Source organism: Pipistrellus hanaki (assembly GCF_964339955.1).
Source record: "Pipistrellus hanaki genome assembly, chromosome: 7".
Taxonomy (NCBI): domain Eukaryota; kingdom Metazoa; phylum Chordata; class Mammalia; order Chiroptera; family Vespertilionidae; genus Pipistrellus; species Pipistrellus hanaki.
In genome coordinates this window covers 77,988,538-78,530,192 of record NC_140509.1, presented here as the reverse complement: position 1 = coordinate 78,530,192, position 541,655 = coordinate 77,988,538, and the positions used below count along the sequence as shown (strand labels likewise).

Below are 541,655 nucleotides of genomic sequence, written 5' to 3'. Positions count from 1 at the left end.
TCATTGAAAGTGGCCTATTAAAGTAGAATCAAGCCCAGCTGGCATGGCTCAGTGGTTGAATGTCTACCTATGAACTAGGAGGTCATGGTTTGATTCTCGGTGAGGGCACACGTCCCGTTGTGCGGTCGATCCCCAGTATGGAGTATTTGGGAGGCAGCTGGTCAATGCTTCTCTCTCATCATTGGTGTTTCTATCTTTCTCCCTCTCCCTTCCTCTCTGAAATCAATAAAAATGTATTAAAAAAAAAAAAAAGTAGAATCAAGAGTGGAATTTGAGTCCTGGCTCTGACACAACCTGTGTGACTCTCCACAGGTAATATAAATTTTCTACTCCTCAGTTTACTCATCCTCATAATGGAGTACTTTTTTTTTTTTTGCTACTGAACATGCGTGTTACACGTGAGGCCACACAATAAACATTTGAATACATGCATTGCATACGATGATAGAGTATTGTATTTGATAATTTTCATAAAGCCTTTCAGCTCTAATAGAAATATCACATTTGGAATCTGCTGCCCCCTGCTGTCACTTTACCAAATTGCAAGTTTTACCTTTCCAAAGCCATAGAATCCAAGTTTTTGTCTGTTTTACATTTTGTATATCTAATTTTCCTTCTTATAGTTCATTAATCTATCTTTCTATTTACAAGCCAGATTTTTTTTATCCTCACCTGAGGGTATGTTTTATTGGTTTTAAAGAAAGGTGAAGGGAGAGAGAGAAACATTGATGTGAAAGAGAAACATCAATGTGAAAGAGAAATATTGATGTTGTTCCCTGTATGCTCCCCGACCAAATCTGCAATCTACGTATGTGCCTTGACTGGGAATTGAACCCAGAGCTGGGCACTCTAGGTGCATCCCTGTGTGCACAGTCTTGTAGTTGAACCTTGATTGCTGTTGGCATCACTGGGAGGAGTTGACCTCCAGGCCAATTGGCTGTGAGGAACAGCTGTGACTACAGCGGCAGAGCTGCTGTGCAGGAAACGCTCCTATGGAGCACGGCTTGCTTTAGTGGAGCTTTGGTGCTCACTGAGTCTGCCTCTTGAGTTTGCCACTTAGGGGTGTATAGAATTGTAATCTGGCATGCCCTGAGCCTGTTCACCGAGTACTCTGGCTATAGGGCCTCCAGGATGGTACAAAATTAGCCACTGGCCAGGGCAACCTTGCAGCTGCTATAGGGGGATCTGCAGAGGGCTGCTATTTGCTATTTGTATTGGGCTTGGAGGTACCCAGGCGAGGCCCAGCTGTGAAGCAGGGCAGGCTGATGCCAATACCGGGTTTTGGGCCTTTTATTGATAGGTTTGGGGCACACTGTCGCCAGTTGCAGCTTGTTTAAGAAATTTTAGCTCTAAAGCCTGAGCCAGGATAGGCCATTCATATGGAAAAGCTGCTGCAAACAGCGTGGATGGGGCTGCAAATTGGATGGGGCAGGTCTCAAGGAATCCCCAAGGCAGAGCAAACAGTGTGGGCCGTGCTGATATGGCTGCCAGTCAGCCCTGAGAAATGGAAGGTCCCAGCACAGGAACAATGACCCCTGTCAGCACCCCTGTCTCGGAGAAAGCTGCCCCAAGTTCCTGCCCCGATGCTGTATGTCTGGGTCCCTCGTGGAGCTCAGAGGAAGCCAGACCATGTAAGTTTGTGTGTGGGCCCTTGAAGAGGAATACCTGGGATCCTACCTACCTCCTAGTCACTCAGCCACAATCCTCGCTGGCTTTCACAGCCTGTAGTTGTGGGACTTCTCTTCCCAGCTCTGAGACCCTGGGCTATGGGGCTGGGACCCTTTGCTCCTCTCTGGCGGCCTCCACAGAGGTACTCTCCCTCCTGATTTAAAAACAGCCCATGGGGATGCCCGGCCAGTCCGTTCTGCGCCTTCACACCTCCTGCCAGTCTCAATGTGCTTTCTTCTTTACTTCTCTAGTTGTGGGACTTCCGTTCAGCCAGTTTTCAGGCGGTTCTGAATGATGGTTGTTCTGTATTTGGGTTGTAATTTGGATGTGGTTGTGGGAGGCCACAAGTAAAGGTGTTTACGTACGCCTCCATCTTGGTTCTTTACTCTCAAACTGTCTTTGTTTTAGGTGTGCTCCTTATAAATAACTTGTTGCTGGATTATTTTTTTCCAATTTGATTTTTTCTTTTAATTGGAGAATTTATACCTGGATCAAGCACTCTCAAAATCCTATCCCAGTAATGCTTGCTCAACCCCTGCCAGAATGAATATACTAATGCTTGCATTTTGGGTGTCTAGTCTTCTCCCTTACACATCCACAGCCAGGTTTTGCTAGAATTTAGTCCTGGCTATAAGCCTTGCAGCCAAGAGTAGTAGGGGCAGGTATTGTCTGTGGGTTAGTGGGGTTGGGTAGCAGTGTCTCTAGCACTTTCTAGCCTACCAGAGGGAAGAGGTGGGTTATTTCTTTAAGACCAACGGTATAGGCACTGCAGAGTCAACGTCGTCAGGGGTGTCCATCCAGATGTCCCCAAGGTTTCCTGTACCGGGGCTAGAACGATGAGATGGCCAGCCTGAAGCTCAGCTGTTTCAACCCAGGCCTCCTTGTAAGCTTCCTGGAGGTCTGCTGGCTCTCCTATCTCAACACTAACCGCTTGTTAACAGCCCTCAGTCTCATTATCCTCCTGCAGGTCATCAACCAGCAGTAACCAAACAACATTGCTATTCTTGTAGGCATTGTTCTCCCCATACTTAGCAAATGCATGTGTCATTGAACTTCTACAGAATTCCTCTCCATGAGGACATTTGCCCAAGTTATCTGGAGTGCCCAAGACCATCCTCAGATTGAGTCATTTGCTAGAAAAAGCCATAGGACTAAGCATAGAAGGGTCCTCACAAGTATGATTTATTAGAGAAAGAACACCAAACAGAATCAGCCCAGGGAAAAGGCACATGAACAAACCAGAGGAAACCAGGCGCAAGCGCCGAGTCTTGTCCCCGTAGTCGCACAGGACAAGCCCACATGGATCTGGGACAGGTACGAAGTCCGTCTGTCAGTCAGGGAGGCTGGCCCGAGCCTGGGCGTGGGCGGCAGGGTTTTTACCGGGCTCAGTCACATAGGTGCACTCTGCTGGCACATCACCAAAACCCGATTCCCAGAAAGAAAACAAGTGTGCAACATAAACCCTATAACTTGTATAAACATCTCAGACACAGTAAATAACTCTTGTCAGTTAAGAAATGGGGGAAATACTCATAAATCCTCATTGCTGGACATTGGCTGAAGGCGACCTTGCACACAGGCCTTCATAAGGATAGCAGGCTCAGGCCTATTATGTTCACCCTTTTCTGCACACCATCTGTGAAATATTCGGCAGCTGGTGGCCTGTGCCAAGCAATGCATGGGTCCTAGACACAGACCAGGATGTCAGCCTCTTTCCCCTCCAGGTGGGAGACAGCCAGTTCCTAATCTATGAGCCCGTTTCCTCAGCTCTCACTCCTGGTCCACTGCGTTAGTCTGGGTCCTTTAAAAAGCAGACTCCAAGACCAAGAAGGGCTCAGCCGTGTCAAGGGTTAAAAAAGGACAACGCGGATGAGGAAAAATCAGGAGGGAGCTGGGGTTGGTCGGGGCTGGGAGGCAACCAGATCTCACGCAGGCCTGACCCCAGGTGAATGAAAGGAGGCAGGAAGCCTGGGGGGGAAGCAACTTAAAAGTCAGGGAGTCTGGCAAGGTGGTCAGGGAATCAATCCAACGTCAAGAAGTCATAGGCTCCCTCTCAAGATCAGTGGTTGGCAGGCAGCAGCTTGGAGAAGCAGCAATAGCTTGCAGAGTGCAGCAGGGGGCACCCTCCTGGGGATGACAGATGCTTCCTCATGGCTGCCACAGCAGTGACCACAGCTCTCACAATACACCTGGGAAAGATTTATTCTCCAACCAACCCTTAGCACCAACACAGTCATTGGTAATACCTTTTGTTAAAAAAAAATTGTAATTCTACATAACATAGAATGTTAATTAACAATGAGAATACAAATAATCTTTTACATTTCATAAACTCAACAATCTAACATGGTATTGTTCTGGAAAAAGACTTTTCCAAATTACTTGTTTAATTAGGAGCTTAAACGGATACATAGTTACCATTATTTCATTAGGACTAAATCAAGGTTAGTCCATGACAAAAAATAATTACTTTTAAATGTTCGTAACAAGTGATACTCCTGAAAAAAGGGAAAAACCAAACAAAACTGAGCCATGTTTACAGAAGTTTCTAAATTTACAAATAATTTGGGAACTTCTAAATTATATCTGCTTAGATGATAAAATAGAATACCCTCTTACTATCTAGTAGGGTTATTTTCTAATTATCAGTGTCGTCCTCACAGATAACAATGGCTATCAATTTTTTAATACAAAGTCAACCCAAGGAGACTAGTTTTTGCCATCTGCTAAGTTCCAACAGAAGCCGGTCCTACAGTTGCACCAGCAGTTCCTTCCAACCAAACTTGTTTTTTGTTTTGTTTTAAAATATACTTTTATTGCTGGAACCTGTTTGGCTCAGTGGATAGAGTGTTGGTCTACGGACTGAAGGGTCCAAGGTTCGATTCCAGTCAAGGGCATGTACCTGGGTTGTGGGCACATCCCCAGTGGGGGGTGTGCAGAAGGCAGCTGATGGATGTTTCTCTCTCATCAATGTTTCTAACTCTCTATCCCTCTCCCTTCCTATCTGTAAAAAATCAATAAAATATATATTTTTTAAATAAAATATACTTTTATTGATTTCAGAGAGGAAGAGAGGATAGAAACATCCATGATGAGAGAGAATCATTGATCGGCTGCCTCCTGCATGCCTCCAGAGGGGATCAAGCATGCAACCCAAGCATGTGCCTTGACCAGGAATCAAACTGTGCACTCCTGTTTCATAGGTCAATCTCAACCTGTGAGCCACACCAATATGCTTATAACTAGCTCAGATTAAACAGTTCCTAAGATGAGTTAATTCCTACCCCAAAAAATTGTTCTACCACAGTAACTAGGTTCAGGCCTTGTATGAACTTTATGACTTGTTGGTACAAATAATAGAAGCTACTAGAAATAAATAGCAAACCAAAGTATTTAATGTGAAACAAAATTCATTAAAAAATTGAGATTGATACCATTTTTAATGTAGAAGATGCCATCTTTATTTACAGGCCAATAAAAAAATAATGAACTCAACTTAACTAGATATAATACATTTGTCATAAATCCTATAGATCGGAGGCTGAGCCTAAGTGGAAGACCGGATAGGCGGAATAGGATATCAACTATAGGAAGGATGTCAAATAATGTGCAACTTAGGCATGAATTAATACATTTTGTTTCCAAACAGAAAAACAAAATAAGTTCACTGTGGGGGGAGTAAAACTAGCACCAAGACAAACTGTGCTACCTTTTGACAACTGTTCAGTATAATCACCAAGACTCACAAATCTTCAGCTCTAAATCTCTTAAATGAGTAAGTCCAATGACCTAACCGTTGTTTTTCTGACATATTCACAACAGATACTGTAGAGGAGGATTTAGAGGTCGAACTGTAACAGCCGTCACACTGTATTGGACATTTTCCTCAGCTACTCTGAGTGTGCAGTGGTTCCGTTCCTGTCCACTGACTGTGCCACAGCTCTCTCCTGACGTTTGGGTTTGCCCCAGAAACTTCGGTTTTGTGAGAATAAAAAATTGCTTCTCATTCAGTCCTTCGGAAAAAGTCTGTAATTCTTAAAAGACCTTATATCCAAAATGAACTTTTAACCAGGTGGTTTCTGAACATGTCAGGAAGCTCACCGTAGCATCTGAGCGACAGTGCTCTCACGTAGGCGTGCAAACCAAGGCGCAGCAGGAATGAAAAGGGGACTGAGCCGTGCTAGTTTAATTTTAAACTACCTGGACATTTTTTCATTCTGTTCATCCGCCCTTGAAAGGAGTTATATCATAACCATCTCTCACAATCCTTTTACTACAAAGCATCTTTATAGATATGCCAACTGAAGGCCCTAAAAAAAAAAATTCTTCATAAAATCAGTAGATAGTGTTTGAAAATCACAAAGTTCTAGCTAATAGTTCCTAAGAATTCAGTTGTAGATATTCTCTGAGGGGAAAAAAATGCCATAGTCATCCCATTCTAGACTGTCTTTTTTTTTTTTTAAATAAAAATAACATGGTTTTGAGTCATACACAAAACATTTTCAGACTTGCTACAATGTACATTTTCTTGGCTACGTGAGTACACTGGCTAAATGCCAGCGTGCAGATCTCAAGTCATGCATGGGGGTACGGGTCTGCAGCTGGGGGGATGCATAAGAAAAAGGCATTTGTTTTCTTTATGGAGGCCTAGCCTAGCGTGTCAGAAGCAAACAATAACAGGTAGCTTGCTTATTCAGCTGTGCAATTAAATACTAGCTCGTACTTAGAGGCATCTTTATCCTACAAGGTATTATAGTATCAGTAACAATATATACCATGAAGTGCATTTCTATTACAAATTAACATGGAGATATACAGATGAATAAAACCACCAAAACAAATCATAATTGAACAATAGTTAAAACGTAAAATTTATAAATAGCAAAACCACCAAATAAAGTATATACATTGTATAGATTTACTTATGAACAAATATATATAGTGCATCTAGGAAAGACAAGAAAATGTGTGTGTTATAACACATGGCATCTGGATATTAGAAATTAAGAACTGATAATACTCTAAGGGCCTGGCAGGCTCCCCTTTCCCCCCCCCACTTAATAGTCCCTTAAATGTATATCCTTTAAACAGTGATACTATCAAAACTATCACCTCTTTAAAAGTAATATTTTCACTTTCCCCACCAAGGTACAGTGGCTGCAAGAACAGTAAATGAGAGAGCACTACTCCATGCTTAATCCTGGGATAAGAAAACTTGCACATCAGGAGTTTGCATTTGAAAAGCCCTTTAGTCAAACATACACTGATGTGGAAAGCCAACCAGAACAATTACTGCATGAAAACATCTTTACCTTATCTTTCCTACCAGTGCCTCCGCTTTTTAGGTGACTTGGCAAACGAGTCACTCTGAGGGGAAAATGCTGTTAGAATGCAATAGATTTTGTTGAAATAATAAATTTGAGCTTTGACTGCCAGAACAATGTATTTGTAAGTGCCAGGACTATCACAGCAAGACACATTTTATAAACTCAAAATGTACAAAACTGTCTTTTGTAGATCCCAGAAAAAAAAGCACTTTAGACTACACAGTAATAATGTAATGCTCCAATACCATGCACAGAGATCAACATAATTGGGAACAAAGAATTTACACTCATCTGCATCTTTTGAAAGATCAGAAAAGTACAATATACAGTAACTACAGAAACGATTTCAGTGCAGCACTGATTGATAAGGATTGCTTAAAGAAAAACTATTTTGTACTGCATTGCATAGAGCTGAATGGCAAACTCGTCATAATAAATGATCAAGAACTGATTTATATATCAGGATGCAAAATAAAATTTTAAAAAAACCAAAGCCATTCTTTCAGTTAAAAAAACAATTAAGTCCAGCCTACATTTCTGCAATTCATTGAGTCAAGCTTTGTCTTTTGAAACACCACACTTGACATTCTGGAAAATATAACAAGAATCCATTTATTCTCTTGGATTTAAAGGCTATTTCTTAATAAAATACTGGTTAGCACTATCTCCTCTACTAAGTGAGAGGAACCAAATAAAACAGTAGTGCTTCATTTGGTACTTAAGAGCCTAGTAATATCCCTTTGGGAAATACATGCTTTGGTGCTTTACAATTTTTTAAGAAAACCGAAATTGCTTTACATGCAATAGCCAATTAAGATATACCACAGAATCAGGGATCCAGGCGTTTAGAATTGTTCACATGAAGCCCCGAAGTACCCGCCTTTCATTGGCCAACAAACAGCCTCCCTTGAGCTTGTAGTCTTTGTCGCCATCTTCCCTAGTGCCCCAAGTTCAGAATAGTCTGATTTACAATCTTGACTGGGGATAGTCAGTTTAACAAGACTTTCTCTGATACAGACTGTGCAGATCATCTAACTTAGAAGCACTGTCTTCTATTGGAGTTTCCCTCGAAGGTCCCAGGTCTCCATTTTCATGCCCATCAGTTACTGCCTTCTTATTAAATCCTAAAAAAAAAAAAAAAAGGAAAAAATGCTGTTACTTTCTAGTCTAAAAAAAAGGGGGGGTCTTGTGATTCTATTGAGCCAAAACAAAGAAATGAATGTCCACTGTAATTAAAAGTATTATTGGCCCAGCTGGGTGGCTCAGTGGATTGAGTGTCGTCCCACGCACCAAGAGATTGCTGGTTCGATTCCCAGTCAGAGCACATGCCTGAACTGTGGACTCGATCCCTAGTAGGGGTCTTGCAGGAGGCAGCTGATGGATGTTTCTCTTTCTCTCTAAAACCAATAAAAACATTTTTTTTAAAAGTGTAACTGGAGAACATCTGAGGCTTTTATATTTTTAATTTTTATTAATAACTTTTAGAGATTTTTACCTTGTAACACTTTGACTTCCCCGCCTGTGTCTTTGCAAGTGGCACCAGGATTACTACCTCCTTCTAACTCATCTAGGTATAAACGGTAACGATGTCCACTCTCATCTTCATACTCTACGTTTTCATCATCAGAATCCACTTCAGGAGCTACATAAACTACTTCAAATTCAATCTCTCCTCTCTAAAATGGAGAAAGAAAATAAGGAAGTCAAGTCATTGTAATTGTAATTAAAAAAGGATTTCTAAATTATTTGGGGTGGTGGATAGAGATGAGGAACAGTAGTCAGACCTCAGATGTAGCTTCTTTTCAAGGCAACAAATGACAGTCTAAAATCTCAAGAAGTAAAAGAGAGCTTAGCCCTAACCGGTTTGGCTCAGTGGATAGTGTGTTAGCCTGCGGAATCAAGGGTCCCAGGTTCAAATCCTGTAAAGGGCATGTACCTTGGTTGCGAGCACATCCCCAGTAGGGAGTGTGCAGGAAGCAGCTGATTAATGTTCCTCTCTAATCAATGTTTCTCTCTCTCCCTCTCCCTTTCTTTCTGTAAAAAAATTAATAAAATCTATTAAAAAAAAAAAAGAGGGAGAGAGCTTAGAGGCCATTCCAAACCAACTTCACGAATCTTCTCTAAATTTTTTTTTAATATTACAGTAGTTCTTTCTACTGATCACAATATTTTTGCTTATATATTTATAAAAAAAAAAAAAAAAAAAAAAAAAAAAAGGATGCTCAAATACTCAATTTATAGAATTCTGGAACAAATGTTCAGTTTAAGTCATTTTGCCACTTTGTACTTTACACAGCAATTCAGCAAATCCATCTAAATAGATATTAAATAAAGGTGCACCTAAAGGCACCACACAAACTTTTCCTTATCTAATTTAGCAAACCTCTACATAATGATTATGTTTCTTACTGACTAGGACTGAATCTTAACTTTCACTGAGTACCAGACACAGTGTTATTCAAGGTATTCTGTCAGAAATAATAGTAATGACCATATTTATTATGCAAAATTATATCCTTAAGTTCTCAGAAAATCACTATTGTAGCCTCTTTTCCATGAATGAAAAACCTGAAAGTCCTGGAGAAAGCAGATAGCTTCTAATATAATAAACAAGTAAAATATAAAAATAGAAATTTGACTCCAAAGTCCTGCTCTTTTTATCATACTCCACTAAATGTGTAACAACTATACAATTATTCTTTAGTAACAACTTTAGGTGCAAGTAAAAAATTACAGATTATACATTATGTTAGAATATTCCAAGTTATAATCATCCTATATAATAAAAGGGTAACATGCAAATTGAACTGCAGAACGACTGGTCACTATGATGCACACTGACTACCAGGGGGCAGGCGCTGAACACAGGAGCTGCCCCCTGGTGGTCAGTGCACTCCCACCAAGGGCTCCCCCGAGGGCTCCCAGACTGCAAGAGAGTACAGGCTGGGCTGAGGAACCCCTCCCACTCCCAAGTACACGAATCTCATGCACTGAGCCTCTAGTCATTTAATAAGAGACTACGATCATTACACACAAGTCTGGTATTTGCAACTGTCTGAAAATTATGGCCTGCCTTTGCTCAAAAGGAAACATGCCATTTTTTACTGCTACTCACTAAGTCAGTCTCTTTGGTTCTCCTGTTCCCAGCAGTTTAAGGCTATGCCTCAGAATTATAATATGTGCTTAGTGTTTCCTTCAAGCTTTATGACTGTCTATTTGTGTCTCCTTTACCACAGCTGCCATTCACCCCACTGCCATGCTACTGGAGGACAGCCAAGCTGGGTTGGGAAAATACCAACTTAAAGAGGCTAGGGTTGCATTCTTAGATCTCCATTATGGGAACATGCTTTAAAAATATTTTGGGGAGGCAGACAAATAATACAGTGGTCTTCAGTACAGTTCCAGTTGACAGAATTAGGTCTGTGGATAGCTGTCACAGACACACAGAGGCTTAATATGAAAAAGTTTTCTAAAAATCATCAACATACCTCAAAAGAACAAACTGCTTTATCAACAAATCCTTCAATGTAATTATTTAATTAATAACATTGTAGAGATTTATGCATCATGTGAAGTTGAATCAAATGAGCTATAAATTCACTTTCAACTCTAAGATTCAATTCTACACCTGCATACCACACTTACAATCCAACCTATCAATGCCTCACTTTAGATATATAATACCTGGATATGAATACCAACTCTGTCATTTATTTGCCTGCAACTTTGAACAAACCATTATTTCTCTAAGAACCTTAGTTTACTCGTTTTAAATAAGAAGGTTGAACTAAAGTTCTAAGGATCCTTTTAGTTCTTTTATGACTATAAACCCACTTCTAACCTAATTTTTTTCTATCATACCTTATATTTATATAATATTTTAGTCATTGATGATGTTTTGCTCTCTAATGTCAGATCCTGTCCTAACATTTTATACTGTACTAGAGGCCCGATGCACAAAGATTCCTGCAAGAATGAGCCTCCCTTCCCCTAGCTGTTGGCAGCACCTTTACTCTGGCTGGAGCTGCCTTTTCACTCTGGCCCAGAGCCACTTTCCGGCCTTCCCACACTGCCTAGAGGCCCGGAGTGGCAAGGGTAGCGTGGAACCTGTGTACGCAAATTAACCCGCGTCACTGTTGGGCTAATTTGCATACTAACTCCTGACTGGTTGGTGGGTGTCACAAAGGAACTATCAATTAGCATGTTACTCTTTTATTAGGTAGATTAATATATTGAATCCTTACAGTTCTCATAGGAGGGCACTGCAGCACAGAAGATTTAACTTGCTCAGAGTTATACAATTGTGGAAAGAACAAATAAAATCTCCTTTTTCAGAAAATCTGGCTGAATGTTTTCTATAAAAGCCCCTATCCCCCCCAAAAAACCTGCTATCTATACAGAGGCACTTTACTACTTGAGTAACCTCCTAGGGAAGTAGAAAATACTCAATAGATTTAAAAAGAACTAACTGATAGATTCTATTTTAATTTCATAAAGGAAACTTACTTGCTGGGAAAGAATAGTTACAGCTTCTTTATGCTTTGTATCCCTTAAGTTAACTCCATTAACAGCCAAAATAGCATCTCCAACGTGTAGTCCTCCACATCTATCAGCAGGTTGCCCTGGCTGGATCTCAGAAATGAGAATTGGAACACCATGTTCTTTCCCACCCTAACAAAAAAGCAAAATAAAGGCAATAAATTAGTTTACTCTTCGTATAAGCACAGACTATTCTAAAAATATTTTCTTACAATATATTCATAAGCACTTATACTGATTCTATAAATGCTGAGTAAAATCTTGTTTGCTGCTTAATGATAAATCATATGAGTTTCAAAGGGTTACCTCTCAGTAAAACAATAACACACATGTGCTTTCCTAAAAAGCGTCTTACAGAGCCCCCTCCCCTGCAACAACAATAAACTAAACTACTTTAAACACAAATAGGAATATCTTATGTCTTAGTAGTCTATAGCACTATTCAATTTTATCAGATCTAAATCACTATGGTAACATAAACCATTCTTTTATGTACCATAAGAACAATTGTAAGCTCATAAGATGGATCTCAATTTTAGAGATGTTAAATGTGAAAAAATATGCAACACAGAATTAATGGAATGCAGTGTTTGGTACATATTACTTTCCAGCTTGTATAATAAAATTTTTATAATTTTCCATTATAAAAAAACATTCCTACATTAAGCAATACCAGAACTAAAATGAACTTATGCAGTACCTAAGTGTTGCCAAGTGAAAATTTGGGTAGAACCACCTTATTAATTCACATGGAACAAAGTACTAAGCAATAGCAAAATGACTCCAAATATATGTATTTGATAATAGATTGCTCTCAGGAATGTTTCCCAAGACAACTCTTTATAAAGGCATCAAATTTAAAAAGGAAGACTAGATCCAAGAGCCAGTCAAATCTGACAACAAAGAAATTAAGCAAAAGGAAGGTAACATATACTCCAGAGAAAAAAATACAATCTGGAGCCTTTTAACACCGAATAGTCACATCCATTTCCAAAGGCATCACAGAATAAGATCAGAACTATGACGAGTCATAATAAAAATGTTTAACTTTATTAAAGTTATACGTAACAGTTACTAGCAAGATTTACATAGATACAAAAAAAAAGTTCACACAAAAAGAGTGCCCATGGAATAAATCCAATTACTTAGAAAATATATCCAGAATACTTTGTTTCAGTGATTTCCAATGTCCTAAGGAGCATGATTACACTAGATAACTGTAGAAAAGAAGACTGGAAGCACTACTTCTTACTGTAATTGAAATGCCAAGGCCTTCATAATCTTCCTTAAGGAGGAGAACTTTTCTAATGGGACCAACACCTTGGCTCTTCTTTAAAGAGTCTTGATCCTTATTGGGGGGGGAGGAGGAAGAAGAAAAATTCGTATTAATTAAATAATATACCAAATAGAGTAAATCCATGCCATATTACTTGCTTTTATTAAATAAAGAAATCTTTGTGAATTTCCTGAAATGGATACATAGTATGTGTTAAGAAAGTAATTATAGATAAAATGGAAAAGTGAAAATAGTTTTCCTGTTAATATAATAGAATGTATAGATAACTTTCTCATCCTTTGGTCAAATTCTTTAAAATACTGATAAATCTCTTTTTAAACTGAAAGACATTATTAAAAAAATTAATGTCAGGAATTAATTGATGAACAAATATCTTCAAGAAATAAAAATGGGTAACAGTTTATCTTCACTGGAAAATATGGTAAAAATCTATATCTATTTTATCTGATTGTAGAAATGAAAAACAAATTACCAACTGGATCATTCATTATTTTCTCATTCCTTTGAGTTCTGGAGTCTACCTTTTAAATAAAGGACCTTGCTCCATGAATAATTTCTTCTCTGATACCTTTTCTCTTTCCATCTCTACTAAGCTACTTCCCTATTCAGCCTAAATGTCAAGCCTAAAATGTCAAGCCTCTTCCAGCTTTAAAATACTGACCATGTACAAACACAAAACAAAATAAAACCATTCAATCACTTACTATGGCCTTTAGTTATTATCCTTCTCCTCCTCCTCCATCTTTCCTTGACTTTCAAAGAGTTAATCCTCACCATTATCTACTTGCTTGCCTCCCATATTCATTCTCCAACCTCTGCAATTAGGATTTTGCCCCCACCTACTCCACTAAATTGTCTTCTCTACAGTACTTCATTACCAATATGGCTATATCCAACAAACACTTTTTAGTCACCACTCAATTTGAACCTTCAGAAAGTTGATACTGTTCGCTACAACCTCCCTGAAACCCTCTCTTTCCCTTGGTTTCTATTGCACCACTTTCCTAGATGGCCTGAATCTGACAAACTCCACCTCAGACTCCTTCCTTTGGGGATCAATTCCCTTGCCTCCCTCCATAAAAGATTCTTTTTCCTTAAATATACTTTCCCTGGGTGACTTAATCAATTTCATAGTTTCAAATAAATAGATCATTTGTCTAATATTTTTCAACTCAAGACCTCTCTCCGAAATTCCAATAATACATCCAATGGGTCATAACTGGGCTGTCCACTGGCATTTCCTGTACTACATGTCTAAAATTGATCTCGTTTCTCCCAAACCGTCCTTTTCCTCTATTTGGTTTATAAATCAATGGCATCAAATCACTCAGTTGCCCAAATTAAAAACATAGTGTCTTCCTTCTTACTCACCTACTTAACCAAAACCAAGTCCCCTTGGTTCTGTCAAACCTGTCCTTCCTCCCAAATGCACTTGCCCTGCTCTCATCACTGTCTCCTCAGATTAGCATAGTATCTTTCTAATGTATCTCCTCACCTCCAAATTAGACCCTCTTCTAATACATCTTCTTCACTATACCAAAGTAACTGTCAAAAAAATGCCAAATCTTCTTAAACCCACTATTTTATTTAAAAATCCCATGATTATCAGGTTCAAATTCCAACTCCTTTATTTAGCATAAAATCATTTGTCATCTGGCAGCTGCTTGGAAGTTAATGGGGAACAACTATGTCCCAGAGAAGACAATGGTATAAGTGTTTATTGCTATCTCCACTCCAATTCCAGGTACATATCAATTCTTCTTATAATACTCTTTGCATTATGGAAGCCATGCTTTATCTGATGCTAAGATATGTGGGTCACTGAGTAGAAATTTGATATGCTCTTATTAAGGTTTGTATTATTAGACAGTTGTAATGAAATTTGATAAAGATTTATCCAGATAAAAAGAAATACTCCCATATATGATGACCAAGAAAGCAGACAATTCAACACAGATGTCAAATTCCATCTTAATTCAAGAACAGGTGTAAACATTAGTTCAGAGCCTACATTTGAATCAAGTTACCAAAAATTCTCTTAAAAAACTACCCCAAAATATTTATCAATATGACTACAGACACTCTGCTATGCTTAAAATGAATTTAAAACAAATTCATGCTAATCATGATCCAGGAAAATTGGAGAATATGAGCCGAAGTACTATAGCAATAGTTCACTATCTTCAGATCTATCAAGAGCTATGGGTTATTAAAACTTTAAATACGTATCTCTTTTAAATAAGGTTAATCCCACTTTCACTTTTTAAAGTTTTAAATACTAATAGAATACAAAAATGAAAAGGGCTTCTGATTGAATAAAGAAGGAAGAGGCTGAGAGGGAAACAGTAGCAAAGCAAACCTACGTGGCCCGGTGGTGCCTGCATTGGTCGTTTTAGATCATTGCGTCCTCTACAGGCTCTGATGACAGTTTTGTGACGATGCAAATGTATTTCAGCTTCCAGTTGGTTCCAAAGCTTATCATGAGCAGGTCCCTTCATATCCCGTCCTAATAACTGTATTTGTTGGACCCTTCATATTGCAAAAAGAGTTAATTCAGTTAGTTTTTCATTGTGCATACTATAGAGAGAATTCAGAAGAATTACTGAACGTAAGAAGCTTTTGCAAAGATCTAAGTAATAAAGATAATACTCAGAAACCTCCCAATGTCTCTGATTTATAAGGATATGAAAACTCTGAAAAAAGAACTGTGTCTTTAAGGGAAAACCAGTTAAAAAAAATAAAAGACATTCGTTAGTCATATGTTTAATTCAAATACATTTAAGAAACAATTTATGATACTAATGTCAATTAACATGTATTTTATGTCTTGCATACTATCAAGATAGGTCATCAAACTCAGATACTATTGAATACTAGTCTTCAGATGAGGCTAACTATACTGAAACATTTCTTGTAACAATTTCCTTTTAAACAAAATGACTATTTTAAATATGCTAAGTTATTAGAAAATGTGCACTTCAATACTGTTATTTTTATTTGCTCCACATCAGTTCTAATGTGACATTAAGACAATGAGTGGAAAATTATTTAGTACTAATAATAAATTAATCACCAAAGTTTGTCAATAATTCATTGTGATAATATCACTGTTATTTCATCAGTAGAGGCCCGATGCACAAAATTCATGCTAGGATAGACCTTCCTTCCCCCTTGCTGCCAGCACTAGCTTCCCTCTGCCACCCGGGACCCAGGCTTCCCTCGCAGCCCTGGCTTTGTCTGGAAGGAAGTGTGGTCTAATTAGCATATCACACTTTTATTATCATAGATATTTTTGAGGAGTAAGAAAGATCAGGCTTCAATGATCACAGAAATAATTCCTTATGGAAGGTGTGCTACACATGTGAACATTATCTGTCTGTGTCAAGGCAAATAAGGGCTGAAAAGTGCAGCTGTAAAATTGTTCACATTTAACTCACATTTAACAGTAAATTACTATCTTGTGTGTGTGTGTGTGTGTGTGTGTGTGTGTGTGTAAAACAAAAATACTGAATAAATCTGCAATATATAAGGCTAACAATATTAAGTTAACAATAGTAAGCTATAACCAACTATAAAATCACTCTATAAAACAACTCTTAGGGTAAAGACTAATGTTTCATTTACCACAGAGGTAAAAGTCAACCTCATTAAACATCCATTTGTCACCTCAGGATAAGGGTACCCATCTTTTTACACACCTTCCTGCCAGTTCCTTGTCCAAGTACTTGGCAGCCAGTCTGGCGCCGTAAACTTCCGCCTGGAGAACAGCTATATGTCTGCGAAGGGCTTCATTCTCTTTTCTCAGCAGCTTTACTTCAGCTTCAAGTTGAGCTTCTTTCATTTTTTCTTTTTTGTTTGCTTCAAGCTCTCTCTCCTATTGTAATTAAAAAACAAACATAATGTAATGATAATACTTTGAAGATCTACAGTAGAGCATATTCCTTAACATACACAAAAGCACACAGTCTAAATGACAATGAAAGCATGTAATAAAAATTACTACTTTATTTCTATAAAATAAGAACACAGAGATTTGGATCCAGTTCTCAATCACTTCTAATGAGAGTACTAAGAGACACAGTATTCTTTTTTCTTTTTTGTTTTATTTTTTTAGAGAGAGAGGAAAGGAGAGGGAGGAAGGGAGGAGGGAAAGAGGGGGAAGAGGGAAGAGAGAGAGAGAGAAATTGATTTGATGTTCTATTTCTGTATGCATTCACTGGTTGCTTCTTGTATGTGCCATGGCCAGGAGTATTGGGAGAACACTCTAACCAACTGAGCTACCCAGGCAGGGCTGAGTAATATTTTTTATGCTCATGAAATCACATAGTAATAGAAGTGACTTCAATGAATAACTGAAACTGCTATTTTCAAAAAACTACTCAAGAAACTAGGGTAAAATAAAATAGTCATTCTGGTGGTTGTGCCCAAAATTCAATTAACTTTAATGCAGTAATTTTATAAAGCTAGTCAAAATCATCCAGTTACATAGAGATATGCTCTATAGTTATCTATCTTAGAAGACTACAAAAAACTTACAATGCTAAAATTAAAACAGATATTCTAAATAAAAGGAGACATTTTATGGCCATGGAGAAATGTTGGTAACAACTGAATGAAGATCTTTACACATTAAAAATAAAGCATATCTTTTAATAATAAATTTTGGGGCCCTAGCTCATTCATTTGTCCATATGTTGAAGTGAATGAAGAACTGTTTTCTGTTTTCTGAGGAAAACACTGGCTTCACTTCCACATCCCAATGGAAGGATGCATATCCATTTTTAGCTCCCATAAAAAGATGTCATCCTATGCTCCACGAGTAGATAGTCCATATGTGTGAATTTATAGGTGTTAGCCAGAGGATAAAACCTCAAGATCTTCACCACCGAATTTTTATCATAAGCTTACATGTGAGAAATAATGTTCAATTTGCCTTAAAAGTAGGAAGTACAGTATGTACAAATGTAAATACCATCAGGATCCAAGCATAGAGCACAGGCAGGTACAAGATAACTTAGGAGAATAGAAAACTGAAGGTACAAAATCCTGCCTGAAGGCAGTCAAATTCAAATTCACACACAAACAAAAACAACCCTGATAGATATTTTAAGTGTTATTTTTAAAACCCTAAACACTGCAACCTTCCATCTATCCTGAGTAGAACTGAAAACTTTTACTGATTTACAAAACTGCTTTTTCTGCCTCACTAATTTATGGAACTTAAAAAGCCTGTGAAAATATAGTTATATCTGCTAATAAGATGTGGAAGGCACATCACTATACTGCCAGGTCCCCTTTGTGAGCCATAAAAGATTTACTATAGCACCAGGAAAAGTTGTTTATCTTGAGCAAAGGCAAATGATAGTTTCTACTGTTTGGGTATTGATTATTATAATTATTACTTTTTATTCTGGATATTAAGCTGAAATATTTAAACAATTTTTAGCAATTCATGGAATATATTAAAGGTACTAATTTGGTCTACTGTTTTGACTACAGTAGATCAGCATTTGCTATAGTTAATATCAATAGATAATATATTCAAATATAAGGCAGTGAGTACCACAATCTTAACAAAAAAATTATACAAAGCTAAAATAAATGACAACTTCTGTGATTAAAAATATTTGTTATGTATGTGGATAAGCAGAAAGAAATTAATCTGCAGGCTTTTACAACTTGTTTAAAAAATAATGAGTAGAATATAATTTTTAGATATTGTTTTAAAAAATTTGCACAAATAATAATCCTCCTTTTCAAACAACTTTCGAATTATTAATATGTCTATTTATTTCAGAATCTATTCCTCAAAAAAGGAGGTATCAGTTCTAAACGAAACCATGGTTTAGTTTACATTAACAAGACTTTTTAATGACATTTATTGAGGTTAATGCCATTTGTTTCAGAAAAAGAGTTCCTAAAGACCAAGAATTCTTTGGTTTACTGGCCAAATAAACTTTACATTGAGAATTATCTACTTACAATTACTTTAATGAGCTATTTACACAAAATTTATGAAATCTAAGTAACATAATAAGCCACTGCTATGCTTTAATGATTCAAACCCCTAATGAATCTGACAAACTCTCAGGCCTGAAATTAAAAGATAAAAGGAAAAAAAGAACTGAGAAAACTAAACTTGATCACTTCTAGATTTAAAACAAAACAAAAAAAGCACAAGTTTGTTATTATGCGAGGGCTGAGGGCAGCCGCTACAGGTATGAGGGCTGAGCTCCTTGCACAACTAGTGTGCATCAAGCCTCTAGTTAGATAATAATCAAGAAGTTCATTTTGTATTTAGATAGCCAAACAGTATTTTTCAAAAAAAAAAAAAAAAAAGGGAAGCCATACAACAAACTGGAACTTGATTAGGTTGGGGTAGTGTGAAAAATATTAAGAATGTATATACTGTTATTTTCTAAAATGATTTCTGGTAAAGGGTTTTAAAATTCAGTAAAGCCACACAATTATTCCGAAGACTGCTACAACACATGCAGTGGATGAATAAGAAACCAACATGCACATTCTTTCTCTGGGAATAAATTCAAATAGCAAAGAGGGAAGCTGGGCCTGTTTAATATTTTCAAAATACTCAAGTGGGAAAACCAATTGCTCTTTTGGAGTAAAGGTGTGAGCAAGTTACCAGGCTGAGAAGCTGTTAAAAACTGATGAGCTCTGCAAATAATGGCTACAAATTACAAACACAAGAAAAATCTTTAACAACATTAGTGAGAAAAGAGCAATGGGCCATCCACTGAACTTTTCAGGTACTAGCGCATTTAAAAATTACCATCAACATCATTTTCAAATACAGTGTGCAAAGAAAACACTAGGAACACTTAAGCGTGACATTTTAAAGCAAAACAGAAACAACATACTTACCAGCTCCTCCACAGAGGGGACAGACTTAAGATATAAGAAAAAAGTTTTATAATTAGAAAAACATCAATCAAATAAATTTATCTAGTGGTATTATCACTACAAGGAAAACTTCCATATGTTGAATAATATTTGGGTAAAATTCGTTAGAATATATGTGCAAATTCACAAGCAATCAAATAGTGACTGTACAGTATTAGATTAAAATTTTTTGTTTTATCAACATTAGTCACACCTGGTTCAGTGTCGTTCCACTATAGCAGCCTATATTCAATCTAATGTTAAAACTTTATGTAAATTCCTTCCTAGTGAAAATGCACATTGTTTTCTCAATGTTAATATTATCTATTCCAAAGAAGTTGTTATCTGAATTGTGTCAGTTAAATAAAACACTACTAACTTACATTCATAAAATTTCAGAATTTAAAATTACTTTGGAAGAATATAAATACTCATTAAATTAAATTCTAATACTAACTAATACTAATACTAATATGTTAGTATTAAAATGTAATACTAGTATTAAATAGTAAAATACTAGTATTAACATATTAGTATTAAAAACTAATTAACCAACTGAATAGAATTAACTAAAAACAAGTAAAACTTAAAAATGTATTTTACTGTCATCATTAACTATGTGGCCTGCAGTTAACAAAGTGTCTGGCACATAATATATACTCAAGACACGAATTAAACTGAAATTAGACTTAAGAAATATTTACCTAAACAGCCTATACTGATTAAGAGGGCAATAACTAATGATGGAAAATTCATACAATGAAACATTATGCAAAATAAAAAATTTTCAAGCGGCAGGGAAAATGTCTACAATATATTTGAGCAAAACAAAACATGTACCGTTGGTTGGCACCCAATCCATTTTCCCCCTTGTCATTATTAACAGAACTCTAATTTAAATGGGGATGGCCATGTGACCCATTAAGAGACTGAAAAGCAGCTGAGGATAGCCAATGAGATGGCCAAATTGACTGGCAAAAACTGTTGAGGAGTTCATGAGAAATTCTTGAAAGAAGGTTAATGCATCTGGGAATCATCCTTTTGCCCTTCCCTAGACTCTGGAATGCAGACCTAAACAAATCCTGAGGGTAGAAACATGAGCTTAAAATGACAGAGCATAGTAACAAAAGGAAGCCAGATCCCTAATATCTGTGGAGCTGCCATATCAGGTCTACACTGTCTGTCTCAGAGCTTCTTTAATTGAGAGAAAATAATATGTAGTATTCAAGAATAAATAATTTATACTATTCAAGAATAATCCCAATGTTACTTGGGATTTCTGAACTTTATGCTGACACAGTAGAGCAAAAAAACTGTTTATATGCTATAATCCCAAATATCTTTTAAATATATTTATAGATATTTTTAGATAGGAAAAATCCTATTCTAAGTACCCAATGGTTGATATTATCACTGGTCTTTTCTGGGGATGAGATTTTTGAATGGTTGCACTGATCTTTACATTTCCTGTATTTTCTAAAATTCCCACAATGCACACATATTACCTTTTATAATTAACAAGCCTCACTAAAAATTATTCCCTTCATCCTCTAAAATGCATCTAAGTATAAGTTACCGTATAAACTACTTACCAGTTTTGCTTTAATGGTACCAGAGTCCACACTTTGACCAGTTTTAGCATGAAGCTGGAGCTGAACAGAGTGCAATTGTAAAAGCTGATCATGTACTTCTTTCTCCAGTACGACTTTCTCTGCTTGGGTCTCTGTCAGTTCAGATTTCAGATCCACCAACTGTGCCTTATAAAACAATAACAACAAACATTAAGTATGCTTCATTTTCTTTACTTTTGACTCTAATTATTATTTAAAAATGAAATAGAAAGACTGTCTTTGAAATGAATAGATGAAGACTAGAAGACCAGTATCTGATTGAGCTACATAGAACACCCAGGTTCACTGACATAAAGTCAATAGTGCAAGATATTTGAGTGACAAGAGAACTGTATCACAAATATTAGCCTATCTAATAAAAGGGCAATATGCAAAATAACCATCACTCTGTCACAAAGATGGCGGTGCCCAGTCCTGGCAAGGGGAGGTAAGGTGGCGGGTGAGTGGCCTGGCGGAATGCTTGTTTCTTCGCCATGGTGACGAGGCAAGCGTTCTGCGCCCAGCTGTAGATGGGACTCTGGCCAGGCCGGGGCGTGGATGGGCCTCTGGGCTGCAGGCATGGAGCGGCCAGGCCCCGCAGAGAGCTACTGGTGCACGGATTTGTGTGCAGGGCCACTAGTCTTCTAATAACACAGAATGCTACTTCATTTTACTTTGTTTACTTTAAGGCTTTCACTGTTTCCCCTTTATCTACAAGGTTTATGAAAATATAGGGTATGGGATGGTTCACCATCCTGCAGAGCCAATATGTGCTTTAGTGATGAATACTAAAGGTGTCTTAGAGGAGAGTCCAGTAAGTGGTGCTTTGTCCTCACCCTAAAGAACACTAGCCCAAATCAGCCCAACCACTATCTAATACTTTAGATGCTGAAGTGTGAGTTACTGAGGCTACAGTGGGTCTTAAGATCAGAATTAACTGTAAGCTATAGTCAACTATTACAACACAGAACACCTCATCAGAATCATTTATCAATTTAATCTGAAGTTTTTCATTTTTCACAACATATTGCTTTGCAATAGTGCATAGAATATGTTCTTTATGTGTGTTTGGTCTTCCCTACTAATCAATCGATTAAAATCAAGGCAAGGCCTTAGTTTTCTATTCAACATGATTTTACAAAGCATCTAGGGGCCCAGATTATGTCAGCACAATGAGAAAAAAATTTGTGAACATACTTTAAAAATTATAATTATTTATGCCCTTGAGAACCTTTCTTATCAATGGAGGTGATAAATATGCATGCACACCAAATAAGAAAAATGTGGCAAGCTACAGATATATTTAGAATTCGTCTGGTCCCAAGGCATTCAAAGTAAAGGAAGGCTTTAAGAAGGTTAGTAAGGACAGAGTTTAGAAGGACTTTGAAAGAAAAAGACAACAAGGGCAAAATAGAAGCAATTAATCTAAAAATGGGAAGACTAGCAAAGTCAGAGAGAGACTAGAAGCAATTCAGATAAATTCTGAGTACAGAGACAAGAGGAATATATCTCTACTAGAGCCCCGGTGCACGAAATTCGTGCCCTCGAAGGTCCCTCAGCCTGTGCCCTCTCACAGTCCAGGAGCCCTCAAGGGATGCCCGACTGACGGCTGAGGGACACCCCTCAGTGCATAAATGTCGTGTACTGGGCCTCTTGTCTATAATATAAGCACCGTAGCTGCTAAGAAAAGTTAGTCATTGGTAAGTATGTCAAGATTTAAAAGTTCCATATTTTTATTTAATGGTTACCCTCCGTATGTCACAGAATTTTAGAATTCAAAGAAATCTTAGAGAATATAAAGGCTATAATTATGACAATTAATATTGAGATAATAAAGCCAAAGCCCATAAAGGCTGTTTTTATTTCTAGGACTACTCAATTTGTCAGTGGCAAAACAGCACTTTGAATCCAATTCTTACTCTCAGGGCAAGGTAGCAGAAGTGTTAAGCAATTAACCATAAGAAAAAAAATGTTTCAATAGCTACAATACATATGTATTACTAACAATATTCAAAGCTACCACAAAACAAGTACCTACTTACCATATGATAGGTATATGCATCATACATTATCTGTCATTCTTATCTGTCAAAACATCCAACTTTTCCAAGATAATTCCTTTCTAATACACTGTTGAACCACTGATTCCACTCTGTGGCACCAAAAAAATAATTTTTTATCCAGTTTTCTGTTATTTCACTTTGTTAGACCTTAATCTTCTGTCTATATGATCTTTGAAAAATATATAAGAACTGTACAATTTTCATTCTGATCTAAACATAAACTTAAAACAAAATTCTTTAGCACTCTTACGGATAACACTGCAACTCCACCTATTTGCTTCCATTTCTCTATCCAAGCATAATGATCACTATTTCCATCTGTCATTATTTCTCCCCAAACTGTTCTGCAGTTCAAGACAAGCAAACATATTTTTACTTTCAGTCTCCCACACCATCCCACACTCACTCAACAAGAATTTATTAAGCATCCAATACTACAATAGTAAATGCCAAGCACTGGGCCGGTTCTAGGGATACGCTGGTAGACAAAACAAATGTGGATCCTGCCCTGCAAAGTGTAGAGGAGCCTGGTACAGGAGGCAGCTCCTGCGGTAATAACAGCATAATGTGTGCCAGGCACTGTTTTGAACATATTCAGATTTTAATTCCCTTAGTCCTCACAATAATCCTCTGAGAGACATCATTTTTGTACAGAGAAGGAAACGGAAGCACAGAGAGGTTAGGTAACCTGTCCAAAGACATTACGGAGTCAGGAATAAATGCAATTACAAACTGTAATAAACTGTATGACAGAAAGTAAACGGAGAGAATTAGTGGGGTGGGAGTGTATGGCTAGCCATCTGGGAAGTGTTTTGGTTATTATCACGGCAGCAGTTCTCATAGGTCTGTGGGATCTTTCCAGAAGAACCACAGGTCAAACTGTTCTCCGAATAATAAAATATATTGCCCCTTCCACTGTGTTGACATTTGTACAAACCAAATGCTGCCACTTTACTACACGTCCATGCAGTGCCCCAGACTGTACCAATAGTTACTGAACTCTGCACTGTGAAGCTGCAGTTTAAAAAGCCCACTTAAGAATATCTTTGATGAAGCAGTAAAAATTGATTTTTTAAAATCTTGACTCTTGAGTACAAATCTTTTTAATATTCAGAGTGATGAAATGGGAAGTATGCACTAAGTTTATCTGCTAAATATCAAACTACATTATCTCAAGGAAGTTATACAATTGCCTGAATTGCAAAGCTGAACTTTCTTTTTGTGGGACACTATTTTTATCTGAAAGAAGAACAAATTATGGTTCTTAACACATTGTAGTTTTATTGCTAGCTTTACCTAGTGGCCAGATAAGTTTCTATTGAACGAGTATAAAAATGTTTTACATAAATGGTAAAGGCACGCTTTAAAATTAAATACCCATTGTATTTTGAAGTTATTTATTACATGTTTTTACAATCTAACAGCTTTTTAAAAGTATGATACTTTGTAAACACCATGTAATATGAAGCGAGAATTCTTGTGATCTGTCTGCAATGTGTTAGGATTAAAATACTTAACAGACACATTCTTGAGAATAAATTTGTTATTTCAAGAAAAACAACTGACAGCATTTATTGCCAATGAAAAGAATTTATGCTTTTAAGTAAAAAATAGAATTGTGAAAAGTGAAAACCTGAATCCATTATGAACATTTAAAGATTTTTCTGATGAGAAAAATATTAACAAATGTGATTTTTTTAATATTGCATAATGAGATATGCCAACATTTGGAAGATCTGCATAACTCAGTGAACCAATATTTTCAAAATGACCAATGCAGGATGCTAAAATAATGCCTTAGTGAAATATACGTTCAAAGATTACATAAACCAATGTCATAGTATTTTACTGCAACAGTCTATGGAAAGTTCATGGATAGAGTTTCAGACTCTACACTGTAACTAACCTTAAGAAACTACCTTTTACTATCAAAGAAGAAAATCCACAATTATCCGAAAAGGCTATGAAAATATTCCTTTCCTATCCAACTATTGATACATACTTCTAAACTTGAGGTCAGGTTTTCTTCCTATACTATACTGAAAGTTGCATACCACAACTGTTTGAATATAGAAGCAGATGTGAGAATCTAGCTGTGTTCTATTAAGCCAGATATCTTTTAAAAATTTAAAAAATTTAAAACAACACTGCTCTAATTTTTTTGCTATATACTTATTTTTTTCATTAAAAAATGATATTTATATTAACATTTAATGGCTTATTGTTGCTGTTTTACTGATATAGTAAATATTTAATGTTTTCTCAGTTTTAATTTCTAATATAATAAATACCTATAGCTATACCCTACATTAGTAGGTAAAGGGGTTCTGAGACCAAAAAGTTTGAGAACTTTGCCTAAGAGCTTCTGAAACAAGGCCCATGTCACCAGACCATCCTATATAATAAAAGGCTAATATGCAAATAGACCAAATGACCAGCGCTCCTACAGAGGGAATGCTACTCAGCCAGAAGCCGGGCTCATGGCTGGCGAGCGCAGCGCAGTGGAGGGAGCCTCTCCCTCCTCCACAGAAGCTCTAAGGACGTCTGGCTGCCCTCGGGACGTGGGAAGTGGGCCTAAGCTGTCAGGCGGACTTCCCCTGAGAGGGCACAGGCTGGGCTGAGGGCCCCACCACCCCACTGAGTGCATGAATTTCATGCACCAGGCCTCTAGTATAGAATAAGAGGGATGAATAGTAAGATGTGTCATTGGATATTTATCCAAATCAGATCATACAGAGTATCAGCCATAATAAGGAGTTTGAATTTTATTCAAAGTACAATTAAAAAAATGTTATGTTTTTTAAAATGCAGCTGTGTGTAATGAGTGACAACATGAATGAACTGAGATTGGGGATCTGAGATGGACACATAGATAAATCTGTGATGTATTTTTTAAAGTACTTTGATATTAACCTCAAAATGAAGTTCCAAACAAGATGTTTCCAGTTTCCATTTTGATGTTAAATAACTCAGTTGCTCTCTGATCAATCAAACTGAAGGTGGGGTGAGAAGAATCTACCTACCCAACATTTTAGAAATGTCACATGTACAATAAATCTATACTCAATATTCTTACATGATGTTTAAATTTATTTTTGGTCAGTTTCAAATTTTTGTGAAAATGGAATACAATGAAATATTAAGTTACAAGGCATATCCTTTTAAGTTACATTCCAAGGGAATAAATGAACCTGCAGATTCAATAATGTAGTAGGCACTGTTAACAGAATCATATAGATAACAGAATCAACAAGACAGACATTATCCCAGCTCTTACCAAAGATTATTGGTAATCTTTGAGGACTCATGGCAGAACACTAGAAGTGTTTCAAATAATTCATTCAAATAAATACTTATTGAGTATACATAGTGTGCCAGGATCTAGAGACAAAAAGATCTAAGACAGGGATTCTACCCTAAGACTTTCACTGTCTAGTAGAAAGAATTAAAAATATATCTCCAATTATGATGTAGCATGTCATAAGCACGATTACAGAGGCATGTGTGGTGTGCCAATTAAAAAATAAGTGAAGGGGGTCAGCCACAAAGGAGAAAAAATTTACCTGTGTTGAATGGGAATCAGCTAATACATGGAGTGGGAAGAGGAAAGGTCTGAGATATGAAAACCCCTAGCAGGTGAGACAGGGATATAGATAGGTCAGAAAGGGGGGTGTCTAATGTGCGTTTCAATTTTTTAATTTTAAAGGGGGCAAAACATCAATTCTGTAATCTATATGTAAGTTAACCTAATAACCATATTCAAAGGAATTACTCACTACTCAATATGGTCTGGGAGCACTATAGAGAAAAACACAAACAGCTCTCAGAAACCAGATATGTTACCCTCTTAAAGCCATCTTCACAAAGAGTTCACCTTCTCTAGAACTAGAGAGATGTGGTAACCACTATTCCAGTGTGCATAAGGTAACAAATCTAACAGTCAAAGTGAGTTCAAGGGGTTAGGACAGCCTCTTCCTATAGGCAGAGAGATGGGTGAGAAAAGCCTTCAGAGATGGTGATGTAAGTGGTATCTTGAAAGATGAGTGGGTGTTTGACACTGTGGACAAAGGGGACAGAGAAAGCATTATACACAAGAGCCTGTGCCAAAGAAGAAATGCCACAGAAGAGCAAGGCCTATTTACAGAACTGCCAATAGACCAGTTTGAGGCAAAAGAAGCTAAGAAGTGACAAAAAATAAGGGCAGACAGACTGAGCATTGATCACCATGCTACAGAGTTGAGTTTTAGCCAAGAAGGAATAGGGAGGTAAAAAAGAAGAGTGACAGAATCAGAGTTGTCTTTTTTAACATGAAACATTTTAGAATGATTTTGATAACAGATGGTTTGAAGGGAGTAAGGAGCAATTAGGAGACTGTAACAAATATACAAGAAAAGATAGGGACTGTTAGGAATATACAAGAAAGGATAGGGAATGTTAGGAAAGATAGGGACCTGCACAATCTCCTAAATTCACTCCTCTTTTCTGCCAGACCTGCTCCTGGTAAATGGTATTACATACCACTGCTTCAGTGAATTGCGTAAGTCTCCTAGAGCTGTCGTAACAAATCACCACCAACTTGGTGGCTTAAATGAACAAAAACTTATTCTGTCACAGCTCAGGTTGCCAGAAGCCCAAAATCAAGGTGCTGGCAGAGTTGGTCTCTTCTGGAGACCCTGAAGGAGAAACTGTCGCGGGCCTGTCTCCTAGCTTCTGGTGGTTGCCAGCAAACACTGGCATTTCTTGGCTGGTAGACCGATCACTCCAAGCTCTGATTCCATCTTCACAAAGCCTTTTCCCTGTGCCTGTCTCTTACCAGGACACTTGCTTTGAATTCAGGGCCCAGGCTAATCTGCTATGATCTTATCTTCACATTTATAATATATTAATGACACCTGCAAAGACCCTATTTCCAAATGAGGACACATTCTGAGGTTCTAGGTGGACATAAATTTGGGGAGACAATACTGAACCCACTACAGGCATCAACCAATACGTTTCCCAAACGGAAGTGTGGTGTCATCCCTAACCTTCCTCTTCCTCATCCTGTGCATCTACATTAGTTATCAAGCCCTGCTCCTAATTCTTTAATGGAAGATTATCTCCCTTTCTTCACCCCCATTGCATTTTCATTTCAATAGCAACCTTGCCCATGTAGCAAACTGGATGAACTCTATTGCTACAGCCCTGGATGAACTCCATTATTCCTCCCATTACTGTGCCTGTTACTAAACAAGCGAAGTATTGCTGGGGATAGTCACACAACAAGGCAGACTGGTTGTACAATGAGATGCCAAAGCCAAATGGTCCTCAACATCGCCTGGCAGTCCTGCCATTTCTCTGACCAACTGCCCCTCCCGCTCTGTGAAATCTTAACCATTTCCAATCTTTTCCCTCTCAAGCTCTCGCTTTCACCCACTTTTAGGAGTTGTCCTGGGCTCCTATTTTACAGAGACTAAAAAGAATCTCCCCTCCTCAACCTCCCACCTTCTGCTTTTATCATCTCTACTTTCTCTCTACTTGTAACAGCTGACCTTACAAGACAAGACCATTCAATCTACATGTATTTAGGATCTCATCTTCATTCAGGGACCTTATTAATACCAATATACCTCTTTTTCTGAGTCTAGACTATCCACCTTTCCTCTGAACTATATGGCTCTCATTGGCTTATAAATATGTTCACGTTTGTTTTTGTTTTTTTTTCATTTCAAAGCAAAATGAAAACAACCCTCCCTTGAATGTCACACTCTCCCTCCCAGCTATCCACCCAGCCACTCACTTAATCCCTGTAAAATGGGAATAACATACTAAACCTGTCCCACAGGGCTGTTGTGAGAACTGGGTGAATCAATATGCCTGAGAGACTTAGGACTGTAAACAGAGAAGGACATTGATACTATCGTGCTTATCCCACTAAATTTTCCTAAGAGCTTTGCTCAAATTCCCCTAAATAGTTCATGCATGCAGGAGATAGTATGTCTGTTGTGTGCAAAAACAGACAAGGGACCTGAAATTGTTAAAAAATAATAACAACAACAACCAGGGCTGTGTGTGTCTGGTGGTATACACACAGAGTTTATCCATATGAAGGTGGGTGTAAACACTCAAACGTTAAAGGGTGGGCGGGGGTGTTCTAAATGACAGACCATCCTTAGGCTTCAGTCTTCCGGTGAATTGCAGTGTGAACAGCAGACAGGTGGAATGAGACCCTCCTCACTGAGTAGGGAAGGGGATGATGGCACCCCGGAGACCCACATGTGGGTCTACACCCCTCTTTCTAGTCCAACCTCACCTCGCTCCTTTCCTTCTTGCACACGCACACGCACACGCACACTCACACACTCTCACACACTCTCACACACACACACGCACACACACACGCACACACACACGCACACACACACACACACTCACACACTCACACACTCACACTCTCGCACACACATACACACACACGCGCACACGCGCACACACACACTCACATACACTCACACTCACACACACTCACTCACACACACACACACACACACACACACACTCACACTCTCGCACACACATACACACACACACGCCCCCTGGCCCTGGAGGCCCGGCACCCAGCGGGCAGGCTTCCGGTCGCTTCCCGGAGGCCTCCCACGGGACCCGGGGCCCGGGGGGGATGCCGGCCCCTCCGGCGCCCAGGCTCACCTCCAGCTTGTGGTTGATCTGGGACACGGTCTGCACTTTGTGGCAGAGCTGCGCGAAGCAGGAGCTCAGGCTGGTCATCTTCTGCCGCCCCTCGTACGTGATGTCCGCCTGGTCCGGGTCGATCTCGCCCAGGAGCAGGTCCACGTCCACGAACGCCTTGTCGAACTCCTTCTCCAGCACCTCCAACCACCGGAACATGGACACCCCGCCGGGGGAGACGCCCGCGGCGCAGGAGGCGCCCCCGGGCCCCCCGCCGGCTCCGGCCGGGCACTGTCCGCCCGCCGACATGGCGCCGCCGAGGGCCTCCCGGGCTGCCGCGGACCCGGCCGCCCCCCGCGCGCGGGAGGAACTACGGGGCTGCGGGGACCCCGCGCGCGCGCTCCGCGCCCGTCGCCTCGCGGGGCTAACGCCGGCCACGCAGCCCCGAGCGGCGGACGCGGGTGGCTGGGGCAGCGGCGGCGGCGGCGGCACACGGAAGCACCCGCCGTCCCACGTCCCCGCCAGCCCAGGCTGCGCATGCGTAGGCGGAGACGCCGCCGGCGCAGCGACGTGGGCGGGACTAGGATTTGGCCTGGGCCAATGAAAAGTCTCCGCCGGTGGGCCGGCCGTCGGCGGCCATTTTGACTACTGGCAAGCTCCTGCCTGAATGCCGCGGGAAACGGGAGCATGATGCTGGCTTCCAAGTTGGAAGACCCAAGGAAGGGCAGGGCGTCCACGTCTCAGAGAGGACCGGCTTCGGCTCGGCTGACTTCACGGTGGGCGGGCCGACCTGAACTGGCCCAGGAAAGAGGCAGCGGTGACGTCTCGGGGCCAGGAGGTCAGCGGGAAGGAGGGCGCTGTGAGCATGCGCAGTGGCCACGTTTTACCTGGAACACCCAGTTCCTGCTTGGGGTGCGGCGGCCGGATGCACCGGCTCTTCTGGGGAAACCAAGTCCCAGCTTCCGGGGTGCAAACTGGAACTGCACGTGGAAGGGCCGCGGCTGAGCAGGATTGGCTGAATTAATAAGAGACTGGCCTTGCGAGAAAGAGGCGGACTTGGGTTCAAGTCTTAAATCTTGCAAATTATGAGCTGTGCCATCTTAGCTGTCTTCTCTAACCTGGAAGCCTCAGTTTTCAAAATTCACTTCTCTCAGGAATAAGGTAAAAGGCTGAGCTTCAGTGCTTGGCCCTTGGTATTCCTTATGACTCCATCGTTTCCAAAGCATCTACTTTAAAAAGTGCATTTATTTCAGCCAAAGCCGGTTTGGCTCAGTGGATAGAGCGTCGGCCTGCGGACTCAAGGGTCCCCGGTTCGATTCCGGGCAAGGGCATGGGCCTTGGTAGCGGGCACATCCCCAATAGGGGGTGTGCAGGAGGCAGCTGATCGATGTTACTCTTCATCGATGTTTCTAACTTTCTATCCCTCTCCCTTCCTCTGTAAAAAAAATCAATAAAAAATATATATTTTTTTTAAAGTACATTTATTTCAGAAATGGTGCCAGTGTTTCCACCCATGACATTTCAGAAAAACAAAGTTATAACGAGCCATGCATCCATAAATATATTAAGTGCAGAACCATGGTGAGGCATTGGGGACACAAAGATAAATGAGACACGATCCTCTCTCAAGCAGAACCCACCGGCTGGTGAGTCTAACCCTCAGAGCTACAGCTTTAATTTGAAATTTGCAGTCAGTGCCTTGGGGAGCGTTTATCAACTGGTCTTGACCGCCCCTCCTACGCACGTTCAGCCCCCTTCCAACCTCAAGAGGAGCCCAGCCTTGGAAACCAAAGGAATCGCCGTCGGAACAGAGTGGGCTGGTAGGAACTGTCTCTAATAAATTGCCCACGGGGAACATTTTCCCGGCTGACTGCAGACCCTTCTGTGATCCCTTCATGGTCCACTCTCCCAGCTAATCACCATTGAAGGCCGCACTGTGTTCCCCTTGTCAACGCAATGCCAACGGAGAACGAAAGATCAAAAGATGGCAGCTTTAGTCTGCTCTCAGTACTGCATGGCAGGCTGGTCGGCATTGGTCAAGGAAGTCCTTTGGCTTCAGCAGATTTTAAACTAAGCAACACTAGCCATGAGATCTTTGCCTTGAGCCTTCATACCGTTTAATACACAGAGATAATATAAAACTAAAATTTGTATCTTCATCACCCTCCAAATTTAGTATCTGTAAGAACATCATTACTACAGCTACTTTCTCTATACATAATATGACTTAGCAGTGCATTTTCAGGAATTGGAGGCAAATAATTCAAAATTGGGGCGACACTCCTAACCGGTTTAGCCCAGCAGATAGAGCGTCGGCCTATGAACTGAAGGGTCCCAGGTTCGATTCTGGTCAAGGGTATGTACCTTGGTTTCCAGCACATCCCAGTAGGGAGTGTGCAGGAGGAACTGAATCAATGTTTCTCTCTCGTTGATGTTTCTAACACTCTATTCCTCTTCCTCTATATAAAAAAATCAATAAAAATAATATTTAAAAAATAATAAAATAAAATTGGGGGGTCAGATACCTAGAATCACAGTAATAATAGCTTTCAATTATGGAGTGCATACTATGTGTTAGGCATGTGCTGTTTGCTTTACTTCTTTGATCCTCACAGAGCCTATGAGGTAGCTATTACCACTTTTTTGTAGATGAGTTACAAAGAGTTGAAGTATCTTGGTAAGGTCATACACCTAAAGATGGACCGAGATGAGATTTAAATCTAGGTTTCTTTTTCTCCAGTCTTAGTGATTAGACACCTCTTCAGGAGGCACGAGGAAAATTTCTTCTTATGTAAGTTAACAATATAATAAATTGGTAACCAGTCAAAAGCTTTTTCAAAAACATAATGTTTCCCATTATGCCATATGCAAATCTATTAATAAACAAAAAATACTACCAAAAAGTAATTGTAGCGCTCATTTCTATTATTTATCGCTCTCTTTAGTTATATGGACTACACTTAAAAACACATTTCATTTCTTTAAAAAAAATATTCAACTTCCTGCTATATTGTGGGTATGCCTGAAATATATTTTTAGTGTTTATGCGTTTCCATTGCTCTGACTTTTGGGGAGTGCTCCCATTTTCAGGATCATGGAACCCAGCCCTATTTCTGTTTACAGTCTTTAACAAGTCACACCCTCTGTGTCTCAGAATACTCTCATCTCATATCGTCCCTTCTCGTTACGGTGTAATGTAGCAGCTACCACATCTATATGTCCTTGCTACCTCGGTGTTGTGTGGCTATTTCAAATACTCCTAGTGCCCTCTATGTAGACATTATCTTTGCCCACCTTGATTGGGGTTTTGCATTTCTGCGAGTCACAATCTAACATCTAAGTGAAAAGCAGGGTTTTATGTTCCAGTGCTGCCATCTGTTGGCAGTGTGCTCTATCTACACTTATTGCTCTATCTTGACCTACTCTGGAATTTGGAATGGTGTGTAATCTTAATACTTATGGGATTTATATTCCAAGAGATATTAAAATCTTGATATTTTTACTCAAAATTGCCTTGGAGAAACTTCCAATAACTGTTTCATGAATCATGCATATGTGATTAAACATTTCTAATATAACTTATATGTGACAGTCTTTTCTTAGGAACGTATATTTATCAGAATTTTACCAGAAGAATAAATAGGGTGGGGACTGAGGAAAATGGGCAAGAGGAAAGATGGCAAAGATTTCTTTGGTAGGTACTGGTAATTATCTGTAAAGTTAGAGCTCAAATATTTATTACAGTAACATTAATTGCAAAGGCACTGTAGTAAAGGGACATACACCATCTGCCTTGAACTGGCGAGGGAGACTAGCTTTAATTGAACTCTGCTCAGTGCCAGCCCTATACTAACTTCACATGTATCATTTACTCTCCAATATCCCTACCAGGAAAAGGAAAGATACTAAGTACTTTTGTTCGCAGTAAGCAATTCTATGATGAATAGAGAAAACCGAGAAACACTCACTACCATTTTATTTGAGCTATGTGGGAAAAGTTCTGGAATATATCATATTCGTATATCTTATTTATGTTATATTTATTCACTTATTAGCAATTTGAAATTTTGTGACAGACATGCTAACAAAGTAAATTTAGGCATTCCAAAGTGATTTATTAGCCTTATTCCCCTGATCATTTTCTTTAAATATATTTTTATTGATTTCAGAGAGAAGTGGAGAGGGAGAAAGAGATAGAAACATCAATGATGAAAGAAGCTCATTGATAGGCTGCCTCCTGCACACCCCACCCTGGGGATGGAGCCAGCAATCCAGGCATGTACTCTTGACCAGAATCGAACCTTTCAAGTCCACAGGCCAATCCTCTATCCACTGAGCCGAACCAGGGAAGGCCTGATCATCTCTTTCATGTACATTTACAAAACAACTGTTTGCTCTCTTGTTCCTAAAACTTTAGAATTTTGATGCAGTGGTTTGGGATTAGCTCAGACACCTTTTCCAGGAAGCAATCCTTTTTTTCTCCTCACACAAAGCTATGGACTCCATCCCCATTCAGTTTCCGGCAAACACCTGCTGTAGCATTTATCGTATGTTTCCTTGGAGTCCCTTAGACTGTGAGATCCTTAGCAGCAATAACTGTGTCTCATTGATCTTTGAGTCCCAGGTCCTAACACAGGACCTAGAATATCGTAGGAATGCTAGAAATATTTGTCTGGTCAGTTGAATAATTAGGATCGTACAACATTCTACCAAGGAACTTCTAAAGGCAGTCCCTTTTCAAGACATACTTTGATACCAGCTGGAGAGCACAGTTAAACATATATTTATATTGGTTCTGGGTTTAGGAATATCTATAAAATACATGTTAAATATCCAAAATATACATATTTCTTTAAAAGCCAAGAAATATTTTTTCCCAACCTCAAGAGAAAAGTTTAACAACTGTCTGGTTGACTTGACTAATAAATCCATTATAATTTAGGATTTAAGAATTATTTTACCTATTTTATAGTTAAAATGTATGAGGTACTACATTTTACAGGGTGTACCAAAACCCAAAAACATAACAAAAAAATTGAATCTCTGTTACTATATTTTTATTCCCTTATATACCCTCAAAGACTGACCGTAACCTCTTTCCATTGTTACCAGATCTACATTCTTCATATACCCTTTCCCACAGTTCCAGGCTGGTTCAACATTAGCTAAAGCCCCCCTTTATCACCAACGGTATCAGAGTTTACTAATATTGATTCTTCCTCTTTTAGCCACTGTCAAGTCACTGCTTGTTTCTCAGATTGTCAGACTTGATAGATCACACATAGATTTCCCCCTCGGCCTCCGTCATTTATATTTCTTCTAAATTAGTTCTAGAAGGGACACAAAACAATTGCATTCTGACCATGTCTAACATTTATCTTTGCATTTATATTAAAAAGTAAAGAATACTTAAATTATCTCATTAGAAATATCATAGTCTTCTAAATGAACAAGTCAGAAGTATAATGAACAATTACACAAAAAGCCATGTCACCACAGTGGCATGGAACTAGAATTTGTTTGGTCCCCAGTTGATTGTAACTAATAACCCAAGCTGTCATTTATTGAGACCCTTTTTTTTTTTTTTTTTTTTTGCCCGTAGATTTGACATGCCTTAGTGCATTTCATCTCTTCCTTTCTGTAAAATGGGAAGTATTTTCCCCATTTTTAAACTGCATTGTATAGAATAAAAAATTTAGGTATAAAGAGGGTAAGTAGTAGAAAATTTTATTTTTTGTTTTATTTTCAACTTATGCTCTTTTGCAACATTCTCTAGGAGCAAACAAATTAAAAAAAGAATCATATTCCCAATTATTTTATTCTTTAACATTTATCTCAGAAAGAAGTTTTCATAACTTACAGTCTTCTGTTTATCTCTTGATTGATCAGTTTTATAATAAGGATCACAAGTCAATGCTTCTATACACAAGAGAGGGAGAATGCAAGTTAGTTTCTTCTCTGGAATTCATTTTCTTCCCTGTAGTGGAAACTTGCCCTTTGCTTTTAATAACACAGAATAGAGGTACACATTTATGTTTTTTTGCAGGGTTTCTTAACAACTGTGCTATTGACATTGGACTTCATAATTCTTTGTTGTGGGGGCTGTCTTGTGCATTGTAGGGTGTTGAGTAGCATCCCTAGCTATTACCCCCTACATGCCAGTAGCACTGTCTACCCAACCACCCCCAACCATTTGTTGTCGTTATTGCCTCTGGTTGAGAACCACTGGGTTATAGGAATAAAGAGAAGAAAGCAAATCAGGAAGAATCCTGGTTTGAGAATATGAACAAAGACATACGTCTAATTCAATCCAAATTCAAATGTAGGGCCTATTTTTTGAGATTGCAATTTCTCTTGTGCTGAAAGACTAAACCTAGATTCTGGCCTGTATTTTGAGCAGAGTTTCTGGGTGAGTCGCTAATTTTCCCTATGTGAGAAAGACACCCATGGTCCTTTACTCAGTTTCTCCTGACCCAGAGAAGCCATGTGAGGGGTCCTCAAACTTTTTAAAGTGGGGGCCAGATCACGGTCCCTCAGAGAGCTGGAGGGCCGGACTATATGAACTACTAATTCCTACTGTAACACCTCGGCTGCGCTCACTGCCCAAAAAACCTGGCGGGCAGGATCAGACTCCCCTGGGGGCTGCATGTGGCCGCGGGCCGTAGTTTGAAGACCCCTGTAAGGTCTTGTTAGGTCTTCTTTAGAGAAAAGATCAGTATGCCTCACACTCAGCCTAGGGACCCATAAGTTCAAGAGCTAAAAACCCAACCCAAAGGTAAGGAACTTTATACTCATGACCCTTTAGTAAATATGTGAAAACTCCAAAAGTCAGCAGGAAGTAAACCAGAAGCTGAGCCATGGTGGCAGCTTTTGTGGCTGCTTCCTAGCACAACACACTCCAGAGCAGGTACAACAAAGCATGCATGTCCTTTAAACATTCAGGTTCTATTTTTGTACCATACTTTCCCTGCAGTTTACAGTATCAACAAGACTTTGCCTGCTACCTGATGAGAAGAAGTTGACTTCTCAGCTTGATCCTAAATAAACAAGTGCAGCCTGGGGAGCAGACGGATCTTTTCTTTTTCAAGACATTCTCAAACTTTTTATGATCAAAGTTACTTATACTTATAATGGTAAAATCAGGAGATAACCTAGAAATCCCACACTCAGAAAGCAGTTAATCAAGTTAAGACAATACTCTTAATGGAAGGTTAAACATTTTTTAAGTTATATTTATGGAGGTTATGAAATAATATGGAAAAAATATTATGATAGTCAAAATTGCATAATATAAAGTCGCATCTGTTTACAACCCGATAAAACTATTCACAGCTTAAAATAGTGGTGTGTTACAGATAATGCCAAAATTACAGGAAAGCTATATAAATACCATGAAAAAGAAGGAAAAATATATGTTGTATACAGTGTAATTTCAGGGCTTAATTAAAGAAGAGAGAATCCTGTGGCCACCATCAGAAGATTGAAAATGGAAGTCATTGCTATGCTGCAGAACAAAATAATTAGCTGTTGTTGATGGCAGCTGAGAAGTTAGGATTTTGCAGGCATTTTGTTTCAAATAACTAAATATGAATTACGTTTTTAGCAACACAGGAATCAAAGTGTTCAATTAGTATTTATCTTTGCTGTTTCAAAATCCGAGCAGAGAAAAGAGACTGGAAAAAAGTTTGATTTGGATTTTTCCCCTTCCTTGTCTTTTTCCCCCAAATTTCTTTTAATTGCACATCATTTTGCTCTTTGAAAAATCTAAAAATTAAAAAGATAATTCTATTATTAGGCAAGAGAAATAAGTCATAAAGTTTGTTGAAAAGCAGAATATTGACAGATAAGAAAAGAAATCTTATCACTCCTTATCTCTGAGAGTGAAAGAAAAGAAAACAGAGGAAAACCAATATGGGGGGTGGGTGGGTAGAAAAGCCTGTTGGGAAAAGCACACAGAAATCCTTCCTCTGGAAACAGAATAAACTGATTATTAGATCAAAGTAACGTTTAGCTTCAAAATGAAACTGTGACAAAGAGAGGAAGGGTTGAAGAGGAGGTCAGAGAAGCTTTTCATTTAGAAAGAATTTCTTGAGAGCACGCTGCTGTGGTCCACCAGCATGGGACATTTTAGGTCTTCCACTTTGGGGGACAGGGCTTTTTGATATTACTTTTTGCTTAAAGTGCTTTTATTTTTAAAATTTTAGTTTTATTGTTGACATTATTACAGATGATCCCCCTTTCACTCCCCCTCTTTGCTCACCTCCACTCAGACCCTGACTCCCACCTTTGGATGTCCATGGGTTATGAATATATATTTTTTAATATTGTTTTTGATTTTTGAATATTTTTTTATTGTTGATAGTATGACAGATGCTTTTGAATGCCATAGCAGGGATGAGCATGGCAAGACAAAAGCCACAACCAAGGAGTGCCCAGGACCAGGGATGTTTTCCCTCTCCAGTCAGGTCTCACAACCAAGTTCCTCTGAAGAAGTGAGAGGCATATTCTTCCATTATTAAAATTAGATGAAGATAAGAGACCCAGGTTGATGTTTTATTTTCATTTGCGTCAACAATATTTTTTATTAACAAAGGTGTTTTCCAAGTGGGTCAAGTGATGGATGAATTGAACACGCTATCTGCAGCTCTAAACATCTCTCCGTGGTACCTAGCAATAAAATGTTACCGAAACAACCATATTAAATTGAAAACCTGCCTATTTTCCCATACTAGTTAATGTGAGAAGCAAACACTTGTCCTTCGCAGTCCTGCAAAAATGGTTTTAATATAGGGTCACAGAAAACTCAAAGGTTTTATAGCCCCTATAAAACAGCTCTTTGTCTTTTCCCACTAATTCCCTTGTGTCACGTTTAACAAAACAAGGAAACTACAGATAAAAGAGGTGTTTGCAGATTAGCTTTCCAAGCCATAAATAACATCGGGTTTTGCTCACCTACAAATATTAAGGCAGCTTATCAATTGTGTAAGCCCTTCCTCTTTGTGATGGTTGCTAACATTTTAACCCAGGCAAAATGAGAATTTTTCTTTCCTGTCTTCTTACATTGACAGAGTACACATTCATAAGATTCTATTATCAGATTTCATGGTATAAAGAGTGAGACATCACCTAAACGCCTGCTTGCTACCCGAGAGGTCCAGTTTTGGAAGATGCATCTGCTTTATGTGTTCCTCGTTCTGCTCTCTCTTAGTGACGGTTTCGATGCTCACTGTCCTAGAAGATGCAGCTGTGACTCAGTGCAGTCGGTGCAATGCTACAGGCTGACCGAGGTGCCCACAGGCATTCCTTCCACCACCAAGAAGCTCTACATCAGCCACAGCAAAATCCAACACCTCCAGGTAACGACTCACTCCACACTCCGGTGGCTGCACTTTTATTTTGCATGGCAAAGTGAGGGGTGAGTGTGGGATTGTTCACTTAATTGAAGTAATCAGAACTTAACAGTTAAAACTTGAGACTCAAAAAAATAATCAGAACATAGCAGGTTTGGGTAGTTGCACTAGTTACCAGCTTGCTCTGTACTACTGAGATGGGACTATGCCTCCAGATATTACTTTTTAAGGAAGCAGGAAAACCACCACAACAAGAAACAAACAAAACAGGAACACAGAATCTATAATTAATCATGTTTTTATTTGTTTTTATTCAAAACAATTTTCTGATGTTGTTGCAAAGTAAAAGTAAAGAAATGGCTCTTTCTTAACAAAAAGTTTGAGAGCCTACGGCCACTTTATGTTCCCTGGAGTAAGAATAAATGCTTTTTTGGGGGGGAGAGAGAGGCACAGTTTTGTTTATGCCATAGAAGGCAGATAATACTAAGATCATTATAAGACTATGAAGATGAACCCAGCATATGAGAATTATTCATACAGACCTCTCTTCCAACTAAGCATAAGCATCTTTGTGAAAACCTCTACGGAAGAAATTAAAATTGCTTTTAATTATGACTGTTACTTCCATGCTTACTTATTCAGAAGGCACTGAAAAGAGTGCTATAGATTTGTCTGACTTTTACAACATAAAGGAACTTTTAATGTTTGAAAGAAATCAAGAGACTAGGGTTCTCTCCCTGTTTGGCTCACCACCAAGAGAGACAAGCATCTTAGGCAAGCAGTTGAGAAACGTCTGGACCTCACCTTTTTGCCTTTATGAAGTGAGCACGCTAGATTAGATAGGTGACCCGAGACCTCTTTTAGAAGGAAAACGCTGTGGCTCTCCTATGAGCCTTCACTGCTTCTCCCACATCCATCCGAATCCCAAGATGAGGAGATGCCTCTGTGTGATTCAGGTGCAGTCAGCAGATGAACATACTTTGTCTTTAAACAGACGCCCCCTTCCTTCCATTTGGGTAAGAACTTTTAATGCAGGTGCACATAAACACAGAGGGATTATAATATGTTGCTTGGTATTTATTCTGAGCCTTAATCGCCATCTGTTTACTTTTAGTGCCTGATGCCCGAGAGCAAGACTGACCTGGTTAGGTCTAAGCATTTAAGCAAGACACCTAGTTAAAGGGCAGGTTGCTTAAATATTTGTTCTGAGTACCTGAGATGTTGAGAGTTAGAGGGTCAACTAAGCCTGCATTGCTCCTTTGCAGGCAATAAGATTAAATTACACCTCTCATTAAATTAAATTATTGAGTCAGTCCGTTTGTCATTGGTTTAGGCTCATTGAACAGCAATATTGCCACTTCCTTGTCTGAAGCCCACTTAACTGTCTCTTGGAAGGACAGTTCCCAGCAGAAAGGTTGATGAGACACAGAAATGTTTTGTGAAGGATATAAAAAGCTCTGAGCAATAATACTTCTCTTTGTTCTTGTAAAAACGGTTAGGTTTTAAGTAACCATATTTCAGCTGTATTTGGTGAATACAATGTCTATTCAATTTATTTGATTTGAATCATAGAACAGGATGCCTACATCCATAGAAAAAAATACCTTGAAATGGACCTTCAGATTAATTACAATAGAAATTATATATATATGTACATATATAAATATAAGCATATATATCACACATTTATAAGCATGTACATAAATATATACATATATGTATATATATCACTATTTAAAATATTTCTATTATTAGTTTATATAATTCAGTTGTGTTTGAGATTGGGGATAGATAAAAAATGAAAATATCACAGTTTGTGCCTTCAAGAAAAGAGGGATTTTATTTATTTATCTGTAAAAATTCCTATTTCTCTGAAGCTGCCTGCCATCAGGCTATAAAACTCTTTATTCTTCTGTCTGTCTTACACTGTGCCCCTGGTCCTTTCCCTCCTGGCTCTTGTCTTCCTCTCCACCCTAAACTCTGAATTTCTCGGGTGCCTTCAGTGTCCAATAGCCTACTATCATACTTCCTTGAACTCATAAAAAAGTATCTATCTACATTTCCACTTGACCATAACACTCTACTGTCTTAGTTATATCATAATCTTCTTTGCCCATGTAATTTCTCCACTCAATAAATTCCCATACCTACTGTCTCTCTGCTCCTTATCTCCTTTCCTTTCAGTCACACTTTGCACTTATCTTTTCACTTCATGGAGACTTCTAGCCCTAAATCTACCCAGGTTCTCCTAGATTAATTCGTTATTTTCTTTTTCTACCCCTTTCCCTTTTGCATCCCACAATGACTTGTCCAGCAAAACCTCAGTTTTAAATTAAGGTGATAATTTTCCTTTGATTCTCCTGTACCTGAGCATCTGGGTGCTGCTGGAGAGGCTCACACAACCTGTTTACACACACACACACACACACACACACACACACACACACACACACACGTAGTTAGAAACACAACTCATTTATAGAACCACTACAAATTTAAGGTCTCCAACTTCATCTGGTTCTTCAATGTCACGCATATAATTTCAATTCTTTGTCAGGTTCTACCTATATCTCCTTAACATCTTCCAGAACTACAGTTTTGGATTTCCTTCTCAAGCTCTGCCCTCCTTATTCTCACTAAACGACTGGCTTCCCATTTTATTGACAAATCATGACAAAACGAAGGCCATTTGTCTTGATGTCCCTCAATTCTTACTGTGTACTAACTTGTCTCCATCCAATTCTGCACGTTCTTTCTGCAGAGAGATGTCCTCCTTTTCTGCAAAGCAATCTCCCTCTCATGCCCTTGATTCCATCTTTCCCACCTCTCCCCAAAGCTTGCTCCATCATTCTCCCCACTCCCATATTCTCCATTGCTCTTTCTTTACTAGCTCCCTGGCCCCGCCTATAAATATGCTCCTTTCATTACAGTAAAAATAAGAATATTTTAACTCTATGTCTCCTCTGTGACTACCTGTATTTGCAAAACTCTATGAAAGGGTAGTCTGTACTTACTGGTTCCACTTCGTCATCTTCTGTTTATTTTTAATACACCACTGTCTGGTTTCCACCTATTCTCCCACAGCCAAAACTGTTCTCTCTCATTCTTTTTTCCTGAAATTCTCACATTCTTGTCTACCATGACTCCACACTTTTAAGTCCCCATTATTCTTCCCTGATATTTCTTTTCTGCCATTTTTATAGGTTTTGTTGCCTCTACTGCCTTTCAGTTTTTGGCTTTTCCAGGGAGTTTCAATCATCAGCCATCCCTTTCCTTACTATGCACAATATCCTTAGGTGACTTCACTTTATGTGATCATGGCTCCCCACATTGAGTTCCTATCATAACTTTTCTCCAATGTTCAAACTTAGGCAGCTGCCTACTATACCTCTACTTAATGTCCTCAAGGTTTATCCATGTTGTACTACATGTCAGAATTTCCTTCCTTTTAAAGGCTGAATAATATTTCATTTTATATACCACATTTTGTTTATCCACTCATTGTTTCCTCTTTTTGGCTATTATATATGATGCTGCTTTGAACATTCATGTACATGTTTTTGTGTGGACATATGTTTTCATTTCTTCTGTGTGTATATCTAGGAATGGAATTTCTGGGTCATACGGTAACTGTGTTTAACATTTTGAAGAACAGCATCATTTTACATCTCCACAGCAAGGCAAAACAGTTCCAATTTCTCTTGTTAACATTTCTTACCTTTTGTTTTGTTTTTTAAATCATAGCCATCCTGGTGAGTGTCAGGTGGTATCTCTTTATGGTTTGACCTTCATATGACTGGGGATGTTGAGCATCTTTTCATGTGCTTATTGGCCATTGTAAATCTTCTTTTGAGAAGTACCTATATGAATCCCTTGCTCATTTTTTTAAACATTTCCTGTTCATATTTCCTTGGTTTTATTTTTTTTCTTCATTCATTAAGGAATTACACAAGCGTTCTTATCCTCCAATTCCTCCCCACCCCACTTTGCTCATTTTTAATTGGATTATTTGTCTTTTTATTATTTAGTTGTAAGAGTTCTTTATATATGGTAAATACAAACCTTCCATCAATATATTATTTGTGAAAATTTTATCAGATTCTTTGGGTTGTCTTTTCATTTTCTTGATGGGTGTCCTTTGAAGCACAGTTTCCAATTTTTATTAAGACCCATTTATCAATTTTTTCTTGTTCACGTTTGCTTTTGGTATTATATCTAGAATAGCTTTTACCAAACCCAAGGTCATGAAAATGTATTTTCTTCTAAGAATTTTATATGTCTAGCTTTTACATTTGGAGGACAAATAGGGTTGTCTTTATGATGATAGTCAATTAAAATGATTGACTTTACATCTTTTGTGGGAAAAGTTACTTAAAATTTCTCCTGGGTAAGAAATATATAAACAGGATTTATCACTGAATGAAGGAATTATGGAAAAAAATTATAACCTCACTAGATTTTCCAGAATTTTAAAATTGTTTACAGAGAACAAGTGTAGCTTTGATGATCAGATAAACATTCCACATCGTTTTAAGAATTTCTTGCTGGCTTGGTTCACACATGCCTGAGGTGGTCCCTGGGAGGGTATGTCAGTTTTGTGTGTACATTAGACCTAGAAAAAACCAAGAAAGTTGTGAGCCCTCTAATGCATGGACAGGGCCAGGCCCAAATTGAAACCAGAAGTAAAGTCTCTCAGGGGGAAGCCAGCAGAAGGTACCCTTCTCCTCACTTCATTTTACTTGCCTTGCTTATTTTTAAAAACTTTTTATATTTTATTGGAAGTTTTATTTATTTATGTATTGGGCTCACTAAACTGTAAACCTACAATGGCAGGTATTATACTTAGGTAAGAATCCTGTACCTAATGGTTAACACCAACCCATACTTGCCTTGTTTTCTAAACAACATTGAAAAAACTACCAGTGACCCAGGTCAGCTCTAGAGCAAAAGTACCTCTTCCCACATCTCTTGAGCACACAGCCCTGTTTAGGCCGGGGGATGGAAACACAGGTATGGCCTAGTTATTTTTTTCCCTTTTGCCAACTCAGCTGAAAAGTTGAAAGCCAGTGGGTGTCTTCCTCACTGCTTCTGCCACCAGAACTCTCTGTTCTTGAGCTAAGTGCCGGCTAAAGGGCTAAGGGTAAAAATGCATTTGTTGTAATTAGATAAACCTGGTTTGAAAGCCCAACTTCCACTTGTTAGTGAGACATACTTGGGCAGGTTATTTCACCTTCTTGAGTTTAGTTTCCGTCTGTGAAAAGGGAATAATCATGCTTACAACAATGGGCTTTTAAAAGATAAGCAAACTTAAATAATGGCAGGTATTTAATTAATAATAAACAGTAATCTGCATTGATTCTGACAAAAAGAAAAAGAAAAGGTTCTCTATGCTTAAAAGAAAACATCTATCCATTGGATTCAGTTCAAAATACTACATTTACTAGCTAGACCAGTGCACATATGTACAAAGAAAAATCAAGACAATTGACAAATTGAAGCTCTGACACCACACTTTGTCTCCTCCCCAAATATATTCCCCATTCAGATCCATGTCAGCACTGACGCTGCCTCGTCAGCAATCTTTTAGGGCTGGTGGCCACTGAAATAGAAACGGAATGTATGAGTAACACCAAGTTCTTTGGGGAGCTCAACAGTCCAAGAAGTAAAGACCTGTGTCTAGAGTCATTTCTGACTCTTAATGAAAGAAAAGCCTGGAAAAGGACACTTCAGAATGGAGAACAGATTTAAAAACACCGAGTTTTTGGCAGTCATTTAATTTTTTATTTATTTTTGGCCTTTCAAATGAGACGTTTGGATTACCTAATCTCAAAGATCTCTGCTTCTCTAAAACTCTATGGTTTGTGTCCAGATCTTGAGTATTTTTTCTAAAAACATTAGTTGTAGACCAAATGCAATAGAAAAACGTATTAGAAAATGGTGAGCTGAGGAAAAAAGATCTTTGCAGTCCAATAGAGCTTGATGAAATTCTCAACTCTTTCACTTATTAACTTTCTTTTTTGTTGTGTTTTGTTTTGTTTTCACTTAATAACTTCTTCATTTTCTCATCTAAAAGCCAGTAAGCTTGCAGGGTTATTAAGAGACTTAATAATAACATTAAAAAAGCACTTCATACTTGTAGATATTCTACAAATATAAGAAAAATTTGTGCCCTAGCTGGTTTAGCTCAGTGGATAGACTGTCGGCCTGCAGACTGAAGGGTCCGGTTCCATTCTGGTCAGTTGCAGGCTCCTCCCCGGCTTGGGCCCTGGTTGGGGCTCGTGCAGAAGGCAACCAATTGTTGTGTTTCTCTCACATTCATATTTCTCTCTGTCTTTCCCTCTCTCTTCCACTCTTTGTAAAACCAATGGAAAAATATCCTTGGGTGAGGATTAGAAAAAAAATCGCTATTACTATTGGGATTAGGACTAATCAATGCAATTGATTAATCAGTAGGAAAATATCAAATATTAGCAGCAATATGTAACTAAAGGCAGCTGCCAAAACTGTTAAGATTAAAAACATCTGTTTATGGAAATTATGACATGAGATTCTTCTAATAGAGTATCATATTAAAATATTTTTCAATATATACTTTACCATAATTCACATCACATGTCTTCCCAGAATTTAGGTGCTTATAATAAACACTAGAGGTCTGGTGCATGAAATTAATGCATGGGGAGGTTGAGGGGTGAGGGGATCCTTCAGCCAGGCCTGTACCCTCTCCAATCTGGGACCCCTCTTGAAACCCAGGACCACTGACTCCTAACTGCTCCCCTGCCTGCCTGATTTCCCCTAACTGCCTCTGCTTGCCTGATCCCCCTAAGTGCTCTCTCCTACCGGCCTGATCATCCTAACTACTCTCTCCTGTCGACCTGAACCCCCTAACTGCTCTCTCCTGCCAGCCTGATCATCCTTAACTGCCTCTACCTTGGCCCCTCCACTGTGGCTTTGTCCAGAAGGACGTCTGATCTAATTAGCACGTTACCCTTTTATTAGTATAGAGGGGATGCAAAATTAACCCAATTTAAAGACGTTAATTGTGCATTGGTATTATAAAAGGACTCAACTGCATAATGAAATCAAACATTTAGAAACTGTGGGTAGTAAGACATAAAATTTGCATTGAAAGTTCCACTTTAATTGAATTCTTAAGCAGATTGAACATGCTGCAAAATTTATCAAGCTGAAGAAAACCTAAAACGATTTCTCTTTCTACCTAAACATGATCTTACTCAGAGAACCAAATACCAAGGAACCCATCATCCCACAAAAAAAGGTGGATGTCAAACTAGGAAGTTTATGGAACATGTAGAAAGATAGAAGTATTTGAATTTGCAAATCATGGACCAAGTATATCAGATTTTGGTACTTTCTCAAATCTAGGAGAGGTTGACGATATATGCATGAATGTACTTTTGCTCTATAAAGATGAAGACACATGTATCCTGTTTGTTTCTTCATTGATCTTATTTATCAGTGAAGTGAACTTGGGAGATATAGAGCAGGAAGCTAGTTTCCAAAATCTCTCTATGTACAAGCCAAAACAACTGTTCAACCATTTGGCCAGTAGCTATAATGCACACTGACCACCAGGGGCAGATGCTCCGACCAATAGGTTAGCTTGCTGCTGGGGTCTGGCCCATTGGGATTGGTTGAGATGGGCCAGACACGCCCTGGAGCCCCTCCACAGATCCTCCCCGGCTCTGATTGTGCACCAGTGAGTTCCCTAGGCTGATCTGTGCCCTCTTGCAATCTAAGACCCCTTGAGGTATATCTGCAGGCCAGGCCAAGGACCCCACCAGTGCACGAATCCATGCACTGGGCTTCTAATATAATATAGTTGAAAATATTTCTATGATTGGTCCATCCTGGGGATAGCAGTATTTGGGACTTTTAAATTTTTACTTTTAATGCTTCAAAGGTAATTTATAATTTAAAAAATTCAAACAATACAAAATGTAGATAGTGAAAATCCCTAGCAATCTTAATCCCTAGAGTTAGCAGCTATTTGGTGAAGAATTATTTTTAGTTATTATAAGATGATGCAACAAAGAACATTTTATCCCATAAATCATTGTGCAATTGATAAATTTTTCCTGCCTAGAAGTAAACTTGCTGGGTCAGAGAACATACAGCAAAAATTGGCTAATATTTTATATCTAACTACAGTGTGTGAAAGTGCATAAAATATTTTTGCTATCTTCAGTGTTAGGAATCATAAATAGTCAGGATTGTAGTTTTTGACTATCATTAGTATTGAGTGATAGTACAAATGGTGTGTTTTTCCCCCACATTAATCTTAGTTTACTGTTTGTGTCCCCCCTCCCTGCTTCTGCCTTTTTTTTTTTTTTTTTTTTTTTTTTTTTTTTTTTTTTTAGCTATCTAACTTCACCCGAATGTTGGCTCTGGAAGATTTTATTCTTCTGGCCAGTGGAACAGAATCAGTAGAAAACGATACTTTCAAAACTCTGAGCACCTTGAAGACCTTGGAACTCTGGAAAAATAAGCTCAGACGAGTCCCCCGTGCTCTTCCAGGCAATCTTGAAGTGTTAAAACTAAACGATAATTCCATATATGTCCTACACGGATCTGATTTTGAAGGACTGAAGAAGTTAAAAACCCTTGAACTTAAAAACAACCTGATCTCTGCCGTCTCTCCCAGCATGCTCTCCTCCCTTGCCAGTTTGCAAAGTTTGATGTTGGATGGCAATACCATCGAGTCTATAACTGGACCCCTGGCACTTCCCCTTCTGAAACACATGAGTCTGGAGAATAATAAACTGCATATTATACCAGCTAACTTCTTCACTTCTCTTCAGTCTTTGCAGTTCCTCAGTTTCAGTGGTAACTTCCTGACTAAAATCCCTAGCACTTTGCCCAAATCCTTGCTCTCTTTAAAGATAGAGAGAAACCAGCTCAAAGTGGTGAGGTTTCGAGATATGAAACACTTGGAAAACCTGTCCCATCTTTACCTGTCAGAAAACTCACTCTCTTCCATTGAAGGGGCGCAGCTCCTTGCCAATTTAACCACTCTGGAGTTGTCCCAAAACCAGCTCCAAACGTTGCCCCTCAGACTGCCAGCCAGGCTACAGAAGCTCGATATTAGCAATAACCTGATTCAGAGAGTTACGGTGCAAGACTTCCAGGACCTCCGGGACCTGAAACATTTGTTTCTGGACAACAACATCGTCAGCTTGTTTGAAGCTGGTGCCCTGCAGAGGTGTTCCCAGCTCTCCAACCTGGCCCTGGAGCAGAACCTGCTGTTGTCTATACCTCTCAGGTGAGTGACTTTACCATCCGTGGTTACCACTATAAACGTTCTCCGACGATGTAGAAGCAAGAACACCAATTAGAGCAAACATAAATTATTAGATCAAGCCTATCCAAGCCTTTAGGGGTGGAGATTTCAACAAGGGTGTGGAATCTCCAGCCCGCAAACTGAATTCTCTCTCTCTCTCTCTCTCTCTCTCTCTCTCTCTCCCTCTCTCTCTCTCTCTCTCTCTCTCTTTCTCTCTCTCTCTCTCTCTCTCTCGTTCTCTCTCACCCTCATACTTTGACACTTAATTTTTCTTTCCAAATATTCCTCCCACTATACCCAACCACTGTACCTGTTCCCCCAAACCAGTCATAATCTATAACTAATGTACATATTCACATGATTGGTCCTATTTATTTAAGCTTTATCCTATGTTCTGCATTTGAAGTAGATTTAAAAAAAAAAGCAGTAGAAGAATAAAGCACTATTATTTTTTTATAAAAAGATATCATAATGTTTTTTATATGTGCCTACCAGTGGGTTCTTTTTCCTTTTAGCACATTATTGAAAAACAAAACAAAAGACTTTCTTGCCCTACTTAATATCATTATTAAATTTCTACTAATATACTAGCTCTGGCCTCTATAGAATCCTATGACATTCCATTTACTTATTTTCATTGTTAGTTATAATATTTTTTCTTACTAATGGCAAAAGGAAAACTTATCTTTGATATGTACAAATGTTAACTTTTTTTTATTTAAAAAAAGAGATTTTTAAATTATATAGTATGCTATTTGTACCCAAAACAATGCATCAAAAAGTGACTTTTCTAATTGAAATCTATTCATATATAAAAATATATATTGATATCCCGACCTGACTTCAAACCAATTCAATCAGACACCCAGTGTTAGGGCCCAGATGTCAGCATTTTTAAACAGTTCCCAAATGAATTTAATGTGTAGCCAGGGTTAAGAATGAACGGACAGTGGAGCAAGTAACATGAGATGGGAATGGGCTTTTCCTATGGGGTTTAGATTAAGCAACATAACTGTCTTCTTGATCAAAGAATGTAGCCAGCAATTCGGGCAAAGTTCTTGTAGTTTTTAAATTCCTCATCACCACCCCACCCACACTCCCTGCCTTTTCTTTGAATTAAAAAGTGGAAATGACTCAGAAATTTTCTCTGTAGTATTCCTCCTCCCATAGGAATTAGAAACACAATAATATCTATTTCTTATACTTAAATTAAAAAAAAACTTTTATTTATGAACTTTAAGCAAGACACCTTTCTTTTTTATTTGCTCCTTATTCATATACAAAGTAACATTTTAAAGTTTAGATTTCTCTAAATAAACTGTAAACACATGCAACCTACTTACATCACAAACTATTTTCACACATCCCTTCTTTTGTCTGCCATCTTCCATTCTACATTTCATCAAGTGTAATGGTACATGGTTTTAGGTATTCATATATTAAAATATCTACCACATTTGCCTCAATATAATAATTGAGGCAGAAATGATACCTAAAATTAATAATTGCTGACTAAGATTACCCATGAATTCATATACTAGTATGTCTGGTGTTTCTTACAGCAAACTTGTAAAGGGAGGAATATTGTTTTACTTATATAAATTATTTTTTAATATATGTTTATTGATTTCAGAGAGGCAGGGAGAGAGAAATAGAAACATCAATGATGAGAGAGAATCATTAATCGGCTGCCTCCTGCATGCCCTACACTAGGGATAGAGCCCACAGCCTGGGCATGTGCCTTGACCAGAATCGAACCATGACCTCCTGGTTCATAGGTCAATACTCAACCACTGAGTCATGCTGGTGGGACTATTTCTATAAATGATTGATTCATGGCCCCTTTCAACTAAAATATTGGGAACTTAGTATTTTTCTTACCAATTTATTTATTTTCTTACCATAGCCTTGGAGGGTTGTGAGCCCATTTCATAAGAAAAAAAAAATATTAAAGAACTTTATGACTGTGAACCAGAAAAAACTAGAGGTTTAGAAAACAAGACTTATGAGGAAGGCTTAAAGACCTATAGATAACACTGCAGTTTACACTTAAAATCACTTTTTTAAAATAAAGTTTGTCTTCTAGCTTCAGAAGGGACAGAACTACAGACAAGGCAGGGGTTGCTCAATCTGAATTTCTTTGCAGTTGGGGAATAATGGCTGTGACCTTCCCTCCCATCCTATTTCCATGCTCTCGCAGGCTCCCTGGGACCTTGGCTAGACTGGACCTGAAAGGCAATGCCATCCAGGATATCGCTGAGAGGGAGCTCAAGGACCTAAAGCAGCTTCAGGTTCTAAACCTCAGGAACAACAAGATCTCAGCCCTGGACCTCAAAGCCCTGGAGGGGCTGCCTCGCCTCAGGCACCTGTATCTGGACGGAAACCCGTGGAACTGCACCTGCAGTCTCCTGAGAGCCAGGGAGGTCCTGAAGGCCAAGGGAACCGACGTGAGGGGCGGACAGTGTGCAGCGCCAGCCGAGAGGCAAGGGGAGAGCTGGATGTCTTCCAAGAAGATCATGAGGCAGTGCGAGCCGCACCTACGTCTGGCCGAGAAGAGCAAGGAGACCAAAAAGAAGTCAAAACCGGAAGAGCACCCCAGCGTCAGAATCAACGTGGATGATGATTATTATGATTATGAAATCGATTAAGTGTGAACTTAGTTTACAGTTTAGAAAAAGGTTTTGTTCCTTTTTTTTTTTTTTAATAGACTTTGTTTTTAGAGCAGTTTTAGGTTCGCAGTGAAATTGAGAAGAAGGCAGAGAGATCTCCCATACATGACCTGCCTCCCCCACCAGAGGGACACATGTATTAGTCGATGAACCTGCACGGACACACTGCACAGTGGGGTTCACGCATGGTGTTGTACACTCTGTGGGTTCTCACACGTGCATATATGACATGTGTCCTGCATTCTTGGATCATTTAGAGTAGTTTCCCTGCCCTAAGCATTCTCTGTGTTCCAGAAACAGCTTTTAATGTTCAATCTTGTAAGGAGAAATATACTATGCATTTAGCTATACCAGGCTCTTTTTGTTAGTTTTTCTTTTTTGAAGAATGAAAGGAGGGTTAAGATAAAGATGAGGTGGGAGAGGAACGTAGAAAGGAGCAAACAGTGAGAAGTTGTAAGGTTCCTTCTGTGTGAAAAGTAATTTCTTTGTGTTTTATACTAAAACCTAGGCAAATAACAATGCCAAATAAAATGGCCATCTGGCTAACTTCCTGCAAGTAGTCTATTTTATCAAATTAAAAATGGTGGTTTTGTACATGAAGCTGGTACAGGCAAATAGGCATATAGACCTACACAACAGAATGTTGGTTGTAAGCAGTAAAAACTGACTGTGAGCCCGGCCGGTGTAGCTCAGTGGTTGAGCATCAACCCATAAACAAGGAGGTCACTGTTTGATTCCTGGTCAGGGCACCTGCCCAGGTTGCAGACTCAGTCCCCAGTTGAGGGCATGTGGGTGGTGGCCAATCAATGATTCTCTCTCATCATTGATGTTTCTATCCCTCTCATCTTCCTCTCTCTGAAATAATAATACTGTAATAATAATAATATATATATATATATATATATATATATATATATATATATATATAAAACCAACAAAACAAAACAAAAAACTGACTTGGCCAGGTGGCTCAGTTGCTTGAAGCATCATCCCATATACCAAAAGGTTGTGGGTTCCATTCCTGGACAGGATACATACCTAGGTTGTGGGTTAAATCCCCGGTTGAGGTGCATATGGGAGGCAACTGATCTCTCTCTCTTTTTCTTCTCCTTCCTCACTCTAAAAAACACACACAAACATGTCCTAGTGTGAGGATTAAAAAAATCTGACTTGACTGATTTAAGGAAGAAAGAATTGCTTAGAAAGCTTAGAAAGCTAGGGAATAGGTCAGAGACCATGGGAAACCTGAAGAACAGGGGATAGGGATCAGAACTGCTCCAGGCCCCAGGCATAGGGCCACTGAAGAGGCTGGCCCCAGCTTCCTCAGGGCGTGCTCCTGCTACTGTGTTAGCTTCCCTCTTCTCAGCATTCACATCCTCAGAGGAAGAAGCTAACATATGGGCCTGGCCAGTGGCCATGGACAACGGCGGCGGAGGGCAGGGGGCGAAGGGGGAGGGGGGGTGAGGGCATATGTAGGGAGGGGTTTGGGATGGGATGAGGACAATTATGTGATACCATAATCAATTAAAAAAATTTTAAAAAGAAGCTAAATGGTCTCTCTTGACTTACATGTTTGCCCTTTGCTAAAGAGCAGAAGGTCTTGACAGTCTAACCAAGACGGAAGGAAGGCCAGAAAGGAAAAATGTAAATTGGCACCTTAATTACCCTAGATGTTATGGGCGACTGGCGAATGACGACCACCAGTCAGCCAAATTGGAATTTAGGAAGCCTTTATTACGAATTCAAGTCCGGGCTCCCGTCTCAACTGACACAGCAGCAAGCAACGAGAGCCCCGACCCACTCTAAGCACGCTACTTTTATCCCCGCCTTAGGGACGCCTGGCAGATGATGATTGGCTAAAAGTTTTAACAAAGAAACGTCAGTTATAAGTTATAGAAAAATTCCACTAGTACAGTAACATTTAAAGTTTATACAACACCTGGGGTGGGGGTTTATTTTCAGCTTAAGCAGTCTCTGTTTCACCTGGTTGGGTCTGTTTGTCCTGCCTTGTGGCTACTGGTAACAGGACGTGCCTGCCTGGGGGTTGAGCCTTGCAAAAGAACTATTTTATGACTAAGTTATGCTACATTCTTTGCTGTGGGTCTGGTTGCTCGTTCCTTCCCTGGCCTGGAGTCCTGCCTGGACAGGGTGTTGCTAGCCATCTGGAGCTCTGCCTCCACCGGGTCTTGCCAGCCACAACACTAGATGTCCTTACGAAGGCCTTCCTGAAAAGAACTGTACTTTGAGATATCCTAGGTTTTGTCTAAGTTGACCACAGTCCCCACATTGCCTATCCTTTTTCTTTCTTTCTTTCTTTCATTCTTTCTTTCTTTCTTTCTTTCTTTCTTTCTTTCTTTCTTTCTTTCCTTCTTTCTTTCTTTCTTTTTTAATTAAATGCATGCTTTTGAGAGTTTCTTGTCTGGGGACAGAGGTGTGACTGTAGAATTTTTATTTTCTTTCTATCAGCCTATTCGCAAATAAATCTGAAATCCCATACAAATTAGTTTCTGTTTAAGTTGGTAAGATTTATCTGTTACATTAGTTTATAGTTTTCCATCGAGATACCCCCAGTGACAGAGAAAGTAAGCAGTAGAGGTTGAGTGAATGAGCAAAGAAGCCCACCAGACTTTTTCTAGAGCGTCATGTTTTACTTAAACTCCTGTGCAAGTTTGCACTACTTGCTTTATGTCCCTATTTTCTTCTCCCCAAGTCATTATAAACTTGATGCTCCGTGGAGAAGAGCCCTATGTATATTGTGGTTTCTGGTGCTCCCTGGCACATGGACAGGTATCCCAAATCCAGAAAGCACAGGAGTATGGGAGGAAGGGAACTCATGCTTTTTCTTGTGATTGTGTGAGGCTTCAACTTTTTTAATGTGTTAGACCTACCGTTTTCTCTAAGAAAGATTAATGATACTTGATGTGTAATAATTTATACTCACGGACATTACCTGGATATTAATCATCTGAATCCCAAAGCTATAAGGATTTTTTAAAAATATATATTTTATTGATGTTTTACAGAGAGGAAGGGAGAGGGATAGAGAGTTGGAAACATTGATCAGCTGCCTCCTGCACACCCCCCATTGGGGATATGCCCACAATCAAGGAACATGTCCTTGACTGGAATTGAACCTGGGACCCTTCAGTCTGCAGGCCGATACTCTAACCAATGAGCCAAACCAGACAGGACAAGATTTTTTGGGGAAAAAAATCTAGTCTTTGACAGTTGAGGGAGCTCAGGCTCACGGGAGTGAAGTGACTATAGATTAACACACCCAGAAAGTGGCAGAACTAGAATTTGCAAATCTGCGCCTCTCCAAAGGAGACATTGCTCAGTGCCAATGACAATGGTGGCATGTGTAAGCACTGCCCCCTGGGGTATTGCAATAGACAGTGTGTGGGATACTGTAGGGCCTATCTTCTCTCACTGCCCCCTCCCCAGCAACAATTCAAATGCCGAGTGCCAGAACTGAGCATTTCCTGCTTGGTCATACCCTGCTGTTGGCTGTTCCGTGGGTCACACGCATCTGGTTTGAAGCCTTTAAGTTGCACCCTGTAAGGGCCTGGTTGTTCTCAGATGAAAGACTCATCACCCACTCAGCCTTGAGAAAGCAGGGAGAATCTTATCTCAGTTTGGAAGCCCAAAGGAATAACTGCAGTCAATGACCTGAAAGAAGGCATTGGTATTCCTTTCTGGTACACACACACACACACACACACACACACACACACACACACGGTCGGACGCACTTTTATCAGTGCTGATGTTTTCATTCAGGGCATTCTTAGTTAGTTTATACTCAGAATCGCTCAGAATTTATAGACTTCAAAGGGTTTTCCCTCACAGACTTTTTGAATTTCTGTTAATCAGTATATGTTCTAGCAGGAAGCTGTAGACTCGTCTTTTTTATTTTATTTTTTTATTTTTATGTGCAGGCGTTCTGCTAAGACTTTGCAAAGGAGCTCCCAAGTCTTCCCAAACCTCTGCTTGGCTGCATGTGTGGGTCTCCTCCCCTGCTCCAGCAGGAGGAGGTTCACAGATGCCCTGGTTTTAGTTGGGAAAGATGTTTTCAACCAATGCTGATGCTCAGAAGACTCTTCTTCCTCTGCAGGAGTCCTTTTCTCTATAGTTGTTTATTATGTCCCTTCATCAAATAAGATTCTGGTGTTGAGGCTGTAGCCAAAAATTCTAGTCTCATTAAACAACAGCAGTAGTGGAGGGTAAGGGAGTGTGTTGATGTTAAACTCTCCTGTCTTTTGTATATAGGTTTCATAGATTCCACTAGTCTTGATAAACTGAACAATACCTTTTTAAAGCTCTATTTTACTAGGGGTCATGGCTCACCATGTCACTCACCATTTAGTTAAGCAGATTTTGCGCTTAGGTAATTTTGCTTAAATAAATATGGCCACACATTAGCTTAACAATAACCCACAACCTTCGGACCAACTGAATATGGCCACACATTAAATAACTACCATTACAAGTCAACCAGAAACTCAATGTTTCTCCATCATCTAACTGTGTAGTGAAAATTAAAAATTGGATTTTTACCAGCTTATCAGTCTGAAACCTTGAGGGGTAGTAAAAGTGCCCCAAAACACAGTTTTATGACAAGCCTTGTAGGACTGGTGCCATACTAGTAATAACAGTGGATTATCTTAACATTCTGATTCAGGAACATGACTAGTGCCATCTCTGAGCCCTAGGCTTGCCATTATTCTAAATGGTATCTGTTTCTGACAAGGAAGATCTGGTATAATGGATTTCCCTATATTTTTCTCTCTAAGGCAAGGTATTATTCTAATATTCTCTATAGGTTTCACAAAACACTATTTCTTAGAATCCAATATAAAGGATTTGATTTAATTGTCATTATTCAACTTTCAAAATAGTCACTTACAACTGCCTCTAGAGTATTCTTATCTCAATCTATCTTGGTTCCAGAAAATACTTAGTATGTAGTCCTTCTTTTTTTTTCCTTCCCCCCCCCCCCCCCCCGGCAACTATTCTCTCCCCCAACACACACCCCTACAACTCCCCTGCCCAGTGTTGGGTCATTATCATTCAGGCTCAGTAGTACTCTCTGATGATTTAGGATTCATCATCTACCTTTTAAAAAATATATGTTTTTACTCATTTTAGAGAGGAAGAGAGAGGGAGAGAGAGATAGATAGAAATATCAGTGATGAAAGAGAATCATTGATCAGCTGCCTCCTGCATGCCCCCTACTGGGGATCAAGCCCACAACTCAAGCATGTGCCCTGACCGGGAGTTGAACCCCTGACCAGGAACTGAACTGTGACTTCCTGGTTCATGGGTCAATGCTCAACCACTGAGCCAGCTCAGCTGGGCCATCATCTACTTTTTTAAAAGAATCACAAATGCACTGAAAATAATACTGTCTGAATAGACAAAAAAAAAATGTCTATGCATTAAGTGAAAAGTAACTCATGATAATTATTCACTTGGAAATGTAATGAAATTTCAAAATGTAATTAAAATTCACGTGTTAAAGGCTACGAATATTTTTTAAATTTAGAGGATCCCAGCAGATTACTTTCCCTAAATGTTGTATAAACTCATTAGAAATGTTTGTAGATACCTGTTTCAAATAATCACCAGTGTGCTCAGCCTTTACAATTTTGCCAGTCTGATGGGTGAAAAAACAGTATCTCATGGTTTTGCTTTTTCACTTTCCTGACTACTAGGTAGGCTGAGCATTTTTTTTTTTTTAAATGTTTGTAAGCCTTTAAATTTCCTCTTCTGTTTTTGATCTGCTCATATAATTTGTTCATTTAAAAAATTCAGTTCTTAATCTTTTCTAAAAATCAGTTAATAGGATTTCTTTGTATAACAGGTATTAACTCTATTTTGTCAATGATATCATTGATATTTTCTCCCAGACCATCCTTTTCCGTTAGGCTTGGTTTATGATGTTTTTGCCTCACAGAACATTTTAACCTTTAAATAGTCGAATCAATCTTTTACTTATAAAGTATACATTATGCACATATATGTGTGTATATATACATAAGATATATTTTAGTGTATCTGTGTGTGTATTTATAAAATATATATGCCATATGTAGTATGTACATCTATACAATATATCTCTATGAATATGCAGATATATATATTTTAGTAGCCTATGTTTCAGTATTCTGTATTACTTAGAAGTTATCTATATAAATCATACCAATTAATTAACTTGATTTAATATTATTTCCAACTATTAAAATTAACTAAGAACCTTGGAAATTCTATTTAAAATGACACTACAGATTATAATGTTCATCAGAATTTATATAGTTCTAAACTGTTGAACATATAATTTTACTTTTTCCTAATTTTAAACATTATGTAAGAGTAAGCTAAATCTGACCAATAACCCAGTACAAAAAGTTCAGGAAATTCAGATTAATTAGTCTCTATATGAGAAGACAAAAACAGGGAATGGACATATAGATTTATTGAAAACCCAAACTGTCCAGGTATGATTTACCCAAGGATTTTAAGTTCTTGTATAAAAATGCTTATGACCTTGCAGTTTCTGTAAGAAAGCGGTTTGTTTTTCCTTAAACTATCACATGGTTCAGTTTCTTTACTTTCTGGGAACTCTAGAAATATTATACTTCTCTAAGTCTACATAAGTACTTTTTATCCTTTATAAATCTATCTGAATAAAGCTCCTTTTACTTAAGATAGTTTTCAAAGTCAGGTGATGGCTTACTTCTTATGTGGTAAATAACCAGATGGTGTACACTTTGAGGGCCTTGTGGTCTCTGTTGCAACTACTCAACTCTCCCAACAGCCAATTCATAATGAACGAACGTAACTATACTCAAATAAAACCTAAAAAAAAAATCGGTGGTAGACTTCTGGGTTATGATTCAGCACATAAGGAGCTTGGACGTTGTCAATCCATCATAACAACAAGTAAAACGCTGGACAAACTGAAGAAAACCAATAACTCTTTTTAGATCCATTAGAGAAGTGAGGCCACAAGGTAAACTTCTGGCCCCAAATTGGAGAGACGGACAGAATACAGAAGACAGAGAATTAGAACTCACAGGAGCAGCAACCTCCACGGGAGCCCGTGCTGTGGGAGGCAAGCCTGAGCTCGAATGCAGTTCACGAATTGCTGGAGGCTCAGAGTGGACAAGTCTGAGGACTAAAAAATCCGGGGGCCCAGACACCGGAGGGTAAAACCCACTTTTGTGAGTTCTACTCCCAGAAACTGAATGAACCAGGTTCAGAAGTGAATATATTGGAGAAAAATCCCCTCCTGCTTCTGGCAACAGGAGGAGGAAAGGAATCGTTCTGAAATATGCCGGAGCATTCTGTTCTTCACAGGGCCTGCCATCAAAAGAAACTATTTTTGCTGGAGCCTAAACTATTGGGATTTTATCAACGCTCAACTGACCTGCGGGGAGGAAAATAGCCCACTCTGCAGTCCTGTCCTACAGAAGAGGGGGTGAGTTAAGTAAATGAAAAGCACTAGTTCAGAGGCAAGGCTTGCTGAAAAACAGAGTCTTAATCATAAGACTGAAGGGCACATCCCAGCAACGAACAAGTGGAATTGGAAATTAAAAATACAACAACACCATTACGCTGCATTCTGTGGTCTCTCAGGCCTGCAGGGAGTGACATGTGACATGGTCATAACAAGATATGTTGGGAGCAAGGAACTACTGCGAGAAGGGGGAGAGACATTCTGAATTAGGGAGAGGTGGGATTTAAGCAGCAGGTGGGAGAATGAGGAGGAAATAAAAGATGAGGAATGCTCTAACTGTCAGGTTTGGGCATCAATCAAATCCTGAAAACAATGGACTTTCCTGAAAGATAAAGATTTGAGGAAATGAGTGATTTAGGAGTATTGGTCTGAAGGACAGAAACTCATGTTTTATTCTTTATACAATAACTCAAATTGCCCATATGCTTCACAGACGCTACAATTCGATTTTTAATTTTTTAATCTTCATCAAATAGGTATTCATAAGTGTGGGGTTTTGTCAGGAAGGGTGGGTTGAGATCTGACTAACTCATACATGGTATTAGAAAAATCTTTAATTGACCTATAACAATCAGCCAACCTGTTATAACCAGATGACGATTTGCCCTTTAGGGTAAAGTTGAATATACCTTAGGCTGATATTTCATAGAACTTGAGCAATAGAAATCATGATACTGTTATGAAGACAAACAATATTTACTTAAAGCAATGCAACAGATAGATGCATTGCCTGGGGAACAAAAGAAGTGAAACAACGTGGTGAATGCTTATAAAGTAAATCATTTACACAGGGAGGTGAATCCTTAAAGGAAGGTCTTTTATATTCCAGTAGAAAGGAAGAAAAAAGTATAGCTAAATAGTTCAACTTCGCCAACTGTTCTTTTCTGACAATTCCTATATACAATATGCACATATGTGTGTATGTATATATACATATACATATATATGATATATTTTTAATTGAATTTCTGTGATTCAGAAATATCCTTTCTTAGATTCTGTAAAAAAAAAAATTGATTTGTCTACAAAATATTATTGAATGTAAAATATAATTGAAAAATTAAATTAAAAAAAAATACAAAACCAGTCAGCCCTGGCTGGTGTGGCTCAGTTGGCTGAGTGTTGTCTCAGAGATCTTATACTCCAGTGAGAGAAAATTAATCAAGCAGGTTTTGTTTGATTTATTTTTTATTTTATTTTATTTTATTTTATTTTATTTTATTTTATTTTATTTTATTTTATTTTATTTTATTTTATTTTATTTTATTTTTTCCATCGGGCCAAGGTCTCCCAGAGCACAGCAGAGAGCAGAGGAGATCGACTCACTTTAAAACTTGCTTTCGGACTGAGCAAACAAGCAAGCAAGTTTTAAAATCAGTCTGTCTCCTTTCCCTCCTATTATGCTCCGGAGACCTGGGTCCAGGGCTCCGAGTTCCCTGGGACACAGGGAAGAAGCATACATGATGGCAAGAATGTGGCCTCTGAACTCATGGGTTTTAAATAATACAGACTTGATTTAAAATAAAAATAACAATAATAAAAAAGGACTGGTAATGAAAACAAAGAAGTCAAGCTGACCAAGTATTGGCTGACAACCAAAGGATTTTTACAGAGCACTTCGGTGAATGGACTTAGAGTACTTTATGTCCTACTATAAAAGCAAGTTTAACTATTTTTCAGAGATAATTGATAATTTAATTATTTTAAGTAAGAGACTTTTGGTTTTAGTTTGGATTGGTTGATTGATTGATTGATTCATTCATTCATTTATCACATAAACCCTATGTATGATCCATAGCTAGTGAAAGAATACTTTTCAGTATCTATATAAAGCATTGTTTCTTTTGCTATATAAGTGATATGCAACTAAATATGGTAACATTAAAGTTTTCTTGTGAAGAACTGAGAAATTGTTCCCATTGATGTATCTTTTCCTTTTATTTTAAGAAGCTTAGTGACAAATTCAGCATGCAGCTTTATCCATTTTTTAAAAAAAATTCTCACCCTAGGCTATGTATTCATTGATTTTTAGAGGAAGCAAGAGAAAGAGAGATAAACGTTGACATGAGAGAAAAAACATTGAGTGGTTACCTTCTGCAACCGAGGATTGAACCTTTTGTTGTCAAGGATAATGCTCCTACCAACTGACTCATCCAGCCAAGGCAGTTTTAACAATTTTTTTTTTTAAAGGAATAAGGGACTAAGGGACTTTTTCATTGTTTAAAATAAGAGAACTTCAGTTTACATATTCTAGGGTGGTTTTTTGTTTCTTTGTTTTGTTTTTAGTATATTTTATTGATTTTTTACAGAGAGGAAGGGAGAGGGATAGAGAGTTAGAAACATCGATGAGAGAGAAACATTGACCAGCGGCCTCCTGCACACCTCCTACTGGGATGTGCCTGCAACCAAGGCACATGCCCTTGACTGGAATCGAACCTGGGACCCTTGAGTCCACAGGCTGACTGACGCTCTATCCACTGAGCCAAACCGGTGAGGGCTATTCTTGGTTTTGATTGATCAATTCATGCATTCACTCATTCATTCATTTGTTCAACAGGTGACAGACAATTGTGTCACTATTAAGGGCCAGAATCTGTTCCAGCATGAGGCTACAGCAGGGAATTAAACAGACAAAAATCACTACACCCATAGAACTTACATTCTAGAGGAAGTCTCACAAATATTACAAATGACTGAAATGTGTGGTATATTAAATCATAAGGGCAATGAGGACAAATAAAGCCGGGAAGGTAATAAGAATGTTGAAAGTCAATGGTGGAGGAGGAGGTACAATTTATTTTCCCCCTCACCCCTTTCTCATCTCTCCTCCCAGGCCCTACCCACCCCAATCCTCAGTGCAGTTTAAAATAGGGTGGCTGCCGAAACCGGTTTGGCTCAATGGATAGAGCGTCGGCTTGGGGACTGAAAGGTCCTGGGTTCGATTCCGGTCAAGGGCATGTACCTTGGTTGCGGGCATATCCCCAGTAGGGGGTGTGCAAGATGCAGCTGATCGATGACTCTCTCATTGATGTTTCTAACTCTCTATCTCTCTCCCTTCCTTGCTGTACAAAAATCAATAAAATATATTTTAAAAAATAATAATAATAAAATAAGGTGGCTAAGGACAACCTTGGCGATTTAGTGCAGTCCTGAAAGAGATGAGGGAGCAAGCCATGCGGCTATGTGAGAAAAGTTGTCCTTTTCAGGGACATACTGTCCTGATCCTTAGGCTTTACTCATTTTCCTCAAACAGACTTTTATTTAAGCTGTTTCTATATAGACCAGAGGCCTGATGCATGAAGATTTGTGCAAGAATGGGCCTTCCTTCCCCTGGCTGCCAGCATTGCCTCTGCTCCAGCTGGAGCCACCTTTTTGCTCTGGCCTGGAGCTGCTTTTCCACCTTCCCATGCTGCCCAGAGGACCGGAGTGGCTGAGGGCAAGAGGGGAAGCTTGCATCCCTAGCTGCCTGTGTATGCAAATTAACCTGCCATCTTTGTTGGGTTAATTTGCATACTCACTCCTGGTTGGCTGGTGGGTGTCGTGAAGGTATGGTCAATTAGAATGTTATTCTTTTATTAGTGTAGATATTTGGCATTAAAACAAATCCTATTGACATATTCATAAATGCTGATTTATGAAGTATCTTCTGTGATATAAAGTGCTGGGACACAAAACAAGAAATGGCATCTCTTGAGTTTACACTCAAGTTAGAGATATCTACTAAAAATTAATATAAACTAATATCTAAATGCTAGTGAAGGTTGGAGTCTTTATTTAAGAAGAGAAAAAAGAAAAACCCTGAGGAGCCAGGTTATCTTATATAATCACGGTAAGAAGGAGGTGAAGCTTGAGCTGGGCCTTGCAAAAATAAGTAGAATTTATATTAACACAAACAGTGCTGTGTTCTCTGCCTCTTTTAGTCTGTATGTATTTGTGTGTTTGTGCATATTTCCCCATGGCTGTGGTCAACAAACTGCAGCTAGAGAGCCATATGCAGCTCTTTGGCCCCTTGAGTGTGGCTCTTCCACAAAATACCATGTGCAGGTGCGCATGTACAGTACAGTGCGATTGAAATTTTGAGACCCATGTGCAGAAGTCCCATGCGCAGAAGTCGGCTTTCGGCTCTCAAAAGAAATTTTATTCGTTGTACTGTTGATATTTGGTTTTGTTGACTAATGAGTTTGCCGACCACTGCACAAGTGGTATGGGATGAGGTGGCCTGATGTCCTCGATCTTGGTGATGAGCTACTGTACTACCTTACATTTTCCAAGCCCTGAACCCTGCTACCCCAACATTTCAGATAAAATAAGTGTGCATTCTAATTATAGTTGAATCTAGATTTTATTTGGTTCTTAGACTAAAATAAATCTATTGCTATTTACCTTGGTTGGACACTGCCTTTTACTTTCATTTAACTGTAGTATTTCTTGTTGATGATAATTTCTGACACTATTTTTTTTTTCACATATCAGAAATTAGTATTGTTTTCTTGGGAATTTCCCCCCGCTCAGAATTCTAGTAGGGAGATTTGGCTCTTTTGTCTTTATTTTGGCCTGATTTGTGAGGACAGGTTGGTTATGATTATACCTTAAGAAATGGCCACAACCGGGATGGCATAAAAACTGGCTTTTGGTCCTATAAACATTAGGTATGCTATAAATAGCACCGTTCTCAGGCTGTGGAACTCTTCCTGTATTTTTGTATCCTGGTAGAACTTGGGGTAATGGAGGTGGAAGTTTAGATATATCTAAGTAATCCAACGTTTTTATCCTGAACTCCTAAGTTTTTAAAAGTGCCACCCTCACTTCCTTTTTTGAAAATGACAAAATAAGTAATTATTTAGAAAAGGGAGAATTTCATAAACTTTGGATTGAATGAATATGCACAATAGGCAGTGTCGTTTTCTTGTCTCGGAATTGTGGCTGAAAACAAGATGTTGAATGACCTCCTTCTAACTGCAGAGAAGCTGCCAGTAATAGAGGCAACAACCAGGTACCTCCATCCCTCCCCTACTGAAGGGTGTCAAAGTTCTCTCCTTAACTTCTTTTGGGAGAACAACATCCTTAATATGAATACCTGTCAACTTACCACTGGCTAGCCTAACAGAAACAAAACAAGCAATTGCAGAGAGATGCCAGAATAAGCATGTTGGAGGTGGTGAGGGTGTATTTATTGTTGTACTACATATGTCCTCCCATCAATCTCTTCCAACCCTATCCCATACCCTGCCCAGGAAATAAGACTAGTTGAAACAGAGTCAGTGCCTGGAACATTAAGGCACAAAGCCAAGATGGTGACAAATATTTCCCAATAGGAAAAGGAGGTGTGAGAGAACAAAGATTAGGTAGGTATTGCTAAAATAGCATTGATTTATTTCACTTATATGAACCTACCTAGGTATAGAGAAAACATATAATCCCACATATAGTATATAAAATACAATACATAATAGGTATTGTATTTTATATACATATTATGTATTGTATTTTCGTGCTATAAGTAGAGCATGAAACTTAGGAGTAGCCATGAGATTCACAAGAAGGAAGAGAGGGGATCAAGGGAAGTTCCACTGAAGAATGAGCCTTGAGCAATGGGTTGGGATTTGGGCAAGACCTAGTTGGGATTCAGGGACTCGGGTGAAAGGAAGGGTTTGCACAAAGAGGGCAAAGATGGCACAGAATTGTTGCAGGGAAGGACCCAACTGGTCTGGAGGGCCACTTTGTAGCCCAGATGACTGGACATTAGGCTCTGTGAGGGGATGACAAGACTGAATGGACAGTTTACATCAAACAGTAGTGGTGACTGAAGTCAGTGGTGCTGGTGGCCAGTAATGGCTTGCTGAATGAATGATAAAAGAATGAAGTGATTGGACTGGAACCTCTCTCTTATGCACTAGGCAAATTACTCCCTTCAGAGGGGAATGATATGGGCTGAATTATGTTCCAGGACCATTACTGAGGGTTCTCATTCTCACTCTTGGCAGAATCAGACTAGCTAGAAGGTCTGACCAATGAACTGTGGCAGGGGACCTCTCTAAGGGGCACACTCCCTCCTCTACAGACACTTCCTTTAGGAGACCCTGGTTGATTCCAGCATCAACATGTACTGAGGGATGCTTTCTCCCCCTAGTTTCCTTCTGGCTACTGTGATTGCCAATCCACTTAGACTGCTTGGAAACAGTTTCTGGCGGGCCCCCGGGGGCCCTGCGTCTCTGCCATCACTCATTCCTACCACGACCACAAGACATCTTTCTGGCTCCGGCGGCGCCCAAGCACTAGAGGCGGCCGCTCCTACACCCTCCGACCGCCAGGGGGCGCGCTCGGAAGCCGGGCCACCTGGTTCCCGGGCGCGCGCTCCGCCTCGCCCAGCGGGGCCGGGCCACATCCTCTACACCAAGACGCCACGTCAGAGTTCCACGCCGGCCAATCAGCGCCGAGCGAGTGCCAGCGGGGGCGGGGCTGCCGGGGCCGGGGCAAGATGGCGGCGGGGGCGAGGTGAGGTCCTGGCCGGAGAAAGGGGTTCTGCGGGCGCGTGGGACCGGGGCGCCGCGGGGCGATGGCCCGCGCCGCCCGCCGGGGTAGATAAGGCGCCGTGGCACCGCGGCGGCGGGAGGGCGGGAGGGCGGGCCGGCCGGACGGGCGCCCGGAGAGTATGACGGGGCTGTACGAGCTGGTGTGGCGGGTGCTGCACGCTCTGCTCTGCCTGCACCGCACGCTCACCTACTGGCTCCGCGTGCGGTTCGGCACCTGGACCTGGATCTGGCGGCGCTGCTGCCGCGCCGCCTCCGCCGCGGTCCTAGCGCCGCTTGGGTTCACGCTCCGCAAGCCCCCGGCCGCGGCGGGCAGGCACCGGCGGCCGCCGCCCCGGCACCCCCCGCGCGGGGGGCCCGGCCCGGGCGCCCCCCACCCGCGGCTGCGCTGGCGCGCGGACGGCCGGTCGCTGGAGAAGCTGCCGGTGCACATGGGCCTGGTGGTCACCGAGGAGGAGCCCGAGACCAGCTTCTCGGACATCGCGAGCCTCGTGGTGTGGTGCATGGCGGTGGGCATCTCCTACATCAGCGTCTACGACCACCAAGGTGAGGCCCGGCCCGGGGGAGGGGGCGGCGGGGACCCCAGCACCCGGCAGGTGGACGCTGGCACCCGGCTCAGCGCACCGCGGCCCCATAAATGCCGATTTCATTGTTAAATGCTTTCGAGGAAGGGAGGTCAGCTTAAGTGAACACCTACTAAGCCCCTGGATCCGATTCCATGGTGTGATGTGTGTGCATCTTAAGAAACATTCCTTATTCTTCATACTGCAAGGGAAGCGGGATGTGTGTGTCTGTGCCCGCTTCTCACAAGTGCGGGAGCTGAGGACCCAGACCAGGCACTGATTTGTCTAAAGTTACCGAGGGAGTGATGGAGAGAGAGAGGGGAGGCTCAGCCGGCCGGCTTTCTTGCACATTTTTGCCCTCTGATGACAGTGCGGTGCTTGTAAAGAGGGGTTCGAGGCGCTGGTCCGAGGGCGCTGCCCGGCTGTGGGGGGTTCACGCTTCACCTGACTGGTTGGGGCCCGTTGGCGTTGGAGCTGAGCTTGTGGAAGGCTGGATGGGGAGGAGAGAAAACGGGCACCCGTCCTGGGCGGCCCGGGATGGATCTTTGGGCCTCAGTGGCCGGCACTGGACTTGACACAGTGATTGCCCTCCCGTGGCTTTGGTTGAGGGACTTTTCTCAATGGGGAATTTTTGTAGACACTTTCTCACGTGGCTGCAAACCTAAAGCATTGCGCTAGGCCTTCTCCTTGGAATCTTACATTTCATTCCAGGGACTCTCAGAAGGAGACGCATGATCCCGTAAGTAGCATGGTCCCCGACAAGAGATGTTGGGAGTGAGGAACTTAAGGGGACTTAAGTGAGAACTTAAGGGGACTTAAGTTCTTGTGGAGAGATGAGGTTTACGCAGCACGTGGAAGTCGGGAGATAAGTGGAGGAATGCTCTAATTGTCAGGTTTGGGTGTCAATCAAATCCCGAGAACAACGGAATTTCCTTAGAGAGAAAGGTTTGGTGAAGAGAATGATCTAGGAGGGACTGTTGATATGAAGGACACACGAATGCTTTGTTCTTTGTTTAGTGACTCGAACTACCAATTTCATTCTCTGTTCAATAAATTTCACAGAAGCTACAACTTGGTGTTAATCTTTAAAATCCAGATTTTAAAGCTAGATAGGTTTAAGTATGGGTGTGTGTGTGTGTGTGTGTGTGTGTGTGTGTTGTTTTGTTTTGTTTTTCCCAGAAAGGGTGGGTTGAGTCTGACTAACTTTGCAGGGTATTTGAGTAATCTTTGACCTATCACTTTTCTTGCAGCCAGAAAGTAATATGGTGACCAGATAGTCTGTCATCAACTGATGATTTGCCCTGTGGGGTAAAGTTGAATATACTCAGGGGCTGACATTTCATGGCACTTGCCAAAGAACTCTGCAGAAGAATAGAAATCCTGAGCCTGTTAGGAGGCTGTACAATCTTTCCTTGAAGCAATACAACAGATAGATACATTGCCAGGGGGACAAAATAAGTGAAACAGAAGCAGAAATTAGTTAAAGCAGTGTGGTGAATTTGACTTAAAAGGGAATCACTATGTCCAGGTGATTCTTTTAAAGCAAGGGCCCTTTGCCTTTTAGTAGGAAAGGAAAATGTACAGCTACTAGTTTCACTTGGTGACTGCCTGCTAATGCGAATCACAATGTTCCCACACTTCCTGGTTCCTGCAGTTCCTGTTGCTGGAAGTCAGAAGTATTCTGTGTCATTTCGCTAAAAGAAAACAATTGATAAGGAAAAGGAAGAAGTCAATCTGACCAAGCCTTGCCTGACAGACGGAATTGTACAGAGCATTTTCAGTGAATGAACTGAGAGCACTGTGTGTCCTACCGTAAAAGCTGTTTTGTTTCCTAAGGGATAAGGAATAATTTCATTGTTTAAAATGAGAGACTTTCCAGTTACCCATTCTTGGTTTTTATTGGTTGATTGGGTCTTTCATCCATTCATTTACCAGCTGACAATTGGGCTTCTATTAAGCACCAGATACTGCTCCAGACAAGAAAGTGCAACAGTGAACAAAATAAGAATTTTTATGTTTGTGGAACTTAAATGTTAGTGGAAGTCTGATAAATAGTATAAACTAGAGGCTCAGTGCACAGAATTCATGCACGAGTAGGGTCCCTAGGCCTGGCTGGCAATCAGGGCCAATCAGTGGGTCGCCCCTTCTCACTGGCCCCACCCCTGGCCAATGCCTGTCAGCTCCCTCTGCAAGGCAATTGGTGGGGCGATCAGGGGGACCCCCGCTGGCACCCACCTTGGCTGGCCTGTGGCCTGTGGCCTGGGGGCAGCTCCTGCATTGAACGTCTGCCCCCTGGTGGTCAATGTGCATAGCGACTGGTTGTTCCACTGGTTCCACTGTTTGGTTGATTTGCATATTAGGCTTTTATTATATAGGACTAGAGGCCCTGTGCATGAAATTCGTGCACAGGGGGAAGGGGGTTCCCTCAGCCCAGCCTGTACCCCTCTCTAATCCAGGACATCCCTGTCACAATCTGGGACTGCTGGCTCCTAACTGCTCACCTGCCTGCCCGCCTGATTGCCCCTAACTGCCCCCTCTGCCAGCCTGATCACCCCTAACCACCTCTGCCTGCCAGCCTGATTGCCCCTAACTGCCCCCACTCCCCTCTACCCAATCTCCACCAGCCTGGTCACTCCACACAGCTTGCTGCTTGGTCGTTTGGTGGCCCCTCACTAACACCCTACTGGCCTGGTCGCCCCATGCAGCCTGCTGCTCCCCCTGTGGGCCTGGTTACCCCCAACTGCTCCCCCTGTGGGCCTGGTTGCCCCACACAGCCTGCTGGTCAGTTGTTTGGTTGCCCCTCGCTAACCCCCCTGCTGGCCTGGTCACCACTTGCAGCCTGCTGCTCAGTTGTTTGGTTGCCCCTCACTGCTCCCCCTGTGGGCCTGGTTACCCCACGCAGCCTACTATTCAGTGGTTACTGTGAGGGTGTCATGACCAATTTGCAAATTACCCTTTTATTAGTATAGATGAGTAAAATTGCAGTACATTAGATCATAAGTGTAAGGAGGAGAATGCAGGGAAGGGAAATAAAATGTTGAAAATCAGTGATGGAGACGGGGTGATAAAGTGGCTTGGGAAAGCCTCAATGACTTTCCCCCTTATAATCCTTTATTGAAATGCTTTTAAATGTGGTATATGACAACAGAGTAAAGGCAGTCAGTATGACAGATTAGTTTTATTTTGGATTACAATGTTGGAAAACTGCCTCTTACTCCACCACTTTGCAAAATTCAGAGCTAAATATTAGTAAAATGTGCTGCAAAGCCTGCTCTGATATAAAAATACTATATATATGTTCCTGGAGTTCTCTCACCAACAGTTCTTCACTCACAATGAGTTTGGTCATGAAAGGTATGGACATGTGAGGAAAGTACTTTTCAAGGGCAGTACAGATTCTTAAGCTTTACTCAGTTTTCCCGAACAAACTTTTATTTTCTCTATTTCTATAGAGATATTTAACTTAGATAAATATTCTCATGCCAGTTTTATTGAGTGCCTTCTGTGATATAAAGCACTGGAATACAAAGAAGTAGAAGAAATGGTGTCAAGGAGTGTACACTAAAATAGGGATATCTGTTAAAAATTATTATAAGCAAATACATAAATGCCAGTGAGTGGCATTTTTAAAATGAATATTCATTTTGATTATAATTGCTGTAAATTATATTTAATCCTTAGACTAAAAAAAAAAAAAAAAAAAAAAATCCATTAATATTTCTCATGGTTTGACTCCTGCCAGCAAACTGATCTTTTTCTTTTCACCTGCCTGCAATATTACTGGGGTATAATGATTTCTCATAGTAATTCTTTTATCCTTCAGAAATTTGGGTCATTTTTCTCGAGCTCAGAGTTCTAGTATGGAGAGAGACTTGGCTGTTTTCTCTATGGAATTATAATTCAAGAAATGGCTAACGGAATGGTATAAAAATTGGAGTTTGGGGACTTTTGATGTGATAGCCATAGAGTTGCTATGGTTGCTAGGTCTCACCTCAGGAATCCCTGGATCCAAGGTATCTGGAAATGCATTATTGTGTTCTGTGATGGAACTGTTCATATTGCCCAGCATGCCAGACTGGGGACCTCACTGTAGGGCAGTATTTTCAAAACATGGACCATCTGTGAGTGAGTCATTGGGGGTGCTTAAAAGAAATAGATTCAACATAGTTATTAATCAGACTGATTTAGGGAATGGGACTTGAGCATCTCTATTTTATCGAATGAACCTTAGGATGCATTTGTATGTCCCTAACACAAATCTCCCTGGCCTGCCGGCAATCCACTAACATTACCTTAAATCAAATTATTCATCCTAATACAAGTCTCCTTGCTAATTGCCTTACATCAAATTATTCATCCTTCATGATTTTTTTTCATGAGTGAGGATAACCTGGGGTGGGTCTTAATATTAAGATAAGTTTGAGTGATCTAGAACAGCGGTCGCCAACCTTTTATACCTCATGGACCTCAGTTGGCAACCGCTGACCTAGAATGTGGCGTAGACTTTTTGAGAATTCAGTAAAAGACAAATCTATTGTAGCTCTTTTTAGTGTTACTGTGTCTTATGAAATGGTTTGGGGCACAGAATTCTCACACAGAAGATCTGCCCAGTGTACTGCCAACCTTCCCAACCTGGTTTTCACTCTTTCATACGCCTTTTGCTGCATCCAGAACTGGATTACTTGATGTTCCTTCCTCATGAGCTTCCTCTTCTCCTTTCCCAGGAAATGTCTGTCTCCCTGCCAGAGGCTATTATTGCTCATTGTAAGTCCATTCTAACACCTCATAGGTAGTCTGTCACTGCTGTGTTTTTCTCAGTCTTGCTGTGTCCTTGAATCTCCTTAGAGCTTTGTACATCTCTAAGGCACTTCTGTTCTCTGTTCTGTAAAGCGTTAGTGTATGGATATGTGCCTGAATTTTCTACCTAGAGTCTAAGCTCCTAAGATGCTAATAATCTTCATTTTTCTTTCTTCTACAGAGTGTAGCTGGTGTGATGTGTGTAGTCAGTATGCATTTCTTGAGTTGAAAGGAAGACTGAATTTTCTGTAATAAGAATAATGAGCTGAGTTATAAGTTGTTTGTCAACACAAATACTACCCAGAAGCCTTAAAATAATGGAGGAAAATTAACATAGTTTCCCCCCCCCCCCTTATTTACTTATTTGGCATACTGAAGCATGCTATTAGCAAATATGATTTTATTAAGTATTATTTTTCTTATTTTTGAAATATAGAGTTGCCAGAAGTGTTAAAAGAAGAATTATAAGTGTGATTGCAACTTAATATACTGAACAGTGCAAACTAGTGTACCTGGCTTCCCTTATTTGGTAACTCACGTAAAGGAGCATTCTCTTCCTATTCTTGACTTTTGTATGATTCACCCCCGGCACAGCATTTCACATTTACTTTAGCGTTCTGGAATGTCCTCTTCCCCTTTTTTTTGCCAAAGGGCTAGTTCCTTGTCAGGAGGCTATGAGAGGTCCTTGTGTGTCCATTCTGACTGTCACCTCCTGGAAAGCCTTTTTCGACTGCTCCATCCCCAGTTTTGCTGTCTTTGTTAATTTTTGAATGGTCACATTCTCTGAGTACACGCCTGTTTTATCATACTACTCAATCAATGTATGAGATAATCCTTTACTTAACAGCAACAATAACTCTGTTAAACACTGTGTACCAGATACTATGCAAAGAAGTATATTAAGTTCTTAGCAGTTTTACACATCAAGAAACTGAAACTTAGAGAGCAAGAACCCCTACCTAGCAAGAAACAGATCTAGAATTTGAACCAGATTTTATTCCAAAGCTTTTGTACTTAACTATTATATTGGTAAGACTTCTACTGGTACGAGAATGTGACCACAATACAATCACTGTTAGTACTATTCCTGATTACGTAAGGTCGTCTTAAAGCCTTAGTGAAGTGGCACTTACCCACAGGTGATAGAATGATTGGTAAAATGTATTTAAAGGCAGATAGAATTTTCTTCATACCACTATTGTAAATGTTCATCCTGTGAGTCAGGAATCACTTTCCTTTTTTAATCCAATGAATTTAACTTTATGGGGCCCCTGCCTCTATTGAATTATTTGTCAGGTGATCAGAGTCTTTGAAGATAGTTGCGTTTTTTACATGTGCAGCCAGAGACTGAGAAAGCCCACGACGCTTGTTCATCTGACCATTCCTTCCACTGAAGCACTGGGACTGAAAACCCAGCACGCATTCCGCTATACAATGCCAGCATTACACGCATCTGTTCCCTTGCTACATGCTAATTCCAGCATAATTACTTTCCACGAGGTATCCTGTGGCTGCTTCATTTATCTAAAATTTTAATTGCAGTTTTTTATTTTATTTTAAATAATTGCTTTATAAGTATATGTATTCCTTGCTGGTGTTTGCCTCCAGTAGTGTTATAATTTGTTTGTTAGAGAATTAAAGGAGGGCGACCACTAGGCAACTTACATAGATGTCTGGTTTAAAAAGAAGAAAGGTAGGCTCCTTTAGTGAGTCCACCTGTTTACAAAGAGGTATTACTTTGATTCCAGGACTGGAGAGATGCTTCATAACTAAGAGATATTTCAGTGTTTATCTCACTTTTCTCCCCTTGGATGTTAGATGCATTTAAGGAATATGGTAAGATTTGTGAATTGAACACTTGCCTAACTAAACTCCTTGTTACTTGGTATTAAGTTGAAAAAAGTATTATGCCATGGCTTTGTGACCCAGTTCATGTGTAGGTGTTTGAGTATAGTATAGGCCAGGGGTCTGCAACCTTTAAGACATAAAGAGCCACTTGGACCCGTTTCCGAAGGAAAAAAAAAACCTGGGAGCCGCAAAACCATTGCGACATTTAAAACAAATATAACACTGCATATATTGTTTCTTACCTTAATGCTATATACCGGATCGTGCAGTTAGCTGTCAATCTGAAGAAAAAAAGGACTTTTTCACTTAACAATGTAAAATATATTTGTGCAAATTAATAGCTAATTAAAATATTTAATTTACCTGGTTAATGGGATTTTTGCTCCTGAACCTCAGTGCACAGTGTCAGCACATCAGGGCTGTAAGATGTTACCTTCATTTTCACTCAGGCTTGCAAGTTGTCGGAGCCGCGGTAAAGCTTCAAAAGAGCCGCATGCGGCTCTGGAGCCATAGGTTGCCGACACCTGGTATAGGCAGTCTAGATATTGAAACCTATAAGCAATTCTATTATGTAATTTTAACTAATATACTAGAGATTTTTTAGACTCCAGTAAGGTTCCTGAGTACAGTATGAATCAAATAGGTGGATAGGACATACTTAATTCCCTCTCTCTGTTTTCTCTTCCGGCTTCCATGACATCACATGACAGGTTGGATTTCTTCATATTTCACTGTCTGTTTCTTCTCAGCCTTAGGCCTGGATTCTCCTTTGCTCCACTTCTAAGTGTTGGAGCAAAAGAAGCAGGATACAGAACTGCATGATCACATATGCCAGGATTACACATGCATGTAGACAAAGACTAGAAAATATTAAAAATTAGGAATAATTGTGTTATAATGGTAAGGTGGGTAGTTAGGGGACATTCCTTTATTTTCTAAACTTTGAACATCTCATATAGTTTTTAATATTAGAATTTAAAACAGGTATTTCTTCAAATATAAAAAGAAGTACATTTGGCCCTCAAAGTACATAGTGTTTATTAAAAAATACCAAAAACAGGAAAATTAACTCTAGAGAGAAAACAAGGTGGCGGCATAGGTAAACACTTAAACTGCTGCCTCACACAACAATTTCAAAACTACAAGTAAAAGACAAAATGGACATCATCCAGAACCACAGGAAGGCTGACTGAGTGGAGATTCTACAACTAGAAGGAAAGAGAAAAGCACATTGAGTCTCAGAGGATCTGCAGAAGGCAGAGGTATGGAGGCACACGTGTTGGAGAGGGCTGGCAACTGAGTATGCTGCTGGCTTTTTCAATCCGGAGGAAGACAAAAGCTCCTGACAGCTCTGAACTCCAGTTCCAGGTGAGACTCTGAGTACCCAGACTCATTCGGGGAGAAACTGGACTGTGTGGCAGTGGACAAAACTGAAGACAGCTTTCTCTCAGAGGTGCTTGCAGCGATTACCACGGGACACTGAGACACAGGGGCCTTTTAGAGCAGGGCTGACCGAAAGCCTTTGCTGTCTGCTCCTCACTGAGACTCTGCCCCATATAAGCTGAGCACTGAGGCTTTTGTAAGTCTTGTCTCATAAGGGTGTCTTCAGCACAGAAGTTCTCCCAGTGTAGACAGCTGATTCTCACAACCACTTGGCCTGGAGGTCAGTTCCTCCCAGTGATACCAACGATAGTCAAGGCTTAACTACAACAAGACTGTGCACACAACCCACAAAGGGGTGCACCAGGAGTGTCCACCTCAGGTAACTGGGGAGGCTGAGCCACTGGGCCCTATAGGACACCTAGCACACAAAGCCACTCTGTCAAGTCAGGGAAGCAGCCAAAATGCGAAGACAAGGAAACAGGTCACAAATGAAAGAAATGGAGGAAAGCAAACAACTAGATATAGAGTTCAAAACCATGGTTATAAGATTTTTCAATAATTTTCTAGAAAGGGCCGATAAATTTAGTGAGACCCTTGAAGATATGAAAAAGGACTAATTAGAAATTAAGCATACACTAACTGAAATAAAAAATAATATCCAGAGATCCAACAGCAGACTATAGGATCTCAAGAATCAAGTCAAAGATTTGAAATACAAAGAAGCAAAAAACACCCAACCAAAACAAAAAGAAAAAAGAATCCAAAAAGATAAAGATTGTTTAAGGAGCCTCTGGGACAACTTCAAGCGTTATGGGGGTGCCAGAAGAAGAGAGAGAGCAAGATACTGAAAACCTATTTGAAGAAATAATGACCAAAAAGTTCCCCCACTTGATGAAAGAAATAGAATTACAAGTCCAGGAAGCCCACAGAACCCCATACAAAAATCTGAAGCGGACCACATCAAGACACATCATAATTAAAATGCCAAGAGCAAAAGACAGAGAATATGAAAAGCAGCAAGAGAAAAACAGTTACCTGCAAGGTAGCACCCATACGATTGTCAGTTGATTTCTCAACAGGAACTATGCAGGCCAGACGGGAGTGGCAAGAAATATTCAAAGTGATGAATAAAAAGAATCTACAACCAAGATTACCCAGCAAAGTTATTCAAAATTGAAGGTTAGATAAAGAGCACAGGTAAGAAAATGCTAAAGGAGTTCATTATTGCCAAACCAGTATTATATGAAATGCGGAAAGGTATTCTTTAAGAAGAGGAAGAAGAAAAAGGTAAAGATAAAAATTATGAACAACAAATACGTATTTCTATCAACAAGTGAATCTAAAAATCAAGTGAATAAAAAATCTAATGAACAGAATCTGGTGACTAGAATAGAATCAGGGGCATAGAAAGGGACTAGACTGACAATTCTCAGGGGGAAAGGGATGAGAGGGGTGCAGGAAGAGACTGGACTAAAATCGTACCCCTATGGATGAGGACAGTGGGGGATAGTAAAGGCAGAGGGAGGGGTGGGAACTGGGTGGAGGAGAGCTATTGGGGGGAAAAGGAGGTCCTAGGTTTGATTCCGGTCAAAGTCATATACCTTGGTTGCGGGCACATCCCCAGTAGGGGGTGTGCAGGAGGCAGCTAATCGATGCTTCTCTCATCAGTGTTTCTAACTCTCTATCCCTCTCCCTTCCTCTCTGTAAAAAATCAATAAAATGTATTTTTAAAAAAGAATTTAATTATTTGTTAGTCCTGGGAAACCTTCAAAAGCCTTTTAACACAAAGTAATAGTCCTAGTTTTTTCCCCCCAAAAGATGCTATTCATTTGTAAAAGGCCAGTTTTATTTTATGGAGTTTAATTTTCTTTGAGGGGAGACTTCAAAATTTAATAATAAATTTGGTTCATCATTCTTTATCAGTGTTAGAAATAGTTACTGAACTGAATAATTAGAAACCAGGAGACCTGGAATTCATTCCAAACTCTTATATCATTTTGGCATTAGTTTAGATTCTGTGAAAGCAAACAAGATGAATAATGATATGAGAAAAAGAATCTCCGCATCAACTTGGTATTGCTAGAGGAATTGCCTATCTCAGTCCAAGGCGCACTTACATGTTGTTGCATTTCTTTTGTATCATGTGACGTGTGTGTGGACTTTGAATCCTGAAGAAAATGGTAAGCTTATAATCTTGCTTATGTATAAGTGAGATAAGTACCATAGAATATAATCAGCTTTCTGAATTGGGTTCAAGTTACGAGGTATCAGGAGTCATCTTGCTGATAATCTGTCTTGCCTGTGCATTTGGCATTTCTCAGATACTATACTATTTTTATTTCATCTTTTTATCCAAACCAGCTAACATACATGTTCTGTTTAAAATAACTTTATGAAAGTCTTTATAAAAGGCGCTTTGTAACTATGCCTCTGTACAATATTCTTCCTTTTTAACATAATTTCTTCTTATGTGCAATAAGGAAGTATCTGCTTTTATTGTGGGAGGTTCCTGGAACATTAAAAAAAATTCCATTCAGGTTTTGTTGTTGTTGGGTCACATTTTGTGCACTGATAATTCAGTTTATTAAATAAGCATTGTGGAAGGTCCCCTAGGGTAAAGAGATAAGTAAGACAACTAGTTCACAACTAAGCACAGTTTCGTTGGAGAGGAGTTAAGCTATAACTGTAATAAAATGAAGAATATTAGTCTATCAAGTAGTTTGAACAAATGGTGTATTTGGAGGGGTGAGAGGAGGAAGGGGCACATCTGTGTGGTGTGTCAGTGACATGGTAGCTGGCCTGTGGAGAATTAGTAGGATTTTACAGGTGTGGGGCTGTATAGGTAACATAATAAAGGTTGGAGGTTGGCATCACTTTCAGTGTTTTTAGAGGATTCGAAGCAATCTAATTTGCTGGCAGTATGGTACTATAGAGAAATAGAAAGATTAATTTATTTAATAAATATAAAGTATTTGTAGCCACCAAGTGTGGAAGCATAGGCTGGAATATTAATGATCTGAGCAGCTTGTTCTTAATATATTCAATATTTGGGGAGCCATAGACAATATTAAAGTTGGAATGTGCCAGGATTGAAGATGTACCCAGAGAAGATTAGTCTTTATAATATTACAGCCACCTTCTAATGCGTCTGGCAGTACATGAGAAGGGACAGGAAAGATGCATTAGAAGGTGGTTGTAATACTATTGTAAAGAAGACTATTGCTTGAAACAGTGGGGACAAAGTGTTACTGGAGAATTACAAGGATTGCTCTTCTCCATTGCTAGTGAGAGTGGAGTTTTGGGGGTGCCATTGGAAAAAGAATTTCTGGAGGTCGCCAGGGGAGAATAAGATGAGGTACAAAGCTTTATTTGTGTGGAATTATATCCCTCCAGTTGCAAAGTCTCATTTCCCTTAAAGGAGTCCTGGAAAAGGTGCAGCTGGGGATCCAGCAGAGCTAAAAGCAAAGCCATGTCCAGAGTTTGTGTTCCATGGTGGAGCTGGTCCCATGTAGCATCAGACTCGTTAGAGTTCATTAGTCCATCGTGTGTGGGGTCCACATGGCCGTGAGCCAGGTAGGCAGGAGGGATAGGTAAACAGATTCACTAACATTTTATGTTTAATAAACATGTTCTGGCAATACTGTTATAGAAGTTTGATGTTTTCAAATTAAGAAAATTTTGAAATATGTATGCCTTCTACTATTTATAACTAAAATATAAACCAAAGAGTGATCTAAATTATTATTTCTTCTCTACTTATGTAGGTAATTAGAAAATCGTGTAATGACAGTTATAAACCTGTATCAAAAATTTATATGCTATTTTTGTATCGGACATGTGACTTTTATTTTGGACTTGAGGATAATAATTATATCCAAATACTATACAAGTATTACTGTCCTTAACACTTATTCAAATAACTCCTGATATTAATCACCTTCTTTAAGAATTTTCTTTGTGTTGGGAATATATTTGTGGTGTTTAATCTTGCTGAGAACATGGGTGTTACAAAATGCTCTCCTTTATCTTTCTAAGCTTAAAATCTTAATGATTGTGGACTTTTTTTTTTTTTTTAATCTTCACCTTAAGACATTGTTAGACAGTCAGACATCAATGGGAGAGAGAAACAACAATCAATTTATTGCCTTCCGTATGTGCCCCAACTGGGGATCGAACCTGCAACCCCGGCATGTGCTCTGACTGAGAACCCAACTGGCAACCCTTCCATGTGCACAGGACAAGGCTCATCCAACTGAGCCACTCTGGCCAGACGATTGTGGACCTTTTTATGTAGCTACATTCTTAGCTCTTTGCTCTTTTCCATGTATATATACTTCTTTACCTTTGGGAATTGTATTTATTACTTCTTGAGTGTATGGTTCTCACCTTAAGGAGGATGACTGCCAAATGTATATCTACATCTTCATCTTCTATTTTTTGTTATGTTACCTTCCCAGCCCACATCTAAAAAATTCTCCTAATTCTTCAGAGACCAGCTGAGAGTCACTTAACCCTAAGAGGCCTTTCCCAGTCCCCTAGCCCAGTGGTCAGCAAACTGCAGCTCACGAGCCAAATGCAGCTCATTGGCCCCTAGAGTGTGGCTCTTCCACAAAATACCACGGCCTGGGCGAGTCTACTTTGAAGAAGTGGCGTTAAAAGAATTTAAGTTTAAAAAAATTGGCTCTCAAAAGAAATTTCAATCGTTGTACTGTTGATATTTGGCTCTGTTGACTAATGAGTTTGCCGACCACTGACCTAGCCTGTAACCAGGCTCTTTATATTAACAAAGTTCTGTTGTTATAACTTCCTTTCATATTCTAGGTATAATTAGTCATGACTACTTCATTTGGCATTTGTTCAGTTCTGGGTCTAGCATTGTTTTCATAGCAAACACACTATTAAAGAGGATAAATTACCCTCATTTGGATTTACTTGTGTGTTTTGTGTTTTTTTTAAAAGGTATTTTCAAAAGAAATAATTCCAGATTGATGGATGAAATTTTAAAACAACAGCAGGAACTTCTGGGCTTAGATTGTTCCAAATACTCAACAGAGTTTGCAAATAGTAATGACAAAGATGATCAAGGTAAGCCTGAATATAAAACTGAATATCTAACAAAGGCCAATGTGTTTTGTGATTGAAGGCAAATTCTGTCACTCACTCATTCATTCATTTCACTCTGCTGGTCTTTATTGTCACCATCTTTACTCATCAGATTTAGACTTTTCTTCATTTTGTTAATTTTTTTAAAAGATATTTTTATTGATTTCAGAGAGAAAAAGAGAGAGGGAGAGAGGGATAGAAACATCTATGATGAGAGAATCATATTTCGCTAACTATTGCATGCCCTCCACAGGGGATCAGGCCTGCAACCAGGGCATGTGCCTCTACCGGAATTGAACCCTGACCTTCTGGTTCATGAGTAGATGCTCAAACACTGAGCCATAAATGGCTGGGCCATTTGTTAATAATTTTCAGAAAAGATAAAATTATGAATTTCATAGATATTTTTAAAAAAATAACATTTTATTTCACTCGTAAGCTACCAGGAACCAGGCTGATTTTATACTAGTTCAAGAAAACCCAAAGAACAGACACATTTCTAGATCAGGAATATTGAAATGGTTTTTAGTGGGGTTGGTGGGAACCTCTGTAGAGAAGAATTTGGCGTTGCTATTACTTACCTAGAGTCCTACCAATTGTAAAATAGCTTGGATAGAATAATAAATTTGATTATGTGGGTATGTATTGTAAACAATGCAGATTCCATTAAAACACTTTTTTTTGTCTTCAGTTCCAATCTGCTATGATTGTAGATGCCACTTTATACTTACAGAAATTGAAATTTACTCTATAATTAAAATTCCTATTTGCTATAGAGTCTATTCACAGAGACAAGGTCATTCTGTATACTTTAAAGAGGGGGCAGTATTTAAATACATACACAAATGTGACGTGTGGGTTCTTTCCGAGGAAAGTAGTTTAAGCATATTTTGATATGGAAATTGAAGAGCTTAAAAGATTCTTGTTTACTGTAAGAACTGTACCTTTATTTAGGTCTGAATTTAACATATCTTGAAACTGACTTTGAAATATATCTGGGAGAGTGTGTGTGTTTTTTAATGTCTTGTTTGTGTTTTCCTTCAGTTTTAAATTGCCAAGTGGCGGTGAAGGTTCTGTCCCCGGAAGATGGAAAAGCAGATATCGTACGAGCTGCTCAGGAATTTTGCCAGTTAGTAGCCCAGCAGCAAAGTAAATCCACAGATTTGGATGTGCAAATGTTAGACAGTTTACTTAGTAAGTCATAGTATTTATTTTTAGCTTTGTCCCACAAATATACAGTATGAAGAAGAGTATCTAGGTTCCTTTCACATTTTAAAGGCTGACTTTGTTGTTATACATGTTGTGTTTCTGAAGTTTAAGATCCTATGTGAATTTTTAAAAAATATATTTTATTGATTTTTTACGGAGAGGAAGAGAGAGGGATAGAGAGAAACATCGATGATAGAGAAACATCGATCAGCTGCCTCTTGCACACCCCCTACTGGGGATGTGCCCGCAACTAAGGTACATGCCCTTGACCGGAATCGAACCTGGGACCTTTGAGTCCGCAGGCTGACGCTCTATCCACTGAGCCTAACCAGTTTTGGCTGAAATTGGTTTTGAGATAATAACATTTGTGGTCAACTCACTTGCATGAGGACTTACTGGTAAAGGAGAGGACCTAAGAGGATTTGTAGGGGGAGTGATGAATATTCTTAAAAAGGACTTCTGCTTGTTAGCCTTCTTCCCTCTGGGATGTCTTTCTATACCAACATAAATCTGCAAGTTTATTTCTGGGCTTTTTATTCTGTCCTCTGGGTCTGTATTCAAGACATTATAATGCTAGAGTGTGTTCAAAGCATAAGAAGCCAATTTGATGAACGGGTTTTGCCCTGGTCATTTTACCTGTAAGCAGTGCATGTTAAGTTTGCATGTATTTCTTTCTTTTCAAGGTTCAAATGGTTTTCCTGAACCTGATGTAGTACTGAAGTTTGGGCCTGTGGAGAGCACGTTAGGCTACCTTCCGTGGCACATCCGATTGACTGAGATTATGTGAGTAATTAAAAGTGCACTGACTTTGGTTCAATTCAGCTGGAGTTTCTGGAGCCTAGTACTGAATTAGCTTTCATGGGAATTCCCCCAAAATTGCAATTCTGGATTCTTTCCCTCAGGTATTTCGCAGTATCATTGGTAAAAGAAAGACATAAATGCTCAGACACAAGAGAGTTTGGTTGTGCAGATGTGTGTTATTGACACCCAATATCATAGGAGATCAGGAGTGAGGTATCTGTGGGCCAGAGTTGTTGACCATGTAGAAAGGATGGGACTTGATCTGAAGATGTAAATGGGGTGGAATTTTATAACTGGAGAAACAGAAGTGTAGGGGATGATGGGCAGGGTTGGGGAAAGCTGGGGTGCAGGGGAATGCTCATTACCTGTTGGAGACAGAATAGAGAACTGGCCACACCAGAGCGGGAGTTGGTGATAGGCAGTAGTGTGAGATAAGACCAAACAGTTTGGGAGTGAAGACAGTGGGAACACTTCCAGGAACAGCAGAAGGAATGCATGTGATTGTTTGGACAGGCAGACGGAAACCGCTGAGCCTGGGATGACGCGGGAACAGTGACCTTGGGAGATGGAACAGCAGAGTGCATTTGGGAAAGGATGAGGAAAACACACCAGCGAAGAGGCCATAGCTTAATTTAGGGGAGAGTACAGCGAAGAGAATGAAATTGCTTATGTTGAACAGTTAGCAAGCTTTCTGTATAAAGGGCCCAATAGTAAATATGTTAGGCCTTGCGGCGTCCTACGTCTCTTGCAAGGTCTCCTCTGTTGCAACTACTTAACATTGGCTGGTCTACCTACACAAACACAGGCAACATGTGAACAAATGTGCATGACCACATTCCAATACCCCTTTATTTACAGACACAGGTAGCTTGGCTCTTGGGCTGTATTTGTCGATTTAAAATAAAGGAGAGACTTAGGAGCGTGAAAATTTATTTAAATTCCGGGCTTTAGGAGAAAAAATACTACAAATTCTATCTCATGAGAAGTATAATTGCAGGCCTAGCACTCCACTAATTATGATGAGAGAAATGAAATGACTCCATAGGCTTTAAGCCTAAGTGACTGGGTGGATTGTAGAGCTATGGAGAAAAACGGGAAAGTGAAGGGAGCATTGGCTTCTGAAGGGAAGATGTTGAATTCAAGAATAAGATGATTTTGAGGCCAAAGTCTGTTTAGATGGAAACATGTATAAGGGCAGAAGAAGATGTAGAATTGGTGCTTGGATGAGAAGTCAAGGCTCAGGAAGACTCTGGGGTGTGTCATTGTCTTGAAGTAGAAGTAGGGACCTGTGAGAGTTGAGGACCTCTCTAACGGGCACCTAGAGGAGCACAGAACCAAGGGGTCAGATGCTTCTCGCCCAGGGGCTGGCGGGGAAAGGGTGTCAAAGAGACTGAAGGGCGCGCAGTCTGTTCGAGTCAGAAAGGGCTGGAGATCACCTGACGCAGCTTCCGCATTTTGTCGGCGAGTAAAGTGGAAGGGACACTGCTCAGGCTTGTAACAAAGTGGAGTTAGAACTCAAGTGTGCAGGCTCTGGGTTTCCCTAGGGTGGCGCTTATTTCTTTTCTCTAGATTTTGGGTGCTTTTCAGGTGGTAGTAGTTTGGAGGGAAAAGTGTTTTAAAACAATCTTGGTTTTATTGTAGCTATCTGTGCAGCTCATTGTCATGGTTTTGGAAAGCTATTTAAACCTCTCTATTTGTAAAATGGGCAGTTAAGCACAGAGGTCAGGACTTAAATTTGATAATGGACACCGGATACCTCGCACATATGGCTTTCCTCGTAGATCTTTGTGCTGTGTCTGTCACAGCTCTACGTCTGTCACAGCTCTCCATCATAGTGAGTTTGCTCTGTATTTGTCTCCTGACCACCAGACTGCAAGCACCCAGATGCAGGGAAGCTGTCCTCATTTGGAAAAGAAGGGTGAGCCCTGACGAAGCCGACCTCGAAATAGGACCACTTCAGAGGCACAGAGGGTGCTTCTTGAGGAGTGACGGGAGATGAGACTGTGGGGAAAGGGGGTAAATTGAGGAGGGCTTAGGGAAATGGGTAGTGTGAGGAGGACATTTGAAGCAGGCTTTGGCAAGAAGAATGTCATTCAATTTGTCCTTTGAGGATGTCTTTTCAGTAGAGTGAATAAGAAAGGGTTATGGTAGTCAAAGGAAGGATAAAGATTATATGTCAGTTCTATCTCAATGAAGCTGGGGTTTGCGGGAGAAAGGCTAAAGTGTAGCAAAGAACCACAGGGGCAGACAGTTCATTCACGGCAGGTTTGCTGAATCCTTTTCTCTGGTGCGTGGATGTGGTTCCTGTACAATAGCCAAGTGTTTGGCTCTCATACTGTTTGGAATTTCCAGAATTCACAGTAAAGCTGTATAAAGTAGAGATTTTTAAAAAATGTTAATTTTTGAAAATTACTTAAGTGATTAAAATACTTAAAGGGGAACCTTGACTTGGTGGCTCAGTTGGTTGGAGCGTTGTCCTGTACACCAAAGGGTTGTGTGTTCGATTCTGGATCAGGGCACTTGCCTAGGTTGTGGTTTCAATCCCTGGTCTGGTGAATACTGGAAGCGGCCGATTGATGTTTCTCTCCCTCTCGTCCTCCCTTTTCCCTCCTCCCTCTTCCCTCTCCCTCTTCCCTTTCCTCTCTGAAAATCCTTAGGTGAAGATTAAGCATAAATAATAATAAAATACTAAAAGGGAAGTATTTTCACTGTATCTTTCACTCCAGCTGTATGTTCACTCACCTGTATGTTCACTCACCTGTATGTTCACTCACCTGTAAAGTCCTTGTCTTCACACTGCCATTGTCCCCTCGAGCAGCTGGAAATGGTGGAGGTAGATGGTGTTTGTTTATGGTTACTCACCACTGTGCTGTGCTGCTCTGCCCATGCCAAGCCTGGCTTTACTAACCCACTAAAGCAGCACTGGCTTTTCTCAGGCAGAGAGGAGCTCCAGAAGTCAATTTGGATGAAATCCTATATAAATAGACCTCCAGCTTTGCATTAATCCAGCTTGGAGGTTCTGAATCTCTATCTCACTACAAGTTACTTTTCTCTTACTGTGGAAGGAGAGATTGTTTTCCCTTGAACTGTTTCACGGTTAACCATCATTTAGTAGAAATGGTTTGTATTCTCTATGTTTACAGCTTACTTCTGTCCTTCACCTCTTTTTGGCCACCACCCTTCTGGTCCTCCTCCAGACCGCAGTATGTCATCTAACGGCTCTTTCCCCTGTGCTTCCCTTTCAGCTCCCTGCCTTCCCACCTGAACATCAGCTATGAGGACTTTTTCTCCGCCCTGCGCCAGTATGCAGCGTGCGAACAGCGTCTGGGAAAGTAGTGATCCCTGGCTGCGCCAATTGACTTCGGGCTTTTGGAGAAAAGGACCTAAGTGATTCTGATGTTTACAAAGCAACTATGAAACCCTGTACACACCTAGTTCATAACCCTCATAATTTATCAACAAACACAAAAAAGTGTCTTACTTGAGAGTAAGTGTGAGTGAGTGTGTGTGCGTGAGTGTGTGTGTGAGTGTGTGCGCGTGCGTGTATGTATGGAAATAAACTATCAATGGGAAGTGTTAGAGAAGGAAATACATGGACTTGCACCTCTGAGCAAGCAGCAGTAATGTTATTGGAGCTGAAGTTTCAGTTTTAAAGCCTTCAGCCAGAACTACTTCCCTGTTTTTGTAGGGACACAAATGGATGTGTAGAGCTGTTAGATGATTATTTTGTGGTGGGGGGAGGGAGGAAGGGATTTTTTTTTCCCAGTCTTTCCTGGTGACCAAACCTTAATTTTTAAGAATAATATATTGACTTATTAAACAGAAGCATTGTGAGTTTGAGGGATTTCCAGAGGAATGGAGATCTTTACTGCTCGCTTGTTAAAAACTTGCTCACCATTGAAGCCCAAGGAATACCTCTCATCGTTATTGTCAAACAACGTGACTGGAGAGTGTTGATCCGGCGTCTTTGTTCTGGGATGTGAAGTTCACTGGAAAAGAATCTTTACAACATTGCAATGAAGAATTTAAAGAATTTTAAAAATTGAAGCATTGGGCAGTCCAGAAAAGGGGAAGAAGTTGTAATCTGAAAAACAAGGTGGAAAGTTTCCTAAAAAAAGAAAAGTTTGGATTTTTGTTGTTTGATGGATAGTGTGCTACAGAGCATCCAAAGTTATGTTAAAAAAGTATTTCCACTGTTAGTTTAAATTAGCACTTGAGGGAAATTACATGGCAGCTCATTTCCTCAAAAGTAACCTGTTCCTCTTTGGAATCACACACTTAGGACCATGTTAGTACCCAGCGTTTTTGCTCAGTAAATCCTGATGGTAAAAACCTTTAAGTGATATTGAGGGCTGCGTAGGTAATAAAACATTACCAAAGGCTACAAAACAAATTAATTCTACATGTTCTCTTTCATGACAGAGAACAGCACTGGTTCTGTTATCTTTTTAAATAAATAAATGATTTTGATAGGTATTTAATATTTTTTTCCTCACTGCTGATCCTTGGACAGAAACCATTCTTTATATTTGATGGGCCGTTTTCAGAAAAATCTTAACGGTGTAATAATTATCTAAAATTGTACATTTAGAATGGAGAAATTTAAATAACTGTGTCTCAGATGTCTGAAAAATAGCAGAGAAGACTGGCTTTGGAAAGTATGATCTGGAATTGCTTGTTAAATTCTGAAGGTATGAAGAATAAATGTTTCAACTTTGGATTACAAAACCCCATTTATGATTTAAAAAATGCACTTGAAATAAAATTATTAAATGAAATTTTGGTTTAGTGATACTGCTTTGCATTTTACTGTTCTTTGAACATTGTAAGCCTTTTTTTTTTTTTTTAAAGTTTATTGCTGAAAGTTTTATGTGAAGCTATAGCATATTTCTAAACTTGACCAGAAAATTTGTTATTTCTGTTCCCCTGTACAGTGATTCGTGTTTTAGTGAGAATTTTTTTTGCCTTGGTTTAGGACTGAATGTATGGCTTTTATAAACATGTGTCTGGAATATGTGTAGCTTTAATGAATTAAATGTAATGGGCCCAGTCGAAGTGAAAAGATACATTTGTTAAAATGACGTTAGTCAAATAAATTACCCACTGGTATTTAGCCAAAGTCTCTAAAGGTTTAATAGTTGTCTTTTACTTTATTTTCTTCCATTTTGTAGCAGTATAGTGTTACCCACCAGAGTGAATCTATAACCTGTGACGAGTTTATTATAGTCCCAGAAAGAGACCCTGAAAACAAATTGCTAAGGATTCTGAATTCAGATATAGGCATTCCATATCTTTCTCCTCCTGGGTTCAACTACTAGTACAATCTCCACAACTTGAATGGCATTGGCCATTCTGTAATTCATGCCAAAATTATCACTAGTTAACGCATTAGCAGGGCTTCCTTGCTCTCCCAAGAAGAACTGGTAATTTTAAGGTGTTCTTTGTCTTTATGTCTACTGAAGGATATTGTTTAAATATCCTTTAAATGCTTTTTTTTACACTCCCCATTATGGAAAAATTTATCAAATTAAACCTATATTCTAGATGGCAGCTCAGAGCATAGCAAGAAGTCAGAGGTTGAATTCCAGTCCCAATCTGGTTTGATTTTGTTCCTTAAAAATGATTACTGTTACAAAGTTTGAAAGCTGGTTTTGATGCGAATAGCGAATTGTGTATATTGTGACTAAGGCATAATAGCCTGTCTTATGAGAGGGACGTATTGTTAATAAACAGTGCCAAATACACTGTGCTTATCTACAAATTAATCTGAATGTACGTTACTTGATAGCTCCCTCCTCCTGTGTGGTGGTTCCATGCCCAGTAAGATCCTTGTAACGTTTTGTATGGCTGTAGACTTTGGTGACATGTAAATAATGTGCAAAGCAAGTTTTTATGATTAAGGAATCAAATTTATTGAATTTTATGATTGAAAGTAGAAACTTAACATGTATGAACAAAACAATAAAAATATACTCTTTTCATGGACTATATTGTTATGTGAATGCTACATTTATTCTAAACATGTAGGACTTGCAGAAATGGGATGAGAAACTCCTATGACTAGATAGCAATACTATTTTTTTTTTTTAGATAATATGTTCTTGATTGAAACATATTCTCATTTTTACCAGGTTAAATATTGGGAATCTTATAAAGTTACTTGCTTTTTGCTATATAACAGTGATATAAAATTCATCTTCCCCATTGCTAAAATTGTCAAAATTCTACAATTAAATTATGAATTGATTTTTACTGAGTATGGAATACCGAATTTAAAATGTATATGTGTACTCTTTTTTAAAAATTGACAGTTTTTGTCAAACCAGGAAATTAAAGGGTAAGAGCTATCTATCATCTGTTGTATGTTGCATAGAGTATTCACTTTCTAACTTGAGGATCTAATTATAAGATATTTTGTTTTTAATGCATAATATTCACCTGAAATAAAATTTTTCAGAGGTCACATTTTAACTTTGGTTAATAGGAAATGCCTTTAACAAAAATTAGTGTAAGAAAAAGTTCAGGAGGATGGTTTGAAATAATCCCAGGGAACAAATTAATGCCAGCAATTGTCCAGGAATCCTAGATAGGCCATAACCTGTGATAAAATGGGGGGAAAGGGAGAGTGCAACAAGAATCTGCTTAAGGTTTAAAAACAAATACACATTCATTGTAAAAAAAATTAATTTGGAGACATAAAGGAAAATAACTTTAATACCATTGCTCACCGTTACCTTTTTGGTGACAATCCTATAATTTTTTTGTACTTATATTTAAAAAAATGGATCCTGCTGTACTGGGTTTAATAAAGAGATTCTTTTTAAACTACAAACTATAAAAAGAGTCTTTTATTCTGTTTTGTATTTTGTCATTGTGTTTGGATTCAAACAAATTACATTAGCACGTGATAAAATGTTTGGAAAAATTAGTTCACATTCGGTTATCAATGAATTTTTAACCTTAGTTTATATTTTAAAGGTAATTTTGTACTTATCTCTTTTCTCTATCTTCTAGAGATTCAAGAACTATAAATTAATTTTGGCATCTGGATTCATATCCAGAGGATGGCAAAATAAAAATTAGACGTACCTCAGATCAAGCTATCTGCTGTTGATCATATTTATACTCCTCTTCATTAGAACTAGCAATTTAAGTTGCTTTTATGCGGATGAGAAAAGATCCGTTTGTCTTGGAGAGGGAAAGCTTCAGCAAAATGAAAAATATCAGAATGTAGGCAAGTTACACTTGTATGTACTGTATCTAATGTTTCCATTCTGATGAAGATTGATTGCAACTGTGAAATCTTTTATGGGTTTGGTTCTATGAACCTTTTATTTTGATAAATATATATTTTACAAGGTTATTCCTCAGCTTGTGCATGACAACTTGTACATGACAGCTTGTACATGACAACTGCCTAGAATTTCTTATTTTTATGAACTTTAATAGGAAAGGAGATGGGTAACGGCAACAGTAACTGACTCTCTTCTCCAGAGAGGAACCTGTATTTTAACTAGATTTTAGGTAATTAGAAAGAAAATGGGACTTAAAAATGTGCAAGTTACTTAACTGGAGATGTTTGACAAAGCATTTGTTTGGTGCAGGGTTTCTCAGCTGGAGTGATGGTGCCCCTCAGTGGACAATGGACAATGGAGACATTTATGTTTCACCTCTGGGTTGAGTTGGGGAGTAGAGACATGACTGCTACTGGGATTTAGTGAGAAAGACCAGGACAATCTTCCAAGGATTACCAGGCCTCAAATGTCAGTAGTGCTGAGGCTGACAACCCTTGATTTCTTTATTTTGGGGAGGAGTGGTGATAGATGTTGCCTGAAATATGGTATAAAGCTGTGGTCGGCAAACGGTGGCTCGCGAGCACGTGCGGCTCTTTGGCCCCTTGAGTGTGGCTTTTCCACAAAATACCAAGGCCTGGCCGGGACCGGTTTGGCTCAATGGATAGAGCGTCGGCTTGGGGACTGAAGGGTCCCAGGTTCGATTCCAGTCGAGGGCATGTACCTTGGTTGCGGGCATAACCCCAGTAGGGGGTGTGCAAGAGGCAGCTGATTGATGACTCTCATCGATGTTTCTAACTGTATCTCTCTCCCTTCCTCTCTGTACAAAATCAATAAAATATGTTAAAAAAAAAAAAATACCAAGGCCCGGGCGAGTCTATTTTGAAGGAGTAGCATCAGAAGAACTTTAAATTAAAAAAATTTGGTTCTCAAAAGAAATCTTTTTTTTTTAATATTTATTTATTTATTTTTAATATATTTTATTGATTTTTTTTTTGCCCCCCTCCCTCCCTCCCACACATCCCCTCCCTCCCCAGAGTTTTGTGTCCATTGGTTGTACTTATATGCATGTATAAAAGACCTTTGGTTGATCTATTATCTCCCCCAGATCTTCCTCCCCTCCCCACTGTAATTTGACAGTCTACTTGTTGATATACTGTCTCTATATCTATCTTTTGGTTCATCAGTTTATAATGCTCTTTATTATCCACAAATGAGTGAGGTCATGTGGTGTTTCTCTTTCATTGATTGGCTTATTTCACTCAGCATGATGATCTCCAATTCCATCCAGGTTGCTGCAAATGATGAGAATTCCTTCTTTTTTATGGCAGCATAGTATTCCATTGTGTAGATGTACCAAAGTTTTTGGATCCAATCATCTGCTGACGGACACTTAGGCTGTTTCCAAATTCTGGCTATTTTAGATTGTGCTGCTATAAACATAGGGGTGCATATATCCTTTCTGATTGGTGTTTCTAGTTTCTTGGGATATATTCCTAGAAGTGGGATTACTGGGTCAAATGGGAGTTCCATTTTCAGTTTTTTGAAGAAACTCCACACTGTTCTCCACAGTGGTTGCACCAGTCTGCATTCCCACCAGCAGTGCACGAGGGTTCCTTTTTCTCCCCAACCTTGACAACACTTGTTTGTTGATTTGTTGATGTTGGCCATTCTGACAGGGGTGAGATGGTACCGCATTGTTGTTTTGATTTGCATCTCTCGGACAGGTAGTGACTTTGAGCATGTTTTCATATGCCTTTTGGCCTTCCTTCTGTCTTCTTCAAAAGAAATCTTAATCGTTGTACTGTTGATATTTGGCTCCGTTGACTAATGAGTTTGCCAACCACTGGTACAGGGGAATTGTGAAATACAGGTTTGTTTAGATTTTAAGCTATAGATCATAGTTTAGGGATGAAATAAACATGCATATTTTAATTATTTGGAATAATATATTAACTTTTTTCTACTCATGAGTTCGTCATTTTCACATTTATCTTTGACATGTTTTAAAAATATGTTTTTATTTAAGAACAATATAAAATCAATTACCTGCCAGATGAAAGAAATTACTAACTTGATGTCTATAGATTGGATAATTTGAAGCATGTGATTTCTTACAACATACATGTGTAAAACATTGCTGTCTCAAAAAACTTGACTTTGTTTCAAATAAGCAATAAGCTGGCAAGCTTTGAAAAACTGATAGGCATCAAAATGTCAAAGATAGCTTGGCTGGGTTGCTCAATGGTTGAGCATCGACTCATGCACCAAGAGGTCACAGGTTCAATTTCAGATCAAAGCGAATGCCCAGGTTGCAGGATCAATTTCCATTAGGGAGCGTGCAGGAAGCAGCTGGTTGATGTTTCTCTTATCAATGTTTCTCTTTCCCTTCCTCTTTTTATAAATCAACTAGAGGCTGGTGCACAGATTCATGCACTTGGGAGGGGGGGGGGCGGTGTTCCTCAGCCTAGCCTGTGCCCTCCACAACCTAGGATCCCTCAGGGGATGTAGCAGTGCGCCAAGTGGCAGGCAGCCAGGGAAAGCCTGAGACGCTTGAACTCATCCTGGCCCACTACGCCTGCTTCTGGCTGAGCAGCACTTCCACTGTGGGAGTGCACTGACCACCAGGGGTCAGCTCCTGCATTGAGTGTCTGCCCCCTGGTGGTCAGTGCACATCATAGCGACTGGTTTTCCAGTTGTTCCTGTTGTTCAGTTTTAAAGGTCACTTAGGCTTTTATACACACACACACACACACACACACACACCCCGTATCCGTATTTTCCGGCGTATAAGACGACTTTTGAAACGAAAAAAAGTCAACCAAAAATCGGGGGCAAAAGACCAAAATTGCACAAAAATTACCTGCAGATCTTGACGGCAAAGTAAGTCTTTTCTTTGAAGTGGGGGGTAGTCTTATCCAGCGAATATAGGCCTAAACCTATGTTTTAACTGTAAAATTAGGGGGTCGTCTTATACGCCGGAAAATATGATAGATATAAGTAAAAATATGTCCCATGCTTGATTTTGAGGTCATATCTCCAAGAATAAAGACTATCATTGATAAATATCTTTGCCTCTTGTTTTTAAATCATTCATTCAATGACATTTTTTGTTCTCTGAAACTAACATTGAGGTCTAATGTGATTTTCCCAAATATTACCTTTTCTTGGCCTACAGAAAGATGATGTATGAGGGAAAATTATAGAGAAATAAACCTGCTTACGGTGTGCATGGGATATGTATATGGATGTAAAAATAACTCTGATAAGTCTGTAATTGATTTTGGAGTGAGGGGTGCAACACCAAATATAAACTATTCAGGAGATTAACAGTTAGGCACAAGAAATATCAAGGCAAATTATTTCATTAAATATTAATTTGAGTTACTTGGAAGCTGAAGCTCATCTATACATAAGTATGCAGAATATCAAGTTGCTTGCAAAACCAGACTATATCAGATACACTCTGAGATCCTCAGCTTATCAGATGGAATATACCCCGTATTTTCTGGCGTATAAGACAACTTTTTTTTTTAATTTTTTTATTTTATTGATATTTTACAGAGAGGAGGAAGGGAGAGAGATAGAGAGCTAGAAATGTCGATGAGAGAGAAACATCGACCAGCTGCCTCCTGCACACTCCCCACCGGGGATGTGCCCGCAACCAATGTACATGCCCCTGACCGGAATCGAACCTGGGACCTTTCAGTCCGCAGACCGATGCTCTACCACTGAGCCAAACTGGCCTCAGCAAGACAACTTTTGAAACGAAAAAAAGTCAACCAAAAATCGGGGGCAAAAGACCAAAACTGCACAAAAATTACCTGCAGATCTTGATGGCAAAGTAAGTCTTTTCTTTGAAGTGGGGGGTAGTCTTATACAGCGAATATAGGCCTAAACCTATGTTTTAACTGTAAAATTAGGAGGTCATCTTATACGCAGGAAAATACGGTAAGACAAGCCACGATGCTCATAGCATACCAATTTCTTTCTTTTATTTAAAAGAAAGAAAATCATAGCATTCACACTGCCTTCACTTGTCCTCAAAAAAAATAATAATAATAATAATAATATGAGCATCTGTATATATTCTATTTGGGGAGGTAGAAGTAGAAATTATAATTGCTGTGTCAAACAGTAATATTGGCAAATTTTTCTCCATCGGACCTGTGCCATATTCCCACTTGCAATAAACCAGAGTACTTATCTCCTTTGGATCTGTTGTTGACTTTCAGATGTTTGCCAATTTGATGGATGAGAAATACTTCTGTTGTTTTAATTTGCATTTTATAGTAGGTAGATTGGCTGTAACAATAGTTCCCAACCCACATGCTTTGTTTTGCAATGTCACCTGGCCAGTTTTCCATAACACTTCCCTTGAATCTGGACTGGCCCTTTGACCGATTAGTATTATGTGTCAAGGTGACAGCGTGCAGCTTGCAAGGCTGTTGTCTGAAAAGATATGTCTTCCTTTTTCTTGTTCTTGGAGTCCTGAGCCATCACGTAAAGAGACCACAATTAGCAGGTGTGCACACATGTGAGAGAGAGAGAAAAGAGAGAGAGGGAGGAAGGGAGGAAAGGAGGGAGGGAGGGAGGGAGGGAGGGAGAGAGAGAGAGAGAGAGAGAGAGAGAGAGAGAGAGAGAGAGAGAGAGAGAGAGAGCTGTTACAAGTAAGGTTGAAGGTCTTTCCAATAGTTCTAAACCATTTCCTTTTTTTCTTGTGAATGTACATGTCTGCCCTTTTTGCTTCTGTTTTCTGGTATCTGTTCTTTTTTCAGAGCTCTTTATAAATTAGTGTTATTTGTCCTTTGTGATATAAGTTGCAAACATTTTCATCTCAGTTTGTCATTACCTTTGATCTTGTTTTTAGTTTTATTTTTTACATACTGTTTCAATTTTGTGGCTAAATTTATTAATATTTATTGGTTCTAGATTCATAGAAAATCTTTACCCACTTACAGATTATAGAGGAAGTTATTCATGTTATCTTTCATTGTATCTAGTTTCTCACTCTTCCCTCCCTTCTGCCTCTCCTCCCTTCCTCTTTTCCCAACCCTCTCCTCCCCTCCCCTTATTAGATATGGATCTAATTTTGTCTTTTTCTAAATGGCTAACCAATTGTTCCATTTTTTAAAGGCCCATCTTTTGCCCAGTGATTTGAGATTGCCACCTTTATTATGTACTGCATTTTGATTTGTAACTTGGAAAAACTGATGTTTCTGTGAGGGGACAAATCCTGGAAACACCTATCTCATCACTGTTAAGTCCCATTTCTCAACTCTGCAGCATTAGCAGATTTCAACGAAGTGGTTAATAAGCATACTTGCCTAGGATGTAGGCATATTCACTTCCTAATGATCTTTATTACATTGAAGATAGCAAATGTTGAATATGCTAGTGTTTGTGCAGTGAATATTAATGTTTTATTTTCCCCAGTGATATTGTATCAAAATGGCATTTGCCAAATCAAACTGAAACTGAATTCTGAGGTCACCTTAATGTCTATTCATTTCACCAGTGGTAGAGTCATATGCATTATGTTAATTTTTCTTATTTTCTTTGCTGGACACATGATTTAAGGGCAATTTATTTGAATAAATCACTTTTCTATTACATATGCTACTGAATTCTTCCGTCAGGTGTAGCCATTGATTAGACATATATGCCCCTGTCTCATAGGAGAAAAACAACTTTATTAGTGTCTTTTGACAATATTCAGGTATAGGGCTCCTGAAATAAAGAATTCATCATACTTCTGAGTTACTAGCTGATGTTTCTACTGTTGACACAGTACATAATCATGCAACAGATTGTGTTTCTCCCTTTGCTTTGACTAGTAGGATGCTCAGAACCAAAGGGTTGTTCTAATTCTATTGGGTATTGTAAATCTACCTTCATATAACTTTTTTGCCTTGTGTTTCATGAACCCCAATTTCCTCACTCACTTATTTTAGTTTTTGTAAAGCTTAAAGGCCATATTGGGTTATCCAAAAAAATGGATCTCACATTAAGTCAAAAATTACTGGAGATGGGGTTTGAATTGTTACCCAGGCTCCAGCAGCTTGAATAGTCCTTATTCCCATCAGCAAGAATAGCCCTTCTTGCTGGCTCTTAGCTGCACTTCTCTCCACAGGGCTCTGACGTCTGTGCTGTGCTCCCTCACTCTCTCCTTCCTCAAGCACCTGACTATAAGCTTCTACAGGCAACTGTTCTCCTATCCCTCTCTCATTCAAGTCAACTCATGCAAACAGATACCACAAGCTTGCCAAATGTACTACTTCTTTAACCTTCCCGAAATCCCTGTAGCTCAACCCAGATCCACACTAAAGGTTGATCCAACCTGGGAAGTCAGAAAAGGTACCACAGAGCACAGGGGAGTGAGCGGACTTGCTCCATTTTCTCCACCCCTGGCTCATTTCTCTGGAGCCCTAGGGCTATGTTTTCATTCCAGGTACCCCAAATACTGCTCTCTTCTACCATTTCTCAGGGCACAGCATATCTACCAAGGTGCACCAGGCTGGCCATGCCTTCTCACATAGTCTTCCCATCCGTGGTGTTCTTGCCACCGATGAACATGTGGGATGTGGATGGAAATAGCTCAGTTAATTTTCTGACACTTGGATGAATATGTGCTTCTTGAGAAACACTGTGCCAATAATTTGTTGGAAAAAGAACAAGGTTCCTATGCTCTTTCTAGATTGAAAGAAAAGTGCATTAATTAAAGAAATTATTCTCTTTTCATTTGAATCATTCCAAGTTATGTAATCAAAATATGGTTTTATAACATTTCCTATTCATGAATTAACTCTTTTTGCTATTTGACTCAAGTTAGTTCAACTAAATATCAAATTATATCTAAGGTGGGCTTGTGCCCTGATGGGGAATCAAACTATGACCTGTTTCATGGGCTGACACTCAACCACCTTGCCACACCAGCCAGGCCATTCACAAATATTTTTTAATTCATATAATTAATAGGACATTTGATAGATACAGTGTGCCAACAGTATGAGATTCTTTCACTGGCTTTCTGAACTTCATACATTGGACAAGGCACAACAAAGGCTTGATAATGTGTATTATCTATTCATATATAATAAGTTAACCTAACTCTTAATGGCTTGAGACAATAGCCTTGATATCTCATGGTTTCTGAAGTTGAGATCCAGGTGCAGCTTATCTGGGTCCTTCTATCTATAGTTTCTCACCAGCTGTCCAGTGTTGACCAGGGCTGCAGTCTCACCTGCAAGCTCAAGTGGGGCAGACACTGCTCAAAGCTCACCCATGGGGCAGTTGGTCAGATTCAGTTCCTAGAGGGTTGTTGGACTGAAGGCCTTAGTTCCTCCCTGGCTGTTGGCTGGAGGCTGCTCTCAGTTTCTTTCCATAAAGGCCTCTCTAAATAGGAGCTCAGAACATGGCAGCCAGTTTCTACCAGAGCAAAACACCCAAGAGAGCCAGAGAGTGCCAGCAAGATGGAGGTCACATCTTCTGTAAGTTAATCATGAAAATAACATCCTAATACATTTGATATACTCAATTGGTTAAAAAAAAGAGGTCTCTAAGTCCAGCCCTTAGGAGAAATGAATGTTAGGAGCAAAAACCAGATTTACCTTTAATATACTCTGATTTCTGGCTTGTGCTTTTCAAAGAGTCTGACCTCATTGAACTGCTTACCTTGAGGGACAGAGGAGAATAGAGGGGAATGTTATTTAAATTAAGGAGAGGAAGCCAAGGAGATTTCCTCAGGAGTAAATAAGTTAGAAGTCAGGGAGCCTGTTGAGAGCTACTACACTAGAGTTGAGTGGGTTGAGGGATCAGAGTTGATATTAAATAGACTTAAAGAAAATAAATGGATATTTCTTACACACCTGTGTAATTTTGTGGATTGAGAATCATAGCACTTATGATATATATTACAGTTTATTCACTTTAAGAGCAGATATGTGATTGAGAGGAGACTAACACCAATATTTTATACTAACTGTATAGTTATTTTTACGGATTTAAGTCTTAGTGTGCCTAATTTAAATTGGTTGTTTTTAGAACTCTATAAAACCTATTAAATCATGTTAGGTAGAATTAGTTCCAGAACAATTATTGATGCTTCCACTAGACTTAATGTTCCTTTTATAATTATTTTCCAATACATGAAATGTTGTAAAAATATAAGAACAAATACGTTTTTGCTCATTTAACTTGCTGTTTCTAATTATCAGAATTTGGCATTTATTGGACCTGGGAGATAAAAATATTACTAACATTTTCAAGTTTGAGATTAAAAATTTTAGTTAAATAAACAAAAATAATGATACATCCTAAGCCTCATCCTTAATTCTATTGCTTTTTCCATTTGAAAGCATTTGAACATTTGATGCCTCTTATTCTTCCATTCCCACTGCTGCCATGTTAGTGGGAGCCCATGGTCTCTCTCTGTTGGACTTCCACCAGAGCTTCCCAGTGGCTCCCCCCACTGCCACTTCTGTCCCTCAAGCCCCTATACACAGCAGTGGAGAGATCTTAAACAAAAAAGTTAGATCACAGCACTTCCTTCTCCAGACCCACCCATCCCTTCTCATTCAACTTCGAATACAGTACAAACCCCTCAGAGCTTCCCAGCCAGCCTCCAGTGTCAACTCTGCTTTCCTCTCACTCTGTTCTCTACCTGTTGATCTGGTCCTCATACTTACTAAACTCTGGAGCCTAATTTAGGTGAGTCAAGCACTAAAAAAAAACACACACAAAAAAAACAAAAAACAGCAAATGAATAAATGCAAAGCAGATATGCCTGAGGTGGTCAATATGTGCATACTGATTATTTTCAATGATAAATTTCCCATTAGCTTTTGCCTGGATCCATTCGGATTCTGTCTTCTGTCGTGTATTAGCATCTAGTTCATTCTGTCAAACGACAATATAATTGAGGACTTTGGGTCAGAAGCAGATTAACACAGCTTCTCTGCCATTACTTTCCAAGGTGAATGAAGGTGACCTGTGTGTCTGTTCAGTTAATCTTTTGCTGAGAGTTAAAAGATTCAGAATGTATCAGTTGGATGAAGTGTAGCAGTAATATCTGTGGACCGGGTATTTTGTGGTATTTAAAGACTGGGCAGTGGATTGTGAGTCTGAGGCAAATTTATTTGTTAATACATTTTCTTTCCTTTAGCTCCCAGTCCTCAGGAGTAGACATCCAGTTTTCAAAAATAACCTGTTAACGTTGGCCATAAAAAGGAGGTGCATTTTCTTGATTAAACAATACACCATCACACTGGACAGTCTTGAATGGGTTGGAGAAAATGGAAATTTTAATTAGTTTCAATGCTCTTTAGAAAGTGCAGCATCTATTTCAGCAAAAACAAATCATTTCTCTTTGGTTAAAAGGCAAACGTGGAGTCTAAACTCTCCTCACCGATTGCATAGGGCCAGTTCCTTCTCTATGGTATTCTTTCTCCCAGTTGTCTCTGCACAGTGGACACAGTTGAGGCCAAGCTTAGGTCACCTTTCTTGAGATGTTATGATTCTTTTAGATCTCCCAGGCCACATCCTGCATAAAAGGCTGCAACTTCTCAGAAGAAAAATAAATGTATGTGTAAGACATAAAAATATGTACTAAAAGATGATGAAAACAAACAAAATGACACATGAAAAGCTTTCAGCACTGCCTTCAAAGAAATGTCCATTAGGCACCTACAGGGTGCTTAGTACTTAGCTGGGATGAACAAACCATTTATTTGGGCAGTCAGTAATGGCCTATATACAACAATAAATAATATGAGTAATATTTAGCATGATGAAGACACAATCAGACCCTAGGAACCAACAGGATGGAGATCAAGAAGACTGAGATAGGTCATCAGCAAAACTTTCAGGAGTCTTCAGTGATGAGAATAATTGGGCTAGGAGCCAGAACCTTAGTTATTTTCTCTGTGAAGCTTATATGATGGCTTCCTTGTTTTTCCAGCTGACATTCCAGTTTCTCATCCTTCTAAAGAAGCATAAGTCCTTCTGCATTCTGTGTACCTATCTCCCGATATTTGCATTGTATAGTTGGGCTTATGGAACTGTTCAATCTCATTTCTGCCCTCAAATTTGGACTCAGGTTTCTTTGAAGGCACCATAATAACTTCTTACCAAAACTGTTTAGTACCTCCAAAGGGCTGACCACCACAGGACTCACCAGCGTCCTCTGTCCAACAGCCTCTGGATGGGGCTGAAGGGCTTTCTCCTAGTCCCCAACACCAATAGTAAACCATTACTCTGGAACGCCCATGCAAAAGCCCTCTCCAAAGGCTCTTTCATCTTTCTCCTCTTCCTAGTTGTCATAGCTGCTCACTCTTCCCACTCAGTGATGACCACAGACTCAGGCTCACTGTCTTCCTCCTCATCTCAGACGCCACCATCATTCCTGAAAGGAGCACAGGCTTTGGAACAAGAGAGGTGGGTTTAAAACACAGCTCTACCCTCTACTAAGAGTCTGACCAAAGGCAAGTTGTGCAGCCTCTAGGACCCTTACTTTCTCACATGTAAAACAACAACGGTTCTTCAAAAAGGCTAGAGACTTTTCATGTAAGTTTCTCACCACAATCCCAACTCACAGAAAGTGAGGCATCACTGTTGCTTAGGCAGGTTGCTCTGATGTGGAAAGCACACCCCATGCCTGGTCTTTGTTCAGTGCTTGGAGAAGCCACCAAGGCACACAACGTGTCCCTCAGGAGTTCCCGAGACTAAAACGATTAGCCGGCTCTGAGCACCTGCTGTCTTTCCCTGGGTATCCTGGGTGCTTAATGGTACTTCGCGGACTGATTCTACCTTTCTCTGTTGCTGTGCCAAAACGAGCCCATATGCTTTAAGTTAGTGTGATTTGCCACTGTCTTTTTATCTAGATTTTTCCTCTCGCAGGGCAGCAATAGCGGCAAGATGCACTATTTCCTCAGATCGTCTTGTTTGATTTTTGGATGCTCTCTCAAATATTACTTCTACTTTAATCATTTCCGTAAGACTAAATAATGTACCTCTTTATGTTTCTCTGTTGCCCTGTCATTTTGTAACATCAAAAATGTGTTCTAACCCTGGCTGGTTTGGCTCAGTGGTTAGAGCATCGGCCTGCGGACTGAAGGGTCCCAGGTTTGATCCCGGTCAAGGGCATGCACCTTGGTTGTGGGCACATCCCCAGGAGGAGGTGTGCATGAGGCAGCTGATGGATGTTTCTCTCTCATCGATGTTTCTAACTCTCTGTTCTTCTCCCTTCCTCTCTGTAAAAAATTAATAAATATATATATAGAGATATATTTTTTAAAAGTGTGTTCTAGACAGAATTGTGATTTAGCTGTTGCTCTGGATCCTGGATTGCCTGCAGCCATTTAATTGACATTTCTAGAGAGAATTTAAAGCACCGTGTCTTTGGTGACTTGGGGGTAGTGGCAAATCTCTGGGAATATAAAAATCTGTGAACCATGAACAAAGAGGTCACCTTTCGTCATCAGAGGGGCAAAGTAATTTGGAGCAGATTAACCGCACTGTGATAAAGGAATCTTTCTTAGAATGATGTTTGAATTATTGCCCATATTGTGCTTAAAACTCTCTCACTTGCCCCTTCCATTCTCATCTATTCCTCTTCCCCAAGGTAGATTAACAAAAATCTACCTTGAAAAATTAATAGAAAAATTAATTTCTCAAATTCTTAAGAAGATAGAAGTTTAAGCCTATTAGAGCGTTTTATCTTTCTTGTGCAAATACTGTTGATGGCAATTTGAATTTTGCTTATGCACAGTATCTCTTCTTTCATCATGTGATCTTTGCTGAAGTATTCTAATTTTATTACCTTTCCCAGACAATTCTCATTTTATCTCTTTAAAATTAAAAAAATATATATTGTTGAGATTATTACAGATGTTCCTCCCCCACTACACCTCCATTGCCTCCCTCCACCTGGTTCCTACCCTGCCCCAGGTCTTTAACACCCTATTGTCTGTGTCCACAGATAATGCATATATTATAAAATCGTTGTTTAGCCGAAACCGGTTTGGTTCAGTGGATAGAGTGTTGGCCTGTGAGCTGGCCTTTTAAGAGGAAGAGCTGGGTCTGTGTCTTTGAGCCCCAATCTGCACTGGTTTTTACAGCCCGTAGTTCTTACTGCCCACAAGGACTTACTTTCCCAGATATGGCATTCTGGGTTGGGGTTCTGGTGTGGGGCCGGATCCTCCAGGTGGTCCCCACAGAGAGTATCTCCTTCCCTATTAAAAAAGCAGCACAGGTGGGAGCTGGGCCAGCTCGTTCTGGGCCTTTGCACCTTCTACCAGTCTCAGTGTGCTTTGTTCTTTATTTCTTTAGTTGTAGGACTTCCATTCAGACAGTTTTCCAGTGGTGCTGAATGATGGTTCTGTATTTTAGTTGTAATTTTGATGTGGTTTTGGGAAGTGGTGAGGGCCAGCATTTACCTATACTGCTATCATCTGTGAATCTCATTTTCTTCCTTTCCCAGGCTAACCCTCAATAGGCTTTGTGCTATGTTGTAAATGTCCAACCACAAGGCTGGTGTTTATTAATTCCATGTTAGCATTAAGGAATATAAAAGGATTAACATGTACTGATCACACATGATGTGCTAGAACAGTGCAAGGGGCTTACATATGCTATTTTATTTCATTCCCACCTTATTTAGTGATAAAAAAGATTGTTTTCATCCTGTTAGATAAGAATACATTTTATTGGCCCCACCCATCTGCAGAAGAACTGGGAGGGGCATTCTTCTGGTGAACATTGGTTATAATCCCCGTACTTGGCTTGTGTACTAAATGTAAGCACAGCACACTTAGCTCCAGAATACATAACTTCACATTGTCTTTTTGTTGTTTTTAATCTGAAACTGCCCAATAATCCAGACTCCCTGGGTCCCTCCATCATTGGATCTCCAGGGATTGAATCTGTCATCAACTGCCTTGAATGCCTTCAAAGAGACCAGCTGTTTATTTCACAGAATTACCATAAGGGAGCAGAGGTTACCGGAGTATTTTCTCCAATAGTGACTCAGAGAGAGGAAGTCTGGAGTGGTTTCACATCTTTTGAAGGTGCTATGAAAGTGTTCTAGAATATTTTGAGGTTTAAAAAGTAAATGTTAAATAGTAGTCATTTGTCATTCTTTTAAAACGCTGTAGGACTTACCCCCTCAGTGGCTTAATAAAGCTTTTTGATTAGAGAGCACTTGAGTGAGGCACAAGCTGACTGGTAGATCGTCCACAAGCTAGGGAGACTTTGAAAGGCTCATTCATCAAAGCCAGCAGTTTTGGCAAACTCTGAGGTACAGCTCTAATTAGCATTATGTTGCTTTCTTCAGTCTGGGTTTTGCATAAGTTAAAGCAGCCAGGGAAATATTTTGCTAAAATCCACCTGCTCACTCAGCATCATCTACCTCTTTGGTTTTCCATAAATAGCTCAGAATGAAGCGTTGGCTGTTTATTTGTTTCTGTACTCACAGCTTGGGTGCCTCAGCGGAACATATGGAGAGATAGAGTTTGGGGGCTTTGTGACTCTTCTTGAGCCAGGGAAGTGAGTTCCTGAGTCTGTGCTCTTGGTACCCTCCTTAATCCCCATCTGGCTCTCAGGTTTAGAGATGGCCTTGTAACTAAGTTAGGGCTCTAGCTAGCTTTGAGGTTGCCCTGGAATGGCTTTTTACTATTTTCTGAAATCCTTAGAAACCAGCATGCTCACATGTCACTCTCAGAACTGCCTCGACCCTTTATTTAGGCACCTGTGTCAATCTTCTTCTAAAATTAAGTAAAGGTGATAAATAATTTGGGTCTATCGTTAAGCCAATTTCTATAAACAGTGAATTGAAAATAGAACAAACTGTTCTGCAAGCACAGGCTATACTGTATTTCTCCTATTCTTGGTATGTTCTTCACTCACTTCCATTCAAATAGTGATTGATATTTAAGAGTTTCTCTAGTCCTGGAGCGGAGAGGAAGAAGAAGGAACATGGATGGAGGTAGCCATTCATCACAATAGGAAATAGCTGAATGCTAGTAAGCATTAAGAAGTTTGTGTAGGTTTGCTTGGTCCTCCACTGTTTCTGGAAATGGATACCTGACTATAAAGAGACCCCATATCTCACCAAGCTTATTGATCCTCTTTGAACCAGTTGAGCACTTTCAATGCCTCCCAGGATAAAAAGGGAAGTGGAGCCCTAACCGGTTTGGCTCAATGAATAGAGCATCCGCCTGCAAACTCAAGGGTCCCAGGTTCGATTCCGAACATCCCCAGTAGGGGGTGTGCAGGAGGCAGCTGATGGATGTTTTTCTCTCATTGATGTTTCTAACTTTTTTTCCCTCTCCTCCTGTCCTCTCTGTAAAAAATCAATTCCATTCAAAAAGGGGATGGGCACAAGCTATGCATAGAAGGGAGCTGACAGCAGGTGTGCAGAGGCAGTACTGAGAAGGAAAATGTTGCTGTGAGAATCCACGAGTGTAAGTGGTTCAGAGTAGGGACTGTAGAGCCAGATGATCTGAGTTAACACCCTACACTCTGCTGTTTCGCTGTGGGCAAACTACTTACATGCTCTGTGCCTCTTATTTCCTTACCTGTAAATTTGAAGTAATAATAGAATCTACCTCATAAAGTTATTTTGAGAATTAAATGGATTAGCACATAACACACATAGGACAGTGCCAGACATCATCATAAGTACTTTATAAGTATCGGCTATTATGGGTCTAGCATGTTCTTTAGGTAAGCATGTATGAAGACCCCAAGGATGACTGGTTCCAGAATTGATGGAAAGCCCAAAAGCAAGTTAGTAAGTGAATTTTCTCCCTGTTGATCTAGGGAAGATTGGTCTGTGCCCTGGAGTCTGAAGAGGCAAGCTCAGCATTCTGTTGGTAGCTTCACAGATTTCCTTTCTCTCTAGGAAAGGTATGATGTACTCCCAGCCAGCTGTGCACAGACTGGCATAATTCCCTAGTAGGCACTGGAAAATGTCTACTGTTTTTAAAAATTTGTTAAATCTTTATTCAGATTATTACAATAGTTTCTCCTTTTCACCCAGAGCTCCTCTCCACCTGGTTCCCACCCCATCCTCTGCCCTTACCCGCCCCCCTTCCCCCCACACACACTGACCTCATCCATACATGTACAGTTTTTGTCCAGTCTCTTCCTGCATCCCCCATACCCTTTTCCCCCTGAGAATTATCAGTCCAATCCTTTCTATGCCCCTGATTCTATTATATTCACTAGGTTATTCTGTTCCTCAGATTTTTAATTCACTTGATTTTTGGGTTCACTTGTTGATAGATATGTATTTGTTGTTCATAATTTTTATCTTTACTTTTTTCTTTTTCTTCTTCTTAAAGAATACATTTCAGCATTTCATATAATTTGAAATGATTTGGTGGTGATGAACTCTTTTAGCTTTTTCTTATCTGTGTAGCTCTTTATCTGACCTTCCATTTTTTTTTTTTAATGGAGAAAACTTCCAGTCTTTCCCAAAACCCCTCCACCAGAGCTTAATGTTGAAAGCAGGTTTCATCTTTGAGCCAGCAGGAGGCGCTGTCCCTGTGCAAATCTAGTAGAACTGGCACATTTCTTTCAGCTTTCAGGAGATTGTGCTCCAAAGTGAATGTTTAGCATCATTTGAAAAAGATTTCTAGTCTATTTTGTTGATTCATATAGTCTGTGCATTCCAGTGTCAGATAATAGAAAATCTATTTGGTTCCTTGTCTGTGACTTCACTGTATGTTTGCAAAGGAGGAAGAAGTGGAAAGTCAGATCCCTCCCCCCCCCCCCCCCCAATCCCTTAGAAAATGAGATGTCTGAGGTTTGGAATATGTTCAGTGGTTTCCAAGTATTAAAAGTAGAATTTAAAATAGGGAATCTAAGGAGAATTTGACATTCAATGTCTATATCATTGAGTCATGTCACTTGTTCTTCACTATGATCTATACATTTAGCATTTAAAATCAATGGTCCATTATGCAACATATGCAGCTGAGTTAAATAGTAGTCACATATGAACAAGAAGGTCCAGGATGTATTTTTTTTTTAGTTTTGTGTTCCCTGTTTGCTCATCTCTGTTTTGTATTTATTTCATCTCTTATCACATAAACAATTTGAAACATCATTTTTCAGTACCAGGAAAATGACTGAGACTATATCAATATGATAACTATACATATGAATACACCTAAGTTATTATGAATACAGAATAGATATCACCTTGCTAACATGGAACACACAGACACACACATAAATTAAATGAAGATGCATTGTTTGGGTTTCTTATGCATCTTTATCTGTGTGACAAATTTTTTGAGTTTTAAAAAAATATAACTGAGATTAATGACTTGTTCATTTTGTCCCCTGTATTAGCTTTTGAAATGCATATGCAGATGGAGTGATTTCAGCTGGTTCTGTTGTCCCCAGGTTGCTGTTACTTTACTGGAAACATCTGCAGGAGGTTTGCCTGGATAGATTTATGTCTGAAACAGTGCTTCAGCCAACTTTAGATTGCAAAGACTAGGCCATCTCACAAGGTTAATTTTCTGGAAGTTTCTTTAACATTTTGCCGTGTACTCACTGGAGGGAGCAATTTGTCCAAGTTCCATTTGTGGCAGGAGAGAGTTTGCAATATAGACCGAGCATTTAATGCCTCTATATGTTAGTTTTATAAGATGCAAGTGACTCCTACACATAAATGGAAAACATGAAAATATGCTTCCTTTCATGTGAATTCAAGAATATGTGTTTTCTAAACTTCCAGATCTCTTATACACATGAATATTACAATCCATAAGCAGAGCTCTTACCATCATACATCTTCTATTTAGTAGAGAGACTCTAAGCAATCTACTGGTTCCAAAAGGAAGCACCATTGATCTTATGAAATTTAACATAGCATAATTGTACCTGAACCAAGCAGGAGACCTACCCTGGCATAAAATATAATACATTTAACCTCTTTCGGGTAATCATTTCTATAAACTCTCCGGATACATCTCAACCAGAAATGGAGCAAATTAGCGAGTCAATTGCTGAGGATTCTAATGCACCTCTTAAGTGAGAATCGAGTCATACAGGAATGTTACTAGCCCAACAGTTGAACCCTCAATCATTAGAGGACTGGAGGAAATTTGCTCTGTAGGAAGAGTTAGGATTTACGTCAGTGCAGGAGACATCTGAATTAGATTATACATTTACAAGAGGCAGGAGATAACAGGAGAAACCTGAAGCCCTGGGGAGAAGGAATATGGTGTTTTCTGGTAAACTCTTCACAAAGGCCAGAGAGACCCAACCCACGAGCTTCATAGTAACCATTACTGGTGACAGGGTAGAAGGAGATTTAAAGAATAATGAGGATTCTCTTTATGTTGGAGGATGCCTGAAAACTCAACTTGTGTCATCTTTCTTTCATCTTTTCTTTCCTCCATTCTCCTCTTGAGCATTCCCTGGCCCCTGTGGATAGATCCAGTGCAACAAACACTTGAGGTAATAGACTTAATGTAAATGCTGCGGTCTCCATACTAGTTGATGGAAGGTATTGTTTTAAATAGAATCCCAGATTGTGGCTGAGGATTTAGTTAGCACTTTTAAAGGATTTTTAGCACTTTGGTTTAATTGCTAACAGATGACAAAATAGCAGAAGTTCTTAATGATGGATATATGTGAAGAGGTAATTATAAAAGTGAGAAGGCTTTGTTCCTTAACACTTCAATATAGTTTACTTTGATCTCAGGTATAGCAACTTCTAAAGACTCTTCTTCACTTGGAATTAGTTACTGGCAACTTGTTAATAACCCACTAAAGACATTAAAAAGTGTCCATGATCATATATGCCTACCTCATTCCACTTGTGAATTGAGTGAAAAATACTCATCCAGTTTTGGTGAATTTTCCTTCATTAGCTGATATCTTCAGATTGTCCCTCAATGCAGCCAAGGTAACATTTATCCAATTAATAAGAGGCAGAAAGACGTGTATAAATGGTAAAAAGAAGGCTAGGTTCTTCCATGTCAGAAGTGACATCCTGAGTCAGACTGCGCATGTGGCCAGATCCTGATAGTTGAGCCTAGAGCTTTGCTGTGACTGGTCTCACCTGGGAGATAGCACCATAGTTGAAAGCACAGTGACCTTGATTTAGGCCGACCCTTTGGGGAAAATATCAGTCACTAGGATTTTATGAATCAGCGCGTGAGTTAGGTTTGGAGAGATGATACAGGTTATGCTAATTGGCTCAAACCTAACTTTATTCATAAGAAGGGCCCCTATTTCAGATTTTGATGTCATTTCCAAACCAGGCTGTCCAACTGTCACAGAAATACAGTCGCAGCAATGAAAGGAAAAGCCATTTATCAACAAATTCGGCTTGTGTCCCATCCCAGACCACGTGGACTAGGAATGAATGTTCTATTGCATATATTTTATATCAAAGGACTTCTTTATTAAATGTAAGCATTCAAAATACACAGAAAATGTATAACTTCATATTTTTTAACATAATGGTATTCTTGAAAAACAATGAAGTAGCTTTGCCTCTGTTATATTGTATGTGAGTTGCAGTCTACTTAAACATGGTTAGTTAACATTTGAAAAGTTCTAATTAGGAGTTCATAATCCCGAGGTGCCTAGTTATTGTTATCTAAATTTTCCCTGGTGGGCTTTGCTATTTAGCCAAAGGGATGTTACAACTAATTCTTCACTGAAGAAATGAGTAGCATTCAAGGCACATACGTGTACAAGCACCTTCACCCTTTTATTCAAAAAGAAAAGTAAGTGCTACAGTGTAAAATGTTTGTGTGATGGCTTCATCTAGAACTCCTTTTAGTCGTTTGTGACTCCTGTGATGGAGGACTAAAAGGCCTTTTGATCCTGCCTTCAAAGTATTGTTAGATCTGCTTTGTAGTTTCCTATGGGATGCTTTTTAGAGTCAAGAGTTGTCTTAGCTTAGGCTGTGATAACAAAATACCACAGACTGGGCGGCTTACACAACAGGCATTTATGGCTCACAATTCCGGAGGCTGGGAAGTCTGAGATCAGGGTGCCAGCAGCGTCAGGGTCCAGTGCAAACTCTCTTCTTGGCTGGCAGATGGCTGCCTTGATGCTGTATCATCACATGATGGGAAGAGAAAGAGAGCTCTGATGTCCTTCCTCTTATTATAAGGTCACTACCCCTTCATGGGGAATCCACTCTCATGACTTCATTTATTTTTATTTTTAAATATATATATTTTATTGACTTTTTATAGAGAGGAAGGGAGAAGGATAGTTAGAAACATTGATGAGAGAGAAACACCAATCAGCTGCTTCCTGCACACTCCCTATTGGGGATGTGCCCACAACCAAGGTACATGCCCTTGACGGGAATCAAACCTGGGACCCTTGAGTCCACAGGCTGATGCTCTATCCAGATCCAAACCAGTTAGGGCTCTCATGACTTCATTAAAAGCTCATTTCTTCCTAAAAGCACCACCTCCAAATACATTGCATTGAAGCATAGGGCTTCCACTATGAATTTGGGGTGGTGGTGGCGGGGAGACACAAACATACAGTCCATAGTGGGGCACTTTGAGGAAAGACTCTGTAAAGCTTGGAAGAACAGGCTGTGTGACTGTTTCTGTACCCACATGTAAATAAATGTTTGTGTATGTGGTGTAATTCAGTCTGACTTGTTTTCATTTAACATGCAGCCTTGCAGCCAGGTGGTGGGGAGGAGACGGATAGTTCTCTAAATATTGCTGTCAACCTTGGGAGGCTCTGCTCTGAATATAATAATCTCATCTGTTACATTCATTAACCTTTCAAGCCGGAGGAGCAGCCCTCAACCGGATTATATTTTCCATCAACAAACTCAAACCATGTAAACAATGGGAAATCATATTGACGAGCTATGTATGAAAAGAACTTCAAATGTGATCTTGAGCTGAAACAAGATTGGCTCATGGATAGAGCGTCGGCTTGAGGACTGAAAGGTCCTAGGTTTGATTCCAGTCAAGGGCACGTACCTTGGTTGCGGGCACATCCCCAGTGGAGGGTGTGCAGGAGGCAGCTAATTGATATTTCTCTCTCATTGATGTTTCTAACTCTCTGTCCCTCTTCCTTCCTCTCTGTAAAACATTAATAAAAATATATTTTAAAAAATGTGATCTTGACATATTTCTCCATGCAAAGCAGTGATTCTTTATAACTCTGTGTGCTGAACCACAGGGATGGTTAGAAATGGTCATTTTAGAGAGTGTAAGGCATCGAGAACTGCCCTTAGTAATATGTAGAAGGAATGGGGGCAATTAATTGATGATTTAATTCTTTGTGACTCAGATCCTTCCCAGAATGAACTGTCAAAGTCTCTTCAATGTTCATGTTCCTAGTCTACAACTCAGAAAGGCAATTTCTAGTGTAAGCATTGCATTGTCCATGGAAAACAAATTATTATTTTTTTATTAAGCCACTCATAAGTGTTGACAGGTTTATGAGTTTACAAGGATAGACATTTTGGATATGTTTGCATGAATGAAAGTGTGTTGTTGTTTTTAGAACTATTAGAGATACTGTGTTGGCACTATTGACTCAGGAGACTCTGGTATGTGGAGTTTGAAGTAGAAATTCAAAAAGTAAAGGAACAAATGGATAAATGATTCAAGGCATAGATTGATGACCAATTAGTATAATATGCCTTAGGGGTTTGCTTATGCTAGATTAAGAACCTTGTCCATTAAAATCACTGTATAAATGAAGTTGAGTAGAGTAACAAGTGCAATTAGGAACATAGTAAATTCTCATTTGATCAGCATTTGAAAAGAATACCCTAAAGTGCTCTGAGGCATTAGGTCAACCAGGCCGGACTTTGCTTAACAAAAAATAGGTCCTCTCTTTCCCGTGTTGGATGTTTGCTCTTATGTCCAGAGACCCTACTTGCTAGTTAAGAAATGAGATCCACTGACCTTAGAAGCCAAAGTCTCCTCTGGAATTTTTCATGGGATGGATTTCAAAGACAATCCATCATACCCTAGCCATGAGGTCTTCTGGAATATGTTTCAATTTTTGTCAATGATTCTATGATTAAACTTGTGAGTTTCTTTAAAAATCCAGCAGATTATTTTTATCTATTTCACTTCCTAATATCTTTTGATTAGGTGTAGAATATTTGTATGTAACAATATCTAGTCTCTTTGCTTCAAAAGGCAATTTGAAGTAAGAAATCATTCTTTTACTAAAGTAAAGACTGCTTCTCCCTACCCCCACTCCCTGCCAGCCTGGCATGGCTTAGTGTTTGAGCATCGACCTATGAACCAGAAAGACACACTATGAACCAGAGGGTCACATTTTGACTTTTGGTCAGGGCACATGTGTGGGTTGCAGGCTGGATCTTCAGTGGGGGGCATGCAGGAGGCAGCCAATCAATGATTTCCTCTCATCACTGATGCTTCCATCTCTCTCCTCTCCCTTCCTCTCTGAAATCAATAAAAAAATATTTTTTTAAAAAGTAAAAATAAAAGTAAAGAGCACCCTCCCCAAATAAAATGGACACATTTTTAAAAAATTGAGTGCTCCTTATGCCCAAGCACTGTACTAAATGCTCCAAACAGCAATCAAAGCCACAATGCCTTCTGCTTCTAAATCCACTGATGGCACCCTTTGCTCTCTGATTATGAAAGAGGCCCTTCGAATTTAACCTGGTTATCTCTTTGAAATTTTAAAAATGCATTTTCACTTCTTTGTAAGGCTCTCCTTGTTTGTGGGATACATTTCTAAGATTAAAAAAATTGTTTACCCTCCAACTCCATGATTAGTCCACTGTTAAGTGTGGAAGATCGGAAAGCAGGACTGGAGGTGGGTATTAGGGCAACACATTGAAAAGTTGCAGTTATCATGTACTTCTTGCAAATAGAAGCATTTCCATGCTCGGAACTGCTTGGTAAACTCTATAGAAGAGAATGACGTCATGCACATTGCTTTCTAGGGAGAGAGACAGCTGACATCTGCACTAGACTTGGCTGGGAAGAAGCAGCCATGCTGTTGAGACCAGAAGGAATGCACACCACTTTCTGTGGGGAATAAGAAAAATGTCTTGCCACGAGACTCCTGTCTTGTTTGACTGTGAATGTAATTGTCAGCTTTCTAAGAAGCTATAGACAGAGGGCAGCCATCTCTTCTTTTCAGCAACATTCACCTTGTTTGCTGAGGGACCTTCTGTGGTTTCATACCAGGCCCACCTGGATCTGTGCAGTCAGCGGGGCCCTGCAGGTCTATTCTATGTCACCAGGCAGGGTGGGAGCGGTCAGCACCACGCTGAGTCCTCAGTGGGAGCTCTGCCACCTCGAATAGCAGGGTGATACCTCACCTTTGTGCTTACAAATGAAGTGTCCATGGCTTCAGTTTTTCATAAAGACATTGCACTCACTGTCTTTATGAAAGCGCGTTTCAAACAGGGACTCCCTAGAATATCCATTAGGGAAATCAACTTGGATCCGTTGTCACAGCGTGGATGCTCACTCTTCTTTTTTCTTTTTTTTTCTTTTTTTTTTTTATCTCTTTACTTCAATTCTCTGCACATAATAGGCAGATACACATCCTTTTTCTTGTTTCTTATTGCAACAAAGAGACAGCAGAGTTAAGAATAAATCATGTGACCCTCTGTAGCACAAATTTTATTGAAAAATGGACTAGAATTATGCAGATCTCCCTAGCTGCCAGAGTCTTGACATTTCCTCCTTCACAGAATTAATTTGATTCAAGACTCTGGGAAGCAAGAAGATGAATAAGATATTAATAAGATTGATTTATGCAAAGGAAGCCACAACAGTGAATATATTGTGCATTATGCAAACCAGAGGCAATGCACTTCCGAACCAGAGTCACTTGAAATCTTAATTACAATGGCTATATAGTGAAGTGCACAGCAATGACCATGTCCTGTCATTCAGCACTTAACCTCAGAGCTATCCAATAAACAATGTAGTGTTAAAAGAAAATTTGCATAAGAAATTTTAAAAAATCATAACATCTAAATTGTTTTGAATGTATATATATTTCTTGACCTAATCAGTGTGACAAAGTGACAAGTGACAGAAGATAGCTGAGCACTTTGGACATGCGCCTTTCTGCTCCACAGCGTACCTTCTATGCCCAATGAGGGTACCATGACCTTCTCTGCTCACATCCCACTGGAGAAGCAGGCAGCCATTCATGCACAGCTGTTAGCTTCTGTGTAATCAATAGGTAGGGAACAAAGCATCCTTTGTTTAGCTGTTGTTGTTGTTTTTTGTGAAACAGCAGTGAAATGCCCTGCAATAATAGCAATGATAATAATCCCTTACATTTACTTGGTGATTTCCAGTTTACACAACTTTTGAAGATTCAGAATAACAATGGCTATTCACTGTGGCATGTTTGTTTCAGGCACTTTGTTAAAAGCACTGTCTGTACTTTGTTGGTTTCACTCTTACAACAGCTCTGTGAGGTAGTCAGCGGTCTTCACATTTTCCAAATGAGAGACTGAGCCTCGTGAGATGAAGCAATCTAACTGAAATCATGTCACTAGGAAGAAGTCAGAGCTGAGACCTATGTGACCACAAAGTCGATGGCCAGAACCTCTGCTGTACTGCCTCTTTTGATGTCACAACAAATGCATTCTTACTTTTACTCATAATGATCACTGCTCCCTACTATGATCTAAAGTAGTGCATACTGTTATAATTTGAAAAATAATATATTTACATAAAAGGAAAGTAATGGAAAAAGCTGTTGCCTGGCCAAAGTCTTTTTTTGTTTTGTTTTGTTATTTGCTTAATTATTCTCCATGTCTTCTATTCACTAAATAGTATCACCTTAGCCTGTTCCCTAGCATAGAAATCCTCCTGAAATAGGGGACTCTTTTAAAAAAATATGTTTTTATTGATTTAAAGAAGGGAGGGAGAGAGGGAGGAAGGGAGGGAGGGAGAGAGAGAGAGAGAAAGAGAGAGAGAGAAACATCAGTGATGAGAGAGAATCAGAGATCTGCTGCTTCCTGGATGGCCCATACTGGGGATTCAGTTTGCAACCCGGCATGTGCCCTGACCCGAAATTGAACTGTGACCTTCTGATTTATAGAGCTCAACCACTCAGCCACTCCAGCCAGGTGGGGACTCTGTTTTTTTGTTTGTTTTTTTTTTAATAAAAAATGGTTCTGCTATGTGTGTGTGTGTGTGTGTGTGTGTGTGTGTGTGTGTGTGAGAGAGAGAGAGAGAGAGAGGGAGAGAGAGAGAGAGAGGAGAAGATGAAGATGAAGAGGAGAAGGAGGAGGAGGAGGACAAGAGGGAGGAAGAGAGAAGAAAGAGATCAATTAAATCCAAGCAGAGCCTAGTCTAAGAATCACATATAAAAGGAACAATTGGTTTTTCTGTGATAATAGTGGTAGCTCCCTTGTACTACATTTGAGATTTTTCTGAGTCATCTGGAAAGTATTCATGTTCACGCACTCACTCACTCACTCACTAAAGACGTGAGCATCTACTCCAAGCATGTCAAACTCAAAAGCTAACATGGGCCAAATGAGGCGTGCAGCCCGCGGACCTCGAGTTTTACATGGTTGATCTACTCGGCACCAGGGTTTGTTCTCGATGCTGAGAATACAGTTAAACATACAGATACATTCTCCTTTGTGGAGCTTACAGTTCAGAAAAGTAGGTATTTCCCATTACAGTATAGTGTGAAGGGGGAGTTTTAAAAATGGTGACAAAACATAAGTCAGATACCAGGGGGACTCCCAACTCCTGATGTTTCCATCCTTGTTGGGGACATAAATTAGTGTAACATTCAACATATTTCAGTTTATATTTCACACTGGTTGTCACTCTTGTCTTTACTCTTGCCCTCCACCCTTCCCCATTCGAATTTCCCTGGTTGGTGAGATTGGGAGGAGGAACCAGATGTGTATAATCCCACCCCCTCCACTCCCTCTCACTTTGAGAGCTGCCTACCGGAGACACTTACTTTCCTCTGGGAAGGCCTGTGGATTTCAGCCCTGCCTGACCCTGGGTGGGTGAGTCTGTCCAGTCAGGTGGTGCATTATTAGAAGCATATTGTTAACAACAAACACGTAATTATCAACAAGTGAATCTAAAAACCAAGGAAATTAAAAAAATCTGATGAACAATATTAACTGTTGAATATAATAGAATCAGAGGTATGGAAGGGGAGTGAATTGACGATTCTTGGGGAAAAGGGGAGAGGGGGGCGTGGGAAGAGACTGAACATAAACGGTGCAACTATGGATGAGGACAATGGGGAGAGGGGAAAGGGCAGAGGGTGGGGTGGGAACCTGGTGGAGGAGAGCAATGGTGGGGGAGAAAAAAGGAACATTTGTAATAATATGAAAAATAAAAACTTATTTAAAAAAATAAAAAAATTAATAATAATAATAATAAAAAAAAGAAGCATATTGTTACTGCACATTAAAGCCACTTTCTTTCATATCAGCTTAAGAAATAGCAAAGGTGATATTTTAATCCAAATGTATCTTACTCTTGTATTATTTTTCAAATGGCCCTGAGACTGGTATAAATTATTATTATTTTTTTTAAATATATATTTTATTGATTTTTTACAGAGAGGAAGGGAGAGGGATAGAGAGTTAGAAACATCGATGAGAGAGAAACATTGATCAGCTGCCTCCTGCACACCCCCTACTGGGGATGTGCCCGCAACCAAGGTACATGCCCTTGACCGGAATCAAACCTAGGACCTTTCGGTCCTCAAGCTGACGCTCTATCCATTGAGCCAAACCAGTCAGAGCTGGTGTAAATTATTGAGTTCTAATCATAGCAAATATCTTTAAAAACATTTCTTCTTTAGAGTAGGACTAGAATTATTCTCATAACCCAATTTTCAACATTACTGTCTGTTATTTAATTTCTAACAGCAATATCATTTGAATAAAAGTAGTGCTGGAATGAATAATAAAGACATTTTTCTGTATTAAATTATTGATACCTAATTTCTCTTTGACCTTTACTATATCTATAACTATTAAAGATAAATTTAACTGTGACTTTTTATGAATGAGTTTTCCTTGTTCCATAATTTTAAGCCTTATAGATTTATTTTATTTTTTAAAAATCATTATATAAAATTTATACAGAAAAGTTTACAAAATATAACTGTCCACTAGCATGAACTGAAGTACTGAAATTTTTGAGTTATCATTGGATATCCACTGTTTAGAGTGTAAATTCTGACAAGGAAAAGAATATGATGGGCTTGCTTTTTTTTTTTTTTTTTTTTAAATATATATATTTTATTGATTTTTCACAGATAGGAAGAGAGAGGGATAGAGAGTTAGAAACATCAATCAGCTGCCTCCTGAACACCCCCCCACCAGAGATGTGCCTGCAATCAAGGTACATGCTCTTCACCGGAATCGAACACAGGACCCTTCAGTCTGCAGGCCGACTCTCTATCCACTGAGCCAAACCGGTTTCGGCTGGGCTTGCTTCTATATTTGTTGATTTCTCTGACATAAGCCCGTATTTTGGTTCTTTATTCTCATCTTGGCAGTGCAGTCGGTGATCAGGACCACACCTCCCAAGGCAGGAATTGCCTGTTACTGATTGTGTGGATCCTATGAAAACAGCCGTTCCCTCTGACCTCATCCACTTCTGTCATCCTGCATATGTAAGCGTAGAAGGATCATAGAGAGAAGCTGTCACCTTGTGGCATTGTTACAGTTCCTCAGGGATTTAGGAAAGTTGGGGGGAAGAAGAGAGAAAATTATATCACTTTTTTTGTTTTGTTTTAAATGCTATTTATATTTTTATAAACGAATCCTCCATTTCACTTATCTGGGAACTGCAGCTTTGCTTGGTTAACTCTATTCCAAATTGACCCTTTCTCTAAACCACACGCATGCACAATTTTCACCTTATAAACTTGCATTTACTACATGTGATTCTTGTGTGCATTAAATAATTTAACACTTAATAAGGCCTTTGCTAGGTTATAGGAATGCAAAAATGAATAGGAATTGTAACAGAGAAACACGCTGAAGGTATATTTGAGAGCATAAGAGAAAGTGTTTAATACAGACTGGCGCCAGTAGGGAAGACTTTAAAGTAAAGGAGTCGGGGGAACACTCTGGAGAGGGAAGAGCTTCTTTACAGAAGATTTGGGGGTTCAAAAGGCATCCTGAAACAGCGGACAGTGAAGTTCAGAGGTGAGACAATAAGAACATGGGAGGAATGAGGGTAGGGCTGGTGCTTTGGATGACCATGCAGACTGATGTAAACGGAATGGACTGGCTTCAGGGTTAGAACATGAGCTATAGGGAAAAGCTATTTTGGACATGCCTAGACTTTTAGCAATTTCTTTTCATGTGCTTATGGAAATGCTATTAGGGTCCACGTGGCTCTAATTGACCTTCTTCAATTGCTGGAGGGAAAGTGTGGCTGAAAGAGTTTATACTTCAGAAAACGCATTTCTGAAATACCTTGGTTGTAATCATTAGAATTATCCTCTGAAAATATGCAAATGTGACCTTAAAACCTTTCACAAGTTTATGTCTCTGAGCTCTTCCCTCTCCACCCCACCCCCAATAATATGGAAATGATTACATTTCAGAAATTACACTTTCTAATTACTTTATTTATTCCCATGTCTATCCTTACATAATAAGACTTTCACCGACTTTGTTATAGCTATTAGGTATATTAATCCTGTTTGGCCTATAAACTTCTTTAAAGCTTGAACTTTTATCATCCTTAGTTATAACCTTTTATTTAGTAACTGCTTAATAAGTGCTTGTTGAGCTACAAAAACAGCAGCGCTGATCAGCGGTGGCTCAGGTGTTGATGTCTTCCATGAGACTATGGAAGGCAAGAGAAGGACATACCACCTTTTGGCATGGAAACCACATAAATCTGCATGGATGTTCATTCCTGTAGCCCTGGGCTGTAGACAGCCAACATAGATAATTACATCTACCTTCTACCCTGAGGAGGACATTCTGTGAAATAAAAGAAAGAGCCAAGAACCGTCAAAGCCAACAGCCACAGAGGTCAATGACTTTTCTTCTCAATTCTCCACATGTGATATTTTTATTGATTTCAGAGAGTAAAGGAGAGAGAGATAGAAACTTAATGAGGCTGCCTCTTGCACTCCCCCCCCCCCCCCCCCCCCCCCCCCCCCCCCCCCCCCCCCGCCAATAGGGATCGATCCCAAAACCCCAGGCATGCGCCCTTGACCAGAATCGAACCATTCTAAATAGGGTAATAAGATCACTGTATGATTTTCTCATCTGAGGTCAAGTGTCAACCACTGTTGCAGTTACCCACAACCAGTAATTTGCCCCGCTGTCACTTTGCAGGGATTGTGAAGACGGAATCTTCGATGAGCATTTGGGAGCAGATTCTTTAAGAACATAGGAAGTTGAAGGCGAAATGATTTCAATTTCTAGAAAATGTGTGTGTATGTGTGCAGTTCATGCATGCCAATTAGCCAAAATTAATCTGCAAATTTCACTTAACAACCTTAAAAATATAGCTCTGCTCGAGTGAATGTAGGGTTTGATTTTAAGATAAAAACTCTAGAATAGAAAAATTCTATCTTGAATTATAGTTTAAATTATTGATGCATAATTTAAATTATCATGGCATGTTCTTTTACTAAGTTTGGATTCCTTACTCAAAAATATAGCTGAATTTGTATTGTCAGGTGAATTCCTCAAGAGCCAATGGAACATGGACCTGTAGGTGCTAAAGCTATTTGTCTTCAGTCTTTTTATCCTTTTCCCAAAATGTGCTTTTAAAGTTAGTCTTTCAGCCCAGATGCAATGTGTTGTACTTAATAGCCACTTAAGATGAAAAGGAATGCTACTTTATTCTATCACTTGCTAACACTGGCTGAATTATTTAGACAGTTGGACACCATTAGGAAAGTGCTTGTCCCTTTGGCAAAAAGCAAAATTGCATATAGCAGTAAAATGACATAGGAAAAAACTCTCTTTGGGCTGTATGAATATTAATGTTGCTTCAATTATTAAGTTTCATAATTCACATATTGCCGGGACCGGTTTGGCTCAATGGATAGAGCATCGGCTTGGGGACTGAAGGGTCCCGGGTTCGATTCCGGTCAAGGGCATGTACCTTGGTTGCGGGCATATCCCCAGTAGGGGGTGTGCAAGAGGCAGCTGATCAATGACTCTCTCATCGATGTTTCTTACTCTCTATCTCTCTCCCTTCCTCTCTGTACAAAATCAATAAAATATATTAAAAAAAAAAGTTTCATAATTCACAATCTATCCAGAAAGAAATGTTTCTTAAGTTTAGAAACTGCTTTCATTTTGTGGAGAGAGCCCTATATGTGAATAAAAGTGGGAATTTAGGTACTTTTTTTTTTTTTCTGTCAATATGTTTTATTGTCACACAATATGTTTTATTCCATTTGTCCCCCAGTATCTATTCTTCCATTCTTCCTTAGTGTCAGGGTCCCAAGTTTTTATCTAGGCATAAGCAATAGGAATAAAGACTACATTTTCTTTTCTTTTAAAAAAAAAAAGTATTTTATTGATTTTTTACAGAGAGGAAGGGAGAGGAATAGAGAGTTAGAAACATCAATAAGAGAAGAAACATTGATCAGCTACCTCCTGCATACCCCCTACTGGGGATGTGCCCGCAACCAACATACATACCCTTGACTGGAATCGAACCTGGGAGCCTTCAGTCCACAGGCTGGCGCTCTATCTACTGAGCCAAACCAGTTAGGGCAAGACTACATTTTCTGGGTTACATTCCTTGCAGCTAGACAGGACTATAACTGTGTCTATAAAACTTGCAGGAAGTTTCCTTCAGCGAAGCATTGATCCCATCCTTCACCCTTCTTTTGGTCCCAATGGCTGGATTCGGATGAGATGGCTAAGCGACAGTACTGAGCCATGAACTAGAAGCCAAACACTGAGGGTGCAGGGCTACGAAATAAAAGGAGCTTGGGTTGCTAACTCTTCTGAGCTTTCACGCTTGCCCAGGCTGCTCTGTTCCCACATCCTCTCTCTGTTGCTGTAGGAAAACTGAGTAAGAAACGTTCACCGGACCTCAGTGGCGTCCAGAAATTCTTGCTTTTCACTCCTGTGGGGCTCAGCTTCTCTGAGGCTGGGCTCCCTCAGGCTTCCAGGGGACGGTGGAGGGTTGGTTGATCTAAGCTGGGTTCAAATGGGGCCGTTGGGGATATTTTTCAATTGATTTATTTATTTTATTTTATTTTTATAGAGAGTGGAAGGGAAGGGGAGAGGCAGAGAGAAACATTTTTGTGAAAGATACATGTTGATTGGTTTCCTCATTCAGGCTCCCCTACCAGGGCCAGAGATCAAGCCTGCAACCGAGGTGTGTGACCTTGACCGAGAATCAAACCTGGGACCTTTCATTCCGAGGCCTGAAGCTCTCTCCACTGAGCCAAATTGGCCAAGGTAAGTTGGGTTTTCTTTATATCAGATCTAAATGAGCAAAGTGTCAACTTGATAAAGGCAAAAATGCCAGATATGTACACAATAAACCAACAACAACAGGTTACTGCAGACACCTAGCAATTACCTGTGATTCATTTTTGAGCCTATGGGGTTTTTATTTTAATTCCTGGACATACTCTTAGTAGTTAGAATCTAGTCCGGGAGATAGAATGAAATATTATTTTCTTTATTTCTCAGCAGCTGGAAGAAAAATGACTGTTTACCTGAGTTCCATTCTCAAACCATGTGGGGTGGCCCTTGGGCTATATTGTCACCATGGTTTGTCTGTATGTTTTATGACTGGGTCTGAGAGTGCTTCAGGGTTGCTGGAGCAGTTTTGAGACCTGAGATATCATAATTAATTTTGAAATACGCTGTCAAAATAAAATCTGTTTTCTGACTCAACAAACATTTGTTGCAAGCACCATATCAAGAATTTTCTGTGAGAATGAAAGTTTCAAAAGTTAGGACTCAAAGAAACAGATTTATGAAATTTATGCTAAAGTGACAAATTAAAAGATGTGGTTACAAATATAGATATGTGGCTTGCTAAGATAAATTAAATAAACTATCTTATTTTAAAAAATACCTGTTATATAATAGAAATTCAGGAGACCCAAATTTTCATTCTGATTCTGAAGGGGAAGAGGAAAGAATTTTTTAAAAACTAGACTCTGGACCAGGGACTCTTCATTTATTCTACCAGCTACTCTATCATACTATTTCTAGTCACTTAATCCCTCACCTGCAAATGAGGGTGTTGGATCTGGGCTATGGTTCCTTAATTGATCATCCTCACATAGAATTTAGGATAGTCTTTGAATTCCATAAAATTGTATGGAAATTTTTGAGTATATGTACTATTATATGTGAAATATTCTGTGGGAGACAGTCCAGAGCTTCCATCAGTTTTTCAAGGGGATTTGGATACTGAAAAAGAATCAATTTGCTTAGAACAAACTGGAGTATATGTGCCCCTGAGAGTAGAAAAACCCACGAGATATGCAGGCATGGAAAACTAAGTACATCTGATTGTGTTCCTCAAATTCTTTGGGTCTTATGTGCTAAAACAATACTGTCCATGAAAATGTGAGTGAGAAAATCCCTGTGATAGAGGGCTGATTGTCCTTTCCTACTTCCTTCTTCTTAATCTCCATTCTTCATTTTACTAAAGAAAAATTTACTTCTGATTCTTTCATAATCTTACTATGGTGCATTGCCCTGTGGTATTAAGAACTTTCATAATGCCAAACAGAGGGATATCTCTAGATATTTGTGTTGGCGTTAAGAAAGTAAATGATATTACTGACTAAATAACAATTTCTTTGTACCTTTCATGGTTTGAGTTCAATCATATTGAAAGAGGACTTAATCACATTGTTATCTGATAAAGCATTGCATTTTTAGATGATGGGTACCAATAATTTTCTCTACTATATATTTCTTTCCCTATTTCATTAATGTCTACTCTTATTGTTATTATTTCTCTTCCATTTTCTTTGGGTTTAATATGCCATTTTTTTTCTAACTTCTTGGGCTATTTCAATCACCAGAAAACTGGGGATATTACTCTAATAAAAGAATTTCCATTCCCATATACTTATCTACGTACAAAAATTATGCAGTGCTAACACTCATGAAAATGAAAAGTGAAAGTGGATTTGACTCTAAACATTGTCTTATTCTAGTAAAAATATATACTTTTAAGTCATTTACAGCAAGGACCAGCAGACTGTAGCCCATGACACCTGTTGTTCTGGTGAATGAAGTGTTACTGCACCACAGCCATCTCCCATTGTTTGTGTACTGTTCATGGCTGCCTTCATGCTATAAACATAGAGCTGAGTAGTTGGGACTAAGATCAAATGGCTTCAAGCCTAAAATATTTGCTATCTGGCCCCTTAACAGAAAATGTTTTCTAACCCCTGACTTAGAATCTAATAGTCACATAAAATGAACAGTATTCAAGTGCATATACATATGTATGTGCATTGCTAAAAAGTAAGATTGGAAGATGAATAAAATACTATGAAGCATGAAGTATTTTACCTTAGGATAAAGTTGTGTGGAGAAAGTGGAATTAAGACACAGATTTAAACAGGAGACGAAGTTATGAACAATTTTCAACTGTCAAAGAGCTAGTCCATGCATATGTCAGTTTTGCCATAAATTGCATTGCTGCAATAAACACATTCTTGGCTGTGGCATATTATTTGTGCATATATCCATGGATTTATGCTGCCTAGATCATTGTGTTTCCTGACTAGAATATTACTTAAGGGTCTTTTCTCAGCATATTCGTGTTATTTACCATTTCTTTCAAAGGACATCATTTACATTTGTTCCTGTTGTAGATGTTTAGTATTGTGGGTACAAAGGAGTGTAGAGTAAAATTTATCTTTATCCTGGCTTTCCTCCTTATTAACAGTGTATCCTTGAGCCACTTTTTCAACTTTTCTAGACTGAAGTTCCTAATCTTCAAAATAGAGATAACAATAGAGCCTATTCACAATATTTCTGCAACTATAGTCAGAGATAATATATGTAAAGTACCTGGCAGAATACGGGGCCTATAATACACATTGAATGGGGATGAGCTGAGTTGTCTGCTGCATTTGGATATGGTCTTTCCTGCCTGTGTGATGCTGACGGGGCCTTGGGCTTAGAACTCTTTGCCAATTCTATGCATATGCCCTTTGTTCCACAGCAAGGAGATTGCAAAGCCTGTGAACAATAGCAGGCTCCAAACTGTAGTAAGGCTCCAAACTCTCACCCAGCCTTGTATTTGCTGCTGGTGATCTGAGAACCCTTCTCCAAAGCAAAAGAGGGAGAGATGATTATTTTATTTGGAAATTCCAGGAATGAAAAAGAAATGCATTTTGATTCTAATCTGCATTTCTAATGTTTATGGTAGTTGACATTTGAATGTGTTTTCTTGGTCAGAATTTCCCCCCTGAATGATCGCCTTATCGCTCTGCTTTATTAAACTTAGAGAACAACAATATAGTTGAAGTCTCGTTTTACAAGACAGGAAACTGAGACGTTGTGGTGAAATGATAACATTTTATAATGGAATCCAAACTATGGCTGAGTAGACATGTATGAATCTATAGCTCATTTAAGTATAAAGACCCGAGCTGAGAATGTTAAATTATTATGTAAGGTATAAGTAATTATTATGCTGCTCGATAGGAGTGTAGACCCATCACTTTGCTATTGTATTTTATTTATTGTAAAGACTATCTAAGAAAATTTCTGGCCACGCAGCAATACTGAAGATGGAGAATGCTCCTTTTGTGAGGCAGCACAAAGCCTCTGCAAAGACTCGGATTCATCTTTTTCAAGTGCTGGCAGACAGAAGTCTGGGGCAGCCGCTAGCTCAGAGTCGCAGTTCTTCATCAACACCATCGCAAAGGGCTGCTGAAGCAATAGATGGGAAGCTGGGGATTACAGATAGATGGCTAGAAACAGATGAATTTCAGTAAACTGAAGCAGAAAAGGCTTGCCGTTCTCAGATGGTGCTATATTTACAGGTTGCTCTAGCAAATGAAATGGAATGCTGGTGACAAAGCATTTACCAGAAAATAAATAAGTAACAGATACAGTCCCTTAGGCCTGTGATCGAAGATAGCATTTTGTTATATCAGGCAGAAAGCTTTCCTGAACTAAGGCTAATCCTAAGGAGTGGGAGACAGGATGAATAGAAGCAGCAGCTTCACAGACATGGGGTTAGCCACAAATGCTAAATGCTGAATTTTGCCGGGCACATGTTCCTCTAAGAACATCATTACCGGCCTCAATATTATCAACAGCCTTGTGTGCTTGTCAAGTTGACCGCATGCCATGCATTCTGGTTTGTTTGGACAGCACTGGTTTATACTTGTTGTTCTTATGGCCCTTCATGTTGGGACAATCTGAACTTGAAGGCCTTATTTTGGAACAGAATAATACTTGGTCAATACAAATAATTCTGAAATTGCTGAATTAATATAGAATTCAAATACGAGGCAGAAGAAATACTCATCTGAGGAAATACTGAGAAAATGTTTATATAGCCAAATAGTCTAAAAATTAAAGCTCTTTATTGGTAGGATAAATTTTATAATATAAATAAGTTAAACATGTATGTTTACTTGCAATTTTTGCTGAGAAAAAGTTAAAGACAAAACAACCAAGGAAACAAACCCCATCCCGACTTCTGACCAAACCTTCCCCTGATGTCAGGTGGATATCACATAGAACATGTGACCCACATATTACTTTTAAGCAGAAGGAATGACCCTATCAAAAAAGTGCTCTCAATGATTCACCATGGCATGTGGGAATCCCTTAACTAGATTTCTTTCCTTAACTCTCACATCCACATTAATGATGTATAATGCTCATTAAAATTCAAGAATCAGTTCTGCTTGGGTAAACCACAAAAGTTACTTTTTAAGTGCAAACTCTCCAATTTTTTTTAAAGCAAATATCAAGTGTAATGAAGCTTTGATGTCTATTTGTGGAATTCTCTAAAGTAAATATCTTAAATTAAAAGCATACCTGTATATGTTGTGGAAAATTATTAAACCCTTTAAAGTATTTATTAAAATGTAGCCAGCGAAGCTGTATTTCAGTTGATTTATGCTAAGATCCAACATGCAATGTACAACAAGGAGATTTTTTCATTCATGGCCATTTGTTATAACTAAACATCAAAGTCTGATTAATATTAGCTGAAGATGAAAGAGTTCATTGAGTGTCAATATTTATACAGTATTAAATTTTTTACTCATCCGCATAGTTTGGCAAAAGTTAATAGAAATTGCTGTTGGGCATGATGTTCTCATTCTAGAAAAAAAAAAAAAAACTTATGTAATTATGGAAGAGAGAGACTTACGTAAATTATGGAAGTCCCAATTTATTGGCTGTCATTGACTACAAGCCTTTTATTCTTTCCCATGAAAAGAGAAAGACATGTAAATGAAATGAAGTCTTAATTTATGTTCGTTGCTCCAAAGATACTTATCCAGTAATCAGTGAGACATAATTTGGAGGCCCACGAGCTGGGTGAGCATGTGATGAATGAAGGGCTTACATCACCTCTCTGGAGCATCATGGCCTCCCAGTGGCTAGATCCTTTAAGACTTCATCTCTGCTTTCATGCTCGTAGGAACTCATCAGTCCTTTCGTTTGCATCTTTACCGAAAGATGAAACCCTTATGCTGTGCGACTACTGTGTTTTAACAGTGCACACGTTTCCGTTTTGATCCTCTTGTCTCTTGCCTTCAGAAACTATTAGAGTAGTTTGTTAGAAAACAGGGACCATTCCCACAGCAGGCTGATTGTGAACAGATCGCTTTCTCCTTCAGTCGGTCTGTGTGCGGGACATGAGGCAACGCCGAGTCAGAGGCAGCTGGACGCACACCGTCGAGTATACGCGCTCTACGCAGGGCCTCCCCCAGCACCTGCCTCCTTGATGTTTTTCTGCAGACACAAACTATAATGTTCTTCAGAATACAGGAGCAAAGTATTTTTTTTTTTTTTTTTTTTTTTTTTACCCAGGCCTTCCTTTGGTTCTCCCCACACATGTATTTTCTCCAAAGAAAGAGGTAACCATCTGACCCTTTGATTTATCCTATAATTCCCAGTAGGCTGCACCAAACAAAAAGCCTTTTCAGAACAGTGGGGACATTTTTTTCATGACTATTTCTGAAGCAATGGAAAACCAGCCTAACACACCGAGTGGTGGTTCTGTAGCAGTAAAGGTCTGCCTGCCTCTCTTACTCATTTCTTTTCTGGAAGTTCCAAAAGCAGAATTTTCTACTCCCGGTAGAGAGAAATAGATGTGGTGTGTGCGGGTCTTCAAGAAGATGAAACCGTTAAATACTTGGGAAATGGAAACTTCTTTTTATTTTCTGTTCATCCTCTCCACCTCCAGTTCGCTAAACAGGCCCACACGTACCAATTCTGCCGGGCACTGAGAAGACCATCTCCATAATGAATCATTAGGTACCACAGCCGACATCTGATTACTCTCTTTGATCTTGTCCACCAGCAGGCATTCAGTTCTTGGATGAAAATCCATTAGAGAAGATTTGACTTTTCCGTCTTTAAGAAAACTACCCCAATTATTTTTCAAGTGGTGACACTTTAGCCATTAGAATGCCCTCCCCGAATGGAATCCTACCTTCTCGTTAGGAGCAAACACAGCAGCTTCCTCCACACTGAACTGGACGGCTCTAACTCGGCTGGTCCTCCCACTGTCCCTCGGCTGGGCCATTTGTCTTCTGCTGATGATGCTTTCCAGGCACACTGGACAAGTAAACAATGGTGTCCCCGACACTCTGACAATATGATCGCATGCTTTGGGCCTGGGGAAACCCCGCAGGGAAGACAGTTATTTTACAGAAATCTTTTGTGAAGCAAGTGGTGGCTGGAAGCGAGGTGTCTGAAGTAGATGGATGCGCAGGGATCAGTATGTAGCTGGCAGGAGCAGCTGTGCTTAATCCTAAGAGAGCAGGAAGCCTTACAAAAGTGCCCACGGAGAAAAACCCTGGGTCTAGTGTTTACTGAGAATGGAGGGATGTTGCCAAAGTCCTTCCTGAGTTCTGAGTCCCATAGTTGCTCCCCTGTGGTGTCACGTGTAGTTCCTGTTGCTCTCAGTTCCACCGTGGCCCACTGGTCACCTTGCTTCTAGTCTCATTCGGACATTCCTGGGAGCAGTCCCTCTCGGAACGTTGTTCCCTCCTGTGGGAACCAGCATGAGAACCAGCTTGACTGTGTCTCAGCATTCCGCAATCCCTGCATGCTTTTATCTGATTCAACTGAGATTTTTGGCATAACCAGAAGGAATGAATTGGAAACGGGAAAACATTTAAAACTTCATACTAAGCATGATTTTCTCAATGTTCAAGGGGTAAGGGGGAAGCACTGAAGTTTATGACCTTACTAACTTTTAAATCTGAGATGTTCCGTTAGCACACTCTCTTGTTTTATCTCTGCCCTGTGAATCCCTCTTTCAGAAACTGCCATACTCACAGAATTATCTTGCTCAGGATCCATCATCTTACTCAGCAGCATTTTTTTTTTAAAGTGTGGGCAAGTCTATCTAGAAATATTTTTTAAAAAAGCAATACACACACATATATATACACATCATATATGTATGTGCATGTCTAGAATAGTCTACTAATGTATATATAAATAGTATAGTATACATACACACTTATATGTATGGTCATATATATAGTGGAACATACAATTATGCACTATTATATGTAATATCCTATATTATATAGTATATATATTACATATATATTACATATATTACATTAGATATATTTAATAAATGTGAAATTTTATTTGCTATTTTCAGGAGAAGCTTAGGCATTAAATTGTAGGATGTTTAAAAATATAGATACCTAAAATCTACAAAAACGTAAATATCTCTTTAAGTACATTTTAGTAAATTAGTCTTGATATTTTTAAATTAAAAAGCCCAGAAGCCTATTTTTAAAAATATATATTCTTATTGATTTCAGAGAGGAAGAGAGGGGGAGAGAGAAACAGAAGCACCAATGATGAGAGTCATTGATTGGCTGCCCCCTGCACACCTCACACTGGGGATCAAGCCAGCAAGTGTCCTGACTGGGAATGGAACCATGACCTCCTGGCTCCTATGTCCACACTCAGTCACTGAGCCACACCGATCATCTATTATGTCAAGGTCATAAACAAACAACACTCTGGTCAGCAGCTCCTCCAGAATACCCTGGGGAGGATAGAGTCAGCTGATGGTGAAATGTGTCCTATAAAAAGGCTTTTATAAACTGTAAGCCAATCATTTTATTTATATGCTGTGTCTGCCACATACTTGCAGTTTAATAAAGACTTGTTGAATGAACAAACGAACTAATGAATGTAAACCCCCATCCTCTCCTTCTATTCTTGCAGTAAATCTCTCTCTCTCTTTTTTTTTATTAAGATAATTAGATTTGGTTTTTGGTGCTTGCATTTTATAATCCTAACTGATATAGAATTTAATTCCTTTAAAAATGTATCTTATTTTATGGGAAGGTGAATTTAATCCAAACCTAGTATTTGCCAACAGACAGAGTTTGTTAGTTATCCTTATCTCGATGTGCCCTTGGATGCTAGTTAAAAGCCCTTCTCGGAAATGCAGTTGAATGGTAATAATTCTGAGCCCCCTTTGAGATGTTTAGTGGACTTCCTTCTAGTGCAGCTCTGTGGAACTGAGATGAGATCTGCTCCTACCCCTGCTTCCTGCCTTTCTAATATTCCGAGGGAATAACACACACAAGACCTTCAGTCCCCATGAATGCTGACATAAGCTCTTCCCTCCTCCCTTACCTAAACACTTTCTGGGACCACGCCTCCACATATTTCACCCCTTCCCTTTCCAAGCCCGTGTTCTGGAAGCGGCCAGTTCTGTGTGACAGTGGGAAGAGAGCTCCTGAGGGAGGCGGGGGTGGAGGAGGAACTCTGGCTTCTCAGGGAGCACCAGGCACAGGGCATGTGGCCCAGCTTTTCTGACTGAAGTGTTTCTGACCCACTAAGTCAGCAGTGGGGGGCAGAAAAGCGGTCACACTCCTTATTATTATGTGGATTCTCCATGGAGTTAGTTTTATCTGTTGTACACTCAGGAGAGATTCCTTTGAAATTCTGCAGGCCAACCTAGTATCATTTTTAAGTTGCAGTTTTGGAAATATGTACATCTTTTTGTGTGTGTGTGTTTCTGGGGAAAATATTTTAGTGGAAATTGAAGAGATCATCATGGAACTTAAATTTAAAAGGTCTAATGATTATTTATATACATGATATATTTTGAGTATTTTTCAGGCTTTTTTTTTTTTTTAAATCTAAATGTGGCATACACATGCAGGTTTGAATCAAACTAGTACGTACTGGCATTCATAGATGTCATGCTCCAATGATGTGATTCTCTAATTTGGAGGCACACCTTCAAGCTTTGAGCCTTTACCATTACAGTATTAGAACTCTAAATCCCCTACTTCCATCACAAATTCTTCCAGCCTCCATTAAAAGGCTCAGTGGTAAGTTTTAAAAATATTACACCTTCCTTGAAGTCCTCTGTTCTCTGTTGGGCCATTCTTTTCCAAAAATGGTGGTGGCCTTGGCATGACTTTCAGAGTTTGTCTGAAGCCTTGGCAGTCTCAACTTCCATTTTCCTCACTAATGACTGTTCTTGAAGTGCTTCTAAGTTCTTTGACTGTGGGAGTTATGCCCTATACTTTGGAAGAAGTCTACGGGACCACTGATTCACTCTGGTGTCCTGCACAGAGGAGATCCTTGGTGGTCATTGGTTGATTGATTACCATTAAGGCTGAAGTTGTTCTGTGTCAAATGGCAGGCTCACAGATTGGGATACTGAATCTCAGTTCTATAAGCCACTGGAAAACCACAGCGTGAATGGAGAAGGACTTACTATGGGGATTACATGTATTTTTTGATATTTTCTATGTTTGTAGTAAGCGCCTCCTATGTGCCATCTGATTTAATTTAGTCTTTCCTACAACTCCATTATTTCATTTTTACTAGCAGAAAAACTCGGGCCAGAAGAAATGAATTTTACAGTCATAGCAAATAGAACAATATTAACTACATAAATTTACATTCTGGGAGTGGAAAAGGAAAACCCAGAAGAGTTGTATGTATGGGAGGAATTCCTAAAATAAGAGGAAGACCAGGGTATCTGTCTATTGGAGAGAGAGCCCTGGTGGGGACATAGTTGTCATTCAATAGAGACTGGGAGTTCTAGAAGCACAGAACTTTGTCAAAGAAGCCACACCAGGGAATTTGGGCAGCAGCATAAGGGAATTAGGCATTTCTCTTATTAGTTAGCGTTTTATATCTCCTCATTATTAATTCCACTCAAGTTAGGCATCAAAAACTTCTATCAGAACAGTAGTCTTATTCCTGGTCATAAAAAGCCATGTTTCCTTTACTAATTGAGGCCTTGTCCGCTAATTGCCCTGCTGAGGGAAATGTACTCAGTTCCGTGTTTTCAGTTTGATTTTAAGAGTCTACTCCTTGAGGCCCTGTGGTTGGTGGATATGTCCCATATCTGCTCTGTCCAATAGAGTAACCACTAGCCACATGTGGCCAGGAAGCATTTGAAATGTGGCCAGTGTGCCTGAGGAATTGAAATGCAATTTTATTTAACTCGAATTAACTTGTAGCTACATTTCAATAGCCTCATGTAGCTAGTAGCTCCCCTATTGGACAAAAGGGAATTGATCAATTCCAGGTCACACATTGGACTGTTTCTACTGAATTCTTGTCTCAACAGAGCTTGTTCCTTTACAATCATGCCATTCCTTCCTGCTCTCAACTTACTCAATTAATTTTCTCTTTTATCACTTGTTTTTCAACAATTACCTGCTTGCTTCTAGTAGAAAATTTAAAACTGCTTTATTGGAAAATCTTTTCATAGAAGCAATGTTTTCCTCATTCCTCCCCATATTTGAAAAATAAAAATAATAGTTTGCAAAAGCTGTTTCTTTCCCTGTAACTTATTAATGCCAAGCTGTGTTTCCCAAAGTGTAGAGCATGTGCCTCTAGTGGCTTGAGAGATAATTTTAGGTGGTACAGTGTGAAGCATTTACATAATTTTATTACTTATTTTATTTTAATGACTATTGGGAAAATGTGGTTAGCACCTCAAATGTATAATTTTATGAATTATTATTGCTTAGCATGAAGCTAAAATAGACCTTTGCATGTTAGGGACTCATTTAAAACAAACAATATTAAGTAAATAGTAGTACAGGTGGTATGCAGATATAGCAAAACTTATTAATTTATTTAACAATGGCTGAACTCTGGGAAATGTGGCTGTTAACTAAACTTTAAAAAAATATTTATTTTTTTATAGAGAGGAAGGGAGAGGGAGAGGAAGCTAGAAAAATCAATGAGAGAGAAACACCGATTAGATGCCTCCTGCACACCTTTCACTGGGGATATGCCTACAACCAAGGTACTTGCCCTTGACTGGAATTGAACCTGGAACCTTTCAGTCCAGGCTCTATCCACTGAGCCAAACTGGTTAGGGCTGTTAACTAAACTTTTTCCATCAGCTTCAATTCATGCTACTTCCCACACGTTCTCTCAGCTTCAGCTTATTGGCATCCCTGCAAACCTCTGAGCACAGTTCTCATCAGGCCTTTCCTTACGTGGCTGCCCTTCTGCTATGGACCACTCCTCCACCAGGTGAGGTCTACACAACCACCAACACCAGATCAGATCCTCACAGATGCCATCCATGACACGCTTCTTCAACTCTTCTGTGAAGTGAGCTTCACCTGCCTTCTTATCCTCGTTGAAGGTTATTCATTCTTCCAGTGTAGCACTTACCCCTTGATCGTTTATTTGGTTGCATGTGGGTCTGTTTTGCTTTCTGGAATTGAGAATCCCTTCAAGGTAGAGGTGCTGTCTTTATTATCTTTGCACCGTAGAGTCAATTATAGTGTCCAGCACATAGTGTTAATGAAATATTTGTTAAGGGACAAACTCGATTTTTAAGTTAAACTTAATTATGTGAAGTCAATTTGAGCCACACCCTTCCCCTTCTCTTACATTCATCGTATTTGCGGGCAGCCTTTTGGCCATACAAGGCCAGCAAACGCTCAGAACGGCAAGGTCCATGCAGTATTAGCTAAGAGGAAACACAGAACTATTTTAAATTGGTGAGGACAAAACTGCAAAGCTCTCCAAAGCGAAAGCAAAACAATTTGAAAAAAATAACTCATGCCCTTGCTATCAAATAGTTTTCATACAGAATTCTATATTCAAATTATGCATTATTAAAAAATACTCTGCTTCACTGAATAAAGAAGATTTTTTTTTTTTGCGTTCAATTATGAACCTGGTCTATATTGATTTCTTTCACCAAGTAATTGCTTAACTCACCTTTTTATTTTGTCTGGTTAGCTGAATTACAAATATAACATTGCATAGCTCTTTGTTCTCAAGCTCAGATAAGATATGGACAAAGAAAATCTGAATACAATAAACTTTATATAAGCCTCCTTGTGTGAATGAGTCATTTACTTATGCCCAGGACAGTAAAAATATACAAGATAGTCAAGATTTATAGGAATAATTTCTGTTTGGATAAAATGTTAACTATATTACTTTCTAGAAGCTCTTGACCTTTTCTTTAAAGTGTTTTCCATCTTGGGTAAGCAATATATTTTGTTCAGTAGAGATTTCCTTCTATATCAGCTTCCCCCCTCTAACTTTAAATGAAGTCTGTCTAGTAGGTAGGGCTTTGTCCCATTTATGTATTTTTAAAATACATATGCTTTTATTGATTTCAGAGAGGAAGAGAGATGGAAAAAGAGATAGAGAGAGGCATCAATGATGAGAATCATTTATCGGCTGCCTCCTGCCCGCCCCACACTGGGGATTAAGCTCACAACCTAGGCTTATGCCCTGACCTCCTGGTTTATAGGTCGACACTTAACCACTGAGCCATGCTGGCCAGGCTATCTATCTACCTATCTATCTATCTATCTATCTATCTATCTATCTATCTATCTATCTATTTTTTGTAACAGTACTTGATTTTTTGAGACTGTAGGACAAATTTCTAAGTCCATTTCTTCATTGTCAGTCAATCATCTGACAAATGCTCATTACATGCCAGACAGTAGACTGAGTGATGGGATAGAAGTAGAATGAGACAAGATGCTGTAGCGCATGAAACTTCCAGCCTGGAGCCCTGATGCTGTTGGGTGTACAGGGGGTGCAGTGGTTGCCCTGTGGGGTCATCCAATAGGGTCATCCAATGGGGCCATCCCATGGGGCCCAGGGTCCGGGGAGCCTTCTGCGGGAGGGACCCCTGAGCTAGTTAGTGAACAATAAGGCACGCCAGCTGAATCAGGAGGACAGGCTGTTCGGAGGGAGCGGTGCCGAGGCGCCGCGGAGCGCCCTCTGGCGGGAGCAGGACGCAGTGCCCCCGCCCAGGCCCCCTCTCCCCGCCGCCGCCGCCGGGCGCCCCTCCCGCTCGGGGTTCACTCTCGGGCTCTCACTCCGCGAGCGGAGCCACAGCCGCAGCTCTCCCGGCGGAGCGGCGAGCGGGGCCGGCGCGGGGACGATCGCCCGAGGAGCCCAGCCCCGCGCTCCCGGGGACTCATCGGGGACCGGGGCGGCTCTGCGTCCCCGCGCGGCACCCTCCGCGGCCATCGGCGGGGCGGCCCGGACTCGGGAGCCTCGGGGAGCCCCGGGCCCGGCAGGAGCGCGGCGGGCTGGGCGGGGGCAGCGCGGCGGCCGTAGCCGGGCCGCCTCCCCGCCGCGCTCGGTGCCAGCAGGACCGCCTCCCCCGCCGCCGGGCCCCGCGCCCTCCCGCCCCGCGCCGCGCGATGTGCGGGGCTGCGCTCTGAGCCCGCCGCCGCCGCCGCGATGATCCCCCCGGAGCCGGCGCCGCAGCCGCCGCAGCCGCCGCTGCCGGCCCTGCCCAGCCATGTGGTGACCACCATCGAGCACCTGCCGGCCGAGGCCGGCCTGTCCGCCTCCGCCCGGGCCGGCGTGCGCCAGCGGCTCCGCAAAGTGCTGAACAGGTGAGCCCCGGCGGGCGGGCTGCGGGCGCTTACCCGGGTCTCCCTCTGCCCCACCCCGGGTCCCCTCTGCTCCCGCCCGGGGTCCCCTCTGCCCCCACCCCGGGTCCCCTCTGCCCCCGCCCGGGTCTCCCTCTGCCCCACCCCGGGTCCCCTCTGTCCCCACCCGGGGTCCCCCCCTCTGCCCCCACCCCGGGTCCCCTCTGCCCCCACCCCGGGTCCCCTCTGCCCCGCTCGGGGTCCCCTCTGCCCTCACCCCGGGTCTCCTCTGCCCCCACCCAGGTCCCCCCCTCTGCCCCCACCCCGGGTCCCCCCCTCTGCCTCAACCGGGTCCCCTCTGCCCCCACCCCGGGTCCCCTCTGCCCCGCCCGGGGTCCCCCCCTCTGCCCCACCCGTGTCCCTCCCTCTGCCCCACCCGGGGTCCCCTATGCCCCCACCGGGGTCCCCTCTGCCCCCACCCCGGGTCCCCCCCTCTGCCCCACCCGGGTCTCCCTCTGCTACCACCCGGGTCCCCTCTGCCCCACCCCGGGTCCCCTCTGCCCCCACCCCGGGTCCCCCCCTCTGCCCCACCCGGGTCTCCCTCTGCCCCACCCGGGTCCCCTCTGCCCCCACCCGGGCCCCCTCTGCCCCCACCCGGGCCCCCTCTGCCCCCAGGGGACCGCAGGCCCTCGGGGACGGACGGAGTGTGGCTGGGGAGACGGAGGGAACGGAGGGGAGAGGCCGCGCAGCTTCGTCCCAGACCCGGGCGAGCCGAGCGGAGCCCCCGCGGCCCCCGGAGTTCGGGGAGGCGGGGTGCCTGCCCGGGGCGGGTGTCCCCCGCGCCCCGCACACGCGCGCTGCTCGCTCCGCTTTCGCACTCGCACCCCGGCTTTGCGCCCCGGAGCCGGGGGGGGGGGGGATGAGGGGGGGACCCCGGGGTGGCCGGGCGGAGGCGGGAGGCGTGGGGCCTCCAGCTGCCGCCGGCCCCGCCGGGCTGTCCCTGCCCCGCGCCCCGCGCCCCGTGCCCCGCTGGGCCAGGGATGGGGTGGCGGGCAGGTGGGGGACCCGCTTCTGCCCGGGCCGGTGGCGAGGCGGGAGGCCTGGGTCAGACCCCGCAAAGTGCAGAAAGCGTGCGGGAAAGGGTGCTCAGGAGGCGCCCGGTGATGCCCAGCCGGCGGGAGGCAGAGGCGAGCGCGGGCCCGCACCTCCAGCGCCGGGATCTGCGCGGGACCTGGCCCGGGGCTGCGGGGGGCTGGCCTGGGGACCGGGCTGGTGGGAAGAGGGGGGCCCTCTTGGCGCCCCTGACTCGACTGCGATGTATGCGAAAGGGACTTTTTCTACTTAAGGAACTTGACATGGTGGAAGCGCTGACGCTCACACACCGTGGAGAGAACTGGTGGTGTGTGTGTTTATTTGGGTGCGTGTGCGCGTTTCCCTGCGTCTGGAGGGGTCACTCTGTTCTTACAGGTTTCTGGGTGGCGCTGGGTCGGGTCATTGAGATTCTCTGAGAAATCGACATGGAGCTCTTGAAAAGCTCTAGAGGGAGCACAACATATGTACAGGAAGAGAAGCTTGAAAAAAAACACAAAAAACCACACAAAACCCTTGATTTTAAGAGTATGGTTTAATGTACTTATATCAAATCCAAACCATCCAAGAGTCCCTTGTGAAGACTTAACACGCATGTTAGCTTCCTCGTGGGGGGCTTCTGTATGTTTCTGTGTGTTAGCAGACAAGAAGACATGCACTCTGAAGTGAGTCGTGGCTTGGTACCTGAAAGGCAAGCCTTCACTTCACTTTGGTTTGTAGCTTAGAACCACGGCTTCCCGAATAGGACACTTAAAAAGCTAAGGAGCAGAGTAAGTCAAGAAGATGCTGGCTCCGTACATATTATGTGGGTTTCCTATTCTTTCTGATCACCTGTGCGTTTTTAAATTGTAAGTGTCTTGGCATTTGGTTATTTAAAATTTTAAGCAGAACATGTTCATTATTCATTTCTCTCATCAAACTGGAAAAATGTGCAATAATTCATTTATCTTTGCTTGATTATAATGTCTTATTGATTCTGTGCAGGTTATTTCTTATTTCTTTTAAAAATGTATTTCTTTATTTATTTCAGAGGGGGAGGGAGAAGGGGAGAGAGATAGAGACATCAATGATGAGAGAGAATCATTGATGGGCTGCCTCCTGCATGCCCCCTACTGGGGATGGAGCCTGCAACCCACGCATGGGCCCTTCGCTGGAATCGAACCTGGGACCCTTCAGTCCCACTGGCTTGGCTCTATCCACTGAGCCAAGCCAGCTAGGGCGATTTCTTGATATTTAATGAAGCTTAAAGTGCAGAATGACAAGATCACTGAAGTAGGAGTGAGGAGGCTTGGCTTGTCACCATTCCTCTACTACTCATTAGCCATTGGCTTATGCAGAGCTGTTCATCAGCTCGGACCTCAGTTGCTTCATTTGCAAAATGGGTTTTATAATATTTTTCTTACACCGCTTAACATAGTTTTGAGACTTAGATGAGATTATACAGAAGAATGTATAAGGCTTGACACCAATTCATTTATTCAACTGCTTTCTGTTGTTTGAGTTGGGTCTGGGGAATATCATAAGCAAATTAAGTTAAGTCATGGTGCATCATGGATAGGCCTTTGTGTTTAATTAAGCCTCCAGTGGTCTGTGATAGGATTCCTACTATTCCTAATTTATAGAGGAAGAACTTAGACTAAAAGGTTGGATCAGTGACATTTAATCACAGGTACATCTGTGAATGGAACCTTAGGGTAGTTTTTAGACTTCTACTAAAATATTTGTCTTTTAGAGTTCTCCAGAGTGCTCAGTATAATATTTTGTATTGAGTTGAAAACTCTTTTTCTATCCTTAAAGGATAAGAAGACAATATTTCTTTTGAGGAGGAGGACCTTTGAGAAGGAGATTGAAAAAAATCAGAATACATGTAAAAGCCTTCATGGGATAATTTTGTTAGCATGCTGATGTGCTTGGCCTTTGAGCCATGATCAGTTCAACAGGAGACAGAGCTGGTGGCGGCTGCTAACAGAGTGAGTGGGCTCAGGAGTGTGGCAGAGTGCCAGTGCTTAGGTGTGGTTCCTTTCTGGTTTGAACCATCCAGGTGTGTTGGGGAAATCAGTCATGATTATAAGGCTGGTTCTGTGTGGCCAAATCGTAAACATCTTTGTTCACATTCTAAAAACTTATGATCACTTTTCCTTCTTTTTCTCTTCCCCTTTTCCTTAAAAAGGAGTGTTAGACTGCGAGCAATGCAAGCCTGGTGAACACCTGTCATAGTCTATAGCGATAGCTCCCTGCCAACTAAGAGAAAGACAGGGAAACACATATGCTAGCTCTATCACATCTACCTAGGAACAGATACAGCGAGAAGTACTGATTAATAATTAATTAAAAGGGCTTGTTCTCAAGAAGCTTAGAATGAAAGGGTAGTGTTACCTTAATGAAATCTGTCTCACATGATCCTGCATCATTTATTTCCCCCCCCTTTAAAAGCTTGTACATTCGGAATGCTGCATTTTGTACAGGACAATTGGGCATCTCTCCCCCACCCCTCCACCCCACCCCATTCTATTCCAAATTGTTTTGGCAGTGAAATGCAAGAGACACAAGAGGATTTAAACTAAACGCTGGGACAATTGTTACTTCTTTAGTTCCCATAGGTTTAGAATAATGCATTGGTTTGAAGAAGGAACACGTTATGGTCAACTCTTCTTTACTTTCTTCTCAGTGTAGAACAGTATTTATTACTCTGCCATGGGCAAGCAAGATATAACAAAAAAGAAAATAGTTCAAGGGCAACAGGTGATGACCCTCTCACAGGAACTGCTGATATCTGTAGATTTTTAAGAAACATACAGAAGCAGATACTGCTCTGTATAGTATCCAAATATTTTCTCCTCTAAAATGATTGCTTAATGAATGTTTATGAAAACATGTGACAGCTTCTTTTGTGTTTTGTATGTGCATCGTTTTATTTATCTTTTCCCACTTGAATATTATTTTCAAACACTGACAAAAATAACTATGAAGTTCTAGTTTTGACCCACTTTCTTCCCACTAAGAGACGGATACATTGGGATGTCTCTCGTGATAAAGGATTTCTGCCTTTTCGAGTCTTGTAGTGGGGATGTCTAATGAATGGAATGGAACCGGGTTACCTAATCTTTTGATTTGGAACTAACTGGTTTATGTCCAATGTACATCTTGATTTACTTTAATCAATTTTCAAATTTCTGAAACTTTAAAAAATTGGAGACCAGGGAGCAATAAGGAAACTACATAAGAGAGTTGGTAGCAAGCCTACATAAAATCAACGTCTATGCTGGAAGTTACTATCTGTATATATTGCTTTTCTGAGTCATTAATTAAGGTGGACAGAACATGGTGAACCAGCAAAATTGCTTTCAGGGAACTGGGCTATTCTGAACTAACTATTAGGTACCGTTGATAACAACATATAATTTATGCGATCCCTTTTTTATCAAATGGGAAAGCTTTTGTTAAAAAAATGACAGTGAGGCTCTTCCTCAAGCTGCTCCTTTTAACAGATGTCAAAACGAAAGGGGAAGATCAAGTAGTAATGAGCATAATTGATACAAAATATGCCAAATGGAACTGGATGGTGTGATTAAAAACAGACATTTGTAAGATCAGTAGTAAACAAAGGATGTCTGGAGGGTGCACTTATTTTTAACTCAAGGACAAAATGATAAAAATAAAACATCAAGTATTTTCATTTTTATGCACAAGGCTTGGAGAGATGAATGTTTATATTAAGATGATCCATACCCAAGTAATTAATATTAATGTGTAATAAAATAGACATATCTTAGTGTGTTTCTTTTTTACATTTACTTGAAGCACTGAAACACTCAAAATCCTTCAGTGCTTAAGGGTCATCATAATAGAAATCTATTTTTTACTCTGCCTTGCTATAGATGCAGATGATATAGGAATTTCAGTTGGGTGCCCAATGCAAGAGCTGATTTATTATTTAGTTGTCATTTCCCATATAAGTAGAATGAAGAATATCAAAGTATCACTACCAGGTGTTAGTTTATCTTTCTCATTCAAGTTCAGGCCAATGAGCATTCGCTGCATATTGTTCAAAGACATTAATTCTTTAAAAATATATATATATATTTTATTGATGTTTTTACAGAGAGGAAGGGAGATTGGTAGAGAGCTAGAAACATTGATGAGAGAGAAACACACCCACCACTGGGGATGTGCCCACAACCAAGGTACTTGCTCTTGACTGGAATCGAACCTGGGACCATTCAGTCCACAGGCCGACACTCCATCCACTGAGCCAAACCAGTCAGGGCAAGACCTTCATTCTTGATTATGTTTCTAAACCAGTATGCTTTGGAAGTCGAACTCCAATAGACACATGGAAATAAGTATCCCATAAAATGTACTATCTTAAACACTTGTAAGTATAAAGTAGAGCAGTGTTAACTATATATGCATTGTTATGTAACAAATCTCTAGACATTTTTCATCTTGCAAAACTGGAACTTTATATTCATTGAGTTCAACAGCTTCTATTTTCCCTTTCCCCACTGGACCTGGCAATCACCATTCTACTTTCTGTTTCTAAGAGAACTATTTCAGATACCTCATAGAAATGAAATGGTGCAGTGTTTGTCTTCCTGTGATTTGTTTGTTTTACTTAGCATAATGTCCCAAGGTGCATCCACATTTTCACAAATGCAGGATTTCTTTTTTAAGGCTAACTAATATTTCATTTATGTATATACCACATTTTCTTTATCAACTTATCTGTTGGTGGACATTTAGATTGCTTCCCTTTCTTGACTATTATGAATAAAGCTGTAATGAAATGAATGTGCAGGTATCGTTTTGTTTTCCAGACATATAGATCAATGGAACAGAATAGAGAGCCCAGAAATAGAGAACCTATTATATGCCTTTATACCCAATTAATAGTTGACAAAGAATGGAAAAAGATACAATGGGCTAAAGATAGTCTATTCAATAAATGGTGTTGGGAATATTGGAAAGATACATGCAAAGAATGAAACTAGACCACTTTCTTAAACCATATGTAAGAATAAACTCAAAGTGGATTAAAGACTTAAATGTTAGATTAAAAACCATAAAAATCCTTTAAGAAAACATAGTAAAATCTTGGACATTTCTTATAGCAACTTTTTTTTTTTTTTTTTTTTTGTATATCTCCTTGGGCAAGGGAAACAAAAGAAAAAGTAAACAAATTAACAAATTAGACTACATCAAACCAAAAAGTTTTTCTCAGCAAAGGAAGTCATCAGCAAAATCAAAAAACAACCCACTGAGTGGAAAAATATATTTGCCATTGATACATCTGATAAGAGGTTAATATCCAGAACTTATAAAGGATTTAAAAACTCAACACCAAAAACAAACAATGCAATTAAAAAATGGGCAAAGATCTGAGTAGATACTTCTCCCAAGAGGACATACAGCTGAGTAATAGACATATGAAAAGATGCCTAATGTCACTAATCATCAGAAAAATGCAAATTAAAAACCACAACAAATGAACAAACAATGGCAAGAATGGAGAAAATGCACATTTGCTAGGAATGTAGATTGGTGTAGCCACTGTAGAAAGCAGTATAGAATTACTCAAACACTTAAAAATGAAACTTCCTTGTGACCCAGGGATTCCACTTCTGGGGATATATTCAAAGAAACCTGAAACACTAATTTGGAAGAATATATGCACCCCTATGCTCATTGCAAGGTTATTTACATTAGCCAACATTTGGAAGCAGCCCAGGTAGTCATCAGTAGATGAGTGGATAAAAAAGCTGTGCTACATTTACACAATGGAATACCACCCAGCCATAAAAAAGAAGGAAATCTTATCCTTTGCAACAGCATGGATAGACCTGAAGAGCATATGCTAAGTGAAATAAACAAACACCACTCATTACCTCTCTATCTCATCACCCAACTTTAATTCTCTGTATAGTATTTAGCACAATTGAATTTTTTCTTATATATTTGTTTATTGCCTGCCACCAACTAGAATGTAGTCTTCATCAGAGTGGCAGCCTTCATGTCTTGTTCCCTGCAGTATCCACAATAGCAAGATGGTGCATCTTACCTGCTCAATAATTGTTTGTTGAATTGCTGAATAGATCCCACTCTGTGCCCCACCCCAGAGCTAGAAGTGAAGCCACACCAGTGTCCAGCCACTCACACTGACCCTTTTTGGTAAACCTGGAGGGATAGCACGTTCCACTAGAACCCAAAGCTAGGCCTGTAGGCCAAGAGAGGAGCTTGTGTTTTATTCTAAGTGGAATAGGGAGTAATGACGGTTTTAGCAGAGGAACAATCTGGTTAGTATTTTGAAAAGAGCACCCTGATTGTTGTTGGAGAATGGATTGTAGAACAGCTAAGTGGCTTCTGGAGGAAAGATGTTTGAAGCTTGGACTGGAGGGAGTGATGGAGGTGAAGAGAAACGATAGATTCGCAGTGATTTGCATTGAAAGATGCAACCCACAGGGCCGGATGAGTGATTTGATGAGGCTGTTGAAGGAAAGAATAAAGACAAATGACAGTTTTTTGAGGTGTGAGAAATTGGGTGAGTAATGGTACCATTATGTATCATGTGTACTGATTAATAATGTAGATTTTGTAATAAAAGAAAACCCGATAATTTCAAGAGAAACATCAAAAGTGTTTTATTCAGAGTAATGTCCATTGCTAGGTATACATTTCCTCCATCTTTCAGGTAATTTGTGGATACCCTCCCAATAGAACTTTTCTTGTTTTGAGGCAAACCATTCAGAGACCTAATTTTCCACTTCTTTGTACATTTTGAAGTGCTGCTCAGAAAGTGCGTGTGCCATCAATTGGAACAAGTGGTGATCTGGAGGAACAAGGTCTGGTGAATACAGCGGGTGGGTTAATACTTCCCAGGCAAGATCTTTTAATGTGTCTTTAATTGGTTTTGAAGTGTGTGATGGTGCATCATCATGAAGCAAAATTACTTTGCCGTGTCTTCTGGCCCATTCTGGTTGTTGCACAATCAAAGCGTGGTTCAAATTGATTATTTGTTGTTGGTAGTGATCAGTATTAAAGGTTTCATCTGGTTTTAGAAGCTCATAATACACCACAGCTTCCTGATCCCACCAAACGCAGAGCGTTGTCTTCTTTCCAAAGCAATTTGGCCTTGCAGTAGATGTTGATGGTTGATCTGGATCAACCCATGATTTTGTATGTTTGGGATTCTCAAAATAAATCCACTTTTCATTGCAAGTCACAATTCAATGCAAAAAAGACTTTTTTTTTCGTGCCGTTGAAGCAACATTTTACTGATGACTTTTGGTTTTTCCTTTTGTCTTTCATTCAGTTGATGTGGCATCCATTTTCCTTTTTTTAAAATCTTTCCCATTGCTTATAAACAATCAGAAATTGTTTACTGAGAAATGTTTAATCTTTCTGCAAGTTGTTTGTGAGTTTGACACGTATCTTCATCCAATAATACTTGTAATTGTTGGTCTTCAAACTTTTTCGATTGACCTGGACGTTCTTTGTCTTTCTTGTCAAAATCATCACTTTTAAAGCATTTAACCAGCATTCACAAGTATCTTGAGATGGAGCATGTTCACCATAAGCTTCCTGAAGTATACGATAACTTTCAGTAGCACTTTTCTTCGAAATAAAGTGATGAATTATAACTTCCCGCAAATACTCTTTTTTTTGGCATGAAATTTGACATTTTTAAGTGTAAAAATATCTATGATGTTAACACCTTAAGAAACTGTAACATATGAAGTTTTGAAGCTTGCTATTAATACAACAAAATAGCATATATAGCAAATCGCCTATATATATATCAGCATACATGTAACTCGATCTATTGAAAAAAAATCTGCATTATTAAGCGGTACACCTGTTAAGATGGGGAAGACTGGTGGAGGAACATGTTTGAGAATAGAAAGTAAAGAGTTTTCTATGGCAAGTTACATGAGAGATTTCTGAGGGAAACCTCCGATGACAGGTGGAGGATGGGATTCTGAGGAGGAATCAGGGGCTAGGGATTTGGATTTGCCAGTCACTAGGGATGGTCTTGTGTGGACAGAGAAGAGGGTCCCCATCTGGGGAGCACACTAACTTCCTAGTCAAATAGAGGAGGAGGACCCAGCAAAGGAACTGGAGAAGGAGGGGTCTGTAGTAGGACAGTGTGGTGTTCAGAAGCCAAATGAAGGAAGTGTTTTTTTTTTTTTAATTTATATTTTATTGATTTTTTACAGAGAGGAAGGGAGAGGGATAAAGAGTTAGAAACATGGATGAGAGAGAAACATTGATCAACTGCCTCCTGCACACTCTTCACTGGGGATGTGCCCTCAACCAAGGTACATGCACTTGACCAGAATTAAACCCGGGACCCTTGAGACCACAGGCTGACACTCTATCCACTGAGCCAAACCAGCTAGGGCTGGAAGTGTTTAAGAGGGAGGAAATAAGCAGTGGGCTGTGCTGAGTAATTAAGGGCAGGGAAATGATCAGAGAACCTTGGGTTCCATGACAAGCACAGGCTCAGAGCAGTGGTGCCAATGGAACCTGGATGGAATGGTTCGGGGAGGGAACTTGAGGTGAGCGTTCAAATGTAACTTTTGTGATGTTTTGCCTTACCCAGGAGCAAAGTAAAGGGAGAGGCTTTTACCAGAGGGGGCAATGCAGAGGGCCGGTGGGCCATCGGGAGGAGCCAGGATTCTCTACCTGGTACAGGAGGGGAGCACAGAAGTGTGGGTTATGTGAAGGTAATTGGTGGGTTTCGTGGTGGGAATAAAAGGCTGTTCCTGGCAGGTGGCTTCTCTTCTGTGAATTCTGAACAAGGGTCTCAGTTGAGGATGATGGTGTAGGTAGGGGGGGAGGGGTAGGATACTTATATGGAGAGAAGTGGGAACTTGTCCTTTTGAAGAGTCTGAAAGGATGCCACACACCAGAGAAGCAGAGTAGGATTTCAGGGCAGTGTTCTGTGCTCACTTGACATTTGTAGGGGAGAGGTTGGGATGGGATGGACAGAAAGATGCTACTGCTGTTAGAATAGGTCTTGGAAAGGGCTAACTCAGAAACAGGTCCGGCCCAAGTAACATGCCAGCAAGGACCACCAGTGAATTCAGCTACGAAAAAGTGAGTGTGTGTGTGTGTGTGTGTGTGTATTTATTTACATTTACATTTACATTTACATTTATATTTATTTATATTTATATATTTAAAACCTCACTTGAAGATGTTTTTTCCCACTGATTTTCAGATAGAGTGAAAGGAGGAGGTGGTGGGGGAGAGAAATATTGATGTGAGAGAGAGACATTGATTGCCTCCAGTACATGCTCCAGCTGGGGATCAAGCCTGCAACCGAGATACGTGCCCTTGATGGGGAATGGAACCTGAGACCCTTCGGTTTGGGGGTGTGGGGTGTGTTGATGCTCTAACCACTGAGAAACCAGTTAGGATGAAAAGTGAGGACATTGCTGTAGGACGTATTTAAGGGAGCCCAGGAGGATTTTGGTTGTGATCATATTTGGGAGTGGGCTGTGGGAGAAAGACAGGGGAATTCAAAGTCGCTTAGAGATTCTGCTTCTGAGCCATTGGAGCGATAGTGTCTGTCCCCTTCAGCGTGTGATACGTTTTGTCTCAGGCAGCTGATTTTTTTGGGGTAGGGGGGCGGTCTCAATTTTCTCATTTGTGAACCAATTTAAATAACCCTAGCCCTTCCTTCACCATCACGTTTTTGGGGATTTTTAAGTGAAAGAACATCTGGAAGAGGGCTGGGAGAGCTGCCCGGCAGTCAGTGTGCCATTGTGATCCTGGTCACAGGATTAAAACGAGAGCCCAGCTTTCCTGGCTTCGGGCTGTCACCAGGGCAGTGATAGACGCTGACCTGGGCCCCCGGCACACAGAGGGCTTAGACGCAGACACTGCTCTGGCCCCGTCCTTGTCAGATTCTCAGGAGCTTGTCAAACCCGCCCATCTGTGAACAAGGCACAAGCCTGTGGACTTCAGGGTGTTTCTGTTTTGGAAGCTACATATATTCAAATGGGTTTTGTCTTCAGCAAGCCCCGACTCGGGAAGCCTGATCTGCAGAAGGCATGTCGGATTGCGGCCCTGCCGGATGATGCTTCGGAGGTACCTGTGGTCTCTAAGGGAGAGTTTGACAGGCTTCAGGGGAGAAGGGCTAGTGCCTCTTGAACTGGAGAGGTTTCAAAATGAGCCTGGGCCTCCAAGGCTCCACAGAGGCAGGCCGTGGGCAGACAGAGCCGCTCAGAAGGAAGGGACAGAGCAGCTTTAATGTGCTAATGAGGGGAGCCCAGATGCCATGGGGATCAGAGGCGCTCTTTGTGCCTCTGGCTTCCCAGGGATGGCTGGGGTCTCTGTGCCTCGCTGGATGCTACTGCAGGCTGGGGGACACTGTGCTTTCACAGAGGGGCCTGTCCTCCACAGATAGCCTTACAGACCTCGGCACACTGGCGGGCAGTGAGCGGCTGCGGGAAATCCCAGGGTGGGGTGACCGCTTGACAACAGGGGGGCTTATGAGTTGCCGGGAAGTGCGTGGGGGGAGAACAGAGGGTAGGAAGCAGGAGGTCTGTGCTGGAGGGGGTGTGTGTGGTCAGACAGCCCCAGAAAGGATATTTGCAGTTTCACAGAGTTAACTGTTTTCCCACCGGTACCGCCAAGCTTGGTGAGTGGCCTTCAAGTCGCTAAAAGGAGGTGATCTGCCTTTGAGAATAGTGTGAGTCAAATTTTAGTTGGTTATGAGTAAGTCTGAAACATCACAAAACCAACCGAAGGAACACTAAACACTGCCATCGCCCAGAGCGCGGGAATGAAGTTCATGTCTGGTTATTTCAGTCACTGATTGCTCCGGAATTGCCAGAGGAGACGGGGGAGCACCCATTTGGTTGAAGCAGGGTCAGGGAGCTAGACTTGAAGCTGAGTTTGCAGAGCAAGAATACAGTATTGACAAAGGTTGCATGTTTACTTGTGCTGAACCCATCTGCTGATAGAGAGGTTGGCTTAACATACCACCCCCAGCTACCTTTCACCACGACTCTGAATTTCATCATAATGTCTGAAGTCATTACGTTTCAGCAATATATGAGTTCTCAGACAAGAGACAAATGAAGATGACTGATCCATGGCATCTTGATCTACTTGTCTCCTACTTTTTCTTTCTGAATCTTTCTGAGGATACATACTAGTATGTGTGTGTGTCTGACCTGAGTATATCTATCTATCTGAGTGTGTGTGTGTGTGTATATATGCTTAATAACCTGGCCACTCAGTATATATATTAGAGGCCCGGTGCATGAATTCGTGCATGGGTGGGGTCCGGCCAGCCTGGCCAGGGGTAGGGGACATAGGTGGTTGGCCGGCCTGACTGCTAGTCGAACTCCTAATCGAGGGGACAATTTGCATATTCACCTTTTATTATTTAGGATATACACTGAGTGGCCAGATTCTTATGATCTCTGAACACATAATAATCTGGTCACTCAGTGTGTGTGTTTGTGTGTGTGTGTGTGTGTGTGTGTGTGTACTAGTAGTTATATATAACATATACTATATTCTATATTATTTCCCAAATAGTATATTATATATTATTGGTAATGATCTGTTTAACTGTCTCTTTTTGTCTTATTCTGCACTCCCCCCCCACACATCACCATCACCACCACCACACACACACACACACACACACACACACACACACGTAAGTAGAGGATAGTTTTCCATTTGGAATAATTTGCCTGCTTTATTTTAAGATAGCCCTCCTAAATTTCCTTACCATGCTTTTATTGATTGATTGATTGATTGATTGTTCAGAGTTGTTTCAAGAATGCTTTGTTTTTTAATGTTTTATTTTGAAATCACATTGAATTGGTATCACTTGTGGAATGAAAATAAAAATATTCCGAGCTAGCTGAATATGAATGAAAGCACCTATGGAACAGCTACCCTGTAAGGATTTGTCCCCCTGTTGTCCTCAGCCATGTAAGTTTTGTTGCATTTCAGCTCCAGGTGATAATGAGTTTGGTGACCTGACTTTAAAATTTTACCCTCTTTTACTTTCTTTGATTCTAACAGCTTGTGTGGTTTTAGTGCTTTTCAAGCAAAATTGTTCTTTACTAAAACTTTCTTTCTCTCTTCCTTGATGCTTCCCATTTATTTCCTGTCCCTAATGGGATACATGCATTTTGGATTGATCGTTCTTAATGAAAGTTGGGTGCTCTCAAGCCTAAAGAAGTATAGGCAATGAGGTCCTTGCTTGCACTAGTTTTAGAAAATTGATCATTTGCAACTCTAATGCTGATAAATGGACTCATTTGCTTCCAATGCAAAGAGACTGTAATTACTACCTCTCTAGCCTCAAAGTTAATTGTAACCTGAGAGTATGCCTTCATTGACAACAGACGGAAAGCACCATTTAGAGCATTTACAACAATGGGTATCAATTGCTCATTTTGGATCATCAATTTGTCAAAGGAAATGGTGATTCTGAAAGGATGCTATTGAGAATGTATGCAGAATGGACCAGTGTACCAGGAAATGCAATTCGTTGGGCTATGGATTGATGAATTGAGATATAACAACAAAAATTCTTAACACAATTGTCATTTTCCTATTTTCCTTTTTCACAGCTACAAAGCAGTTCATTGGATTTAGAAACCTGAGGATCCTCTTCTTTTTTAGTTTCTATTGGAGAAGCCAGTGAACGAGCCAGTCTATGATACATTCTTTCTCTAAAAAGAAATGTTCACAACTTGATATGCTCTACCACAAACTCTTTGGGGGAGATAAGACATACACAAGAAATAAAGACATTTTAAAATGAAATAAATAAGGAACTGAAATGTTGAGGAGTCCGGGGGAGGGGGAGGGGGGCGAGGAGGAGTGTTAGGGAGGGAAACTTCACAGAGAACTATCCTAGTATTTCTAGTACTGCTCTGCTATTTTAAACATTAAAGTTATTGGCATCATGAGGCATAGGATGTTGATTCCTGACACTTCTAAGGGAAACGCTGGCAAGGTAAGAAAGAAAAAAGTCACAGAAGTCATGAGACATGTGAATGAATTAAAGACACCCTTGTTCTGAGCCAAAATTCCCATTTTGGTGAATTATTAATTTTCTCCGTGGAAATATTTTGGATTTAAGAAATGAATAAAGTAAGCAATGATTGATCCTCAATTTTAGGATGCTGCTAGGCTAAGCTCTGAGTATTCTCTAAAGATAAATTATGATACAGAAGCTCAGTCTACAAGATTTTGTAACTCTTCAACCAAAATATGAAGACATCTATTTTTTGTGTGAGTATTTAAAAAAAATATATATTATTGATATTGTTACAGAGAGGAGGAGAGAGGGATAGAGAGCTAGAAACGTTGATGAGAGAGAAACATTCATCAGCTGCCTCTTGCACACCCCCTACCGGGGATATGCCCACAACCAATGTACATGCCCTTGACCGGAATCAAACCTGGGACCTTTCAGTCCGCAGACCGATGCTCTACCACTGAGCCAAACCGGTTTTGGCAGACATCTATGTTTTTAATAACCTTCTGACCTAACCCCCAAGTCTGGGTTAGGTGCCCCCTTCATATTCAGGCCATTTTCTATCATTCCCAGTCAACATTAATTACTTGTCTGAACCCTACCAATGAGTTGTTGCCGTATAGGGTATTCTCTCCCCAACATCTCATCCATAACATGGCATCAAGTAGGTGCTCAATAAGTATTTGTTGATGAAGGAGCAAATTATCTTCTAGTAGCCCTTTCAAAAAGAGAAATTATTTTCAGCAAGTTAATATTCTCTGATTTTTATTATCAAATAATGTATGGGATAGTGCCTGGCTTAGAGTTTTAAAGCTCAGTGAATTGAATTTTAATTAAAAAATTGATCTATGAAAAGTAGAAGATAGAGAACAGTATAGAAAGGTAATTTGAATGGTGCCTGAGTTAGGAAAAAAAATTGCTGTGTGCCGTATAAGTCCTATTCATACGTTTAAAACTCAACAGACATTTCTATCAACCTCTTTTCCTAATAGAAAGTTTTCAGTTCTATCTTTTAAGAAATTTCCCATGGGATAACCCATTGTAGGAATAAAGATAAAAGTCACTTAATGCTCATTATAGGCAGCAGAGGTTAAGAATAGGGCTAGTTTAGCATCTAGACTGCCTCCTATAACAACTTACTTTTCTGGTCTTAGGGGCTTCCCTTTCTTATCTGTTTATAGGTTGTAAGGACTGTGCAGCACGTAGAACAGAATCTGACATATAGAAAGCCCTACATGTTGTATCATCATCATCATCATCATCATCATCATCATCATCGTCATCGTCTAAGGCAGCTAACATGCCCAGGAAGAAATAGTGAAGAAGGAAACTGATTGCTGAGAAAGCTCATGAAAGTAGTGCTCAAGTCTAGCTTGTTTAGTGTTTCTGTCCATGCCCAGCATGGCCGTTGAACATAATAGATGTTGGTAGTACTTGTTTAATGAGTTGATGTACTTAAGGTGGTCTGGGAAGGAAAAGTAAGAAGGCCATGGTAGTAAGTAGCTCCAAGTAAGCAAGGAGGAGGAAGACCATTTTCTTATTCCTGTTCATAAATATTTTCCTAGATAATTTCTTCCAGGTAAAAATTAATTCGAGTTCAATTTCATCTTTAAATACATCAACCTGGGAAAATGAAACAGGATTAGATTTATATTCTTTGCATGCCTGCTGCAAGGATAGCATAGTCCTCAGTGTGGTGAGGGGATACAAACACATCATAAGGTTGGGTTCATGCTCTGAAGTATATTTCAATCTAGCTAATCAGTTATTACTTCAGTCAATCAACTAGATTGCTTTCCTTTTAGGAGCTGGAATCAATGGCAGTGAAGGGTGGGATGTTGCTTTCAGGCATCTTGGGAACATGGGCTCTTGGCCATCATGGCAGGTCTGCTGGATTTTTACTTTGGGAAAAATGGTACCACGTGAAAGCTTCAAGCCTTTTGGGCTGGAGGAGGAGAACACACAAGCATGGGAGACCACCAGAGATCAACTTTGCTGTCTTTGAAGTATGTCTAGGACTTTCTATCAGCGGGACCAGGTATCACTTCACTAGAAGATTTTCAGAGGAATATGGATTGGTCAATAAACCACTTGAGAATGTATCTATGTGACAGCTATGAGCATTTTGACAAGTCGTTTGAAATACATGGTCATTAATTCCCTGTCCAGCTCTTACTTTATTGTCATGATTATACATGACAATAAAGATCTTCAAAGATCTTCTGATAAATCAAATGAAGTTTATTTCGAAAGCATATATATTGTCTTCATTCTTCATGAGCTGGGACCTCAACATAAAATGAGAGCTTAATCATTTCAGCAGTGGTTCCGATGTGCTTGTGTCCTGTGGAGAGTTTAGAAGTTAAAGATCCTGTACATTAGATTAGAGTTACAACCAGGGAATTATTAGATACCTCAGTATATTTGGATCAAACCCTGCAAAGATGGACTCAGGATAACTTGGCAAGGTTATCTGCAATAGAATAGAATGGATGTTAGCATACATATATTTTTCCAAAAACTAGTTGGCTTTTAAAAAATCTTTTGACATAATTCTTTTTTAAAATATTTTTTTTATTGGTTTCAAAGAGGAAGAAAGAGATAGAAATATCAATGATGAGAGAAAATCATTGATCTGCTGCCTCCAGCACGCGCCCTGGGATCGAGCCTGCATCTCAAGCATGTGTCCTGGACTGAAATCAAACCTGGGACCCTTCAGTCCTCAGGCTGGACTCTACCCAAACCAGCTAGGGCTAAAAGCTAGTTGGCTTTTAAACTCCTGTTTGGGAACACACAAGTGTGACACCTTGAGGAGCAGGGCAGTACCCGTGTTGCTAACTGTGACAGGCTTTTCCCCCTCTCCAGTCTGTGTTGCATCATCAAGGTGGGATGTTTTATTTCATGTGAAGTGATGGAAACTTCTGCTTTATGATATTATCAAAGATCTGCCCACATACAAAAGATTAATGAAGTCCTTGGGCTTACATTCTTGATATCTTTTGTATTGCCTCTGTGAAAGGTTGAATAAGCAGTTTCTATAGCCACTGTGAGCAACAAGCCACAGAATGTTCAATGCTGACTCAACATAAGCATGTCTGCAGAAGATGATTAACTTGAAGAGAAGCTAGCATCAGCAAGAAGAAATATAAGCACACATTCAAAAAGAATATGGAGTATGCCCAGCCTGAGTGGCTCAGCAGTTGAGCATCCACCTATGAACCAGGAGGTCATGGGTTCAATTCACATGCCTGGGTTGCAGGCTTAATCCCCAGTGTGGGGCATGCAAGAGACAGCTGATGGATGATTTTCTCTCATCATTGAGGTTTCTGTCTCTCTCCCTCTCTCTTCCTCTCTGAAATTAAAAAAAAAAGTTATTATATAGTATATACACTGAGTGGCCAGATTATTATCTCTGAATGCATAGTTATCTGGCCACTCAGTGTATATCCTATATAATAAAAGGTTAATATGCAAATTGTCCTCTCTACCAGGAGTTCGACCAGCAGGCAGGTCATCCAACTGCCCATGTCTCCTCCCCCTGGCCAGGCTGGCCAGACCCCATCCATGTATGAATTCATGCACAGGCCTCTAACACACACACACACACACACACACACACACTGAGTGGCCAGATTATTATGTGTTCAGAGATCATAATCTGGTCACTCAGTGTACACACACACACACACACACACACACACACACACACACACACACTAGAGGCTCAGTGCATAAAATTCATGCACTGGTAGGGTCCCTAGTGGCTGCTAGTTGGGTACTCCCTTCCCCTGGCCAGCACTGCCTCTTGGTTGAACTCCTGGATGAACTCTCAGTTGAAGGATTTTCACACTCCGCTTTTATTACATAGGATATTTAAAAAGAAGAATATGGAGTATTTATATGTGATATCTTCAGGAGCTATTGCAAATAGAGAAAAGTATAATTTGTTAGGTGGAAATAAGTATACTCTTTCTTTTCTATCCTTAGCATTAGAGATTTATTTCCTACTCTCTTGTTGATCGATCTCCCTACAAGTACATCCATTTCACCCCAGATGACTCATATAAGCCAGTTAGTTCTTAGGCATTTTTTTCAGGACTCCATGGCCTGCAGGTTATTTTTGGTCTTGAAGTGGGCACAGGTTCCAGGTTGGCCCAATCAAATTGTAAGGAAGGACTTACGTTTGATGGTGGGGTAAGATATTCCTCTTTTCCTTCTGGATTTGATCAAGGAAACAGCCCTTTAGCTATTGACTGTTACTGTCAGCTACCTCATGGTGATGAAGGAAGCCAGCTGTATGATGTCACTGATGCTGAGGACAGGAGACTGGAGAGAGACAGAGCACTTGGATCCTTGCAGATAATATTGAGCAACTGACTGCCGAGCTTGCTCTGTCACTGAACTTTTATTATACTGAATATTTATTAATATCCTAACTGTGTAGGCCAGGTTGAGGTAGAATTTGTTTTATTAATACTTGTAGCAATGAACTTCCTTAACTGATACACACATCTCTCTCACTTTACCCTGAAACTGATGACCTTCTACAGCTATCAGCCAGGACCTTTGCACCTCTTTTATCTGCCAAGGAAGAACAGAGGCAGGTGAATCAGCCTGTGGTATGGAAGATTGTTTTTCCCAGGATGCAGTTGCACAGAGAGAAGAAGGATTGGGCTCTTGTGACTGAGAGATGCATTGGATATCCATACATTTGGCACCTTTGATAATCCTGAGCTGGTCTGGACTACACAAAGGTAGTGCAGAGATTGGAATGCTGGATGATGGGCTTCCCCATCCATTTTTTTCATTGGTTCGATCAGCATTTATTTCAAGCCTGCTTAGTGCCAGGCTAGTGTCAGTCCCTGGGTATGTGAAAGATCTCCCCAAGTATAGTGGAGAACCATGGGTCGCCTGATGTAAGGGGGAGGCGGAGGCATCTGAGCATGAGGCAGAGAGGCTGACAAGTGAAGAATGAGGAGGACTTGAGAGAGAGAGAAAGAGAGAGAGAGAGAATGAATATTGTCCTAGGTAGAGGTAGTAACAGGAGACTGTGAGTAGGTGAGGAGAGAGATGTTAGAGGCTGGAGGAGTAGGTAGGGGCCAGGTCATTCAGGGCTTTGGAAGTTTGCTAAGTTGTGTGTACTTTATCTTGGGAGCATTGGGCAGTATTGGAGGCTCTAAGCAAAAGTATGACATGACCAATTTACATTTTGATAAGCTCTGGCTGCCTGCAGTAGGTACTGTGCATTTGAATACAGGAAGACTGGTTGCAACGAGCCCAGCTAGGAGCTAGTTGGCGAAGAGAAATAGAGAATTGTGATGCCCACTTAACCCATCCTTCTCATAACCAGGGGTTTTGACTGTAAGCACCACATAAGTGAAAGGTGGATGGTATGATGGTGGTGAGTGTTTGACTTTATTTCATCTGACAGTTGCATGACCTCAAACAAGTGACCTAAACTCTCCGAGCTTCAGTTTCATCGTCTGTGAAATCACAATAAGAACCCCTACCCAATAGGGTCACTGAAGAAGATTAAATAAGATACATTTACAGCTCTTGACACCTGCCTGAAGCATGCTAGCCATTATAACAATTAATGCTTAGCCTATGAAGTATGCATGGAAGAGGCATAAGAATGAAGGCAGAGAAAGAGCTTTCTGAGTTCCTTTGCAGTCTTGGAAGTTGAATAACATGAAAACGATGAAGCAATTATAACCATGGCGTTATCATATTTTCTTTGGGAGCAGGACTTGCACTTATGGTATAGGCAACACATTTTGAATTCTGGGGTCAGAATTTCTGCCTAAAGCATGGCCACATGCTGGGTTGGGTTCCCTCCATTCCCCACCTATAAAGAAGCCTTGTATTTGTACTGCACTCATTAAAGGAGCTAATTAGAGAAGCTAATCAATGGCTGATGAACTGATTCACGGAGATAGATTTCTCCAGCCGGAGTGTGAAAGGAAAGAACAGATTTTTTTCCTTGGACCGCGTAAGCAGCTATTTTTAGTCAGCAGGTGTTGCAGCTTTTATGAGGCGTTTGGCAGGGTTTCTCTTCTTCTATTTCATCAGAAATATGTAACTTTCATCCCTTTCATTCCAGAAACATGCTGCTTTGTGTTTTCTGAGTAGAAAAGGGGATTGTGGGAAAGCAAAACCCAGGAAAAATATATGAAGTGCTTAGCACAGACCTGGCCCCGTAGTAAATGGATGCTAACTCAGAGAGAAGCTAGACAGCGTGGGTGGAGGAGGGCGAGGGCACAGGGAGGACCCATCTCTGCATTCCTGGAGAGAACGCATGGCTTTCAGCTCCCTCCGTCTGGATCAATTCCTGGACTTGGAGCCTTGGCTTATCATTTTAGATGTCAATATTGATTAGTTAGGGAAGAGGCGATCCATTTTCTTTGTGCATTGCTTAAAAACAAACAACCCCCTCCACCTCATTTGGTGGAAATACAATGACTTAACAAGGGGGCCTTTGGAAAATACCACCACGCACAGTCCTGAGATGAGAACTGGGCCTCCAGAGCAGTGCTTTCCTCTGATAGGTTTCTAATCGTGCATCAGGTTTTCGCCAGAGACGATACAATGTGAGCTACTGTACAGTTATTGGTTCCTCCATGAGATGCTGCACTTAGGTCTTTGATAAAGACCAGCCTGGTGCTTTCTTACTTCCTGGGGAAAGCAGGGGAAGCCAATCAAATACGCAAATGGTTTGCTTTAGGGAGCTGTGCGTCCTCTGGGCCGATGGATCATAACCCTGGTACTGCAAAGGGGTTGGGAGAAGTCAGACAGCTCCCCTCTCTCTAGCTCCTCTCCCCTCACCCTCCTCTTAGGTTTTAAAGAAATTGGCTCACAGCTGTGGGCAGGCATGTCCAGAATAGTGATGTGTGTAGCCCTTGGATGTACTGGCATTGCCATGAGTCAGTCACTGTGCCAAGTGCTTTATGGTTATGGTGCTGTTAAGTGCTCTTAAACCTTTATCGCCATGCTAAAGATGAAGATACTGAGTCAGAGAGGCTGCTGAATTGCTCAAAGTCTCACAGATACCGAGTGGCCTTGGTCTGAAGCCTTGTTAGGGGGCATTCTGTGCAGCAGATATAGTTGATACCGTTTTGTTTCCTCTCAGGGACAGAAACCTAACTCAAGGTAGGATGGATGCAGTGTGTTTTCTCGTGTCCTCAGAAGTTCCAAGGCTGTAGGCCCAGCTGGGTCCAGGGGCTAAAAGGCTGTTGTCAGGACTTTGCTGTTGCATCATCTCTTGGCTCTATTTCCTCTGAGCTTTATTTTATAGGTAGGGTCTCTCCAGGAGGAAGGCAGGGCCTCCAATTCAGTTAAGTGCCATAGAAAGAGGCTTTGCTCTTAACCTCCTTATAGCAATCCTACAAAATAACTTTTGACCGTGATTGGTTATGCAATATTCTTTTTTTTTTTTTTTTTTTAATATATATACTCATTGATTTCATAGAAGGGAGAGGGAGAGATAGAAACATCAATGATGAGAGAGAATCATTGAAGTTTGCCTCCTGCATGCCCCACACTGGGGATCGAGCCCACACCCTGGGCATGTGCCCTGACTGGGAAGCTAACCGGGACCTCTTGGTTCACACGTCGACGTTCAGTCCCTGAGCCACGCCTGCTGGGCTGTGTGGTGTTCTTGGGCTAAGACCTAGGTCCAAAATGGTCAGCCGTGTGGTTGTACCTTCTGGGTCTCAGGTCAGACTGTGGGTTGAGGGCTTGGGGGTTGGTGAGTCAGGGCCTCATGATGGAAGCCACCCTAGAGTAGGTAGAGTGAGGGCACTGCCACACTCGGGCCTCCCGTACCGACACGTGACTATGGAAAGGAAACTCCCAAAGGGAGAGCTCCTTGGACTGGACTAGATGTGGCCTTTTCTAAGTTTCCCAGCTGTAGAAGTATCTGGAAGCTACTTATGAAAACCCTGTTTTTAGTGCCTCGGCCTGTTTAAAGGGAAATCCAGCCCTAAAGTATTTGGAATTTGAATATGGAATTTTAAATGTTTCCCTTTGACTCAAAGCACATGGCTTAGGCAAACTTCTCACCAAGCTTTAACGCCGAATTAGCTTCCCAGTAGGTACTGAACATCAAAGGTGTCTTAGGGAAGGTAACGGTGCAACCTGATGCTCACAGCACTTCCCCTTTCTAACTGCAAGTCCCAGACCACCTTGAACTATGGTTGCTTGTATTCCAGTCTCATCTTTCTACAATCTTACCTTCCTCTCTTAGCGGCCAGGGTCCCAGCTTATCTCTTTCAGTAACTCCCTGCACTTCCTCACAGATTTCTGTTGCAGTGGGCACTCAGGAAGCGCTTTTGAGCAAGTGAATGAATATATGTCATTTTGGAGTAAAATGCTCCATTGTGCGCTGTACTCAGAGAGTTCTCCGGGGTACAGTTTTAAAGGGGCACGGCCCAGAATAGAGGTTGAGGGCACGGTCTGGGTCAGATGGCCTGGCTTTGGATCCTTTACCCCTACCCTTTGTCCCTTTCTGAACCTTCATCCCCCATCTGTCAGGGAGATGATCATAGTATCAACCCCACGGAGGTCTTTGAAGATATATTGTAAGCACCTGGCTACAGTCAGTATTCAGTAAACATTCGCTATTATAATTATTGTTGTTACTTGGTTATCTTTGATGCTGGAGACTTACCTGGGCTGGTTTGAACCTAGCATGCCTTTGATTTAGTTATGATCATCACTGTGCCTCTATCACGTAACAGCATGTAAGTTATTCTTCCTCGCATTGCAAAAGTAACATCTTTCAAAAAAGTTTGCTCTTGCCAAAACCGGTTTGGCTCAGTGGATAAAGCGTCGGCTTGCAGACTGAAGGGTCCCAGGTTCAATTCCGGTCAAGGGCATGTACCTTGGTTGTGGGCACATCCCCAGTAGGGGGTGTGCAAGAGGCAGCTGATACATGAGTCTCTCTCTTTTGAAGAACAATAGAAAGTTTTCAGGAAGTGAAGACCACAGGAACTCCCAGAATTTAGAGTCACTGAGCTTGGTCCATGTTTTCCTTCGCTGGCAACTGGCAAATGTGAACTTCAGGAGACTCTTCTGATCGTGTTTGGTGGGATTCCCGGGCTGGGCAAGCCAGCGGTGTGTCGGAGTGAGGCCCACCCGCTCTGGTTCACATCCCTGGCCTCCCTGCTCGGCTTCTCAGCCTGCGCTGCTTGGAGGGAGAGCTGGTTGTAACAAAACCACTTTCTCAGGTTGATTTCCCACTACAGCTCTAAGGGCAAGCTCAGAACTTGTTAGACTTCAGCCTCTTGTGCTTCATAACTGGGGCTTGCAGAGACATCACTGATGCCTGTGAAATGAATATGACAGATATGGCAGAGATTGAGATGCAACACTTACTTCTTAATGAAAATCAATTCCTTCCTTCTGCCTTTCCCTCTGAATGCCTCTTAGCTCTGCAAGATCTGCAGACAGTGTTAGGCGTTATAAACCCTGCATATTTATAGCTGGAGTTATTTCTCTGTGCATACCATATTTAGAATACAGGCTCCTCTTCCTCTACTTTCTTCCTTCCAACAAAAGCAAGCCTTAGAAGTACTCTACATTTTATTGTTTTAGAAAAGCAAATTGCCTTCAAGACAATATCATACTAAAGAGATGCCCATTTTCTTTCAAGCATCTATACTAATAAAATAAAAGGGTAATATGCTAATTAGACCAGAAAGAGTGGATGTCTTCCAGACATCATTCCAGACGTCCTTCCTGTGGTGTGGCCAGCCTGCAAAAAAAAAATAAAAAAAAAAAAATATATATATATATATATATATATATATATATATATATATATATATATATATTTAAGAAGGTATATCACATTCTCAGTATTTCTGAGTAAGCATACGTGTCTTGTGATGCAGTGGTTGCCATGGAAATTAACCGCCCCCCAAAAGAATAGTGGAGCATATAGACCCATGTAAATTGCCCAGAACAGTCGTTAGAGCTGCCCCCTGGGCACCTCGGTTTATGAGGGATTTCAGAAAAAAAGGGTGTTTCCTTTTCCGTGGACAAAGGGAAGGAGAAAGCTGCCTTTGTGCTCTGATTGTTTGGCCTTCTCCCTCCCCCTGGCAAGCGCCAGAGGTTGTGGGGCAGCGAGGCTCCGTTCTCGCGGACAGAGAGGGCTCTTGTGACCGCTAATTGCCGAATACTCTCTGGCATGGCGGGGTCCCGCTCTGGGAATATTCCGCATTCAGGTTCTAAGCCGCCTGTGCACTTTCTGGGGGCTCAGGGCTCACTGCTTCGGAAGATGTTTTACTGCGTGTCCTGACCTAGGTCTTTGTTCAAACTGAGGTGGAATTTGCCACCGATTTCTATTCAGTAGGAATAACAAAAGTGGAAATTATTTTGAAAGGTTGACTGTTGATCAGGGTTCTGCCGAGACAGAGCAAGGCATTGTGGAAGGAAATTCATGAACTGTAGTGAAAGGGCTCCGAAGGGAGCGAGCAGCTAAAGGGTGATTTCTGAAATTTAAATTATGTTGAGCACTGCCATTTGGCACCTGGGAACCAATTTGCCATTTAACCTGCTTCTTGTAGGCCAAAGCCCATAGCTTTCAATCCTCCCTCCCTCTCTCTCTCCCTCTCTCTCTCTCTCTCTCTTTAAATATATATTTTTATTGGCTTTCATTTTTAAAAACAGCCATTTAGAAATATGGTACAGTTCAGTGTAGCAGGCATACAGAACCTGAAAAGATTTCTAATAGAAAAGCTAATGGAAGCCTGGCCAGGTGGCTCAGTTGGTTGGAGTGTTGTCCCATACACCAAAAGGTTGTGGGTTCAATTACCAGTCAGGGAACACACCTAAGATATGGGTTCCATCCATGGTCTGGGCAAATAACTGATCCCTCTCTCTCTCTCTCTCCCCCCTCTCTCCCCTCTCCCCTTTCCTCCCTTCCTCTCTAAAATCAAGAAAAACATATCCTCAAATGAGGATAAAAACAAAGGCTAAAGGAAACAGGTTTATATGGTGGAGGTGTTTCTAATTAGGACAGTTCAAGGAATTATATTAAGAAGATATTCTAGCCATGGCTGGTTTGGCTCAGTGGATAGAGCATCAGCCTGCGGACTGAAAGGTCCCGGGTTCAATTCCAGTCAAGGGCATGTACCTTGGTTTCGGGCACATCCCCAGTAGGGGGTGTGCAGGAGGCAGCTGATTGATGTTTTTCTCCCATCAATGTTTCTAACTCTCTATTCCTCTCCCTTTCTCTCTCTAAAAAAAAAAAAAAAAAAAAATGAATAAAATATATTAAAAAACATTCTGTGATAGTATTGAGGAGACAAATTTTGATAAGTGATTATCTGATAATTATTAAAGTTACATTTTAAAATAGAATTAATAGTCACAAAGAGAAGCCTTAATAACTTATGTATAGTTTACCTCAATTTGTAGAAGACATTTTCTTAAAAAGTCATTGTAAAGTGAATTCCAGTTTCAATAACTGTGAAGTTACTTTTGGTAGAATTCACTGCCCAATTATGCAAATTAAAATTTATCATGCTGGGACAATATTTGGTTACACAAGAGTAAAATAAGCTATTATATTTAATGGTTTCATTGAAATGAAAGCGATTCTTTCTGATATTGTAATCTAAAACAAATTTTGTGTGCTTCACTCAGTAATAAGATATACCATTCAATGTTACCATTTAACGGTCCAGAGCCCGCTGGCAAGAAAACTCCCTGAAATTCAGTTGGATAAGTTGGTTTCACAGGACCAGGAAAAAAGGTTTTAGTTCATAGTCCACACTGGGTCATGCGTACACTAACTAAATCTCACTCCTCTAACTCTCTATGTGTTTTTGAAAGAAGCTCCGTCTCTTCCAATAAACTTTTAGGAGTTGTCTCTCATGCCTCCCCAACTCTCAGGCCGTCCTGCTGCTGGCTTCCTGTCCATTCTGCAGCGAGGCTCCTGCCCCTCCACCTGCCCCGATCCCAGGGTGCATTTGCCCAGCCGGAGGAGCAGATTCCTGCAGAGTCCCTAACATTCCTGCCGACAAGCTCCCACCTGCCCCGCAGCTTGGCCTCCTCTTGGGAAGTAAGAAGGAGGATGTTTCCTCCTCTTGGTAATACTCAGATCACAAGGCCCAGAACAAGGGCTGTAGGGTCAAGCTGGGGCAGAGTGTAGAGTGATGGTTTTGCCAGGTCACATTTAGTTTTGTCCCGGCTGGGATTTGTACATATCTCCAGACATAGCTTTGTCTGAGTGGATTTAAACAATAAGCTCTGAATGTTGCATTTATAACTGTGTCACCTCCCCCCGCCCCCCCCCCGCCCCCTTCCCTGCCCAACCGCCAGAGCACCTTGGCTTACTGTGTTAGACAACTTCAGGATTTTTTCTTTTGTAGCCAGTCGCCACTGTCCTCCCCGAACCTTGGCGTCCATTTCTTTCGCTTCTAGAGTTCTACCAGATGTGCCCGGAGATGCTTGAACTCCAAATGGAGATCTGATTCAAGTGTGTTTTCCCTCCAAGAAAGCCTCTCTGCCCTAATGTAAATCAGTGGATGCAAAAAGGTACTTGTGAGAACAAGTATCACTTAGCTCTCCTTCCCAGACAGATCCGAGTCTCACTTCAGCCCAGCCAAGTACTGCATGTAATGTTTTGCATTTATTTCTTTTCCTCAGGGGCTCTTCCTTGGGTGTTCTGATGTTTAAACAGCAAGTTGTGGTATGCTAAGATGACCTTGATCTTCCACAATGCCCAATTCATCTTCTGATGCCGACCGAAAGTTCCTCAAAGACTTTGGAGCCCGTTGGAATCCAAAGTGTCTTTATCCCATAAGTTTCCCGAGAAGGGCCAGATGGAACAGATTTACAGAGTATAAACCTGGAAACATAACAGATGCCCTACTGTGGAGTTTCTGGAAGAAAAAAAGAAATAGGGAGGAGATGATTTATAAAGTAACTAAAAGATTGTACTTAAAGTTCACATTACTTTCCTACTTTAAAATTAGGAATGTCCTCCTTTTAAATTAGCCCGTACAGGCAGGATCAAAAGCTGAGTGGGTGTGGGTCATTGTATCAGTGCTGCCTTAGAGGGGCGAGGGGCCGAGGGAACTCACACACCTCCGTGGGTCCCACAGACCCATGGTTCCATCCATCATGTGAGGGGTGATGAGCAGAGTGTTCTGAGCACAGACCACCTCCGCTCACCTGGCCTGGCCAGGAGCACACAGTGGGTGCTCTTTCAGCCAGCCTTTTCTCCGAACTCTGCTGATTGAAGAGCCCATGCTGGCAATTAGCCTTGGCAGTTTAAGCAAGTAGAGAGGAGGTGGGCAATGGCGTGGAGGGAGGATGCAGGGAAATCATTTTTCATTCCAAAAATGAGTGCAGTAGGGGAGAGAAATACATAACAGTACATAGCTCTTTTTCTGGGCTCATTGCTTTTGATCTCTTTTAAATGGATTTGCTGAATATCCAGAGGGACAAATAAAGGGATGCAGCCTCTATTCACCATCAGGAGAAGGCAGAAGGCACTTGCTGTTGAGATGTTGGTGGAGAATGGAGCTTTCTTTTATTTCTGAGGGTCATCTGGGACATTGCATCTATACTAAGACTGTGTTTGTTGTTGAGTTTTGATTTTTTTTTTTTTTTAGATTATGTGTCATCATCTGTAAACTTTTCTTAGTAATACAATAATGGCCACCTGTATTTGAACTTGTATGGTGCCCACTGACCTAAAGAGAGGGCATCACACTTGGTTCCTGGTCACAGTTTCTCTCCTTCCATATTTTAAGACCTGATATCCATCCATATGCTGGCTATGCTGTTTGTATTTATTTTTAGAAATCTAGACATATCTTTCTGATTTATAAATTCTATGTTAAAAAAAAGTTTTTTCCTAAATTAAAACGAAAGCCCCAGTACCTCTTGAGAAATTCTGTCTTTAGAATCTTATTTTTGGGCTTTATGTTTCAGCTGAGAAAACATATTGGAAAGACTCTCTGCTATTTTTAAAATATTTAGAAGCAAATTCCTCTCACCATGTTGTTTACATTCAAGGTAAAGACCTAACTATTTTCTTCTTCTTCTGTTTCTAAGTCAAAGTGAAGAATGTTTACAGAGTAGGGATGACATTCTTGATGAAACCCTGGAGTCCAAACCAATCAATAATAATAGCAAAGCCAGTCGCAACTACCACAATAATGAGCCTTTAAGAACCAAAGAATCTAAACCAAGAATAAAAAAAGATGTCAGGAGCAGCTCATCTGGTTGTGAAATGCCTACTTACCTCCAAGCCAGTGATTTTCATTCCTTTCTTTCATACAATATTGTACTTGCTGTTGGAAACTATTGATTCTGTTGCCAGTAGATTAGCTTTCGATTCAGAAACAAATTCATCCTAAGGAGTGAGTTGTTCAAGTAGCACTGAAGATTTGAGTCTCTATTTAAACCATAGATATTTAATCCTATTCCCTTGTTTTCTTGGAGTTTTCTGAATGAAAATAGCTCTTCCCCTCCCCCACTGGGATCCATATCCATCTATATCTGAGACTCAGTCGTAAAATTAGCATAACTCAATAGTTATTGCTGATCATCCTGGAGTTAGCTAAACAGATTTTCTTCCTCCTCATCATATAATTTCCACAAGTTACTTTATATTTGAATACCTACTGTGTTCCAGGAATACCTCATTCTTGCCAAGGTCTCCAATGAAGCCCTAGCTTATAAACTGGAATTTAGGCAAGTGACACAGTTATCTCCGTCACGTGAGCAAAATGCATATTGTTATCAGATGTGGTGTTAACATTCTCTGCTCTACCTTTAATTGGATTTAAAAAAATTGGAAAATTTAATGTCAGAAAAATTGAACAGATTGAATGATTACCACTTGTTAAGACTATGGACGATGATGTCAGTGTGAAGTTTTATGTGAAGTTATTTATGGGTTTAAACATAACAACAGAGGTAGATCATTGGAATCATCTTGTAATGGAAATGACCTAAATTTTTGCCAAAGGAGTTGGCTCTATTATAATATTCTATCAAATAGAAATCTTTTCATTCAATTGTTTCAGTGAACATGAAGGTTATTTACCACATCCAAACCATGCAAAGTCTTCCCATATTGGTAGGTCTGGAAATGTTCTTGAACCCAGTTTGTGTCAAATCATTGGCTGTACCGATCCTGGAAGGAGTTCCTTTAGCTTTACGTCACGTTTAGTCATCCATCTGCCTTCAGTTGTTTCCCTTTTGCCTCCCTTTCAGTAGCTCGATGAACATAAATCTGAAGGAAAGAGGGCGCTTCAGACTCTATAAGCATCAGTCATAGAAACACAAACTTGGCCCACAACACCTCTGTGAGAATGTTCCTTCACCATCCACAGATCCAGCCTCCTCAGGGAGTTGTGAAGTCTACCTTTGCAGGTATGAGAAATGCCCTGAAAATCGATGTGTTCGTTGTTGTTTATTTTTGAAAAGTAGCATAAGTGGCCATCACAAGGTCATTTTCTGTAATTAGGTTCGGTAGTCTTGTTGTTCGATATTGAACAGGGACAATGATAGAGAATTATTTCTTTAATGAACTTAGTCCAGTTCTCTGATCTCTTATCACATTGCTTACTACACACTGTCTGTATCAGTTATGGCAGTTGAAAGGCTTTAGTAAGGAAAAGATAAAGGATCTGGTGGAGGGAAGGGACAAACTTTTGAGGTCAAAGTTGTGAGGTCAGCTATCCCACTCCATTGCCAATGTAGTATAAATTTGTTGTTGGGCTGCAATTGGAAAACGCTATGTGTAGTTGAAAAGTTCAAAATGTTGTGAAACAGACTGAGTACATTTTACATACTGACAAACTAGTTTATTATTTTTGTTTTATTTTCTGGGGAGAAAAAAGTTGTCAACTTCTTTTTTACGATCCGCCTCTACCAACACACAGATACACACGTAAACACAAGCACATGGTGAGAATATATTATAAATGTAAGCACATGGTAAGTATTTGTTGATTTGTTTCAGTTTACTTTACTGCCTGCCATCTTTATGGGTGCATCTGCTCTGGAGAGAGAATGCCTGCATACAAACAAGGCAGATTGAATGAAACTGTACTGGATTCCAGTTTTAAAGAGTGATTTGTAAGCAGTTTTTGAGATGTGATTCTTATTTTTGTATGCAGCTATTCTTACACTTAATTTCAGTTATGCTGTCTAATCTGAGAGTTTTTACTCTGTTCCTAAATGTTCTGTAGTCATGAAAAAATGTAGCTGATTCCATCTCGGACAAGGTACAGCAGATTTGCTGTTGGAGGCAGAGCTGAGAAATCCCTCTTGGCAGGGCACTTGGGCAAGCTGCCGGGCTCCCAGGGCCAGCACTGTGCCCATCCACGGGTCACTTGGCACTTGCCCAGTCCATCCCTAATGCTGACCAATCTCAGGAGGATATACTACTGGCTCTCCTTAAATCATGTATAGACTGGTTTGTTTCTATTTGGAAAGATCTACTACAATAGAGAGTATGTTTCTACTTGTTTGAAGTTTTCTTTATTAAATATACAGTCACAAATGTACTATTTCTTTAGTACTTGCTACATACATTATATCACTTAATCCTTATAGCATCATGCATCATAGGCAGAATTTATTACCCCGTTTTACATATGAGGAGACTATTATTTAGGGAGTATAACTCTCATATGTGAGTTACATATACACACACACATACATTATATATATATTATATATTATATATTACATATATACATACATATACATACTCTAGAGGCCCAGTGCACAAGTTTGTGCATGGGAGGAGTCAGGCCAGCCTGTCCTGATGGCAGCCTGTCCTGATGACAGCACTACCTCCGATCAGGGTGTTGGGGGCCAATTTGGGTGGGACTGGCCAGGGCGCAGGATGAGGGAGCCAATTGGGGCCTGGATCAGGCTGGTTGGCTGCTGCAATGCTTGTCACAGCCTCCAGTCATTCTGGTTGTTCCGCTGTTTTGGTCTCTGGGCTTTTATATATATAGATTTATATGTGTGTGTATATGTAAGTAAAATAGTCTTCACAGCTTTTTTGAAAAATGAAAGGTAAACTGCTTGTGATTATTTGAGAGCATTACAAACATTCAAGATGATTCCTTCTTAAAGTTAAGCTAGAATATTAGAGTTATAGTACACACATCTGATGATAAAAAAAAAAAAGTACTAGCTGGTTAATTCTAACACTTTTTCCTTGTTATTTTCTTCTTGGAATTATTAGGAAGCTTCACCATTATGAATTATTGCTTATTCATCTCTATGGCATACCTGCTGTCCTCCATCATATGATATTTGACAAAGGCCTTAATTTTTTCTCCTCTTTCCACAAATTCAAATTTAAAGTCTCTTTATTAGGTTGGCAAGCCTCCTGCCAAAGCTTGATTTATGTGAGATGCCATCTGACCCCTTCTAAGAACCCCTTATAAGATTCTGGCATTGTAAGCCTCCACTCAGAAAAAAGAAAACAAGAAAAAGAAAAAGCTTTCTCTCCTTGAACAGTATCTGTGGAACCTACTGTTCTCACTTCATAGGCTCATTTCCCTCATGTAATTATCACCTGCAGGTTGGACGGTGTTTGAAAATATCATCTGTTCACTTGTGTTCCTGAGGCTTTCAGTTTCTTGACCCATCACTGTAGATCTCTACTGAATGAGTTGTGAATGGTAGTGTGGGTGGCATGGGATCAAGAAGGTGGTACCCTCCTGGTTAGTCATAGATTTACACCGTTCACCTTTAATAACATATGCCTCTCTCTGGGAGATAAATGGAGTCCTTGTATTTGACAATGCATCCTCTTTATTGTTCTGTGGAATGAAATGCTTCTCCATTAGCAAGTCCGGAGTCCCCTCCTTCGCCAGTCTCGTATTTTGAGTCACCCTTTTGGTAGATGTAGCTTTGTCTTCTATGTTGCAGCCTCTCCTCCACAGCCCTTCCACTGGGTCTTGATTCCAAGGTGCCCATTTTCTTCTTTCTTATTCTGGATGTTGTTTCTGCTCTGGGATTATTCGTCTCCTCTAATAAGATGGCAGAGAAGTATTTATCCAGCTCGTTTACACTCTTGCCTACCAGCGGCAGGACTGAACTGGCATTTCTGGTGGCCCTCACTAACTTTCGGATGCTTGGTGAGATGAAATAATATCCCATAGCACAGGTGCCATAGTAGATAGGAAGATTGAACATCATCAGCTGGATGCTAGAGGCAACGCTCTGCGTAGTTGTGTTCTGCTGCCTCCCACATGGTTTTCTTTGGTTTTGCTACTTTTGTCTGAGAAACATTTACTGACAATCACTTATTGAGTACTCTGTGCTAGATGTAAGATCTTTGGCATACACAGGTCTCTCCTTTCAAAGGGCTCATTCTCAAGAGGGAGTGACTCAAAATCAATGTGTCTGACTCTGGTCATTGATTTATTCCAAACATTCCTGGTGCATATTGCCATAAATTAAAGTAAAATAGAAGACTTCCATTATAAAACTAAGATGATGTATATAGGGAAGTCATCTCTTATAATTTTATTAAACATTAGCAATAAACATACTCAAAGCCTTTATATTTGAAATATGCAGTGTTGGAATTACAATTCCCTAAATTACAGTTTAGTTACTAAAAAAAGCTGGTATTGAGACATCATTTAACAAATAAAGGACTTTTAAATAGTCAAAGTCATTCATTCATAAAAAAAGGAAAGAATTTTTTAAAATGTTGAACATATAGTCAAAGAATACTTGCTTAAATATGTCTAAACTAAAATAAAAATCACAGAAATGCACAACTGAATGATTATTTTCTTACTCACTTATGTCTAGATGTTCTATTCTTAGACCTGAACAGGAACATTTCTCTTCATAACTTATTTCAGTATCATGAATGTGATCTATGAAAAAAAAAAAAAAAAAGAAGATGTTTTTTAGGGTTTATTCAGAGCCCAGAATCTTTCCAGAATGAATTGAGGGAGCTTTGGAACAAGGCTGGAAAAGTCTAAAGATTTAATATAAAATTCAGTGCCAAAAGGAAGAGCTTAATTAATCTCCTCTTTCTTAGAAAGAAAAACAAACAACAAAAACAACAACAACAACAACAAACCAACAACAAGTCATATAAGAAAGAGTGAAGAGTTTTCTGGTGGGTTTGAGGCTGGAATTTATATATCTTGGTAAACATCTGGACATAAAACTGTTACAGAGATGGGAAAAAAACAACCCTCATTTCCTAAAAATGTTAGCAATGTGATTTTATTTTATAAAAAAAAAATGAGCAAAATGAAATTTAGTGAATTTAGTGGAATTGAATGATCTGGAGAAAATGGGGAGTATGTATAAGATTCAATATCAAATAACCAAGAAAAAGGTAGAAGAAAACATTTCTGCAAGTTGAATACATGATCTAATTATTCTTTCTTTTTATACTTCTGGCCTCTAAAAAAGTAGTGAATCAGTTTGCTTCTTAGTGTTGTGTAGGTCAAGGGGTATGCTTGGGATAAGAGCCTGGGAAAAGACCCATGTACAGAGCTGGGGCAGTGTTCACGGACCCCCATTAATGCTCTTTTTGCCAGAAGCCTACCCTTGCCAAAGAATGACATGGTGCACGCAGGGCGGTGGGAGACAAAGCCAGGGGAATGGAAAGCCATGCAGTCCGGATTGGCAGTAGGCTGTGCCCAAAGATGTCCATTAAGTCCAGGGGATTCCCTGCAAAGCGTCTGCTGGGGGAAGGCAGAGCCTCTGAAAGGAACTTTAAAGTGCAGCTGGGAGTGAATATTGTCTGTGCCGCGCTGCCAGCCGGTGGCCGCCTCATGCTTCGCCCTTCTGCAGAGCAGCCATCTGCTGAGGCTTTAATGAATGAAGCTCCCTGAGTTTTCTTTTTTCTTGACAGAACAATAGCTTCTGTGGTGTGAGCTGCATTCCGATGGGTGGATTGGGTCCTTTGTGCGCGCTCTCGCGCTCTCTCTCTCTCTCTCTCTCTCTCTTTCTCTCTCTCTCTCTCTCTTTCTCTCTCTCAAGAGATGGTGTATGTCTGAGTCCTCTCAGGTGGGGAGTTGGTGGATGTTGTTGAGAAAGTTAGTGCTTTAGGTTCGTTTTTAATAGGCACGCTCCAGCAGCTCTGCCTTTCAAGACTTGGACAATGGGCTGTTGCTCTTTCTCTACATTTTCTTTCCTCAGCTTTTAGTTTCTCCCCTACACATGGAAGGATGGAGTCACTTCTTTCAGGAAATGCTGGTGAAGTACAGATCTATGGAATAAAAGACTTAAGCAGATATTTTTCTTTCTTTCTTTCTAAAAATAAATTTTATTGATTTTTTACAGAGAGGAAGGGAGAGGGATAGAGAGCTAGAAACATCAATGAGAGAGAAACATCGATCAGCTGCCTCCTGCACACCCCCTACTGGGGATGTGCCTACAACCAAGGTACATGGCCTTGACCAGAATCGAACCTGGGATCTTTCAGTCCACAGACCAACACTCTATCCACTGAGCCAAACAGGCTACTTTTCTTTCTTTCTTCTTTCTTCTTCTTTTTTTTTTAAGTCACCCAACATGAACTTGGATTGATTAATCCCATCTGTCCCTCTTGCCTTGATGGTGTCTGTAAATCCATTTGGCTTCCTTTGCTGCAGTGCCCTAGAGGGACCCTCTGCCATCCCAGCAATATCTCTTTTCCCTCTGGTGTTTGTCAAACTGGAGTCCTGGTCTTCTTAATAACGGGAGAGAGAGAACATCCCAAAGACAAATCCGAAACGTTACCAGGAAAAGATTGATTTGGCCTTTGGTTTAATCATCCTGAGAAACACTTATGCTGCCTGTCGATAACGGTCCTGTGGTTAAATCGTTAGCCTGACAGAACTGGAGGAGAAGCTAATTCGGGGAAAGACTTGTGAAGACTGGTTATTGGACTCACTGAGTTCATGTCGTTTCTGATTTTCAGGAAAAAAGTATTTCAAGTAAAATCTTATTCAGAACTTTCACATAGAGACCAGATGCAATTGTTACTGCGCTGGTTGAGTTGCAGAGGTGTGGGAAGGACGGAGACACAGCTGTCCTTCTGTGTCTCTGCTGGCCAGAGTCTCTGAAGCTACTCAGTCAGGGTATTCATTTATTTTGGGGTAGAATTCTGCTAAACCATAGTAGAGAGCAGTTGTTGGTATTTATTTGTACTGTTATTCTGCCTTTTAACTATTAGCAGAAATGCTACGCTATATTTTCCTCTCCCATCCATTTGGCTACATTAGGCAGAAGATAGAGTAAAAGGGAACAAAAAACCTGTTTTATTTTAAAAATCCGAGGCAAATGGCAATATTTATAGTTTTACTTTTACTGTGAATATATGTTGAAAATTTTGTACTTAGTTGCCACATAACCTTACCCTTAGGTATTTTATTACTACAAGAACTGTGATTTATTCATTTATTTTTATAAAATTTCATTTGCTACATATGTATTTATATATACACATACCTATTTATGGATATGTACCTTTACATAGAAGACACATCTATGTAATTCTTGCATAGTTCATTCTGAGAGACACACATATCTCCAGTGGTAATAGCAATATAGATAGAGCATTCCTGGATTTCCTTTTTTTTTTATAAATCCACTTACCAAACCCTTTTTATAGAGGCATTAAGAAAGCCTTATAAAATGTATAAGTTGTTGCCGAAACCGGTTTGGCTCAGTGGATAGAACGTTGGTCTGTGGACTGAAAGGTCCCTGGTTCCATTCCTGTCAAGGGCAGGTACCTTGGTTGCAGGCACATCCCCAGTGGGGGGTGTGCAAGAGGCAGCTGATTGATGATTCTCTCTCATCGATGTTTCTCTCTATCCCTCTCTTTTCCTCTCTGTAAAAAAATCAATAAAATATATAAAAAATGTATAAGTTGCTGCTATTTTCCATTTAAAAATCAGCCAGGAACTAGAAGAGCAGGCCTAGGAGGTAGGCATTTCCAGTTGCGTCTGAATCTGTTTTATATGTGAATGTTTCCAAGTCCTGAGTGGTGGTGGCAGAGATTCACATCTCAAGCTAGGTCCTGTAAGGAGGTATCTGAGTCAATGGGAAACCTGCCATTCTCATGAGGGCATAGAGCAGATAGTTTATTGGAAAAACTGGGATCAGTCTGAGAGTGAAAGGAATCACTAACTGAATGGGATACTGGAACAAGCAGGACATGTGGTCACCCTACTAATAGTTCTTTTTTAAAAAATATATATATTTTATTGACTTTTTTACAGAGAGGAAGAAGGGAGAGGAATAGAGAGAAACATTGATGAAAGAGAAACATCAATCAGCTGCCTCCTGCACACTCCCTACTGGGGATGTGCCCACAACCAAGGAACATGCCCTTGACTGGGATTGAACCTGGGACCTTTCAGTCCACAGGCTGATGATCTATCCACTGAGCCAAACCGGTTAGGGCCTACTAATAGTTCTTAATGTCTCTTAAGCCTCTGTGCATGAAGAGCACATCCAGCCCCACAGACTTCAAAGTAGAGCCTTCTTAAGTTCTATAAGCAATTAGGAAGAAGATCTCAACAGCTCAAGAAATAAAAGCGAAGTTTTGTTAAAGCAGCTAGCAATCTTAATAGATTATATTAGCTTTCACTTCGTCATGGATTAGGAAAGTGGTGTAGTGACGGAGCCAGATGAGCATCAGTGATGAACATGGTGACCAAGAGGACAAGGATTCGCAGGGAGTCCTTACGATTATGTTCCTCAAGCTAGATCTGCAGAATTAAAGATCACAGAGAAGAAGTAGGGGTGGAGATATAACGGATATAAATGGGTGTGACTGTGGCAGGTAGAAATCATTCTTTTGACCAGATGTATATTCTACTGCAGTGGTTCTCAACCTTTCTAATGCGACCCACAGGTTGAGAACTGCTAGCAGGGTCGCCTAAGACCATCGGAAAACAAAGATACTTACATTATGATTCATAACAGTAGCAAAATTACAGTTATGAAGTAGCAATGGAAATAATTTTATGGTTGGGGGTCACCACAGCATGAGGAACTGTATTAAAGGGTCACATTAGAAAGGTTGAGAACCACTGTCTACTGCATCCCAACATCTGAATATGTAGCTCCACACTTCCATCCGACCACGCCTGGTCTAGGCTTTGTATTCAGATGGTCTGGTGGTACCTTGCCACAGGCTGTCTCATCTATGCACTTTGTTAAATATGCACAAAATATATGGATGACCCTAAGGCTTTCTGCTCACTGAATATTAATATGTGCTTAGTATAACATTTGAAAATATTAAGTCATCTATAATTTATTTTGAACTGTTCATTAGCCTCAATACTAAATTAAGCTTCACAATCCATTCCTAGAGTATTCCAAGTACCTAAGGGCTAATACTTCATATTTAAAATTTATCATGAGAAAATTCTTTCTTATAGCTAATACATTTTCTTTTTTTAAGCATTAAGTTGACTAACATCTGGAGCTATTGTAGAATTCTTGGGCTCTTTTATGATTTTTAACAATCACTTAAAAACCATAACTCCTGATTTTTAAGTGATTGTTAAATTGCTATTGCCAGGAGAAGTACCTTTTTAGGAATTGCAGGCAAAATTAATACTTGAACTGCATTTTGAAATACTTAAAATAGTGACTTTATTTCCAAAGCTAAACTTGGAACTGATTGTCCAATGCTTAGTCTGGAAAGTGGTCTGAGACACGGGCTGTGCTTTGGCCTCAGGACTGTCCCAGCCTGTGGTTACCTATATACAGAGCAGCTGACACGTGGTAGGAGCTTTGCACATGGTCATGACTCTGAAACTCTGGAGTGCAGGATTGTTTTGTGTCTGGCTTTAAGTTCTTTATTGCTTCTTTGGGTCTTAAATGGAGTCTTAATGCTCCACAGTCAATAAAGTTCCAAAGCTGTCCCAAGAACTTTCTCTACCTCCCCTTTCACCAGAGACCCAAGGTCAAGGAAGAGGTTAGGGTAATCAGGAACTAGACAGGCTGAGAGGACAGAGGGTACTGTGCGAGGACTCAATCTCAGTGGAACCCTAGTCCATTCTCTCATTTGTGCTGACTTGCTTATTGTCCTTGTTACCTTACTCAACTGAAAGTTTCATAGTGGATATCAACACTGCCTGAGGGTGGCCCAAAGTAATAGACAGCAGAAATAGTAGCATAAAATTCAGGACTGAAAAGTGTTTTTGGCCCCATTGGTGTGGCTCAGTGGTTGAGCATTGACCTATGAAGCAGGAGGTCATGGTTCAAACTCCGGTGAGAGCACATGCCTGGTTGCAGGCTTGATCTCCAATAGGGGGTGTGCAGGGAGGAATCCAATCAATGATTCTCTCTTATCATTGATGTTTCTCCCTCTCTCTCTCTCTCTCTCTCTCTCTCTCTCTCTCTCTCTCTCTCTCTCTCTCTCTCTCTCTCCCTCTCTCTCTCTCTCCCCTTCTCTCCCCCTCTCTCCCCCTCTCTCCCTTAATCTCTGAATTCAATAAAAACATATTTTTTAAAAAAGCATATCTGCAGGCATTTTAGAACCGTGGAAGTTCATCTGAGAGAAATGGCGTGAGGGATGAAAACTGTGCCGGTTTGGAAATGGCCTGGGGGGAGAGCAGCCATACACCACCCAGGTGCTATGAAAGCTGCTTTACAGGAATGGCAGGAGCTGTAGGAGCTCTAGAAGCAGAGACTACCTTCTGGAAGGAGCTCTAGAAGCAGAGACTACCTTCCAGAGCTGAAGGTAGTCTCTGCTTCTAGACCCACTATCATATGTCCTTTCTGCATCTGTGCTGGGCGCCTCTGAGTAGTTCAAGGATGTCTGTTCTTCACCTCACAAGCTGGGTGCCTTCCTGGTGAGCAGAATGGAGCACCTCGAGCTCTCTGTCTGCTCTCAGTGACTGGCCTGAGAGTCCCGGCCCTCCAGACTGGGCTGCGTCTGGGCACCATGGGCATCCAGCTTCCCCACAGGTGAGCAAGCCCTGTTCCATTTGCCCTGGCAGCCACAGAGAAGTACACGGCGTTGGTGTTGTCTTTTGATACGCTTCGGGGCTGCCTTGCGCAGTGACGGACTCTGGCCCCTTCGCTGTGGATGGGAAATTGTGATGAAACCCTCAATGAACGCCCCTTCACTAGGCAACGGAGGGACAGTGCCTGGAATCTAGTCAGTTCATTGATAAAACTTGAGGTTGAAAGCATGACTGTTCCTTTGTGTGAGTGCACCCAGGCCTCACTAATGGGCGGCAGCCCAACTCTGCCATCTGATCCAGCACTGAGCAACCTGAGGCATTGCAGAGGCCATTTTAACGTGCCCACAAGCGAAGCTTTTAATTTCTCATTGGGAAATTTCAGGATCTGCCAAATGCCACTGAGGCCCCTATTGATAGGTTAGGATTTCAGCAGAAACTGTGGGAGGGTGAGTTTCTTTACATCTTGAAGAAACAAGGGAACCCTATCGGAAGGGCATATTTTCTTGAAGCAAATATCTAGCTTCAAAGACAGACATTTGTCATAACTCTTAGCATCAAAATGGTGAGGCTGAATAAGAAAAGGAGAGGAATGCGAACATCTGTTTCCCTCCACTTCTGTTCAGAGAGCCATAGTCTGTGCCTACGGTAACGATTCCTTGTAGGCCCTGGGCAGGGAGGTTTTCCCTTTAGAGTTATTGGGGAGCATCTCTCCTCATGACTCAGGCACCCTAAATGATTTATGATGCTGCCTCTGCATCCAGCATGTCATCATTTTTTCTTCCGTCTTCTCTCCAGACATATTTCTAGATAAAATGAACATTTATCAAAAGAAAGAATGATTCTAATTGTCCATGTGAATATTTCATTATTTCTTGACTCTAATACCTTTCTGGTCAGTTTACCTCTCTTATAGAATACCTTTGTCACATTCGGTTTTCAGTGGTCCCTGAGCCTAGAGCCCTGGGCGCTGTGCTTTGGAGCAGCGGTCGCCAACCTTTCGGGCCTCACGGACCACCAGTGGTCCATGGGCCACTGGTTGGCGGCTGTTGCTTTGGAGAAAGCACGAGAATTAAAGAGAAACAGAGAGCATCAAACTGTAAGGCTCCCCAAGAAGGATGGGGAATTGCAAGCAGAAGAGACTGAGGCAGTGTCACCGCTATTTTTTTAGGCTGTTTGTGAGTTGAGTATCCTGCTCCTTTAAGCCCGCTGTACCAGATGCTGTCCTCTGGCCCAGGACTTGTAAGTGAGACTTCCACTAACAAAGGCCTTTTGACATTTCAGTAACTGAATCTGGGTCTATGGGCCTGAGGCAAAGTTCCCGGTACTCAGGATTGCTCTACAACAAAGAGTTTTCCATCTAGGCTCCCGCATGTCATTTCTGAGGGGAGGAAAACAATTCCAGCATCCAGAAATAGACATGTCTTGTCATACCCAAGATGCAGGAAAAGTAAATAAACTAAACTTCTACATAAATACATAGATCTAAAAATAGGGCTCAACCTTTTTGGTGAAATAATGCATGGAATAAGATCAGAAAGCATGATAGCAATAGAAATTCTCCTCCTGTGTGTCTAGTTGAAGAATAGTTTGCTAAATCATGAGGTTTTTAAGAGACACTATTAGGACAGATTCAAAGAATATATAATAACTGACATATATAATTGCATAAAGAATAATTATGAAGTGAAACAATTATTTTTATCACCTGCTAAGTGCTACAAATTTTCACAAGTTTCCTCAATAAATATTCTCAACAGACTTGGTTTATGTGGTACCATCTTCAATCTTTTAGGGAGAGGAAAACTAAAATTGTGAGAGATTTGTCTGAGGTTATATATAGGTAATGATTGACAAGGCAGCATTCAAATCCAGGAATTTCTGACTCTACATCCACATACTTTCCATGATAATCTTATTGTCTTTCAAGGATAATCAAGCTCAATCCAGTGGAAAACTAAGTTTATATTGTGTTGTAGGCACTGACCGAGGAGAGTACGGCGGATGCGAGGCAAGTCCCATAGCCATGCTTCCTGTCTTATAGAAAGTGACAGATGGGATGACAGCTATTAACAACTATCTGTATTTGCTTCTCTTTCAATGCATCCCTGGCTTGTGCAGTTTAGGTGCTTTGTAAGGCACTGTGCTCTCTGGAAGATTATAGATATGTAAATCCTCACCCAAGGATTTGGAGAGAGAGAGGGAGAGAGAGAGAGAGAGAGAGAGAGAGAGAGAGAGAGAGAGAGAGAGAGAGAGAGAGAAACATCCATGTAAGAGAAAAACATTGATCAGTTGCCTTCATATGTGCTCTACCTGGGGATTGAACCCACCACAACTCAGGTATGTGTCCTGACTAGGAATTGAACTGGCAACCTTTTGGTGCACAGGACAATGCTCAACCAAGTGAGCCACTCCAGTTGGGCGAAGATAATATTTTTAACTGCCATTTGTGCAAGATGTGTTCATCTCAAATTCTCACCTCATTACCTAATGTTGCCACCTGACGTGGTAGCTTGGACTAGATTGTGAAGGATAAATGGGAGAATGATAGTTTGTCATGTTACAGTGAATTTCATGTTAAAATAAAACATCTGATGGTACAGTTTTCTGACTTCAAAGGTGCACAGTACAACTGAAATAGATTTGTTCTGATATTGTGGAGCTCATGAAGAGAGGATGAGCTGGAAAGCAATTCCTTTGCTCTGTCCCCTAAGAAAATGGATGGGCTATAGATAAAGTACCTTTGCAGGAAGGAAAAGCTGTGTGTCAAATGATGCTTGATGGGAAAGGACAAATTACTAGTACAGGCATGAGAGAGACAGAAGGCGGGGGCCCGGAGGAGCAGGGAGGACATAGGGCTTGACTCTGTGAGGACTGTGTCTGATGATACTACTTCATTATGTTCTAACATCTGGATATTCACTGGCTCTTCTTTTATGGACTGAATCAGTTAGCTTTCATTTAGAGCAGCGTTTTTCAACCGCTGTTCCGTGGCACACTAGTGTGCCGCTAGATGTTGCCTGGTGTGCCGTAGGTGCAGACAAGTCAAGAATTTTATAATTTTTCACTATTTTGTTTACTTAATATTTCATAATAAAGTAATTATAAAATACTTTCTTTGTGTTTATTTGATTCCTATTCAAGAGAATTACTTTATATATAGTCAATATAGGCACAGAGTTAAATTTTTTAACATTTTCTAATGGTGGTGTGCCTTGTGATTTTTTTCATGAAACAAGTGTGCCTTTGCCCAAAAAAGGTTGAAAAACACTGATTTAGAGATTCAGAGTCTTCAATATCCATTTCTTTAGAATACAGGATCAGTTCATTGCTGAGCCAGGATGTAACCACATACAAGAGGTGAGATAGGCTTGCTTTCTCGTCCTATTTACCAATCTCCATTTTCCACGGTAGTATATGGGTGAGGAAGCCACACAGCTTATGAAATATTCCCCCAGTACTTTAGTAAAGAGAAATAAAGTCATGTATAATGTTTTCTAAAATATATTCTTATTGATTTCAGAGAGGAAGGGAAAGGGAGAGAGAAATAAGAAACACTAATGATGTATTGTAGAAACACTAATAATGTAGGCACCACACTGGGGATTGAGACTGCAACCTGGGCATATTGCCCTGACCGGGAATCAAACTGCTGACTTCTGGGTTCCCGGGTCAATGCTCACCTGCTGAGCCACACCCACTGGGCCAGGCATAACGTTTTGTAAGACAATGAGAATTATTGATTTTTTCCCTTCACTTGTTAGAGATTCCCTTTGTTTCTGTAGATCTTTCAACAGGTTTACATTTTTAAATGAGCTCTCCTTTTACTTTTTAAAAATGCAAGACTTTGAACACCATTACACACTCACACAGACACACAGACACACACACACACACACACACAGAAAAACACAAAAAGTTTTAAGATTCCCTCTTCTTTGATGTAAAACCATGGGTCATGTCTAATCATCCACTCATCCGGAGAGTTTGAGTTCTCTTTCCGGGCAAACAAAGCTTTGGTGGAAAGGGCAACACTGCAGGGACGATGGTAACACCCTCCACTCCTACCCCACCGAGGGCCTTGGACTTCCCTGGAGGGCCTGCTAGCTCTTATCAGCTGCTTCCCGTGGGCTCTTACTGAGTGACCAAAGAAGTGTTCTCAGAGTATAATGTGTGTGAGAATAAATAATGAAAAATGAGAGAGAGAGAGAGAGAGAGAGAGAGAGAGAGAGAGAGAGAGAGAGAGAGAGAGACAGCATGGGATTCCAGATCAGCTGGGCACTCTTTAATTGTGATAGGCTGCCCTGCCCACTTTTTATGATTCTGGAAAAGTGTGTGAGGGCGTGTACTGCGGCACTTGAGTCACTAGGCTCAGTGCTCAGCCCCACCACTTCCTGGCTCTGTGATACGGGCAAATATCTTAACTCTCTGCCTCCTCGTGCTGTGGTGTGCTGATAAACCAGCTTTGGGGTATATATGGGGGGGAGGGGAAGGGGAAGGAGCCTGATTTGTAGGAATTGCCACAATGGTGGTTTCAAGCTATTTAATGTTGTGGCTTGCTAAAACTCCTGAATATTGAACAAAAACTCAGTAGCCAGCTTAAGCATATCATTACTGGTCGGTAAAATGGGCATGAGAACTTACTCCAGAGGTTGTGGTAAGGATTAATTAATGTAGGTAAAGTTCTTAGCACCTTAAGTTCTGGAATATACTCAATAGTTAAGGAAATCTGCATAATTAGGCAGAAATAGGCAAGGTTGCCCCATCTCATGAGTTCCCAGTCCCTTTGAATGAAATTCCTGGAGGCCCTCCCACTTGCGTTAGGGAGGGAGAGTACCCTTCTCCCCTCCCCCATGGGATCCTCCACCTTGAGCACTGCTCCCCTTCCAGAGCCCCCATTTGTTCCCCACAGATGGGGTGGTAGACGGTGGGGAGGTGTATTAGATTGCTTGAGCTACCATCACTATAGATTGGGTGCTTAAAGAACAAAACATTATTTTCTCACTATTCTGGAGGCTGGAAGTCTGAGATCAAGACATCAGTAGGGTTGGTTTCTTCTGAGGCCTCTCTCTGGCTTGGAGATGAGTCTTCCCCGGTATCTGTCTGTGTCTAGATTTCAGAGGAATGTGATACCAGTCATATTGGATTAGGGCCCACCCTGAGGACCCCGTTTTAAGTTCATTACCTCTTTATCATTTTATTTATTTTTTCGCTACCTCTTTATTCTGAGGCATGAAGGAGTTAGGACTTCAGCATGTGAATTTTGGAGAGACACAGTTCAGCTCATGACAGGAGGGCAGGGCTGTTTCTGCTGGCCTCCAGTGTCATCGAGGTTTCTTTTTCGAAAATTTGGTATTTTGGGTTTGTTTCAGCCCACTCAACATTCTACTTACCACAAACTAAATGGTGGCTGCTGAATATTTTTGAGACCTTGACTTTGCCTTCCTTACCCAAATCGTTGAAACTATGAAATGTACACTATATGGAATTACTAGAGCCCATGGCAGAAGGACCTGAAAAAAAAAGAAAAAGAAAAAAGAAGCCAAAATTAACTACAAAGCATAGGAAACAACTGGAAAAGGGGATGGAAAAAATCAGAGGAAAAAGGGAAACTATCAAGCATTCATTTTGAGATGACAGAAGAAAGCTATATCCTATTTCTGTAGGAAGAATAAGGTGCCACAATCAGACAATCCCGCTGATGAGAAGGATTTCTGAGTTTATGTTATCACCACAGATGTCACTGTTATTGCCCAATAGTAACATGCAAGTTAGTAGATTATTCCTGCTGACACTTCTGTTCTCACCCGTTCCATAGTTTCATTCTTGTGTTGGCCTTTTGGAGGACTCTTAACACTTCAAGATAATGCTTGTTCAGCCAGACAAATCCACACATTGTGCCACTGTTTACTCTTGTCTCCAGAACAAATTGTGGGCTTTTCATCAGTTTCTGAGTTCTGAGAACTCTTACTGTTCACTTAAAGAAATAGCCATTAAGAACAGAAAGATCGGCCTAGCAGTATTCTGTGATGAATGAGTTAATGGAAGTTGGTTCGGTAAATCTGCACCTTGGTGGAAAGAAAAGAGTTAATAGTGGTGTAGGGGAGTCCTTACCATTCGGCATGAACAAAATAAGGAAAGAAATAGTTGTCTTTATTTCAGAAACTTTTCAAAAAAATTCTTTGCATTCTTAGTTACAGTGAAAGAATGATGGATGTGTGCTTATATACAGAAGAGAAATGGATATAGGAAAGCATAAGGATGTTAAATATCTCTCCATTTCAGTATTTCCCATTTCACAGTTTTCATTTCATTTAGAAATAACTACATAGGAAGATTAGCACAGTTTCTGATAGTCATTCTAACATCAGGTGCTCACATAAATTGTAGTTGGCTTCCTTACCCTGTGGACCTGTCTTGTTCCTTAGAGTGCTACAGAAGTGCACTCTTGTTCCTTCTTTCGTCCTTTCTCTGGATTGTATTCCTGATTTCCTAAGGAAAATGAGAATTTTAGTTTAATTTATAAAAATAGTAAGTATCACCAAATTAGCTCATGTGGGTTTCCTCCCTGAGAACAGCTTTCACTAACAGTATTTGCCCATTCTTTTCCTGGAAAGAAGTTATCTTATTTGGTACTATCAGGAATTAGAACATTTTAGGCAAATTCAAATAAAATTAGTATAATCTTTTTTCAGTGGTCTGGAAGCAGTAATGAGGGATTGGAGAGAGGTAAAACATTGCTTGAAAGAAGGTTTGGGGAATGCGAAAATTTCAATATTCCGTTTAAAATATTTTTATGAAAACTGTGTCAAAATAAGTAGCAAAATACATTTTGTTTATTTTTATAAATCTAAGTTGTGTGTGTGTTTTTTTTAAAACTATCCTCACCCGAGGATATGTTTTCTTATTGATTTGAGAGAGAGAGAAAAAGAGAGCGAAACATCAATCGGTTGTCTCCCATATGTGTCCCAATTCTGCTGACCTACCACAGCCTGGGTATGTGCCCTGAGCAGAAATTGAACTCGTAACCTTTTGGTACACGGGACAACGTTCCAACCAACTGAGCCATGTGGCCAGGGCTCTACTGAGATTTGATAGTTGTATACCTAGAAATCTAATACTTACATATTTTAATGACATTTGAAAAATATGCTTCACAGTCTGCCCTGCATCAGAAACATCTAGGGTACTTGCTAAACATACTCTCCCTTGTCCCCTGAGATTCTGGCTCCATATAGTGACTGAATTCAAAGTCCTGAATTTTTAGAGGACTTTCCAGATGTTTCTCATGCACAAAGAAGTTTGAGAACTCCTGTTTTGGGAAATAATTTTGCTCACAGAGATTTTATTCTGGCGGCACTGGTGCCTACTTGTCTATTAATCTCTTTTTTCCTCCTCTCTGCTGTGTAAGTTTACTAACTAACCATTTACTCCAGAGAGGGATCAGGTGATGAGTCTTTCATATGGGTAGCCTATATAGCACAGGAAATGGTTTTTTTATTGACTAAAAGTGATTGTACAATTTCAGTACAAAAATTATTTCCTTTGTGTCTCTTAGTCTTGGATGAATGTATTGCATCTCATAGAAACAGAGAGAGAGAAACAGGTACTTTTATTGTAAGCATGTTTATACTTTCACAATAAATTTCTCTGGAATATAGTTCAAGATTTTTACTTGCAGACTGAGAAAACTTGGTTGTTTGTGTCCTTATTTTCTGAAAGGACACACCGAGGCATGAAGATACCCAGAGAGTTTTGCCCAGTTTGTGATCAGAACTCCAGGGACATGGTTAATTTTATAAAAAAGAAAACATTTATTATTTACTTGTTGATTCATAAAAGTAACACATGGTCATTGTAGGACTTTTGAAATACAATAAAACATATAAAAACAAAACCATCCTTCATTTTTAAATTCAGAGAAAAATATTTTTACTTTTTTATGTATTTTTTCTTTGCAATATATATTCTTAATATTATCTACATAAATCTGTAGGAATTCCTAATCATTACTTTGGAATAAATTTCTAAAGTGTAATTCCTGTAAAAAGAGACACTTTTAGGGTTTTCAATATATATTATTCAATTGCTTCCCAGAAAAGTTGAGCTAATTGGTATTCCGTTATATGGACAGGCAGACTTCACTGGCTCAAATTGATGTCTTTTTTTGAACTTATAAGAACAACACTCTTTGAGGAGTTCATGAGTCTTTAGTGAGCTTGTCTGAATTGTGTGACTTCTGCTGTACTATTTGATGCTGAGGTGATTATAATCAGTTGATTGAACAGGGTAGTGTATTGAGCAATGTCTCCTGTCATCCCAGTGACTCTGCTGATTGCAGTGTCTGGGGATAAACACATTGTCTAGAGCACATGTGTCAAACACAAGGCCCGCGGGCCAAATCCAGCCCACCAGGCCTTGCAATGTGGTCCGCACCGCGCTGTCATCACTGCACTCCGCTGTCAGTTTATGACATTGTCAGTTTATGACTGTTCAGTAAACCATTCGGCCCGCGATTTAGGCTGGATTTTAGATTTTGGCCCCTTCTCTGATTGAGTTCGACACCCCTAGTCTAGAGAGTTGACCCATAGGGACTTATCCAATCCACTGCCTCTCTAAGGAACTCTCCTGATAGTAAGAGCTACTGCTGTTAGCATGGCACATGGTGGCTCCTCCGGCTGCCAGGCATGGCCTCATTGTCCTTCACAATAGCTCATGGCACCTTAGCTCATGGTACCATCCCCCTATGACATTCTAGAATGTAACAGGCATGTGTGGCCTTGAATTTTTACATTTGCTTTCTCAATAATGTTCTGCAGGTTAGTCTTTCTTCCTCCAGCTTTTCCTTGTCAGCTCCTTGAGGATACGAGAATTTGACCATGACCTGTAATTCCACCTACTATCCACTGCAGAATCACCACACCCAGATCTCCATTTTGAGATGAGGATTATGGCTGGTCTTTTCATACAAGGCATCTAGATGTCTTTCTGCTCCTCACTGATCTTGCCTCTGTGCATGCACACCCCTGGTGTCTCTCTCTCTTCTTATACGGCCATATTGGATCAGAACCACCCATATAACCTCATTTAACCTTTTCTCTAAAAAACCCTATTTCCAAATACAGTCACATTCTGGGGTGTTTTGAGGATCAGAATTTCAACATGGGACTTTTTCAGGGGAATACTATCCCATTCATAACAGCTTTTTGATTAAGTGATTGATTGGTTGAATTGCTTAATTATTTATCTGAAAATGGATGTCACTCATGTGCACAGATTATTTTCCTGGGAGCTGGTTTGAGATGTTATATGGCCTCTCTCCAGATTTTATATCTTTTTATAAAAGTTAGAGTTTAGGGTTATTGGTATAGCAGGATCATTTCTTCATAACTGCGCTCAAGTGAATCGTGACCAAAAGTTCCAGTCAGTTTACTTTTTTAATCCAATCTGCAGAATCCAGGAATTAATAGTAAACTTAAAGTGGTGGTTTTTCTTAGCTCTGTCAAGATAAACTAACTCCAGTGAATCTTGATGTTGCCTTGATATTGCTCTACAGCATGTGCCACTGGTTCATATATACAGCTACGGGACTTTGCTGGGTGGTGTAGTTATACCATGAAGGTCATGCGCAGAGATTCTGCTCATTTCAATCCTAGCTCTGCCACTTATCAGCTCTGTAACCTTGGTTAGATTTCTTAATCATTCGGTGCCTATGTGTTATTATTCCCATTTTACAGATGAAGAGACAATCAGTCTCTTCATCTGTAAAATGGGAATAATAACACATAGAATCCTTGTCAGGAGTAAAATCATTAAGATAATAAGTACTTAGACCAATGGCTAACATATATCATGTATTTAATAAATGCTAGGTCTTACTATTTAGAATGGCCACATTATTTTTTTCAGGCTAAGATGCCATTTTATTTTCCCAGATTAGCAAGTTACCAAACAGTTGCATTTACACATGATAGGCTCTCAGTATATTTGTATTGAATTGATGCATGAATGATATTTGAAATATTCTTATTAGTTATGCACCTAAGTGAAATTTAAGTTGGGTTCTGAGTAGCATAAAGTCAAACAAAAAATGCCTTACTACTTAAGGCAAAGCAGAAGGTTGCTTTGATGCTGAAAATCCAGAAAGATTTTCTGGAGCCTCTGAATTCAACATTAATACAACATTTTAATGCTGAAGCAAAATAGAGGTACCTGAAAGCTATTCTCTAGAATTTTAGTCTAGGACCCATTTTTACTCTTTAAAATGATTGCTTATGTGGATTACAACAATTCATATTACCTTACTAGAAATTAAAATGGAGAAATATAAAAATATTTATGTATTGTCCAAAATAACAAAAATAAGGCCATTTTGGGTTGGCAAAAATAATATTTTTATGGCACTTAAATGTATTATTTTCCATGCGGAAAAAAAATCCAGTGAGTAGTGTGGTATTTTTACATTTCTGCACATCTCTTTCATGTCTGGCTTTAACAGTAGACAGGTAGATTCACTTATCTGCTTCTGCATCCATCTGTTACAAAACGCACACGTATACTTGTAAGAGGATGAGAACGAAAAAGGCAAATACTGTCTCGGTGTGATGATGGCAGCAGTTTTGACCATGTGGACCTGCCGAAAAGACCAGAGGGGTTCCCAGAGGCTCCCACACCACACTCTGAGGGCCGCTGATCTAAGCCACGTCCACAGGGACCCGCAGCCTCAGATTTTACAGCTCCGTGTTTATCAGCAGTAATGAGCTCAACAGATGGAAACGTTCACTTCCTCCCATTGATGTATAGAAGCAAATTGCCTGAAATGATTTTCCAGTGCCATTCACACACCCTTCAGGGATGACGTCTTTCCGCAAAATAAAAGAGGATGTTAAATAGCTAGAAAAATCTTTCTGTTAAGGTTATTTTGACAAAAAGAAATTTGATTAGAGTCAACCTCATTATCAATGTCTTCCTCAGATTTAGAGCCCTGTAACTTTTGTAAAAAAAAAAGTTCAGCAGGGCTGTTGAATAACAGATGCAAGATCTAGTGTCCTGAGAAATTCTTTTCATTTTAAGATGATCTTTCCACTTCAGTATGTTAGAACTAATTGTGTATCTCAGCCTGCTTGTTGGTCAGATGCGATCTTACTGTAATTAGATGCCATAAAGAATCCCCAAATTAGAGCGATGAGAACTTCAGTTCTATTTTGGTAGATGGTCGTGTTTCAGCGTAAAGGGGAATTCATTCTGGCCTTGCACATACACTGCGCTGTGCTGAAGATGTCACAGTCTCTACTCTAAATGCTCTCTTATTTGATTTTGGTGTAGTCTAAGTTGTTTGAATCATGTTTATTTTTAAAGTGATGATGTGTGACTCTGTGCATTAAGAATGTGCAAAAGTGACCCTCTTTCCTCATGTCAGAAAGGCTTGCTCCTTTTCAGGACATCCTGACCCTTACATGGGAGCACAGTGGTGTATTAGCCCCAGAGGAGATCCTTGTGTCCTCCACTGTGATAATGCAGACGAGCAGTGGCAAAAGTACAGGCAGGTTTTCAGGTTCCCTTTCATGAATTTTAAGACAATAAACACTCTATTGAATGTTAGGGACTTTTCTATACAAATGCACTGTACGCTGAAAACCTAAATCATCAGGAATTCTGGGATGATTTTTACCCGAAGGATTGTGGTCTCTAGTGAGCACAGGTGTGTGTTTTCCTCCCATGGTGACTAATAAATAAGACACAAGTCTCTCAGCAATAAGTATATTTTTAAAATTTCATCCCATGCTCACAAGAGGGCGCTGATCATATTCATGCCTGAAGTGGCAATAGCATACATGCTGTCAAATCTCTCCAGGTCAAACTAGAGGAAAATCTTGAGCACAAGAAAACTTTTGGTTGGATTTTTCTCACTTTTAGCAGAATAAGTAATTTTTACAAGTCTTAGGTTGTAAAAAACAAATAGAAATATCACATACTTGTCAGGTATGTGGCAAACTCAGTTTTGAGGAGGAAAATTGATTTGGGGGGATAAAGATTTTATTTGTTTTTTTTGTTTGTTCAATTTTTGTTGCATTATTGAGATGACAATAAATAAAGAGTTACAGGGCATAGGCAATCTATAAGTATAAGTACTTAAATAAATACCAAGGTGTATGGGTCTAAGACTTGTGCATATTCTTAGGTTAATCCATATTTCTGTTTTCCTTTTTGCTCTTTAGCTAAAGCTAGTTCTCATTTTCCACCACCTTGATTGCCAAGAAATACACATATATTGTGGAAGCCACAGAATGGATAAGAAATTTCCTCAATTTTTATTTGTCTTTATTTTTCCTTCACTTTTGAAGGATAATTTTGCAAGGTACTTAATTTGAAACTGATTTCCCCCCCTCTCTGAACATTTTAAATAGTATTTCACTCCACTCTTCTTTTTAAAATAAAAAAAAATTATTTTTCGTGTTGAAAGTATTACAGATGTTCCCTTTTCCCCCCTCATCGACCCTTCCACCCTGCTCCTATCCTCTCCAGAGGCCTTCCCCACAATATTGTCTGACCATGGGCTATGCATGTATGCATGTACATTCTTTGGTCAATTTACTCCCCGCCCCCCCCCCCCTCCTTGTCTCACTCCCTCTGAAATACATCAGTCTGTTGCTTCTACTAAGTCTCTGGATCTATTTTTTTCATCAGTTTACTTTTTTGTTAGATTCCAAATATAAGTGAGATAATGTGATACCTGTCTTTCTCTGACTGGCTTATTTTGTTTAGCATAATGTTCTCCAGGTCCCTCCATGCTGTCTCAAACTGTAAGAGATCCTTATTTTTTTTTTACAGCTGCATAGTATTCCATTGTGTAAATATACTGCACTTAAAAAAATTCATTCATCTACTAATGCTCACTTAGCTTTTTTTAAATAATGGTGCTATGAACATAGGGGTGCATATATTTTTTCTGATTGGTGTTTCAGGCTTCTTAGTATATATTCCTAGAAGTGGGGTCACTATTCCACACATTTAACAGAGTCCCTATCTGATGATAACTTAATATTGTTCTCTCCCCTAAGAAACCCATCTCATTTGGATGTTAGGACTCAGGTTCTCAGCTCTCTTTCTCTCAATTAAGGCTCATTTTTTCATTAAGGTCTCATTTCCCTCAGGCAGCTTTGCCAGATTTAGCAAATAAAAATACAGGGCACCCTGTTAAATTTGAATTTCAGATAAACAGAGATTAATTTTCTGTATTAGAATGTCTCATGTACTGTTTGAGACATGTTTACACCCCAAATTATTCTTTGTTTTTCTGAATTTCGGATTTAACAGGGTGTCCTGTATTTTAGCTGGCTATCTTGCTCACATCTGTTGCTCATTTCATGGCTCCTCTCGTCTCCCTTTCTGGGTCATGGGGGGTTCTGCCCTCTGCTCCAAGTCTTCTGCTTAAACTCCTCACAACATGTTTCCTACCCTGGCATGACTTCTTCCTCACCCACCAATTGCTTTATGCATTGAAAATATGTGTTTTTTGTTTGTTTGTTTGTTTTTAGCTTATCCCACGCTATGACTGACTCACTTGTATGTTAGTAGATGCCACTGCGATGGGTTTAGATGGAAAGCTACCGCAGAAGAGAAGCCCCACTCATGTCCAAAGCTCATTCCTTCCTTGGACAGCACCTCTGTATCCAAAGCTACAATTATTCCTAATTCAAAAGGCTGGCGGTGGAGCCAGGACTCAGGCTGGTAAGCTTTTTGTGTTACAGCTCATAAAAGTCACATCTCTCCATTACCCCATTGGAAGATTTCCTTATGAAATCTTCTGGTCCCTTGAAAACTGCTAAGAAGATTTTGCTGTGGGTGTAAAGCAAATACCAGCAGACACAGCTTAAGAATTGGTTTTGCCTTACAATGTTTTCCTCTTTTTTAACAGAAGTGGGTTTCCGATGAATTCATCTCACCTCACCAGCATCTAGAAAGTATTAAAAGCTCTTTTTCTCCCACTAAACACAGCTTGTTCTTTGGCAATCAGCATACTGGTGTGTTCCCAATCCTTCTGTGTCCCGCCTTTACAGCAAAATAAGAAAATTGTAAGTCGCTCTGCTTGAAGCACACAGGCATTCAAATCCCATTATTATTTCTTTTCTTCTCTGGGGCTCTCCGCCCGAGGTTGAGTGCGAGGCTCTGTGGTGGAACAGAAGGAAGTGCAGTCCAGTTTCACCTAGCATGGGCTGCCTGGTCCTGTCCCGGGCATCCAGTGGCTCCAGCTGATGTGGTTTCCAGTATTGGAACCTTTTGTTTCCCAGCGTGATAGGATGATGGAGCTTTTCCTACATCCCCGCAGGAATATTTCATTCATGTTTTTTTGAGCTCTGCCTGCAAAAATTATTTACCAGGATGTATTTTCCTTCAGTATGGGGACAAGTTACTGTTAGCACAGTCATGAGATTTCTTCTACTCTTCTGTGGATATTGGGGCTTCTGGCTCTCTGTCCCTCCCCAGATGGGTCCCTGTTTGTGCCCTTAACCGGAATCGAACCCGGGACCTTTCAATCCACAGGCAGACGCTCTATCCACTGAGCCAAACCGGTTTTGGCTGGTCATTTTTCTTTATGTTTAAAGTCCATTCTGATTTTTTGTTGTGACCGTTCTGATTTTTTGATGGGTAGCTGTGTAGGTTTACCTAAGGTCACATGCTCAGGCTGCCTCATGGCATTGAACTAGTTGGACGCTTCAGTGGGAAGACTGGGCTTTTCTGCTCCTTCTTGAAACCTTGAAACCTATATTCTGTCATCTCATGGGCACCATCCAAAACCTCCTGTTCCACTCTGCCCTCCAACTGCAGTTTAAACTCTAGGAAAATGTAACTTTTACTTAAGACCTATTTCTTTGTCTATTAGATAGTAACAGAACCACTCCTCTATTTTCAGTTATTATTGTTATTGGCAATACTAATAATATTTCTCAGGGTTTGCTGTAGAGCAGGCTCACTGCCTATTCTCATACAGATGGCAAGCTATGAATCATTGTTACATTTTAAGTGGTTGAAAGAAATCAAAATAATAATATTTCATTATATAAAATTCAGAGTTTCATGTCCAGAAGTCAGTTTTGTTTATGTTTTATTTCCAGCTGCTTTTGTGCTGCTGTGACAGCTGAGGTGAGTAGTTGCTATAATCACTGTGTAGCCTGAAAACCCTAAAATATTTACTATCTGGCCCTGTACAGAAAAATGTGCTAGCCTTCTACTCTATGCCACATACAAATGTTAGCTCAACTTAATCCTGACAACAGTGCTACTCAGTATGTGCAGCCATCATTTCCTTTCTACACCCAAGTACACTGAGCGTTAGCAAAGATCTGAACTGACCTGAGGGAAACAGCGAGGGAGCCACAGAGCTGTAAGAGGAGCCCATGTCATTTTGATGTGGAAGTGCTAGCTCTTTGTTGTGCACTAAATTCTCTCACAGCTCTACCCTCTTTTACAATCATGTTGCTGTCCTCTGAACTACTTCTTCATTCTCTCCATCTCCATTAAGGCTGAGCAGAACATAGACCCCTATTTGATAACTCTTTTCTGTAGCTGAATAGTCTATCAAACTCTGCAGCTGACTGAGCCTCCGAAGCCTAAATGTGGGAATAATAACACAAGGCTTCCCCCATCCTCTTAGTACATCTCTGGCCAACTGTCTATAACGAATGCTGAGCAAACCAACTGCTGTGAGTCTGGGCTGAAGCAGAAAGAGAGGCTGAGCTACAGGAGGAGGACATCATGAGTCAATGAATGTCTTGAGTTGGATGCCTGTAACTCACGCTTTTTAAATTGAGCGGTGGTTTTGTCATCATTTAGGTTTTGCTGTTTTTGATGGTAATGCTTAACTAAAGACGAGCATTAGACAAATCACAATTCACTTGTAATGGACACATGGAGGGAGAGTGCTTGAGAAACACCGTCTGAATTCATAATTTAACTTGCCTGCAGGGTTGTTTGCCATATAGAAAAACTCAACAATTAAAAAGTCATTAGATTACACATTCCAAATTGGAATCTCTCAAGATGTTCATTAAAAAGCACAGAGGAGCATCTGAGGCTGTTGAATACCTGTAGTTGAGTGGCATGCATTTCTATTTACACATACTTTTAAGCCATATGCTCCAAATGTTGCTAAAATATCTTCAAAGAAACTATGAATAGTATGTCTACCCATTGACTAAGTTTCTTTGGACTTTCAATTTTTCTATTAGTGAGAAAAGAACATTGTTCATAAAATCACTTCAGTTTTTTTCATAATATATCTTTAAATTTGTCAAAAAATTAAAGTAAATATGCAAATACTTATATTGCGTGCCTGTCTTAAGGTTAGGCCTCCTTTGCTGGTAAGGCACAGTCACAGAAAGCATCACTAGCTTGAATGACAAGGGGAAATTGTCTATAAGCAGAGATATGATCCAGGGACATCCCTGGACATCCAAAGGCCATTAGTGTGATGAGGCATCACAAAGGACTGGGCAGACTGGCCATGCTTGAAGGGAGGCAACTATATTTTAGTCTCTTCCTCACTTTGTCAGACCATATGGTATCTTTTTTGTTTTTGTTTTTGTTTATTTATTTAGATTTTTATTGATTTCAGAGAGGAAGGGAGAGGGAGAAAGAGATAGAAACATCAATGATGAGAAAGAATCATTGATTGGCTGCCTCCTGCACACCTCTCACCAGGGATTGAACCCGCAACCCAGGCATGTGCACTGACCCAGAATTGAACCATAACCTCCTGGTTCAAAATGGATGCTCAACCACTGAGCACACTGGCTGGTCTCTTGTTCCATATTCTTTCTAGTGTCTGCTATAGGCTTCTCTTTCTGTAGGCCTTCTTTGCTTCTCCATTCCCATTTTGGAATATGGCCTTGTCACAGCTCACCAGACACTAACCAGTGTGCTAGCTCCCAATTCCTGGGAGACAGAATCTGTTTGGCTTAGCTTGGATCTGGGATCATTAGTTGTGGCCAGGGATGTAGTTCCCATAGATAAACCATGGCCACTAAGGTCCCTTCTTGGGTTGAGAAGTTCCAGGAGATGTGGCAGGGCTGAGTAGAGGGGCTGGACGGAGACTCAGAGGTGTATCCACTAGCTATCCATCATTGCCCATGTCAGACCAAAAATGAAAGACCTAACTTACTAGCTTACCATTTCTTGCTTAACTCAGAATAGCTTGCTGAAATCATATTCGTGTATGTTTCTGTATGTTCTTCTTATTTTCCACAAGTGCACCCGGGCAGTACACTTTTGAAAGCTGAAAAAATAGCTTTCTTTCAGGAGGCTGGACGCTTGGGACACAGAGCCAGAGCCCGCCAGTGGTGGGCCATTCACAGAGAAATGTGACTCCCGGCTTCACAGCAAGGGGAGGCCCCAGGCCTCCACCCCTCTATTCAGGACAGCCAGGAGGACACGTGTCACTCCCTCAGAGCTCCACTAAGCCTGGTCACATGGACTCTACCACTGCTGAGCTCCCAGCCCCTGGCAAGGTGCAGGGCACAGCAGGGAGCCCACAGTGCACACGAAGTGAATGAACAAGGTGTATAACAATGAGTATCTCATGTGTGAATCACACAGAGCTACAACATTATCTTATCTCCAGGTGAGAGGCAAGATGGTGGGTTTTCTGTTTGCAGTCACTCCATATCTATTCCAAAGCAGCAAGCCCATTGAACTAATATAACGTCACCATCCATTCTATATTTCTTAATTTAGTTTTAATCAGAAATGTAAAGACCTCTCTAAACCCTAAGATGCCTCTCTTAAAAGGAAACCAGAAGGGAAACCTAGTTAGAATATAGTGACACTCCCAGCTCTCCAACTCAAATCAGCCAGCTCCCCTGCATCCGTGCAGAGTTCAGTGAGCACAGCTCCAGCCCCAGCACCTCAGGGAGCTGTTCTTCTTCCAGAGAAGCCCATGGTGTGAGAGTGTTTCAATGACGCTATTCGAGTATAAGAGATTGATGATTCTGTTATTAATATTGACCACCCGGACCATAAACGGTTTGATTTCTTCTATGATACTAAAAAGTGTGCCAGCACAAATGTATCATTGAAAACATTCTAACTTCATAATATGGAGTAAATTTGGCTGGTTTCTTCATTTTTATTATCAACGTCCTGTGCAGGGCTGAGTGGAGGAGGAAATGGACATTTATTGTTGAACAGATACAGAATTTCAGTTTGGGATGATGAAAATCTTCTGGAGAGAGATAGCGGTGATGATTGCACAACAATGTGAACACAATGCCTATGAACCGTACACTTAAAATGGTGTACATTTTATAAGATGTATATTTTACCACATTAAAAATTTTCTATTTTGTGAGGTTTTAAAAGTGCCACATGGTGAGGCAGTTATTATTATCTCTACTAGAGGACTGGTGCATGAAATTTGTGCACTGGGGAAGGTTGTCCCTCAGCCCAACCTGCAACCTCTCCAATCTGGGATCCTTCAGGGGCTATCTGACTGCCGGTTTAGGCCTGATCACAATCCAGGACTGCTGGCTCCCAACCGCTCGCCTGCCTGCCTACCTGATTACCCCCTAACTACTTCTCTGCTAGTGTGATCGATGCCTAACTGCTCCTCTGCTGGCCCGATCACTTCCAACTGCCTTCCCCTGATGGACCGATCGCCCTCAACTTCCCTCCCCTGCTGGCCTCATCACCCACAACTATCCTCCCCTGCTGGCCAGCTTTGACCACATGGGGGAAGCCATCTTTTGTGAGGGCATGAGGGTCAATTTGCATATTCCCTCTTTATTATATAGGATAGGAAGGTGGGTAGAGAAGTTCTTAATACTTAGGGAGCTGCCATGGACTCAAGTCAAGCTGGCTTGGCCAATGACCAATCATAGATGAACTGCATTCAGGGACCCCCTCGCCCCCTCCACCCACTCCCCAACCCCAGCAACTCCAGCTTCGCTTTGTGGTAAATAACAGGTCTCTGTCTCCAGACAGAACAGTTACAGAAATAGCATCTCTGTACCATTTTTAGCTGAACACATTTTATATTCTGCCCCCAAATGGGAGACCTGCTCTGTACTGTCAAACCGGGCTCAGTGCTTTCTGAGCGCCTGTCATCAGTGGGGGACATGCTCCCCACTTGCAGCCTGTCAGGTTTGGGGGGTTCTTCTGCAGGGAAAGTGGCAGGTCTGGGGGGGAGACGCCTCTGACTCAAATAAATTTGTTTCTAATGTTCCTGTGGAGTTTTTATTTTGAGGAGATTTTATCTTAGATATTTAATTTGGGGACCTTCTAAAGTCCTTTTGATTCACTGATGCGGTTTAAAACATGGAAATTGGGTTGTAATTTCTGACCTTATGAATAATTTGTTTTTACAATTAATTTAAAAAAGTTAAAACCCTTAAGTATAGTATTTAAAGTTAAGTATCCTAATACTGGAAAAAATTACTATACTTAATGTTGGATTTAATTCACTTCTTCAGTGACTACAAATGAATACAAAATGAATACAATGAAAAAAATGTGTAGTTATGCTTTATAGGTAGAAGGAAGTAATACATACTAAGGCATGAATAAAGCTTTACGTTATGAGGAAAAATGCTTATGCTTTAAGAAAAGGAAAAAGAGCTGAAACCAGTTTGGCTCAGTGGGATAGAGCATCAGCCTGCGGACTAAAAGGTCCCAGGTTTGATTCGGGTCAAGTGCATGTAGATACCTTGGTTGTGGGCACATCCACAGTGGGGCGTGTGCAGGATGTGGCTGATCAATGTTTCTCTCTCATCGATGTTTCTAACTCTCTATCCTTCTCTCTTCCTCTCTTTAAAAAATCAATAAAATATATTTTAAAAAAAAGAAAGAAGAAAAGAAAAGGAAAAAGAAAACGAAGGAGACTTCTTCTTCCAAGGCCTCTGACTTTGGTCTTATAAAGCCTTCGTAGAAGCGCCAGCTTCAGTTGGCCTGACAGATGACAAAGGTTTTCCCGTTCTGCAAGATGCTTTGTTCTACTTGTTTTTCATTTTATATATTTTTGGTAGCAGAGTTGAGTCCAACTTACAGTTGTGACAGTTAAGCGCTTAAACACAGAACTTGCTTTCTGCATGAATATCTGATGCAGGGTGACAGCTGACAGTTGTCATTCCCCGTGGCCAAGAGAGATTAAGTGGGTAGCTTCTATTTTAAGAGCACTTGAGTCTTTTTTCTTTTTAAAACAACAGTTGAGATTCCTTCTCCCAGTGTGTACTGATTTTTAGTGCAGGACTAGGGCATTCTGAATCCTGAGCGTCGGAGTTAGGGTTATTTTCTCTAGGAAGTAACTAGACGTATATGCTAAGTAACTTCTGTCCGCTCCGGAGGCCACTGTAAGTGGTTCTAAACAAGTCTCACACTTAGACTGAGTTTGCACCATCATCTTCTTCTCTCTTCCTGGTGGTGTCTCCTCCGATTTATCCAGTGGTGAATTTTCAATGGCAGTCACTAGTAACTACTACATAACTGAAGAGGTATGTTATCTCAATAATTTCAACACTCACTAAATAAACAGGACATCATGTTGTTCTATTACTAGTTGCTTGCATTTACATCACAGTTTTCCATCCACAGAGCGGTTGTGTGTATACCTGCTCACTGGTTCTTGAAATTACCTGATGAAGCAAGTGTCAACTGTGAGCCCTGCTAGGCACACAAGTGATGATGCAGTGATGGCTTTTGTCCTCTGAAGAGCTGTTTTTGCTTTTTATGAAGGGTTCGAAGTTAGTGGTGTTGATAGAAGAGAGCAGTTGCTTGGAGGGGTGAGAGAAGGCCCAGACCAAGCTGGGGTGGCTGGGGTCTCCATATCAGCGGCATTGGGATGTGGCTCCCATCCACCCAGGTTGCTGCTGGTCCTGCTGTCAGTCTTCATAAATGACCAGGACTTGGTGAAAATTGGCCAGTTTACGGGATTAGTGGTATTGTCTCCCAAATAACCAAAGTAGGGTACACATTCAAAAAGTGAATGGCTTGGTGATTCTCAATTGTTTTATGAATAGAAAACTGAATGGACATATTGATGGCGGAAATTGTTGAACATTTGGGACAATATAAAGAAAATAAAAATCACTTGTAACTAGGACCAGATGGAGACATTCAGAGGCATTAAAAGCAGGTGAGAATATAGCACCTCAGCCAACATTTGATTTCAAAATGCAAACAATACTAAATGGTGCAGTAGGTATAAAGAAGTCCAGCCATGTTCTGAGTTTGTGCATGATGACAAATTCACTGCTATTTTTTTTTAAAAATCATGAATTTTTTACAGAAAAAAAAACCACAACTTTTGTGTTGTCTTGCTCTGCTGGAGTCTGCTGAGTTACCATTGCTACCTCTCCCTCCTACAACCCAAAGACGTTAACTCTTCCTATTCTCATGTATACTCTTCTAGAATTTTCTTATACAGATAAAGACAAATTTTATAATTAAATTTGGGTTCTGAACATGTGGTTTTTAAAATTTTGAGTTTTTACTTACCACATCGTGAGATTGTTCTCATACCATTAAGAGCTCTCTGAATGGTACTTTCAATGTCTGAGCCATTGGAATATTTAGCCAGTCTCTCAGCGTCTCTGTTTCATATGCCAAATAAAGCTCTATAAACAGTCTGCTGCATTCACCTTTCAGTCCATTTCTAATTTTTGTTTTTATTATTTACCCAGATTTGGTTTCTCTCTTGGGACCTTTGATAATCTAGAGTGGTATTATTTTAAAAAGGAATGATAAACAACTTTTCTAATTTGATAGAAATAATAGCATCTTGTTTTATTTTGCATCTATTTGATTAGTATTAAAAAACATTTTTGCACATGTTTATTGGCCTTTTTTTTTCATTTCTGTTCGTGTATGCCCATGGAACATTTTTCTCTCATGATATAAAACATGTTGTAAGTGCTGTCTCTGTAATAAGGATCCAACTTTTAAAAATATCTGTTAGAAATATTTTATATGTTTTTCTTTACCCTTTATTTTTTTATAGCATATTTGATATGGGAAAACTTAAGTTACTATAAGATTTAATTTCTTAATATATTCTTGTGAATTTGGTAATTACTCGCTAAGCCCTTCTCCATTTTGAGATCTAATTTTCAAGTAGATTTTTTTCTGTGCTTTAAAAATATTTCCCCCTTTTTACTGTTCTTTTTAACTTCTTATACATCCTCTGACCAGTGTTTTCTGTGTGTGTTTTTTTTTCTGGTTTTGTTTTTTTGTTTTTTGCTAATCCTCACCTGAGGGTATTTTCCCATTGATTTTTCGAGTGAAAGGGAAAGGAAGAGACAGAGAGAAGCATCCATGTGAGAGAGACACATCAATTGGTTGCCTCCTGCACACACCCCATCCAGGGCTGGGGAACCTGCATCCAAGGTGCATGCCCTTGATCAGAATTGAACCTGGGACCCTTCAGTCCACGGGCCGATGCTCTATCCACTGAGCCAAACCAGCTAGGGCTGTTTTCTGTTCTACACAAAGTATTATTGATTTCCATTTGCCACTTAATTGACATTATTGCATTTGAAGTGTTCAGTTTTTGTGTGTAGGAGATGAAAGAAGATGATCTAAAACACATGTGTCAAACACAAGGCCCGCGGGCCAAATCCAGCCCGCCAGGCCTTGCAATGTGGCCCGCACCGCGCTGTCATCACTGCACTCCGCTGTCAGTTTATGACATTGTCAGTTTATGACTGTTCAGTAAACCATTCGGCCCGCGATTTAGGCTGGATTTTAGATTTTGGCCCCTTCTCTGATTGAGTTCGACACCCCTAATCTAAAAAGTCGTCGAAAAGGATCATCATTCCATGTCTTCTTTTGAATATTCTGCAATATTCTCCTTTAATATACCCTCTAATTTTTTCCTCCTTTTGCATTCATGTCCCTCTTCACCTCTCATCTTCTCCCAATTATCATTTGATAAATACAAAACCTATCTTCTGTCTTCTAAGTGAGGCAGATATGAAGACTTTGGCCACAGAGAAGTCAAATTAGGAAATTGGATTGGTTTTCACAATACCTTCCTGACTAAGAGAAAGTGCTGACTTTTGTGGATATTAGAAATGTTTCTTATTCAGCTCCACTTATTTTTCTGTGGAGAGACTTTTAATGGAATAGCCTGAGGTTGTTTTTTAAATGCCACGCAGAGAAAGAAGTGAAAGATTTTTTAAAGCAAGAAGGGCGCAGAGAAATTCAATTTCTTATTTTGAGATTAATTGATAGTCTTTCCAGGAGCCATCCGTTTTCTGAAAAGTAGTTTAGTTTCATTCGCTTCTTCCCTGTTACACTCCACCTCAGGAAGATAGGACTTCTGCAGATGGCAGTGGGCCATGCTTCATTTCTGGTCAGATCACATCATAATGATGCCACTTATTCATCCATAAAAGCTTGTGGAAGTACACTGAACATCTGCACATAATGCTCTCATTCATGCGGAGAAAGCTGAGGGCCCTGTTTGTCGCAAGGGATCTGCGAGCTCTCTCTTCCTGCTCAGTCTCTCCTCGGAGTTTCAACTGTCGTGGGAGAGAAGTGCCAACAGCCCATTAGCCTGATGAACCAACCCATACACACATGCTCTTTCTGCCCTCGCGGATGCCAGGCTGGAGCAGGGGCACAACCAGCGTGCGTTTCGCTCTTCTGGAGCCTGACAGCATCATCTCCTTCCTTTAGCCCCAGACCTCCAAAACACTGCTTGGACATATGGCTTCCTATGGCCATGCTTATCCTTAACCACGTGTTCTGTGTAACCGTTAGCCAAAACACATGTGAAAAATTTGAAATTAAAGCGATTCCTTCAACAGCTGTTGCTATAGAAGAACTGGTTCAATGCAAAACATACTAATAGTTTCCTATTTCCAGTCATTGTAAATAGGCTTTCATTTGTCCAGTGAGTAGGTTTTTATTGAGCAGCTATTGTGTGCCAGGTAATATGGATAGAGAATTGAATGAGTAGGAAGTTGTTCTATATCCTTTAGCATAAGTCAAGTACAATAAAAAGTTTTTTAGACCGATTTTTTGAGAACTTTCCTTATTATTTTTCCAAAGAAGAATTCAGCTTTCACCTCTTCATAACTATAAGTATAACTTAGGCCAGTACCTTAAGAAAAGTCTAGAAATATAAGCATTCTCACTTTTGACAGTTGTCATTACTTTGTTTGGCTTTAAACAGCTTTCTTGTTTCCTTAACTTAAATGTATTTTATGATTACCCATAACACACTCCTCCATCCATGTTTGCTGAAAATAATGTTGATATAGTGGGTATCCAACCAGTCCTAGGATGAATCAAAATACAAGTGTATTACTTTTCTTTTGCTGATGTGAAAAATTACCAAAAACTTAGTTTTTTGGTTGATCTCTCCCTATCTTCTTTACTTTCTCCCTCTCTGCTGTTTGCCAGACCAGTTATTAATTGTTCTTCCAATTTGTCTTTCATGGTGTCTCTAGATATTTCCTAGTCCTACTATTTTGCCCCATTTTAGGATCATCTTCCCCATGTGGGGGCCACTGCTAGGTCCCCCTGAACACTTTCTTTGCCTCCTGTTTCTCTCCTCCAGCCTGTTCGCTTTGCCTATCTCTGACAAGTCCATCTATGTTACCACTTTGGCTTCAGAATCCTTTAGCAACCTTCCGAAGCTCACAGTATCCCTCCAGAATACAGTAAGTATTGACTTGGATGGGAATGAACTAAAAACCTCTTCACTTGGCTCCCCAAGCCCGTGATGCAGCACCAACCAGCCGCCACCCGCCCTCAGCTGCCCAGAACCCACATCTGATCAGCCAGCTTGGCTCCAGCTCGGCACCAGCCTCCTCTGCACCTTCCTCTCATGGGGGTCACTTATTCTGAATTTCACTGGCTGCTTCTGCCATCTGCCCCACCCCCTGCCACCAGCCTACCTGGGCCTGTACATGCTGCCCAGAAGTCTTAATTATTATTGTAAATTGTTATCTTACAATTATATTTTATTTTCTGAAAGAAATTTCAAATTTGCCCTTAAGGGGAAAATGTGTAAGACAATCCATCAAGCACTTAGCACAATGAATGGCACATAGTAGACTCAAGAAATGGTAGTAATTAGTGATGGTACCGTTTTTTTGGTTTATTTTTAGGATATTGCCTCTTTGGATCCCTTTGAATCAAGTAAAAGAGGCCCTCAAAGAGATGTGCTACCCTAATTGAGCAGCTCACTCGGCATTCCTGTAAATGTCTGGCAACATGTTGAGAGTTATAATAAAAAGGCTTTCTGCTTGCAGTTTTAAATTGCATGCTCTTAGATTGAACTTTTTTTTATTGTTAAAGTAGATCTTTTGTTATTAAAAATTTGACACTTATTGCAAAAACTTCCAAGGGATGAAGTATACACAATAAAGAGTGAATGCTCTTCCATTTTAAATTCCTTTAAGTTCACTCCCAGAGATAACTGACTCTTCAGATGAGCAGTTCTTTAAACACTCTGTTCTATGGATGGTAAATGGTAAAATAACTGTGTGAAGTCTGCAGAGAGTCAAAGAAATATATTCACTATTTTCTTAATTATTAAATAATATCTTACTTATTAATAAGTGAACTTATTTGTCCTGGCTGGTGTTGCTAAGTGGTTAGAGTGTTGGCCTGCACACTGAAGGGTCACAGGTTCAATTCCTGGTCAGAGGTACGTCTCTGGTTGCAGGTTTGATCCCTGGCCCCAGTTGGGGGTCGTACAGCAGGCAACCAATGGATATGTCTCTCACATCAGTGTTTCTTTATCTCTCTTCCTTTCTCCTTTCCACTCTTCCTAAAAATGAATGGGAAAAATATTCTCAGGTAAGGATTAACAAAAAAATAATCAACAAACAGATAGATCAAGAAATAAATAAACTTATTTACCTAACACTCATTAACTCAATAACACATGTTTATTGACCACCTACTATGTGCCGGACATTAACTAGGCAATGGAAAGCATGTGCTCTGCCTCCCATCGATGATACTCATGGTCCTAGTGCCTTTATAGCAGCACCAGTCATTACTTGAGGGCCCGTGTTCCTATGCCAAGTACAACTCAAGCATTGTAAATTGGAGCCCAGCCTTTCTCATTGTACTGAATGAACTTCCATCACTACCCTCATCCCTGTGATGTCCTAGTGTGCTCACATTCCTTCTCTTTGTATTGGGTTTCTTTGGTGTGTAACAAATGGCCGCAAACTTAGGGACTTAACACAACACCCACTTATTTATCTCACATTGATGTGGGTTTCCTGCTCAGGCTCTCACCAGGTCAGGCTGCTGTTCTCGCCTCGAGCTGAGAGTCTTCTTCTCAGCTCCTGCCGGGAATGCCATTCCTGTGGGCACAGGAGTGAGAGCCCTGTTTCCTTGCGAACTATTGGCAGGGGCCACTGTTGGCAGCCAGAGGCTGACTGCAGTTCACACGGTCTCCACGGGCATGTCCACAACACGGACAGCGAGAGTGCATCTCCTGCTCCCCACCCTTCTGGTCTGCTCCACTGTCCCATCCTGCCCACTGGTCCCACTGCACTCAGGGAAGAGGATCGTGCAGAGTGTATACACCAGGGAGTCGGAATGTGGAGGGGGGAGGTGTCCGTATTCTGCCTGACACACCCCTGTATGACACTGGGGTCAGTATTTATATTAACTGCAGGTCTGATGTTTGCAAACAGAGCAGAGGCTGGCCCCGGAGGAGGTTCACTACAAAAGGTGGGACATGGGGCCGCCATCTGTACTTGGCCCTGATAGGAGGTTGGGCAGGGCGGGCCATTGACCTGCCCTGATGAGAGCATTTTCATGTTTTGCTGAAATAGTCTGAGGGTGAAAAGTTAGCTCACCATTCAGAAGAGAATAGAGATCCTTTTCTGGAATTTACTGAGAGGAGCAGAATTTAAAGTTGCATTCCACGCTAGTGATAGACCAGATTAGACCTAAGCAGATGGCCAGTGACAACTGCAGATGGAATAGCCTCCATTTAAAGTCCGTCTGTTCCTGCGGAGAACAACAGTCTCTAATATTTTGTTTTCACTGTCCAGGTTCCCTCGGAGTTGGCTTCTTTGTGCTTTTCCTCAGAATCCGGCTCTTCTGCTCCTGTTTTCATTTCTGTTAGTGGGAACTCAAGACCTACGTAAAGAATTTCAGATGGCACTGTTATAATTATTGATGCCACCTTGGAGAACCTAAACTACTGATAGGCCTTAGAAATGTGTGTTGTCCTGACACAGATGCTGCCAGGAAGGGCCATTTATCACTTCCTGTGTCAGTTGACAACCAATGAATCAAGCGACAGAGATACAGTGCATCAGATTTGGTGCATAGAATTGTTTATTTATTCTACAGATATTTTTTGAGTGTCTGTCATGTGCCAGGCACCGTGCTTGTGCTCCGGATACAATGGAGAACAAGAGAACTGGTGCCTACTTTTAAGGCTAGGGAACAGTGCATTAAAAACAGTGGCCTTGGCCTGGTGGCTCAATTGGTCGAACATTGTCCAGAACACCAAAAGGTGGAGGGTTCTATTCTCAGGCAACTGATTGATGTTTCTTCGCTCCCCCTCCCCCCTCTTTCTCTCTCTCTCTTCCCGAAATCAACAAATATGTCCTCTAGTGAGGATTAAAAACACACATACACACACACACACACACACACAAAAAAAAAAAAAAAAAAAAAAACAAACAAAAAAAAAACACAAACCAACAGGCTTAAATGATCCTAAAGATCATTTTCTTCTCTAACGTTAGGGATTTTGTTTATGTTACAGATGGTGAGATGGCAGTGCATCAAGGTATCAAGGACATCAGAGGTCAGGGTTATGGGCAGTCACCTAAGTAATGACATTCCAGAGTGCCAACTGGTCTGGCCTTGTCATGCTGCTTTAAACCTAAGGATGGCTAAGTGGAACTGTTTTGAGACAATAAACTAGGTCAGAAGAAAAGAGAAATTACTGACCCTCACCTCTCCCTCCAGTTTCCGTGCCCCTCACTACTGCAGGTGGGCTGTTTTGCCCGGATCACAGAGCTAATTAGAAGCAGGACAGCAATGTGAATTCCCCAAGTGCAGTCACCTTTTCATGACAGCTCCACCGGGTACTTTAACACCCTCTATTCTTTCTTCGTTGCCATTTTCTAATGTGGTTATAATTATTCACTCAGTAAAACTACTTTCAAATGACAAGCTCAGTTCCTTAGTATATATTTTATTCTCATTATCTTTAAAGATTTTTAGTCCAAATTGGTCCAACCCTATTTTTAGATATCTTCTCTTTATTTGTGTTCCATCTATGCCTACTTAAGAATAAGTTTGCCTAGTTTCAGGATTCCAACTTCTAGACAAAGAAATTTTGTTGTTTTAGGTAGAAGGAAATTTGCATGCTAGGGAAGTATCACCTGGAAATTTATTTTGTAGTTGACCCCTAAAGATAAAATCATTTCTAACTAAATTTAATTTTGATAGCAGAGAGAGGAAGTCTGGTATTCAGAGTGCTGATTCTGGATCTGACATGGTGAATTTTCCTCTGTGGTCCAAGATGGTCTCTGTATCTTAGACCTAAGTGTGAATCCAGGATTTACTGATGTTTTGACATAAATTTTCAAGAGCCTCTTATTAGTTTGTATCACTTCATGATAGTAGTACCATTTGTATTGACATCTGCCTCCTCTAATTTAAAGAGATGACAATATTAATGCTCTGTAAGGAATAACTAGCTGTTTGCAAAAATGCTCTTGAATGTATTTCCAGAGCTGACAATACATTCTTGTGATAAAGACAAAGGAAAATAAAAATGGTTCTTAATTTTATTTATTTATTTATTTATTTATTTACTTATTTATTTATTTATTTTACCATTTTACCTGACCATATCAATAAAAAATTCTGATTAGAGGCAAAAAGTGTTGACTTGTTAACACATACAAAAGTTAGACAATACATATAGCCTGTTAAACTCAGCCCACTCTTGATGTATTAAATACATGATACTCTTCAATGCTTTTATTATTGTTTTTTGGGTTTTATTTTTCCTCCAAGAAACTCAAAGTCCTTTAGCCAATCTTGTGTTCACATTAATTCTCCCAAGGCCAATATGATATGAATATACTTTTTTTTTTTTTAATATAAACAACACACATTTATTTCTCGTAGTTCTGAAGGCTGGGGGCTGAGATCAGGAAGGCGGCACGGTCACATTCTAAGGAGGGCCCTCTTCCTGTCGTGCAGGCAGCTGCTTTCTTGCTGTGTGCTCACGTGATAGAGATTCATGAGTAGACATTATTAAAGAAAACTGTCACCTCACTCATCCCCAGCTTCCTCTTACCTCAAGAATGACATGCACAAAACTCAAAATAACTTCTTCCTTCTCCAACACTCAGCCACACAATCAGGCAATGTTGTTCAAAGGAGAACTTCTGGACTAGGGCTGATTTTGCACCGCTCTCCCCCCCCCCCCCCCCCCGGGCATTTGGCAATCTTCAGCTGTTATACCTTGTGGTGGGATGCTGTTGGCATCTAGTGGGCTCAGGTCAGGAATGATGCTAAACATGCTACAATACATAGGACGTCCAGGCTTACAACATGGGATTACTTGGCCCCAAATGCCTATGGTGCTGTGGCCAAGAAGATTTGATCTGAGGCAAAAGCACTAGGCTAGGGGCCAAGAGAGATCAGATATCGTTGTCTCTATTTCTTACAGGCCCATCAGAGAAAAAAAAAGGCAGAAAAAAATTACTTTGCATTTCAGAATAAACACCTTATAAATATGAGAAGATTTTAAAAAATGACATTAAGCCCTAACCCGTTTGGCTCAGTGGATAGAGCGTCAGTCTGCGGACTGAAAGGTCCCACGTTCAATTCCAGGCAAGGGCATGTACCTTGGTTGTGGGCACATCCCCAGTATGGGGTGTGCAGGAGGCAGCTGATCGATGTTTCTCTCTCTCATCGATGTTTCTAACTCTATCCCTCTCCTTTCCCCTCTGTAAAAAAATCAATAAAATATATATTTTTAAAATAACATTAATTTTTTTAAGTGCTAACAATGGGTTAATTACATGTATAGCCTTTAAGAATAAGAAAGAAATCCGGAAGAAAAGAATGAGGGGGGAATCTTTTTATATATCTCAATAGTATTATATTATACGTTATATCCTATTACTTGTCATGTTAGTGACCAAAATGAGAAGGAAAAGAAGCAGGAGGCAAAAGAAGAGCAGAAAAAGGCAGACACATGTGTAGTTAGTTATTTCATGAGACTTTTGATACTTTTCCCTTTTAATGAACTTAGCAACTGTCATTTCATTGACCTTCCTCCTGAACTTGAAGTTGTCCCAGGAGACAGCATGTGGGGACAATAAATGACTGGGAGAAGGAAAACAGAATAAAGCAAATGGAAGGAAAAGATCTTCTGATTACATGGTTATGAGAGTCTTCTGCAGGGACACCAGCAGGAAGGATGAGCGAGCTGTGGTCTGTCCTTGCTGAGTTTTGCCCTGATTGGGAAACCTGGGCCCAGGGTTACTGAAGCAGCCTGCTGCCTCTGTCCTTATTTATACTTGCTAACTTGCTAAGTGGTTCCTGGCAAATCACTTAACCTCCCTGAGTGAGACTACACTTCACTTCATTTGCTTTCTGCAATTCAGCGAGGAGGGCGAGATGCAGGGGAAGCTCTGCATGGAGACGTGAGCCATTTCACAGGCGTTCTTACTTAGCATCATTATTCATTAGGAACATGGTCAACTGCCAGAAGGGAAAGGGGTGTGCTATCACAAACCCTAAGCACTCTGCTTAGTACACACATTTCTGTGTTACCCACAGTAATAGCTGCACTTTTGGTAAGCGGCAGCATCTTTAGCCAGAACTAGCCATCTCTGGTGGTTCCTTGGAATTTGGATGAATGTAATTTCCCCCTTCTTTTCAGCAATTAGTTCATTAGTGCAGCAGTAATCATGTAATCACGAAAATAGGTCAGAGCCTTCTTAGCATTGGGTTCCTATGCCTCCCCCCAGAGAACAGCACTTAAATATTAATAGCATCACTGGGAAAACACGGCAGCTATTTCCCCGTTCTCTCCAGCTCAATGGAGGGTTGTTCAGCGTGGACCCCAGTGCCCTCCCTTCATGAATGGATGTGATTGTGGGGAGACCATCTCCTCCTGAGGCAAGACGTGATCCTGGAAACAAAGGCTGGTTTTCAGCCTGATGTGGTGAGCTCACCCCAGTGCCATGTGGCGGCTTTGAAGCTCATCCAGGTGCCAGCTTTCTGGGTATCTGACATTCTTGGGAGAGCAGTGGAGCCTGGGCCACAGGCCTCTCAACAGGGATCGTCAGTGTATGACTACAAGGTCAGATGAGGTGAGATGCCATCATTTCTATTTAGCCAAAATTTCCCCCAGAGGGGAATTACTGCCTTTACTCTGAGTAAAGGGAAACCACAATATTTTCAATTCTGCCAAATCAATAAAGGGACTTAAAAGAAAATGTGTATAACTATTTTTTGGGGTGGATATGTCTGTAAATAAGAAAGTACATTTCTCCTTTTCAGTATTTACCACACTTCTTTGAGGCTAACGCTTAGGAGAAGTACAACCAGGAAACCAGGCATGGCATAGGCAGTGGAAATAGGAAAATCTCACAGAATCAGTTTTTGATTCATGCGATGTCTTGTAACCACATTGATTGCTCTCTCTCTCTTTTTTAATTGACTGATTCTCTTATCATCCTGTAGTCATAGCTTATCATATGGTTCTATGCAAATCTGTTGTGGACCAAAGTGAAATTAAATGGGCTTGATTTCCTCCCCCCACTTACGTAGGAATTTTTCCAGTCATTCTTTATATTACCTATGTGCACAAATACTTAATTAGACACCCATATATACCTGACACGGTGTTGGATGTTACATAAATTCAGAGCAACAATAATTTACAGTTTAGACTGAGAAGACTAAAATATACTACAGAACAACCTCAGAATGCTATCGCTTCATAGTGTGGAGACAGCCTTTGAGTCAGACTTGAGTTTGAGTCAATGTGTTCAGCTACGTTAGCTTAGATATGTTAATTGAAATGGGTTTAATACTATTTAACCTGGTAGGCGCATAATCCGGATAAAGCATAGTGTACAACACACTAGACTAGCACAACATGGACCCTCAGTACATGGTCCCCACTATTAGGGAGATCTCAAAACCACAGGGCTCTCAGGTCAGCGAAGGGTGTCGTCTTTGTGGGTTGGAGTAATTTGAGAGCAATTCATGGGGGTCCATCTTAAGTTGGCCTGTGAGAAATGGGGGGGGGGGAAGCAGGTGCTAAATGTATAAAGAAATCTATAAAAGGTGCTAGCATGTATTAGCCATAGTAACATTTTTGAAAACAAGAATTGGTACATGCAGAGACTTCATATAGGGAACAATTGTGATATCCAGATTTTGAAGTGCAAACTCATACTTGTCCCTTCTCGTGTAATCTCTTTAAACCCAGTTGTAAGTCATTATCTTTTTGGGTGGGTGTGGTCAAGGCAAAGAGCAGGTTGGATTTCTCTTGGGAGTGAGGCTGTGGAGCATCCGTCAGAGGCAAATGGAAAGCTGAAGGAGAGAGCTTCTCTCTCTCTCTCTCTCTCTCTCTCTCTCTCTCTCTCTCTCTCTCTCTCTCTCTCTCTCTCTCTGTCTCTCTCTCTCTCGGAGAGGCACAGATACCAAATTGGAGGGAAGCAGAAGTGGAGAAGTAGGAAGATAAGTGTCATGGAGCAGCTGTGCATAGTTACCGACAATAAAAACGGGCCAAGAACAAGCTAGAGGGCATCTTGGTGCCTTACACACCAGCTTCCTTCTTGGGCTCACCTAATGGGCTGGCAGGTATATGAGAATGAGGCAGGTATACGATATAGGCTGGCAGGTATATGATAATGAGGCAGGTATACGATATAGGCTGGTAGGTATATGAGAATGAAGCAGGTATACGATATAGGCTGGCAGGTATATGAGAATGAGGCAGGTATACGATATAGGCTGGCAGGTATATGAGAATGAGGCAGGTATACGATATAGGCTGGCAGGTATATGAGAATGAGGCAGGTATACGATATAGGCTGGCAGGTATATGAGAATGAGGCAGGTATATGATATGGGCTGGCAGGTATATGAGAATGAGGCAGGTATACGATATAGGCTGGCAGGTATATGAGAATGAGGCAGGTATATGATATAGGCTGGCAGGTATATGAGAATGAGGCAGGTATATGATATAGGCTGGCAGGTATATGAGAATGAGGCATATCAAAGAGCTGGTAGTAGGATGACCTCTTGCCTAGAAATTCCTGCTCTGACAAACTGGAGGCTTTTAGCTCTCCCTTCTTCTGGTCACCTGCACCGGCTGAGTTTGTGTTCTCTATGAACATAGTTTCCTGAAATGGTTTCTTTATATCCCACCTCAATTTCCAAGGACCAGCCTAAACAAACAAACAAAAAAACCCTTATTTTCACGACAGGAAATAATCATCCTACAATCCTGAAGTTTTAAAAACACCTCTCCCTGCTCCCCCCCCCCCCCCCCAGGTTTGTCTATCAGACTACACGCTCCTTCCGGGCAAGCACTGTGCCAGTTCCTCCTTGTATGCTGCCCAGGTTCTCACTTCGATTGGATGGCTCTCGGAGAGCCGTGAACAGCTAAGAACCCAGTTATTTGCTAATTACATCTCTATGTTCCTCTCTTGGGAGATGGTTTACAAAGCTGATCTGATTTCCTGGGATGCTTTTCTCAAGGAAACTGTACCCCACATGCATGGCCATGCCTGTCTCTGGAGCTCTGGCTTTCCAAGCGTGCACTTGTTCTCCAGTTTCCTGTCCAGTGAGTTCTGCTGCTCAGAATGCAGTTCGTCCCTTGTTTCCCACACCTGAGTCTTGGGGTCAGTTTGCTGTGTTTTGCAGGAGTCCTTCTGTGACCCCAGCATTACTGTGTTCTCCCGCAAAATGTTCCTCAGTCAGCCTAAGGGGACCAGGCGCTAGTCCCCTGTGTCTTATAACTGCCACCCCTCCTGCTTCTTTTGTGTCGTTTAAGTCCTTGGGGTAAATGGCATGCCTAGTATATACTCTTCCATGCTGAGTTCAGAATAAAAGTCATTTCTTACGTAATATTGTTTCCCACAGAAATACTAATTTAAAGAACTAAATCTGAATTTTTGTGAGCCCTTTTATACATTAAAAAAACAACACCACAGTATTTTGTCCAGCCTAGTTTAACAGCAAAGGTGGGAGAGAAAGTAGCCCTGTTCCTTTAAAGTTGAATAGAATTCATTTCTTAAACCAATCTTTTAGGGTTCAACGGCAAATATTCTTTGTTCAGGAAATTCTACTTTTATAGAATGACTTTGGTTCCAAGTTCTTCTGTGGAACCGGTGCCTGCACCACGCCTGGTAGTTAATATTTGCTTAACGCTTGAATTAATCAGCATTGGATTCTTTGCCGGTATCCTGGGTTCTTCTCATCTGAGAGATTTTACTTTTTTTAGTCTCCTATTGTGCTTTCGAAGTGAAAAGGCATGGCTTCTAATGAATATTTTCAGAAGAAAAGGGCTTCACGCCATCCTGCTCCCTCTCCATAATCTCCCTCAAAATTTCCACCACTGTCATTACCAGCAACAAATAAATCCCTCCGACTCCCAGACTACTCTTGTGGTAAAATTGCAGGGTTGTTTTCCTCTAATGTGACGCTGACTCAAAATATTGAGATTGCTTCTGATTTGATCTCCTCACCCTTATGCTAAACCATGGAGCACATAGGCTTGCTCACACACTGGGATCTGTGGAATCCCCCCACATATCCCTCCCTGAAACATTGCTGGACAAGTTACAGTAGCATCAAGAGCCAGTCTAGGAGCAAGAAAACAGACCCCATGTCTGGCTAGGATTGGCTCACGGACATAAATTGTCGGTGTTCTCAGTGTTGTCTCACGTGGGTAGAGACTACATCCAGTGGGAACAATAGGAAGATCCCTGGAACCTTCCCTGAGCCTGGAGCAGAACTGCTAGAAGGATGTGATCAAGGTGTGGACATAGGGACAAGCAAGTCCATATTAGACTGGGTGCCTTTGCATTGGTGATAAGTTTCCCAAGACCACTCCTATGTCATTATTATTATTATTACTAGAGGCCTGTTGCATGAAATTCATTCACTGGGGGAAGGGAGAATGGGGGAAGAGTGTCCCTCAACCCAGCCTGTGCCCTCTGGCAGTCTGAGAGACCTTGGGATGTCTGACTGTGGGCTTAGGCCCACTACCCCTGGCTGAGCGGTGCTCCCCCTGTGGGAGCACACTGAGCACCAGGGAGCAGCTCCTGCATTGAGCGTCTGCCCCTTGGTGGTCAGTGCATGTCCTGTTCTGCCATTTGAGTCAATTTGCATATTAACCTTTTATTATATTGGATTATTATTATTTTAAAAAATATATTTTTATTGATTTTTTTACAGAGAGGAAGAGAGAGGGATAGAGAGTTTGAAACATCGATGAGAGAGAATCATTGATCAGCTGCCTCTTGCACACACCCTGCCGGGGATGTGCCTGCAACCAAGGTACATGCCCTTGACTGGAATTGAACCTGGGACCTTTTAATCTGCAGGCCGACGCACTGAGCCAAGCCGATTTTGGCCGATTATTATTATTATTATTATTAATTATTATTATTATTATTATTTTGTCACATTGCAGAATCCTAGGCAAGCCAGGAGGTAGGTATTTAGGCATTCTCATCAGGGCGATCTCAGCAATGCTCCTCCGGAATCTCAGCAGGATCGTGCTCCTGGGCTCCCGCTCTCCAGTGTCTGTGGCTGTGATATTCACGGGGAGCAAAAGCGCAACTTGCGGCCGAGTGCTCTTCTAAATAATAGCAACTTGGCAACTGCAGGAGCTCGTCCTAATTATGTTTCTGTCATTCATCTGTGGTAGATCTTTTGTAGCTCTTGTATAAAATAGCTCCAGGGTATTATTTCTGCTCACTTATGTAAGCTCTGCTCATTAAACAAAGTGCTTCAAGTTAAGTTCCCTTTTAATTTTGTTTTCTAGGACTATCATAATAAGAGAGAGACTGGACTGCAGCGAGCGCTTTTTGTACACTAGTTAATGGCAACTTGATACAAGATCAGTTTTAAAAAACGAATAAAGAAGGAGTCAGTGGGTCTTATCATTACCTCACACTTCACTTTTAAAGTCCTCCAGCGTTAGCCCCAAGGGCCACAGTAACAGTAGTCATTATCAGAGTCTGGATTCTTTAAGTGGAGGAGTATTACTACTATATTCATAATCAAAGGACAGACTTTTTCACTATCATTTAGTAGCTGCGTAAGTATCTTAGTTTCTCTCAGCATTTCTTTATCATTTGAAAGTGGGAAGTAATTTCTATTTATTGTGAGGGTAAATGATACTTTTATATATGTGTTGATTCCTTTATATATGTGTCCAAAGCACTTTGCAGATTGACAGAGTATACAAATTTTTGTTGTTGTTGTTAATACCAAACACTTTACACAGGGATATATATATGTATATAATTTTAAACAATTTTAAAAAATATATATATTTTCCCCTTTTTTCTTTTTCTAATCCTCACCCAAGGGCATGCATTGATTTTAGAGAGAAGAAGGGGGAGGAGAGAGAAAAAGAGAGAGAGAGAGAGAGAGAGAGAGAGAGAGAGAGAGAGAGAGAGAGAGAGAGAGAGAGAGAAACATTGATGTGTTGCCTCCCAAATGTACCCCAACCAGGGTTTGAACCCACAACCAAGGTACCCGACTGGGAATTGAACCTGTAACCTTTCAGTGTACACTGGATAGATACGCAGGGGTACTTTAATCATGTCTTTCCATGTAACTTTGTTTTATGCTTTGGGATCTAGATGGAAGTCTTTACATGAACCTTTGAATATTTCTTTGTTGTTATTATTATACCTATTTCCTGCCCCCCCTCCCCAGCCTAATTTATTGAGATATAATTGACATACAACATTGTATGACTTTAAAGTATACAGTGTATGATTTGAGACATTTATAAATTGCAGAATGGTGCCTATCACAGTGTTAGCTACTATTTCTAGCCCGTGATATAGTTACCTTTTCTTTTTTATGATGAGAACATTAATATTTCTCTTAATAAGAATAAAGATAATGGGCAATATTATATAGGAACATCTTATCTGAGAAATCATTTTCTACTATTGACCCCATGGAGCTAGCTGGTGATGTGTGGCTAATGGAACCAGTCACAGCTTCACGGTGACCAGATTGTATTGTTAGGCCACACTGCATACTAGTACAGCTGAGTTTGATTGACCTTTACTAACTTTCTCTGCTTGGGCAGTTTTGAGGACATTCCAATTCACATGCCATGAAAAGGAATTCCAGTTTGTTTTGTGACAATAGCACTTTCTGAGGACTATCACAGTAGACTTAAGATAATTTTAAACAATTTTAGCTCTTTAAGTTGAATGTGTCAGGTCAAACAATACCAATTGCTATCTCCACATATTTTATTCTTATTCTGAAAGACAACGGTTTTAAACTTGCGCATGTATAAATTTATAATGTGATTTCCCCTATGTGGAACTGACCAAGTATTAGTATTACTCAGCACTGGATTTGAACAAATAGTAGTTTTGCTATTTGCATAAATATATTGAAATATATGGTATATTTTACATTGCCAATACACCATTTTATTCATTTTTACAGATATATTTATATAGTAAGTAAATAAATCTTTAGCGATAGTCTCAGTGACAAATAATGACACGTTTGTGGCGTGACCATTTTAAAGCATCTTTTGTAAAAGTATGAATTCAGAGTAATAAGATACTAATATAGAAATTGATAGTGACAGCAAGGTGTAAAAGATTTCTTCTTGGTCTGAATAGTTGTATTAAATTAATATCATTAAAAGATAATTAGCATCCACTCCATGATGGAACATTCTTATAAATATATTATGCATTGGAGAAGAGGGTGAAGAGACTTAGAAACATTAATGTTTTTTTTTTGTTTGTTTTTAGCACATATACATTTAAGCAAATGTATATAATATTATCCTTATATACATTTCCCATAATGTATATAATAGCGCCATAGTACTTGTTTCATATTATGTAAAGCACAGAATAATACTGTATATTTTCCTAAGCGACTCTGACCTCATTGACTTTAAGTCCCTTATTTCAGATTAGACTCTAGGTAGGGGTGTCGAACTCAATCAGAGAAGGGGCCAAAATCTAAAATCCAGCCTAAATCGCGGGCCGAATGGTTTACTGAACAGTCATAAACTGACAATGTCATAAACTGACAGCGGAGTGCAGTGATGACAGCGCGGTGCGGGCCACATTGCAAGGCCTGGCGGGCTGGATTTGGCCCGCGGGTCTTGTGTTTGACACATGTGCGTCTAGGGGCAACACTAGTGGGCGCAATGTAGGTCTATTTTTATTTAATAGCTGGATGGTGGTGATATTGTTTGATTCAGTTGATATTTGTCTACAGTGAAGAGTCCTTTTAGCAAAGCACTCATCCTGTTTCTGTTGTACCCTTTATCACGATGGATCTAATTCATCATAATTTTGTTGTCTTCAATGAAGAGCATTTTAAAAAGTGTTATAAAAATATCACAGCATATGAAATAACATTAGAGGTTGGCCTCTGACACATTTGAAGAGTCAATGAAAACAGAGATGAGTGTCCTGGCCGGTGTGGCTCAATTGGTTGGGCATCGTCCTATACACTGAAAGGTCACTGGTTCAGTTCCCAGTTGGGTACATGCCTGGGTTGTGGGCTTCATCCCCCGTATGTGGGAGTACAGGAGGAAACCAATCAATATTTTCTCTCTCTCTCTCTCTCTCTCTCTCTCTCTCTCTCTCTCTCTCTCTCTCCCCCCCTTCTACCTTCTTTTCTCTTTAAAAATCTACTTTAAGGGCATGTATGGGGGGGGGGCAATGGTATATGTAGAGAGATAATAATTTAATAAAAAATTTTAAAAAATAAAAATCAACTTTAAAAAATCTTAAAAAAAATAAATCAGACACAATATTTCTTCTTTTTGGATATAGTACTAAGTCCTTATAGTTATCCACATCTCTTCTTCCTTTCTCACAGACATTATTAGGATATACAATACTGTACTAATTGTTTGAACTGCAACTGAACACCAATCACCTCCTAGAGGCTGTACAGGCTGTGTAGTATCTGCTTATAACTAGTTTGCAAATTAGAATTTTCTGACTGCTAATTATGTGCCAAGTGCATACTTGAGTGGGATATGACATGCTACTGAACTCCAAAAAGTGTGCTAGATGCTCAGAAAGAGAAAAAAAAAATGATAGCAAAGGCATTTTAGAGCAAGTGCTTGATCAGAGTAGAGGCAGTCAAGCCCAAGAAGAAAGGGCATGATCTGGATTAGTCTTGGAAGAATTATTGAATTTTCAAATGTTCCAGCTAGAAGGTTCAGTCCCCTTAAAGTACAGACATGGACACTGAAGTCATTCATTTGGCTTCAATCAATGTCTTTGGGCACAGCAAGTATTAATATAATATCTATGATTTAGGGTCCTGGGAGTTGAAGGAGGTTCCAGAAGGATGATTTAGTAGAGAGCAAAGCATAGATTAGCTGGTTTGAGAAGGATGGATTAGTAGAGAGCAAAGTACAGGGCAAGAGGTACGATTGAGCACTTTGTCGCTGAGGAAATGAAACTGGTATTGTGGAGAGTTTACACAAAGGAATACTGGGAAATAAGTTTGGATAGACTTGGGGTATTATTGAGGAACTCTTGAAAGTGAAATAGAATGTATTGATTTGAAGAAATGGGAAATGGGGAGTTACTACAGACTTTTGTGTGCAGGAGAAATAAAAGAGAAGCTTAAGACAATTAGTCTAAATTCTATACTTAAAATGCTTGGAGAGCACAAGACTAGAGCCTGGAGACTAAGAAAATGCTGCTGTAATTTAGGGGCCTCGGCCTGTGGAAGAGAGTGGCACTGGGGACTGAGGAGAAAGGACAAATCAAAGATTTAAAAAAAAAAAAATCAGACATTTTGAAATAAGCAATGATGGGATTTTGAATTGAATGCGGAGTATGAGGTAGGAAAGGGCCAACGATAACTCATAGAGACCTAGTTCAGGATGCTGAAGATAGGATGTTGAAAAGGAAGAACCATTTTAGGAATTGGTGGGCAACCTTTCATCCAGTGCTACCGTTATGCAGGAGGAATTTCTTTAGCAACTAGTGTAGACCATCATGCGTGACATCAGATTCCTACAAGTCTCTTTGGCACCTGGAGGCCCCAGTTCTAAACTCACACAGCACATTTGGTGAAAGAAAGTACAAATCTGGCCCAGAATTCAGGGGGGAATAAATAGACTCCACCTCTAAAGGGAGGGAAGGATTACCTTAACTGCATTGTAAAATGGTATGCATACAGGTGTAGAAAGTATTTGTGGCTTTTTGCCCCCCTTTTCAATGTATCATAGAACATGATCATTGTCCTGTCATGATTTTTATTGTACTGTCTTTATGACTATAGCAAAAAATGTATTTGGAGAAACATTTAGACTGGAAACATGGGGACTTATTAAGTGTTATTGTGGTAAAGCAAGAGAATATTTATGGGTGTACTAATTAGTGCACTGGCAAAGGAGATGGACAAATGAGAACAAATTCAAATACATATTAAGATGGTAAAATTTGAAAATGAATTTGATGTGGAGAAAGGTCAAGGATGACTGCTAAGTTTCTTGTTTGGTCAAATAGAAAGGAAAGTGATGACAGCCACCAAAACATGCAATCCTGCATGAGGAACAGGCTTGGATGGAAAGGCAAGGATGTGGCTGTTTGGGTAATATGGGATCTGAGGTGCATCTAGGATTATCATGAAGAAAAAGGCAGAGGTTCCCCTTGAAGATGAAAGGGAAGGTAATAGGTTCTAAGGTAACTGGTGATATAGCTGTCGTTGGGATAGAGGGGACAGGGAACTAGGAAATAGGGACAGTGTTGAGCATTGGGAACCATGAGTCTTGGTGGCTCAAGGCTGCCTGGTTGGGCAATTATTTCCAGTAATATTCAGCCATCCTATGCAATAAAAGGCTAATATGCAAATCGACTGAATGGCGGAACAACTGGTCACTATGACACACAATGACCACCAGGGGGCAGATACTCAGTGCACCCCCAAAAGAAAGCACTGCTCAGCCAGAAGCTGAGTTCACAGCTAGTGAGCACAGCAGCAGTGGTGGAAGCTTCTCCCACTTCCATAGCAGCGCTAAGGATGTCTGACTGATGGCTTAGGTCCGCATCCTGGGGAGGGCTCCCAGACTGTGAGAGGGCACAGGCCCGGCTGAGGGCCTCCAACACCTCCCCACCCCCCAAGTGCATGAATTTCGTGCAACGGGCCTCTAGTTTCTAAATAAGCATAGAGAATGCCATGAATCGCCAATTGGCATTCAGGAGGTGCCCAGTAAAAAGATCTTTGCTTAATGTAAGGAAAGGAAGTGTAGGTAGATATTTTTGAAGATCTCTTAAAAGGCCGTGGTCAAGAGCAGCCACAAATTTGCTGGACACAATCCCAAAGGAAAATGATGAGCTCTTCATTAAAAACAATTGTGAAGAAGTTCAAGATGGAAACAAGAAAGCATTGCGTCAACCTAGGGGCCCTGTACAGTGCGTGGCTTGGTGTGACTGCATAGGTCACACCTTCCTGTGAAGCTGGCCTGGCCATGGGGACTGAGGAGAATACATTCACTGAGTGAAAATTCAGATATTTCCTTTTTAACATCTTTCTTCTTTCTCTTCTTTTGTCAAACAAATAAATAACTAAGGTAATAAAAATGATGGATGCTCGGGAAGTGGCAGGCATGGAAGGATTTGGTGGCATGATACATTTAAGGGCTGACCCTCACTATTCATCTGTGCCTATTCAAATGGAAAAGCTGGTCTCTGGCCTCAAGTCCTATATCACAGTGTCTGCTCCGTGACAGCCATGGCGAGTTCTCCAGCAATATAATATTAAAGCTGTTGTAAGCACAGTTTTCCTAAAAATCCTCTGTTTTCTTACAAACCTGTGGAATTTGACTCTTCATCCTTTTCCTTCTTTCTGAATCTATCTGAGTGCTGGCATCTTTGGGTGGTGCAGACAGAGATCATTCTTTAGCATATTGGAGATCGTTACCAGGGAATAGGAAACCAAATTTGAAATCAAAGTTGTGTTAGGTATGCTGGTCTCATTGAGTTATGGCTTCTGCAGCACAGTTTCTATTGCTGAGACATAAACTCTCACCTTCATTAATTTTAAAGACTCTGCACTTGAGCTGTGGCCATGGGGTTACTGTGGAGTCAGGCTCACCACCCTGATTTGAAAGGCAAATGTGAAATCACACTCAGACTCTAGAATTGTCATAGCTAGAATGAATTTGAAAAAATGTGATTGTGAATTATAATCTTTTTATTTTATAAATGAGAAATCAGAGATCCAGAGCTGTGGTTTGTTCCGGATCAGTCAGCTGGATGGACGTGGCTGGACAATCTAAGGCATCACTCCCATGGCCCCAATATGCTCTTACCTTCCTTCCCCCGGACAACTAACTAAACCAGAAACAGTCCTTTCCCAGTTCTTTCTACTAAACTGTCTCCAACATGGGCATCATTTATGTAAATAATTAAGCTAAAAACAAAAGCTTATATTTTTAGCAATGGAAAATGGTCAAGGTCTTACCAGTATCTATTTCCCCCAAATTTATTTTGGAAGGATAGTTGTGAAAATTAAGACCATCAAACCTTATTTTTTTTTAATAACAAAATATAATATTCCTTCATTTTAAGGAGGAAAGATAAAAGAGAAAATCAGTCATCTCAAGTGGAATTTATTTTAGATAATGCTGACCACAGAGAGAATTTCTACAAATAAAGCTATACATTTTTTAGTGGCTTTCAGTATAAATTGCATTATTTATTTGTAAAGTTAAGGTGAAGAAAATAACATGCTATAATGAAGCAAGTGTTTAAAAGTACACATTTAAAAACAACAATTTTTATATTAAAACATTGTTTTTTTTGTTATATAACTTACGTTCCACCTTCTTAAGCATGGTGTAACTATATAAATTACTTATACATTAATTAAAATTCTTCTGAATGAGAGATCATCTATTCTCTCCCATTTATTTATTCAATCATACATTTGTGTCAGTGTGGACTCAAAGACATATTATATTTTCGGTTATAATCTCATAGTGTTTTATTGCTCAAAGTGTTTTAGCTTTGGCCCTTGGGAACACTTACAGTTGAATTTGTATGTATTTTATCTGATAGTTTCAAACAAATACGCTTTCAAAAGACTCTAGGATATATCTTATATTTAAAGTAAGTCTATTACCTTGAAACAGAATAGTCATTAACATTTTAAATGGGCCATTTTGGGATTACTCTACATTTTCTGTGATCGCACCAAATAAAGTCTAAATTTAGTATTCAATCATTCAACAAATGTTTATTGAGTACCTGTTACTTGAAGGCACTGTGCTAGGTGTGGGAGGTTTGAGGATGACTCACACACAGGCTGCCATCTCCATCAGCTTACAATCCGGTAGGTTAATTATGTCAGTACCCATACAGTACAGGAATTCAGCAATCATAGGGACAGCAGATAAAGGACTTTGGCAGTTTACCAAAGACAGAGCACACTTGCAGTCTGGAAGATGTTTGAAAGGATCCTGAACTTTTCAGGGTGAAAAGATGGACCTTGAAGGACATACAGATTCAGAGGTGATGAGATGGGGAGGAAGGCATGACCTGTGCCCAGAACACAATGAGCAGGAAAATAAAAGCCGTTAAGGGGATGGGCAAGGATTTCAGTTTGATTGGAACAGCTGTCTTTTTCCGGGGTGGATTTATAGACAATAGATTTAGTTTAAGTGGCGGCTTTACTTCTTTTATAGATGGAGTTCAATTTCAGATTATTATTTTTTTAAAAGGGAAAAAGTCATTCTGAGGGTAGGATATGCAATAAGAATATTGACATCACTGTTGGTGTTCTCAATTTCTTGTTTTGTAAATATTCTCCTTGTGAATTCTGGAGATGTTGTAGATGAACAGTGTGACTATTTACTCCAATTCCGTTTGGAGAAGAAAACTTCTAGAGCCAGTCTTAACATCGTTTTCAGTATTTAAAGGATTTAACAATGTGTTATTAAGCTGATACTGAGAAATTATTTTCAGTATGAAGATGGTTGGCGACAGAAGTTAATGAGGAGGTTGGGATAAGAAAAAGAAAAGGTGTCTTCTCTTTTCTGGTTTTAAAAACAAGTCTTGATTTTTTATAAGTGAGGTTTATTGAGTCATATGCAATAAAATTACTCATTTTTGGGTATGGAGCTCAGAACATTTTGACAAATGTATTTAGTTGTGTGATCACCACCACTGTCGAGCAGTTCAGTGCATTTTGAGCACTCAAAAATGACCTTGCAGGTGTGTATGTATAGGAAAAGCATAGTAGATTTAGGGTTCCATACGACCTGCAGTGTTAGGAATCCCCTGAGGGTCTTGGAATATACTCCCTTTGGATAAGAGGGGGTTATTTTATTGTGCACTTACATACTTTTAGAAAATTTAACTTTTTGACCTTTTTCAACTTTACCAGGTAGACAGTGTGAAGAAATGTCCTGAAGTCTTTTGCTCAGGTTTATAGAAAAAAAATTTGTTCTTCCCTCTGCCACTGCATTCAAGATGGCTTTTACATCTGACCTTTTGGTGGAATCTGATTTTTCTCTATTGTCTGTGCAGGGTGTGACCTATTCTCCTTGGTTCTGATAATTCTGTGGTGCTCACTGAGGGAGGAGGGGGAAAGGCCTCCAGTGGGTCTCCTGATGGCCCCAAGCCAACTGGCATCCTGTTGGCAAAGGCCAGGATGCCCAGGAAGCATGTGTCCCCTCAGCTCAGTCCCAGTCCTTCAGGCACAGATGGTTCACGTGGATTCTCATTTTTGTACCTGTCTGTGATGTACCTCGTCTAACACACCAGAGTTTCAGTCAAGGGCAAGTTCTCTGCGACTGTATACCTGTCAGGCCCTTCCCTTCCCTCTGGTCTTCCCTCCACATAAACAAGTCTTCTTCCCTCTCCCTCCATTTTTCTTTCTCTCTGAACTCTTTACATTGGTCATATCAGTTTGAAACACTTCCCCAGAGCTTTTCCCCTTGCATGTGGGTGTGGCCAGGTGCCCAGTTGAATAACCAAAACAAATGAGAATTATTCAGACCTTCTGAAGGGCTTGTCAAGGGGAGGGGGAGAAACACATAGCCCACAGCTGCACCTATAAAATCATTTTCTCCTCCTCTGTCCACTTTCCTCACATCCTGAGCTACTCCCTTACCTGATCCAGTTAAAATCTTTTTAGTCCTCAGCCTCCTCTTTGTTTCTTACCACTTGTTATCATAGAGCAGAATTAACCTCTCAGTCCACAAAATGTAATTCTTCTAATTTAGAAAGGAGCAGAGAGAATGAGAAATTATGAGACAAAGGAAGTTTGTGAACACTCTGCATGTGACTATTTTTATGCTGTTGTGTTATACAGTATTAAATTCTGTTTTGAATAAATGCTTCAAGAATAAGTTTTGCAAATATGGATAGATATACAGATTAATTTTTTCAAGAAAACAAAATTAAATTATTTTGTTATGCCCTTGTTTAGAGTTAAAATATGAATTTTTTAGGGAATTAACTCCTTGTCTAACAAAACGATGAGCTTTGTGATGTCAGATTTGGTGGAATTTTGCATTCTGGGTTTGCGTCTTCCATCAGAGGCTGCCTCACTCAAAGCGGAGAGATTGCCAAATAAGATGTGCTTTGCTACCAGAAAGGAAAAGCATACAAGAAAACATTTCTATCAATAGGTTGCCAGCTATGAACATAGCAATTTGTCAGTTGTCTGAGTTAAGAAGGTCTAAGATCAAGTTCACTAGATCTATGCTATTTATGGATCGCAGGGTCTCAAGGGCACAGCACAAAGCCTGGCTTATAGGACGCTCTTGATGGATGGTTAGTGAACTGATACACAAGCTTGGCAGCCCAGAAATTTACTTTTGGACATTTACCTCCTACAGCTATTTGTCTTAATTTCTGAAGTTGCCGCTCACATTCTTTCCTTTCCCAATCACCTGCACACAAAAGCTGTCACACCTGACTCCCTTGTCTTTGGGATGCATTGTGTATTGGGTAGTAGTACCATTGGAGATGTGTCGAAGTGGGATGGGGCAAGTGTCCTTCTGTTGCTCTTGTCTTCACAAATGTTAGGTACAAAGAATTTGTAACATCTTCAAATTCAAAAGGGAATCATGTTTGTAGACATAAAATCTAGCATGTCCAGCTCACAAGTTGGTGCTCTCTGCAGAGGCTTTGATGGATCCTGAGGGGATGGCCACAATTATAAAGTGTTTCCAGGTTATTAAGTTTTATTTGAAACATCTGAGCTGTTTTTAGTGGATATGGACTTTTTTGTGCTTGGCTTTATACCATCTTGGATAAAAAATACAGTTGGTGAGCAGATCTAAAGTGCATGGAGAGGGACCCAAGCACTCATAAAGTATTTCTTCAAAGATTGAGCTGTGCCTCTTTTAAAGCAAATGTTTCTTTATTTCCTGGACGTTATTAGCAAATACCCATGGTGTCTTCCCCCCATAACATTCGTCTTTGCAGTGACAGATGCTTACCTATTTCAGTGCCCTTATCCCTGGGTAATTCTAATATTCAGAATTTATAACCAGCACCGGAAGTAATAGTAATAGACGAGATGATACCTATCCTCAAGGAATTTACTAGTGAGTGGGGAGATAAAGACAAAAACCAAAACTGACAGTTGTATCCCAGAACAATAGGTGCATCGATAGACATCCAGAGACAATGAGGACTCCAAAGTGAGCAGTGAACCTTACCTGTGTGTGTGAGAGAGAGGCCTAGAGAAGAATTCTTGAAATGAGAGCCAAGGAAGAGCAGAAAAGATCTGGGCAAAGGAAGAAAAGGGCAGAAGGAACAACATACTTGAAGGACTGCAGGAGAGTCAGCATTGGGATTAAGGAACTGAAAGAAACCCCCTGTTGATTTCGGGATGCGTGGAAAGGATGACGGGGGAGGGGACAGAAACTAAAGAAGAAAGCAGGGCCAGACTGACCAGGTTTCGTTGTAGACCATGGTTCTACAGCTTGGCCCCCATCCTAAGAAGAGTGGGTGGCCATTAAAATAAACATATTGTGGGCAGAGTGTGATTTCTATCATTCCTTAGCTATTGACCTTGACGAGAAAATAGAATGGCTAGGTAGATCCTGGCAGCTGTAGATTAGAGAAAACCTCTGGAGCTAATGAGACCTCTGTGAACTGGGTGTTCCTCAGCATAGAACTGACTTTGCATACGAGTATATTAGCATTCTGAAGATTTCCCCTTCTGCTATAAAATAAAGTTACAGGAAAATTGAACATGTTTCATCAAAGACTTATTATGTTAAAAATTTGTGCATTCTAGATTAAAAATGTACTCCAAAGTCAGTTTCCTAGTAACCTGGTTTGTCTACTTCTTATCATTTATAAGGCATTTAAGAATTACAGTTATTTAATTATCATTCTAAATTCATGTCTCCTAGAAGCATATTATTTAATTTTCCAAAATGAAATAATTTTTCCTTTTGTTCTTTTTTTCCCTTTTGTTCTTCTGTTCCGTTTGCCTTGGTTCTTACTAAGTACCCATTGTGGACGCAGCCCTGTTAACAGGTTCGCATTTGACTGTTGCTCAGTACCTCTCTGAATAATTAAGTAATTTTCTAATTAGAAAATGTAACAAGTGTGATGCTTGTGTGTGTTTTAAAGATAAATAAGATAAATTTGTCAGCTGTTGTAGATAGCACATATTTGTCATTTACCCACCACACAGCCATCACTGTGCAAAGTCTGGGAAGGGGTAAAAAATGTAAAATACATAATACTTACTCCCTTGCAATTCATCATATTGGTGAGGAGACAGAACATACATGAAAAAGAAGGGAAATAATAAAAGGCAAATACTATTAAGGGCTCAGAGTTAAGGCTAAAACAAGAAGATGAAATAGAGGTACAAAGGAGGAGGGTCTCAGTAAGAACCAGAATAATCAAGCAAGTGTGCAGGAGGCATGTAGCAGCCAGCTCACAAGCTGACAGAGGGTTTTATGCTGGTGCTTCAGTTTAGTTTGATTACGCTTAAAAGTATTTCTCCTTTCTTGGTCCCTCTCCATGTATATTTCACCAATTATCATCATAGTGAGCATATAACGTAATGTTTATTTTCACTTATAGTGTATTATAAACATTTCTCAAGTTTTTTTTATAGTGTATATATTTATAGTCTTTAATGGCTTTATGATATCCTATTGAACTGAAGCACCAGAATTTACTTAAACATTCCCATACTCTTGGTGTTTTCAAATTTTCATATTCATGCCCATATTATCTTTATGCTTGAGAGGATTTCTAAGGATAAGTTCTATAATAACCAGGTCAACCTGCAAGAACACTTTTATGATTCTGGGTATATATTACGGTATTGGGTTCCAAAAGAGTACAATCTAGCTGATACATAATTATTAGCAATATATTTCTGTTAATCCACATTGACAGCATTGAGCATTATTATTATTTTTTTAAATTTAGTGTATGTTGAATGGCACTTTATTGTTTTTAATGTACTTTTATTAGTAAACCTGAAAATGATTGCATTTTTGAACATTTTTCTGTCCTTGTCTTCAGGAAACTGACTTGACTCAAAACTCATGGGTTTCTCTTTTGGAGTCTTGATTTTTTTTCCTTGTCATCATCATAATTTTTTGCAATTGGTTAGCACCGAGTAAAGCTTTGGGGGCAGAAGAAGTACATTCTAGACAATGAGGCATTCAGAGGGAGGGAACCCTGAGAACAGAATTTATTTGGCTGGAGTAAGATGGCATGGTAATAGATTGCTCTTTTATCAATGTCTATCCATTGTGTGAGTGGAAATAAAAAGGATACTGTTTTAATCGTTTATCATACTGCAATTTCAGAATTCTTAAAGAATTTTTTTTTTTACTTTGTGATTAAAATATCTTACTTATGGATATTGTAAAGGTTCTTTTCCACCTGGGAATATAATTTCCTGTTCTTGACATAATTACAACCTAAGATTAGAGAAAGATGATCATTTGCGGAGTCTTGCATTCTCAATATGCCATTTTGGCATCAAAGGTGATGTAGATTTGTGGGAGCTGTTTCCCCAGGTACCTCTGGTATTTCACATTACCTGTCACCTCATTCCCTCTCTGACAATAAATCACCCTATTCCGGAAGAAGTGATGGATAGTAGATTTGACATTCTGGCAAATTCCATTTTCCCAACCTTATGAGAGAAGCCCTCTGCTAGGTTGTGAGTCCGTCTCTTTTCAGTTAATTGACAAATATGTCTGGCTTTGAAAGGATGGTTGGATATTAAGGACTAGTTTAGAAGATTAGTTAATTTTGCTTTATCAGTGTGTTTGAAGATTTATTTGTCATTACATTCAACATTAAATTTGAATGGGTAGAAGCATTCTTGAGGATGTTGTGTTTTAAACAATAAGCCGTGAAGCATCTTAAAGTTCTCATTGGTTTATCAATAGTTCCATGGATTAAATACTTACAATAGAAACATTGTTTTTCATTCTTGGTGGTTTTTAAAATTTAGCCATATTTTGATGTGAGGAAGAGGCTGGAAGAAAACCTGAACATTTGGAAGAAAAGTCTCTTTGATATTGGAAGCCTCTGGAAGTCATTGCTGTTGGTCTCCTGTGTACTCAAAGAAGGACATTTTCATTTTGGGAAGGGATCTATTTTTAAAGGGACCAATCTTTTGGATTGTTTTTCAAGTTGATTTGGCGTGAATCATAATAATGCTTGGTTATCTTGTAAAAATGCTGAGAGATATCTTCAATCCAGTAAATTATTCCTGGAAACATTGCCTTTAGTCTGGATGGTAAAGCGTTGGATTATCAGGTGCCTGAACCAGAGCTGCAGATTATGAGGCTGTGGTTGAAATGAAATGCACCAGAAGTTAGAGGCAACTCATGCACTAGGTTTGAGGGGGGGAATGTGCTTGAACAGGAAGTCCTCTGGAGGGAGCAGTTTCTTGTCCATTGACCAACACCCAGGACCAAACCAGGTAGACTGAGGGATGGTTGGTCTCAAGTAAAGGTCACATTTGCCTTTGCATCTGTGACAGGCTGGACTTTGGTTCATGGTCAGAAGTCTGGGCCAGAGAAGGCCTATTAGGAACCACTTTTCACGTGGGTTCTTCTCTGGAGTGGTTTAGCTCCTCCTCACCAGCCTTGCCTCTGGGATTACCCTTTACATTTAAGTTCTCCAAGTGAGTGCTAATCCCATGGGTATGTAGGTGCTCAGTTATTCAAGGCCTTTACTTTTCTGTCTGAAGTCTCCTTCCAAGTGGGCTGGAGCTTTAGGGGCAACACCTGGTATGGACAAGGAGGGAACACAGCTCCTCTGTTCCATAAAATCTGCAGAGTAAGGAAACAGGAGGTTAGGAAACTGTCTAGGGAAAAAACCACCAAGAACCTAGCAGAGAACTGCAGTGCTGATCTGAAGGATGAAGCTAGGTAAAAGGTGCAGACCCAGAGAAACTACAGCTTTTCAATTTCTACCAAAATAGGACAAGAGTAGCTGGAAGATCCAATATGAGGTAGAATCTGGAGAAATTTCTAAAGTGCTGAGTTAAGGACACTTTCAAGATGGTGCCTGGGTTTGACCTCTGGTTGCGCAGCAAGACATTAATGATTTTTCAGTCAATCCAGACAATGTTAGGTAGTATTGATTTTATATCTTTTATCTCTAGCATATAAAATTTTCTTTAGGTTTATTTATTATTAAAATACCCTTCACTTAATGTATAGTTTAAATATTTAATTTTTATGTTATTGTTTAAAATAATTTATTCATTTTATATCCTTTCAATTATACTATCCTTCTTAAGCTTTCATTAGAAATGAATATAATTTCTTGTAAGAAGTAAATCCTGACTTATATGGACAGATTGATATACATCTCCAAAGTAGTGCTAGTCTCATAATAACTATTTAATATTTCTAATTAAGGAAACATAAAAGGAGACATTTTGATATTTTAACTTAATGATCACAAGTTCCCAGAGGAAGGCAGTCAATCCTCTTTCATATTCTAGATCACACTCTGCATCTATGAATATTCACCCTAAATCAATCTATAAAGGCTTGACAGAGGACAGTTTTGCAACTCAAATCTGGTTGCACTTTGAGGCAGGCAAAGTAACCACTGCCAGCTCTATCATAAATATGGTGAAGTTGGTATCTTGTATTTCAGTTCAGTGAACCTGAGAAGAGTGTGTGTATTACACTGTGGCAGAGAAAGTGTTTTGTATTTTAAATACATTTTTATTGATTTTTAGAGAGAGAGGAAGGGAAAAGGATAGAGAGATTGGAACATCAATGAGAGAGAAACATCATTGACCTGCTGCCTCCTGCACATCCCTCCACTGGGGATAAAAACTGCAATGCAGATATGTGCCCTGACCAGGAATCGAACCGGTGACCTCTTGGTTCATGGGCCGATGCTCAAACTCTGTCTGGACAGTATTTTGTATTTATACAAAGGCTTTTTTATGGAAATTTTCTTAAACTTTATAATCACTGTCTTGGTCAGTGATGCCCCATGGCAGTAGTGTACTATATTAATCTTAATATTGTACCTTTTTTTTTTTTTGCATTTGGAAAAACTGGAAAACAAAATTTAAAATGATTTGTCTTTGTTTTCTGTTCGGCAGAATTGACAAGCAAAAATCTATAATAGCTGCTTAAAAAGAACAAGCAGACAAGGATAGTAAGAAATGGAAGTTGAAAAGTGTGCTGTTCCTAATTTAATGATCCACATATAGATCTGAAGATGATGAGATAATTGCACTTGTGAGTGATTGCCTCTGCTCCAGGTAAATCTAAACTCCAGAGTCCACTAGAAGGCTGCCGTTATGGCTGCCTTATCACATGAGTCATTTAACAGGGGCAAATGAAATTAAACACTGAATTAGTTTGATTAGTGTTTATTGTACTGTTAGACCAATGTCATGCTAGAGATATCTACAGCTCACCATTCAAGGGCTGTAATATGGGCTTCAATAGAGAAATTAGGTGAGATCCTACCTGGATGGGTGCACAATGGTGCCAGTTCCTGGAAATCCTTTTAATGGCCGCTGTGACCTTGATGGCCCCTAGAAGAGGAGGGGATACTGTGGAATTCCAGGGATAGCATTGAATACTGTGGAATTCCTGTGGATTGATTGTGTGGCAGAAAGTTGGAAGATGTAACGTAAATTAACCATCTAAGAAAGTGTAGTAAAAAGAAAAAAAATCATCTGCCTACTGTGATATCAGATCCACCTGCCAGAAAGCTAGCACCTTGATCTTTGGTCTCTATATTTTGTTGAATGAGCTTTTGGAATCTGAAGAGAGGTTGCTAATGATGGAAGTAAAATATTGGGAAAACTCCCACTGATCCAAAGATTCTGGGGAAAACAATACTGGCAGAGGTCTGGTTGTTATATCCAGTATGTTGTGTTGGTAGAACGAGTTAATGACTCTTCCTAGGAAAACGTTAGAGAGATGGAGACCAGCATGTGCTAGAGAAAGAAGGGACGTTTGAGGGGTGAATTTTTGTTGTTTAGAGGCCAGTGGACAACCTCTTTTGCTGAATGGGTGGAAGCCTTCAGGTCAAAGGCAGGCAGGGGTGCTCAGGGAGGTGAGGAAGAGATTCTTCCTTTGCAGAAAATACATTTTCATGGAGCCCGGCAGCTTCAGGGGTTTTCCTGTCCTACTTGGAGGGCTGGAGTGGGAACAAGATTCCCTGAGGCACAGGGAAAAAAGATTATAACTTTGGTTATTTATGTAATTGTTCTTTTCATGTATATAATATATTGACACAGATTATAATGCACAAATAGATACACAGATGTACCAGAGGGTACGTTTGAACTTTTTAAAACTTTATTAATGTGCTAAAAATAATCTGCAAAGTTTGGAGATCTAGGAATCAATCCTCCTTCCCTGTAGTCACTGAGCCGGCCTCTCCAAAGATACTGGGTAAACCAGAGACCCAAGGAGCTGTTTTGTTTTCATTATATAAGACCTGGTGATCTTGTTTTTGCTGTTTTTTTTTTTTTTTTTTTTTAACTTATGAGCCAATCCGATCCCTGTCTTATTTCCAGATATTTGTATTTCCTAGACACCATTTTCTCAGTTTCTTTTAAAATCCCACTGCTTGGTGTGCATTCCTGCTGACCACCTGGAGATTTTTATGAACCAAGGTGGGGAATGTATAAATAAAGCTGAGACTACTTAGGGGACATGCAATTCATCCAGCCATTAAGATTTACCAAAGCTGCAATACAGTGGTATGTGGATATTTCTATTGCGGGATCTCTAACTAGCTTTAGATAGTCAACTTAGAAAATAATGCTATTTGTTTGGGCTAATCATATTTTTCTTTATAGTAAATCATTATCTTGGTGGTTTTTTTTATTGGCCTTTGGTATTACAATAAGTTGGAATTCTGAGAACAGTTCTTAAGATAGAATGCAATTCTTTTGCTATAATAAGACCAGCTTTAATTTAGTTTCAGTGCAATGAAAATATAATGAAAGTCTCAACTTCGGAACATAGAATCTGGAGAAATTTTCCATCAGTACCAAAAGATATTCAAAACCTTCCCAAGATATAATAAAAGCTTTTTCACTGAAATTATTTGTGGGGCTTAACAATATTCTTCCAATAATAAAAGATGCCACAAAGTTAACCTCAGTGAGATGATTCAAATGCAATTCATCATTATAAAAATAATTCAGTTATTGAGGATGTGAGAAGAAACACAACACAGTAATTAGTCACTGAACCGGGAAGAACGCATTCCATGCATTTGAGTTACTTCTCATGTTCATTGTGACAGAAAAGAGAATGCATCTTAGATGATAGTTTGGTCAACCTTGAATTTATTTACACCAAAAATACATACCAAATCATGTTATTTAGGACACAGAGTCCAGTTAGGAGAATGATTTCTGCATTATATCAACTGCAACTTCCCTGACTTACTTATCTGGGCAGCACAGAGGGAAAATAGAGAAAGAATACAATTGAATGAGGATGCAGTCTAATACTGCAGGCTATCACCCTAAATTGTTATAAAATGCTACAGTAGAGTTTCTTTCTCTATTCTCTTCAAGAAGTTGATCTTTATAGCATTAAATTGGGATCTTAAAGTAAGTGCCCTATTTGATTCTGAGATGCTCTATTAGTCTCATTCAGGGCAAAGTAGGTTGTATTGTGGTAACAACCAATCCCCTAAATCTCAGTGACTTAACAGTAGCCAAGTTTGTAGCCAAGTTTGTATCTTGCTCACTCAGAATGCCCATTGCAAGTTGGCCTCCTAGTTACTCAGAAACCCAGGTGTGGAGCTGTTATGTCCACCCACACTTTCACAATTGCAGAGACAGGCAGACAGGTACCGGGAGAGTCATGTGCTGGTCCCAAAAGCTTCTGCTGGAAGAGAAACGCATCATTTCCACTTACAGCCACACCACTTTTGAGCAGGCAGAGGATCCCATGTTCTACTTCTACTCAGAGCTAGAGACCCATCATTTGTAAATAGCCTGGTGGCAATCACAGAGGCCACTGATTGAAAGATGTACTACCAATCTAATGATACCATGTTTACAGAGATGGGAGAAATACCACTATATTGTGCACACTTAAGGTTTATAAAATATGCTGTAGGGCTGCATATTAAGAATAAAATTGCTGCCAAACCGATTTAGCTCAGTGGATAGAGCATTGGCCTGCGGACTGAAAGGTCCCGGGTTCGATTCCTGTCAAGGGCATGCATGTGCTTGGTTGTGGGCACATCCCCAGTAGAAGGTGTGCAAGAGGCAGCTGATAGATGATTCTCTCTCATCAATGTTTCTAACTCTCTATTCATCTCTCTTCCTCTCCATAAAAAATTAATAAAATATATTTTTAAAAAAGAATAAACATTGTATATACCCTCAAATATCTTACTTTCTGAAAGGGGAGGTAAGGTAATATAAGACTATATAATAATATATAATTAGAGGGAAATATGTTATCAGGATAAAAAAAAAACACACATAACAAACAAGGGAAAACATGTATGTTAGCACTAGACTTGAATTTACACATGGTCTCTCCTCCTTGGTACTGATTTAACCTCTCTGTGTCTGTCAACAGGGAATAATATCTGCTGTGTTAGATTACTGTGAAGATGAACAAGAGGCCAAATATAAAGAGCCTGCTACATAGTAGTCAACTGAGCAGTGATAATTATTACTACAACACTTTAATCTGGAGAGTATTTTGCTCCACAGAGTAAACATGTACTGGTAGGAAGGCACCTGCTGAAGGAGTTTGACCAATACGATGAGTTTTCATTTCTGGTGAATATAAATCCAAGTCTCTGATGTCATCTTTTTATGTGATAAATGCAACGATGTCTTAATCTTCAGAATAGTTTTGCATTGCCCCTCTACCAGTACACAGAGGATACCACATTTTATTGTGCCTTTTATTTTTTACTGGCTAGTGTTACTTATTTCTATTTGCCCTAAAACACTCAGAAACCTCAAACATTTGGCTCACTTGATGAGATTTGTTCACTCTCATAAGCAACAGAGGCTTAAAAGTATAAAATCAGACTACGAAATAGAGAATGAATAAGTCACAAAAAAATTTACTCATGTTTTAAAAATGAAATGTGGTGCAATTCTACATCATTTTACCGGCTTGAATTGTTTAGTAAAACAAACAGTAATGAATGTGCCTTTAACTCATTTAATCTTCATAGGAAGACTAGGAGGATTTTCCAACTTTCACATGTGCGGACGCTACGAAGCCTTTCGTCTTTGCACAGAGAATGAAAGCTGGAGCCAAGGTTGGCACCAGGCACTGTGTTTGTAAAGGCCAAGCTCAGCCACCAGAGCTCTGCCACTCATTTGTTCATTCTTTGGTTCAGTCGTGTATATTCTCTATTTCTCTAGTAAAATACTTTGCATCCCACCATTCCAAATATACCATGAGTCTTCTGGATAAACTTATTGACAAATTTAGGCCAAGGGACAGTTGCAGAATGGGCACGTTTTAGTAATCTCCACTGCCTTCCCACACTAAGAACATAAAAGGCAGCAGAATGGACGATCTGCTCCCCAGAGGGGCAGGAGGCCACCATCGTGGACTTGAAATTGCTTTTTGCATGCACCAATTGAAATGGCCTCTGCACAGCAATTAGACTTAATGAAGGGAAGCTGCTGATAACTAAGACAGCCTGCCAGACCGTCTGTTGGTTATTTTTAGAGGAAATAGATTGTACAACCTGTGTGGCGCCAATCTCTAAAATTGCTTCTTCTTGATGGGTTTTGCTGCTTTTTCTGAATTTAAAATCCAGAATGAACTCCTAAAGGTAATCTACTTGATAGCTTCAAACAAATGCTATCATTAAAGAAACTGGACACATGATGATGCTCATGAGATGTATTATGTATATAGGTACAGATATAAAGTTGATGATATAGACATATATACGTATTACACACACACACACACACACACACACACACACACACACATATATGTGTGTGTGTGTGCAATTGGTATATTTTACATTGTTATTTAATATATGTGTTTCTTGAGACTTCTTTGCACAGCTTAGTTCAAGGATGGGGAGCCTTTTTTTTCTGCCAAGGGCCATTGGATGTTTATAACATCATTCTCAGATCATGTGAAACTATCAACTTAAAAATTGGACTGCTACATGTGGTCACACATTTAATTAACTCATTCCTAATGCTTGGCAGGGCCAGAACGAATGATTTCAAGGGGTTTTTACAGCCTGCAGGCCAGATGTTCCCCACCCCTGGAGTTAAACTGTAATTTTAGCCGTTTTCCACTAAATTCCACTTATTTTTTTTTCATATTTTTAGACAAAGTGACTATAGGTATCAAATCCATATGTACAACTCAGTGTTTTTTGATGACCGGGCTTCCTACCAATGATTATGTGTATACAGAATCTCATTTTGGGAAGATGCTAAAGTTATAAGAAAGCAAATCTCGCCGAAACCGGTTTGGCTCAGTGGTAGAGTGTCGGTCTGCGGACTGAAAGGTCCCGGGTTTGATTCCAGTCAAGGGCATGTACCTTGGTTGCGGGCACATCCCCGGTGGGGGGTATGCAAGGTGGGGGGTATGCAAGAGGCAGCTGGTCGATGTTTCTCTCTCATCGACGTTTCTAGCTCTCTATCTCTCTCCCTTCCTCTCTGTAAAAAATCAATAAAATATATTTTTTTAAAAAAGAAAGCAAATCTCTTGTCAGTGTTAATAAAGAGCTGAAGTCACATATTCTCAAAATGATTTCTAAAAAATGACACCTTTAAATGGAATTGTAAGATGTCAATGATTTGCATCTATTTTAAGTTATTTCCCTAACAAAGGACTACACTAACTGCATTAAGCTAAGCAAAATTATGGTAATAGAGCTCTTGATCTTTAAGGGAGAAAATCTTTTTTTAAAAAAGAAAAATATGTGATTTTTAATAACATGTGAATATGTTATTTTAAAATTAAACAGTATTTCAAAATGAAAGCATTTTGTAAGACATTGAAAGAAAAATCTGTCCACAAAAAATCACATAAGAGATTGTAATTAAGGAAGAAGTTGAGTTGGTTGCTCATGGTGTTCAAATAACTGAATAATAAATAAAATAGGAAAACCACCAATTCCTAAAGTTTTACTTAGTAAATATTATTTAAGACTCTCCTCATTTTTTTAAAAAGGAATTAAACAAGATGAAGATATTTTTAGGGATGTGAGTTATTTATTTTTAAAGGACATTTTCTTTGTCTTCTAATGTATGGATTTGGAGAGTATGCCATGTTATATAAATCTAATGTATGTCATATTTCTACAATAGTATAGAAAAAAGAAAACTCTAAATTTTAATGCCATCATGCAATCACCAGAATATTAGAGAACTACAGTTTATAATCAGGGGAGGAGAGAACAAAATCCACCTCGGGCAAAACTTTTTATAAATGATTTCTTTTATATTATCTTAAGTATAAATTTTCATATTTAATTTGCCATCTTATGTCCATAGAAATATTCTAAAATTTTTTCACTGTAAATTTTGAATGGAGTAAGATTAATTACTCTATTACCAAAAAGCTTGAAAACAAAGGAGGAAAAAACTGGAATGAGTAGAAAGATTTTATGTCTTCCTTTTTACATTTGCTACTGTCTTTACCCATCCCAATGCCTCTCAAGACCTCTCTGTGAGTTTCCTAAAGTTTAAGGACCCAGGACCCCACAAATAGGCAAAATATCTCCAAGGAAAATTACATAATATGTATGCATATCTTTCTCTGTATTTGTATTGACATACTTTTCAGTTATTCACTGTATAAAAGGCTAATTGTTTCTGAATTCAGAAATGGGTCAAAAGCCACCCCCCACGATCCCTACCCAACCCCATGTGAAAGCTTAGTATACTGTGGGCACTGCATTCTCACACAGTGAGGTCATCCTCCCTTCTTCTCCATAGTCTCTGAGGATTGGCTGTTGTGGGTAACCATATGCGTAGCCATAATCCTAAAATGTCCCCCAGGAGCAGGCACTGTGGTGTGGTGCTTCCGTAGGACTGGTTTCACTCTGAAGAATCAGCCTGATAAAGTTTCTAACAAATGCCTGAAAAGAAACCTGGAATGATTTCAGCATGATTTTATTGAAAAATTAGCATCAGCTCTTTTTTTCCTTCCTTCCTTCCTTCCTTCCTTCCTTCCTTCCTTCCTTCCTTCCTTCTTTCTAAAATTTCACTGTAGGTGTAATAATACACAGGTGATATGAGTAAATCATGTAAAGAAAATGTCTGCCTAGACTGCAGAAAACAAACTAGCTCCTTCGCAGATTTTGGTCATTTTAATTTAAAGGACTTTGCAGAACTGGTCATTACTATTGTATCATAGCCTGACACAGATCGTAGATCCTACGTTCAGAACCCCAGCCCACATACAATAGCCATCACACCCTGCAATACCCCTTAGAACTGCCACGGTTCCCACAGCTTTTGGGTAGGTGGCTGCTGAAGGGCGCTGGGCTGTGTGTGCCGGTGACGGTACCACAAAGTCAAATGTGAGGGACTCACGCTGGACGCTGGCAGTCCCGATGAGTACAAAGACTTCTGTTAGGAAGTCTCAGGTCTCCTTGGGTTCTGCCAGACACCTAGGGTTCCTAGACAGCTCAGGTCCAATTTTCTAGGGATAATAAATAAAAAAAGCCAAAATTCTGAACTTGTATTCTAAACTTTGTACCAGCCTGGAGGAATTGATCACTTTCTACATTATATTACATGCATCTGGTTGTCTGCATTTTCCTCTTTCTGGCTGCTAAGGGCATGCTGTCTTGCATACATTTTTATCCCTCTGTGTCTTGTACTTATCGGCTGCCTGATATAGATGTGGTTAATTGAATTACCCAAAGCACAGGAAACCAATGAAAGGTTATACCTCCAATTGATGTATTAAGGAACAATCATACAGCTAATCTAGATAATTTGCTATGGAGGTGGTGAGGAAGGTTACCAAATTACCTGGATTAATTTAATTTACTGCGAGAAAGAGCCTTAAATCATTGCCCGGTACTCCACCAGCGGTTGATAATGGGATGCAAAGAGATAGCAGTAAATTTATGCCTCCAGCTTCTGGGCTAGTGTTCTACTTACTAAATGGGACTGCATGGGACTTCACAGGCAGGCAGAACAGAAAATAAAATCCCCACCTTTGGACATTGTAGTACAGGATAGTAAGAACATGAATGCGCCGTCTAATAATATGCAATCTGCTTTCTGCAAAAGCCAAGAGATACTCAAAGGTAGACAGAGTTGGATTCATATGTAATTAATAGGTTTTACAGACTTTTCCCTCCACAGCTCTTCGGTAGTGCGTAGATTGATACTGCACTGTGTTGCAGTAGTGAGATCACACTTACAACAAAAAAGGCTGGAAGGGCAACCAGCAGCACCTGTTTGGGTTACTTGTTCTCACTCGTTCCAGTAAAACTAGTGAGGACCAGGCTGCAGTTTTATTCCCTAAATGGAATTTGAAGGTTCCATGAAGAGAAATCGAGTCCACGGTCAGAGATTCCAACTTAGACCCAAATACTCAGGTCCCAGGTTATGTCACAGGAGACACTGGGAAAGGGAGTATGAACTGGCCAGCGCTGGCCATCACTGCCGGCAGAATGAACACGTGGCTGCCTGGACACTGGCGTTAGAAACAGCCCCTCTTTGTTCTTAGAGAGCAACATACACATACCGACACTTCAGAAAGGGAGTTAAGGATGGGATGGCTCCTGAGCTCCAAAGTGGGAGGTGGCTTTGAGTGAAGGTGGCTCAGAGAGCATCTCCTTGAGAGGCAGGGAGAGAGAGGAGAGGATGAAAAGGAGGATAAAATATTTTAAATTGTGGTGGAGATGGTTTATTCTCTGTGTCTTGTTTTCAAAGGAAGTGTTTTGTTTTTTTTTTAATATTTTTTAATTTTGAGAGAAAGGGAGAGGGAGAGAGCGATAGAAATACCAATGATGAAAGAGAATCATCAACCAGCTGCCTCCCGCACTACCCACACTGGGGACAGAGCCCAAAAGCCAAGCATGTGCCCTAGCTGGGAACCTAACCGTGACCTCCTGTTCCTAGGTCAGTGCTCAACCTCTGAGCCATGCCAGCGGGCTCTGTGTGTTTTTTAATTGAGATTTTCAGGTTCTCTGCCTTTTCTGTGTTTCGTTAAAGAACTAGAGACAGGGTAGCAGCACAGGCCAGTTTATATTAAGATTAGACATGTGTTAGTTCTTTCTCTGCCTGGGTCAGGAGAAATGGGGGAGAAATTAAGAGAAAGGGGGCCAAGAAACATGTGGGTGGGGATAAAGGTCTGAGTCAGCGTCCCGCTGGAGTCAGGCTAATGCTGCTTCATCTAAGCCTTTCTCCAACTTGCTACTTGAAAGGTCACATTTTTATGTCTGACCTTTGTCTCCAGGAGCTTCTGCTCTCAGTGCATTTGTTGCTCCTTGGAAGGAGAGAGAAGGGAGACGGAATTTATTCAGGGAAACTTTCTTTTCATGATCTTCTTTGGGATAATTGGAGAAAACCATGTGGAAAGGGAAATGCATCATTGAAAATGATCTTTTGTTACTAAACACCTGCCATGAGTTAGGCATTCTCCATTTATTATCTGGTTCACGCTATGTAACTATCTTGTGAGGAAAATGTATTTTTGTACATATTGAAAACTAAGGCTCAGAGAGGCTAACGAACTTGACTTATGTTACCTTGTTAGTCAGTTCCAAGGCTGGAGTTTAAACTTGGTTCGGCTTTGCCTTAAGTGTAAAGATGACCTTTGCACTCTCCTATAGAGTTTACCAAGGAGCGATACAAATATTGCTAACTGAGCACCAATTCCATTACTTTGCTCTTAGGACAACGCCTCAAGTGAATATTTAAGCTGAAAAGTAAATCAATTTATTAAAAGAGTAATATTCAGCCAACAACAGACATAGTGTATATTGCAAAATCATAAATGTACTGGAATGCTAAAGTTTGGTAAGTACTGAAAAAAAGTTTTGACTCCCTGTGTTGAATTGAAAAAACATGATATAAAATGGTTTCCTCGCTGAAACCCGTTTGGCTCAATGGATAGAGTGTCGGCCTGTGGACTGAAGGGTCCCAGGTTCAACTCCGGTCAAGGGCAAGTACCTTGGTTGCGGGCACATCCCCAGTAGGGGGTGTGCAAGAGGCAGCTGATCGATGATTCTCTCTTGTCGATGTTTCTAACTCTCTATCCCTCTCTCTTCCTCTCTGTAAAAAATCAATAAAATATATTTTAAAAAAACAACAAAAAACAAACAAACAAAAAAACCCACAAAATATATTTTAAAAAATGGTTTCCTCTATCAGGGCTGTTAGTCATGATTCCAAGTGTACAAACATCAAGAGTGTATTCACCTCTAGTCATTTATCATGTGTACTTGAGGCCATGTAGTGGTTGTGTATATTAATTAACCACATAACCTGCAAAATATACAATTCCTCCTCCTCCTCCTCCCTCCCCATTTTGTTTCTGACAATTTCCCCATCATGTCAAGGTAACAGAATTAAGTTCATTGCAGGACAGATCAAATCTCTTCACATTATTTTTATAGTCTATCTTGAGGATGACCAAGACATCAAGGAAATTTTTTCTCTCTTTAGTCAGACCAGTATTTCCTTAAATGTCTGAGTGTGTGTGTGTGTGTGTGTGTGTGTGAAAAGAGAGAGAGAGAGAGAGAGAGAGAGAGAGAGAGAGAGAGAGAGAGGTATCAGATGTCTTTTTTAATATATATATATTTTTTTCCAGCCTCCTTTCCTCTGAAATATAGCTAGGATCAGGCCCAAAGAGATAAGATATTTTCTATTAAAATTTCCTTTCCACTAAAATCTCCTCGTCTAGGAAGAGTTATTTTCTGAAGCTCTAGCTTGCCATTCAACTTTGACAATTCTGTGAGACATGTAAAAATAAAGCAGAATATTGTCATAGCAATGATTAGCAAGCCTCACTGTTGGCTTCTCTAGCTAATATCTGGCTATTTGCAGCAAGAAAAATTATACTTATTTACCAGCACCAAATGACTGAGAAAGTACAGCTTGCCGAGTGTAAAGCACTTAAAAATGAACTCTGTTCCTCCTGAGTCTGAAAAAACAGATTCATGGCACTCAACTACCTATTCAAAATGAGCTCTTGTGTGCAGGAATGTCCATTTGATTAAATATAGATTAATTGATGCATAATATATTATGCAGCGAAAACCAAGAAGATCTGGGATAGCAAACTGCTCTCTCTTCAGATGGAGGACTTAAATTTAAAGAAATATGGCCATTTTGTTTATTGTTCTGATGTCAGTGAATCCAGGAAAATGCCACTTGTCAAAATTAAAAAAATGGGCCGAAACCGGTTTGGCTCAGTGATAGAGCGTCGGTCTGTGGACTGAAAGGTCCAAGGTTCGATTCCGGTCAAGGGCATGTACGATACATTGGTTGTGGGCACATCACCAGTGGGGGTGTGCAAGAGGCAGCTGGTCGATGTTTCTCTCTCATCAATGTTTCTAGCTCTCTATCCCTCTTCCTTCCTCTCTGTAAAAAAAAAAGAATCAATAAAATATATTTTTAAAAAATTTAAAAAAATGGTTCCTGCTGATCACATAGATTCAATTCCCTTAGCTTTTTTCCATAGACTATATCTTTAATTAATGAAATGATTGTAGCATATTTTTATAATTTCACCCTGCAGTGTGAAGGAGCACTTGGGTTCTGGTCCTACCTGTCTTGTAGATTGTAAGTATATCCTCTCTGCCCCCTGAAATGTGTGCAACCCTATGGAAGTGCAAGGCAGGGATGGTTCTTTCAGATTTACTTCACTGGTCTCCAGCTTGCAAGATTTATCCCTACTGTGGGAAGGAAACAGGGCAATGGGGATTGTGCAGTGTAATGCTGTTGTGCTCCCAGCATGGAGAGTTGGCTGAATTTCTCTCGTCCAGCCTGTCAGATCTCCTCTGTAAACGCCCCCATGCCTGGGTGTGATCTCCTCAAAAGTGCAACCTAAGCTTGACTTACCTGATATTATTTACCTTCATTGATGGTAAGGATCATCCAGCATCCTCTTATTCTCAATTCATCTTCCTCAGGATTAGCAAGTGAGTTTCCAGTTTGGTGGTTCAGCATAAGTACAGAGTAATGACTTGGGAATTATCCAGCTATTTTGAGACATGCAGATTTAAGTAGATAATTGGGGGAGGGGGCTACAGACTTCAACCTCGCTACCTTCGTGTCCAAGCTTTACTTTCCAATGCATTGCTCACGTGGCCTTTCTTTGTGTGTTCCTTCTGAATGAATGGTGATGGAGCCATGTTCTGTTTTAGAATATGGTGCTTTTTTGGTGAGAACTGGTTCTTCAAAAGAGTTTTCTTAAATTAGTCAGTGGACTTCGTGAAGCTGCGGTCAGGATCGTGTTTATGTTGGGTGGAATATAAATGGTCAGAAAATAGAACCTTGGGACAGGAAACATTTTTCACTTCTAATTATACTTTAGAGGATTTTTAGTATCTTCAGTGGTTTCGCATTAATTGTCACAGCACATTAATAGCGATGCAATGAGAGCTTAAACCTGCATGACAAATGGAAGCTAGTGCTATTTTTAAAGAAAATGTTATTAATTTCATATTGGCATCTTTTTAGCATTACATCAGATTTTGTGGTCACACATCCAGTTTTTTTTTCTCCTAGAGACATTTCTGCAAATCAAATGCACTGGGAGCCTAATGCGAAGATTAGGATGATAAATACTGCAATTAGATGCACAAACATCAGTAAAGCTCTGACTAATACAGCACTTAAAACTGCATTTGTATTTTTGTTTGCTCATTAGTCTGAGTTCTATAAATGCAATACTTTTGGTCTATTACCGCTTTATTTTTGGAAACAACCTGGTTTCTGTTTAGAGTTGACTGTGGTTCTTAATGTACATAGACCTTATGTATTTATACATGCATGTGTATGACTTTTTAATGGGCAAGAGCCAATAAAGTTTAAATTGTCAGATTGATTAGTATTTCCCTTCATAGCAAAATAGTAACTTAAAGGTTGAACAATATGCTTTTCCTTGCCCTACACAGTGTATTTTTTAAAATGTAAGCAAACAATGAAATTGGACCTTTCTTAAATATGCGAAAGGTCTGATAACCCCAGCCTTCTGTTTGTAGGTGAAGCGCATGCTCCTCAGGTAGACATCGGCCCACCCTTCTCTATTATTCCTTGACTAAAACCAAGTTGCACCTTCGCTACCAAAGGCTTAATATGTCTCTTCTGAGGGGAAAAACAAAACCATGATTCCTTTATCTAGTTTGATAATTGCTAATCTATGTTACCTGTTTTGGCCCTGTAATTCTGTGAGTTTTTTATTTGTGCTTTATAGAATTGGCTTTTTGTATTATTCTTAGAAAACTTTTTCTACCCTACATTATATAAGTATCCTTCTGTTTTTTTTCTCGAGGTATTTTATGCTTAAGGTTTACATTGAAATATTTAATGTATTAAGAATGTACTTTAATCGAAGGCATGAGGTGGGAACTTCAGCTAATTATTTCCAACATTGTTTGCTAAATAATTTATATTCACACCATGAATTTCAAATAATGTCATAAGGCAGCATTGCTTCTTTTATGCCATTCTGCTGTTTTAGTTATTATAGGCTTATACGATGTACCCTATTTATTACATATAGAACCAGCTCTTCTGTTTCTTCAAAGCTTGTTGCCTATTTTTGTGCAATTATTTTTTATTTACTTTATAATGACTTTTCAAGGCCCCTTTCCCTCCTTCAGCTATAATGCTGTTCCCAAATTCTCAGTGTTTTTTTAGATCAAAATTGAAATTGTATTGAGCTGGTGGATTAATATTTGGAGAACTGACATCTTTCTGTTTGGAATGTTTATAAATAGAGTGTTGACATGCTCTTCACTGTAAGCAGGCAACAATGCTGACAAGATAAAGCTCAGAAGCATGGAGCCCTGCCCAGGCAGGGATGCTCAGGGAAGGCCTTGCAGAGAGATTGCACATGGCCGAGGCTTAGGGGTGGGTGGGAACTCTCAGGCAGTAGATCTCTGTGGAACTCTCCAACTCTGTCATAACTTTCCAATATTTCAGAAATAGACATAAGGGTTTGACTAGTCCTGTGGTCGGCAAACTGTGGCTCGCAAGCTACATGCGGCTCTTTGGCCCTTTGAGTGTCACTCTTCCACAAAATACTACGGCCTGGGTGAGTCTGTTTTGAAGAAGTAGCATTAGAGGAAGTTTAAGTTTTAAAAATTTGGCTCTCAAAAGAAATTTCAATCATTGTACTGTTGATATTTGGCTCTGTTGACTAATGAGTTTGCCGACCATGGGACTAGTCTATGAGAGGAATAAGGAAATGCCCTTTGGGAACCTAAGTCAAAAGCTTATCAGGGTCATTGCTGGATAAAATTCTGTTGAATGCCACATTTTTGTCTAACTGACTTTATAACATTTTATTATTTGGAAATTTTAGTTCACTCATAGTAAACATGGAAAATGAGGACCAGTGCTCAACTTTAGCAAAACAGTATGTAAGCTAAATGATGGGCAGCAGGCGGAGGATTTAAGATGGGTGTATTTGGAAGCTTTGTCAGTACATCAAAGGCAATGCCGACCATACAGCTGCCTCTGGAGGTTCCTGTGACAGGTGGAATGTGAAAACTGAGAAATAAATAACTATATTTAGTCCTAGAGGAAGAGAATTCCCCCCAAAAAAACTGAATAGAAAGAAATCACAGTTAAAGAACTTCGCATCCAACCATAAATGTATTTTCTAAATCATTTTTCACCTCGCATGGCTGTGTTTTAAGATCCTGGCTCACTAATTTTTTTCTCAGTAGTGGGTTAAGCTTGCCATTAGTACTCAGTTAAATTCTGCCTCTTAGGATTTAAAAAATGTCAGAAGGCGAGTATCTTTCTTTAGCTGATGTCCTGCAAAGACTAAAGCAATGGAAACTAGGTTTTTAGTTTTTTTTTTACGGCTTCTCATTTCACTGATATCACCTCAAAGTCACGGCACAGTTGGTGTAGTATTTTTTAAATTTGTGGATGAAAGAAGTGCTTAAAGCCCATTATTTCTAAATTTCTATTCAAAGTTCATTGAAAGAATATAAGGCAAAAGTATGTCCCCATGTAGAGATAGCTCATGTGGAGTGGAGTGAAACTGCAAGTAGATGGAAAATTAATAAAATGAAGAATGAGTGAAATTTAGGGCAATAATTCAGAAATAGGAGCAAATTTACTTATTTTGTTTTTGTTTTTTAATTTTGAAAAAATCATTAAAAGAATACATGCATTGGAAACTATGAGGAAAAGAATAACAAGATATACCCTAACACTATGTCAGACTGAGGACCGAAGGCTTTCATAGTCTCCTGGTCATAAGCCAGTTCTGTAGGAGCTGGAGTTTGCATAAAATAAAACATAAATAAAATAAAAATGTATACAGTTGATGTTTTCCTGACCCCTTGAATCTTTTTCCCCCACGAGATAATGGAATGCACCTTGATTAATACAGTCCCATTTAAAACTATGTCACTTGGGGGAATTTACTAATACAGACTTTAATCTCACTGTCGGAATTCTTTACTTTTTAAAATAATATAAATTTATTGATTTCAGAGAGGAAAGGAGAGGGAGAGAGAGAGAAAGAAACATCAATGATGAGAGAGAATCATCCATCGGCTGCCTTCTGCACCACCTTTACTGGGGACCGAGCCCACAACCCAGGCATAGAATCAAACCATGACCTCCTGGTTCAGAGGTCAGCATTCAACCACTGAGCCATGTGATTGGGCAAGATTTTTTCTTCTTAGAGAGGCCCCTCTATCACTTCTCCACCCCTAGACAGTGTCACGGGGCAGAAGGAAGCTTGTGTATCCTCTCAGCATTGGTGTAGTTTGGTGGGGACATAGCCAATGCCCGTTGGCCCTGGTGCTGTCTTTAGAATCTTGGCTGGCCTCTCTGGAAATGCCCATCCGCTAGTCTCAACAATGGGCATTCTGAGCCACAGCTATTTGGGGCGAGGTTTTTGGCATGCCTTGTGGATGGACATCTACTGCTAAAGCCTATTGTCCCTGCCATGACCTTTGAACGCTATGTGGCCACCTGGTCCTAAGGGTCCACTTTCATTTTAAAAATTATTGTGGTACACTATACATAACATAGAATTTACATTTTAAGTGTATAATTTGGTGGCTTTGAGTACCTTCAGAATGTTGTACAGCTATCACTATTCATTTCCAAAGTTCATCACCCCAAACATAAATTCTGTACCCATTGAATACTAACCCCCATTCTCCTGTCCCTACCAGCCCAGAGTAACCTCTAGTCTACTCTCTGTCTCTGTGAATTTGCTTATTCTAAGTACCTTGTATATGTGAGGCCATGCAATATTTGTCCCTTTGTGTCTGGCTTATTTCATTTAGTATGTCTTTGTGTTACAATATATCAGAATTTCACTCCTTTTTATGACTAAGTATTATTCCATTATATGTATGCCATTATATGTACATTTCATTTATTCAGCCACCTGTCGATGGATGCCTAGCTTGTTTCTGTCTTGTAGCTATTGTGAATATAACACGGCTTACCAAGTTTGGTTGTACAAGTAGCTGAGTCCCTGCCATCGATTCCTTTGGGCGTGCACCTCACAGTGGGATGGCTGGAGACTGGCTCACTTTTCATCTTAGTAATTTTTTTTGGACCCATTGGAGATATGAAGACTCTCAGCTGCTTACTCCATACCCCGTGGGCAGAACACTGAGAGGCTGTCCACAAGTCTGTTTTCCTAGACAGCTTTCTCCGTCTTTGTCGCACTGCCCTCTCATGTACTGTCCTGCTGCTGGCTGAGTGTGGAGCCTTAAATGTTGCTGAGTTATTCACTGCACAAAGGAAGTTTCCACTGTTCTGGGATTCCCTGCAACCTCTCTGCTTTGAGGGTTCAGCTCCGGAAGAGGGTGGCCAGGACCCTCACATCTGATCACTTGACCTTCACGTACCCTGTCCTTGGTCTTATGCATCTGTAACAGAAGGACTTTCTATTTCAACTTATTGTTTTCAAATATTTTCTCTGTGCCATATCCTCTTGCTTTCTGTGTCAAGGCTTATAGTAAAGCGTGCTCATCTTCAAAATTTGCTTTTACTATGTAAAACAATTCTTTTAAAATTTAGAAAGCCTCTTATTTTCAACACAGCCAGGATTCCAAAACTACTGTTTCACTCTGAATATTAAAACATTTAAGTTGAAGCTCAAAGCTGATCTCTAACTTCTTTCTTCTGAAATAGTAGCCACCAAATCCTGAAGTAACACATACCATCAGTTCAATAAATGGGGGAATAGGAAAAAATACATCAGTGAAATGTACCCAAATGTACCAAAATGTACCCAAATACATCAGTGAAATGTACCCATCACCATTATCTTAGCAACAACATTGATTTGTCCAGTGTCTGGTCAGCTTCTCCTCTTTGCTCTGCTCTGATACCCTGCAACCTCAGCTCTGGTTTTGGTGATGCCACATTGCTGTGTAGGGCCAGTGGGACCACATTTGACTTAACGAGTTGTTCAGGGAGACTTGTGTTATCTAATTAGCAAATGCTGGTAGGGTCTGCTTTCAGAGAGTAAGTATTGTCAGACCAGAACGCATCCGAACGAAAGCTTTGAAACACGTGTCTTCAAACGACAAAGGTAAGGAATGATTAATCGGCTGCTGTGTGGTACAAGAACTGCAGAAGCTCAGTCTGCGATGTTGGGTAATCATTGATTTCTAATGGCTTTGCTGTGACTTTAATGGAGCTGTTAGAGGCTAAGCCGGGTTTGAAATAAAATAAAAGTGCTTGCAGCATATGCAGGCACTCCTCTAGATTGGTTGAAACATGATTGGGAAGACGTGGGAGTCCTTACAGAAGTGCTTGGGTTCCTAGTGACTAAGGATCTATAAACGCATCATCCCCTCGCAGGGAAACAGTGAGCTGCTGTCCTGTGCAGCGTTTCCACCATCTCCAGCCTTGAGAGTAAGGCAGGAAAAGCTGTTAACAGTCAGTGAGGAGAGAAGAAGCTAATGAAGGAATCAGCAGTGTTCCTAATAGCTCATCAGTGCCATTCTACTTATTTTGCCAATGTCTGCCTGGGACTAGTGACTCCCCGTCCCCTTTACCACTTTATTTTATGTGTTGGTTTATTTTCAGAGCGGAACAGAACCTGTCTAAACCCAGGGTCCTCTACTCCACATCTTCATCGTGGCTGATTTCAGAAGCTCAGAGCTTCAGATGGGAACTTCTCTTTCCCCCCCTTTCCTTTACTCGTGTTTTACTCCCATTTGGTCCAGGGGATGCTCACTGAAGTTTTCAGTGATAGAAAGACAAATTCCTCTCTTAAGTAGGGAGGAATTTGTTATGTTTGGGACAAACCTTGTGGAGATGTTAAAGCAACACTTGTGCACACATACGAATGTACTCAGAGAAAAGGACAAAATGGTGAAATCTGCAGATGTGAACTTTTACTGGCTTCCAGCTTAGGTTTCCTTTAAAACAACCCAATCTGATTTTGTTAGCAGATGGTATGACCTGGCCAATTCTTTCAGTCTGGTTTGTCCATGCTCAGCATATATCATGTGCAAGGACACGCCAGCCGATGCCAAGGATTCCAGATCTCTTGAATTCTCAGCCTGTGCTTGTCCCTTCAGAAGCTCTTTGTGTGTCTCTGCAACGTGACCTTGACTATAGATTCACTGAGGGTGTCTTGGCCCCTCATTTAATCCCACAGCTCTTACACTTGAATGGTCATCAGATTCACTTGGGAAGTCATTATAATTTCTAAAAGGCCCTTTAAATCAAAATCTTCATGAATATGTCTCAAGAATCCGTGTTTTAAAGAGCTCTCTGTGAGTTTGATGATTAATCAGAGTTAAGGACCCTCTGACTTAGTCCATGCTTCTTCTTTAAAGAAGGTACCTGCATGAAATAGTTGCAGCTGATCCCTAAATCAGGAATACATATATAAAACACAAAGCCTTCAAAAATGCACGTCAGGGCCACAACTTCTGAGAATTAGTTCATTGAGATTGGGGTCTTAGGCAATTGTAATTTTATTAAAAATCAGAGGTGATTTTAGTTCACATCCCAATCCCAGGTGAGACTCACTGATCTAAACCATTCTGTGCAGAGAAGAGGAAAGCCTAGTTTTAAAGATGCCTAAAAGAAATGTTTTGGTCTAAACTATGTGTATGTCTCTTCTATGAGATGCTGGAGGCAAGTGAGGGAAGTAACTGAAAGTTGAAGGGAACAATTTTAAAAAGGAATCGGAGCACATAAGTTCTGGACAATATCCCTATTAGAAGAGGAACATTTACGGTAATAAATTAAAGAAGTACCAAAGATAAAACTGTAATGTCTGCCCTGTCCTTAAACAACTGTGGTCTTTTAGGGACAGGTAATAGAAAATCAATTCTAAAAAGAAAAATAGTTATTATTTATTTATTTATTTATTTATTTATTTATTTTACATAAAGGAGAGATCAAAATTAGGACTTTAGGTACAGATGGATCCAGAAAGTAAAAAAAAAAAAAAAAAAAAAAAAAAAAGTACAGCTTTATCTCTGTCCTTCAGCTTTGCTTCTCACTTTGTGTTAGCTTCATTCTCAAGCAAACACTTGACAAATGGCAAGAAAAAAAAGACGATCTTTGACAGTTCCACACTGTTCCTTTAAGCAATATAAAGGGGAAGAGTCTCCCTCTCTCCTGTGGCATTCATGGTTCAAATCTCAAGGAAGGCTGTGATTGGCCTTGCCAGATCACCTGCCCATCCTGGAATTTGTCACCTGACCGCCACCCAGGGGAGTTTTCATTATACTTTGTAATCTGTGGGGAGTCACAAATCAGAAATTTCTGGCGCAAAGATTAAAACTTTTTTCTCTGGCTGTGTATATTTAAGGATTTAAGGGTCTCGTGAGAAAATGTATGACTGAAAATAGAAACTAAGTTTTCCTATATTTAATATTATCAAAGTGAATTGATGAGATAAATAAATGTATGGACAGATACTCATAAAGTAAGGAAGATTGTGTTATCTCAATATATTTGTATGCCAATGTGTTTGTGTATGGAGAATATGACCTTGACCTTGAGCTGCTAGAACCTGCTGAGTGATGCTTATAAGAAAAAAAAATGAGGAAATATTAAAGCACAAAATATGTAATTAAAAAATCATTAACATTATCCCTAAGGTACTTCTCTTCAGATATTAAAACCAGCTAATTAAGAACATATTTTTTACTAAATCCAGTGATGCTCTGATGTCATATTATGAAGTCAAAGTCAAAAATAATTTAGTACTTAGTTTTCTGTTGTATGATGTGCCCTTTAAAAATGTTCTGTGGTTGATCTTGATTGGTACTCAGCATTCTATGTTTGGCTTCTAACTACAATCAGAAACTTACAATTTTTCTATCATTAGCTAGCATCATTTAAGGGCAGTCATTATAGCCACTTTAACTTATGAGCAACACCTTTCTCAGCTTCATAAATGCAAACCCTCTTTGCTCTTTCTCAACATTTCACCATTTATCCTGAGGTCATTTGAATGGAATTTAGATCCCTGGTCTTGCTGTCTTTCCACACTTAGCCAGAGTGCTAGCTGTGTTACAGACACTATTCTAACTCCTTTATATCTATAGTTTGTTTAATTATCATAACAGCCATCTTGAGATAGAGGCTTTGATTTTCTCATTGTGTACATGAAGAGGCTGAGTCTTAGAGAGTTTAAGTAACTTGCCTACGATTACAAAACCCATACATTCTGGCACCAGGATTCCAGTCTAGGATTTCTCTGGCTTCAAAGCCAAATTCTTGAGCCTGGGCTCTTTCCTTTCTTTCTCTCTTCCTAATCCATGACTTTATAAATAAAAAAAAATAAATAAAAAAAGGCGAAATAAACCCCCAGAAATGTAAATTTCTTAAATTAAATGGAGGAGTCCAGCCACATAAATCATGTATACTCCCCAAATCTAATTGTTTTCCATATTGGTCTGGAACAGAAACTTTAAAAGATGTAGTAGATGTTGATTCTTATTTTAGCCTTAGTTTTACACATACATTCACATACACATTCATAGACTGTTCGAGAAGAATCTACATAATAAAAGTCTGCTTTCTGAATCCTTCTCATAACCAATTTGTTTGCTGATCTGTTAAAAGAGATACAGAATAATTTAAATACAATATTTGCTTGCAAATGCTTTATCCTTTGTACTAGTCAGCATGGCCTGCCATTACAAAATATGATAATTGAGTGATTTAAACAACAGAAATTTGCTTTCTCATAGTTCTGGAGGCTGGAAAGTCTAAGATTAAGATGCCAGCATGGTTGGGTTGTAGGAATAGCCCTCTTTCTGGCTTACAAAAGACTGCCTTTAAAAAAAAATTTTTTTTAGAGAGAGATAGAGACAGAGAGAGATATGAGAAACACTGATCGGTTGCCTCCCGCATGAGCCCCCACCAGAGATCAAATTTGCAACCTGAGTATGTGCCCAGAGTGGGAATCGAACCCATAATCTTTTGTTGTACAGGTCAATGCTCAGCCCAGTGTTCCAAGACTGAAATTACTTGACTGTTCTCTTCCTACTTCAATAGAAAGCAGCCTGAACACATACATGCCTTCTATGCCTTTGCCCCAGCTCCTTCTATCAAAATTCTACCCACCTATTAAGCTCAACTCACATACCACCCACTGTTTTCCTGCTCCGGGTTGCCACACTCCTTTGTATGTATGATAACATTTATAGTTATTTATTGTTTCTATTGTTTTAATATTATTTGCATCGAAGCCTTCTTGCTCATAAACAATAGTGAGCACCTTGTAGAAACTTTCTGTTATCAAGTTCATCTTTATTCATTTTAATCCACCAGTCACGTGGTTTGTATCCAGCAACCACTTGACAAATGTTCAATTGTTTGAATCTTATTCCAGATTTAGAATGGTATTCAAAGCAATTTAAATGGCATTTTAGAGTTGGACATATTGTTTAAAGTTCTCTGCAACAGATCATTGATATGGTGAGTATAATTATTGGATTATTTTAATAGCTACTTTTAATGGTTGCTGGAAGTAGTTGGCCTATTAAAGTGTGTATCTTTTCATTCATTTTTCATGGTGATCTTGCCTTCTGAACTCCCAAAGCACTGTTTGCTCCGAGCACCAATTTCATATTTATTATTTATGCTGGAGCAACCTTTTACTCATTTTTCCTGTTCCTTATATTAAAATGTAGCCCCTCGGTGAACAAGGGCAATGGGTTATAAATGGTTCCATCCCTAGCACCTGCGAGGTAAACCACAGATAATGCAAAGCAGGCCACAGGGCTACTCTCACGAGTGGTGCCAGCTTCCTCTGGTCACAAAAATGGTTTCTGGGAAGAAACGCTGCATTCTGCAACCCAGCAGCTATCCTCTCAGCCTTTGTTTTTCCCATGGTGCCTCGCCCACAGATTGGCTGTTGAGCATTCATCTATTTTTTTTTCATATGAAAATATTTAATGAGCACCACTTACCGTATAATAAGTCTTTTTCTGGGAAATACGTACAATGTCTTGAAGGAGAATAATGTTGCAATGGGGAACAGGCAGAATGCCTACGTGTGATTGTGCCAGCTGTACCAGCTGTACACGGAACAAGGGCATCAGCCAAGGGGTTGATGGGGCTGAAACCAGGCTGATTGAGCGTTACCAAGTCTCATCCTGGCACCCCGATGTGTCAGCCCGGAGAAAGGAAGGCTTTTTTCTAATTAACATAAAAAATGCTATGCATTCACCATGTTCTGTGTCCTTAAGGTTGCATCAACCCAGAGGGGACACCTTCTTTTTTAAAAAATTTTTATTTACATAAAATACCCTGTGAACTAGCAGCATCTCTGGGATTAGAGAGAGGTAAACCTACCACGTATTGCACAGTTGGGGGCTCAGGGTGGAAGCAGAAAATCATTTATTTAGTAAGCTGTTGCAGAAACCTGGCAAAGAAATAATGTTGCCTAAGCAAGGTTAAGGGAGGTGGAAATAGAACTGATGGGCTTGCCGGGAATTTGGACCCAGAGGATGTGAGGAGAAGAGGAGAGAGGGAGGGGACCCCTGAACGCTGGCCTGAGCACTCCATGATTATTGTTGCCATTTACTCAGATGGGGAGGGGGGAGGCAGAGTCACAGAAACAAATGGAAGATAGCTATTTTAAGGAGTCTCACTGTAGGTGAGGCCTGAGGACTTTCTATTTTCTATGTCTTTGTAGTCCCAGGAAGCAGCCATGAGGAAGCTCATTCTTCTGTGTGCCCAAAGCCTAAAGGAAACAAAAGAGCCTGGGCTGGGAGATTAGACAAGTCATTCAACATCTATGAGCTCATTTGCCAAAAGAAAATCCAGGATGTGCTCATTCCTACCAAAGTGTTTGCCTGCCATAAAATACTACCTTTAATTTCTGTGTTCTTTTGCTCATTTTTGTGATGGTCTCGGTGCAGAATGTGCAACAGAGGAAGAGAGGGTGGCAATGACAATTCATAGTAAATGAATGCAGATTCTTCAAGATTAAATAAAAATAAAAAAATCAGCAACAGCCAGGCTGGTATGGCTCAGTGGTTGAGTGTCGACCCATGAATCAGGGGATCACTGTTCGATTCCGGGTCAGGTCACATGCCAGGGTTGTGGGCTTGATCCCCATTAGGGGGCATGCAGGAGGCAGCCGATCAATGATTCTCTCTCATCATTGATGTTTCTATCCCTCTCTTCCTGTCTCTGAAATCAATACAAAACACACACACACACACACACACACACACACACACATATATATATTTATTTTTTTTAATTTTTCTTTTTAAATCACCACCATACACAAGAGGCCGCAAGCTTCTCCCTAACATATTTTTACAATAGTGCTGGCTCAAAGATGGACACTTGGAAGACTTGTGGGTTGATTTTACTAGTCTGTATTGCCAGTAAAAGACCCCTCTTTTACGATGGATTTAGACCCTGGGGGCATCTGTGGATTACAGAGTCTTCTTTTAACAGCTCTCTCCAAGATAACCATCAGCCTGCAATGTGACCTTGCAAAATTAGAAGGAAAGCTCTTCTTTCATGGGCCAATTTCACAAAACAAAAAGAAAGCCTCAATTATTGACTTGAAGCCAAAAAACTCTAATGATCCCATAAATGACTTAAACAGCAGCTGGTAATGTCTTGGAAACAGATTGATCAGTTGGAATGCCTTAGATCTGTCTAGATTCTGCATGCCTTTGAACTCTGATGTGAGACTAACAGTGGGTGTTTAGAACCCAAAGATGTCAAGATAATTATTAAAACCCTGGCAGGGACTGTATTTTTCTAAGGCAACTGCTAGCATGTCTTAATTCCAAAGTGGGGTATAGATTTTGGAAGCAATGGCACTATGAAAAGTGATGGTGACCCTTGTTTAACTGGCCAGGGGACTCCAAGTCAAATCTCCTTATATTGTTGTTTATTCATAGCAAATGGATTTTGATTGATTGCCTATAATATATTCATCATGGGAATGCAGTGGTGAATAAGACAGAGCTCCTGACCTCATTGAGTTTATGTCATGGCAGAAGGAAACAGACAATAAAGAACATATATAAATTCAAAAAGCAATTATAGCTATGCTGAAAGTAAAGCTAAAGTGGTGGACTGCTAGTTTAAATGGAAATATTAGGTAAACTCTCTCCAAAGAGATGACATATGAGCAAAGACTTCAATGATAAGAAAAGAACCAACGATATAAAGTCTGTGCAGCCTGAGAGAAAGCAGGAGTAAAGCCTTGACGTGAGAATGGGCTTGGCATAGTTTAGTGGTCGGCAAACTCATTACTCAACAGAACCAAATATCAACAATACAGCGATTGAAATTTCTTTTGAGAGCCAAATTTTTTAAACTTATACTTCTTCTAATGCCACTTCTTCAAAATAGATTCTTCAAAATAGATTCTTCAAAATAGAGGTGGCAGTCCTGGTCTTAAGTGGTTAGAAATGGATAGATTTTGAAGGATGATATGACAGGACTTATTGGTGGGTTGGATTTGGGATGAGGAAAAGAGAAAGAAATAAAAGATGATAAGATGACATGTTTTTGCCCTATATAATTGGGTGAACTAGTATTACCTGAGAGAATGAAATGGGTCTTAAATGAGAAACAGGTTTGGATGGAGGTAAAGGAGGAATCCAAAATAAACTTGGGCTTGTTCATGTGAGATGCCTAGTAGACATCTAAGTGATTATATCTAGTGGGTTGTTAGAGCTCCCTGGATGAGTTGCAAGGGAGTGAAATAGGTGCTGGAGAAGTCTAAGGACCAAAACTGAAGGCTCCTTCACCTTTAATGAGTGCCCAAGCACAGCTTCTAGTAAAGTAGGAGAAAAGCACGAGAATATGGCATCCTGGAAGCCAGGGGAAAGGAATTTTGAGAGGATGATAACTGAACACTATATTTGACAAGATAAAGGTCATGGCGATACTTAACAATAGCACTTCCAGGGGAGATCCTGAAAAAGACCCACAAAAGCCCAAAGTGGATGCATGGAGATAAACAAGTCTGAAGGTTTCCTATAGAGGACTTGAGGGAAATCAGGTGATTGTTTGATTGTTGCTTTTTTGTTTTGTTTTGTTTTGTTTTGTTTGTTTAAAGATGGCAGTTATTTCCTGAGTCTGTGCTAGTAAGAATGATCAAGAAGGGAAATTGAAATGCAAAAAAAAAAAATAATAATATAAAAATTTTTTTAAAAAGCAGAGATATTTTCAGAGCAAAGTCCTTTAGTAAGTGAAAAAGAGTGTGTCCAGGACCCAAATGAAGGGCTGGCCATGGATCAGAGCAGGAATGTTCTCCCATTGAAACAGGAGGGAAGACAGAGAACACAGGGCCAGACAAGGTGGGCATATAAAGTATGTGATAAGTCAGTGGCGTAGATCTCACAAAGTTGCTTTTAGTTGGTTTTTTTTTTTTTTTTCAGTGAAATGTGAAACAAAAATCAGCTAAGAATGAGGAAGGCAAAGGAAATGGTATTTAAAAAGTTTGGAAGAGAGAGAGAGCACACAATTAATTTTCCAGGGAAATATGATAGGATTATTGGGTAATAGTTAATACTTTCAAGGGGTCTGTAATTATTAACCTGAGTTTATGCCTTTCCTTCAAAACAGGTGTCAGCATTGAGTATCTCAGTGAAAAGAGAGCATGGTGTTGGGCATGTGACATGACAGGCAGGGGAGGTAGCTACATAACCTCGGACACTTTATTAAAAACTAGAGGCCTGATGCACGTAAAGAGGGAGGGAGGAAAGTAGGGAGAAAAGAAGGAAGGAGGGAGGGAAGGAGCACTTCTAAGGGGATCAGGGAGTCCAAGGGAAAGAGTGTGTCTTTTCCTTTTAAAGCAATGTAACCTGGTTTCATTTGTCTTGAGCCAGAGCAATAAAGGCTTTGTATTTATGTCTCTTAGGAGATTTCCAATCAGTTAAGTCTTAGGGGTGTGCATTTATCTCTGTGTCTTTTCCTCTCGGACCCAGCGGGCGATGGAAGCCATTTTGGTCTAAATGTCAGTTCTGAATGGGCACAGCCAGAGCTGACTCCGAGTGACATCTTTCTGTGAAGATTGCTTTTTACAGGAGAGGTATTCAAATCACAGATCTCATTTAGATAATTATTCAGCTTCCAACACCAGCCACCAACAGCTGATAATGCCGCAGTAGTCATTCTTTGTACCAGTTAAACAAAGGACACTAATCCTTTAAAAACAGCATTCAGCTTAAATCTGTAATAATCATCCAAAACAATTACCAGTAATTATTCTAACTGAAGTTTTCAGTCTTGCTAAATGAGTAGGTGTGGTTTGGGTATCCCTTAATCTCTTCACACCTATTATAAATAGGTTTATTTCTAAGTGCCAGGTGTCTCTTTCCTAAAAATAAGAATATTATGGCTCCATGCATTGTGCTCTCACACAGCATGAATGGAAAATTCACACTGACAGTAATGCTGTTAAATAATAACAAGGGTACATTGGTTCATTCACTAACTATTTATTGAGTATTTATTACATGCCATTACATACAACGAATATTTGTTTGAAGATACAACAAACAGATGAGTCAAAATCCTCCATGCTCATGAGCCCATTGTTGTCACAGTTGTACTTGCCTCTGTGGTCTGCAAAACAACCTTGTGAGGTAGATACAGCGATTACCCTCCTCATGAATGAAGAGAACACAAGCTCAGAATGTCTTGCTGACGTAAACAGGAAGTGGTAGACCTAAGGTCAGCCTGATGCTAGTGCCAGTGTGGCATTTGCACCATCTCATTTTTTCTGTGGCAATCCTGTTCCTCCAGCCAGTAAACCTCAGGGAGAAAACCATTGGGAGACTCACTGTTTTTTGATTGGCTTCCCTCTCTTTGTACCTCTGATGACTTTCGGCTTCCTCTATTGACTCCTGCCCTTTGTCTTTTCTACCTTTTCCTCCTTGTATCCAGGCAGCATTCTTGAGCAGCTTTCCATTCAAGGACAGAAGTCCCCATTGCCTGGATTCTCTCCAATATATTCCCTATTTGATGACTAAACTAAGGTATCTAATAATAGGCCCCGGGGTAAAATGACTAGAGGTGGAATTTTATTTGTACCAATCAGGACAAGGGTACTGCTGATGTAGGAGGGGGAAAAAATAAGACAACAGGTTTATTTTCATACTTTATTTTATTAATATCACATGTGGAGAGTGAGTAATTTTTATTTGGGTGAAGTTATATCACTTGGTTCCCAAAGTCCCATTTCCCTTAAACCAGTCCTGGAAAATGTGCAGCTGGGATTTTAATAAAGCTAGAATAAAAAGGCAGTGTCTAGAGTTTCCGTTACATGGTGGAGTTGAGTCTGGTACATCATCAGGCTAGGCCCAATCAGTCCACTGTGTGGCTAACCTTATGGCTGTATGCCAAGTGGGAGAATTCAGGGGAGCGTACCCCCTGTAGCAGGAGACCCATGAATGCAAGAGGGCCAAGAGAGCAAACTCCCTTTGTCTAAGAGTTTAAATATTAAATCTTCCTACGCTTGCAGTGGCCACACCTGTTCTGGCCCAGACCTTATTGGGCATGCATTTATGTCCCTTCCCTTTTCTCAGCGATCTGCAAGGAACAAGCCAGGATAGTGTTTAACTGCAGCTTTCTGGCAAAGCTGTATAAACAGCAAGCCTATATTACTGGGCCTTCCCTTTGCTCCTTTTCTGGTTATTACAACGGTATCACTCTTCCTTCACACGCCAGCCTAGATCAGTCCCCAGGGCCAAACTCACGCCAACCTAGTTGACTACAAATTTGGGGGCCCTATGGACTCCCTAAGGTTTGATAATCACTAGAATTACTGACAGAACTTGATAAGACACTCTATATAACAATTACAGTTTTATTATAACAAGAGCATGCAAATTGGAATCAGCCAATGGAAGAGGCGCATAGAGGCAAGTCTAGGAGGGCTTCAAATGTGAAGCTTCTGTCATTCTCAGGGGTGTATTAACCTCGCCATATAAAAGCATGAAAATACCCAACCAGGGCAGCTCAACCAAGCGGTGGTGTCTTTAGTCTCAATTAGTTTTCTGTGTCTAGGCCTGATGGGTCAAGTAATTGGCCAAGTGGTTGAATGCCATCTCCAGTCCTCCTCCTTCCCCTGGAGGTAGCGCTGATATTGCAGCTCTAGATCCTCTAAACCACATGTGTCAAACACGAGGCCTGCGGGCCAAATCCAGCCCGCCAGGCCTTGCAATGTGGCCCGCACCGCGCTGTCATCACTGCACTCCGCTGTCAGTTTATGACATTGTCAGTTTATGACTGTTCAGTAAACCATTCGGCCCGCGATTTAGGCTGGATTTTAGATTTTGGCCCCTTCTCTGATTGAGTTCGACACCCCTACTCTAAACACAGGCTTGGTCTTTCTGGTGGCCAGCCCTTAGCCAGAGTCATCTCATTAACATAAAGTTGTGTTCATCAGGTGTGGTCCAGGGATGCACCGGGCATTATAATATCACTCACTCACCTGGGAAATTCCAAGGGTTGAAGTTACCTCTCTGGAACCATGGATAGAGGCCAGCTAAGTTCTTTCTTAGCCAAAGCACAGCACTGAAAGGTGGTGAACAGGAATGCCTGAGTTTGGAGGTGAATTTGATGACCTCCTTGCTGTCAGCAACACTATTTCTGTCACAGGCAGTAGTCTCATTATCACAGAAAAGGTAAGAATTTTCTCCTGGCATTTCTGCAAATAACTACACACGAAGCCAGGAAAGGTAACGTAGGGAAGAGTGAGTGTCTAAATCAGGAAGCTAGGGAACTCTCAGCGATGGAGGCTGCTGGTGAGGCCAGCACAGCAATTTGCAATGAACTCTCTTGCAGACTCAGGCCAAACCCAAACTCCATAACAAGAAGAGTCTCAGCTGTGTGGATGGAGGACTGCAGGACTCTGCAGTTGCGAAGCTTTTATACCAACATGTAAATTACAGTCCTTGTGAATTGGGGTTGGCTCACATGTAAATGAGAAGACACTCCAGTTAACCAAATCTGCCTTTGAAAAGAATTTGTGTCTAGGAACTAAAGACTGTATTGAGGGGCTTGCAGATAATAGTGAGGGAGAGAGAGAGCTGTTCTAATTCTAAGGGGCTTCTAGAAGGAAGAATAATGAGGGGCGGGTGGAGGAGGGTAGGATATGGCGTCCCCTTGTCTTTGGAGATAAGACCCCTCCTTTCCTCTGGGTGCCGTGATGGGTAAAAAAATGTGTTCTGAATCATTCCAGAAAGAGCAATGCCAACTTTTGTGTATAATCCACGTAATTGTTTGGAGATTGATAGTCTGTGCTGGGTGCATGCTGTAATTCTATGTAACTCAAATATTTGATTCGTGAAACAACAAACAAATAAGAAAACCTGCTGCTGCCAAATAACAAAGAACTCGTTGCTTTGCCAGGGCAGCCAGCATCTCTTCGGAGCTTGATGTTGAACTGTACCAGCTTACTACTAGACCCACAGTTCTTCTAGAAGTAATGTGCAGAGTGAGCTTGCTTCATGACAAGACCTGTTTGTTACAGTCTACCGATGCCATTGCCTCAGCCACTTCTGGGAAAATTTCCCTGAGATTCTGAAGGAGTCACGGTGGGCTTTTAAAGTGGCGATTTGTCCCTCTTTCAGGCCCTGGGACAATCTGCTTCTCTACCCATAGTCCCCTGTGCTGGGAGAAGTCAGAAAGGTGTTAAAAGCGCTAGGAGGTCTTTGTTTTCAGATACTTTTTAATGTGCATGCACAAAAATACCTTGGATCTATGGTTCAAGAAAAGGAAATTACTTGAAAATCTTTTCTCAAGAACAGTTGTTCCTCTAAAATACCTTGTCTGTTGCTGCTCTGTGTTATTGCCTGCGCGTGGGCTGAGGGATTGTTTTGGAGCCCGTTTATACGGTGTTTTCCTCACACTGAAAACTATCCGTCAGCTACCACTTATTACTTTCTGATCCAACTACAGATGAAGAAATGAGTTCAGCTTCTTTTGTTACAGTGACATTTTATGGGCGTAGTATTTCCTCACACTGGGAAAATTAAACTTTTCGTAAGATTAAATTGCAATGCTTATTGCTTTCCTTTGTTTTGAATCATGCCGAAGTCCTCGCTGCCTATTCTTTGAAGGCCTTTCTGCTGGGGAAATGGTAGCAGCTTCCAGTCAAAGAAATGGAGAAAACATAGTGAAAGTTAATGAAGAAGAGTGTCAGAGGAACAGATTAATTGGAAATGGAACTTCACATGCAGGAACAACTTCGTCGCTATTGGGCATCATAGTCAAGATGAGATTCAGAGGAAAGATGACACTCAGATAATAAGTAAACTAAGGCCAAGTCCTGGGATGAGGGCTGAATGCTTGGCGTAATTGGATTTAAGAGGCTGCGCCTACTCAGAGCAGAAATGGGTGATGTAAACAGATGTGGGGCATAGGGAGAAATGTGGGTGTTTAAAGGTTTGTGGTTGTGCTAGGTCCCTGACCACAATCAAGATGACTAGGAATGGAGTGAGAATGCTACCTCTCACAAGTCCAAAAGTATTGACTGATATTTTTAATGAGCACCCTTGATATTTATGTTTTCCAATACCAGAGATACAACAGCGTTCTGTGCTCATGCTTGAGCTTTCTTGGCTCACTTCCTAAAAAACAAAACACTCTCCTCTGAGTAAATGATGCTCAGGGTCAAGCTTCACTTGGATATGAAAGTTTTATTTGAATTTCAACATCTAGCATTTAGAATGTAAGAACTTGGAGAACGTACAAACCTTTATTTGGGGGCAAGGAGGTGGGGAGGCAAAAATGAAAGTTGCCCTAAGTATTTCAGGAGGAGCATGTACTAGAAGAAGGAGATATTCTAAGTTACCTTGTCTTAAAGTAAGAATAAATCACATAAAATAGAAAGGCCCATAACACATTAGCAAACAGAACACCAGTAACACATGCAGAGGAGCTATTCAGCAATTATTTATGAATTAATAAAGACACTAGTTCTGATGCATATAAATTGCAGCTTCCGTTGAGACATAACAGTGTGAGCTTTTCTTAGTTACCATGAAGAGACGTTCTGATGGATGGTCAGGATGTCCTGGGAGGAAGCACACACAAGTCAGGAAAAGAACCTGTGAGGAACATTGCGAGACTGGCAGGTTTGTCCTCTTGCCTTCAGATGGGAGAATCCAGGAGTCGTGCTGCACACACCAGGAGCTGGGCTGACTTTAAAGGCATATGGGGAGGAAGATCTCACAACCTGGCTCACTGACCTGGGTGAGGCCACTGACAGCCTTCAGAAAACTCTTCTTTATATCTATATGATTCTATTAACTAATATCACCTCAATAAGTTTAATTTATAAAATAAACAAATTTATTTAATTGCACTTTTTTAAAAATAGTATTTACCTTTATTTTCAGTCCTTCATTCAACACATACTTATTTGGGGCCTTCTCTCTCTCAGAGCTATGGGAGTCACTGGGCATACGTGGAGATGATAACAGGGACTACAACCAAAAGCACTACAAGCCTCAGATCCTATGTACAGAGTCTCTCTCATCCATATCTCATGTAACTTAGGTTTGGAAAAAGTCATCCTATTATTTCAAATTGGAATAGGGGGTGAGGACGGTTCATTTACAATATATCAGATGACTTCATCAAATGTAAACAAATAAACAAAAAATTTAAACAGTAGAGTAGCTTAAGAGACAACTGTTTTTGCTGCACTTAATAGCCATGCAAACCTACTATGTGGTATAGTACCTTAGAAGCCACTTGCACACTAGGTGTTTTAGATACTTCTAATTTGGTATCCAGACTCTTCTTCCCAAATATAGATACATGGAGGTATTAGTTGACCTTTAAGCTTACAGTTCTCTTTTATGAACTCTGGCAGCTTTTGCCTCAGGTTCTATTGCCAGCACAGCTCTGTGCTGACGTACAACAGGAACTGATAGTATTTACCGTGTGCCACTTTTTTTCTGTCAGGTGCTTTGCTGATGTCTTCTAATCAAGCAGTGGGCTGTAACTGAAGAGCCTTCCTGTATAATTACAGCACGCTGTGGGTGCCATTATGAGGAATTACATTTTTAACCACGAAAGAATGGAATGATTGCAGAGACGCAGCATCTAGCATTTAGGATGTCATTACTTTTGTGAAATAGAATTACAGTGTACATACAATTTAAAGGCTAACCTTCACATTAAGCATCTCCATCAAGGTCATTATCTATTGTGCTTAGAGGCACATCTTTGTTTCAGACTCCAGCTGTTCCAGATGAGTCTTTCAGGTACAGCTTTATCTAGAATTCCACATGATGAGCTTGTCACAGAGCCCCAGGAAGAATGATTTATGCTTACGTGTGTCAAAGCTAGCCATCGCCCCTAGGCAGGAAAGGGAGGAAAAGGGAAGATTGGAGGAGGGTCTGAAGCTGCTAGGAAGGAGGAAGGTGCACTCATCAGATAGCAGGTGTGCAGAGAGCACCTGTTGGTTGACAAATGGAATTAGAAGGAAAACAATGGTACTCAAAAGGAGAAAAGGTGATAACAGGAATCAAGGATGAAATGACAGTTTTAAGGATTAAACCTTATACTCCTCTATGTACTCTAGAATAAAATGCTTGTATTTTATATCCTATACATCAATGAACATCAGTTTCTTAGGTGCTTCAGACCTTAAGGTGAATGGTGCATTTTCTAGATGCTGAAATTGTCCATTGGCTGAACTCTGCACCACACCCGCTGTTGCCTTGAATCAGAGGAAGTTCAGTTAGTTCTTGATCTTACCTCTGAGATTTTCTTCTCATACTTCCCCCCAACAACAATGGAACTATGTTAGCTTAATATAAGTATTATAAATAATAAGAAGGAATAAATGACCAAAGAATTGGTTGACAAAATTACTTATACTTAAAGTAGAAAACAAATATGAATTGGCCATATCTAATAACTATTTGGCTAAGGTTAATCTAAATGTTAATATTAAAAATTTTTGAAAGCTAGTAAAATGTTTTTTTATTCCAGTCAAATAAAAAATGTAAAACATCACTTTATGTTCATTTCATTAAAAAATATTTTTATTGAATTAATAGAGGAAGGGAGAGGGAGAGAGTGATAGAAACATCAATGATGATCAAGAATCATTGATAGCTGCCTCCTTCACACCCCACACTGGGGATTGAGTCCACAACCCTGGCATGTGCCCTGTCCCGGAATCAAACTGTAACCTTTTGGTTCCTAGGTCGACACTCAACTGCTGAACCACACTGACAGGGCTTCAATTCATTATTTTAACTTAAAGATTAAATGTTGAACTGTTGGAATTAAACATGAACATTTTCACTTACTCTTTGAAATAATTCAAATATGCAACTGAAAGGCAGAGTTAGTTCCTTGGTAAATAAGGCTTGGGAGATACAGAATTTCAAACTGTCCCTCTGTGTAGTGTTTCCAAGTACCTTTTATAGCCCACGGCTCTCCCCCTGCCATAATAAAATGCAGGCTGGGTGAGGCATATGCAAAGGAGATTGTGAAGGATATTAGAAAGGAGCTCTGGCATGACCTTCAGCTGTGGGTTCTCAGGCGTGCCCATTTAGTAAAGCATGCCTAGGGGAGCTAATGATTTGCATATTAATTGTCTTCCAACCATGCTTGCAAACCTCTATAAAGGTTCTGTGGGTATGCTAACCCAGTGGGAAAATCACCTACTGTATATATAAAAGCCTAATATGCAAAGTGTTCCCTCCGGAGCTCTACCAACCAGGAGTTTGATTGTTCTCTATGACATGCATCGACCACCAGGAGGCAGCATGGAATGAAGGAAGGCCCTGGCCATCAGCCAGCAGCCGCTAGGAACCCTACCCGTGCACTAGTTTTGTGCACTGGGCCTCTAGTTGGGTTATAAAATTAATACAGGTGTGGTCAACATTTTTCAACTTTGCAGTTAATGAAAATCTTGAAGAAATAAGGTCCTCCTGAGGGCATTAAATATATATTGATGGAATATAGTGCCTACAGTTAATTTATTTCAAGCTATATGTACTACCAACTAAAATTCACAGAATAAGCAATGCACGCCCAAAATAAGGGACTTGACAACTTGCATTTCTCTGATGACTAGTGATGTAGAGCATGTTTTCATATTCTTCATGGCCATTCATATAAATTGAGGAGTCTGTTCAATTATTTTACCCATTTTTAAATTGATTTGTCTTTAAAACAGATTTTTGAAAGACCATAAGTGTCTTTGAGTTCTCATGAATGCCTTCTTATGTGGGGAAGTAACAAACTTGCTAGGTAAACACAACAGAATTCATTTCAGGAAGGGACAGAGCTGGGAATTAATGTTCTCTTTCCCCAGGATGGCTCAATAGTGTACTACTCTGCATCATTTACTAATACCCATGGCAAGATGCAAATGAAAGACCCTGACATGAAAATGGAAGCTTCTGGGGATAGATATGCCCTTCTTTCATTCCTCCCTTCCTTCTTCTCTCCCTCCCTTCTTCAGACATTGGTATGAGAGATGTTGACAAATCTATATGGGATAAATCTCAAAACACAGACAGTTTGAAATAAGTTAAGTATTTCTCAGTGGTCATTAAATTTTATGTTAGAAGAAAAGAAATATGGCATATGTAAAATCATATACATATGATTTAAAATAGGATATTTATATATAAGATGGTTTCAAATAATTCAGTAATAATAAATTTTCTTATTTTAGAAAAATAGGTTTATATGTTATTGGCTAATCTACAATAATGTTGTCTAATACACAATAGTTTTGTGTTTTAATGACTACTAAGTCAATTACCACATAGTATTTATTCAGCATCATAGTGTGTATTGTGAGAGGTACCTAAAAGAATTACCCGACATAATCGCAATCCTGGGAGCTTACCTAAAATATGTGGGAAACATACAATGTGCTTGTTTCTATAAGACAACATAATAGGCATACATTTTTGAAGGACATTTAGACCACTGTGCCTCATCTTTTATAAGTATCTTTTATAAGTATCCAATTCACCTTACATAAATAACTTGCATTTTAAGCTACAAGCATAATAAATTGAGTGTATAACAGATGGAGAGACAAGAGGTAAAATGAATTAGGAAGTCAAACATAATGAAAGTCTTTGTGAAAATAATAAGGTTCCATATTGAAAAGGATAATCTTTGAAATGGGGACCAGAAAAGATTACCTGGCATTAAAAAAAATAGCAGCTTCCAGCCACAGCACCTTGAAAACTACTAGTACTCCCCCCTCCCCGCCCCCAGGTTTACCTTGCATTAGATGAGCCTTTAATTCAAGAGCATCTCCTCATTTTTCTGGGCCAATAATAAACATACAAATAGTTTTCCACAGTGCATAGTGCCTGGCATAGAATAGGCAGTTGGTAGAATTTTGATGACCCACTTGAAAATTCTCAAGAATCCAAAAAATTGTATCCACAACTTTTATTAAGAAATATTTTATGTGCTGAAACCAGTTTGGCTCAGTGGATAGAGCGTTGGTCTGTGGACTGACGGGTCCCAGGTTTGGCTCCGGTCAAGGGCATGTGCATTGGTTGTGGGCACATCCCCGATGGGGGATGTGTAGGAGGCAGCTGGTTGATGGTTCTCTCTCATCGATGTTTCTGGCTCTCTAACCCTCTCCCTTCCTATCTGTAAAAAAAATCAATAAAAAATATATTTTATGCATGGTGACAGGCAATAAAGTTAGCTGAGACCAGCAAATGCAGCTTGAATTATCTGGATAATTCCTGGACATCTACTTGCGTTAGTATAAATACCACCTCTTCAAGATTTACCTCAGCCAGTCACCAACTCGTCACAGAGAATCAAATGTAACTCATTCAAAGCATCATTGAGAACTTACTTTGTATTACAGATAACTCCATAGTTCCCTTAAAGATGCATGCTGATGCTCCCAACACCCTCAAAGTAGGGCGTTTTCTTTATATCCATAGATGTAAAGGTAGGAGGGAAGGATTTGGTTGTATTATTCTTATAGTTTACCAACACTTTTTTTCTACATAGTTCAGACCTTGTAAACGTGAGTTGTTGGATTTTTGTCTTCTGCTTATAAGTCATTTCCATATTTTCTCAAGGTAATTCAAAATAATGGACAAGGGCTGAAACTCTTGATTCATTACACATTAAGCATGAAGACCTGAATGGAGAAATATTGATGAAGGAGAGTGATGGGTGAATTGAAGACTCATGGAAGGAGCAACCAGCCCTTGCACAATTGCACCCTGAGTGACAAGACAGAATTAAGTTCATTAAGGTTCTGAGAATTCAATAATAAATATGCCTTGGCTGCCAGGACTCTTTATCAAACTTAAATCTAAATGTAATAACTCAGTAACTATATCTGGTTCCTGGCATAATTATCTCTTTTCTTTCCTTTACTTCCTTTCTTCCTTTTTTCTTTCCCTCCCTCCCTTCCTCCTTCTCTCCCTCCCTTCCTCCCTCCCTCCCTTCCTTCCATTGTCCTTTAAATTTGCTTTTTAATGTAAATGTTCTACCAGAACATTTATAATAGTAATATATACTACATACTTTTGTTCAGTGTTTATTGTAAGTGATTTTAAGGTTTTTTGAAAATATACATGGGACAAATTAAAAATAATAATTAAAAGAGGTATAGTATTATAAATTATCAAAAAGCCCAGAATTAGGCAAAAATGGATTTGTTTTAGCACCTGTTTCTTGTGTCTACCCCTGTTTTATCATAATGAGCATTAGTATGGAGAAGTTCACTGCTTTTATGAGGGGTTCAAGCGGAGCTATTCAGAGGTATAAATTAGAATTTGTGGCACTGCTCTATTTTCAAAAAGTTAGAAGGGACTACTAAAAACAACTATTACATTCTGAAAACACATGATATAGCCACCATGATAATGGTGATCTCTAGTGATCTAATCTTCACAAAATCACTGTGAGTTATATGATCATCATTTCATGGCTGAGAACATTGAAGCCCATGAACAGTATGGGCTGTTGCTCAAGGTGACACCACTAGTACATTGCAGAATAAGGATTTGAACCTAGTACTGTCTTGACCATATTCTCCACTGTACTAATGCTGCCTTCTTAAGGATTATTTGGCAAACTATCCTCTCATCTCACAGAACCACCTTTAAGTCATCTGTGTAAGTGAGAAATTATTTGTCTTCAAAGACAGCACTAACATTTCCTTAGAGATGCATTCTAATGTTTAACATTCCCCTCAAAGGTATGAAATTCCTATTTTATCTAAATGTATCATTTATATAATAATCTTCTGTGTTTTTTCTCTTTTGTCTTTTCCTCAGTTGAGGGGAAGACACACAGACACGCTGACACACTGTGATATACATAAGGGAAAATACAATTCTCAGACCTTTAAGACACCAATAAAATAAGAACTACTAGATGACTTAATAACAATAAATTGGGGATTTCAGAATAAGTTCCTCATACAGTCCATGTTTGAATAGCTGTCCTAGTCTTTGGCAATCCAGGGTTGCCATCAAATCTAATAAGAAAGATTTCAGTTATATTTTATCTATAATTGAAACTACCTTCAGAAAATGGGAAGCTGATAAAAATGAACTCTCCCTTTATTGTGAGAATGCAATTTAGTGTCCAATGATATTATATTTTTATATCACAACTGAGGTAAAAGAATAATATAATTGTTTTTTCTAAATGAAGAATTTAGCGTGACATTTTTGTATGCCCGATATAAGAACATCTTTATTCCAATTCCATCCTTTCTCTTTTTCTTCTTTTGTTTTATTAAGAACTAAATTGAAATGCAACTAAAACACAAACTCCATTGTTAGGTAGTATCATGCTGCTCAGCTCACGACATCTCGGCAGCTTGATTTCCAATGGCTGCTTGCCCTGCACTTGTTGATCAGAAAGGATTCAGTACCAAGCAAAGATGCTCATTGAACAAACTTCTGCCCAATCAGAGAAACTTTATTTTCCTCCATTAAGTAAGGTACCAAGTGCAATTCTGCCAGCTTCCAATTGAACCCCAGCAATGGGTATCTGAGAGAGCTTAGATAGTGAAATGTACATGATAAAGAGAGTTTGCTCTTATTGTGTGTTTTCAATATACTGCTTTGCCAAACTTTTAGCTAGAGCTGCCAATAAATAACAGAATGAGCTTATTTGGGTCTCCAGGCTTTTATCCCTACCCCCTCCTGCCTCTCATCCCTCACGAAGGAGCTAACAAGTGGTGCCATGGCCAAAAGGTGGGCGGCAGAAAAGAAATGGAGAGAAAAGCAGAGTCAAGTTCATTCCAAACCCTGGTTAATTGGCATCCAGATAATTAAGAGCTGGCTTTAAAATAAAATGCCCAACACCTACCAGAGGCTCAGCTATGAATAGGACACAGGGAAGTGCATTGAAAATTTTGGAACATTTATCCAATAGTAGGAGTGCAAGGCTATGGGCTAAAAGCGGGAAGTCAGATAGAAACAAGAGGCCCTGATAGGAGAGAGAGAATGAGACAGCTAGCTGGCAGCAGCAAATTCACCTAACAGCTAGAAAAAGAGATCAGTTTTCAGTGTAAGTGATGAGATGGTAGGTAATCGATAATTTGAAAAGGATTTATTCTCAAAAGGCCTTTTTTTTCAAGCTTGTTTTATGTTCCATTTAAGTATGTATAATAAACACCTACCCACAAACTAAAGAAAAATCCTGGGAGAAACACTCCTCTGGCTATGTCTCCAGGCTCAATTATAGTGGAGGGTTAGGTCCATTACCCAGAAGACTGAAAGGAAAATCATCTCCCTTTTGCCTGAATTCACAGGCAAATCCAATCCCAAGCTTACACTTTGGGTTAACTCTGGCACTTAACTATGGTTGGGTAGAGTTGATGATCAAAAGTAACTATTTGGTAGGTCTTATAAGACCATTCTTAGAAATTCAATACCAAATGACTATTTTTTTATAGTTGCCGCAGAGATGGATTCTACACAAATAGGTGAGATATTTAATAAATGGCAAGGAAAGAAATTGCCTATGTGCTCTTTAAAGCGATGACTCCTGTCTGTGCCTTGCTGGTCTACAGATAATGCTTTGAAAAATGCCAATTTTCGACTCAATGGATGTCTGTAATGCTCGGTCTTCCCTGAAAACAATGACAGGCTCCCAGGCTCAAAATGGAAAACATTTCTGAATTGACATCTTGCAGACTGCAGTGAGCTCCTATCATTGTCAAAGCATCCTGCCATTTGCGGGACAATCTACTTGAATGAATGTTCACTGTTACACGCTTGGTGAGAGTTCCTGGAAACCCTGGATTGACATGACAATTCTGGAAGCATTTGCTTTTAGATGGAATATGGAACTCATTGCAATAAGAGGGGCCTGTTTAGTCAGCTCAGCTTAAGCAGTGTTAGCCAGGCCTGCTGCTGTCTTCTGGGAAGCGGTATGGCCAGTAAGTAGTCACTCCTACACACAGCAAATTGACCTCTGCAAATGCATCTTGATCAGAAACCCAAATCACCGACTTGAATGAAGCTGCATTTTGAGTGGAATTGGGATTCACAGGGTCCCTCAGGGTATTTCTGTTTTGTTCAATGTCCAGGAACTCTGGGAGACAGAGAGAGATGGCACCTGAACTAAGAGTCAGGGTGTCTGAGTTCCAGGATTGTCATTAGCAAGTTGTGGCTTTGGATTGTTCATGTAGCCTCTCTGAGATTCATTTTCCTCAACTGGCAAATGAAAAGAGTGGGCTATTTGATTCTTAAGGTCACTCAATCTCTTGAAATCTCATGATGTTAAGTTAGTATGTAAGTATTCTTTGGTTTTAAAGGCAAGGACTATTAAATCTGTTGGATTTTGCTGAAACCGATTTGGTTCAGTGGATAGAGTGTTGGCCTGCAGAATGAAAGGTCCCAGGTTCAATTCCGGTCAAGGGCATGTACCTTGGTTGCAGGCACATCCCCAGTAGGGGGTGTGCAAGAGGCAACTGATCGATGATTCTCATCGATGTTTCTGTCTATCCCTCTCTCTTTCTCTCTGTAAAAAATGAATAAAATGTATTTTTTTTTTAAAAATCTGGTGGATTTGGTTTCAAAGATAAAATCGTGGAAGTTTTGGGCTAAGCCTTCTTTTTCTCTGACCTGTGCTCTCCAGGCTGGGAGGCGAAAAGTACTCTCTATGGTATTGGACCTACATATCCCTCTCTGTCCTTAGAGAGAAGAGAAATAAAATATTAGCAACCTATGCCCCCTCTGGAAGGAAGAGGAGAATCTACACTGCTTCCCCCAGGTGTGGTCTGAGGCCTCTGTGTTGTTCCTGAGCTAGGTCCACACTTTCTTGACCCGCTTTGTGGTGACATCCCAAAGTCACCTGCCATGAAGTTTCGAAATGGAATGAAAACCCCATCTTTATTCACAATCACTTTTCTCCTTACCGCTTTGGTAAAACCCAAGTGCATATGTTCCAATCTATATCAGGAGGACATCAACAAAATTTCATATAGTCTCAAGACATCACTAAAAATAAAGTGTGAAAATGACTAAGAGCTATAATTATAAATGATATTTTTTATGGCATCCAAGCTATTTCTTTCTACTACTTAATATTTTTCACAATGTGCAAAATAGATGACAGCAGGAAGAATGAACAGTAAATTACCATGAAGCAAAACCCAATGAACCAAGAACCATGGACCAAAGAAATGCTAGAACAAGGAATCCTCCAGCTCAACTTCTCATATTACTCTCACATTCCAGAAAATCTTAACTGCATAGCAACTATTTGCACAAATTCATGTGTCTTCATATATACAGATGTGAGTACATGTTTGCAGGTGTGTGTGTTCATGCACGCCCACGTGTGCCTGAGCGTATGTATGTTAAGAGGAAAATCAAGAACACATTTAAAGAAAAACAAGAGAAGAATTTTAATTTTTAGTATTAGGCAATCAGGTTTTGTTTCTGGTTCCAGATTGAAAGCTACTAGCTAAAATCAATTGCTTTAGGAAATAATGTGTCACTTTTCTCTGCCCATTTTCATAACTTTACTTAAATATTTGGAAAAATATCATATATATATATATATATATATATATATAAATTAGAGGCCCAGTGCATGAAATTTGTGCATGGGGGTGGGGGTGGTGGAGGTTAGTTGTCCCTTAACCCAGCCTGCACCCTCTCACAATCCAGGACTGCTGGCTCCCAACTGCTTGCCTGCCTGCCTGCCTTCCTGATTGCCCCTAACCACTCTGGCTGCCAGCCTGATCACCCCCTAACCACTCCCATGCCATCCTGATTGATGTCTAACTGCTTCCCTGCCAGCCCATTTGCCCCCAACTTCCCTTCTCTGCCGGCTTGGTCACCCCTAACTGCCCTCCCCTGAAGGGTTGATTGCCTTCAACTACCCTCTCTTGCAGGCCTGGTGCCTCCCAACTGCCCTCTCCTACTTGCCTGATCACCCACAAATGCCCTCCCTCCCTTGCAGGCCTGGTCCCTCCCAACTTCCCTCCCCTGCTGGCCATCTTTTGTCCACATAAGGGCAGGATCTTTGACCACATGGGGGCAGCTGTCTTGTGTGTTGGAGTGATGGTCAATCTACATATTACTCTTTTATTAGATAGGATAGAGGCCTGGTGCATGGGTGGGGGCCAGCTGGTTTGCCCTGAAGGGTGTCCCAGATCAGGGTGGGGGTTCCCTTGGAGCGTGGGGTGGCCTGAGCGAGAAGCCTGTGGTGGTTTGCAGACCGGCCATGCCCCCAGTGACCCAAGTGGAGGCCCTGGTATCTGATATATTTACCTTCTACAATAAAAACTTAGTAGCCTGGAGCAGAGTCACGCCTTCTGCTCGCTCTGTGGTGGCAGCCGTTTCTGTTTGGTTTTGTTTATCTTCTATAATTGAAACTTTGTAGCCTTGAGTGGAAGTTTAGGCCAGCAAAGGCAGGTGGAAAGCTTGGCTTCCTCTGTTGCCAGGGAAATGTCTCCCTCCTGCTCTCTGTGGCTGTAGCCATCTTGGTTGGGTTTATTTGCATACTCATTCTGATTGGCTGGTGGACATGGCTTATAGGCATGGCTTGTGGATTGGAGTGATCGTTAATTTGCATATTACTCTTCTATTACGTAGGTAGGATGCACACACACTCACACACACACATACACACAATTGAAGTGCTTTCTTTTACTCTTTTTTTTTATCACATATTGTAGACATTCTTTGTTTTTATCGATGATATACAGCTATTCATTGACATTTTTGTGAAAGGTTAAAATGAGCAAACTTTGCTGTTGAGAAGGTTATTTTATTTTCAATTCCTCTACTCAAGGTTTAATTGTATAATTGTTTAATTGAGTGGAGCAAGAACTAGACTCTGACTGACACTGTTTATTTGTGAGCCTATACTAAGTATTCATGGATTTGCATAGGCAGTACAAATTAAGCCTCTGAGCCTTGTTCTTCTTGACTTTCTCTCCTATATTAGCATTCATAAATATGAAAAATCTCCTAGGTACACAGTGGGCAGGTAGCCTGATAACAAGAACCCCAAAGTTCTATTTTTTCATGTTTCTAAGATGAGGGATTTTCCAATGCACCAGAAATGAAGCAAGCCAAGCATGATGGCATCTCTGATTTTGATGAGGATTTTGGAGAAAAAGCATATTTAATACGTGACCTCGTTAATGTTATTACATCTGCTCCCAGCCAATCACCCCAGTGATGGAGGGGGGCTGGCTGGCCCCTGGCCTGGAGCAACTATTGGCCTATCACCCGTGGATTATCTCTATTCTTTTTTTCCAGAATCTTTGGCTTAATTCCTAGTGAAACAGACATCTCTGCTAGCATTTGGCCATGGAAACACTGAATTATAAATGATACTAGACCAGACCATTTAAAAAAAATAAATTCAGAACATAGTATACCATCAGAGTTTGACCTTGAAAAACAGCATAGTTAGTGGTTGTCTTCAAAAATGGCAGCCTTGATGTTCTCCTCACTAACAAGTGACTACTCACTTTTCTGGGCCATCAAAAGGAAATTACAAATAGTGCCCTCCTTGTTAGGATCCGATGAATTAATCCATGTAGAACTTTCAGAAAAGAACCTGGCCTGGCTGGTGTGGCTCAGTGGTTGAGCATCGACCTTTGAACCAAGAGGTCATGGTTCGATTCCCGTCAGGGCACATGCCCAGTTTGGGCTCAATCTCCATAGGGGGTGTGCAGGAGGCAGCTGATCAATGATTCTCATCATTGATGTTTCAATTTCTCTCTCCCTCTCCTTTCTTCTCTGAAATCAATAAAAAATATATATATTTAAAGGAAAGAAAAGAGCCTGCCACATAAGTAGTACTGCATTAGGCTATCTTTTATTTTTTTTTAATCTTTGAATGTCAATGTTTTAACTTTGGGTATTTCATGAAAATAAATGCTTAAGAAATCCCTGCTTAAGATATGTATTGCTTCCTTGCTAATATTTTACTAAACTGCTATTGACCCATTCATCGACTCCTTATTGTCTCCCACATGAGAGGCAAGGTGCTTGTCAGATAAGATACAACAATGCATGGGAGACACCAATCCCTTTCCTCAGAGCTGAGAGTCTAGTTGGGAAGAGACATAAGAAAGCAAATGAGTTAATCAAATAATCATAGATTGTGATTAGTATTTTAGAGGAAATCAATGGGAGTGCTGGTGGAGAATAATAATAGCAGGGTTCTACATGTCTTGGGGAGATGAAACGTGAAATCTCTGAGGAGGTGCTTACTTGGGCTGGTCCATCAAGATTGAGGTGAAAGCATTCTGACTAGTGGCAATGAGGAAGGAAGCATAAAGACCCAAGTGCAGAAGGCATCACCCAGGAGCAGAATGGCCCGAGCAGAGTGAGAAAGGAGGAGGAAATCAGAGCATCAGAGGCTTTTTAAAACACGGAGTCACTGCTGTGATGTGCATTTCCTATTCCCTTACCTGCATGCCGGAGAGTGGGGTGCTTTGGCAAATATAGGAGCAGGGAGAACAGGAGCAGTCACAGGCGACTTCATGAGCCAGGATGGGGGCTTGGGCCAGGGTGTTGACAGTTGTGGCGGGAATGAGGGATGGATTTCACAGATGTTTTAGAAAATACATCAACAGGAGTTGCTGCAAATAGATTGGGCCTGGAATGTGAGAGAGAGGGAAGAATTGGATACAAAATCAATGTTCCTGTCTTCATTTTGATGATAAATATGATGAATGTTAATTCAATGATACCAAAGAAACAATCTTTACATATTCAGGAGATGATTTGCATAGGATGCAGTTAAACAGAGGATACTATACTGTGTGTCAAGGGACAGGATTTTCCCCAAAAGGAAACAACTTTTAATGGTTTAGGAATTTTTGCGTGGAATATAGTCAGTGGGTAAGTTTCATACATTTTTCTCTTTGCCTGTTGCCTCAGATGTATCACCATTAACCTTCCATATACCGTAGATTATGGTTTCTAAACTACATGATATTTACAAAACACTTTATAATTCTAAAACATTTTAAGCATTATATTACGAGCAACTTGAGATATGTGTCTCCCTAGCTTAAGATATGGGGCAAAGTATTAAACTCTCTTTAGAGGCTTTTTCACCTGTAAACTGGAATTGGACAGCAGTCCCTTCCTCATGGTTTGTTGTAAAGGTGAAATCACTCAGTTCCTGCAAAGCACTATGCAATGCCTGCCGCACAATATGATTTCAGTGAAGTTTAGCTCTAATTGTTAGTGCAGACAGGCTTCTTAGGATACTAGTAAGTGTGCTGCAGCTTCTTCTGTTTGATTTTAAGATTCCTTGTTATTTTTTAGAGAGAGAGGGAGAGGCAGAAAGAGAAAGATTGTTCAGCTGTCCCCTGCATGCCCCCTACTAGAGACCGGGCCCACAACCCCCGCATGAGTGCCCTGAATCAGGAATGGAACCAGCAACCTTTTTTTTTTTTTTTTTAATGTATTTTATTGATTTTTTACAGAGAGGAATGGAGAGAGATAGAGAGCCAGAAACGTCAATGAGAGAGAAACATCGACCAACCGCCTCCTGCACACCCCCTACCAATGTACATGCCCTTGACCGGAATCAAACCTGTGATCTCTCAGTCCGACGCTCTACCACTGAACCGACGCTCTACCACTGAACCAAACCGGTTTCTGCAACCAGCAACCTTTTGGTGCACAAGCCGATGATCCCCAACCAAGCCACCCTGGCCAGGGCTGCTTCAGCTTCTTTATCTAAAAAATAAAGATGGTTCCCTTCTCAGAAACTAGTGGGTTTACTATAGAATGCTGTGTCTTCCTGAGTGAGCTGAAATTTAAGAACAAGATATCAGTAATTTGGTAGAGGGAGAGGGGAGAAAGTAGATCACACATAACACTTAGCCAGTTACATTACATGCCGCAAAGCATTCAGAAATGTGGGGAAATGTATCTCTTAAGGCAGTAATTTCCCCCCCCCAATTTTATCTGCAGTTTTGTATGCAGAGAACGGCCACTGCTTTGTATGCATGAAGCACTGTTATGATTTCTTTCCTATTTATACTGTGCAACCGTCAGAAAGGATTTGAGGTGGATTACAACAAAGGGCTCTGAGATCATAAATCATTTAAATAGAACCTAAGCTGGTAAAAGAAGGGGAAAAGTATGTAAAGATTTTATAAATATTTAATGTCTTCTATAACTAGGGATTTTTTTCATGTGATTTTTCATATTACTTTATAATTTTCTGATTAATCTTCATAAACTATGTGGCATGGAAAGATAACAAATATTGCCCTCACACCATGAATATGAAATGTCACTGGACATAGTCAGCATATATACTGTCTGGTCCAACATTATGCTTTCCCCAAACACATATATATTGAAATCAATAACATTATTTCCTGCAATTTTAAGTTACACCACAATCAACTTAATAAAAGAGTAGATTCAAGCGTAAGAATTTTTATTTGCCTATTCAAGTTGTAACAAACCAAAAGAAAAAGAGAGAAAGAAGTCTCTGTCAATATGCATTAAAATAATTTTATGTAATTGCCTTCAAAGCACAGAAACACTTTTTATTATAGTGTTTTTCACTCATAATTATATTTTGAGCATTTTTATATCTCTACAATCTTTTGGCAAGGATATGAAATTGCTGCCTACTCTTCAATCAAGTTGATGCACTGTAACTTAATGAACCATTAAGTTATAATAACATTTAGGTCATTTCCAATTTTTTGTCATTATGAATAATAATCATGTGCAAGTCTAGTTTTTCCACCTTTTGGATGACTTCCTTTTAGTGAGTGCTTAGATAGGAGATTACTGGAAGTGTCGAAGAATATGCATATTATTTTGTCTCAGCAGATGCTGCAGTCACTGATTCAGGAGATGTTCTGCTCCCTCTTTTCAACGTGACGTTTTTGCCTTTTTTATTTTCATGAATATAAGTTCAAAGTTTTACATACCAATGTAGTAACTTTAAATTTTCCATTCTAGCATTCAAGATAGGTGAATTTACTCAAAATAATATAATATATTATATCATGTAATAGTATATTATAATCTTCACACACATAAAAATTCAAATGCATAAGTCTATACTGATATAAGTAAGTATATCACCTTACTAATGAATTGTGTTTTATTTAAAAAATATATTGATTTTTTACAGAGAGGAAGGGAGAGATAGAGAGCTAGAAACATCGATGAGAGAGAAACATCGACCAACTGCCTCCTGCACACCCCCTACCGGGGATGTGCCCACAACCAATGTACATGCCCCTGACCGGAATCGAACCTGGGACCTTTCAGTCTGCAGACCGACGCTCTACCACTGAGCCAAACCGGTTTTAGCTAATGAATTGTTTTAAGGAACACAAATATAAGGATCAAGGCCTTTCAAAATAGGTCATTTCTCTTCTCTTCTTCCTCAGCCCCCTTTTCCACATCACATCATTTTAGAACTCGTGGCTCAAAATGATGTGAAAATGGTATCACTGATGACTTGGTGGGAGCAAAATATGTGAGAAAGAAAAACAATGAAGTAAAATAAAGGTAGTGATGCAAATAAAGCAGTGTAATATGTGTTTGTGTGCATGTATGTGTTGTGTGTGCCTGCTGTGGTTATGTCTGGCCATATAGTTTGTGGTTAAGGGCTCAAGCACTGGAGTTGGACTGAGTTTGGGTTACATTTATCTCACTTGCGAGCTGTGTGATCTTGGGTAAGTGACTTACCCATTCTGGGCCTCCATTCTTCAACTGTAAAATGGTTAAAATGAAAATACTTACCTCATAGGGTTGCTGTAGGATAAACCCATATAAAGCCGTTAGAGTGCCTGGTATATAGTAAGTGTTTAATGAATGTTAATTAGTACTACTACTATTATTATTACTATGTGATAAGAACAGAAATCTTCAAAATGACTTATTTCTCTCAGTAAGAAAAATTGAGTAGAGACATTTTATTTTCTTTTGTTTTGTGGCACATCCTTTTAGTAACCCCAAGGTATTTTCCCACAGGGTATGATTTGAGCAGTATCTGGAAGATTCTATCCTCAAATATATCCTCTACTAATTTGTCAAGTGCCATTATCATAGCCCTTCCTTTTTATTGAGCTTTATCTCACTCCCTTTGCTATCTTGTAAAATTCAGAAGAGGCGGTCTATTATCTCACCCTCTTATTGGTATCATTAGAGTTATCAGATTTCTTGCATGGTCAAGACAGCATAGGAGCCCATACTACTTCTAGAGGAAGGCATGGAGATGGAAAAGGGAGGGCTGAGCGGGAGATATGGGACTGGAGGTGGTTCCTCCAGTGGAGAGAGGAAAGAGGCTGACGTATGGCTTCATATGCTCTCCTGGATGTTGGTTGTGGACATGAGCTGTGACTGAAATAGTCCTGATTCTCTGGAAAGGACAGACCCAGTAGTGATGTAATTTATCTGAACAAGAGAGCTCTGTGTTACGTGGAAATGATGTTTTCCTGGAATCAGTAATCTGAGATTTGCCCCTGGATTCGGTAGAAAGATATGGTCCAGAGCTCTGCAGGCAGGATCTTGCTGATTGCAAAAAGAAAAAAAAAATAAAAAAAACCACACAAAAGAAAGAGAACAATAAGAAATGAAACCCAGCTGCAGACGGACACATTCCCAGTGTTGTGAGTGAGCAGAAGTTGTTGTTTTTCCAAAATTAAGTGGGAGAACTATTTTTAGATTAAAAAATAATAATAAAAGTCATTTCTTTCCACCAAAACTAGTTTTTAGATGCATAAATAGCAACATTTCTGGCTGGATAAAAGTGAATTTCCTCCTAGAACAAGCTTAAAGAAAGGTTAATCATATTGATAGAATAAAATAGGCCAATTTTTTTACTGCAAAGGAATATTTCAATGTGCAGAATTACCAGAGGGAAGAGTATTTTCTCTTGATTTTCATTTTGTAGTTAAATGTACAGAAAATAGCTTTCAACTCTCAAGGAAAAATAGTTTTGATTTTTTTTCTCTTTTTCTTCCTGCAATGCAGAGATCCAGGGTACTATTTTGTTGTTGATGTTGCCTATAGACTTTTTCAAATGTCAAAAAGAATGGGTTCTTTGATTTACTGACGGACCACTTCACACCTAGGGATGCCCATAAGCATCTGTCTGACCTCCCTGGTCACAGTCTCTATATCTAGGACCTTGTAATGGAGGCACTTATTGGATGCCCCATGGCTGCATGAAATCATCATAGTGACTGATCTACTGGTCTGTTTCTTGGAAGCAATGACCTTCTGGTCCACTAAGAGTTTTCTTGGTTAACACTTGTCTGCCCCTTCTTTGTGTCTTCATACCTGTCTTTCCTAAGAGTCAAGTGTATGAGTGTGTCCATCTATCTATCTCTTCTCTAGAAGATAAAACACAACCCACTCATGAAAATTCAAATTCTTATGAAATCTGAAGCTAATGCGGATATGACATAATGATGATGAGATTACAGTACCACCAGGAAAAGAAAAGTGCCTGAGCTGGACAGGCCTTGATACCATGTTCAAAGGTGAATGGCTTAAGGTGGGTGTTGGGCACAGTGTTAGACAAGGCAAGGTCTTGCTTCAAAGAGAAAGTAGTTTGGCTACATCATATAGTCCGTCATCTCATTACTTAGGATGAAATTCTCCTGCCTGCCTTTGGGACACCTGCTTTATCATCTCTCAAGTTCAGCTGGAGACAGGGGATTAGAAATGTTGGCCTCGCCCTAACTGTTAGGCTCAGTGGATAGAGCACCAGCCTGCAGACTGAAGGGTCCCAGGTTCGATTCCTGTCAAGGGCATGTACCTCTGTTGCAGGCACATCCCCAGTAGGGGGTGTGCAAGAGGCAGCTGATTGATGTTTCTCTCTCATCAATGTTTCTAACTCTCTATCATTCTCCCTTCCTCTCTGAAAAAACTCAATAAAATATATTTTTATAAAAAGAAAAGAAATATTGGCTGCATTCAACATTCTGGGGGCTAAAAGTCAGGAGGAATGTGTTGGTCCAGAAATGAGCTGTTCGTGGGTGGTTGATGAAGGCTGGTCAGTCTATAGTGTAAGTCCCAGAATCAGATGCCACAGCATGAGGCAGAGTTTAATAAGTAACACCCCATGGTGGATTTGAGGCAGGAACTTAGACCCAGGAGACTTGATGTGGGCAGCAACATGCTGTGTTTGTCTTTGCTTTCTGAATATGACTCTGTGAGGCAGGCCTCACCAAGGACCAGGAAAGCCATGACACTTGAAAGAAAAGCCATCCAGGATGTGCACACCTGGATGGTGGCTCAGAAATGCACTCTGCAGTTTTAGAGACCTGTAGGCACTTCCCTCCACCAAGCAGCAGAAGTGAACACCAGGATCTGTACTGTTTCCTTCCTCCTCCTCCTCCTCCTCCTCCTCCATTTTCTTCTTCAACGTTTGTCTTTCATATTGTCACACCTGGGGATTAAAATGTGAATGTTGACTTTCTGTTCTGTCCATCAAAGTGAAGGACAACATCGGAAAGCTTATTTTTCAGCCGTGGTTATACAAAGGCTAAATCATTAGATGGAGAAGGTCAAATAGAAAAAGAGCAAGGACAAGAATATCACTTCTCTGTGGGTTTATGAGCAAACAATTCCCCTCTTGATCATGATGTATATTCCTAAATTAGCTGTGGATCATACCAGCACTTTGAAAAGCACTCTGCCACCTATCTTTAATGTACAGGCATGCTCAGAACACAGGTTTACACAAGAGTCATTAAAACTCAAAATAGCCAAATTTCAACTATGGCTCCTAATTACTAACATGCTAACAAACCGACAAGTTAATAATCCTTCTATTCTTCAGAATTATTCTCCAGGTTGTAGACTCTTTGTCAATCATAGAATTTTCTCTAAAATACCATCCAAAAAATGTCAATGCTGCTTGAACTCCATGTTGTGTTTCCACAGCAGAAATGTTGTTTATATCCTTTAACAGAAAGATGCATGTGAAAGGAAGGGCAGGGTTGAAGCATTGTGAAATCTCCACCTTTGGAAGCATTTAGATGTAAGGTCCATCTGTGCTGGTTGTTGTGTAGGCTCCTGCCCAGGCCCTTGATTTGGTTTGGCTGCTCTCACTTCCTCCAATGTCCAGTTGAATTTCAGCTCTGTCTTCGTGCACAGATTCAACATCTGCTGGTTTCTAAACACTCTGGTCTTCTACTCCCATGGAATAATGGGGGATTGGAGCTTGAGCAGCATACCTGGGTGATTTCTGACTCAAAATTTACATTCTCTCCAACATAATTCCCTCCCCAATCCTCTTCCAAATATTTCTGTAGAGGGAAAATAGCACCAGATGTTGATCACCTGTCTCACAGAGTTGGTATATGGGTTAGGGTGGGGTTGGGGATCTTCAATGAGCTCTTCATTATATGCAGGAAACCAGATACTTTTGCCAGAGATCCTGTAACAGACTGAGCTTCCTGGGTTCTCACTCCATGCACTGTGCTTTAGGGAAGACCAGAGGATCAGAAACCCTTAGGCTATTGCCATTATGTTGACTGTAAAGTTTGGCATTGACAAACAACATGGAAAGACAGTCTCTATTACTATGTTTTCCCTTGCTGCTTTACTGTGAGCCCTTTTTAGTGTCTCCTCCCCACTGCCTGACCATGCTATATATAAATTAACCTTTTTTTCATGATTCTTCTGTTGTTAGCAATGTTCTACATTTACCTTAGAATATTTGGGAAGAATTCAGCTGTCTTCTTACCCTTGACTTACATGTAGTCTGACCTGTTGAACACACTGTTCTGACCATATCTGTTTCATCTTTGAAGAGATGTAGACATAGACTTGTCCCCATAGTGTTGAAACATTTAACATAGCTCATTAAAAAATAAGCTCTGGCTTACTTAAATGTCTTTATTTAGGATTTTTAGGTCACTATGCTAACATGTATGCCTTGGTGAGAATAAAACTTTTTTTTAAGTTTCAAATTTATACCTTGAAGGAGTTTTTACAGTAAGAGAGGATAGAACCCCATTTCTCTCTCATTAAGAACATCTACTCCTACTCCTCCCTTTTTCTTCTTAAAGACTCAGAAAGCAGTTCACGAGTCTTGGTGTATTTCCACTCATATACTTTCAGTAAATATTTCCATAACTATCAAATGAGAAAATGGTTGCAGCTGTGTTCTGGGGTTGTCAACTGAACCAAAAGTGTCGGCACCAAACATAAAAAGGTACGTTAGTAAGAAAACGTGTGCCTCTCATCCCTCTCACTAATGTATCTCAGACAGCATTGGGAATGCACAGTAGGGAACACTCTGTAAGAAAACACCTTATGAAATATGCATCACAGACGCCATCATGTTCTGTTCTTCAAAGGGCCTCATTTCTCCTTCTTCAGATTGGCTATGGAACTGGAATATAAATTAGGCAATATCCGTTCATTCATGGCTAGTTAACTTTCACAGGTTCTTAACCCATTCTCAGTTGATTTTATATGTCGTTATAGAAAAATGAATAATTGTCATAAGAGTGGCTCTATTTTTCTAGACATTATTGCGCATGATCTTTATCTACTCCTTACTCATCCTTTGGCACATCATTTAAGTCTCCTTTGTAAACCTTTCTTTTTTGTACCTTCCTTGCCCTCTCAGACTTTACTTATCACTCTTCTCAAGCCAAAGAAACTATACTCCTAGCCCGTAATAAAATGCCAAGCATTTCCAAAGGAATAGGAAAAGAAGGGAGTTTAGGGAGAAAGATGTTTATTCTTGAATAACTTCTTAGCTAACCACAATAGAAGTGAACTTTTCCAAGAATGGAATAAATTGAGATATATTGTTTCATAAATTTCTACAAAGCAAATTAATTCTGATTCAAAGTTCTCTTGCTCTAAACCAGTGGCTCTCAACTTTTCTAATGCCTCGACTCTTTAATACAGTTCCTCATGTTGTCGTGACCCCCAACCATAAAGTTATTTTCGTTGCTACTTCATAACTGTAATTTTGCTACTGCTATGAATTGTAATGTAAATATCAGTGTTTTCCGATGGTCTTAGGCAACCTGCTAGCAGTTCTCAACCTGTGGGTTGGGACTCAGGGCCTCAGGCATATCAAAACACACGGGAGAATGTGTGAAACAGGTGAAGGGATTAAGGTATACAAATTGATAGTTACAGAATAGTCACAGCGATATAAACTACAGCATAGGCAATATAGTCAATAACATTCTGATTACTACATATGGTGCCAAGAGGGTACTGGGAATATTGGGGGGACACTTCATAAAGTATATGATTGCCTGATCACTATGCTGTACACCTGAAATAAAATAAAAATAATATTGAAAGTAAACTTTAATCCTATATAATAAAAGGCTAATTGCAATAGACTGAATGTTGGAACAACCAAACAACTGGTTGCTATGATGTGTACTGACCACTAGGGAGCATGCACAAAACAGATGGTGGAGCAGGTGAATGGGGGCACCAGACCAAAGCAGAGAGCCGGTCACTGTCATCAAGGAAAGCCTCTGGTGGTTACTGAAAATTCTTTGCTCCTGTGCACTGTGGTCTGCTCAGCATTTGCACCTGCTGCCGGCACCAGCCCTGCTCTCACCTGCTGCTGGCACTGGAGATGGTGCTTGTACCTGATCACTTGGCACTGTCAGTGGGTGCGAGCAGGGACAACTGTCCCCAGTGGCCCCTCAGGGTTTCTTCACCTTTCCTTGCCCCTGAAGGGAGATCAGGGCAGCAGCTGCCACTATTACCCACTTCTGTTGCCCAACCCAGTCACTCCCCACCTTCAGAGGGTGCAAGCAGGGCTGGCACCATCAGTGTGTGAGAGTGGCAGCAGTAGGAGGGACTGGGGAGGTGGGGGGAGCACAGCAGAAGGAGCCAGGTGGGGGCATGGAGGATGGACCAAAACTCACCCCACTGCAGCCTTGCAGCCCACAGTTCTTTTCAAGGTGCATGAATTTGTGCACTGAGCCTTTAGCTGAACATAAAATTAAATTAAATTAAATTAAATTAAATTAAATTAAATTAAATTAAATTAAATTATATTAAAATAAAGAAACCCATACTGGATTACCATGATGTACATTTACCAAGTCTACACTGCTCCTTAGCATCCAAAAGCTTTCTGGATTTTACACCACCCTTGGCACAGAAATCTACACAGGCTAGGAGCTTCCCTATATAGTCTGCCTAGCCAACCCGTGTAGATGTCTACACCCTTCCCCTCCCCAGAGTGACATGAGATGGTGAGTCTGGGCCCCTCTCACTTGTAGAACATACATACATCTTTCCCCAACTTGATACTTCTGTGTCCATCTCCCTCTAGCTGATGTCTGCCTTCTCTACCCATAATCTAATCCCCTCCATGGAATCAGAAACAAAGGGACATTTATTTTAGCCCTCTGTTTTACTTCCCAATTGGAACTGTTCTGATGCCAGGGAATTCCAAAGCTAAGAGGGAAAAAAATGTAGGGGAAAACACAGAACAAAACGCCTCAATAAATTATTTTACTTTCAACATAAAGTAGATCCTAGTCTCAGTCTAGTCTTTCTGAAGTTAATATAGTGTCTGTCTCACTCTAAGAAGAAATGGCCCAAGGTCAGTCTGACCTCTTGCTCATTCCAAGAGAATATATCAGCAACTAAGTCATTAAAGAAAGCCCATTCTGACATTTCTATTCATAGAATTTCATTAGGTTTATTCAAAATGTGCTTGAGAAATAATCTAATTTATCTTGCTCCAAGTAATTTAATTAGAATTCATTTAGATTCAGCAGAATGCATACATCATGTTACATGTTGCACCTTGATTCACTTTATTTTTACTTTAAATTAAAGTAAAAGATGCAGTGGAGTTATTTGCGGTATTATATCCAAATAAATCTACTTCATATATAAACTAACTGGTCCTCGGGAGCACTAAAGAAAACAAAACGTGAACATCATTATGTATGCCACTCACACTCGTTTGAATTTAATTTCTTTGGCAATATGTGTGTTGGTGAGATAGTTACTTCAGGTGTCAGTTCACTTATACTTTCAAATAGGACATCTTTTTAGCTTCTCATTTTTTAACCACACACACACACACACACACACACACACACACACAAATGGACCAATAAAGGAAAAGAAAGATATACAGACTCTTCAAATCACCTTTATAGACACTATTCAAACTTCAAAGTGCCAATCCAAAAGTAAAAGCAAGCAACAAAAACAAAAAATAAACAAGTGGGACTACATCAACAAAAAAACTTCTTCATGGTAAAGGATATAATCAAAATGAAAAAGCAACCTGCAGAATTGGATAAAATGTTTGCAAACCATACATCTGATAAAGGAGGTTAATATCCAAAATATATGAGGAACTCATACAACCCAACAACAAAACCAATCTAAAAAATGAGCAGGAGACATACAAATGGCCAACAGTGTTTAAAAAGGTGGTCAACACCACTAATCATCAGGGAAATGCAAATCAAAAGTATAATAAGATACCATTTCTTACTGTTATTCATACTGCTAGGAAACACTGTTGCAGCTTTTGCTGGGTGGGACAGTGTGCTAGGGGCAGTGTGTCAGAGATCTGAAATCACTTGCATTTGGCCAAGTCCTCCAGGAGACAAAGGAAGGAAGGTGGATTTTACGAGGTTTCCATTGCAGACATTGTAAGGGACAGTTTCCCAGCATCCTTACTGTAAAAGGGCGGACCATACTGAAGTCCCGCCTGCCTCACCCCTTCCCTCTCTGGGGAGTGGATTTCAGCTAGTCAGGTAGACCAGAGCACACCCCCTTACTTTAATAGTTTTTTTGGTTTTATTTTTCACAATGAACTCAAGTATAAGAATGGTGAGAGCACAATTTAGGCCACGAAAGTGACCCTTTTTCTCTCTCACTCTTGTTCTTAAAAATGTGTCAGTGGTTTCCTAAAACTTGAGGGCCTGAGCGTGGTTTTCAGTTGCAGCTTAAGCAGTGCCTCCACTTATGAGAGCAGGCTAACTCCTTTACCTAGAACGTGATTTTAATGAGAAGGTTTGTTTTTAGCATAAAACTCACTATTGCACTCTTGGTTTGTAATCTGCCTGTTTTTGTTTGTTAGTTTGTTATGGTTGACCTGATGTTTTTACCACAATGCTTAGTCTTGGTACCTCTTAAAAAGACGGAACATTTTGTATTTCATGAATCAACCTGGGTTGTCTTTTAACAAATTCATCAATTTAATGTTATTGTTTTCTTTTCCACCGGCCCCTTCCTGACTCAAGCCTTTCAAAATCTTCCTCAGATCGCCCTCAGGAGCTCTCCCTCCCACTGTCCTCTGTCCTCTTCCATCCTAAAGGCAGCTGAGAACTTTGGGGGATTTCTCATCTAAAGAACTCCTTCCTTTTAATCTCCTTTTCCTCTCTGGCCAGGATGAAGGAGTGGCAATAATTATTTTGTTATTGTTAGAATCATTCCTACAGTAGGAATTTCACCAGCTTGAATTTCTTCTCAGTAATTATAATATTTGATTATGGTAAATAACCCATTTTCATTTTTTACAGAAGACTTTAGCCTCCAGAATAAATATCGTCCAGCCTGCGCTGCAAAAATGTTGAGTTGTTTTCCAAGGTTATCTGTCAAGGGTACTGAAATAACTTTACTTCTTTATTGTCGGATCCTTGTATTGTAGATTGGAGCTGTCTTGTGATGCAAAGAATGATGAAGACGAATATCAGCTTAGCCTACACTAAGAGGATCCTTTTATGCCCTGAGAGCAGAGAAGTCAGATATATTAGTCTTCCAAAATTAGGCATGGCTTCCCTGCTTATTTGTCCTAAGTTTCCTGCATGTTCTTCCAATTAAAAGGTATAATTGATGATCTCAGTTGATTATGCATTTTTCAAGCAGATTTTAATTGTGTGGAGAAGTTCAGCACTTAGTAGAATCTAATTTTCCCAATTTGCTCTACTTCAAATACACTATACTTCATGCATACAAATTTGGTAAATTTGAGATAAAATAATGGAATTTGACATGGGTCTTTATTTTAAAAGAAAGTGAATATCGCCAGTCGCTTGTTGCTTTCTTTGTTTTTATTTAGTCAATAGATTTTAAAGTTAAATGTTTGCCTCCGGGGTCACTAACATAATTCAAAATGCAAAGATCAAAGCATTTTGTAATGAAAAATGCCAGTCATTTAAAAATGCATAAAGAAAGAAAACAGAAACACAGTTGACCTAAAAATATCCTTGCCTTTTTCCTGCTCTCCAAGATGTTAGCAAGTGTGAGAACTCAAATCAGAAGTTCATATTGAAAACTAAAATCTGTTAGTTTCATAATAGTTTTGTCAGGTAGAACTCCAAATATTTATTCTATCTATCTATCTATCTATCTATCTATCTATCTATCTATCTATCTATCATCTATCTACTTTCTTTCCCCAATTTCTGAAGGGCAGAACTCCATTAAAGTTTCAAAATTCTGGATAAATTTATTATTCAGAACTTGAGAAACTAAATATGGGATGCATTTAGCAATAATTTCTTTTGTTTTTTTAAATATTATAAGCAAAGCACATAGGTAGATTTAAGTAATCAATGAAAATATTGCTACCAAATGTACTAAAAGATAATAAGAACTGTTATTCTGAATATTTACCATGAACCAGGCAGTTTATACAAACTATCTCATTTAGTCCTTTTGACAGCCCTGAGAGATATACATTATTATCCCTATTTTATAGATGAGTCTGTAGAAAATGAATTTCAGCTAGTTAGTGGCAGAGTCAAGATCTAAATTCATTTTCAAAGCAAGTTCTCATTTTATGACTCCATCCTGGTTTTCTGGAGAAAGATGACAAAGGTTTTACCTTCTAAACTAATGATTAAAAATTTCATTTAAATCAGTTGTTTCCAAAATGGGAATACAAATCTTTTTTTATATATATATTTTATTTATTTTTTTACAGAGAGGAAAAGAGAGCGTTAGTTAGAAACATTGATGAGAGAGAATCATTGATCAGCTGCTTCTTGCAAACCCCCTAATGGGGCTGTGCCCACAACCAAGGTACATGCCCTTGACTGGAATTGAACCTGGGACCTTTTAGTACGCAGGCCGAAGCTCTATCCACTGAGCCAAACCGGTTTCAGCGGGAATACAAATCTTAAAAGAGAATATAAGATGATCCCTGGGATTCAGGAAGAAAATAATAGTTATTTTATATGTGAAAGAAAAAAGTATATTTATTTCTTAATGTAGAAACAATAGAAAGTTATTAAGCTTGACTAATTTTAATGTATAAGTTGACCTTGGTGCAATCTCTCAATTCGTAGTTCATATATTGATAGTTGAAACTTTATTTTTTAAGTGCTGTGTGATTTTTTTTAATTTTTCTTTTCTATTTTATTTCCCCCCTTCCTTTGTTTCTTTTTATTTTTAATAACAGCTTTATTGAGATATAATTTGCATACTATACAATTCACCCACTTAAAGTTTTTAGTATATTAGTGTTAAGTATTATACAGATATATGCAACTAATCTGCAGCCAATTTTAAAACAATTTATCACTTCAAAAAGAAACCCTATACTTTTTAGCAATCACCTTGCTATCTCTCTGTTTCCCTAGTCCTACATTAGCAACTATCTACTTCCTGTTCTGTAGATTTGCCTACGCTGGACATGCCATATAAATGGAATCATGTAATATGTGGAATCATGTATTTTGTGTCTGGCTTTTCTAGATAGTTGATTTCTCTAAGTTACATGAGGTTTTTGACAGAAGAGTGGATGTTCTGCTATCAAAGGGTTTTCACGGTAGCCGCCTGACCTCACCCAGTTTATGCGGGTCTGATTAAAGGATTTAGTGATTAGGCCATCTCAATAACTAAGCTTCACAAAGAGGATTGTTGGCTTAAAAATAATTCCTACACAGAGGCTGAGAGTCAACAATAACATGAAAATGCAGCATAAATAAATAAAAAATTTTGCTCAGTTGAAACTTCTCGTATTCTTAATCCAACCCTTCTTCATCAGCCACATTGCAAAGTAAAACAAGTGCAATGAAGTCTAATAGTATGAAACAAAAATATTAAGTAACATTTCTAATTGTCAGTAAGATGATATTATATATGAGTTTACACTTCTATTAAAGGTCTAAGTGTATGGGGTGCCTTAAGAGATTACCTGATACAGTGTTAGCAAACAATTAAAATAGTAAGCCATCATAACCTAAAGATAACATCTGCAAAATGTTTCATCATACAACCCTTTATTTAAAAAAAAAAGTTATTAAACGTAATGATCTGTATAATGGGCCTCAAATAGTTTCTAGAAATTCCTCTTCTTCTCATCACTGTGAAGAAGCTGTATTATAAAAGAAAAAAAAAAGAGATGGCAAAAAATCTTCTATTGACAGATAATGTTGAACGGTACATAGAAAGCCATGCCGAAGACTTAAAGAAGCAAGTTATTAGAAAACTGTAGCTTTGCAATGTTGGGATGAAAGTACAGGTGTAGCTGGGTGTGTTGTGAAGCTATTGAAGTTTCAGCATGTCAGACAACTATGCTGAGTGGTGTTCCTTTGTAGGAATATGACAGTTTCTTTGTCCAGTCACCTGTTAATGGACAGTTGGGATCATAACATTGGGACAAAGTGATATGACTGTTACAAATGAAGCTGCTGTGAACATCCATGTACGAAGCTTGGTGTGCATATATTGTTTCATTTCCTTGGATGCCTACTTAGGAGTGAATGGCCGGACCACTTGATAGACATATTTTTTACTTTTCAGGGACTTCCAAACTGTTTTTCTAGAGTGGATATTCTATTTTATACTTATACCAGAAGTTTCTGGGAATTTTTGCTGTTCCACGTGCAAGCAAACAAAATTCCATTTAAAACAAAATTCCATTATCTAAAACAGAAAAAGCCTCCAAAGTATGTTCTCCCTGAAACCTTCCCAGAGTTGCTCTGCCCAGTTTTAAAGACTGAAACTATCCCAACACCTTGTAGCAGTTTTGTACGGAGGTATTTTCACATCCTCTGTACAGATAGCTTCACTTACTTATGTTCCATAGCCCTTTCAGCTTCTTGGAGGCAGGGGACAAGCATTCCTTTCTCATATCCTGCACTCAGCAGGCCTTGGCAAATGCTACTGACTGGCTGTTTCTCCGTGGCTAATCCCCGAACCCACAGCGTGAGTTTGGGGATTAGCCAAACATCATTCAAGATGATGCCATAATTGCTTCCCTCTCATGCTAAAGAGTAAACATTGCTGGTAGCTCAGCTACCAAAGAGTTTAATCAAAAACACAAAAAGAATAAACTTTAAGGTCGAAGATACCAATTTTAAGGGTTGATGATTTCATACCAGCATCTTCTAAGTCTTAGGCGACCCTGCTAGCGGTTCTCAGCCCACAGGTTGAGCGACCCACCGGCTGAGAACCACTGCTGTAGAGCCTAAGACCATCGGAAAACACAGATATTTACATTACGATTCATTAACTGTAGCAGAACTATGGTTATGCATAGCAATGAAAATAATGTTATGGTTGGGGGTCAACACAACATGAGGAGCTGTATTAAAGGTCATGGCATTAGAAAGTTGAGAACCACCAATTCTAAGAGTAAGTCAGAATTCTGGAGTAGGAGGAAAGGGAAAGCTCATTATCTTGGCTTGCGTTCCCCAGGTAACAGGAGCATGTGCTGCTGCTTTACTAAGGCAGGAACCCCAGGGAGCAGGAGTGAAGAAGGAAAGGTGGGAGAGACATTACAAGGGCAGGGTACCCAACAGAGCAGGGTCCTGTGGGCAGGACCTTCTTCCGAGGGCCTGTAGAAATTGACTGCTTCTCAGAGCAGCCTGCCTAGGGAGGGAGAGGGAGAATGTGTCTGTCTGCATTGGTTTTCTAGTGCACAAGTGCAATGACTCCCCTCCACTACTTGGTTGCTAATAAGTGGGCACCAAGTATGTCCCCACAAGGTCTGGCCCTCAGTATCACCCTGCAGCCCCCAGAGTAGAAGGCACAAGGCACACAGAGTGGGCATAAGGCCCTGGCCCCCTGGGCTGTGCCCACACGATGCTGGTGTAGTCTGTGTGGAGTTGGTCATGGCAGCCACTGCTGGAGCTAGAGGGAGTGACCAGAGACCTCAGAGATAGAGGAGACCAAGAAGACCCGAAGGAGAGCATCAGAGGGATCTTACCAATTATAATATCCTTACTTTACATGAAGGAATCCAAGCCAGAGTGGGAGATGCCCACCATTGTGGAGCTTGATTAGTGGAACTCAAGAGGTGGCCTTCCCACTCCCTATTTGATGCCTTTTCTCTCGTGTGCCATTTCTATAGACTTACAACATATAGGGTCCATGGGCATTTGTGACTCATCCTTCTCACGTTAGCCCTTCAAGTGCCTCCTACACTTGGTTCCTCATAGACTCAGTGAAATACTGTTCCAGAGGGCTTCCTTGTGGACTATCTGGTTCCCTCCAAAAAACAACAGCAACAACAAAACTGGTGCCACAGAACCAGAGAACAGATAAATTCCATGAGCACAGATTCTGAGGTGAAGGAGCTCCAACAAATGTTAAACCTCTGGGGGTGTGTGTTTGCTTCTTGCCTATTAATCTTCTTACATGGAAGTCTAATTCATACTTAAATGTGATGAAACACATTTGCAGCTGAGAGCTTCAAGGAGCCAGAATCCTAACTCCTGAACACAGGAATCTTGTCATCACGTAGTAGAACGTGTTTCTCCCACGTTCAGGTGGCGGTGTTTTTAATCACAGCAGTGTGCTTTGTTCTTGATGTCTGCATATTGAATTCAGGTGCTGACTCAGGTCTGGCATGACTTGCCAGAGAACAGCTATCAGAATGAAGATGTCTCTCCAGAAACGTTGACATGTTCTAATTCAAGATGATGCCATAATTGCTCCCCTCTCATGCTAAAGAATTCCAAAGTAATATGACTATGTAGCTCTGTGTTGAAAATTCTCCTACCTTTTTAAAGGAACATATTCTTAATTCCAGGAGGGAAAAACAAGATTCAATTTATGGTTTATTTTAAATCTTCTTATTTTGAATATCTGATCTGTATAACACAGCTTTATTCACAAGAGTCTGAATTCTATTTAAGAGAACGAAGTGCTTATGGTAATGGGTATGTCTGTCTTTAGGAATACAAGCTCTGCTCTATCAGGTATTCAGCTTCTTGCAGGACTCTTTTTTTCTAGGACTCATGCATTTTTCATTGTCTAGTCGTTCTGAATTTAAAGTGGACAGGATGCCCTTCTAAACGCATAAACAAAGAAGATGAAAATGCGTATCATGATCTGCTCTCCGTTTCTGCTACTAAAATTATAGGAACTGTGCAGCCCATGTTAGAAAGCATCTGGCGTACTATTCTACATACTCCATGAATAACCAGCCGCCCACCGTGCAAAGTTTCACCCACACCATATTTAGCATCCTTTTCGCAAGATAGCACCTTACCAGGCTTGTTCAGAAATGCATCGGAAAATCGCTTATTAATCTCAGTGTCTAACTGGCAGATGGAAGACAGTGAAGATGGGGTTGTTTTTGTCATTTAGAGCCAGTGGTTTTTCAAGATAGAATAAGCAGCCATCTTTAAAATCTTCTGAGACTTCACTCTTTTTTCATTTTCATTTGTTTGCTTGTAAATGTATTCATTCATTCATCCATTCATTCATTCATTCATTCTGTATTATATATCTATCTCTTTTCCACTTAACAATCTTCAAGGTACCAGGAACATGCAAATGAATAGAATACATTTTATTCTTTTCAAGAGCTCACGAGCTGCCCAGAATGATGAGTACAAATAGAGGTGGGAAGGTACAGATGAGGAAACTTAACTCAACCTTGGGGAGCAGGGAGTGGCAAGAGAGGCTTTCAGGAGAGAATGGCCCTTAAAAAAAAAAAAAAATATATATATATATATATATATATATATATATATATATATATATATATATATAATTTTATTGATTCTTTTACAGAGAGGAAGGGAGAGAGAAATAGAGAGCTAGAAACGTCGATGAGAGAGAAACATCGACCAGCTGCCCCTTGCACACCCCCTACCGGGGATGTGCCCGCAACCAATGTACATGCCCTTGACCGGAATCGAACCTGGGACCTTTCAGTCCACAGACCAACGCTCCACCACTGAGCCAAACCGGTTTCGGCAGAGAATGGCCCTTTTAAGAGGATGAGGAGTTAGGTTAAAGGGACCACACATCTCTTTTAGTGGTTACCTAAAGAAAGAAAAGCTTAGAGAAATAGGCAATAGTAAGTGAACTGAAAAAAATCCTAAAACAGACGAGTGGTAAGGAGCACATTGTGTGAAGCAGGTCACAGAAAGGACTTGTTCTGTGTGAACAGAGAACAGAAGGGAGTCTGAGGAAAGGAAGATGATAGAGGCAGTGGGGAGGTGGGTTCACAGGGTGTCAACATCTAGTTTTACTTATAGTTTTATTCAGTTACCCATTTATTTTGCTTTGGTGCCTAGGAACTTAGGTCAGATATGCAGATTGCAACAACAGCTGCAGTCTCTAGGTCCCTACAGTTGGAAAAGGACTCATAAACTAATCTGATCAAAGCTCCCTTCCATTCCTTTCTGTTTTATAAGTCATGTTTATTAGCATGATGGGTAAAATCATAGTTTGCACCTTCTATCAAATCATAGCAGCAGCTGAATGACATGGCCACTAATTAAAAGCAGAAATTGAATGCAGCAGATCTGCTGTTTTGTTTTGGCTGAAGAAACAAGAATAGGCTGTGTTGACCTTTTGCTGAGAGGCACACATTACAGATATCTTGGTGGAAGAGTTTTCATCAGTCAGTCTGGCTGCCTTTTTTTGTCTTCATTTCCCCCCGAATATTTTTGGAAACCAGCCACTTAGACTTGGCTAGTGCTCTGTGCCCTCTGCGAGGGCAAAGTGTATGTGTTGGCTGCAGAATGACACCGGGATTGCTCTGGTACTCTTTATTCAGCCAAAACTGGTCTCTCAAAGGCTGGAGATGACTACAAATCATCTTCTTTCAGTCCTCATTCTCCCTACCCTCTAAGCAACATATAATATTACAACTGTTCCCGCCATGCAAGTATCTGTTCCCTTAGTTTCCTTGTCACCAAGAGCTATTCTGCTCTTCCCCTTAGCTTTCTAACCTCTTCTCACTCCAATGATGTACCTTTCTCCCTTGGCCGCAATCTAGAGATTCCCCAGAGATTTTTCTCTTGTCTTTCTTCTCTCTGCTGTTATCCCTTCCTTGGTGATATCCATTTCCAGGACCTTAGACATCTCTTATGTGTATTACTTCCCATATCAACCTCCTGGTTGACCTTCTCTTTCACCTTTAATCCCATAATTCTGACACTGTTGGACCATGTGGAAGATGATCTGTCAGCTCAAATTCATTATACCAAAAACACTTATTATCTCCCACTAAAACCAATTCCTTATTATGATATTTAATTTTTTTAAATTTTCAATTACAATTGACATTTAATCATATTATACTAGAGGCCCAGTGCACGAATTTGTGCATGGCTGGGGTCCCTTTGCCTGGCTGGTAATCAGGGCCAATTGTGGCCTTCTCACTCAGTCCTGATCGAGGCTGATCAGGGCCGATAAGGGTAGGGACCTCAGGAGATTGGCCGGCCACAGGAGGTTGGTTGTGTGAGTGCACTGACTACCAGGGGGTAGCTCCTGCATTGAGCATCTACCCCCTGGTGATCAGTGAGCATCATAGTGACTGGGCAACTGGTTGTTTGGTCTACCAGTCATAATGATCATATATATGTTATAGTGCTTAGTCATGGGGAGGTGTAAATATTTCTCTTTTCTGCATCCAGCACGGCTAGAGAGTGGTCTGGTTCTTGAGTAGGAGTGTGTTGGGGGGGGGGGGGGAGGAGGTTGGGGATTGAGAAAATGAAAGAAAAAGACAGACACAGAGATAGAAGGAAAAAGCTGGGACTGGGTGGGACCACTGTCCTCTGACATAGATAGGGATAGGAATAGTAACCCTGAGCCAAGACAGTGTATTTATTTTATACAGAAAAACAAAACAAAACAAAACAAAACAAAAAAAACAGGAAATTTTACTAAAGGTCAAGACAAAGGAGATTATGTGCATTCTTGGGTGGGCCCCAGTCGTATTCATTCCTAGTGCTTGACTGGATTTAAATAACAAAACCCACACCCTGGCACCTGGGCTGAAGGTCAAGCTGACAACACCCCTGCCTTTTGGCAAAGTGTGTTTCCAGGACATGGCTTTGCAATGCCACTGGAGTCAGCTGACAATAATTAAAGAAATGCCCATGAGCCTTCCCAGGCGCTCTCTACAGGGAGGGGCTATGTAACACTGCAAATCCTCTACCTAATGCTTTTTTGTTGAGAAATCCTACTCCTTGCTTATTTTACAGAGCTGTTTCTGTAAATAAACCAGGAAAGTCAGATGAGAATGAGGAGGGCAGGAGCTTGTTTTGTATTTCCAGGCTCTTCCTGTGTCAGGGCACAAAGGTTCATGTGAACATCAAGCCTTTGCAAAGTAGACCCCTTGACTTGCTCATGATCTCGCTAGAGTGGCCTCCAGGGACACTGCCTAGGAAGAAGTCCCAGAAAATATCTACAGATCTTGAAATATTTCACTACAAGTGACCACTTGGGTCATTAAATTTCCTTCATGAATAACAGTTGTAATGTGTAAGCAATTATAACCTAAGCAGAGGAGAGTGGCTAGAAGTGCTTACTAATGCTTTCTAGAGCCAATTGAGACCCCCAATTGGGGAGTGGAGAAGGTGGTCCTTCTGGATTTTCAGGGGTTTGTACAGCCTCTTCATTTCCGTGTTCCCAGATCCAATATTTCTATCTGTAAAGAAAAGTCTCTGTTAATGGTATAAGAGCCTAATGGTAAGTTTGGAATATGACCTTTCCTGGTTGGTGTTCAGATTCTCACTCAGGTTTCTGAACACTTTGTTAATTCTAAGGTGGACATCGGAATGGTGCTAACTTTTTTTAAAAATATATTTTATTGATTTTTTACAGAGAGGAAGGGAGATAGATAGAGAGCTAGAAACGTCGATGAGAGAGAAACATCGACCAGCTGCCTCTTGCACACCCCTACCAGGGATGTGCCAGCAGCCAATGTACATGCCCCTGACCGGAATCGAACCTGGGACCTTTCAGTCCGCAGACTGACGCTCTACCATTGAGCCAAACTGGTTTCGGCGAATGGTGCTAACTTTTCCCACAGGCTCTGGAGGGCAGTGGCTAGAAGCCAGGGTCATTTGGAGAGAGTTAGTCTTAGTTCCCAGGTTTACCATTCGCCACTTCTTAGGCATGCGACTGGGAGCAAATTCCTTAAGCCCTCTCAGCATTAGATCTTCCTCCTATAAAACCTCAGTAACAATTGCAACTTCCTCGTAGCATTGCTGTAATGAATTAAAAGAAATACTATAATATTTATTGCACTTAGCCCAATGAGCAGCACAAATGCTCCATAAACGTTAAATGTTGTTGAAGTGGACTTCCTGCTGATCTTTGCTGTGTTCCTTTTTCTTTTTCAGGGAGATGTTAATCTCCGTGGCTCTAGGCCAGGTGTTATCCCTCCTCATTTGTGGAATTGGCTTGACCAGCAAGTACTTGTCCGAAGATTTCCATGCCAACACACCAGTCTTCCAGAGTTTCCTCAATTACATTCTGCTCTTCTTGGTCTATACCACCACACTGGCTGTCAGACAAGGTAAGCCCGCAAATGCACAGCAAGGTAGCCATGTTTCTCTTTTACAAACATCTGGAAAAACGATGCGCCGTGACCAGATAATTGTTGCCCTCACAGCGTCATGTGATAATTCAAAACCCCATATCTCACTTTTCTATTTTACAGCCATACAGTAAATAAAGTGAATAAGTAAATCACAAAGAAGTATAAATGACATGAATTCAGTGTGAGGTGAGAAATGCATGTACAGGCAGAAATGTACAGTTGCTTACTATGTGAATTTCTGGTAAAATTCCTCCTACCCTTTTGTGAATCTAAACATAGTGCTTCTGTGGAACCCAGAACAGGCCTGGTACAGATGTCCTAAATAATGCTAGCCGTGAGAAATTCAAGGGGATTGCAGACAAATATATGTTCTTTGGGAAAGTGTCATGGGAAAGGTAAAAGTAGTAAACACAAAACAACTCTAATAATAGCAAAGTGGGGAAGAAAGAAAACTACCACAAATGGCCACGTAAGATGTTCTGTCTAAACTTAAAATAGCTAAAGCAATAAAGCAAGGCCTGCAAGAGCCAATGCAGGGAAAACATGTTAAGGGGCAACTGCAGTTTAAATCCTTAGGCTACATCTCTGGAGGACATACCGCACAGCTTTATGATTAAACCTCTGGATTTGGTGTGTATATTTTTCTCTATGACCCAGAAATAGCCAAGAACTTTTCTCCAATAGTAACTATTGGCTATAAAATGTGCATTGAAAAATAATCATTAACAACTTTGAAGGCAGTTATATACCTTAATAATAAATAAGGATATATGAATAGTTGTATGTATCAATTTTAATAGTTATACTTTAAAAATATATATATTTTTTATTAATTTCAGAGAGAGATAGTAACATCAGTGATGAGAGAGAATCATTGATTGGCTGCCTCTTGCAACCATCACCTCCCTGCCCCCGCCCCCAACTGGCGATGGAGCCTGCAACCTGGGCATGTGCCCTGACTGGGATTTGAACCATAATCTCCTGGTTCATAGGTCAACACTCAACCACTGAGCCATGCTGGTTGGGCTAATAGTCATACTTTAAAAAAAAAATTAGATTTATTGTTGAAAGGATTATTGTTGTCCTCCTTTTTCCCCCATTGACTCCCTCCACCCCGTACACCACCTCCCTCAGGCTTTTATCACACTATTGTTTATGTCCATGGGTTATGCATATATGCATATAAATTCTTTGGTTAATCTCTCCCCCCACCCCACCCCGCCTTCACTCTGAGATTTGTCAGTCTGCTTAATGCTTCTGTGTCTCTAAAGTGATGAACATAATAGTCACACTTTCTAAAAACTTTTATAAGAACTGTATATTAGTATTTAATTTTTATATTTCTTTATTTAGATTACCATCCAGAATAATATTGCTTAATTATAATGATTTGGCCACTACTAGATTTTATCTTAGAGGGAGAATATAAATGAACAAGTTGGGACTGAATTCTAGTTTGACTTTGGATTTCTTTAAAGTATTGAGGAAGCTAATTTCATTGACTTCTCAAAAATATGTGTTATTGGTGCTTGTTTTAGTTAGCTCAGTACAAGGAGTATGGATAAGAATAATAAAATGAAATTTAACACGATTTTGCAATACTTTAATTTTACCAAAAAAAATTCACATGAAAGTGGTAAATTTATCTTCTCTGTGGCTTTGAGAACCAAACATTCCAGATGAGATGGCGAATTGTAACTATTCTTTTGAGTTCTTGTTCATCTTATTTTCCAGGGGTTCAGAAATTTAACAAAAATCTGCATCAGGACAAAAGTAAAACCAAGCCATTCTATATAACAGTCACAAAAAGACACAGAAAAGCTTAGGAAACTTAATGTAGCAAAATAATGACAACAACAACAATAATAATAATACCTTCTATTGAACATTATAATATACCAGGCACTATGTATGTGAATTCCCTCTTTTATTCCTTCAATTAAAGGAAATACGTGTTATTACCCAAATATTTATAAATGAGAAAACCAAGGCTGCTCCAGTGTCTGGAACCTGCTTCAGGCTATAGAACTAGGAAGTAGAGGCCCACCCTCGGCCCACCCTGTGTGCCTGCCTGGCCCACCCTGCCCACTACTGTGGGAGGCAAGAGGAGGAAGGAGATACTTTCCAGCAAAAGGAATGGGTTTGTCTTGAATTTCAAAACTCCAATTAAGAAACCAGCCCTTGGTGCAGGGTCCAGTGAGGCACAGCAATGAAATCAGGAGGATGTGGTCGAAGACTCGGGTGAGGTGGGCAGGTGTGCAGGGAGAGGCACAGGTGGAAGGAGGCTGAGGTCTAGGAGCAGTAAGGAATTGGGGGGAGGGGGAGAGGTTCTCTTTGGAAAGATGACTGAAGAGGGCCTGAGAAAATTCTGTCTACTCCAGTCAGTGATGAAGAAAATCAACTTCCAAAGTGCTCTATCTGGACATTTTTTTCCTTTGCCTCATGTTATCACTAAATTTGCTGGCATGTCTTTATTTGGGTGTTTGCTCATAATGTTTGTTTGTTTTAATCTTCATCTTTAGAGATCTTAATAGGCTGGCAGTAAGCTAACATCTGGAAATCAGCATCGTAATTGCATTAATTTTGTGGGGGCTGCTTCAGCACTATGTTCTAGAAGCATACTAATCTCTTGCTTCTTTCACCTCAGGATTTGGGAGGGAATGAACAGCAGAGCAAAGGGAAGGTTGGAAGGTCTGGTGTGGACAGGGAGTGCTCTCATAGCAGTTTCCCCTCCTTGCCCATTGCTCCCTGACCACTCTCCACAGAGGTTTATAGATTAGGACACATAAGGGCAAGAACTCTGGAATATATCTATAAAAAAATCTCATTTTCTAATTTTTATCATACAATCTTTAAACAGTTATGAACGCAATGTGATCGATGCAAGAAGCACTGCCGAAATGGTAAGGGTGATGTGATTACAAAAGCCTTGTGGAAATTTGACCCCAAACTGTATTCTTTTTACCAAATTTGCATTGGACCAATGATCAAAGACTCTGAAGCAACACATTCCAGGAAAAGTTCGGGTGTAACTCCAGTTCAAACTGGAGTTTTTAATTTGTTCCTAATTATTCATTAGTCCCTGCAAAATTTGAGTACCATCCTCCTTAATATATATATATATATATATATATATATATATATATATATATATATATATATTTGAACAAATTTTAAATCTGTTTTCTCTTTAATTAGAGCTAGGTTTTTATTCCAGATGGTTCTAAAATTTACAAAAATCTCATCTTCATAATAAGCAACTTCAGTAATAACTTTTGTAGGAAAAAATACTTCAAAAAAGTAGTTCTATTAACACTGTCTCCACTTTGAGAATTTAGTTAGAATTTAGATAGCTGTTACTTCTTTGTATGCACAAAGTAGGTCTTCAGGAACTATAAAGAAAAGTCAGTACTCCTTCTGTGTCTTTCCTTTACTCTCACACTACTACTACTACTACTACTACTACTACTACTGCACTTATAACACTTCTGATACCAGATGTGGGGAGGTTTTCCCCACACCAAGCAATTCTGCAGCACCAGCTGGGTGTCCCTCAATTTAGCACAATTCTGACACTCTCCACCTGGAGAGAGTGAAGGGCTCAGTTCCACAAGACTGCCCCCTCACTCCAAATGCCAATTGCTTCTGACCAATGGGCTCTGTATAAATTGCAGCTTCCCAGGACCTCCTTCTTGGTTCATTTCCTAGAGCCCCTCCATAGGGAAAAGTAACTGTGGGCCAGTTTATCATGAAAGTGCATGATAAGGGTATAGATGAACACACAGATGGAGGGGGTGAATAGGGCAAGGTATGTGGGACAGGGTGTGGCGCTTCCATGCCCTGTCTGGATACACATTCTCCTAGGACCTCCACATGCACACCAACCCCAAAGTTCTCTGAACTCTGTCCTTCCAGGATTTTATAGAGGCTTCATGACATAGGTGTGATCAATCATTAGTTCTATTGCCAGGCCTCTCACCTCTCTGGGGAAACGAGGAGTAGGATTAATAATTCCAAGCTTCTAATCATGGCTTGCAGTTTCTGGTGACCTGCCCCCCTCCTCCAGGAGACCACTAAGAGTGATTCCTCATGAGAACAGAAGGCATTCCTAGCACTCTGGAAATTCCAAGGTATTTAAGGAACCTTGTGTCAGGTGCTCTTTGTGTTCTCATCACATAGGAAATGACAAGAGTGTTGGGAATTCGGTATCAGAAACTGGAGGCAGAAAATATATATATTCCAATATCCCACAGGAATATAACTGAGAAAGTCTAGTGAGAGTTTAAAAAATTTACGTATTTGCCAAGGAAATTCTCAAGAGGACTCTTTTTTGCATGCCTACTTTTTTCTTAAAATGTCATGCAATTCCTCTAGCTGAAATTGGGAAGCAGAGAAACACAAATGCAAAGACTATAAACAAGAGGAAAGAAGAACAGGCTGGGTCTGACTGAAGCCCAACTTGTTCTTCCATTTGTGTTGTAGGAGCAAGAGATGTGACAGGCTTTTAAAAAAAACAAAGGTGAAAATTAGATATATTTCTTATCAAGAAAAGAATATGTCATCAAACTGTTTGCCCAAAAGCTTTTTTTATCAACTGTTACAAGAATCCTGCTGATTCTTGGAACTACTTTCAGAGCTTCTTGAATAATAAATACCCATGGTTCCTCTTTTGGCAATTTGTAACTTCTGAGTGTATATGAACCACAAAGATTTAGTCAGTAATTTCCTCCTCCTTTTCTTCTTCTGCCAGCTTTTCTCAGTTCTTGTTTCTCTAAATCCTTTTTATTTTCCCATCACAATTTACTCAGTGATGGGGGAGGGAAGGATTCTGGGGGGGAAAAACAGGATGCCAAGGGGAAAAAAAAAAAGAAAAAAAAAAAAACCTTGTAATTTCTTGTTTTTTTTTTTGTTTTTTGTTCTTTTTTTTTTCTTTTTTTCTCTCTCGTCATGGTAGTAAAAAAAGAAGGTGTGTGTGTGTGTGTGTGTGTGTGTGCAATGTAAACATGATGGAATGAGAAGTATCTGTTTCTTTTTATATGTAGACCCTGGAAATAAAAGAAAATGTTGTCACCATTGACCATCTGTAGATATATTCCTGGTGACTGCTGTTTCTACAATTTTTTCATTGAAAGATATTTTTATAAACTCTTCCTCTTTCAAGTAAAAAACAAGCTTTCTAGCTAAAAGCAATTTGATAAGAATTGAATGAATGTTGCTCTTTAACAAATTCTTGAAACATAGACATTATGATATTTATTGAGTCATTTTATATATTTCTTTTTATGATTGTGAAAATGAAACAACTCTCTAATAGCACTAATGGAGCACTTATAAAAATATCTCCATGTGTAATCCCTGTTGTTGTTTTTTTCTAAAGAGAGTACTGAAAAGTAAATGCATGCCTTACTCTTCATGAGAAATATTCTCATGTTGGATTACATTCCGGAAGACAGAAATCCTAAAGGTCTAGTTCAAATTTCAGTTCTAAGTGGGGAGGCTGAAGAAATGAGCTCAGGTATTTCAAGCACTCACTCTCTCTCAGCTCCCTTACTCACCATCTTCCTTTTCCAATTCATATACTCAAGTAGGGCAGTGAGAAATGAGAGAAATACAGAAAAGTGACAGCCTTGTCTACACACAACAGATGGATGCAGCTCATGGCCCAATGGTCCAGTTGCATAGCCCTCAGCATTTTAAACAAATGCTCCTCTCAGTATTCATGTCAAAAAAGTATTCCTCCTTTTGGTGGTGGCTGGGGAAGCATTAATCAGATGGTAATTGTTGCCTCTTCTAATGCAAGTCAGGCTTCCCACTTGTGCTCAGCAGACACCCTACACTTTCCGTGTGTGTGTGTGTGTGTGTGTGTGTGTGTGTGTGTGTGTGTGCGCGTGTGTGTAAATTAATTTCAGAGAGGGAGGGAGAGAGAGATAGAAATATCAATGATGAGAGAGAATTATCAATCAGCTGCCTCCTGCACATCCCCCACTGCCAGGTTCATGGGTCGATGCTGAACTGCTGAGCCATGCCAGCCCAGCTAACACACTACACTTTCTGCAAAAGAACGTATAAACTAAATTCTCAATTACCAATGTTGCAAGATTAAAATATCAATGTAATTAGAGAAATGTAGGATTTCATACAGAATAATAGAGACCTCTCAGAGAGCCACGCAGAGTCCCAGAAACCAGGACCTGGCATTTCAGTGTGCTGACTCTGGAGTCACCTGGAGATCTCTCCTCCCTGTTCAGGTCACACTGCTCTCCCTCTGTGATCCTTCACCCCTTTCCTTTTATGGGATTTTCTTTGCCCATTCCCATCGAAGTGAAAAGTACAGGCCAGAGCAATGAAAAGACTTCAAGCAGGATCCAGGATTTTCTGAGCAGAAGCCCAAGTTCTGTTCACACACAGCTCAGTTTTCAATTTTCTGGATAACCTTGACTAAATCACTGAGAAGGGACAGTTAATGGATTGGCAGAATAGGAAGCATTTGGCAAATGTAAATGCTGAATTATAACTCTCTTGGGAGTCTGGGGAGGGGGGGGCGGATATTACTGTCACTTAGTTAAGTATAGTGAGGCAGTATCTGGAGCCTTTTAAAAAGTCTCCTTTGCCCTAGCCAGTTTGGCTCAGTGCATAGAGCATCAGCGTGCAGACTGAAGGGTCCTGGGTTCGATTTCAGTCAAAGGCACATACCTAGGTTGCAGGCTTCCGGCCCTGGTTGGGGTGAGCAGGAGGCAGTCAATCAGTGTGTCTCTCTGTCTCCCTCTCCCTTCCACTCTCTAAAAATCAATGGAAAAAATATCCTCAGGTTGAGGATTTAAAAAAAAAAAAATCTCCCTTATGGGAAATTACTCCATTTCTATTCCTTGTTGGCTTGCATTTATTTTTACTTCTTAAGTGTGATTGGAGAGTTCATCCCCCACAGTATAGAAGGGTTGTACCTCAGGGTTTCTAAGATGCATCCTTAGTAGACACCCCATCAGAATTATGCTCATGTTGTCAGGGAAAGGAGAAGAAAAAGGGGTGCGGCAGGTAGGGGTCTACATACAAACCACGTTGAGAAATTGGTAGAGAAAAATCACAAGAGAAAATTGGAATCCAGTTCTAGCAAAACTGCCTGCCATGTATGGAGCGACCAGAACTCTCCTTTGCTGTTGCTGGGGATGCAATCTTCTACCAACCCTTCGGAAAGCAGCTTGGCACTCTCTTACAAAGTTAAACAAACATCTACCATCATCCAACAAACATTCTCCCAAGAGAAGTAAAACCATCATGTCCACACAGAGCTACAGTATATGCAAACATACATTGCAGCTTTATTCTCAATTGTCCCAAACTGTAAACAACCCAAATGCTCATCAACTTGTGAAAAGATACACCATTTGTGGTGAATTCATACCATGGAGCATACTCTCACCATCAAAAGGAATAAGGTATTGAAACATGGGTTCATCTAAAGAACGTTCTGCTATATGCAAGAAGCCAGACGTGCAAGCGTACACACTGCACAGTTCCATATGCAGAGTAATGTGATGTTCTGGAAAAGGCAAAACTATTAAGGCCAGGAAACTGGTCAGTAGTTGCTAGCGCCTGGGGGTGGGAGGAGGAGATTGACCTCAAAGGGACACAACAGAGCTTTGAGGCGATGGAAATGCTCTATAGATCTTGATTGTTGTAGTGGTTGCATGACTACATACATTTGTAAAACACTCCAGACTTTATACTTAAAAGAGGTGAATTTTGTTACATGTAAATTATGCTTTAAAGCACTTGACAAACAGGGGGGGAGAGGAAGAGGAAGAATTAATTGGCTGTCTACTATCACTCCTCGTTTGCAGTGATGAAATAATATATCCTTGGGCTCAGTTTCCCATATATAGCTAGTCCCTCAGTCACTTTCTAATATTCAGATGTCCCATCATTATTGTCACGTGCTTTTAGACCATAAGAATGAGTATAGTTTTTTCCCCAAAATGTACCTAATCCGAGAAACTGTTATCGATCAAACTCGTATTCCATTACACTTGAAAAATTATACACATTCCATACGTGTGCGGTGCTTATGGCTAAATCTGCACTAAGTCAAGTCTCCCATAGTTGTAATCAAACTTGTAGTATCCAATAGCTTCTGTCCTGTTTGTGTGAAAGTGAATCGCAAGTAAATCGATACCTCACTCAGAACCTTCAATATTACTTAGCACAATAAGTGACTTTTAGATGGAAAGAAAATGACATGAGTTTGCACATCATCTTAATGAATCTTCATGTAAACTTACAAGAGCACACACATACAGAGTGTACATCCCCCATTCCCCATGCCATGTACAGTACTTTATTCATGGATGCCCCATTTCTTTTGTTTCAAAGGGCAGGTAAGCTTGGAGGGAGGCAGTCTTCCTGTTTTATCTGGAGTCTGTGTTGGCTGTTAATTCTGGAAATATTTAAGCATTCAGCTCGCCACGCTGGGAGCTGGCGTAGAGCAGGACTCATTACTGGCACGCTCAGCGTTCATCTGGGAGCGTGAAGGGTGGTTACACGATGATAACTGTATTGCCTGAAGAAGATAAGTCCCCTTCTGCCAAAAGAGTGCTTTGTGTGTAATTAGTGTAAAAATTCCGAGGGATGGAGTTCATCCTTACAATCGTCTTTTGCCTTAAAAAGAATTATAATGGAGGAACAAAGCAGTCCCTGCAGTGAATTGAATGGCTTTCTCTAAGTTTTCATTAAATCAAAGACTCAGCAGTTAGCCATCTTGCAGACACCATTGCAGTCTGCAGTGTGAGATTTGCTTCATTTTTTTTTCCCCTTCACACGATTAGAATTGCATTGTGATTCTCTCAGATCAGAATTCCCTGCCTGTGCAATTTTTGCACGTCTGCTTTCATTGGTTTCCATTTCTGAAATTTTTGAGGACCGGGATGAGGATCATGTAACTCACCAAATTTAGATGTATTGCTTGCGAATGGCGCCTTCTGTCTACAAGTTGGAATGACTGGGCTCCTTCAGTGATGTATGTGCGGCAAAAAAAATAGAGGAAATGACTTCCAAAAAAAAGAAAATGTGATCAGAATATATGTTTCTGGCCATGTTTTACTATTGGCACTTTTTTCTACGTATGAAAGAGAATGCATATTACTTTCTTTTGCCTTCAACTGCCCAGTTAGTCATATCTAAGAAGATGTCTATCTTTAAGAATCATATTTAGGAATTATGACTTAGATGCATGAAATTAAAATGTAATTTTAAAAAATTAGGGTCAGGCCTTTTCTGTTCCCCAACTCAATCAAAATTCCAGAGCCATTGAGCCATCCCAGGAAATTTCTGTAACTTGCCTGTGTTGTATTTCTTTATTCTGCAAATCAGGATGATAATAACTGACTTAGAGCATTTATGTGGACTAAAGGAGGTGGTGTATTTGGAAAATTCCTAGCACAGTGTCAGGCATATATTGTAGAAAGCATTTGATAACCACTGTGTTCTGCCATAATCAGCTTTAGATTTGCCTAATAAATTCTGATTCTCCTCTCCAGCAATTTGGATTTTACACATGTAACCCTTAATGTGAATAAATTCTACCACAAGGACCCTAAAATTCTTTAGCCATATTCCAGCATTTAAAGTTTTCTTAAGTAGTCGCTGGATGTCAGAGCAGGCAATGATAAGATTCATTTTATATATATATATATATATATATATATATATATATATATATATATATATATCTCCCATTTTTACCACTAAAGCATCCAATGTGAATAGGAACCCACTGATGCAATTATCAAACTATCACAGGACTAATTCTAGAATGTACTAGCCTACATCCCCTCCCTCAGGGTATAGAGGGAGACTCCTTCTTCAGAACCCAAGCAAAGGGGCCAAAACCAGTTTGCCTCAGTAGATAGAGCATCAGCCTGCGGACTGAAGAATCCCAGGTTTGATTCTGGTCAAGGGCATGTACCTTGGTTGCAGGCACATCCCCAGTGGGGGATGTGCAGGAGGCAGCTGATAGATGTTTCTCTCTTATTGATGTTTCTAACTCTCTATCCCTCTCCCTTGCTCTCTGTAAAAAATCAATAAAATATATTTTTTAAAAATAAAGAAACCAAGCGAAGGGAAACAGTGGACAGTGGATACCTAGAATCTGATCAGGAAGAGCCAGAGCCACCTTTCTGCTTTCAGGCGTCACTTCACTCAAATGGTCTAAACGATGCGAGGTTGGAACAGGAAAGGGAGGTGCCAAAGGAAAGGAGTTGACAGAACAATTCCCTAGGCTGGTGCTCGCCTCAGAAATGCATCATTGTCCTAGCGCTCTGACCATGACTGAAATCTGAAGGCAGACTTGCTTCCCACCCTTCCTTTCCCCTTGTTTTTGTGGGTGTGTTTCCTATCTCTGTTTCCTCTCTTCACCCCGGCCTTTTCCTGCTCAGACAGGAAATGGGAAGGGGTGGGAAGGAAAACACCCCCCAACCCTTTAGGACTGTCGTGACAAATCTAGACCTTGTGAGAGGCTCTAGACTCAGTGAAAGCCATGCCTTCAGATAACCCCTCTAGTTGCTGTGCTTGGCTCTAGAGAAGGCTTGGTGCACAAGGTCACCAATTAAGATCAAGTATGTTGCAAACTAAGCTGGACTACCCTTTCCCCTGGATGTCTTCTCTCTATAATACACAAAGAATGCATCTGCAAAACACAACCTACTCAGTACACTTCCAGAAAGCAAAGCAGGTCCAAAGCAGCTGGGGAAATCACGTTCCATTAGGCCTGCTGCACGTTCCAACTGGAGAGGTTGAAGAAAAAAAAGTGTAGTCTGACCAAAGCTAGGGGGTGGGGAGATGGCATTTCTGTCCCTCATAATTTTCATCAAGGAATTAGTTCTTGGGACAAGGGCCCTGGACACTTTAGAAGACTCTATCCTTATAATCATAGGAATTCTTCAGATGCATTCCCAGAAGGAATGTTGGGTCCCTATTTTATACCCCAAATCCCAGACCTCCGTCAATTATTTGGAATAATTAGTGAGCAGTCTGTCTGTTTTAAGGGCAACCATAAACTATAGTAAGAAATCTATAAGCAAAGATGGAGCTTTACTTAATAAACTATTGCTTGGACAAGAATTATCCTTGGTTGAGTTGATTCAATAAATCTCACTTCCATATTTTGACAGGGTAAGAATCTTTTTTCTATCTCAACATGGAAAAACAAAGTAAGCGTGGGGAGAGGGAAAAATTAAAAATAATCCAAGATCAAAAAGAGCTGAAAAATGCCCTGAGAGCGCACAATAATTGGGTCTACACGGCCAGGGAAGTGTTGTCACAGATCATGGAGCTCAATGATCGTGATCCACTGTCCCTGACCGAGGGACCCTCGTTCCGCAGGAAGTGTGATCTGCAGACAAACTCAATGGACTGCTGGGGCCTCACCAAATCTAAAGCAGCAGGTTCTATACCTGCAAGCACATTTCAACTTTTGGCTCAGTGAATGTCAGTCGTTGAGGTTGAAATTCCCAGCTGTGCTCTGTTAAGCTCAGGACCATTATAGCACAGCTTTAAGCAAGCTATTGATTTTAAACTTTTTTTTTCCAGAAAGAAACTGAGTTAAATCACTCAAAAGCCAGCAAAGAATTCATCTTCTAAAAATAAAGGGACTTGGTAACGTCTTTTGAACAGAGAAATGTGTGGGCAGAGCTTATGTAAGTGGGATAAATATAGAAATCTGTGCAATGTTAAAACTTGTAAGTTATTTACTATATAGAAATTTAGTAGATCTCACCCTCTGGATTCTCTTGTTTTGACATCAGATATACCTGACAGGAAAGACACTGTAAATGTGTTCCCATACTCAGAATGTCTCTTAACTGATGGAATCAACCTGGTGCACAAGCCAGGGGTGCAACCCATTCCTAGCCTGAAGTTAATTTTAGTTCTGTCCATACTTTGTACAGAACCTTCTAGAAGTCTCTGGCCTGATTGCATCTTATTCAAATTTTTATTTTGAATAAAATATCAATCACTCCTTTCTCTTGTTCATACATTAGTTCATTCATTTAGTCAGCCAATATGTTTTGAGGGTCTTCTTCTATTAGACACCCTACTACTACACATAAAGGATACCTGACTGAGGAAAGATGATCTCCCTCTACCACCCCTCCTAAGCTCACAGACAAGGGGAGGAGAGTGACAGGTAAAAAGTACCTGTAATTTCAAGAATACAGATCAGAGGGCTTTGCTTTCTCTTGTCTTCATCACACCTTCATTCCAAAAGAATTTACTTCTCAGTCCATCAGCCACCAATCCTCCATTTCCCCAGTTATTTGCAGCAGAAGGATTCATCACAAGGGGTTAGAATCAATGCATTGCTGTTTCATGGTCTTCCCCTTGGCCTTTCTTTGGTCATGCACACTTTCTTTGCTCCAGACCTTGACTTTGTATTAAGACGGGGGACAGCTGTTTCCCATCCCTGCACCAGCCCCACCAGTTTTCCTGGGAGAATACAGCACAGACAACACCCACCTTCTTTATTTACGCTTAGCTGTGGTGACTTCTTGGCTGATAGGCTTTTATGAGCTAGAGCAATTGACCATATTCGTGTTTATTAGTGACTTCCAATTCCCTCAAAGGTCTCTTCTCTTTTTACAAGCAGTGACATAGGGATCACAGGTCTAGTCCCTTTGCCTAACTTAAATGACCCCTGTATGTACTGGCAAATAATTCTTTGCTTCTCTGGCTTTATCCCTTTAAGAAGCCTTAACTCTTCTGGGATGTCTCTTTAGTACTTGTTGTTACACGAACCTAAACTTTTCCCAAGTTTCTAATAAATCCCATAAAATATTAGAAACCGCAATAATTTAGTGTTATAAAGTGGAAGGTAACAGCACAGTGGAGAATATCAAGGTTCCTAAGCTTTATCTCCATACCTGAGAGAGGAGAAAGACTGGCAGCCACGTACTGGGACCCTGAGCATCTGCGGAGGAGCAGGAAGAAAGAACAAAATATCAACCTCTTGCTTTTGACCAACTAGCTCAACTCATTTCTTAGCAGAATGTTCCATTCAGAAAATATTCAGCACCTCACTTTCAAGGTATTTGGTTACCTTTTCGTAGGATTCTAGAGGGGTCAATTAATTGTGTATTTAATAATCTGGGTCACAATCTGGACAATTTCCAATTGTCCCAATTAATTTTCAAAAAGAAATACAGATAAATATCCAACAAAATGAAGCAATGATTATAGTTCATTTGATGAAACCATTATTGTATTTTATTAACCTTATACCAAAATCCCTGATATTAAATCTATTCATGGCTTCATCTGAAAATGAGAAAAAAAGATATTTCTACCTAACAAGTATATCACCAAACACAGGAATGAATTTGCTGTGTGTCCCATGCTTAACGTTTAAACACATCCAACAAACTAACTTGGGCAACTCACATCATCTCTGGGATTGAAGTTTCATTGGTTGTGGAATATATTGACTGATAGAAAGTTGATTTCAGTTACATTTCATAGATATTTATTGAGCCCCCTGTGGACCAGACACCACGTGTGATCCTTTTAGATGCTCTCTCTCCATCCCCATCAACTCTAGCACTGCCTACGCCAACCTACCCATCACCTCTCACCAGCACCACAGCTGCCATTTGAGACCTGCTCTGTCTCTGCCAGCTGCCACATGCCACACATTCTTCACTGTAATCCTTCTTGCAAAACTTTATTTGCTCCAAGCAAAGTGCAGTAATCAACCAGACTTGGATGATTATGTAAATCCTCGTTTACTTACGATTTATATTGAAATCAGGATTTTTAAAAACAGTTGTAGGAGGAATTGGTTAAGAAAATATGAATATTTTCCATATCCATTGAAATCAATGGGTAATTCTTGGTTTCATCCTATGAACCAAAATAAGGTCTTTTAATAAGAATTCCAAGAAGCTGAAAACAAGAAACTAGAATGTTGCTATTTCTTATTTCTAATTAACCTGTGTACTTGAGTAAAAGGGTCCAAAGATGTAACATTCTAAGTTTTGTTCTCTGAGAAGGATGTCTTTAAAGTGCAAGCCAAGTTGTCCTGGATTTCTGAGTGGGAAACATTGATCCTAATATAACAAATAAACTTAATATTTTAGGTACTAGTTTTATAAAAAATAAATTTGATTGATACTGTGCTCTGTATCCAGCATAATTGCTAAACTCAAAGATTCTATTAACCTCTTAATGTAGAATTTATAATTAAAATCAACTCAATTTAGTTGAAAGTTAAAATAAATTGAAAAGCCTTAATAAATCTTCTGGTTAAAAATCTTTGTTAGACTGCTTTTAAATCTGATATCTACTTTATAAAACTGCTAAATACTAAGAAAAAAACATGAAAAACCAAAAAAAAATCTGAAACAATATTTGAGGTAACAATGTTATAACCATTTTTAAGATTTATTTTTATTTTTTAAAATTACACAAATAATGCATGGCTATGGACATTACTTGTTAATGTAAATATAAACATTGAAAGTACAGACATAAATATTGTACTTCTTTTTTTTTTTATGACAGAGATTATGCTTTCCACCCACCACATAAATCCCACTCTCTTCTTCAAAGGAAATCTTTGCAAATTTTTGTTATTCATCTTTTGCAGCACTTTTTATGCATATGCATTCACAGACATTACAATGTGTTATTCCTGGAAGTGCTAGGAAAAATACATACTGGTATTGTTCTGAAACTTGTTTTTTTTTTCCTTTCTTTTCTAATAATATATCCTGGGAAATGTTTTTTATCTCAGTACATGTGCATTTACTTTACAGTTTTAATTGCTGTCATAGTATCAATAAACTCGCAATGAGTGGTCCTACAGGTTGTTTCCAATTTTGGATTATTCCATTTATTTTACAAGAAACATCTTACACATATGTTAGTGATAAAATGGCACCAGAATGTTACTGGACCTCAGTTCAGCAACCTAAGTACTTGAATTTAGCAAAGAAAGAATTGAGAGCCAAAGAACTTAAATTATAAGAGAAAAATTTTTTAGAAAAGGTGAGCCAGCTGGGCTGGGTGGGCTCAGGAACCCAGTTACAGGGGCAAAATAAGGGCCCTTGGAACTTAGGAAAAAGAATGCCAGAGGGGGGGGGGGGGGAGGGAGAGAACGTGCTGCGTTAAGTCTTGAGGGTTTTTATTTGGAGGTCTAAGGGGAGGATCTCAATAGAATATTCATCAACTTTCCAGGTATGTCATTCCAGAGTCATAGTCTCTACTAACTGGTCAGGGCAGCATATCATTAGTCATTGCAACTAGTTCTCATGTCAGCCTTGGTGTCCTCTTGCTGCTTTTCTGGACCTGGAGCTGAAACATAAACACAACTGAGGCCTACATGTTTTCTTTAGTGCTTAATGCTTGAGGGAGTGGTCATGCAAGAGAGTCTTATAGGCCATTCTCTGGTCTCCTTGTTCCTCCTCTAAGGGGGGCTGCTACATGACTATGATATGAAAGGTCAGGAGAGCTAAATTGTATGACCAGTGACATACTAGGATAAAGATCACCCTGGGAGTGAGGTCCCACCCTACAATTGTCTGTTACTAGGCGCCTTTGGCTTTCCACCCTGGTGACTTCTGTACCTTGCCCATCATTCCTACACTGCTCATGCCTGTACTACTGCCTACTACAAATGTACCTTTCAATACATGTGAGAGTATCTTGTAGTTTAGATTTCTAAAAACTTAAATGCTGAGTCAAGGGGAATTTTCAATATGATTAAAATCTATAAATGGCTCCTCCCCAGGAAGTATTACCAGTTCAAAAGCCTACTAACCATAGAGAATATCTATTTCCCCACTTATTTCTGAGCATTGGATATTATCAGCAATTTTTTGTTGATCTGAAAATTTAAAAAATATCTTATTGTTTTAAATTTTATTTCCTTAATTACCAGAGAAATGAGCATTCTTTCCTATTTATTGACAAGATGGAGTAACGTTTAAATCCTAAAATAAAAATATGAAATGATAATTATCCCTCCCACTGTCTGTTCTTGTAAGAGTAAGTCCCAGTAGACTCTTTTCCTTCTTTCTTTCACTCACTCATTTGTGTTCGTCTCCACATGAATTAATACAAAGAAGAGAAAACAAATGAGCTCTGTTATAGCTTCTCCTGGAAGAATGTCACTGCCAGAGCATCGTATTAATGCTGTAGAAATTGATATCATCCATAAATCTTTTATAGCAGTCCTACAGGCCTGGTGCATGGATTTGTGCAATGGTGGGGTTTGTCAGCCTGTCCTGCACCCTCTCGCAATCCGGGATCCCTTAGGGGATGTCAAAGAGCCAATTTCAGCCTGATCTCTGCAGGCCAGGCCGAGGGACCTTGGTGCACTGGGCCTCTAGTATGTATATAAAATCTTTGGTTAATCTCTTCCCAAAGAGATTAATCAGTCTATTCCATGTTTCCATGCATGTGTGTTGAGCGTGTGCCCCCTGGTGGTCATTGCTCATCATAGTTACTGGCTGGTCAGCTGGTCGGCCAGTCGCTTAGGCTTTTATGTACATAAATAATTAGTAAGGTTATTAATGCTACCCAGACCTAGCTTTCTTTACTGCTGTAAACACAGCTTGTGATCACATAAATTACATCAGTAATAGTCCTTTAGCACTTGTGTCATTTAGCTGGGGTTTAATCAGAATCTTCTCATTAAAAAAAAATACTTTTGCTTAGAAAACAGAGTATGAGGGAGATAACCCTTGGGTATTTTCCAATATTTAAACTTTGTATTCCAGGGAAAGTTTTACTGGTTTGGATGTGCCTGGGAAGAATAGATAGACAAGAAATAGAACAATTTTAGCCAGTATCAGTGCAGAATTATGCCTATCAGCCAAAGATGTCCTGCCTATTTCAGCAACTCAGTGTCATGTACATATGCTTTTCTTCCCTTTTGTGGCATTTTTATTAATGTTAAGTGAGTTTTGTTTACTGTATTTGCTTCTTATCTGTTCTTCAGAAAGTAATAAATGTGACACGAAAGGAGGCCCCAGGGTTCCTAAATCAGAGTAAATGAGCAACATGGTTTAGATGACTGGTGTGGGAATCCGGTCAGTAACGTTATATTCAAGGATGATATGGTTATGTTCTTTCCTAATACAGGTCAACTTAATATCGCCATGACTCAGATTTTCTGGCTGATAAAAATGGGGATGAGTATCAAATAAAAATTGTTTATTCACATATATTGATTATGGTTATATTATGTGCTCAGAGATGGTATCATTACAATGTTAATCTCTTTGATATTTGAAAGGCCATATTCAATTGTACGTATAGAACTTTTATAGGGCCAGCTATTAATTTACTTAAGCCATAGCTCTGAATAAAATCAGTCCAGAATGAGTAAGACTTTCTGAAGTAACAGTGAAAAGTCAATTTGCTCAGCATGGATAGAAATTGACAAAAGAGAAGAGCACAACTAAATAAGGGAGAAAGAAACAGTGAGTTTGGTTTTATGCACCATTTCAAGTACCAACCAAAGAAGGAAAAGAAAGGAAATGAGACTATACAATATAGCTACATTATTTTTAGCCTTGAAACTACTGTGCTAGTATAGGTCATTTTATAGAGAAAGAGACTGAGGCTTAGAGAAATTAATTATCAGCATTATATAGTGGCTTCTGTTTAGGATATAGTCACATCACTCTCACTCTAAAACTATAAACATATAAAATCATAGTGTTTTTTTTTCTGAGCCCATCATAAAGCAAAGGAAGAAATGTAAATATAAAAAATGCATAAAATTCTCTCTGCAAGAGAGAAAAGATTCAGAGCTGCTTTCATCCCTTGCAGAGTGACAGGAGAAGAAATCCACAAAGAGAGAAATGGGAAAAACCAGGGGGAACAATGTAGGTTTTAATGGCCACGTGTGAGCTCCCGTGACAGATTCTAATTCTAAAGGACCCCAGCCACAGAGCAGGTCTCCATACACCTGCAAACTGGGCCCCATGAGCCTTTGCCTTGTGCTGGGCATGCAGGTTAAGTGCCACTTTTAAAGCCTTTCCCCACCGCCCTTTGCCTCCTTGCTTCCTGTCTCACCCTGGTAACCGTCCTTTGGTTGCAGTCCTGGGGCTGGTGGGTGTTGAATTGTCCTTTGCTCACTTTTATTAAGTGTGGATGTTCTACTACAATAGCAACTTTCCCAACTTGGCAACTCAAGTATTACCCCAAAGCGGAAAGCCACAGCTCATGGCTCCCCATCACTGCTCCCTGTGCCTTCTGTTCAGAGCCTTTGGCTGTCTACACTACTTAATATCAGCAGCTCCTGCGACTTGGTGATTTGGAATTTTGACCTTTCTGTGAAGGATCCCAACTGTCCCCTCTTCTTCCCTCTTTCTGCACCAGGATGTCCCACTCCTCTGCCTCCTCCAGCGTCTCTCATCAGAGGTTCTTGGTTTGGGGCCCAGCTGTTTGTGTGCGTGTGTGTGTGTGTGTGTGTGTGTGTGTGTGTGTGTGTAGGCTCAGCTTTGGATCTTGTGTTTCTACAGCTTCTTTTTAAAAAGGTTTTCCTGTCCTTGTACTTTGGTATTTAATTCAGCAGACCACCTCATTTGCATGATTTATTTTTAGTGCTGTTTTTTTTAACATTTAAAGTGAAATTTTAGCATATTTTATCTTTCTCATTTGCTTTTAAACAGGGAATCCCAAATAGTTTAAGGAGAATTCTATGAAGAAAAACAGATGCCTTTTTAATTCCACTATAATCTAAACATAGAGAAAATTCACGGAGCCCCTGTGAAGACCCTCTTCAAACCCTAGTCAACTAAGAGACAGGGCCTATATAGAAACCCAGGCAGTCACAGACAGACAGGAGATTTATGCCAAAGATTTCTCCTTTATCTTGTTCCCAGGGTTTTTCAGTACCTTGCAAGTAGATTTGTGCTCTAAAAACCCAGGTCTTTGATTGACACATAATCAGATTCACCCATGGTGGTTCTGCAACTCTGTCTCTTAAAACTAAGCTTGGATAATAACAAAATCATTTTGAACATTCTCCTTAAGAATGTTCTTATGGAGAGCCATAATAAGAAGACTATGCCCACATTACCAAACATTTTAATGAAGACTTTTTAATGCAGAATATACATGAGTGAACGCATTCCTTTCTTTCTGGATAGATATTAAATTAATACTTCTCCTTGGTTAAATTCATGTATCTGCCTCCCATACCTGTGGATGAAGCTGGCTGGAAGCAAGCTTATCTCAGAGGTTTTGAGACAGAGGCATGGCTTTCCCTCTAAACATAGGTTTGGTGGTCAGGACCCTAACCAGCTCCCCTTCAATACCCTGTTATACATAATTATTAACCAGCCTTTTTAGGGGTTGAAGTGGTAGTTTATTATTGAAATATTTGAATTGGCTGATTTCAATAATTCTATAGCCTATGAATAAAGTGTTTCTCTACTTTCCATTCTTTATTTAGTGTATTTTGCCAACATGAGCCCCTGAATCATTTTATGTGTCTGGAATCCAGACAATGAGTAAATTCCGGAATGATCACATTAGAATTCTAGCTCTATGGTGTTTACCAAACATACACATACACTGAAAAGATTTAAAAAAAAAAAAAAGATTTAAAGTAAAACAATGAAGAAAAAAACATAACTGGAAAAACACTAACCAAAAAGAGAGCTATTGTGGCTATATTTTATTTTAAAAAACTTTGATAAAAATATTTCTTAATGATAAAAAGGCTCACTACCTATTGATTTAAATGTTTAATTTTAAAAAAGAAAATCTTAAGCTTGCAAATGCTAGTAAAATAATTCAAAGTAGATTTTTAAAATTGACCTATTGGAATGGCATATTTTTAAGGCAACTCTAAAAAGTTAATAGACCAAGAAATATTGTAAAGTATGTTTGCTAATTTCATTTATTTAAAGAAGCAACTTTTGACTTGTAGAATTCTTTCTATGTCTTTGATTTCATTATTTTCTTCATTTATCCTGTATTATCTCCTTCTTTATTCTTCCTTTGGGCTTAATAAATTCAATAGAATACAGAATAAACCCAAGAAAATAAACCCATGAAAAAGCAATTTGAAAACAACGAAGAGGTAAATAGATGTGGGTGAAAATTCCATATTATTCATTGCTATTAAATGACATTGTTGTTTTCATATGCACAAAGACATTTATGACATAATTAAACTTATATAAACTTATCAAAGGCCTCTACTATAAAATAACCTTGATAGAACTTTTTCATGACCAAATTTTATCCTTAAAGACTATTATAGTAAAACTTAGATAATGCTCATGATTCTTTGTTCAGGAGAACTCCTGACGCCTATTAATTTTGAACAATGCTCACCGGGGAGGATTTCTCTTTGGTCTGACTCTAGAACTTGAAATATCTCTCTCAGAATCTATTGAAAAGTAAGAGAAACTCTGAGGCTTCGAATGCTACAGTCTGTCATGGTAACTCCAGATGTCTTGCAATGGTACTAGCAATAAAGGTCTTTATTTTTTTAAGCTTACCAGCTGGCTTTGGAACCCATGAAGGATAGCAAATGATTGGATGGCACATGTCCTAGTATGTGTATTTTATGGCCACATTTTAAATATATATATATATTTTTTATTGATTTAAGAGAGGAAAGGAGAGGGAGAGAGAGAGAGAAACATCAACGATGAGAGAGAATCATCTACCGGCTGCCTCCTACATGCCCCCTACTGGGGATCGAGCCCACAACCTAGGCATGTGCTCTGACAGGGAATCGAACCCTGACCTCTTGGTTCATAGGTCGATGCTTAAGCAAGGAGCCACACTGACCAGGCCATTCTTGGGGTACAGCTGTATTCTTTTCAGCCTAGATGCACCAGCGATGGAATCAGCAAGAAGCAGAGCCGGAATCCTTGCTGCTCTCAACCCCATAATTATTTCTTCTTTCTTTCTCCTCTTTCTAGTCTGGGAGGAATTTCTTTCTTGCTTGGGTCAGTAAATAGTGCTATTTTGTCCTTTAGTTATTCAAGACTGTCTATCCTAAAAAATTCTTCTTCCAGTAGCCTCTTCTGCAAATTACTCCTTAGGTTTGATGCCTTGGAAAATGAAAGCCAGAAAGATTTGCAAAATAATTCCACCTTGGTCCTGACACATTTCCCCTGAGGCAATAAGACAGAAAGCTGGAGAGCAGTTTGAATTAGTGGGAAGAGTAGGGAGAAATACAGGGAGAGCAAAAGGAATCTCAAAATAGTATCTAACCACAAAAATCAAGAGGAAATGAAAATCAAATAATGTGAGCAGCTCTCTCCTTCACACAGTGACTTTGATTAGATGTGCCTGGGAGCATTTCTAGACCCGTGCAGGGGCCTTGTCCAGCTCCAAGTTGTACCTGGGTTATTCTGTTTGTCATAATGATCTGTTAGAATTGTTTAACACAGAAGTGACAAACTGGCGGGCTATAGGCCACTTATGGATTGTAAATTGTGCTGTGTTTGGCCCACACAATGTTTAAGAAAATTTGAAATTATTGGAAACATTTAAAAAGCTAGAACATTTCACATAAAAATATGGATTTTTAGCTTCTATTGAAAATTACACCTGGCGATAGTAAGGCTGCCTGGCTGATGGCAGCAGTCCCAGAAGTGAGATGTGGTTTGCCCCTGGACAAGATGAACACCCGCCAGCTGGCCACAGTGGCTAACTGGTGCTCACTGCACAGGCACTGAGTTTGTGAGCCCCGGTCTGAGTTTGTACATTTTAAATTTTGTGAGGGCAAGGATTGCATCTCTCCTATTTGTTAGAGTGAACACGGTGTCTGTCGTATTAGGAGTAAGTACATATGGCTAGAACGAATAGATTAAAATTCCCCTATGCCAAAAAGTAAACCCACCACATTTTATTTTTACTCAGCTTTGTTTTGTTCCCTCCCTCATTTACATGACAGCTTTATTCTGCCTCTCATCTGCAGTGTACAAAATCAAGCAGCATACATGTTTTGTTTTGTTTTATTTTTTGTTTTTTAAGTAGCATATGCTTTATCCTCAGTGGTCTCATGCTAGAGGACATACATAGAGGATGAAGTTACATGGTTTCTATGGCTGCCTGAGTCACCCTGCCCGGAGCAACAGCTGCTTTCTGTACACACACCACCACCACCATCACCACTACCATCACCACCGGCACCTTCACCACCACCATCACTGCTGCCACCATCACCATCACCACCATCACCTCCACCACCACCATCACCACCACCACCACCATCACCAAAGCCACTGCTACCATCACTACCGCTACCATCACTACCGCCACCACCATCACCTCCACCACCACCATCACCACCACCACCACCATCACCACAGCCACTGCTAACATCACTACCGCTACCATCACTACCGCCACCACCATCACCATCACCATCACCACAGCCACTGCTACCATCACTACCGCTACCATCACTACTGCCACCACCATCATCACCACCACCACCACCATCATCATCACCATCACCATCACCATCACCATCACCACCTCCATCACCATCACCACCATTACCATTACCACCTCCACCATCACCAAAGCTAACATCATCCCCATCATCACCATCACCATCCCCACCACCCCACTTTCACCACCACCATTACCACCACTTCTATCACCATTACCACCACCATCACTACCTCCACCACCACCACAGCCACCACCGTCCCCATCATCACTATCCCCATCCCCACCATCACCATCTCCATCACCATCACCATCACCATCTCCATCCCCACCATCACCATCACTACCATCCCCTCCATCACCATCACCACCATCACCACCACCTCCATCACCACCATCACCACCACCACCATCACCATCACCATCACCACCTCCATCACCATCACCATCACCACCATTACCATTACCACCTCCACCACCACCACAGCCACCACCATCCCCACCATCACCATCCCCATCCCCACCATCACCATCTCCATCACCATCACCATCACCATCTCCATCCCCACCATCACCATCACTACCATTCCCTCCATCACCATCACCACCATCATCACCACCACCACCTCTATCACCACCACCATCACCATCACCACCACCACCACCACCACTGTGCTGCGCCAGCACGGCGAAGGGTGAAACTGAGTGGGGATTGTGAAGGATTAGAAAAAACAGACAAGAGAATGAAAGCTGGGTCTCGGTGGGACGCTGCTTCTCTAATGGAGAGACAGTGCCATAAACTACAAGCTGTGTATGGATTTTATAACCAGATTCCACAAGGCAAAGTAAGGGCATGGTCAAGATGTTTACAGCATTCTCGTGGGCTTTGATTCTATTCTATTACATGCACCTGAACTCTATCAAGCCCACATCACTCAGACATGTGGGGTCACGTGTTCAGACCATAGATTCAAGCTTACAGCTACAGCTGTTGGCTATAATTGTGCTGGGAGGGCTCTGCCCTTCAAGCTGGGACTTGCGTGTTTCCATGAGAGGACTGTGCCCTCTCATCAGTCTGAGTCTTGAACCTGTCCAAACACTGTAGCTGCTCTCCACACACCACCATCACCCGCACCCTGTAGTTACCTTCAATGCATGTTTAATGTCAGTCTCCCCATCTAAATGTGAGCTCCAGGAGAGGAGAAAGAAGTTATTATTCCATTGTACCCCCAAGCCCCGCACAGAAAAGCTGTTATTTAAATTCCAGACGTTTCCCAGGAGCTCAGTTCCAGGGCATCAAAATAGACTCTCCTTCAGCCTCCTTTATCTCACCCAGTGCCCAAAGCTGCTGTGCAGAATTCTTCATTCCTGTGCTATCAGCTAAATCACCCTGTCTTCTCCCCTCTCCTCAGTCTCCTGTTTTCTCTTTTATAACTATTCCTAAGACAAAATGTACTGTGAAAGAGTCTGCTGCTTTTCAACTAAGACATACATCTTTTGTTTAACTCCTCATGGCGCTAATTCAATAAGCAGTTGTTGAGCTGCTTTTATTTGCTAGGTGCCCAGTCAGGTGCTAGGCACAGAAAGGTGAATGAGACCAGCAGCCCAAATTATGTAAACGAGGCCACGAGCGGTCCATTCTGAATAAAGGTGTAAATTCCTGTCCCCTAGATGGCTGCAGGCTTATGATGTTTCCTGGACAACTTGAACCAGAGCCAGCCTGCCAGGGCTTTGGGCCATCTGGTAGAGCTGGCATGGGCAGAGAGATAGTTTCTATAGACTCCCATTTCCCTCCAGACACTTCCACCTTTTTTCCCATATCAACCCCGTTACTGGCTGTCTCTCTCTGGCCATCTCAGCCAGCGGCCTTTGCGAAGTTTTCATTTCCTTTGTGTGCGAGTTGGGATCTGCTCACTGCCTGTGTTTTCTGTCACTGAGTCAAAATCCGTTAAATGAGATCATCGATGTACTAGCACCCTGCACAGAGCAGTCAGAGGAATGTTACCTCGCTTCTTTCTTCTCCTTTCCGAAATGCCAAGATTGAAATTGCTTTTCTGTCAGATGGAGCTCATCTTTCTTACTCTCACCAAGTTCGCTGAGACTCAGCCCTTACAAATAAATGCTCTCTCGTAACAATGCAACGCCAAATTACGAGAGAGCATTTATTTGTAAGGGCTACTAACGCCAAATTCCCTTCCCCCTCCATATTGAGAGAGAGAGAGAGAGAGAGAGAGAGAGAGAGAGAGAGAGAGAGAGAGAGAGAGGAAAACAAAGCAGTTCTCTGAGCATACAAAGTGGAAAGAAAGCAACAACAAAAACAAGTTGAGTTTTTTTTGCACTCTTTCACCTTTTGGTCACAGCCTTTCTTCCGTGATAATGAAGTTCACACGCGGTGCTGCTGTGGGTTTTCTCGCTGACAGCCTCTCCGTCAGGTTCCCCTAGCTAGCTGGTGTGTGGGAGGCTGCAGGGACTTCTCCCGAGGCTGCCTGCAGCCCACTCAACGTACAGAGCCCAGTGAGTCATTTCCATTTTAGAAGCATATTCATCTAAAAGGCGCCTGAGCCAGAAATCGGAGTTTTCTCAACTGAGAGAGTTAAAACTAGTCTTGGTTTTAGGCAGAAGAGGAACTCTTCTCCCTCTTGGCACATAAATTATTCTCCAGCTCCACGCCAGGAAGAAAATGGAGGTCACTGACCCTGGCCCCTGCCCCTGCCTAAGACAGAGTTGTTCCAAGAGTCACAGCAAAGATTCCGATTGCCCAATTCCCCTGGGACCACAGCATCATCTAATTCCCATCGTGTTAGTCCCTGAACAGTCATCTCTTTCCCAAGAATTTAATGCTGGATCTGATTGCTTCAGAGTGTCCCTACCCCTAACGGAAGTGTTCATGCCACAGGAGTGCTTCGAGCTTGATACAGGCTCCCAGACCCAGGGCGATCTGCTGGTGTGGTCTCCGTCCAGCTCCTGAAGAAATGATTCCCTCTCTCCCGGGATTGCTGTCACTTCTGATTGGCAGAACATTATTCTGTGTTTCCACTGTCTTTCAAGTTGTCTTCATTTAAGAAAATCACAGGGTGAGAATAACTAGACTTCTGGATGAAACCCCTTCAGCTTACAGGAGCATTGGTAACTCTGACATGTGAAAAACAAGTTCTGAGCGTACCTTAGTGATTTCCCCTGGTAACTGAATTAGCCATTTGCTCCTTTCATTTTCTCTCTCTCTCTCTCTCTCTCTCTCTCTCTCTCTCTCTCTCTCTCTCTCTCTCTCTCTTTACTTTCTTCCCTTCCCTCTATCTCTTCCTGTGTTCCTTCCTCATTTTTTTTTTATCGTGTTTGGCTCTTCAGGTATCTAGAAACAAAATGATATGGGAAATTTAACATGTTAGAATTTTTCCCTTTAAAAAATTCAACTATTAGCATAGTTAGCTAGTTAGTTACAAGTAAAGGAAGGAAGCAAAGGGAATTAGACATTAAACATCATAAACTAGGGAGCTGAGTCACTAGGAAGCCTTCTTATGGGACCCCTTCATCCTTTGACCCAATCCCCCATCCCATACCCCCAGAGAGGGCAGGAAGGGTGTGTTACTGACCATTAGCAGAATGATGAAGGGGAGGGATGAAGCAGCAGGGGAATTTGTTGGCTGAGTGCATGCCCAGTAAGAGCCAGGATGGCAATCATAAAGGGGAGGTGCCTGGCCTGGGGGAAAATCCTATTGGATAAGGGACGCAGAACGCTGGAAAGTCTAAGAAATGGATTGGTCCTGGGGAGAGCCCAGTACAAGCCTGGGAAGGATTGGGAAATTGGTTGGTTAGTTTGAAAGAGAGCTGTTTCTTCCCATGTCCAGGTAATACACTATAACCTAAGCTTAACCGGAGCCTATGTCCTGGAAACACCCATTCATTCTCCAGTTCATTGGTGCGCAGCAGCCATGAGGTCCTGGTGGCAGTCCTAGTACCCTGTGGGCCCCAACGCAGGCGCCAGCATGTGGGCCCAGCAGCCATGTGGGGTGCAAGCAGGGGCCAAGCCCGAGCCTGGGCACTAGATAGGGCAGTGCAGTAGAAGAGTGCGTGCAGTCAGGAACACAGGCTAAGCTAGTGCGATGGGGACAGAAATTGCACTGAACCAAGAACCAATGGCACAAAATTTCCGGGTCTTACTTCTAGGCTTGATGAAGTCAAGGCTGAACTTCTTCCACAACAGGACAGATGGAGATGAGACACCGAGAATCTGGGGCAGTCTTTTATTTCTATCCCACTCTATCTCACTTCCCTCTGGGTGTGTGTTGAGATAGATAGATAGATAGATAGATAGATAGATAGATAGATAGATAGATAGATAGATAGATAGACCTACCTATATGTGCCCAGATCAGGGATGGAACCCATAACCTAGGTATGTGCCCTGACCAGGAATTGAACCTGTAACCCTTTGGAGTATGGGCTGATGCTCCAACCAACTGACCCACCCAGGCAGAGCCGAATGCTTTCCTTGCAACTCCATGGAATGAGCCCATTTCCAAAATACATGGGTAAAGGGAGATTTTTCTTTATTATGAAGTTATTTTCCCACATCTAACTTAGAAAGCACAGAGGATCAGACTAACTCCGCTATCTCTAGGATTAAGTAAAAGTTTTTCCTATCAGATCCCAGTAGACCGTTAGTACAGTTAAAGAGGATTCAGGAAACTATAGAACCCCAGGCTTATATAAATCAATCTCCTGCCTCCTGGGGCTGTAGCCTGAATAAAGATCCTGGCTTGCAGCCCAAGCTGTACACAGCCCTTACAATTGTCCTTGTCACAATGCAGGGCTGAATTTTTAAGACTTGAAGTTGTCTGCTCTCTGAGAGAAGGTAGGGGGCTAAAACACCCTACTTTACATTTGAAAAGCTCGCATTCCGAGCCTGCTGGTTCCCTGCTGGGAGAGCCTCAATGGGCCTGGCAGTAGATTTGTAAAGACATGGCTCTGCTAAACTTGCAGACAAGGTAAGTGCTACTTCCCATCTGAAGCCTCTTCTTGGTCCTCAAATCTTTAAGTTGTTCACAGTCATGTAAAATCTACAAAGGAAAGAAAATATAATTTTAAGAGCTATTTTTTTTTTAAAATCATCAATATTTGCCTTCTGGAATGCTTTCCCCCCTAAAATATTTCAATTGGCTCGAGGACTCTTAACCCTATGGTAAACATCAATGGCAAAGAATGCTGTGGTCCTTTCCCCATTCATTCAGACAGTTAAATCATGAAGGTGTGGAATCTGTGCAGGCAAGCGTCCTCCAGGTTTTGTAAGAATCATGTTCTGGATTAGAGAAAATTCAAAAGTTGAACTGATGAATTATGAAGTTCCTCACAGACCTAGTTTCTCTTTATACTGATTGCTTCACACACATGTTTCAAATCTTGTGATCTTTTATCCCAGAAGTGAAATGATCATAATTTTTTCTTTCAAACTGGAATCCTTTTGAGAATGAAAGAGAGGAGTCTTTATTCATGTGGAAACAATGGGCAGAAAGCAGGGTTGTCACGAGCTTATTTACACATGAGAGCTTGAGTTTTTAAATCTGAAAATAAATGAGCCCAAGACAAAAATGTTCTTGGTTATCCCACTGAATATTTTGAAAATGCATTTTTTTGGTGTAAGTTATTTTGGAGAAAATCATTTAAGCATATGGAAGAATTAAGTACTTATACTTACACTCCCCAGAAATAATCCCTGTTATTACCTAGAAATGTATATAATTCTAGAGATGAAACACACACACACACACACACACACACACATTTTATATATATGTTAGTAGAGTTCATATATATACACCTTGGTGCCACCTGGTTCGATATATTTTCTCCCATGTTCTTCCTTCTCTTCTTCTGGCCCTCTGATGGTAAGAGCACAGGTCTAAACACTGGTGGCTTATGAAGGGTAACAGAACTGTCCTTGTTGACTTAACTCTACCATCCTTTATTTCTGCCCAGGTGAAAGAATTTGGGACTTTGCAGTAAATACAGAAATTACAATGGAAAGTAATTATCAATTTTGTCCACAAGTGAATTCACACCAGGACAACTGTTTTTGTTTCTTTCCTTGTTTGCTTGTTTTATCAAATGCTTAATAATATTATTATGGCAACTTGGTCTTCCTAAGATGAGCTTCTTGCAACAAATGTAAAAAGTTGTTGGTAGTCTCTGAGTTAGAATCCATCCCAAAGAGTGTCCTTGGCCATCTAGGATGATGAAATGAATGGAATCAGGTTTAAATTACTCTCAAAGTTAGTCATAAAGTAGTAAAGAAGGAAAGCTATAATGGGAAAATAAATTAGGAAGGGATATGGGGGAGACAGGAGGAGGCAATGCTTTTACTAAGAAGTTGATCCCATTATTTTCCTGTATCACTGTATTTAACCACAACAACATGCTTCCCTGACCATATCTTTCCAGATACCTGATTGCTGATGTAGTAGGAGTCCTAAATAAATAAATAGATAAATAAATAAATAGATAATAAATAAATAGACAAAACCAAACCAGGTTTTAAATAATTAAGAAATAACTCATGTCTAATCAAAGCCTGGTAAAATTATCACTTTGTATGTGAAGGAAGATAGCATCTATATAGATTTTTAAATAACTGGCAGGGGCCTTATAGTGTGCAATATTTCTGTCTTAGAGTGCTAGTTAGGATAACACTAAATGTTGCTTTAGAATTAAAGTTTTATTTTTTCATAGCATAATGCTGCAATGAAGGCTCAGGTTGGGAGGTTTGCACTATGTAGTCATTCAGGGACACATGTAGATGAAGAGTCTGCCATCTTCAAGATGTGACTTCCAGCCCTAATTGGTTTGGCTCAGTGGATAGAGCATCGGCCTAAGGATTCAAGGGTCCCAGGTTCGATTCCAGTCACGGGCCTGTACCTTGGTTGCGGGTGCATCCCCAGTGTGGGGTGTGCAGGAGGCAACTGATGGATGTTTCACTCTCATCGATGTTTCTGACTCTATCCCTCTTCCTTCCTCTCTGTAAAAAATCAATAAAATATATTTTTAAAAAAAAAGAAAGAAAAGAAAGAAAGATGTGATTTTCAGGATCAGCACACTCATTTTCATTCCAATGGCAGAAGGGAAGAAATGCACGAATGAGCAGGCAAAACAAAATTTTATGTGCCAAAATTGAAACTGAAATATTACCTACTTTCCCTGACTGTTAGCTAAAGCTAAGTTACAAGGCTACCCATCTTCAAGGGAAGCTAAGAAATGTAATCTAGTTGTGTTTCTGAGAAAAAAAAAGGAATGTGGACTTAACAGATAGCTTCTCCACTACACACCATTTCTTTTTTTTTAATATATATATTTTATTGACTTTTTACAGAGAGGAAGAGAGAGGGATAGAGAGTTAGAAACATCGATGAGAGAGAAACATTCATCAGCTGCCTCTTGCACACCCTCTAGTGGGGGTGTGCCTGCAACCAAGGTACATGCCCTTGACTGGAATTGAACCTGGGACCCTTCAGTCCACAGGCTGATGCTCTATTCACTGAGCCAAACCGGTTTTGGCTACACACCATTTCTTATCATCAGACTTCTCCTACAGAATGTGAAATAAGGTATGGAGTTGGTCTAGAGACTACAACATTTCAACTGATTATTTCTTCCTTAAGGTAGAACCCATAGTTGTTGACCTGTGACATTCTTGATTTAGCACCAGTCCTGTTGCAATTCGAGTGATGAGTACATGGTGAAAGATTGAAAAAATAAACAATTTTAGGAATCATGCATATTAAATCATTTTTAAAATAATAGCTTTATTGATATATAATTCATGTATTGTACTCTTCAATCACAATACAATGGCTTTTAGTGTATTCACCATAATCAATTTTAGAACATTTTCATCATCCCTGTATCCATTAGCCATCTCTCCCCATTTCTGGCCAACTTCTGCATTTCTAGGTGTTCACTAATCTACTCTCTGTCTCAAATATAAGCCTATTCTTGGCATTTCATAGAAATGGAATCAGATAATATGTGGTCTTTGTGAATGGCATTTTGACTTAGCTTAATATTTTAAAGTTATATTCATTTTGTAACATGTTTTCATTCCTTTCTGTTGCTAAACAATATTCCATTGTATGGAGAGGTCATATTTTATCTATTCATCTGCTGATAGAAATTAGGTTATTTTTATTCTTTTGTATTATAGATAAGTATGACCATTCATGTACAAGCTCTGTGGCATATGTTTTCATTTGTCTTTGGTATATACCTAGGAATGGAATTTTTAGAGCATATGATCACTCTTCATGTAATCTCTTGAGAAACTGCCGAAGTGTTTTCCAAAGTGACTGCACCATTTTACATTATTGAATGACTTTTTGAATCTCCACTATGCCGATCAATAAATTTATTGAGCACTTAGAAAGTTCCAGGTGTTATTTTAAAGACTGATGTTATGATGGTGACAACGTTTTTGTGCTTGGGAAGCTTACAATCTCGTGAAGAGGGACAGACAACCATATAAACCGGATAAACAGATGGACTTCATTTAGTTGCAAATGTCAGTGAAGGCTGTACACCAGGCTAGTGTGACAAAGCGTGATGCTGGGAGCGCTCCTTTAAGAGACCTGAATGATAAGCGCTAGCTACATCAAAACATGGGTGTCAAGTGTTCTAAGCAGAGAAAGAAGTAGTGCAGAGGCCCTGAGGATTGGCATTTCTATTACAAATTGGGCATAAAAATCTAACGAAGTAAAAATTCCCATCTAAATTCCTTGAAGAAAGAATTTCATTGTTCCTACCTGTGGCTAATTGATTTCTGGCAAACTGCATCCAACAAAAGGCGGCCCAGCTGCTCTCCCGCAGTGGCCAAGATTTCACGACGGGGCTGGGGTGTTCTTGTTTACTCCTGTTGTTCACTCCTGCTGGCCACATCTCCATGTACACTTCTATCCTCTTAATGCAGGAGCCAACTGTTGTCTGAGATTCCAGGGCTCTGAGCACAGTGGTCATTTGTCTGTAATAAGTTATGAGGCTTAGGAGGTATTTTCTGCAGAATATGGCTTACAGCCCTTTCCTGGAGTCCTGAGCAGCTAAGATATAGAAGAACAAACTACAAAAGCTGTGTTTCTGTATACGCATGAAATTTACTTTTTTGTTCGGTCGGTGTGGCTTAGTGGTTCCATTCCTGGTCAGGGCACAAGTTTGGGTTGTGGCCTTGATTGCCTGTAAAGGATGTGCAGGAGGCAGCGATTGATGTTTCTTTCTCATCGGTGTTTCTCTCTCCCATTCCCTCCCTCTATCTCTAAAAATCAATAAAAACATATTTTTTAAAGATATTTACTTTTCTACTCAAAAGCAGCTTAGATCAAAGTGGCCGGCATCACTATGAGAAGAAACTTGGGTTAGTGTAATGGCCCCAGGAGGGAGAGGGACGTGTGAAGTTCAGAATAAGAGGGAGAAACGGTGAACAACAATGTCAGCAGGCCTTCCTGAGTACCGAATGGAAACTGAAGCTGCTTTCTGTTTACCCAAATTGGAGATTCAGTCTGATTCCAGGGACAAGGAGTTATTTCCCCTGACAACCTCCCCCTCCCCCTGCATCTAAACTACCTGCTCAACATCACCTCGAATTCCCTTAATTGGAGGTACTGTCTCTCATTGTTAGACATAAATACTGTTAACACTTAAATATTTAATAGAGTTAGACAACGGCAATGAATGGGTTCCACTAAGTTTAAAGGATAATAGCAAGTCATTCCCTTTTTGGATCAGAGATGATTTATGCCCTGAGAAGATGAGCCAAGGCCACTGAGGAGGACAATGGATGCCTTAGAAGAAAATGGAGGCATTAAGGAAGGACACACACACACACACACACACACACACACACTCATTCTTTAAAGCAAGTCGTATCTGAGCCACCTATCACCACTACTTGGACAGGCTGTGATAAGATCTGCGGTTCTCTAGGTTCCACTCAGATATGACCTTGGAAAGTAGCTTTTCTTTCTAATCCAGAAGCACTTGATAATAAATGAGAATCTACCACAGATGTGAGCAATGCTCATAAAATAATGACAAATAACTGCAACTTCTTTTGACCAAGATATTTATTGTTTAGTATCGTGGATTAAATCATTCTCTGATATTTAAATAAATATTTTTTAAATTATTGAAGGTCAAATTGTGGAATGCACAGATTTTATAGGTAATAGTGATTATGAAAGCAATTCATGCTTATTAAAGAGAAATTGGAAAATACCTGTAACTAGAGAGTAAAAAAAATAACCACTTTGCCCCCACCCAATCACCAATACCTCTGTTCATATTTTGATGTCATTTTTAGAGCCTTTCTATACTATTTGTGCTTTTATTTTATATCATTGAAGTCATGCTGTGTTTATAATTTCCACAGCTGATCTTTGTACAGTTAATATTCCATCATTTTACATGTTTTACAAAAAGCCTTCCTAAAGGCTTTTAGAAATAACTGCCAAATATTCTAACAAGTAGAAGTATTAAAATGTGCTTTTGTAATTGGGCAGTTAAGTGTCTAGGTGCCCAGAATTTTTGAAAATGAAGTCTATTAAATAATATTATTGAAGGAGCCAGAACTATTTCCTTCCCTTTTCTGGTAACCGTGACATTTCAGAAGGCTTGATAATTAAAGAAAATCATCCTGCCAGTGTATAAGAGTAGTGTCCCTGGTTCTATGAGAGTCCAAAAGTGTCTGATCTAAGTTTTGACAAATACTTTATTATTTTAAAGTGATGTTAACTTTCCCAGAGTCCTCTCAGCTCCATCCTCTGGAGTAATCATATGACAAAGGGGACAGAAGTGATGAGTTTTGGATTCTATCTTTTCCAAAGGTTTTATCTGCACCTTTGCTATTCTAATTAAATTCAGTAGTGACAATGGTAAGCTTAGTGGTCTGCTGTCAAGAAGAAAGTTATCTCTATCCTTGGAAACAATAGAGTGGTATTATTCTCAGACACTTACTTGAAGCAAGTAAAAGAACAAAGGAACCAATTATGCAAATATGTGCTCTTCCAAGTGGAGGAGGTTGGCCACAAATGGGAGCAAGTGACAAACGTACAGTTTTCTGCTTCAATTACTAGTTCCCCTTATAATTAAATCAGACCTAATTATAATTATTACTATTGCTCGTCAAAATGTAAAATTATCCACCTGATGTAAAGTGTTTCACAGCTCTCATTTGCTAATCCCTTCTAAATACATCTTTCCCTGTTAAGATTTCAGCCAGCTGACCCACGAAAGCCTTGTTTGGAGTGCTTACCAACCAGGAGTCTTGTGGTGACAGTGACAGAATAAATCAAATTTTAATTTGTTTGAATAAAAACTAAACACAGAAACAAAAAGGACTGGAGAAACTGAAGGGTAGGGCTGGCTTCATGTAGTTTGACTTGGCTCAACTTATGCATTGGGGTCTAATTTCCCATTCCCGCATCAGTTCACTCTGGCTTCCCCTCAGTAAGATTCATTCACCAATGAGATTTTTCCTCCTTGTGATTGTAAGAAATCTACCATTATATGATTCTATTCATATGAAATGTCCAAAATAGGGAAATCTATAGAGATAGAAAATTGATTAATAATCCCCTAGGTCTGGAGAGAGGGTTTGGAGAACTGACGTGTGACTGCTAAGGGGTATGGCATTTTGAGGGGGAGAGGTGATGAAAATGCTCTAGAACTGATGGTTGCACGACACTAAGCATACTAAAAACAATGAATTGTATACTTTAAATGAGTAACCATGTGGTATAGCAATCATATTTCAATAAATCTTTTATTTAAAAGAAGGTGAAGAAGAAGTCTATGTCAGTTCCGGCCTTCACACTTTCAGGTTCAGGATTGGTCAGTGGAAACTCACCATGTCTCCCTGGCTCTGTTTAGGTTGTGTGTCTGATTCTAACTCTACACACTGATTATTCCAAATCTGAATTAGAGGGGAACACAACCCAAGCTGCCTCCCTCACGAATCAATCCCTTACTACCTGCTAAGGGCTGAATTATCTCTCTCTCCCCTCCCCCCACCCCCCAGATTCATATTTAGAAGGCTCAACCCTTACTGCCTAAGAATATGACTGGATTCGAAGTAGGACCCTTAAAGAGGTAATTAAGGTATAATGAGGTCATATGGGTGGGCCCCCATCCAATATCATTGGTGTCCTTATAAGAAGAAAAGATTAGGACACAAAGAAGAAGACCATGGAAAACACAGAGATGAGGCAACCATCTACAAGCCAAAGAGAGAGGCTTCAGAAGAAATCAACCCTGCTGACACCTCGATCTCAGACTCGCAGATTCCAGAATTATGAGGAAATTAATTCTGTTGGTTAAGCCACCCAATCTATGGTGCTTTGTTATGGCAACCCCAGCAAACTAATACATTGCCCTCATTAGAAGTAAGCTCCCTTTCTTCTGAATTTTTGTTGCCTTTTTTTGTTCTTTCTTATGTTCTACCTTGTATGACAATTATGCATATACTGGTATTTTATATCTCTCTTCCCAGACCATAGATCTTTGTGCATAAGACCTAAGTCTAATTCATTTCACGCTCCCCACATTGTACTCATTAGTTCATCAAATGATTATCGTGTGTCTACTGGAAGCCATCTGTGTAGCACAGTCTTAGTAGGCACTCAATAAATATTTGCCAACTGCATAAATGTGACCCACACCCCTATCCCAAAGAGGCAGGTGAATGACATAAATCATCAGGAGATGCCAGTTCTGAAAGAATGCATGATTAATTGAAGGACAATAACCAGGAACATATGGGCTCTTGAGGAGAAGAAGTTGTGCCAAGATCATGTCATGCTGACTACAGCATTTTAATATTTTCATGTTGCTTACTCCTGCTGGGATAGGAGCTTAAGCAGTGTTAAAAGGTCATTATTATAATAAATTCCTTGTCTGACCTCAGCCAGAACTGCACAGCTAAGTGGAAAGAAGTTTGAAAACTTTGGTGATGTATTACCTAAATAATTGGATTTCTCAGGTAAGGCTATTAACTCTTGATTTTTCTCACAGTAAATGTAATACAGAGGCAGCCACAGATTATAAAAAGGAACCAGAACTACATATAGTAACACCTTCTGGGTGGACATTGTTGCTTTTACTTAGCCAGCATCCATCACCCTCTTTCCATCAGAAGCCCAGTTTTTGTCAGGGGTTCTACCCCATCCCCAACCCACACAATGTGGTGCCCAGGGAACCCCACTTCTCACTCAAGGGGTGGATGCATGACCAAAATGAAGCCAGTGGGACATTCTCTCCTGGGACCTGAGCCCTGAGCTGTGTCATGAGAAAACACAGCACAAAATGGAACAGAAGGAATTGGCGGTGTCACATTCCTTTGTAGTGCCCTAAGAAAAAGATCACGCTGCCCATGTTCTTGACAGTCTGATTCTGCAGCGTTCCACCAATCTGGGAAGGGGGTTACTCAAGAGGCACAAACCATAGAACCAACTCCCTACTGTCGTCCACCCCATAGGTGGCCATGGGAAAAATGGACAAGGGACATTCTCCTTAGAGAAGAACCATCCTTCTCCTCTCTCAGACAATGCACTTAGGAAAAGTCATCTAGCACTAGCATCAGCAGTCAGAAGACTAGCACAATAGTTTAGATAAGGAGCAGTAAAAGACTTAACTACAATCAACACAGGTAGGTTATAAAGGTGGTGACTGAAGAAAAGAGAGAGAGCCAATAAGAGGGGATTCAAAATTGACAAGCCAAGAAAGAAGGAAAAATAAGATGCTTCTAGAGTTTAGGACTTCGTTGGCACCATTTGCAAATACTGGGAGCCTCATAGGAATACAGTGTCAGCAGGGCAAAGTACAATTAAGTTCAGTTTTGAAGAAATAGATTCACTTGTTTACAACACACTATTTTGGATACTTGGGGGGGAGGGAGGGGTAAGTGGCTGTGGTGGAAGGTATTGCAATTTGGTGGAATCCAATAGACCTACTCACATGATAGTTGCAGGCTCAGTGACTTTGTGCAAGTCCTCTCGAGTACTGGGGCCATGTCTGTGTTGATCATTCCTGGCATGCAGTAGACATTAAATATATATATTTCTCCAAACCACACGTAGCAGATACTGGTTATTTCCTGCCAGTCAACATCCAATCCTTTCTGTTTTAACTAGATTATCTCTTATTTTATTCATGGAAATAAGCTTTTTTCCAATACATGCTTTTGTGTATCTGTGTGTAACTTTACTCGAGGTGACTTTTCCTCTGAGCAAGAGGTGGGCATGTGATCCGAGCTAAGCCAATGTTCCTTTTTCTCCCAGGTTTTGAATCTTAGGTGAGTGGGGCAAAGTGTTTAAACAATTAGTCTTGATTTTCTCCAATAGCGGAATCTTACAAAGACTATCTGTTTGTCCTTTGGTAACAGTTGTCCCAGAAGTCCTGGTTCCTTGAGGACTTTTTCAAACTCATTTCTCTAGCCTTCCAACAATTTCCTTTCCACTTATAACCACCACAGCTTGTTTATGTTGCTTTCAATTATAAAAATCTCGATATAGAGATAATCATATAGGCAGCAGCCACCCACACTCAGCAGCACTATTCTAAACCATTAGAACAAGAATTAATCTAGAATTAATCTAGCAGATATCGCACTGAGTTAGGGAAATCTTCTGGTGTTCAAATATCATTTCTACTGGGAAGTAATTTGTAGCTTACCTGGATATTGCCAATAAAATGTTAAAAGAAAAAATATTGAAAAAGACAATTAGAGATGGGATACTCTACCACACTGTTATAAACATGTTCATATTACAAGTTAAGACAAGTTTGCATGCATCTGGGTATCTTTTTTAAATTCAGCAATGCATAAGAATGCACTCCAGTTCTGCTCAAGTTATCATTCCCAACTCTCAGGTTTTTCTCTCACTTAATTCTTAAAAAGAATCCACTGTATTAAAATCAACAAGTCTACAGCCTTTTATAATTAGTCACATTGTACTAGCAGCCATTTAGGAATTGAATTTCATTGTTTTAATCATAAGACATAAAACTGATGACAGATTATCCTTGTCTGTTGTGAGATAATCATGAAGATGTGTCCTGTTTGTGTCAGCTAGGATGGGGAGAAAGGGAATTCTCATACACTGTGGGTGGAGTGTAAATGGGAAGAAATACTTTGGAAATTATTTGGTCATAGCTGGGAATGTAGAAATTGTGTGTATTCTATGAAACAGTAAGTCTGGAGACTGGTGAGTTTTATGCAGGCACAGAAATATGTTTATTGCAATATTGTTTATAAGAGCAAAAACTGGAAATAACCAATGAGTCCAGAGATGGGAGAATGAATAAGTAAAATGCAGCATGCTGTTAAACAGATTCTTTAATGGCCAGATTTATTTCTACATAAAACAGATAGTTCACAAACACAATGTGAGTGCAAAAGAGCGAGTTGCAAAAATGTTTTCAGAGTAGCTATATTGTTATAAATTTTGTAAAACATATTAAAAAAAACCATGTTAATTAATGATATGCAATGCAGTAGTCTTCCTTTATCTACAGGGGATACATTCCAAGACCCCAATGAATGTCTGAAACCTCAGATAATACCAAATCAAAAATACACTCTATTTTTCCCTATTAGGTACAGTAAGAGATTAACAATAAAAGATGGAACAATTATAATAATATACTGTAATAACAATTATGTGAATATGGATTTACTGTATTAGGTAAAATAAGGGTTACTTGAACATAAGCATTGAGATACTAGGACAGTCCAGCAGGTAACTGAGACAGCTGCTAAGTGACTCACAGGCAGGGAGTGAATGCAGAGTGGTTACTCTGGACAAAGGGATGATTCACATCCCAGATGGGAGAGAGCAAGACAATATGAGATTTCATAATGATACTCAGAATAGCATGTAATTAAAACTTATAGATTACCTCTTTCTGTTATTTCCCATGCAATATTTTTGCTCATGATCAATTGCAGTTGACCATGGGTAATTGAAATTATAGAAAACAAGACTGTACATACAGAGGGGACCTCTGAGTCTAAGACAAAACAAAAGTGGGTTGTGAGGCAGTTAACAGGTTTCAGGGGAAATCATATAGAGTATGGAGAAAAGTGAAGACTTTGACTTTACATGGATTATCTTATTTTTCATTTTATTTTGTTCTTAAAAAATGAGTTTGAAGATTTTTTTCGGAAAACATTAAAAATTACCAATTCCCTTTTGCAGCTGCACTGAGGTAGCCAACTATTTCTCGGTATTGTTCATTTTTTACAAAACTGAAAGACTTCTTACATCTACTACTATCTGTGACACCAGATGCTTGATTCATTCATTTCTTTTCCAACATATATCTAATACTTGCCTGCTATGTGTAAGACACTATGTTTAGTAAAACAGAAAATAACAAGGGATTACAGGGCATGGTCCTGCCCCTCAATGATCTTGTAGCTTCCGAATTTAAAGTCCTTTTTTTTTTGGAAAAGGTGTGTGTGGGCTCAGGCATGCTTCAATGTGGAAATATTTTCAATAGGCTTGTGATATGGAATTATTCCAGTTGTCATGAAATTACATGTGGGTGGGCTTCATTCTATGGAAACATAATAAGAAAATCACTACTTGCAAAAGATGAAATTAGGGAGTGATGGGCATTTTAAAAGGGAATAATTCCATTTTTAAGAAATGATTCATTATAAGCCTCTTTCTTGAACATATAAAATGTGATGGCATTTCTGAAAAAGTTTTTTTTTTATATATATATATATATACATCAACCTTTTCTGGGCAACACAACTATCATGTAAAGTAAGGAATTCCAGTGTAGGACATAGACTTTTCACCTGGGGAGTGTTTCATACTGTAAAATAAGAAGTCAAGCATGCCTAGAGATATGTAGCTGAGCACTTTCTTAAACCATCGTGTCCAGCTCTCAGTTCAAGTGGATAAATTAGCTCCCACGTGGGCGGGAAACCCCCTGGGAAAGCATCCTCTGGGGTATCTTTCCACTGCAGCTGCCACAGGAGCTTTAGGCTGATATTGGGGACAGTGGCGGAACATGCAAATGATAGTGAATGTGGATTGTGGGGAAGGAAGGTGAAGAATGGTAAGCAGAAAGCCATCTCTTAGACACACCTCTGCCCTGAATAGGAAAGGAGTGGTAGGTCAGTTTTGGGAGGAAGGGCAGGATCCAAAATACAACCTGTATTTTTCAAGGAGAGAATTGGAAAAGGCAAGATCATCAGTGAAAGAAAAGGGAATTGCTTTTGGCTCTGGGTGAGACTAGAAGAATTCAAAGAGCATTGATTAAAGGACTACCCAGCTCAGCTGGTGTCTTCAATAGAAACTCAGTAACTTGGTGCTGATTGACTGAGGGCCCTAAATTGGATATTGGATGCATCGTTGTGCCTGGCCCTCAGAAGAATTTGAATCCACAGTAAACACAGCTTGCCAACTCTGAGGCAAAAGTAGGGGCACGGGACTCACAGGGCACTGCCCTCGAACAGTGATTCTGCACTCATCATATTGCATTAATTCTCTCCACTAGCACAGTTGCTTCCAACAGGTTTGGGCATGCTCAGAGCTCCCTTTTCCCTGAGCATCCTCAATAATTACAAAGAGACCAAAAACATAGCAGTGGCAGGCTGTGTGTGTGTGTGTGTGTGTGTGTGTGTGTGTGTCTGAGAGAGGGCTGAGGGACACATATAAAAAAGAGCAGAAACAACAGAAACGAATGACATACTTAGTCCTTATGAAAGTGTGACTTTTGCTCTTTAGTTTTTACTCTTCTCTCACTTTTCTTAAAAGCAAATTACTGATCATTGACAGGCACGTCCTTGGCATTTTGGTGAACCATGTGTGTCCAAAGACCTTTATCCAGTGAGCTTGGTTTCAGGAGGCAAAAGAGCACCCTGGCCTCCTTGCAGGGTCCGCTCACTGGTATCGCTTGTGTTGGGCGAAGTGGATTTTGAGGTGGGAGTCAGTTCCAAGCTGCAAAGGAAGCTGTCAACCACAGTACGCCTTGGCATTCAGGCGTGTTCTGTTTTTTGAGATTTCTATATTTGGCCTGGCTGCAAGGTATCGAGGTAAATGATACAGAAGCGATCTGAAAATTGCACAGTGAATTTTCTCTTGCGCTCTTATAGCTTCAAAAAAACAGTGATGCAATTTAAAATGCATGTGAGAAAAGCATGTGTTTCAAAGTTTTTGTGTTTAGGTTTTGTTTGTTTTTTTAAAAAAAGGACGACCAAGAAGGGCTTTCAACTAATATTAAAGGTTATTCGCCTGCATAGATAAGATGGCCTTGTTGCTAAGCAACAGAGTTACCAAGACAATGGTGGGCAGGAAGATAGAGGAACTCATGAGTATTTTAGTAAAATTCTTGTCACAACTGGAACCAGGCTGACAAGCTTCTCTATAATGGGAAATGGCAGAAATGAAGACACAATGGACCGAGAGCGGTGACACATCTTGTTTTATTTTCCTGATATACCCAATTCTCATGGGATGCAGTTAATATTTTTGGCCTGTTTATCCTAATTAGAGGGACTATAGGATTTTAGACTGTATTAGACAACTACCCTGGGCAGAAGCAAAGCTTGATTATCTCTGCAGGGTGAATATGGTCTGTTCTGAATGAGAAACAAAGACTCAATTCATCACTCACCTAACAAAGGCATTTGGTTGTCACTTAGCAGTGAAATTCAATAGATGATGTCAGATGTTAGAGGGTATTTCATATAGTGGTGTGTTGTTGTTTTTAATAGGAATATCAGCCCTGTCCATTTCAGAAATACTGAAGATTTTGGATTGGGTATGCATGGTTTTTATTCTAGATCCTAATAGTCTTTAGAATTCTTATTTTATCATTCTTACTACTAAAAAGTTGTATGGGAGGCAAAGAAGATAAGCCCTCTGCCCTCATAAAATGTTGGAGAAAGTGAGCAGAGGACTTTTTCATTGTCTTAAGGTAAAGGATCAAAAGCAGTCAGGAAAAGGTTGAAATTCATTGTGTCAAGGCCTCTATAGCAATTTATTTATAAGAAAGTCTATATAAAAATTAATGAAGATTAGTCATTAGCTGTCAATAGTTTACTTAGTCCATAGAGTTATTTCTTTTTTGACTCTATTTGAAGAGCTCAAAATACTGAAACCAGTTATGATTTTATAAGATTGTAAAAGTATCACATTTTACAGAGAATGGAATGGATTTATATGATATATATGATAGAACTTTAGTTCAATCTAAAAATAGCTGCTACCCAGGTTTCCCATAGAAGAAACCAGTTAGGCATCAATCAGGTTGGCAGGGGAGTGGTTAGGGGGTGATCAGGCTGGCAGGTAGAAGTGGTTAAGGGCAATCAGGCAGGCAGGTGAGCAGTTGGTAGCCAGCAGTCCTGGATTGTGAGAGGGATGTCCAACTGCCCATTTAAACAGGCAATCACATCCCTAGAAGAGTCCCAGATTGAAGAGGGTGCAGACACACATCCCCGTGCACTAATTTTGTGCACTGGGCCTCTAGTGCTTAATATAAACTCTGGTAGGATACCACAAGGTCAGTTTAATCATTTTCTTTCCTGTTGCTTTCTGTTGCTTTCTTAAAGCATTTCTTATTTATCTGTCTACTTACTCAGGCCAGACACATGCTGAGGGGCTGCACATAAAGAAAGAGGCCCAGTCCTGCCCTGGTTGGAGCTTGTAGGACAGATGGCAGGGTACAGCAGCAGGTCCACAGACTGGACAGATGGCCCAATCTGTATTCTGAAGCAGAATGTTAGTCCTGGGATTTTGGTTCAATTATATCAGTCTATTAATGAGTCTGAATTTCTGTTATTAAAGAAGAAATGAGAATGATAGAGGCCTCTCAGGAAAATAGTTAATTAAACAAGGAGAATGGAGGCAGCCAGCTTATAGGCATGGCATACCCAGATGACCGGAGGGATGAAGCACTCTATTTTTTTGATGCTGTGGTTATTCACAGTCAAGTTTCCTAGTAAGGGGTTAGCAGGGTAAGCAGCTTCATTTCCCAACTATGTGAATATCCACAACCTTCAGACACCCTTCAGACTTCAGCCATAACCTTCACAAAAGATCACCCTCTTTCAGTTGAAGTCAGATCTCCAAATAGACTGCACTTGGTGGATGTAGGGGATGGGTACTCCAAGTTTAGTCTTTTAATTAAATCAAAGGTGTAATAAGCGAAGTGAGCAAAAAAGGTTGACAAGATTGCTTTGGGAAACCACGTGAATTTGGATTATGATTCAGGTTTATGTTAGGAATCCTAATTTTACTACTAACTGGAAAGCTACAGAATTTTCTTTTATTCACCTTTAAGCTCCTACTATTCCTCTAAATCCTAAGAAATCCACAGGCAAATAAAGATCCTGTTGTGTAGCCCCCTATTTCTAGGACACATTGTGATCAATTTTGGTTCCTAAGAGTTCATCTCCCATCAGTAACTAACCCCAAGTCCTGGGAATGTGTTGGTGGGCTGCTGCTCAGTAGTACCCGGGCTTCATTCTTTCCCAGGCCATCTGTTGTGCCTCAGGGGTGGAAATTCTTCAGAGGCACTCATCTTTCTTTTTAAAAAAAAAAATATTTTTATTGATTTCAGAGCGGAAGGGAGAGGGAGAGGTAGATAGAAACACCAATGATGAGAGAGAATCATTGATTGGATGCCTCCTGCGCGCCTCCTATTAGGGATCGAACCTGCAACCCGGCATGTGCCTTTGGCTGGAATCAAACCTGGGACCCTTCAGTGCTCAGGCCGACACTCTATCCACTGAGCCAAACCAGCTAGGGCAGGCACTCATCTCTTGATTCTCAGAAGTTTACATTCTATGGATAAACACAGCCCAGAACAGAACTACTTTTCAAGAAAGACAATTTACATGGTTCATTAGAGTTTGTTGTGGGTTTTCGAAAAAATTATTATGTCTTAAAATTGATCTTTTTCTTTCAGGTATACAGTTCTATAAGTTTTAAAATGAAACATTAGTTTTTGTCAACATCCACAGTGCACATGAGCTGAATCACTAGTGCCAGAGTTGACACATAATAAATGAATAAAATTTTTGCAAAGTTAAAACCTTCCTAAAATGAAATATAGTAAACGATAATAAAAATCAAGGCCTTAAGTTCTATGAAATATATGTTTTAGGATTTGTTTGCAATTCAAGGCCAATAAGTATTTGCTAAGCAGACAATAATGTCCATAAGCGTGCAACAGAAAAGGATTATAAAACAGACTTTGTTTTTCCTTAAGTTTACTGCCATTTTAGTAAGAAGAAATATGCACAAGCAACATGTTAAAAATATAAGCAAGGATATGATTAAGTTCCCAAATCAATAGAACAATACCTCAGAACTGTAAGAATTCAGAAGAAAAGTCGATGTGGGTCAGACGGGGGCAGCCTCCCTGAGACGGAAAGATTTGGGGCATGTCTTCTAATAATGCATTTGTCGATAACTAGCCCTGCCGCTCCCTGGGGCTCTCAGAGATGTGGAACAGATGTTAGCTTTATTCCTGCACCAAGGGCGGCCCTGGCAGTTGGCTCTAGTCACCAGCCAAGCAGCAGCAAGCCCTGGAGCATAAATGCCTCAGGGAGGCATAGGACAATTTATTTATTAGTTTAAATCAATATTTCCAAAATGGAATGCAATTAGGACAAACAGCATCACAGTCTCTGGGAGGCTATTTTCAGTGCATATTCCAGAGCCCTCCTCCCCATCCGCCCTAGACCTGCTGTGGAAGAATGTCCGCGAGACCAGCAATCAGCTGTTTTCAAAGCTCCTCAAGTGATTCTAATGTGCTGGGGGGAAGTGGGGAAAAATATGATTTCATCAAGAGAGAAACAGCCTATCTAATAAAGAGGGAATATGATAATTGACTGTCATACCCTCACAAATATGGCGGTACCCACAGCCAATAAGGAGGGAATATGCTAATTGACTGTCACGCCCTCAAAGATGGCAGTGCCTACAGTCACAAGATGGTGGTGCCCAGTACACTTAGTCCCCCAGCCACCCAGGGCAGGCCCAAGGCACCGGAAAGCCTCAGATGGCAGCTGCCCAGCTGCTCAGGGCCACCCGAGGCTCAGGTAATCAGGGCCAGCCGAGGCTTATGCTGCCAGCAGTGGCAGCAGCAGAGGTGTGATGGGAGCATTGCCTTCCCCTGATTGCTGAGTTGCCTCCTGCCCCTGAGGGCTCCCGCTGAGTGACCCCTCTCCAGTGCATGAATTTTCTTGTACTGCTCCTCTGGTTTATTTATATAATTTTATACACAAGTGTATCACTCAACCTGTTTTGTTCCATTTTGTTTTCTTGCTTCCCAAATATCCTAGCACATTTGAATGCCTTATTCTAGGCCTGTGTCTGTGGTGAAGGTTAGTAACAGACTCTGGGACCTCCCTGCTCTGTGGCCTATGACAGCTGTGCCATATCTGTGTCTCTGAATGCTTGTCTCCAAGGTTTCCCTTGGGACATATGTTAGCTTATTATCCACCATCTTTTCCTCCCTGTTTTTTGGCAGTCACTGTTCAAAACATCCCATACTCAAAACATCCCTTTTTTTTTTTTTTTTTTACTATATTTTTATTGATTTTTAGAGATAAAGGAAGGGAGAGGGAGAGAGAGATAGAGACATTGAGGAAGAACCTCCTGCACTACCCCTACTAGGGATTGAGCCTGCAGCTGAGGTATGTGCCCTTGACCTGAATCAAACCTGGGATCCTCAGTCTTCAGGCTTAAACTCTATCCACTGAGCCATACCAGAGGGGATCCATCTTTCTAATTGTGTTAGATGTTACTGCAATCAACCACTCCACCTTACTAGTATTTACCTAACTGAACACAGTGCTCCCAACCTTTGAGAGGAGTGATTTCTCCATCACCAGCAGCTTCTCGGAGCTTCAGGAGTTGGTATATATGCTACAATGCACCAACAAAAGATTCCCTATAAGGGCTTTTGTGGTCCAAACATATGCAGGGTTTGTCTGTAAATGAAGTGACAAAGGCAGGGAACGTCTGGCCGTTAGCACAAGGGCAAGGCACCTCCACAAGCAAAGATGCAGAGAAATGAACAAGAGATGTACACAGCTGTTAAGAGCTTGTCAAACCTCTGCTGGAAGAGGTGCCAGATATGCTTCCTGACCTCCAGGACTAAAATGAGGACTTGGAAGTAATAGAATTCAAGCTTCTATTATACATTCTCTGCTGCAAAGAGGATAACATCACCCACAACTCGAGGACACTGTAAGGAGAAATGTGGCTGCACTGGTAAATGCTATGAGGTCTACGGATACATAGACACTGGATATTCCTATCTTCTGGCCAGTGCTATTCCATTATCTGAACTTTCTCTTCAAATGGAACTCCTCTTTCTTTCTTAAGAAAAATTTCAAATACATACAGAAGTAGACAGGAGAACCTTCAACAAGTTTTAAATCATAGTCAGGCTTATTTTATCCTTACCCTCACCACTTTCTCATTCCTATAGTATTTTAAAGCAAACCTCACTAACTATATTAATATGTATTTCTGAAAGATAAGAGCTTAAAATGATTGATATCATGATTACATTTAAAATTAACAATAATTCCAAATATCCTGATGGAGTTCAAATTTCCTATTGTCTCATAGGTTTTTTTTTATAGTTTGTTTAAGTAGGATGCAAATAAAATACGCATATTGCAAGTGGTTGATTTTTTTATTAAGTTCTTCTAATCTATAGATTTCCCTCTTTTATATTTATTGCAGTTTATTTGCTAAAGAAACTATCATGTGACCTGTGCAATCACTGCCTCTCAAACCATAAACATACCAATCCCAAGTTGGCGTTTGATCAAGTGCCAACTCTGAGTCAGGAGGTCTGGGATGGACCTATGATTCTGCGTTTCTAACAAACTTTCAGTGGTGTTGTTGCTGTCACTCAATAGTCCAAACTGAGAGGCCAGACTATGATGCATCCCACAATCTGGATTTTGCTGATTGAATCTTTATAGTGCACGTATTTTAACATGATCTTCTGTATTTCTGAAATTGGTAGTTGAGTCCAGTGGCTTGATTAGATTTAGGTTTTTTTTTTTGTGTAAGCAGGATTTTGTTGGTTTTTTCTTTGTTTGTGTTTCCTTTTTATTTTACATTCCAGTGGTTTTTAGTATATTTGGTTGTACAACCATCACCACAACCAATTTTAGCACGTTTTCCCCCAAAAGAAAACACACCCCCTTTAGTCATCTGTCATCACCTCTAATCTCTCCCATGCCTCCTCATTCCCTGGCAACCACTCACCGCCTGTTTCTATAGATTCGCCTGTTCGCCTGTAAGCGGGATACATGGTAGGAGGCCTTTTGTGAGGCACTGTCTCCTTTCACAGAGCGCCCTGTGTCCCAGGTTCTCCCTGTTGTACCGTGATCTGGGTTTTATTCCTTTTCACAGCTGAATAATGTTCCGTTGTAGGAAACATATCCATTCATCAGTTGGTGTCCATGTGTTGGCTGTTAGGAATAAAGCTGCTGTGAACGTTCATGTACAGGTTTTGTGCGGGTGGATGTTTTCATGCCTCTTGGGTGTGTACCTAAAAGTGGAATTGCTGGCTCACACGGCAACTCTGTGTGTAAATTTGAGGAACTGTCAGACTGTTTTCCAAAGAGACTCCACCTCTGTACATCCCCACCAGTTGTGTATGAGGTCCGATTTCTCACATTCTCTCTCTTTTTTTATTATCGTCTAAAGTTTTACATATATATATCCTTTTCCCCAATTGACTGCCACACCCCCTAACCATTCCCACCCAGGGCAATCCCCCACTGCCCCAATGTCTGTGTTCATTGGTTATGCTAATATGCATGGATATAAGTCCTTTAGTTGCTCTCTAACCCCCACTCCCCTACCATTTGTCTCTAGATTGATCTATTCCTGTTCATCAAATTATGTTGATCATTATATCACACATATGAGTGAGATCATGTGATATTTCTCTTTCTCCGACTGGCTTATTTCGCTTAGCATAATGCTCTCCAGTTTCATCTATGTTGTTGCATATTTTGTTGTTATAGTATTTTTGTTTTTTCCTTCCTTCCACTGGGAAGCATATAAAACAATGCTTGGTTATCTTTTTCTTTGTAATGCTAGGCCTATATCCATTAATTTATTAGGGGGTACAAAATGATGAAATTCTAATTCTCTCATTTCTTCATTTATTAGCTAGAATGTTACCATAAAGACAAATCTCCCCACCATCTATTGTACTATGTAGTTATCTAGTAGTATAGTTAATATAAGAATCTCGGGGCGGGGGCGGGGGGGACACTTTATTCTTTTCTCTATTTCTCAATTTTCAAAATAATGAGTTAGTTTGCTAACATCTTTCTATGGTGACAAATTTATTCTGTTTTGCTTTTTAATTTGGTGGTGTTTATTGTTGCTTTTAGATTCATTATGAACCCATGGATATGAACATATCTGATGTATTGTAATCCATTTCAGTTGTTATCTTCATATGAAAGACTTCAGTTGGCCTTGAGTCCTTCTGACATACCCTAGTAGTTTTATATTGCTTGCTTGTGCTTATGGATTACAAGATATTCCAGTTTTGACTTGTGTTGCACTTCCTGACCGTGATCTGCAAACAACAATTTCTCCAAAGACCATTGTTTCTTTTAGTGATTGCTGGTACTTTAAGATGATAATCAGGACACTATGGTGTTCATTGCCGCAAGTTAATATAGTGGAAACTTTTTCATCCCATAAATACATATTCTTCAATATTTTCAAATGAAAATATACACATATAGACATATGTTTGATAAATTATACTATTACTTCATTGCTCAGAAAATGCTGCCTTATTTCTGCTAAACTTCAGAAAGTTCATATAAAAAAAAATATTTCTTATCTATTTTGTAAAATGTACCACGTAAACAAAAAGTCTCATCTTTCCAGTAGTGAGTACTTTGCAATAAAAAGTCAGGATAACCCGGCCGTGGTGCCTCAGGGGTTGAGCGTTGACCTATGAACCAGGTGGTGCCTCAGGGGTTGAGCGTTGACCTATGAACCAGCGTTGACCTATGAATCATGGTTTGATTCTCTGTCAGGGCACATGCCTGCATTGCAGGATTCATCCCCAGTGTGGGGCATGCAGGTGGCAGCTGATCAATGATTCTCTCATCACTGATGTTTCTGTCTCTCTTTCCCTCTCTGAAATCAATAAAAATATATTTAAAAAGAGAAGTCAGGACAGACCTAAGACGAATTACTTAACTTCCTCTAAGTCTAATTTTATGATCTAAAAAGATCTTGTCCCCATAGGCCTTTTTAATAACAAAGCTTTCATTTACTAGAAGCCACACACTTTACATACATCTTCTTGATTAATCGCGTAGAAATATTTTCAAGTAAGTCGTGTTTACCCTGTTTTATAAATGAGTAAACTCTTCCAAGGTGACACAGCCAGTGAAGTGTCGGAGGCAGTGCTTTAACTGCCTCTATGCCTTTGACCTGGAGCGGAGGGTGGCAAGTAAATGAGAACATGAATCTACGGTGCCTCTGGCCCAGGGCTTGACAAATAGTTTCCAGTAAAATGAATTGCAGGTAACAGAAGTGGCCTTGGTAGGTCTGTGCTTGGCATTTAGGAGGAGAGATGGGCGGGTGGACGGGGCGAGGAGGCAGGCCAGCTTTCCGCTTGCTTTACGAGGGCTTCTGACCCACTGGCTCTCCTCTTGTTAATTTCACACATTGGGTCTAACCTGTGTGTCCACATGACAGACGCTCTCCCGTCTGAGCTCAAGGTCAGCCCTCGAGGGTGCAGGCTGGCACCTTCTGTCCCGCTGTCCTTTGAATATGCTCAGCGAGTGGCAGGCGCCCGGAGGCCAGCCCGCTCTGGCTTCTCCCCCTGCCAGTGTGTGTCATTAGCTGCTACACAGCTCTTTGTTCAAAACAAAATTTACAAAACTGACAGATTCATCTGCTAATGTCAGGAGGCATCAGAGCCAATTAAAGGAAACCTCCAAAAGGCATGTAGGGTCACTTCTCACAAAATGGGATGGAGAAGAGAAAATAGTCTTGTCATTAAAAAGGACAAATACATTTTCCTCTCAGCGGGATCACACCAGGATGATAGAGAGATTTCTATTAGTACGGAGTTTCATTATGATTGCTTTGAATAATTTCAAATCAATGCCCCCCCTCCCCCCACACACACACACATACACAGCCACCCTATCATTAACCATTTGGAGTGAGAGGAGAACAGTTTTTCCCATTGTAAGTGATATGTTTATAATGATAAAAATTTAGGTATAAAGCATGAAGTTTTTACACTCCCAGACCAGGTGGGGAGACCCAGCAGAAGATGGGGTCTGGACCAGGGGAGTGGCTTCAAGGAAGAGGCCTCAGCCTGCCTCTCATCTGGGCAAAGGTTGTATCTGGCCACAGTGTGATTCTGCATAACTCACCAGAGTAAGAGATGGTACATGTGGCCGAAGTCCTAATAGGTAACTGAGAAAGTGCGCTTTCCTGGGCTTCCTTAGGCAGCATCTGCCACACATGGCATGCTAGTGTGTGCTGGTGGCTGATTGGGGATGCCAGGATTCTGGGCCCTCGCCAATTGCTAGCATGTCTGTGCATGTACCTTGCATTAGATATTAGCTGAAAAACACCACTCATGCTACCTTGAATTTACCTATGAGAGCGTGGTTATAGACCCCATTTTACAGTGGAAGGATTGAGGTGCAGAGCAGAGGGCAGTCTGTGGTCGCACTCAGGTCAGTTTACTCTCCGACTGAAACATAAAGTGCTGCTGTATGCTCCTTCTAGTCTCTCTGTCAGGCTCGGAATGAAAGAATACAATATGGAAGTTAACCTTCATTCTTTACCTTTTTTTTGCATTTCATCCACACTCAAGATCACATCATGAAGTGCAATTGGTGGCCATCCTTTTGGTGAACTTTCATTTCCTTGTTAGTGCATTTATTTTGTTCACTTCTCTAGCTAAAGAGACTTGGTTGCATTCTACATTTAAGTTTCAGCTTTTAAAGGCAAGTAATTAAAACCTCCATCATGTCTTTTCTCCTCCTCCTCCTCCTCCTCCACCTCCTCCTCCTCCTCCTCCTCCTCCTCCTCTTCCTCCTCCTTCTCCTTCTCCTCCTTCTCCTCTTCCTCCTCCTCCTTTTCTTCCTCCTTCTCCTCCTTCTCCTCCTTCTTCTTCCCCACTGATGACTACTTAGACCCTTGCCTTTGGAGTCCTGGTAAAGAAAGATGGCATTATGGCTTCAAATTGTGAGCCAAGGAAGTGTCTCTTCAAGTGAGGGTCTCGCCCTCTGTGCAGGGGCCTCGCTCTTGGCGGCAGGCTCTCTGTGCAATGCGTGCCGGGCTCTGTTCTTGCATAAAAGCACCATGAGGGGTCACACCACCCCGAGAGCCCTTCATGAAAATGTGGTCCCAAGAACAATGCAGCCTCTTGTTCCCTTAGCTGAATCCACCTCGTGTGCTGTCTCGCAGTATTTTCATTCTCTGCTCACACCACCACGGGGGTGAAGGAGAATACTATGAATCAAGGCTCCTCTGTCTTCCAGTCACTGTTGCGAATGAGGGCCATGTTTCAGTCTTTGTACCTACATTTCCTCTTCCTTCATTCAACATTTATTAACCACCATTCTCGCCCCACCCAGCGTGTGACCATTGTTGTGATGCCCTGGGCTTCTGCAAGTAGCACAGCATATAACAGTCATTCTTGTGATGAGACATCTTTAAGCAAACATGGCCAAAATGTGAACATTTATTAAATCAGATTGGAGCTTACTTTATTACATTTATATTTTCATTTATATTTGCACATATTGATAATAATTAACAGAATTTATCTAAATGCCAAACTATAGTTCTAAAGTTTCTATCATGGGTTTTATTATTCATGCTAGTTCTTTTTTTAAAAAAAATTTATAAAACATTAACATTCCACCAATTGTGCTTGTATTTCTTTCTTTTCTTTTATAAAAAATATATTTTTTATTGGTTTCAGAGAGGAAGGGAGATGGAGAGAGATAGAAACATCGATGAGAGAGAAGCATTGATTTGTGCTGGTGATTCTAATAGATGTCCCTTTTTCATGAGGTTTATGAAGCACTTTAGCACAAGGACTTTAAAGAATGCATTTTCATTATTTTAGAAAGAATTTTAATGGCCCATTGTACGCCAGTGTTAATAGAATCATTTAGATAAATCCCTAAGCAGTCCTTTTAGAGGCTGCATTTTTTGTTCAATCAAAAAAAATAAAAAAAGCTCTCTCACCATCCTGAATAAATCTGCTAATCAAGGGTGTTATATGTTTTTAGGTGCTTCAAATTAAATAATATGGAAACATTTATTTAGGGTGTTTTGCTTTGAAAACTTCTTCAGCAAAACAACAAGGCAACTAATCATTCCTGTGAATCTGTATAATGAATTATGCTTTGAATATGTTATTGATTGGTGGAACAAACAGACCATGACCCAGATTTCCAGTGTAGTATATTGAGATGTGGCTGGTGTACTCCGAGTCTGACAATTCTCTATTGATTGTGTAAATTAACTGGGACAATGACCCATGACTGTAGCATTACAGCTTTGCGGTTAAATATGCCATCAACCTTTTTATGCCCTGTGCATAGTGTGAAATGGTCACCAAATTAATTTTGTCAGATATTGTCTGCATTCTAACTAGAAAGCAATTTTCATTGTCTGTAACGTGAATCTTTATGGTAGATATAAATGCCCTGATTCCAATGCTACTTAGCATTGCTAAGATCATTAAACATGAAATTTATTTATATATTCTATATTATGTATTAGCTGCTCACTATGTAATGTAGGGTCCTAGAGATAAAATGATGACCAAGACAATGCAACTCTCTTTAAATTGTTAATAATCTAGTGAGTATTAGAGTCAAGAAAGCAGGTCATAATAACAGTGACATAAATACTATTTGTGGGATTTGCAAAGGGTGCTACAGGAGCACATAATAGAGAAACCCAATCCAGTCTAGGATGATCAAGGTGAGAAGTTGAGGAAAGCTTTGTGGTGGTTGATTCTTCATTTGGAGACTGGAGGAAGAATAGTGCAAGCAGAGGAATTAGCACATGGAAAAGCCCAGAGAGAAGAGAAAGAAAGCATACTTTGGGTCAAATGTTTGGGCTCTTACTTTGGTATGAAAAGCCTTTACTCTGGGATTGTATTAACTTTGGAATTCCTAGCTCAAGTCATCCTGAGGATGGCCATGCAGTGTCAACCATCTGCACATCTTAGAGTTGATCATCAGCCCAAATCCCAGGCCCCTATCCAAAACCAAGTAAATCAGAATTTCTGGGAGCTGGTAGCAGGTATTCGGATTTTTTAAAAAATCTCTCAAGAAGATGTGAATATTCGGCCAGGTTGAAAAATCACTAATTTCTATTATAAATCCTGGGAAATGTGTTGACTTAGCAAATTCGTAGGCAAGTTGCAAAGGCAGAAATGCTGTGCAAGGACATTGCTGAAATGAGCTGGCTATAAAGAAATGACCTTGGGGATCATATCCCCCTTATGAATTTAAGCGCAAAACAGTAATAAATGTGACTCATATTCTAGAACTGGCTTTTGACTTATTCAGATAGGTAGTACTTCACATGTTTTTCAAGTCAATTATTCATTTATTCCAAACACTTAGCTAGATTAACTTAGCTAAATGTCATATCCTATATAATAAAATCCTAATATGCAAATCTACCGAATGGCAGAATGAGTGGTCGCTATGATGCACATTAACCACCAGGGGGCATACACTCAAAGCCGGAGCTGCCCCCTGATGGTTAGTGTGCTCTCACAGGGCTCACGACTGGCGAATGCAGCAGAGTTGGCAGGAGTCTCTCCTGCCTCCATGGCAGCACTAAGGACCCCTCAAGGGATGTCTGCCTGCTGGGGTAGGCCTGCTCCTCCCAGGGAGTGGGCCTAAGCCTGCAGTCAACATCCCCCAAGAGCTCCCAGACTGCTAGAGGGTGCAGGCTAGGCTGAAGGAACCCCCTAAGAGCATAAATTTCATGCACTGGACTTCTAGTATGTATATATGGCATTCAAAAACTCCTAGTTTAGTGAAGAGACAATTTCTAAATAGTCACAATCCTGAAAATCATGTGACAGAACTATACAAAGCTGGGTATAAGTTGCCTAGCTGAGGAATGGTATCAGGCAATATCAGAAAATAGCTAAAGTTTGAAGGATGAATAAGAGATAGCAATTCACTGAAACAGAAAGATCTTCAGTGTGCTTGGAGCAAAAGATATGAGGTGTCACACCCAAAATGGGGCTAGAAAACTGAGTTAGCTAATGAAGATGAAGAGACCTCTTACTCATTGGTGCCAACTAGTCACAACTCCCTCTGACTTTTTCTATGTAGCTGGAATGCTTCTTTTTCAGCAGTCTCCTATGGTTGACCAGCTAAAACATAGCTATAGCACTGAAGGGGTATGGCACTAAAAAGCCATCCTGTAAGCTGGCCTCTAATGATCCCTGCCTCCTAGGAGTCACATCCTGATGACACTCTCTCCTTGGAGTGTGAGCTGGACCAATAGATTCTTCTAAAAAATATAACACTATAGTCTAGCTCATTTCGCTCAGTGGTTAGAGCATCAGCCCTCAGACTGAAGGCTCATGGGTTCAATTCAGGTCAAGGGCATATATGTACCTTGGCTGTAGGATCAAACCCCAGTCCCGGCTGGGGTGCTTGTGGTAGGCAACCAATCAATGTATCTCTCTCATATGGATGTTTTTCTTTCTGTCTCACTCCCTCCTTCTCATTTTCTCTAAAAAAAATAATAAAAAATAGAATACTATAGAAGTGCCCAATAGACACATGCAAAGATATTCAACATCATTGATCATCAAAAAAATGCAAATCAAAACCACAACGAGATACCATTGCATACCTGTTAGAAAGGTTATCACCAATAAATCACCAAACAAGTGTTGGTGAGGATATGGAGAAAAGGGAAACTTTGTGCACTATTGGTGGGAATGCAGATTGGGACAACCACTGTGGGAAATGGTGTGGAGTTTCCTCAAAAAACAGACTTATGACCCAGCAATTCCACTTCTGGTTATACATCCAAAGAAACCCAAAAAACTAGTTTGAAGTATATATGCCTCCCATGTTCATTGTAGCATTACTTATAACAGCCAAGACATGAAAGCAACCCAAGTGCCTATCAATAGAGGAGTGGCTAAAAAAGTGATACATATACACAATGGAATATTACTCAGCTATAAAAAAAAAAAAGAATTAAATCTTACCATTTGGGACAGCATGGATGGATCTCTAGAGGGTATTATGCTAAGTGATATAAGCCAGACATAGAAAAATAAGTAACACATGACATCACTTTTATGTGATAAGTTGCAAAATAAATGAACAAAATAGAAATAGACTTATAGACACAGAGAACAGACTGATGGATTCCAGAAGGGAGGGGTATTGGGATAGGGCAAAAAGGTGAATGGATTAAGAAGTAGTAATTGGTAGTTACAAAATAGGCATGAGGATGTGAGTTAAAGTATAGGGAATATAGTCAACAGTCCTATCTAATAAAAGAGTAATATGCAAATTGACCATCACTCCAACACACAAGATGGCCACCCCCATGTGGTCAAAGATGGCCACCCCCATGTGGACACAAGATGGCTGCCACAAGATGGCTGGCAGGGGAAGGCAGTTGTGGGTGATCAGGCCAGCAGGGGAGGGTAGTTGGGAGGTACCAGGTCTGCAAGAGAGGGCAGTTGTGGGTGATCAGGCCTGCAGGGGAGGGCAGTTGGGGGTGACCAACTGCAGGGGAGTGATTAGGGGGTGATCAGGCTGGCAGGCAGAAGCAATTAGGGGCAATCAGGCAGGCAGGTAGGTGAGCGGTTGGGAGCCATCAGTCCTGGATTGTGAGAGGGATCCCATATTGGAGAGGGTGCAGGCTGGGCTGAGGGACAAACCCCTTCCCTAGTGCATGAATTTCATGCATAGGCCTCTAGTAAATATTATAATAACTAGCTATGGTGCCAGGTGGGCACTTGAATTATCTGAGTGAACACTTCATAACCTATATGAACATCTGTCCACTATGCTGCACACCTGAAACTAATATAAAATAATGTTGAAAGCAAACTGTAATTGAAAAATAAAATAATAAAACAAAGAAAAAAAGAAAAGTAAATAAAAAAGAAAATACAGTAGAAGTGTCATTTCTACAATAATATTGGGTTATAAGAGAGACATGGTTTCATTCTTAAGTTTCTCTCTCTCTCTCTCTCTCTCTCTCTCTCTCTCTCTCTCTCTCTCTCTCTCTCTCTCTCCTGCCTGCCTCCCTCTCCAACTCCCTAACCAATCCTTCACATGAGACTGCATTCATCAGAGGCACTTAATCACCATTCACTTAGTGTTCCTGCAAATTCACATCCTCTATGAAGACCTCACAGGTTGGCCCCAGAGAGCTATTGCCTGCCCCTTGGGAAATAAGGTTTATTTCAGGCCTGAAACATGTAAAAATAAGAATGAAGAACTAAGGGATTTAAAATCTGTTCTGATGCTATCACTTTTAGAGGCAAGGTGGTGAACATTACAGTTGCTGACAGTATTAAGACCATGGTCTTATGGCACTCGTCCATCTGAGCTCCATCTTCCTGTCTCTTGCCATCACACACACCACCAGAGTGTAATTTCAAAGTATGTCATGTTCAGAGCTGAACCAGTACTCAGGATGGCAACTCGGAGCCCAACTACAGCCAACCTTTTGTCCATTGGGCTACCCTCTTTTCATTTCTATTTTACCACAGTCCTGAAGTTTCAGATGATTTGGACTTTGTATGGATATGCAGCCTTTCTAGCCCACCTTTTATTTTATTTTAATATGATGTAATTTTTTCTCCAAATGTCCCCGAAAAAATGGTTTGCATGGTGAATTATAAACTTGCCCAGTCTTATTCTGGCATAGAAACCAATTTGAAGAACTGACTCTACAGTAAAGACTATTAGCTAAGTAAAAGCATGTCAGCCTTTGACATGTTGATTTATTTGTGTAATTAAATATTTGAGAAGGCATGGTTAAACTATAATACTACAATATTTTAGAATCCTTCTAAGTAGACAGTTTATTATGTGTTTAGAACCTAACCCATTTTGTCTCCACTTTGTAACACAGGAGAAGAAAACCTCCTGGCAATTTTACGACGAAGATGGTGGAAGTATATGATGCTGGGACTCATAGACCTGGAGGCAAATTACCTGGTGGTCAAGGCCTACCAGTACACGACTCTGACCAGTATCCAGGTATGACAGCTCTTCTTCCCTTCGCAGCCTCCTCAATTTCCAGATGTCGTTTGCTTTCAGTTCAGTCATGTAGGAATCTGAATATTACTCTACAAGTTTAGCAATAGGAGGGAAATTGGTTGTATGAAAGTTAACTTAAACTTTATTTCTGTCTTATTAATTTTTTTAATTCAAGTGTAATTGGACATCTTTTTTCTCTTCATCCTTACACCATGCTAATCATTGACAATGTAAGAAAATAATTTGTAGCTATGAATACTGTCAACTAATTTCATGTCAGGAGGAAAAGTATTATTCATAAGCATAAAATAAATCTATTTCAATCACAACTCACAACATTGTAGAATATGTCCATGGACTCTTATTAAATAATCAAAATGCTTAGTAATTTTTGTTTTAACTTTCTTTGATGTGAAGATTTTGCAATCTGAAAGGACAGAATTTTTCCTAAAGGGACAAGATTTAAATTCTTAAAATGTGTTATCCATGAAGATAGGCACTGTATCTTTTCTTCCTCTCTCTGTTTTTCTTTTATGCATGTATGTACACAGACACACATGCATATACACAATTGCAAGATTAACTTAGGCTCTCACAAAGCATCACCAATATTCCTTATTATATTATAAATAATAAGATTAACTATTATATTTTTGTTTCACCCTCATTTTTCTTTTAATGGCAACGTTTTGAATTTGTACGCATTCCAAAGTTCCAGGATGAAACAAAACATTGTTAACCTATTAGATTTTACTTAGATTTGATACCTCAACAGTAGTTCTGCCATCCTAATAATTTTCTTAGAAACAATAACCAAAATGGAGAAACAAACCAGCAAACAAACAACCTGAATTAATTTAAATTATATAGATTGAATAGGAAGCTATCTAAACACAAGTTGGACGGGGCCATACGTGCTTCCTGCATGCCCAATGAGAGACAGAAAGAATGCTTGCCTACAACCATGGAAGAAAAGCCCGGAACTCTATTCTGATTGGACCACAATGATGACAGGGGATTCTACTGTAAGCTAATTGGTATAAATCTGAACTAAAAAAGAATGAGGTTTCTCAGATTGGTTTAGACCAGGGGTCGGTAACCTTTAAGACATAAAGAGCCACTTGGACCAGTTTCAGAAGGAAAAAAAAAACCTGGGAGCCGCAAAACCATTGCGACATTTAAAACAAATATAACACTGCATATATTGTTTCTTACCTTAATGCTATATACTGGATCGTGCAGTTAGCTGTCAATCTGAAGAAAAAAAGGGTTTTTTCACTTAACAAAAAGAGCCACATGCGGCTCTGGAGCCGCAGGTTGCCGACACCTGGTTTAGACAAATACTTCTCAATGGGAGTACTGCTGACATTCTGGATAGGATAATTTTTTTATGATGTGGGTCCCTCTTCTATTTTATTGACCATTTGACATTCCTAGCCCCTGGCCACTACATGCCAGTAGCGTCTTTTTTAGACTTTGTACCAACCAGAAGTGTGCCCATGATTCCCAAATGCCCTCTAGCAGAGAGGTGCCATCTCTGATTGGGCATCACAGACTCAACAATCAGCATTCACTCCTGAGTCAGGTTTGGATCAGCCCCACCCAGCCCTGTCCCATCACCACAAAGGAACTCCCTGTGGTATCCTACGAAGCCACACCAGATTCACCACTCTCATCCCTCTCACCTGCTCAAATACTGATCTATTCTCCGTCTACATGATTTTGTCAACTGGGGAATAATATGTAAATTAGAATCATACAGTATTTAACCTTTGGAGATTAGCTTTTTCACCAAGCATAATGCCCTCACATCCATCCAAATAGTGGCAAACATCAACAGTTTGTTCGTATTCCTCCATGGTATCAATATACCAAGTTTGTTGAACCATCACCCGTTTAAACATCTGGGTTGTTTACAGCTTTGGGCTTTTACAAATAAAGCTGCTATGGCCGGGACCGGTTTGGCTCAATGGATAGAGCGTCGGCTTGGGGACTGAAAGGCCCCGGGTTCGATTCCAGTCAAGGGCATGTACCTTGGTTGCAGGCATATCCCCAGTAGGGGGTGTGCAAGGGGCAGCTGATCGATGACTCTCTCTCATCGATGTTTCTAACTCTCTCTCTCTCTCTCCCTTCCTCTCTGTACAAAATCAATAAAATATATATTTAAAAAAACAAATAAAGCTGCTATGAACATTTATGTGCAGGTTTCTGTGTTAGCATAAGATTTCATTTCTCTGGGATAAATGTTCAAAATTGCAACTTCCGGATTATATAGAAAGCTGCTATTTGGTTTTTGAAACTGTCGAACAACTTTATAGAGTTGCTATACCACTTTACATTCTCACCAGCAATGTATGAGAGATCTTCATCCTCGCCAGCATTTGGTGGTGTTTTTATTTTAGCCATCCTAAGAGATGTGTAGTGATATTTCATTGTGTTTTTAAAAATATATATATTATTGATTTCAGAAAGGAAGGGAGAGGTGGAGAGAGAGAAAACAAAAAATATCAATGATGAGAGAGAATCATTGATTGGCTGCCTCCTGTATGCCCTCCAGTGAGATCGAGCCCACAATCTGGGCATGTGCCATGACAGGGAATTGAACCCTGGCCTCCTGGTTAGTAAGTCAGTGCTCAACCAAAGAGCCACACCAGCCAGGCTCATTGTGGCTTTAATTTCCATTCCCCTAATAGCTAATAATGTTCAACATCATTTGGAAAAAAAGATACATTATAACTTTGCCATTTCAAAAGCTAAAGTTAACAATGGCAAAAGAGGTAACATTTATTCAGGGAAATATAATAGAGACATTGAAGTGGAGAAACCCAGCTGTTTTCTTTATTAGAAAGTAAAAAGAGAGGTGGTAACACCATGATGTTGAATTTATAAGGATTTTATTTTAAAGACACATTTGTGGGTTTCTATCTCACTTGTACAGAATAAATAGATTGTGCCTATAATTTTGTGACAGATTAGCAATGACATTTGGTTAAATTTTAAAAGCTATACTATTTTTATAACTGTGCTATAGAAACCATTTCAGTAGAAATATCAGCTTTATAACTTCTTGCAACCAGACAAGCTGTCGCATGCGTATGGTGTATGTGAATGTTATCACGTGCTTTGCACGTGTGTGTCACGTAGAATTAGTCTCAGGGTTGGATATCTCACTGCACGTTGGGGAGGCTGGCTTTCATTTGGCTAAGATGCCGAGGTCAGAGCAGTGTGGCCAAAGGAAAACAATTAGGGTCAGAGGGATTTCTTTCTTCTCCTTTGTCCCTGCTGGAAACTGCCTGAAGGATGGGAAGACTCTGAAATGCCCATGTGAGAAGGAGGAGAAGAGTTAGCAGTACAGACCCCTCCGTATGGTTTTCAGCATGAGTCCTGGAAATTGTTCCCAATGTGAGCTCCTTGTACTGACCAAACTATCATGTTTGAAGAGACCTGGTTTCTTCTTACTTCACTAGTCATAACAGTAGCAAAATTACAGTTATGAAGCAGCAACGAAAATAATTTTATGGTTGGAGGTCACCACAACATGAGGAACTGTGTTAAAGGGTCATGGCATTAGGAAGGTTGAGAACCACAGCTCCAGACCCTTTCTTGGGAAAGGAGTCAGGAAAGTCAGCTTTCTGTTTGAAAGCTGATCAGTGACCTCTCCTTTTTTAAGGGATCTTCTCTCTTTCTTTTCTCAAGGCTCCGATGTACAGGTTGAAGGCTGGACGAGGCATAATTTAAAGGGGACAATTAAATTTTCAAAAAGTTTTATCATTCTATTTTGCTGGAAGAGGGTTCTGTAAACAAATTATAATACAGTGGGAAAGGTGGTGAAATGGAGCCATACACAAGTGTCATGAATTACAGAGGAGGAGTGACTGGCTCCAGCCATAGAGAGGACTCTCAGGAGACTTTCAGTGAGGTGGATAAGCCCAGGTTTTACTGACAACATGAATTGCCAGTAAAGCAGGGCCACTGGGTCCCCTGCCGATTATTAGCTCCAATGGCATTGTAGACAGATTATAAATAAGATGCCCTTAAATGTCTGTTTCTCTCTCCTGTTCTCTCTCTCTCTCTCTCTCTCTCTCTCTCTCTCTCTCTCTCTTTCTCTTTCTCTCTCTCTTCCCTCTCCCCTCTCTTCTTCTCCCCTCTCCTCTCTCTCTCCTCTCCCCTCTCCCCTCTCCTCTCTTCTCTCTCTCTCTCTCTCTCTCTCTCTCTCTCTCTCTCTCTCTCTCCCTCTCTCTTTCTCTCTCTCTCTTCCTCTCTCCCTCCCTCCCTCTTCCCCTCTCTCCCCTCTCCCCTCTCTCTCCTCTCCTCTCCTCTCCTCTCCTCTCCTCTCCTCTCCTCTCCTCTCCTCTCCTCTCCTCTCCTCTCCTCTCCTCTCCTCTCCTCTCCTCTCCTCTCCTCTCCTCTCCTCTCCTCTCCTCTCTCTCTCTCTCTCTCTCTCTCTCTCTCTCTCTCTCTCTCTCTCTCTCCCTCTCTCTTTCTCTCTCTCTCTTCCTCTCTCCCTCCCTCCCTCTTCCCCTCTCTCCCTCCCTCCTTTTCTCTCTCCCTTCCTCCCTCCCTTACTCTCTCCCTCCCTCCCTCCCCCCCTCCCTCCTTTCCCCCCTCCTAGTTTTCCCACTATCAGTACAAATTTAAAAACCTGCCTCCCCATGTGGTTACAAGTAGGCAAACAACATTGCATACAGTGGCCATGTTTTTGCGCCAGCTTTCAATGCCGGGCAAGTCCTTGGGGAAGGAAACTAGCTGTGAAGTGCAGGGAAGAAACACGCGTGTGTTGAACACTGTCCACTTGCACCTAGATGCAAAGAGATTACTTCATTCTAGCATCTCTTGCGCCTGAAGCAGTGCTGAGCATGCAGTAGGCACTTAATAAATAACTGCTGACTGAATAAATAAATGACAAGTACAAGGTGCTGAACATTTGGTTTTGCTCTTTTTCAGTTGAGTTAGACTTAGAAACAGACCCCCAGAAGCACAAGATGTTTTCCTTCAGCTTTTGAAATTGTCTCTCCCCGCTGTTTTAATGCTGGGAGGAATCAAAACAATGCAAAATTGATGTCGAATTAATATTTTATCAGAAAATGTTCATTTCCTTCGACATGGGCTTTGAAATTTGTACTTTCTTTAATGTTATTGTTAATGTGCTCATGCACAAGACTCAAGGAAACCACTTCTCCAAAAACAAGATGGTGCCAGTGTCAGAGGCCCATCACTTCAAACAAATGATTCTAATTCTCATATGTTTTCTTATACCCTTCACCTCCTCTAATATAAAAACTGATTATTTCTTAAGTACCCTCTGAGCCTGCCATCCCCCCTGGAGTGCTCTTAGTGTGAGAGGCAGCCCACGAGCCTGCTCGCTGGAGCTCAGGCTGGCCTGGCCTAGACCACCGCTCCTGGGCCTCGGCTGCTTAAGCTCACTGTGCAAGCAAGTGGCAGACCTAGGATCAAATCAGTTACCTGTTACCTTAGTGCTCCTATTTCTCATCTGTAACATAAGAACCTAGCATTGTGCCTGGTATATGGCAGGCACCAGGGCATTTCCATTTCTTGCTTTCTACTTTTGGAATCCAGTTGGCTGATCATCAGAGTTTGCTTTAAACCTGATTAAAACTCCAATGAGCCTGCCTGTTTTTTCTCAGTGGTTAGGCATTGGCTTATGAACCAGGAGGCTGATGGTTCAATACCTGGTCAGGGCACATGTCCAGGTTGTGGTCTCATCCCTAATGGGAAGTGTGCAGGAGGCAGCCATCAATAATTCTCTCAGCATTGATGTTTCCATGTCTCTCTCTCTTCTCTCTCTCTCTCTCTCTCTCTCTCTCTCTCTCTCTCTCTCTCTCTCTCTCTCAAATCAATAAAAACAGCCGAAACCGGTTTGGCTCAGTGGATAGAGCATCGGTCTGCGGACTGAAAGGTCCCAGGTTCGATTCCAGTCAAGGGCATGTACATTGGTTGCGGGCACATTCCCAGTGGGGGGTGTGCAAGAGGCAGCTGGTCGATGTTTCTCTCTCATCAACATTTCTAGTTCTCTATCCTTCTCCCCTCCTCTCTGTAAAAAATCAATAAAATATATTAAAAAATAAAATCATAATAAAATCAATAAAAACATGTTTTAAGAAAAACAAAAAACTAATGATGCTCACCGGAAGGAACCTGTGCTCTGACAGCTCTGCTTTCACCCAGGATGGATTTCACTGCATCGGAGCTGAAGAACGTGTGTCTCCTCATTATTGATATCTTCCCATGGCCACCCAGATTTCTAGGTGCCCATCCCAGATTTTCAGCACATGGCAGTGTCCTCCCTTTCTCCCTCCTTCCCTCCCTCCCTCCGTCCCTCACTTCCTTCCTTCCCTCCCTCCTTCCCTTCTTCCTTCTTTCTTTCCTTCATTCCTTCCTTCTTTCCTTCCTTTCTTTCATCTTTGAGATCCGAAGCCGAAAACGTAAAGAGAATATACTTGAACATTGTGGAAGTTCTGATGAACTGGCGCATGGGAACATATGAAACTCACACATTTAAAACTTTACCTGTGGAAACAAGAAAAATAGTTTGGAGAAAATCTTTTTCTGAATTCTAAAAATAAGACATTTCCTGGAAAATGGCTGTCATACAGTCAACACTGTGACCCAGTTTATCTCTTTGGAGCTCTTGGGCAGCACATGGAAACATGGCCTCCTCCAGTAGGAGTGTTTTAAGAGAAAAGCCTAAACATTAAGTCCTAAGATATGGGGTTTGGGGGACGGGGGGGGGGGGGGGGGGGGGAGAGAAGGGAGCAGAGGTGTTATGAATGAACTAGCCCTGGGAGGGTGTGAGAAAAATTGGTTCCAGATCAGAGACACCGCGTCCTGAATTGTCTCCTGGGTTGGATTTTCAAGAATGCCTCTGGGATGGTCTCCAGGCCCCTGAATTAACATGGTGCTTAATGTGAATGTACATTTCCCAAATTATATCCACTCTCTTCAGCTGGACTGCCAGCCCAAAGAGGGCTCTTACTGTGTCTGTGTAACTGAAGTTTGTCTTTTTAAAGATCCTTCCCTGTTAACAATTCCGTCTTACTCACCGGAGATGAATTTATAATATAGATCACTTTCAGAAACACGGGAGAACTGCCAATTAGAAGAAGAGGAAGGGGGACTGGGGAAATGTTCTTTTCCCTGGAATCACCTACCAGTTGCCTCAGGTTTAGCCTCTGACAGCTGGGCCCTGTGAGGGGAGCTTTCTCGCCCTGAATAGCCTGAGGGGAGCGTTAATGAGGCGCTGAAGGCTGGCGGAGTCTCTTTTGGGCGGGAGAATTAGAAAGAGGGATGAGGTCACTTCCCCATTAAGCTCTCCTGTAATGGGAACAGCTGGGTGGCAGCTCTTTGTTTTGTTTTAATTTTTTTTTTTACACACTTGAGAGAGACGGATCTGACTCTCGTGGATCTTTTATACCCTCATGTATTTTTTACACTCTATATATTTTGAAAGTAGCATATGTGCAAGAGAGGAAATTTGGAGAGCACAGAGAATTGGTGCAGTGGGGCGGAGAGGACTCAGTTCCAAGATAACCATTGTTAATATTTTATTCTCATAGATTCTGATTTCTTCTCCCAGATTTTTATGCCTAATATTATGATACTGAGATTCTCTCTCTCTCTCTCTCTCTCTCTCTCTCTCTCTCTCTCTCTCATATATATATATATATATATATATATATATATATTTTTTTTTTTTTTTTTTTTTTTTTTTTTTTACAGAGAGGAAGGTAGAGGGATAGATGAGAGAGATCAGCTGCCTCCTGCACACCCCCTACTGGGGATGTGCCCGAAACCAAGGTACATGCCCTTGACCTGAGTCGAACCCGGGACCTTTCAGTCCACAGGCCAATGCTCTATCCACTGAGCCAAACCAGTTTCAGCAATACTGAGATTCTTAATCAAGAAACAAACACGCATGTCACACAAACCAAGTAAGGTCTGGGAGGAGTGTAGCGGGATCTAGTTCTCTTGGCAGTATCACCCAGAGGCCAGGAAAGACTTACATTCCTTTCCCTCTTGCTCCTTCCCTCAGGCAAAATAGCTAATTTGATACCCATAGGGGAGAATGCTATGCAAATTTAAGAGGTAATGAACACTTTCTTTCCAGAATACTCTTAAAGTTCTTAGAGAATTGTCTGAGCATAAGATGATTGTGAAACAATATTCATCTCTTCGTTTTTTTGGTACAGATGTTTTATACTCTTTCTTTTGGTTATAGAAATGTATGCAAAGAAAGATAAATACAGTATACAGGTTCATGACAGATCGGAAGCTTTCTTGGTTCTTTTTCTTTTTTTAACAGGCATCTATTATAATGTTTCTCTTTTTTGTTACTCTAACTGCCGCTTAGCTAAGGAGTGAGGCTACCAGAAAAACCATTGGGAAATCATTTTGTCGGTATGTTTTATGCTATATGACCACAGGGGAAAGTCTGGAGCCAGAAATTACTGGCAAAGAATAGCCTGTTTAATAACATCATGTACCCAATGGTTCCTTTTCTGTAGTTTACAGGTACGGGAGTGAGACCTCCACCTGTAGTAACCCTGTTGTAATTGACCTTCATTAAATACTGTTCAGAAAAGAACCATGACGGCACTGCCGCTGGTGTGAGCAATTTGAGTGACCTTGAGCACATCACTTCTCTTGGGACTTCTGAGATCCCAACTTTTAATTAAGGGTCACAAACTGGGCAGTACCCCCCCCCCAAAAAAAAAAAACAAAAAAAAAAAAACTGGGGAGATACCACCCCCAAGGGGCACCTGTTAATGTGTGGAAGCATCTTTTTTCTTTTTCTTTCTTTCTTTCTTTCTTTTTTTTTTTTTTTTTTTTTTTAGTGGTCAGGGCCCAACTGTACTCTGCAGAGAATGTGGGGCAGACCTGCAAGATGAAGAATTATTTCAGCCCAAATGCCAGTAGCAAGCACCCTGGGTTACCTCACATGTCCCTTCTGACCCTCAGTGATGCCAAGTGGCTGTGCATTCATTAATTCCCTGGGCCACTCACTGCTGACCACCTGCTGTGTCCGGGCACCACGCCTCCCTGGCTGCAGTGTCTCAGAAACCCTGGCTCCGATTTGTATTCTCCTTTTCCCTTCTTCCTTCCTGAAAATCCTCCCAACAAAGACCTGCCATTTACAAATAAGCGGGTTTTTTTTGTTTTTTGTGTTTGTTTTTTTTAGCTCAACCCATTAAGGGAATAGATCCCAGGACTCATCATATGCTTTGGGGTTTCTAATGACACTAGTCCCCAAAAGGCTCACTGCAGTCCTCCCTGAAGATTGGATGATGGCCTCGTTCGCCTTCAGTAATCCAGGAATGGAGGCCTGGATCGAGGGCTTCCAGCCAGATAATGAAATCCCAGTCGTGGAGCATGCAGCTAAATATTTCAACCGTTGATGCAATCATTTCTAATTTTTAAAGCAAAACACCAACTGTTTTGTGCCCAGGGAACAGCTTTCCCTGGCAAACTGAAATTTCCTAGTGTACTTGAATGGCATTTGAGGCCAGGGAGAAAACCTGCCTGAGTGCATGTTACCACATCGAGTAGGGTCGTTCCTTCGCTAATTACCTATGCAGTGAGCAACCCTGTGTAGTACAACCCCACCAGCCACCCCCTCTCTACATTGCCCCTCCGGGAGTGCTGTCCCCTCCGGACTCGGCCCCCAGCCATCACACTGTTAAATCACTCTTCACAGGGCCCATCACCTCATCTCCCAGCAGCCCCAGGGACAGCTTACGATCTGATTGCTTGTTTCATTTTGCAGAGGAGACCAATGCACAGAGAAGCATGAAGGATCTGTCCAGGTCACAAAAAGCTTCAGGGTGGAGGGGATTCTGAGTGCTGCTTATAGGGCCAAAAGCCACTCTGACAGTCAGGGATGCTCTGCAAATACAGTAGCCTCCCCCCCCCCCCACTTATTCCTGGGGGACATGTTCCAAGACCCCTGATGACAGTACAGAACCCTATGTATACTATGTGTGTACATACATACCTATGGTAAAGTTTAATTTATAAACTAGGCAATAATAAAATAATATTATTGACATAAATAATAAGATTAACAATAATAAAATAAAACAATTATAACAATGCTAGGGGCCCAGTGCATGTATTGGGGATGGGTGTCCCTCAGCCCATCCTGCGCCCTCTCTCAGTCTGGGAGCCCTTGGGGGATATGTGACTGACAGCTTAGGCCCACTCATCCTTAGCACTGCCACGAAGGCGTCTGCCCCCTGGTTGAAAGTCTGGCCCCTGGTGGGCAGTGCGTATCATAGTGATCAGTCATTCCATCATTTGGTTGATTTGCATATTAGCCTTTTATTATATAGGATAAGTAAAATAAGAATTATTTGAACACAAGCACTGTGATACCATGATAGTCAATCTGATAACTGAGATGGCTACTAAGTGACTAGCAGGTGGGTATCATATACAGTGTGATATGCTGGGGTGATTCATGCCCTGGCCAGGATGGAGTGGGATAGCATGAGATTGCATCATGCTATTCAGAATGATGTGCAACTTAAAACTTATGGATTGTTTATTTCTGGAATTTTCCATGTAATATTTTCAGACTGTGGTTGACCGTGGGTAACTGTCTCAAGTAGATCCTGGGAAAGGATCTGGGGCGTTTATCTAAGGTGCCCCTCTTGATAAACTTTAACCGTGCAGCAGTTGGGACATTCAGGTAGTTGCTAGCGAAGAGGCTACTCTATGCCAGCAGGACCAAGGGCAGACTTAGGACCAAAAAGACCAGAAGCTTTACTTTAAATTTTAAGCGTACGCAAAATAATTCAATTAACTGCCGGAGGAATTTAATCATACCACATGAATCATATGCAGTTGCAAATCACACAGCATTTTATTACCCACACAAGTTGCTATTGCTGCGGGTACAAACTTAATTGGGGATCCTGGTGGTGTTGTCCTCTGGGGTCCTGCAGCTGGGCTGGTCTAGTCTGGATGCAGGGGGCTGGTGTTCCTCACCCAAGTGCTCAGTCCCGTCTCAATGGGGAGTTACTAGCCGTTCTTCTGTCATCTGGCAGGAAAGAGGAATGTGGAGCTTGCTGGACTGACAGAAGGACATGCCTTTGTGGCTGTCTCGATAGGGAGTGTCATTAGCTGGCCAGGATTTATTTTTAAAGCCTACTCCGTACCTGCAGCAGTTCAGGTGGCTATCAGTGAGTTATGTCAATGCACACATGTTAATCTCAAACAGGGGGAGGTTAGGGAGAGGACATCACTTACACAAATGGCTATCTTGCAAGTTACTCTGAGTCAGTTCAAATCCTTATCTCTAGGATACACATGCTTCAGGTTAGTGGGGAATGTGTTCTTAATATCACACTTTAGGTTTCAAATAAAGTTAACTCAAACATTGTAAAAGCTTCCTAATGGTTTTAGGCATTTTTAAAGCATTTTTGTATTTTACTACAACAGTAATTAAAACTGGGGAAAGTGAAACCATGGAAAAGGTGGGGGTGAACTACTGTCTACATATATTTTTCAGCCTTAAATGAATCTTGGAAACTCTATTTTGATGTTTCTGGTCATTATAAATTCATATATGTATTTGTTCAATAACTATTATTGGATACTGTATTTCCCCAATAGGGTTTTGAGCAACAGGAAAATATTCCTGTTCCCCTGGACCTCAGGACATGTGAGGAAGGCAGGCATTATGCCAATAATTCAATATTTAGTATTATTGCAATTGACACTATCTCAGTCTAGGTGGTGGAAGTGAGAGAGGGTGGCATGAGCAGATTTGAAAGATGTTTAAAAGATGGAATTGGCAGAAGTCAGTGGTCAATAGGATATAGAATGAAGGAGTATTAGAGGTCACTGTTCTGAATCTGGTTGCTGGGAGGTGGGCCACTTATCAAGGATTCTAGCGGAGGAGCTGTGCTGGGCAATGGGGCAGGATCACCAGCTTCACATTTAGTATATGGACCTCGAAGTCCAGTGGGACATGAGTTTGTCTCGTGGAGACCCTACTTTGCATGGAGTGTCAAAGGCCACTGCAGCTTACCACAGTGTGAGAGAAACAACAGTACATGGAGCCCAGCGTATGTGTTGGTAAATAGGATTGTAGATTGGCATCGAGGCCCAAGCAATTTACAAAATGCTTTCACATGTATTGTTTCTGAGCTTCACAATGATCTTTGGGGAAGGTCAGTAGGAGTCATCTTCTTCTACTATCAGGAAATTGATGTTTCCTGAATTTGTGATTTTCCCAAAGTCATGTCACTATAAGCAAGGACTTAGTGCTCAAATTCAGCTTTCTGGCCCCTGGCATAGGAGTCTTTTCATTTCACCATGTTACCTCACTGCATGTCAGAGTGGATTCTTCACCAACTCTCGGGGCTTTCGGAATCTCACTATTTGTGCAAAATATATAAGAAATGAAATCAGTTATTTTTTTCTACACTCTGTTCAAACTTCTAGCTTTTATTATTCTTTTTTATAACAGCATTTTAAAGTTATGTGTAAACTTCTGAGATTCATATTTGTATTTATATTTACAGCAATTTTCTTTTGAAGAGTGAAATTTCAAGGACAGATGAGAGTAGCTTTTACTGGCTGTGGGAAGACAGTTGTCTGGGAGAAATTAAGTTCAACTTTTGTGTAAATTCTAATAATTTATAAAACAATGTAAGACCTCTGTCCCCTTACCTCCCATTCCCAGATCTATTCCTAAAGTGGAAGGACCATCTGAAATAGCTCAGCGTATACAAGTGTTCCTCTGGGGCCCAGGCACTGAGGGATCCAGAGAGTCTTCCCCACCAGCCTGTCTTACAAATTTGCCTTCTCCCCTTTTCCTCTTGGGGATGTCTAAGTAAAACTCATTTGAGTTTGTTTCTGAGTCTGTTTTAACTGCATTAGTTCTGGCTCTACACAGAACCGCAGACTCATGGGACTTGGCCAGTCTACAGAGCTAAGTTATGGTTCTGCACTACATGAAAAGCTTCCCCCTGACCTCCTGCGATCCTTGTCTTCCTTGCCAACAGCTCCTGGACTGCTTTGTGATCCCGGTGGTGATTTTACTCTCCTGGTTCTTCCTGCTGATCCGGTACAAGGCTGTGCATTTCATCGGCATCGTGGTCTGCATTCTGGGGATGGGCTGCATGGTGGGAGCGGACGTGCTTGTGGGAAGGCATCAGGGAGCAGGTGAGTGTCTGTGCGTTCACCAGGTTACCTGCCTCAGGGGGTGAGGCCAAGGCAAGCCATGGGATGTTCATTGTTGGGTAGAAGAAAAGGAACCTGGTCTTCCATGGTCTGTGTCTTACTCATGCTTGGTTGCCCATGCCTAGAACAGTGGCACATAGGAGGGGCTTCATGCATTTCTTGAGTTAGTAAGGGAAGCATATCTGACCACCCATAAACAAACTTCACTAAAACTCAGGTGATATGTTATAGAACTTCTTTAAAAATGTCAGAATAGAATTTTGCTGGCACTAAATTCTTGTTAAGAATTTTTAATGAAGCTCTCTTTGTTTTTTGTTGTTGTTGTCCCTAGGGGAAAATAAGCTGGTAGGGGACCTTCTGGTCTTAGCAGGAGCCACACTCTATGGTATCTCTAACGTCTGGGAAGAGTATATCATCCGAACCCTGAGCCGAGTGGAATTCCTGGGCATGATTGGACTCTTCGGGGCATTTTTCAGTGGAATTCAATTGTGAGTAAAAATAACAAGAAACTCAGACAGTAGAGATTCTTCTGGCATGTGTTTGAAATTTTTTTTTTACTTTGGCGTAGGGTTGGTAACTTTATTTTATAAAAATCAAAGCTGGGAACATGTCACCATTCTCCACATGAAATCTGAAAACTCAACATCTTTATTAGTAAATTTCTTCCAAACTAAGTAAGTGTATTGTAAATTATTAGAAAAACATTTAATGGGCTTTGAATATGATTGACAAGAAACTATTAGATGTACACTGATTTTTTTAAGCTAGCCTGTGGGTTGTTACGTAGAGAAATAGAAAAACGAAGTGTCAATGTCACGATCTGGTGCACCTCCAGAAGGTGACATTCTGTTCACTAGTGATGACTGCCACCAGCAATCTTGCCATTTAAATTTGCTCTTTTATCAGTTTGCTCGTCTATTGCCCATGGATTTGCATGAAATGTTGTGTTTCCATTATTTATGGGAGATATTTTAGCATCACTGTAAATATTTTGCAAATAGGCTGTTTCTAAGAATCCTCCCAATGTCAGTACCCTCAGATAGAAGTGAAAAGCTCCATAGTACACTAGGCACTGAGACGGGAAGACTCTCCGAGGATTTACTGTTGGTTCATTTTGAAAGCACGATGGCATTTTAAAGCTCCCCACTTTGGCGCTTTAGGTGTGTGAGTGGAAAAGAAATGGCCTAGTTCGACTGTTCAGAACCAACATTTTGTAGATGGATGGCTCATTTTATGGGTTATTATTCTTGAATCCAACAAATATATTCCTACATCCAGTGCTCATTGGCTTCACTAGCGGTCCCCATTAGCGCCAACGGAGCCCTTCAGAGACACTGGTACCGAAATCATGGAAGTGCTGGCCTGTGGGCGGGTTTGGCAAATGGGATGCATCAAGGACCCACCAAAACCAAACAGCACTGGTGGCATGGTGCCACCCTCACCTCTGGTCCTCTTTTCAGTGTGCTGCTCTGGTACCTTGCGAGAACCCCTCAGACATGCCATCCACATCCCCGCCCAGATCTATGGACTCAGAATCGCTAGGGAGGAGACCCAGGAAGCTTTTTTTTTGTACATGAAAGTCTGAGAATCCCCGCCCTAGAAAATGCTCAGTCAGAAAATTAATTTCACCTGCAAGCACAGACATTTGCGGAATCTCACCGTTCCCTTCTCAGGAAGCATCTAAGCAAGAACGAACATGGGCCGGAGGTAGACTGCTTGGATGTGCAGGTCGGTGGGAGGCTTGGGCTCCACCGTGCCCACTGGCCCACTCACCCCTGCTGGCCACCCCCGATGAGATGCTTCGGGATAAACCCCAGTCTGTCTAATTAGACTGGCCTCTGCATGGCCCAGAGGTCGTTTTGACATTCAGTTGGTTGCTGCGTGATTTGTACAAAGCTGGTGCGTGAAGAGAAGTAGGATGCTTCCTAAGCTTGCTCATGTCCACTTCCTCTCCATTTGCAGAGCCATCATGGAGCACAAGGAGCTGCTGAAGGTGCCCTGGGACTGGCAAATAGGTAAGGGGCTTGTTCGCCTAAGATGGTGCTTGTTTCAGGGAACCTGAGACGTACACTTGCAGAGTGAGGTGGGTGGGCCTGGAGTGAGAACAATGAAACGATCTAGAATGCGGGACAAAAGAAAACGAAGTCCCCTTGTCATTTTAGGAATGCTTGTGCACTACAAGAGACTACACTGTATGATTCATAATGTCTCCTAATTGAGCCTTGGCCCATTATCCTCATCAGGATGCCATTAGTGGAGACACAGAGTATGTCATTAGGTGAAAGACCAGCCAAAAAGAAAGAATGCCCCGAGGCAGTGGTGGGACATAAATGACAAGCAGTCTGCTCTAGCCAAGCCACACAGCACCGAGGTGGTCATTAAAAGTGGCACTCCGGGAAAGGGGAGAAAATGGAACTTGACAAAAAGGCATAAAAGAAAAACAATGTCATGGACATTCTGTGCCCATGAAAACCTTTCAGAAGGGAGTATCTTGCCTATGAGGAATGGCTGATGGACCTCCAGCGGAGTTGGTGAACAATACCAGAGACAGCTTGAGCTGGTTAGTCAGCCAGGGGCATCTCAGATTGCATTTCTTTCTAAGATCAGTTTTCTCTTAAAACAACAACAACAAAAATTAAGACAAAGGCTTGAGATCCTAAGCGATGCTGTAACTAACACACAGAAAGCTCTAGTAGGGACTACCATTTAATAACCTTAGGCCCCTAGCTATGCCCCCAGTGTCTATACGAAGATGCATGAATACTAGCAATGAGGCACTTGGAAATTGTACTTGCAGGGCATGTAAATGGGGGTGAAAATAACCTGGTCCCCCACACAGAAGCTGGCTGCTTGAGCCACTTGATGAGCTTTGATGGAATTAACAGCTTCAGTCCAATTCTGCTTCCTGAGCTAGGTCAGCAAGGGCATAAACTTCATCACACTACTTTACCTACCTGTGACTCCAGAGCATTCAAAGCCACCTGCTGCTGAGAAAACTCCCCCCGAAAATGCACTGCAAGCTACAGAATGATGCAGGACTCTCCCTGGGGATTAGTTCTAGTGACTTCCAGGGCTGCCCAGCCCTTGTGGCTGTCACAGAGTCCCGCCACTTGCTTTCTCTTGCATTTTGCTGTAGAATGTTCCAATGAAATGGAAATCAATAGAGAGGAGGAGGTGGGGGCGGGGTGGGGAGGGCTGCTGGGCCAGGAAACCAGAGGCAGGTTACACACATGTTTGCCTTTGTGACTCTCAGTGCCAGGAAACAAACTATTTCTGCTCGGGGACGCTTCTCCTGCAGTGGTCCGTGAGTGCGAATTCATTTTATATTAATAGTCCTAGTAATAATAAAAAAATAATCTCTCCTCTGATTATGTGGACTGCATGTGCTCGTCTACCGAGGTTCTGTTATGACTCTGTGTTAGTTAAGTGTGCCATCGAAAGGCAGTTTTGTTCTGAGCTCTTGCATTGCCATTGAAACGTCAGTCCCTGCAGTTGGAAATGATGAAGGGCCGTGTAAAAGGAACGCATTATGGAGCCATTTGTTTAATTCCTGTTGGGAAATGAGGCCACAACGGTCTAGAAAGGCAATCAAATATTCGCCCTTTTCTTCTGAAATGATGATGGAGTTGGGTTTGAGGGTTTGGTTTTTTTGTTTTTTGTTTTTTGTTTTTTTCCCCAAGGTCACTTATGTCCTTCTTACCTCATCTTGACCTCCTGTAGCTCAATTCTAGGCACATATTCAGTGAATGAATATTTACTAAGTAAGCGAATGAATGAATGACAAGAGGTGGCAGGAGACTTCAGGCTTGGCGTGGCACTTACTTCCTGGGGAGCCGGGAGATGGCACAGCAGCTGCTGGGACTCCTCACTGGATCATTCTAGTTCCAGGCTGTTGCTCACTGCTATTGCTAGTCTCTGCATGGCCTCACCATTCCCGTTTCCCCGCTCATCCATTCAAATGCCTTTGTAACTGTGTCCCATACTAAATTTCCTCTATTGAACCTGGTATGGGCTGTGGTTCTTGACTCATACACTCTATAAGCTCATTTTCTTATCTGTATAAGGAGAGTAACACTAGTCATGGCGTTATACTGTTGTGGGGATTAATTGACTGACGTATATAAAGTACGTGACACCTAGCAAGCCCTCAATTAGTGTCAGCTGACAGTATTCTTTTCCAGTCTCTTTAGCTTAAGCCTCTTGGTGCATGAGGACAAGTGTGAATGAATGCTATTTTCAGTGAGAAAGAAAACATTTCAATTAAGAAATGGTTGTACAGATACCCTGTCTATAAATGTGTTATTGCAGCTATTATGTAGTTGTCAGTCAAAAGTCAAAGCAGTTCATTTATTCCATCAAGTTGATCGATTTTTTTAAAACTCTGCCTGGACAGCAAGTTGGGCCTTTAGATGCATTGCTAATGTCCACTAACAAGCTAATGTTCGTCTAAGAACAGCAAATCAGCACGCTGCAGCAGTCCTGTCATTCAGTCCCGTGTTCACTGTGCTAGCTATACTGAGTGGCCAGATTATTACGATCTCTGAACACATAATAATCTAGCCACTCAGTGTATATCCTATGTAATAAAAGGCTAATATGCAAATTGTACCCTCTACCAGGAGTTCGACCAGCAGGCAGGCAGGCCAGCCAACGGCCCATGTTCCCTCCCCCTGGCCAGGCTGGCCGGACCCCACGCATGCACGGATTCATGCACTGGGCCTCTAAAATACACACACACACACACACACACACACACACACACACACACACACTGAGTGGCCAGATTATTATGCATTCAGAGATCAGAATAATCAGGCCACTCAGTGTATGCTTTGCTCATGAAACAGAATATTCACATACGAAAACACTGATTAACCTAGCAAAGTGAGTAACTGTGATGATGCATACATCCCACTCCCACCCCCCTTCATATAACTTCTACAGTCTTTAAAAATACATTTAGCCGAAACTGGTCCCAGGTTTGATTCCAGTCAAGGGCATGTACATTGGTTGTGGGCACACATCCCCAGTAGGGGATATGCAGGAGGCAGCTGGTCGATGTTTCTCTCTCGTCAATATTTCTAGCTCTCTATCCCTCTCCCTTCCTTTCTGTAAAAAAATCAATAAAATGTATTTTTAAAACTACATTTAGAATCTTAAAGCTGATGAATAGGGTAAGCTCTACTGTGTGTCTGGTTTCCTACACTCCTTGGCTCACCAAATATGCTTGTAAAGTCACACCTCGCCTCTGAGCCTGCCAATTACAATGTCGCTTCCTACTGCACAAATCCTCTAGGAGGATGCACAAGCATTTACAACTTAACACGTTCCAAATGGAACTTTCCATTTTCCCTGAAAACCTGGCAATCCCTCATTTCTCTTCATCTCAGTAAACGGCATCACAATTCACCCAGTTTATAAATCCGCCGGAACCCAACGGTATCCTTGAGGCTCCCCTTCCCCTTGACACCGACATCCAGTTTATCACCAGGACTTGCTGAGTCTTCACAGATCTGGCCACTTCCCCTCACCTCCACGACCATTCCCAGCAAAGCCACCAGCATCTCCTGCTTGGACTCTGACACTACGCTCCTTGCTGGTCTCCTCGTATGCTTTTCTCCTTCCAATCCCTTCTCTGCACAGTAGCCAGTCACCTTCTAAAAGTTTAGATCCGAGATCAGCCACTTGCTACAAACTCCGAAAGGCTTCTTATTACAACGAGAATAAGATTTCTTTCCAAGATGTACAAGGCCCAGCAGAATTCATCCCTTGCCTGATTTTCTAACCTCAGCTCTTATCACTACCGTATTCTGTTCCTTCTGCTCAGACATCTGTCCTCTGACAGCTGCTGGAACACATCTGGCCCTGGCCCTGGCCCTTCTGAGAGTGTTTTCCTTTGCAGAGCTCCCTGCCTAGAACCCTCCTCCCCTGGCAGCTCTTTCAGTCCTCCAGCCATCAAGGTGAATTCCACCACCACAGAGCAGCCTTCCCTCATCACCCTGCCCAAGGCAAGCCCCTGGCATGCCCTGGAAGGAGCCCCTTTCTTTCTTCTTGGCCCTAGCACCAACTTGAGGCCTCTTGTCTACCCCGTTTCCATTTCACTGCTTGCCCCCAACAGCGCCCAGGGCATACCAGGCATTTCATGAAGAAATGGTTGAATAACTGAGTGAATGGAAAACGTCAGAGCCAACTTGTGAGCATCCACGGTGTGCTAGGTAATGTAGTGGAAGAGTAGGATTCGGAAACTTTCTAGCCTTAAAAAGTGTGTGTGTGTGTGTGTGTGTGTGTGTGTGTGTGTGTGGCAGGTGGCGGGGGGGGGCGGGGGGGGCTGGACTCTGTTCAGGTCAAGTTTGATTATTTCCAGTGAATTGATTTAGGCTAGATCTCACCCTTAGCCTCAGCTTCCTTAAAGGGATACGGAATTAATTGTTGTCTCCTCATGGATTGATCGGAGGTTCTTCAGTGTTGCATTTTTAGTAACTTGCTTAAAAGGCAGGTGAATAATAGGTCGCGTGAAACCCAAGCACAGGAAAATTGACCTCTTTTAGGCAATGAAGATTTCTGCTGAGACTGGAAAATCACCCTCTGATAGTGCAATGACAGAATAGCCCAGAGGACTTGCCCTTGACCGAATAGGGAAGGGTGATCCCCTGTCCTCCCGGGGCACTCCCGCCACACTAGAGGGGGCTGTTGCACTGAGTTTGCTTACTGTTCAGACTAATTTTGTATATAGGTTTGATGTGGCTTTCCTTCAATGTAGGCTCAGAAATGTGTAGCATGATTATTTGTGTCCTTAACTATGGAGTGTCCCCAAAAATGTCTACACACACTTTAAATAATTATAAAGGCAGTGCTTATTAAAACACAATTCATTTTTAGAATTGAGCGCTCAGCTGTTAAAGTGTATGCACATTTGGGGGGATGCCCTGCATTTTTCATAGGGAAAAACAAACTCCTCTTTGGGGAAGTCACTGGTTTTCACAGTCAAATCCTCCAAAGTGCCCAGGATTCAAGGAGGCCATCTGCCCAAGGCCCAACCACAGGCGTTACAGAGTAAGGGTTCCTTGGAAAAAGCTGGTTACTTTTACTGTATTACAAAGTCCACTGGCTTGTATTACTTATGCTTATTCTATGCCTTATTCTTTCAATGTAGAGAAATGAGAATTATTTTTCTACATTTATGTGGTATAAACATCTACCGAGAAAAATACCAAACTCTAGATTTAGTTATAAACTTCTGCTTGAGATCCAACAAAATTGTGCGCTTATGGAGTTAGTATTAACAGTTGTGTATCTAGTTAGAGAGAGAGAGAAAGATTGATTTAGAGGATGAGAGACTGGATGACCATATAGCATTTTGAGGGCATGCTTTATCTTTCTCTGTTAGACAACTTAGTTCTTTGATGGTTTGCAACGCATTTACCTATTTATATATAAAACAGAACTTACATGTGAAGGCCCACGGCATGCTGGGAAAGGTGATGAAGGAATAGGTCTCTGTGTGCTGGGGATGTGACTGGGCAGGACTCACAAATCTGGAAGGTTATCTGTGCTCAGAGCAATGACCTTGTCTTCCCAGGATCGTGCAGTTAGGATTCCATTTCAGTTCTCTGACTTAGGTCCCAATCTCTTTGACAGGTAAGCCCTTCAACTTTAAGATCGATGTCATTATTTGTCATTGTGGATAAGGCATGATACCAAGCAATTTTGTTCCTATTTGCAAAGAAAAGAAAAAAAATATCAATAGAAAACAACAACAACAACAAAAAAACAAAACTAGAAGATGAAAGAAGTTTTAACAGAGACAGATAGAAGTTAAGTACCACACAACTGAGAATAGAATCCAGAAGCCTTGACCCCGTGTTCTGATGGTATCACTCCTTACTATAATAAAAGGTGCAAAATATCAGCTACGTAGTGGGAAGCAGAAAGTGTCTTTTCTTACTTCACATGTTTTAGCTGTGTATTCACCAATCCGAAACACCAGTAAGCGGAGTGAAAGACAACTCCCTTCGCGAAGGATCAGTGGTGTGCGGGTTCCCTCCTCTCGCCCACGGTGGGCGCCAAGCGGCCGGGGAGGGGGCTGAGTGCTGCCTGTCTTTCTCTCCCCCAGGCCTGCTCTACGTCGGCTTCAGCGCCTGCATGTTTGGCCTCTACAGCTTCATGCCGATCGTCATAAAGAAAACCAGCGCCACTTCGGTCAACCTCTCGCTGCTCACGGCAGATCTGTACAGCCTGTTCTGTGGGCTGTTTCTCTTCCACTACAAGGTAAGCTGAATGAGGGCTGCCCTGAGAAGACACCTGGTGGGGAATTAACCTTCCCAGGCATACGGGTCAGACTCCCCTGCTGTGGTTGGTGTAGGAAGATGGCAATGAAACTGTGTGCTAACCCCTGCGATCTGGGTGTTTCCATTTCAACTACGAGACAGAGGCAACGTTTTGTCATTAGAGACCAGTAAGGACAGGCAATTGATAGTGAAAGATAAGAACCCGCCAGAGGAAAGGACTTTCACCACTAGGGGACTCTGTTCAGCCTAAAACTAGGAAGATTTGTGCAGTCTCCAAACTAGAACCACAAAATCCATTTTGCCAAAGGCACTGGACAAAAAAACACAGTTCCTGCAGTTTCTGTTCCCCAGATATTTTTATACCTGCAAATAAATATGAATGGACTGTGTTCATGCACTGTAATGCAAGTGACCTCTTGAACAACACAGGTTTGAACTGTGTGGGTCCACTGATCCATGTTTTTGTTTTCCAAGTAAATACATGTAATACATAATGTATCTTCTCTTCCTTATGAGTTTCTTAATATTTTCTTTCCTCTAGCTTACTTTATCGTGAGAATACAGTATATAATACATATAACATACAAAATATGTGTTAATCAACTGCTTACGATATCAGTATAGTAGGCTATCAGCAGTTAAGTTTTGGGGGAGTCAAAGTTAAAAATGGTTTCAACTGTGCATGAGATTGGAACCCCTAATCCTTATCTCTTTAAAAAAAATTTTTTTTTATTGATTTCAGAGAGGAAGGGAGAGGGAAAGAGAGATAGAAACATCAATGATGAGAGAGAATCATTGATTGGCTGCCTCCTGCACGCCCCCTACTGGGGATCAAGCCTGCAACTCAAGCATGTGTTCCTGACTGGAATCCAACCTGGGCAAGACCGATGCTCTGTCCACTGAGCCAAAACAGCTAATCCCTATCTTGTTCAGGGTCAACTATAGTTTCTTTACCGGAAGATTGGGGTTTGAGTAAAGGAATGCAAAGAGATATTGTGAAGTATTTGCAGTTAATATATCAGCCCTGAAGAAACAATTCAGCCCAAAGATGGTAGTCTTTTTTAATATTACCCCCATCCTAACCCAAGGCAGGCATGACTAGTTGGGTGGCACAGGGCAGTCACATGTTATACTTTAAATACTACATTCCCTGCAACTGTTAACAATTGATCAAATTGATATGTGAGGAGAGACCTGCTTGTCATTCTTTAACTAGACCTGCAAGATAAGGATCAATGGGTACTGTGTCCAGTGTGACAAAGGACAAGTATGGAATATCCAAACAGATAAGACCAAATTAGTACAGGCAAAAGAAGAGGCAGATGAGAAAAGCTGTTATGGCTACTTCTTGCCACGTGCTTCCCCAGTGGTTTTATAGTTAACATCACCAGCACAATGGTGTGACCAGCTGATGGGAGCTTCTTGGTGGGCAGGGCATTTTCATCCAGGTCAAACTGGTCTTGGAGGTTCTGGGAAGAGTATGTACTTGAGAGGACCAGAGACCAAGCAGCTGAAGTGAATAATCTACATTAATAAAACAGAAATATGAAAATTGGCCACACCTCCGCAACATCCACCAGCCAATCAGGAATGGGTATGCAAATTAACCCACTAAAGATGGCGGGTTAATTTGCATACACAGGCACAGAGTGGCTGGGCAGGGCGGGACACCCACTATGAGAGGGAGGATAGGGATGGAGGGAGCTACAGGAGCCACACTCCAGCCAGAGCAGAGAAGACTGAAGTCTGTGGCCAGAGTGAAGACTGAAGGCTCCTGCCGGAACAAAGATGGAAGGCGGTGGCCAGAGCGAAGGCCTGGGTCCCAGATGCCAGAGGAAAGCCGGTGCCAGCAGCCAGGGGAAGGAAGGCCTATTGCACGAATCTTTGTGCAGCGGGCATCTAGTCAGTAATATTACTGAGATAAGCCAAAGTCTTAGCCAAGAAACAGGCTGAGAAGGGCAGGCAAGGGTGGGAAAGAGGTCACAAACAAGAGATGGGGAAAGTTGCTATGGTGTAGTCAGGAATACAATGGACCCTGTGCTCCATTGTATTCCTGAATACAATGGAGCACAGGGCAAAAATGACAGCTTCAAGGAACTGAGACTGGACAATGTTTATACCTTGCTTATACATTATTCTTTTCTGGATAGTGCAGTCTGTGTTCCCTTAGGGTTAAAAGGTGAAGTCACATGCCCTTCTCATGCTGTTCCCACCCACAGTGCAGGAAGGTCCAGCTCCCCTCACCATCCTCCTCCATACGCACCCCGTTATTTTCCCTCGGGCTGGGACCACCTGGCTGCGGTCTCCTCCGCGCAGTGCAGCCACCGCCAGGTTTCTTCTCCTCTCCACAGCGCAGCATCCACATCCCGTCCATTCCTGATGCGTGAATTCAGTTCTCAGCCAGGTTTCCTTCCATTGCCTCTATACACTCTGGCGCTAGAAGAAAACCCTTTAACGGCCCTTGGGAAAGATGACTAAAGTCTATCGCTCCACTTGATGACCCCAGTCACTTCTTGGGCAGTCCAGAGCCAGCCCAGCGCCCGGCGACCCCTACAGCAGTGTTCCTCAAAACCTGGTACACCAGGGGCATTTGCTAAAAATGCTAATTTGGGGGCCACGCCTCTGAGCCACAGAATCAGTAAGAAATACTGGAAATCTGGGTTCGTTAGGGGACATGTCTCAGTGGGTCTGCATTGCTAACTGGCTCCCCTGTGAGGCCCAGGCTTTCTGAATTCAAGAACAAATACATGAGAGACGCGGCTGGAAAGTGCTCATTTCTATTTAAATGTATGGCTCCTTATACTTCCACTAAATTCTGGATAGACCTGGGGCTCACCACACGGACAACCAAAAACAGCCAAGGAGCCAGGTGAAGTCTGATTCTCTGCACCTCATCTTCTCCCGTCACTTGTATATTGCTATTGACCTGGGATAAGTAATGTTGCTGAAGAGGAAACCGTTAGTAACCCTCACCAGGCAATCATAAGGGAGGCTGTGTTATCTGGAAATCAAATTCTTGTAATAGCATCAATGTGGAGGTGTAATAGATGTTTTTATTTCTTAAAGCAACATTTTTTATTTTTTTGCTATACACATACATTTTTTACTACTTAAAAGATAAATTTCCTTAAGGCAAAACACAATAGATTTTTTTCTAGTTAAAATTGATTCCTATTATCTTTATTAAAATTAAACTTTCAAGATAATAGTTGGTTCACGTGTCATTTTAAGAAATAACACAGAGAGGTCCCATTTACCATTTGCACTAGTAACATCTTACAAAACTATAGTACAATATGAGAATATTAACATTGATACAGTCAACATATGAGCATGCTTCGATTTACTTATCCCAGGGTTTTTCAACCATGGTGCTACTGATATTTCAGACCAGACAATTCTCTGTTAGGTGGAGGGGGTCTGTCCTATGCATTGTAGGATGTTAAGTGGCATCCCTGGCCATGACCCCCTGCACTAGTACCACCTTCACCCTCAGTAAAGACGATAAAAATGTCTCCACACATTGCTAAAAATTGAGAAACACAGATATAACAATCCCTAATTATTAAAATCAGATGGTATCTCTTTGGCTTATATAAACAAGTAGAATTAGCTTGTGCTCAATCTTTGTTGACATCCATTGTTTCATTGTTTTTAAAATAAATCTCATAATTTGTTTGTTTCATTGCAGACAGTATTTACAAAGCCCTGTTACTATTACAGCAGCCAATATTAAGACACATTCTGTTTCTCTTTTCCCTTCAATCTCATTGTCCTTCCAGTTGATACCACACCACTTATTTCCCTAATTGTTTTATGAACAATAGGATTTGATGTCTGCCAAGAAATAAGTTAAATACCCCATTTAAATCTAAAACTTTAAAAAAAATACCTTTATTTTGCTTAAACAAGTTCTAAAGGAGTCTTTCGAGCAATGTTTGGATCTGCAGTCAGATAGTCATTGTTTGGGAAAACGGTTCATTTTCTCTAGTGCTCACCTTGCCTGCCTCAGAAATTGGGCTTGCTTCCCAGATGGGAGGCTCCTCCGAGCTGGGCAGAAGAGCGGTTCTGAGTGGCTTGCAGATTCCCACCACAGCCAGATGGGCCATCTCAGAAAAGTGATTTTAAATAACACCTGTTGGAGGTACCTACTTTGATCTATAAGAGAAATTTCCGGTCAGTGTGAAAATCTTGGAAAATTTTGTAACATTTTTTAAATGGTGATGTCATATGATGGTGTGTGTGTGTGTGTGTGTGTGTGTGTGTGTGTGTGTGTGTGTTTGGTGTGTGTGTTTGTAGCAGTGGGAGAGGGTAGTTATATTTTTATATATCTTCTTTGGAGAAAGGTCTATTTAAATTCTTTGCTAAGTTTTAATTGGGTTATTTGTCTTTTTACAATTGAGTTATAATATTTTTTATACACGCTGGACACTAGACTCTTATCAGATATATAGTTTGCGGATATTTTCTCTCACTCTGTGGCTGTCTTTTTGGTTTCTTTTTAGTGGCCTTGGGAGCACAGACGTTTTTAATTTCGATGAAGTCCAATTTATTTATCTGGTTATGCTTTTAAAAACATGAAAGGAACCAAGTCCCTCAGACCACAGACACTGGGCCACCACGTCTTCCTGGTGGTTTCCGGAGCTGCCTGGTCATTAATGATGCTATTGCCTCTAGACGCCTGCTCTAAGGGATGGTTGAAAGCCACAGCCTGAGGAAGACAGGGTTCCATTCTAGCGAGGGCATCTTTAACCATCCACAGAGCCTTGTGTGGAATTAAGCCAGTAGCCCTCAATGTTGGCTGCACATGGGGATCCCGTGAAGAATTTAAAAAGTGCTGATGCTTGGGTCCCACTCTCCCTGATGCCCATTGAAGCCGTCTGTGGTTGTAGCTCTAAAACCCAGACTTTGAAAGGCTCCCCTGCAGCCAGAATTGAGAGCCGCTGATTCAGATTTTCTCATGTGGCTGCAGGCAGGTAGGACTAGCACCACAGGGTGAAGGCCATAAGATTACAGCTAAATAGAAAGGAACCTTGTTAGCAATCAAGGGGCAGGAGTTCCGCTCGCTGGAGGAGCTGGAGGAGAATGTGAGAGGGACGAGGTGAGGGGCCTTGCACTCCGGTGCTGAGCTGGACCAGTGACCTCTGAGATCCCATTTGGTTTAATTACATTCTGCAGTTACAGTTTCTTCTTTCACTTAATCACGATGTCTTCACTCCAAACTACCTCCTGGTCTGGTCATAAATATCTGTGGCTTTTGAAAGGATGCTGCTTGCCCAGGCAGAACTCAATGATTAAAGGAAGCTCTCCTGCGCACCATTGATTATTTGCCTTTCCTCACTTTCCACCCTTGGGAAAAAATCCATTCCCTCCCCCTGCCTCCATCAGTCCACTGTCTGCCGCTTCTCTGCCTGTTGTGCTGGCTGCCATGCTGACGGAGCAATAAAGCCCGCGTCCCGGGAAGCAAATGACCTGCTTCTGAAATAGACTATCTGCATTGGATCGCGTTCCTGTGAACGCATTTTACAAGACTTTCAAGAAGTGGTTATTTATTTCTGTTATTACCTGACCACATAATCAAATCCAGAACAGTAAATCTATAGCAATCCAAGGAAATGATAGAGGGGGAAAAAAATTTAGTGGGCTTAAGTGACCTCTCAAACCCAAACCCAGGAAGAGATGTTTAAAAATCCTCACCCAGGGATATTTTACTTTTATTTCAGAAAAAGAGAGAGACATTGATATGAGAGAAATATAGGTCAGTTGCCTCCTCGTACATACCCTCACCAGTGATTAAAGCCAAAACCTAGGTAAGTGGCCTGACTCGGAATCGACCCCCCAACCTTTTTGGTGTATGGCATAACACTCCAACCAATTAAGCCACCTAGCCAGGGCCGAGATTGATATGGAAGCTTTCCAATTTAATGGTGTGTTGGCTTTTCAAGGTCAGAGCTTGACCAGTTATAAACTCTCTCTTCTTAAATTAATTGTACAAGCACTTTTGAAATGGAAAGGGTATTAGTTTCCATTGGCTGCTGTAACAAAATTACCACATAGTTGGTGGCTTAAAACAAGACAAATTTATTACCTCCCAATTCTGAGGTCAGAAATCTCACTGAAGTAAAACCAAGTGCCAGCAGAGCTGTGCGGCTTCTGGAGGCTCCAGGGGAGATCTGTTTCCTTGCCTTTCCAACTTCTGGAGGCTGCTGCACTCCTTGGCACCTGGCCCCTCCCTCTGTCTTGAAAGCCATCCGTCTAGTATCTTCCAATCCGACTCTGCCATTCCTGCTTCTCTTGTGTGACTGGCCACGCAGGTAGTTCAGAATAATCTCCCCATCTCAAAACCCCTAATTACATCTTTGAGGTCCCTTTTACTAAGTAAAATAAAATACAGGTTCCAGGGATTCGGATGTGACCATCTTTTGGGGGCCGTTACTCTGCCTACCACAGGAGAACGATTACTCACTGCAGGACAGATAAGGGTGCATGGCTCCAAGCCAAGCTAGCTGGGACATGTGGATGTGCTTTGTAGAAGCCACATCTGGGCAATGAACACATGCTCCACCTACAGATGGTGTGCTCTGCTGATTTCCCAAATGATTTTTAAAGTAGTTGTGACTTTAACAAACAAACACCCCTCCTCAAAAAACAAACAAACAAACAAAAAAAAACCCACTAAGTTACATGGGTAGAAAATGAATTGGGTGGGAGGATTACTTCAGTATCTACAGTGTGAAGTATGAATTCAAACAATATGGTGAGGCAAAAAAAAAAAGTGTGACTGCAAAGTCAAAGGATCCTAGGTTTGAATCATGGTTTCTGATAACCCTTTAAGTAATTTGGACCAGTTTTTTTACTCTCTCCAAACTTCAAGGTGATGAGTCTTGCCTTTTGGAGTATTGGAAGGGATTCTGAAATGTATAGATGGTGATCAAGAGTGATGCATTTCTCTGATTAAATGTGTAGTCAGGGTTAGACATCTCTATCCCCAGATTTAGGATATAAATCTTATTTTAATATTTTGTAACTAGATGTAGCTTTTAATAATTTTGTGTGAGTTTTCTCTTATTCCTTGTTTGAAAGGGGAAAAAAGGGGGGGGTGATTAAGCATGAGAATTTAGAAAGTATGTTGTCAGTCATTTTCAACTGAATTCCTTGATTCCTTCGTTGCTTATAATTTTTAGTTCATAGCCATAAATACAAAACATTCAAGGGTTGTTAAAATAAGTTATTGCATGATATGCATTTGTGTGCTGGTCATTCTTCAGGAAAAAATAGTAGCCAATCCTGAATATATGTGATATCCCCTTTAATAAAGAATAGGCTTCACACATTTTGCTGTGACCTTTTCAAGGCTTAATATCGCCACAGAATTGCTGTAATAGTTAAAATTGAAAGAAACTTCATAAGAAGAGATTATTCTTGTAGCTGTATCAAAATAAACAAGAAATTAATAGAAAGGGGGGAAATGAACATTGTAAGTCCAAGTCCCTTCAAACACCATATAGGCCATTGGTTTCTATGGTTCCCCACACTGAACAGCAGGAAGCCACAGACAATAATATGTTAGGGAAATAAGGGCTCCATCAAACTTATCCTCATGTATCAGAAAAATGTTTCTATTATCCATATGTTCACTATTTCTTTTTAAAAGAGAAAAATTTCAAAATTATTTGTCCAAGAAGGCTATTTCAACTACTCTGGGTAACATGATTCATGCAATTTTTTTTAAAAAAGAATTTCATCTGAATGCGTTCATTAGAAAGCATGTTGCATGTTTTAATCTCATCTTTATACCAGATAAAAATTTTTTATGATTGCTGACGGTTACTTTTGACCAAGAATTAGGCAAGGGTCTGACATAGCCAGCTGCCTATTCCGGCAATCAGATTACATCCGGTGAGGACAGGTGTGGAGCTCCGGTCCCACCCCCACCCTCTCTGCCGGCCACGGAAAATTACATCCCACGTGTGCCTGTCTCTCTTACTGGTGTTGACTGGTGGTGGTGTTCTTGTTCTTATGAGACTTGGCAAGTAAGGTTTAGTAACTCTGGACGTGAAACTAATTTAATAAGACATTAGTATGCACTAAATTTAAAAGATCTTCATCCAGGAAATATTTATTCTATGCCTGCTATGTGCCAGGTATTGTTTTGGTGCTTAACTCTATAAATAAAGATGACAAGAACACCAAGGTAGATTAGTGGGAAGGGTGAGATGCCAAACCACTGCTACGTGAATAGACCAGCAATCTGAAGCATCCTTACCATCTGAGCGCCCGTGCCAGAGCGTTGGCAGAGAATGCATTATGCGTGGACCCTCTCCTTAGCCGTGGATTAGACTCTGGAGCCAGGCCACCCAGTGGGTCCTCTGTGGCAGTGAGTGAGCTCAGTAACGGGACTGTGCTCGAAAAGCCAGGGCGGGCGGCCTCTGCCTGTGGCAGCTGATGTGCATAAAAGCAACACGACACATCTCATTTAGAAAAGTCCTCTCCTGAGTAGCCTTTCGTATTTCTTTTTGTAAGAATGGCATCTTAAAAGGCTATGAATTTTCAGATCCTGGTTCCTAAAAAATAGTTATAAATGGGTTACTTTTTAGATTAATAGTTAGCTTTTATGACTCTTTTCCTATTTTTTAAACTGTCACCAATGAGTAGAGAATCGGGGAAACTGGTCTCCCTGAGGCCCCAAAGCATTTCACCTGAAATACCAAGGCGATAGGGCAATGAAAAGTTGGACTTGGCTTCCCCTGCCTGGGAACTCGGTGCAGTGTCCTGGGAGCTTTCCATCTTGCTGAACGAGGTAGGGTAAGTGTTACTAGCTTCTACAGGGGGGAGGGAACGCTTCCCACACAGCCACTCAGGAACCCAGGCTCCTTCCACTGTGCAACTCTGCCGTCCTCTAGGCAGGGATCAGCACACTACGCCTGGGAGCCAGCCCCTGTTTTATGGGAGCACAGCCATGCCTATTTCTTTATATGTCATCCACATAGGTTATCCACTGTGGTCGGCAAACTGCAGCTCGCAAACCACATGCGGCTCTTTGGCCCCTTGAGTGTGGCTCTTCCACAAAATACCACAGCCTGGGCGAGTCTATTTTGAAGAAGTGGCCTTAGAAGAAGTTTAAGTTTAAAAAATTTGGCTCTCAAAAGAAATTTCAATCATTGTACTGTTGATATTTGGCTCTGTTGACTAATGAGTTTGCCAACCACTGCCCTACAACATCTGCACTGAATAGTTGTGATGGAGATCCCACACGCCTGGCCCTTAAAAAAAAAAAAAAAACGGCCAGGCCCTGGGCATTCTCCCCCTGCTGTCCAGACTGGTGTCCATAACCTCCACCCCATTCTGTTGGTTCAGTCATATGGCCACACCTAATTGAAGGAAGGTTGGGAAATGTGGTCAAGCTATTTGTGCAGAAAGAAAAGAAAATAGATTTAGTGAGCAAAATAGCCAGCCTCTGCCACAATAGCAATTCCTATTTGCCAGCTATTTTGAAAGGATTAGAGAAGTTGGGGACACATTTTGAGGCAAGTCTAGAATTCTACCCAGAAGCCAAAATTCCGTCTATGTGAATCTGTTCATAAATGCAACATCAAACAGGTCTTTTGGAATCACATCCTCTGGACAAGCTGTGAGGAAAAAAGAAATGAGAGAGAGGTGTTGCAGATGTTTCTAATGGAATGGCTTGTGGTTGGACTGGGCTGTGGCTGAGAAAAACCAGCTAGCTGAAAAACCAGGAGAATGCACTGGCTGTGTTCGTCACCAGGTGCACAGTCTGGCCCTCTCCTGCACACTCAGGCTCCTAATTTTGTCAGCAAACTGTCTGGATCCCCCTACTCTGGACCAGAGCACGAATGGCCCGGCCTCACAGAAATCAGAGCACCAGTTTGCTAAAGATAAAGAGCAAAGGTTGGATCAAACATTAAAGGCTGAAGTAGAGCCATCACTCTACATATCTCCAGAGGCTTCTATGAGTGGGAGGCTTTTTCAACTCTGTCCTTAAAGTTCTGAGAGTTTTTATTCACTACTTTCTATAAAAGATAATACTGTTTCTCCCTCACTTCCTGGTTTCTTGTGTATGTTTTCATATTATCCATTTTTAATAGTTAATTTCCATCAATGTAATTGCTGTGGTCGTTAAGCCACATTTCCATACTTACCGCATTTGCTAAACCACCCATCTCTGAAATGCAGACTCGTCTTTTCTGAATTCCTTGTTTTGGCTTATCTCTCAGTTGGCTGGTATTGTCAGGAAGTAGGCTTCCATGGGTGGTTGTACAGGCTGCCTACAGCGCCATTTGCCCATTGACAGGGAGTATTTTCCAGCAGGTGGTGATCATGTGCCTTGAAGAAGGGAGCCTTTAGAATCACTGCAGGAGTGTCATTGGGCTTGTCTGGGCCTTCCAGGAGGTGTTCATAGGGGCTATATATTCCATGTCTTTGCTTTCTTGAAAACATTTCTTATATTTGTATTCAAAGGATAGCTTTCCTAGGTTAGTTCTCTTTTTCTTGGAATTTTATAGCTACTGTGTTTTGTCTTGTTTGAATTGAACATTGTACTCAGTTCTTTCTGATCTAATGAATGGCTAGATTTTATCATTAACCAATTTGGGTGCTTTTTTCTCCAAAAGAGCCCACAAGAGTCCTATCTCTGAGTTCTTTCTGTTTGAGAATGTCTCTGATGTGTTTACACTTGTAGTCAGCTTGGCCTGTGACCTGTTCCACTCCCGAGGGCACAATTCCTTGTTGCCTTGAGCTGCTCCCTCAGATAATGACAAGCCTCATTGTCCTCCTGCCTGTCTGAGGGTCTGAAGAAGTGGGAAAGGTTCAGTTCTTAACAGGGTGTCCTGGAGTTTTCCCTGAGTTTGTCACCACTTAATTAAGTCCCTACAAATTGGAGACAAATCTGAAAGTATATTCACCAAAACGCGAACCCAAGTCCACAGGCAGGCAGGGTGGCAGAGTTGTCCGGAGCCCACATCCCAAAGTCAGACGGCCTGGGTGGGAGTTTCCGCTCAGTGCCTACCGAGGGCTTCCTGGCTGTTTTGTGCTGGAAGACCCCCTGGCAGTCTGGGGAAGCCTAGTGATCCCTCACAGAGTTTTTAAATGTCTAACATAGAATACATAGCAAATAAAGCCAGCCGATTAAAATAATCACAGTATTTTACAATTTGATGATAGAGTACTATATCAAGTCACAAGATGTAGAATCACATCTAATAAGTACCGTCATTTCGAAGCAGTGATGAGTATAAGCAATATTAGAGAGATCTGCTGCGATTGTAAGGTGACATGCACATATATGTGATTTGTGTTAGCGAAAGTATCTAAGGTGCTGCTAATACCAATGTAGGTCACTGCTCATGTTTATAATGAAGAAGTGCCAGATGTCAGTTAGAGGCCAGTGAAAAGAAAAATCCAGGGTTGCCCTCTGAATTCTATACAGAACCCCGATGTTGCCAGTTTTACAGCTTGTGCAGACCTTCGCTTCCCTCAGCCTCTCTTTCCCTATTAGCAACATTGAGGTCACAGTAGTGGATACCATATAACTGGTAGCATCAGGGTCCTTGTACAGAAATGAAAGAGTACACGTAAATCACTTACTGCAATGTCTGGCACAGTGAACGCTCAATAAATAATGACATTAGTAAGGAGGGCAGAATTTTTATGCTTATATTTCATGTTTTTCACACTTTTAAGCATTGCATAAATTATGTGTTACCAAAGCAATATGTGAACATGTATTTTTATAATCATAAAACCAGAAAGCTATTTTCAGTTCAAAAACACATAAAGTTAGCAATCTCCTCAAATACAACGGGGATCTAAATATGAATCTCTGCCATTAAAAAATGCGACAGAATTGCAGCTGGACACTGATTAGAAGGGTCTAAATGGTTTATCCTCAGAATTATACACAAAGAACTGAAGTGTTTGTGTCTGTTTTTATCATTATTTTTACATAAAGTTAAACTCTTCTCTCCTTATATTGCTAAGCGCTAAGGCAGTTTATACCTACTGTTTTGTCTCATTTAAATATATTTGGGATGTGTTTTTATTTTAAAAATAAATACATTTTAAACTATTGTGTGGGGCCTCAGCCCTAGCAGTGCAGCTCCGTTAATTTGAATGTCAATGTTGGCTGCCAGTTCAGGTATTTGTGTATAGGAGTGTCCCTGTTTCCCTCTGCCCTGTGGCAGTCTCAGCGGTTATGGATTGTATTGGTGTTTCCTTTGGATATTAACGAGTCCCACCTTTAAATGAGAGGACTGTCTTTATATAAGAATTAAGCTCCAGATGACAGGTGTCATGCATGACTGTTCTATGCTGGGTCCCTGGTGTCTAGGACAGTGCCTGGCATGGTAGGTGTTCATCAATTATTTATTCAATGAAAGACTTATTTCTACAAGACACATTTGAGGTTAAACTTCAATTTTTTAGGCTAAACATTATCTAGGAACTTTCACATAAGAAGCAAAAAAGCTTTTGATTGATGTGGACTCTGCATCTCAAGTCCATGAAACTAGCTAAAAAGCGGGGGGAAATCTAGTTCCCACAATAGCAAGTCATTGTTTTGATTCTTCTTTGATTGAACTGATGGATGGCTTAGGAAACATCTCAAAGGAACATGGAGGTTCAACAAGAATAATAATAATAATAATAAACAAAAAACGCTGAAACCGTTTTGGCTCAGTGGTAGAGCGTCAGTCTGCAGACTGAAAGGTCCTAGGTTCGATTCCGGTCAAGAGCATGTACCTTGGTTGCGGGCACATCCCCAGTAGGGGGTGTGCAAGAGGCAGCTGGTCGATGTTTCTCTCTCATTGACGTTTCTAGCTCTCTATCTCTCTCCCTTCCTCTCTGTAAAAAATCAATAAAATATATATATTTTTAAATTGTCTTAAAAAAACAAAACAACCAATTATCAAATTAACTTTCCCATAATTATGTGTATCCAGAGAAAAGAAACCATAATATCCAGAGGCTAACTGGATAGTAAAGAAGGTTCTTTCCAAGTGACAAATCTCCTTATAGCTTGGTGATGAGGAATGGTGGCTATAGCTGGTTGGAGAGAGAGACATATAAATGGTTGCGGCCATATGAGTTCATGAATGTCAAATTTAGGAGACACCTCTAGATTTTGATTTTTTAAAAATGTGTTTACTAATATATAACAGTATCACAACCCAAATTTCATATTGTTTCAAAGTCTTAAGACATTACATAATTTATTTTATTTTTATAATAGGTACCAAGCTTAATTTAAAGAGGAAAAAATAAACAGTATCATTGAATGTCTGTCGCATTTTTCTAGCACTCCATGCAATCCTATGAATATATATGAATATATATGAATATATAATAATAATGATGTTGAAGATTTTTTTTATGGAATAACTAAATATCCTGGGCCCGATGCCAATGTTCCTTAGTGATATTCTAGAATTAAAAAGTGAGTGTTGAGGACTACATAAGAGAACATGCCACCTATCTATCATGTACTGAACTTCTTATTTAAAAAATATTGATTAACCATTAAAATTCTAATATGATTTCTTCCTTGACAGCTTTCATATCATGATATTCTTTGCAACAAATTACTTGTCCATTTATTTCATTTTTCTGTCTTTCCTGCCATCACTGGGTAAATGTAAGAGAAGGAAATAAAGATTCCAGTATGGTTTTAAGAGAGTTCATTTTTCATTTTGTCAAGGGGTTTCCCCATCCTGCAGCCATGGTTGTATTTCTTGATCATCATTCATTGCTACAAATTAAGAAAGAACAGCTTCTTAGTTCATCAATAATCCATTAAGGTTGTTCAAAGATATGTTGGATTTATGTCCTTCACCTGTGCAATAGAGATGTAGATTGTTCTTAGAAGGTTGTAATTTTCTTTGTAGTGTCTTTATCTGGTTTTGGAATTAGGATAATGCTGGCTTCATAAAATGAGCTTGGAATTCTCCTCCTCTTGAATTTTTGGGAATAGTTTGAGAAGGATAAGTGTGAGTTCTTTGAATATTTGGTAAAATTCATTTGTGGAGCCATCTGGTCCAGGAACTTTGTTTGTTGAGTGGCCCCATTTCTAATTACAACCACATGGGAGTCATGGCTTCAACATGCAAACTTGTGGGTGGTGGGAGAAGGCACAATTCAGTCCATAGCGCCCAGGGAAATCTATCATCTTAATATTCTTTACTTAATCACATCCGTAAGACCTATTTCCAACTAGGGTAACTAACATTTGAAGGTTCCAGGGATTAGGATGCATTTTGTGGGGCCACTTTTTCAGCTAACCAACCAAGGAAGCAAAATAAATTGCTAACTCACATATACTCATGGGTATTCCAGTATGATATGTGCCAAGGGGGAGTAGCTGCTCAAAATTAATAAATAAGGTGAAAACGAATAGGAATTTATGGAGATTTCGGTGAGGTCTGTAATTATGCATCATTGTAAGAACACTGAACATGAATAAATCCAAACACTGAGCCTCTGAGGCTGGGGTTTATTATTTTCATTGACACAAAGCCTCCCATTCCCGATGGATTGATTGTTGTGATGCTTTTTAATAGTCAGCTATACAAATGCATTTGCAGTTCAGCTTGGTTCAGAAATGGCTCTTGAGGAGAGTTTTTATATCTGGTTTTGCTCTAGCATTTACTCTTTGTAATGTAAAGCTAACAATGGCTGACATTTACTGGATATTTACTATGTGCAACACACTACTACTATCCTTAGTTAACTGGTGAGTGACTAGAGGCATGGAGAGGTAAGAGGCTTTGCAAGATCACCAAAGGAAATTAAAAACAGAGATGTAATGCCAGAATTCTGACTCTAACGCCCACACTATGAACCACCATTTTCTATTTCCTGGGAAAGATTATTAAACACCCCATTTCTAAAACTTGCCACGGAGAGAAATTGTTATGAAAGTTTACATCAGCATCAAGAGCTTGTATAACAGATTTTTTTTTTTAAAAAAAATCATCAATTGTATTAGGTTATTCAGAGAAACATAGTCAGAAAGACATGTGTGTGTTTGTGTGTATTTATATCCATATATCTATAGAAATAGACTTTTATTTTAAGGAATTAGCTCATACTACTGTAGAGGCTGACAAATTCTAAATCTGAAGGACAGACCAGCAAGCTAGAAACCCAGGGAAAGTTGATATTGCAGCTGGAGTCTAAAGGCAGAATTCCTTCCTTCTTAGGGACCTCAGGCTTTTTTTTTTTTTTTTCTTAAGGCCTTCAACTGATTGGATAAGGCCCATCCACATTATTGAGGGGAACCTGCTTTAGTCAAAGTCTAGTGAGTGGGGCCACTCCCATTTCTAGCTCTTGATTCCATTGTAATGAGGTCAGGGTTCTCTGAGATGTGTTGAATAGCAACACTACCACATCTATAAATTGTCTTTCACTAGCTTAATAATCCAGCCCGGTGTGTATCTCTGTATGTTGTGTGGAAGGAAAACAGATAATCTTGTGATGCAAGAATCCAAATGGCATGAAGGCCACTGCTCAGTATACCCTGCACACTAATATAGTCCCTTTATTGAATCCTGATACTAAGACTGATGCATGGCAAGGTGACAAAAGGGAGCCATCTCCCAGCCTTCGTTGTCCCTGAACCTATAACTAGACACTCCTATAGAGTTGTCCCCTTTTATTCCACGTGTGGCTTGACTTTATGGTCCTCACTTGTGGGACTACAGAGAATAGAAATCCGCACAAACGAGGAATCCTATCAATTCATCAAGCCAAGTGAAAATGTCTGTTTGTCATATAAAAGATAATGGCAGAAATCCATTTTTAGCTCCCTGTTGCTGTACTCATGTGTGAAATTACCCACAGGGGAAGATATTTGCCTGGGAAAAACAACAACAAACCTTTATTGGCCTTAGATGTGATTGACTACACAAATTATGCTGCCAAATGAATTGGTTTTGAAAACCAAACAAAAGGCCTCATAAATCAGGCTGGAAAGGCGGAACAGCCTGTACCTGGTGACAGCGTCAGGACACAGAGCAGCAAAGGCCCTGGCTGCTGCTTCTCTCCTTTACAAAGTGCTGTTTAGATGACCGGTTATTTCCCAAATATTTAAATCTTAGCCCTGCTGTGGTTTTCTGATATGGATGAAGAGACCATTTAGTATTTTGACTGGGGCACTCGCTGATTTATTTTCTCTGTAGTTCAGATGAATTGGGGGTTATTTTCTCACTCCTACTTGGACAAAGAATGGGAAGTGAGGAGCGGGGGTAAGTGTTCTTGGTCCCTAAAGACAACCCATTATGGTGTTTGACGGTAGAGTGTGTGCCATGCCCACATTTGGTATTCCCCATGCTGTGACCTAGAAGAAAGAAATATTGCAGCATTTAACCAGAGAGCTTTATCCTTTTTCTTCTTAAAAAAAAAATGGGGAAAAGAGAAGGAAAGAAGAAATGAGAAGAGGCAAAAGTAGGAGACAGAGCAGGTACAAGGCAGATCTAAAAACTTGGAAAAATCTCTGTCCTCTCCAGGCAATTTATTTTCAGTTTAGTAAACTCAGAAGCAGAACTTTTGCATTTTTAATACTCTTAATAATAATAAAAATGATTTTGTTAATTCAGGGCAGAGCCAAGTTTAGGAGGCTGAGCATCAGCTTGTTTATGTTGGCATTTCTGCGGAGCCAGGTCTGTCTAGTTTCCTTGCCTTGAATAGCAACTGGCCCAGACCCAGCAGCCATAGATCACAATCAGGCAGAGCCTTTTCCCTCAAGATCCCCACCAGGCCCAGACTTCCAGCCTCCTCTGGTTCTGCTCGCCACCATTCCACTCTCAAGCTCCAGGTGTGGTCCACACACATGGTGGCTGAGAGATGCATTGTCATTGCTGAGCTGTCCTCTCCCTTCCACCCCAAGACACTCAGCAGATGGGTTTTTCCTCTTCCTAGACTGTTGCCCAAAGGGTTGGCCCTTCAATCCATATGTGAAGTGGAAACTCAAGAGAACTTGGTCTCCCCAAATCCACTTACATCAGCTTCTTCAAAATTGGACTTTGAGAAACAACTATAATAGCATTTCATTTCATTAGTGAAATGATGATGCTACCAAGATTCACTCTTTTAATTGGCATTTCACTGATGGGTCTTCAAACTACTCTATTGCCTAAAACCTCCAAACTGTGTAAACTGGTTCTGTTTCAGACAGAATTGGGCTTATTTATTCCTTCTTAGTCTAGAAAGCACACTTACATGTGCCAGTTGATTATCTTTTTATGTGCATTTTATATCACAGAGCATGGAAGTTTGGGAGAAAGAATTTTTTTTTAAGCATTACAGAGTATTCAGGACAGTTTAAACAAACTTAATTAAAATTCTAATTTTTTCCCCAGGCATAAATTGTCTGCTGAAATAGCCAGGCCAGTCTCCCTACATAGAAATTCTCCCACAGCTCTTAAACCTCACATTTACCAGCCTGTGCCGCATAACCTTGGGACTGACAAATCACTGCCCTTTATTATTCGACTGAGCTACAGTTGCATTGACTGCTGAAGCAACCACTAAGTTTTCAGATTTCCTGGTTCTTCCCTCCTAGATGTTTTCTGCTAAAGAGTAAAAAATGTGGAAAAGCTTAATTATATCTAGTTCTTGAATAAGAACTAGAAAGGAAATCATTGTAGCCACATATCCTTGGTGTATGTGGAAAACCTCTACATTAAAGCTATGTCTAAGAACACTTAAAAATATCCTCCAATTCTTTTCCTTATGCAGTTCAGAAGTTAGTTTCAACACTTATTATTATCATGTCTCCAAATGGTATGCCTCTTTCAGTGCCAGGGTCATATCCAATAAAGCCCTCTTGTTTTGGCAAGATGATCATCTTTGGAAACTTGAGCAATAATGCTACTTTTGAGCTATAGTCTGAGATATTTGATTATTTACTTCTTCCCTTCATTGGAGATAGTCTTGGGAACACCTAAGTGCTTGAAGGCAATGTTCCTGGCTTATCAGTTACACAGGAGAAGCCTTCAAAGTAATATTCCCTCACTCTTCTCTGGTTCTTCTCAGAAAAGTTCAGAAGGCAGGACCTATCACATGAGCAGTAGCAGCTCACAGGTGTGTGTGTGTGTGTGTGTGTGTGTGTGTGTGTTTACAAAAATTTGAGAAAAAGAGAGACATACTGGCTCACTTTAGAACAGAATCATCATTTTGTTGGTTATTGAGTTCTGCACACTCCTTTCCTGCTACCTATTGAGAAACTTCTTCACCTGTATCTTTTTTCTTTCTACTTTGACCTTATTTTCTCCCTCCTTCCAACTGCATTTTCTCTGATCTTTTCTCCCAGCTCTCCAAGTGAGACCCAACTTAGATAACTTCTCAGATAACTCCAAGAGCTTCACACATGCCCTGTACCCCCCTTTCCTCGGGGACCTCACCAACTGCTCTTTTCCAGGTCTTTCCTTTACCTCCCGAGTGACATGGTTTCTGTGTCCATGGAATCTTTGTTTTTGCTTTGTCTTGTTTTGCAGATACAACCGTGGAACATCTCTTTGTAAGAGCTCAAATAAAATTTTACTTTTAATTATTTGTTAAAACAAAATAAGTTCTGATCATTAATAGGCCCAAGTGAAGTCATTGAGCAATAGTGACCAGAGTGCCAACAGTAAGCACCTGTAGAAACCACATGGCACTCAGGCATATACAAAGAGGAACTTTTTTAAAGTGCTCTCCCAGGAAATAAGGACAAGACAGAAGCCAGGCCCACCATACTGCATGGCGGGCACATACATTCACTAACAGGAGAGCTTTAAGCTACAGTCACTTCATCCTTCACTTTCCACCTGTGAGGATTGCCCGTGTGCACCTCTGCTCACCCCTGCCATCCTCTTAGGAAAGCTAGAAAAAGGAAAGCTGCCCTTGAAAATCGTTCTCTTCCTCCCATAGTCTAGTTGATATGTTTATAAATATACTTTGAAATCGCTTTCAAACCATGTGGCTTTGTACTTTGTGTAAGCTTAGGTTCATTAAAGTCATTAGTTTATTAAAACTCAACCCAGAAGTTTAATACCAAAGCTAAAATGGAAATGTGGTCTGTCCTTCGTGGATGTGCTGAAAGTCCCATTAGCTAACGAGTAATCAGATGAGGCACCAGCGGGCTAAGAGCTCGGTTTCATCCCTAGTTGGAGATTAAAGAGCCTTGTCCAGCCTTCTCAGTCTTCATGCTACCTCCTCTGGACCATGGCTGTGACCCAGTCAGATCGCCCTAAGCAACACACAGGCTTTCTTCTTTTGTGTCTTGGATGCTTGCTGACGCTTGTTAGCAAAGAGATCAGTCAAGGTGGAAAATGGGAGCAGCAAAGAAAGCAGAGTGTGCAGTGTGGTAGTGTAATGCAGGTGAGTCCTATCTCAGCTTCTCAAAGCTACAAGTCAGAGAAAATGCAGGCAGAAGTGTGTCAGCAACACAGAACATACAGAATCTCCTGATCGCTTCCCGTTGGCTGAGAGAGGGTAGCAAGTTCACTCCAGACAACTGCCCATGTTCGTTTCAGCCTCTACCTGAAATTTGCCTTATCTGCAGCGCAGAGGTGGCTCTCAGGCCTCCAACAGACTTCCAGAGTAGCCCCTGTTCTCCTTGCTCAGGGAACTTGAAATGAGTATTTCTTTGCAGATAAGTTGAACAGCTGGGAATATACAGAGTTTTTGTTAGATTGATTAGGTTTGTTTGTTTGTTTGTTTGTTTGTTTGTTTTTAACCGGATGCTCTATCAAGATAAGTGTGGCATCCAGAACTGAGGGTCATCCTATTAGGTGCCTGATTAAATTGTTTCCTTATCTATCTATAAAGAAAAATAAGCAGAAACTTTTTCTGGCTTTTTGACAAGTCCAACTTTCCGTTGTTATTTCTGATTTTCAATATTTATCCAGATTAATTGTAATGCTGGCCTTACTGCTTCTTTGTGGGCTAATGTTTAAATGAAAACTTTCTCTACTGTCTATTAATAAAATTTCTTGGGTGACTTCCAAGATGCCTCTACCATATAAAATCCCATGCTATCAATATTTTGACAGTTTTAGAGTGAATTTTGTATTAATTAAGTGGAAAGGCATTGGAAATAGAGTACAGGTTTTGAAAATGCAAGTCATTAACAAAATATTTGAGATGATGGTCAAATTAGGAACAAATTCGTTTCATTCACCAAACTTTTAGATAAGGATGAATCTCTTGAGTGTAGAATTTTAGGAAGCACATTTAGGTGTAAGATTATATATAACAGTATTGAGTTAGGGGTCTTTTTTTCCTATTAACTATTTCAAATTAAGTGAAGCTGTTACAAGCTGAGTCTTGCATATAAATCCATCTGAGGAAGTATTATCATATGGTTTTTTTTCTGGAAAGAAAATTAGTCTTAGCTGCTGCTAAATAAATAAATAAATAAATAAATAAATAAATAGGAGGAAAAAAAAGAAAGGAAAAAACCCACCATCATGGCAGGAACGTTAGCCGCAGGCCTATCTTTTCTTTGTGCCATTTTCAAAACTGCCTTTCCTGTTACAGCCATCTTTTAAAGCTTTATTGTAACCTTGCAATTACTTTCTAGATTTCCGGATCTTTTTTCTCCTCTCCTTACTTTTAGCTTCCAATTGACTTTTGTCCTTTATTTTTCCCACCAGTTTTTAGTTCTTTCAGAATGTGAGCATAAGAAAATAAATTAGGAAAATCAAATCCTTTTTTCTCTTGGATGCAGACTATGGTCAAGATGGGGATAAGAGCTATTGACTAAAATGAGATTTGGCCAGCCAGAGTGCCTTGTATTATTCTTGTCTATCTGTATACCCCTGCTTCTCCACTGAACTATCAAATCCTTGATGGTAACAACCATATGTTTCCATTTCTTTTTCCCAGTAAAAAGTTCAACGTTTGCTATAGAGAAGAAACTATTTGTTGAACACAGTGAATGAATGAAAGAAACTACAGAAATGGCAGCATATAGTGTCACCTCACTCTTCCCCAGTAATTACTCAAGTAACTACTTCCCGTATAACTACTCAGGAAGGTTCAGAAGTGGTAGTTTTTAGCACATATGTAAATTCTTGGGCTCTTGTATAAACCATTATTCTGTTGTTGATTTTTTTTTTCTTACAAAACTCTAACAACTGTCAAGCAAAAAATTTAGGAAGCAAAATTCTATAGATACAACCCCGATTGGTTTTGTTTTAAGGTTAGGGGTTCAAGAATGGAACACTATAGTGTATTTTTGTTTGTTTGTTTGTTTGTTTGTTTTTCTGCACCTACTGATAATCTAATGCAAAGATAGTCAAATAACAGCTCCTGCCCAGAACACAAATAGAGTGTGAACTGGATTAGGGGAAATGGGAGTGCCCATGCAGCTGGGTCAGGGAAGGGTCTAGTGTTCATGGCTTCATTACAACATCAAATGGAATATCTATGTTTCTGCTAGGTTTAATGAAGCCAACGATAGCCCACTCTGTGTACAGAGATATTGGAGATTTTTGGCTTTTAACTTGATGTATTTTAATTTGTGCTTCCTAGCTCTCCTACATCCGGTACCCACTGGCATTTTAGGCACAGTTAGCTAAGTGTGCCTCTGTGTTAGCCACAGAGTCAAGAAAAAAATATACTTATAAAGAGACTCAATAAGACCAGGAAGTTTAGGGAGAGCAAATTAACCTCCATCAAGAGCACTGGCCAGCTCATCAAGCACCTGGTCTAAGAGGGAGCGGATCCACCCTGGTCTCCTTGTGCTTCTTTAATGGCTCCCCTCTGAATGCCCGTTAACTTGCTTTGGTGTTTCTTAGTTTTCAGGACTTTACCTCCTGTCCTTCTTCACCATCCTCATCGGGCTGGTGCTCTACTCCTCCACCTCCACGTACGTAGCCCAGGACCCGCGGGTGTACAAGCAGTTCCGCAACCCTTCGGGACCCGTCGTGGACTTACCGGCCACAGCTCAGGTGGAGCCGTCGGTCACCTACACCAGCCTGGGCCAGGAGACCGAAGAGGAGCCCCACGTCCGTGTGGCCTAGGCTGAGGCCCGCCCCCCGCCCACTGAGCACGACTCAGTGGCCACGTGTTCGCCCATCATCTCTGTATTGTACATAGAGAAAGGTATTTATTAGGAGCAGTTTACACGGGTGGACTGCAAGGTAGCAAATCCAAAAGCCTAAACATCAAAGGCACAAGCTAGCAAGCATCACTGGAGACAGGCTCTGACCCACCTGACTTGGAAAGATGCCCCGCTTGTGTGTATCCTGGCCACACCGCCCCTGCATTCCAGTACTGTGAACATTTTTGAATCAAAAGCAACTGTTATTGTTATCACTCGGATTAGTATCGTTGCTCTTACGACACCTAGTTTCAGGAGGATGTTTTGTACTCTTGAGGGAACCTATTGCCAGACCACTCACATGTAGTTTACATAAATCTCACTTTTTTAGAGCAAGCCACTTTTTAAGAATCATACTTCATGGTGTGTGCACAGTCTATGAGTGCTGCCGGCCACAGGAGCCCCGCCCTGAGCAGTGTCCCTGTCCTGCAGACCTGGTGGCTCACGGCTTCCCCTGTTCCCTTTGGATTGTTCTGCTCAATACGTATTTCTTGCTGTGACCCTTGTGGGGAGGAGCTACTGACCATATACTTCTCTATTCTAGGAATAGATATCGCCTTTTTCTATTTTGATCTCTGATTATTCCCGGTCATCGTCTTTCTGTTGTGCCACCTTAGACGATGCCAATCAAGTCTCTGAAGTATCGGGATAAGGAATGTTTCATTTCTGTGGCTTATGGGAAAAACCGGGAGTAATATATGTTTAGGGGAATATTTGTTTTTTAAAATCCTGCTGCTTCTTCCTATATCCTCTCTTCAAAAAAATAGATTTGCTTTTCTCCCCCCCCCCCACTCCCCCACCCCCCCTCCCCGCCTCCTCCCCAGATTATCTTTAGTGATATGGAAATTAACCAAGGTGTTGGCAAAAGCCTTTTAATTGGGTGACACTCCTTCTGAAATACACAGGCATGCAGCTACCTTTATGGTGGCCTCCAGACAAAGTCAAGGTGCTGATGTGAAGCATTCTCTGACCAAGCTCGACTCATCTGGCCACTTTGTGGTGGTAGAGATGTCAACGATGAGAAAGTCTGGCATGTTGGTCGTATTTGGCATCCATTCATGAGCAGAATATATCGACACAGCATTCTTACGGAGACAGAGAATATGACAAGGTCCAGATAAGGCTCTGAGGGATATGTCACTCCTCTAATTCTGTTAAAAGGGCCCTTAAAATAGCCCTTTTCCACACACAGGAAATAAGAACCACCGGCACATCTCTGTGATTTAGAGATAGATCCTATGTGTCAGCATGGGAAATGGTCTTTACGTCTGGCTGGCTTCACTATCATTCAGAAATTCCTCGATAAAGTGACAGGGTTGGTAAAGGAAAAGTAAATGCTTATAAAGCTTTGGGCAAGTAAAATAAATGAATCTTAAGCAAGTAAAGCAAAACACCAGAGGGGTCTCTGTACGACAGAAGGGCAGATTGCAGCTTAGTCGGGATTCCCATGTAGCCTGAGCGAGGCCTCCTTAGGAAGGCAAAAGCACTCCATGCTGTCAATCAGCAGTCACATGGCCCCTCTGCCTGCCTTCTCCTCTGGGCGTGGGTAGTCCAGCCCTTGCAAATGGAGAATAAAAAGTACCTTTTCTGATATGCAGATTGTAAGCTCATCTGTGTTCAGCCCCTTTAGAAACATGTTTTATTTTCTCGGGGAGGGGGGGGGGCGGGGAGGAGGGACAACACACACACACACAATGTGAAAGCTACGTCAAGTCAAAACAACTTTGCCAATGTCTGCTTTCTGCTACCTTTAAAACCAATTAAATACCTTTCTCTCAATATTTCATCCATTCAGACCTGAAGACCTTTAAAGACTGTGGTTTTCTTTTTGTGTTTACATTCCTTTGGTTTGCATAATTTGCTTGATTTATTGCATTTTTAGTATTTATTTTAAGCCAAATGTTTTAGCCTTTTTAAATTCATTTTTCTTTGTGTGTGTGTGTGAGATACTAATTTGTAGATGCTTAGTAAAATCTTAGGAGAAATAAGCGGCTAAAGGTTTTCCTAATCGACTCAGAGGACTGGGAATCTTTTTTAAAATTTCAATTTCACAGAGGTTGGCAATCAGTGGATGGCTGGAAGTTGCCATCTGAAATATTTTCTAGGATATTTCAATTGACTCCACTGTAGGAAAACCAAGTGTGAATGTTAAGGAGAATTCACTGTATATGCTTTATCATCCAGTGTCCTTATCCACAAGACTTTCATGCCCCTCACGGTGTTGGTTTGTCTCCATTTAGAAAGGCTGATAACACTGAATTGTCTGAGATCCGGAGTTCCCATCAACTCTTGGGAACAAAAAAAAAAAAGATAGCAGGAAAAACACTTTCTTTTCTGTATAAAAACATCTATCCTTTGGGAGTGGGATGGGAAATGGGTGTAGGACATTAACTCTAGCTATTTTCATTTCTGAAATGTCATAACCTCAGTAGACACCAGCAACAAGTTCAGCTTTTCAATGCGTCACCCCACCCTCCTCCGTGAATGAGACTAGCAAGTTGTATAGAATTGGATTGGACAAGCGAACCACAGCTTTTCTGAACCCCACCTAGAGATGAGTGGAGGTTCTCACTGCCTCAATGAAAACTTGCCCTGGGCACGGAGCTTGCCTTGGTCATGTCTTCTCACCTCTTCAGACTCTGAAATTCACAACCAGGTAGACCAAGCAATGGAAAACTCGGCACCACTGTGTCCCATGACAACGTCTCCATGTTTAGTTTAGATATTGCTAACGTGTGCTATTAACCTTTTGAGAAGCGTGTGGTATTGTTTGTTTTGCGTTTGTTATGATTTATAACCACGTAGGAGTCCCCAGCTAGCTACCAGTACAGATTTTACCCCATGGGTAGGATTCTATTGTCAAGCCACATTAACAAAGCACACTAACCCAGACACTGCAAATGGAAAATATGAACCAAAAGAAAAAAAAAAAAAGAAAGAAAGAAAGAAATTTACACCTATAAGTTGAGCAAACTCTCCATTTTTGATATTTGCATGCTCCCTCACGGACTGGCTGTGGCCATGTAATGCCTGTATAATGTTTTGAAATAAAAGTAAATGCTTTATGAAAGCTCCGAGCTCTTGGTTTTCTTGAGTGTTTGTCTGCACTATGACGACCCTGGAAGCGGCTCCCATGGGAGGCCAGAAATAGCACGGGAGTTGATATCGGGGAACATGTCAAAATAAAAACCAGAAAGAAAATACTTCCAAATTAGGAAGGGCACAGTTGTTCTCAGAACCGTACATTCAAAGAGCCAAATCAAACATGTTTGTGATTTGCAAAATTAATTACTTCTCTGGATGCTTACGAAGGCTCTAGGGGTGCAGCCTCCAGGCCCACATTTAAAACGCACGTAGGACAATACCGTTTACCCCCAAGAAACAGTTTCTCATCAATGGGAACATTCTGTGCGTGCTGCCCTGGGCACAATGCCAGGCTGAAAGGGGGAGCAGGACATCGATACAGCAGGACTGCTGGGCTTCCCGCTCAGGACTCACAGGCTAACATCACCCCTCCCCCACCAAGTGGCATTGCCCAGCGACCCCTTAAGCACTTAGAGGTGATTGTATATCAAGTTCATGTTCTTGCTCTTCTTGTTCACAATGAGACTTCAAAAATTAGGTGAGCCCAAAAGACTGTGTGTCCACGTTCCACATTTAAAATATTTTTTTTTTAAAGAATCACATTCATTGTTCAGGACAAAAGGAACAGCAGCACATGGATCCTTTATAAAAGTGTTCTTGAGATCCATCGTGATCTGCTTTTATAAATAGTTAGAACAGTATGTACTTCATGGAAGTAATTTGCTTGAAAACATGTGACTCACAGGTTAAAAATTTTTTTTCCTTGAAAAATGTAACTGTTTCTCTAAATTCTTGCTTTTTGTTTTTATAGTAAACTCTCGGATCAAAGACGAAATGCAGTTGAACTTCCACCCAGTCTGTGTTCAAATACCCAGCAATCCTAACTGATTGGGGTCCAACTGGTACACATAATGAATGTGTAAGTCCTGTGTATTCTGTTTCCCAGTGAATTATCGTTTTCTTAAGAGAAAGAACTGGGTTTCCTAAATGCTTGGAAGCTCTGGCAGAGGTAAGACAAGGCAGCACGGGAATGATTTGTGAAAGAAAAGGAGAAACAAGCAAAATTCAGCAGGAAAGTTGTAATTCATTATGTTGCCTTGATGCTCCATAGGAAAGCAAACGGTAATGTCTGAAATAACAGGAACCGACATCAGATCCAGCGTATCCATCTTCAGCACCGAGAAAAAATACCGTGCACACGAAGGCACTCATACATCTTGTTTTTAATGTACTCTGACTTCTGAATCAGACACACCACGTGGGAGGGTATTCCATTACAAAATGGTCCCTTTTTCCTCCTCCTACTCTCAGGTACCTTTTCTGTAAAATCCTGTTCTTGGAAAGGAAGAAATCATTGGTTTCCCTTCAATGCACGCTTGGATTTTTTACCAACCCTCAATATGTTTGGCCATTCTGGTTGGCCCTGGGATATTAAAAAAAAAAAAAAAAAAAAAAAAGGTTCTTTTTACTTGTGAATTGTGCTTCTGAATTTACTAAATTGCTTTCTAATTATGCACACTGGTCTTGCTTTTTCCTTTCTGCTATTTTTCTTTGATTTCCTTGTGCTTTTTGTCTCTTTTCTTTTGCAAGCATAGATAGAGGGCTCACTATGGGCCACCTAGACAGTGTCTCTGCCCTTTATTCTCTGCGTCAACCAAAGTGTTTAATTCAGAAAGATAGAATACAGCTGGGAAGCCCACACCTACCAGCTGGCCTTTCATGAGCGCCTGACTGGCCACTGTGGGCTACTTTTCAGACAGCGGACAAGTTGCCTCCAAACACCACTGAAGCCTGATTAACAAGGAAAACTAATGATCAGAGGGGGGAGATTCTGGGAATAGACTAAAATTAGGGGCTTTCATCTGGATAGACAAAGGCTTGGTGTGAATAAGACTAAACCTATAAAAGCATGAAAACCAGTCTGTTCACTGGGTCCAGCATTAGAGCTGGGAGTTATCCCATAATGCTCGGAGGATAATTTCAGGACAGTTAAATATTATTTTACAAAATGGGGAATGTTCTTCCTGAACTTATTGCCGCACTTTAGCACTGACTAAAAATGTGTTAAGTCACCTAATAGGTAGGAGAGCTATGGTGGAACATTAGGTGAGCTGTGTAATCCTTATCCAATCTCTTTACACTTTTACTATTGATAGTAGATTAAAAGCAGGCATTACTCATAATTATGTCTGGACAATAGATATAGATCCGGGCAATCACAGGCAAACCTGGAAGTGTGGTTACCCTGCCTTTAAAAGATGACTCCTGCACCTCCCCTCGCCATGGGAAATTGGTAGCACAATGGAAGCCATGTCTTCCTGCCACTAGATGTCGCTGTCTGTGGTAAAACAACTGGGTGAAGAGGGCCATCTATCTATCCAAGGTGGTGAAGCTCTTGTTACTGGATCTTATTCGTGGATGGCAGGCCCACCCGGGTTTCTATCATGCTGCTCAGGCCTTCTCCTTGGAAACATCTGTAGCCAGGAGTGGTAGAAAAGTGAACAGAATTCCAATGATAGTTTCTTGAACATCTTCACCATTGTTTCATTGCTAAATGTGTAAAAAAGTAAGAGCAACAGAGAAACTAAAATAAAGGAGGCATTACTGGTTGAATTACTTAGAAGTAAATTACATAAGAAGTCAACACATACTTTTCAAGAAATGCTGAATAACAAATAAATGCATTTATGAATGAATGTATATTTCTCGTGGGAGGAAGAAGTAGATTCCAAAAGTTCGGAGAGCAGATGCCTTGTGAAAACCATCCTGCAATTCTGCACTACCTTTTCCCCTAACACTGCCCACTGGTGCCATTTCTGGGATTTGGGGCTAAAAGGTTGAAACATGGGGTGATACCCAGGTTTGTGCTGCGCTGGGTCTTATTCCTGCCTTTCTTGGCCTTGTCTTCATGGATGGGGGGATTCTTTCCATGCTACCTGAAGAGGTTTGACAAATTTTAAGTAATAGTAACTGCAGTTTTATAGATGACTGGCCACCTGCCAATTTCACAGCAAACTAGAAAAGCAATAACGAAAATCTACTTGTTCTTAAAATGACTACTTTACTAAATGAAATTACTAAAGAGAGAGGAAAGCGGCTAATCACGGGAATAATCAAAACAGTCTCATTATGGGATTCCCTGTGAGCTTTTGTTTGAATTCTCTAATGTAGTTTTTGGCATTAAATAGGATTTTAAAAGCTAACTAGGTCACACATGCATATGAATGGTTGAGTGAATCACATAACCTCTTTATGTGCCCCATGACTCTGCCCACCAGGCTGCGTTTTAATTAAAAGGAAATTTGTCAGGAGAAGACAACTTCACATGGAGTTTGGTGTCAGCATTGAAAACTGAGGCTTCCGTAGGCATTCGCTTGTCAATTTATAATCATGGCTTCCAAACAATAATGAAGCTCATTTTCATTTCCGTCATAACCTTAGACACAGAACTGGAGAGCTGTGGGGAACATTGGAGATCACTTCATTCACAATCTGAAGTCGTTTTATGACATGTAAGTGGGGAGATGTTTGGTTGAAGGCAATACGTTTTGCCCGGAGAAGCTATAGCTTTGTTCACCCCTGACAAAGTTCGCAAGTGGAACGCACAGCGTGTGATTCCCCCGTTAAAGAAGCTGCTCTGTGGTCGCTGGAAACCAGTCAGAGAGCTGGTGCACATCCTTCCCATTTAAGGGGCTGGGCAGCTTGGTAGGCGGCGGCTTGGTGAAGTGGTCCTTAGGAGGATCCCAATTTCCAACCTCCTTTGAACGTGGAATTCCAGAGAAAAGAAAGGGGAAGCACCTGGTATGTATCCAAGGAACTGCCTTTGCCTTTCTGGATTGAGTCCAACAGGAAATGTCCCTCTGCTCCTCTTATTCAACACACAAGTGTAAGAGGGATCTTGGGACCAGCATTGCCCATGAGACTCCTAGATCCAGATAATCTACTAAAAGTTGCAATGACCCATCTGTAGCTGCTTGCCCAGGGACTGAGAATTCCCTGTTTGCTTGGGAAGATGTCCTACCTCCAGATGCCCACTAGCTGTCACTCCTATATTCTCCAATGACCGGTGGCAGGTCAGCATCCCTGTGAGGCTGCTGTCTGTGGGAAACAAGTCACCTGCCATGGAATGAAGGCCAGACATGACTTAGAGGTGACGGAGCTTCTGTGTTCCTCCTGACTATTGGGACAACATGAACCACTCAGTCAAGTGGCCCTTGTGATGCAAGGATGTGTGTGTGTTTGGGGGGTGGGGGGAAGTCATCAAGCAAGAGGTGATATTGACGCTGAAATTTTAAAAGCAAAACGTGCCCCTGCTTTTCCTGAGGAATGAATGCTGCTGATCATTCCAGGGTTCTGCCCCCCCCCCCCCCCGCCCGCTGCTGGATTAGTGGGGGTCTTTTTCAGTGGATGTGCTCTTCTGATTCTTTATTGTTTGATTGAATATATTAATTCTGTTTGTAATTCAATCTTTTTTTCTTGATTCCTGACAGTGTAACGAAATAGACTTTATGTACTAAGCGATTTTGTTATTTGCATTATTGTGATAAAGTAGAACATCTTCAGAGTGCAGCAAAATTCCTGCCTGTTTCCAATGAGGATGCACTAGCATCGGCTTTCTGGCGTCACGTTATTTCTGTCTCTCCCTCCTGAGGCGACTCACCCAGCTTCACGGCAGCCTTCCCCATTTGCTGCATCTTCTCTGCCTGGAGTTTCTACTTCACTGGTTCATTTGTGGTGGATGGTTTCTTTGAGCATTTCAGGGAAATGGTTTTCTTTGCTTTAGAATTTAACTACATTTGAGCTTTTGTCTGTAAAGCCATTTAAGAAAAGGAGAAAACTCCACTGCGCATGAATGATCATATCTCAGATGCTGTCTCTCGGCTGTATGCATATTTGTTTTAGAAAATAGAATTAGATTTTCAATATCACATTGCATGATCATGCAACGAAAGCAACCTGGGTCCTAAATAGCAATGACTTAAAAGTCAAATTATGGTTCTAAAATTTTTTTGATTATTATTTTTTCTAATGTCCTTATCTGTCAACACTATACGTCAAGATTTCCATATTAGCAAAACATCGTGAAATGTTATGCTGCTGGTGGGTTTGGTTCATGCCATCCATTCTGCAGAATAAATCCATTTTCTTCACGGGGGTAGTTGTCTACTTTCACTTCTCTTTCTCTTGTATTTTTACTTCTGAGGTTTCAGGAAAAAATGTTGCACTATTTTTTCATTCATCCAAAAAAAAAATCCTTGGAAGGAAATCATGATCAAGTAGAATAGTGTGAAGATAATTTATAGTAAATAATTCTCTGTAACCCTTGTTACAATGAACTGAACATTATTTTTCTGTCCTTAGAAGGACAGAAAAGTAAGTAAAATTATTAATTTTAGAAAAGAAACTGAAAACTAAGGCAATAAAGTTAGGCCTCCAAATCAAACCAAATGGAAATGTTGTACCAGCTGAGGGTTTGGGCTTGACTGATCTTCTTTAACAAGTGGACATTTGTGGCCAGGATTTCTGATATTTAATGCAGCTCACATGTTCCGCCAATGTGATTAAAAAAAAAAAAAAAAAAAAAAAAAGGTGCCAGCCATGTGCCCAAATGGAGGCAAAGTCAAGATGTAGGAAGAGAATCTTGAGTAACTGCAATTATCTCATAGTTATTATTGATGATGCCCCTATTGGGACTCACCACAGGGGATTCCCAAACCTACTTGCACTTCGGAACTTGAGGCCACCTTTCAGCCATTTGCTTATACAATAGATTGAGTCCTATTTCAGTTACATATGCTAGGTGATGATTTTCTCCAGGGAAGGAAATTTGAAAGTCCCTCTACCTCTGCTCCTTTGCAACTTGATCTAGTAGCTAGCTATGTCTATTTACACCTTAAATGGATGTGTTCCTCTTGTGTTCATCATTTGAACATCTTATCCCTGCTGTCAATCTCTATCAAAGCTGTCAACTCTGGGCTCCACGGGCTTCACAATTTCTCTGGGAAGCCCAAGCGCAACTAAGAACAAGGCCAAAGACCTTGCTTTTGCCCAGCATGCCATGGTTCGTGTTGTTCCAAGTGAGATGAAGCCGGAGAACAAAGCAGTTAGGCTACCTTCTTCCGTCCTGAATGCAACTAGAACTGTGCTCAGGGTTCACTTCCATTTTCTGATCTTTTCAGCTGGACAAACGAAAGCCCAGGAAATTGCCCAAACCTGTTTTCCATTTGCATCTCCAGGAGAAACCCAGCTGCTCCCTTTATAAAATCAAGCCCTGGTCCTCTGGTATTAACAATTGAAACTCTCCCTTCATTTGGGGGATAATGTGGAACAGCAATATTCAGTGCAAGATCTTCAAAGGGCAGCTGAAACTCAGCTGTAAGCGTCAGACCTCAGGGTCTCTTCTACTAAAGATTCTTTGCTTGCCATCAATCTTGAAGCTTCCTGGTCCAAATGTTTAGGGCGCTGATTTAGGGCATTTCCTTTGGATCTGTTATAGATGTCTGTGTAGCTCCAGCTACAACCACTCTCGTTTATTCTACTGTGTGCTCTGCACTGGGTGACTGATTCATTTAATCCTCAGAACAACCCTTTGAGGGGGGTTGTCAAGTGTACTCCGGTTATTTTTTGATGAGTTAATGGAGTCAGAGATTGGTTCTATAAAATGGCCAAGTTTACATAACTACAAAGTGACGAGGCCAAAATTCCAAACCAGGTGTGCCTGACTCCAAAGACATCAGTATATTCTATTGTACACAGCATCTCATGGTATCTCAAGAAAGGGATCAGGTTGATGGATCCTTCGGGGAGCTACCCGCAAGAATCCAGTGATAGGAAGCACCTGGGAGGGAAATGAAGAAGCTCTGTGTCCAAGTAGAGCTTGGGTTAAATTATAATGAGTAAATCAGCTAGCCTGAGAAACCAACCACACTCATGGCTCCCCTTTGATGTGGGGGGTGGGTGACGGGCAGATTCCTTTGTGCGGCACCAACAGCAGCAGCTGGTCTGGAGATTAGAAAAAAAGAAAAATTAAACATTCCTCGAAATAAATAGTAATTTGCCCTGGAGATAGAAAGATGTAGTCTCAGGCAATGTCCCGGACTTCTGCACCACGCTCCATTCCCACCTGTTGAGGCAGCACGGGTCCCCCAGGGCACCCTCCCCACATAGGAATCTTACCTGTGCCACATTCTGTGGTTGTTTCTTTTTTAAAATATATATTATTATTGATTTCAGATAGGAAGGGAGAGTGGGAGGGAGATATTAATAGTAATATCGATAATGAGAGAGAACCCCTGATTGGCTGCCTCCTGCATGCCCCTCACTAGGAGTCAGGCCTGCACACAGACATGTGTCCTGACCCCTGACCACACACCAAACTGTGACCTCCTGTTTCATAGGCCAGCACTCAACTACTGAGCCCTGCTGAGCCATGGTTATTTCTTTACTTGTGTTCTGCTTAGCCTCTTAGCTGCATTTAGCACAGCCTGCCTTCTTGAAACACACCTTTCCCCATTGAGTCCTTCTTTCCTTCCACAACTCTAAACATTAGAGCTCCCATGATCATGCTCTCAGTGTGCTTCTCCTTTTATCCACACTCACCCCCACTGGTTTAAACACCATCTTCCTGTTCGCATCCCAGCCCAGACCTTTCACTGCCTGCTCCAACTCCCCTCATCTCTCAGGCCTCTTGTGTCCAAGGCAAGACTCATGATTCCCCCAAATCTGTTTCTCCTCTAATCTAGAAATTAGACAAAAATTTAAAATGCTCCTCCCCATCTCACTTAATAGCACCATCCCCTCCCTGGTTACTGGGCCCAACATGCCAGATTCTTCTCTGCTTTTGTTCTTTTCATCAGCAACCCACATCCAGCCCACCAGCTGGGGTCTTCATCCTCTGGCTTGACCTGATTCTGACTGCTTGTCGCCGCTGCTTCTGCCACCCCGGTCAGCGCAGACCCTCTCTCTGTCCTGAGCTATGCAAACTGCCAGCAAAGTGCTCTCCCTACAATCCATCCTCTACACTCTGAGAGCTTTGTAAGAATGTAAATTACATCCTGTCATCTCCCTGCACAGACTCTCCACGTGGCTGTTAGAATAGACACCCAAGACCTGGAGCTGCCAAGCTGACAACTGCGTGTTTTCCACTCTGCCCTCACGCACCCCCCAACATGGGCACCTGACTCTTTCCCCAACAAGCCAACTCATTCCCACCTGAGGCCTGATGTCCATCTGCGGGTGGTGCTTGTCCCTCAATCAGCACAGCTCGGGTGCTTCCCACTGAGGTTGCCGCTCCATGCTCCCTCCACAAAGGGCCACTTACTCCCCCTCCCCCCAATCTCACTCTTTTCCATCACCTTGGTTTAGTTTCTTCAGGACACTCCTCGCTATTTAAAGTAACACCTTATTGTATTTGTTTTGTTACCATGTTCTCCACTATAGTATAAATTATGTAAGGCTGAAAAGAATATTAAGCATTTGGGTGTGTTTATTTTCTGAAGTAACAGAAACTGGCTCTGATTGATTAGATTAAGGAGAAAGAGTAATTCATTAGGGAGGTTCTGGCTCTTTTTTTTTTTTTTTAACTGATTTTTTACAGAGAGGAGAGAGGGATAGAGAGCTAGAAAAGTCGATGAGAGAGAAACATCGACCAGCTGCCTCTTACACACCCCCTACCAGGGATGTGCCTGCAACCAATGTACATGCCCTTGACTAGAATTGAACCTGGGGCCTTTCAGTCCGCAGACCAATGCTCTACCACTGAGCCAAACCGGTTTCAGCAGTTCTGGCTCTTTAAGGTAGAATTTCGACAGCATTTAGGATACCACCTTACATATCTTTGAAAAACAAAACCTTACAATCACTAGGAAGCTTTTTTTTTTTTTTTTTTTTAATCAGAAATTGCATATTGAAAAATACTCAGCCCTATACTTACCTGACAGGGGAGATAGCATGATCACAAAAAATATTCAGTCCTTCACATACATACAGGGAGGTGAATGAGTGACTTTGGATGGAGAGACCCAGGGCTATTTATCCAAGTCTGGGCAAAAGGTGAATAGTCTTTACGGATGAGGCAAACATTTCTGTGTAGAAAATATGAAGTAAGACAACAGTGAGAATGAACTCTGTCTCTTAAATAAATTATTCAGCTAGAATCTTAGATGGCAAAATAAATAAATAAATAAAAATGAAAATCAGAAATTTACTTATCTTGAGCCGGGTGGTAATGGATTCCAAGCTTTTGTTTAATAAAACATGAGCTAACCCTTGATATTGTGGGGGAAGAAAAAGTTTTCCTTGATTCTCTTAGAGTCCCTGGCTGGGTCTGAAAATGAAACTGACAGAGACGAATTAATAGGAGGAAAGCACACACATTTATTTAATATTTATTTAATAAGTTTTATGGGACATGAGAGCCTTCATAAAGAAATGGAGAATGGAGGATGGTGAAACCTGAGAATTTTTATGCTAGATTAGACAGAGAGCAGACAGTTGTGGAGAAATGTCATAGGACAAGGGTATATGAGCTGAAAGGAACAGCCTGAGGAACGATAGGAAGACCTGTTAATTTGGATTGTCCTCCCTCCGTCTCAGAGCTAAAAATGCTCCTCTCCTGCGGGTGGAGGGAGAGCATTTCTCACAGGAGGGTCTCGTGACCTGCTTCAGGAGGAGAGGAAGGCAGAGGGTCAGAGAGAAAGACCTTCCTGCTTCTGACGCTTTCTCAAATTCCTTCAGCATAAAAGACTCAAGAGAGCAAGGTCGCATGTTCTGGGTAGCAGCATGTTCCGAATCCTGTCAATATCAAACTTATTTTCAAATAAAATAATTCCAGCCAAAAAAAATTACCTGAAATAATAAGGGTTTGTCCTGAACATGATATGAAATGCCCTTATTGAAAAATTCTTTCCAGGTTCTCTTGGCTGTCGGCACAGTGTGACATTTTAGAAATAATAATGTCTGATCATCTTTCGTGCTAAAGGCCAATTAGTACCGCCCTGCCAAGGTACTGAATTGAATATTTTCCCTACGTGACAGAGTCCGGGGTAAGAGCTCAAAGGAGCCAGGTTCCTGGTTGTCTGAGCTGAACTGGATTACCCTCTGGCAGTATTGATGCAAAGCAGTGGAGGGTTTGGGAGCTTGACTTTCATTATGAAATAAACACCCTCGTATAACAAAACAAGTTTCTGAAAAAAAGATTTACTAACAATTCTAAAATACGAATGTTAAAGACTATTTCCATGACTTTTGTGATTCATCCCTGTGACCCTTCGAGACTCTGACATCCTGCAGGAGATGATGATCTTCCGGAAGAAAAAGCAAATGAGCAGATCCTGTGAAACCCGAATGCCTGGGGATAAGCAATGGGCAAATCTCTCATCATGTTGAATGTCCTTCATAGCGTCCCCATTCTGACTTGGAAGTCCTTCGGGAATTTTCAAAAATAGAATATCAAGGCCTAATTTCTTATCATCGGAGACACAGGATCTGAATGTTTTAATGTTGGGGAATAACTCCAGGCTTTCCTCAACAACTATGTTTCCAGGCCTTTCTCAAAAAAAAAAATACCTTTCCGGAGAGCCTACCAGGTGGCAGAGGAGGCTGATGTGAGTTTTGATTCCTCTCCCTTCTTCATCTGCCCCCTGAGAGTTGTGGAGAGCAGGGAAATGCGGGCGGTCTGCTGTCAAGAGCCGACTACAATTTCCACATCCTCTTCTGCCTCTCGAGAGAACACTTTAAGAACACTTGATATTGCATATTAACACATCAGATATGCAATTTCCTCTGGGGGGAAAAAATGAACCTTACAGCCAATGTCATTCTTCAAGAGTTACTTCCAGGCTAAAGAACCGATAGGACGTGGGAATGGAGAAGACAGAGAGCCAGGGAACACCATTCTTAATAGTGAACAGGAGCCAAAACCGGTTTGCTCAGTGGCTAGAGCATCAGCCTGAAGACTGACGGGTCCCAGGTTCGATTCTAGTCAAGGGCAATGTACCTTGGTTGCAGGCACATCCCCAGTAGGGGGCGTGCAAGAGGCAGCTGATTGATGACTCTCTCTCATCGATGTTTCTAACTCTCTAACTCTCTCCCTTCCTCTCTGTAAAAAATCAATAAAATATATATATTTTTTTAAAGTGTACGGGAGATGAGGCTCAGACACAAGGTGAAACAGACTCACGGTGGCAGGTTGGAATTGCATTCTAAAATGCCTGAGAAACGGAAGAATTCCTTCCCATGCGTAAATATGAAGAAGCTCTAAAATAAGCAACCACGGGGGCGGGGGGTGGGGGGTAGGGGGGGGAGCTAATAAGGAATTTATTTTCCATGCCCTAAATAAAATTGGGAGTAGAGTCTTTAGAAAATGGGGACGCAGAGCTTTCCCTTCTGGTTTGCCACGCAGGGAGCTGAGGATGAAAAGTCTCTGCTGGGAGTGAAGGCGGGATGAGCTGGCTGGCCCCCCATGCTCTGACTCACCAGTCCCCCTGGCACTGGGAACGGTGGCGAGAGGGAGGGCAGGCTCTGACAGCCACCACTGAACCCAAACAGCTAGTACTTCATCCCTCTTTGGGACGAGCACCTCACACCAGTAGGACTTCCCACTTACACTTACAGGACTTAGCTGTCTCTTAGGGGTAGATAATGAGCCTCATCTTCACAAATGAGAGTAGCCCTAAGCAGTACTTCCTTACTTTCCTCGTGTCACAGACACACAAAAACACTGATAGCACTTGTTAAATAAATAGGAGATTTGTTGGGGTTCAAGCAACCAACCTGGGGATGTGCCCAGGCACCCGAGCTGTCGGAGTGCACCTGAGTTTTCCCAGTGGTCAGCAAACTGCGGCTTGCGAGCCACATGTGGCTTGTGAGCTGTGGTTTGCTGCTCTGTTGACTAATGAGTTTGCGGACCACTGCCCTCGCCCTCTAAAATAGTATCTTTCTGGATTAGGCCAGGCCAGTAGAGAGCTGAGCGCTGGAGACACACTATTACTGAGCTGACCTTTCGGGCAATGCTATTCTTCTGTATGGAAGGTTGTTAACGAGAGACCTCCCGGGATGACCCATTGCTGAGCAGACCATATGGGTGGATGTGTTCCACCACACATCCCCTTTCCGGTACAACCCACAGGAGAACTGTGTCTCTGATGTCAATATCTAGAAAAACTCTGTGTTCTGATGTAGAGAGTGCCTGAGAAGGTACATGGGCATTTCTTTAATTATTGTCAGCTGAATCCAGTGGTGTTGGCAAAGCCACGTCCTGGAAACCCACTTTGCCAGAGGCAGGAGTGTTGTCAGCTTGACCTTCAGCCCAGGTGCCAGGGGGTAGGTTTTGTTATTTAGATTCAGCCAAGCACCAGGAATATGACTGCACATAATCTCCTTTGTCTTGACCTTTAGTAAAACTTCCTGTTTTTTGCTGTATAAAATAAACAGGCTGTATTGGCTCTGGGTTCCTGTCTCTCCATCAGAGGACAGTGGTCCCACCTGGCCCCAGCTTTTTCCTTCCATCTCTGTGTCTGTCTCTTTCTTTCATTTTCTCAATCCCCAGCAGCCCCTACTCAGGAACCAGACCCCTCTCTAGCTGCACTGGACTGGGAAAAGAGCGAAATATTTACATTCTTAAGCTTCTGTTTTTGTTTTATGGCTGATGCAGGACACTGTGAATCTGGATCAAATTTTTCAGGCACACTGGCTCTTACAGAGTTGGAGTTTGGATTGAAGCTAGAATTAAGAGGAGGGGCGGAGGTAGTATTTCAAACAGGGAACTTAGCAGGCTTAGGAGGCCTGGTGAGGAGAATGCAGACACTATAATGAGAAGCAGCAAGCTTCTAGAAGGCTTGGTAGAGGCCCTCACTGTATGACCCTGGACGAAAGGGTCACTGGAAAATTTTGGAAAGGGGGTGTCAAAATTCCAGAAGGTCTTTTATCGTGAATACGAAGACAGAGCTGCTTTCTGCCCAAAGAAGCCTCGAATCACACTAAACACTAGCTCCCCGGATTCAGGGCTGGGAGGCATCCTCAGCGCCCTTCACTCCCACACCCTCTCTAGTGACTGTAAAATGCAGCGGAGAGGCCGTTGTGGCTGAACCACGAGAAAAACAAACCCCCAAGTCAGAGCCACTTGCACTGAAACCTCCTAACTTGTTTATATGGAGGAGGAGATTTTTATTTCCTGGTTTGTGCCTGACCATTTGAATCCAGCAGCTGGAAAACCAATGATTTCTCAGAGTAACCGAGTGCTGAGTGCACACCAGGTTGTAAAAGCCCATGATGTGGGTGGATAATTCAAATGTTAAACGGCAACAGGTGAAAATCCCACACTGACTCAGGAGTATCGCGTTCCAATCTTTGATGAAGGAGGATGATTTGTTTACATCTTAGAAAATACTTGGCAGCCCTTGCAGCCATTTTGCCAAGAAAAATCTCCTTCCAGCTCTATTTCTATTTGGACATTCATCATCCCAGTCCAACAGACTAAAAATATAAAGACCCCCTGGGAGGGAGGAAAGGGCAAAGGGGCCTCTGGCCGTACCTGCTGCCATCTCATTAGCACAGCTCTGTCCTGCAGCATCTAAAGCTGCTTTCAGCCATTTCGCCTAAGACAGTGGTTGGCAAACTCCTTAGTCAACAGAGCCAACTATCAACAGGACAGCGATTGAAATTTCTTTGGAGAGCCAAATTTTTTAAACTTGAACTTCTTCTAACACCACTTCTTCAAAGTAGACTCGCCCAGGCCATGGTATTTTGTGGAAGAGCCACACTAAAGGGGCCAAAGAGCCACAGTTTGCCGACCACTGGCCTAGGAGCTCCCTCTGGCCAGTTAGACACCTTTCTTCCCTCTCACTGGTCCTCTTCTGTGCTTTCTCCCTTTCTGCCTCCTGAGGGCGCTGTGTGCTTTTTATAACCATCTGGTTCATGTTCACTAGGCAGAGCTGCCTCTCCTTCCTTCCTTTCCTTTCCATTTCCATGTTTGGGAAACACCTGAGCCATTTACTAATGAATCATGCGCACTCGATGTGTTTATTTCCCCACAGGTACAGAATCTGAAATCCAAACCCAAGGTAAATCAGACACATGATTGCCTCGGCGAATGCTTCCACCCTAAATTCTTCCAAAGTGCTGAAGTGGCAGGTAGACACAACTTCCATGGAAACGACAATTGCTAAACTCTTAGCACTTGCTGCGTTCCAGGCAATATGTTCAATTCTTGACTCACTGAAGCCTCAGAACAACCCTACAAGAGATACGGCGTTACTAACCCCATTTTTCTATTGCAAAGAAATGTTTTAATAAAAAGAGTTAACAAGTATTAAATGCTTAATATATGCTAGAAATGGGTCTGGGATTTTTATGCATTATCTCATTTAACTCTCAAAATAATCCTATGAAGAAGGTATTTTAACCCCCACTGTACAATAGGAAAACACAGACACAAAAATCATGTGACTCACCCAAAATCTTACTGACGGTGAGCGGAGGAGCTGGAGGCCCTGTCCACCAGATGTGCAACTGGTCCATTACTGAGAATCGCACATCATCCTCCATACTAGACCTGTCACTCAATATTTGCCCCGGTGCTCCCATGCTGGAGAACAATGCATCACTTTTCCACCCAGAGTCATCCCATAAGTCCCTCTGATTGTCTGCTGCAAAGCATGCTTTGCATGGGGAAATCAAAGTGGAGGAATCTAGACAATGGCTATGGATATATAATGTTCAAAATGCACTTCATCTTTCTGTGGTGTCTTTTATGTCACTCAGCATGTCATGAAGCTGAGTGATAAAAATATTCAAGAAATATCTTCCTCGGAGATAATCCAAAATGCTGCCCTTCTCTCTCTCTCTCTCTCTCTCTCTCTCTCTCTCTCTCTCTCTCTCTCTCTCTCTCTCTCCTCTTCTATTTCTGTTTTGTGACTATATTTTCCTTTTCTTAATAAATCTAAATGACCAAAATACATTTTCTTTAGGGAGATGTAAATGCCGTAGGCATTAAAGCAAGTACTATCACTCTCTGTCACTAATTAGACAGTAAAATTTATAAATTTATTGGAGGTGATCTCAATTGCATATACACAGCCAATTCAATTAACCTAACATTGAATTTAGCAGGGGAAATGGGCCTTCTATGAGCCCAGGAGAGAAAGATTAGAAAGAGCTTCAAAGAAGATTAGCTGGATTCACAGCCTCTGACAGCTAGCTAGCATATCTTCATATGCCTCCTCAAGAAAATGAAAGTATCAGGACAGTTTCATATTTATTATTTTACTTGTGGGCAAAATATCTAAATTGCCCTCATCCTTGATAGAGAAAGAGAGAGACAGAAATCTTATTACTACTGAAATTGTATTCACTAAAATAGTACATTAAGAAGAGAATAGATAATGGGGCAAAATATTTCTGGGCCTAAAACTATCTATTATTACCCTACTGTCTTCCATCAGTTGAGGGTGTTAGGACCATGTGTCATTCCAAATCCTCCGTGTTAAAGTTAACTCTCCTAGGGCAAGCAAAGCACTAGGCAGAGACACTTTGCTTGCATCGTTCTTGTTCTTCCTGCTTCTTCCTACAGCGGTGAGGAGTATTTTGACCACAGAAACTTGGGATTTCAACACTATAACAAAAAGAGAAGCACCAATGGGTGGCCATCTTTAATAACAAAGTGAGTTGGTAAGATTGCCAACGATAAAGTCCAGTTTGAGGCCAAGAGGGAAACAATTACAATAACTATGTTGTCCGGTGGAAGTCTTTGAACACAAGTTCCCCAGGAGATCCCAAGCACTAAACAATTACAATAACTATGTTGTCCGGTGGAAGTCTTTGAACACAAGTTCCCCAGGAGATCCCAAGCACTGCTTCAATGCAGAGAGAGAAAAGGCCCGCGGAGAAAGCCGCAGGGCAGCAGTAGGTATCATCTTACTATGACGCGGTTTTTTCCATTGTAGCAAAATATGTGAAACATAAAAATTGCTGTTTTAACCATATTAAGTGTACATTTTTTAAAAATATATTTTATTGATTTTTTACAGAGTGGAAGGAAGAGAGATAGAGAGCCAGAAACGTCGATGAGAGAGAAACATCGACCAGCCGCCTCCTGCACATCCTCCACCGGGGATGTGCCCACAACCAACGTACATGCCCTTGACCGGAATTGAACCCGGGACCTTTCAGTCCGCAGATCGACGCTCTACCACTGAGCCAAACCGGTTTCGGCTTAAGGGTACATTTTTAAAGTACATTCACATTGCCATGACCTATCGATTTCCAGAATTTTTTATCACCCCAAACACGAACTCTACCCATTATATGACTCCCCATTTCCCCAGTCTCCCAGCTTCTGTAACCTTTATTCTACTCTGTTTCTATGACTTTACCTACTCTAGGTACCTCCCATATGTAGACTCCTACAATATCTGTCCTTTTGCGTTTGGCTTGTTTCACCTACCTGTTTCCAAGTTCATCCATGTTTCAACATGCATCAAAATTTCATTGCTTTTTAAGGCTTTAGAAGCATCCCGTTGTGGATAGATGTACTTATTACATTCTACTTATCCAATTTATCTCTCCATGGATTGTTCCTACCTTTTGCCTTTTGGCTAGTATGAGTAGTGCTATGAACATTGATATAATTTCTGAACCATTTCAACAAAGGAGTGCTATACTCAATTTCTATTTTAGCAAATTCATCCCTATATTCAACAGGGTCCAGTCAGGAGATAGAAATCATGCCAGTTTTTTAGTGGGTTTTTTTGTTTGTTTGTTTGTTTGTTTTTGTGTGTCTGTTGTTGTTTTTTTGTGTGTGTGTCTGTGTGTGTTTTATTTTATTTTATCTATTTACTCAAGGCCTGGTGCATTAAAATTCATGCCCTGGAGGGGGGATCGCTCAGCCCGGCCTACCCTCTCACAGTCTGGGAGCCCTCAGGGTGGGAGGTGACGGGCAATCAGAGGAAGGTGATGCCCCCATCACACCTCTGCTGCAGCCACTGCTGGAAGCGCAAACCTTGGCTGGCCCTGGTTACCTGAGCCTCGAGTGGCCCTGGGCAGCTGGACAGCTGCCATCCGAGGCTTGCCTGCACCTCAGGCCGGCCCTGGGTGGCTGGGGGGCTGAGGGTGGGTCTGGCCACACTGTGTACCTAAGAGGACTGTGGGACTCTGGTGGCAGGCGGAAGGAGTGGCTGGACCCGCCTGAGGGCTGAAAGAACTGGGGGACTCCGGCAGGGCTGAGGGGAATGGGCGCTGCCATCTTATGGCTATGGGTGCTGCCATCTTTGTGATGGTGTGATGGCCAATTTGCATATTTCCTCTTTATTGGATAGGATTTTTATTGATTTCAGAGAGAGGAAGGGAGAGATAAAAACACCCATGATGAGAGAGAATCATTAATCATCTGCCTCCCACATGCCCCCTACTGAGGATTGAGCAGCCCAGGCATGTGCCCTGACCGGGAATTGAACCATGACCTCCCTTGGAGGTGACTGGCCCAGGCTGATGGCTCTCCAATGGCCATGACGTTGTTATGTGACTCCATCCACTGACTGTAGCTGATCTATCCAGAATGATCGCCTAACAAACTGAATTAAGATTCTCTTTCTGGTCTCTGACATTTGGAGAAAAAGAAAACACACCTAAAGTCTGGGAATCATTAGGGCTGAGTCAAGTAAACGGCTCTGCAGACACCCGCTGTTTGAGTTCGCTGGCGCTCACTGGTCCTTCCCTTCCCACATTCTTATTGTTGTTAGTCCTCACTCAAGGATGTTTGTCCATTGAGTTTTAGAGAGAGTGGAAGGGAAGGGGAGAGACAGAGAGACATTGGTGTGAGAGAGACACATCAATTGGTTGCCTCCAACACAAGCCCCGACCAGAGCCTGTAATCGAGTCTGCAACTGAGGTGCATGCCCTTGATCAGAATCGAACCCAGGACTCTTCAGTCTGCAGGCCGACGCTGATGCTCTAGCCTCTGAGCCAAACTGGTTAGGGCCCTTCCAACATTCTTGACTGTTCAGTTCCAGCTTTGATCCCAAGGAATAACCCAAGAACCTTGCAATCAATTTTCCCTTTTCCTTAAGCCAGCCAGAGACACTTTCTGTTGCTTCATATTTTCTCTAACGCCCCAGGGCTTATATTCCAGGGGAGCTGAAGGAATCAAAAAAGCATCAACACTTTGGGCTGCCAGTGTTCCAGGAGAGGGAAGTAGCATGAGTGGACTTTGTAAACACAGATTGAGGACCCCTAAGCTCATGGGTTGTTGCCAAAAGTCAAGAAGTAGAAATGGAGTGTGTGTGGGGTTGTGTGTGTGTGTGTGTGTGGGGGGGGTGTCAAATATCTCAGACACAGTGATCCCTTTGAAGGCCCAGATGCAACAGACAGCCTGGCATGTCTGAGTAAATGAAAACAACTCAGAATAGCTGACAGAGAATCGGGAGGGTGGGGAGATATGTTAATAGTAGCTCATTTATTCAGTGTCCATTGTGTACCAGTCTTCGGTGGTAACTGATTTGGTCCTCACAGTAATCCAAAGAGGAGGTAATGGCATCGGGAGGCATCCCTCCCTGGGAAAATGGAGATTCTGTCCCCTCCAGACAGGAGACGGATTGCTGATTATACTCACCTATCGTAATCAAGATAAGGTTTCTGCGAGGGCAAAGTTCAGGCAGTTTGCTCCCAGCCCTTTTAAAAAGAGTTGGGAGTCTGTATCTACCCTTAAAGTTATAAAAAGCCATTCAAGGCATTTCAGCAGAGGTGCGGCAGAGGGGAGGGGAGGGAGCAGGGTGGGAGCGGGAGGAGGAAGACCCTGGGGGGAGAAATGACTGAGGCCAGAGCTGGGGCCCTGATGTGGAGAGGAGGTTCAGATGTGAAGGCAGGATTTGCAGCAGCTGGTGGCTGGTGGCTGTTGGCTGTTTGCGCCTGGGTGGGTGCTGAATGGACCCTGGAGGCAGGAGGCTCAGGTTATCCGGGAGGCAGAAGGTAAATAGCAAAGTGCAGATATCCAAGGGCAGAGTTACACCGAAAAGAGAGTGAAAACGGCCTCTGTCTGAAGCTGTGAAGACATAAGGAAGGTTCAGTCACATCCTTTAGTCAGGCTGAGGGAGAGGCCTGTTTATAACTGAAGACTAAAACAACAAACTGGAAAGAAGAGGAAGTAAGCCATTCACCTAAAAATGACAATAAAAGAGAACTGCTGTGTCTGAAGAGCTCGCATCCCTGATGAGTGACCCACCTTTCATGGTCCCAGGGCCCAGAAAGCTGTGAGGAGGGGCCCGCAGTAGAACTTCCAGAGAGAACCTGAACTGGAGATTTTAACCTGTCACTTGTGGTTATTGCAGAGGATGTACATCTCTGAGTAGCCTGTCCTGGGACACCTCTCTCCTACAGAAGTGTGTTTCTTAGAAACTCAGAGAAGGCCTTGAAGATGTAAGAGTCAAATTCTTAGTTAGCAGGACAGAGAGCTGACTCTGCTCCTAGCCAGCCCCATGGGTGGACAAACAGACAGCAGCCTGCTGAAGGCATCCAGGGCCACGCAGCCCTTCCCAGAACCAACGTGGCAAACCCCTGCAGCAGACACTAGGAGAAGGGGAAGGGGACTGGGACTGGGCGGAGGGGAGGGGAGGGGAGGGGACCTGTAGGGCTGAGAAGAGTGCAGGCTCTGAGGGCTGGGGCTGGGCTGGAGATCTGCTTCTGCCGCCTGCCAGCCTGTCACCAGCCTTACTACCCAGCTCTACTCAGCTTCAGTGGAGCTGCGCTCTATCTAACCCGGTAGTCAGAAAACCGCGGCTCGCGAGCCACATGCGGCACTTTGGCCCTTTGAGTTTTTAGCAAAGGCCAGCTTAAGAGTACCCTAATTAAGTTAATAACAATGGACCAACCTATATAGCTTAAGTTTAAAAAAATGTGGCTCTCAAAAGAAATTTCAATCGTTGTACTGTTGCTATTTGGCTCTGTTGACTGATGAGTTTGCCGACCACTGGCCTAACCGAAACAAACCTGAGGCTTCCTCACTGGAAAAAGATCTGATCCCTCTCTCCCTCAGGTCCTCCCCAACTCAGCGATACAGGCGCTGTTCGCTTGCAGGTGGGAAGCAGTTTGGTTTTATTATCTCTTCCACTTTACAGATAGCATTTTATGTAACAAGTTCTACGAAAAAGATTTTTACCTTCCTATGGGTAGGAGGCCCTTGGGATGGGAATCCCGGCTGATCTACTCTCTGCTCTCAGACCAAAACACCCATCCAAGAAGAAGCAGCACAAGAGGCACATCCCAGACACACAGCGTCAGGAGCCTGCAGGCAGGCACATTTACTTAGCAAATTATAAGTAGATGAGTTCTGTTTATCTGCATTTATAAAACTCATCTGGGCCCAGATCCAAAACGCATTAGGAATTCTCCGTGTGCTCTAAGCGGCAGGCGGTGTCGCCCGGGTGACAAAACAAAGGCCAGATTTAATGGCCATAAACAATCAGCTAAATTTACTGTTTGACGTCATACACCGGCCATGTTCCAACAGGGGCAGAGCTGGCCGACCTCTGTCTTGTTTTTCACTTGTGCAGTCATTCTACAGACAGACCCGCTCCCAGGGCTTCTACCTAACAGGCAAAGCACCCGGGGGTTGGCATTCAGCGTCTCACTATGTTTTCCACAGACTGGAATCTCAGTGGTCTTTTTCCTTCTGGACCAGCTGCTGATGAGGGTTCTGGGTTGCAAAGCACGGAGTGCCCCATAGCTAGCTTGAGCAGCAGAACGATTCCTTAGAGGGTATGAGGTCATATTCCAGAGTTCCTAAAGGGAGAAGGGAGTGGGAGCTGTGGTCTGATTGCAGGCACAGTCCCGGGTGCAGGACCGCACGGTTAGCATCGCTGGCACTAATGCCTCAAGAAGTGGCTGCCTCTTCGTCCCCCTGATTGGAAACAATTCCAATCCTCTGCTTTTTATTTTTTTAATATATGTTTTTTATTGATTTCAGAGAGGAAGGGAGAGAGATAGAGAGATAGAAACATCAATGATGAGAATCATTGATTGGCTGCCTCCTGAACACCCCCTACTGGGGGGGGGGGGGAGGGGAGGGTTGGAGCCTGAAATCCAGGCATGTGCTCTTTGCCAGAATCGAACCTGGGACCCTTTAGTCCACAGGCTGATGCTCTATCCATTAAGCCAAACAGTCTTGGGCCCGATCCTCTGCTTTAAAGGGAAGGCGTGTAGGAGCGGGTTCAGGGGCAGAAGCTGGGTCACGTGCTGCATCCTGGTACAAGAAAGGCTGTGAAACAGAATTCTAATTCCCACATTTGGGAGGCAGGACTCAAGGGGAAATGCCCCCAAGTACAGAATGACTATTCAAAAGGCAGTGGCCAGATAAAACCCACCACACTATAAAATACGCCTTCTGCTTTACCTTTCCTGGAAAATATCCGGCCCGTAAGAATATCAAAGTTCATAAAAATAAATATGGTATCTGCTGGTTTTCAATTGATACGTGACTTCAGCATGGATTCTAAATTCAGCTCAATGTGTATATCATCAAGAACCATTTTCCTAGTAGCCTGACCAAAGGGATCAGATGCCTGAGTGTATGTAATTTGTACAGTGCCATTAAATAAAAAAAAAAGTTATTCAGTTCCATCCCTTAGCTTGAGTAATTGTTCACCTGGCTGTACCCCATGAGACTTTCTTTATTCCATATAAAACAAGAAGCATTTGCTTTGCCTAGAGGTTTCACTGACATGTCCTTTTCTCCCCCATGAAAAAGCATGTTTTTCAAAACTGAGCTTAGAAATCAGACCAATCTGTAAATCAAGAAAAGTGTCCTTGTATGCATTTAAATCCATCAGGTTTCTGGAATAAATTTGCAATGAATTAAATATAACTTAATCACATCCTAGCACACCATTATAGTGTCCATGAATTAAAAATATAGCGCCTTCAATCCACAAGCCCATCACTAGGATAAGTAGAAAAACACCAAAAGTATTTCCAGATCATCAGGAATGAGAAAGTAACCTCTATTATCACACTGTTACTTAACATTGAGTTCTAATAGAATTAGGTAAAAATATAGATGATAGAAAGATGGATGGCTAGATAGATAGATAGATAGATAGATAGATAGATAGATAGATAGAATTCAGATAGATATAAAAATTGAAAGGAATTAGCATTATCTAATGATGAGGTTATATTTAGGGGGGGAAAAAAACTAAGAGAAGAATCAGCTTGCAAGTTATTTACTAACATTACCGGGTATGAGAGTAATAAATCAATATTTGAACATACACAAGGAAACTAATTAGGAGACATCGTTAGAAGGTCATAATTTACAATAATAACAAAGATAATGGGAACAAAAATAGATAAAGAGAATAAATTAAGAGGTTATGTATAAAATCTTTAAGGAGGAAATTTTAAAACGCTTCTGAGAAACACAAAGGAAGACTGCAGTGAAAATGATGCCATGCTCCTATCATCCACATACTTAAAGTGATTTCAAAAATAGTACCAGATTTTTTTTTTTTTAAGTAGAAAGACACTTCTAAGAAAAATTCACAAGCCAGAATATTGTGTGAAATTTCTAAAATGAAAAATAATGGTCCAGGAGGAAGAGGTACCACCTGCCAGGACATAAAGATATAGATGATATGATACTACATATTGATAAAAATTGAAATCAGAAACAATATAGTTGATAAATAAATATGACTTAGATTTCAATAACAAAATAAAATATATATATATAGTAAGTCCCTTCTTTTTTTACTTAAAAAGAGAAAGCACACAAAATTAAAAAGGATAATGACAGTATAACAAGCATGAGTATTTTTCAATTATAAATGCACACTTTGCACACTTGAGTGCTAAACACTTTATTTTTTTATGTATTAAGACATTTATTCATCACACTGATCTAATCACATTACATGAATACAAACAAAGACCACCACTGTATGGTGTAATGAAGTCTCCCACTTTGCTTTGAGAGAATGCTCCTGGTTACTTCTTTTCATGGTCCATATAGTGATTGAACTTGGACTTGACAAGCACAGCTGTGGCCAGTTCATGGGGTTAAGAGTCATCTGGCTCACATCCACACCAGGTTGTGACTTCTTGTACAAAATGACACCTGATTCCTAGTTCCTAGAGAAAATTTTCATTTTGTAAAAAAAAAAAAAAAAAAAAGTAATTCATTTGAATTTCATATCATGAGAACATTTACCTAATTATTTGGAAACAAGATAAATTATGACTTAATTTATTATGCAACCTATCTAGGTTGCATAATAAATATGCAACCTTAATTTATTATGCAACCTTACTAGAGGCCTGGTGCACAAAATTTGTGCAACCTAGCCTGCACCCTCTCCAATCTGGGACCCCTTGAGGGATATCCAACTGCCCATTTAGGCCTGACCCCCCAGGCAGTCAGACATCCCTCTCACAATCCAGGACTGTTGGCTCCCAACCGCTCACCTGCCTGCCTGCCTGCCTGATTGCCCCTAACCACTTCTGCCTGCTAGCCTGATGACTCCCTAAATACTCCCTGCCAGCCTGATCAACACCTAACTGCTCCCCTGCCAGTCTGATTGCCCCTAACTGCCCTCCCCTGCAGGCCAAACTATACCATGAGAGAAGAAAAATGGAGGACAATGTAAGTCAGCTGCTGGAGCAAAAGGGAGACACTCCCAGGGGCATTCAGGAATTCTCTATCCAGGAAGTATTCTCAGGGGAAGTGAATATCTGCTGAAGGTCCAGATGTGAGGGGCAGCTGGTGCCTTTCCCATTCTTACTCATTATCCTAGATCCACACTGTGCCTGTGCAGCCTTTCAGTTCCTCAAATACATCAGGCTTTTTCCTTCCTCAAGATTCATCCCATCTTCAGACATGCTGCTTCCTAAATCCTTAGGAATTTACTAATCTACAGCTCTCAGACTAAACCACATCTTTGACTTCTAAATTCTTTTTCAATGAGCCTGAATAATCACCTTGTGACCTTGACTGTGTATTGAAATCATCTGGGTTTGTTGTTGTTTTTTTTTTAAACGATTGATTCCTTGATCTGTCACACCCTCTTGCCAGAGATTCTGATTTAATTTGCCTGGGCATGTAGCCTTGGCATATGAGAGCTTGGAAAGCCACTCAGGTGATTCTTATTTGCATGAAAGATTGAGAACCACTGGCGTTCTCAATCTGTGCTTCCTTTGTAACATTTTGCAGCTATAATAGTGACTTATGTGCCTGTTTACTTATGTATTGGCTCTGTACCATCGAGGTCGGATCTATGTCTATTTTATTCATCTCCAAAAGTATCTGATGAATGAATGCATAATGGAAGGGAAAGCATTTCCCATTCTGTATTAATAAATCACAATAGCCTGAACCCATGCTTCTTACTTAAACTTCCACGTTGGTATGAATCACCCGGGGCCTCATTAAAATGTGGGTTCAGATTCAGCCTTGAGAAAGAGCGGAGATTCTACACCTCTAACAAGATCCCACATTTTGAGTAGAAAGGATCCAATGCCATGTTAGCCTGAACTTGCCTGAAAATAAGAAGCACCGTATTTTCTAACTAAAACCAGATTACTAGTTCCCAGTTCAGATCCGCTGAATCAAAATCTCCATGACAAAAGATGGTAATCTGCATACTTTAAATAGCCTAACTGGTTATTATCTTTAGGGAGATTTGGAAAACCAATGAGCTACTCAGACACTATTACTTATCACGTCAAGAGTAATGAGGGAATCACCAACTAAATGCCTATCAGACTGACTCATCCACATCTAACTATAACCCTGGACAAAATGGAATGAATAACAACCCGAAGATCCGAAGATCCTGGAGAATAACAAAAGCATGTTGATACTAGAGGGGTGTTGAAAAGGGAAAGGAGGGACTGATAAAGGGTTACTTTTACTAGCGTTTGGCCTCCGGGTCAGTCACGCTGCAGTCTGCACTATGCAGGGCAGCTAACACTCCAAAAACAAAACAAGGGTCTTAGACAGCAGAGTTCAGGGCAACCACAACCACTACAATGTGAGGGGAGGGAATGATAGAAAGTAGAGACCCACAGGAATGAACCACAAGCTCTGCAAACTTATGTCCACATCTCTGGTTAAGCCCTGAGAGGAAGAGAGAGGGATAGAGTTAGTAACATATATGAGAGAGAAACATTGATTAGCTGCCTCCTGCACACTCCCTGCTGGGGATGTGCCCACAACCAAGGTACATGCCCTTGACAGGAATCGAACCTGGGACCTGCAGGCTGACACTCTATCCACTGAGCCAAACCAGTTTCGGCTGAGCAGCCACTTTTGAGCAACTCCTGGGAGCAGTCTCAGGCCAATGTTTACATTCAGATTTTCTTTTTATTTATATAGATGTGAAATGCTCGGATCTTAAGTGTATCAATGAAACACAAAAAAAAATAGTTTATTTTTTCATTTACAGTTTACATTCAGTATTATTTTGGAAACAATTTTGACTAATTCATATCAAGACATATTTCCATCACCCCAGAGAGTTCCTCTGTACCCCTTCCCAGTCAGCCTCTCACCCTTAACCAAAACAGCTGATGATCTGATTTTTATCATCACGAGTTTGTTTTGCCTAGAATTTCATTTAATTGGAATCATAATGCATTATCTCTTTTGTGTCTGACCCTTTTACTCACCATACTATTTGGGGGATTTTTCCATATTGTTGCCAGTTGCAATTGTTTATGTCTTTTTATTGCTGAGTTTACTACTGGTATGAATGGTATGAATGTGCCCCCATTTACTTATCCATTCTCTGGTTGAAGGACATCTTGGCTGTTCTCAAGTTTTGGCTATTATGAATAAAGCTGTTAGGAGCATTTTTGTGCAAGGCTTTTAGTAAATATATGTGTTCATTTTTCTTGGATAAATACCTAGGAGTTCAATTGTTGGGTCAAAAGTGGTCATGTGTAACTTACGTACTTGCTAAGTGATTTTGTAACATGATTGTACCTTTTAAAACCCGCATTTAGTTTTCTCAGACTGCACTGTGAAACTATTAGATAGTCAAACATCTAAAGGTCATCTGTAAGTAAACACATAAAAAACACTTACAGTATCCAGTACAATCAGCCAGAGGGCTCAGAGGGAGGCTCCAGTCCCTCGGGCCTCTCTCGCCAAGCCCTGCTCCTTTGTCTCTCTGACCCTTGGAGAAAGAGGGCCTGGTGGTTCTTGTTGCCAGCTCAGAGGGAAGTCACTGTGTCCTCAGTCAATTTGTTTTAATCTTTCCCACCGTGTGTGCATGTGCGTTCTGATGAGTAGGAAACCAGAAGCCAACATTCCAAGCAGAATGGCCTGGGTTCTGTTTTGTGTTGAGCTTCCTGGCCCAAGCTCTTAAGCAGATAAAGAACAGCACATGCCTACAGGTCTGGGGCTATTTCAGGCTCTCAGAGGGATGCAGAAGGCTGTCCCTCAGAGACAAAAAAGCAACAACACATGCATCATGCATATATTTGAGCTTCCAGGAGGAGAGGATAAATTTTCCCACCACTAATAGCCACTATTTTAGACAGATAGGTGACGGCAATGGCATTTGGGATTCCCTTCTTATTTCCCATCGAGAATGAATAGCTTTATGTAGTCTAGGCCTAAGAGGAAGTATGTTTCTCTCTCATTACCAATGTTTAGTCAGGGAATAACTGCTTTTAGATTCAACCTAGTAAGGCCTCCGGATAGCTTCAAGTATTCTCGGGAGTATTCACTTTCCTGTTGAGCAACAGGAAGGGTCCAAGCACTGTAGCCTTCAATGACTAAGGCACAAGTCAACCCAGAGGGGACAGCCAAGGGGGTGAGCACCAGCACTCTGAGCATCTCAGTCCCTCTTAGACCCTCCAAGTCCAATTGCATTCTGGCCCTTCCAGGCCTGTATCAACCCCCAGCAGTCCTAACTCCTCCATCCCCCAAAGTCATTCTGGGGAAAAGGTTGAGTTTCCCAAGAGCTGGAGAAGTCCTCAGGAGCCAGAGAAGGTATTGACCTCCTAAAACCTTGTTCCTGATGTAGAAACAAGCCACCTGAGTGACCAAAGAGCACTGTAGCTTGGATCTGGGCTTCTCGGCCTTCTCAGAACTGGAGAAGACTACAAGACTTTCTGAGTCAGAATCCACATTTCCAGGGTTAGTATGTATCTAAAACAATCCAAAAAAGTGGTTGTGCTTTCTGGGAATGAGTTTTTCCTGCACAGCTGTGCTTAAGTCTCCTTCCAGTGAAGGATTTGTGATTGAAGCCATCGGGCATCTTCCAATTGTGGCTCAAGGTGCTGCAAATATTGATTCCCACAGCTCCGGCCTGGACTCACCTTGCTCTTTGAGGTCAGACATAGAAATGATTTTATATCCTGCTGTTCTGACCAAGGCCCAAGCACTCAATCATGTTGTTAAATTGATTTTAATCCCACCCTGACTTTTTGTAATAAGGTTCACCACAAACCCAGCACAGAATGTTTTCTGAGGGCACCTTTAGGAAGACTCTGCAAACAGGATAAATGTTTCTTGACAAGGCATTTGTTCCATCCTCAGAGCACCCAAACTTAATGGCTCAGAAAAACACCCAGGTGCTGTTCTGGTTTGATAGAAGCAGTTATCACATGCTATTTAGAGAGTGTGTGGAAGGATTTCTTGGCTCCTATTGAATCCTGGAATTCTGTTTCCAACAGGCTTTCAGCGGCCCTGGCTCTGAGTCATCTGCCCAGTGACCAGAAGCTGGGACCCAACATCATGTGCCTCCCAGATGATGAGGTCAAATGTGCCAGACCCATTGGGAGACTGATAACTGGCTTATTAACATCCATAAGTGATAGCACTTTTGATTAAACTTCACATCTCTTCTTGTTCCCTCTCTTGTCCCTTCTAAAATTAGAGCTGGTATTTTGATAACCATGCCCTTGCTTGAACTTCAGGATGGTTCAAGGATAGTGGAAAATCATGATGTCCCTAGACTATTACACCCAAGGACAAGGGATTTTCTGGGTCAAAAGCCTTAGGCTTTAGTTCAAGCCTTACTGATCTTTTTTCCCTTTAGAGCACATTTAGATTTTTTTTTTAACACACCAAGTATATTAAAAAAAAGACCATAAGGTTTAGATTCAACTGCTCTAATAACAGCTGCTGACCTAACCTAGATAAGTAAATAAACAGAAGTCAGTGCTTCAGTCCTCCATCTATAAAAGGGAAAAGAGCTGCTTCTTAGACCTAGTATAAGAAGCACATCAGATAATAGATAGAAATTCTTTTGTGAATAACAAAAGAGGTGTATAATTATGAGGTATTGTCACAATTATTATTGATTCTTAGGTTTTCTCTTTTGTGGCAATGTTGCTTTGTTTGAAAACTGTAATTGCTAAAATCTATTTGTCCCATTTCAATTTTAGTGATATAAGAGGATTTGCAACTGTCCTCTAAACTTAAGTAACCCCAAACTTAGGGAATGAAGATGTTCCAGGATGACAGACAAGTCTAGATCTTTGTGAAAGTAAGGAGACAAAGACCAAAGGCCAGACTGTTGAAAATCAGGACAAGTGAAGTTAAACTGGACAGTGGGTGTTGATAACCATAGACAGTGTCTTCAGTCATGCGGGAGAAAGGGAAAGAGGAACTCTAGGATTTCCTGGCACAGAAGAGAATGTTGAAGACATCCTGGTGGACTGAGTTAAGCTGACTACAAAAAGAAGAAACTAGAGGTAGGGAGGCCCTTCCAAAGAATATTAAAACACCTCAATGACTTTTGGACAAGGATTTTGAGCACAGGTTAAGATAGGAAGGGGAGGATAGAGAGTAAAGGATAAATCTGACCAAAGACTCATTAGATAGAGAAGTAATGAGGATGAGGCAGAGGCTTTGAGCTCAGGACAACAGTGTGAAGACCCTATTTAGGTTACAAAGCAGAAGTTGGAGGTGGGCGTGAGAAAGTGAAAGCTGGGAGGAGAGTAAGATATAGAAATGTGAGGTCTTAGAGGAGGGAGAATTATGATTAATGAGAATGTGTGCATGGGTGTGGATGACAGACATGGGTAGCGAAGGTGACAGTCCTTGAACTGGAAGACATCAAGGGCCTAAAGGAGCAGGGTCTTTGTTAAATGCCCACATTGTGAGTGCAGTCTCCCAGGATGAAGGTGGGATGTAAGGCAATCATGCACACAGGAACCAAAGTTATCCATAAATTTGGAGGGATGACCATACGTTTAGAAGATGAGAATGACAGGAAGGGAAGGGAAGGGTATAGTCCAATGACAGGGGCCCTTTAAAGGACCACTCGAATTGCTGTGTAGAGAATAGACCTGTGGTCAGCAAACTGCGGCTCTCGAGCCACATGTGGCTCTTTGGCCCCTTGAGTGTGGCTCTTCCACAAAATACCACAGCTTGGGTGAATGTATTTTGAAGAAATGGCATTAGAAGAAGTTTAAGCTTAAAAAATTTGGCTCTCAAATGAAATTTCAATTGTACTGTTGATATTAGACTCTGTTGACTTATGAGTTTGCCATCCACTGGAATAGACCATGAGGCAGAGATGGGAGGTCAGCAAAGGGGAAGCAAGAAAAGCAGTGAGGAGGTTGTTGCAATAAAGGTAAGTACTCATAAGAGAATATGAATATTATTTAAAACTAGATGCCTGGTGCACAAAATTTGTGCATGGGAGGGGGGAAGGGAGAGGGAGGTGTCCCTTTGGCCAGCCTGCATCCTCTACAATCTGGGACACCTCGAGGGATGTCCAACTGCCCTCTCACAATCCAGGACTGCTGGCTCCCAACCACTTGCCTGCCTGCCTGTCTGATTGCTCCTAAGTGCTTCTGCCTGCCAGCCTGATCACCCCTTAACTGCCCTCCCCTGCTGGCCCAGTCACCCTGACTTCTCTCCCTTGCCAGCCTGGAGACCCCTAACTGCCCTCCCCTGCTGACCATCTCGTGGTGGCCATCTTTGACCACAAAGGGGCAGCCATCTTGTGTGTTGGAGTGATGGTCAATTTGCATATCACCTATTTATTAGATAGGATGTCAACCCTTCTCTCACCTCTGATCTCTTCATCTTCTTTCCATCCTCAGACCCAATCCCAGAAATGGTGACAATGAAGGCTGAGCAGCCCTCCATGACCCCTGAAAAGACTATAGTTTGGTGATGCTTTCTCCAGACAGTCAGGTGTCAGTACAAAAAGAGGAAGTCACAGGAGGAATCGCTCTGTGCAGGGGTGGAGGGTGCAGAGAACTATGATGCCAGCTCACCTAAGTGCACAAGGAGCTGAGGAAAGAGGCACAGAAGGCAGAGCAGAAGATTAGTGAGCAGGGGGGCTTGCATTAGGGGTTATGTCAGAAGGACAAGGATGAGGATCCTGGGAAGAATGAATTGACCTCAGGGTTCTGAGTAAAACTCGAGGCAGGCTGAAATCTCAGGCCTTTTCAGAAATCCAATGGCATCAGGAATGTTAACAAAACAGTAGAGGATGTGCTGAGGTTCAGACTGGCCAAGGAACCCTGCCACGGGTAAGCCGAGAAGGAGTGCCTTTTAGATGTTCTTCAGGGTACGATGGGTTAGGGGTGCCATAGTCTCTTTTGTCTGCTGAAGTGGTGCATGACTTCTGAACACCCACGAGGCAGTGACCTTCAGCCAGCTAGTAGGCCTGCCAGCATGATGTATGAAGGGTCGTCGCCTGAGATCAGCCCTCAGTTATCAAAGGCCCTGATAACATGCTGCTGCCTATGTTTTGACATCTAGGCCTTCGTTAAATAATGGTATTGATTGATTCCCTTTTTGCTCTTTGGCCCTGCTTTCTTCCTCCCTTTTCCCTCATCTACAGCATTACTGATGACCTTGAAAAACTGGTGACAACCTAAATGACCAACAATAGGAGAATGAATAAATCACAATACTTTTGTGCTTTGGAATACTGAGAGGCGATTAATAAAATGGGGCAAACTTGTGTCTGATATCATGGAAGGATCTCTAAGATGATTGTTGGGTGACAGAAAAGGAATTAGCAGGATAATGACTAGTGTTAGATTGCATTTTTGGAAAGAAAGTGAAGGAAGGGAGAGAGGAATGGGAACAAAGGAAGGAAAAGAGAGAGAGAGGGAGGAAGGGAGGGAGGGAGGGAGGGAGGGAAGGAAGGAAGGAAGGAAGGAAGGAAGGAAGGAAGGAAGGAAGGAAGGAAGGAAGGAAGGAAGGGAAGGAGGAAGGGAAGGAGAGGGGAAGGGAAGGAAAGAAAGAGGGAGGGGGAAGGAAGGGAAGGGAAAAGGGAAGGAGGAAAGGAGGGAAGGAGGGAGGGAGGGAAGGAGGGAGGGAGGGAGGAAGTAAAGAAGGAAGATAAAATCATATTTATGTATACTGTATGTATGAATATGTTTTCTTGGTGTTTGTGAGTAGAGAAAAATTTCACAAAGATACTAACCTAAGAACTGTTGTCCTCCAGACATGAGCTTAGGGGTAGAGGGAAGGAACAGAGGAAGAACCTTGACTACTTTACACTTACATTTCTGTAACTCCGGAACTTTTTACAACCAGGATTACAGCTTACATTAGTAATTAGGTCAGATAATGATCCTATCTGGGTCTGGTCTTTACAAGCTCAGTGCACACTGCAGCTTTATTAACTCTGGGCGGGGGCCCGCTGGAAGCCAGTGTCTGTTTACTCACCGCAGGCTCATTGTTCGGAGGAACTCGGGGCACGGAGGATGGAGGCAAATTGCAAAATCACTCAGCAGAAACTGGAGAATGCTGCCAATGAGTTGGAAAATTGTTCGGAGCGATTTGTGATGAAGGGTAGAGACTGCGCTGAGGCTGAGGAATGTGAACTGCCTGTGTCTTCTGATTATGAGAGCTGAAATCATTAAAGTTTAAAATTACATAAGCAGTCAGACGGTTTTCTCACTCTTAAATGACAAATACAAGTCCCACACAAATAATTGCAGGTTATAAGGAGTTGAATCTGAAACCTACCTACACTATAAATATTTTGAAAAGTGAATTCATTTTAATATGAAAATACTGAAAGGTGATGTTTTAACAATTTTTATATTTGATGTGTTTACATAAGGTTTCACCCAAAGGCTGGGTGAACAACCTTTCCACCCAATCACTTAAAAACCTGTTAAGAGTTGATCCCAATGACTTCACCTTGCATTAGCTTCCTGTCTAAATATATCTCTGAGCAAATTACTGCAGACAACCTCCGTGTTAAAACAGCTTTCATACAATCACAATCTCTCAACACAAGTGTGAAGGAGCTACACTTGAAAATGCATCCCTTGTCATTAGTTTCCAAAGTCAAAGACACTTTGCTAAGCCCCTGGCCCAGATCTCAGGAGAGAAAAGGGCACAGGTTGACTGTGGACAAGGTTTGTGCTTACTGCCAGTCTCACAGATGCTCCTCCACCCATTCACCAGGAGGCTGGTTCTGCCTCCGCTGGGCTGCTGACCATCCCACCGGCCAGGCCTGACTCTTCTCCCAGCCACTCCACAGGTTTCTTCTATGGATCAATCAGAACATTTTCAAAAGCAGATCAAATAATTGCTCTTCAGAAAGGGCAGGTCCACCCCTTTTTAGAGACAGTTAAAGAACTAAAGCTCATGGAAAAATTGATAGATATCTCAAATGGCAAGATATTATGGAAATATTTGAATTCAGTTCTGTATTTTGAAAGCCAGAACCAAATGGTTATTTTGTGGTCAATGTATTGGTAGACAGAAAGAGATTACCATATCTTTACCTAGGTATTTCAGGAACATTTTGGTGATATAAAAACATGATTATATAAAAATGTAGTAATTCATATTACATACCTTATTAGGTAACCAAACAATGATAAGTTGTAGTTTCTTGGTTCCTATTTTTTAATACTAAGGCTTAAATATTACTTTATTCATTAGGGAAATCTTTATCACCTATTATATGCCAGGCACTGTTCCTTTCGGGGGGAAAGGGACCATTGGAGAGTTTTGAGCACAGAAGTGATGTGATCTGGTTGATTTCAAAGGACCACTCAAGTTGCTATGTGCCATGAGGCACAGACTAGATTTCAGCAAAGGGAAAGCAGGAAAAGCAGTGAGGAGGCTGTTGCAATAAAGGTAGCACTCAGGATGGCTTGCACCAAGATAGTGGAAGGAATGCTATTTTGAAAGAAGAGTCAACAGGATTTGCTGCTAATGCACTGGATGTGATGTGAGAGAAAGGAATGAGTCAGCCATAATTCCAAAGTATTTGGTTTCTGAAAACACAGCAACTGAAAGAATCCATTTGCCATGAACTGATATGGAGAGAACCAGAAAATTAAGGATTGAGGGATAAAATCTGCAATTCAGTTTGGGTCATATTGTTTGAACACTCTAGAAGATGTTCAACAGTGATATGAATCAGCACAATCGGACCTAAGCCAGTGTAGTTGGGAGGAAATACTGGGATATATATATTCTCACTCCAATTTGGAAGTGAAGAGCTTAATTATAGCTAGTTATCACCCCCAAAGTCTCCAATAAAGCATTTCTTACCAGAGTGTTAGTAATGACTGTATTTTACTGATTCAACTAGTTCTTTATTTATTAAGAGCCAGGCACTATTATAGGTTCTGGGGGGTATAAAGATGATTACGGTCCTTGTTCTGGGTGCCCAGATCTAAAAAACAAACAAAAGTCTACATCACTATAATTGCTGTAGGAGTTTGCCCAAGATGCTAACAAAGACACAGAAGCAGACATACTAACTACCCCAGGAAGGCCAGAGTCAGTGTTTGAGTGGCCTTCAGGGTTGTGTATGAGTTTCTCAGACAGGCAAGGGTAGGACAAGCATTCCAAGCAAAGAAAACATGCACCAGGTGCCAGGGCAGGGCCGGGCAGAGCTCATGCGGGCCCCTGGTGCCTGATGGCCAAAGCCCAGGCTGTTAACAGCGGGGATGAAGAGAAAGCAGGGGGTGTGGAGTGCGGAAGACGTGATGTGCTGGGTTGCTACGCTACCTCATAAAGGAAGAGGGGACAAACACAGGCAGGATGAGTAAAAACACACACATCCGTCCACGCGGGCCCAGCTGTGCTCGGCTGAGCTGCGTTAATCTCCTGGCGGCAGAGGAGGTGGCCCTGCTGTCTGGGAGAAAGGGTCAGGCGCCAGGAGCTGACATTGTTGTGAAAGGGTGCCCTTCAGAGGGTTGTCCATGGCTGCTGAGAATGGGGCCAGCTGCTGGGGGAGGGGGGGGGGGGGAGAGGTACGCAAAAGAGCAGGCACACCCCGCGAAGGGCCTTGGCCCATGGTGAGAATTTCCTCAGGGGCCACTCCTTCCCAGGAGGCAGACAGTGAGTGGTGCTTCAACTCAGAGAAATTCATCATATTTGGCAGAAATGCATCCATGGATCACAAAGTCTGCACAGAGAACATCGGGGCAGGCGGCCCGCAGACCATATCACAGTGAAAGGCTACCTGCCGACTCTTTTATTACGTAAGATTAGCCAGAAAATATGAGGTTTCTCTCCTGTTTTAGCCTTTGAGAATCACAAATGCTTTTACTTCGGGTATTTCAGGAATATGAAATGTCTGCAAATATTTATCAATTTTAAGCCAAGTGTTAAGATTTAAATAAACGCTATAAAAAGGATCATCTATTAAAATGGTGTTGATGATGGTATGTGTGTGTGTGTGTGTGTGTGTGTGTGTGTGTGTGTGTGTGTGTGTTTGGGCACTGATGGAAAAAAGGAAAAATCTAGGATTGTAAGAGGATAATCTCCTCCATTCATGTTCCACAGGAGCCACCTGCATTGATAGAGTAGACCACTTGTTCCTATCCATGGAGCCCTATGGTGTGGCTGCGGTATGTGGACAAGGTAATTATGTGGACTGTGCACTTGTGAGCATGGTAAGCCTGGAAAGGGTATATGGGTCCTGATGATGTGGCAGTGATTTTCCAGAAGGAGAAAGCCTTTCCAGGGTGGCTTTCTGCTACAGGCTTTAGGGGATTATGGGTGAATAATGTAGCTTGTACTCACTCTTTCCTGTCTATTCGCTCCCACTTCCTGCCCTTGAGAAAGCAGCTAGATAACTTGTATCCTCTTGTACAAGGTTTCCAGAAATAACCAGGTGGGATTTTAACTGAGTTGTAAAGAAACTAGTCCACATGTACAAAGGCTGTGTGTATTCTGAAAGTGTGCATGGATTTTTAATGGTCCACATATCATCCAGGTTCTTCTTGGCTTTATGATCTAGACCAGTGGTCGACAAACTCCTTAGTCCACAGAGCCAAATATCAACAGAACAACGATTGAAATTTCTTTTGAGAGCCACATTTTTTAAACTTGAACTTCTTCTAATGCCACTTCTTCAAAATAGACTCACTCAGGCCGTGGTATTTTGTGGAAGAGCCACACTCAGGGAGCCAAAGAGCCACATGTTGCTCGCGAGCCACAGTTTGCCGACCACGGGTCTAGACAATCAAATATCCTGACTCCACATTGAATGGAAAGTTCAGTGCCCTTGCCAAGAGTGATCTGAATTTCTGAAAGTAGTAGATTAACGTGGTGGCTCTTTTATCTGATCGCCTGCCTGCTCTGGCTAGACTTTTGGCCCACCACGTCAGGCTACATCATTTATCCCAGTCAGTCATAGTTGCATACCTTTTTATTTATTTATTTTTTCAGGAAAGGAAAAATTAGACATTGGAAGGCAAATGGAAACTTTCTTCTGAGTGCACAAATGAAAGAAGTCAGTAGGAAGTTTCCAAAATGTATGCTGGAAGTACATACCATTGAGGGAAAACTTTAACAGCAAGATTAGGTTTGACATGAGTTAAAGGTACTTTTCTAGGGAGGCCTAAAATAGAAATTGAGTGGGAGATGGCTGGTCGTTGAAAAGAACATGAAGGAAGACGCAGAAGTCAATGCCAATCTGTTACCTGAATGGCTTGGAAAGGAGCAAAGTCCTCCAGAGGAGAGGGGCTGGCATCCCCCGAGTGCCTTTGCCCCCTCTGGGAGGGCCTCCCTGCACCTGTCACTGTGCCTTCCAAGGACATGGACAGTGCACGTGGGGACAAACGGCTTTTCCTACTGCCTTCTGACTCCAGCTAGTGTCCTAATGAAGACCAATCATTAGTTTAGACTCACGGAGTCAGGGCAGAGGGAAGAGGGGCTGCTGCCTGGCTCTAGAATAAGGTGACCAGATGTCCCGCTTTTGGCAGGACTGTCCCGCCGAAAGCAGGACATCTGGTCACCTTACTCTAGAGCAGTGTTTCCCAAACTTCTCTCATGATGAGAATCACCTGGTGGAGTTGTTAAAACACAGATTCCTGAATCCCAACTAAGAAGTGCTAAACTAGAATTTTTGAGAACATATAGGTAAAATTGCATACCTAACTTAGTGCTCTGTATATAACATCTGTGTTAAAGCACTAGTTAAGTATACAATTTTACCTATATGTTCCCAAAAATTCTAGTTTAGCACTTCTTAGTTGGGATTCAGGAATCTGTGTTTTAACAACTCCACCAGGTGATTCTCATCATGAGAGAAGGTTGGGAAACACTGCTCTAGACTAGAATCTAGAAGGAAGTTGGTATCACCTTTGAGCATGACTGCAGACACAGCAGAGGCCAGTGACAGACCAAGTCTTTCGGTTTCAGTTACTGACCTTTCCAGTGAAAGAACTCTTTGTATCTTAACCCTGGGGTTTTGTTGGAAAACATGTTCTAGCTCTTCTTTTACATTTACACCGTGTGTGTGTGTGTGTGTGTGTGTGTGTGTGTGTGTGCTCGTGTGTGTATACTTTCCAGTCACAAAGGGCCCATTTATCATCACTAAAAAAAAACAGGAGAGAGCATTACAGGATATGGACAGCGCTGTGCCCAGGAAATTGCATTCTTGTCTGGATGCAGACAGCTCCGGTGGGCAGAGAAGGCTTAGCTGTTCTCAGCTGTTCATGTGTCTTTTAAAACATCCAGATGAGGTCTAGTTGGTCAGAAGAAACGTGAGTCATGGTAGGACGGACAAAGCGAGGTCATGGGGATGGAAGATGGATGAAATAAGCAAGAAGACAGCTGTCCTCTCAGCCAATATAAGCCCTGTCCAATATTCTCAACTTAAGACATTCTGCTGAGAGTTTCGGGGCAAGGTCTGTGGGTCGGCAGTCCGGCTCACTGTCTTCGCTTTCTCACCTGTCCCCGCCATCCTTTTCCATAAGGAGTCTTACAAAGGGGGCGTGCACTGAGACTTCAAGCTGTTTTACCAGCTAAAATCCACTCTATGTCAACATAAAAACTCATTATGTCTGCTTTTAGGAACCACAGCATTTTAGTAAAGCTTTCCCACCTGTCACTTTAGTATCTTTTCAGGATAGGGATCAAGCAGGATCAGTCATGGGACACATTTGTATTCAATCACATTAAAGATGTTTAATCAAGAGTTTAAAATTCAGGGGAGAATAAACAATTAGCCAAATATTGACCAGCCATGTTCAGATGAGTACACAGCAACTGTGGAGGCTTGGAAACGTCCTGGCTAGAAGGATAATTTTCCAGGTAAAAAGGGTCCTGCCCTGGCCGGGTGGTTCAGTTGGTTGGAGCATTGTCCTGTATACCCGAAGGTTGTGGGAATTTAGGGCATATACCTAGGTTGTGGGTTCAATCCCCCATTGGTTGCATGTATAGGAGGCAACCGACAGATGTTTCTCTCTCACATCAATGTTTCTCTCTCTCTCTCTTTCTCTCTCCCTAAAAATCAATGAACATATCCAGGTGAGGATAAAAAAAAAAGGGGGGGGGTTCCAGCTGAGAGTCATGGACTCCCCTGGTAATGGTATTGAACAAGGAAAGGCATTTAAATGCTTTCTTGGGAGGAGTCACTCTACAGCTTTCCAAGCCTTTGGGGGCTTCTCAATCCCACACCAGAGAACTCTTCACGGATCTTGGTAAAGGGACACCAGGATCACGAGCTCACCCTCCCTTTCACTCTCTCTTTCTCTCCCAAGAGTGCACCTGTAATAGAAAGTTAGCTTACATCCTGTGACCCACTCCCCAGTACCTCCATCTCATCTGATTTCTCTTAATCCATTTGGATGACAAGGTTGAATCAGGAGAGGACAGAACCAGCATTCCCTGAGGAGAATATCTTCATGGCTTCGCTCTCTTGAACTGAACAGAAGCAGCAAAAGAAAAAAGTACAACCAAGGGACCTATAATACAGCACATTTCAGGGGAGAGGCAGCTTCTAGTTTCAGTGGCGATTTTGTGTCTACAAAGCACAGCTGCTTTCCTGCCAGTTCTATAGGGAAGAGACTTGGTTGCTCTAAGCTGTGGTCAAATACTTGCAGGTCTGTCCTGATGATGGGTACTTAAAATGCTGGTCACACTAAAGGACAAAACTAGAAAAAAATATTTTGACTCAACATTCAAAAAGTTAACCTTGACAATACCTTAAAAAAGTAGTAAACCTCTTAGCAATGAAAATGCTCAAACAAAATGCCCATCTGGCTTGTATAAACTGGGGATAGCTAAGCTAGAGTAACAAGCGCACCCAGAAGATTAAGGGACTTAGGAAATAAGGTTTTGTTTGTTTGTTTCTTTAGGCAACAGTCCCATGCAGGGACCCAGCTTGATGACCAATCTAGTATTGTTCTGGATGGTCCATCCCAGGGACCTTCCTGGATAAGGGGAAAAAGCATCCTGGGAAAACCCAGCCTTGGGAAATGGCCCACACCTCCACTGCCCCCTTTGCATTTGCCATAACTAGCTGCAAGGGAGTCTAGGAAGTATGTTATTTCACTCTGCACTTCCAATCCAGTCAGTGGCTAGTAGGAAACATGTGTTTGAGGAGATAGTTGGAAATCTCTGGTAACATGCCCTTGGAGTCAGACTAACGTAGTTTGAAACATGGTGCAACAATTCTATAGCCATGGTACTTTTAGGTGAATCATTTAACCTCTCTGAAATATTGTTTCCTCATCTGGAAAATGGAAGAAGGAAACTTGGCAACATCTGTGTCACCTGTGTAGAAATAAAAGGGAAAAATCAATGTATCTCAAGCAATGGATTATTAGGCCAACTCTCTGTTGTTGTGATGGGAATCTAAGAGTAGATGCATGCAAATGGTAAGCATCACCAATACACTCTACGTCTGTGAGCAAACGACAAAGTCGAGGTAAAATTCCAACAGGAAAAATGCAGAACTCAATAAATTGGTTGGTTTGCAAACAGAAATGGAAGGAAATAGAAAAGATATAGAAATGTATAGCTTCCCATTCACTCATTTGTTTGTTTGTTAAACAAATTTGTCTCAGGCATTTGGAATGAACATCGATGAACTAAACACACAAAGAACTTATATTCCAGCAGGAAGGTTTCATGTTAGGAATGAAAACAGAACCGCTGAATACAGATGTCAGAGAGTAAGAGGGAAGGGAGGATGCAGGGATGGGCTATTGAAGAGAATGAGAGAGCCTCTTTGTCTAGATAATCTTAGAAGAAGATGTGATTCTTATTTCCTTGGGCTGGGTTTGAAAAAAAACAAAAAACACACAAACTCGCCTATGAAGAGGGCTTCACAGAAAGTCATTTCTCCAAATCCTCTCTAGATCATTTATTTCCCTTGAGGTGGCCCTGGACTATGCAGACATCACCAAATGCAGGAACAGCTGAGCATCTTCTCATAGGAAAATTTAACATTGCTTACCTTTCTTTGATCCTAATAGTCTAGAGAAAGGGGAGTATATATCAGAGGCTGGAAAGCTGGAGACATTTGTAGACCATGCAAAACAGTTGTCTTCACTAACACACCTGCTGAGTCACAGCTCCAGGGAAAGTGCTTGAATGCAGTCAAAGGTCCGTGTGAGCTGCCTGCTCCTTGCAGTTTTTTTTTTTTTAAGCAGGGCTTTACAAAAAAACAAAAAACACAGAACTCAGTAAATTGGTTGGTTTGCAAACAGAAATGGAAGGAAATAGAAAAGGTATAGAAATGTACAGCTTCCCATTCACTCATTTGTTCAACAAATTTGTCTCAGGCATTTGGAATGAACATCGATGAACTAAACACACAAAGAACTTGTATTCCAGTTGGTGGGTGAGGCATGCAATAAGCAATAAATATAATGCATTATATATGTTGGGATATAGTAAGTGTTATGGAAAACAAGACAGCGGAGAGCAGTGAGATTGGGGAGGGGGACATGAGCAGTATGTGATTTTGAGTTGAATGGTCCTGGTAGGCCTTACTGAGAAGGTAACATTTGAGTGAAGACTTGGAGGTGGGGGAGTTCGATGTATAGAAAAAGCATGTTCTAGGAAGAGGGATCAACAGGACAAGGGCCTGAGTTGAGGAGCTGGCTGAGTCATATCCGGAGGGCTCCTGAGGGAGGGTCAGAGGATACAACAACCTCAGTGACCGCCCCGTGGTCATCGTCCTCCAAGGGAAGGATAAGAACAAGTTGGGAAAATAGCTGTTTCCCTCGGGAACCTAAAGAATGAGAATGAAGTGTGTCGCTCCCCTCCCCCAAACACACTAACTATCATATTTATTAAATTGCACAATTGGATGATAGGAATACCTTCAAATTTAGAACGGAATAATTCACTACACACCTTCCAAAATCCCATTTTAAAGTGCATTATAGAACAAGAATTAGGTATATATTTTCACAATATTCTTTCTTGCTTAACCAATGTATCTCTCTGAGAGGCAACATCATGTCATAGGAAAGCAGCAGCCTCAGTTTGGGGGATCAGACGTAAATCTGTTTCTAATCTTGACCTTTCTATCTATTAGCTATGTCAGTTACTTAATAGCTTTAAGCTTCAACTTCCTGCCCAGGAGAGAGGAGCGGTGATCTGGATGAATGTGAAAGTGCATGGTATATAAATATTACAGAGTTCATACCATAGAATGCATCCTCAAGGTTAGCTTTTCCTTAAAGAAAGAGAATCCGTGTCAATGTCTGCTCTCTGCTATCCTTGAAAGGAGTTCTCCTCCCTGAAACACAGGCTCTCGTATATGAAATGCAGTTTGCCAAAGTTGAAAGAAGAAATGTTGCTTTCCTTTCAAATGCCCTTGGCTTCATTTGTGGGCTTTTGAAAGCTCGGTGACCTCAAGCACTATCACCACTGATGAAGAGGAGTCTGTGAGAATTCGGTGCAATGATGAGGAGAATCATCTCATAAAAGAAACTGTTCTTCTGATGTCTTCAGCCCTAGCTCAAAGGCCCGTGGTTTCCAATAGATCAAACAAAGCCTGGGGTAAAAATAAAACCTCATGGAGATTCGTTCGCAGAAGCCAACTTGCTAGAAGGCTACATTTCTCAATGATTTTATGGTCTGGTATTTCAGCTATATGCTATCAATTACTCACTTTTCTAACACCAGAGCACTGGCTCGGAGCTCTTACTAATTATGAGAGATGCTTCGAAGAATAATGAAAAGGGGATTTCAAATGCTTTGATTAAAATGACATTCACAGAACTGACATTTAAGTGACTAATTTGGTTCCTTTTCCACACTATAAGCTTATTCATATTTTGTGTTATACCGGTATATGAAAGGAGATTTGGAGAATTTCAGGAGCAAAATCGCCACCATGGGTAGCAATCTATTTTAAAATAAAACCTTTAGTGTTCAAAGAAAAAAATCCCTGTTGCTATGCAGAGAGCTTTATTTTTAAATCATATGAACAAATCATTGGATTAGAATAAACTGCTTTAAAACAGTCTTTGACATTCTTTCTGCATTTTCCTGAAGTGATTTATACCTTTGTATAATGTAGTAGAGTAGAAAAAAAGAAGACTAAGGAGTTTCAAAGTTCTTGGTTTTATTCCCAGATCAACTGGTTGTTTGATCTTGGGCAAAAGAACCTCAGTTTTCTCAAATGTAAGGTAATGACAAGTCATAATATTGTTTACAGATTTAATAAGAACATTCTTTTGAAAACATCTAGTATTGATATTGGTGTCTTGTAAGCAATACATGGTAGCTATATTTATATGAACAGTCATCAGAATTCCTTTGATCCTACTTTTGAAGATCATTTCTGGTCTTCCACAATGCTACATGAAACTTAAGTCAAATAACATACATTCTGGAGAGAGATACTTATAGCTAGGGAAAAGTGAAGCAAAAGAAAATGGAATATCATTTTTGAAACTACCTGCTATTATTGCATGATTATTATTTGCTAGGTAATATCCTGAGACATTTATATGAGTTATCGCCTACAATAAAATTTTTCTTTTTTAAAATTGAGATGTAATTCACATAAATCATCATTTTAAATTGTATAATTCAGCGGTTTTTGGTATATTCACAATTGTTAAACCATCACCACTATCTAATTCCAGAACATTAGCAATGATTCCCTATCCCCCTCTATCCCATGTTCTGGTAACCACTGATCTACTTTCTATTTCTAAATTTGCCTGCTCTGGACATTTTACATAAAGGAATCATGTAGTGTGTGGCCTTTTGTGCCTGAATACTCTCTCAGCATGTTTTCAAGATTCAGCCATGTTGTAGTGTGTGATTCAGTACTTCATTTTTATGGCTAAATAATATTTCATTATATGGATATCCCACACTGTGTTTATCATTTATCAATTGATGGCATAATAACACTTTACAATTGAGGATATTGAGATAGAAAGTTTAAGAAAATTTGCCAGTAAGTGTCCAGGCAAGGATATAAAGCCAAGTGTGTGTTGTGTTGTTGTTTTTTTAAATCTAGAATTAATATTCTTAATCATTTCACCTTACTATATCCAAATTTTAATATATAAATGGAGAGAGAGAGAGAGAGAGAGAGAGAGAGAGAGAGAGAGAGAGAGAGAGAGAGAAGGAACATATGTCCATGACCTTGTTTTTCTATTTTTCTATTGTTTATGTCCTTAATAGTTTAGAGGTATTTTTAACATAAATATTATTCTGATACTAACTTTTGTTGGTGATGTGTATAGCAACTATTGTATTTAAGTTCATAACTTATCTTTTTACATTCTTGGATGTGTCTTGATAAATAAAACTTAACTTTTACATGTTAATGGTCAAATGTATCAATATTATAAAGATATAATTTTTGTGACTTGTTTAGGTTACCCACCACTACCCCAAGGTTGAAAACACATTCACTTGTATATTTTAATATAAACATAAATTTTCCTTCTTTATATTCAAGTACTTAATCTATCTGAAGTTGATTTTTGTAGGAAATGTGGAAGGGTGCTAATCTTATCCAAACATTATTCCACCCATGCATTTCAGAGAACAGCTGCTCATGGCAAATGAATATTTGAAATGATATTCAACTTCATTTGAAATGGAGGAAATGCAAACCAAGGACACAATATGACAGCATACTAGTATTATATTCTTTAAATAAAGTGGTTAAAGCCACTTGGAAAACAGTTTTGTACTATGAAGTTGAACATTTATACCCTTTGCAAGCAGTAACTCCACAGGAGAAATATCCTTAACACCTTAACACGTGTTCATAACAAAACATACAAACAACCCAAGAACTCATGTTGGGAGATACAAACAATTGTGAATAAACAGTGGAATGTACACCAAATAGAATATGATGCCACAATCAGAATGAATGAATTACAGAGACAATATTATGAATGAATCTTAGTAAAAAGTGGGAAAAAGTAAGTCCTAGAAGATGACATCACTTTTATACTCATTTTTGTAAATTTAAAAATAATTCTAATAAAAAAGAAAACGAGGGCCAAAACCAGTTTGGCTCAGTGGTAGAGCGTCAGTCTGCGGACTGAAAGGTCCCAGGTTCGATTCTGGTCAAGGGCATGTACATTGGTTGCGGGCACACCCCCCAGCAGGGTTGTGCAAGAGGCAGCTGGTCGATGTTTCTCTCTCATCGACAGTTCTAGCTTTCTATCTCTATCCCTTCCTCTCTGCAAAAAAAACTAAAAATAAATAAAAAATAAATTTAATAAAAAGAAAACGAAGAAATTTCACACTATGGAGCCAATATATTCCCTTTCTTGCATAAACAGTAAGCATTTTTTCACCTTGAGTAACTCTGTTAGGTAAAACCCACACAATTTTATCAAATATTCAAATGAAGGGCATTGTTCGTTCTTCTTGGGTTATAGTGATAGAAATGTAGACTAAGAGTTGCAATTTGATCTATGTTGTGGACAGATCTGTAGACCAACATGATGGTCTTTAAAAGAAGTCTTATTGTATCTACCAAACAGAATTCTATGTAAGCTTATAACCAAACATTTTTGCTTTATACTTTGAAGTTTGTGAAAGATAAGGAGAATGCAATGTCTATCATTACATCCCCAAGACTTAGGCCAGCATCATGTGGAATATACTAAGAAATTACTCAGACAATTTATGTTGATAAAATGGCTTTCTCCTGAAGATACGAGCCATGCCATGACACGATTCAGCAGTTTTTTTTTGCAATACCCCACAGCTTTTCTTGTGAAAAAGCATATGGACAACACTGAAGAGAGGCAAAGTAAGCAAATTCAATAAATAAATAAATTCTAGCTCATCAGTATGCTGTTTGACCTTGAGAGTCGGCGTTACTTCTGTATAAACAAGATTTTCTATTTCTAAGTCTCTGGGTTCAAGGGAACCAAGCAAGAAAAATACCCTACCCTGCTTTATACCAAGAAATAAAAAGTTCATAAATTAACTATTTGCAAAATAATTTAAAGCTAAAATTAAGCTTTCCAAGTTTTAAAAATTCTTTCTTATATAGCCCATATCCACCCTAAGCAGCCTCCAACAAGAGTGCTTCTGTCAGAACAAGAGCAGTGCCTTCATCCCAGCTGGAATGTGTTGGGGGAATATTGGCCTCCACATCATATTTTCATAGAGATTAAGGAGCAGTATTGGGGTGGATACTTCTGCATCTTTTCTCTGTCTCTTTCCTCATCCTTTTCCACTGGAATAAAAACAGATCCCTCTGGAAAGGTCATTGGATCTCCATGCACCTGATCCATATTCACCAATCCGACCAGGGTGGGGATGAGGCACAGCAAGGAAAGGCCGACCGCACACCTGTACTTGTTTTAGCTGAACCTCTCTGTTCTGCCGGACGTTGACTCATTAAGCTGCCACGACTCTGTATGGTTGGCTGGGGAAAAGATGTGCTCTGCAGAAACAGCCCTACCTACAGAAAAGGAAGAGGGCCCAGGCTGCGGAAAGGAAGAAATGGCAGCCAGCCTCCACTTAAGCCTAAACTGCACCATCTAATAGAGTTTATCAGGAGCTGTGGAGCCAGGGAGGCTAAAACTCTACTGCAAGTGCTTCCGGCTTCCAATGCCTCTGTTTTATTGGCTAGGATCCTGGAAGTAATGCCTGTGAGTGACCAACACCTTAGGGGTCAGCATAGGGCATTTTGGCAAGGACAACTTACACCTAGACAGAGGAAGTAGCAATTGGGGGGCAGAGAACCATATGGGAAGCCCAGCATTTTGGAGTGGCTCCTGGAGCTGATGCCCTTGGGGTTTTGTGGCCAAGGGCACAGCCCCACAAGCTATAGTGCTTGTGTAGGAATTACAGCTTTGCCAGTTTGTTTCTTTAAAAAGAAGAAGATTCGTTTGGGATCCAGATAGGTTTTCTAGAACCTAAAGCTTCCTGTGGAGAAATGTTCTTGTGTGTGGAGAGATCTGTTCCTGCATTTGAGAGGTTAGACCAGATTGGTGGCTTCACTTTTTTAGGGACCTCAGAGGACAAAGCCCCCAGTAAATCTTGTAAGGCTTGTTTCAGAGCCATCAGAACCTCTGTGATAGCCATGAGTAGAAGGAATAATTCGTGGTATAATCTGTTTTAAAACTAACTTGTCAACCTGGAACACAGCTATAAAACAGCTGATATCTATAAAGGCAAGAGCTGATCAAATTGGTGGCACTGTAGTTGTTGGGACTGCCATTTGGGACTTTTGTGTTCCAATGCTAAGACCAATTCTGTCCCATTTTATTTTACTGTGAACTATAACCAGAGATGAAGATAAAATTTTAAGGGAATAGCTGAAATGGCTTGACTCCAGGCATCAAGTACAATATCTATCATGCTTGCTTTAATTTGGCTCTGAATTATGTAAGCCCTGAAGACAATTGTGAAATTCCTACACGTAGGCAAAGTATATTTTGTCCACGAATAGATAAAGAAGAATGAATGGGCCCTTTATGGTAAAGGCCCCGTACCAACTGTTTAAACTAAAGTAGTGAAAAGTCCCAGTGGACCCATCACATCCCAAAGGCCAGAGAAAACATTTGAAAGAAGTAATTTGTTCAGACTCAAGGAGAAATAAGATCTATGTAAAAACAAACAAACAAACAAACAAACAAACAAACAAAAAACGGATTGGATCTTAAACAGGATCAAAGAGAAAAATCAGAATAAAATTACACTTTCCTTAGATGAAAAGTTGGAAGTCTCACCAGGCTTTTAAGATAGGAATGGAAAAAGCAGGAGGATTCCCACCTATTTCCATCTAAGGACACCTTAATAGATTGGCAATGCCAAAGATGTCTGTGATTAGACCATGGTTTAACTCAGTGGTCAGCAAACTCATTAGTCAACAGAGCCAAATACCAACAATACAACGATTGAAATTTATTTTGAGAGTCAGATTTTTTAAACTTAAACTATATAGGTAGGTACAATGTTATTAACTTAATTAGGGTACTCCTAACCTGGCCTTGGATAAAAACGTCCTCAATCTGATTGAGGCATGTGGCTCATGAGCCATGGTTTGCCTACCACTGGTTTAACTATTTCAGTTAGGCTGCCCATTGTAATAACTGTGCCTACCTTGTTTTTGACAAATAAGTGTGAGAATTTGAAGATCAGATTTTGAAAGTTGTTATCCCAATCTCTGTAATAGGACCATCTGCCATGGGCATTGGCTCCATCCAGGTGTGCTTACTGCCTGAGGCCAGAAAGCAAAGGATCCAGCTGTGAATGAGAGAGGAGAGAGGCCCTGCACCTGAAGGGAGGGAGGGAAAGAAAGCAAATGGGTGGAGCCTAAGTCTTGCTTCCTGGCCCAGTTACTCTCCCACCAGCAGACTTGGCTCAAACTCAAGTTCTAACTAAATTGCCCCCTCCTTCTCCATAGGGCTGGGAGAGTAAGAAGATGGGGACAGGCAACCTTCCAATCTCAGCACTCACCCTGGTACAAGAAGGGGACAAATCCCTTCCTCTTTGGAAACCAGACTCCTCATAAGAATCTTGATGAGAGAAAAGGGTTTGGATTAGTTGAAATGAGAGGGTTCCAGTGGTTAATATGGGGAAAACAGTAGTCAAGAGCACAAAGGCAGGAAAGGGTGGAAAATCAGGCAGACTCTGGTCCTGCCCAGTGACCTCTACCTTTTCAGGGCTCCCACCCCAGGAGGGAGCTAGGTGACAGAGGGGAACCAACATCTGACTTGTGATACAAAGTGTGCAAATGTGAAAGTTGTTAGGAAAAAGAAGTTTCAGACATCGCCTGGGTACACAGGGTCACTACCAGAACGTACAGTATTTAGAGCAACAGAAGTAATTCCAAAGCAATTTCCAATCTACAAGCAGAAATTTCCTAAAGGGTATCCAACACTTATTAGCTGTAAGTTAGGCAGCTATCCCCCAATAATCCCAGCCTCCTAAAAGGGTGGCCCTTTAGACAAGTTCATCCTGAGGATGGCACTGTGCAAAAATATTCATTTAGGGCCCAATGAGTCTGCAATCATTCTCAAAGCTCCAGTGCTTCTGCAGGAACCGTTCTTGTGATCTTAAAAATCAACTAAGGCCGAAACCGGTTTGGCTCAGTGGATAGAGCATCGACCTGTGGACTGAAGTTGTCCGGATTCGATTCCGGTCAAGGGCATGTACCTTGGTTGCGGGCACATCCCCAGTGGAGGGTGTGCAAGAGGCAGTTGGTCGATGTTTCTCTCTCATCGACGTTTCTAGCTCTCTATCCCTCTCAATTCCTCTCTATGTAAAATCAATAAAATATATATTAAAAAAAATCAACTAAGACTTCATTTTGCATTTCATTTCTCTACTTGCCAGAACGAAAGAACATGCAGACAACGCACTTCCTGGTACCAACCCACAAATTCCAGTTCAGTTCAAGAAGCTGAAAGACTAGGACCCCTGCCTTCTGTCTGATGCAAAAAGCAGTGGGGGCTCTCCTTTGAAAAGGCAGCTAAGAATAAAGCGGGCACAGCGAGGACAGAGCCGGGCAGGAAAGAAACCAGCCCAGCTCCTGCCAAAAATGGTTGTATTATATGCTAACTCCCACTTTAAGGTGGCAGCCACAATTTAGTCTCTCCGCTCCCTTCCTTTTATGAGATTGGACGGCATTGGAGTTGTTTGGAAGTCAGCGGGAGCAGCTTCTGCCGAGGGCAGCCAGCCCAGTTAAGTGGCACTTCCACGGTGCTCTTTTTCTTCGTGACAAATGGGCCCGGGTTGATGAAATCCCTGTGAAAATGTGGCATTTCCATGGAGCTCCACGTGACTGGCCACGTTCAGGCAGAGACTCGCCAAGGAGTTATGTGGGAAGGTTCTTGTTCAAGGGGAGAAATTTGGATGTGGAAATGGTGGGAGTGGGGGAGATGGGATATTGGGTCTTTAAAATATTCAGGACATCGAAATAGGTATGCAGGTTTGGAATATCCTTCAGGAATACCCGACCTGATGGCACCTACCCTTCATGTGGGATGCTTTCAGATGACTAATAAAAGGACAGTTAACTACCTTCTTGTGGACATATTTTTAAAGCCTTCAATAATAAAAACATTTGCTTCTTTGTCCATTTCCCATGACGAAAGGAAAACGTATAAAGTTATTAGCATTGGAATTGTGGCATCTAAGCCACCAAGCATTCAAAACATGTAAACACATGATTGAGTTTTGAGATTTAACTTTGAATGGGGCTCAGTCTTCCCAAAACATGCTCTGATGATAGGGCATCCTGATACGCTGGCCTCATCTCCGTGGAGAGGAGGAGAGATAGCCTTGTGGGAATAGAGTTTCTTCTCCTGGGACCTGACACATAGCAGGCATCCACCAACTTTCAGCTCAATAAAAGAACGAATAAGTTGCTATTTAAATGGAAGAAAAAAATTGCAAAGGATTTTGGGAAGAGAGGGCAGCTGCTGGTGGTAGTGGGCTGAGACAGGGAAAGCCTGGAGGAGCTGGGTGCAGAAGGAAGATGAGCTCATGGCCCCGAGGACAAGGAAAGACATACCAGCTGGGGTCATGGCCCTAAAGCAGAAACGAACTCAGTTTATTGTGAAGCAGCGAGTTCTCCAGCGTGGCTAGAGCAGAAAGGTCTAGAGCAGGTCGTAGGGAACAAAACTGGGAAGTCAGAGTCAGGTTGCGGAGCACCACATGCCAGGCTAAGCAGCTTTACCTTTGTCCTCTATTTGAGGTTCTTAAAATATTTCAAACAACAGGCAATGTAACCAAGTGAAGTTTAAAAGCAGCTGGGAGGTGTAGGAAAGAGTAATTGGACAGATGAAACCAACTGCACATAAAAGGAGAAAAGCGATTCTCCTGCCAAGCTCTGAGCCAGAGGTAAGACCAAGTTTGGCTTTGGAAAAAGCAATTGGGAAGGGATTTAGAGATTATTTACAAATTCAGTGATCTCCCACCTCCAGCTTAGAGTTAACATTCTCCACGAGGTGACCTGAACCCCACATTCTAGTGCTGTCAGATGCCATTAGTTGTTATCACACATGACCTCTGTTGCCTCATTTCTGGGAAAACCTGACTGCCTGACTACTCTCCCTTCCACCCACTTCCTCCAAATCTGACCTGTACTCCCACTCTCCTCAAAAGCTACCTCACCCATGATAGAAATTCAAATGTTCATATGCATCACCTGGGAATCTTGATAAAATGTAGATTCTGCTTTAGTAAGTCCGATCGGGGGCCTGAGATTCTGCAATTCTACCCAGCTCCTGGTGATGAGGATGTAGATGGTTCCCAGGCCATACTTTGAGTAGCAAAGACATAAAGCACATAGTAGGCTGCGTAGTCTGGATCTGTGTTTTTCAAAGTAGGTTTCACTGTCAGATTTGGGCATGGGGGGCTGAGGGTTCACTTCACGGGGCAAATAAAGTAAAATTCCAGGCTTTGCTTTTTATATTCGAATAAGTGCTGCTTAGTGGTGCGGGTTCCCAGTGGGAGATTTGGCCCTCTGTCGTGATTCATAATTAAAAAATGCATTCATTCATTCGAGACCACCAGAGCCACTGCCTGTGTGCTAAGCACTGGTCTGGGTATTGGGAATACATCTGAACAAAACAAGTAAACAAATAAAAACTCCCTGTTCACAGGGAGCTTCCATTTAATAAGAGAAATATAATGAATAAAATAAGACACACATAGTTAGGATTCCTACACTTTTAGGAAAACGTATTTCCATAAGCTGGTTATTGGTATTTCCAATGATGCTCTTCTGCTGTCCATTGTAAGTTGCTATTAGTGTAGCTGTAATTATCCACTTAATTGTGGACTGTTTTTGAATCCAGTGGTAGGTAATGGTGGGTGTTCACCGCAGGGTATTTTAGGACTTTACATTCTCATTAGCTAGACGCTCAGAGACTTCAATTACAAACTATTCGCATCCCATTGCCAACAGTCAGATGGATGTCACTAGACTTGATTAACCGGTGACCTGCAGCAAAAGTCACAGATAAACCTGTCCGTCAATTGGACCCAAAGAAAATTGCTCATAACAGCATGAAGCAAATCCTACATTTCTCTGAGCAACAATCTGAAAGCAGATTTACCTAATCTCTTGTCAAATTCTGCTTTTCCAGTGACATTTAATTGTGATCGCCAATTCCTCTTTTCACAAAAGGGAGAAACAGAGGAGGTAATCGTGCCTGATTACTAAATCCTTATGGGAGCTCCGTTAGAGGTGGCAATTTATGAGGATTTCTGCATCATCACAGAGTTCTGCCACCTGGAGTTAGACTTTTCTGTGCGGTTGATGATCGCATTACCCATGTGCCTCCTGAGTTTCCGCTTCTCTATTCTTTCTCTTTAAAGTCAGGGGAGCGGTTCTGTGGTTTAATTTTCTCCTGGTACACTAACCCAGGGTTTCTTTCCAAGTTTGGACATTTTCAGATGTTAGGTATTTCCCCTCGTTGGGCTCAGTCCAAGCAGACACGATGGATGCCCTGGTAGTAGTTTGGGAGTCAGAGTGACAAGTGGCACCTCACTTGGTCAGTTTAAAAATACATTATATTTTTAAAATATTCTACTGTGAGCACATACTAGTTTCACAAATGTAAAAGTATTTTAAAAAGAAGATTCATGATTTGTTGAGGATGACTGAGTATGGTCTCTCTGCTATAAAAATTTAAAAATATTCCCTTATTTTTTAGCTGAAGGAGGAGCAGGCATCTTTTTTTTTATTTCAGAAAATTAAGTACCTATTGCCCTGGGAATAGGGTTTAACTGGACCTTTTTACTTTCTGTGACTTAGAAAAGGTCCCCACTCTTCTCAGAGCTATGGGAAGTGTCATGATAATTTGCATATTCCTGGAAGGAAAAGCCCAATTCCAAACCCTTTACCTAAAATCCTATGAGATTTTCTAACCGGCAGAGTAGACCAGACCAAAGGGCTGATGGGAGAGGACACCACAGAGCTCACCTGGGGAATTCACCTGCAATACCAGGGACAATGGCTGGCGGTTCTGTCTCAACTAAGGGCCATAGGTATGTGAGAGAGCAAGGGTCTACAGAGCATGTGCGGGTGGCTGCAGGCACTCCACATCTGATTGACCTGCCAGTGTCATGCTGGGTGCAAGGCAGAACTCACCAAATCTGACCCAAATCAGCCCCCACATTTCTAGACCAACCCAAAGGGAAAGGGAAGCTCACAGGCAAGACACCATGGTTTAGCTGTGAACAGGGAACTGTAACCTCATTTGTACCCTAAACTGGTGAAATGAGTTTAGTTGCACTTTTCATTGGGTTTGCTGTGGGCAAGGGGAGGTGGCAATGTTCCCTCAACCAAGTTCAATGCAGATCAAGAGCCCGGATGCTTGATGATGTTCTGAATAAAGCTTGAGCAGCAAGTTTCATCTGCACGGTGACGGCACTACACATTACAGCTGTGAGTCTGCACGGCCGTTAACCTGAGAAAATACTCAGGTGACCCATGGGCAGCACAGTAAATGGAGACAATGGAATGTGACAAATTAGTAAAAGCCATGAGTAAATGCCTCTTTGCATCGTGGCCGCTCTGCTTGGAGAAGAGCCAAGCCCTACCTGTGAGGGAAGGCTGGTTGGAAGTCTGGGTGTCCACTCCCCACGACTTGTTTGAAGGCAGGAGGGAGCTATGACTCCTGCTTTTACAAAATCCCTTACTCTGAAGAGAAGGGGAGTTCTTCTACAGCTTCTGGGGAGATTCCACTTGCCCTTAGGCGCCTTCCCAGACAGGACCACAGGCCTTCATTTCTTTGAAATGTGCCACTCTGGGGGCCATTTAAGGCACTGGAATGAAACCCATTGAGAATACCTAAGTAAGAGGAGAGAGAGGGGGGTCAGGGACAAAGAAGCCAAATGCCACCTTGACCTCCATTTTGCTTAAGGGCTCGCATTTGGCTGTATTAGTTTCCTAGAGATGCTGTAACAGAGTCCCACCAACTGAGCACCTGAAAACAACAGAAATGTGAGACGACAAGTCCAAAACCAAGGTGTAGACAGGGCCCTGCTGTCTCTCAAGGTCTTAGGGAAGAACCTTCCTTGCCCCTCCTTAGCCTCCAGGATCACCACCCATCCTTGGTCCTCCTGGCCTTGGAGATGCATCCCCTCAATCTCTGCTCCTTTTGACATGATGTTCTTCCTCTGTATCTGTGTCTCACTTCATAAGGACATCAGTCACAGGATTAGGGCCCACAACAATCTAGGCCAGTGGTCGGCAAACTCATTAGTCAACAGAGCCAAATATCAACAGGACAATGATTGAAATTTCTTCTGCGAGCCACATTTTTTAAACTTAAACTTCGTCTAATGCTACTTCTTCAAAATAAACTTGCCCAGGCCGTGGTATTTTGTGAAGAGCCACACTCAAGGGGCCAAAGAGCCACACGTGGCTTGCCAGCTGCAGTTTGCCGACCACAGATCTAGGATGATCTCATCTTAACTAATTACATCTGTAATGATCCTACCTCCAAATGTCTGAAGTTTTAGGTGGATATGAATTCGGAGAGAACATTCAACTTAGTACAGTGACTATACCTCCTTTCAGCTCTATTTGCTGAAAGGATATAATATCTCAATATAAAAAATTATCAGTTAAAAAGAGGACATCTTGCAACCTGAATTAGTAGACAGTAGACAGACTTTTTAAATTTATTTTTAAATTATACCTTTTCACTAGATGGGGTCATTCAAGGTAAAAAAAAATCACCTTGTTTGGGATTGTAGCACACTGAAGGATCTTGTATGATATAGTGTTCCCAGCATTCACAGTTATAGGCAAGAAAATAGTTAGAAAAAGAGTTTCCCCTCAAATCTGCCTTTGGATGTTCCTTTCAGCAAGCTCCCCCTGGAATATCATGATTTGCATAGGTCTCCTCTCCCCATTCGTAATCTTCTTCTTGGGACTATGGGAACTAAAATAAACAAACTCGTGCAAAAGTATTGCTGACACCTTTCTGCAGACTCCTTTAGGGATACACTTTCTAAACATCTGGACCTGTATGAAGAATCCAGAAGAAAGAACAATTCCTAGTTAAGTACCATGATAAAAAATATATATATATTACTTCAAAATACAGAGCACTGTCATACACTCATTGTCTATGTATCACATATACAAGCTGAAAAAAATGGATCACAAACTACAAAACTATCCAGTTGATTATAAGGAGAAACAAATAAGGCGTGCTTCCAAAACATAGAAAATAAAAGCCAAATGAAGTAAAAATATACTTTCTAAATAATCACATTGTACTATAATGTATTTATAGCTGTATTTTACACATCTATTATAGGACTCTCTTTCACGGCCCGCGTAGAAAGAGTTTCAATTCAGGGTTCAGGTTCTGGAGAAGGGCCGCACACAAATGAAAAGAGACTTGAAGAAATTCAATTTGGCGATTTGGGGGGCCAGGCGGTAGTCCAACTCTAGTGGGAGAACTACTACCTGGCCCCCCAAATCACCAAATTGAATTTCTTCAAGTCTCTTTTCATTTGTGTGCTGCCCTTCTCCAAAACCTGAACCCTGAATTGAAACTCTTTCTACGCGGGCCGTGAAAGAGAGTCCTATATCTGGCGCCTTCAACGCGGGACTTCTGGAGGAGAAGGTATTTTTCGCTTAGAGCGAAGGAGGAAAAATACACCAAGAAAAGGTGTGGAAGATTCACCGGGAAAAAGGTGAGGGAAATTCACCGCACTCAAAGCCCACGGCCAGCTGCAGAGTCGCGAACTGTAAGTAGGGTGGGAACGTCTTTTTTTCAGCCAGGCTAATGGGGAAGAATTAGGTTATAAATATAAAGTAAACTTTATTATAGATTTTTGGTTTGTAAGCTTAAAGAATGTGGTTTCTTGTTCAAATTAAAATCTTAGTTTGTATTTGGAATTTAAAATCTGTAATAAGAAATGAGACTCCACTGCTGAAACCGCCTCTGGTGCGGAGAAATTCAAAGGTGGCAGGAGAGGGCAGAGCCATCTGCTCTCCTGCAATGAGATTACTTAAAGTTTTCTTTAAAAATTATAAAAGAATTCGCAGGGAAATGCTTATCTTGGCCAAATTGGGTGCTAGTGATTACTTCAGAAAGCAAAAAAGAAAGAAAAAATTTAACATCTGTCTTTATCTTTTAAGCATGAAAAAATGTGTGGCCAGATCTGTTGAAACTTCTCCCAAAGTAAGCTTGATGTGGGGGAAGGGAGAGACCAGGCAATCCTATAAGACCACTCTCCCAGTAAGGAATGTGGTAACTTGCATTTGAATGGCTACAAACTTCCTCCAAACTCCTGTGGCAAAAATTTTTGTGGAAGTTTGCTTAATCAAAAAAAGGGTAAAGTTTAAATTTGCCTCATAAAAAATCTAGAGGACAGAATTGAAGCTCTTAATTGATTATGTCTTGTATTTTTCTTAGAAATGTAAAGTGTCATTAATCTAGGTCATGCAATATATATTTGATTTGGCAGCTTTAAAAGTTCAAAGTGCAAATTAAATTGGGAGAAATTATATAGTTGTAATTAAAATATCTAAAGTATAACTTGTTTTTGAGAAAATAAAAAGTATGTTTTCTCTAATAATTAGGAATTAAAAATAAGTTGCCTATTAGTGGTCTAATTAAAAAAGAGGATTCTGTGATCTCAACCAAATATTTTCTATGCAAAAACTAGTCTAAATTTAATTGATATCTTAAGATAATAATAAAAGGTATTATAATATTTAAATCATATATGATATAGATATTTGTTTGATGATTTTTTCCATGTTAAAATTTCAAGGCCTTAACAGAGATGATTCTTGGAAAGCTCCAAGGGCCCGGAGATATACAAGAAATTTATTCTCTTCTTAAATGATTTAAAACAGATTTAATATACTTGAAATTGCATGGAAAGCCTTATCAAATAAAAATTAATAAATATAAATATTTTAGAAGGTTTATAGGCATGTATTGTTACTGGCAAAGGAAAGCAGTTAACTTTCCTGGCGCGTGGTGAAGAAGACGGTACAGACACCTGACACCTGAGAATGTCTTTCTTGCCATGTTAGCAGTAATCATCTGTACGGTAATATTACCTGGGACAAATGTGGAAGTGTTCAGGACTTATGTTCCTGACCCTTCATGGGTAAAAGCCCTTATGTGGGCTGATCCCTTGCCAAATGTAGTCACCAATAATACTAAGCACCTTGGTCATCCAGGAAGAAAATGGGTGGGGCAAGGAAGTATAATTACACAGGTGTTGTCACCCAGCTTCCCTTTTTGTATGACACAAAATCAAACCAATGCTCCTTTGTGTATAAAATTAAAGAGAGGTTTCTGGCTTGCACCAAAGTAGAGGAATATCACTACTTGCTCCTGGGAGAGGTGCAGAGAAATGTAACTAAGACCTTGTCTATACAAAAAGAAATTGATAACCAGTTTGAATTTGAATTGCCATTGGCTTAGAACAAAGAATATCCTTGCATGGTATTATTCTACAATGTCATTTATAATTTTTGATATTTTACAACAGCATATTGTACAATTATTCCAAACAAAATTAAAAATCTAATTTTTGAATGTTTGTCAGCAATTTAAAAGGACATGAAAGGATTTAATCCCTTCCACTGTGTGGAAAGCCTCACTGGGAAGGCGCTTGAGCATTCTATATTGGCCTTTCTTGCCTTATTTGAGAAGAGGGGCTGTTGCTTGAGTTTTCAGTTCATGCTGAGGTTAAAGCCTCATGGTGGCTGGTACCATGGATCCGTCTCTCACACAATGGCATGAGCTGGGATCTCCCTGGAGAAGAAACCTGGGTTTCCCAAGATATGTGATCAATGCCGGGGCCCCGCCAGCAGGCAAGGGGATCCCAAGGCAGGTACTGGGAGGCCATAGGGGCATAGGCTACCAAGGAGACAGAACTGAACCTCACATCACCCTGCTTGGCCCAGGAGGATGGCTGGTTAGCCAATGACGGGTAAGATTCCTCAAGGGAGGGACAACCTAAGACAGGCACAGCCGCAGAGGGCCATCAGGAGAGGACCTGGGGGCCAACAGAGGTGGGGCATAGATCCTCACCCCCCCAACGCTGTCGGGGCTTGAACACTCGCCCTTTTGAGGGATGTCTCCTGCCCCATGGCTGCTTCACGCTTCCCATGCCCAGCTCAGATTGGGACCCAGGCAACAAACAGATTTGGTCCAGCTCAGATTGAGACCCAGCTACAAACAAGAGACTTGGCACGGCTCTTATTGAGACCCGAGCAACAGAGAAGTGGCTGATGGCGACTGTCCTACATCTAAATCCAGCCTAAATCTACGAGTGCTCAGGGCTTTCTCAAGGATGCATATAATCTTTTCCATTAATATTTACAGAGTAAACTAAAATTGTTGTTAAAGTATTAAATTTGACAGTAAAATAGTCAAGTTTTCAGATTAATTTAAATTGGCTAAATAAAATGAGTCAATATTCAAGAAAATTTAATTGTACAACAGGCTGTTCCTAAAGTATTAACCAAAATTTCTATTGGTAGTCCATTTCATGGTAAAATTATTTCACATACAATAAACCCTAAAGCAGTCATAGTTTTTGTACAAAAAACTAAAATTTAAAAGTTATCAAAACAGCATTATAAAATTTTTTTTCAAAAAACCTCCTAATAATTAAATAGAAAAAAGGGGGATAGTGGAAAATACCATGTAAGAAAAAATGTCCTGTAAGTAAATTACATCTAGAAAAAATTTTTTTCTTTTGAAAACCAATTTTCATTTGTAATGATAACAGTAAGACAGCCATGAAAAACACACATAGTATCAAAATAAGTCAAAGAAAAATTGTTTGGGGGAAAAAAAAAATTAATTAAAAGTATCCCAAGTAAAATTTATAGAAAAGATTCCTTTATTAATTTTGGTCGAGATATGTTTGTATATTTTCAGAAAACAACTCCAAGACCATGTGGATTCCTGCAACAGAGAAGAATTGACAGGAATACTCCAGCCATAAAGACAGGAGGAAAAACAGACCAGAGATGGAAGATGCTGACGACGCCTTGCCATACTAGCAGTCAGCAGGTGTGCGTCGCTGCAGGTTGTCCAGGACCAAACCAGAGGTCGGACCTGCATTGCCACCATTTTTCCACCATTGCTGACATGGACTCAGAACTGTTGGACATTAAAATTTGGACTTGAAACTTTTGGAAACTGAAATTTGGACTAAAAAAAACTGTTGGACATTGAATCTGGGATTCAAAAACTGTTGGCCCAGAAAGAAACTTACTGCAGACTGATTTCATTTGACTCTCAGCATTGCTTGTTTCATTTTTTTGTTTATTTCTAGTCTACATATGCAAAATTTTTTAAGGAAAGAAAACGGGGGAGATGCTAGAAACCAAATCAGTTTCACTGAAAAAGAGATATTGACAGGAAGCCAGGAAGGCTGGTCAAAAACCTTAATTGCCCTAACCTTTAGTTGAGATTTTGTTAGCTGAAGCAGAATCTACCTTGTCTGTGAAATTTTCTGTTATTTCCTGCCTAAGGGCTACATGTAAATTTCTGTTTATGTTGCTTAAGATGTGTTCCCCAAAGCCTCAATAAAAGGGGATGGCAGGGCCAGAGCAGTAGTAGTTCTCCCACTAGAGTTGGACTACCGCCTGGCCCCCCAAATCGCCAAATTGAATTTCTTCAAGTCTCTTTTCATTTGTGTGCGGCCCTTCTCCAGAACCTGAACCCTGAATTGAAACTCTTTCTATGCGGGCCGTGAAAGAGACTCCAATAATCTATCCCTGTCTGTTTCAGTCTGTTGTTTTATCTAAAGTTGCCCAAGTGAGGAAAAACCACATCGCCTGAATCTGGTTCAGGGAGAATTTATAAAAGCAGCCTGTACCCATAAGCCTTAATAGTTTTTGAAGTGATACAAATGCCCTGTAATCTAAAGGAGAATAGAGCACAAAAACATTTGTAGGGAAATTTGGAATAAGAAAAAATGGTTACTGGGTATCTTCAACAGAAAACAATGCACCATTTAGAGCAGTCTCTGCGGTTATCTGATTTAAATTGGGCAATTGGAGCCATTTTATAACTCTTGGCACCTTGGAGCTCCAAGAATTACCAAGCATTGGAGCTATTTTATAAATCGTATAAGTTGTAGATAACTAATAATAAGGCAGAGTAATTGTCTATCGACAATTCTTACCTATCAGTACACCATAAATTCTGACTAGTGGAGGCTCAATTGACTTTCCTTCCCCAGGATGGAAAAGCGTTTTTGCAACCACTTGCAAATGCATTTCAATATTCCTGATTTATAACTGTGTTTTTTCCTCTGGATTCTCTTTTGAATCAATTGTAATAGCTTTTCCAGTTCCCTCATTTAATTAACGCGTTAAATAAAATCTTTGACACATGTTCATTTTATATTCATGAGGCATGTTGCTTTTATTTTTTTTGAAAATGATCCTTTAACAGATTTATACAAGAAAATACTCCACCATTTTCAGATTAAAAAGCCTTCAATTTTTTACTGAAAATTGAATCTAGATATTAGATTAAATTTAAGTGAATTTACATATTTCTGGAATAGCACTCTTGTATTAAAGCACTAATCCCTGCATAGATGGAATGATAGTTCAAAGTTATGAGATGTATTGTTTTTCAATAGTGTCCTCATTTTTTATGTCTTCTACCTGGAAACTTTTCAGACCAGCTCTGCTCCACACTTAAGGAATAATTGGGATCAAGTCATGAAAATGTGAATTAATTTGGTTTGCTTTGTGAATTACAGCATCAAAGCTGAGATTAACAGCAATGTAATTCTAAAGATGATTTATCACTTGATGACAATGCAATAGCTATTGCATTTGAATGATGAGTTCACAATTTACCTTCACAGTATAAGTGAAGAAGCAGCAGGAAAGGGAATCATGCACCCTTCAGTCCAATCCTTCCCATTGCAGGTAGGGACACACCTGGACTAAAATTCTGGCTGGACACACCTGGACTAAAATTCTGGCTGCCGGTAACCTCCTCATCCCACAAACTCAGGCCCCAGGCAAAGTTAAGAATACATTAGAGAGTACGTCTGGGGTATATGTTAGCTATCGATTTATGTCAATCCATTATGGCTACCTCAACAGCCAGTATTCTCTAACTCAGCCCCACCTGTTAGTAGAAGATTCTGAATAATTCTTTCAAACTAAAGTATCAATAACTTTCAACATTAACTTTCCCAGGAGGAGCTTTATTTTGAAGAGAATTGCAACCCACACGTATAAAACCAAATGATCTTTGACAAAGAACAAAGGCAATTAATGAGAAAAGATATTCCTTTCAACAAATGGTGCTTGAACAAAGGGACATTCACATACCAAAAAAAAAAAAAAAAAAAAAAAAAAAAAAAAAAAAAAAAAAAAAGAATATAGATAAAGACCCTAAAGCTTTCACACAAATTAACTCAGAATAGATTGTAGACCTAAATATAAAATACAAAACTATAAAACCCTGAGAAGATAATATAGAAAACCTATTTTCCTTAGGTTTGGTGATGACTTTTTAGATACTCCATCAAAAGCATAATCCAGCAAAGAAAAAACTGAAAAGTTGGACTTCATTATAATTAAAAACTTCTGTTTTGAAACACTTTAATGAAAAGATAAGCCAAAGAATGGGAGAAAATATTTGCAAAACACATATTTGATAGAGAACTTGAATCAAAAATAGTCCTGGCTGGTGTGGTTCAGTTGGTCAGACATCATCCCATGCACTGAGAGGTCACCAGTTCAATTCCCAGTCAGAGCACATGCCCAAATTTTGGGCACAATCCTGGGTAGGGGATGTGCAGAAGGCAGCCGATTGATGTTTCATTTTCATGTCAATGTTCCTCTCTCTCCCTCTCTCTATAAAAATTAATTTTAAAAAGAACAATAAAAAAGAACTTGTATCTAAAATATATAGAAAACTCTTAAAACTCAATAAGAAACCAAACAGCCCAAATAAAAAGTAGGCAAATGATCAGACCACCTCACCAAAGAATATATACAGACATGCAAATGGGCATATGAAAAGACACTCAATATCATTTGTTACTAGAGGCCTAATTCATGAAATTCATGCAAGGGCCTTAGCCCTAACCCCCAACTGCTGCCACTGCCTCTGCCGCAGCCTGGGGCCTCTGCCACCTCTGCTGTGGCCCCCGCCCACTGCAGCTAATTAGCATATTACCTTTTTATTATTATAGACTAGAGGCCCGGTGCATGAAATTTGTGCAAAGATAGGTGCCTAGGCCTGGCCGATTGGGGCCTTTCTGGCTCCTGGCTGGGGCCTTCTTTCATTCTGCACCACCCCCTGGTGGTCAGAGCACATCATAGCGAGAGAGCGAACTCCCAGTCTCCTGATCAAACTCCTGAGGGGACACTTTGCATATTAGCCGTTTACATATATAGACTAGAAAAATGCATATTAAAACAATAATAATGAGATGCCACTATTCCCTAACCGAGTAGAACTAGAGGCCCAGTGCACAAAACTCATATACTGGTAGGGTCCCTAGCAGCTGTGGGCTGCTGGCCGGGTGCTTCCTCCCTTCCCCTGGTCACCTGCAGCCACCAGCCAGGGCCTCCCTCCCTTCCCCCATCCAGCCCTGCCCTCTGCTCAAACACCCAGACTAACTCCTGGTTGAGGGGACAATTTGTATACTATGCTTTTATTATATAGGATGGTTAAGATCCAAAACAGTGACTCTGATGATAACAAATGCTGACAAGAATGTGAAGCAGCATTCATTGCTCGTGGGAATGAAAAATGGTACAACCACTTTGGAAGACAGTTTGGCAGTGTTTTATCCAACCAAACATGGTTTTACCACATAATCCCACAATCACACTCCTCTGTATTTATTCAAAGAAGTTGAAAATCTATGTCCCCACAAAAACCTGTAGGTGAATTTTTATAACAGCTTTATTCATAATTGCCAAAACCTGGAAACAACCAAGTGTCCTTCAATAAGGGAGTGGGTAAACTACAAGGGAAGATATTAAGGACTCTTACATGCATACTGCTAAGTGACAGACACTAATCTAATGTGGTTATGTACTATATGACACTTTGGAAAAGGCAATACTATAGTAAAAAGATCAGTGATTGTCAGGGGTTTGGGAGGACAGAAGTGTAGGTGGAGCACAGAGAATCTTCAGGGTGACCAAACTTCTGTATATTAATACTCCAATGGGAGGTACAAGACCAAAACCCATAGTACTGTCCAAATGAAGATGACCCCTAATGTAAATTATTGACTTTAGCTAATAATCATGCATCAATATTAGTTCATCGGTTATAAAAGGCGTACCATATTAATGCAAGATGTCAACAGGGAAACTGCATACTGAGGCAGAGGGAGAATAGGTCTATTTTCTGTGTCCTTTTTCTGTAAAACTACAAGTGTTCTAAAAACAAAATCCACTCAAAAAGAATTGCACAGTGAGTACACTGTTGAACAGAAAAGTGTGACTCCCTAGTTGTGAACTATGGGTAGCAGTATTGGAATAGGCAATTTCCCCACCATCTCTTCACTCACAAAAAGCCAGCATTTCTTTGGTCAGCCACATGGCCTTCCCTGGTCCTACGGAGAGATTTTGCTTTGTTTTTTCTTCTCCAGATCCATTCCTCTTGTCCACTCCTGCCCCAGGCTCATTGATGGGCAAACACTAGCACTGAGTCTTACATCATTCCATCTCTCTGCACCCTTTGCTGTTTACACATAAAAGGTAATCAGATGGCCTTAAATGAGAGAGATTATCCTGGACTATTGGGGTGGGCCCAATGTAATCCCAGGGGCTTTTAAAGGGGAAGAGGGAGGCCAAGAGATGGCGGTGGGAGAGGGACTGGGCCTTGCCTTGCTGGCTTTGAAGAGAGACGAATGGGATCTTGAGTCAAGGAATGCAACAACCTCCAGGAGCTGAGGAAACATATTCTCCCACAGAACCCAGAAAGGAAGGCTGCCGCCAACAGCTCAGTTTTGGCCCAGTGACACCATTTTGAACTTCTGACCTCCAGAATTCTAAGATAATAACTCGTGTTATAAACTAATAAATTTGTGGCAATTTGTTATGGAGGCAATAGGGTGGGGGCATAAGGAGAAAATCACCAGAAAAGATTCTTGGAATGAAGGTGTGTAACTTATAGGCATAGAGACACTTGAGGAAGCAGGTTAGGGAAGGCAGAGGGATTTACTTTTCTTGTCTAATCAGCCAAAAAAAAAATTTTTTTTTGTGGTATGCTGTAGAATTTTAGGAACTGGTTAACTTGTGCCATGAGATGAGGATGGTTGAGAATCACTGTCTAGTGAGTGGGTCAGAGTAAGGCTTGTTCTTATGATAGCTCTGCCTCTAACAATTTTATCAACATAAAATTGGTCAACATATCAAACTTCTCTATGCCTCCTCTCTGTCTGAAGTGGGGAAAATAAAGCTCTTCTCCATAGAGCATCACATAAAGAAATAAATGGGATCCTTGTACTTGGTTGCCACGTGCTCAAATGCTGGATGATGATGATGATGATGATATAGAAGATACTTCCTGTGCAGTTTTTAGTAATCATGGGCCATTAAACAATGTTAACTACTTTGTGTGTGTGTGTGTGTGTGTGTGTGTGTGTGTATGTATATATATATAAACATGTATGTACAGCACCTGTCATAAAAAAATCTCAGTGCCCTTCCTGGGAAGGCCATGAGAAAAAGCTTTTAAGTAACTGAATACACACACACACACACACACACACACACACACACACACACACGACACAATAGAGATCATAAAGTGAGACTGGTGTTTAAGTAAAATCACATTGGCTAAAATGCAAAGGTTTTTTTTGTGTGTGTATACACTAAATTTTATCAGCAGCAATTTTACTTAAAACATTCTAGAAACTTTTCATCATAGTTTCAGCCTTCGAAGTGGTCCCTCCCCTAAATCAGGGAGTCTCACAATTGCAAATTGTGAGGTGTGAGTGCTCTTTGTGAGAAGGTGTCTGCTCTGCTGACCCACTCTACCCATGACTAATACCTTCACACCTCCTTCCTAACTGTCCTTTGAATTCCCACATAAAATGGTTGTTTGGGGATTTGGCATAAAAAGCTCAAAATCACAGGCACACCCTGTCAAAAGCTGCTGACTTCCCCATCAAAACATTTTTAAACCAGATCAAAAGTAATTATATCTTCCATCCTGAGGGAGAAACCTCTACACCAATTGCCAAAGAAATATTCTGTCCACTCTGCTTTTATTTCTAAGACATTTGCTTGCAGCCTAAGAGAGTCTATGATGCAGGATTTCTCAATGCTCCTTCTGGTAACTGAATCAGTTGTCTCATTAGAGACTCTGACAGAGTCATGTCAAGTTAGCTGGACTGGAAACAAGGACTGCTAAGCCAAATAGTAACCAACTTCCTGGAGACACTGAGGCCACAGCCCACACACGTTAGAACAAGGACCCAGGGTGCCATCCACAGGGCCTCTCTGGTCTAGGCTGGCAAACCATCAAAGGTGAGATGTCAAGGTCCCTGCATTGTAAGACCTTTTCACAAGGTCACATTCGTAGCATATGTTTCAGTCAGGTTTCAACTTTGATTAGAAGGGAAAATAAATATTTGATTTGCTAGTCCAAGCTTTTAGCAATATGGAAAACTAAAATCAAATTTTCTCTGTTGGAAAAGAAAACTCTCTTGATATAAATAGGGATTTTCAAAATCCAAAAGGGGGACACGCACTATTAACTGAAATGGATATAGACATATCATATAAAAATCTGTCATAAAAAAATCTCAGTGCCTTCCTGGGAAGGCCATGAGAAAAAGCTTTTAAGTAACTGAATCAGAAGTCTCCACTTTCTAGTCATAGGTTCTCTTATTTATAGAAAACTTTTATCTAAAGAGCAAGTCAGTATCTTCTTGTCACCGAGAGTCTGAAATTTCAAACACATTGTTATATTAAAATTAGACACTTGGAAGAGATAAATTTTTTAATAAAAATTTTATTTCTCTGTAAATACAAATTCCAACATCAACAAACAATAATCCAGTGGAAAAATACTTAGCTATTAACATTGGAAACTTTTTTTAAAAAAATTTAATAAATAGAACTTTGGCATTCAAAATTCTAGCTGTAAACCCTATTAAAAAAAAACAAAACAAACAGAAAAACAGCCCCTTTATAAATAAGGGGCAAGAATGACAGATCAGAAGGCATAAGCCAACCAGTGGCTTCACATTCTTTTTACAAGGACTGTATTTTAATTAAGTCATGACCACTGTATTTACACATGAGGTATTCTGGGTGGTTCAAAACTGAACCTAGTTTACAAAAACCACCAGCCATAGTGACTGATTATACACTCTGCTGTGCTTTTCATGTGACCACCTAGCACCCTACCACTCTTGCCATCACACCAGCGTGATGCTGAATTGTATTTATATATTTAAATAATATTTATACATATATGTACACACACATTCACACATGACATTCCAAATGGGTTTCCTGCTCACAATATGGGGAAAAGGCTGGGTTCCAAAGACATATCTGACACCTCCTGTCATGTTTACTAAGTTATCTACCTAGTAATGAAAAACTGCTCCTTGCTTTAAAAAAATCGTTAATGAGTCTAACAAGGTGTGACAGTCATCAACATTCTTATAGCTCTTGTAACATAGAAATGAATGCTTACTGCAGGCAAAAAGGCACGAAAGGTTCTCTCTGTATGCAGCTGCCAAGAGTGTTAATGACTTATTGATTTGAAAATATCCTTCTAATAAACTCAATATTTCCTCTAAATAAGAAAACAAACAAACAAAATATTTCCCCTTCATGATTAAATATTATTAAATGCAATATACCACTATGGCCTTTTGGGGTGAATTTGGAAATTATACTCTATATACCAAATAAGTAGTTTTTCTTGCTTTGTGAGTTCTGAAAAGAATTGTTAAGAATGGAAATGAAATGAATTAGCTTTGGCTCAGAGAGCTATAGCTACTGGCAGTTTCAAGTGATACAGTCTAAGTGAGCATGGTTATGAGAACTGCTTATTACTGTAATTACTTATCTACAATGATAGAAATCTATATAAGGGGATGCCAATAACCTACACTACAGATATGGCTGAGCTGACCTGCGTTGTGTAAAACTATAGTCCAAGTTCTCAGCTGCTATTCAATGAACTATGACTGATATTGAAAAAAATGTTTTCCCAATAAAGTAGTTCCTTTAAAAATACCCTCTAAGAGATTCATATTTATAAGTCTTGAACTATCACATTAATTTATAAGCTTATTCATGTCATAAATGTACAATATCCATTTTAGCAACACTTCCTAGCCCTTGAGATTGTCCCTAACAAACTACTAAAAGCAATCCAATTCAGTTTAATCACTGTGATAACCAAAATAAATTGCACTCAAATATAATATTGTTAACATTAAATATTAAATCCTATTTCAAATATAAAACAGGGCCACACTTCTTAAAAGAAAAGTTAGGCATGAAATTATCTAATCAATACAATGAGGCTTTTTAAATGAAAGACCACTGCAAATTTACTAACAATTAAATAGAGTTATCCTTTTTTCCTGACATCAATGAAAAGACAACCTTTGATCTGCACAGGTAATCTGGGTATTTTATGGAGACCACTATTACTTCATCTCTGCTTTAATGTGCCTGAGGCCGAATAAGTTCAACTTCAAAACCCAGAAGACTAATAGTAAATTTTGATACTGCACGAGATACATCCTTAGAAGACAAGCATTTAATCACAAAAGCATAATTTAAAAGTTTTCACATCTAAGGAAATTTTCAAATAGATTTTCTTTAAAATTAGGTTACGTTTCATCTCAGACCTTTATCATTGTAATAACTTCCAAGAGTACCCTCGTTCAAAATAACACAAGAGAGATCTTGGGAAGGGAAATTTTCTGAAAAATGAAAACCAAAATTAAATACTGATGAATTAATATACTAGTTTGATTTCCCCCCAAAATATGCTCCAAGGCCATCCACTTATCTATGTCCTTTCACAAACTCTAGACTCCAAGAGATTGCATTTTGTAATTCAAGGTTATACTTAAACTATCATATATTAATTTTTTTAATGGCTTGTATATATTTTGGAAAATGAAATACATAAGCAGAAGTTTGTTAATTTCCTACTAAGTAAATTTTTTTTTAACCTCAAGATATATGAATTAGGTGAAATTCTATAAAAGTTTAGAAAACTTATTTTAAAAAATAAAATATTTTACCCCAACTAAGCCACAAACAAAAATGTATGTATAATAGATTAAAACAAATGACCAAAAGTTTAAAACAGTAATAACCATAAAATCCCCAAACATATACTAAAAAACTAGGAGATATTTAAGTAAGAACCTAGTGACCCAAATAAATCAGTGATTATTTGCCTATTAGTACTATATTTTAGGGTGCCTTAATTTCCAAAATTATGAAGGTTGGGGTGGGGGTGGGGGTCCTATTAAAAGAGAGTATCAAAATACATGCTGCATTTCAATGCTCCTTCCTACTTTACTATACAGGGTCATTTTTAGATATATTAATTTTTACAAGGCAGAATTCTTTGCCTCAGATTGTGGGCACAAATTTACTACTCCCTGAATATCCTCAGCCCACCAACATTAGGAAGCAAATGAACACATGAAAAAGCCAAGTTCTTACCAGTGAATCAGTCCCTCCTTAGTAGGGCTAGGGACACAGAATCACTACTGGGCATTGATTTCTTAGTGCCCAGGCCCTAAAAGGTAAGAAGAGCAGGGAGGACTCAGGCACTGAACAGAGGGAAGTCTGATGACCTCACAATGTATTATAATTGACTGCTGCAATAGAACTAAAAGTAACGTTTTGAGAGCTGTATGTAAACCAAATGCTGAACTGGGCAGTCTTCTTCAAAGCCTTATACCACGTGCTTTCACTGCTGAAATATTTCAGAAGAATCTCTTCTGGGAGCAGCCTTTATACCGGGATATAAGCCTCACACAAAAAACAACAACAGACCTGCCCTTATCTTGCTTGACTCACACCCCTTATTCCATCTACCTCTTACATTTTGACTTAATGAGACTCAGATGCATCAAGAAAACAAAGCAACTTATAAAGGACAATGACTGTCATAGGGAAGAATATTCAAAACAATGTAACGAATGCTCTGAAGGAAATAGAATATATAGTCCTTCCACAATACCAACTAAAACAAGGAGATAGTCATTTGAAAGTTAAACTGACTGCATGTCTACTTAAATAACAGTTCCATTTCTTAGTGACACATGTACTCCAATGGAACTAACTTGACCAAGTCTGTATTCTATGAAAACTCATTTATAATGTACCTTACCTAATTAAAGGAATTGAAATATCACATAATTTAAATTTTGTTTTATGCCAGTGATAATTCAAATATAAAGAGGACAGGCTGGCTTTTTCTTAAAGTAGTTTCAACTTTAAAACAGATATAAAACTGCTAAAATGTAAACATTTGAGGTTTGGATAAGTAGGTTATTGTTTTAGAGTCACTTGGTTAATCTTTTATAAGAATGAAGGGGGGCCTTAAAAGGTCTGCATTAATTACATATGGCTTTGCTTACATTAATACATACATACATATATATATATATAACATATAAGTAGAAACCATAAATAGTAAGGGACATGTCAAAATTAGTTCAAATTATGTTAAATTGCCTTGTGATATATACTTTGTAATTTTACTACACTAGTGAATAAGATCTCATCAAAATTTCACACCTTTAAGGCAATCCACAATCCTTCTGGAATAAATAGTTGATGTAGCTACAACCAACTCAGCCCCTCACCGCATCATCTCAGCACAGCAGTTGTTCAAAACACAATGGGTCTGCCTCCTGCTGCTATTAGAACACTCGCCTGCTGTGGGAACCTTTGAAACCCCCAGAGTTTAACACAAGCTTCTACACGAAAGAAAAAAAAAATACAAGTGCATGCCTTTCTCAGAAGCTTTGCTCTGACCCTAGAAATCCTTACTGTTTTATGAATAAACACACACACACACACACACACACACACACGTATACACACAAAAACAGGATAAAAAGAAATCCTCCCCCTTTATCCGAAGGGCACTCTTCACAGCTTGGTCCTACCCTCAGTAGTTTGAGAATACAGAAATTTTTTCCCCCTTATATGCTTAATCACATTTTCAAATGGTAATCTGATTGTCCTGATTAGATAAGCCCTTTGAGACCACCTTACATCCCCTTTCCCCCCAACAAAAGAAATCCACAGAAAGAAGATCCTATGTGCAAGTCATGTGTTACTTGCAACTTTCCAACATGGCACCTTCAGAGATCAGACGAGACTGGGTGCGTTCAGGGTGGGGTAGACCAACATGGCTCCCAAAAAGAAACGTGAAGACAAAGACAGCAGCATTTAGGAACGGGTCATTATTGCTGTGGGACCAACACTTGATCACTGAGTAATGCAGTTGTCTCCCATGTCCTGAGCATAGCGGTCTGATATGGTAGTCCTTAGTTCATCAATGTCCCTCCGTAGCTGGCACACATCGGACAGCTTTTTGGTGAGTGTTTCTGGGCTGTGGTCATGCTCAGTCTCTTCAGCTGAACAGTTCAGCGCTGTGGAAATAAAAGATAGGGAGAATGTCTCACATTTTTTTGAACAAATTTATTTTAGGATTTTCAACTTATCATTGCCAATACAGTGTTGTTCACGGTGCACCATTGGGGTCAGATTTAAATTATGCATCATTCATTATTAAATAGATCTTATCTACGTGGTCCTTTCAAAATTCTGTTAATTAAAATGTATTAAATTCATACAGTAATGCACACAAATTCATGTTTAATGGATGACAAGATTCCAAAAGTAGAAAAAAAAACAAAAAAACACCATCTTCTAGGGAGAGGAAGGGAGGAGAAGGGAGGGGAGGGGAGAAAACATGGATGTGAGAGAAACATCTATTGGTTGCCTCCTATTTGTGCCCCGACTGGAGAGGGAATTGGTTCGATTGGATGGGCCAAGGAAGTAGAATAAGCAAAGGTATAGAAGCAGAAAACCAAATAGTCTGACAGAATTTGAAAAAGTTCAAGAAAATCAGTGACCAGCTCTAATATGGTAGAGTACAAATTATGAAAGAGGAGAGTGCCAAGAAATAAGGCTGAAGAGACAGGTGTGAGCTACCTATCGATGCTTTAGGGGAGTGTAAGTGTTAGGAAATCCACAGATCACTCTACAGCACTGTGAAAAATGGACAAGATGGTTAATGGAGAGACGGGACAAGAGGAAAGCTTGAATTAAGGCAACAGTGCAATGAAGTTATCATGGCAGAAATACATGACAGGAGCAGGAAGAGAATGATAAAAATGACACAGCCCAACTATCCTCAACATGCATAGGGGCCAGGAATTGTGTATGGGACACACGACGGAGGAAAGAGGATAAAGTCCAGTTGGGGTGATGGGTGGATGGTGGTAGGAAGAGTAGGGTTGCTTTGGACCTAATGAGTCTGTGATGCCTATCAAACAGCTAGTTGTAACGTGTAAGTCAATATAATCAGGAGCCCAGAAGAGACATTCTAGGCAGAATAAGAGATAAGTATCTGTATGGGTCACTGTACCAGTGATAACAGAAGGATATAAATAAGATGGTAGGATATAAATAAGATTACTCAGAGAAAACATCTAAAAAGAGAAACAAAAACTCAACAACGCAAGGTATCTGGGAGAGCCCAGCATTTCAGGGGCAGAGAATTCCATAGAAGCCTGAGGCTGAGCAGTCATAAAGGCAGCAGCAGACCCTGGAGAGTGATGTCATGAACACCATGGTGGCAGAACGTTTAAGAAGCATGGGTGAACAGTGCCAACAGATAATCCACGGAGAGAGAGATGGGGATTCAAAAGAATTAGCTGTATAATGCTGAACTACAAGGTAAGAATTCTGGGGTTAAACTGGAAAGACTGGAAAGAGTGTTCACGGAGAGGTGACTGTGGCAGTTATTAAGGCTCCCTTTTGTTCATATTAAGATAGCTCTCTTGCCCCATTACTGAAGAAGTTAACAATTATTATCTAGGAGTGTGCAGATGTAGGTTACAGCATAAGTGAAAGAGTGACCATCTCTGAAATGGTGGAGATGATGAGTTCTGAGACTGAACTTTTGGTTCTTGTTCTGAGAGATCATTGCTAACTGAGCCACCCATATTCACCTAGCAAACCCCTCCTTAAAGATGCAAGCCAACGCCAGCCACTCCATGGAGTCTTCATAGCCCTCACCAGGAAGATTTAGTCACTTGTCCTTGTGCTCCCACTGTCCCTGTGCACATCTCAATTATACTTATCACAATGCCCTGGGCATTTGGCTAATGTGTGAGCAAGGGCTGTGTTCTAATTATCTGCATTATCATGCCTGGTCTGTAGAAGGCATTTGCTGAATATGAGGGAAATCCTGCTAACATCTCTGAGCACAGATACATGTCTCATTTAACAAGTGATTCACTTTGATCAAGAGTATTATGTATTTGGTTTGACAAAATAACTATTATGATCCAAGATGGTGAAATCTTTCTAAAACTGGGGGGGGGGGGGGGGGGTAGTCCCCTCTGTAGGCACATGTTTACCATATTATTAGGTAATTACTCAATACAACATGTTACTGCATAAATGACCTGACCCCATTCCTACCTCCTAACTGAAGTCCATTTCTTCCGTGTTAAAAGGAGACTAACACATCAATATTGAAATTGAGAAGCACATGCGGAAATGAGTGTTCCTGCAACAGCAGCACAGAAGGGACGTGACACGGGGATATCCTGAGGCAGCTGTCACAACTCTGTGTGGAGGAAGATAGAGGCAGAATGGGGGGTGTCACACCGAAAGGGACTAAGCCAGCAGGTATGCATGACAAGAGCAAGAGACCTGTAGGCCATGAAAACCCACAGAACAAAGGCTACAGAGGAGAGCGAGTGAGTATCTTTTCTCCAAGATTTTCCAGGGGACTGATGGCTGGGCCTATTGAAAGCCTACAGAATTACTATGTTTAGGAGAGTGGTCAGAAAACCACACCTATCATCATCCCCTCAGGGATCCGCACAGCTCAGTGCGCAGGCATTTGGCAGGTGCCATTCCATATCAACTGTGGCCATGCTCACTTCTGTAAGCATGAGGTAAGTCCTAGTAATGAAGTAAAAACATGCATTCACAACCCACAGATTGATTCAGAGATTTAGAAGTCTATGTAGGAAAGGAGATTAAAGACAAATACAGACAATGCAGCCAGAAGTTCCTAATTCATGAAGACAGGTTTCTAACAGTTAGCAATAACGTAAGGACAAGTCATGGGCCACTTACATCTGATTCCCAGTAACAATGAAAGGTTTGGCTCCTTGCCCTGAGCACGCTGGTTAAGAATGCTGCACAATGCCTTCAAATCGAACAAACAGTAGGACATTTCCTTGAACAGCTGGTCAATCACACTCAAATCAAAGAGCGGTCGTTTGGGAAGCCTGGGCTGGTCTGCTTCCGGGCCCTGATCCAACACAGAGCATGTCTCTTCTGTGTGTCTTTGGTTCTGCAACGGATGGAGAAAACATGGTTAAAACAGAGGAAAGGTACTCAAAAGCCATACAGGTTAACATTCCCCCCCTAAGTCTATCAACGAAACAGTGGAATATTATATGCATATTAACTAAATTTAGTGGGGGGGGGGGGAATAGAAAAATAATTTAAATAATGGAAATGGTTCCTCTGCCCCAGAGAGGAAATTACAACTCCAAACAGTTTCTAGGAGTCTCTCACATAATGAGCATCTTGGTTATATATGTATTTTTCTAAAAAAAAAAAAAAAAAAGACATCCTAAGAACAAAAAGAACCACAAAGGAACTTACATCTCATCCTACGGTTTTATTATTAGCAGCAATAGTGATTTAGTTACTAAGTATGTATGCTGTTATAGTAAACAGAACCAAAATTTTCAGTGTAAGAGAAAAATACAACTAAAAAATCAAAGAAGGAAAAAAGACCCTGAACAACTGTAAATTGTTAAATTTGAATTGGAAGTGTCAGTATGACTCATGATTTACTACACTTCGAGAAAGTTACAATCGCCTCATTCCCCAAAGTGCCATCATCTACTCCTCATCCTGAAAAGTGCTCATGAAGGTAAGTTTAATTAGCATGCCAACTGGGACTTATTTCAGAATAACCAATTTTGATGAGGAAAAGATTTTTTAAAAATAGATGAGTGCCAGCTAGTAAATGTAAAAGGAATGACGTAATTAGAAAAAAAATACCATTCTTTTAATCATCTAATGACTCAGATAATGATCACTGGTGGATACTAAAACCAACAAAGTAAAAGCTGCTGGCAAACTATATATTCACCCAGTTGCCTAAGCATCACCCACAGAATGCCTGCTGTTTGCAAGGCTCTAACAGGACAATGGAAAAAAGCGGTCTGTCACCTCTTGACCCAATGAGATGAGTACTGGTGTCACTTACAGTGAAATAACCACACATATATCATTTGATGATGTGAACAACACCTACAAAAGATGTTTGACCTAAATCTAATGATTGTCTTTAGCTCTAACTTCTAGCTCACAAGAAAATAGACGGGGTAGAGAACAAGACAAATGACATCATGAGGAAGTAATCAGACAAACCCAGAGGTCTCACAAATAGAAGTCTACAAGACAAACAGGCACAGTTTTATCAACAAGTCACTAACGTGGGAGAAGGGGGCCTTAGGATTATAAGGCAAAATGAAATGCAACTCACTGTCTTTACTGAATGCTGGTTTCAGGTCACTATAAAAAGCATTTGTAAAGAAGTGGAATACAGACTGAGTATTATAAAATATTAAGACATATTATTCTTACTGGGTATGACAATTGTGATATGGTTATATAAGAAAATGTCCCTAATTTTTGGAAATGCTGAAGTATTTAAGTGGCAAATGTCAGTATGATAGTTAAAAACTAAAATTAAGTATTATCTGTATAACATGTCCTTAAATGCAAGCCAAATAGTTCATCTCATAACTAAGTGAAGAAAGTGTAATCTGTTCCAATGACAGTGTCAACACTGCATCTGCCTTAAAGATTTCCTAGGGTAATTTTGTACATTCAATATGCTTTATTCGATGGTTTTGGGGCCTAATCTCTATCTAACATTTGACTTAGAGTAATGTCTGTGAAGTTGTATTCTAAGACAAAAAAATAAGTCTGTCTTTTTATTATAATTTTAGTAAGAAATATAATGGATTTAATTAATTGGCACATCAAAATCAAGCCTTCAATTTAAAAATGGTTTTTGAATATGTACAAAATAAGCATTTGCTTTTACTTAAATAGGTAGTGAGTCATCCTTTGAAAGTAATTTGAATTTCTTCTACTCACATCAAGCAATGTTTTCGTTAATCTCTGCAGGTTTCTTTCTTTCTTTTCCAGCTCTTCCATCAGCTTCTTAGTGGTCAGCTTTTCTTCAGAAAGTTTCCCTTGCATAGACTAAAGAGAAATGTAAACAAAACATGTTAAAACTGAAAGCAAAATGCAATTTGGTAAATAACAAGGAATACTGATTCTGAATAGTTTAGATCTATCATCCTCCCCAGCGCCTTGGAAGAGGAAGCGCTCACGTTTAAATGAAACCCTGTTACCTCTAGAGCAGATGTCTACAATGAGGGGAAAACACCATCTTTTCCAAGAACGTTTTTAATCTGGGTAAAATATGTTAAATCTACATAACACATAAGCAGATACTTAAAGTCAATGTTTTGATAATACAGGAAGAATACATATAGAATTATTACAAAGGAGAAGGCTCTTGCCATCACAGTGAACTAAAAATAGACCATTATCAGACCTCCCACTGGCAGGTGAACAAACAGAAATGAGGATACCACCTCATAAACTAATTCATGCAGATTATTTGGGAAAGAAAATGAAAAATCCTCAGAGGTTTTTGAAATGTATTCCTATCTAATAAATATTATTATAGTAATAAAAATAATAAAAATAAAAAGGCCCATTTTCTTTAGTTAGATCATGATGACCTTAACTAAATGTGTGTTTAGTAGTAGAGATAGACTGCATCCAATTAAAACAAAGACAAGTAAGGAATAGACAATTTTCACAATTTTTTGAAGAACTGATTTACTGAGTAGCATTTCTGTTAAAAAAACTGAAAGATTAATATTAAAGAATTTGCAACTTCATCTTAAGTGCTATTAATCTTTTCATACAAATATTTATATGCTTTAATATTTTTATGTTGTGTCCGTTAAGAGTAAACTGGCAAATAGCTAAATTAAAATGAGCACAAAACATTTCTTACCTGAATTTCTAATGTCTTTCTGTCAATCTCATCTTGTTGGTGGTCTATTATCTAAAACACAGAAAACATGTCAGTCTGGATCAAGTTTTCCCCATTGCTTTTTAAAAGTATTGGTATTTCAAGAAAACAAAGAAATCACAGGAAATAATATGATTTTTAAACAATTAGGGAGTAATTTTTTAATAAAAGTATTCATACCAAGTATCCTTTAAATAACCACATATGTAAAATTGCAAAAGTCTTCCTATTCCTGATAAAGATTTTCTGTAATGCAATTTACAAAAATAACTTTGAAACAGACTTTGAATAATGTAAAAAGGAAAAAGATATCCTTTTGTTTTTCTAAGAATACAATTTCCTGAATTTGGCTTTTATTTAAATTTACTTAAATGGGTATTTTCTTTCCAAATAAAAACATGCAAACTAAAAATTCCATCAGTTACTAAATATTATAAAAATATAAATCAAATAACTCTAAGTTATATTTCTAGACACATGACCACATAGAATAGATTTCATGTTATTATGAAAGATATGCACTGACCTTACTAGCATTCTCATTTTGTTCTCTCAGGTTATCATTTTCATCCTGAAGCTGTTTTGCATCTAATATAGGAAGGCGAATTCCATCTTCAAGGCATCTTTCCACCTTTTGCTGCAAACTGTTTTAGAAAAACAATTATATAAAGAAAATGGGTTCTATATGCTAACTTTGGTAGAAAATGTCAACATAAATGCAGTCCCTTCTGAGGGTCTATAATGTTTTTTAATCGAGACTTACAGACAGTATATAAATAAGCTTGAGGACCTATATTTCATAAAAGTAAGAAACACACTGGAGGCTGATCATCTTTCAGGAATATGACATCTTAGGCCCTCGTTTGTGACATCTTAGGCCCTCGTTTTACCCTAACCCAAGCTCTGAAATCCGAGTCCTCTTCCTTTTCTCTCCCCACCAAAATCAGAGTTACTTGGTTAAGATGACTGTGGAAAGGAGCCTAAGAATATGAATACACATCTTTTGCCCTTTATTCTGAGCTCAGGAAAAGTTTGTAAAGATAGTTGTTGCCTAAACCAGCAGAATTGCACTTCTACTTTATTAATAAGAGCAGCAATCTAATATATGTGTTACTTCACCTAACACTTTCTCATGATAGCCATGAAACAGTTGCATTTTAGAAGAACAAAAGACAAAAGACCCTCTGGCACACTAAGAATAAGAGGGTAAATGGGGGGATGGTATTGGCTCTAAGAAAGGTAAAATAGTCGTGTTTGGGTTAAAAGGAATTATAGCATTTACAATAATGATCAAAACCAAAATATAACAGAAAAACACTTAGGAATAGCTCCACTTTAGCTTGTTTGTGGTCATACTCAAGAGTTACAAAATACTAAAAGAAATAAGCTTCATCTTATTTGGGTTATGCTAGTTTCATTATTTTTCTCCTTTCAAGTATTAAGGCTATCCTGTGTTTTCTGTCTTTCAAAAAACAAACAAACAAACAAACAAACAAAAAACAAAAAACAAAGAAAGCACGAAGGAGCATTTGTGATCTTGCTTCCTCAGTTTGGCTCAATACATGCTTACAGAATTTCAAAAAAGAAATACCATATTCAGATTGTGGACAAAGAATTGACAGTCCTAAAATACAATATGGGCTTCAGATGTGTTGGTAAGTAATGGCACTAGAGAAGTTATATGTGTTACAAATGTAGTGTACTGCTTCGTAATATATTACCTGCCATGAAAAAATTTGCTTTCTCAGTCTAAAAGTGAAAAACACATTATTTCAATTTCAGAATAAGTTTTTTTTTTCCCCCCAATGCAGTCAAGACACAACTATGCATTTATAACATTCCAAAAGACATAAAACTTGAAAAATGAGCCAACAATAAGGGGAAAATGTACTGTCATGAAAAAATAGCAAGTCTTCTTTCAGGTATCCATTCTCATTCTCTTTATGTTATAAAGCATGCTCACTTAGAAAAGTAATAAATCTCTTGACCAGCAAAGGTATCAACTATTGCATTATTAGGGATCACACCCACATATTTATTTACTTTTGTAATATGAAAACTTTCATCATATCTTTTGAAATCTCAAAAGATCTTACATATTCATAAAGCAGGGAACTTAAGAAATATTATATAAAACCAAAAACTGTAATGATATAATCCAAAGTCACATATACATCTGCAGTTCTGGCACTTAAGGAATACTGTGCCATTCAGCTGAGGAAACGGAAACAACACTCCTGCCCCCGAAGTCCAGTGACGCCACAGCCATACGAGTACTGAAGAATCATAGAAGACCTTCTCTGGTTCTTTGCACTCATTTGGAATCGAGCGAAATTTTCTAGTAATATCGTCTCAGAGAGTATCAAGATAAAATTAGGAAATGGAAAATGTATTATGAAATGCACTGTACTAAGTCTTTCCAAATAAAAAAATACCAGTCTCAATGTTCTCCAAAAACCTAATAAAAGCGAAAAATCAAAATAAAAGAGAAGGTATAAAATCATATTAAATATGTAAAAGCACACACTGGAACAAAACAAACATTCAAATTATTTTCAAGTGTCCTTAATTCTCTATTCATAGAACACAGCTTGAGTTTATAATCATAATGCCCTATTAAAAGAGAACAGATACATTACCTCTTTTCATTTTATCAGTAAGATGACAGAAAAAGATATATGGTAGAATTAGTGGAAGTCATAAAGCTATTTTGAGACAAGAGATAGGATATAAGATGTGGAGCTATAAAAAGTTCCCTTAAAGAGCAAGAAACCATAAAAGAGGAGAAAAATAAAGATAGAATCAAAGTGTATGAATTTTTCTGGAGCTTAGCTCACGAACACTGAATAATACTGAATTGTCCCAGAAATTAGAAATTTCTGCACTGAAATCCAAGAATAAAAGAAGACCAGGCACACTTAAGACTCTGAAAGTAGTAAAGCAATATTAACATGGAATCATCAGATTTTCATTAAACAGCTGAGAATACACTGAGTTATATATAATTGATATAAGCATGAGAATATATTTCTTAAATTTAGTTTTTTGTTGCTTTGTTGTATCATTCTTCAGGATATTTTTTATCTATTTATGATCAATAATCTATTAAATTTAAGTTTTACAAGATAAGAGAGTATGTGTACATGCATATATAACACAGTTGTCCAGATTTTTTCAGGAATCCAGTATTAATTTCCCAGCATGAATATAGTAGCTAGATATACTAACAAAAATATTCTCTATAATTCTAACTGCAGTGATTTAAAAGCAGAGATCCCATGAGGTAATACATGTCAGCCAAACTGAAAGGTACGTGGCCAACAGCCCCGTCTGTCCCTCTGCAGCACCGGAAGAGGAGCCAATGGCATCACTGGACATCTGCACGAAGGAGTGCAGTATGAGAGCCAGGCTGCTGCTCTTCCCGGTACTTAGCGCTTCCACTGCTCTCCCGTTGGCAAGAGGCCAGGATGCTGCATTAAAATGTTAAACAACAACTGAGACAACCTATTTTAAGGACACAGTACTTCCGGTTCTTAATAATACATCATTAAGATAAAAAGAATAAAGAGTAATAATTATAAATTAATGTATTTTAGGTGAAATGCTTTATGAAAAATATAATTTAAAAATACGAAGAATTACTGAAGGTTTTCTTACTTTTGAACCGTAGTTACCAACTCCTTTTCTTTCTTTTTCTGGCATATTATCTGCACCTCTTTGTCTTGGCACTGTTTTTTCATCTCTTCAAGCTTTTTTTCCATATCTATCAAAGTCTCTTGCAAATTCTTGTTTTTTTCTTCTAGAACCTGCAGCTAAGAAGAAATGTTTTAAAGTTCATAAAACATGAAATATTAAATGTCTTTCTACTAGAAATTGTTACTGTGTTCTCAAAGATTAATGCACTGGTTAAAATCACACTACGTCTTTTCATTTCATCCACTTACTAACATTTTATCTCTTTTGTGTCAAGAGAGCTGGGGGAATGAAATTATGGAGAAGAAGAGAATGGAATCAAAGAGTTCTAGAAGATAGCGACAGAAGGTGAATGATCTCAATTTGGGGAATTTTTAAAAAATATATTTTTAATTGTGGCAAAATATACATAACAAAAACATTACCATCTTAACCACTTTTAACTCTACATTTCAGTAGTGTTAAGTACATACACATAATTGTACAACTAATAATCAGAACTCTTTTTATCTTGCAAAACAAACTTTATACCCATTATCAACTCCCTATCCACTTCTCCCCTCAGCCCCTGGCAAGCACACTTGGACTTTCTGTCTCTATGAAACTGACTACTGCAGGGACCTCATACAACATTTATCTTTGCGACTGGCTTATTTTACATAAGAAATTACCCTCAGGTTCATCCATCTTGTAGCATGTGTCAGAATTCCCTTCCTTTTTAAGGCTGATGGTGTGTATATGCCTCATCTTGCTTATGCATTCACCCAATGGTGGGCACTAGCTGCCTCCAACTTTTGGCTATTGCAATAATATTATGAGCAAACATCATGTACAAACACCTGTTTGAGTCCCTGCTTTCAATTCTTTTGAATATATATATATATATATATATATATATATATATATATATATATATGGAATTGGTGGATTGATTGTATAATTATATTTTTAATTTTTATGACAAAATTATCATTTTCCACAGTGGCCACATCATTTTACATTCTGACCAATAGTGCATAAGGAGTCCAACTCTCCGCATCATTGTTGCCAACACTTGCTTTCTCTTTTTTATATATATATATATATATATATATATATATATATATATATATATATATTAGCCATCTTAATGGGGTATAAACCCAGGTAGCATAAACCCATGTCTTAAGATCTATATTCCTTGCTGTTCCTCGTCATGCAAACTCCTGTCCTCCTCCTCCTGTCACCCTGTCTTAGTTATAGAAATTATAAATTAACTTAAACAGAGAATGTGTTGTAGGTCTAGAGTCAGCATTCTGTGGCTTAGACGGATGATTTCAACTGGAGCAATTGTCCCTCCCAGGGGCCATTTGAAAATGTCTGCAGGTAGTTTTGGTCTGGGATGGGGGGAGGAAAAACATGCTATTGACCTCTAGTAGGTGAAGGCCAGAAATGCTGTGAAGCGTCCTCGAACGCACAGGTCAGGACCCTACAACAAAAAATGATCCGCCCCAAATGTCAATAGTGCAGAGGCTGAAAATGCCATGATTAGAAAGACTTTGAAAAAAGACTGGAAAATAGGTGGCTTATAAATAGGGTTTCAGGAGGACAGGCCCCAGAACTGGTCAAAAGACTCTGGAGGGGGTATCCTTAAGAAGGGAAAATGGTCAGAAAAGAAGAAGGAGTAAATGGAGACCATAAAGTATAAAAAACAATTTGTGGAAAAATTAAGAAGAATGAGGGAAACAAATCAAATAGGAAAATAGTTAAAAAAAAAAAAAAAAAAAAAAAAAAGGTCTTGTTGAAGAGATCCCACAGAATGCTGGGAAAAGTCAGACTGTGTAATGTGTGTATGGTATGTGTGTCCGACTGGTTTGGAAATGACCTTTGAGGACAGAACGTTAAGTGAGAGAGTTAACATACGGTTTCATTGGGAAGGTAACATTAACAAGAAAGACCTACTCATGCTTAGATGAACAGTTTCTAATTAAAGTTAATCCTTAAAAACAGCAATTAAACAGATTTAACTTATAATTAGACAGCTATAAAACTAAAATTTGAAATTACAAAAGTTATGAAATTTCGAAAGCATTAACTTAAAGTATATGCTTCAAGCCACTTAAGACGAGCACTGGTTTCCTGTTACCTGTAGACTCTGGCTCTGGACATCATCTAGAGTTGGGAGATCAGCCAGATACTTTTCCAAGGTCTCAATTCTTCTCTGCTTTTCTTTGTTTTGTTCAGATTCCTTCTGGCATTTCTTTTTCAGGCTATTGATGTATCTATCTCTAGTTTTAAGCTATAAAAAGATTATAGATCTTCAATGGTTTTGTGCCATGAAAAAATAATAACAAAACAAACATTCTAATCTTAGGCATCACTGAATTCTCCAACAGTTCTAGGTTATAGCTGATACCACCACCAACTCAAGTAAAATTTACTTTATTTCATCAATTCTAATATTCACATTTTTTCAAATTTCATAGCACTGAAATCAAGTTTTTGAAAATTTTTTTGTTTTCATTTACAGGTGATGACATTTTATGAACTGCAGTCAGAAAGATAGCAGTAATAAAGTTTTTATTGTATTATTTTGTTTTTAATGCCTGCATATGTGAAAATTTGGTCAAGGCTATTCTTATTTTGACATTTCAAAAGTGTTATGTACATGTTGAAACTATGTGTTGAAGGTTTTATGTTACAATTTGGCACTGACAAAAGTTATTGGGTTTTCAGCATGAGACAGAAAGAGTCATGAGATATAATTTTAAAATCAGTGAAGCAAGTAATTCACTGAGGAATGAGTCCAATTCTTATTTCTAGCAAAGCTATATTCAAATGTTTTATGTGAATTAAGAAAGGAAGATGCCTGCAAATAATTAAAGCTGTTCTGTTACTAACAAACTTGCAAAGGAAATGCTTATCATGGACTAAAGCAATGCAATCAAAGCTAGAAGGACTTTCAAAAATAAAGATTTTTTAAAAAATAACTGAAAAAAATCTAAGAGGTCTTACTAAAATCATATCTAATAAAAGAGAAACATGCAAATTGACTGTACCTCCACAGCCAGGCCCACCAGCCAATCAGGAGAGAATATGCAAATTAACCCCACAAATATGGTGAAAGCAATGGAGCTGGAGCAAGCAGAAGGCTTGGGCTGCCTCCAGTGATGGAGTAAGCCAAGCTTCCTGCCCGCCCTGGATGGCCCCGGCCCCTGTTCAAGGTTACGAAGTTTCAATTATAGAAGATAAATAAATCCTAACAAAGATGGTGGGGGCCACTGAGCTGGAGAGAGCTGGAGAGAGCAGGAGGTTTGGGTTGCCCCTGGCAATGGAGGAAGCCAAGCTTCCAACCCACCCTGGCTGGCCCTGGCCTCCACTCAAGGCTACAAAGTTTCAACTATAGAAGATAAATAAATCCCAGATAGCAGAGCCTCTGCTTGGGTCATTGAGGTCCTGGCCGGCCTGCAAACCATCACAGGCCCCTCACCCAGGCTGCCCCACACCCTAAGGGAACCGCACCCTGATCCGGGACATCTTTCAGAGCAAACCAGCCAGCTTCCACCCATGCATTAGGCCTCTATCCTATCTAATAAAAGAGTGATATGCAAATTGACCATCACTCCAACACATAAGATGGCTGCCCCCATGTGACCAAAGATGGCTGCCCCCATGTGGACACAAGATAGCTGCCACAAGATGGCCAGCAGGGGAGGACAGTTGGGAGGGATCAGGCCTACAGGGGAGGGCAGTTAGGGATGACTAGACCTGCAAAGGAGGGCAGTTAGGGGCAGGGAGCAGTTAGGCATCAATCAGGTTGGCAGAGAAGTGGTTAGGGGGTGATCAGGTTGGCAGGCAGAAGCGATTAGGAGTAATCAGGAAGGCAGGCAGGCAAGCAGTTGGGAGCCAGCAGTCCTGGATTGTGAAAGCGATGTCCGACTGCCCGTTTAGGGCCAATCCTACTGGGATTGGGCCTAAATGGACAGACAGACATCCCTCAAAAGGTCCCAGATTAGAGAGGGTGCAGGTTGGTCTGAGGGACACACCCACCGCAACCCCCAGCCCCCACCTCCATGCACGAATTTTGTGCACCGGGCCTCTAGTTATTAAATACTTAGGAACTGACAAGGGGACTAGCCATACCAATCCATACCTCAAGGAAGACCATTGTGAAGGCATTGTAGCATAATTAAACTTGCAGCCTGTGTTCTAAAAATTACATAAAATAAAGGTGTACCTTCCCATTAATGTCATTTTAGAATTGATGAAATATATTAGGTGAGCACCTGCTATAGAACACACGGAGTGCATGACATTAGAAAACCCCACTCTGTGAAGGCCAGACCTCAGATTTCTATGTAATTTTTTTTCACATTTGCATGTAAAATAAACTCTTTAAATTCCATCTTATTGCAAAGCTCTTTCATACTTAAGATCAATTAAAAACAATATGCATATATAGTTACCTAAAAAGTGAAGTCTAGATTCATATATACCTTAAATCACCAGTCTCCCAAACATTTAACATCCTTTTTGAAGTTTATAGTTTTAAAATATTTTTACAGTCTTTTCCCATTTTTACCCAGGGAAATAAATACTAGTAATTAGTGGTATAATGGAGTAGTCCTTCTTATTTTACTAAAGCTAGCACTTGTCCAAAATTTAGTTTCTTTCATGCATTATCTAATTTCTTCGGGTCTAATTTATAACAAATTTTATTAAAACTTCAATTGGAAAAATGAATCACATCTCATTCATTCCATCAGTAACATCAGAATCCATTTATTACCTTGAGTAAAAAGCAAAATTGGGAAAACAGACAAATCCTGTTATTTAGTGGGGCTTTCTCGGGACTAAAGGCAAGTATGCTGGTATGACAACTTACCTTGTGATATATTACAACTCACAGACTGCTGGCACTGATAGTGATCCGCAAGACCATAGTACAATATGCTTTCAGAATATGAGGCCTAGAGATCTTTTGTGACTTAACCACAAGTCTCAGAGACAGAGTTGGGATTTAAGAATAGATTGTCTGACTGAACACTAAAGCCAATGTCCCTTCAGTGTTTTACTATGAACCAGATTCCCAAAAATTCTCTGACAACCAGCTGTGTTGAATTGCACATCAACAAAGCCTGTTCTTCCTTAGAAAGTAACTATGTGATACCCTGTTTCCCCAAAAATAAGACAGTGTCTTATATTAATTTATTTTCCCAAAGTTGTGCTAGGTCTTATTTTCAGAGGATGTCTTATTTTCAGGGAAACATGGTAGAAGTAAATATAACTACCAGTCTATTTTACTAAGTGTTCCAGAATTTACACTTAATTGTTTAAGTGTCTTAAACATGGCACAGTGATGTCCTCAAAAAGCAGCACTGGAACAAGTCAGTCATGTGGTCTACTATGAAAAGAAGTCCTCATTTTCTCCTTTTTCTTTGGTTGGTCAACTGCCTTTGCTATGGTGCCAAGCTTGCTGCCCTTGATCACAAATCTCTGTCAATGTTCTCCTGCTGGGTAACCTCTGTTAATTGTTGACTACAAGTTGATAACCCATAACCACTGGTTCTTGTGTTTTTCCAGCCATGCTCACTAACGAGAAGCTCTTAGTTTTTGTTTTATTTTATTCTTTTAACTTCAAAGTTTTGTGTTGTTTCAGGTTAACAGAGATTACTGAAGTCTGAATTCCAGTAATTATCCCAGGTAAATGAGGCATCACTAATAAATCTTTCCTGTTCTATTTATAAAAGTTCAGTGTTTTTCCTTCCAGAAAGTATTATGCAACACTAAGATCATTCTTAGAAGGCAACAGGAAAGCCAGCCCTGTTTTAGAAGAGGTTAACAAATTTATTTTTCTTTATTTTAAATACAATAATTAGAACAAAACAGATTAGTGATGAAATGTTTTTCTGTAAATGTTTTACAAATCATTGTTACAGCCAAAGCATCAGCTGTGGAGTTAAATTGTCTTGAATTTTACTCCTATCTTTTTGACAATTTTTATTCACATGCAACTAGACAAATTTTTCAAATTACTTTTCTCAAAGCTTGAGTTACCTCATTTTTTAAAATGGGGGGCATAGTATATAGCTCATAGGGTTTTCTGAAGGTTAGAATTAAATAAGAAAATGCCCTGAATGCACATTAACATGCTGTCTGGCATATATAAGAGCTCACTAAAAAGTAGCTTCTTTTATTATTATTACTAGAAGCCTGATGCACGAAGATTCGTGCCAGAATGGGGCTTCCTTTCCCTGGCTGCCGGCACTGCCTTCGCTCTGGATGGAGCCGCCTTTGAGCCACCTTTCCACCTTCCTACACTGCTCAAGCCCATAGCAGCCGCATATGTAAATTAACCCGCCATATTTGTTGGGTTAATGTGCATACTCACTCCTGATTGGCTAGTGAGCATTGCAAAGGTACGTCAATTAGCATGTTATTCTTTTATTAGGTAAATGCTTATTATTAACACAGTAAATGTTTTTCGGTAAAAAAAAAAATCAGTCTTGATCAGCATTGGAGAAAATACATGAAGAAAACAATGCAATCCAATTTCATGTGGGCCAAAGGGCTGTGTAGTTGATGCATTAGTTGGAAATACATCAATGAGTGTATTTTCCAGCTCCTACACTCCCTTTGGAAACACATCTCGATGCTCTCTGATACAAACTTTAGCCTCTACATTAGGGGTGTCGAACTCAATCAGAGAAGGGGCCAAAATCTAAAATCCAGCCTAAATCGTGGGCCGAATGGTTTAATGAACAGTCATAAACTGACAATGCCATAAACTGACAGCGGAGTGCAGTGATGACAGAGCGGTGTGGGCCACATTGCAAGGCCTGGCGGACTGGATTTGGCCCGCGGGCCTTGTGTTTGACACATGTGCATTCACCCCTTCCTCAAGTTTCCCTGGCATAGACATTTCCATTTTTCAATGCTTCACTCCCCAGAAGGCAATTCCTCTTCCTTCCCAAGAGGGCATCTTCCACCTTGTTGTCTGTTACCAACCTTTCCCTATTTCTCCTAGGAACTCGTTTCATCATGCACCCACTCTGACATCTTCAATATCTCTAATTATTGTTCTCCAGGCTGGACTGACAGGCAAGCCCCTCCCCTATGTCGCCCTGACGCATGTGCCTATCTCCCTCTTCTCCCCACAATAATGAACTTTTTAAAGATTTTTGCTCACTTCTGATAGGGTCCGCTCATGCATAATAAAGAAATATTGTTGGCCTAACTTAACTTCTTTAAATATACTTACCTTTTCCTCTAATTTCTTCTTCTCTTCACTAAATTGGCTTAGTCTTTGTTTGAGAAACTGATTAAGTTGTAAAACCTCTTTCTCAGTAGATGCAAGCTTTTGCTCAAGTTCCTCTTGCTGGGAATTGGACACTGATGGATCTGAAAATGGATTCTGGGGTGAAGAGCTCTCATATTGTGGCTATTAGGGAAAAAACACAGGGAAGACTTTAAAAGCTTATTTGTCTTAAATAAGTGAAAAGAAATTGGAAATGAGGGAGAGTACATATAAACTCTAGCAATAAACAGATCTGGGCATAAATTCCAGTTTGTCCCTCTTTTAATAAAGTGTCACACACTAAAACACAATGAAACTGTCAAACTGCTAAAATAGCTGTATGTGTAGTAGCTACGGAAAGGCTTTCTAGATAGGCATATAAATAAAACTCAAATGAGGTGCTGAAGAACTCAAACTGTCCCAAAAGTTTTAACACTAGAGATTGAGATATATAGAGGATCTACCTAAAACATAGTCACAAACCCAAACAGACAACCAGAATGAGGAAACAAAGAAACAACCCCCAAATGAAAGAACTAGCGAATTCTCTAGAAGAGATAAATGAAGCAAAGATAAGAAATTTATCTGAAACAGAGTTCAGAGTAATGATGTTAAAAATGCTCAACAGTATGAAAAGATATAGTAACTATGAAAAAGAACAGTCTTAGATCAAGATGACATAACACAAATAAAGAACACATTGGAAGGAATACACAGATTAGGGGAAGCTGAGTATGGAATCAGTGAATTAGAAGACAGAGTTGAAAATATCACTCAATTAGTGAACCAAAAAGGAAAAAAAACAATTAAAAAACAGGAGGACAGCTTAAGGTAGATGTGGAACAATGTAAAATGTAACAATATTAGAATAGTAAGTGTGCCAAAAGAGGCAGAAAGAAAAAAAGGAATAGAGAAGGTGTTTTAAGAAATAATGGTAGAAAACTCCCCTAACCTGGTAAAGGAAAAAGTCATAGAAGTTCAGGAGGCACAGAGAACCCCAAACAAAAACAACCCAAACAGACCCACACATAGACACATCATAATTAAATTGCCTCAAATTAAAGACAAAAAGAGAATTTTAAGGTACCAAGAGAAAAGAAAACTGTTACCTACAAAGGAGTTCCCATCAGGCTGACACCTGATTTCTCATCAGAAACTCTACAGGCCAGAAGGGAATGGCATGAAGTACTCAAGGTAATGGAAAGCAAGGATATGAGACCAAAATTACAATATCCAGCAAGGCTATAATTCAAAATAGACGGGCAAATAAAGAGCTTCCCAGACAAAAAAAGGCTAGACCAGCATTACAAGAAGTGCTAAAGGGACTGCCAAACCAGCATTACAAGAAGTGCTAAAGGGACTGCTGTAAGGGACTGCTGAGAAGAAGAAACAGAGAGAGAAACCTAGCCATACAGAATTAAAATGGCTAAAAATAACTACCTCTCAATAATAACCTAAATGTTATTAAATAATAACTTAAATGGATTAAAAGCTCCAATCAAAAGGTGTAAAGTAGTGAATGGATACAAAACATGACCCAACTATATGCTGTCTACAAGAGACCACCTCAAAACAAAAGACACACACAGGATGAAAGTTAAGGGATGGAAAAAACCTTCCATGCAAATGGAAAAGAAAAAGAAAATCTGGAGTAGCAATACTCATCTCCGACTAAACAGACTTTAAAAGCATCATGCTAAGCAAAATAAGCAAGTCGGAGAAAGATAAATATCACATGATCTCACTCAATTGTGGAATATAATGAACAACATAAACAGATGAACAAAAATAGAGCCAGAGGGGAAAAAATATTTTAGAATATAATAGAAATAATCCTGTTATTTGAAAATTTTTCATATTTCCTACAACTTTTGTGATATCATACTATGTTAGTACAGTTTGATAATATTATTATACTTAAAATCCTTTTATTCTTGAAATATTAATGTTTATTGCCTGTAATATTATTATATGTAAGATAATTTTTCTTGAAATATTAAGGTTTATTACATGTATTATTATATTTAGAATAGTTTTTAAATTAAAATAAAACTAATGGTAGCTACATAAAAATCATATTTTACATCTGAAAATAAATTATAACACCTCTTAAAAAAAAAAAAAAAGAAGAAGAAGCAAGCCAGCTGTGTGAGACCCTGAGTAAGATCCTGTAATTGAAATCAGACACTCAAGACACACACACTCACACCAAAAAAAGTGAAATCTGTATAAAGTCTATAATCGAATTAATAAAAAAGAAAAAAGAAAAACATGCCCCAAAGGTGAAGATGCAATAAAATAGCATATAAATAGATTTATCATGTTCAGGATAAGTCAAAGATGACATCGGGCACTGCCTTTTACGAACTGAAAATAGAAGCCCAGTGAATGGGGGCAGGGAACGGACGACGGTTCCTCAGCACAGCCTGTACCCTTTTGCAATCTGGGACCCCTCAGGGGATGTCTGACTACCAACTTAGGCCCTATCTCACAAGGATCGGCAGTCGGACATCCCTCTCATAATCTGGGACCACTGGCTTCTAACCACTCGCCTACTTGCCTGATAGCCCCTAATCACTCTGCCTGTCTGCCTGCCTGATCCCCTAACTGCTCACTTGCCTGCCTGATCACCCCTAATTGCCTCTGTCCCTGCTGCCACAGCTTCATCAGGAAGGATGTCTAGAATGACATGGAAGGTCATTTGGCTGTCCGGTCTAATTAGCATATTATGCTTTTATTATTAAAGATTATAATGAAAGGAATAAAAGAAACCTTATATAATTATATAATGGACACAATATAATACGGCAGACAAAGAAAAGCCATGTTAAGTGCAAAGTCTCAGGAGGTGTAAGGATAAAGTTAGACACTGGGAGAATGAGAAAAAAGGGTTTACTGGGACAGTGGCTTTTGAGATAGATTTTGAAAATAGAAAAGATTCTAGCAGGAATAGAAAAAAGAAAAAAGAACATTTCAAAAAGGCAAGGAATAGAATATATGCAGAGAATACTCATGTCTGTTTAATGTATAGTTTATAAGAACAGGGAGTATAAAGAAACATTTAAAAATCTAAGTGGATCATATTGTATTAATAGAATAGCAAGGTTCAGAGTTTAACCTAATTCACAGAAAATGAAAAGCCAGTGATGTTTTTAGAATAAGAAAGTAACATGATTTCAGAAGAGTGTGAACTATGTTTTGTAAATTCCCTGGCTTTTTTTGGTAACTTCCTGGCAGTTTATGAATTCCCTGGTATTTGGCCTGTCTTCTTTCTTTCTTTAACAAAAGAGTCCACATTTTGTTTTGTTTTTCCATGAAGTCCTATTAACTACAGGTTGAAATTTTAGTATAAAGCATTATAGTACAAATAACTTTGATTATACCAATTCTGCCATTCAAACAATCTAGGAAGTTTGAATTTCAGGATAAAGGCCTAGTTTTCATTCCCTGCTGCTGAGACTTGGTGATGCCTACGTCTCAGGTCATCAGGACTGTAAAGTTATTAAAAGTTTTCAATGTGCAAATAGAAATTACTTCTCAAGATCATGTTTTTCACCTCTAAATTCATAAAAGAATGTTATTTTATTTCAAAAACTTATTTTATTTAACCTAGAATATACAGAATATTAAAGGTATTATTTTGTTTACTGTGTTATGGAATTAGGATGAATAAGCTATGAACCCCAAAATGTACATATACAAAATGCTGTGCATTAAAATTAAAGTTGTTCATAGATTCGAGGTAAAAACCCCTTTGCTAAATAAATGTTTTATCATATTTGTTGTTTCTTCTAACCCCTTCCATTTAATCGGCTCTCTATATCTATCCAGTTAATATTTCAGGTATCTCCCTTTTATTAACTTTCCTAATCATTTAAAATCAAATTTCTCAACAATATTTTGATTATCCACATAATTTAAAATCCTTGTAATAATTTTAGTAGTTTAGCCCCTTTTCCATATTTCTATCTGTCCTGGCTGACTGGCTTGGAGAGCCCTCTACTGGCCTGATGCTGTGTCGGAAAGGATTTCATTCAGCCTTCGGGTACACATTATGTTTTACATATCATTGGTAATATAATAATTCTATTATTGAAGTAAAGCCTTTATTCAAAATAATAAAATTATAAAATAAACTGTACAGTTTTATTAAAATATTGTTATCAGAAACAATCCCTCACATATACGGTGAAATGAGTTTTGACAAGATGCCAAGACCCATCAATGGGGAAGAGACAGTCTTTTCAACAAATGGCTCTGGGAATACAATCCAGTATTCAACAAATGGCTCTGGGAATACAATCCACATGCAAAACAATGAAATCGGATCCTTATCTAACATCATACATAAAAATTAACTCAAAATATCAAAGATCTAAATGTCAGACCTAAAGTTGCAGAAAGACTTCATGTCATTGGATTTGGCAGTGATTTATTGAATATGACACGAAAGACAGAAGTAAACTGAACTTCATAAAAAGTAAAATATTTTGTACATGAAAAGACACTATCAACAGAGTAAAAAGGCAACTCAGAATGGAAACAATGTTTGCAAATTGTATATCTGAGAAAGGTTTAATGTCCAGAATACATAGAGAACGTCTAAAACTGGACATCAAAAAAACAAACAACAAAATTCAAAATTGGACAGAAGTCTTGAACAGACATTTTTCCAAAGAAAAAACAGGCATACCTCATTTTATCATTCTTGTCATTATTACACTTGGCAGTTACTGCATTTTTTACAAATGAAAGTTTGTGGCTATTCTGCATCGAACAAGTCTAAGTATAAAATTAAAATGCCTTATTAATAAAACAACTATAGAATCCTCTGTAATCTTACCTGCAAACTAGACAAATAAGAATCCCCACAATTTACATAGTGTCCTAGCATGGCATGTTGTGCCCGTAATTCATTATCCCTTATCCGCTCGTGTAGCTGAGTAATTTGTTGCTTCTGCCTGCAAAACAAATTGAAGTCACAGTATAAAACATGTTTTTAAAAAGTGCAGCAAAGAAAATATAGTCAATTATATTGCAATATGTATGGTGCCAGATGGGTATTAGACTTATTGGGATAATCACTTTTTAAAGTATATAAATGTCCAATCACTATTTTATACTCCTGAAAGTAATATATTATTGTCTGTCAACTGTAATTGTAAGATAAACTTTAAAAAATTAAAGTATGATGCCAAGACCCATCAATTTTAGGATTATACAATACACTAAGCTTAAACTATAAGTATTCAAAATATATACCAGCTGTGGGTCTGTGACTACTAATAGGTACAAAATTCACTTGTATTAGAAATATCAAGTATTTTTAAAGCTTTTTCATAAAATCAATTAAAACTACCTTTTAGAATCTTCATTATCAAGCATTAAGCATATACTATATGTCAAGCTCTGTTCAAGAGAAAATAGAAAATAAAAAGTCCAGATGTCTATGCTCTAGTTCAGTGTTTTTCAATCTTTTTTGGGCAAAGGCACACTTGTTTCATGAAAAAAATCACGAGGCACACCACCATTAGAAAATGTTAAAAAATTTAACTCTGTGCCTATATTGACTATATATAAAGTAATTCTCTTGAATAGGAATCAAATAAACACAAAGAAAGTATTTTATAATTACTTTATTATGAAATATTAAGTAAACAAAATAGTGAAAAATTATAAAATTCTTGTCTTGTCTGCACCTACGGCACACCAGGCAACATCTCGCGGCACACTAGTGTGCCGCGGAACAGCGGTTGAAAAACGCTGCTCTAGTTCATCCTCCAATAGGTCTTTATTTTCTAAGTAAAATCTTTTAAAATTTCAACTTTTAAATATAGTTGAAAGTTTGAATTAGTGTTTAATTTTAAAGCTAAAATGTTTACTACTTTATCCCATATAAGCACATGAAAATAAGTGTAACTAGCATTGATTAAACACCTCCTCAAACTATTTCCCAACCACCATGATACTGAGCATGTTTAATTATCTCAAAAGTATGCATAAATGACAAAGAACCAATACATATCGCAGATAATATAATTAAATAATATTAGTTTATTGCTCAAAATAATCAGAAAACTTAAGTATATCAGAATTTTTTTTCAGAGCTTTGGTATTCAAACATACAAATTTTTTGGAATATACCCCCATATCCAAAATTCTTATCTGTAAGTCATTTACTTTAAATATTCATGATTTTCATAGTTTCTGTGCCTTCATATCTAACATACATTAAAGGAAATGATATTAAAGTAGCTTTCCAATTTGATATTTCGTAAGTGTAAAATATAAACATTTACTTGCAGCTTTGATAGCTCATTAACATTGCAGCTAACTTGCAACATGTACAAAGATGAGTTTCCAAATAATGCATTACTCTAATGTAACTGGGAGTGTGGTGGAAGACAGACAGACAGATGGACCCACCAACCAACCTATAGTTCTGTGTGTGGTTATTAAAAGGACTGTGAGTGGGGGAAAACAGACAATATGTTTGGTAAAATTCTATTTTTAAAAACTCTACATAGTGGATACAAAGGTATTTTTTTAAATCTACATTTCTGTGTGCCTGAAATATTTAGTAATTTAAATAAAATAGACTCACCGATCAATTACAATTTCTTTCTGCCTCAGTAATCCTTCCTTTATTTTCAACACTGATTCCCACTTTGTGAAATCTTGATAGCCAGGTGAATAACTTTGACGAGATGATCCAGCCAAAACCTGCACAAACATGTTTATACTGTTAGTATTCTAAAAGTGTCTAAAGGAAATATTTATATAGCATCTAGTATTTTCCCAATGATTTTCATTAAAAAAGGGAGAACTGCACCTTTGAAAAACATTTTAAGACTATCTAAAATCACACTTGTGAACACAACATAACTTGAAAACCATCAAGGAAGTTCCAAAGTAAATGTACAAGTCTAAGGAAAAACTTAGACTTGTGACAATAGAACATTTAATCTGGCTTACTGTATTACTATATATAAAATCTTCTCCTCATTATCTTGTGGAAGCTCTAGAAAAGAGATTCATCATTTTCTAAGGAAGGAGTGTAGTAAAAGAATATACAATGTCTAGATTAGACAAACATTATCAGAAGGGTTTCCAAAAGAAAATAAAAACAGTGCCTGTAGCATTCAGATTTCAAATTGTCATTCATCATCATTTAATTACATTAAAATTTCAAAAGCTAGCCAAAACCGGTTTGGCTCAGTGGTAGAGCGTCGGCCTGAGGACTGAAAGGCCCCAGGTTCGATTCTGGTCAAGGGCATGTACAATACATTGGTTGCGGGCACATCCCCAGTAGGGGGTGTGCAAGAGGCAGCTGGTCGATGTTTCTCTCTCATAGACGTTTCTAGCTCTCTATCTCTCTCCCTTCCTCTCTGTAAAAAATCAATTAAAAAAATATTTTTTAAAAAATTTCAAAAGCTAAAATGTTTGCACAAAGTAGTAAATATATTCATAGAAAATATATCCATAGACAATATATTTAGCAGATAATCTAGGTGACTACTGGCCTCTAGTATAAATATCTTTAGAAAAAAGATATTCTTAGAATTTAAGAAAAGTGTGAGGTATCTAAAACATATCAATGACAATAAAAAAACAATATGACAGATATCCTCAAACTTCTATTGCTGAAACAAAAACTGAATTCTGGTGTATTAATTGAACTGTGTCCTGTCAAAGGGATATGTTGAAGAGCTAACCCCCAAACATCTCAGAAACAGGGATTTTGCAGATATGGTCAAGTTAACATGAAGTCATCAGGGTGGGCCTTAAGTAGTATGACTAATGCTCCGTGAGAAAGGGGAATCTGAACACAGACATGCACATGCAGAGGGAGAGACATTTTCACCATGCGAAGATGGATGCAGAGATTGAAGTGACGCATCTACAAGCCAAGGAAAACAAGGATTGCCAGGAAAGCACTAGAAACTTGGCCTGGAACGGATTCCTCCTTCACAGCCCTCAGAAGGAAGAACTGTGCTGACACCATGATTTTGGACTTCAAACCTCTCGAACTATGAGACAGTCAATTTCTATTGTTTAAGTTACCTGGTTTGTGTTCTTTGTTATGGCAACTCCAGGAAACTAATACATTGGTAAATCAACTAGGAACATAAATTCCTTGACAAGCTAAGTGATGCTATATAAACACCACAAGGCAACTTTAAAAGAGTTTAAATGTGCAATGATATTTTTATCCTTTGTTTTTCCAAAGATGCTACTGGCAAGACCTGGTTCTGAATAAACCATTAATTGTGTGACATCAACTAGTCATAGAGTAACCCTTTAAGTTAAGATGACTGCCAAGTATACTAGGAAGGGATATTTCGGGCAGAAAGACAGGGAAAGATGAACAGACTAAGAAGAGAAGAAACAGGTGACAACCGAGTACACAACTGTCAGATGGGAGGATATTTGGAATGTGACACATAATGTCACAGGGGCAGGTTAATCAGACACCCTATCTCTGCATTTCATTGTTTCCCTTGCCTAACACACCTCAGGCTTATATTCAGCTAGTATACACCAATACACATATGTTAGCTGTTACAATACTAAATTACTTTCACTGTTGTTGGTAACTAGCTACTGCCCAAACCCCCTGAATGTCCTCTCCACTACCCACACCACTGCCTAGGACATTCCATCATACAAAAAAAGAGCCCTCTCAAGATTGTTTATTCATAAATGGCATCCCTTCTGTTTGACTGGTTCCTGCACTAGTCAGTCCCCCAATCTCCCAGCTCAACACTACTACCAACATATATTTAATTGGAAGAACTAGGATTCATACCCAGGCAGCCCAACAAAAGGGCACCAAATTGTTACTCTGCTTCTACTATGGTCTAATTAAAAAAGTATTGCAAATTTTATCACAAGGGCTAGAGAAAAACTTTAACTGCTCTTAGAAGCTAAGAGAAGATTCAGCACCATACACAAATATTGTTGACATTAAGAGAAAGTCTCTACTTATTTCAACTCCATGCTACTTAATGACTATCAATTTATTAGGCAAATCATTTCATAAAATTTATTTTGTCAAATGTAGCTCAAATAAAAATTAAAACAATAAAAGCTAAGCAAAACAAAAGACCATATCAATAAGTCCAAAACTCAACATAAAATAGGAAATTACCAGAATGTTTGGTGAAACATCTGTGCTATAGTTTGCCATACTAAATATATCACTTATTTGGTGACTAAAAGTAACTATATTTTATTTAACTACTGAGTTAGATATTAATTAATATACTTTTACCAGTTGAAAAATATATTAAATATTGGTTTTGTTATCATGCTTAACTTAAAGATCTATAATCTCTTCTTCCAAAGATCTAAAAATGGCTCCTCAATTTCTGGTCATCACACCTCAGGAAAGACCTATACCATAATATTTGAAGCTATGTTGCATTATAATCTTGTGTCTATTTGAATAAGACAAGTGCCTAGGCAATAGATGATGAACTTCTCAAGAGACATTATTCTATTCTTTGTAAGTAATCTTCTCAAAACATTTCCCATTCTAACAACTTCCTAAGGAAAAGCCTTTTCTTGATTTAGCATCAATAAAGAGAGGGAGTAAACAGAAGGAAAAAGGTTTGCAAGAGAAAAGCAAATGACAATACTACTTGCTTTAATAATACTTGGTTTGAACCACTGGCAGGATGGACCACTACATAAAGGACTTGCCAAATACAATACTAAATAGAAAGGGACTCTTTTTACACTTAAAGCAAATACAGTTAAGCATTTCGCCTGTAGACAGTAGACCTCAACAAAAACAAAATATATAATTACCACACAGAATACCTATACTTTATTTTCTCTCTAAAGTAGAACTGAGGGGGAAATGAAGACCTTGTCTGCTAGGGGAGAATACTTAAGTACTCAAAGGTACACTATATATGACACAATGTTTGTTTCATCTTTTCATCACTTTAGTGCCTTCTACACATGCAAATAACTGTGATAAACGACCGGATGAAGTAAATACTGTGTGTGCCACATTTTGGGTCTTCAGGACATGCCACTTCAAAATGTGCTGCTTTGACATTATTTTGAGCTGCAAGCACTGGAAAAAGCATGCAGGGAGAGACTTTCCTGAACTCCATTCATAGGCCCGAAGATCCTCCAGAAGGAACCCAATTGTCTGATTCCCTCCTTTTCCCCTGGGTATCTTCCATGAGAGATATATACATATTAATAAATTGATTTTTATCTTGTTAACCATCTTTATTACAGGCATCTCAGCTAAGAACTAACTCAGAAGCGTAGAAATCAAATTATTTTTTTTCTTCCCTATAACAACCTACAGCTGGTTTTAAAGATTGTCATACTCTAAGACAGGGGTGGGGAATGTCTGGCCCACAGGACAGAATTATTTGGTGTGGCCCTGACCAGGCATTAGGGGTAAATTAAATGTTTGCCCAAATATAGCAGGCTAATTTTTAAGTTGATAATTCTGTATGGCCCACCAATAATGTTATAGATATCCAAACGGCCCTCGGCAGAAAGAAGGTTCCCCACCCCTGCTCTAGGAGACTAAAGAGGCTTTCTGTTAAGACAGAGGACAGTCCTGCCAGTGTGGCTCAGTGGCTGAGCATGGCCTACGAACCAGGAGTCACGGCGTGATTCGAGGTCAGGGCACATGCCGGGTACGGGCTCTCCCTCTCTAAAATCAATAAAATAAACTTAAAAAAAAAAAAGGATAGGAACAATCCTGCTTCAAAATATGAAAAAACAGAAAAGCAGTTTATGTTCAAATACCCTTTCCTCCTATGACCCATTAGTAACACATTTTTATCCCTAGTTGTATGAAAACAACTAAGAATTCCTATTCAATAAAATTGTAACTTTCAGGAGAGACATACCATTTTGTGGCAGCTATATATGGGTAGTAAAATATTCCAGAAAGCATAGATATTGCTTTGATGGAAGCTGAATAAGACACTGAAGAGATATTTGAATATTTCTAGAAAAAAATGTTTCAAAATTCACATGTCAATAAAGTAGAAAATTACTATTATGCTGTTCTTAGAATTTCAAGCAGTTAGTCATATTTCTACTTAACTGTTGCCAATATAAGTAATCAAGGAGGACATAATTGTTGAAACTTATGAATATACAATTTATATTTATAGCTTCTGAAAAACATAATTCCAACTGACATGAATATGAGATCTAAAAGATAATTACAAAGGAATATAACTCTCTCATCATTGATATTTCTATCTCTTCCTCTCTCAAAGTATGGAATGGAAAGGATGTCATCAAAGTGACAAACATATCAAAATCTATACTGGTGGAACTATGTCACTTTTTACAAATAAATGTTTTTCATACATATTTGGTAGTTACCAAACTCAGGGACAGAAGAAAAATACTCATTTAGATGTTTTACCTAAAAATGCATAACATACAGTGTTGCAATGATGACTTAGAGAAGAAAACAGTAGTTTATCAGCCAAAGAAGAATCATAACTCTCTGCATCTAGACCCAATCATGCAGACTCATAGGCCTATAACACATATGCAATCTACCTGTTATTGTAAACAGCAATGTCCACGCTCTTACCTGAATAGGGATAGTGGGCTTCTACAACAACCCAAATACATGCCACTAGATGAGATCCAATGATATGAAAAGTTGCCAAAATATGTCACTTAATGGTCAAACATGCTTCTAAAATAAGCTTACTATTTGCAGCTGAAAATAGCTCCAAATTCCTTGGCCTCGTCCTGGACATACTGTTAAATTTAGATAATCTAGCACTACCACACTTAACTGGAATACAACCTCTGCGATTCTTCAAGTTTGTTATCTCACCTTCATTTGCTTTTGTTCCTTAGCTCATTCACCACTCAAAACATGTCAAGTAGCACAGCAAATCTTCCTGTTTCCTGGAATAGTCTATCTGAAGAGATACCCTATCAGAGCTTTTTGGTAAAATAATCATAATGCTTCACTCCCAAAATAAATTCATGAAGCTCAAAAATAAAAATGAACTACAAATTACATAGAATTTAAAGAACTTTGATTCAGCAAGAGAAGGGAAAACACGGACTATATGATTACTAAAAGAACTGTGCATTAAAATAAATCTGTATCTTACTCTATTACTAAGAGAGCAATATATTTAATAAAAAAATCTATATGTAAACTAAGTCCATGTAATTATACTACTACACATTTTCTCTAACAAAACACAAAAAAATATAAAAAATATTCAATCTATAACTTCTTCCTTAGAATGACCTATTAAAGACCCAATTCTATATCTTGACACTTGAAATTTAAATTATATTGATAGAAGGAACTGAGCTGTTAATGATATTATTTGTTTTGTCTTTATTACTAATTCTATGCTATCTTCAATGGTAAAAGACCCTAGAAAAAATTATTAAAAAAAAAAAACTAATGAGAGGAGCATATATCTCTTTTTCTATGTCATAAAAATACATGTACATAAAAATAGAGAATTTAGAGGTATTACTGACTTCCACTGTGCTGAACAACTAATGATTATTAAATCCTTTATTTCCAGGAAGGAGCATGTCCCCTCTCAAAAATCCATTTGTTTTATGTCCAATATGTGTTTGTATCACCATGGTGTGTGTTTCTTTAATGCTAACAAAGGAAGACCCATGCACAACACATGATCTTATTACAGTCACAATGCAAAGTGAAGGGGGAAAATGGTATATCCAAGACTGAGGAGCAAGGCAAATACAAGATTATAAAATCCGAACAAGTTGATTGCTGTTCAATTTAACATCCCTTCATATATTTTTCTAAAATGTTTAAGAACCAGAGATGTTAGTGGTTTGAGCCTAGTGTATTACTTGGCCCATAACACACAACAAAAACAAGACGATTAACTAATCCCTCAAACATATTTTCCAGCCTTCAAAAAAAATTTCTAAAAATATTTCCAACAGCACAGGAAAGTACTGTAATTAGAGTATTATGATGGTAATCAGGACAGTGTTTCCTTTTCCAGTTTAGTCTGTATCATGGGAAGCCAGGCTGTAATCTTTTATAACCCCTGGGACTCAGCACAGAACCTGACAATCTTACCTAAATACTGAGCAATCTAAAAATTATCTACAAAAGGCTGCCATCTTCCAAATTATCATTACTTAAAATCTCTATTATCATTTTCAGAGCAATGATGTATGTAACATAAATATATACACTTTAAAGATACATTTTGAAGAACAGTCCACAAACTTGATATCTGAATAAAAATCATGTTTTCCAGCCTTGATCTAGCTTCCTTTCTCTCCGACCTAGCAACTCTCTGAGTAATCTACACAACCAATTTAAAATTAGCTTGCATTTTAGAGATAAATGTGAATATAGTCATTGGTGGCCACAGTGAGTTCTACTTTGGAGGTGTGAAGTCTCCAGCACTTTCTGATTCTCCCACATACATTACACAGATTTTAATTATCCAAATTTTGAATTTTTAGATATTTTTCTCAAGTTAGATTTTAAAATGTCAATATATTAATGCTGGAATAATTAAGGGAAAAAAAACCTCTTCAGATATCATGGCCCCGACTAAACAATAAGCCTATAAAAATGAATACGTTACAGAGAAGCCTAATAAACAACTCGGCCAAAAGCACCTCTGACACTGCCGCAGGGCTGGTCCTGGAACCCACTGACCACCCACCTCTGACCGACTCAAGGGCAAGTGAAAACAGCAGATGGTATGTTCAGATCCTCTTGCTGTGTTTATAAACTTTTAATTCGGAGATGGTTAAAGATAAAGCACAGATGTCCTGAGATATATTAAAACAATGTACAACTCTGATATTCTAAAGTTCTGATAAAAAATTACAATGTCTCCACATCAAGAAAGTAAGCTTAAAAATCTTTTTCACTAAGACACTTTACATCCCCTGCTTGATAAGGTAAACATGAGTTCCACATAACAAAATCCATTTTACATAACCTTCTAAACAATGCATCTATACTGAAAAACCAAGGTTAGGTTGCATTTGTGTCTTAGAAACCTAAAGAGGACTGACTAACTGTGTGACTGAAGGACAAAGAATTACTATGAGCCAGGCTCTGTACTAGGGGATAGTACTATACAGAATAAATTGCAGTTTAAATATGAGTTACTGATCAGCTCTCAAGGAGCCTGCAGTCTAGGCACATATACTTATAAATGCAATAAGGAGAGACATGAGAACAGACGCACATGCACAATTGTTTGCCAGAAGGCAGGGAGGGCTGCACAGCACATATAACCTGAAACAGCACTTGATGGGCAGAAAGGTTGGTAAGAAGGACATTCCTACAAAAAAAGTAGGGAGGCTTAAAATAGAACAATAGCCTGTTCGGAGAGTGGCTGGCAGCTGCAAGGGCCAGAGCACACAATACAAAGGAATGTGATAAGGGAAGAAGCTAGAAGACAGGGCCTAAAAAAGCAAACTAAGAGGTCCGCATTGGAGCCTGTGTGAGAACTCAGCCTCCTCTGTCAAATAAGGGCTGCCTGCCCCACGCAGCTACAGAAATATCCTCTCACACAGGAATTCTCCACTTTCCATGCCATGAACTTTTCTGGAAGACTGCTGAAGCCTACTGATTTGTTCTTAAGATGTTTTATATACATAAAATACACAGGATTCTAAACAATGTTTATATACATTCCATTGTAAAGGCATATGACCTTCTGTGGAGTACAGTAAGGAGGGGCAGGGAGTAACCTTTCATGGAGAAACGGGTCAGACACTGCAGCTCAGCCAGGTGATCAGGTTTAACAGTAACAGTGGTAAACCATGTTGATAGCATATACAGTGGATATGTGATGAAAATGGCATTTAACCTCTATGGGCTTCCTCTCACAAACGCATTAACCAGTCTAATCATGAGAAAAACATCAGAGAAATTTCAACTGGGGAACTTCTATAAAATATCTGACCAACACTACCCCATGTTTGGGGTCATCAAAAAAAGAAAGTCTGAGAAACTGTCACAACGAATAGGGCCAAAGGAGACATGGCCACTAACTATAATCTAGTATCCGGGGTAGGATGCTGGAAAAGAAAAGGACACTACAGAAAACTGAGGAAATCTGAATAAAGTGTGGGTATTCGCTAAAATAATCTGTTTTGGTGCAACTCTTATGACAAATGTACCACACTAATACAGACTATTAACAATAGGGGAAATGGTGAGTGGGGTATACAGAAACCCTCTGTACTATATTTGCATTAATTCTGTAAATTTAGAATTATCCTAAAAAATTAAATGCCTCCTGAAGAAGGGGAGAAGGTTAAACCCTATCTTGTCATGCACCATCAATACAGTTCACTCTACTAGCTGGGGGGGGAGGGAGAAGCATAGCCCTAGAAAGAAAATGAATTATCCTAAAGTAATTATTTTTTTAAAAAACAAATCTGGATGTAATACTTGTACTTCTTTAATACATTAAACTACAGTATTTACAGGCAGGTCTAATTGTGGTAATTTCAAAGTAGTGAGAAATATCAACAGTATTTCAAACTCTGAAATTTTCTGAGATTGCTATAGTGACGTCAAGCGTATTAACATTTCTGCAGTTTGTGGTCTATAGGTAAAGCTTACGAAGTGCTACATCTCATGGAGAGTTTAGTAAAAAGAAAAGATATAATCTTTCCTATCCAAGTTCAAGACCACTGGACTCTTCCATGAACTGCAGGTTAAGGATCAGCTTCTGAAGAAAGAGAAAGCACTAACACTAAAGGGACACCGTGCTGCAGAATCCCTAATAGTCACCACACTGCTTCCTCTCATTAAACCCTCCAACAACCTGTCCCACAGACAAGGCAGCTAGGGAAGCTGCATGTGGTCATGTGACCACAGGGTTTTCGAATTATAGAGTGTGATTCCAAATTAATGCTCTGACAGAGCACCTCCAAAAAACAGTCTCCAGCCCCTAGCTGGCGAGTTTTTGAAGCATACTCTACTGATTGTACTGCAGCTCACCAATGCTCCTATTTATTAAACAACTTTCTGCTTAGGCTGCATGTGGCTAAAGCTAAAGTGTAACCCTTCCTAGAGCTCCCTGTGGACCAATAATCGGGAGCAGCAGCTAACTAAAAGGAAACGGGTAAACAGAAACCTCCCATTTTCGTATAAATCTGAAAAGTAAATTACTACGTCTACTCACTAATTCTCACACACACAGTTAATATCCTTCTAAGGTGGGTGTGTAGGCCCGTGAGTCACACCTGTGTGTGCTTCTACAGCAAATACAGCAACTTGTGAGATTCGTGGCACATTTTATTCAGTCCATGGCAGTTCTTTCCTTTATCCAAGTAGATATTACTAGTACTACTAATTCTCTTTCTCAGAACTAAAGGCGCTTATACTACAGTGAGCTGGCCCCTAAGCATCATTTTCAAATGCATGTTTATCTGGCAGGCAAACTTGAAGCAGACTCAAACATGCCAATCTGTCAGTGAATTATAACTCAACATATGGATTGGAATTCTGTCTCTTTGAAGGTATGTCATATTTGACAAATAACTGTAAACCACTTTATGCTTGTATTTTGAACCTAGGTTTTGTATTTCAGTTATCACTGGCAATTGATAATAAGAGATTCTTATTATGAAAAGGTTGAAAGAAAAAAATGCTTATATAGCACTGAGCAAATGTCAAACATTATTCACGCAATATTTTTAATATTGGGTTTTACTTTTAAGTTGTAAATTTTCCCTCCCTTAGCAATGTTCACAGGAGATATTTGCGGAAATATTATTTTTCTATTAGTCTTAGTTGATTCTTTAAATAATGAAAGATTTTGCTTTGGAGAATGATTTTATCTTTCTTTGGAGGAAGCCAAAATCATCTCCATTTAAGGACACACAGCAGCCGCTGCAACACATTTTAGTTCCCCGTGAGAAAGCAGGCTGCGTTCACTCTGCTGAAGTATTAGAAAATTAAATATTAACAAACAGTTTGCCCAAAATTACAGGAGAGACTTAAAAATCAGACTCTGCAGGTCTGGTGATTTAAGTAAATCTAATATATAAACAAAAATCAGAATAAAACAGGAACATGCCTGGCTTTTCAAAAGAATTCTTTTCCTACTTCTACCTTAAGATAAACCATTCCAGGAAGTTCAAAATGCCATCCCATTTTCTAGAATCTCATTTACACAGTAATTTTCAGGAAAACTGCTGCATTAAATGAGGCACTTCCTTTTAGAAATACCACACAAAAATTTCCAGGGCATGCACACCTATTGTCAACAGTGTCATTAACTAGGATGCCAGCGATTAGGAATTTGTGATTATTTCTCCTTTGCTAGAATGTTATGCGTGATTCTGTGTCAACTTATTAAAATTTTAGTAATATTTTATGGTAATTTAATGCAGCTATTATAAAATCCTAAATACTTCCATTTTAAAATACAACTTTTCTTGTGGTGATACGCAGCAGTTAAATATGAGTCATTGTTTATATATTGTTAAAACCATAATTGAAGGAAACACATATGTATTAAGTACATTTATTACTTCTTACTTTAGCCATCAAGGAAAAGCTAAATTTTTAAAACCAAAAATTAGTAGTGAGCCTAGCTTTCTGATATGCATACCAGGTAAGAATGAGGAAACAATGTAAAAATAAAACAGAAAAGGCAGAAAATTTGTTTTCTGTGAAAATGTTTAATTATTGTCTTGTTAGAAGTTAACATTATGAAGCTGCAGAATTAAAACAATAGCCATTCAACAAAAGATGTTTGGCTTAAGTCAGTATTGTTATTTTCACTCTATTTAAATTCTTATTAATGTAACTATTTTCGTTCTTCAATATTATCACTCTCAGTATATAATCATTTCTAAGTCCAAAACTGCATGAGTCTTTAAAAAGAGCTTTCTACACCCCAAAATTATTTTATTCATCTATCTCATACTTTTTAAAATCAAAAATAAGAAAATGAGGCACAAAATGTTAATGACCTTTCCACACCTAAAGTAAGACGAATGGCATTCTGAAAAGTTTGGCTGTGATAAGACTATGGCTGACCAATCATAACTGCAGAATTCCTGTGTGACATCATCAGACCTCCCAAAAACCCTTTTTCTCCTCCACCTACTTCAATTGTTCCCATAAATCTGGTAACAGAGAAAACTCCCCAGCTAAACGCCGATAAGACTTCATACTGCTCACAATACTCTATATATTGGGATCGTCAGAACAGTCAAGGTAAGAAACAGATTTCATTGATTTTGGTAATACTTTCTATAATTCAAACTTACTGAACCTTTAAAAAAAAGAATGGCATATTGTAAATTTCAGTTCAAAGTTAGACTATGAAATGTCTGCTATGACGAAAAGCTTAATTTCTAAAGAAATGCTTATCCATTCAGTGACTGAAAGAATAAGACAACTTTGAAATGATAAGGGTTATTCATCTTTGATCCTGATTATTGGTTTATCATTTTGATTTAACTTTCACTTTAATTTTGCTTTTTGAAAGTACTTTTCTGCCAATTAAAATATCTTTCAATGATGTTACTATATTTGCTCGTGGTGGTGAGTTGATTTCTCCATGCATAGACAATGGCTTCATTTTGTTGTTTGTCACTCTGATAGGAAACAGGACCGGAGTGGGCTATTTCCATCTGGAATGCTATGAATAGTCCTGTGGTTGTACAACGTGCACATTATTGCCGTGACTATTCCAATATTGTCATTATGATTCCCTATGGGGAATTTTAATAAACTGGCGTTAAAATATATAATGTAAATTATTTTTAAATCTTTGAAGACTTTTTCTTTGCTATAAAGTCCAGTCAGTTTTAACAAACACTGCTTTAAAAGAAATCCAAGCTTTTAATAAACTGAGTTACTTATATTAAATTAAGTGTTACAGGATCAATAATGAGTTGGGGAATTTTAAAACATTTGTCAAAACCACATGCAAAATTCTTTCTAAAATTACAGAATGGTACTGCAGCACTTTAAAAACAGCCATTATTTTGGAAGAAAACATTCCTAAATATCTCATTTGAGTGAATATGATAAAATGAGTGTTTATTCTGCCTCTTAATGAATATGCCTTTATCAAGTTATTACTCCGAGTGTCCTTCAGTTTCTCCCCCTGCATTTAGGAGGGGGAAGGGTAAAGAAAAATGGAAAAAAGTGAAAGAAATGCTCAGGAATAAGGATGCCACAATAAATTGTATAACTTCTGTTTGAATTCTATCTACTCCAGATGTTATAATCCTCAATATAGTATATAAAATGTGTCTTCATTCTTAAATCTCAGTTATGACATAAAGAATACTTCAATTTTATTTCATTATTTTTTATGTATGTCAAAATAAAATTTACCTCTAGAATTCAAAGTTCCTAGGACAAATGTTAACTCTTACCGCTTTATACAGACAAGAACACTGTATATCCAAAGAAGCACGCAAAATCATTTTTAATTTTTGTCTACTGAGGCACCCCACCTGCCTCTGAATATCACTTTATCCATAGCATGTTTTCCCTTTGATATTACACAGAAGTCACTGAGTGCAGGTGTTTTATATATGTATTTATTTTCACTCAAATACCAAATTACATCCTCACAATTCAAATGAGATGTTTGTGAGTCTTTATAGTATCAGAATGTCACATCATATATTGCTCCAAAAAATTGGCAATTTCTAGAAAGAGCATAAATTCTGCTATGAAAGTTTTCTGCAGATAGTGTGTCCAGATTAACAATGATTACTGTTCAAATTTAAAATATTATGCATCAGTGCCAGACATTTATTCCAACTAGTTCATCTCCATCATAAGGTAAAATTTAAGTATGATTTTGTTTATAAAACTATGTAGTTTAAAATTAAGTGCTAAAAAAAGCGTCAGATGGAATAAAATGGAAGAAATGCGAAAGATGTTTAAATTACAAAAAAACACTTGAAAGAGCTAGAGTACTTTTTGCTTTATTAAGAGACATTAGTAATATCACTGTCATTTCCTAAAACTCAACTTTCAAAAATTATTTTAGTAGTATTTCAGTGAACATTAAGGGAAAAAATATTCCAGAAAAAAATACATTTGGTTCACATTTGTATTGATACATATTGTTTCTTAATCTAATTAGAGATAGAATATTTGTATAGATAAAATAGTTAGAAATAAAGAATAATATTTTAACTTATTAAATGTATTATATAATATTTTAATTATATAATAAGATATATTAAACTTTTAAGTAAACATTAAATGTAAGATTACCTTTCTAAGACTGTTAAATGTTAGATTACCTTTCTAAGACTGTATATTTATTACCAACCCTAGAAATAAAGATTCAATTAAAACTTCCCTCTTTATTCTTGAACAATTTTCTAAATGCACTGGTGTATACAAACATTTCATGTGATCCTCTTAGTTCCCTGTATGTTTCACACTGCAGCTCTAGTTTACACTTTAGGAAACAGATGTGAAAAGGTGAATTCTCAAGGTCACAGAGCTAGGAAATGGTGGAGTCTTGGCCAAGAGCCAAGATTTTCTAACTCTAAACCACATGCACATCCTATCCACAGATTAATGTGGCTTAAAAATAAATCAAGAGATTGGAAAAACAAAATAAAAGTCCTCAAATACCTTTAATGGTACTCTAAAAAGCAAAGTTAGAGGATACAAACTTGTAATTTAAATCACTCCATTTTATTTAAGTTTATTTGTGCATAAGGCATTAATTCCTTAATAGCCTATATATTATCCTGATCATTTTCAAAGCCAGGGAGGTAAGAAAATTATAGATGACCTTAGTTAAGTAATACACCCTGGAAGGCAAAACTCAAAATAGTTACAAAGACTTTAAAAGACAATAACATAATCAAACAAGTTTCCTTTAACTTGTTTCATTGTTGAAATAGTCATGCCTTTAATCTATTTGGTTTTGATAACCTAAAACCCAAGTTAACTTTTCAAACTTTGTCCTAGTTATATATTAAATCTTTAATTTTTCTTAATTCATTTCTGACCTTCTCACATTCTACCATTTAAAATATTCAACCCCATATATTTTGGGGTGCTTGAATAGAGGAATCTTACTATTTATGCTATGGGAATCACTAGCCTTCATCAATGCTGTGAATTAACACAGTCCTGACCATCCCAGCAAAGGAGTAAAGCTTGAAGTTAGAAATCCAGGAAATAATCCCTCTAAATAACAGTGACTTAAGCCAGATGATATGTAGTTTCCTTGAACATTCTAGAAATAGTGCTTAGTGATCTTACCCTACATAATTCTTACACATTTATTACCAAATAAACATGAAAATGAGACCTGAGTGTATATCGCCACCCCAGTATACTTGTAGTCAACTGAGGCCCTCTAGTGCTTTTTCTAATGTACTCCACCTTCAGATCTTTAAAAAAAAAAAAAAAAAAGTCACATTACTGGGCATCTATTTAACTTGGCATCCATTTTTCCTTAAAAGTTCACCTACACTGCCTCCCCACATAATTTTTTCTCAAAAGAAGAATCTATGTCTCAACTACTACAGGGTTAAAAATAATATTTTAATTGCAAATTAATTAATTTGAACAAAATAAACATAATGAAGACAAGCCTACAGACAAAACAGCAATGTGCCAATTTCAAAGAGAAAATCTCTCTGCACTGTTGGTCAATCAAGTTTCCGCAAGGCACAGCTTTAAAGCAATGGAACATTTCATTATGGAGTCTTTTTTTTTTTTTTAATCCTTATTCAAGGATATTTTTTCCACTGATTCTTACAGTGTGACGGGGGAGGGAGAGCCATTTGGTTGCCTCCCGAATGCCCCCAAACCACGGCCGGAAACCCGCAACCAAGGTACATGCCCTTGACCAGAATCAAACCTGGGACCCTTCAGTCCGCAGGCTCTATCCGCTGAGCCAAACCAGCTAGGGCTTGGAGTCATTTTAAGGTCTGAGAATAAACGGATTTTTATGCTTACACAATTCTTTTCATAGCCAGGCAGAAGCAGCTAGAAGATTCTCCCAAACAGCCAGTGTGACTAACAAAACTCTGAAATGTTGCTGTCACATTTAACTTCAATTAGAACTTCCAAGTTTAGCGTTAGGCAACCTCAAAAGGAAAACCTATCAAAATAACTTTTGGGCCAAAACCGGTTTGGCTCAGTGGATAGAGCATTGGCCTGCAGACTGAAGGGTCCCGGGTTCAATTCCAGTCAAGGGCATGTACATTGGTTGCGGGCATATCCCCAGTAGGGGGTATGCAGGAGGCAGCTGGTCGATGTTTCTCTCTCATCGATATTTCTAGCTCTTTATCCCTCTCCTTTCCTCTCTGTAAAAAAATCAATAAAAATATATATTTTTAAAAAGAATAGTAAAGAGTTATTTTTCCCATTCCTCCAAAAATTACAATAATTATATGCCACAGACTCACAAGATAACTCTGTGGGCACTTTTCTGCCTCTTACATGTTACTCAACAGACAGGGATCTGGCATTTTTACAACTGAACTATCAAAGCATCTTTCATATTTTCAATATTCTAATTCTAGGGCTTCAGTAGTTAATTAATTTTTAAAATGTCCTCACTCCTCTTGTTCCAAATACCTAACTTACTCATAACGTCATCCTGTAAATGGGGGAGAGGGAAAGGGCTAATTTCTGTCTCCGTGGCTGTTTAAAGCCAGAAGCAATTTCAGGACATCCCAATACAATCTATTTCTGCTTATCCTAAAAGAATGCTCCAAAAAATTCAGATAAAATGAAAAAAAAGTGAAACTATTTTTCTAGGTTCAGGGCTCTAAGAAGGGGGAGTTCAAACTCAGAATGGTTATGACTGCAGAGAAAGAATATAAACCCCTGACAATCATGTTGTTATGACGTAGTAAAGGGCGCAGACACCTCCAAAAACAGGACTGTGCTGTTGCCACACGCAGCTTTTCAATTCTCAACAAGCAATAGGAAGCCTCATCTGGTATGAATGAATTCTGACTAATTATCATCATACAAATTTTGGAAATTCAGCAGAATAGGTCTTAGCACATTTCAGACTGTACCACTGTAAATGAATTGGGTCCAATAAATTGAATGCATACAACAAACACTTCAGCATGTGAAGCAGAGTTGTTTTTTAGTTTTAGCATAAGATTATAAATATATAAGATTATAAATTGATTACAAATCACTTCAGAATGATAACATTTCTAAGTTTGACAAGAAACAACCACTATCTTGCCAAAACCAGTTTGGCTCAGGGAATAGAGCGTTGGCCTATGGACTGAAAGGTCAAGGGCATGTACCTTGTTTGCAGGCACATCCCCAGTGGGGGGTATGCAGGAGGCAGCTGATCGATGTTTCTAACTCTCTATCCCTCTCCCTGCCTCTCTGTGAAAAATCAATAAATATATTGATTTTAAAAAAGAAAAGAAACAACCACTATCTTTATACTTAATTTGCTTCCAAGAACAAACTATTCTTTTTCAATAATAGCTGGCTGTTGAAAGATGAGATCATCTTTAAAGTATACTCCTTACACTTATATCAGTAGAGAGCGCATCTCTTTAGGGAACACCACTCGGTATTTCACAAACACCAAATACCCATTTGTACAAAGCCTAGTTCAGTTTGATGTTGTTAATCACTGACAACAACTTTTCTAAATTGTAATCTGATGTAAATGCTCTAAGCCTCACTTTCCTCATCTGTAATAGGAAGAGACTTGAGAAGTGTTTGGGGATTATATGTTCAATTATCAAATTCTGTTACTCTAATTGGTTAATCTGTTAATCACAGCACTACTTTAATCATTATCAACTTTCCAAAAATAGTAAAGGAAATCATAAAAATCCCTTATTCAACTTCACTGAGTTATTCGAATAGTACCAATTAGGCCCCAAGTGACAGAATACAAATAAACAGGTGGCTCCTTTTATTCACGAACTAGAAGTCTAGTTGAGGAAACAAACATGTAAATCAAAATTGAAACACAGCCTGATAGATATCCTGATACTGGTAATGCTAATGCCCTCCTGAAAACTAGCAGAGCTGATAATCATTCTAACTTAATGGAAGGTTTTATTAGGAAGTGATATTTAAACTGGGCCTTAAGTGTCAACTGAAATGTGCCTGGCAAAGAATCCAAGGTGGAGGAGAGGGGGGAACATTCCAGGCAGAGCCAGAACAACATGTGCAAACGACAGAATCATAAAAGGGAATGAAGTATTTATGGAAAGGTGACATGTTTCATGTGACAGACACACCACTCACCAGTGTCATAATAGGGAATGACTCGCGTATATAATGCTTCATGATGAACAACTGGCTAGCTTCCTCCTTTTCCATGTTTTGTCTCAAAAAAAATTTTCAATTCAGATCTTTTAAGCAATTTAAGTCCGAAAACTGCACAAAAATACAAGCTCAAATAGAAGTTGCCAATCTAATTCTTACTCCTTTCTTAACTGTACTGTTAATATATCCTTATATATCCAAATATATAAAGCAATTAAGAAAATCCTCCCCACAACTACTCAATAATATAAAATCACTATATCTACTATAAGTGAATATAAACAGAAACAATTTAAAAATGCATTTTTTTAAATAAGAGAAAACCCCTTTATTTCTATAATATTTTATCTAAGGAACTGAAACCAAAATAATTAAATATATAATGAGTCTAAGTAGAGAGTGTTATAAATTAAGTAACAGCCACTGGTATTGGACAATTAGAATTATTAGAGAATGTATACTAGATTAACACAGGTTGTTGCCAACTCTTTAAGAGAATAAAGTTTGTGATATGTTGGCTAATGGGATCTCCTCACTACAGACCAACACTATGAAGGAGGCCAGAGTCTCCAGCAACGAAAGCGGGTCTGGTATATAATTCCAATCATAATACAGCCAAGGTGAAGTACTGAAACCACAGAACCTAACTACTATCTACTACAGGGTTTCCTTGTAAAAATGAATGCTAAGGTCTCACTGATCCATTTCTTCCTCTTTCCCACTCACTCATTCTCCCTTCTGCTCTCTTCATCACTAGTCTCTAAAAAAATGGAGCTAGCAGGTTAAGATGGGTTTTCATCGGATAGGGAGAGATGGGAAAAAGTTAAATCTGGCAGCTGGACTAGGGGTGTCGAACTCAATCATAGAAGGGGCCAAAATCTAAAATCCAGCCTAAATCGCGGGCCGAATGTCTTAAACTGACAATGTCATAAACTGACAGCGGAGTGCACTGATGACAGCGCGGTGCGGGCCACATTGCAAGGCCTGGCGGGCTAGATTTGGCCCGCGGGCCTTGTGTTTGACACATGTGATCTAGACTAACAATGCTATTTCAACAAATGTCAACAGATATAATCTCTAAGCGCTAATGATGGTATTTTATTCCATAATTTTTCTTATTTCAAAGTTTATTTAGAAGTACCCTGATTGACAACAAAACATCCTCAAATCTTAATAGCTATTATCTTTCTACAGTGATGTATTGCTTCAGGTTTTATTTTGTTTTATTAATTATCACAAATAAGGTAGCAAATAATTAATTAATCATGCAGAACAGCTTGTGGAAGCTCTGAAAGAAAAGCAAATGGCACCCAATGCCTATAAGTACAGGTCATTCATAAATAGTTACCATCTGTGATAGATATTGAGATAATGATGATTTTATCGCTATGACTTCTGAGGCTGATAGTCTACAGTACTTAGTATCAAAACTTGTTAAAATGTTACTTGAAATAGTATATTCTACAAAGCTATCTATAATAATAAAAGCATAAGATGCTAATTAGACAGGACATCCTTGGGAGGAGGGGGGACAGGGCCCAAAGCAAGGCCGAGCCCCTTGCATGAATTTCGTGCATCCGGCCTCTAGTGAAATCATAAAAAGGAATGACAAATATCTGAATCTGTAGTACTGGTGAAACAATTCTCATTTAACTATTTTATTTTGGACTAGATTAACATCCGAAGAACACTTTATTGCATGCATTTCTCATGAGATTTGCTCTAGAGCTATAAAGATACTAATTCTTATAACAATCACGCTCATAGAGAAATACAGTATTAATGAAACTCTGTGTAAGAGCTTTTTGCCCAAGACAACAGCCCAAAACAAGGCGCACCTAAAACAACTACAGTTCTAGTCAGTTTGGGAGGAGGAGGCAAGGACTAAAGTCATCACATTCCAAACACAAATAGGACATCATGGTGACCTTCACCAAAAAAACCCAGAAAGACAGGACAGACAAGGAAACACCTGTGTGTGCGCACACACATGTACAGACTACAGAGATATAAGGTGATAAATACCAACAACATTGAGGAAGATGAATTAATACAAAATTGTGTTTTACCTGTTCAGAAACCAGGTGCACATATAGTCCTAATCCATTTACTCTTTCTACATTCCAGGCTACCTCACAGTGCTCTCACTTGGCTGCCCACTTTCCCTTTCTCTTGATCCTTTAAAGCTTCAGACTTCCTTGCCTTCCGAGTCATGGAGAAAGTCCAATACCTCACTCGCTCTGCTCTAAGAAGAGCTTCCACCATTGAGATGCCTCAACAAGCACGTCAAAATCTCCAGAACCTATTCATCAACTTCTGCCTCATCTTGATATGCCTCTTGCTGATCTGCATCATCGTGATGCTTATCTGAAGTGCTGCTGCCATGTCCAGTGCTGCAACCTGTCCCCACCAGCTAACGTCTGTCGCCCATGGAGAGGGGGAGAGAGACCACTTCCCAGGAAGAGGAAATTCTTCATGAAAAGATCAAGGTTCAGAAGAAATGATTAGCAAATGTATTCATCTGTTGGATCTTGTAAACATGAAAAAAGGCTCTATTTTCAAAATTAACTTTAAAATGACTATAAGTGTGCATAATGTAACTGTTGGTTTCTACAACAGAGCTTATAAGTTTCAATCCCAAATCTTTTCTGAGGATGAACTAGGAGTTTAGTTTTGAAACTGTACTGTTAAAAAGTCACTTTATATATAATGCATTCACTTCACTGTTTGGAGTAAATATAATTTATATTGTACTGTAAAAGCCTCTTTTATGTTTATTAAGTATTTTTCAGGTCTTCACCAAGTACCAAAATAATCACTCCAATGACATGTCATTTTTTTCAAATAGCCCACTGATTCCTCACTTTTTCTTTATTATTATACAGATGTCTTTTTAGTAACTATCATAACCTCCATTCTAAAATAGAAATTGCATTAATTTCCTATACTTACCTTAACATTGTTTGAAGTTCATGAGAATCAAGTAGGAAAAAGACCATACTATTACATAAATAAAATTTCTCTTAACTATGTTTTAAAGAATTATAGAATGCTAGTACATGTAGATAACCATAAGTTTATTTTCTCTAGGATATTATGATAAATAAAGGAGAAGTGCTGGTTAATTTAACTGCTGACAGTGTGATTAGCCATAATTACTATCCTAATAGAGTCTAACCTTAATTTATGGCATTGTAGTTGATTATCTGTGTTACAGTATATAAACTGCTATACTCTGTCTTTGGAATCATGAAATCTTAAGACTTTATATTTTATAGGTTGTCTTCTATCCTGATACTCAATGTAGGCAAACAAAAGAAAAGAAAAATATAACATTTCAAGTATTGAAAGTAGAACTAATTCTTTTATTACATTTTGAAATGAACTTTTTCTTATTATTGTTTATGACAGAATATAGCTACTTTCCTTAATCTACCAACCAGATAGTAAACACTTATATGGAGGCCACTCTACTACACTAAATCATATGCCCCACAATGCTAGTCTATAATTATTTTCTTGCTGAATATATTTTCTATTTTCCCTCTTCTAACTACTTATAAAACAGAAGTAAAAATTAGTGATGAAAATATATTCAATCAAAATGTGGTAATTTAAGTGGAATCAGTTGAAAATGAAGTCTAAAATGGTTTACTCATACTGTATCATCCAATAATTTTAAGTTCAGTTCAAGACATATTACTAATATAGCAATTATTAAAGAGTAGAGAACATTTAATTTACTGTATGATTTGCTAAAATATGGTTACTAAGTTACTAAAAGTATTTGAAAAGTCAACATTGATCTTGATTTGTAACACCAGTGCTGGCAGCGGAATAGTGATAGACATTATTTTTTAAATTTTCCTGAATTCCTGAGCAGCACTGGAGATGGGAGGGGGTTCGCTGACAGCTGAGGAACAGAGGGGAAAAGAATCTCATATTTGCAAGGGCATTTCTCGAGCAAAGCCTTATCTGTGGGTTAGAAACCCCTAATATGAACTAGAAACTTATAAAGAAGACACACATTCACCTCACTGGTGCAATTACCCATGCAAAAAGTAACCAAGTTCTATAATTAGTTGCATGATCTTATAAGTAAGTGGAAAATTTGAAATAACAAGCTCTATTACTTTCAATATATTTTTCATCACAATATCAACTTCAAAATAAAAACTGTGCAGGTATTGGGCTTTCCTTAATAAATTACAAGTAAAGATTTTTGTTTTTCATTCTGCCCTTAATAGAAATTAAAACCTAATACTTGATGTTTACAGAACACTGTAACTCAGGTATAATGTAGAACAAAAACCCATTCTTTAAATGTTATTTATTCTGTTTATCATGCATGATGTATAATAAAGCAATGTGTTTCTTAAAATGTAAATGCCAAATACTTTCTACTGTAGAATAAATGCCAAACTTCACAGTTCTAAAAACAAATTACTTGTAAAGTGTTGCCTTTATATTTTAGTTTACAATGTTTATTTAATGCAAATCACTTATATTAAATTACCTTCTTGAACTCAGTGAAATCATTATTTAATACACTCATGATTGATATGATGTATTATCATAAAAAATTTAGTATAAACAGTTTTGATGTGTGTTGTTTTTTATGACTATCCCCATTATGATCAAGATTTTCTAGTACAGACACAAGAGGGCAGACCTACATAAAATAATGAATTTCCTTCTACCTAGAAATGAGTTATACTTTAGTTTGCAGTCTTATGGCAAAATGGAAAAATGATAAATATTTTTAAAAATTGTGCTCTTCTAAGTAACAGCATACTTTAAAATGTCTAAAAATTATATTCTAATACTATATAGGAAAGTTGACATAAAAAAATCAAGTATTACTAATTTTATTTATTGAAGCATATATATAAATTTCGTTTATATGTTTTTCACTAACTAATGAATGTGTCCAATGGGTACTGCTGTGTAGAAGTACACACTCTCCATATCCCGCCCCTCCCCCCAAGAAGAAATGCAACAGGAACACGGAAAGAAATACTTTTTTCCAAAGAGATTATTTTCTCTTCTTGTGGGTCAGACAGCTTCTGGGGAGGGTGGGAGGAGAGGGGTGATGTACAAGAGAGGGAAGAATCAGACATTGGTGGGCATTTCACATGGAGGCCTAGACCCCAACCACCGAGGGCACAGGTGGCTTCTCTTCATTCACAAAGGAAAATGCCCAGAGCGCTCCACCACCTGCACTGCCGCTGGTTTGGTAGAAAACGTGGGAATCAAGAGACACTCATGCACAGAAGACTGTGAAGCTGACTCACTAATTATCCTGCCTGAGTCCTCAGAAAACCACACCTTCCGTGTAACAATATTAACCATCTGAGGAAAATAAGAGGGGAGGAGGCTGTGAGGATCAAATGAGACAAAACACTCCAAGAGCTACAAGTTCTATATAAACCTACCGTGGTGTTCGATCATGACTTGCCATATTCCTTTTTTTTTCACTGTGAGAGTTTTGTAGTTGTGCTTAAAAATCATGCACATGCTCACATGAAAGAATAGGTTGATCCTTATTGTAGCTCTCCCCTCCATGTAAAAATTAGACTCCACAGAAGTCAATGTTTTAAAGAATCTTTTTGAAAACAACTAAGACAAGAGCTTTTAAAAATATAAAGATAGCACTGGACACTCCAAGGGGAAGTTATTTAAGATTTTTTTTTTCTTTTCCTGAATCTAGCCTGTGTGGCTCAATGGATAGAGCATCAGCCTGCAGAGTGAAGGGTCCCAGGTTCAATTCCAGTCAAGGGATCATGCCCACTTTGCGGACTTGATCTGAAATAGGAGGTGTGCAGGAGGCAGCCGATCAATGATTCTCACTCATCATTAATGTTTCTATCTCTCTCCCTCTCTCTTCCTCTCTGAAATCAATAAAAATACATTTTTTTCTGTAATAGTCCAAGATCTTATAATTAGATGAGAAGTGATCATTTAAACATTGCAATTTAAGTGTCTGAGTTTTCTTTACCTAGTTTCATCTTTCTACTCTAAAACTTTAAAGCACTATAGAGATTATTCCAAATAGGGTTGATAAAAAAAAAAAAGTAGAACTTTACAGGGTGCGTGCAAATTTTGTCCCTCAGCAGCTTTCTTCCTCTACCATGTGCTAGGAAGACTTAAAAATAAGTTTTGCTCCACAATACACCTTCAAGATGCCTACCCTTGCTGCACTATTAAGTTGGGGAAAACTTTGTTTATGGTAGAATTCATTCATCTAAGCAGAATGAAAGGAGTGAATTAATACTTAATCTTTAGATTCAACCCATTTTCTCAATTACCTTTCTATCACCTCCACTTCAGGTTGGAGGGGAATACTCAGCCTCTGGACAACCATAACTCTGTGCAAAGACCAACTAGAGAAATGACTGCCTGATCAGTTCTTCTATCGTAAGCTTTTGAGAACTAAAATACAGTATTTTTAAAATTAGGTGATTCTATCTTTCAGTCACTTGAATTGATAAATCACAAATAAACCTAGTTAAATTGCCCTTTTCTGACTTGACATTCAGATATCATAATGATGCTGCTGTCTCATTATGTGCTTTAAGTATACATAATAACATTTTAAGAACTAGAGTTCAACTCAAGAGCACAGGCGGCATTCGGGATGTGTTAAGGTTCTCACGTTAAGTTATGTATGTTTGGGGTTGTATTCAGATTTGTGAGGTTCCTAGGTAAGTGATCTCTTTTCTCTTTCATAGAATATATTATTTTAGTCTTTAACACTTTTATTAGTACCAGGAATAAATAATAATTTTTTTAAAAATTGCTCTAGGGAAATTTTGCAGTTTTTGTTAGAATTAATTTGTTTATATGAAAAGGTGCTCAATATCACTAATCATCATGGAAATGCAAATCAAAACCACAACGAGGTATCACCTCCACCTTTATGATGCCCATTACCAAAAAGACAAGAGACTAAGTGTTAACAAGAATGCAGAGACAGAAAAAGCCCTGTGCACTGCTGGTGGGAATGTAAATTGGTGCACTCACAATGGAAAACAGTACGGAGGTTCCTCAAAAAATTAAAATAGAACTACCATATGATCCAGCAATTTCCCTTGTGGGACTTATCCAAATGGGGGGGGAGACCCACTAATCTGAAAAGATATGTGCATGTGTGCATGCCCCTTTTTAATGAAGCATTATTTACAATAGCTAAGAGATGGAAGCAGCCTGAATGTCCATCAATGGATGAATAGCTAAAATTGTGGCACATGCAGGGTGGGACAAAAGTAGGTTACAGCTGTGAGTTTGCGAAACATAGTTTATTCTTGTATTATTTATTAGTTTTTATATTATTTTTCATACAAACAACTATAAACATACTTATGCCCCACCCTATAAACAAGATAATATTTTCCAGGCATAACAAATATTTTACAGGAGAAAACCTTGCCATTTTTGAAGCATGGTTGAATCTTAGAGGCATTATACTCAATGAAATAAGTCAAAGACAAATACCATATGATCTCACTTATATGTAGAATCTTACAAAACAAAAAACTCATGGATACAGAGAATGGATTGGAGATGGTTCCCAAAGGCGAGGGGCTAGAGGCCCATATTGTAAGTTTGAAAGCTGCTAAGTGTAAAACTTAAAAGTTCTCATTACAGAAAAGCATCAGATGTGAACTAAACCACACTTACTGTGGTGATCATTTTGCAATATATAAATATATAAAATCCTTATGTTATATACCTGAAACTGATATGTCAATTATATCTTAATTAAAAGAAAAAACAAAAAAACTGAGGCCCAAGGATATTGAATCATCTAGGTTCTGGATTTGACAGAACACAAACAAATCCAAGACCTCATATTCTTGGATTTATGTTCTATGATAACAAGCCAGATCCTATGTTTCTGTTTAAAGTTTTATTTTTATGTCCATTGCACAAACCAAGTTTTTCATATTAGTCAGCCTCACATGCTTTTGAAGTTCAGTCTATCAAAGCAATAGTTTGGGCATTTACAGCATCTAGGCTTACTTTGCTTTCAGGCAAAAGAAAAAGCACAACAGTCTGAGCCTATGGACACACGGCCATCTGCTCGCTGCGCGTGTGCTATTCCTGTTCTCACAGCCTCCACTGGAGGGAAGCAAATGCTAGGTTTTGAGCCTTACCTGCATCGGTATTTCACTTTCTTGTGGAAACTCTTCAAGCTGCTGCTGTTGCCACGGAGCTAAACTGAAGGAGTCTTCCGTGCTTCTGCCTTCCAAGGGGTTTGTCCGCAGCTGCTCTGTCAGCCACATCTGTGTCCTCACAGAGGGCTGGATGGGAACTCCACCTACTGCCTGTTGGCCAAGCATTAAGTATTTCGGAGGTTCAAAAGCCTCTGAACTTGTCACATTGGGCTTGCTTTCAGGTAAGGCACTGTATGTCATGTCCAAGGTCTGTCTCCTAAGAGTGGAAGGAGCAGCTCTAAAATCCTCTTTGCTACAGCTCTCAAATTTGTATTTACAGTCCAGAGTTGATGATCGTTTTTTGTTTATTTCCTTGTCCTCTAGCTTAAGCATCTCCATGCTATCGTGTAAGCAGCTGGGCCCAACGGTCCTTAGTTGTGATGGTAAAGCCTTGCCCCTCCCTGGCTTTTCCAGGCCACTCCTCGACTCTTCGGTGTGTGCAGCAGCTGCCTGACTGCAGTTATCCGGGGCAGTGAGCTTGGATAAAGATGACCATTTCCGGAGGGGCCGGAAGTCCTTCATGTCTAGTGAAGAGTCCTGCTCCCCCTTACTGTGGCTTCCCAGTGTTTGCAGGAGGCTTGCAGTCCACTTGGAGCCATCCGTTGTCAATGACTCCCTGTGTTTGGAAACGGAAGCGCTGGAGTGAGACGGCATGACATGGGCAGTAGGAAGAGTAACCAAAGATCGACTAGACTTAAAAGTTAATGTGCCGCTTGAAGTTGAGTGATCTGGAAAGAGAGAAGAATTTCGAATTAGTGTAATTAACAGGAAAAAAGAGGCAAAATGCTGAAGGCCCAAACAAAACTCTGCACAAGTTTCCCAGCACTTTTTGAGAGGCACGTTATCCAAACAGGGGAGTAATTAGCATTACTTTTATTATTCCTTTAAGTTTATCTGAAACAGATCAAGCTTTCAAACATTATTTCCTAAAAATGAATCCATAACAAATATATGCACATTTACCATCTACTGAGATACGTTATAGTCATCCCATTTAATCTAAGTGTTGTGCCTTTAAAAGAAAAATACAGCTCCCCACTGACAGGTCTTACTCATAAGCCAGCACTGACAACTCAGACACAACTTTATTGTATTTTTCATCATTTTTCCTAAACTCTGAAAATATGGGCCAAATCTAAGCATTTGAGTGCTTTTCCCAAACTCTACTTCAAATCAGAAATATGGGTAAAGGAATTCCTACAATATCTATATATATATAAAAGCCTAAGTGAGTCTGACAGTCCGACCAGTAGCTACAATATAATGCATATTGACCACCAGGGGGAAGACACTCAACACAGGAGCTGCTGAGCTCAGTGACCTGGCAGCTGTGATTCTTGGGTGATGCACCCAGAACCAGAAAGGAGGGAGCCTGATTCCAGGGCATCATCCAAGAACTGCCCTCTTGCAATCTGGGACCCCTCGAAGGATGTCAGAGAGCCAGTTTTGGCCTGATCCCTGTAGGCCAGGCCGAGGAACCCACTGGTGCACAAATCCGTGCACTGGGCCTCTAGTTATTAAATAATCAGAAAGTGTTCCAGCAACATATCCGCAGACACAGAATAATTCTTATAGTCCCAGTCTTCCCTAATGGCATCATCAATGATTTATTGCCCAAACTAGAATTCTTGTTTGGAGTATACTTTGGTTCCTATCTTACTCTGCACATTCACTTCCAAAATGATTACATAGCTACTGCCTTAGATGGGCCTTCACATAGTATTATCCTACACACAGAAACAGTTTTAGTAGACTCTATGTAAGCCCAAAGAATTAATAAGTGCCTCTATACTCCATGAACTTACCATCAAGTGCCAAGAAATCATCATACTTGCCAAAATAAAAGCAAAGATTATAACTTTTACCAGAGGATATCTATAAAAAAGGATAACAATCTAAAGTGTTGGGGTAGAGGAGGTGATTGGTAAAAAGCAACTTTCATAGTTTAGTCTATATCAGGGGTCCTCAAACTTTTTAAAGTGGGGGCCAGATCGCGGTCCCTCAGAGAGCTGGAGGGCCGGACTATATGAACTACTAATTCCTACTGTAACACCTCGGCTGCGCTCACTGCCCAAAAAACCTGGCGGGCTGGATCAGACTCCTCTGCGGGCCGCAGTTTGAAGACCCCTGGTATTTTTCCATAACTGTTTGACTCATACTAGGATATATTTAAATATTACATTACATTGTTTTTAAATAAATAAAGTAATGGGGAAAGAAATGTTAATTTGTAAGAAAATTCAGATAAAAGAACCAAGCAGACTAATTCAAAAATGGAATTCCAGTAGGTCTTTGTATGGAATTTATTAAACTGGAGATGAAGAGGGAAAATATTATGATGGAGGAATATAAGCAGAAATATTATAGTGGACATTTGTCATATTCAAACTTCTCATCTCGGCTTCTACAGAATCATTTGCACTCAGGAAAATTCATACTTTGTAAGCCTAACCTCCCAAAATAAATTTTAGACCTCAAATAACCAACATACACCCTGCAACCATGATGCGTATCTTCAGAAGCACGTGCATAAGATTTCAGTGTGGAAGGGCGTCACAGGAGAAAAAGGGCTGACTCTCTGTGGAGCTACCGTTGTGGGCTGGCACAGGCAAGGGCAGAGGCCCAGCCTTCCACAGTGGCAGCAGCAGAGGTGGCAAGCCAAGTTCCAGCCCAGAGGGGGCAGCAGGTGGCAGCAGTGGCGGTTTCCTCCAGCTCTTGGTGGCACAGGAGAGGGACAGTTCTCAGAGGTGATTTGGGACATGTTACCTGCAAGCTTAACCTTAACCCTGGTTCTCCAGCTCTCCCCAAAATTCTGTGAGGTAACAAATACCATTACATAAACTCCTCATCTGTTGTTCAATCAGACAGTCCTCTTCTTCTGCTGATTAGAATACTAATTGATCCAAGTAGGAAGCCAGAGAACGTGGTTCCAAAAGAAGGAAAACAAATGATCCCATTTATCAGCAGCATGGAGTGTCAAGAAGAGTTGCTCTAGACAGTTCGTGAAAGGTACAGGTGAGCAGAGTTGTGCAGGTCTTCAAAGGCTCTCAGAGGAAAGAGCCTGGCCTTCACTCAGCAAGAAATGTGATAGCACTGCGAGTTTCCAAACAAAGGAATGAGGGACTGGTAGCAGGGGCTGAGGATGGACTAAAGCTAAATGACTGGCAAGAGGGAGATTAACAGGCTATATGAAATCAATAGAAGAAAATGAAGGGGAATATGCTACTGAAGGTCAGTTCTAAATAGAAACAGGGCAAAAATATCCCCAAAAGTATTAATAATATATTATAGTACTAAAGGCCTGGTGCATGAATTCGTGCCCGGGTAGGGTCTGGCTGGCCGGCCCCAATCCGGGCTGATCAGGGAGGAGGACACACAGGAGGTTGCAAACATATAAGTGAATATATATAAACACAATTTTATTTATTTATGAGCAGAGAAATGGTCTGAAAGAATATATCTAAAACTTAACAAAAGGTAACCCCTGAATAGAATAACAGATCAATGCTTTCCAATTTTACTTTATACAAAGTCTTGTTATAATTTCTTTTCAAGAGCATTACCATTTAGTCAAACTTCAGCAACGAGGTCCTGTTTTGTGACCTCAGAGTGTGAAATATCTCAAAGAACACTGCTCTAAAGTATGAATAATATATCAGGTGACTGATTGGCTCACTTTCCATGTCACAGCTGAAACCTCTGAGAGCAGAGATCAGCAATCTTTGCAGCCACTTATATCTGATAGTGTGCTATTTTCTTGTCTCTTTTTGGTGGCTCATTATTTCCCACCTGCAGAGAAAATCAACAATTGGTGATATAAAACAACAACAACAAAAACAAAAAACAAAAAAACAAACCACAATTCCACATCAGGCTAATATTTACTTCTACAAATCTGAAAACAAAACAAACTTTTTAAAAATTTTCATTTATTAAATTTATTGGGGTGATGACACTGGTTACCATGAACATATAGGTTTCAGGTCTGGGTTTCCATGTTACAAGATTTGTGTATTTCACCGTGTGTGCCCACCATCCAGAGTCAAGTCTTCTGTCACCATTTATTAGGACCCTCTTCTGCCCCACCCCCAACAATTCAAACTTGAGCATACAAAATAAGGTGCCCGGCATGTAGAGCCTCCTCCCAGACTGTGATTCAGGTAAAGTGGAGAGGGGTCCAGGGAATAACACATTGTAAGAAGGGACTCTGCTATTCTATTCCCACCAACATTACTGCGCCTGTGTCTAATTCCAGTTCTGAAGCCTTCAAGTGGAATATCCTAAGTTCAACCACCACCAACACCTAAGTTCTAATGGAAAATCTGATTTCCTGTGACATTCAGAATTCATTACTGTCAAAACTAAGGATTAAAGCTTAGGCCATTCACATACATATGCACATGAATACACATGTATACATACAACATGAATTAAAGAATTAAAAATTTGACAAGATGTATATCTGAAAAAGGGCCATTATATCTTAGAAATGAGTCCAGAAAATATTAATTTTAACACTTTAAAAATGTTATCTCGGCCCAATAAAACACAGGCTCAATAAAACACAGATGCAATGCAATTCCTGATGTGTTTTTATTATACAATCTAATTGTAGCCACAAATCCCAAATGCAAATTATTACAATGGCTTCTAGCCCACATGTAAGTTACAAGAATGAAATCTGAAACCAGCAGAGGGCATTTCTTTTAAAAGCCAAAGGCAAGGTTTATAACATCCACAGAGAGCACAGAGGAGCTAATGGTTTCAGACAGATGTCAGTTTATGAGGGAAACTCTAGGAGGGCACTGCTGAAATCTAATAATGCAAGCGAATCATATCTAAGACTAGTGGCCCGGTACATGAAATTCATGCACGGGGTGTGTGTCCTTCAGCTCAGCCTGCAACCTCTCCAACCTGGGACCCCGTAGGGGTGTCGAACTCAATCAGAGAAGGGGCCAAAATCTAAAATCCAGCCTAAATCGCGGGCCGAATGGTTTACTGAACAGTCATAAACTGACAATGTCATAAACTGACAGCGGAGTGCAGTGATGACAGCGCGGTGCGGGCCACATTGCAAGGCCTGGCGGGCTGGATTTGGCCCGCGGGCCTTGTGTTTGACACATGTGCCTCAAGGGATGTCCAACTTCCCATTTAGGAATAGGCAGTCGGACATCCCTCTCACAATCCAGGACTGCTGATTCCCAACTGCTCACCTGCCTGCCTGCCTGACTGCCACCTAACTGCCCTCCCCTGCAGGCCTGGTTGCCCCCTAACTTCCCTCCCTTGCCAGCCTAGTCACCCCTAACTGCTCTCCCTTGCTGGCCCGATTGCCCTCAACTGCCCTCTCCTGCTGGCCTGGTCACCTACAAATGCCCTCCCCTGCTGGCCATCTTATGGCAGCCATCTTTGACCACATGGGGGCGGCCATCTTTGACCGCATGGTGTAGCCAACATGTGCGAGGGTCAATTTGCATATTACACCTTTATTATATATGATAACATATTCTGAACTCTGAAGAAAATCCCAGCCTCCTGTTTTATTCGCATGTTAGTCATACATGGCAATGGATAAATACTTTGATCGTGTCTTCTCTCTCTTTAGGGAGAGGCTCTCTCTGCTCTCTCCTTCTCAAAGTAAAAAGGAATAAGACCACACTCTCCAGACCTATAGTATAACAATAAATCATGAGTCTTTACAGTTAAAAGAAAAAGTAATCAGGAAACTATACCACCCTGTATTAAAATATTCTTATTTTAAATGTAGCAGCTTAATGTGTTTACCAGTCAATAGTAAATATTATATTTCATATTTTTAAACAAAAATGTTAACTATTTATTTATTTATTTAAAAAATATATATATATTTTATTGATTTTGTACAGAGAGAAAGGGAGAGATAGAGAGTTAGAAACATCGATGAGAGAGAGTCATCGATCAGCTGCCTCTTGCACACCCCCTACTGGGGATATGCCCGCAACCAAGGTACATGCCCTTGACAGGAATCGAACCCGGGACCTTTCAGTCCCCAAGCCGATGCTCTATCCATTGAGCCAAACCGGTTTCAGCCAAAAATGTTAACTCTAACACAAATTCAGTAATTCAATTTTATACAACACCATGATACTTTTTTTTGTCCCCTACTACTGCCACAATCATATGAAGCGAAAACAATTTTTTAATGTTACATATAACCTCATTCTTCTTTAAAAACAAACAAAAAACAGACCAAACGAACATTTCTAAGCATTCTCTATATTTTTAGGTATATATTTTAACATATTTTAAACTACACTCTAGTAGGAAAAGGGCTAGCTACAGAATCTCAACAATAATCAACCAAAGACTCTCTGAGGACTGTCTTATGTGCAAGGCACTGTGCTAGGTAGAAAAGATGATGCAAACATATTTACAATAACAGTATGAATATAGTTCTACCCCGAAGGGTTTACAATTTCGCAGTTACACACGCAGCTGCAGAGCAAGGCTAGTTTATCATAAGGAAACTACAAAACACCAGACCAGGAGAAGTGAGCCAGAGAAGAGGCAGGCTATTCATAAAAGAACTCTCAGAATGACAGCCAAGTGCTCAACTGCAATAATGGAATCCAGAACACAGTGAAATAATACCTTCAAAGGGTTAGAGTGAATAACTGGCACCCAAACATTGTTTGGAAATGTGTGCTATCTTTCAAGATTGAGGGCAAAATATATTTCCAGCTAAGCAAAAATGGAGCTTATCACCAAGAGACTCACTAAAATAACTAGTACTAAAATCTCCCCAGTTTCTTTCAAGAAGAAGCCCTAAATTGTAAAAAGGAATGAATTTTTTTTAAGTAAAATTACAATTAAATTTTAAAAACTATGGACAATGATTGCATAAGTCTATAAAAATACCAAATTTGTAGGTTTAAAAAAAGATAAAAACAAAATATTTGACAACTACGATATACAACTCAAACAAGGGTGGATCAGCATTCCAGTGCTTGAAAGTCTTTGTATTTGTGAGAGAAGGAAAGAGATTCTAACCACCATTATAGACCGACAAATTAGGGATGCATATTATAACTTCTACAGTAACAACTAAAAAAATAGGCAGAGCTAGTATAGTTGTACTACCACCAGAAAAAATAATAAAGTTGGACCTCTACTTTTTACCATCCACATGCATTAACTCAAAATGAATCATGGCCTAAATATAAACCTCTCAGAAGGAACCGTAGATGCAAATCTTCATGTCAGGCAGTGGTTTCTTTGCTATAGCACCAAAATCCAAGAAAAAATTAGACATCATCAAAATTTTTAAAATTTTTGCTGCAAATGAGACCAGCAAGAAAGTAAAAAGATAACTCATAGAATGGAAGAAAATGATGGTAAATCATGTATCTAATAGGGACTTTTATCTAAATTATATAAATAACTTTTGCAACTCAATAATAAAAATACAAATGACCCAGTGTAAAAATAGGTGCAGAATCTGAATAGGAATTTCTCCAAAGATACACAAATGCCCTTATTAAAGCATATGAAAAGATGCTCAATATCATTTGGTCATTAGGGAAATGCAAATTAAAACCACAATGCGACACCACAACACACCCACTAAGATGGCTATCATCAAAAGGAAAGATAATGTTTTGGTAGAGATATGGAGAAACTGAACATTCATGCGATGCTGGAGGAAATGTAAAACAGGAAACATGTTGGCAGTTCCTCAAAAAGGTTAAACATGGAGTTATACCGTATGACCCAGCAATTCCACTCCTGGGTATAAACCGAAGAAAAATAAAACCATATTCAGAGGGGCTTTATTCCTAATAGCCAAAAGTCAAAACAATCCAAATGTCCATCAACTGATGAACAGATAAACAACAGAATATAGTATATGGCAAAAAAGAAAAAAAGATGTGAAGCACTAATATATATGACAATATTAATGAATCTTGAAAATATGGTAAGTGAAAATCAGTCCTCTACTAAGGAAATTAGATAATCCCATTTATATGAAACTAGAGGCTGGATGAATGAAATTTGTGCAAGAGTAGGCCTTCCTTCCCCTTGCTGCCAGCACCGACGTCCCTCTGGCACCTGGGACCCAGGCTTTCCTTGCACCCTGGCTTCATCCAGAAGGTCATCCGTTCCAATTAGCATATTACGCTTTTATTATTATTATATACTAGAGACCCGGTGCACAAAATTCGTGGATAGATAAGGGTCCTTAGGCCTGACCAGCAATCAGGGCCGATCTATGGCGTGACCATCAGGTGGTCGGGGGACCCTCCTTGCTGGCCTGGGGCCTGCAGCTGGGGGCAGCTCCTGAATTGGAGTGTCTTCCCCCTGGTGGTCAGTGTATGTCAGAGCAACTGATCATTTTGTTAGTCATTTTGCTGTTTAGTCAATTTGCATATTAGACTTTTATTATATAGGATGTCCATAACAAAGAAATATATAGAGACAGAAAAAATGTAGGTTACTTAGGGCTAGAAGGAAAGATGGGGAGTGACAACTAATGAATTTCTTTTAGGGAGGCTAAAATGTTCTAAAACAGGATTGTGATTAATGGTTTCACAATTCTGAGAACATATTAAGAAGCATTAAACTGTATACTATAAAGGGTGAACTGTGTGGTATGTGAATTATATATCAATAAAGCTATATTTTTAAAAGATAGGTAGAGTTTATAATTTCTAATAGACTAGAAGATATGACATGAAGAAAAAAAGTCAATCAAAAAAAGGCAAGAAAGATTAAATAAATTAGAAAAGCAGAGAAATGTTTTTTAAAAACATAATCATTACAGTAAGTGAAAATTCACTCAAAAAACAAAATTGTCCAAGTAATTTTTTTAATCCAGCTAAATATTTACAAAAGATACATCTAAAATATTAGGTCCCATTCTGGCATTATTGTATCTGCAGAGTCTGAGAATGATTGGGAAAAAATAAATCATACAAAAATAATGGTTAAGAACATTAGGAAAACTATATGCCAGGTATCAATATTATAAAAAGCATGCTTTCTTGAACTGCTTGTTTTTCTTCTTTATATTTAAAGATAGAAACTTCTGTTTCCCATTAGCCACTGTACATGATTAGTAACAGTATGCAATTTTGTACAAATCTTAGTTCTCACTTTGTTACTGCCTAATCATTATTACGTTTTCTTGTCTATTTTATATTCTTTCAATTGCATTTTTTTAAGCCACTTCAAATTCTATTAAGACCAAAAAATGAGCGAAAAGTTAAAAGTACTTGTTAAAAATAATTTACAGCCCCAACCGGTTTGGCTCAGTGGATAGAGCGTCCGCCTGCGAACTGAAGGGTCCCGGGTTCGATTCGGGTCAAGGGCATGTACCTTGGTTGCGGGTACATCTCCAGTAGGAGGTGTGCAGGAGGCAGCTGATTGATGTTTCTCTCTCATTGATATTTCTAACTTCCTATATCCATTTCCCTCTCCCTTCCTCTCTGTAAAAAAAATAAATAAAATAAAATAAATATTTAAAAGAAATTACAGAAGTCTACCATTCACAAATTAGATAACGGTATTTCTAATCTGCACCTAGATTATTGGCAATTTATTTAAAGAAAAATCTGAGGGATGTAGCTTAAAGAGTTAAACAATTCAAAGCTAAACTCATTTGAAAAGCTGGCCAGATCACTTTTTATTTACACAAAACTTAAATTTTTTTTTCTTCAATAACTTAAAATTTTATAAAGTTATACTCATTTTCTAGATATCTCCTACTAATTTAAGATTAAGTATCATCAAGCATTTTACTTGAAGAGAGCCATAAGTATTTTCTCTCTTCTATAACAATTTTTACAAATCAAATATAACTCTTATCTCTTCAATTATGTTATGGGATATGATTTCTGAAAATGAAAATTTTCTCTGAAACAAAATTATTACTTAATGACTGAACAAACAAGACATGATTTGGTCCTCTATTTGCAAGTCTGAAGGGAAGTAGAGTCACTATTTCTTCCCTAAACGCATGGCTCATCACAGGTCTCTAAAATGGACTGAATTCGCTCAGCTGGTCAGGTACAGGCTTTCATATTCTATCAGCCAAGAAACAAAATGATAAGATTAAAAAAAATAAGTGAATAAATAAATGGATATATGGGTAACACTGGAGATAAAAATGAAGTCCATAAACAGACAAAATATACCTCCAACAAACAATTTTTAATTTCTGCAAACTTAAGAGAGCTGTAATGATCATTTCATTTTAAGCAATAATGTAGACTACCAAAAACTTAAGTAGAAATAGAGGGCAAGTGAAAAGGGTTATTTGGTTTAAAATAAAATGTAAATCATAATTATTTTGAATACTGCCTTGAAATTATTTGATTTCACGAGCAAAAAAGTATTCTGTGCATAATCTTTGACCTATTCCATATGCAAATGAAGAACTAAGTCCATAAAGGTTAAATTACTTGACAAAGTACAAATCTCAAAATAGAATCCTGGTCTCCTGTTTCTCAATCTAATATTACCCAAATGCTCCTACACTGCACCCCAAGGAGCTGCTCCCCTCCTGCACCTCCTTTCTGAGTAGAGGCACCTAACATGGGAGGGAAAGGGCAGAGCTTTGGATTGACTTGAAGAATCTCAGCTCTACTACTTGAACAGCAATGTATTCCCAGACAGGCTATCGTCATGCTGAATCTTAATTGTTCATCAGTAAGTAAAATGAAAACAATTATATTTTACCTCAGAAGGATTTCTGTAAAAAAAAAAAATAGTTTAAATCATGTATAAAATAAAAAAACATAATATTGTACAATGTATGGTGGTTTGTTTTTTTTGTTAAGTGAAAGTCAAATGACCAACTAATCAACTGTAATATCTCAAAGTCATGTTATTGAAGTATCCATTATCAGAGTCCTAGAAGTTTCACAACTATAAACTTTCAAAAACGTAATTTTACTCGCCAATAAACTGACCACTAATTAAATAAGGATAACAGGTATCATACACTTTACCTATAAAATGGTGTATAACTGTACCTAACATCTAACTGTAACAATCATGTCAACTTCTTATCATAATGCCTTTTACCTGGTAAGTGCTCAATAAATGTTACTATTATTATAATTAAAAGGTTCAGAGGACCTGAGGGTAAGCAGAGAATAACTGAAATAAGATTTGTGCTATAATTTGTAATTGTATAAATTTGATGCTGTGTACATTTGGGTTCACCATTTTATCTCATTTCTACTATTTTACATTGGAAATTTTCTGTTAAAAAAGGGGGGAAAGAAAGAAAAACTGAGAATAAGGACAAGAGGATATTTTACATTAAGATGAGGTGTTTTAAAGAAAGTGTCTGGAAAAAGAAACGAATAAAGCCTAATCACCATAAAATCCAAGCAGAGAGCGAGTCCTGGGGAACTGTATGAAGTCTCCCAGAATCAGGGGCTGCCTGGAACGCAGGGAAAGGTGATGTTGGCGGATGATGGCTAAGAGAAGCAGGGTTTCCGTTCTGGGGTCAGGAAAATGTCTGAAAACTCACACCAGTGACAACTATGCGAATATACTAAGAGCCATTGAACTGTACACTTTAAAAATAAATTCCATCTGAATAAAGCAGTTAGAAGAAAATAATGTATGGTTTTTGTCTCAATATCTCCTGAATCTCCTCATTTTCTCCTTTCCCACTGCTTCTTGTTTATGAAAAGTCACCATGGGCTCCTATTGCAACAGGTGGTCTCCTGGCATCACCAGTTTTACTCTCCTCTGATCCAAGCTCAGAATGTGCTATCCCCTGCCAGCCTTGGGCCACGCTGTTCTCTCAGCCTAGACTACTCCCCACCCACCCCTCACCTCAGATTTGCCCTCCCAGTCCGAACTCACTTTTTGGGACCTCGGCTTAAATATCACTTCTGCCAAGGGTCCTTCCCCTCTTCTACTGGGTTTAGGTATGTCACCTACCTTGGCACTTCACCTGTCATACTGCTCATCCTATTTGATGATTTCCTGTCTGTCTTCTCCACTTTATATATCCAATGAACAAGGAAAATGTCTGTTTAATTCTAACCCCTAGTACAGTATCTGACACCTAACACACACTCAATAACTACTGGCTATGTGAATAAATAAATGATTGAACAAGTCCTTATCTTAAAAGACCTTAGTTTCTCCATAAGATAAAAACATTGCTCTAAATTAGGGGTATCGAACTCAATCAGAGAAGGGGCCAAAATCTAAAATCCAGCCTAAATCGCGGGCCAAATGGTTTACTGAACAGTCATAAACTGACAATGTCATAAACTGACAGCGGAGTGCAGTGATGACAGCGCGGTGCGGGCCACATTGCAAGGCCTGGCGGGCTGGATTTGGCCCGCGGGCCTTGTGTTTGACACATGTGCTCTAAATGGTAACTTTTCTTCCTTTATGATCTATCTTCACAGGATGACCTCAAAATTTATAGTATTCAATGGCCCTATTATTTCTTAGTAGGAACAACTAATGAAGATATGATTAAATTGAAGTCCATTTTTATCAGTCCCTCCTATTTGAAATAAATGAGGTTAATTAGATAAGAAAATTATCTCCAATACAAATTAGCAGCTGGAAATTAGCAAAAAAAAAAAAAAATTAACTCTATCTGTACCTTTTTTTAATAAACATAAATATGCTTGAAAATTAGCCCAAACAGACAGTTAGGACTCAGATGTTATGAGATAAAAGAACTGCCCGAGAGCCTGCCTCTGGCGCCATGTGATACAGGAGAGAAAGACTGTCTGGAAGAAGGCTTCGGAGCCAAGCCTAAGGCAAAATTAAGTTCTTTTTGTGTCTCAGGGTCCTATACTCCACTCCTGGTTTCCTCTGCTTCTCCCTTCATCACTCAACTCTGGCTCTACATCTATAGGTTATGCCCTACACAACATATGCTGCACATTTCAAAAACAACTCCCTCTCAAACACATTTCTGTGGCAACAACAGCTATTACATGGCCTTCAGGTCTTGGCAAAGAAAAGCCTAAGAAGAAACCGGTGATCTGCTGAGGTGGCTTATGTTACAATTTGGTAGGCTTGCAGATGCATCCAGCCTCATGTCACAGATCTATTTCCTACCGACCTGGAACCTGACAACTCATGAACAAATTACCACAGCTAAAAGAGTGATGCTGCTAATGTTAAATTAGTGCTTCAACTTCTTGTTAAATGTAAAAATCTCACACCCTTACTTAGCAGTATTTTAAATCTCCAAATACCACAGCTAAAAGCAAATCACCCAATGGCAACTTCAGAATACAGTTCTTTCCTAAGTCCCATCCCTGCTGAGATTCTGATGTAATCCTCTCTTCCATTTTGCTCTTTCCAATTCTGCAGTTCTTAAAACACAGTAATAACTGAATAAGTATTTATTAAGTGAAAAAACAAATGTCCCTCTAACAGCTGTAGGTTAGAGAAGAAAGGAAAGACGTCTCTATTTATATAATGGCCACTTATAAAACTGCATCTTTGTAATTCATAGTGCATTTGTATTCTGTGTTCAGTTACTTTACACTCATGTATGAATTTTAAGTTTTTAAAGAATTAAAATAAAATACAACATTAAAATAAAGAAGAATGCAAGTTACTTTTCAGATGATTCACAGGATGCTTAGAGGATTTAGCAGTGTCCAAAGAGCATCACTTGGAAAATCAGCCAACAATACTAAAGAACAGCAAGGGGTTTGGGGAGGGGGCAGAGAGGGGTCTAACTAAACAGTAACATTCTGTTTGTTTGAGGATGACTTACTGCACAGATGTACTCTCTACTTAAAGCAATACACCACAGAATTTAAATAAAAATTATTCCATATACTTTGACCTATACCCCCAAAATTAAATTTACATTTTTATTTTTTAGTATATATTTTATTAATGTATTTTTTCAGAGAGGAAGGGAGAGGAAGAGAGAGATAGAAACATCAATGATGAGAGATTCATTGACTGGCTGCCTCCTGCATGCCCCATACTGGAGATCGAACCCATAACCCCAGGCATGTGCCCTGACCAAAAATCAAACCATGACCTCTTGGTTCATAGGTCAATACTCAACCACTGAGCCATGCCAGCTGGGTTGAGTTGTATGTTTTAGATCATGGGTGGGGAACGTCCAGCCTGCGGGCCATTGTATAAGGCCTATGAAATCATTTGGTCTGGCCCTGACAAAGCAACCACAGGCAGAACTTTGAAATTCAATAAATCCAGGAACTTTTTGCGAAGCAACATAAATTTATATTATGTGAATTACATTAAGCCAGGGGTCTTCAAACTACGGCCCGCGGGCCACATGCGGCCCGCAGAGGAGTCTGATCCGGCCCACCAGGATTTTTGGGCAGTGAGCGCAGCCGAGGTGTTACAGTAGGAATTAGTAGTTCATATAGTCCGGCCCTCCAGCTCTCTGAGGGACCGTGATCTGGTCCCCACTTTAAAAAGTTTGAGGATCCATGCATTAAGCGAATGATGTTATAAATATCCAAATGACCTTTGGCAGAAAAAAGGTTCCCCGGCCCTGTTTTACTTAACTGATATTAGATACAAGACCATAATAAAGTTAACATTCTATGTTGTTGCTAGCAAAGTTATGACAGTAGTAGTTAAACAAGATTTTGTTAATAGTCAAAAAAATTTATTGTTAGAAGATGGAAAAGATACCTTTCCCTAAATTTCCCACTAAGAACAACAAAAAGCCCTGGACATTATAATACAAAACAAATATAGACTTGAAAAGTTGGGAAGAAGGCAGCAAATTGGCTAGGAACCTCAGGATCCAAGGAACAAGACATTGGCAAATTCCCTGGGTTTTCTTTTTGCCTCATGTCTTCCAGCACCGAAGGTGAAAAAATCCCCAAAAAAGGAACCAAAGGCAAAGCCCAGAAAAGTCCCAACAGAAACCTGCCCTCCCCAGTCAATGGACCACAGAGGAAGCCTGAGAAGACTGAAAACTTTCCGACAGTAGCTACCCTTCTCCAGACAACAGCCAAAGAAAACCTGTAGTCCTTCCTCCACCCAGGCCAACAAAAGCCAAATAGGGAGCCTGGATTCCAACCGCACCAATCTGCCACAGAGGTCAGCAGGGAAGCAAGGCTTTCATCCTCTTTGGAAGTACAAAGCCCCACCTCACCACGCACACACACCCAGGCTATGTCATCTGGATCTCCTCCATCATCCAGCAATAGCGAGGTGACCTTGCCGAGGTGGCAATACTCCATACGGGCGTAACTCATCACTGCTGGGAGGGTAAACACTGCCCATGCGACTTCACCGGGAGAGACCAAACTGAATGCGCAGGCCTGTTGTCTCCCGGACGCTGCCCCTCTATTTTATTGCTGACCGAATTCGGTATCCTTTTGCTGTAACAAACCATGACCATTAGTATGACAGCTTTTCTGAGTTCTGTGATTCCTTCTAGCAAATCTCTAAGACTAAACATGGCCTTGGGAACACCTGAACTCTCAAACTTCATCAAATTAAAACTGTTGCAAAAGACTTAGAGAATGAAAGACACGCTACAGAGAGGGAGAAAATATTTGCAAACCAACCAAGGATTAGTATCTAAAATATAGGTTGTCCCAAGAAAACATACATTTTGGGGACACCCTGTATATAAATAATTATAAAGGCGGTGTTTGTTCAAATAAATTTCATTTTCAAAATTGAGCTATCAGCTGTTAAAGCATGTATACATTTTGGGGACACCCTGTATAGAAGAAACTCTCAAAACTCAACACTAAAAAAAAGGAAATAATCCACTTAATACATGAGCAAGACATGAAGAGACACTTCACCAAAGAAAATACACAGAAGGCAAATAACCACGTGAAAAATGTTCAACACTGTTAATCTTTAGAGAGCTGAAAATTAAAACCAATAAGATATCACTTAATTCCTATCAGATGGGCTAAAATTTGAAAACTACCAAATGCTAGCAAGGATAAAGAGTATATTGGGTTACTCATTCTAATCCTTTTCCATTATCGATATAAATGGAAAAGTCATTCTGGAAAATAGCGTGACAGTTTTTTTATAAAGTAAACATGCAACTGCCATATGACCAGCCATTGCACAGACATTGACCACAGAGAAATAAAGACGTAAGTTCACACGAAAACCTATACATGAATGCTGGTAGCAGCTTTATCCCTACAAACAAAAAATTAGAAACAATCCAGATGTCACTCAGAGGGTGAAAGGTTAAGAAAAATGTGGTCTATTCAATACCACCATTGCTATATACATACTACTCAACTATAAAAGGAAGAAATTATTAATATACACAATTACCTGGATGAATCTCCAGTTGGGGGGGGGGGGAATTCCAAGGGGCTACATATCGAATGATTGTGTTTATCCAGCATTCTTAAAATGACAAAATTATAGAAATGGAGGTTCCTGGTCTCCAGGAGTTGAGGAGGGGAAAGTGGGTGTGAGCAATATTAGGTAATCTCTGGTGATAGAAACGTTTGTATTTTGACTGTAACAAATCAATTTGCTGGTTGTGATGTTATACTGTAGTTTTGTAAGATATAACCATGGGGGAGAGAGGTGCACAGAATCTCCGTATTATTTCTTAAAGTTGCATGTGAATCTATAATTTATTCAAAATAGCAACACTAAACATCATTAAATATTCAAACACTACTTCTAAATTTATTGATCTCTAAAACAATAAAACATATCCCTTGAATGCTCTCAACTCAACCATCCTCCAAATAGTTATATCAAAACACGAAGAATTTTAACTCACCTTCCACGCTGTCAGAACAGGAGGTTCCGATGCCAGTGTCACCACTGTCAGAAGCTATACTGTGTCTCCTGATGTGATTATTTCGATGGTTGGATGGAACAGTTGTGGCCTGCCACAACGATTCACTACCAGGTAGCCATGCTGATGAAGAATAATCTGGGCCTACAAAGAAAAATGTGCAAAAATTAACACACTTATAATCTCTGTGAGTAGAGAGAAGGTATCTTTTTCAACCTTGTAAAAAAAATGCACATCAGGTTATATTCTGCCCAAAATAGTTAAAATAGGACAATAGTAGGTAAGATTCAACATGAATTCAATGCTGACTTAGCAGCTTCCTCTGGCTGAAGGACTCTGATATCTGCATATAGATATCTGAACTTTCAAACACATACTGTTCTCTTACTTAAAATGTCAAACACATCATCTATCTATCTGGAAATACTCTGCTCTAGAATATCTGATAAGTAGGCATCTGTGATTCCACACACAGGCATTAGCTGAGAACTGGGGCTCAGATAAAGTCTAACTGAATCATATGGCATGGCAATATAAGTAGATTATGCTCATGAAAGATTAAAAAAAATCTATTTTTTCTACAATATCCTAATTACTTAAAATTGAAAATTATTTTGCATTATTTAATTGATTTTATTTCTTCAGTTATCTTTTGATAAATGTTTAACACCACATTTCCCTTTCGAGTTAGATTAATTTGTTTATGAGGGTATTATAATGATCTTATTTTTGTCAAACTTTTCCTTTAATGAAAGCAAAGCAATTCACTCAGGTTTCCCAAAATGACAAAAACATAATAAAATAATAGAATTATCTCTATGTTGATCTCCTACCTGAACTCAGATTTGTCTTAACATTTAAATATGCTTCTTTTTAAAAAAGATTCAATATATTTTATGTAACTAGAACACTGATTATAATTAACAAATATCATGAATAACATTCTAATCTTTATTTTAGATTGACTGCATCAGAGAATAATATGTCTTATCTCTATTCAAGCCAATCCAGAATCACAAAGCAGTAAGAACTAGCTGTGAAATATACTCATCAGGTGATACCGTTTCCCAAAAAATAAGACAGTGTCTTATATTAATTTTTTCTCCCAAAGTTGCGCTAGGTCTTATTTTCAGGGGATGTCTTATCTTTCCATGCGCTAGGTCTTATTTTCGGAGGATGTCTTATTTTCGAGGAAACATGGTAGAATAAGGACACCTTTTTTCACATAATAGTTATAATTATGCTACTAAAAGAGGAACTACTTAATTTCTAGATATGTGCTATGCACTTAACAAAAACTTGAGGTTCAGTGTCCTTTCATATTAAAGCAACTGAGCAATTGTGTAAAATCAGTTCTCTCTAGAACAAAGACAGAGCATTTCTGTACGAATAGCAAAGATCCCAGGACAGCATACATTTGAACTACTCTTTGGAATGCAGTATGTTACATTTTTAAATATAAATTTCAATTATTTTACACAGACTACTGACTTCCCAGTAGTAATAAAATTCACACTGAAAATATAGGAAGATTACATTTTTTTTAAAAAGAAGTAGCCTATTATATTTTGTTTCTGAAGATTTTATTTAACTGGAAGCAAAAATGCACACAATACCAAGTCTTCTACAATATGTTAATATGCCTGTAACTACATTTAGAAAAACAACTAATCTTATTTTTTAATCAAACTCTGAGCCAAAAGAAAATTTAAAAAAGACACTGACAAAGCAGATTTACACTTTTGCATAAAAAGCTGAATATATATTACAAATCATAGATACAAATTGCAGTGTTTCTTTCAAAGTGAAGGTTATCACCCAACCTTTTTAAATAAAAGAGAATAGAACAGGAAATATCAAAGCACATTAACCCTTATATGGCATCATAAGATGCACATATCTCACACATTATAAGATGCACATATCTCTGAAATGTCAACAAGTACACAGTACTTTACACAAAGTTCAGAGCACTGGCCTTCATTGCCCTATTCTACCATCAATAGAAATTAATGTACAACTAACTTAAAAAGAATAAATGCAGGGAATACAACAAAACCCCCTTTCCTTAGCCCATACGTCTAATCTATTTCAGGCTATTTCAGAAAGGCCAATTGAATGAGAGCCCTCCTCTCCATCCCCACTGTCACAGGTCATACTGCAAAGATGTCCTGCTAGAGTAACTATCAGGGCCAGCCTCCACGCTACTGTCAGAATTATCTTCTTAAAGCCAACATATTTATGTCATTCTCTTGCTCGCATAGATGTGTTGGTTCTTTACTGCATATTGAATAAAACTCAAACTCATTAAGTTTGGCAAACTTCATCAGCTAGAAGCTTCATTTTCTAAAACTTCCCAAACCCTTCCTCCCCAATCTCAGCTCCCTAACAAATACTCTCCAGCCACACATACCTAACCATTGCCTCCAAACAGATTACGGTAGGTTCTTTGGAGACTCCAAGCTATCTCCCTACTGTACCTTCGTTAAAAGTCCCAGTGCAGAATTAGCTTGCTCTCAGTGTTCTCTGGTTCCTCAGGTGGTATTAAGTAACTACTACTTTGTGCTCTCTCAATATATCATTCAAAATTCTATAACAGCATTTACTAATCTAAATTAACCCATATGTATATGACTTTCTTCACCATAACCAAACTGGGAACACTGAAAAACAACTTTCCCCCCTCTTTTTTTAGTCTCTAGCACAGAGCTTCACAGTTAGGCAGAGTCTCAATAAATGCTGTCATTATTACCACTGAGTACTCAATAAATGTCAGTGGTATAAAATTAAAACTCTCAAAGACTTAGATCTAAAAAATATTCCATTTAGAAGAAGGGGGTTTTCTTTCTTTTTTTCTTTTTTGGTTGTTGTTGTTTATTTTTAAATACAGGAGATTCTAAACTATCCCTGGAGCTAGTGTACATTTAAGTATCTATTTAAAGATCAGTAAATATTTTCCAACGCAGCTAAAAATACACTAATAATTATAAATGGTTTGAGGAGTTTATAGCCAAAATTCCAAATAAACATGGGGAAACAATCTCCAATAGGATCAAAGCACCAAAAAAGCAATAAAATTTTTTAATGTAACATTAAAACACGTTTTAAGATATTTATATTAATAATAACCACAAAAAAAGAAGGAAAAAAACAAACAGAAAATCCTGCTTACACAGGAGAATTACTAGCTAAGATGAAAGAAACTTTATTTTCTTTATTCCAGTTCAAGTAACTAAAAATAAAACTACCTTATGATCCAGCAATCCTCACTTCAGGGTATATATAACAAGATCTCAAAGAGATATCACAAGCCCCCATGTTCTACTGCATTATTGACAACAGACAGGGAAGCAACGTGTCATCAACAGATGAATGGATAAAGAAAATGTGATGTTTATATACAAGGAATACTATTATTCAGCCATTAAAAGAAGAAGAAAATGCTGCATCCATTTTTGACAGTATGGATGGATTGTGAGGGTATTATGCTACCTTAACTATGCCAGACAGAGACAAATACCATATGAGCACACTTAAATGTGAAATCTAAAAAAAGCCAACTCATGAAAACAGAGAACAGACTGGTGTTGCCAATGACAAGGGATGCGGGAATAGGCAAAAGGAGCCAAAAAGGACAAACTTGCAGTGAAAAGATAAGTAAATTCCAGGGATTCATTTACAGCATGGTAACTATAGTTAACAATGCTATGGTGCATCCTGAAAGCTGGTAAGAGAGTAAACCCTAAAAGTTCTCATCCTAAAGGGAAGAAGTGTAACTATGTCTGATGGTGCATATCAACTAAACTTACTGTTGTAATCACTCTGCAACATGTACATATATCAAATCATCATATTGTATGCCTTGAACTAATACAATATTATACATCAATTATATCTCAATCAAACTAGAATTGCCTTTCTTGCAGTTAATGATTTAAACCGAATTCTGAGTAATTGACAGCTAGTATTCTTTGCTTTCTAAATTAAAAAGAAATTTGGAAGTTCATTCATTAATTACTGTAACTTTAAAAACATTACCACAAAAGGTATAAAACTATATTCTTCAGAACTGATTCTGAATTTCCTATTTTCAATTCTAGTGTAACAAGGAAGAGCTTCAAACTAGGTTGGTTGAGGTTCAGGTTTAAATTACCTCAATTAGAACAATAGTCAGATGGATAATTGGTTCACCTTTCACAGTAAAAATATTAATTCAAACCAATAAATATTCACCCCAAGTACTCATTATGTAAAGAGGAATTTAAGAGAGGTGGGGTAGCAACCAACACAGATAAGACTATCTCCTTCTATGAAAAAATTACATGCCTGTTGATTTCAGTGTGTGACAGCCAAAGAGCCCTATCTTCTGGTTACATGAAATGCTGCATTCAAGTTTTTTGGTAGATATGAGGAATGAGGGCAACGTATTTAATTTAGTCTCTCATAGCCTTTGTTTCTATTTATAAACTGGAAAAAGAAGGTATGGTAAAAACTAGTAAGTTTTTAACCACTACAAGCATGAGGGAGTATACCAAGTGGTATTCCAGAGGGGTTTACGCTTTTGTTTTGAAATATAATTATTTAATAATATCAACTAATAGAAAAATATTCTACAAATTAAGAAGGAAGTATTATCAGTACCCAGGGTAAAAAAATAAAAGAAACTTTCCTAAATAAAAAAGTTGTTAGACCTAATTCTGTACATGCTTTTATTTATGTAGCATTGGCTTCCAAAGGAAGCAGAGAACATTAATTATTTCTCAACTAGTTAGCCATTTATTTTCTGACACTTGGAAACCTAAGTGCTGTACACAATACATTTAAAGGCAAAAACTAAAACAAAAATTCTGGTTATTAAAATTATTTGGGTGACACTGGTTGGTAAAATTTTAAGTGTATAGCTGTATAATACATCATCTGTACGTTTCACTGTGTGCCCACCACCCGAAGTCAAATCTTCTTCCATCACCGTGTATTTATCCCCTTTACCTTTTACTACCCCTCAACCTTTCCCTCTGGTAACCTCCATACTGTCAGTTGTTTGTCTTATTTATTCATTTGTTGCTTTCAGTTTTATATCCCACATGAGTAAAACGATATTGTTCTTGACTTTCTGACTTATTTCACTGAACGTGATATTCTCAAAATCCATCCACATTGTCGCCAATGGCAGTATTTCATCTTTCCTTATGGCTGAGTTGTGTTCCATTTGTATATATGTACCACATCCTCTTTATCCAATCGCCTCTCAAAGGGCACTTCGGTAGTTTTCATGTCTTGGTCACCGTTAATAATATTGCAATGAACATTGGGGTACAAATAAACCTTTGCAAATTTCTCAGATACCCAGAAGAGAGGTTGCTGGATCATATGGTAACTATTCTTAATTTCTGGAGGAAGCTCCACACTGTTTTCCATAGTTGGCTGTACCAGTTTACATTTTCACCTGCAGTGAATGAAAAGGTTCCTTTCTCTCCACAACCTCTTCACACTTATTGTCTTGTTGGTAACAGCCATTCTAACAAATGAGAGGTGGTATCTCCTTGCAGTTTTGATTTGCATTTCCCTAATAGTGAAGTTGAGCATCTTTTCATATATCTGTTGGCCATTTGTATGTCTTCTTGGGAGAAGTGCCTGTTCAGGTCCTCTGTCCATATTCTAATTGGATTATTTTCTCTTTTTGGTATTGAGTTGTATGAATTCTTTATATTTTTGTATACCTTGTCAGAGCTGTTGTTTGCAAATATCTTCTATCATTCCATTGGTTGCCTTTTGGTATTGTTGGTATTTTCTTTTGCAGAAGCTTTTTAGTTCGATACAGACCAACTCATTTAATTCTGCTTTTATTTCCTTTGCCTTAGGGTCAAATTCAGAAAATCCTCCTTAAGACCAAGGACTGTAAGTTTTGTACCTATGTTTTCTTCTATGTAATTTATTGTGTCAGGTCTTATATTTAGGTTTATTTATATACTTTGAGTTAATTCTTGTACATGGAGACAAATAGTAGTCTAGTTAAATTTCAACTTATTTTCGAGTGTATTAAAACTAACACCCCAAAATAAGTTGAGGAAATTTATAAATATCTCCCCAATAATAAGGAACTTACTTTCTAGTCAAACTTTTCAGTAAATTATTCCTAAAATGAGATGGAAGGCTCAGTATTAATTAAAAGGCTTCAGAAAAGCTTCAGTAATATCATGGCAAGGCAATATGTATTTCTAATGGTCAGTCAACACACAATCTCTGCCTCTACAAGCATAATGTAACCACCTTATAAATCAATTTCTCCATAACAAAGAGAGCATGTTAGGTTAGAGAATCTCTAATCTCTGCCAGTTTTAAGCAGATCCATTCTCTTCCCACATCTTACATGGCCTCCTGGAAGCACAGGCTTCGGTGATTACTCCTTTCTTCATCAGTCTCCTCTCTTCTGGACACCACACTCTTACACCACTAGCTGCTCCTTCTCAGTCTCTTTGGGTGGTCCCTCTTCCTCTACCTGACCAGAACATCAAGTGTCCCAGAGCTTGATCCTCTGCCCTCTTATCTACAGTCTCTGCTATCTGCTCTATACTCTCTCCATGTGATCACCTTTAAACACCACATATACTCAGGTGACACTCAAAATTCCTACCTCCACCTCTCCCATGTCCTTACTGAGCTCCAGACATGTATGCCCAACTTCCAACTCAACTGTCACAGGAACCTCTAAAAAAGCATCTCAAACTTCACATGGCCAAAATAGGACTCTTTAGTCCACTGGTTCTCCTCACTCTTCCCCCACCTCAGGAAATGACACCACCATCTGTTATAATTACTGAAGCCAAAATTAAGATACCATCTTTGACTCTCCTTTCCCTCATTTACCACCTCTAACCCATCAATAAATTCAGTCAGCTTTGTTTCTCCAGTATGTATTCCAAACACATTATCTTCTCTCCTAATCCAATCTAGCCACTCCAATCCGAGCCACCATCGCCCACATAATTACTACAATGACCTATTAACCTACTTCTCTACTGCTATTCTTTCCCTCACTCCTCCACAATTTCTCCCTCTCCCCCCACTCCCCCCTCACCTCCAGGGGGAGGTGGGGAGCCAGGAGAGATATGTGAATACCAAGGATAAGGAATGCCTGCTTCGTTCCCCAATCCATAAACAATGTCTGTCCCATAGCAGGCACTCAATGTGCACTGAGTGAAAGAACGAATGGTCATCTCCCCTACCCTTTCATGGGTAGCTTCCCCTCATGGGGAACGAATCCAAACTGCATACAATCCCTTCCATCACCAGGCCTCCCGCACCTCACAGCCCGCTCACTCTGCTCCAGACTCTCTGGTTTTGATATTCCTCAAACTCCCCAAACTCACTCCCATCATGGAACCTCAGGTACAGAACGCTCCTCCCCATCACACCTGGCTCCTTCTCATCCTTCAGGTCTCAATACAGTGTTACCTCCTCAGAGAGACCTTCCCTGACCAGCCTACCCAAAGCACTTTCTCTACCCAACCCTGCCATCTCACCCTGTTCCCTTTCCCTTTTCTTTGTAGACTTAGTACTAACAGAATTGTCTTATTGTTATGGTTTACTTACAGAATGTCTATCTCCACTACAATGTAAGCCCCCTTAGGGACCTGGGACCTTATGGTGGTTCTTCAATGATGTATCCTTAAGAGTCCAGCACAATGCCTACCGCTCACAAACATTTACTACGGCTCATGGCCAAGCACTATGCTAAGTAACAACAATGGAGTTTTTAATCATAGAAAAATAGAAACTAGAAATAAAATTTTAGTATAAAGAGCAATTTCATGCTCTTTTTATGTTAATAAACCCTTTTCTTAAAACGAATAGCCTTCTACAATAAATTCCACTTTTTAGAATATAATTCTGCCCGTGTAAAATATGAATATCCTCAGAGTAGTCAAAATAATTAGTATCTCACTGTAGCTTTAGGAATCACCTAGACAACCACATTCTCCATTTTTCAATGTACAATTTGAGGGAACTAATTAAGCTATCACTCAATAAAACACTACCAAGGAGCCTCTATTATCACATCTTCATCTTTTTCTCAGAGTACACATATAACATATTTAATCGAGTCAGAAAAATCACGACTCTGTAAAGCCTTTCTGTTCTCAACATTCAGAAATATTCCCGGTGTAACAAAAGACGTTGTCAACTCACCATTTATTGCCTGGCCTCAAAGTAACTCCATGCAAGCCAAGAAGTGTCAGAGCTTCAACTACTAATCAAGTTCATTTCACAAAGTCATCACTACAGTTGAGATGAACCCCTCACCCCCCACTGCCTCATATAAAAGAACATGTCCAACTGCATTTAGGCAAAAAAGTTACGTTTCATTGTTACCATAGTACTTATAGGTCCATCTAACTCAGAACCACAGCAGAAACCTTCAGTATTTGCTGCGATCATACCAATGACTACCACGCTCATTATGACATCACCAAACATCTATGGCAATGCGTCAGCGAGGAAGAGGTAGATTTAAAAACTGGAGGCACTGAACAAGTGATACTTCTTCAGATCATGTGTTTCCATAACAATGTAAGCTGCCTTAGGGACCTGGGACCTTATGGTTCTTCTTTAATGATGTATCCTTAAGAGTCCAGCACAATGCCTACCGCTCACAAACATTTCCTACGTGCTCATGGCCAAGCACTATGCTAAGTAACAACAATGGAGTTTTTTATTTACTTTAAAAAAGCTGGCATATCCTGCCTCCACATGAATATATTAATATTTTTAGAGTATGACTTATAAAAAGGAACAAATTCAATATAATTAAGTTTAAGTACTCAAAATAGCTCTATATCATACTAGATTTTTAAGACTTAAGGAAATACATCCATCCTTCATCCAACTTTCGCACTGACATTTTGAATAGGTTGTTCTTGGAAAATCAACCAAATGCATAAAGACAAACCACGTGTTCTACTTTAAATTAGCTTTTTTTAAAACCACACTTGTCAAGCCAATAGCAAAAAGGGGGAAGGTGTTTCATTGTACAGAAATATAGAAAATGTTTATCTTAATTTATAACAGTTACTCTATAAAGCTGGAATATTGTTGGTAAAGCCAAAACAAAGTTAAATCCTAAAGCAAAGGTCAAAAGTTCAGTATTTTCCAAACCACACATTATTTCTATTTGTTTTTACTGCCATTGCTTTGAAAAGGAAGTTTCCTCCAGTTTTTTAGAACAGTTCTATAATGTCTTTAGGTTCCCCTTTAGTTACATATTTGTATAAACAAACTAGTTTTAGAAGTGATCCACATATTGAGATAAATTTATTTAAATAGCATTAATTATTTATCCAAGCCTTCACACTGGCACTCAGGACCAAATGGTTGCTGATACACTGAATCAGAAGACTGGTTCTCTTTGTTTTCAGAAAAACTCTGAAATCAAAAGATGTATTGGACAATATTTCAAAAACTATGAATTTTCTTCTAATTCTCAGAAACAGAAAAAAATCCCTACATGAAACAATTAAGAGGTCATTATCTTGACCTTAACCATCTGCTCATTTGCTAAAGAAACCACACAGTTTTTCATCTAACATATGGCTTTTTTAAACTAAATAAAAAATAATTTTAATATTTGTTTGCTTGAGAACAGAATAAAGAAGTATAAACACTCATCACTATTACTATATATAATCAATTATTAGCATATAGCTGAAAAAGTTTTTATTGGAAAGGCAAGTCCTTGACTTACCAACAATACCAAAGCTGAGATATGTAAAGCAATACTGTCCAAATTCCTTAAACTTGGGTAGATTTATAAGGTATCTTCTTCTATATTCTTTACGAAGGTTTAGAGACTGCAGTATAATCTCAAAGCTTCAGTCACTTCTAAGCACTAAGATAGTTTTCTATCATAAATAATAACAACGGAAACATTGATACAATGCTTGGATGACATTACACCATTAAACATGTTATTATTATAAATAAACTTGAAGAGGTTAAGTCACAAAAACATTGCAGATGGCTTTTGACATGTACTAATAATTGAAAGACTCCCTCCAGCCCATTAAGGATAAAGAAATGTCTTCTCACTCAAGTTACTTTGATTTCAGGATTGTAAATATCCGGTAAGCTTCAGAAACTTCTCAACAGCTGTTTCCTCTATGATGTATACAAATATGATACATTTTAGAGAAAATAATTCCCTATTTATATTTTTTACTATTATTTCTAAAAGTGCTGCATGATGAAATTTAACAAGAAATTTCAAATCTAACCCTGGGTTATAAAATTTATATATATTTAGGTATAATACATAGTATGTTGACTAGAGTTAACAATACTGTATAGTATATGGAAATTTGCTAAGAGGATAGCTCTTAAGTGTCCTCAGCATACACCAAAATACAAAACAAAGCAAAACAAAAGACCGCGGTGATGAATAGTTAACCAGTTAAGGTTGTGGAAGTCATTTCACAGCGTACACATATGAAAACATCAGGTAGGACACCTTGAATACGTGCCTCATTTCCATCTGTCACAGAATTGCATTATTTGACATTTTAATTAGCAATCTTCTGAGTTTGTATTCAATACTTTTTAAACAGCAGAAACTACCACCAGAAGAAAAAAAAAACAGCAGAAACTACCACCAGAAGAAAAAAAAAAAAGATAAAACCCCTTCCTGGGCAGACTTTTCCTGTTATCTCCATGAAGACCTCAGCAATACAAGCACTCAGTTCCTCACAATTCTCACAGAACCACTGTATAGTTGTTCTGGGCAGCTATTCTCTTTTTTGGAATTTACATTTAGACCGCTTTTTTTTTTTGGTTACCAAAGATGAAAAAAAAAAAAGCCACTTCCAAATACTGCTTCTGCTTTTTGTTTTGCAAATAGCTCTGAAAAAGGTACACAAAAATGTCAGTTACACAAGTTGAGGGCAAACATTTTATGGAACTAGGTTACTAAGTAGGAGTCCCAGAACCACCTAACATAGTAGGTGGGAGATGTGTATATGTATATGAAAATGAAGTTTCTTTCGGAATAAAGGGCCCATATAACTTTCAGCTTCTCCGAGGGGTTCAAGATGCAATCAAGATGAAAGGACTTGGAGGAACTGTCAACTTCAGACAACTTGTCCCAGACTACCCTAGCCTTATTTATTTATTTTTTTTTATCCCAAATTGGGGTAAGATTTATCCCGATTTGGTGGCTCCTGCGCGACTGCTGGGCGAGGCTGGCGTGAAATGGCTCCCTTCGTGCACCCCAGCCTGCAAACCCCAAAACTGAAAGGGCGATGCAAAGGGACAGCAAACGATGAACGCCCTCGGTGCGCCAAGTCCGCTGGCTCCTGCAGAACATGCGCGCAGCGTCCCCCGGACTCCGCGAGGGATGCGGGCGGCCCCGGGGCTCAGCGCGGTCTGACCCCTCGGGGTGCCCTGCCGCGGGGGCGTCGCCGGCAGCCCCCTCTCGCCCCTAAACGCCCCAAGGCGGCGGCCGCGGCGTGGGCTTCTCGGACCCCGGCCCCGCGGGCGCGCCCCGAGCCGCCGCCGCCGCCGCAGCGACCTTCCCGGCGGGTCCCCGGGAGCCCCGTTATCCACGTCTGCACCCCACACCCCACGCCCCACGCCCCACGCCCCACGCCCCACGCCCCACGAGGGAAGGGGCGGAGGACGGACAACAAAGCCCAGCCGGGGGGGTCCCGGAGAGCTTCACGCCGGGGCCGCCGCCCGCCCGATGCCGGCCCGGGGATCGGGGGCCCAGGGGTGGGGGTCCCGGGCGGCGGGGAGCCGGCGGCGGCGGCGGGAGGCCCGGCCTGGGCGCGGAGGGCGGCGGGTCCCAGAGCGCGGCGCTCGGCCGCGACCCCCACCGCCGCCGCCCGGGGCCGTCCCGTTACTCACCCGCCGGGAAGCTGCGGGCTCCGCCCGGGCTGTCGCGGCCGCCGGCCTCGGGGGCCAGGAAGCGCCCCCACATCGCGGGCGGGAGGGCCGGCGAGCTGGGGGCGCCGATTCCCCGCGTCCGCTCTCCCCGCCTGCGCCTCCCGCGCCTCCCGCGGCGGAAACTTGCGCGGAGCCTGGGCCGCGGCGACGGCGGGCGGATAACGGCTGCTCAGCGGCGAGCGGAGGGCGCCGGGGCCGGAGGAGCCGCGGCGGCGGCGGCGGCGGGGGCCATGCCGAGCCCGCGGGGCTGGGGCCCGGGCCGGGGACGCGGCGGCTCCGCGGCGGCGGCGGCTCGGCGGCGGCTGAGCCCACGCTCCGCGGCTCCACGCGAAGTTGCGGCGGCTGCTTCTCTCCGCCCCCTCTGCCCGCGGGGCCCGGCCGGAGCTGGCCGGGGGCGGGGCCTGGGCGGGGCGGGGCCTGACGGAGGCGGGGCCTCGGCGCTTACATAAGGCGTGCGCGGCGCGGGGGGCGGAACTGAGGGCGGGTCGCGAGGGTTGTTCCCTGAGTCTGGGTGGAGTAGGTCGGCCCAATCCGCTATCTGCATCCCTCCTTCCCCATCTCCGTGCCCTGCGATAGAAGAAAAAGGCGATAACGGGGCCCGGGACCCCCTCTTCGGTAACCCCGAATCCCTGAGGCCCTGCAGGGCGCCTCTTGAAAGAGACCTGCAAGACCTGCATTCGCAACCCAACTGCTGAGATCAAGGCTAATCTAGAAGGGAAAGGGATTCCTAGGTTCATTAGGGGTTGGGATTGAAATCATCCTCCTTCATTACACAAACATCGTTTATAGATCACTGCGTGTAGGGGAGGGGGATGTCTCAACTATTATACACATTTCTTGGTCCTTCGGGAATGTAATAAATACTTGTTATTCCCAAACTCCACCAGCTGCCACTCAATCCTAAACAGTATTTTTTTAATCACTTATTTCAGTTTTCCACGTTTTTATCAATGTGAAGGGCATGTTGCTACACACACACAAACACATACAAACACACACACACACACACACACACACACCACACAAAGTACATACGAAGTTGAGACTGTGTAAAATATTTCAATGCCCATTACAAGAGTAAAGGCAAATAGTAAAAACAAGTTGCTGT

The 541,655-nt window shown here is 40.1% G+C and overlaps 6 protein-coding genes across 8 annotated transcripts; 4 read left to right on the top strand and 2 right to left on the bottom strand.

The window, feature by feature from the left end:
* Positions 1–2,828: 2,828 nt before the first annotated feature.
* Positions 2,829–30,608, bottom strand: GOPC (golgi associated PDZ and coiled-coil motif containing). Of its 2 annotated transcripts, XM_084890587.1 has the most exons (9): positions 30,092–30,608; positions 21,324–21,488; positions 19,714–19,737; positions 16,530–16,705; positions 15,195–15,360; positions 12,787–12,882; positions 11,502–11,666; positions 8,491–8,671; positions 2,829–8,119 (listed from the first exon to the last, which is right to left on the bottom strand). In XM_084890587.1, exons 1-9 carry the CDS (start codon positions 30,377–30,379, stop codon positions 7,989–7,991), a joined length of 1,392 nt encoding a protein of 463 aa, XP_084746713.1. In that variant the 5' UTR covers positions 30,380–30,608; the 3' UTR covers positions 2,829–7,988. The 2 variants fall into 2 exon arrangements, with proteins under 2 accessions (XP_084746713.1, XP_084746714.1); XM_084890588.1 differs by lacking the exon at positions 19,714–19,737.
* A 94-nt stretch (positions 30,609–30,702) lies between these two features.
* LOC311625906 (nephrocan-like) lies at positions 30,703–52,231 on the top strand (the record flags this gene model as incomplete). 2 transcript variants are annotated; one of them, XM_084890586.1, is made up of 4 exons in its annotated part: positions 30,703–30,908; positions 39,279–39,426; positions 47,802–48,703; positions 50,922–52,231. In XM_084890586.1, the coding sequence occupies 2 exons, from the start codon at positions 47,820–47,822 to the stop codon at positions 51,367–51,369; spliced, it is 1,332 nt and encodes a 443-aa protein (XP_084746712.1). In that variant the 3' UTR covers positions 51,370–52,231. The 2 variants fall into 2 exon arrangements, with proteins under 2 accessions (XP_084746712.1, XP_084746711.1); XM_084890585.1 differs by lacking the exon at positions 30,703–30,908 and having other exon boundaries at positions 39,238–39,426.
* Positions 52,232–65,425: 13,194 nt separating this feature from the next.
* On the top strand, positions 65,426–86,265 carry NUS1 (NUS1 dehydrodolichyl diphosphate synthase subunit). The gene is made up of 5 exons (XM_084889942.1): positions 65,426–65,985; positions 78,990–79,115; positions 80,178–80,327; positions 81,026–81,125; positions 84,389–86,265. Exons 1-5 carry the CDS (start codon positions 65,562–65,564, stop codon positions 84,477–84,479), a joined length of 891 nt encoding a protein of 296 aa, XP_084746068.1. The 5' UTR covers positions 65,426–65,561; the 3' UTR covers positions 84,480–86,265.
* Positions 86,266–132,038: 45,773 nt separating this feature from the next.
* Positions 132,039–393,412, top strand: SLC35F1 (solute carrier family 35 member F1). The gene is made up of 8 exons (XM_084889941.1): positions 132,039–132,469; positions 289,809–289,984; positions 346,615–346,742; positions 359,771–359,930; positions 360,280–360,436; positions 361,911–361,963; positions 368,062–368,216; positions 390,031–393,412. Exons 1-8 carry the CDS (start codon positions 132,312–132,314, stop codon positions 390,253–390,255), a joined length of 1,212 nt encoding a protein of 403 aa, XP_084746067.1. The 5' UTR covers positions 132,039–132,311; the 3' UTR covers positions 390,256–393,412.
* A 65,051-nt stretch (positions 393,413–458,463) lies between these two features.
* CEP85L (centrosomal protein 85L) lies at positions 458,464–540,903 on the bottom strand. The gene is made up of 13 exons (XM_084889939.1): positions 540,509–540,903; positions 528,596–528,757; positions 511,792–512,579; positions 485,972–486,090; positions 484,211–484,328; positions 479,332–479,511; positions 474,217–474,369; positions 472,056–472,210; positions 468,925–469,042; positions 468,381–468,431; positions 467,444–467,551; positions 465,395–465,614; positions 458,464–462,666 (listed from the first exon to the last, which is right to left on the bottom strand). The coding sequence occupies exons 1-13, from the start codon at positions 540,579–540,581 to the stop codon at positions 462,503–462,505; spliced, it is 2,409 nt and encodes an 802-aa protein (XP_084746065.1). The 5' UTR covers positions 540,582–540,903; the 3' UTR covers positions 458,464–462,502.
* PLN (phospholamban) lies at positions 497,496–511,785 on the top strand. The gene is made up of 2 exons (XM_084889943.1): positions 497,496–497,593; positions 505,763–511,785. The coding sequence occupies exon 2, from the start codon at positions 505,848–505,850 to the stop codon at positions 506,004–506,006; it is 159 nt and encodes a 52-aa protein (XP_084746069.1). The 5' UTR covers positions 497,496–497,593; positions 505,763–505,847; the 3' UTR covers positions 506,007–511,785.
* Positions 540,904–541,655: the final 752 nt, after the last annotated feature.

What these genes read in the sequence shown, in the direction of transcription:
- SLC35F1 (XM_084889941.1), top strand. Translation starts at nt 132,312, where the DNA reads ATGATCCCCCCGGAGCCGGCGCCGCAGCCGCCGCAGCCGCCGCTGCCG. An exon ending in CTCCGCAAAGTGCTGAACAG is followed by an intron (nt 132,470 to 289,808) that starts GTGAGCCCCGGC and finishes TTTCTTTTTCAG; the next exon opens with GGAGATGTTAATCTCCGTGG. An exon ending in CGACTCTGACCAGTATCCAG is followed by an intron (nt 346,743 to 359,770) that starts GTATGACAGCTC and finishes CCTTGCCAACAG; the next exon opens with CTCCTGGACTGCTTTGTGAT.
- CEP85L (XM_084889939.1), bottom strand. Translation starts at nt 540,581, where the DNA reads ATGTGGGGGCGCTTCCTGGCCCCCGAGGCCGGCGGCCGCGACAGCCCG. An exon ending in CTGTTCTGACAGCGTGGAAG is followed by an intron (nt 512,580 to 528,595) that starts GTGAGTTAAAAT and finishes CTCTCTTTCCAG; the next exon opens with ATCACTCAACTTCAAGCGGC. An exon ending in AGAAGAAATTAGAGGAAAAG is followed by an intron (nt 474,370 to 479,331) that starts GTAAGTATATTT and finishes ATCTTTTTATAG; the next exon opens with CTTAAAACTAGAGATAGATA.
- GOPC (XM_084890587.1), bottom strand. Translation starts at nt 30,379, where the DNA reads ATGTCGGCGGGCGGACAGTGCCCGGCCGGAGCCGGCGGGGGGCCCGGG. An exon ending in GTACCATTAAAGCAAAACTG is followed by an intron (nt 19,738 to 21,323) that starts GTAAGTAGTTTA and finishes TTATATCTTAAG; the next exon opens with TCTGTCCCCTCTGTGGAGGA. An exon ending in GCCTTGGCATTTCAATTACA is followed by an intron (nt 11,667 to 12,786) that starts GTAAGAAGTAGT and finishes CTTTTTTGTTAG; the next exon opens with GGTGGGAAAGAACATGGTGT.
- PLN (XM_084889943.1), top strand. Translation starts at nt 505,848, where the DNA reads ATGGAGAAAGTCCAATACCTCACTCGCTCTGCTCTAAGAAGAGCTTCC.
- NUS1 (XM_084889942.1), top strand. Translation starts at nt 65,562, where the DNA reads ATGACGGGGCTGTACGAGCTGGTGTGGCGGGTGCTGCACGCTCTGCTC. An exon ending in TAATGACAAAGATGATCAAG is followed by an intron (nt 79,116 to 80,177) that starts GTAAGCCTGAAT and finishes GTTTTCCTTCAG; the next exon opens with TTTTAAATTGCCAAGTGGCG. An exon ending in AATGTTAGACAGTTTACTTA is followed by an intron (nt 80,328 to 81,025) that starts GTAAGTCATAGT and finishes TTTCTTTTCAAG; the next exon opens with GTTCAAATGGTTTTCCTGAA.